The following is a 562,101-nucleotide window of genomic DNA, read 5'->3' on the forward strand; positions in this document are numbered from 1 at the left end:
AAATAAATAAATAAATAAATAAACAAATAAGTGAATAAAATAAACCACGCTATTTTTTTAGATAGGAGGTTATACTGCAAAGCAGTAAAAAAAAACTGCCACACTTTCACGTAGTGGTGACGGCATTCCGGCGAGAAGAAAGACAGCGAAAATGCCTTCCAAACAAAGCTCTTTATTTGAGCTGACTTGAGCCCGCAAAGGACCAAATCACTCAGAGGCGGCGGCGTAGAAACAAGTGTGCACGGCGGTCATCGAACAGAATGCCCGTCGCTCTCGGCCGTGAACAACAGCCTTTCTAGATACAGCGTACAAAATAACCACAACAGCATGACAACAGCATGCACAACAGTCTGGAACCAAACGTTGTCTGGAACAACCTTGGATTCCTTCCTCCATGGGAACAACGTAGAACATGGAGGAATCACTTGAGCTGCGACCCTTCGAAACAAACCTGGTCGCGTCATACATCAAAATAAAATTTTAGTGCTATAAAACTAAAAGAAAGTAAAATTTTTAAAACTTTGTTATGCAATAAGATTGTTAAGTTTTGTTTTAAAAAGACTGAGGTCGGTCATGCAACTTATAATATTACGATACTAGCGCCCCTAAACACAAAGTTGAAGCGTTGACGTCTAGGGCTAGCTTCAACCCGTAAACTCTTCCCAGCAACCCTCGCTCGTTCTCTTTTGCCAGGCTTTCGTCCGAGTGCGGCCGCATCGTTTCGATCGGTGAGTTCATCCGTTTTAATCGTCGTAGCCTCACCCAATAATCTTGGTTTGATTTATAAACATAAGCAGCAAACTTATTTTATAGCCAAACTCCATATGTCGTTTACGGACTGGGTCATTTTTAGCGGTGTTTTGGAAATTTCTGTGGGCTGCAGTACACACAGCACCGTCGCTCAACTGGCCTTGTAGAGACTTTAAATTGCCAGTGCATTCGGTTCGAATGTCTGGTTCTTATTTAGGCTGTTCTGTTTAATGTGAGCAGCCTTTATTATAAATCTTAACTAGGAACAGGCTAGGGGAGCGAGACGTGCTATCGCAAGCAGTTTTTGGCTGCTCGTAGTGCGCATCGCGGATGGCCTACCGACAAGCGATCGTCTTTCCAAGCGATGTGCATAATGGGCTTAGTGGTGTCGGAGCTTCCTCATATTTTGGACATATATTTGTTGTCCGGACAGCTTGTGTCCGTTTGGTTTGTCGTACAGGGGGGGAAACGGTCTGTGGCACTCAGGTGAAACGCACTGGGCGAGTTTCTACTGAGTCTGGAATGCATCGACACCAAATTGAATTTGGCACGTAACTACGCTAAGTCAGGTGGAGAACATGCACTGTGAGCAGTTGCAGGGCGAAATTACTCCGTGTGCCAGCCCACGTGCATCTCAAGCGCAACGCGCGAGTCTTGGGGCGGATCATTGTTCGAGCAACGGTGCATACAGAAGCTGCTCGTCATGGTAGGACTACCGCCGGGACGCGATGGAGCAGGTGCATACTGGCTTTGCTGATTCCGCGATGACCAAATTCCCAAGGCAAGGCAATGTCCGCCACATGGGTTGCGTTTCCCGCCTCGTGGTAGACGCCATGTCCCCCATACGCACCTGACTCGGCTGCACGCCGCTGCTTTTCCCTAACTGCCTTTCTCAAGCACCACGTGTTTCTGCTCTTGATTTATATCAGGATATTGTCAACTCCAGTTCTCGTAATCTACACTGCTCTGTCCTTCAGCCTAACCCCCCCTGTTTTTTGTTTTTCAAACCAGTGTCAATCTACTTAAATATTTCTCATTAGCTATTAACTTTGGCAGCTGTTGAACCAGTCTCATGACGAGCTTGCCATTTTCTCCCAGTTCTAGCTATAATACATTAGCTTGGCTGTGTCCGTGAGGAACGCAAATCGCCTACTTAGATCTGTAATCCCGCCCAGCATGTACCATCCTGGCTTCACAGATTCAAAATCTTATCTGCTCACCTGATTGTGGTGCTGCTTGCTGCATTAACCTTCTCTTGTAATCGATTCTGTTAATAGAAAGTGCCACAAGAGGCGGATTTAAGTTGTTTGACGGTGGCGCAAATTACTGACCCATCAGTGCAGCAGTTTGGTCGTCAGCTTTTCCTCCCAGAAAAGCCTAGCACCAGGCCAAGGAAAGTCTTGTATGGCACTGGGAATCAAACCATTATCTGCTGTCCATATTACATGACCTGCGTAACACATTACATACTTGTAGACTACTTCTTGTGTAATGCCAAGTTCACTTGGCCCAGGTAACCATACTCTCTCAAAGGAATCCTTGCTGGGCATTGTGAATGCTTGAAAATTGTTACATCATAATTTAAACTCTCTTGGTTGGCAGAAATTGGAAGTTCGTTCTGCATTCCCTTGACAACTTTGAAGCAGTCACCATCGAATTTTTGCTCCTGGTTGCATCAATCCATGGCTTTTAATCTGTCACCAAAACATTTATTGGTGCGAAAATTAACTGTTTTTCTTGTTACCGGATTCAAACCAGTGATGAGTGTTAGGGACTTAACGATTGCCATAAGAAACTGGGTGGTGGTAATGTCCAGCCTCAAAGACCTGCTAACAAAAGAAAGCTTAGAATCAGTTTTATAATAAGAACACTACAATGGGAATGCTTGTTTTCTGGTGGCTGTGCTTGCAATATGAGTAGCCTGTGCTTAAGGCTGTATTAATCAGCACAAACGAACTGGTTTTTTTTTAACGTCTGTTAGTGCACGTTCTTTTCACTTCTTGCCCTCTGTTTAGTGCACGATAGCCTCAGTTGCCTATGTTCCACAAATTTCGTCTAATTTCCCTGTTAGTGTATGCATAGGTATTTTGGACAGAATGCACGAACAGGCCCAGTTTACTCTGCATTGCAGTTTCTTTTGTGAAGTGCGAAGAAGAAAAAACTGACTACTTGACACTAGTGTCGCTTAGGTAAATTTCTCACAACTGCTGAAAGCGGTCTATTATGGCTCTGTGAACCTTGAAATGGGAAAAAAAGACTAGCTACCTACGCTAATGTCGTGTAGGTATATTTCTGCCGCCGCGGTGGCTCAGTGGTTATGGTGCTCGGCTGCTGACCCGAAAGACGCAGGTTCGATCCTGGCCGCGGCGGCTGAATTTCTTTGGAGGAGAAATTCGAGGCCCGTGTACTGTGCGATGTCAGCGCACGTTAAAGAACCCCAGGTGGTCGAAATTTCCGGAGCCCTCCACTACGGCGTCTCATAGCGTTAGTCGCTTTGGGACGTTAAACCCCATAAACCAAACCAACCTTAGGTAGATTTCTCAAAACTGTTAAAGGGGTCTATTACGGCTATATGAACCTTGAAATGTGAAAAAAAAAATTAGCTACTTGCACTAATGGCGCGTAGGTGAATTTCTCACAACCATTGAAAGCAGACTATTATGGCCCTATGAAGCTTCCTAGTGTGAAAAAGACTAGCTACTCACACTAATGGCGTGTAGGTAAATTTCTCACGACTGCTGAAAGCGATTTGTTGTGGCTCTGTGAACCTTAAAGTATGAATTCGGTAGTTGGTAAATTGGTTGGTTTTTGGGGAAAGGAAGTGGTGCAGTACCTGTCTCAAATATCTGCGGACACTTGAACCGCGCTGGAAGGTAGGAAGTAAACAACAAAGAGAGAAAGAGGTGGCGTAGTGGAGGTCTCTGGAATAATTTCGACCACCTGGGGATCTTTTAACGTGCACTGACATCGCACAGCACACGGGTACCTCTTGCGTTCCGCCTCCATCGAAACGCGGCCGCCGCGGTCGGGTTCGAACCCGGGTACTCCGGCTCGGTAGACGAGCGCCTTACCACTGAATTCGGTAGTTCTTTCACGTATTATCTTAGTTGTAGCATGGCACGCAGTTTTTCGAACATGGGCAATGCAAAGTTTTGTCCAGAGCTAATGGGACCCTCCACCACGTGTGTGCGCCCCTCACTCAGACCAAGCTGTTGTGTTGCAGGTACCTGCCGGCATGAGAGCCAAGTGGCGCAAGAAGCGTATGCGCAGGCTGAAGCGCAAGCGCAGGAAGATGCGTGAGAGGTCCAAGTAAGCAGGACCTGCCCTGGTGGCTGCCCCAAGTCCCGGAAAGGAGGAGGTTCCTGGAAGGCCGCCAAGGACATGGCTTGGCCACATCAGATGGCTCCCTTGCGCATACATGACAGACCCCAGCTCCCGATCTGCACAAGGGATGCCCTCTGCACACTGGATCATCCGCTGGAGCATCCATTAAAGAAGCCCATCCTCATCCTTGCTTGTCTCGCGTTTCACTCCAGGCTTGTCTGTTTGGACAGGCGCCATGTGAGGGTGGGAAGGCTATGCTCCGTTTCATTCATAGCAGGCAATGCTGCCAAAGCTAGCACGCCTGTTCGTGCAGGCTAAGTCCGCACGCTAAAAGTAGTTCACCACACAACCAAAGTGAACACACATATTTCATAGCGACAAATCTTAAGTTGTGTGACTGGCACCTCCTGGACTTCGTTTTGCCTCTTGCCACATTTTTGTCCTGCGACTCATCGAGATTTCGAGAAGCAAAAAGTACACGTGGTGGTATGATGCGCAGTTGGTAGGACGAATCGCTTCTACTAAATCCATGCCCAAAAAGTAGTTCTCCCTGTGAAAATTATGGCCAGAGAGCCCGAACACAGCAGCTCGCAGCTTCGAACATTATTTTCAATGCTACCACATCTTTTTATACTGCTCTGTATTCGTCCAAACACTGACCAGAGTTTCGAGAAGACCAAATGATACGTGGCGGAGTAATATGGTTTTACAGACGCACTACTTCAGCAACCTTCGCAGCGTTGCCTGCTATGTATGAAACGGAGTATAAGATGGCGTTCATACACCGTGCCTCTTTGACAAGCAAGTTCATGCACCCTTTTTAAAACCACTTTTTTGTACCTGTGGTGCATTGGAGCAGTATTGGGGAGCTTTATTCCCTTTCATGGTACTGCTGATGTTGCCATTCAGGGCAACCTGAGTTCAAGAGACAAACGTGACGGCCAGTGTAGTTTAAAGGGAGTTGAAAATTTGCGGGATTCGCAGTCTGTAGAAAGCTTTTGTTCGGCAAGTTGCTTTGTGGTGAACTATGTGTAACGAAGACTGAGTAGTGTTGCAGATGGGGTTGAACCTGGATCCAGCTCATGAGCAAAGGACTGGAGTGGATAGGAGACTGCAAATGCGGAAAAATTGAGGGCCCTGCAGATTACAATCTTCTTTTGAATGGAGCATTTTTTTTATTTCCTGCCAGCTACCAATGACACCTGCCAGTTGGCATAGAGTTGCAAGGCAATGATACTTTGTTTCACAGGTGCAATGCTGTGAAAGGTGCTAGTCCACATGAAAAAATACGGTGTGTTACTCCATGCTTGTTTTGTGGCAAGTATTCCAAGGCAAGAGAAAGCAACAGCAGTAAGGGTGCATTTAATCAATTGTGACAAATGTGTTGTATAATAGACAAATGCAAAGAATTATCTAATTTTTGCAGTCGGCAAGGAATGCACTAATATTGGTAGTGGATGTAGGCAGTGCAAACAAGAACGCTAGCTTTGACAATGCTGCACCTTGCGTATGAAACGGAGTGTAGCTTAACTTTTGGTTGCCTATGAGCAACTGTTTTGTGGCCCATGGATTGCATGCTTCCCTTGCATTCTTGAAGCCTTGTTTCCCGCGGTGACGTCATCTGGGATTTCTGGGATCACTGCTGCTGGTCAATGCAGGTTTCGTTGTCGATGAGCCACGTAATGCTTTCAAGTTAAACTGGCTTCAGTCCTCTTCGCCCCAAAAATAGGTGGTCTGTGAAGCCTCCACCTCTGGTAAAATAAGAGCCAAAGAAAAAGCTACGGTGAAATCAAATTTGTATTTAAACACTTAGTGTGAAGGCCATCGATGTAGATGTAGGAGTGAAACGTGCAACCAGTATTGCTAACGTAGATTTGTCTCATGTCTATTCCTATTCTGCCAGAATTGTCAATAGCCCAAAACTTTCAAAGTGAGCTGCAAAGATTGGGAATAGAACAAAGGATGTGCTGCATCTATAGTAGACTATAACTTAAAAAAACAGCAGTTGCTAATACTGAGCCGCGGCCGCGACGTCTCGTATTACTCTGCTGGCCAATCGCAACAGTGCACAAAATCGGCTTTTCGATACGTTCGACTGTAGCAAAATTCTAGAGCTCAATTTTTTTTCTTCTGATAAGCTTCTTGTTTACGTAACAAAAAACAGCAGACTACTCTTTCGTCGTGGAGGAATTCTGTGCACGGAGGCTGAATGTGGGCGGAGCCTCACTGCAGACTTGAGTTGTATCCGACAATAATGTGGCCGCGTTTCAATGGAGGCGGAACGCAAATGGTGCCCATGTGCTGTGCGACATCGGTGCACGTTTAAGATCCCCAGGTGTTCGAAATTGTTATGGAGCCCTCCACTATGGCACCACTTTCTTTCACTCCCACATTCTTCCCTTCACTCACAGCACGGTTGAGGTGTCCAGCGAGATATGTGAGATAGATACTGCGCCATTTCTTTTCCTCAGAAATCACTCATCGCCTGAAAAAAGTTTGTTCGGTTCATCTATACATCGTGAACACAGTGTATCTTGTTTAACTTCACACCTTGTCAAACCATGCCATGGCTGCCTCGATTGAAAGCATGCCCTAACATTCGACTTTTCACGTGCATGTGAATTATTTTGTATAGAATGTCAAAATGGTCATAGATGAACATTGAAATACCAGGATTTGTCAAATCATTGAGGGAACGTGGAATCATTTCTTGTTTAAAAGATTCACTTGGCGCTAATATGTAGAAATTAAATTAGCGTCATCTTTGGTAGAAAAATTTGATGAAATTGGTTAGTTATATAGCGCAAAAGTGACGAAGGCTGTGGTGCGTCAAACACAGGGTTAGCATATCTTGTGTTAAAGGCAATACCTATAGTTTGTAAGTGTAGTGAGTATACTCGGGAAATTGGTGTAAATGATGCCGTTTTTTGATGCTCCCTCTTGTAATAAATTAATAATAAATTGGCTTTTGAAGGAAGTAAATGGCGCATGTCTCCATGCACATCTCGGTGGACACCTGAACCGCCCCTAAGAGAAGGGAGGAAGGTGGGAGACAAAGAAGGCCTCCTGAATAATTTCAACCTTCGTATTTGTTCTGCAGTCACAGGGATGGCATAACATGCAGCAGTAAAAACCAATGCACACTGTGGCAGTTGTATCATTTTTTTTATTGATTCGCTGCACTTTCAGCATGAATTTGTTTTTGAGCCATCAGTGTAAAATTCAGTGTAGGTGCCATATTTTTTTTGCAGTGCAAATCATTCTTGTAGTGTGTGTTCTTGCTCCGTTTGCTTTTTGTGTAAATGTGTCAGTATGAAGTCACATACTGCAGGGAGGCTTGGTGCAATGTTAAGTAGAGCATCTGGTACGCCTAACCCTTCACATTTATAGTACTGATGGCCTGATAAAATGTGTTTTGTTGAATAATCTTTTAGATAGGCACTTGCTGATTATAGGATGGCAGTGATATTTCTGGAGCAAAAGGATTTTTAGGAAATATGTGCATGTCAGTGCGATTTTTCGGTCCTCTAGACTGGGCTCATTAGCTTGAACATGAAGGCTGGTTACTGGGGGTGTTCTGTATGCTCCAGATAATAGGCGCGGACCAAGATTATGAACAGGGTCTCATTGTTTTCAGGTAGGATATGCTCTTGCTGAACCATATATACTACGCACCGTAGTCCAGTTTTGATCTCGCCAGAGAGCGATAGATTTGTAAAAGGCATGTTCTATCAGACCCCCACTGTTTTCTTGAGAGCAAATTTAGGACACTTGGGGCTTGAGAAGTTTCCTTTTTAAGGCTGTTTGTGTGGTAGAAGTGTGATTTCCTTGTCAAAAGGGACACCAAAAAATTTGCGTTTTTGATTGGTAGTGCCGGTTTGTCAGGTATAGATTACGATCGAACTGTAGACCCTGTCACAATGAGAACTCGAGAGCTACTGTTTCTTGAGGAGAAAACTTAAATCCATTTCTGTCTGCCCAAGCAGCCACTACATTTAGTGTCATTTGTATTTGGGTCTCACAGGTGGATGCGCTGGAGGAAATGCATGCTATTCGTAGGTCATCTACACAAACCAAATTACATTAAGAACTTGGGGATTATTTTGGCTACGGAGTTCATTTTTACAGTGAACAGTGTCTGGCTTAGAATGCACCCCTGGGGTACGCCGTTCTCTTGGGTGAAAGTCATGTAGAGAGTTGCTGCTAGGTGGACTAGGAATATATGGTTAGCCAGGAAGTCGTTCAAGCAGTTCAACATACTGCCGTGGATGCCTAGCTCTGCTAGGTCTCGGAGGATGCCAAACCTCCACGTGGTTACATAGGCCTTCTCTTTTGATGAAATTGGTGGAAGAGATGCAACTAAGCTCAATATATTTAGACATTTTAATTACTGCCTTCACTAGATGCTGCAAAAAGCACTGTGTTTGCAAAATACATGCTAAATTGACCTAAAACACAAATCATTGCTAGAGTAGGGTACAACTTAATAGCACCTAGCAACACTGGGCTACGGTGCGCGGCATTCTGTATTACTCCGCTGGCCAATTGCAACAGTAAACAAAATCAGCTTTTTAATGTTTGTCTATATTAAACTAGCTGGGAATCAAAATTCTATAGCGTATAACTTTTTTTCTTGTGACAAGGCTCTTGAAGAGGTAGCAAGAAAATTTTCAACAACGCACTACTTTACCGTTATGGAGGCATTATGTGCGGCAGTCTTAAAAGTCGGCGGAGCTTCAGTGCAGACTTTATATCCAACTATAGGTGCATGCTCAGAGAAAAAGGTGCGAGTTCATTATGAACAAAAGTGAAGGGCAAAGATTAGGGCCCTTGTAATTAAAGCTCCCAACAAGCAGCCCTGTGCACGTAAACATTCTAATGCTTATGTTGCCTGTTGCACATTGCATTATACATGCATTTCCTCTGCACATAGCTGCAAGTATGTAGGGAAAACAAGTTATAATATTTAGTTAAATGCATGAGCGGTAAACAGCAGCATGCTAACAAAATCTTGCAATCCACTCCATACAGTGCATACATGCAACCCTCTTTGAAAAGGGCCCCTTTTTTTTTATTAGGCACAACAAAGAGCATTGTATGAAGCCTTCACATGTGCACAGAGGCCAGGCTTATGCCAACAAGTGTCACTTTATTTTACTTTGCCCGTCACATAAAAAACTGCAGTTTCTGGATGCGAGATGACTGCTGGACATGTGTGGTTGTGTATGCCATACACCCTGTATTGTCTTGAATCACTTGCAATGTGATATCGATTACTTTTTTCCTTTTCTTTGCTTCACTCAAAGATCATGGGACTTTCTTCCGTATATATCAGTTTCTTTGCACTGTAGTCGTAAGTACCTTACTGCAAATGCAGTTGCAAGACCTTTGTTCCTCAGCCCCAGGCTGCATACTTGTCGCATGCTGCCAGTACGAACAGTTCACCTCACAGCTTCTATGGGGCTGTTGTAGGCTCACAAGCACCTCCGTACCTGACCTATATACTCGAGTACACCTGAGGTAAATTCAGTAAAGAAAAAAATGCTGAGGCTTAACTTGGTTAAGCCTGGAGAATGCGAAGCACCATCCATCGTGTCGCGTAATTTGGAGGCGCACAACCACAGCGACGGCGCGAGGTGGGCCCCCGTTTCTCCACTGTCGTGACGTCATCGTGCCACGTGGTGTGACGTCATGTATCACGTGATTTGGAGGCGCATAACCACGGTGAAGGGCTGAAGTGGTAGCTAAAGTAGTATGCTTCGCATAAAAAACTTGGAGGGGAAACTTAAGCTCAGCATTAAAAGTATGACGTGATACTGTTAAAGGGATACTGAACCAAACTTTTGGAGCTGCTCTTTTACATGTAAACAACAGCTTAACTGCTAAAATTGATAAATGCGACAAGCATTTTGCAAGAAAAGGTGGCTAGCAAGTTTTTTTTCGCGATTTATTGCCGTACCGTTGCACCTGGCGGCCGCCTGAAGAAGCTGTTACTAGACGTCATAACACCTGCGCACCCACTGTTACTGCAGGAGCACGATTGCCATCGCTACTCGCGGGTCTTGCCAGTTTTGCGCCGGCAGCATCTGAGGTTGGGAACCTTATCGCTGGGTCTACCCAAACTTCAGTGCGACATCGCGCATGACGCGAGCGGTTGCCTGTCGGACGAGGGTGTCTTGACGTCACGCTCTTCACCTCAGGTCGGCCGGGAGGGCTTGTCACGTGCTCATGAAACATCGAAAATAAAGCCATCCGCTGAAAAATATGCGAAGTGACGACTAGATTTCGGTATAATCACATTCCGAGAATCCATTTTCAGTGTTTTTGTTCGATTTTTAGGTTTTGCTTCAGTATCCCTTTAATGGGTGAATGCCCACATATGGAATTGGCCATTCTAGACTTTAAATCCATAGGTAACTGGGAGTCCTCATGCTACCCAAGGTGCTCTTCATGAGTAACCTCTTGCAACTAATTATGGATTAACCTGGCACGATGGTCAGTTTACTCACAATCCAGTGGCCAGGTTGCGATGACGCCGCAAGGTCACATGACCTATGTTGCCCACCAAAGTTGCCAGAGCAGCCAGCTGCGTGGCTTCAAACTGACGCCATCGATGCCGGATAGTTTTTCTCGACATGGAGTTACTAACGCTCTCACATTGAAACAAACGAACGAGGGAGAGGGATTCAAACTGCTGTCTTCCATGACAGTGGCCACAGCAGCTGTGACTGTTTCCTTTAATGGCGGCATCATCCATTCTTATAAAATGCCTCCTTCTAATGTTGGGTGATGCTGCCTGGCTCATGGTAGGGTAAAGTTTGCTATCATGATCATCATCATCACTGTCTATTCATCCATCCATCACGGAGCTGTGCCCTCAAGGGAATGGAATTGCAATTCAGCACACATGCCATGCTTTTCTTAGCACCACTCTTTACAGTGTTCTTGTACTTTATGTTATAATGGATAGATCGAACTCCGCCAATTGTGCTGTTCAACAAGTTTACTTTGGAAAAAAAAAAATGGTCACATTCTCTCAAACAGCTAAACAAACATTGTAACTACAGCAAGCAATTGAAAGCAATGGCGAACCTAGCCACGAGCACAGATCTGCTCTTTAGCCTCCCCATACTTCCCCAAAGTGCACAAATTATCTCGACTTTAAATTAAACTGCAGTAAACAAATCCAGTTTACCGTTTGTTCCAACAGAATGCTACAAATGTCAAAGAGAAATGGGACCTTGGAAACAAATGTGCATGTGGCCAGCGCACAGCCAACATCTCATTTCCAAGAACGAACCAATTTTATGTGCCATAACTACACATTGATGGACCGTTTGGCGTTTTCCGCCGTGCCACAAAATGTTCAAAGGCATGTTCGCACCTTGTTTCGACCAAACCACAGCTGCCAAAGCCAGTATCAAACCTACACACCTATTCAGTGCTCAACCTCACAATGCCACTTAGCCCTTTTCGTACATACAAGTCACAAGATTCGTTTCTGGACTTGCTGCAAAGGATGCAAAATTTCATGCAACACAGCCGGCTACAATAAACCTACAAGCATGTGGCTATTATGCTTGCACTGCTAAAACTCATCTCCAGGTGCAGATGCAACAACTATGTCAACTGGGACATAAACATGATGGCTAGAGGCCAACATTTTCAAAGACAGAATGACAAGGTCAGAAACTGAATATATCCACTTCTGTACCATACGTGCAGCTGAACAATTCACACTTCCTTTGTTAAGCTGCATATATAAGTGATCTCTCACTACTATGGCAATCACCCAACAACTTTTAGTAAGTTGAACATTTTTTTAATGAGCCTTTCAAATGCTACCTGCAAAGTCTGTATCAAAAACAACAACGCTGATGCAGCAGTATTCCAACACAGCTAAACCAAGACTCAACGACCCACAGACCTCATCCTGGTCCACCTGTTGTTTGGCTGATGACTTCTGCCACAAGCTATTTTGACTAACAAGTTTTCATCCAGCAGATCTGGCCTCCAGACCAACTTCAGAGCACACTGCACAGACATCCCATGGCACACAATTGCAGCGACCAGTCCTTGCAGCCTCCGGTGATCGGCACTTCCGTGCATGTCAAAATATTCACCTCAGTATTAACAGAGAACAACAGTCTGGACAGCTGGTTGGGGAAAACACATCACATTTTTGAGGCAAACTATATAACACAGTGCTCATCATAAATTGAGCGTAGTAGTATCAAAAGCAGTCCCACATTTCAGGTACCAACAACACAAACACCAGGAGTGTCTCCTTTCATGTCTCTTCAAAGGAGCTGTCACAGCAGTTCACCGAAGGCATGCCACAATTTTCCTCACAACAGAACAGTTTACGTCTGTATTGCTGCGTAAGACATCACATTAATTTCATCGTCCTTCACAGGTCTAGGAACACAAACTGCACAGCAGGCCAGCTGCGAGCAACACATCCGGACTTGGCAAGCCTTGAGGACACAGCACCGTCAAGAGTTCCTAGCAGCCAGAAAGGCCTCAAGAAACTGGCTCCGCGAGTCCCTCGCCTGAAACCTAGCCACAAACTTCTCTCCTCCTTCGAAGCTAATCGCTACGCCAAAGCCACACTTCTTGAACTCGTCCACAGAGTCCACTGCCGAGGGCCAGTGCTCTGGAAGTTGCACGTCCACCACGGGCAGTGCGACGTCCCACGTCCGTTTCACTTCAAACGGCCGCAACGCGCTAAACACATTTTCCGCCACAATCACTATCTCCTTGCGTGCGACAAGTGCGTAGTGCACGATGCCCACACCCACGTCGTCCAAGAGGACGCGCCCGCAGAACCGCACGGCCGACAACGTGCCTGCAGCCACACACTCCACGTGCTGTGGCGTAAACTTGTCCTGGCAATCAAGGCCAAACGTAGCAGCGAACCGTCGCGCCAGGTAGTCCGTGTCTTCGGATGACGCGGGCAGTAAGAGGAAAGTGCTGTTGAGTGGAGAGCCCGTCCGCAGTTCCAGGTAGCACCGGTGTGGTCCCCTGAGGAGCTGGACCATCTCGCAGGGTGCAATGGTGGTGCAGCGGCCAAACTGCGGCACCACCGCTCCGCCGGCACCAAGCACGCACTCCAGTTCGAGCAGGCTGAGCCCCGCGCCGTTGGCCACAGCGCAGACGACGCTCGTGGCTTGGGTCTCGATGCAGACGCACCAGACGACCCACTCCGGGGCGTGGCCCTTGGCCTGTGCCTGCAGCTGGTCCTGGAAGCTGGGCTGCTGGAGGCCCACGCGCAGGAGCCAATCAGGAAGGGCCACTTCGCTCCAGCCACCGGCCGGCGACTCGCCTTTGTCCACGGAGTGGGAAGAGGACTCCTCAGGGTGGCTAGGAGGGGCTTCAGCCGCTGGCTGCACGAGACATCCCAGTGAGACATGCAGGGAGAAAGAAAGAGGCACACTTTCTCCTCAGAGCAATGCATCTCATACTAAAGGCACCAACGTAACTGGCAGTAGGCTTAACTAAGAAGTGAACTCAACACCTTCAAACGACTGCGCAGGTGAAAGAGAGCAGTCAAAGCAGGGTTAAGGGTCAGCGTGCTTCTGGAAGCTGCAAGCCAGTGGTGCACTCCCTTCTATGACAGCAATGAAACTTGCTGTCATAAATGGTAAGTGCACAGCACGAGAAGTTTTCAGTGCCACTCGCGTGTCTCAGAAGTTGCTGCGAATGTACCATAGAAAACTTTTTGTCCTCTGTATGCAGGGAAACCACTGTGGTAACTGCACCAGCTTTGCAACTATGCACACACGATTTCTTCACACTCGGAGTCCACTCCGCTTTTACTTCTTTTGGTGCTATTCCAGTGCTCAGCATAAGTTCGAAAACATTGACAACTAAACAGTTTTCCAGACTTGCTCTCGCTCCATATCAAACAAGTGTTCTCTCATGAGTCATGCCCTGCAAACATGGCAATAGTAGCTGATAGTATGTGCATACACCAGAAAACACACAGCTCTCCCTTTTTAATTGTGTGCTGCTGGCTTTTGCGACATTCAGGGCAGCCATGCAAGAAAGTAGTGACATGCCTTGCTTATCGTACTTTGTCCATTTTAGTGTACGTATCTGCCAGAGCAGTGTAATAGGTCATCTGTCTGGAGCCCAAATCCACAATCATGACTCAGATTCCTGGCTGGTGTTTTTTCTTGCGTCCTTGGTGACAATGAGATCTGCATTGTGCAAACAACTGGGACTGCCATGGAACCTGCAAAAAGTGCTCATGCAGCAACCTTTAATCTTTTCTTGATTAAAGCTTATTCACTCATACACTGATATAGCTACTGCTACAAAGGTCTAGGCAACCCGGGTACATGCCCAATCCTTTGCAAGGATCATCCTCATGCTTGACATCTCCCTTGGTAAATTATAACATGGTTCCAGAGTGTGGTGACACGCTCTACTCATCCCCTGTGGTTCGCTTCCCCGCAATACACCCTCTACTCGTCCCCTTTAGTTAGCTTCCTCGCGATGTACCCTCCTTAGCGTGGTTAGTTACCTTAACTAACAAGGAGGGCGTGGCGTAGCAGCGTCACGGATGGCGCGATTGCTGTGCACACGGGGGAGAGGGCCCTCTTCGGCTGGAGACCTGGGAAGAGCGCTGACGTTCAGCGCGAGGCTCTGCTCTTCGCCGGCTAGCGCGAAGCCTCGTGGGCAGGAACGTTCCCCCACATCTCGTCCTGTCTGGCCTCAGAGTTTCCCTCTGTCCTACCGTGGGCGAACATTCGCTCGTAACCGTGCTGGTGAGTTGTACGTCTTCAGTGTAATTTGTTGCTAGCTGGCGTTATTGTTGTTGTAGCAATAAATGCCTTGTTTGTGTCAACCAGAGTGTCGTTCCTTTGCTTCCCTCAGAGCAAGGCCCGCCATGGTCGGCGTGCACTCAGTAGTGTACGCGATCACGGGGTGGGTTCCGGTGGTGTTGAACTGGGTCAGCCGCGGCTAAACGGGGGAAACGTATTTATCTCTTCCCCAATTGAAAACCCCACAAGAGGTAGCATTTTCTCGCAAACCAAAAAGCTCCTCTGTTCTTTTTTCTAAGGACGGAGAAGACAACTTCTTAACCTCCAGTAATTTTCAGAGCTACGCAGTCACCTGAGAGGCAGAGTAAAGAGCAGGGCTCTTCAATGTGAAACTAGAAACTGAGGTGTGCAGGTGTTTATGGGACGTGTCTAAACATTGACTGAACCTGCAACCTACGCTTTAAACACGAAAACACCTATATGTGAGTAAAGAAGGGAGTAAGTTGTCCCCCCAGTGCACTCCCTTTCATAAAAGGGAGTGCACTGGGGGGACAACTTACTCCCCTTTTAACTCCTTTCTGTTCAGAGACCCCCCCCCCCCACCTGAAGCCCGTGCATGCGGTTGAGTAGGCAGAGCCAGTCGTTGCCACCGAGGCTACGCAGGGCAGCCACCCGCTCCCGGAACTGGTCGGCCGGCGGCTCGGCTGTGGCGCTCCCCATCAGCTCCGTGCCAGCGGAACCTGCAGGGAACAGAGTGCGCACCCCAGAGAGTGCATTCTAGAATGTCCTGCCGTTCCAAACAGACCTGCAGGCAACTGTTAAAGCATTCAGTTAAGCTAGTCAGTACTGGCTTTCCAAATACACGACTGCCTGTGGATTAAGGGCATGGCACACTGAGACAGGACAAATGCTAGATCAGACAGAGTAATCGTCAAAATGTCTGGCTGAGCCAGTTGGCAGTGCCTTCATCAATTCAAGATTACTAACACATTAATCTACTAGCAATCATTAATTTAGGAGGCTAGTGGCAACTAGCCAAACTGCACGCTTCAACGATTACTCTGTCTAGTAAAGTGTTTGTCCCGCCTCTGTGTATCAAGTCAACTTTTGCTAATTCGCTAGCAATCGTGAATTTAGGAAGACCTCCTAGCACAAACATGAGCCAATTGTCACATCTGTCACAGAGAGTAATGAATGAGCCAAGTGAAGGTCCCAACTATGCACCTGTGGTTCGTTGTTAGGGTGACACACATGAAAAATGTCAGAAAATGAGCATGAATGCAGAAGTAGCATGCGCTTAGCCTGGCGAGGTGAAATTTTGTGGAATTCAAAGTTTTCCACTGCAGAAAATTAGATGCTCTAACCATAGCCGGGCATGCCATATGTGTGTGTGTAAGGGGGGGGGGGGGGGGGGAGGTGAGGGAAGTACAGGGATCAGAGGGCAATCAGGTATTAGAAGAGGGGCAGCATTCCAAGTTTTAATGAGAATAAGGGCAGTTTAGAAAGATTTTAGTGAAGAACCGTAATATAAAGGGGGTGTGGCAATTTTTATTTCTTGCAGCAAAGCTGGTGGTAGCAGTCAATCCCACTCGTGCAGCGACTGCTCACTGTGCCTCTGCATTGCGAAGCCCCATTCGTGAAGCAAGCACCTCTTCTAGAACATCTGGAGTAGCACGCTAGGCTAACAACCAGACAGACCTCTCCTGTATACATTAAAGTCTCTCTTTAGAACATAAAAAAAGCTGAATTTAGAGGCAGCAATGGGAGGCTAACAGAGTGTTGCGAGCCGCACTTAGACCCAAGAAGAGCCGCAGTTTGGCGACCCCTGGAATAGACCAAAACCCCACAGACAGAACTGGCAGGACAACAGAAATTGACAAATGGAAGACAATTGAAATAAGGAAGGAAAGCATGGACAGGACAGGAAGGATAGGAAGCACTGAAATATGGAGGAACCCTCAAAGAAGCCAGGAAAAACGTAGGATAGAAACTGGATGTGCACAGTGAGACACAAAGACTGTTCTACAAAACAGTATACTCTCTGGAAACCTGGTTGCATTTACTTTTACTTCTTCACAACAACCCCAGCATGCCCCTACTACTTTGTGCAGTTACTGTTTGCAAGATCAAAATCTGAATCATGAGAACATCATCAGAACATACTTCACTCTTAAAGGTGCGCTGAAGAGGATTCTGAACTCGTCTTTTTGCCGCAGGAACTCAATCTACACGTTCTGGGCATTCTTAGAAACCTCGATTTATTGCCCTGTGTGGCCGATTTCCCTAATTAAATCGAATTAACGTTCGGCTGCCGCCTTTTTTTTTTAATTCTCCCTCGTACGGTGGGCGGGGTCGACCAACGCGGGGAGTGCCTTTCACCCAGTCCCGTGGCAGCCTGCCACTCTGCCATCGGCGAAGTAATACGTAGTAGTCCGTAGAAGCAAATAGTCCGCGCGTATTTTTATTTCTGCGGGTTTATTTTGCGGTTATATTATCTGCAAATGAAACTATTTATTCACGGAAACCTAAAAAACAAAATGAAGCGAAAGGAAAGCCTCCACGGAGCTGGCTGAAGGGCATTCCACGCGTTGGTCGACTCCGCCCACCGTACGAGGGAGAATTAAAAAAAAAAAAAGGCGGGAGCCGGACGTTAATTCGATTTAATTAGGGAAATCGGCCACACAGGGCAATAAGTCGCAGTTTCTAAGAATGCTAGGAACGTGTAGATCGAGTTCCCGCGGCAAAAAGACAAGTTCAGATTCCTCTTCAGTGCACCTTTAAGACAAACACGAGGTGAGCCCATGTTACACTGCTTGTAACTGGAATACTTCCCATCCTGCTTGTAGCCTATTTGTTGTTGCCAGTGTGTGTACCATGTGCGCATGTCTTTCCTTCAGTTCCATTCAAAGCAACTCTCTGCCATGCCACAGAAATCGATCTGAAGAGGCCCGCTGTGATCTGGCTCTGAGCGGGCTGTGCCGTCTACACTCACAGCTGTCTTTTTCTGAGGAGGGGGGCCTACGGCTGACCCAGAGTTAGACGAGGCCAAAGGGGAGACGGGAAAAGCCCCGCGCGTCCCCGAGTCACAGCTTCAGCTGGACTGACCCCCAGTGGATGCAGGTGGGAGAGTAGTACCTTGGCCTGGGGGCTGAGCAGTGCCGCTGACGAAACCCTTGGCAACGGAGGAGGGGGGGCAAGCAGGGAGAGAAGCAACATGACCCAGTCAGACACACGGCTCATCAAGGAGGTCAACAGAGGACTGGCACACCAACCACACAGAACCAAGCTCACAGTACAGTCCTCATCAAAGGATTTACACGCACTGACCAGTCAATCACCGCCACCAAAGCACGAGAAACACAAGCACTTCCGATCTGGAAATTTCGACCACCTGGGGTTCTTTAACGTGCACTGACATCGCACAGCACACGGGCCTCTAGAATTTCGCCTTCAAGAAATTCAGCCGCCGTGGCCGGGATCGAACCCGCGTCTTTCGGGTCAGCAGCCGAGCGCCGTAACCACTGAGCCACCGCGGCGGGGCGCACTTCCGGTAGAGACCACCCGAAGATGGCACCATCGTTTCAGGTGGGGAAGAGGGTCTTAGAAAGAAATTTTTATTAATGAAGTCACAAGCATGAAATCTTCGGGGAACATGCATTTTTGTGTGCCGATTCCAAATATGTAATTTAATTTTATGTATGGCAACTTCTTATGCGCTTATGCAGTATGTTAGGTAACTTTTGCCGAGAGTTTGAAAGAAATTCTACTGCAGTGAACTTGTTAGAATGCATGCCACTGGTTTCTCTTGATATCAACCTATGCAATAAGGGTAAAATTATCATCCTGCCTGTTATAGACGGTGAGTTGTAGTATTTTGAAATCATCAGTTTCTTCCCGTTTGTGAAGTGGCAAATTCAAAACCCTGTAACTCAACTTCTATGATAGGCAGGATAATAATTTTGCCCTTATTGCATAGTTTGATGTCAAAACAAGCCAATGGCATGCGTGCTAGCAAGTTTTCGGCAGCAAAATTTATTGAAAGCTTTCAGCAAAAAGTTGCATAGCATATTATATAAGCGCACAACGGCTCGTTTTACATAAAATTAAATTACATATTCAGAATCAGCACACAAAAACACGTTTCTCGAAGATTCCATTATTGTGACTTCATTATCAAAAAATTTTTTCCTAACACCAGCTGGCAAGTCTGGCATCTGACAGAGCAGCCCAACAAGACCAAACACGGCTGAAGCACCCACAAAAAACAGCAAACAAAAACGACTCGCACATTCGAACAACAACTTTACCAACTTCTTTCCTCTTCACCTGAATGGAACGGCCCATACCTCTCTTCATGACAAGGCCTCAATATGCACCCATTAATGACCCAAAGAATACCAAACAACACAGTTACTGCACTCATTATGCAATACCCAGGACATGCGGGTCTTCAAAACAATAAATGGCGCAAATCAGAAAACTAAGCACCAAACGGGGTGACCCTAGACTTTGCACAGGCCGCATAAACAGCAATAGTTGAAAGACATTCGCCACTGGCATAATTTTGTAGACACTGTGATGCACTTCTGCCTACAACTACAGTGCAAAAAAAAGCTTCTGCTCGATAAGTGCGGTGATAAGAAACCACTGTAGTGTGTCCAGAGATGGACTGTTGAGTTTACAAGCTCTACAGTTAAGCCAAATATGACAACAAATAACTAGTAAAAAAGATCAATCACTTTGGATGCATCCATGTCAGCATGACAATCATCCTGGGACAGCCTATGATGTAGCTACCATGAACTGCAACAAATTTTTTTTTATTTAACAAGAAGTTTTTGATGTCTTTCATATTTTCTTAAGGAGAAAAAGGGTAGTAGACGGAGAAGTTTCATTAATGAAGTCATAATTATGAGCTCTTCAGGAAACATGTATATTATGGGCAGATTCCAAATATGCCATTCCACTTGATTCGGTAACCACAGTTACAGGATTTTTAAGATGCTACTTCAGAACAATTTACCGTTTCTGAATGCCAGCTTCAAAACCCATCACTCAAGTTCTGTGACAGGTAGAAGATAATTTTGTCCTTAATGCATTCCCTGATTTCATGAAAAACGAAAGCCATGCATTTTAGTAAATTTCACGAAGCGAAATTTCTGACAAAATCACATCAAAAACTTTACACAGCATATTATAATGAGTGCGTAACAACTTAATTTACAAGAAATTAAATGGCATCTTTGGAATCTGCACACAAAAACACACATTCCCAGTAGATTTCATAGCTGACTTCAATTAGTGATAAAAATTTTGGTCAAAGGATCTCTCCCCCTTAAAGGGACACTGAGGAGAAATTGAAGTTGGCTTGTATCGCCAGAATACCAGCTCCTGATTACAGAAACGCCACTCATACTGTCAACAACGCTATTGTAACGTAAAAAAGAGCAAGAACCAAAATACAGGTATCGCCGCCACAGGCCAAACTCGCAAGAACAAGCGTGATGACGTCATAGGACAAAGCAGTGTTGCTAGAACCAATGGTTCTAGCAACACTAGGACCCGAGAAACCACAAATCACTGAGGCGCAGCAAATGCATGCGCAAATCTCCTTGACGTCGCCAGATGGCGCCACGTGCCCGGCAGCTACGCGCGCGCCTGAGGCATCGGGACCAATCAGCGCCTGCTCACCGGCCCGTAGGCAGGCTCCCGGTATTCCGCTAACGTTAACAAGGTACACGGTATGCTAAAGATGTCTATTTGCGAGAACTTCGTTGACGACTTCGAGATCGGGATCCATCGTAACGCTGGCAAAACGCCAGTGCAAACGTAAGCAAAGCGACTGTAGCGACGGCCGCAATAGCCGATAGATGCCTTCAACGTGCGGCCGGCGGTAGCTTTCGTTTCGGCTGCTGCTAGGGCGCACTGCTGGCCACCAGAAATCACGAAGTCTGCGTTACGTCATGTTCACGTCATGTTTCACGTCACTTAGTCCTGTGTCGTCATAGGAGAATCTCAAGTTTGAATCAGAGCGGCGGGAAAAACTTTTTCAACTTCGAATCCAAATTTCTTAGAAATAAATGCATCTTTCGCTGCCGGCCAAGTGGCAACAAAGCCATGACATGCCGAACTATCGGATTTTGCTATAAAAAAAATATTAATAGTGCTCTCCTCACTGTCCCTTTAACGAAGCTTTAATTTGGGCTAGCTGCTCCATGATCACGAGACTTGGCAGTGCAAATCAAGAGGGGGACAGGTTAAGAAACACAGAGCACCAATCCTGTATTTTTGTCTTCCTTTGCCTCTTCAGTCTCCTTATACACTGTGAAGTCTCTTGGTTTTCTTAAAAGTCTGGGCAGCATTATATCTAGACTTGCAAAAATTAAAGGAAAAAGCCCACAGCCCATTATCACATTACTGTGCCTGGAGTTCCGCTCACAACAAAGCACGAGTCTTTCACAGTTCAGTGACTGTGACTAAACGATAGACCACCAAGTTCGAAGAACGTCTCTGCACAGGCAAGGGTATCAAACAAAGCACCAAAGTATAATTTGGCGGTTTTAACCTTACCGAAGCTTTACTTCCAAGCATATCCATACGGTCATGCTTTTATGCGAAGCATATTACTAGAGCTACACTACAGCCCATCGAGCGCGGCGGTGGAGCTACCATTAACCTATGTCATGTTGCCACGTGACACCACGTGAAAACATGATGTCACAGCAGAGGAGCTGCCGGCTCGCGCGGTCGGCCGCAGCGGTGGAGGCTCCACATCAGAGGCGCTGCAGCTGACCACGTGACGCTACAGCAGCGGTATAAAGCTGAGCTTGCCTCGCTCTCCGGGCACTTACGAGGCGGCCAGGTGTTGGGATGGCGCCTAGAAGCAGGGCTGATTTGAACGAGAAGCGAAAGCTTCAGCGTGCCACAGAGACCGATGGAGAGCGGGATGAACGTCTGGCTAAGCGGCGTATTACCAAGCCTAGCCATCAATATGCTTCGCATGTGACTAGGCTTAACCTTAGCTAAGCCTCAGCCATTTTTTTTTGAAGCATGGACAAATGAGACACACTTGCACAGAGGACAAAGCACAATGACATCTGTTTACTGCAGATGCAAAACGGGATGTGCAAAACAACAAAAAACAAATACATGAAAAGCTGTCCTCTCACAAAGCTCCTCACACAAGAGCTGTCGAGAAACTTGTGATTTTGAGGTTGTGACGGAAGCCTGACTTGCGTTCCTGCCACCTGCTGTTCACAAAACCGTTCCAAACAGTCCTGGCTCAATGCAGAAGCTCGCAGGAATGCCTCGTACAGTTAGGTTCCCCGTGAATGACCTCGACACTGTCCTCTACTGCTGGCTCAGCTTTTGCCCACAACCAGGCTGGAGCAACTTCAAGCATTTTTTACATCACACCCCTACAACAAATGGGTTTTGTAAGCTCACTGTATGTACCCTGAGCTGACAGCCTCTACAATGCACTAGTGTCGTACAGAGCAAACACCATGACCTCCTGCTGTGACGCCAGAAGTCAGTTCAATGTCCTCCAGCTGCATCAACAGAGTTTGGTTTATGGGGTTTAACGTCCCAAAGCGACTAAGGCTATGAGAGACACCGTAGTGGAGGGCTCCGGAAATTTCGACCACCTGGGGTTCTTTGACGTGCACTGACATCGCACAGTACACGGGCCTCTAGAATTTCGCCTCCAAAGAAATTCGAGCCGCCACGGGCGGGATCGAACCCGCGTCTTTCGGGTCAGTAGCCGAGCACCATAACCACTGAGCCACCGCGGTGGCGCATCAACAGAGTACACTGCTCCTAAACTTCTGCATCAATACTTACTTACTTAGGGTTACTACAAGTGAACCCCCTCATAACAGACACGTGCTGGAGAGCAGCTTTTGTCTCTCGCATCAGTGGTCTCTTAAAAGCAAGGTTCCGCATTTTCATTATTTACGGACCTGCCCCTACTTTGATGCTGCCACTCAGCGAATAAGACTTTGCCAAAAGAAGGCCGTAGGCATGCTGTGCTAACTCATTGGGTGCAAAAGTTGCTATTTTAATTTGTCTGCTTGACATACTGCCACGTATCATTGCAGTGTGTGTTCGTTCACGCTCAAGGCAGCAGGAAAGGGTCGCTATCACTTTTGTTCGGGGCGCGAGAAGCGACCAGACTAATCTCGATTGTTCGCAGCCATGAAAGGCTGCATCTAGGTTTTTCTAGATTACCGTAGATGATCTTGACCTGTTATCTGGAAGTTTCCTTGCCGGTTTTAAATTGAGCGATGCCGCGAGCGGCGGACATTCGTAGTTCGACGATTGACGAGCACGCTTGTTGCTTACGCCGTCACCGAGTGATCCAGTTCTTTTGCGGGCGCAAGTCAGCCCAAATAAAGAGCTTCGTTTGCAAGTCTTTCTTGTGTCTTCCTGACCACTAGACTGCCGTCACTACACGTGACATCTGGTGGAGGTGCTGGGTAGCCTTCCATGTACCGGACACCCCCAGCAAGTCGCGACGCCAGCCCTTCGAGTCATTCACCGCAGGACCTGAGTCCAGTCCATCGCGCAAGCCGACGTCTGCTAGGAGACGCACCTGAGTTCGGGATTCTGCCTGACCCTACCCGGAAACGAAAGCCAGCAGGAACGTCCACCATGAGCTTGCCCCAGCCGACGGCTCCAATCATTCTTCACCAGCCCCGGGTGCCACCAACCTTCGACGCTTCGCCTGGCGCCGACCCCGAAGAATGGCTGGAACAGTTTGACAGTGTGGCTACCTTCAACAACTGGGATGATGCTACGAAACTTAGGTACGTCTTCTTCGCCTTGGAGGGACCAGCAAAAGTCTGGTTTGAGAATGAGGAAGCTAACCTCACGAACTGGGAAACCTTCAAGGAGCAGCTTCTAAAGACCTTCACGAACGTTGTGCGAAAGGAGAGAGCCCAGCAGCTGCTACAGTCTCGCATACAACACCCAAACGAGACCGTTGCTGTGTACACTGAGGAAATGAAGCGTCTCTTCCGGCGTGCCGACGCAAACATGAAGGAAGAAGAAAAAGTAAGGTTGCTCATGCGAGGAGTTAAAGAGCAACTCTTTGCCGGCCTCGTCCGAAACCCACCGAAAACTGTCGCGGAATTTGTAGAAGAGGCATCCACGATGGAAAAAACTCTGGATGCCCGAGCCCGCCAGTATGACCGCCAGCAGCGCATTTTCTCAGCAAGCTGCCTGGACACCGCTAACAGCAATGACCTGCGGGATGTTATACGTCAAGTTGTGCGAGAGGAGCTCCGACGATTGGTGCCAACGGGAACGCAGCCGCAAATTTCATCGCTCACGGACGTCATCAGGGACGAGGTTCAACAGGCCTTGGGTGTGACGCCGACACCCACGCAGCCTCTGCAGCCCCCAGCCATGACTTACGCCGCAGCTGTGCGCCGTCCTGCCCCTCGACGACGGGACCCAAGCCCCTATCGCCCTCAGCCAGCTGCGTTGGACCGCCGCCCTCTCGCCCCAACACGCCCGTCCTACGAGCGACGCGCGCAGCCGAGGAAATGCGACGAGTGGAGAACTCCCGACCAGCGCCGCCCACTATGCTTCCACTGTGGCGAAGCCGGTCACGTCCTCCGGCACTGCCCATACAGAAGACTGGGCATCCGAGGGTTCTCTTACGACGCTCCACGACCCCGACCCGGCCAGCGTCCAGCCGAAATCGAGGAGTTTTTGCGTCGGGAAGAATACTCATCGCCGAGCCGCCTATCACGTTCCCCGTCGCCATCGTCCCCGCGCTTTGTATCTCCAAGCCGAGGTTACGCCATGCGTGGACGCTCCCCCAGCCCCCGAAGGTTAAACTAAATAAAGCAGCCTCTGGAGGTGAGGTTGCTTCTAAGCACAATGATAAAGATCCTCCATCGACGAGTACTCAAGACCATACCTCAACTACGACGACAACACCGACGACGACAACACCGACGACGACAGCTCCGACGACGACGACACCGACGACGACGACGACGACGACGCGGCCAGACTTGAAGCTTTTACCGTTGCCCAGTGAAGTAACGTCGCAGTACGCCCACCGCAGCCTCACTACTCGACGAAGCCGAGATCGTACACCGAAGACAACGTGCAATGCGAAAACGCGAACAAGTGACCTTGAAGTTATGATCGACGATCACGCGGTTACTGCCTTGGTGGACACCGGAGCTGACTACTCCGTCATGAGTGGGCCACTCGCTGTCCGACTCAGGAAGGTAACAACAACTTGGGATGGCCCGCTGATCCGCACCGCAGGTGGTAACCTGATTACGCCGTCAGGACGCTGCACCGCGAGAGTTACTGTAAATGGGAGAACCTACGCGACAACCTTTCTGATCCTACAGCAATGCTCGCGAGACGTGATTTTAGGAATGGACTTCCTGAATGAACATCGGGCGATCATCGACCTTCGATCCAAGTCGATCAAGCTTTCCACGGACAAAGCCATATCTGCAGCGACGACAGCGACTCATCGCGTTGCCTTAAACGTCCTTGACGAAGTACTGAGCGTGCCGCCCCGATCAAGTGTCTTCGCCTGCATAGGTACTGGAGACGTCGAAACTGCCGAAGGCGTCGTCGAGGGGAACACCCAGTTACTCCTTGATCGAGCACTGGGCGTCGCAAGGGGAGTCGCCCAAATCCGAAATGGCCAAGCCCAGGTGCTGCTAACCAACTTCACCGAAGAATACCGGCATCTAAACAAAGGTACGACGATCGCTTTCCTCGATGAGCTGGCAGACATCAGAGACATATGTGCCCTACCCGACCAACCCCTAGAACCATCTAACCAAGGCCATCAACCAACGTTTGATATCAACCCGGCATTACCACGGAGCAGACAAGAACAAATACGCAGTCTTCTTCAAAAGTACAGCGATTGCTTCTCATCAGCATCGAATGTGCGAAGAACCCAGCTTGCCAAGCACCGCATTGTCACAGACGAACACGCCCGACCACTGCGACAGAGCCCCTACCGCGTATCGCCGCTAGAACGCCAAGCTATTCACAAGCAAGTTGAGGAAATGCTACGTGACGACGTCATCCAGCCATCAAGGACCCCCTGGGCAGCACCGCCGCCTGAACAGCATTACGAAGAAGGATGTCTACCCCCTCCCCCGCATCGACGACACACTGGATCGGCTATGCAACGCTAAGTACTTCTCATCGATGGACCTGAAGAGCGGCTACTGGCAAATTGAAGTCGACGAAAGAGATCGCGAGAAGACTGCGTTCATCACGCCAGACGGACTCTTCGAGTTCAAGGTGATGCCATTCGGCCTCTGCTCTGCACCAGCGACGTTCCAGCGAGTAATGGATACGGTGCTCGCAGGCTTGAAGTGGCAGATTTGCCTCGTCTACTTAGATGACGTTGTTGTCTTCTCCTCAAACTTTGAAGACCATCTCAGAAGGCTTCGGATAGTGCTGGAAACGATCAAGTCTTCAGGCCTGACACTGAAACCAGAGAAGTGCCACTTCGCCTACGAGGAGCTGCTGTTCCTTGGTCACGTCGTAAGCAAGGATGGAGTTCGCCCAGACCCCCACAAGACGGCTGCGATCGCAGAGTTTCCACAGCCTAATGACAAGAAAGCTATAAGCAGATTCCTTGGATTGTGCGCTTATTACCGGCGATTCGTCAAGAACTTTTCGCGCATCGCTGAACCTTTGACCCAACTTACCAAGGCTGACGTGCCTTTTAAATGGGAAAGGCCGCAAGAGGAAGCTTTCGACGAGCTGAAGCGCCGCTTACAGTCCCCTCCTGTGCTCGGGCACTTTGATGAAAACGCCGAAACCGAAGTTCATACCGATGCAAGCAGTGTGGGCTTAGGAGCAGTCCTCGTTCAGAAAAATGGCAGACAGGAGAAAGTTATCGCGTACGCTAGCCGTTCACTGTCGAGAGCCGAAGCCAACTATTCGACGACAGAGAAAGAATGTCTCGCCATTATTTGGGCCACGTCGAAATTTCGCCCCTACCTATACGGACGACCATTCAAGGTTGTGAGCGATCACCATGCTCTCTGCTGGCTGGCCAATTTGAAAGATCCCTCCGGCCGCCTTGCTCGATGGAGCCTGCGTCTTCAAGAATTCGACATAACTGTAGTCTACAAATCTGGCCGCAAACATTCCGATGCAGACTGCCTATCGCGAGCCCCTGTAGACGCAGCACCGGAAGAAGAAGACGACGATGCTTTCCTAGGACCGGTAAGCGCCAGCAGTTTCGCGCAGCAGCAGCACTCGGATCCTGAGTTGCAAAGCCTAGTTGATTATTTGAAAGGCAAGACAGCATCGCCTCCCCGGGAGTTCAAGCGCCAACTGTCGTCCTTCGTCCTTCACAATAATGTCCTCCTGAAGAAGAACTTCGCGCCCAACAGGACAGTACATCTTTTTGTCGTGCCCAAGAATCTTAGGCAAGAAATTATGCAGGCATGTCATGATGAGCCGACTGCAGGACATCTCGGGATTGCTCGCACGTTGCACCGCATCCAGGAGAAGTACTATTGGCCGCGGCTAGCTACCGACGTTTCCCGTTACGTGAAAACGTGCCGTGAGTGTCAGCGACGCAAAACGCCTCCGACTAGACCAGTCGGACTCCTCAACCCCATACCACCTGCAACTAAGCCCTTTCAGCAAATAGGAATGGACCTTCTCGGCCCCTTTCCGACTTCATCATCAGGTAACAAGTGGATCATCGTGGCCACCGACTACATGACCCGATACGCCGAAGCAAAAGCGTTGCCTAATGGTACCGCAACAGAAGTCGCAAATATTTTTGTCGAGCAAATTCTCCTGCGACACGGCGCCCCCGAAGTGCTCATCAAAGACAGAGGGACGGCATTTACAGCGGAGCTGACGCAAGCCATTTTAAACTACAGCCAGACAAGCCATCGGAGGACAACTGCCTATCATCCACAAACCAACGGACTCACAGAGCGTCTGAACAAGACCATCGCAGACATGCTCTCCATGTACATCGACGCCGAACACAAGACGTGGGACTCCATTCTGCCCTACGTGATCTTCGCGTACAATACTGCCATCCAGGAGACAACCAGGTTTACCCAATTCCAGCTGGTATACGGCAGGAAGCCCACGACAACACTCGACGCAATGCTCCCGCACGTTTCTGACGAAGACAACCTCGACGTCGCCGCCTACCTTCATCGCGCCGAGGAAGCCCGAAGACTTGCGCGGCTTCGCATTCAAGACCAGCAGCACACCGACGCCCGACGCTACAATCTGCGCCGACGAGACACGCATTACAAGCCAGGTGATCGTGTTTGGATATGGACGCCAGTTCGCCGCCGTGGATTGAGTGAAAAGTTGCTGCGACGCTACTTTGGCCCGTACAAGGTTCTCCGTCGCATCGGTGACCTCGACTACGAAGTCATCCCCGACGGCACGACAGCATCTCAGCGACGCCGCACACGCCCGGAAGTCGTACATGTCGTACGCCTGAAGCCATATTATGAACGCTAAAGGACTGGAAGTTTTCATTGTCCGTGTTTATTCTCATTTTAAAGCATCGAGACGATGCTTCTTTAGAAGGGGGGTAATGCCACGTATCATTGCAGTGTGTGTTCGTTCACGCTCAAGGCAGCAGGAAAGGGTCGTTATCACTTTTGTTCGTGGCGCGAGAAGCGACCAGACTAATCTCGATTGTTCGCAGCCATGAAAGGCTGCATCTAGGTTTTTCTAGATTACCGTAGATGATCTTGACCTGTTATCTGGAAGTTTCCTTGCCGGCTTTAAATTGAGCGATGCCGCGAGCGGCGGACATTCGTAGTTCGACGATTGACGAGCACGCTTGTTGCTTACGCCGCCACCGAGTGATCCAGTTCTTTTGCGGGCGCAAGTCAGCCCAAATAAAGAGCTTCGTTTGCAAGTCTTTCTTGTGTCTTCCTGACCACTGGACTGCCGTCACTACACGTGACAATACGCTGTTCCCGAGAACACTTCACGCCTTCCACTGCACTGTAGCTCCACACATTGGCGAGCTTTCTTGCAGAAACTTGCTGCAGAGAAGTACAGTGGATTTCCATGAGCTGCCCCAAAAGCACTAAGCACATGCGACTTCGTGCAGCTTAGTGGCCCTTCTTGCCTGCCACTGACTGCCAAGGTTCGCTTGCTTTCATTTGGTCAAGCACACAGACATGTAGACAGATTTTATTGGCGTCCTTTTTTCAAACAGGGTGGTGGCAAGTGCCACCTGATCTACCTGTAAATTAAAGTAGTTGTTTTATTTAATTCGCACTTTTAAAAAATCTTTAGTCCTATTATGATTCTTTGCCATTCTAAGCTCTTTTTCTTCCAATGGTCGAAGTATATTATTTTGATTTCCGTGATGGCTTATACAATTTTTCTATTCCAGTTAAGCACTGCCACCGAGTGCAAAAGAGGAGGAACTTTATGAGAACGAATGAGAACACGAAAGCATAGATTCCCATCTGTTCTACTGCACAATGGCATAGCGCAGCAGTGCATTTCTGAGTGTGTAAGAATTAACAGCCCAGAAACCATTTGCCATCTCCCCTGGGTGTGTGTTACCACTGAGGTTAGATTATAGAATCCTTTTATGCCAAATTCACGGTTCAAAGAGCCGCGAGACGAGCTGGCAGGAGTAACCAGGAGTTTGGGTGCTGTACACCCTTGAGAGAACGAAATCACGTGTTGCTCACCCGTGCAGCAGAGGACGGCTCGATGGTGGAGCGCCTGTCCTTGGCAACACGCAGGGCGCGAAGCACGTTCACCGTGTCCAGCTCCTTCTGGGTCGCCTTCTGGCCATCCAGCACCACCTGCACCATGGTGGCAGCCCCCGGTCACCTACCCCCTGCCGGTGCCAACCACTGGGCACCACTTTGGGCACATGAACTAGCCCCTTTTCCAACCTACCTCCCATCGGTGAAACCACTGGGCACCACTACCGACACTTTGGGCACATGAACTAGCCCCTTTTCCACAAGATGTAGCACCCGCAAAGCTGGCAACACAGAACTGGTGGGTGTGAGTTTGTCCCATATTTATTTATTTACTTATTTCATAATACTGCAGGCCAATAGATTGGCCCATGCAGGAGGGGCTATACAAGGCATTGAAAATGATAAATACAAAGAAAATACATGGGGTTACAAACAATGAGCAGAATAACAAAACACAACGCTCATTCACTCGATAAAATGCTTCTCAAGAGCTGTACTAAAATTTGAGGACTGGAAAATGGCCTCGGGAAGAGAGTTCCAGTCAGAAACAGTCCACGGGAAAAAAACTGTGTTCGAATGAGTCAGTCTGTGCAAAAATGGGTTCCAGCAAATGAATTCATGAATGGTGTGTTCGGCGCGACAATTGTTTGAGAATTACAGGGCGGGGTATGTTTAGTTTATGTGTTAAAAGGTGATGCATAAACAACAGATGGGAAATTTTTCTGCGTACTTCAAGTAATGGAATATGGTTGGTTTTCATTAGTGTTTAGGTGACTGGTCGCAGACTACCACAACGGCATACCGAACACAGCAGTGCCCTGCATCCTTTGTGCACTGAGACAGGTGCAAGCAGATGCCGACTGCACCTGTCGCAAACACAAACTGTGCATGCACGGCACAAGCCAGTATGTCCAGTCAGTGGAGCATAGGAAAGGGCACAAGAGGACAGGCATGGCTGGTGGCAGATGCAGCATTTCTATTGCCAGGGATGCCCTATGGCCCAAGAACCTAACACAATGCACTGAGAAGAAGCACCTGGCCTTGCTGGGCCACAGAGTGATCACTTCTTAGCTGGATCACTCGTTTCAGACACCTTTGGAACATGTAAAACAACCAAGGTGCATAGATGACTTTTATGCGTAGCATATTGCAATCACTCAGTTCAGCCCTTGGGCGCGGCCGGGCAGCCACCAAACCACGTGACGTGACGTCACCAAACCACTTAAAAAAAATTTAAAGAAAAAAAAAAAGAAGAAAAAAAGACGGCTGAGCATGGTGGCGGTTGCCACCTCCCCGTTTCAAAGGGGGCGCTCCTATCCATCCATCCATCCATACGTCACGGAGGAAAAGCTGCTGAGAAAATCGAGTGCCGCCAAGCAATACCTCGCGCAAAAAGACCGCGCAATATGCAACGCATTCTTGGCTTAACCAAGCTAAGCCTGGGCATTTTTTCACTCTCTCCTTGCACTCACTCAAGTACCACGATTCACCGAAGCAAGCGTAAACTCACCAAACAACAAAGAAAAATGATGTTTTATAACACTGACATTTTAAGATGCAACTTCTCTTCGTACTTTGGCAGGTGTACACTTATTTCTATGAATTGTTACGACTCCTCCTTGGCAGACGGGGTTCTTTGGAACCCTTGACTATGACTAAAACATCTCTCATTTCAACGTCCTCAACACACTAGCCATAACAAGAGAACCCCTGTTTAACACGCAAACTTCATTACAGTCAAGGCTCCCTTTTTTTTTTCCATTCCCTGCTCACCAGGGTCCTTTCACTGCCCTCTATTCTTCAATTATTTCCTAACTGCCCACGCTTCATTCTTTCCATGCTTGTAGCAACTCTTCTCGCCTGTGTATGCTGCACGCTTCACCTCAATGGCCCAAGGGTGTCAAGAAGTTTGTTTTTCCTCGCAGCTCAGGAGCCTGGTGAGCGAGATTGCTGCGCGTATCTCAGAGAACAGAGAAACAAAAAAATCTTGCGATATTCATGGCTCAGCTCCAAATACAACATAAGGCGCTCTTCGAACCAGACAATTTCAGTGGAAACAAAAAAAAGTCAAATTCCACAAAACACTCATTACATTCGAGCAAATGCGGTAATACTGCCTTCACAAGGTGCCAATATCGTTTAAGTCTTCCCATGGGAGAGTGGCAGCACGTTACTGCCAGAGCCGTGGCGCCTGAAATGCTATTTTTCTTGTGCGGGTGGGGCAGCAAGCAAGTCTAGACATTGGCAGAACTTCATTCGTTACTAGGTTCTACCTTTCAAGTGAATTAAGAAAAATAAATCCAATTCCCAACATTCTACAGCGGGATACAGCTTAAACAGCAGCTGGCAACACTGGTCCATGGTCCGTGGCATCCTGTATTAATCCGCTGTTTGTGAACAAAATCAACTTTCTAAAAGTGTAACTCTATATTAATCAAGCCAGAGACATCAATCTTTTTTGCGTATATTTTTTCTCATAGTAATTTTGGTGTTTAGCCAACAAGAAAAGCCTTAACAACAGTTTACTTTTTGTCACGGAAGAATTCTGTTCGGTGGTTCTGAATGTGGGTGGAGCTTCACTGCAAACTTTATTCTGATTACATCGTTCTGACGGAGTTTTACAATGTATTCATATGGCTATGTGCTGCCAACACGGCTCAGTAAGTGAAAAACGATCATGGGAAGGCTGTTAGAAGCATTCCATCGCCATATCGAATGTTCCCCCGAATGAGAGTTCGATAAAAGTGAACAGTAGTGCTAGTCTTTTGCACAGAATTTTCAAGAAGATGTTCTGATCGTTTGATATGAACAATAATTCGATATATCCACAATCAATTGCACATATGGGCAACAAAACACCTATAATCACACCCTCTAAGAATGTGCAGTGCTATTTGGTGATGCCAGCAAGACATCCGTGTGCGTCTTACAGCAACAATGGTTCTTGGTTGACCAGAGCCAGCAAAGCAAAGCATGCTTTCTTTGGTGTTCGATAAGCCAGCTTGCTTTAATTAAAGTCTTTGCGTGCCTGTCACCATAACTACATGACTCCTGTAATAAGAGAGTAATTACTCATTGGCATCCACCCAAGCACAGCCATACGGCTACAAAGGAAAGCTATACAGCTTTCTCGGAAACTTCGTAGTTAAAGAAAAATTCGTCCTGGTCCGGGGTTCGAACCCGGGACCACCGCTACACCGGAGCAGTCGCTCTGCCAACTGAGCTAACCGGGACAGTAAGCTCATGGTAGGGCGAGAGCGAATTGATCAATAACTTGAAGTGGGAACAGTGTTGTTTGACCAACACTGTTCCCACTTTGAGTTATTGATCAATTCGCTCTCGCCCTACCATAAGCTTGCCGTCCCGGTTAGCCCAGTTGGTAGAGCGACTGCTCCGGAGTAGCGGTGGTCCCGGGTTCGAACCCCGGACCAGGACGAATTTTTCTTTAACTACGAGGTTTCTGAGGAAGCTGTATAGCTTTTCTTTGTAGCCGTATGGCTGCGCTTGGGTGGATGCCAATGAGTAATTACTCCCTTATTACAAATTTACTCCACCTTGGGGGATTCCCCTAAACATTTGACCTACATGACTCCTGGTTCAGAAGCAAACTCTTCCAGCTTTGGAAAACCACTGGACATGGTTCAGAACCTACAAGAGGTTAATGATGATAGGCTGCTAGGCTCACAGAAGGGTTTCCGGCTAGAACATCATGACGGGGCTCAATGAAAACGAACAGATGACGTGGGGAGGAGTTTCCCCCACGCGTCGGGGAAGGGTCCCACCTCGGAGGCCCTCTGCCCGAAGAGGAGCAGTGCGTGGGGCCGGTAGTCGAGCAGCTGGGTGACGGGGTTGCCCCGCAGGTCCACACTCTCCAGGCAGGGCAGGGCCCCCACGTGGCCCACCTCGGACACCAGGGAGACCTGGTTGCGCGACACGTCCAGCTCCACCAGGGAGTAGAGCCGCGACAGCCCTGCACACAGGGCACGCATCCAAGCCATGTTCAACGGCAATGACTGCCTGGTGAAATCTTCTCGAGAATGCACCAAATGCACCATTTACAGCAGTTCTGAGAATGCCAAACAGTGGGCTGCACATCATCCAAGCGTTTGCATTGTAGGAAGGCCCAGAACACATGTGGTGAATAAAAAAAAATGGCACGAGTTGAGGTCTACGACTACTGTAGTCAAAACTGTAATAGGATTAAAAGCCTATTTGCTGAAAGAGTAACAAAAAATTGCACCTCTCCCGTAACCGAGAGTAGAGTAAGCATGAAATGTTTATGGGCCTAACACAGGCTCCATTGCTCGGCTTAAGCAGCTGTGACGGTGGCGGCATTGAAATCCAGGACGATGCAGAAGCGTACACGGACACGACGAGACGCAGGCCTGACAAGAATGTGCAGGGTGGTCCACTCTAAGTGCGAACACAGCTCCACGTGGCCGCGCTCCGCGGAGCGCCAGCGGATCCGGCGCGTTCGCGCATCAAAGCAAAGCCGCGCAGGTGCACAGGGGCCTGGGGCAGGAGCTTCGTGTCATCTGCTACAGCGCTGCGCCTGCGCGCAGCTGCTAACAACACGAAGCTCCCCCGGGCCCCTGTGCCCCTGTGCACCTGCACGGCTTTGCTTCAATGCGCAAAGCCCCTAGGAGATCAAGCATGACAACGAAGTGTATCGTGGCATTTATGTGCTTTTCGCACGCGTTATTAGAAATCGGAAATTATAATTCCGTGCATTATCAAATGCACAGCTCGAGTGATATCTTGATGAACATTGAGAAGACACTTGCAGCAGTTATTTTTTGTGACTCGTTTGGAGAGCAACCGGCGCTTGCATGCCGGTCCCGTAGGAGGGCTTAGAGAGTCTCGTTTAAACTCGTTAAATCTCGTACAGTGCCCGGATGCTCTCGTTTCAGAGCCCGGATGAGTGGAATTCAGTGCCCGGATGTTGGCTCTCGGTCTCGGCGTGACGTCACCACACTACCGAGTCTTGGCGTGACGTCACCACACTACCGACAACGGGAGCTAAAAGCATTTCATGCTTAAAAAAATTGCTACGTTTTTGGAAGTTGTGTTGCGTTGTGGTGGGTTTAGTGGCGCATAAGCATCTAAGGCTATCATGCGCCAAGCTCAGGGTGTAGGGAAATCGATTTCTGTAGAAATTTACTTAAAATTGAGCAAGATCGGTGGTGTAAAGAGCCTAAAATATTACTTGCTACAACACTGGAATAAAAATTTTGGAGATGTTAGTATTAAAACCTTTAAAGAAGGTCGAGTAACCTCAGTGGCAATCCTTGGCTGGGCAAGGATCCCGAGGCTCCCAACCAATCAAGTAAAAACCCCAGCATTCTTCTCGAGAATGAGAAGACGGCTGAGGTGTAGTACTTGTCTCACACCCAGTGTGTGATGCCAATGTTCTAGAACCAAGCCATAATCAAGGGCACAGCTGTTCCCACACTCGACTCAAGTAAACCCTGTCAAGGAAGGACGACCATTCTCACCTCAATTATTCAGTCCGAATAATCATAAATGACTAAAAGTTCTGTTCACTAACTATGCATTCAACAGAAAGGTAAAAAGCTGAAGAAAGCACTGCATTAACGATGAAAGTGCACCGAGCTTCTCTCAATACTTTCTTGGTTCTAGAGTAAATTACGATTGTGCATATGGCTCAAAATTTCCTTGATTTAAAGGTGCACTGAAGAGGATTCTGAACTTGTCTTTTTGCCATGGGAACTCGATCTACACGTTCCTAGCATTCTTAGAAACTGCGACTTATTGCCCTGTGTGGCTGATTTCCCTAATTAAATCGAATTTACGTCCGGCTCCCGCCTTTTTTTTTTAATTCTCCCTCGTACGCTGGGCGGAGTTGACCAACGCATGAAGTTCCTTCCAGCCAGCTCCGTGGAGGCTTTGCTTTCACTTTTTTTTTGTTTTTTAGGTTTCCATGAATAAATAGTTTCATTCGCAGATAATATAGCTGCAAAATAAGCCCGCAGAAATAAAAATACGCGCGGACTATTTGCTTCTACGGACTACTACGTATTACTCCGCCGATGGCAGAGCGGCAAGCCGCCACGGGACTGGCTGAAAGGCACTCCACGCATTGGTCGACTCCGCCCACTGTACGAGGGAGAATTAAAAAAAAAGGGCGGGAGCCGGACGTTAATTCGATTTAATTAGGGAACTCGGCCATACAGGGCAATAAGTCGCAGTTTCTAAGAATGCTAGGAACGTGTAGATTGAGTTCCCGCGGCAAAAAGACAAGTTCAGATTCCTCTTCAGTGCACCTTTAAGCTCATAGTTTTTCAGTGCAACGGCACACGGCCAAAGAAAAGAAGCAGGAAGAGAAGCAGGACGAACACAGCGCTGTGTTCCAAGAAGCCAAAACCTAAATGTCAAAGCACAAAAGAGTGAATGAAACTGAGAATGAAAAAGAGTGAAGTGATACCTAGAAATCAAGTTTGGAAGCTTGTGCCTTTTCAATGCCAGCGCCATAGAGCCATCTCTGCACTCCATTAGCAGGCTTGTTGTAATGACCTCGTCATCATGCGCTCCAGTACGCTCCAGCCAATCAAGTACTTGCTTACCTAAACAATGCCCACTTGTTTTTCAGATCCGATCAGGATTTTTCAAGCCCCCCAAAACTAAATTCACCAAGAAAGGTTTTATTTCAACTTCTCAACATCCAATTTAAAGCCACACGCTGGTTTTAGTTGGCATTTCTAGCATTTGTGGTATATTTTTTTATATGTCTGTTCTTAAGCACCAGTGCCATATTTAGACGTGTAGAGTTGTCGACAGAAACGTCACGCTTTTCAATTGGTCGAAATGGCCGTGACGCCACAGTGCACAAATTTCAAATGGGGCCAATTGTGCTTTGGCTAGTAACCATGCTACCAATTGAAGGGATGGTATAGTGATGCTCCAAGTAAGTGGGAATGAGTTTAGTTAACTGCTTAATTAACCAATTAGCCTAACTAACCCTTCTAGTCAGGCCAGATAAATAAATAAAACCGAGTAGGAAATTGGTCGAGTTGGGGAACCGAACCAGGGTCTCCGGAGTGCAAGACGAGCACACTAACCACTCAGTTTTTAAGCACCAGTGCCATATTTAGACGTGTATAAAAAAAATTCAGGGGGGCACTTTGTTGACTTAAAGTGCGGTGAGGTGAAAGCCTTTAGCGGGGTGTTGCTGCTCGTGTCAGTGATGTGTGTTTAAGATGTTTAGCTTCACCTCTAAGAGTGGAACACCACAGCGTCTTGTGACGCTACCAGGGAATCAGTCCACAAAACGCAGTCGCCCAAGGCTCTACGCCTTGCTCAAGGGTAGACTGGTTTTTGAGGAAAGGAAATGTATCTGTGTGGCATATCACGGTGGACACCCAAACCTCGCAGTAAGGAAGACACCATATTCACTAGGTGCGTCTTTGTTCATTCCAAACCATCGAGCTGGCATGGCGGACTGGTTAGCATGCTCGTCTTGCACTCCGGAGACCCTGGTTCGGTTCCCCAACTCGACCAATTTCCTACTCGGTTTTATTTATTTATCTGGCCTGACTAGAAGGGTTAGTTAGGCTAATTGGTTAATTAAGCAGTTAACTAAACTCATTCCCACTTACTTGTAGCATCACTATACCATCCCTTCAATTGGTAGCATGGTTACTAGCCAAAGCACAATTGGCCCCGTTTGAAATTTGCGCACTGTGGCGTCACGACCGTTTCGACCAATTCAAAAGCGTGACGTTTCTGTCGACAACTCTTGCTTACAGCGATGAGGCATTAAAGGCGTCCGCCTTAATACAACCATGGAGAGCCTTTAATACACGCCTTTGCCCTGCAGTGGGCGTAGTCAGGCTGATGATGATGAATGTAACGCGAGGGGGGCACCCACCGGCCAGGGAGTCGATGTGGTTGCCAGCCAGCAGCAGGCAGCGGACGTTGCCCAACCGGGTGTGCAGGGGGGGCAGTTGGCGTAGCCGGTTGTCGGACAGGTCGAGCACCGAGAGGCGCGACAGGCACTCGAGGTTCTCCACCTGCGACAGCTCATTGCCCGCCAGCTCCAGCTGCTCCACCGACGACAGCAGCCGCTGCGCAGGCAACCACCCCCTCACTCTCTAAGCTCAGACTGATGACAAAGGCTTAGCCCCTGAACCACCAAACCCCAAAAAACTTACCAAAATTTCCAAACTGTTCGGCAATTTTTGGCGAAAATGATTGTTGTTTGGCTTAACATATGCCCTGAAGGTGCAAAACAGGTTTTATGGTCAACTACCGCCCTCTAGTACTGAATATTGCAACTAACACCACTGCCAACCACAGCTCATTTTTGGCAGTGGCAGCAACACAACATTAGGGTGCCTTGCAACAACGGACCAGGCAAGTGCGACTTATCATTGGTAATATTGGCACAATCTCCCACGACAAGTACAGCTCGGGAGTGGTGGTTAAAGGGTTAACTTTTCCCTTACCTACCATGCCTATCCAAATCGTTCAATATGAACAGCAGCGCAAAACAGCACATTCTGCGTGATCCAGGCCGCTTTGGACTAGTAATGCTATCTAGCATGTCGAAAAAGAATTGTACTTCAGTTTCTGACACATTTATTTTTTTGTCAGCTGTGTGAGGGAGTACTTTAAACTTCCAGGAAAACCAAACCTGTCTATGCATAGCAAACATGGCAAGCATGGCATCCAAGACACTGTCCTTGGCTCATGCCGATGCTGGTCAGCAACGACCGTGTCCTCGCTATTCTGCAGCATCAACACCTGACTTTGTAGATGTAAGCGTAGATGTGAGCAATATTTTTGTGCCAAAAGATGATGCCATTCACCTGGTTTTAGTTCAGGCAGAGATGACTGCTCCACCCAGCCTGGAATGTTCAGGTACCCGTATGTAACTTTTGTTTTCGCTGTTGCTGAGGATATTCACTGCTTTCTGAGCCTCTTTGAAGGTACTGGGCAGGTTCTAGTGCAGTGGATAGAGTTTTCTCCCAGATTACCTGGTATCTACCCTAGCACTACACTGCAGAGTAGCCCAAAGTGCTTCACGTAAGTAACTGGTTCAGTTCGGAAACTGTTAGGAGACGGTAAGTGACGCCAACCAAGTAGAATACAGGAAAAACACGACGTTTCGGGACCGGCTCGGCCCCTTCTTCACGGTGTGAAGAAGGGGCCGAGCCGGTCCCGAAACGTCGTGTTTTTCCTGTATTTTACTCGGTTGGCGTCTCTTACCTTCTCCTCACATTAAATTTCCCAACCAGACAGACTTCTGTCGAATGTTTTCTTTTGAGTTCGGAAACTGACTGGATAGTTTAGAATGAACATTTCTGTAACTCCGAATACTTGTGTAAGGAGTCCGAAACCAGAAGGTGCTATTTGGCTGCTCAGTTATTTTCAGGCTCCGTGAGAGGTGCACTCCCATTTTCACTCTGCCAGCATTCGTAAGAGAATCGCGCTGCGAGGAGGTACTGCAAGGAACCTGCATCGTGCTCACTTACTATGGCAACCATGGCAGACCAAGAGCTGCGACCAAGCACAGCTTTACTCTGTTCCTCACCTCCCCACTTTCCTGTCCCCCCCTACAGGTATGGAGCAGCTGAAAAGTTGCGTCACACTCACCATGCTCAGGTCGACAGTCTTGAGGCCATTGTGGGCAAAGCGTGCCCTCCGCACTTGGTGCCAGGTCGCCGACTGCCACACGTCCCCCGCAACCAGCACACACGACACGTCGGGCAGGGGCGGCAGCGCGTTTTCCACCACAAGCTCGCGCAGCTGCGGCCGCAGCACCTCCAGCCCCGACAGCTGGCCGCGCACCTCACATCCGCGCAGCTGCACAGCACCATTCACCAAGTCACCACCACTTTCACACAATGGCAGGACTCTGAGATACCTGGCAATTTATACGAGCAACCAGTCCTACCACGTTGCCTCAACAGACTGCAGCTCAGCTCTCCATCAGCAGTTGCCAAGGGAGGCACACAGCAAGCCCATGTTTTGTAACCACAGAAAAAGTATACAATGCGCATACATTTGGCATTTATGGCACTTACAAGGCTTTGGTGATCAGTGAGTGGCATTTCTAGAAAGAAAATACGTGTGGACTCTTTGCTTTAGCAGATTACTATGTATCCCTCCACCTATGGCAGAGCAGCAAGCCACCACAGGAATGGCTGAAAGGTTGGTTGACTCCTCCTACAGTCTGCGGTGAGTTAAAGAAAAGGCGGGAGCTGGGACGTTTAATCTGATTTAAATTAGGGAAATCGGCTGCACAGGACAGTAATTCGAAGTTTCTAAGAATGCTCTGAATGTGTAGTTCGAGTTCCCGTGGTAGAAAGATGAGTTCAGATTGCTCTTTAGAACACCTTTAAGCCAATTAAACATACATTTTAATGATAGGAGGTCCATTAAATGTAATGAAAGTTTAGAACATACAAAATGCCTGCCTGTCAAACAGTAGACAGCTCTGAGAAAATCAATGTTTTTACCTATAGTTTTCAAGCTGAAAACAATCACTTTATGCTCTATATTTGGTGATTAAAGTGACTGCACAAAACTTCTGGGCAAAGCCTTCGCGGTGTAGGCAGTATGAAATGCTACCCAAATGATTGGTTTGGTTTGTTGGGGTTTAACGTCCCAAAGCAACTGAGGCTGTGAGGGACGCCGTAGCGAAGGGCTCCGGAAATTTCGACCACCTGGGGCTCTTCAACGTGCACTGACATTGAACAGCACATGGACTTCTAGAATTTTGCCCTCATCGAAATTCAGCCGCTGCGGCCGGGATCGAACCTGCGTCTTTCGGGTCAGCAGCCGAGCGCCGTAACCACTGAGCCACCGCGGCGAGGCACTACCCAAATGATATGGAAACCAAAGGTATGAGACAAATACAACCGGGAACGTCAATATCCTTTTCAAAATGGCCGCTGAGCCAAGCATAATGAGCCCAAATAAGGAACTAACCGAGGCGTTGCCACAGATGTTCTTAGCTGCTTCCTCAGGTCTTGTTCGACCTCTGAACTAAAAACCGATGGCTAGGGAGCACCCTCAGAGTCACTGCCACTCAGATCGCCCACAAAATCAGCCGTGGGCAGAACTGAATCACAAGATCTGATGCCTTCCAGGGCGCACGCCACGCTGCTGGAAGCAGCCATCCCCAACACCTACGCTCCACTGTTTTCACAGGCGGTTGAAAACTGCCACCATGCAGAAGAAAAAAAAAAAAGATGAACTGCTGAGAAAATTAAACTGCATTTTCCTAGCTTCAAGGCAGATCACACAGCATGTTCGAGAACAGCACAGAACCATTTCAACCTGAGGCTTGCATCCCGATGGTCAGTGCGTGCGATATGGAAAGGGTTAAAAGCCGAGGGGTAATGTAGGGATAATTATATCACAACTAGCGCCACCTAGGCTTACCACCAGCCTGGATAGGAAGAGGGCCCGTAAAACATAAAAGTACACAGCTGTTCTCGTGTGTATATGGATTAATCAGTTACAATTAGCCTCAGTTGATTGTCTAACATGCCCTAATTAAGCACAAAAACTACATCCATTTCCCAAATTACTACTATATTCAGGTATTCTTAAGCCCCCTTTTCAAACGATATACATATACCGTAGGTTAGACTGCGTAATAAGTCGAACCCGGATATATCGAACCCGCATATTTCGAATTATTGGCTATATCGAACACACAGACTACCCCCTTGAAAATACTATGCAAAAGTATAGGACAGTTGCGTTGTATATCGAATTCCATTTTCGCCGGACATTGGATATATCGAACGCCGCGCCGCGCCGCGCCCCTGGAAGGTGCGCTTACCCCAAAGACATTCCTGTCCGGTCCTCAGCCGCCTCAGCGGAGAACATTTCCGCAGTCAGTAGGCGCAGGGCCCCCCCCCTTTTTTTTTTTTGTTCCCCGTTTTTGCGCCCCACCGGCGCGAGCTTTCCCGCTCCTCCTCTCCTCCTGTACCGCCGGCGTGTGCTCCGTCAAGGTCATTGGAGATCAGCGGAGAGAGCGCCGCATGGAGACGCGCGGCGACCACGCTTCTTGGGGAAAGAGAGAGAGAGAGAGAGAAAACGGTCGCTCGTGGGCACATCGTGGGTCTGGGGAAAAAAGAGAGCTCAGAAAAAAAAAAAAAAAAAGAAAGGAAGCCCAGAGCGCCGATCTTTCTCCCTGCTCTTTCTTTTCCCTCTGTCGTTCCTTCGCAGCCGGGTTGACTGCCGCTCGCATAGGCTTCGCTCTTATCGCTCCATCTGCGCCTCGCGTGTTTTTTTTTTTGTGTGTGTGTGCCTGTGTTTAAACACGCGACGTGAAGCAGGCCCCACCCAGTAGCCAACTGTTTTGGCAAGGCAGGCCTTGAAGTGGCCGGAGATGAATGTCCGGAAGATTTAGATGACGATGAGTGCTTGGACGACGCGTTTCGCGACTTGTCCAATTTTCTCGGCGCCGTTCCGTCCGAAGTGACTGTTGAGGACTTTAACGCTGACAGCGAAGTTCAAGCGGTAGCTGGCGTTCAAGACGCCGACTCCAGCGACGACGAGGGCAACTGTGTTGTCGAAGAAACGCGTCCGTGCGCAGCCACTGAACTGGCGTCAGCGTTAGCCTGATTCGGCGCTGTTGCGGCGAAATGGAAGGCACTGTGCTCTCGCACCTGGACAGTCTCGAGAAGATCGAGGCCAGTGTTTTGAACTTCGTTTCCCAGGGGAAAAAGCAACCCAAAATTAGTGATTTTTTTTCCCGCGAAATAAAGCGCTTTCACATTGCGCGCCCATACTATGTGATTCGCGGCTGTTCCAAACGGTAAGCCACAATTTGTTATGATCGGGAGTGCAGTTTTAGCCTATATCTGTATATCGAATTTTCGCTATATCGAACTATTTTCCGATCCCCTTCGAATTCGATATATCCGGGTTCGACTGCTAGGCAGCCAACTCTTCATAATTCCTTGAAGGAAACTGAAAGCTGACCAAAATAATGCAGTTGAAATTAAAGGGGAGCTCTTTTAATACGCTTGACACTGGCAGGTCAAAAGCATCAATTCGAGCTAAGCAAGTATGCATTAAGAAGAGTCCGCTGTATTACTGCCATTAAAGCATATTCGGAAAGCTTCCTGTTCAGGTGGTAATTCTGTATTATGGTATCTTGCAAACACCTTCAGATGGAGCATACTGACATTAAATCTGGATATGTGGCACCGGCTCCACAACTAATGGCATAATGAATTTAAAATTCTGAAGTCATTTTTTTGCTCCCGTGTAGAACAGGCATTACATAGTGCTATTCTGCAACTTAATCCTGTATACACCGTCAGCTGGCCTGCAATCAGCTACAGTAAGCAGCTGAAATGCCAACAAGCGCACATGTCAGCCAAGCGAGCGGAACCATTGCACTCACGCTGAGTGTCTGCAGGCACCGGAATGGGGCCAGGTCAAAGGGCAGGCCGCTGGGGGAGAGGTCACTGGTGGCCAGGCAGCCCGGCTCAGCCACCACCTCCAGGTGCTGCAGCTGGGAGACAAAGTCCAGCACATGGCCCAGGTCACGCCGCTTGTCCCCCGAGTCTGCGAGGGGAGAGAACACCCCGCCATTTACACTGTGCCACACTGAACTGCAGGGGGTAGCTGGAGTGGAATCCAGGACTCACAAATGTTGCCTCATCAGTGGGACACATCCATTCTGAGGCTCATCTCATGCATGTTTTCGCTCACAGGTGTTCAACTTAGAGCCGCCTTGCAGCAACCAACTAAACCATCTTTATGCCTCGATTACAAACAGCCTAACAGTTGAACATGCTAGATGAAACCTGCATTCTGTACTCATCATAGCGCCATCTTCTGTAAATAAGGCACAAAGCAGCTAACAAAGCAGGTTCAGCTTAAGGACAACGCAGCGAGCTATGCAAAGAAAAATGATAGGTGTGACGTTAAGAGATCGGAAGAGGGCGGAGTGGGTGAGGGAACAAACACGGGTTAATGACATCCTAGTCAAAATCAAGAGGAAGAAGTGGGCTTGGGCAGGGCATGTAATGCGAAGGCAAGATAACCACTGGTCCTTAAGGGTAACGGAGTGGATTCCAAGAGAAGGCAAGCGTAGCAGGGGGCGGCAGAAAGTTAGGTGGGCGGATGAGATTAAGAAGTTTGTGGGGGCAGGATGGCCGCAAGTGGCAAAGAAGGACAGGGTCAGTTGGAGAGACATGGGAGAGGCCTTTGCCCTGCAGTGGGCGTAGTCAGGCCGATGACGATGATCATGATTATGATGATGCAGCGACACACATGAGGATGCATTACACATGTGGCAAGTGAGAGCCAGCCACTGATGTCATTTCATTAAGTCAAAGCCGGAGCTGGCATGCCAGTTACCACTGCTGCAGTCGAGGCACACGGGGTGAGACAGTTACGGCAGCTTTTCTTTCTTAGTTGTGAACCCTCCAAAACCACTACTATCCCGTCTACATAGTGTGTGGTTACGGGGCCCACACTCACTGCAGGTGGGCTCGGCCAGCCTCAGCCTCTGGGTGAGGCAGTGCAGCTCCAGGGGGGAGGTGCAGAAGCGGGACCCACTAGCCAAGATCTGCTCGCCCGTCTCAAAGAGGCGCTCCGCCAGGTCCGCCACCACCGTGCGCACCTCCTGCACAGCAACAACAAGCGGTGGCATGAGGCATCACTCTAGAGACCTTCCCCTCCAGTCTTTCACACGAGTTCCCCACATGGCACAACAGTCTGCATGCCTCCCAGTCACACACATCACGGTTTATGATCCATGAGGGTTTAACTTCCCAAAGCAACTCAGGCCATGAGGGATGCCGTAGTGAAGGGCTCCGGAAATTTCGACCACCTGGTGTTCTTTAATGTGCCCTGACATCGCACAGTACACAGGCCTCTAGAATTTCTCCTCCATCTAAATTCGACTACCCCAGCCAGGGCCAAAGCCGGGTCTTTCAAGTCAGCAGCCGAACGCCATAACCACTGAGCCACCACGGCGGGCGCAAAACAGTTTGAGAAGCCCTGCTTTAAGACACTGTGTGCTGATGGCAGGTGGTTGCACAGGTGATAGAAGCAAGCCGCACCTGCACACAGCACCAGCAACATCACTGATAACTTCGTGCTTAACCCTTTCACTGCCACTCCCGAGATAACTCGGGCTACCACATATGCACACCCCCTGCCTCTCCCGAGTTAACTCGTTTTGGCTTTTTAACTCACCCCCTGCCGCTCCCGATAATACTCGTGTAAAAAAAACGATGAAAACATGTAGCGCCATCTATGGAAAGATGCTATAAACTCATAGATCTTGTAGGGTAAGTTTTACACAACAGATAGCGCGCATGTTTCCACATCCGAGTCGCTTCATTTTGGTTTCCGCACAGGAGCCAGGTGAGGCAATGTGCCACTCTCGTCCGCGCTTTGACGGACGAAGAAATTCAAAACTGCTTGTGAATTGGGAGTCCAAAGATAATGAGAACGAGGAAGGAGCCCACCTAAGTGCCCTGTCGAGTGATGTCAGCAATGGAGTCCCCCTTCCATCGAAAAATCCGCGTAAGAAGAGGAAATCCGACATGCGCGATTGGTGCTGGAAGATTTGATTCAGTACAGCTAATATCTATAAGATTATCCTGAATAAACATGTCTACATGCCCTGCAGAGCATTTTAGTGCGTTACTAGCAAAAAATTTCCAGGAAACTAACATGCAAAAAAAACCCGGCAGGGTGTGTGCAGCTGTGAATAAACAAACCTAGCAGTGAAAGGGTTAAGGCAGCCGTGCGTTCGGCTGCCAAAATTATCTTGTGGCCACTCAGTGTTGGGCTGGAGGCATCCCACAACAAGCATGCTTCACTGGCAAGGCTTTGCTCGAATTGACTGTTGTATACGCTCAGGAGTAAGAATTACCAGAAGTGTTTTCTTTCATTGAAATATGTGTAACTGTGATGGGGCTGAGACAATCAGTTCAAATAAACCGAAAATTCTGGTTTACTCCACTCGAAGTAAGGATCTGTTCCCGAAAAAGCTTACTCTTTCCATCCTAAAGACTAAAACCTCGAAGATCAGTTTACGGACAGAGTTTAATGTCCCAAAGCAACTGAGGCTATGGGACGCCGTAGTGGAGGGTTCTGGATAGTTTCGACCACTTGGGGTTCTTTAACATGCCCTGACATCGCACAACACACGTGCCTCTAGCATTTCGCCTCCATCGAAACGCAATCGCCGCGGCTGGGATCAAACCTGCGTCTTTCGGGTCAGCAGCCGATCGCCATAACCACTGAGCCACTAAAACTACACTAAAATTTTGGAGGTACAGGGCTCTGGTTCTGCTTGCGTTATCCCTACAACTTCAGAGCTCACCTGAAAAATACCACACGTTAAGTGCAACCTGGTTACTCTATTTCGTACCTATTACGTGGATATTTATGAAAATATATTCCTTTGTGAATACCATCATAGCTTCTTACTTTCCAAAGTTTTACATATTTTTGTTCAAACTGAACCTAAACGATCCTTGCACATTAATGTTTGACATAACACCTAGTTTAGTAAAGAGATCATGCAGAAATAAGGAACATAAAGCACTCAATAATCTTCAAAAGCTAGAAAAGAGTGCATGTTTGAAATCTGCATAGCGAAGTACATTAACGACAACTTTCACGAAGATGCTCGATTAAATATAACATGTTTTAAGGCCAGGATCTCCTATAAAAGTAACAAATATTTGCTTCAAGACAATGCCAGTTCTCCAAGCTGATCTGAACCCAGTAACATTAAAGATATACGTTCAATGCCACTACTGGCAAATAGTATTCATTTTGACTGACATCAGCTCTCCCACTCTGACAGGGCCATTACTCAATTCCCTCCTGTCGCTTTTGCCTTCTCAATCGTCCACAAGGCTTTCCTTACACCCTGTACATAATTGCTCATCATCATCATCATCAGCCTGACTGCATCCACTGCAGGGCAAAGGCGTCTCCCATTAACCCTATCCTTCGCCAGTTGTGGCCACTGTATCCCCACAAACTTCTTAATCTCATCCGCCCGTATAACTTTCTGCCGCCCCCTGCTACGCTTGCCTTCTCTCGGAATCCACTCCGTTACCCTTAAGGACCAGCGGTCATCTTGCCTTAGCATTACATGGCCTGACCAAGCCCATTTCTTCCTCTTGATTTCAACTAGGATGTCGTAAACCCGTTCCCTCACCCACTCCGCCCGCTTCCGATCTCTTAACGCTACACCTGTCACTCTTCTTTCCATAGCTCACTGCGTTGTCCTTAACTTAAGCCGAACCTTCTTTGTTAGCCTCCACGTTTCTGCCCCATAGGTGAGTACCGGTGCGATACAGCTGTTGTGTACTTTTCTCTTGGGGGATACTGGTAAACTGCCATTCATGATCTGAGAGAACCTGCCATATGAGCTCCACCTGATTGCTACTGCCATGAAATTTATACAGTTAGCTCAGGCTGTTGTTCCAACCGAATCCTGCCGCCACTCACGAATCGGTCGAAGTGCAGGAAGCGGGCCAGGGGCAGGGGCAGGGCGTCCGCAAACTGGTGCACCAGGGTGACCAGGTAGTGCTCCAGCTCGGCCTGGCGCTGCTGCACAAAGCTGGTCGCCTGCCGCCCAAACAGCTTGCCCGGGGGCAGCAGACGCGGGTCCACGTGGAAGCCACGACGCAGCTGGCCGTGGGAGAGGACAGTCAGTCAAGCGCATTTGCAGCCTTTTAATGCAACAGCATCAGAGTTGACATCGCATTAAAACCCCGCTAATGTCCGGTGCCACGAAATTTGCTGATTGGTCGGGAGAGGTCACGTGACCAAGCGACGTCATCACAACCTGCCCTTATTGGTCGAGAGAGGTCACGTGACCTTGTGACATCACAACCTGCCCAGCGGGTTGTGAACAACCTAGTTTCTAGGCAGCAACTTAGAGAATCGAAATCAAAAATCAGAAAAAAAAATGCAATATTTGTGAATGGCGGCACCATTGCAGCATAGCAGATACCTGCTACTGCAGCCAGCAGTTCCAACCTTCTTGCTTGTTTGCTCTATAAGCCACTGAAGTTACCACAGTTAATGTATTCAGTTGGGCAAGTTGATAATGGCTTCCTGCATTCATCTTTTTCTAGCAAACACTACACTACACACTACTACACAGAACAAGGCAGGACAAGAAAGGAATAAGCCGGGCTAGTTGGTACGTTCTTATCACTGCTTATCATCGTATATTATGCTGCTTAAAGTCTCAAACATTGGGTACTACCATAGTTGTACTTCCAATGGCACCTGTAGGCCACGGCAACCGAGCAACACTAAAAACACACCACTCTGTCTCCAAGTCTCATCGCTTCATGTGAGTGTACCAGTGGCAGAAATAGCTGACGGCTATCACCATCATATGTTGCAGCACAAGGAAACATTGGCTCATGTCGTTACCATTTCTAAGCTTGTCCAAAGGAGAGATGGCCAGTTCTGGAGGGAGACCAGAGAGCAGCGAAATTGCAAGAGCATAGCAAGTGGCTCAGAGAACAGCAGCAGCAGTCTGATGCTTTGGCAGCGGAGATGAAGCAACAGCACAGAGCAAAACAACAGTGAACAGCTATTAGGATCCCGAAATGCTTGATTTTTTGTTTTTAAGTGCCCTCAAATGGTTACCAAGTCCATCGTGTCAGGTGGGAAAACTTGCTCAAAGTCCTGTGGGAGCTGAAACCACAGGAAAACATACCAGAGCCCCACAAAGAACCACCTCTCAGTTTCAGGCAAGAAAAAAGCATCAATGCAAGCACGGAGACATAAAACAATAAAGTGGGCTATGCGCCACCTAAAAATGAGACATGAATAACGGAATGTACAGTAAGTATAAAAACGGAAAACGATTCCGTTATGTGGCCGCACTCACCTTAGCATGGAGCTCCTTGAAGTCGCTGTACCTGTGCTTGGCCACCCAGCAGTAGGGGGAGACAGCCACCTGGATCCGGTACAACTGCGCCCGCAAAGGCATCAGGGCAACCATGTATCTTTATGCACTAAAGGCACACCTTGGCTACAAGGCACAGAGCAGTGAAGGGTTTTAAGATGAGCTTCAGGCCCCTGGCAGTAGCATGCAATCACTGCTCTTTAAGTTCCCCTTCAACAAAATATGAGTGCCACCCCTGCAATATGCAACTACCGCTCTGCATCAGCGATGGTCATTCTGTCACTGCTGCCTTGCGCCGGCAGATAACCTTCATAAAAAGTGATCCCCCTGGGAAACTAATGAACAGATAATCTGGTTTTGGTTTGGTTTGTCTGTGGTTAACATCCCAAAGCAACTCCGGCTATAAGGGACGCCGTAGTGAAGGGCTCCGGAAATTTCGACCGCCTGGGGTTCCTTAATGTGCACCGACATCGCACAGTACACGGGGCTCTAGAATTTCACCTTCATCGAAATTCGGCCGCTGCGGCCGGGATCAAACCCGCGTCTTCTCGGGTCAGCAGCCAAGTGCCATAACCACTGAGCAACCGCGGCGGGGCTATTCTGGTTTTGGCTGAGTTGGTTGGTGCTATTAGTTGCTCCTCGTTTGTCCAGTCTTTTTTTTTTTTTCGCTACTTTAAAGGGGGCACTGATGATGACTCCATTCAGTTACTGTTTCCAATAGAAGTTGCTTCTCTGGCTCTTTCTAGCTTTGTTGTCGTTTGCTCGGCAGCAAAAGGCACTTTTATTGGAGAAAAAATTGGACTGAAAAATCTTCCCGGCAGTGTGTTCAAACTCATGACATTCGTACTAAAAAGAATGTGTTGCTGCCATTGAATGGTGGTGTAGCGTTTCCCCTGGGATCACCGCCAAAAAAGTCTGCGTTGGTAATTACATTTCACTTGCGAAATCAGCTGATGATGGCGACACCTGTATTTCATTTCTTGATCTATTCTAGCTTACAAAAGCTCCATTTTCAGGAAGAGTGGTCTCTCTGTCATCAGAACGCAGTGACATAACGATACAGGTCAACTTCAGTGTGTCTTCAGTGTCCCTTTAAATAGGCCTACGAACTAATGAGTTCAGCAGCCTTGAGCGGCAAGTGTTGCAGTCAGCTTCCATTACACCATAGCAGTGATACATTTGTGTAAAATAAAAATAGATGCGTGCAATCTAAGACCAGAATGATGTACCATTACTACCACTAGGCAGTCTACAAACAAAAACGAAATGAAACAAATGCCTCCATTAAATATTCTGCAGCCACAAAACAGACCCCTTATTTTGCAATATCAAATACAATGACAGTACTAGACCAATATCCCTATTTGCAAGATATACAAAGGTACTGCCATACTTATTTGCTAACAGTTAACAATGTACATGGCACTAACAGTCTTTGATTTCTTTTTCCACTGAACCATGATGGATGAACTGTCTGCCAGCATTAGACCACCCTCCCATAGACAAACTAATTTGTTTGATACGTGCCACTCTTTGCATGTGTAGTGTGCCAACTGTGACAGGTTCCGCTACCGCCATGCGCCGACACTGCGCTGCGCCTGACGACGACGAAGTTATGCGCCGACACTACGCTGCGCCTGACGACGACGAAGTGGCCCCGCTCTCTTGGTGCTGGCTACGCCCGTCTACGCTGCCAGATCCTGCACGGCGGTACGGTCTCTTGAGGACGCCTAATAAACGCACCCCTACACATGTAACATTTGTATTTTTCTTTACTTTATCATGTGTCCTCCCTGCATGGATCTAGCTATGGCCTGTAGTATGTAAAGATGTCCAAAAAGGCTTGTGGAACACAGAAATAAAAAAAAAACATGAATTTCTTGGCAGTGTAAGCACATAGCAACAAGCCGATGGCTGTGAATTGCTCTTCTCTAAGGAACCCACAAGGAGCTTCAGTCCTGTTATGGTTACGGTGTTCCGAAAACTTTTGCACGCATCTGTATGCAAATAAGAATTTAAATACGCAACTTGTGCATCACCTATGTCGTTTCATTGGAATAGGCTTGCCGACAGCCAAAAAGCAAAGCTTACTGCTAAACAAATTCGACCAGAGCACACACCTTCGGCAAACTTGTTTCGAACCTGTAGTGGAGTTCAAGGATGTCCCAGCAATTGCAAAGAAACAGGCTGAAGGATACATGGACTTTAGAAGCACAAGTTACCAAGGCCAGTCAGACCACAACAAGACCAATTCGTCTCGGGCGTTCGACTTTGGGTGGAGAGCCTCAAAAGAATGAAAATAAATTATTACTGAAAACGTCTGATTCCCTCACCTTTAACATCATTGTACAGGGCAGCTAAGAGATCTGATTATACCTACATGCACACACCAATTGCTATTTGCTTACTTGCAGTAAGCAACAGCACTTTACATGCCTACAAATTGCTGCACAATGAGAACTCAGCTCTGTAAAGGCCCAAGACTTCACGCTCCTGGTGATTAACCAGAACACCAGGACGGATGGATGGATGGATAGGAGCGCCCCCTTTGAAACGGGGTGGTGCCAATTGCCACCATGCTCAGCTTTTCTTTTCTTTATTTTTGTTCAACTGTGTTGTTAATTCTCTTTAAGATTCGTCATCTTCTTTCACTACGGTTTCCTACACTTCTAAACTTATGTCACATCTCTGCTTTTCAGCCACCAATCCTCCAATCACTTTTTGCTAACTTCCACTGCAGATTTATTTACATGACCATTGTCACATTTAAACCCTAGGGCCTCCGGAAGAGTGACTGCGCCTCCATCGACATCCGGATGGATACCATCACATTTGAGTATGAGGTGTTCAGTTGTTTCTACAGATCTACCACACTCTGCACATGTGTCATCATCTTCGTTAAATTTTTTTTTTTTGTAGCTTCTAAGACACCGTGACCTAGCTTCAAAGAGTAGGGCACTGCCTCCTGAGTTATCATAGAAAAATTCTTTCCTGATCTGCCTTTTCCAGTATCGATATAGTTCTACACTATGTTTGTTTTCCATTGAATTGATCCAATTTTTAACTTCCGCATTTTTAACCTGTCCTTTAATGCTCTTTCTTTCTCCGTCCTCATGTCCAGCATACTTACTGGTTAGTTTTCTAGTTCTTTTCGCCACTGTGAGTCAACACTCTTTCTGTATGAAATTCTGTAGGAAATAAGGCATCCGCACACCTCCTGATGGCATGCATCCAAGCATAACATGCCACAACAGCACCCCTGCAGGTGTGGTCCCACCCACCCCATTGCTAGCAAAATCAAAGAACACCTCGTTCCCATTTCATGCAGAAAGAAAAAAAAAACGATTTGGCAGAGCAACTCGTACAAAAACACACATCACACAAAAAGAGAGGGTAGAGTAAGGGGGCACAAGTGCTGCACTTGTAACAGACAGCTTTCTGAAGCACAAAAAAAAAAATTAAACACATGCGACGATGGGACATATGCTTAGCATTGCGTAAAAGCTTCCACCAGCTCACGAGTAGTCACCTTTATTCTTAAACAAGACAATGCACAATACCAAGCATTACAATGTGCTCCGTAAGGCAGAATTTAAGGAACTGTCACGCACTAGTCATACGTTCGGGTAGTGCGCACTATTTCCGCATAATGCCGTAAACTGCGCAAACGGCAAAAGGTAAGAAGCAAGCGTATACGCCAAGGTAAGGAGGGGGGAGCTAACATAGGTGACATGTCAGCTACATACATGACACGTTAGGCAAACAATAACCTCACTACCTGAACCTTCTAGAAGAACGACGCCGGACGCAGTGTGCACACCCTGCTCAGTAGGCCACCAACACAGATGTGAACAAGCTTGGTCAGATGTTGCTTCTAATAAAACGCTGTTCGGAAACTAAACCACCGTTAGCTGCCAGGGAATATCGAAAATTCCAACCTTGCTCTAGAATGTGCGCTTGCTGCATTCCACTGCCATTAGTTTTACTGGCAACCTGGCTGCGTATAAGGTGCAAAAAATTTCATGCGCGGCAAAGGCGGGCGCCCCACTCATTCATCGCGCTCAGTCGGCGAAGACCGGGGTGGTGGCGAGCCACTTCCAGGCACGGTCGCCGGCAAACTGCCATGCAGTCGTCAACGCACTACGCTGGTGAAAACCTAGGCCCAGCGCGGACAGAGAACCTCTGGTTGCCACTCTCACCGTGAACCCGTCGCCTTGCTCGGTCCCAATGATCTTGACGGTCTCGGAAGCCTTCATCCACGACTGGACGGGCACGTATAGCGCCATGGCGGCACACACTTCGAGCTGGCAGGCTTGACAGTCGGCGCTCCGAGTACAGTGTCGTGGACGACGCGTAAGCGCAACGGTCCTACAGTCACGTCAAGCGAGTACCTGCTCATGCGCTAACATAACAGGCACATGAGAGCAAGAAAAACTGCAGCGCCAAGCCCACCTGAGCAGCTGAGCAGCCCTAATGGCTTTGGCCATGCTTTGGCTTGGATTGAGTTCTAACTTCGGATTCTATTTCTCGCCTCCGTGCGCACTGATAGCGCTGGCATAATGGACAACTGCAACAAAATTACGAAGTTTTCATTTAGCTATAACGCCAACTGTTGTGCTAGATATATCATGGAAGTAATCATGGCAATGTGTTACGCCTGTTCGGGAACTAGTGTTGGTGTTAAAACAGTTTAAAAAGCTCCGTAGCAGACGACGCGTGCACCTGGCGGCGTTCCGCGCAGTTAGAGACTTTAGGGAGGTAAATTCCAAGCCTTTGGACCTTGGTACAGTGTTCTAGAAGGGGGAAGTGGGCTCACTGCCGTATCCCTGCGCCGCTTCGCCTTGGCGCACCCAGCGTCGACCTCCCTGATGCCAGCCAGGGGCGCCGACCATTATGGTCTTCATGTGACATAATGGTCGGCGCCCCTGGCTGGCATCAGGGAGGTCGACGCTGGGTGCGCCAAGGCGAAGCGGCGCAGGGATACGGCAGTGAGCCCACTTCCCCCTTCTAGACCCTCCAACCCCGCTATTCCCCCCATCCCCAACCCAACCCGGGAGGACTGGGAGGCGACCCTGCTCGGCTGCCACGACTTACAGGCCCAACAAGCCTTAGTCGGGCGCGCCCGGGCGGCGGCAACCGCCACTGGGGTCCCATACTAGGGACCTCCACCTAGTGTTTGTAAGGATCGGCCCCTTACGGGCTGATCCAAACATACCTCCAGTTCATTCGAAATAAATGTTTTCACCACCACCAGCCAGGGGCGCTGCCGGCTGTTCCACCTTAGAGTTCCTGTATATGCTAACCTTTGGTAGCATATACAGGAACTCTATTCCACCTGAAGTAGTTCCCTTGTTGAAATATACCTGCGCTTAAAAGACACGGACTGAAAGATAGAGACACACACACACAGCGCTGGACTTACAACTGAATTTTTATTCGGGAAACACTGCTCTTTATACACACCAGCAGCTGATAAAAATGGAAGATGGTAACACCCGGATGATAAAAAATCGACAAACTGTCTTGTCATATGTCCAGTCCTACCTTCCCTTTTGCAAAAATGCCCTTTCCTTTGATAGTAGCGAAAGGGACGTGCTACTCACGCATGTAACCCCACTGTCCGCTATGCTCATGGCTTCAATTATTTCACGCGCCGTTTGGTCACGGTTCCTGCTTACTATCTTCGTCTCGTTATAGGAAGGTACACATTTACACTCTTGACAATGAACAACCAAATTCCCATCGCCTTTCCGTTCCATGTTCTTCCGATGTTCACGGAGCCGCTCTTTCAAACATCGCCCCGTTTGGCCTACATATGCTTTGCCACATGTCAGCGGCAACCTGTATACCACTCCTTCTGCGCATGCGACCATGGGGACTTGGTGTTTCTTTTTACACCCCTTAGCTTTTCTTTCTGGGTACGTTACTATTTTGCATAAGTTTTCCAATTTGTCCGGGGCTGAAAAAATGACCCTAGTTTTTACTTTCGACGCAATTCTTTTAAGATTATGGGACACCCCATGAATGTACGGAATCACCACCGTTTTCTCCTTTTGTTTTGCTCAGGGTGTCGAACCGGCATTTTTTCGGGTTCGGTTCGGGTTCGGGTTCACGCCTTTCGGGTTCAGTTCCGGGTTCGGCTCCAGAGGGCTATTCCGTTCCGGTTCGAACCGGTTCGGACCGTCTCGAACCGGTTCAAACGGGTTCAAACGAGTTCAGGACAAAAAAATTATAACGCCGATAGGCTTCAGTCAATTTTGCTATGCGTTTTCTTTTTTCTTGCACATCACTGTACAAAATAGAAAATATAAAGATTTGTTTACGAGAACATAATACTGGGCTAGTTGGCAAGGGTTCATGAAAAAGGACAAAACGAAGTCTGGAGAATACACAGACGCTGACTAACAACTGCTTGTTACCTTCTTGGAAAAGTATATGAAGGTGCAGGACACAGTGAACAATCCAAAAAACAGAAGAGCAAAGATTAAACCTAAAAAAAACATACTGCGCATGCACATTATAGTCGAGTCATGACATCTTTTTCAACGAAATTCAAAGACTATATTTCATAGTAGACGGCACTCCCCTATCTCCTGGACCTCACACAGTTGCCAAGAAAGCCTGGCTCCTTATCAACTAAATTGATGTATGGTGAAGCAACACGCTCATCTGCTTCCATCCTGATCATAAAGGCCTCCACCATCTCCTTAAAAATTCGATCAGGGTGATTAAACAGGAAATTTGTTTCTAAGTGGAGAAGCAATGAGTATTTGTTCGAACATCACAGATGGGTGAAAAAAGTAGCTGTGTCGTACAACTTGGCTTTGCATTGCAGCGAGTGCTACGATTGCTTCCCCCAGTAGATAAGACAAGTGTCCTGGTTAATAACGCTGTTTGCATTTGTAGGGAGTTGGTCGAGGCCAATGGGATCAGAAAAGAAGCCGATGAGTGTTGCTTCACCATCTATCAATTTGGTAGATAAAGAGTCAGGCTTTCTTGGCGTTGTGTGAGGTCCAGGATATAGGGGAGAGACGTCTGCTGTGGCAACGTTTATAGATACTTTTTTAGTTCCGTAACTCCTCGCAGCGCCCGTAGGGAGCAGGCGGCCGGTCGCCGTCCCCGCCACCGCGGCGCTGCAATCGCGGGTTGAGCTTGGAGAGCGAGAGTCGTCTGCTGGCGTGCAGCGTTTCGCACGAGCACTCGCATTCGAATCATCGCTGCGCGACTGCTGTTTTTTGTTTCCGGCTCTTGCCCGGAGGTATTCCATAACATATGTGTGCTTAGCGCGTTTGCAAATTTAAGAGCAGTATTCTGAGCCGTGTCACAAGCGGCCGTTTTGTACGGGCAATGACGAAATGCATGCTTCGATTCAGCTTCTCGTGAGGTGAACCTAACCTTGCTACTTCGATAGATTCGGATTATCCGCCGAACCAGTTTTTTCGCGACTGGCTGTTGTGTCTCGCATTTCGCGCAAAATTACTTTTACGTTTTATTACAGCAATGCTGGTGCAAATAAAACCCGCCGCTGTCTCAGTGCGTAAGGCCCGCGGCTGCTTTCCCGAAAGCCGCGAGTTCGATACCGGTGTAGGCGAAATGCAAGAGTAATTCAAGGCCCTTGGCATTTAAACAGAAAAATTTTATTCACAAACCCACTAAACATCCTTGTAGACAGATTTGCTGTCAACTAATTTGTCAGACAAGCTTCGCCTACTTTCGCTCTCTTGGAGCTCTAACGGCGCTACTATTTTCCAAGCACTTTCCTCACGCAAAGAAGTGCATGCGCGTCACTAAATAAAAATCAATTAATTGAGCTGTCAACACCTCAGCATGCTCTGGACAACCAACACCATTCGTGCCTTTTTTTACAAGAGAATCCAGCAGGTTCCAAAACAGGTCGCCGAACATCTCGCCCTTTCTAGCCTGTTTTATAGCACCCTCTACCGCGCTTACAGAGGCAAACATCTTTTCGGAAGGGTACGCGAGACTGCCACTGACATACTCGCGCTCAGTAATGAGCATAGCCTCACGCGGCAGAGAATCCTGCCTGCCAAGTGCGTCACATTGCGTTACAGAGTTCACACTGCGCTTTATTTTTCATTTTAAAAGCCACATAGCCTGCCAAATAGTACAAGGCTGTTTCTTCTGGTGATGGAACACTGTATCTGTGGTCGTTGGAGGCATTGGAGAGGTCCCTGAAAAGTATCGCCATCAGCTCCTGCCAGATCTGTTCTTTCTAGCCTTTTTCTGGATGAGGGCGTCGCGACGCTTTTCTCCGAGGCTCTCGAAGGCACTAATTAAGACACCGTCAGTTCCCGTCTCACAGTTCCCTTTTACAGCTACTTCAACAGGTGTATAAAGAGAAAGCAGCCTAAATAATTGGCTGAACTTGGTCACTGTAGGGTGGTCATCGTCACCTCCTATTGACCTCACTAGGCCAAAAAATCTCTCGATTAAAAAAAAACAATTATATATGAGCATTTCTAGGCTTTTTCAATGTGTCAAGCGGTTCTTGGTTTAACTTCGCTGTGAGAATGTAGCTGACGCCCTTGTTGTGTAGGAAGTCTATGATATTGATATTTCTTCTTGCTTCCGTCCGGATGGCGTTTCTCCGGGTTGCTCTTGTACCTAATCTGAACGAACAAACGTAGCGTTTTAAACAGGACACAGAAAGATGAGGACAGGACGGGGCTACGTGTAGCCCCGTCCTGTCCTCATCTTTCTGTGTCCTGTTTCAACGCTACGTTTTTTCGTTCAGATTATGTATGACCAACTGGCCCCACAGTGTACGCTGTTAAACTACATTTCTTCTACATTGGGCACTTTTATTTGTTCTCGTCCCCTTCATGAGCAACAAAAAAAATGTAGCCCCGTCCTGTCCTCATCTTTCTGTGTCCTCTTTCAACGCTACGTTTTTTCTTTCTGATTATGTACGACCAACTGGCCCCACAGTGTACTCCGTTAAACTTCATCTCCTCTTGTAGCCGCTGGTACAACCGGGCACGAAGCAAGTGCGCGTCGTCGCGCTCGAAAGCTGCTTCACGGCCAGCAGCGTTTGTTGTTCTGAGTGCACGATGGGGACCACGTGTTCGCAGAGCGCACAGGAACACAGAAGCACAAAAAAAAAGGCAACGACAAACCCGGGCACGGGCTATGTAGTATCTGTACATGGGCGTCCGGAGGGGGGGGCAAGGGGGGGCGGCTGCACCCCCCTGGAAAATCACTCACTCGAACCGTGAGTGATGGCCGCACGCCAGGGGCGGTGGTGCGCTCAGCCAAAAGGGTAAAAGCAGCCCCGCTTCCACGCTTTGGGTCACATATCTGCGAAATTCCGCGTCCGGGCGCGCGTCGTTCCGCCGTTTTCAAACCACGCCATCGTTAGCTCTACTAAAGGGCGACCTGTTGCAGACATACAGCGGCACCAGCGAGCATGTGTTTCGAGCCGTCTTGAGATGGGTATCTGTTTCTATGATCTCTAGAGAGATAGCGACACGGAGGCAGACAGTGCAGAGGGCATCTTGTTTTCGCCTTCGTTACGCCGGTCACCGATGAATCCTTCAGGAGGGAAGGACAAATCAGCCGTGTCCACCCCCGCTTTGTCCGACTGCTCAGGGGCAAGCGGGCGATCAGACGGCGCCACCGCCGCTCGCTGTCTCCTCCGATCCTCGGGAGAGCGCAGTTCGGTAGAAGCGCCGCTTTCAGAATCTTCGGCAAAGGGGATTAGCTGCTTTTGTTCACGGCGACGCAGTCTCCAGAGGCGCCCCACACCAGCGTTCCTTACGTCTTCTCCGAAAACCAGCGGCTTTGGTCAACGCAGCCCGATAGCGCCCGCCTGGCTCGCCTGTCCCCTCTGTCTGGGCCTCAAATCACAACAGCGCCCATGTACTGTGCGATGTCAGTGCATGGTAAACAGACCCAGGTGGTCGACATTATCCGGAACTCTGTACTATACTCCGTCCCTCATAGCCTGAGTCGTTTAGGGGCTCTGAACCCCATAAAAACACAAAAACAAATTTTACGACCGGAGTGGCGAGTGTCCCTTCCCCTCGGAAGTCGCGCGGCGTTCCTTTCACCCCCAGAGTGCGCATTCGGGGATATTGCGGCAAGTAAGCCCTTGCACGTGTGCGCGCCTCTGTGTTTGTGCTTCGGTGTTTTTAGTGGCCGGTTGTCAACGAAGCTGAGAACATCCAAGACAGCGGACGAGAAAACGACGAGCGGCGAGCAGTGTGTGTGCGGTTGCCTGACTGTGCGGATGCGCGAGCAAGATGGAGCGAGGTGTATGAAGCTGCGAGAGTGCATTTATCTTGTAAATAAGTTTTAGTTGTATATATAGTCATCTTTTGTTTTCGACGTACGCGTTCAACCGTTTTTCCAATCAATATGTATGATGAGTGTGCCCCGAGAGCGTGTAATGAAGCACTGAAATGAATTTATCACCCGTGTAATTACGCAATTCACCCAGAAAAATCCGAGGCGCCTACAGTTGCTGTTCAAGGAAGACTGACTGAGTGAGTGAGTGACTGTAGTTGCGTGTTTGTGAACATATTGTGCTGTGTGCTGGTCATCAATCCGGGTGAGTCGAGAACCCGTATGCAGCAAGACTGAGCACACTTCTCCACGAAGTGATAGTATCTTTTTGCATTTTTTTATTAGTTTTAATGGTTTCTTCGTTGATAAACTCCAATGTATCTCTCCTAGCTTTTTCTTTCATGTGTGTATTTTACTTATTTCTTATTTATATACAAATAAATAAGTTTATTCCGCAAATAGTGCATTTTTGCTACGAATATACCCCCCCCCCCCCTCCGGCGCCAACAACCAATGGGCCCCCCCCTGCAAAAATTTCTGCGGACGCCCTTGTATCTGTAGGAGAGGAGCCGCGCGCGCGGGTGACCGCGCAAACCTCGACTGCAGCGCCCTCTCACCGCCCGGGTACAAGCAGCACCCGCTTTCAGAGGAGGAGTTATGAAACTAAAAAAGTATCTGTAAACGTTGTGCTGTGGCAGATACTCTTCGAATTTCGTTAAAAAGACGTCAGAATGTGATGTGCATGCGCATTATGATTTTTAAGTTTTAACCTTTGTTCTGTTTTTTGGGGTTGTTTCCTGTGTCCTAAGCCTCTATATACTTATCCCAGAATAAAATAACCAGTTGTTAGTCAGCGCTCGTGCCGTCTCCCGTCTTCCTTTTGTCGTGTTTACTGCGTTACATGAGCATGAAAAAATTGTTTAATGTGAGATGTTCTCACTTTACCTATTTTATTTATTGTCCGCAGCAAAAAGACGAATTTACGGCAAGAGCCGCAAAATGAAATGAACTCGAAATTAATGGAAATCGGCTATGTATATACGCTATAATCCACATTATGAGGTGTAGGACGATAAGCCGATGGATTTTGCATCTACAAGACCCTCCTGCTTCAGCAGTTTGGGAGACCCCGTAGCGCGAGTAATAGGTCTCCCTTGAAGCTTTAGTCAGTTGGGACTTTATCGTACGCAGTGTACTTACGAGGCACCAAAATTTCCGCCGCACGTGCCCTCTACGTTCCCGCGCACTACTGAGAAACGAAACTGTCATGTGTTGGCACGTATACATATACAGGCAGATACCTTTCCGTCACCCCGAAACCGACTTGCCAGTCCCCCCCTCTTTTACTACATGGTAAGGAAATGTTCGAGAATCCTTCCACCGCCCATCCCCCACCCAACGAGAGCCTCGTGGGAGCACTGGCTCTCCCTAACATCCAGAACTTATCAAACATATTTTATTTAAATCACCTATTCGACATCGCCTTTGTGACTCACGTTATATATCCCGAGCCCCTATAGCTCAGTAGCTTCAAAAACTCAACTAATCGTGGCTTCTCACTATAGTAAAGTAAGGAATTTGTTTGTAATAGAATGTTTGGGACTTTTCCTGGGGCGCTATGAAAGGCAACCTTTTCGTAACAGAATTTTTTGCGCCCTTAATAGAGTGATAAAGAGTGGTTAATCTGGCGTGCACCATTTGTCCACCAACTTGTTTCAGGCATTTATTTTCAAAACTACAAACAACCCCTTTCTGGCAGCTGTGCTTGATAGGTAACTAAGTGCTCGCCTGTCTTTTCTGGACATGCTCGGGAGTGCTGATTCATTCGGTTTTCTCACTCTTCGCTTTTACTTACCTGTACGGCCTCTCCACAGGGCAGATGACAAATGTTGCGATCGGGCATTACTTCCTCTACCCATACATATACAGCCTTACCTAGACTTTCTCTATACTGGTGTATTAAAGCAAAGTCAGCGGATGTACAGTGGAGCCCACATTAATTTCCCAGATATAACGAACGCTCGCTTATTGCGAGCGGGTGTGGTGCTACTATGAAAATATGCATAAGGGCAACGGAAATTCGTCGCAGATACAGCGAACAACTCTGGCCACCCCACTCGGTTATAGCGAACGAGGTGGCGTGAACTACCCCGAGGTTGTAGAGGTCGTCCTTCCACTAAGCACGCAGATGAAATAGCGCCCCTCAACCTTCACGACACCGCCCCGGAAAGACATGTCAACCCAGAAATGGAATTAAAAGGCGGCACTGCTGTGCGCAGCGCTAACCGGAAAGTCCGGCGTCCGGTAACACTGTAAACGCTAAAAAAAAAAGAACGGTAACGATATGCTGTAATTTTCTATTGAAATAATAAGTAACCGCCGGCCAAACCCGCGTCGATGGCCAACGAGGGCAATCATTGCCTACGCGTTCGCCGGCTCGGCAAAGCATCCCGAATGGAAGAAGCGCGGTGCGCGTGAGAAAGGGGCATCGTCGAAAGCGAAGCTACTGACCATGGTCGCGGATCAACTCACAACAGCGATTAGATAATTCTGAAATCCTTGCTGGCCATGCTAGTCACGTGGTATGCATATGCATAGCATGTGCGGGCGGAGGCAGGGAGTTATGGTGGCATGCCGTGATCGCTGAAATCGACGCGGTCAAGTAAGGAATGAGGAGGGTCAGAAAGGTTCCCAATATTTCATGCAACAACCATAAAAAAAAGCCTACAAGATAGCCGAATAGCCTAAAGCATCTGTAAACAGAGTTTTCTGTTGCGCCGCCATTAGTAGGAATCCCGCTCGGAGTCAAATGTTAGACTATGCATACTCTTTTAGTTATTCATTTTACTGCGTTAGCAGTATAGCTTGCTTTCCCAAAAACAACCGCGCTGCGTGCGTGCAGCCTCCATCCTTGATTCACACTCCTGTGCGCGTACATCAGAGCATTCACTGGTAAAAATGCACCTTCAAAAACTCACCCATCTCTCCACCCCTCATCACCCACCTGTACCCGACATAGCCGAGGCAGATTGTTGTGAAGGCTCAACGTATTTAGTCGCCCAAGCGTTCTACGAAAAAAACACCAAAAAAGCATCAGCCTGTCTTGTCAGACACTAAGAACGGCAAATATGACTGCGAGAAGTAGATATAAGTCGCCAGACAGAGAATTCAAGATCGAGCAGTGCGAGAACAGCGGATGGAGCCGCGCGCATGGCGACTGGCAGTAATTCTTTCTTAGACGCAGAACGATTTCAGCGAATTGGCATAACGAAATCACTTCACCGTAGTTACATTTCATCGCAGTAGCATCTTTCTGGGCGGAATCACTATCGCATGCCAGCGAGCTCGTGTATTTCCGCATTGTCCTTTTGTGTAACCGGTATTTATTTTTTTCCTTATTAGTACATCTCCCCCGTTGCCAAGAACCCGCCTTTCGTTTCTTATTTCCGTCGCGTGCAAACAAGAATATGCGGATTCTAAAAAAAAAGAAGCTGCACCAATTTATACATCCTTCTTTTGGTAATACTAGCGCGTGTCCTGTATCAGTCTTTCTTGTGTACGTCTTATTGCAGCGCTATTACCATTTCTGTCTCAAACTAGTAGTAATATCTCGGGTTTAATGTGTCGAGTAGACATTGGGGCTACATGACAGACGGTGTAGTGGAGGGCTCCAGATTAACGGAGACCAGCTGGCGACGTCACGCTGGTTTGTTTATTCTTGGAATCAGCAGCCGAGCTTCACAGCCATTGAGCCATTTTTTTTTCTTTATTGCCCTACATACCCACCGTGAGGGGTTTTATTTAGAACTTGCTATCTCAGACAATGAGCGCCTACAAAAGTAAATGTTGCACTACCTACTGCGGTTGTTCAGTGCTTAGGGCGCTCGGTTATTTATTCGGTGTACCCGGGTTCGAACTCGGCTCCGGCGACCACGTTTTGTTGGAGGCGAAACTCAAAAGGCACCGTGGGCTGCGCGATATCAGTGCACGTTAAAGGGCAACTGCGCCACTTTTTGAGAATTTCGCGATACTCAAGGATTCAAATATATAGAGGCTGTAGGTAAAGCATGCTAAGTTTCTTGCACAACCATTTAAAATAGTGACGTAATCGACAATTAAATTTTGCACTTTTCCTTAAAGCAACATTGGAGTGCGGCGAAGTTCAATGTGATGTCACGGAAGGTATGATTTCAAATTACTGCTGCCGTCAGCCACACCCTGCCGTGCCACGTTGGACGCTGCCAAACAACGTTCGGCGGGCTTTGACTTCGGTGGTGTTGGTTTTTTCTTTCAAAGGCGTTGGAAATGTACGGATACTTTCGATGACGTCATCATGCGTCCCCCCTTAGCGTTGTGCGCTGCGGAGAAGCTTGAAGGCCATCGCAATTTTAATTTGTGATTACGTCACCGTTTCAAATGCTAGGCTAAAAGGACTTCGCATACTTTACCTGGAAGTTTCACAAATTGACCCTTTTAAGCTCGCCGATTTGTAAAACCTATGCAGTTGCCCTTTAAGGATCGCCAGCTGGTAGACCTTATTCCGGAGCCCACCCCTACTCCGCCTGTTTCTCTTTTTTCTTTCACCCCCACCTTCCTCCCTCTCTTATGGCGCGGTTAAGGTGTCCATCAAGAAGTGAGACAGAATGCGCCCTTCAATTCCTTTTCTCAAAAACCACCATCACAACACTGTTGGCTCGCGCTAATATTTCGTCTATCTGTGGGAAATGACGCAAAGAAAAGGAAGGCATTCTCAATCGGTACTAAAATGCCTATAGACACCCAGTTTTATTGCGTGTTTTCTCCTTTCAAATGACGCCATAGATATTAGGATGCATAGATCACCGTGTGGTATTCGGCTACTGCCGCTAAATAATTTAGAAAAGAATTTATTCTTCCATGCTGTTTCGGTTTCACCAACCGAATGATGGCTGTTACGTGAGTTCAACATTAGGTCACCTGAGGCACGGGAAAACTAATACAAACGCTGATATGTAGTTTTGACTCACTGTTGCACTTAAATCAGCCGGCTTCAAGACCTATCATTACAACGAACGACGTATCAGCAGTTATATTGCAGTTTTATAGCCCCTAACGCGACCTAATTTCCACTACACGTCACACCCATCGTTATGTTGGTGAAACTGAAACAGGGTCAAGAAGAAATTCAAATATAAATTATTTATTATGTGTTGGTGAATACCACGCGGTGCCATGTACAGCAACATCTAACGCATTGTTTGAAAGAAGAGAGCCCGCAAGCAAAAGTTTGGAGTCTATAGTACTTTATTGAGTTAGAGCAGTCCTAATACTTTGATTAAAGATTTACGCAAATATGTAAAAGGGGAGGAGTACTAACTCAAAATTTCACATAAACCTGACGTACAGTACGGTGTATTGTTAAAGGGAACATGCGATCGCGTGTGCTCTGCGCTTCACAAAGCCCTGCCGCCTGGATGCGGCGAGAATAGGCGACATCAGGCGCATGCGCGGAGTCACCAGCCGTCATGCTTACTGCGCATGCGTCTTGTGCCGACAATTCCCACAAGTTCTCGGCAGGAGCGCTCCGCGAAGCGCGGAGGCCACGCGATCGCGTGTTCCCTTTCGCAGTGGACCGTACTGTACAAGTGTTTAGAATTCATTACAGAAGGGTCAATTAGACTTTTTCCCAGGCACCACATCTCCGGTAAGTTTGCTGCCGCATACACTGGGTACGATTTTCGCACTTCCCAGCGCAGACAGCTACGGGTGGGTAAATCTATGCGATAGATCATCTCATTTTGTCGGAAAACAAGACGTATGCCGGAATCCAAAATAACTGGGGCTGAACCGGGTCCCGAACCGGTTCGGAACGGTTCCTTTGAATCGTTCCGGTTCGGGTTCAGTTCCAAGATGGCGAAAAAAATATGGGTTCGGTTCGGTTCCGGTTCCGGGCGAAAATTCGGGTTCGGTTCCGGTTTCGGGTTCAGTTCCGGTTCGACACCCTGGTTTTGCTCCCTCCTTGCTAGGCACCGTACCCTTTTTGCCAAATTTCTTGAGCAGGCTTTTTGCCACCGAAACCAAAACCTGATCCGGATAACCTGCTTCCTTTAGCCTCAGCACCTGCTGCTCAAAATTTTCTTTGACTAATTCCGGGCAAGATTTCTTCAACGCATTTTGAAAACATAACCTCACGATTGCCCTCTTCACTAATTTCGAATGTGCAGAGCTGAACGGAAGCAAACCTTTGTTACCTCTAGGCTGGTACATCCAAAATGTCCCATATATATCAGGCGCCAGTGACAGCTTGATATCGAGGAAACGTATCGTGCCTTCGTTCATTTCTTCATATGTGATTATTAGTGGGTTAAGGGTTTTACTAAAAACAGCAAGTAGCTCTTCCCAGTAAAAAAAAAAACCATTGGAACCAATTGGACATTCCAAATGGAACTAAATGGACATTCCCATTGCTTCCAATTGGATTTCCCAAATGGAACCAATTGGTTCCAGTTGTGTTTTTAGCCCCCTACCAATTGGATCCAACTGGACTAGCCAATTGGACCCATTAGGCCAGGCAGTTATCTGACCCAGAAAATATTCACAAAATATGCTACGTTCATTGAGAAAGGTAGCTAAATGTTTGAATAATATGCTCTAGGATCTTGGATGAATATTTCTACAACTTAACATATTAAAATGTGCAAAAGGAAAACTGATATATGAGGACTGCAAGGAGACACTGTGCCTAGTACCAGTCAACATTTTTCTACGGAATTGAAATTAACATGCTTTTATGGAAATCAAAGCCAACAGACACACATGCATCATACACAAGCAACACTGCACATTCAGGCTAGTAGCATACATTAGCTCAATATGTACATCCAGAGAACACACTTCTGCTCCAACTTATATACCCAATTTATTAGGCTCTCATGCTGGGGCCGGTGGCGCTAGCCCACTGAGCGCAGATATTTAATTTTATTTCTGCTCCAGTGGTGGTATAGGTGATGAGTACAATTTATTAGGCTAAGCTGCTGATAGCTCTTATTGTAAGTAACATATTAGTTCTACCTTTTTCGTCAAACATGCAAACATTCATTGGATAAATTGGGTGCAGTTCGGCGGACCAATTGGGCTCACCACTTGGAAACCCAAATGGTTCAATTGGTTAGTCCATTTGGACCATCCAATTGGAACGCCATTCCAATTGGAAACTGAACTCGTCCAATTGGAACCAATTGGAACCCATTGGAAATTCAATTGGTTCCAATGGTTTTTTTGACTGGGTTGCACAGCAGAGTCGTAAATACCATCTGTGCAAGACGGTGCAAGAGCTACTTGCTGTTTTTAGTAAAACCCACTGCAGATGAACATTCCTTCGCTCTCGCCATACGTACTCACCCTCTTTATTCCGCGGAACAACCCGCCGCATGGTTCCCGTCCCAGTAAAAAAAAGACAAAAGAAACAACTGAAACCAGTTGGGTTTCCAACTGGTCCAATTAGGAAGGGCGTTCCAACTGGATAGTCCAAATGGGCTCCCAATTGGAGCACTTGAGTTTGTGGGGTTTAAAACTGGGGAGATAAATACGTTCTCCCCGTTTAAGCGCGGCTGACTCAGTTCAAAACCGCGCTTACCCCACCCCGTGGTCGCGTACGCTACTGAGCGCACGCCGACCACGGCGGGCCGTGCTCTACGGGAACAAAGGAACGACACAATGGCTGACACAAACAAGGCATTTATTGCTATAGCAACAATAACGCCAGCTAGCAAGAAAATACACTGAGGAATCTAGGATGTCCGACTCACCAGCACGGCTACGAGCGAACGTCCGCCCACGGTAGGGCAAAGGGATAAACTCCGAGGCCGAGCGGGACGGGCTCGGCGGGAGCAAGTTCCAACCAAGAGGCGCCCGATGACGAAGAGCGGAGCTGCGAGCGAAACGTCCGGTCGCTTCCCGATCCCAGGGAGAAGAGAGCTAGCCTTCCCCCGCGCGCGAGCGGCAGAACACGCCATCCGTGGCGCTGCTGTCGCTGCGACGCGAGCGCCCTCCCCTGTTAGCTAGAGTAACCAAACTGAGAAGGGTGCATTGCGGAGGAGCTAACTACAGGAAACTAGTGCGTTGAAGGAAATCGAACGCAAGGGACGAAGGCGTCCCCACACGTTCCAACTGGATACTCAGTTGGATCAGTCTTTGCCAATTCCTTACTACATGGCCGCCCCTCCTCCTCTAGCTCCATTGGTTGAAAAGTAGGGGTGTGCGAATATTCGAAATTTTCGAATATAATTCGAATATTATATTTTTAGTATTCGTATTCGATTCGAAATCCAAGTATTCGCGGTGTTTCGATCATTCGACACGACGCGAATATTCGTATCTAGCCGAATATTCTATTGCGAGCACCGGCGTTCAGTTCGGTCCGCAAGTCCTATCGACAGAGCCATAACAACATTGCGGCGCCCAGAGCAATGCGTAACGTAGGGCCATGCAGTAGCTGACTGCGCTGGTGACCTTTTGTCGTTAGCAGACGCGTCGGCAGATTCGTCCGCCTTTCGGCGTCACTGCTTAAAAGGCTCAAGGTTCCAGCATGGATAAAGGCGCATCTAGTGAATGCATGGGATTCATAAATAAAAAGAGTAAAGTCAAGAAAAGGAAAATAAAAATAAAAATACGAGAATAAAAATAAAATAAAAATAAAATGTGAAAATAAAAATAAAAATAATCAAATTAAAAAAGGAGCAATAAATAAATGAAAAACAAAATATGAAAAATAAACAAGTAAATAAAAACAAACAGTGGCCAGGAAACGCTTTCGCCTTGCAGCACTTTAGAGAGCCAAAGTGCCCCCAGAATTTTTTGTGGCTATACCTGCGAAATTGGTATAGTCAGAGCTGTGCACGAAATACCTCGCTGTACGTGCCAGTTCAGTGCCAATTGAAAGGGCATTTTCTGTGGCTGGACAAGTCGTTTCAGCTAAAAGGGAACTACTTCTTCCTGACGATGTGGAGCAGCCGGTTTTCCTTCACGACAACCTTTTATGTTCATCCTAGCAACGCGCTTTCTGTGCTTATGGCAAGCTAGCCTTGATCAATGCTGTCTACTAGTCATCTTCCCTGATATTTCCACTCTTCTAAGAAGAATGTTAGAGACTTTGATACTTTTTGTGCAGCCACACACACCTTTCGTGCTCATTTCGTCACTGATAGTTGAACTGTGATGTTCTTGGGTGCCCAAATAAATATTTTGTAGTGGTTAAATGCGTCTGTCCTTGATTATTCGATATTCGATTCGATATTCGGAACCAAGTATTCGTATTCGATTCGTATTCGAAAAATTTGATATTCGCACGCCCCTATTGAAAAGGAAACACAAGCTCCGACTACACTTGTGCCGTTCATGTTAGTTACAGGCGCAAACGACAGATGGCGGCACCTGTCAAGCGCACACTTTCGGTTTCGAGTGGAGCAGTCGACAGGGCCATTGGCAAAATCAGCGCGCGTACAGCCTGCGGTTTGGATGGCATCCCCGCTGGCCTCGTCAAGTGCCTCGGTGGCCAGTCAAGAAAACAAATGGCGAATATCTTCGGGGGCATTCTGGAAGGTGCACCAATACCAGTAGACTGGCTTCGTGCAAGAGTGACACTGATTCCCAAGAGGGGTGGGGACAGCGGCCTTCTGCGTGACTACCGGCCTCTGACAGTGACAAGTGTAATGTACAGAGTGTTTACGCAGGTGTTAAAAGTGCGGATGAGTGGCTGGGCGGAGCAAAATGGGCATCTGACGGAGCTCCAAAATGGTTTTCGTCGAGACCGGCGGCTGGAGGATAATATTTTTGTCCTCACCCAGTGTATTGAGGTTGCAAGAAGGGAAGCTCGTGGGCTGACCTGCTGTTTTATGGACGTCGCGAAGGCGTATGACAGCGTACCACATGAGCCTCTAATGCAACGCCTAGAGTCATTGGAAATGCCCTCCGCCTGGATCGACGTGCTTCGTCGCCTCTATGCACGCTGCACAGTGGTGGCCACAGTGTGCGGCGTCAGCTCGGAGCCAGTGGCCGTACAGAAAGGGTTGAGGCAGGGCTGCCCGTTGTCCCCTCTTTTGTATATGTTGTACGCTGCAGGGGTGGAGCGCAAGCTGTTGGAAGCGCAGTTGGGGTTCACGCTAAGCTACATCGGCGGTGGTGTAAAGGACCGATGGATATTACCGGGCCTAGTCTTTGCCGATGATGTAGTATTAATGGCAGAGACCAATGCGGACCTCCAGGCTCTCATCAACATATGCGCTGAGACCATGGCGCCACTTGGCCTGAGCTTCAACTCAAAGAAGTCGGCGGTGCTGTGTTTTTCAGCGCCGCTGGACGCCGAGCAGCCGGTCCACCTACCAAACGGGGACGTCCTCGAGATGGCAACTGAATACCGATACCTAGGCATTAGGTTCAGCACGCAGCCAGAATATGCTGCAAAACATGAGGAACCCTTGAAACAAGCTTCGCAGCGAGCGGGAAACATATTGAGAAGGCGGTGCCTATGGGGCTGCAATCGATTTGTTATGGTCCGCAAGCTGTGGAAGGCAGTTCATGTGCCCGCATTGTCATTTGCAAACTCAGTTATCTGCGTGACAGCGCCCACAAGGGAATGGCTCGAGCGTGGTCAGCGAGCGGTGGGACGTCTGGCGCCGGGGTGTCATGGGCGGGTGGCTAACGAGGCAGTGCAGGGAGACCTCGGTTGGTCTACCTTCGAGGCTCGCGAGGCAAGAAGCAAAATAGCCTACGACGGCCGGCTGCGCCTGATGCACAAAAATCGATGGGCGCGCAGAGTCTTTGACTATGTAAGTCAATACTGCCTGCGGACTACATGGGTGAAGCGGCTCCAACACCTTCGTCGCAAGTTCGGCTTCTTCAGAAATGAAGTACAAGCCGACAACGCGAGGAAATGGGCCAAGGCAGTTAATACCCAAGTGCATGCGCAGGAGCGAGAGGCGTGGAGGGCTGCCATGGAGGGGAAGTCGACACTGGAAGTGTACCGGGCAGCCAAGCAGGACATCTGCGTTGAGAGCTTCTACGACAACAGTGTAGGCAGCCGCCTGTTGTTTGAGGCACGCGCGGGTGCCATGCCAACGCTTGTGTACCGCAAGCGCTTCGACACTACAGTCGAATGCACCCAGTGCAGAGCCTGCGGAGAGCACGACGAAACAACGGAGCACATCGTCCTACTCTGCGAGAAGCTGCCAACGCCACCGCACGAGGGCGCTACGTTTCCGCAGGCGCTGGGTTTCCGTTCTTCGAACGAGGGCTGCATAGCGGAGGCGGCAAACCATGCGGCTTTTGAGGCGACGAAGCGCCGATTGACAGAGTGGTGGACGCTGGTGCGACATTAGACCAGTACTGTTTCGTCGGTATTCGCGTGTGTGTTTGCCGCTTCGCGTTTGATAGTGGTGTTTTTATGTGTGTATCTATCCAGCCAGGGCACCTTTGGTAGGCGCCCGCCCGTTACAAAGGGAAGGCTACATCATCATCATCATCATCATCAACACTTGCCACTTCGCAGGCGCAGTTGGCACCTCGTGGAACCGGATCGCGCCGGCGTCTCCCACGCACGTGCATTTGTTTTCATCCAGTTTTCTGGGCAGCAGAAGAATTTTCACCCCCTTCCCAGAGAGCGGCACGTCTTGTGAAAGAGGCGGATTCTTACCAATTCCATCCAATTGGTTTGTATTTGATAAACAAGGCCAAACCAATATTGTTCTTATAATGAGAGCTACCTGCAGCTTAACTGCTAAATTACATTCATCATTTTATCTATTGATTTTCTCATTTAACAGGAGGCTTTGGGCGAAAAGGGCTCATGCGTTTTATTTACATCAACCACAGATATAGCCTGTGACGTCATAATGTTGAGGCAGTCATCGCAGTGAACAGCGTAGGCTCGCGTGGAAACATTTCAGTCGATGTTACGATGAGAACGTGTAGAAGCGGCATACCTCGCTGATTCCCTGCGTTACTCGCAGCGAGGCACAAAGCGTAACTTCGTCTTCGCCAGTTCCGACATAGGCTGGTACGAGCCGATTGTCACGGTGCTGCCCTCCTCCGGCAAGATTCGAAACTTCTGAAGGAGCATGGTAAGGTACAGGAAGACCTCAGCCGTGGCCAGACTCTCTCCGGGGCATATTCGCTTACCTGTAAAGAGACAGTATGTACATAGTTACGGTGCTCTGTGGGAAAGTCAGCCCTCGGTGAACACCTCAACCTCGCAGTGAAGTAAAGGGTGAATGATAAATTGAAAGGAGAAAGGGAGAAGGAGGTACTGTACTGTAGTTGAGGGCTCCACAATAATTTCGACCACCTGCGTATATTTAACGTGCACTGGCATTACACAGCACTCGGACGCCATTCGCATTTCGCCTCCATCGAGCTGCCGCTTCGGCCGAGATTGAACCCATGTCTTCAGGCTCAGCAGTCGAGCTTTTTAACACCAGTGAGTAACCGCGGCGAGAACACCTCCTACGCTGAGGCCGTTGATCATACGCAGGGTCCGAGTGAAGCAAAGTCGTCCGTGTAGGTGAAGTTATCAAACGGAGGATTTATGTGCAGGTTTGTAGGTCGTATACGATGGGGGTGATCTTCAATATACCTCAAGAGAAACGTATATAACAGCTGTAGCTTACCTGTACCTACCTATGCGACAAAAACGTGGCGGCTAACAAAAAAGGATTGAACTGAAATTGAGGACAACGCAGCGCGCTACTGAAAAAAAAAAAAATTATTGGTGCAGCGTTAAAAGACAGAAAGAGAGCAGAGGAGGTCAGCCCTCACATAAATTTTTTAGACAGTCTATAACAGTCTATAGACATTTATAATTTATAGACTCTCTATAGACAAATCGTAGAGAACAGCCTATAGGCAATACAAATCCTATAGGGAGTTTAATACAATCTTTGGATTTATGACTATACACTCTTAGTAGACTTTTCTCTATAGACTATGAATAGGCAACAAAGAAATATCTATAGGAAGGCAATATAGTCTACAAGAAGTCTATAGACTGTCTATAGACCATTTTTATAAGGAAGGAAACAAAAGCAGGTTAATGATATGCTAGTCGAAATTAAGAACACGGAACTGGCATGGGCAGGACATGTAATGCGAAGGCAAGGTAACCGATGGTCGCCAAGGGTAACGGACTGGATTCCAAGAGAAGGCAAGCGTAGCAAGGGTAGCAGAAAGTTAGGTGGGCAGATGAGAGAAGTGTGCGGTAATAGGTGGCGGCAGCTCGCACAGGACAGTTAAATGAAAAGGTATGGGAGAGTCCTTTGCGCTGATGACGGTGATGACCTCCAGAGCGGTGACATTGTCCTTCCCAAGAGCTAGCACTCTAAGGGACAGAAAAAATATTCTGTTGTAATTTTTTTCAGTTGTTGGTTGTTTCGCGTTAAAAAACTCTTTGCTAAAGTAGAATTTCGCCCCCTTTTGCCACGTATGCGAACAACTTGACTAATCTGCAGCCGCCCAACAACCGAGAAAATTGCCTCACGGCTATTATGACCATATATTTGTCCTCTTTTGGTGGTGCTCACCCAAGGAGAAGGTGATGATGTGCTCCGGCCTGGTCGTGGGGGCGCTGCCGTCCGGCCTGAGGAAGCGCGACGGGTCGAAGACCTCGGGGTCCTTCCACAGCCGCGGGCTCTGGTGGACAGCCCAGAAGTTGGCCAGGAGCACGGTGCCCTTCGGGACGTGGTAGCCGCCCACGGTCGTGTCCTCAGCGACCCTGCGCGTGAGATGACGTCACGGCGAGAAGGTGGCAGGGAGGCAGCGCAAAGTGGCGCTCTCGTGCTACTGCGCTCGAGAACTCCCCAACCGCCACAGTGACGCGCTGTTCGCCCTTGTTCGCCAAGAAGCAATGCGGTTTTGTGGCCTGTGGGTTGCTTGCCCGCCTCGTAGACAAAGTCCTGGGTTGAACACCCCGCACCTTCGGGAAAACTTCTGTAGCGAAACCTACATCAAGATACCTAACTCACACTTTGTGTGCCCAGCCGCTGACCTTGAATGACCTTGGTTGAGCTATGGCCGGTGTTGCTATGCGCTTATGTCTGGTTCCGGTTTGAGCCTACGGCTGGTGTTGCTATGTGCTTATGCCTTGTCATGTGTGGTCTACTCAGTGGATCACCCTTGTCCTTTGACCTTCGACCTTGGCTTTGATCTTTGACCTTACAGTTGGTGTGGAGATATGGAAGAAGTCATGTGACCTTCGAGCGGTACCACGTGATTGTGGCGTGATGGAGTGTGGGTGTGACGTCAGCGTCGAGAGTTGTATATAACCGAGAGCTTCGTACCGCAGCCTTCGCTACGGTTAACTCGGTTCGGCCAAGTCGAATACAAGCCTAACTTTTTGTTTGATACCACGGTTACGTGGTGTGGGATTTTTGAGACCACTACTGCTGATCAACGTCGACTCCGGCTTTCGTTGTCGATGAGCCATATACTTTCGCATTAGAAGAGCGCCCATTCCGGCGGCGCACATCATGTGCAGAAAGGAGGGCTCAGCACCACGACGCGCTCTATTCGTGCTCGTAATGATCGTATAGGTACATGGCCTTGAAGATTGAGCGACGCGGGAGGGTTCCGCCAGGTTTAGGAAACCCTACCGGTTATACCCGGTCTCTGTGGCCATTGCTCAAACCCTTGCCCCTTTCACCAGATGGGGTACGGCGTTAGTTTATACGCTGTGGTCATCTGTAGCAAAAGGTGGTTTTGCTATGCGTATTGTATGGAGGCCACAGAGTTAGTAAAAAGACTTCCTGTTGCTCGTCCCATAGTTGACATCAGTGTCACGTCTTTCGACAGCTACAGCCGTAATCCCATTACCTACAGCGTCGGTGGTTTAGCGGTTCCCTGTTTCGCATGAATATTTGTTTGCTACGAATATGTTCAGAGGTAGCAAATAACCACCCAAATAATCGATGCTTTTTTATTCGGTTTCGAAAAAGCACTACTGTCACACCCCTACTCTTTTCTTCCTTCCTGTTTCATTCCACTCATTCGCTCGTTCGCCACCTTTTGAATCACTGCATCGCTTTAGGTTTCTGACGCGATGACAGCAGCTGACTAGCCAGCGTATACACCCTGCACTCTAAACACGAATTAGAATATACGGGAGTAAAAAATAAATAAGCTGACCTTTAACGCGCTCACTTTTACGAGAATGGTATGCTGCCGAAGTCCCGGGGCAGATATCGATCACTAATTATAAAGAATGCTTACTCTTGGTAACGGAGGCGTATTCCCACCAGAAAGCATAGCAACTTGGGAGGAGGCTTTTACACGAGGCCTTAAGTCTTGAGTTTAACTAATAGAAGACATTGAAATCTCGGTTAAAAACTTCGGATTAGCTAGAACTTCTCAAGTTTTTAAGAGGGATTTTGCTTCCGTTGACAACTTTAAGTATTCCGTATATTTAGTGATGGAAACCTCCCCCGAGGCTCTGGTAGAATACCTTGCCCCTAAAAGAGAGTGCTCTGGAGGACACCTTACTCCCGTTTTACCCCCATATAGGCCACTTCGAGTTCAGAGTGTAGAAAATTTCACTGCCGCGTGCACACAACGCGTCTTTCAGACAAAAATCTGTCACTAGTCAGCCTTTTCTCGCGTCTCCTCTTTCGCGATCCTCAGAGAGTTGTATCTCTCCCAGAAACTTGGCAACAGTGACAAGATTGTTAAAAAACATCTAACACCATTTTTGCGGTATAAATAAACTGGGCCTTGAATTTTCTGTTCCTAAGGTAACTTGCACAAAATCCGACTTTGGTGCGTTTAATCTCTTCTACTTTCTCCTCCAACGCTTGTAGTCCTTGTAGTCCTTGCTTTCTGTTTCCAGGATGGAAGCAAATTGCTGTCATTTCTCACGCCTGCAAGGATTTCAAGATTGTCTATTCGTGACTACTGTTCGGTTAGGGTAAGTCGCCGAAGTTATTCCTACGACGTGAAATGCTTCCGAACATACGATATCTGCGGGCCCTAATATCGGCTGGCCGCCAGCTGGTGTGCTTGCGTTCGGAAATAACATGATATAACGGCTTTTTGTAGAACCTTTGATTATACCGACAACAGCGCATGCGCTCACCTGCCGCGGAAGAAATCTGCCAGCTGTATAAGCAAGACATGTGGACCCTCTCAAGCGGCGCCATTTTTACTTTTGCATTCCGTGTCAAACACGCAACAGTGTGGAAGCCGATACGTCAGTCCATGCTGCCTGTTGGTCAGGGTTGTTTATTCGTCGTCTAATTCAAGCAACTTACTGTCCACAATTGGCTGCTTCGCGCGTAACGCAAAATTTTCAGCTCTCGGCTCTTTATTCATTGAAGCACTTGGTATTTTTGGAGTTCTTTACGGCAGTCGTATGCATTGTCCTGGCTGTTCCCAAAACTCGGTTCTCGTTCTTAAGGTCACGAAGTTAACTCAGCATTTGTAGTTCCACCGAATCACACGCACCTTGATTTCAACTGAAACTGACGTCATCTGCCATCGAATACCATGAGAAAATGAAGAAAAACGCCTAATGTTCCATCCAATACCGGTATCGTGCAGAACTTGAGTCATGCTCAGGAAACCGAAGAAAGTGCGGTTGACGTGTGATGACATCGTCCTCAGCAGGATTTTATCGTGCACCCACTGAAATCATAAGCTTTTTACGATAAAAGTTTCGTATACGAAGGGTGTCCTGGCAACCCTCCAAGCGCCAGCTTTAGTGGGCACTGCATCGCACAGACACCCTGGCTGAGCTGGTCGCGTATTGAAACTAGGTATACCGCAATGCTTCGGGATATACCGCAATTCAGCCCGGTTCCACGGGCGCCTGCGGCTATACGCACCCCCTTGGGATGCCGAACGGCGTGCACGCCTTCCAGCGGTACATCTCCCAGATGGTGGCCATGGTGAGCGGCATGTGCACGTGGTCGGTCCAGGCCGGCAGCCGTTCCCTGCCCACCACGCAGTCGATCTCGGCCTGCACCTCCGCCTGCAGGCTGTCCACGCGGGCGGCAAAGTTGAGCACGTGGCTGTGGAGGAACAGCGCCACCACGGCCGTGGCGCCCAGCAGGTAGTCGCTCGTGTTGCCCACCAGGCGGGCCTCTGCGGGGGTGGTATAGGACGGGGAGAGTGCGCAGAATGAGCCGCGTATTCCAAAATGCAGAAGCTTCTCACATGCCACGACGCTGTTCGGGAAGCTGAACAGTGTGAAATGAAATGGCGTAGAACTTCGCTTGCACAACGCAGTACAAAAGGATCACTTCGCTGGAGCTTCGTGCGGCTACCTGGAGAGTACACTCTTAAACAGAAAGGTGTAAAAAGGGAGAGTGTGTTCTATAGTGCACTCTTTTTTTTATAAAAAGGAGTACACCACAGGACTGTCTACTCCGTTTTTTCTCCCGCATAGACGTATTTGTGTTTAGAATGTGTGTTGAGCCTGCTGTTAACCGGTGGTGTCAGCAAGCTGAGCACTGGTGAGCAGCAGGTTCCTGTCAACAGAATGACATTATGCTCGGGACCTATGTGCGGAATCATTGTGTAAAGGACCACCTCCTTGTAGCAAAAGAGAGAATGGCCAAGTGGGATTACCAGTGGCCTTGCTTGACACCGAGGAGCACCATCCGTATTAGGTTGGCGTTATCGTTAATGAGAACGCTATACAAATGTCCTTGCTGATCGCCATTCATTACGTGTTTGACCACAATTCATGGTGAAAATGCTACGAACTTTGTCCCGGATAAGGAAGTGACTGGATAGCGCATCCTGGCCGTGAGTGACCACTGGTGTGAATTCTTCAAAAACTGAAGCGCAAGAAAAGAGCAAAGAAGGAAGAGAGACGAGATATGTGCATATCTTGCCTGTCTTCTGGACGCCTATGAACAGTGTTCTTTAGTAAGAATGTAGTTGTCCAGACAATCAAAACTGTAGCTAAAGTGTGCGAAAACTGTCGGTATGAGTCTGCTATTTTAATTCCCTGCATAGTATTTCCCCTAATCACGGGAAACGTCGTTAAAGTTTGTTAACGTTTCCTTAAACAAAATAAAGAACTAATAAAGGCCCTACTTTTTTTGTTTATTTTCTCCTTCGGGCAACATACAGGTATCGCCCACGAGGCAAGACAAAAGGAGGTGCTGAACCTTCTGACTGGGCCTTGTCCTCGTCTGGGTACTTCTGTCTAAAAACTGCATTAGCCTTATTCAGAACCTTCGTTGTTAAGTGTGGTGGTTGCGAAAGCAGCTAGCGTATTTAGAGTGAAGCCCAAATAAGCGTGACGCTGATCTGCATAGAAGCAAACTTTTCGTGGAAACAGTTTTGGCCACAAGCGAAGCGGTTGTGTGGCATAAGCTAGAAACCGAAGTATTCCCAAACCCTCAGCTTTATAGCGAGTGGCACCCGGAGATTTCCAGCCCCAGGTGCAAACGTTGCGAGGGCATAGCGGACATGATCCATATGATGTGAATGTGTCCTAGCTTTGGAGAATCTTCCAGAGCAAATGAGTCCTGAGAGGCATTGCTTGAAATGAGTCCTGGGAGAAAAGGCACACCGTGAAGTCACCCGTCTCGCCCTTGCCGCAGCTGAGATCCAGGAGATCCCGGTCGACGGCTGATGGGGAGGACGTGCCTGAAACCGAACTGCGTCTGGGATCCCCGTAATTCTTTTGACGGGTGCTTTTAATTGTTATTCCTCTCTCTCTCTTGACAAACTGCCACACATTCGTGGATATCGCAGAAACTACGTATTTTAGGCGGTGTCGTACGCATGATTTGATGATAACGAATATTTATGGCACAAAGGCAACACTTGCCCAAAAAGTGCGTGGCACAAGATATTTTTCGTTATACACAAGGTGGGTCAAAGACCCATTTCCCAAATAGTATTCACCTCGCAGAGCCGAGGACCAGGCCAGGGGAATTGTATTCATTGTATCACCAGTGGGTACCTGGTGGCACTGGGGATCGATCCCCGCACCTCCCGCATGTTAGGTGGATGCTCGAATCACTAGAACAGCACTGAGGTGTGTGCGCATGTGTTATGCGACTGTTCTAGGTTTCGAGTGAGCACGCGCGAGCTTCTTGCCATTTAGCCGTGGAAGCTGCTTGAGAGGTGCGCGAATCGCGGACTCCCACCTGAGAATACATCGTCCGCCTGGTCTCCGAGTTCCTCCAGCTTCCCCTGGTAGATGTCGATGACGCCACGACTGCGCCGAGTCTGCTCCCCCTGCAGGGCGCGATCGACTTCTCTCCTGAAAGCGAAAACCGGAACCGCTAGTTGAAAACACTGTTCGGCCGGTCAACTGCCGTAGCTGGCCCCTGGCCCCAGGTGGATACGACGAGCATTTTGGGTGGAAAAAAAACAGCGCGAAAGGGACGGAAGACAAAGATGAAGGAAAACACACGTCTTCCGTCCCTTTCGCGCTGTTTTTTTCCACCCAAAATGAACGTATACCAACTCGCCCAACTTTCCATTCTAATACGACGAGCTATGTATGTGTTGGATGAATTTTTATTGGCGAAAAGAAACATATCAAACACAAACCTACTGAGACAAATTAACGAGACGCAAATGGAGCGATTTAGACGGCTTCAGCTGAAAGAGCCTAGTTCAGGGTATATAAATACTTAAGCGGTTCAGTACGCTTCGAACGTGCAATGACCTCTTTTCAGAAGTGAAGAAACTTTGTATTTTTTATTCGACAATTATTACTGCTTTTTTAGTGATCGCATTTGGATTCTCTGCTTCCAATCTATTTGTGCCAGATGACATGTCAAGGCTGTCTCACTTCTTTCAATGTGTGGTACTCGCAGATCGAGGAGTGCGCCTGGTCCACGCATATGCTTTGAGGACTGGCTCCGAGTGAGCCGCCGCTGGCCATGCTGAAGCAGGACGAAGATGCTGAGCGCTGAAGAGTGGCGTGTTCTTCCTCGGTCCGCCTATAGCACCAAGCCACACCCCTTTCTTGCTTTCAATAAATTTATTAGCTACATACTCTATTGTGCCATTGTTTTTGCGCCATGACACAAATGCGCTGTGGAAAGTATCATGTGGAAAGTTCGACGTGGGAAAAACATCAGCGTTGACGGTTTGCGCGGGTGCATGCATTGTCTATTGATAACAAAAAGGCGCGCATTGCACAGGTAACTGTACTGCGGGTGTGACCAATGCTTTCTCGAGATTATGGCTTTCAAGGAAGAAAATGGCAAATACTTCAGCCCGAGAAATATTTCAGGCATATCTTATAAATTAGAAATGAGAAAGCACGCGTCAGTGACGCCTCACTAAAGTTTTACGGTAAGTAAAGCATTTTTCTTAATTTTTCGGCAACTTTCGTAGTTTCTGTTTTGGTCGGTACTTTCTATAGTTATCATTTGTCCTAATGACACTACAATGTGCGGCTTTTAACAACCTAGCGTACGCGAACGAGCTAGGCTCGTCATAAGGCGACTGCCATCCTTGGCTCGTTACGAGTTCAGCTTGTCGTGCGTTTTATGGCACTTCGAGCACGTTTTGAGGAGATTAGGGCTCGTCCAAAAGTTTGTTTTGATTTTCCGACAGATGACAGCATGAGTACTATAGGACATTTTGGCATTGGTATAAAAAAATATGCACATTAGGGGGCTAATAGGAAGTCACGCAGACAGCTCAGCTTTGGGACCTCCTCTTCTACTACCAATCTCCTGTATATACTTATAAGCAAGCAGTGTTTAATAAATTCAGACTGAAACCTATAAGCACAGTTTATTTACGGCGTCTGTAGCGCGTGTGCGCCGCGTCATGGAAACAACATACTGAGTACTTCAGCGAGCACTTTCAAAAGTTCATAAAAAAGGTTGAAGGAAAATATCGTTAGGAACATACTACCATTTGCGGCGGACCTCATGCATATGAAAAGCAAAGCTAATTAGCTATCTAAACGACGAAGGCTTGCTGAATAAGATAGGATTAACAGTGTCGGAGGGTTAGGGAGAAAGGGAGGCTCGTACCCACGGACAAGATGATGCCATATCAGTTTTTGAAACGAAGAAGTAATTCTCTCATGCCCTGAAGCGCGAGGATGTACGGCGCTTTTCTGCACACAAAACCGAAACTCGCCGCATGACGCGTGCTCAAATATCAAATTCAACGACCTCTGACGACGCATCGCAATTACTCAAGCGCTAAATTCTACCGTACTGCTCTATTTTAGGATATGACTATCTTCTTCAACTTGCACCACAAAGCGAAGAAATAAAACAGAGCGAACGAGCAGGTACAATGGTTTGGTTTCGTTTATGAGGTTTAGCATCCCAAAGCGACTCAGGCTGAGACGCCGTAGTGAAGGGCTCCGAAAATTTCGACCACCTGGGGTTCTTTTACGTGCGCTGACATCGCACAGTACACGAGCCTCTAGAATTTCGCCTCCATCAAAATTTGACCGTCGCGGCAGGGTTCGAACCCGCGTCTTTCGGGTCAGCAGCTGAGCACCATAACCACTGAGCCACCGCGGCGGCAAGCAGGTACAATGGTGCAGGCGCTTCGAATTGGTAGCCGTGGGCACTGGAACATGTCACCACTGGAAGTTGCGTTTGGTTTGGTTTGGTTCATGGGTTTAACGTCCCAAAGCGACTCAGGCCATGAGGGACGCCGTAGTGAAGGGCTCCGGAAATTTCGACCACCTGGGGTTCTTTAACGTGCACTGATATCGCACAGTACACGGGCCTCTAGAATTTCGCCTCCATCGAAATTCGACCGCCGCGGCCGGGATCAAATCCGCGTCTTTGCGGTCAGCAGCCGACCGCCACAACCACTGAGCTAACGTGGTGGGAAGGAAGTTGCATTGCAATGAACTTCCTGCGCACATTATGCGCTCAGTTTCGGTTTTGTGCGGAGAACACCACGGGATTCCCTCGCACTACAAGGCTTCAGATATTGACCTTTTCTAAGGTTTCAAAAGTTTATATGGCGTCGCGTGGCAGGGGCTACGAACTCAACGTCGGTACTGATCACCAGACTGTAGCAATTTAAATGGAAGTTAGCGAATGTTAATTGATTACTTAGGTCATTATGGTAATTTTTAAATACTCACGTTCTCCGCGGCTGTGAGTAAGTTGCTGCAAAGATTTTCTTTCTATTCCGACCTTTCTGTTTTTAGGAAGGTTGAAAGTGTTCGCTGAAACACCCGGTACGTGATTAAGTGGTTCAGGGCCACGCAATATGCTGCGTGCACGCACTTGGACATGCCCTCCAGGTCCTTGGCGAGATCCTCGATGAGCACCCGAGGTGATCGGGGGCAGAGCCTGCGCTCGAGGGCCTTGAGCCAGGCAGGGCGGGCGTCGAGGGGCGACGCGGCGCTGCCCAGCAGGAACCCCTCCAGGTGGTCGTCCATGTCCTTCCGGCCGGGGTCCTCCAGGTCCAGGCGGCGGCCGAGCAGGAACATGGCCGCGTTGTTGCACGCTGACCGGACCAGGTAGTCGCGTGGCGAGAGGGCGACGCCCCGGCTCTTGGCGATGGTGTCGATCAGGTGCTGGGCCTCCGCCTGCCAACATGCATCCCCCTTGGACGTCACGCAATGGTGTGCCACTGTGGACTCGAACTCTCATGCTGCAAACATCTTTCACACTCCGGCTGCATGCGCATATCTGCTAGTGCGTCGTCTTGCTTTTCACCTGCTAACCTTATTTCTTAGAGATTAATGTACCCAATGCCCGGTGCACCCGTAAGCACTGTATTAGAGGGCGGGAGAACAGGTTAAGCGCGAAAAAAAAGAACTTACGTGAAGAGAAGTTTATTTGGACCTTGGAGCACACAAGGGACAGCCGTCCCTCTACAAAAGAGAAGAAACACTACGGCGACCGATGTCGCCCGATGAAACACACATACATACACTCACAAGCAACGCAAGTGTCCGAAACACTAAGTGTCCCAATTAAAAAAATCAGGAGGGTCCAAACGCGCGGGGGAAGCACGCGGGAGGAAGACCGCCACCAATTCCGCGCACAAACATCGCGCACAACACTGGCGCACAACACTACGCACTCCAACGTACGCACTCCAGAACGGTAGCTCCAATACTTGCATTACTCAAAGTCACGTTAGTGTGAAACACAAGGTAATTCAAGTGGTACCAGTAGGTGGTACCGCTGGTACACAGATTGTGGACCACCTAATTGGTTTAGAATGTTCGGAGCCGTATCAAACGATTCAGCGCGTTACGGAGCATGCGATTACTAGTAGAATCAAAGCTTAGCATATCATACGGATTCGTACCGACGATCTTTGGTCGACGCAGGACATTCGAAGGGATGTCAAACTATTTGTCTTCTTGCGCTGTATATGCTGGCATCAAAAAGCAAATATCCGGATATAACCAGATGGCTGAAGACGCAATATTCGTTCTATATTGCTAACGCTTGATACGCATAGGCTGCATCAGCGTTTTCCTCTTTTTTCACCAAGTCCGCGACAAGGGTGGTGCCCTCGCCAACACACAATAACGGGGCTGGAACTGCTTGTCCCACCGTAGCAGAACGTGGTGCCGGATATCGATACGCTGCTGGTGTGCTGAGTCCCGTATAACTGCACTGGCTACAGTAATTCTTGCACACGCTGAAGGCAGGCAGCGACGTCTAGGTTTTATTCATCAATGACGTTAGGAGCTTTGCTTCGAGGGGGGTCGCAGCTTCTCTATTGTGCTAGGGTTTTAACGTTGCCACGGGCATTAATGACAACTAGCACAGCGTGATCCACTATCGCGATCCGCTTTCGCGGAGACCAAGCTGCGCTCGCGCCGTTGCATGTATCTGCCACTAGGGGCCATCCGCGCATGCGCAGCTTGCTCCTCGAGGTGCCGGTTCGTGGTAGCGATCGCGCTATGATAAATCTCTGTGCTGGCTTATAGTTTAGGGTGTTTAACGTCCCAGAGCGACTCCGGCTATGAGCGACGCTGTAGTGAAGGGCTCCGGAAATTTCGACCACCCGGGGGGTTCTTTAACGTGCACTGACATCGCACAGTACTCGGGCCTGTAGCAACAAAGATAGGGGTAGGGCGGCAATATGCACTAAGTGAAAATACAGCGACGAACATTTCGGCAGTGCGCTAGGCTCTCTGTGTTGTAGCTCGTAGGAAACAGTGACATCAAACTCTGAGTTGTATCCTTCAGCGAGCGTGGAGGCCCGATGAGTTTTTCTAGTTGATAATCCAGCACAGTGCGTGGTGGTCGTTGACAGGCTTGAAAAGGAGAGTCGATCACACTTGTCTAGAGGGCTCGGACGGTGTGCTGCGGAGCAAATTAACTAAAATCTCTTCACAGCTGCTTCGCTAGCGGTAAGGCGCCGGTGCCTGTGCGGTTACGTCTCTATTCAGCTGCTCTCCAGCGCAAGCATTATCAATGAAAGTGAATACCTGCTTCGTAATTACTCTTCATTGCACCTGAGCGGCACCTTTCCAGCGCTCTGGACAAGTGCGATCGACTCTGTACTCCTTAAAGGAAACAGCGGAATGTCGATGTAGCCCTGATCATCGCGCGGCACTCTTATTCTGTTGCGTCTTCTCTTCTGACGAGCGGCTCGTGTAGGTAATGACGTGTCTCTAATGTTCTCAATGTATTTTGACGTGGTGTCCTTTTTTGAATGAGTACGCTATCGAGGCCAAGGCTGTTTGCATCCCGGTGACTCTCAGACTCGGCGCAATCGTCGAACGGGGCCAGGTCTAGCCGTGCTTTCAAGTGACATTGAACTTCCTTGAAGGGTAACTGATTGGCGGCTTTCACGCGATTAGTTTTCTTGCCGGCCGCCGCCAGGGGCTGCACTATGGAGGTTGTCTTCTGTGGGTCAGGTGGCGCTCCACACTTGCTAATGACGTGTCCGTGAAACGACAGTTGCTCGTAGGGGAAGGGGCGCTTCTGCTACATGACGCTGATAACGAGAACTGCCTACGAAGTAGAGAGTTTAACGAAGACTCGTCCGGTCGGGGACAATCGTATTTAAAAGTGAAAAATGTAGACGCTGATCGTAAAATAAGGAAAAACGAAAACGAAAACAACGTTTCGGCTTTCTTATGGTAGCTTCTTTGTTAATTAAATATACAGACAAAGATAGGAGTTTAATTACGATTAAAAAGACGGCGCAGGGAGCGAGCCTATACATCGGTTAGATTTCAAGCGTTGCGATTCAGGGTGTGGCTAGTCAGTCGTTCGTACGATTGATGATTGCAGATGAAGGCGAGGAAATAACTTTATTTTTCTAATTGCTAGAGCGCGTGCCTTGCCCCAGTTGATCTCGGGGCCTGTTGATAAGTAAATGTAGTGTTCGGCGATAGCATTGCAATCCACTTTATTGTTTTTACCATCGTTATTGCCATCTTTACAAAACATGGCCAGAGAGCTGTACATGGCGTCATTCAACAAACGAGACACGATTGGCAGTAAAGGCAATCAACACCGTGTTCATAACTCGCTCCAGTACATTGCTGGCGCAGCGTTAAGCTCGAATCCCTCGACCTCAATTTCACTTAAACCGTGCGGCCGGTGTGATGAAGGCCTTCTTTCCTCTCTCGCTCTAGTCAACTTTATTATTTCAATGAACGCTGTTTAGATCCACTGACAAAATGTATAGGTATAGCTCCAGTGTTAAAGGGAATACATTATACGCATTCAACCATGATTGCTCCCTGCGAATGACTGAAAGCATGATTTTTCTTTTGTTCTGTACGTAGTTCTCTGCTGGACGGATAATACCAATTTAACATTTTCACCTTCAGCGCAGAAGGAACCACAAAATTTGCTCTTCTATGTGGACTGGCTGCTTTCTCTGTAGCTCAGTGCATCTTAAGCAGACGCTTCAACAGGAGGTGCGCTAAAAAGTAAGGGCTGTTTTTGTGGGCAGCTAGGAGAGCGCGTTCCGGATGGGGATCCTATTTCCACGACACAATTATAAAACTTTTTCAGGAGCAAGAGAAGTGTGTGCCAGTATGTTTTGCTCGAGTAAAATTCTCTCTGCTCACAGGGCGAGGGATAGCAGCAGTCGCCCATTCGGCCTCATTCCTTAGATAAGACATTGAGATAAGTTCACTAATTTCCACGAAGGAAATGCTGAAAAAAACATCCAGTAGTTCGTGTGCGGTGTGGGTACTTCTATCTGAAAGTTTCGTGACGTTGTCATCAAAAAGATAATTTGGCATGCTACTGAATCCGTCCAAATCGCAGTTTGGGTTCATGCGTACACGGATATAAAGTGTTGGTACATGCCTGAACACGGTCCCACATGGTCTGTTTGCCGTAGCCGAGGTCCACGAACGCTTCCGTGACGAAGCGTCGGTTTTCCTTCCACTCTCGACCGCCAAGAACAGACAGGCCTGGGGAATACGATGGGCAAGTTCCTCAGCACGCTGTGACCCTTTCCTGGCGATTTTTTGCGGCTGAAACACTGGTAACTGAAGGCTGGACTAAGGTAGCACGAGCGCATTATATAATAATGTTGTAAAATTGTTTCGGTAATTGCAGTAACATTTCATGTGCCATCAGAACTTTATGCTAATGTTAAAAGTAACAACATTATGCGTTGTACCGAATATATCAATATTGTTTTGAAATTAACTATTATGCTAATCTTGTTTTGTAAATGTTATTTCATTGTTCAAATCATACATATAAATCAAGGTTACACATTCTAAATGTTATTATAAAGTTCAAATCATAACTATACTTCAAGATTGGCAATACATTTCAAGCACAGTGTCTTGAAATATTTCCCCCTGTTCGTACAGTAATGATATTTTTCACGTTGCATATCTCAGATGGTGCCTGCCATAAATTGCATTCACAGCCCAGAAATTTTATCAGAAAAACGTTATTATTCCACATACACCATTAACACATATGGGGCACCGCCGCCGCGGTGGCTCAGTGGCTATGGTGCTCGGCTGCTGGCCCAAAAGACGCGGGTTCGATCCCGGCCGCGGCGACTAGAATTTCTTTGGAGGAGAAATTCTAGAGGCCCGTGTGCTGTGCGATGTCAGTGCACGTTAAAGAACCCCAGGTGGTCTAAATTTCCGGAGCCCTTCACTGCGGCGTCTCTCATAGCCTTAGTCGCTTTGGGGCGTTAAACCCCACAAAACCAAAACCAAAAAAACATATGGGGCACCGTTCAGGGCTGGCTGCTAAACTTAAACTGACGTTACCCGTAAGAATGTGAGCATACATGTTGCATGTATTAATTATGCTGTACAGTAGTGCATCTCGTCCCCATTTTCTCTTGCTCTTTGCGGGGAGTTGACTGAAGTTGTATCCTTCTGCAAATGGTGGTTATTTGGCCTTACAGAATGACTTTACTATCATTGCCAGAAATTTGGGACAGCGCCTAGACGATGCTACTAAGCCTTCCGTCCTATTGGATCTTGTTTTGCAGCCACTCGGTCAGGAATGATGCCAGCGCTCTGTTTTTTAATGTTCAAAGCTATGCGCACGTGGTAGCTTCCAGGGGACCAGGCTGCCAGAGAATAAAAGCGCAGAGATTATGTACCCCTCTGTGATATTCTTCCTGACCGCTATACTTTCACTGCTTTTGAGACATATAGAAAATCGAAGAATGACACGCTTTCTATATATGGGCTGTATATATCAAGTAAATACATTTAAAGCAGCAAAAACTGATGATACAGACACTGCACAACGAAGACGTAGATTAAGTCTACATAACGATATTAGGAAATTTCTACATAGACTACATCTCGACCGTAGCACTGTCTCAGAAGAGAGTTAAAATAACCTTGAAAAGGGGCTGTCAGCAAGAGACACACGACCTCCGCGTTATCCACTGAGAGAGAGAGAGAGATATGGAGGAGGAGGGACGGCAGGGATGTTAACCATAAGGGTGTTCTAGTTGGCTACCCTGCATCGTCAAAATGGGAACGGTTCGTCTGTCCGTTAAGTGGATAATATAACCGCAACCTCAGGTTTACCGACCATTTTGTCCTGTTAACAGCTCCGGAGAGGAACCATAGCTAACGATTGAACCGCTAGGAATGCGAAGCGCAATGGTATGCTATGCTTAAAAATAGAGCCAATGTATTTAATAGCTTGCCAAAAAGAAACCAACAGTTCGCGTTGGGTATTAAGGAAGTGGCAGCATTTGACGAGCACGTCTATTGCGGCAAATAAATAAAGAAATAAATGTCTAGTTCATGAGCATTTATCAAAAGGCGAATAAAAAATGGTCTGATGAACGTTTCTCTCTAGCTCCTAAATATGAGCAGCGCTTTATTCATAATTTTTGGAACAGAAAAGTGTGTAACCGGTGTACCATGCCAGTATATTCTCCCTGGATTATAAACCTATAAGCTTACAACAGGCTAGAATTAGGGCTGCAAATTTTGGAGAGAGTTGAATCATACATCTAACACAAATAGATAAAAAATATACAGTCTCGACTAGAGAGCACATGCGAGTTAGGAATACGAGCTGAAAATTAAAAAAAAAATGACTTGGACGGAACATTCAGTACGCCGGTTTGAAAACCGGTCAGGGTGTCACGATGGATAGCAAGTGAGAGAAAAGCTGATTACAGCGGCCAAGAGGACTGAAGACCTTGAGAGATCTACTGGGGGCAAGGCAGAGACAATTGACGGTCATTAGAAAGGGCCTTCGCCCTGGAGTGGACTCAATTCACCTGATGGTGGTGAGTATGAGAGTTGGGTCAGTCTCGCTAGTCAAACCCCAAATGCTCTTCGGTTAGCTTTTTCCACTACAGGCGAAAGTGCAAAGCGCGTGGCCTACCACGCCCCTGAGAAGGCAGCGCGTAGCCCAGTCAAGTTGTTTCGCACTCATTTGCAGTGTCTTTGTAGAAAATCCGTGAATTGGGGTGCAGTTTAGTTTTACACATTTGCCTGAAATTCGCTTCCTGCAGCTGAACCGAAGCGACTGAGCTTCAGCATGAAGCTTCGATAAATTACACTGCCCTGACATTTCGTAATTACGTCCTTGAAATACCGGGTGTTTCAGCGAACACTTTCAAAAATTCTCATAAGTAGAATTTTCTTGATAAAGATATGGCTTTTGCAGCATAGTATTACCAATGTTGGCGGACACCAGAAAACCGGTGAATCGTATTAGGTAGTAAACTGGTTCACTAATTTTTAATAATTAATTTTTTAACTATTACAGTTAGGCGCCTACTTGCAATTAGATATTTGTAGCCAGTCGTTAGTAGTAGCCATATCAGTTTTTAGGATTTCGAAAACGCAATTATCCTCGGCGCTGTGGCTCGACAAAATTTGGCTTTTTCGACTAGATACGTGCACTGGGGGGGATGCTTTGCCTGCATGCTTTCGATAGCGCATGTATTTTTCGCCCGATGCAGCCACACTTTGTCGAGCCACAGCGGTGAGGGTAATTGCGTTTTCGAAATTCTAAAAACTGATATGGTTATTACTAACGGCTGGCTACAAATATCTAATTGCAACTAGGCACCTAACTGTAATAGTTAAAAAGTTAATTATTAAAAATTAGTGAACCAGTTTACTATTTAATATAATTCACCGGTTTTCTGGTGTCCGCCAACATTGGTAATACTATGCTGCAAAAGCCATAGCTTTATGAAGAAAATTCTACTTATGAGAATTTTTGAAAGTGTTCGCTGAAACACCCGGTATATGCGTGAGCACGAACATTCAGGCCAGCCGGAGGCAGCCCTCTGTTCTCACCTGCTGTGGTGTCCTTCAGTATCCAAGGCGTCGGGCGGTGCAGAATCTCTGGCCTTGAGAACGTTTCCTTGATGAGATCGTAGTCATTGACGACGACTACGTTGACAGCTGCCATCTTGAATCTGCAAAGCAAGTGTTGAGGCTGATGGAGCATATGGAGCACTACAGTCATTTTACAGTAGATTTTAATGGGGGACATTCTCAGACCGCATAGTGTGTCGTGAACAAAAACTCCCATATTCTTCTTCTTCTGCGCAATGCCAAGTTTGGTCGGGAGTGCCTGAGCCAAATAATGACCTTGGGTTTCGGAGCACTGATGAGTAAAGATATCACCGTCAGCAAATAAGGCGGGCAAGTTGGAGACTTAAAGCAGACTGTATAGTTAACTGCCAAAACAAGGGGACAGGTAAGAAAAAAACAGACAGGAGAAAGGACGCACTGCCGGTGGTTAAACTCAATGTCTCGTCCTACCAGTTTTTTATTGCTTGCATCGTTGCTTTCTTACACGGTTACACTGTAGATTTGACACTCGATGTTATTTTATTTTTCACCAAGGGAAGCTGAACGTACATTTCTAGCTGTGGTAGCTTTGGAGCACTGTACAACTCAAAACTTACACGAAAGACACAGGTTGCTTGCATATCGGCACACAAATTCACGTAAGTTATTTACTGTGCACCCAATTTTTTGCGCGGCTTTCAAGACGAAATTTCAGCCAGTGATCCCCTGTTTATATTTAAAATCGTGCAACAACTTCGACGAGTCGCCTACTCGGTATGATGAGAAAAGATGAGGAGCGCATGCCGCTCGTGCAGGCACGGCACCGAAGTCAAAGGTCTTGCTTTTGCTATGAACTGTGATGGTACAGAAGGCTGGTGAGCAGCAGCAACCTTTGGGGATGTTTCACATGGTCTCTGTGTCGGCAAGGAAGCGAGGTGCTGTTGACGTACGCGGGAGAGATGTTGCACACGCACTCATAGCGTGTCGACGGCTATGTCCATAGAAAGGAGATGGCCATTGGCAATAAGAATTTCTCCAACAGCTGAAGTGATTCGAGGCAATTCTACGTCTGCGAGAAGGTCATGACGTTCTACGCTCTAGAGAGCACGCATATTGGTCTTGTCCGTGTTTGAGAGTACGGGCATGCAGTATTGAGAATGAAAAAAGAAAGCTCTGCGTAACATCACTACGTAGAGGGTACTGCGGGACCGTCATGCACTCTCCTATACATCTGTTTCCTTTCGCACAGGTTAGCGCCCAATGTTCATCGAACTCTTTTCAATCAAATGACAAGGTCATAATTTTCCTGCCGAGCTTGGCTAGGTGTTGTTTTCGTCGGCCTTACAGAAGACGTAGTTTATAGTTGATTTGTTGAGCGTGCAAGCTTATGCGTAAGTGTTAAATCTGTGTTACATAGTGTTCAGTTCTGACCAATTTCTTTTTTTTAATATTTGCAAAAACATGTAATGTTTTGTCACCCATGTTTTGTCACTCAATCAACAGCGAAAAAGAATATTTCATTCTCCATTAAAAATTTGCAAAACTTCAGTAGAGGAACGAACAAGAAAATTCCTAACAAACAGCACAACACGATAGGTCTCCACGGACGCAGCTGCATTATTTCCAAAATGCCAGCTACGACATTAGAGCCTTAAAAGGCACTAATGTCGACATTAGTGCCTTTTAAGGCTCTAATGTCGTAGCTGGCATTTTGGAAATAATGCAGCTGCGTGCCTTAAAAGGCATTAGTGCCTTAAAAGGCACTAATGTCGAAAATTAAGCTACATATCTATAACTCGTTATTGTTGTCTCAACTAAACTATTGTTTCCTTCTATGGGGCACAACTACACAATCAAATTTAAATCGAATATATACACTACAAAAAAAAGGCTATTCGCCATATAGCAGGGAAAGACTACTACACTCAATTTTTAAGAATTTTAAAGTAATGTCAGTACACTATTTCTACCCGTATAACTTAGCAGTTCGCTACAAGCAGCACATAACTACCCCTGAGAGTGCAATGCTGTCGACCGCCAGTTCAACAACACTTACACGAACATATCCTTCGCGCTCTGCTCAGAACTGGACGGTACCTTTCGTCCGAACGACGTTTGGCCAGCAAATGCTCGCACATACTCTCCCCACTCTGTTAAACTATTTTTCTCAAAGTAATGTTAATATTGAAAATGTTAATAAGAAAACAATACATTCATTCTTTCTCTCACAAATGTAATTTTTTCTGGTTTCCTGCAGTGTGTTCCTCCTATGTCTTTTTTGTATTTTTTTGGTTTTTTACTATTCACAATTGCTGTTATTGGCTGATCATGCTTATCCTTCACATTGTGCCTTTGCCTTTAACACACACACAAAAACTGAACTATGTGTAGTAAAAGCTGCAATGTCTGTAAATGTACTTGTACAACTGTTACTACCGACACCTCGCTGTCTTGCCGTGTAATGGGGCCCGAGCGCCGTCAAGTGAATTAACGTTCACTTTTTGTCTCGGGTCCCTAATTTCTTGCTGAAATGGAAATAAACTTCAAACTTCAAACTTCAAAAGTAGACAGCGCAGGCAAGGTGAAGGTCAAACCTTGTCCCCCTGGAAGCGTGCAATGCACTGACCTGAACACGGGTCCGTATTTCCTGACCCACTCGGTCGCTTTCGTGTGGAAGAAGTCCTTCTTGTTGAAGTCGAAGCTGCCCAGGAAGGGCAGTCCCCTGGGCCCGGGGGGCTCCCGTTTTTGGCGCCGTCCACTGAGGGCCCACCACAGCAGCACGGAGCCGAGCACGGTGGCGCCGAGGCCGATCGCGTAGGCAGTGAAGCCACCGGAGCCGGCATGGCGGGGAAGCCAGTAGGCGCTCAGGAGGGCTGCCTTTAGGTTATTTGACGAAGTGAGGCGGTATCTATTTAAACGCTATGCGCGGTGCAGTGACGTTCTATACATGGACGTGCCGTTGCACGTAGTTTACCTGTATGAAAGCAAATGCCTTCTTGCGGGCTTCATTTCATACACACGCCAGATAATTAGGCTTGGTTAGTTACACAGCTCCAACATTCCAGGTAGCCTTGGGCATTAGAATGACGTTACCGAAGAGGACACTCCGTGTGACGATGGTGTTGTATAAGCAGGCCTGGGTTGCGGCCTGATCTCGGTGAGCAGAACCGATAACGCACTTCCTCACCAGAGCAGGATTTGGCCACCCTGGTGGAGTACTTGGCCGCAACCTTCTATGAACAACCCAAAAGAATATGTCCATTTAGGGCAGTTAGTGACCGCTGATCCGGATCATGAGAGGGAAATAAGTAGAAGAATAAAAATGGGGTGGAGCGCATATGGCAGGTTTTCTCAGACCATGAATGGCAGTTTGCCAATATACCTCAAGAGAAAAGTATACAACAGCTGTATCTTATCCGTACTAACTTATGGGCCAGAAACGTGGAGGCTAACAAAGAAAGTTCAGCTTAAGTTAAGGACAACGCAGCAAGCTATGGAAAGAAAAATGATAGGTGTAACGTTAAGAGACCGGAAGAGGACAGAGTGGGTGAGGGAACAAACGCGGGCTAATGACATCCTAGTCGAAATCAAGAGGAAGAAATGGGCTTGGGCAGGGCATGTAATGCGAAGGCAAGATAACCGCTGGTCCTTAAGGGTAACGGAGTGGATTCCAAGAGAAGGCAAGCGTGGTAAGGGGCGGCAGATAGTTAGGTGGGCCGATGAGATTAAGAAGTTTGCGGGGATACGGTGCCTCAACTGGCGAAGTACAGGGCTGATTGGAGAGACATGGGAGAGGCCTTAGCGGGTGTAGTCAGGCTGGTGACGATAATGATGACCGAACTGCTGTGCGATTTGCAGAAACATTACACGTTTAATTAGGCTGCCATGTTAACGTTACAGATTAACTAGTTTTTCAATACTGTCTGTTGTAAACATTAAGCGTTATGATGATGCTGCGCTCTAAAGGCTATTTTAATATTCAAATGAGTACTGCAAAATAGCATTGCAAGTATATTTCCAGAACTCCATCCCAGAACTTTTGCTAGTGTTCGTAGAGTAATTACGTCTATCAACAACCAGAATTTCGCCATTAAACTCCCAGGTGGTGCCTGGCATAGTTTTCATGCATACTTTGAGAACCTGAGCAGAAAACTTAGCTTGTCACCCACTCACCACTCTCACTTATGCGACACCCTTCTTGGCTTCCTCTGAAAGATTCAGACTGCGATATTTGTTCGAAGGTGAGTCTACGAACTGCATGTATTAGCTTTACTTTTTGCGCGCAGGTGTCACTCTTTACGCCTTACACACGCAATTCCGTCTCCGCTTCTGAAACAGACGACGAGGAACCGGTATTTGCAACCCTTAACATGCCTTGCCATGTGAAGTAGCAACCACCGCTGCCGCCGTGCCTCTGAGTCACTTGACCAGGTCCGTAGAACCAGGATGGGTCAAACCAGAACAATTGAACAGTGTACTGTAAATTATGTGCACCTCATGTCTCGCTTCCTGATATGACGCGAAGACCGACAGTTATGGAAGTGATATGACGACATGAGCCTTTATCCAGTTCTCAAAATCATTTTCTCCTTCTATCCTTACAATAACCTCATCTCATTGGTTTCTATTCGGAGAATGTCCCCATCGTCTTCATCGTCGCCATCGTAATCCGAAACACAGACGACGACTGGTTCACTACAGGTGATTGTGCGTTTTTTATACCTTTTTCTTCTTCTTCTACAGCGCCATATACGCGTACAGATCAAACGTATCCATATTATACTGTGTAAAAGAGTATGCAAATACGAATAGACTTTGTGCTCACCAGGACGCCGGCAAAGCTGGGCATGGTGCGTTGTGAAGCTGCTCGGGAAGAACCGAGTACGACCACAGCAGAAAAGGAGGATTCAGTTTGCATGTACATTTCCGGTAAATCCCTCACCCAGCCCTAAATATCCGGCGGCACAGCTGCCGAGGTCAAAGCCTCGCCACCCACTTTGCTAGAGCCTTTTTGTTGCCAGACCCTGGAGGAAAATAAAAGGAAGTTTAGTACATGAAATTAAAAGTTTCTATGCAATGCTGGGGCGAAGTGCTTGCATTTTATTGCGGCAAATAAAGCTGGTTAGGATAAATGCGAATTACGTGCTCTAGCACTTCTCTTTTCACTTCGGCTACGGTGCTCGGATCCATTGTTGACGGATGAAAGTTCGGATAGCGATAATGCACATATACTATATGCGGAATTGCTGATTCTAGACTTTGCATGAACTAATCCCTGGCAGTCCTTGTACACTCCTTGGGTAGTGGTGGAGAGGTTAAGCGATGCGCCACCGTCCTGCCATGACAGGTGCTGTCATCAGTGGGGTTTGCGAGGCCAAGATTGTTCTTCTCGAGCAACCTCTCGCGACTAATGATTAATTGAACTGCCACCTGCCACGCTGGGCAGATTACGCGGTGGGCAGTGTGTACATGGCAGTTAGGCTTTAGACGGACAGACGGGCGGGCGGACGGACGGACGAACAGACAGACAGACAGACAGACAGACAGACAGACAGACAGACAGACGGACGGACGGACGGACGGACGGACGGAGAGACAGACAGACAGACGGACGGACGGACGGACGGACGGACGGACGGACGGACGGACGGACGGACGGACGGACGGACGGACGGACAGACAACGCCCAAATGAGCGGAATGGGCACTATAATGCTATCGCATTTAAAATAAAAGAAGAAATAGTACACAAGAAATGGACTGAAGAAGGGTTTTGAGGTGGCACTGCATCAGCTTGGTCTCGGTTTGAGCAGTCGTATGTTGCCATCATTTAAGACAGGTAAGTTACGGGTGAGACGCGTGGTCATAACGCGGCACCAAAGGTTTATTGGAAGCTTTGTGCGCGTCTTTGTAGGGGTTACAAGTAGTCATAAGGAGAGGTGCTGTAGCAGCCTTACAGTGGCCGTACATTTGAGGCGTAGGACAAAGGAAAGAATTACGGGAAGGGTGAAAGCGGCGTAGATAAAAAAACAGGCACAGTTTAGGCTTACTCTCGCTGAGTTTTGCTACCAACTCTTAATAAGTAAGCGCAGGAAATTTTTTAAGAAAATCATGTCCATCTGGCTAGCCTTCCTTCGCCTCCAGGTTCATGACCAGAGAGAGAGAAAGGTAATTTACTGAAAGGAAAAGAGCAGAGATCAGCTGGCGGCAAGGCGACCCTGGCCTGCTACTCCACACTGGGGAAGGGGAAATGGAAAGCAAAAGGAGAATTAGGTTGCGAATGGAGAGGAATGTCATGAAACAATAACCCCTTATGTAATGCCCATGAAAAGGGGTCTTTAAGGAAATTAAATGAAAAATTACTTGGGCTCTTGCTTTTAGAGAAGTACGGAATAGGCTTCGACAGGTTGGTAATTCATTGTAACACAGTAATCATAGAGCGGAAAGAACGCAGGACAAAGACGAGACAGGACAAGCGCTAACTTTCAAGACAGCGGATTTATTGCAGACCAGGAGCATATATACACACAACTGATACAGCCGATAAAAAGATGAAAAGAAATAACAAAATGCCACATGCCGTCATGCCATGAAATCGACCACGCACACACTGGGTGGCACTCATCTCGCTAGACGACGTGTACCACATGCAGCACATGCCTTCCACATGAAGCATATGTCTTGTACACGCACCAGTTCTCATTACACACACCGCGCACGGTTGCAGAGATGAGCTCAGCAGATTCTCATACACGGGGACAAAGGCGAATGCACTCACACTGATCCTTCAGTGTGTGTGTGTGTAGGACTAGGCGCCTGGAGAGCGACAACAACAAAAACACGAAGAAAACACAAATGAAGATAAAAAAGAGAAAGCAGCACAATAAGTAGAGATCAGGAAGGAGAGGATAAAGCGGTGTCGGGTATGAGTGCTTTAATATCTTGAATAATTTTATTTGCTGCTTTTCACCAAGCCCTGGTCAATCAGCTACCATGGGTATGCTCCATTTCTTAAGTGGCCGAAAGCAACGACAAGCAGCTTTTGTGCTATGAGGGACGCTGTAGCGCAGGGCTACAGATTTCTTTTTACCTTTCTAAGATCTTTAACAAACAACAAAATACGCGCCTCGATTTCCTCAATAATAATGCTACGTACGATTAGAGGACTATGAAGTGCTCGGGTCGACGACGACGGTGCTGTGATGCGCTCTTCTGAGCTAATATGGTGTGTCACGCCATCGGATCTTGGTCTCGCAAAATATCTCTGCCGGTTATTCGTTGTGTAACATTTTTTTCTCTAATACTTGTAGGTGACGCCTCAAATGAAGGCAAACACCCTTTCTTCCAAACAAACTTAACGAATGACTTTCTGGGGAAGGAGAACCCAGCTCAAGTTCTGCGTTGCTTCTGAGGTTCGCCTTTCAGAATTGGTCCGCATGAGCGTGTCTTGAATTGCGGACACTATTACATCTGACAACGACCGATTATAGTGCTGGTAGGGTGGGTGGGCATATAGCACACTAGCTACAAAATATTCCCTTACTTCAGGGGACATTTGTTGTTATTTAAAAAAACACGATTATAATCTAGCGCTGCTTCATTAATGCACGTCCTACGGAGAGCGATCAGCCAACCATGTAAGCAAAACGAACAGCTACAAAAGCGTTCCGTTGAATGCATTGGAAGTTCGTGCTTGCGCTCAGGCACAGCAGTGCAACGGGATTTCCGCCACAGCGTTAAGTGCAGCGTCCGACGCACACGTGATATCGACGCCCTGCACAGGTGTCCAGAGGTGCACAGCGGTTCAGAGAACGGCGCTGATTTCGCACATTTTTTTTTTGTGTGTGTGTGTGTGTGTGTGTGTGCAGGCTTCGTTTCCGGAGTGGGGCACACGTGCAGTGGGCACAACAAGAGGGACAGGGGGAGAGGAGGAGAAAAATAACGAACGTCGCCTGTTTTTACCACCTCTTTCCGCCATTCTTTCTGGGGAAATTGCAGCCTTGCTTACACACCGGATGGCCGACCACGTCGGAAGGGTAAAGACATGAAATATTGGCACAGTGATGGCACAGGAATGAAGCTCGAGATGGCGAGGAGGCCTTGAGTGTGCTCCTAAACAGCACGGCATGGAGTCGCCTTAGCCTGAGATCATCGCCGTGTAGCAAGAATAGCAGTTGGAGTCAACCTAAACTATCCATACGCCCTATCTCTCGGGGTAAGCTATTGTAACAATCAGAAAGGTTGCATTATCTTTGAATTCGACGAGCTGCCGTGTGGAATGTAAAGAGGCTGTCGATAAGTTAATGCAGGCTGTGGAGGCTGTTCTTTTCCGGAAACCTCCGAAGGCTCCGACCTTTAGCGTTGCCCGTTAGCAACAAGAAAAGGGGTTCCTCCCTTGTAGCCGAAAGTCCAACTTCCAGTAATCGTCTCGTTCGTGATACCTGCGTTCCTGGACACGTGTACAAAACGTGGCCAAGATATACCTAAGCGGCCGGCGTGGACCACCTGGGACATGTACTGGCCGCTGCATCTTCTTACGCGCCACATCGGCACGTCACCGACGGGTAAGGGCCGTCCTAGCTTTAATCCTACTCAGGGATAGCTCCTCCAATCCTGTTAGGTTATGAGGGAGGGGGTAAGTTAATAGGGGAATCGGGGCACGTCTGCTCCTCCTTACAGAGAAGGACTAGAGGGGAAGAGCGGAACGGAGCGGGGAATAAAAGTGGAGGAAGCCCACGTTATGCGCTGTTTGGGTTGTATGCGCTGTGCAAAATATTCTTTCCTTCTTTGGCCCGTTGCTGTGAACAATGTGGTTTTGGTGTTCAGCTGCTGATTCCAAAGTCGCCGCATCGAATCAAAGACGCGACGAGCGTAATTCGATGAAGGCGAAATACAAAAAGCGCCTCTCTGCTGTTTCTGCAATGTCGCTGCACGTTAGGGAGCCCCGGCCCATCTGTTGCTTCGGAACGTTAAACCCCGCAATGTACTATTTCTTTCAGCTCGAGAGTCAACCGCTGGGATTTGTTTGCGAGTCCAAGCTGCTCTCTTTCCGCCTCTCAAGGCTACATCCACCACATTGCCACCGTTTGTTCCGGTCTCTTTATATTCAAACCGTCTTATGTCTCAAAGTTTACGCCTCGAAGCTGTACAGGGGTATAAACGCTCGAAGAAAAACTACTGGAAGACTTACAGCAGACACAGACAACTCAATGCGTCCGCACAATATCCCGCCGTTAAAGCAACAATTGCCGTCATATGTGAAACGCTGCTTTTTCCAGGCTGCTTAGAATTATATTGGCAAACATAATTTAGGTTTATAACGGACAGTTAAAAAGAAAAAAAAACTTGAGGCCGTTCTTAACTACATTCTCAAAGCAAAAAATGTAACATTTAGGTTACCTGTTACCGTGTTTGGAATGGGTGTCTAATGTCCTTGCAATTTTCTCACCAAAAACTCCGCTTGGAACCAGTTCCATTGGCCTTATATGGCATGCAGGAGTCTTTATTTAGGATGTACGAGTATCTTCGATTGGGTTACCATATCAGATTTTACTTATCCTATCAATTCATTCGCCCTAATCCATTTTCTTGGGTGGGTCTACTGGCAAAATTTCGTGGATACTTTGAAAAATTCGAGGGTGGGTCAACTTCAAAATTTTAGTGGGCCTCTCCATCAATCAGGGAGTTTAGTGACAGAGAAGCCGGAAATAATTAATAAGATGGTAACCTAAATAAATTGCCGACGATTACGTTACTTTATAATGCGAAATTTGAGCGCAGCTCATCAGCTGTTTCAGCTTTTCGATAGATTGAGGAAAAGAATTCGAGCACGAAATGTATGTACAATTACAGACAACTTTTTATTTTTCGCACATATTCCTTCTTCAAGAAACACTCCACTAACAGTTCTTCATTTTCATGAAGGAAGCTTTGTGGACGGCAAAATAGATGGGTATATGCTCGACTTGCTGCACCAATGCCTGGTTCTCAAAGACGAGGTCTGCGCAAGTATTTCGCGAGGTTGTCACAGCTGTGGGTGGTGGTGGTGGTGAAAACTTTTAATTGCTGAAATAGAGTATGGGAGCCACAGAGTGGCCCCGCTACATGGTCGGCGTCCCTAGTCCGGGACACCGCATGACAATGCCCCGTCTCTCGCCCGTTTCACTAGAGCCCTTTGGGACTCAAGCGAGGAGCAGTTGAGGAGGGCAGTCTCCCATGGCTCTCTGGAAGGGGTAGGGGAAGGGGGGGGATTTTGAGTACATGGCCACACCATGTGGAAGATATCACAGGTGTCCCCACAGTACGGGCATCGCCCATCCGTGTTAGGATCGTAATGTTTTAAGATTGCAGGACAGAGTAGAGTACCTGTCTGCAGGCGCCTTAAAGTTCGCTCCTCCGTCTTACTCAGCCCCTTTGCAGGGGCGAGAAAAGGCGGGGGTTGTCGCTATAATGCGTTATTATTTCCCTGAATCGCAGCAGCGGCTGGTTAGACTCCGAGCCAGAGGAGCTTGGATGAGGAGCCCGGTGAATAAGCGCTCGGGCAGCCGCGTCAGCGGCCTCATTACCTCGTAAGCCCTGATGGCCGGGAGCCCAAATGATTCTTTTCGGTGTTGGATCAGTGGCAGTCCGTCTTAGAATGCAAGCAGCTAAGGGGGAGATCTCCCCTGCCAAGTAATGAGCACATGCTTTTCGGGAGTCCGTAATGATGATTCTCGAATTGGCGTGGGCGGCAGCAAGCGCTATCGCTACTTCCTCGGCTCGCATTGAATTCGGGGCTCGAAAGGAGAGTCCATCAACGTGCATTTCCTGGTTTACGACAGCGGCCGTGTAAAATCCCGTGGGCGATGGCCCTGCTACGTCTACATAATATACACCGGGTCGGGAGCCGTGTTGTCTCTCAAGAGCCCGAGCCCGCGCTTGTCGTCTGTTTTCGTGCATGTCGGTGTCCATGTTACGGGGGAGCGGGGAGACCCAGAGCATATGGCGCCACAGTACTGGGATACGCTCCGCCTCCTCTGGAGTGCAGTCGTGTTGGATGTGTAAGCGGTTTAACAGGTGGCGCCCAGGGGCCGTCTGCATGAGTCGCGTGTATTGGTTCACGAGGTGGGCCTCCCGCAGCTCCTGGTAGGAGTTTAGCACCCCCAATGCCTTGAGTTTGGCATTAGTGGTAGCCACCGGGAGATCCAGGGCTCGCTTAGTTGCCTTGCGGATGATGGCGTCTATTAGCGCCTCGTCTTGCTTAGTAGTGCGGAGATATGGCACGGCGTAGAGGATCCGCCTAGTCACGAAGGCATAGACGAGCCGAAGCGCGTCCCTGCCCCGCAGACCGCCCCGCTTGTTGGAAACGCGGCGGATCATCCACCCTACCTGTTCGCCTACTCTCTTGAGTTTCACAATGGTGGAGTCCGGTCTGAGTCTGTGGTGAATGAAAAGGCCCAGAATACGGAGCTCCTCCACCTCTCTAATAGGACCTCCTGACAGAGAGATGTGAATTGCTGTCCTATCCTTTGGGTTCGCTCTGACATGCAGAAGCTCTGATTTCGCTGGAGCACATTGGAGCCCACAGTCAATAATAGCACACGCATCGACTATGGAAGCGGCCTGCTGAAGGCGGGCCTCCATGTCCCCAAGGCTCCCCTCAGTGGTCCAAATTGTAATGTCATCTGCATATAACGCGTGTTGAATGCCTTCAACCCGGGCCAGTTGGCTTGGGAGGCGCATCATAGCTATGTTGAACAGGAGCGGTGATGAGACCGCGGAGGTGGTGGTGGTGAAAACATTTATTTCGAATGAACTGGAGGTATGTTTGGATCAGCCCGTAAGGGACCGATCCTTACAAACACTAGGTGGAGGTCCCTAGTATGGGACCCCAGTGGCGGTTGCCGCCGCCCGGGCGCGCCCGACTAAGGCTTGTTGGGCCTGTAAGTCGTGGCAGCCGAGCAGGGTCGCCTCCCAGTCCTCCCGGGTTGGGTTGGGGATGGGGGGAATAGCGGGGTTGGAGGGGCAGGCCCACACCATGTGATAGGTGTCAGAAGACATTGCACTGCAGTGTGGGCAGCTGCCGCTAAAGGAGGGGTCAAAATGTTTTAGCGCTGCCGGGCACAGCAAAGTATTGGTGAGAAGGCGGAGAAGGAGCCGCTCATCCGCTTTCTTCAGGCCTTTACATGGGCTAGGGTAAAGGCGATGACAATTTTGATAATATGTTGTAATATCTTTGAATGTATAGACCGGATTAAAATCGGGTTCCTGATCGGATGGGGAGGAGAAAACAGCCCGGTGAGAGAGCGCGCGGGCGGCTGCGTCTGCTGCCTCGTTTCCTGCCAACCCCTGATGAGCAGGGGCCCATATGAGGTAACGGTGTGCGGGGTCCGTATCCTGTATGCAATTTTGATATATTCGATAGGCTAGGAAGGGAGTGCAGCCTTGTTCGACGTTCCGACAGGCCCCTCGCGAGTCGGTGAGTATGTATTTTGAATTGGAATGTGAGGCCGCGAGAGCAATCGCGACCTCTTCTGCTTGTGTTGCACTGCGAGCTCTAAAAGTTAGGCCGTTAACTGTGTTGCTGTTGTGAACTACCGCGGCCGTGTATCATCCCCCATGGTGAGGGCCGGAGGTGTCCACGTAGTATACACCTGTTTTGTTGCCATAATATCGGGCTAGCGCTTCCGCTCGTGCCAGGCGCCGACCATTATGGTCTTCATGTGACATGTTTGCTGGAAGAGGCCGCACGTGGAGGGCACGTCTCCACAGTTCCGGGATGCGAAACCTGTCTTCCATTGGAGGGGTGTGTTGGATATGGAGTCGAGCAAGAAGGCGGCGACCCGACTCCGTTAGCGACAAGCGCGTGTACTGGTTTGTAAGGTGCGCCTCCCGGAGCTCCCGGAAAGTATTCACCACCCCAAGAGCCATAAGCCGGCTGTTTGAAGTAGTGATAGGGAGGTCAAGGGCACGTTTAACAATTTTGCGAAGGATGACCTCAAGGGCGTCCTCCTCTTGTTTCCGTAGGTGGAGATAAGGAGTCGAATAGAGAATTCGACTAGTTACGAAGGCGTTTGCCAGCCGCAAGGCATCCTTACTTCGTAACCCACCGCGTTTGTTGGAAACCCGGCGGACCATGCGGCCCACCTGGTCCCCCACCTTACGGAGTTTGGCCAATGTAGTGTCTGACCGCCTGTGTTTGTGGATGTAGAGTCCGAGTACCCGTATCTCATCACTTTCGCGTATGGGACCACTCTCAAGAGAGAGAGATATTTTAGTTGTGCACTTCTGTGAGGGGCGGAGGTGCACAAATTCCGATTTTTGAGGGGAACATTGAAGACCGCAGCGGCGGGCGTAGCGGTCTACTATCGTCGCCGCTGTTTGCAGGCTGGTTTCAATGTCTCCTGTGCTGCCCTGCGTGGCCCACAGAGTGATGTCATCAGCGTACAGGGCGTGCTGCACGCCGGCGACACCACTCAGCTGGGCCGGCAGGTGCATCATGGCCAGATTGAAGAGCAGCGGGGAAAGTACCGCGCCTTGAGGGGTTCCCCGCGTGCCGAGTAGGTAAGGACCATGGTCTCTATCTTGAATTCGAATGTAGGATTGACGATCCATTAAAAATTGGCTTATGTATTGGAATGTGTTGAGGCCACAGTCGGTGTGACTTAGGTTAGTGAGTATGATCTCATGTGTTACATTGTCAAATGCCCCTTTAAGATCCAAGGCGAGTACTACCCGGTCATTATGGGGGCATTCGAGGGGGTCAAGGACTTCCCGATTGAGTTGCAGGAGGACATCCTGTGCGGATCTGTGTGGGCGGAATCCGAACATGGTGCTCGCAAAGACTTGTTTGTGTTCAAGATATGTAGATAACCGATCCCGCACCATCGTCTCCATTAGTTTGCCCACGCATGAGGTGAGAGAGATGGGGCGGAGGTTATCTGTGTCAATTGGTTTGCCAGCTTTAGGAATAAATGTGACCAAAGCCGTTTTCCATTCGATTGGCAGGGGGGTGTCCCCGCGCCGAATCGCATTTACGTATTCCAGGAGGGACTGGTATGCCAAGTCGGGAAGGTTCGTCAAAAGCTTGACGGTGACCTTATCCCGTCCTGGCGCAGTGCCCCGTTTCATTTTGGCGAGAGCCGCCCGCAGATCATGGAGCTGGAAAGGTTGATCCAGCTCCGTGTTCTCTCTGCCTGCATAAGAGTACGCAGATCCACGGGGGTCTTGGGCTGTACACAGATACTGGTCCCGAAGTTTCTGTGCCAGTTGAGTCGTGTTGCCAGGAAAAGCGTGCAGTGCTCGCTGCAAATGTTTTTGTGTTTCGGATCGTGTTTGGGTTGGGTCGATTAGGGCTCGAAAGAGACGCCACGTGTTTCGGCTGGACATTTGTCGCGCGGCCGTGTTGCATCTATCTACTCAGTTGGAGTCGGCGAGTTGGGCCGCGTACTCTGCCGCTTTCTGGGTAAGCTCGGCAATTCGAGCTTTAAGCTTTCTATTGTGTTTCTGCCGTCGCCAACGGCGGACGAGGCTGCGACGGGCTTCCCAGAGGTGTAGAAGGTGGTTATCCACGTCCGTGACCGCCTCTGAGAGCTGGATGTGTGTTTCATGCGAGGAAAGGTGTGCCAGCAGCTGTTGGGACCATGCTGTGTAGCCTTGCGCGGAAATGGGTGTATTATCAAGTGAGTTAAAATTTTGCCTGAATTTCGTCCAATCTGGGATATGGGCTTGTGTTCTTGGACGCTTGAGGGGGCGTGTGCGTAGTGTAGTGTTAATGATGCAGTGGTCGCTACCGAGGGTCTCCTCGGTGTTGAGCCAGTCTGCGTGTCGTATGTTGCGAGTGAAGGTTAAGTCCGGACACGTATCCCGTGTCACGGAATTTCCTAGCCGGGTTGGGTGGACAGGGTCCGTGTGGAGGGTGAGGCCCAACGTGGACGCAAGCTCCGCCAGCTTACGCCCGCGCGACTCCTCCTTGCGATACCCCCACTGCTGACTGGGAGCGTTAAAGTCGCCCACAATCAGCAGGGGATCGCGGCCCGCTACTCTTAGCGCGCGGCTAAAGAGGTCCGCAAAAGTCACTCGCTTTAGTTTGGGAGAGCAGTACACGTTGAGTATATGCAACGGTGGGTCCCTGCGGCGGACTGGTAGGAGGGTCACCATTACATAAGAGTACTCTAGTTGGAGGTCGAGATCCACTAGGTTGGCTGTGTAGTCTTTGTGAACGAGAAGACAAGACGCGGGGTCCTGTTGGAACGTCGTGTAATTTGAAATTGTGGCGCCCAGGCCTGGCTCTTGGAGGGCAACCACGGCTGGTAAGGACTCGAAAGTTTCAAGGTAGAGGCGGAAATTGGCCCGCTTAGTGCGGTCCTTAAAGCCTCTACAGTTCCACTGTGTTATTGAAGTTGACACGGCCGAATTGGATATGGCGGAACTCCTTTGATTAAGGTGTCTCGCCATGATTTAAAATTCTTGGGGGGGAGGAGGAGGGATTGGCTGCCTCAGAGCCAGCTACTTGCGCCATCAAGGGGGTGATGACGGAAGGAGCGGGGCAGCTGTCCTCATTGTCCGAATCAATAATCAGACGGTTGAATTTTGAAGGACGGGATACGTCCCTAATGGGCCCCGTCCGACGGAGGAGGCGGGGGTTGTCCAATATGTGTTTTGATACTACCGCGGGGATGGCAGATTTGACCTTGGTCAAAATTTGGTCCATGGCGGTCTCGATCATAGATCGTAATTTAGATGTTAAGCGCTCCTCCATCGCGGAGATGGCTGTCACGAGGGCAGGCGAGATCTCCGCGTCGCTCTCCATTGCGTCCGAATTCTGCGGGCTCGGAGCGGCGGACGCCAATTTTGATTCTAAATTTTGAATTTTGTTGAGCAAAAGCTCATTCTGTGCCCGGAGCACGTCGATCTGTTTTTTGTATTCCGCATCGAGTGCGGAGACGGTAACTGGGGAGGAGGGGGAATGGGAGGAGGAGGAGGCGATCTCAGCCCAGCTGCTCACCTGTTGTTTGCCGTGTTGAGACGCTGATGCCCGGGCGCCGGCAGCGCCATTTGTCTTGAGCGCCGGGAAGTGGCCAGCGTCCCTGCCGCTGGGCGGTGGCGGTGGGGGCGTAGTCTTGTTCCCGGGTGGTGACTTCACCGAGGATGATGATGATGACGTTTTGTTGTCGATGCCGTCAGCTCCACGCGGCGTTCCGCCACCGGCACCTGAATTGGGATGACTTGCCTGCCGGCCAGGTCGCTGTTTTCCAGGGAGCTCTGGGCGCCTAGTCTTGCGGCCGGGCACCTTGAGCTGCCTGAATTTCCCCGTGCAGTCCCGGGAGTTGGTGGCGTGGGCTTGCCCACAGACTGCACAGGACGGTGTGCACTCATGCGGTGTCTTCACCCCGTCGACGGTCGACACCGCACTGCCACAAAGGCCACACTTTTGATCCGGGCAGGGGCATGTGTCCGCTCGGTGTCCCACGGTGCCGCACCGCACGCAGGCCGGGATGGTTTTCTTATATGTACGCACAAGGGTGACTTCCGAGTTGTAATGAACGTATCGCGGCACCACTTTGCCCACGAAGGTGAGCACCGCGACGTCTGATTTTCCAAGCTTGCGGATATCGGCAAGCTCTCCAGCACGCCACTGGATCTTGTTTTGCAGGGACTCACTGGTCTCGTGCTTGGCCACGGTGATGACGCCGCGGCACACGTCACCAGTGAGCTTCAACTGGCCGTACATAGAGAGCTGGCCTTTCGGTGTTGTTAGTTCGAAGTCCCGCAATAGCTTGTCTGCGACGTGCGGCTCTCGGGTGCCTGCCACGATCAGGTTTTGCTCCCATGTGGGGAGCCGTTACGAGCGACAGGAACAGGATGTTCTCCCGCATAAGTGGTAAGAAATTCCCGCTTGTTTTTATATTTACATTAAAGTCCCTACCCACCCTGCCATCTTGGCAGGTGGCAACGTTTCTGGCAAAATGTCGTCAATGCCAAAGCATGCAGCGCACATCTTTCACTACCGCCACGTAGCTTAGAGCACGATTGAGGTGTCCACTGTTCTAACAGGGCAGTTATGCACCTTCCCTCTGGTTCAGGTGTCCAGCGAGAAGTGTGAGACAGATACTGCGCATTTCCTTTCCTCAAAAACCAATTTACAAATTTTACCGTCTGCTTTCCAAGCCCCCCCCCCCCCCCCCCCCCCCCCTTCTATTGGTTTCGCAGCGGTGGGAGACAGATCCTGCGTGTTTCCTTTCCTAAAACAAATACCGAAGATACTTTGGGAATTCTAAAGTGTGCTTGGCCTTGTGGTCAACCCACAACCGCTTCCCCGAGCCGCTTCGCGCGGAAACGCTGGGCCGCTCCGGAGCCATGCGTCTCACTCACTTGACTGCCAGGAGACGTCTGGCGAAGGAGCGGCGGTGTAACTACCACCGCCGACGCGCGCGTGCTCGTTCTACCGCTACTGTGTGACGTAACGGTTGCTATGCACAGCCCCCCCCCCCCCCCCCCCCCCCCTGGCGCGCCGGTTGCTAAGGAGGGGTGGAGGTTGCGCTTTTACTTTCTCCTTTCCAAGCTCCCGCTCCATTGCTTTCGCAGCTTGCTTAAAGGGTGTCCACTGCTGGTTACAACGGACAGCGGTGACGGCGACGCCGCGAAGCGCAGCAACGGCCGCCTAAGAGCTGCGCTCTAAAACATTACGGGATGGTTTAAAAAATAAAACCGGACGTTCACCGCTGTAGTAAATGAGAATTTCAGTAGCAGCAGAGGCAGCGGGAAATGGCAATGCCAGTGGGGTGGTTTATTAAAGATGCCGGATATGTCTTGCTGTTAAGCCGCTACACCCCGTTTCCTATTGTTTGCTGAGTGACCTTTTACAGAATGCTGAAGTAACCAGTTGAGATAACCTGTGGTATGGCGTGGTGTGTTGCGATGGTGGTATCGGAGGGTGCGTGGTGCATAGTCACGTGTGTCGCTCATCCATCCAATAAGGCGGCTGTCCGGCTTCGCAGGCGCATCAAGGAAGAGGAGCGAGAGCAAGGGAGGATGGAGAGCGCGGATGACGACGACTATGACAACGAGAACATGACTTCGCCGAACGCTGCCCACTCAGCAATCCCTGTCAAATCAACACACCACGATATCTCGCCCAACCTGTGGCTGATGAAGTGATGACAGAAACTGTTGCACGCTAACCACGGTTGAGGCATCTCCGGACTCCATGTCCCTTATGCTCTAATTAAACTGTTTCTGAATTGCCACATAAACTATCTCGAAAATAGAGGTGTGCAAGAGGGTAGCACCAGCTGTCTGCTGATGGTCATAGCTAACCGACTGGCATCTGTTGCATCATTTGCTTCTAAGATGGTCGGAACTCTAAGCTGGACTCCTGGTTCTATCACGTTAAGACAGCAGTAAAAATCAAACAATTTTTGAAGAAGAAGGGATGAAACCTAAATGCGGCAAATTGTAAACGTAATTAAATGTACCAAAAGCCATGTTGCTCTTAGTCGTTGCCAAAGTGTTGAAATGGCGAAAACCGAATAAAAAGTTACAGGCACGCAAAAGGTACTCTTCGCTCAGGTGAGCGAAGCGTACGTTTAACAGGGATATTCTTGTAAACGAGTATTTTAAAGGAGGCTGTCATTACGAACACGGTGACGACTCCTCCTTCCAGGTAACTGTCATAGTGGCACCACAATCAGGCACAGCTCGCACCAAGCCTCCTCCTCTACTCTGGCAAGTATTTCAAGGAGACCCGGCGCTCTAGGGCTCACAGCAACCAGATTAGCGCGCCTATCGGATCGGCAGGAATCCTAGATGGGTAGGAAAGCGAACTTATTGACGGCTGCAGTGTGACAAAATACAACTAGGAGCTTAAACAAGCATGCCACGGTGCTGTAGGGGACCTTTGGACGGAGACACTCCACTCAACAGAAATTTGCCTATACGGGAGTAAAAAGGAAGAGAGCTCTCATCTAGCGCACTGCGATTTAAGAGCAGGGTGTTAGCTCAAGCCCTGAGATTTCCATCGCTGAAGACACGGAATACATGCGGTTGGAAACGAAAAAAAAAATCCCTCTTCGAAACATGCGAAGTGAGAGCAGGGATGAAGATTTCAGCCTAGGTTTCAATCTCCCCTATTTGCTAACCTCAAGACCTCCAGTGACGCTTTTAAAAGCCTCCTCCAATTGCTAACTGCATCAAGTTACCACGCTTTGCGGTGGGAGTAAGCCTGCTTAGGCAAGAGTAAGCATTGCGTATGATTAGTGATTGAAACCTACATAAAAAAATTTGCACCCTTTAGGGTGTATTTCCGTGTCCATAGCTCACATCCTTGCACCCTCCCAAAATGGTGCAAAGTATGCTCGTCGCACCCATAGCAAGTGTGGGATCGTTACAATTGAACCCTTTTTTCCGACTACCTAAAATGGTGCAAAGCATGCTTGTCGCGCCCATAGCAAGGGTACTATCGTTACAGTTGCAATCTTTTTCCGACTGCTTCGCAGTTTCATAGTTTTTGATTGGTTTAAAAGGCGCTGATCAATTTTTTTGGGGTACACTCTTGAATGGAAGCTAAACATTTCCCACGAAAAGCTGCCAACGACCTGTTTAACTTTGCACTAACGTTACGGCATCTCCAACTATATTTACAATACCCAGATGTGTATCTCACGGTGTTTCTGAACCTCCTTGCTGTGGAGTGACATTTGGGATGTCTGCATGATATTCACGGCGTTATTTTGTTGATTATATTTAAAAAAAAGAAAAAGGGCTTGCTAAAGGAGGCCAACTTTCAGCAAAGCCGCTCGTACAGTAACGAGGTGCTATAATGTGGCGCATATCTTTGCTAAAGGAACATCAAGAGGTATGAGCTTAGCTGGAATGAGTCATACAAAGCTACAGAGGGGACAGAGCACAACGGAGAAGACACTACTGTTGCGCGCAATACTTACTTCCGATAGCGCGCGTATTTTCCCTAAGTTTATATATGCCATTTCAGCGAGCCCCTATTTTGAGTCAGTGTTGCTTAGAACTTCAGCTAAAATAATTCAGTTAATTATTACATTATGGGAGTGCAAATCGCAGTCATCGCTGCTCGAATCAAGGTTGCAGCTGTCATTTAATGGAAAGCTGGAATGTTGTTCGACAAGTCAAAGAACACCCGTACACCGTCACGCACCCTTACACCCGAAGGAGATAGAAAACCCTTGCACCCGTGCACCTTTGAAGGGTACATGGGTGCATTAAAGGTGCTAATGTGCTCAAAGTACCATTTTTCAAAAAATAAGGGCATGGAAGGGGTGCAGTCATGAGCGCTACACCTTTAAGGGTTCAAATTTTTCTACTGTGTACTCCAAGACTTGGGCAGCATACCCTTCCCCTGAAAGGAAGGCGTTAGAGGACAGCTTATTCCCTTTTTACTCCCATATCGGCTATTTCGTGTTTAAATTGTGGGCGAAGGTGCAGTTGTAGCAACTTTGCCCCACAGCAGGCACGTGGCTACTGCGCCTAAGTCCCCTCGATCTGGGTCAGTACAGCGACTGTGGTGCCTGGCCGGCGTTTCCTCATCAAGCGCCGACCTCGCACACACTTTCGAAAGCGGCCCCCCGAGGGCGCTTCCTGCGTGACCGCTTGATACGAAGCGAGCGACAGCTCTGTCAGCTGGGCACCGCCTGGCAGAGAAACATGACTTATTATTTTTTTATTTTTTGGTATCGTTTTCCACCTGATGCATTTGACGCAGACATGGTACATGCGTTGTTTTGCATGCGGGGTGCTCTGCTGCGGTTGACTCCTTTGCAGAGCCGCGCTGAAAAAAAAAAATGGGTTGCATTGCTCCCTATTTTAATAGAAAATACGACTTGTCAAAACGTAGGTCTACTTTCCGGAATGTAATGTGGAAGTGCCGATTTTTGTTGGTTCCTTGCGAACGTTTTCTTGAAATTTATACGAGAGACATTTTAATTTCAGTAACCGCTCATTATAGCTGCCATACATACAGGGTCTGTTCTGAAAGTAGTAGGACTGGTTTTTTCCTGGGCGAACGGGCGGACGAGAGGCTGTCTGCGCGTGCAGGATCGTTGAAGGGGGATATTGGGAATGCTGGGGCAAATCGGCAGTAGGCTCTCGGCCGTTGAAGAGAGGAAGTCGCTTGTACTGTGAACCCCTGTCGAAACGTCTCGTCACGCAGAATCGTCGAGCGTTTACTGGATCAGCGATACGCGGTCAAATTTTGAGTAAATCTTGGTAAAACGGGCAAAGAGACTCACAACATGATTAAGGAGGCCTACGGTGACACTTCCATGGGTAGATCAGGTGTTTTTTGAGTGGCACAAGCTTTTCCGAGAAGGTAAGGAAAGAGTGGAGGAAGACGACTGCTCCAGACGCCCTTCGACCAGCAAGACCAACGAAAATGTGTAGCGAGTGAAACATTTACTTAACAGTGATCGTAGAATGAGTATCAGAATGATTGCTGATGACTTGAGCATTCCTCAAACCCAAGTTTTGAGATCGTGACAGAAAACTTATCCATGAGGAAAGCGTGCGCGAAGTTGGTGCCGGGAGTGTTGTCAGAGGAGGAAAAGGCCAACCGGTAGGATTTTCTTCATCATGTGAATGAGGACCCCGATTTTTTGCCCGGCACAAGACGGCAACGCTGCCTCAGCACCCCTACAGCCTCGACTTGGCCCCACCAGACTTTTTTCTATTCCCGAGAATAAAATCGACGCTCGAGGGGAAACATCACGGATCGGTAGAGGTGGTTCAACCGGCCGTGACGAGGGAGCTAAACAGCATTCCGGTCGAGGCGTTCCTGGAGGCGTACGAAAACTGTAAAACTCATTGGCAGCAGCGTGTAGGTGCGGAAGGGTGCTACGTTGAAAAATTGTAATCGTTTGTACTATTCTCTTGAATAAATTTTGTTTCAAAAAATGAGTCCTACTACTTTCAGAACAGACCATGTACCTACTCGTCCCTTCTATCATTTTTTTTACAGGTGACGCACGCATACAGCTTCGTCTGGCCATTTATATCCAAGGTACTGAAGTTCACTCTAAGAGTAAAACATCAGTCATAAGATTTTACTGCTAAACAACGTGACGGTAAAAACAAAAGAATTTTCCTAGAATACGTCTTCTGCGCAGCAGAATCTGCTGCGGAATGAATGCGGAGCTTAGCTATTAAAATGCCGATTGATGCAGGATGTGTGAGTGGCCGCTAACGTTTAGCGAATAAAAAACGTCATAGCGTGGTAATGCGTGCTTCATATGGAATACGAGTGGCGCATATAGGCCCACCACATTGATTTCTAAGGAGTTGAGGGAAACCGGTTACTAAAGCCGGTAGCAGCCACAGCGCAGCGCATCAGTTGGAATGGGTGGTAGTTCAGTACGGTTACATTTTACTTTCGCATTAGCTTTATTTCCCAAGAAAACAGTAGTGCAGCGAAGAAACGAGCTTGTTTCCACATTCGTCCTGTTTGTTCGTCACATTCCTCGCTTACCGCATTCGTACCCACATCTTTCTTAACGGCGTGGGCATATGAAGTGGCCTTTCTCCCCACTCCGTGGATGCGGTGCCATCTCCGGTTAACCATGGTCGAGTCCGTGCTCGAAGAACAAAAGTGGAACGACAACAAGTGTTCAGCCAGACGTCATTTATTGCACATGCCGCTGTAGACCCATACAACTGAAGAATCAAGCAGAAAATATCACTGAAAGGAAGCCTTCCAAGGAATTGGCGTCGACCGATTTTTACGACGTCGCGGCTGACCCGTGCTTTAGCCCAAGTCAAGCCAGGCTAATCTCCTTTCACACGGCCGTGACAGGGGATTTTAAAAAGGCAGGCACACCAGCTCTCAAGCGGGACATTTTTATAGGCTCCCGCAGTTCCCTAGTCTTAATTGCCTCCACGGAGGATGCGATATTTATGGAAGAGGCGTCGAGGCTGACATCCAACGTCTCTCAGACAGAGCCTCTGCAAAATGACGCTTCATCACCCGTCTTTCGCAACAGGACATTTCCATCTCCGGCGCAAGATCAAAATGAGCCCCCAAATAACCCCTGCTAAGCTTTCTTTCAAGTCGAATGGGGCCCCGCTTGCCCGAACTGCCCGAAACTGGAAACTCAAGCATCGTCTTGTTCTGTGTACAGTAAAGATTCAACTTCCCTTCTTCCCCCCAGCTTCACCATGTCTAACATCGATCGCTTGGCTTTTGCCGTACCACCGGAAGAGGCCAAGTGTCACCGATGAACTCATCAACAGCGGCATTGAATGTATGCTGGAATAAAGTGATTCTCTCTTCCTCTACCAGTCAATCGACAGGACTGAAGGACAAAGAGAGGACTGTGCCAGACATACTGATCTTCATCTGCTAAGGTTGGTCTGCCTTAGCAGGGGCCGTGGATACTCGGGGTGGCCGCGGCAACTGACGCTTCTTCGTACCAAGGAGTGGAGAAGACTTCAGTTGCGGGTGCCGCGACAGAAAGCATACACCTCCTTCACGCCACGACGTCACGAAGATGCGGAAGCGCTGATGTCAGTAGCGACTTTCGTACAGTAGGCAACACAGATTCGACCTTCATCTGTAGATACATTGCAAAGCGCATGTGCACGTGTGAATGAAACATCAACCAACTTCTCTTTCACAGCGACAGCTGCATCTGCGCCGGCCTTCGAAACGTGTCGTCCATGTCTGTAACTCTTAACAGCTTGTAGCGCATGGGGATGACGTCGAACATACAGTGCAAAGACACAGTGAACAAAGGTATGTAAGACAAGGCGCGGGAGCCCATGCCTTTACCGCTAGTGTGAGCGCGGTCTTACGCCTGGCGCACACTAGCTGGGAACTTATCGCAGCGACGTGGTGAATTCCACACTACCTGCGTATTCCTACAGCTTTAGACACGTGACGCCATTGGCGACCTGCTGCTACATTGCTGCCCTCGAGCGCGAGGGGACTGCGGCCCTGCGATGGATGGCGCAGCACGCATCCCTGCGTCACGATTGTTGTCCCTCCCGTTGGCTATTCTCAGCTGGAGCAAGGCAAAAATATCTCCTGGACCCACCCGTATTTGAATGTACTGCATGCCAGCTGGACCGCAGGAAGAAGCACAAAACTCTGTATAACTCAAAATGACTTTATAAATTGCTTTTATCTTGCTTTTGTGTCGTTTCAAACCATATTATGAAGTTTCACTGACAATTTAAACAGTGCATTATGTATTTTTGTATGATTTTGTACAGCAGCTATTTGTGCTGATTTATTCATGTTATTTGTGTAACGTCCTATTATGTGTGACTTGTTGTTTGTGTGTGCAACAATATATGCAATACGTTTATGTGCAAGTGTCAAATGTTGCGTTTTTTTACCTTTTGTGATTACAGCTGGGAGGCACAATTTATTCTTTTGTTTCTAAGATGCGTACTGTTTCTGTACCGCTGTGAGCTCTGTAGGGTCAGAGGCCTCGTCAGGCACCATTAGACTTTAGCTTCTGTCCCTGCATCAAGCTCTGTGTTTCGTCTCATGCTGAAATAAAGAAATAAGGAAAGATAAAAACCTGTCAGTACGTGATGTGGCGCGCTGAATTCGATCTGGTTGTGTGTTTCCCTGCTAGTGCGAATGCGGCCTCTCCTGCTTGGCGCTGTTCTGGCCTGAGGCCGCGCTGAATACCTTCTAGGGTCCTTTTTCCATATCACTTCGCACACACAAACCCTGTTCTTTCTTCTACCATTACATAACGATTAATCTACCATAAAGACTACAATGTGCAGTTCCGTCCGCTCAAGTGCTCCTTCTATGTCGCCTATGTTCTGCCTACATGCGCATACATGCGGAGTTGGTCATTATCTACTCTACATTCAAAGATCGCGGGGAGTTCTCGTACTACTACTCACGCAGTGATGCAGCGGTTGAGCGATGCGCCACTTCTGCGCAAGCGCAGCCAGAAGGCGCCGAAGAATTAATTTCTACCGAGAACAATATTTGTACTGTGCTGTCCTCAGCGTCAGTTTAAAGCCAGCCAATTCTGAACTATTTCATTCTTCCAGCAACGAAATTATTCGTGTGTCATCGGGATATTTTGTTTTACAGAATTATAAACAATTTCCTTATGAACTGATCGCCATAAAATCTCTCACAAACTTCAAATGCACTAGGTTTGCTGCTGATGCGAATTACCTAAATCATATATGTCAAGGCATGGAACACTGAAGTCCTGATTAAATTATTCAGCGGATCACCTAAGTAAGAAACACTTTCATTATTCCTCACTCTTGAAAGATGCCCAAAGTGGTTTTTGTCCTCAAACTAATATTTCAGTGTTCATGGCGCTCGTGGTTACATTATTTCTTAGTGTGCACTCCGTACGCTTTGTTATATGACTTCTATTTCCTCATTCTGACTTTTTGTGTATCAGTTTTATGCAGTTTAATCTGGAACCTCTTGAAACCATTCCTTGCTGTATTCCTTTCCACAATGAAAGCTCTTATAGCCCTGGTTTAGCCATATATAGGCCTGCTTTCTACCTTTAAATCAGCAGGGTGAGCCGCAGATTAAACGTATTAAACTTCCGTGCAGGTGGTAAAGTAGAGAAAGGGAAAATGCGCTCTCCTTGTTAAGGAGAAGAGGGAGCGGACAAGGGCGAGGGGAAGAGAGAGAGAGAGGGTAGGAGGCGCCGGGTGGCCAGATCAGATTTCGCTGATTCACAACGTCACGGCTACGTTTTCTTTTACAGCTGACGATGTAGATTCCACGGTCAAACGCAGGGCTGAATGGCTGGACCAGGACTATGACAGGTTGATTAATACGCCAAGCCGGTAAGCTTAGCTGTGCAACTTTTTTTTCTATGTATTCAAGGAGTACAGAGGGCAAAACGCATGTCTAGAACAAGCTCTGAGCGTGTTTCGGGCGTAACACGCGATAACTAGCGATAACACTTGGTTAAAATGGTCTCGATGTAAACATGTGCACTTAAACTCATAGAATTTCATCGTCATTTTTTGCCTTCTTGGTCGCAGTGGCTTTGGGAGCTCCGGAATACACAGTTTGGTTGTTCTAGGCATGTGTTTTGCCCTCTGTACGTTTTAGTAAGAAAGCACTACTCCAGACGTACCAGCCCCGAGCAGAAACCTTGTCACCTTGTGAACTTGCCTCGTCTTGCGCTCCGAACCAATCCCGAGCAACTCGGGTAAGCTCGGGTTAGTTCGGAGGAGCGTCGCCCTAGCTGTAGCCAATGGGAGGAAGCTCGGGTAAATTCGCAGGAAAGATCCCGCCAGCTGTAGCCAATGGGAAAAAGGTGTAATGACTGGTAGCGAGGTGTTGCTCGGGAAGAGCAACCCGTAGGGTACACCCCCGTACAATCCCTACCTGTGGCTGTGACAGAGTCAACCATATGCCAGTGCAGTGGCGCATCGTTTAACAGCTGCGCCACTGCGCTGGTAGTGGTATGAGGACTCGCCACGATCTATGAATGTTCAACAGAGAATTACAAATTTTGCATATATGGGTATTAACCCAATAAAGATATCGCGTCATACCCTTAAGGCGGAGCTTAATGGTGTACTCCATTTGAAGTATGAACGCATGCTTTCGCACTTGTACTTGGTTCAACTATGTTAAACCTCTACCACTTTTCTTGTTCATCCCTTACATGGGGTTTACTTATTTGCGGTTGTTTTCACTAAAAACGAATCATGGCGACCCTCGCCTGTATATTTCCTCGTTGTCTGTGTTGACGTAAATAGATGCTACACTAGACTGAAACTAAATAAAATATAGAATAAAATGACGGGAATGTTATATATCGGAAGTGCTTTATTGAAGGTAGTTTCTGTGCGCACTCAGTACCTTAGTGAAAGCAATTATAGTTCACTTCAAATAACCTAAAATACAACGCTTCATTCCTAACAATGTTATCAGAAGAATGCTGATATACATAGAGAACACAGCTCCGTGTAAAAACGTCATTTGCCTGAGCACTTGGCTCTCAATATCTGTTTCTACGTAGCGTACTGCGAATGCCGTGATGGCCGATATCAGAGATACGTGGGCATGACGCAGTGTTAGTTAAACATTATACTGGAGGTTCTATGATATTCGACGGCTACACAAAACATATTCAAAGCTTCACATGCTGGTGCTTTGAGAGTACTATATAGGAAAAGCGATAATCGCTGAGAGTCGCTAATGTAAGGTGAGGTGTGACTTCTAAAAACATTGCTTCTGAATTGGACATGGACGCAGATAAGCACCCACGCATTTGAATCGGCGCCGATGCCGAAGGCTTGATCTCCAACTATGCTGCCAGGTGGCGACACCTTCGGTTAGAAGAAAGGCGAGTCACATGTGTCAGTGTGAGAGACAGAGACTGTGATCGCCTCCATTCGGGCGCCCCGCACGCGCCGACATGCTGAAGGCGACAGCATTTGGCGTACCGGGGGCCATGCTTCGAAAAACGGTGGCCCGACGTGAGCGAGCAACTCAAGCAGACGAAGGCGTCACTGGGCAGGTATATTTATTACTTACACTTTCTCGGTCAGGTGATAAAAACATGCACGTTGGGAAGAATAACAACTTTGCGGCTGTCGAAGCCGCACCAATCAGCAAAGCAGCGCAGTGCTTACACTCCTGTCGCCCAGCGCAAAGCGCCAAACTGCGATGACAACAGTGAGCACAGATTCAAGCGGGGAGTCCGACCCTTTATTATACCAGCGTCACCAGTATGAGGATGCACTGCTCTGGCACAACACAAAAGCGCCAGAGATAGTTACGTTATAATGTGGCGAACAATAACGCACGTTTGTTGACCATTGTCTAGAAGCTGTGTTTTAGTGATTGCAATAACGTTTATGCTTTTAACCCAAGCGCGACCTTCAAACCTTTCAATTTCATATCTAATTATCGAAAAATGCACTAAACAATTTATATACGACGAAGCGAAAAAGTTTTGCTAGTTTGAAGCAGCACGGAAGACTGAGAGACGTACACAAGGCTATAAAAGTTTCAATCTACCGCCTCCTGACTCGTTCGCGCCAGGAGTTTCGCGATGCAATGACGCGGAGCCAGGTAATATTTTAATCCTAATTTCCACTGACACCGTGCATACGTTTAAATTCTGGAAGTACTGAGATTATTGTCACGGTATTTAATTTTCGGCAGTATTCTTTTTGGCATACATGTTATTACGCAGGAACTTATCAGTTCCCACAGCTATGATGAAAAATGCACACCACAGGTCGATGTCCTGACACCTTTCCTCCATGCTTGCAGAAAGCTTCGCGCTGAGAAAAGATTACAAGGAGGAGACATTTTCTCACGCTAAACAAGATAAGCGAAGAAATTTAAACGTCAACTGGTTCGGTCGATTTGTGTCGATTCTGTATTGTATCTAAACTCTCACGACGGGATGCTGTCGGAGAAATATGTATCGGTTATTAGCCGATGTGTATATTTATAATTATGTCACAAAAAAAACATGAAATGGAGAAAAGACAATCGCAGCCAAACTTTGCACGACAATCACTTCTGACAATGTTCAGGTATGCATCAGAGCATAATAACCTGCTTCTGCAACGTCCTTAAGAAAGGTCCGCGTAGACACAGACATCGAAAGGGAGAGGAACTAGCCATACTGAGAGCAGAACTAAATTTCATGTCGAAATCTTCTTCGAGTCATTTAGTTTGCGGAGATAATATGAACAAGTGTTAAAAGTGCCAATTTTGATTCCTATATATAGTTTTCACATGACGTCACAGGCGTCATCTTAGGGTGTACTAGCTAGCCTCCACAGTGTATGCGGGAACCGGTTTGCGAGGGAAACGCGCAAGCTTCCGTCAAGCTTTTTGGAGCGTGAGATGGCGGACACTATGACGTCGGTGCAAACTGTGTATATGTTGCGGTAGACACCATCCGACTTAACACCTCGCACATGTGCATTGAATACGAAGATATAGTTTGGCATAAATTACAGCGCGTGAAAAGGGTTTATGTTCACTGCTATAATGATGCAGTCATATTATAGTTCTGAAAGAGCTTAATTTGTAACAGCTGGCTATTCCACAAAAACTGTATCTCCGACAGGATGAAAAAGATAAAAGGAAAATGAATTTGGCATATGCATACATATATCTAATGTATTTTTTTCTGGAAGACAACGCTTTCATATCAACACTGAGTTCTATATCCGGCCGCAGGAGATGCGGCAGCGGTGCTACATTCTGGGAGATGAATCTGATTTCCTTCCTTTTTATTTCACCGTTTTCCGGAAGGTCCTCGTGGAAGACGTGGATTTTCGAAAATGGAAGCAGACATCAGAAGGTTGGTCAGATGGACAAGTCTTTATAGAGTAGTCGTAGGCTGGTGGACTTCACGCGAGCCAAACAAAACTTGCCTCCAGCTCTACAGGCACTATAGTACCGGGACCTTCTGTGATATGCATGCACGTGGGATCAGAGAACATGGAAGAGACATTTATCAAGACATGGAACACTAATAGTGAATACTCCATTTTTATTATGTTATTCAGCTGCAGACGGAATTAAAAATACTTTAGTATACTTGTTCGCAGCGCCAGGAATCTGTGGCTGCAACGGCACTAGCCACAGGTGAGCACATAAAAGCTAAGCGCGACAGTCTTTTTGCCATTTAAAGTGATAGCTAGAAAAAGTGTGCCGAACTTACTGGCCACGTCGTGATTTCCAAGTGTCCCTTATAACTTAGCAATTGGTTGAAGTCTTGAGCAAAAATGCACTAAATATAATACAGCCAAGAACTAGAGTGGGAATATCAGAGAACAATTTTGTTGCGAAGAAACATCTATAGTAATTACTCTGGTCCAACAAGGTCATCGCATTATGTCTTTTAAGGAATGAATTACAGAACTTTCACTGTGTTGGCGGCAACATAAGAAGATAAATATTAAGGTAACCCAAGCTTCCTTGGCTAAGCAAGTTTTCAGCTGTAATATGCCACAGGTATGGAAATTATGTGGTGTGCACCTTTACGTAGATCCCCTAAGAAAATGGTAATTGTTTCGTCTGAGAGTATACCGCAAGTGGAAGACATTTTCTTTCTCAAAATGGAAGACCTTTTAAGATTGTATACAATGTTTTTAAAGTATTTCTTGGGCACCGGCTCGGTGCATATGATCAGTTAGGGAAGTGAATTGTTCTCCTAACAACTGCGCCCGTACGGTGTAATGCCTTGCGCATGTTGCCCCGATATTTTTTCGGCACAGTTGTTTACTGTATAAAAATCCTAAAAAAAATCGATGTACTATCTCGTGTGAAAACCCTATATATGTATGCACAGAATGCTTAGTTGAATCAGTGCACTATGCTTTTTTAAAAACTAAAAGAAACGAAAGTTTAAAATGTATACCGAAGTCGTTAAGTAGATTCGTTGAATAGGCAAACAAACCAGTATTGTACGGCTGCATTTTATGAAATGAATTATGAATAACTGCAGAAACATGCAGGGGGATCACCTAAATGAACTAACTAAAATGTACATGAAGTCATTGCAAATTACTGGTAAGAAAGCAAAGAAACAAACAAAATTTTCCGCTATTTATGTGTTGAATTCCACCAGTGACTAAAGAATGAGATGTTCAGCTAAAGTAAACATTTTCTCAAGTCCCACAAATGTACATTGAAAACAGTCTCCCAGTTGTCCCCTTTAATTAAACTTCAAGGAATGTCATAAAATATGTCCCGGATAAGGACGAATTTTCCTTTAAGTGCGGAGATTTTGACCAAGCTGCTCTAAGGTGGGTGCTAATGGGGACTCGATGAAAGAGACACCTCTTTACGACCGACAAGTGCTTGCTTCACTGATGTGCGCTGGGAAAAGATTAAACTTATGCTACCTACAAAGCTTTCAAAAACACTTACACGACGTGCGCTATGACGCCTTGAATATTAAAGCGCGAAGGATGTCATGGGCGTAAAAAACTAGCGCGCCTTTCTCTGCCATAGGTTAGTGCACAGCACATGACATGGAACACGAGAAATTATTCCCTACTGAGGGGAATACTGACAACTCTTCTCAGCACTTTCCTTAAAATGAATGAATATGGGAGAGCATAGCAAATGATGGACAGGACTTACACGCTATGACTAAAATGTAATATTCTTTTTTTTGTACAGCAACGAAAAGGAGTAACTCAAACAATCAACCTCAGAATACTGAACATGTGCTGAATTTAGCATTTACTACACTTTCTTTAGCGTTGCACTATTTCACATAAATTAAATATCAATTTTTAACCCCTTGAATCAAATAGTGAGTGTCAAAAAACATGCTTTTTATACTTTAGCCTCATCGTACTGGCTGACAGAAGCACTTTTACAAATGATCTCCACATCTTTCTTTGTCTCTCCCTGAGACATATATGAGGAACTAAGCAAAGCCTTTCCTGCCCACAGGACACTACCATGCAGCAACTGGTGAATGCAGAAGACATAAAACAAGATGTCCAGCTAACACGGGGGCCGTCAGCGAAACGGCAAGAAAAACGTGACGCAAGATGGCACTTGTAACTAAGAATCACCTTTTGCCCTGAAGTTGAAACATTTGCTCAGCTTTTAGGCTACCAGGACACATGAGCAGTTTAACAATTGCTATCATCAATTTGTCTGTCTTGTCTTGGTAACACTGCTTAAAATATATTCAAAAATAGATTCTTCTTTAACTTCTAATAGATCCTTCTTTCACTTCTACTACCTACCGCTGATGAAACTGAAACCCGCGACTGCTATAGAAACTCGCTGTTTTCCTTTCTCTGCACTACTGCTCGATGGCATGTTTCCATCCCTACAAGTTTCTCCGGACTTGCTGCATAAAAGAGCGGTTCCGATCATCTCCTGGGAGCACCCACTACGCTCAGCGTCAAGCGCACGCTGCAACTTTCAAAATATGCTACGCAAAACGAGGTGCCGAAGAGAGGCCATTGAAAACTGCAGCCGCCCAACTGCCTAAAGCTACCGCGGGAGGGACAATACGCGCGACGCTCAGCATCTGCGCGGCACACACAGTCTGTGAGATGAATTGCGCGAATTGTGAACTAAGACTAAGAGACAACAACCACAAAAAGGCAGACACGTAAAGCTGGCATTGCGACCAGACGAGGCCAGGCTGTGATGATCCGTCTTTGTCGCGTGCTGGTACAACAAGAGGCTTGAAAGGGAAAACAGCTAGTATGAAAAGGACCATGAAGCACACGCATTCAACCTCGGTGTAAGAACAACACTAGTTGACTTGATATGGTCGGCACGCACTGCAGCCATTTCATGACACGCCCCACTGCTACTGCAGGCCAATGCTGGCATTCCGATTGCGCTGAATTCGGCACGCATCTGTCATGGACAGTTGTAATTAAAAGTTTGCGCTGCACAGGTATTTGTTGCACAACCGTTAAATCTCTAGAAATGCTCAAGGCGCTACGTTTTAATGATTACAGAACAACGGGAACAGATATGAGGTTGCGTCTGAAACACGTCTGTAACACAGTTAAAATTTTGGCACATCTCTGTTCATATGTTCAGGTGACCGCCAGTTTCGTGTAATAAATTCTAGACCCGGTGCCAATGAACTGCAGTCTAGTGCAGCTGCTTTTCGTTCCCAGCTGCCCTTTCGTTTTTGGTATGGCGCTTCATCTGTGAAACTAGGCAGCCATATGTAATAACTCCGCTGTGAGCAAGGAATGAACGCGACAGATTGCTGGCGGGAAAAGCGCACCACAGAAGGAAGGACCAGTGCATGACGAAAGAAGAATCCCCACATTTGGCCTCCCAATGCGCCCAAGGGTGCCCACACCCGGCAGCAGCCGCTTCCGCGCCTGGCAGAGCGAGACATCCGGGAAGGCATCGCAGTGTGCCGACACGCCCGCGAAGGGCGCTTAAGTCATGAATTGTCCGACGCTGCCAGTCTTCGGCGCCATCCGTGGAGGGCACGCGGCGGAGGTGGCCACGGGTCGCCGCTGGGCCCTCAGACGAAGGAATGTTCGCACTCAGACGGCCGTCGCCGTGATGCTGCGTTCCCTGTGCTTCCGGGCCCGGATCTCGGTCTGGATGTCCACGTCCGGGCGGAACAGCTCCTTGCACCGCTGCAAACAGGGGTACCCAAAGACACGCTCAGTCTTCGCGTCCACGCACAACACCCTCTCGCTGACACATTTACGAATGACATAGTTACGAGCTATTTGGTTCCATTCCGTTTGGCTGGCCAGCTTAATGATCGGACACGGACGGTGTCGGTATGCGGCGAGGACACATTACTGACTTTTAGCTTTATTGAAGACGGTTCTAAGCCAGGGCAAAATTATGCAGCGCAGACAGGAGAGGGGTGGCTAGGCGCGAGACAATGAGTGTGGATGTGAAGAGTGCAGAAGTAAAGCTAAGTGATCGAAAGGGGTCAGCAAGAAACATGGCAGTGATTGTTTCAGCCGATGCTCTGTGTAAACATAATTTTCGCCGAGGGTTATCCCAGAACGTGACTACTGACGCAGCTTTAAGTTTCTGTAGCTCTTAGTATTTCATCTTTTACTGCGGATAAGGTAATCTTGTTGGCACCTTTTTTGACTGGACATGGGTTACACTATATTTTTTTTTCTGCACAGCTATACTGTGTTTGAACCATTTTACATTTTACTGCTATGCCGTGTTTTTAGCTGCCCCCCGTTTCATTGTGCAAGCGGCTTAAGACTTAATGGTCAGGCTATTCCTTTGTCACTCTTTGTACTTTCACAGCAACTGCTGTTAGCGCCTGTTCCTGTGTTTCGCATCGTAACAGCAGCCGTAATGGCCGGCGTAACCAGAGGGTGGTTAACACGGAAACCATCCGGAAAGTGGTTACCATGCAAGGACTAGGGTGAGGCGAAAGCGTAGGAATCCCCAAACGGAGTTTGGTTAGCGTGGGAGGAGGAGTGTGCGTGCATAAAAAGGTGGAGCCGGTATGCGTTTGCAACTGGAGTCACTCTTGGGGTAATTACTTCGGAAGGATAAGCAGGATTACCGTGGAACAGTTTCGGTTTAATTTAAGCGGCTTAACGTCCAAAAGCGACTCATGCTATGAGGGAGACCGTAGTGAAGGGCTCCGGAAATTTCGACCACCTGGGGTTCTTTAACGTGCACTGACATCGTACAGTACATGGGCCTATAGCATTTCGCCTCCATCGAAATTCAACCACCGCGGCTGGGATCGAAACCGCGTATTTCGGGTCAGCAGCAGAGCGCCATAACCACAGAGCCACAGCGGCGGGCACCGTGGAAGAGGGTAAGGCGAGAGATTAGGAAGGTGTTAACGAAGGGTGGTTAGTGCGGGAATCATCCGGAAGGTGTTTCCCTGGAAGAAGGAGGAGGTTTGCCGCTGAAGGTGGATGGTGTGGCGAGAGCGTAGGAAGGGCCAACCGACGGGTGGTTAAGACTTGAACCATCCTGTAGGCGGTTACCATGCAAGGAGTAGGGTGTGGCGCGAGGGGAGGAATCCTGAGCAAGAGGATGGTTACCGCGGAAGGTGGACGATATGACGAGAGCGTAACAAAGTACAACCGGTGGGCTGTTGCCACTGTAATCACCCGTAGGGTACGCCGGAAAGAGGACGGTTTTAGCCTTATCATAACCCAAAATGAAAAGCAATTTCTCTTAAGTGTAAGGAACTGATTCCAGGAGAGCACAAGCGCAGCAGGGGGCGGAGGAGAGTTTGGTGGGCGGACGAAATCAAGGAGTTTGCCGGAATAAGGCAACCGTAGTTCATACAGAACAGAGTTGACTGGAGGAATGTGGTAGAGGCTTTTGTCCTGCAGTGGACATAGTCGGCCTGACCAATGTGGTGATGATGGCGATAAATTGCTGGTGAGAGCGCAGGGGGGACTCCAAGAAGATCGATTTGCGCAACGAGAAGAGGCCGTTGCGCATACCACTGCATTTTGCTGATCCTGTGTCAGACACAATGCCCTTGTCAAAAGAAAACGAGAGAATTGCAGTTTCGAAAAACTCAAGGTAAACTTCCTTTCTGCTGCTGCAAGATATTTTTTGTTGCTACATCCCTAATGAGGCCCCCTAAAATATTCAAGGCTTTTTTTTTGTCCTTGCGCGTAAGAGGTGATTCAATGTCCTGTTCCACTGCTTCTGCTGTTAGCCGATGGGCGGGCCTCTGTAAGTGCGGGAATATGAAACATGTTGCGTATGCGCACAGCTTCAGTATCAGTTATTCTTAAATTTCATTTCCTCCGAAGCACGCATCGCTCACATTAGCCGCGTTCACATGAGTGCAACAGAATGCGTTTTGAGTCGATTTTTCGTGAGAAAGAGCAGCTTTTGAAAAGGAGAGCCGTGATTAGTCTTCTACTCTCTTCCGCAACGTTTTTGCACTTTCCCTGAAATAGTGAACTGCAGTCGACTTCAGTTGCATTCATGTAAACGCGGCTATTATCGAGGAGCGAAAACTAACCAAACAGCTGCAGCCACTGGGCCCACCTTCTCCCATACAGTGCGGCCGAGGAAGAGGCCGGCTCATAAAGACTATCATGCTCTAAACTTGTTAAGCGAATGGCGCCTTAAGAGAGAATAGCATTGGGGGCTAACGCGGATGAAATCTTGCGCGCAGATTTCGCGGCGGAAGGGAAGCAACACTGAGCCCACCGTGCGCAGGTCCCCCGGCGTGACGATGAACTTGTAGATGGCGTATCCCGGTATGCAGAGCATGGTGGACAGGGCCAGGATCCAGCCGATGAGCTGACCCCACCAGGGGTAGACGTAGTCGATGTACTTCAGGGGCCGGTACTGCACCAGGCTGAACACGAACACCCCCTGCGAGAATGAGGTCTCTGTGAGCGCACAATGCAGCCGTCCCTTCTTCGGGAGCGCCAAAAAAAAAAAAAACGAACTCTTTTCATCAAAGCACGCGAAGAACCCTATCGGTTCGTGAGGAGGCATTTTGTGTGCAGCTGCTCGTAGACAGCGGTTGCAAACCCCAACAAAGCTGCCTATCTCCTGCTTCGCATGCAAGGCTCTGGGGCTGCTACCCAGGGAGAACATGCCAACCAGAGCTACAAAGGACAAAATCAGTGGGCATAACGAGCGATGGACAGCCTGGGAAATTGTGTCCACCACTCGTAGTTACGTCCTTGTTTATTTGGCGCTGCCTACTATTAGTCACCACTTGACAAGCAAACGACTAGCTCAGCTGCCACCGCTTACAAGGGCAGATTTGTTACAGGCGAATGGATCGCACTTCCGCCATGTGCTCACGCGTTGACGGACGACATTGTGCCATTTGTGGTAATCTGACAATATCCTCAAGTTTAACGCAAGAACCTTATCAAGTGAGGCTAGCTTAGCAGTGCTATTGGAGGAATTAGCCGGTATTAAATGGGATGTCATAGGGCTTAGTGAGGTTAGGAGGACAGATGAGGCGTATACAGTATTAAAGGGCGGGCATGTACTGTGCTATCGTGGATTAGTAGATAGGCGAGAACTAGGTGTGGGATTCCTCATTAATCAGGATATAGCTGGCAACATCGAGGAGTTTTACAGTACTAACGAGAGAGTGGCAGCTATCGTAATTAGGCTTAATAAGAGGTACAAGCTGAAGGTGGTGCAGGCCTACGCGCCTACATCAAGCCATGATGACCAGATAGTTGAAAGCTTCTATGAGGATGTGGAATCGGCAATGACCAAAGTAAAATCACAGTACACTGTACTGATGGGCGACTTTAATGCAAAGATAGGTAAAAAGCAGGCTGGAGACAAGGCGGTAGGTGACTATGGCATAGGTTCTAGGAACAGTAGGGGAGAGTTATTAGTAGAGTTCGCAGATAGAAATAATTTACGGATTATGAATACCTTCTTCCGCAAACGAGCAAACAGGAAGTGGACTTGGAAGAGCCCCAATGGTGAGACTAAAAATGAAATAGATTTCATATTGTGCGCACACCCTGGCATCGTAGAGGATGTGGAGGTCCTCGGTAAGGTCCGTTGTAGCGACCACAGAATGGTAAGGTCTCGTGTTAGCTTAGATTTGAAGAGGGAACGGAGGAAACTGGTGAAGCGAAAGGCTATTAACGAGTTAGCATTAAGAGGGAAGGTAGAGGAATTCAGAATGTCGCTGCAAAACAGATTTTCCGCTTTAACTGATGAAGACGACCGCAGTGTTGAAACAATGAATGATAATCTTACAGCTATCGTTACAGAGTGCGCCGCAGAAGTAGGTGGTAGGATGGTTCGACAGGATACCAGCAAGCTATCTCAGGAGACCAAAAATCTGATTAAGAAACGCCAAAGCATGAGGACGTCTAACTCCACAGACAGGATAGAACTAGCAGAGCTATCGAAGTTAATAAATAAGCGCAAGGTAGCCGACATAAGAAAGTTTAACATGGAGAAAATTGAGCATGCTCTAAGGAACGGCGGTAGCCTAAAATCAGTGAGGAGAAAACTGGGCATAGGTAAAAACCAGATGTATGCGCTAAAAGACAAACAGGGCAATGTCATCAGCAATATGGATAAGATAGTTGAATTAGCCGAAGAGTTCTACACAAATCTATACAGTAGCGAATGTAATCATCAAGTTACTGAGGGAGGCAGTCAAGCACAGCAATGGGACATCCTGCCAGTAACGAAGGAGGAAGTAAAGAAAGCCTTAGGAGCAATGCAAAGAGGGAAAGCAGCTGGTGAGGATCAGGTAACAGCAGATTTGTTGAAGGACGGAGGAGAGATTGTGCTACAAAAACTAGCCACCCTCTATACGCAATGCCTTGTGACCTCGAGAGTACCAGAAGCTTGGAAGAACGCTAACATTATCTTAATTCATAAGAAAGGAGATGTGAAGGACTTGAAAAATTACAGACCAATCAGCTTATTGTCCGTTGCCTACAAGGTATTTACTAAGGTAATCGCTAATAGAGTCAGGACAACCTTGGACTTTAGTCAACCAAATGATCAGGCAGGCTTTCGTAAAGGATACTCGACAATAGACCACATTCACACTATCAATCAGGTGATAGAGAAATGCACAGAATATAACCAACCCTTATATATAGCCTTCATTGATTACGAGAAAGCATTTGACTCGGTGGAAACCTCAGCTGTCATGCAGGCATTGCGGAATCAGGGTGTAGAAGAGTGTTATGTGAAAATATTGGAAGATATTTATAACAACTGCACAGCTACTATAGTTCTCCATAAAGTCAGCAATAAAATTCCAATACGGAAAGGGGTCAGGCAGGGAGACACGATCTCGCCAATGCTCTTCACTGCCTGCTTACAGGAGGTATTCCGGGGACTGGAATGGGAACAGTTGGGGATAAGAGTTAATGGAGAATACCTGAGTAATTTGCGATTCGCTGATGACATTGCCTTGCTAAGCCACTCAGGACAAGAACTGCAAAGCATGATCAATCAGTTAGACAGGCAGAGCAGAACGGTGGGGCTAAGAATTAACATGCAGAAAACCAAAGTAATGTTCAACAGCCTAGCAAGGGAACAGCAGTTCGCAATTGGTAGCGAGGTGCTGGAAGTAGTAAGAGAATATGTCTACTTAGGGCAGGTAGTGACCGCAGATCCGGATCATGAGAGGGAAATAACTAGAAGAATACGAATGGGGTGGAGCGCATATGGTAGGTTCTCTCAGATCATGAATGGTAGCTTACCAATATCCCTGAAGAGAAAAGTATACAACAGCTGTATCCTACCGGTACTCACCTATGGGGCAGAAACGTGGAGGCTAACAAAGAGGGTTCAGCTTAAGTTAAGAACAACGCAGCGAGCTATGGAAAGGAAAATGATAGGTGTAACGTTAAGAGATCGGAAGAGGGCGGAGTGGGTGAGGGAACAAACGCGGGTTAATGACATCTTAGTTGAAATCAAGAGGAAGAAATGGGCTTGGGCAGGGCATGTAATGCGAAGGCAAGATAACCGCTGGTCCTTAAGGGTAACGGAGTGGATTCCAAGAGAAAGCAAACGTAGCAGGGGACGGCAGAAAGTTAGGTGGGCGGATGAGATTAAGAAGTTTGCAGGGATACAGTGGCGGCAACTGACAAAGGACAGGGTTAATTGGAGAGACATGGGAGAGGCCTTTGCCCTGCAGTGGGTGTAGTCAGGCTGATGATGATGATGATGATGATGACAATATCCTGTGGGCCCTGGTCGAGGGACAGGGTCCTTTCGGCGGCTCGGGACAGATGCCCCGTTTGTTTTTTGACAGAGTTGAGCTGTCATCGTTGGCCTAGCACACAGCCAGCGTAGACGAGTGGCAATGCTGACACGAAGGATTGCGGCTATTTTGGTCTCAGTAGGAGGTTGAACGAATAGCATTGAGTATAATAACACTGAAACTGTCTCTACGCAGCTGTAACTCCACAAGATTCAAATTTTCTGTCGGCAATCAAACTGTCGGCACGGCGGGTGCTCCTGACATAGTCAAATGCGACCATACCAATTGGTGAGTCAGGCGTGGATGATCGTGTCGCCTCTTCCCTGTCTATCACACGACTCTACAAACGATTCAAGAGAGAACCGATGGCCAGTGATAAGGCCGTCGCTCCGCGCTTCACGCCACCTATTCCGCTCTGACCTCTTCCATAAGCTCTCGCCATACTCTGGACAACACACACTCCATGATAGCAACTATGCACGCTATCAGTTGCACAACCTGGGACACCTCAAGGTGCGTTATTCGGGGTTTGGGAGTGCAAACCCTAGCTCTGAAGCGTTTCTTCGGCTAAGGGGGTCCAACTTACGAAGCAGACGCAAGGTGTCAGGAAGACCCAGCAGAACTTCCACCACCTGCAGGGCCGGTAGCCAATCATGTCCTCCAGGTTGTCGTAGTAGCGCGCCGCACCTGCGACGCGAAGACACACTCTGAGCAGTGCGGGTACTCGGAGCAAAGGAGATGAACGCGGAGGGCCGGCGACGGCCACTCGCCCAGGTGTATGAGTGAAGCATTGAGGACCGGCACCCCCTACTTAACCTGGGCTACACCAACATCGACGAAAAAGCTTACCGGGTTGTCCTATCAACGGTGCTGGTAGGAAATGCGCATTTCCAGAAGTTCTTAACGGTACAATGAGGACTCACTTATGCAACTGTAGGCACCAAATATTTGCTTTCGTGTTGTCTTGTTTAAAATGATGAGTTATACATTAATATACATGGATCCCCCCATGATATCCTCCTATGACCGCTAAGTAATTTATAATTGAATTTATTGGCGCTGTTTCGCTTGCACCGACCGAACGATGGCTCGGTCACTATGAACCATGAATGTTCACTATGAACCATTCGCAAAGGCTAGGCCGCAAACACTCACCGTAGGACCACGATATGGAGACCACCTCGAAGAAGATGAGGAAGAGCAGGGCGAAGCCGCTGGCTGCGTAGTACTCAAATAACTGGAACACGTACATGCCGCCCTGCGAGAGTAAGCTCAGCATGAGGCATCACTCAGCTGGGCAGTGCAACTCGCGCAGACTGGCAGTCGATGCGGGGTAGCATATTATATATAGTTCCGCAAAATTGGGCCAGATGAAGACAGTTTTTGGAACGACACTTATTGACTGTAGGGATGGTTCGTAAACATTAGAGAAGTGCAAATGGAAGAGAGGGACTGCAAATCTGGCATAATTTAGTCTCTGGTTGCTGCATCAGGGTAAAACCCTTAAGAAAACTGTATTTAGTCTAGTTGGGTGTTTTCTAGCACAATCGGCTGTAGAACGTACAGGAGGGATTTCCGGAGAGGTAAACAAGACAGTCGCGGTGGAGAGTTGGACTAGTTGGTCGTTCATCTTGTTGTAAAAGGACTAGCGCTTCAGACGAGAACTAAAAAAGAGAATAACACAGGGCTCATGTAAATACGAGCGTCTTATCTTCTCTTTTCGAGTCCTCGTCAACAAAGGCGTTCATTATGTATTAAAATATAGTAAACAAGACAGGGAATGTAAGATAATGAACACTTGCCCGGACTATGAGCGGTGCGGTTATGGAGGCCATTTTATCCGGGCGCGGTTAGGAATACCCACAAGCGGCGTTATAGTTGCTATAGAGGGGTACTTGCTAAAAGAGTTACGTCACAGCCTCTCTCTCTTTTTGCCTTCCTGCGTGTTCTCCGCTCCTCAAAGAAGCATTGTTGCTGCCTACGAGCGGCTCTTTTGATGCGTTGGCATTAGTACCCCCATGTTGGAAAAATCTGTGCGTCCAACTCTCCGTCTGGCTGAAGCCTCGGTTGGCAGGTGGCAGAGTGGAGAGTGGGAAATCATCTCTCTATTTTCAGAGGAAGAGGAGCAAAAAATTGGCTGAAGGCTTAGCTTAGTTAAGCCTGGCTGATTGCGAAAGCAATAACACCTGGCTGCGCTTGGTTCTGCTGGTAGTTTCGTTTCTCGAATTCACGCGTAGACGCGTAGCAGACTCGAACTCGCCAACTCTTATCTCTTGTTCTTCACGTCGCTGAGCCACGATGTCACCGTCTCGAATCACCACAATGCTCTGCTCTTTCTTCTTGGCAGTACACTGCAATCTTCTTTGAGCAAGCCGCTCTTCTTTCTGTTCCGGCGTTTCTTTCGCACGGCGTTTTCTTCTCTTGCGATTATATCGCTCCGCACTACTCATACATTCTTCTTGGGCATTCAGAAAAATTAATTAACTTAATTAGTTACTTTAATTAATTAAATTAATGAGCCTCCATCGATGAGACGAGTTGGGCCCCCAACTCTCCTCTTGTCGTGACGTCACGCGGTCACGTGGTAGCGCGCAGCAGCTCCGCCGGAGCGAAGGATGAACCTCCTCCGATGGCAGAAAAGCGCAAGCAGTATTGCTTTCGCAATAAAAGAGAAAGTGAAACAGAAAAGATAGGGTAGCAGCAGGCGACGGGTGGGGGTTGTGGAGAGGGCCACGGCCTGTCACACGGTGATTGCTGGATTACATCGAGAGGGAAGCGGGAGTGAAGCGGCGGTACGGCGTGTCACACGGTGATCGGGGGTCTGAATCACGCCACCCGCACTCCCGGTCTGGACCCGTCAGTGTCGCAGAGCGGCAGCGGCTGCTTTGTCCGGAGGGCTAACGCATGCTCTGCTGAGTCAATCGCACTGTGTAGATTTTCTTTTTTTTTTTTACACTGTGATAATCATGAAACTAAGATTTGTGAGCGCTAGAGCGAATACACAGAGCAGTTTCAACGACACTGTTAAGCAGGTGCACTTTGCAAAATTCTGTTAGATGACTGGATTCTTCGCAAAAGTGGATTCCTTACCGCTTTCTAGGAAAGTTTCATCGTTTCGCGCGGTGTCAGTTGCTGGCTTCTTGGCAAGCTCATTTTTTGAAGAGCCTGCTCTTGGCAGCCAGTGGTTCCAGAATTATATATGCTGGAGCACGCACAGAAATGGTTGCTTGGACACCTCTAGACTAGCGAATCGACGAAACAGGAAGCTGCACGCCGCTGTCAACGTAAAAAGGCGTGCAATGTATGAAAACTCGCAAGTCATTATGGAATCTCCATTGCCTACTCTGCGACGCAAAAATGTGGCTGCCTACATATGTACCACAATGCTCTGCGCCGGCTAGGCACCTCAGTCGAAAATTGATCGCGTTCTTCGCAAACCTGCTAGGCGACTGAAGGTGAAAATGTAAGGTGCAGCAGAAATCAATATTTTGAGGCGATTTCTGCGGCAGTCTTCTATTTTTTTTATTCGCATGTAGTCTGCCCTGTGTTACTACAGTAGCTTGAATAATGCCTTAGTTTAAACGCGTTTTATTTGATTTTTTTAAGATTTTAGTTGCATTTATTGCTTGTTACCTGAAACTAATTTTGCTCAGCAGGGTGACAAGCATTCAGTTGTAAGTGGGCTGACATATGCCTGCGCTTCTTCAGTTACCCCAAAAAGCATTTGGGGCTTCTGTGTCGAGAATCTGCTTCTTGAGACAGTGCGACGCCACGTTTTTCAGGTGGAAAAAAAGAAAAGGACGAGACATTTATTAAAGGTATGACGCGGTCGCGTAATGGATTAATTCCCATGTATAGAGAAGTTCATTCTCTGCATTGACAGACCCGTGAGAGTCCTCATGCCCCTCCTGGCGCAGTGGCGCAGCGGTTAAGCGATGGGCCACTGGCCAGCGATGGCAGGTGCTCCCTGCGGTGGGTCTTTTGCGGACCAGTCATTAATTTAATTAACGTGCCACGGTAGGCAGTTTTTTCACTGTCCGGTAGGCAGGTAGTGATGACACCGCAAGGTCACGTGACCTAATCGACCCACCTGCCAGCTAGGGTACTCTCTGAGGACCACCTGCCAGAGATATGCCCGTGATTTTTCGCTCACAACGCCGACCACGCCGACACCGGATTTTCTAATGAACGTGGCCTTTAACGCTATCGAATTCAAATAAAAAGCGCGCAGTCGCATGTAAAACGCGCCGCCGAAGTGTTCTACGATATTCTAACAAGTGCAGTAAACAACAATGTATTCACTGCCAAGAGTTCGGGACAGCACCCGGCAAGTGCCGCTAAGCCTAGCAGCCTATAGCACCCCAGTGTGCCATTCTCTGTCTTTCTTACGTCGTGGATGATGCCAGCGAGCTATTTTTGAATGTTCAGAGATATGCATCACGTAATGGCAGCCAAGGGAACTAGAAGCGCTCGTCCTAACTTCATGGTAATGGTGAATTACCAGCGCAGTGTGCCGCCTGCAAGCATGAGCAAAGCTTCGGTGAAATAAAAACAGACTTAAGGAACTCAAGGTAACGTACGCACGAGAAACCTGGGTTATCAAGAGACCCAGCTGCTCCAGCGAAACATGAACGTTAGAGTGGAAACGGAAGAAAAAAAAACATTTCGTAGACTGTCTGCTGTGACCACTTGGGACGCACGAGCTTCTCCAAAGGTAACTTTTGACATACATTCCCTGTCCACATATACAAACATGGCTTTGGACGCACGACCTGTGGCTTCAGCATTTTCCGGAGCAAGTTGATGTCGCCGTCATAAGGTGCATCTGTGAACGCGTAGCCCTGGGCAGCTCTCTTCAGCCTTCTCTTCACAAGCCTTTGTGCGCGCAAAACCAGGAGATAGAAACGAGCGCTTAATTTCAACTATCCGCATTACAGAATACTGACAACGCGCAAGTGGATGGGCGAGACACCCTTTTGGAACATACCCGACAATTCCGGACGGAACAATTTTTCAATGAGACATCCTTTATGAACGGAATTTTTAATATGTTTAAGATTTCACTAGAACGATCAACATATCCACAGATCTGCCGTCAGCAGGTTTGCATTTTTTAGCTATTGACGCTTTTTCTGTCGTCAAAAACATACTCCATGGCTTTCTATGTCCGTCTTAACTGCTAGAAAAACTTTAATGAAAGATTTCGCAACGCATTGGAAGAATGGGCCATTACCTTCAATATTTGCATAACAGTACCTCGCAATATTTCAATGCCCAAAATTTTGTCGATTAATGTTGGTCATGTCTGGAACGGTGCACCTCGCTGCGTTTTGACATGAATTTCAGTCCGAACCACGTCGATCCCACATATGTCAAGTGTAGCCTTCAGCGGCGAAGTTTGCACAAGCGCTGCCCTACCTGCGTGACGAAGCTGAGGCCGATGAGGTAGGAGACGAGGCAGACGACGGCGATGAAGATCTCCTTGTGCGGCCGCAGCAGCCGCGGCCACTCGTCCACCACGGCGGTGATGAAGCCCTCGAGTGTGCAGAACTGCGGCGGGGCGAAGGAAACAGCGCGTCACGCCATCTGCCGCCGGCGCTGCGCGTTTAAAGTAGGAGGGCACTACGAAAGGGCACTTGCCTGACTGTCCAGTCCCAGCATGACGATCATGAGGAAGAAGAGCACCGCCCACAGCGGAGAGATGGGCAGCTGCAGCACGGCCGAAGGGTACGCCAGGAAGGCTAGCCCAGGGCCTGTATTATACAGACCGCAGAATTAACGTACAGTTGTGTGCAAACAAAAGTAGGAGACTCCTCCTCCCTCGCGTTCCAAACCTTGCCGCTCTGCATGGGGGGGCACTTGACGAAGTCCTCCTGTTGTCGAGACGGGCAAGATGGCGCCCCCATGATGAGCGGCGGGTTGGGAACACGGGGGGGGGGGGGCTCATATTAAGGCGAAAGCCTTTAATGCCTCATCGTTGTCGACAGAAGGTTGCCAGCAGAAGCTTGTCAGCAGAGTTGCCACGCTTTTCTAGTCATACCAGAAAAAAAAAAGCTTTGTGCACGATGGGATTCAAACCACCATCCTTCCGTTCCGCAGCCGAGCGTGCTAATGGCTACGTTACTTCCTGCCAACGCATATGTATTCTCCTTGTCCAGGACGCTGGAGAGTGGTTGCATAAAGGCGTCGAATCAGATGGATGCCTCCCAAACGCCCTCCAGTGTCTCCAGCATTTAAGATTCACAGACAATTGTGCACTTAATTAACATCTTAACCACACATCAGTGACACAAGCAGCAACACCGCGCTTAAGGCTTTCGCCTCACCGCACTTTAGGTCAACAAAGTGCCTCCCTGAATTTTTTTGCCCACAACTGTACTACCAGCAAGAAATGAAACGCGAACAAGGCAACTGATCCACGGACAGCAAAATACGCAGCTCTTATCCACGGGAAGCTCAGTACTAGCTCCTATTATTTTAACCTCAAAGGCTCAAAGGATCTTCCTCTGAAGTGTTATTCAAGCTCTCATGTGCTTCCTTTCACTCGATGAGCTGATATGTGGGTGTTTTTGTGTGGGCACCTCAGTTTTCTTGTTCGATTTTCATTAATTGCCGATAGCACACGACTTCAGAGCAGAAGTGGCGCCCGAACACCTATGTAGTTCATCTCCACACTCATTATAATCGCGATGGTAGCAATTATGGTAACGCCTGCTGAGAGCCGATCGCCAATCTGCAGACAAATGCAACCCGTACTAGTCTGGAAACGGCGAGTGTTGAAATAATGCTGTTATAGCCGGTAGCATGATGACCTCGACAGACAGCACTTTGGCAATATTTTTGAGGCGAGGGTCCTGAGAAGCATGAACTGTTTTTTTTTGTAAACAAAGTACAACGGTTGCAGAAGCAGGGAGTTGTTGATTGTGCCTTTTATTGTGATACCGTTTTCGGCAGTAGGCGATGATACTGCCGCAGGGGGTCGGCACAAAGGTATCTCCGCGTGCTACGTTCTTGTCAGAGAGCCAGCGCTGTACGTGATAATGCGATTAAGTCAAAGTAAGCATGTTTCGGTCCCAAAAGTCTAGCTTTTTTCCAACGCGCTCGCGCAGGAAATATTCAGGAAGACAGATCTCAGGGGTACGGCTTGTCACACGGTGATTGACGGACTGAATCACGCCAATCGCACGCAAGGTACGAGCCCGTCGGTTTCGCAGAGAGCACTGCGCGCTGGCATAAAAAAAATCCTTTATCTAGTCATTTCTAACCACTTTTATGCTAAAAATTGCCTGAGATCTTGATGCCTTTTGGTCACAGCATGACAATTCTATGCTCCCACACTTGAAGTGAGCATGGCAGTGTGATTGGCAGCTGCAGACGAAGTGCAACCTCTCATTCAAGCACTGTCTCTGGCGTGCATCCTTGAGCAGGCATTTCCAGAGCGCTCGACATGCTATCTGCGGAGCAAACTAGGCTAAATCTTAAAGCAGGTGTTCCATTTCCCCGGCAGGGCTTGTCCTCGAGCCCAGCCGCGCAAATATACAAGCAGGGAAGACGCGAGCACGGTACCTCCAAGAGAGCAGCTGCGCTAAAATTAAGCTGTATTTGTGTACCACAGCACACTATTAAAACGCTATATGTAGAAATGCCTGCTGACGTCAGTGCTTTCTTCCGCAAGGTAATGGGGAAGACATATCGCTGTCCCGGCACTCGTTTTAGTGTTCTTGTTTTAGTGTCCGCACCAAATCACATGCACATGCATTTAGGCGTTAGCTCAAGAGATCCAGCAAATAATGCGGTTCACAGTGCTACGAGTCGAAAGGACAGCTCGTATTAAATTAGATGATTGCAGAAGTGATAATTTAACCTATTTATGCAGGAGTACGAAAGCTGTGTGCTTTCCTTCCATTTTCGAAGAAGCATAACTCGCCATCAATTCACAGGAAGCTAACAGATAGGTCGGAAATCCTTGTTATGTAATAGACCGCTGCCGCTACAGCAGATGAATTAGTTTCGTTGTGAGCAGTGCTCGGCAAAACACCAAATGCGGATGCCATCCTACAGTTATACTGCATAGTGATGTTCGAGCACCGCTTCGTCGCCGCCCTTGCTTTTCGCATCTCTGCCTAAAATAGCGACGCAGCTCGTCACCATATATGAGTACGGCCTCCGTGGATTTAACGGGCATACAGTTTGGTGGAAGCATAAGCAGATTGGAAACACGACGTAGCCAATAAGTATAGGTATCAGCTTCCCAAAATATCATGTCGTTATGGATAATATACTCAATGAGCATAAAACTCACTCGTTGCTGGCACCTTGTGCGCCAAAGCGACACGACGGCTGCGCGGAAGCCAGAAACAACAAAGAACATTAAAAAGAATCGGAAGGCGCTAAAGTTCCGCCTTAAGAGTAAAACGCCGTAGCACCTGCTCTTTATACCATACACATGACGGCATCACTCCATGCTGCTCTTAGAGGCCCCCGTGCGCAAAGGAAATTTTCAACACCGCTTCCTCAAGGACGAACAATGACGCCACACTCACTCATAGCGCATTTGGTGGTCTCCACGAAGTGGAAAGGTCCCGCTCTCTCAAGCTGCACAAGGCTTCCGCTGCTGGTACCTCTGGGATGTTCCAGGCACTAACGACACGACGGAGCCACGACAGCCTAAGCCTGTGGCGACACTGAAGACGGCGACGCCGGTTTTACCACCTCACGAGCTCCTTGACGCTCTCGCGTGAAAATCTCCCGGCACTATCTCTATTCTCGGTAATACGAATGCAGACCGTCTAATGGGGACCGGTGGGTGGCTGCAGGTACACCCACTCGAGGGTGCTTTGGAGGAGGTAGCTTCCGGATCAGGAGGGTGGTCGGAAGAGGCTCCGATCCACCTCTATTCATCAGGGACGCTGTGCTGTGGAGGCTTCACACGACAATCTAGAGACAACAGTAAAAAGCAGCGCTGTAATTCGTGCTATGCCTAGAATATCCCACGGCAGGAATGCATGCCTGCTGATCCGTGTTCCGCTTCGCAAGGCTTTCTTGCTCTCGTTTCTCTTCTTTGGTCAAAGATCTCGCCTGACGCTTGCTTCGGTCATATGCCATGGTATATGTCTCGCCTGTCGCTTCTGAAGCCGATCGCGATCTCAGTGACAGGCAGGTTCCGCAGATGTCGATGCCATTGCGTTTGGTCGTAGGAACACAGCGGGTGAAATTTTCACAGGCGAATAGAAATGGTACTTCCAACTGGAGTGCCTGGTATAGCGACGTCCGCACCACCAGTGCGCACCCGTTCATTGGTCCCGGCGCAGCAGGCTTGAGCCCACCTCGCCGACACGTGGCGCTGTCTGACACCCTCCCTGCGATTCTTGTGTATAGATCCACGAACCACGCGTCTCTTTTGCGCACGCGCTGAAAGCTCCTCCAGCCAGCCGCTGCTTTGTGCTACAACAATTTCCTTTTGGATGCCGTGAGTGTTTGTCTTCACAAAGTCTTTACTCTAGGTGACAATTTAAAACTCTGAGTAGTTTGGCCAGCTACAACCGATGATATCGTGAACTAACGTTGCAAAAACGGGAAACGAGAATTTTGAACCTGGTTTGAGCAGCACTTCGTGTACTTATGCAGGTCTTAGAAGTGCAGCTTTGGACGGACGGAAACCAGACGGACCAAGCTTGCGGACAAAGAGCGACAAAAATGTAGCCGTTAAATGCATTACTGCATTAAAAACGCTGAACGAGTTGAGCTCTTCTGGAGGGAAACATCTTAAAGGACGCAAAAGCAGCCGTTTACAACAGCTTTCCCCAGCAAGGTGCTTCACAAGGAATCTGTACAAAACGAACCTTACACATAGCGAACGCGAGGCAATCGTGTACTCACCCGAGGCAGCAACTTCGGCGATGTTCTTGCCTTGAGAGTGCGCCATGAAGCCGATCACCGAGAAGATGACGAAGCCGGCGAACATGGACGTACCGCTGTTGATGCACGACACGATAAGCGCGTCCCTGCACAGGAGAGACAGTACAGGAATAAGCTCCCGAGCACCACGGAGCGGCTCACTAATTACGGAAGACGGCTCGAACGCCTAAACACACATGTGCGCTGTAAAAAGATTTCAGCCACCAAGGCAGCAGGCATTCGCCACAAGTGGCATATTGCCAAAGTTAACGCTGTCACTCTTGGATGCTGTTTCAGCATGTGCGGCCAGACCGGAGTTGGGTTCGAACTAAGGATGGCATGCATCCGGAACACTTACTTGTATACATTGTTGTGGTACTTGTTGTAGCTTCCTAGGGCTATTAGGGAACCCAGTCCTAAGCCATAGGAGAAGAAGATCTGAGTGGCAGCATCTATCCATACCTGCGTCACAGAAAATTTGGCATAAAAATGTACTGTCATCACCGCCTCATACCGATGCGCCAAAGGACAGGTGGACAACGGAAAAGACATGACTTACACAGGGAGTCCTCCAGACAACAGTGAAACAAAATAGCCTGATAGGGCGCTTCAATTGGCATTATATAAATTATTGCGTAGAAAATTACAAAAACAGCGAAATCTGGAAGCGGAGGATTTGCCATTTGGCACTCGGTTCCTAGAACCATAATGCACTTGTGTGAATTAGGACCATTTTCACACTATCACTAAGGCGATACAGAAATTCGAAGGATATAACAAACCCCTCTATATAGACAAGCGTCAGGCCGTGGCGTCACGGAGATGCGGCGGCGCTGGAGTCAGCAGTGACTTTCGCTGTGTAGGCAAAAGCCGGTACCGTGTGCCTTGGGTATGCCATGCTTGAGCGTTTTTGAACGCCTTTTGCAATATTCCGGCGAGCTGTGGTGCGGGTGGCTGAACCGCAAGGCTGAAGAAAGGCAGCGGCACAAGTTTCCACAAGTTTATCTCATTTAGATATGGGCCAAAGGGATGCGCAGCGGCCGTGTAGCAGGAAAAGTTCGGCGACGGATCGGCTGCGCGGCTATAGTATTGGATTTCTGCATCGAAATGTGATAGTTTGCGTCTCTTAATCCGCATGTTTACTCTTCAGTCGCGCGGCGAACAGTGCAAGAATCAACGTCTGCAGCTTGTTCGCGTTCTGTCGGGCTCTCATTTTGAGAAGTCTGCACGCGACATTCCTTGTGGGTGTGACCGTAAACTGAACGCAGGGGACCGTTTTCAGGCGACAATCACCCGGTCTACGTCCCAGGCATCTCTTCGCGCTAAAAAAAAAAAAAAAAACAGCTGCTGCCAGTCGCCATCAGCATTCATCGGGCCACTATGCGCGACGTTTGAAGCAGCACTGTAGTCTAGCTGGTAGTAGGAATATACGACGCGTAGTTTTTTTTATATTTTCGCTTCCAAGAGCTTCAACTCGTACGTTTTTTCACCACCTAACCTAGAAAACGATTAAACTTCGCTAAGGTATCGGCAAAATCATGCAGTGTTATTTCCCATTTTACCTGAATTTTACAATTACTGGTCAATCAGAGCCTGGCGAAAACAGCAAATACCAGACCAAAAGCCAGTTATCAAGCAGAATAAGGCCTACATGCAGAATGACTGAAAATATTAGCTCTGCAGAGCAAACGCAACTTCTTTGTAGCTCAAGGTAAACTTCTATCCATTCGATTGTGGACCTCTCTTTAAGCCAAGCGAATAAAAAAGTATTTTTTAAGACATTACCAGTGAAGATCGCATTTGCATGACTCATTTAAAATAACTGCATGGCTTCAGTGTCCAGTAGTGTACGGCGTTCTCCGCACTGAATTGGCTGGACGAGAGCGGGCACATCACAAAGTTTGGTCATGGGAAAAAGTTCCCGTCGTCATTGGTGAAAACAGCGCGAAAGAAGAAGCCCGAAGGCGAAACGAGGAAGTGACAGGAAAGAGCGCTGACTGACAACTGAATTTATTCCCGTCATCCTTCTTCTTGCACTTAGCGATAGGGTATATGCCCTCCATGGGGTATGCTGTCCCTGTCTACTTCTCTGTCCGTGTCTTTTATTGCGCCCCTGTGTCCTCCTGAAAAGATATGCTGTATCGCCCCAAATGTTGAGACTGCAGACCTGTATACCTCGTTCTTTCTCGGTTTCATTTAATAAGTCAACCTAGTCGACCGCCGAAGCCGCGTCGTTGCTGCCTAATATAGCAGCGCAGAAGGAAGCCTATGCAGCGCTTCACCAGATAATTCCGTCAGCCGAACAGGTTGAAAACATGCTGAACTGCTCTCCGGTCACCAACAGAAATGTTTCTAACCACAAGCGACGCGCACGCTTTGAAATATGCGCGCACGCGAGTTGGTTTCGAAGGCAGCATCGCTTGGCGCGGTGTAGGCATGCTACGTTTTTGCCTACACCCCGCGTCGCTGCCGACCGCAGCGCCACCTTTGTTTACAAGCATGACGCTTGTCTATAGCCTTCCTAGTTTACGAGAAAGCATTTGACTCAGTCGAAACCTCAGTAGTCATTCAGGCATTCCGGAATCAGGGTTTAGAACAGCCTTACGTAAAAGTACTAGAAGATATCTATAACGGCTGCACAGCTACCATAGTCCCCCATAAAGTGAGCAATAAAATTGGGTGTCAAGCAGGGAGGCAGAATCTCGCTAATGCTATTGACTGCCTGTTTACAGGAGGTATTCAGAGGCCTTGATTGGAAACAGTTGGGGATAAGAGTTAAGGGAGAATACCTCACTAATCTGCGATTCGCTGATGAAATTGCCGTGCTAAGTTACTCTGGGGATGAATGCAAGACATGATGAATGACTCTGACAGGCAGAGTACAGCGGTCGGTCTAGAAATTAATATGCAGAAGACCAAAGTAATGCTCAACAGCCATCTAAAAACGGCGCACAGAAAAAACACGCAGAACACAGGGAGAACGGACAGGACAAGAGCGCACTAGCAACTGAAGCTTGGGAAGCCGAGTGCGAAGTGTTTTTCGACCAAGCTTCAGTTGCTAGTGCGCTCTTGTCCTGTCCGTTCTCCCTGTGTTCTGCGTGTTTTTTCTGTGCGCCGTTTTTAGATGGATCGATACCAACTAGCCCAACTTTCTGCTTTACTGAACTCTATTAATGTTCAACAGCCTCGGAAGGGAACAGCAGTTTACAGTTGGTAACGAGGTGTTCGACACTTAGGGGCTTATGGTGCTGGACAGCTTGGGCAGGTATAGTGACCGCAGAACCGGATCACGAGAGTGAAATGGGCTGGGGCGCATTTGTAAGCTGCTCTCATATCATGAATGGCAGTTTACCATTATCGCTGAAGAGAGAAGTATACAACCGTTACATCTTAACAGTTCTCAGCTATGGGTCAGAAACGTGGAGGCTAACGAAAGAGTCAACTTAAGGACAACGCAGCGAGCTATGGAAAGAAAATGATAGGGGCAGAATGGGTCAGGAAACAAACACGGGTTGATCCCGTCGTATTCGAAATCAAGTGGAAGAAATGGGCTTGGGCAGGGCACGCAATGCGAAGGCAATATAACCGCTGGACCTTAGGGGTAATGTAGTGGATTCCAAGAGAAGGAAAGCGTAGCAGGAGACGGCAGAAAGTCAGGTGGGCGGATGAGATTAAGAATTTTGCGGCGATACGGTGGCCGCAACTGGCACAGGACAGGGTTAATTGAAGATACATGGGAGAGGCATTTGACTTGCCGTGGGCGTAGTCAGGCTGATGATGATGACTGAATTAGTATCGCGGGTTTAAGGGCATGAAAGATAGCGCAAGATAGTTTGAAAGTGAGTCTGAAAGCAAAAGTGCCATAAATGACGTAACTGCAAATTCACCCTTGTTCTATAATGACCGAATGTTTGAAAATTTACAACCGTTCGTTCCCAGAGGTTGGCCTTCCTCAGGACTATTCGCCTGCTACGTTCCCCCGTTTGTCGCCCCGCTGTCTAGTACCATGTTCTTTGAAGCTGTACTATGGCGAGCCATGACCAAAGAAACACGTCCAGATTGCAGGCTGATTTGGGCTACCCCTTAATATATGAGAGCTTAGCACCCACTGCAGCAATCTGAACTAATCATTCTCGTATTGCCGTAAAAATAGTCATGCGTTCCCGTGGCTCCATACGCTTGGGGTTTCACGTCTCCAGAGTAAGAGTGCATGCAGCTTCCAGTGATGCTCTGCTCGGGAAATGCATTTCAATGCGTATAACAGCCTGAGCGCAATATTTTTTTTCTGCATCGGCGGACTGCGGCCTCATGGGCCCGGCGTCAGGAATAACACGAATCAGATGTTCACCAGCGTCGTCGCGAAAACAGCAGGCGCGCTGCGAGAGAGGAGCCATAGACTGCTCTCACAAAAATGTCTGCGTACAGCCGAAGACGATCCATACTCCTCTGTCAGTGAAGTCTATCTATAAACTTCCTATAGGCAAATCCTTTAGATTACTCTATATACAAAACAAATCCTGTCCATGCACTTTTTTCAGTGAAGTCTATAAACTTTCCATAGGCCAATCCTTTAGACTAGTCTGTATACAAAACAAATACTGTACACAGTCTACAAACAATCTATAAATTTATGGCCTGACACGTTTAGTAAACGTTTGTGTATAGAGAGTCTATAGACAATGAAGAAACAGAAGGAAATATCTGTAGGAAAGCAGTAGAGTCTGTCTATAAGAAGTGCATAGAAAGTCTATAGACCATTTTAATAAGGGCATGAAGCCGGAAACGAGGGCCACCCACCATGGAGTCCGAGAGGCGGTTCATGTCGGGCAGCACGTAGAACTTGATGCCCTCCATTGCTCCGGGCAGCGTGAGTCCCCGCACGAGCAGGATGAAGAGGAGCACGTAGGGGAAGAGCGCCGTGAAGTAGACCACCTTGCCGGTCCACTTGACGCCCTTCCAGATGCAGAAGTAGCAGAGCACCCAGGCGATGAGCAGGGTGATGGCCAGGGGCATGCGCAGGTCGCCCGGCTCGTGCAGGCCGCCCGTGATCTGGAGCACGTTGCCCCTGCGCCACACAGCAATGGCGATGAGGAAATCTTCTGCGGATCCCTCGTACCATTAGGGGCAAAAGTAACAGACTCCCCCTTCATGTTCCGGCCCGTGCCACTCTGCGTGGGGGCGCCACCTGACACAAACACTTCTGGTGTCGAGACCGGCGTAGTGGGTCCATGTATACACCGGAAGTGCTTTGTCAGGTTGCGCCCCCAAGCAGAGCGGCACGGGCCGGAACTTCAGGGGTGTTATTTTTGCCCCCGATGGCACCACAGGCTGCTCAACAACTGTCGTGCGCGCCTCTCTGCGTCGGTTACGTCAGAGTAGTTGACGGAGCCGAAGCGCTAAAGACGCCCGTTTGCTGTGCGATGTTAGAGCACGTCTAAGATTCCCAGGTGGTCGAAATTATTCGGGAGCGTGCCCATTACGGTAGCTCTTCCCCTCTTTATTTTTTCACCCCTACTTTCATACCCCCTTTCACGGCACGGTTAAGGAGTCCCCAGTGAAGTGAGACAGTTACTGCACCTTTCATTTCCTCAAAACCAATTTTCAGGGTAGTTGCTTGTGAGACGAAACACGAAATGTATCGCTGAGGCATTCGTTTGATGGTTTTCAGGTTCTAAAGGAATCATGCAGAATACGCTGCCCACCGTACTGAAAAGGCACGCGTAAAATTTTGTTGTTGAATTGCCCAGTCTATAGCACGTCATGGAGCAAAACTATGCCGGATGCTATCAGAATCCAGTGTCTGTCATGCTGACAAGCGAAGTAGGATTTTGTGATACCCGTGGAGCCAACGTCATATGAATCAGTGCAAGTCTGCGCAGTATGTCGATTTTTGAAGGGTGTCTGATTTTTCTCACGCACTGTCGCATTTTACTGCAGTGGTGGGGCCAAAATGAGAAATTTGGAAATTTTTAATTTTATAACGTTTCACTTTATTCCTCTCCAGATAGGCGCTTCATATCTACTGAGCCGGATGCCAGGGGGGTACTAAATAAATCAGCTGTATGTGCCTGTTGATATTCATGAATATTTTAAACAAGGTGATGATTAGAAAGTCGGTGCTGTGTTTCTGAACGCTGATTTTGAGCAATACGCTTACTTTATGATAACGCCCCGGAGTTCATTTGTGATGTCAGGGTGGAACCAGCGGAACACAGACGCAGGGCAAGAAAAAGGAGGAACACACACCACACCGCTGGACTTGCAACTGATTTATTTCCAGGAAAACCACCACATTTAAATGTTTCCCTGCGCAAGCGCACACTCTGGACGATGGGATCGACTGCGTTAAGATAAAAGAAAGTTATATTCTTTATCCTGTAAAACCAAGCACCAGACGAGGTTCACTTCCTGTGAAGTACTGCATCCCATTGTCCAGTGGGAAAACCTACATCTGGCAAACCGGAGGGTGCATCAATGAACGTCTGAGGCAGCACCGAACAACGTTCAATTCAGGCACTAGAAGCAATTTAGCCTTCCATGTTAAGGTATGCAAAGGATGTTCTCCTTTGCTTCACCGCGCGAGCATTATCGGTTGGGGGAGAAGAAGATGCGAGCGTGAAATTCTGGAAGCGTTTTTCATCACGAAAAACAAGCAGATGTGTGTCAGCGATCCCTCGGTTTTTATAACTTTCTTTTATCTTAATGCAGTCGATCCCATCGTCCAGAGTGTGCGCTTGGCAGGGAAACATTTAAATGTGGCGGTTTTCTTGGAAATAAATCAGTTGCAAGTCCAGCGGTGTGGTGTGTGTTCCTCCTTTATTATTGTCCTGCGTATGTGTTCCGCTGGTTCCACCCTGACAACATTATGAACCAACTAGCCCAGCAATTTACGTTTCATTTGTGAGTTCATATGAAAAATATTGTGCACAGAATATTGCTTACAATGTATTCCCCCACTTGGGAATAGCGTGAGCGAGCACCTGGCTCATAACGGTCAAGGCGGGCTTCAGTACTGTAAGCACAGAGTTGAATATGACGCCATAGATGAACAGAGGCGTGGGTGAATTTGTTCTCCATTACGATGAACACCATGCGCGTTACGGCAAACTAGGAGTGAGAACACGCACGAGCGCAGACTTTCAACTAACGTTTTATTTTGCCCTCTCTTTGATAAACTGTCCCAAAAGTATTTTATGATTGTCACGGCAAAGCAGGAATTCTGGATGAGCCACTTTTTACGGAAATTAAACGAAAAGGAAGAAACGCAGCAAGCTCACAGAGTAAATCATCGAAGCTGCTGCGGTGACGCAGCTGTGGGACATATGCATCACGTTAATACTTCTTTGGCACTGTCTGTAAGGGGAGTAGAATTATTGCACTGGCTTTTTCGAAACCCTAAACGGAAATTCTAATTCACCAGCACCTTTTAATTTTTTCGTTTGTTCGTGACAGTGATCCTTCACTTCTTCGTTGTTCCGAGCCACATGTGCCGAACTCCACCGTCCCAGCAGTAAGAGTTGAGTCGTAAGTCAGCCTAAGGCAGTGTGCTTCTTCCAACTCTCCTGTACTCTTCCATTTGCGCACCAAAGCGCTATACGACTCTCATTAGCGTGTCGAACGATACCATTATCTTACGGTGTTAATATCGTGCATCAATGGCAGGTATAGGGCACTGACCGCCATCCCTGGCAACTGCAGCGTCTCGTTGCATGCGCTCATCCTTGAAACCAAGACACAAGGTCTTAATACTAATATCTGTAATGCACGCAGATGCTGGGGTATACAGGCCACCACTAAGGCATCTCACAGCCCACTTGCGGTTTTGATATTCTATAGTGATATTTAATATTACAGATTACCCATGCTAAGGAAAAGTACTACTTTGAGTGAAAATAAAGGTTTTATAAGCCAGAAAGGTCAAGCAGAAATTTATGCATCAGTTATGATCTGCTGCGTGACGAGCTTAGGTCAGCGAAAGCTGGCCAGATGCTGCGGTCGTTAACGTTAACGTACATGATTGATTCTAAGAGAACGCAAGTGAAGCAGGGGATGAGGTCGAGCAGAAGGTCAGGTGGACCAAAGAGATTATGAAGCTGGATAAGGCGGTCGCGGCTGACACAGGACATGGTTAATTGGAGAGATAAGAGGTCTTTGTCCTGCAGAAGCCGTAGTTAGGTAATGATTTTACAAGCCAAAAAAGCAAACAGAATTTACGCATCGGTTACGCTGTGCTGCGCAACGAGCTTACGTCAGCGAAAGCTGGCGAAATGGTGCCGAAACGATGACGCTGTTGAGCAACGGCAGATGCGGAGAGGTCGCCGGATACATGTAACCGCTGGACGCGGAGAAACTCCGGCACCTAGCCGTTGCGCGCATACTTGCGTACGCGCACAGTTTAAACGCCTTCAGATCACTCTTCGATAAGTGCATACGCAAGCGCTCAAAGAACTGCGGTTGCAGGTGCACCAAATCTCGCCGGAACACTGCGCACCGAGTAGGAATGGCCGAACAGAATCGCAAGTCGTGCTGTGCCAAGTTGCACACCGTGGCTTCTTTACCGGCGGCACCGGTGTCGGCTGTGCGTCGTTCGTTACACTGTTGTTCGCCGACGCCGCTTCTCGCTGGCGCTTTCGACGGGCTCATAGTTGAGCACTGAGACTAGCGAGAACCGTAGCCGTTGTTTGATTTTCAGGCTCGCACTGCTGTGTCTGTGCTTCCGTCACGGAGGTATCCGAAGAGCTGCTGCTCCTGCCACCGCACAGCAATGCTATCTATTATGTGCCGTCACACCAATCAAAGCGCCACCGCTGGTTTAGCGCGCAAACATGCACCAGCCGCCTGCTGCACCGGTTGTGCGCGCCAGTCACAACAGTAAACAAAATCAACTTTTTAATGCTTCATTGTAATAAGAAAGCCAGGTGTAAAAAGTAGACAGCTGAAAGACAGGCCTTCGGCTCCCGAACCCTCGGCGGCTGCCGCTTTAGGAAGAAGACGACGACAAGTGAAAAATCGTTCCGATGCTCGAGCGTGTGCTGGACTGACCGCTGCCTCTGGTCTGTACCGGTACTGTACCGCTAGTCGTTCGCGACGCAGCGCCTTGGAAGACGTCCTGCACTACACAGCTTATAGTTTTTTTCTTCTTATTAGCTTCTTGTTTAGGTATCAATAAAAGTTTCAACAACTGACTACTTTTTGTCATAAAGGAATTCTGTGCGGTGGTCCTGAACGAGGGCAGTCAACCGAGCGTGACGCAAATTTCCGGTTACGTTAGGTCGAACCAAAAGGTGCGGTAACGGTTTCCCTCTGAGTGGCCAAAGAGGTCCCGCAGTGCGAGTAAACCATGGAGTAAGTGAAAGAGGAAGGAAAGTGATGGAAGTTGTCGGCGTTGCACGCGGTTACATACCGTTGTGTCATCTCTCGGCAGCACCCGCGTGACGATTTTCAAAGTAGGATATCCTGCGTCCCTCTTCGCTCTCTCTGTTGCTTTGCGACGCATCTCAGGTCGCTCAGTATTAGCCTGTGCGGCTTTGTGGCCCTGCTTAAGCTACATTTCAGACAAAGAACGAACTTCTGCCATAAAGAGCTTAAACAAATGCGTTAGCTGTCCCAGTATAATCCGATTATGTTTTGCCAGCCGCTACAGAAGTCCAGCAACCAAGGTTTCCAAGCCGTCATTCAGCGCATGTGTTGGCACCATTGTGCACAGCACAAGCGTTCATTAAACCAGTAAAAACGTAACCTCTACGTGGCACCGCAGTGTTGTGCACAACGCTAACATATATAAATGCAGAATAAATAAAATGCGGGCCAGTCGGTCAGTTTTGGGTAATACCGACAAATGCGGCACCCTTGGACTAATCCCTTGAATTTAGTAGTAGGCCGTTGAATGGTGCGGAGGAGTTTGTTTCAACCAGCTCCTTCTGCGTCGGCTGCTGGTTTCTAAACAATCCATTGCGCCAACTGCCCAGACTAAGCAGCACACACGAAGGCCTGCAAACGAGTACGCAAGGAAGAACCGACTTCAGTGCGTAAAGATGGCGCCAACAGCGAAATGTGCGATTATAAGGTAGGACCATTAAAACAGACGTCTTATTCGTTCGGTAACATTTCTCTAGCTACAGGTGGAATGAGACAAGAAAAAATTTCTCCATTAAAATGTGGTTCTCATCGGTGGTTTAAAAATAAAAAAGTAGAATTTTGGAGGCGAGATCTCAAGAGCAGGAGCTGGAGAAGTAAACAGAAGTTGTGCGCTGGTAGTGGAACACTGTTCCAGTGGCGGAATTATGGGCCAGTATTGGAAGAGAAAGAGGTGATCGGGAGGGGGGGGGGTTACAATCTCTCCGCCCCCCTCCTTATAAATACATTGCTGCATTACTGCTTTTGTGATGAATGACGCAGTCGCGTGCAACACCTAATGGCATCACGCAATGTGAGTTCACAGGGTATTAGCGTACATACATCCGTTCACGAGCACGGTCCCGAAGAGAACGACCACAACTGTAAGAGTTTTCGCTTAGCACCTCGAGGCGACGATACTAAGCCCAATCTCGCCTTCGCCGCGACGGTTGGGTGGCGCTGGCGGGGGGGGGGGGGGGGGGGGGGGTGAACCCTCCGCTGCGAAACGGAGTGCTCGGATGCATGTAGGTACTCACTCCCAGTACTCCTTGACGGGGCTCCTGAGCAGTTTGGGGTCCGGGCAGACGCCTCCGCGCACGGCCGAGCAGTTGAACGGCTCGTACTCGGAGCGGCAGTTGGCCGTGTTCCACCAGTTGTCGCACGAGCGCCACGGCACGTCCGACGAGAGCGCCGAGTAGATGTAGTACAGGGACCAGGCCAGCACCACGATGTAGTACGAGTTGAGCCAGAAGGACATCACGGCCGCCGCGTACCCCACGCCTGCGTAGCCGCGGACAGGTCAAGGGTTGGTTGCGGAAAGGTAACGTGGTAGCGCGGAACGAGCGTGGCCAATCCCTCAGCGAACATTTACCCCACGGGATCAGCACGTTAGCAGTCGTGACAGAAGCTTCAGTGCAAGAGTAGGTGCGAAAGGCGGCAAGAAAAACACACCTCTGGCCTGATTCTCAAAGCTGGGGGTATGACAGGTAAGATGGGAGGCTCTGGTGCGGAAACTTCCCACGAACGTTCCCACTCGATAACGCGAATGTCATTAAAAGCTCAAGATTAGAAGTCCACGGGATGACGCAGTCGTGGGGTACCCTATTTCTATTGATGACAGCACTCAATGTCAGCTTTTTGCAGCCACAAGCGCAAGCATTCACAGGACCCATCATCATCCGGTTTACTTCCGATCTTTAGCTGCCGATGACATTCGTTTTACAGTGTGGTAACCGCTGTGTGAAGTTCATTAGTAAAGCTTCAGGTCACCACATAGCACCCTGAGCGCAAGTAAGTGGTTGTGAGTGTGAACGGACATATGAGTGTTAGTGGATCTAGTGTAAGTGTATGTAGACGTGAGTGTGAGGGAGTGGATGCGAGTGTGAGTGAGGCATCTCTCATGATGTCGACGCATGTGCAGGGCTTTTCGACAGATGCAACTAGAGCAGGACTACAGAAACCGTTCTACATTGATAACACGGTTGTGTAGTTATGAGATATCAAACAATCACATGAAAAGCGCATATGACAGCGTAGCTCACCAGACCATTCTCGACGCTGTAGATTTTTTCTGAAACCGGTGGACGCTGTTTCTGTTAGGTACGCAGGTCCTTCTTCGTGAGCACTGATAATAGCCCAACACTCTTTTTACAACCCTTGACATGGTGTGCCACAGGACGGTTTGCTAAGCCCAGTCCTCTCGATCCTTAGACTATTGGTTGTTGTAGATTTTCTAGCACGTCGGCCCGATTATCAACATGCGCGGGCGATATCAGCGTTTATACATTAGATGCGACGCTAGCGCAAGTTCAAGCGAAAGTTTAAAATGCAGCGCAAAGGTATTTCACGGCACGTACTGTTCGTGCTGCAGGTCGTACAAACTTATCTAAAACCAAGGGCATGCGAGCAGCTGGTTCAACAGATTGTGCTTTTGTTAGCCGAAGTTTTCCACCGCGGCCATATCATAAAGTTTCAATGGATACCGAGCCATTGCGGCATAGCGGGAAACGAGCGTGCTGACGCCGAGGCTCGGATGGCACATAGTGATGGCGCTTTCATTGAGATAGCCTTTTCTAGATCAGACATTGGAGCCTTGTTGGCGCATTTAATGCAAGCGGCAATGCAGTCGCACTGGCATGATTCGAGTCATCAACAGGACCGCGTCTGTAACCTTGACGCTGGCTCACGATTACATTTGCCATCTATGGTGGTGCGACGTCATGGGACTTTACTCCACCGGCTACGGCTTGGCGTTGCCTACACCAAACACTATCTTCACAAGATCGGCATTGAAAGTAACCCAAATTGCGCAAAGTGCCACACTCCAGAGACTATTGGACACCTTCTTTGCGAGTGCCCGAACTATACTGCTGCAAGAAGAACATTGGAGGCGACCGTGAAACAACTGGACTCTCGCCCTCTCTCTCTGAGGAAACTCTTCTGGGCGCCAGGACGAGACGTTCTGATTGGTGGCGTGTGATAAAGGCCCTGCTCAACTTTTCGTGTGAAACAGTCCTGGATACTCGTCTGTGACTGCCTGTGCACAACCTACATGGTTAATGACATGTGTCGGTGTTTGTGTTGCAGACACCAGTTTAATGAGTTTTATGTGCGTCTACTAACCGCGATGCGAGTGCCAGCCAGTGCGGTGTGTGTGTGTGTGTGTGTGTGCGTTTGTGTGTGTAGACATCACCCGTGAAACTCATTGTATTATGCCATCATCAGCCTTCATTCGCACTTTCCTTTTCCTCCTCTTCCCTTTCCCCTGTGTGGAGTAGCAGGCCAGGGCCATGTTACCACTGGCCGACCTCTCCACCTTTCCCTCATTAAAATTCCTTTCTCTCTCTCTCTACTGTTCGTGCATAAGCACTTCTTTAGGCATGAGATCATTACTTTTATTCAGGTTACCATACGCCGAAATCAATCTTTGAGCCTTCATATCTACCATGAAAAAGACACTGGCCGCAACTGTACTCATTTTATTCCCTCGCGAGAGAATGTCTTGGCGCCCACCTGCGCAGCCGATGCTACGCAACTGTAGAGTGCACTGTTATCAGGCTTCCTGCGGTAGAGAACGCCTCTAATTCGAAACGTTAAGAAGACAAGCCTCCGAGCCCTGTAAAGTGCAAAAGTAAAATGCGCCTGTAAGTGTAAAATGGGCCTCAACGGCAGTAGCCGATATCGTCGCTATGGCACATCCAGTCACTATACATGCGTTGCGGATGACACTGTGAGCACTCACAGTGAGCAAAGCTGGACGTGGGAAGAGAAAATTGACAACAGGTTGCAAACGCGTCATCGACAAGATTATGGAGTTATCTGCGCCGTACAAAGGCTAGTGTCGACGTGAGAAGATCTGCAAGGCTTCACACCCTAGGAGGCGAAGAACTTCTTAGGAAAAATGCATAGTTTTAATGGTTCTTCTGCTCCGCCAGTTCTCCTCTAAGCATCTATAAAGAGACCACTTCAGACCTAAATGCACTGTTTTAATACGCTGTTCATGTCGTTTATAACTTGTCATCCGTGAAATGTGTGTATATGTGTGTTGTTATGCACCTCACATAGCCCAGCTTGAGTGATCCTTGTGGCTGCTACCGCGTGCTCCCGTGATTATCCATTGTTGGCGGGGCAGCAACTCGGCCACAGGTGTGGCGCGGACGCCCGGCGGACTCGCTGCCCTTTCTGCCCAACTCACCATCGTCATCGGCAGCAGCTGCAAGCGGACAAAGCATGGCGAAGCTCAACAAAGAGCATCGCGGTGTATCAGCCTGCGCAGTCCGTCCGATCGTCACAATGTTAGCACTTGGTGCGAGGTCGATAGTGAGTGAGCGAGAAGAACATTTAATGTATAGAATAAATCGAATTAAGCAAACAAGGGAAGTGTAATGAGGGGCTCGTTATAAATATGAAAGAAGCCAACAGCCACAGAAACCAAGGGGCACAGGGGATTTTTTTTTAATTAATTTGTTTATTTTGTGGTGTTGATCAATTTAGAATATTACGTAATATGTTATCGCTTAAAGCGAATTGATTAGAAAAGCAGAAGAAAAAACAACCACTGCCGCCGGTGGGATCCGAACCCACGACCTCCGAATTACGCGTCCGGTGCTCTACCTCTGAGCTACGGCGACGGCTGTCAAATCTTCTGCTTTCGGGGGTATTTATGTTTACAAGTAACCTAACTTTGAGAGTGTTCATCAGCGCCACCCACGTTCCTAAGCGGCGGACGTAGAACGTCCTGAGTTACCGCAGGTGTGACGTAGAACGTCATCGAACGGAGAGGGTGGAAGCTGCGTGAGAACCCTCTTATGCTCCCTATGGCGTCAAGGCTGCCAGAACCGAGGCCCTCGCTAAGCAATTAAGCAAACAAGGGAAGTGGAATGAGGGGCTCGTTATAAATATGAAAGAAGCCAACAGCCACAGAAACCAAGGGGCACAGGGGATTTTTTTTTAATTAATTTGTTTATTTTGTGGTGTTGATCAATTTAGAATATTACGTAATATGTTATCGCTTAAAGCGAATTGATTAGAAAAGCAGAAGAAAAAACAACCACTGCCGCCGGTGGGATCCGAACCCACGACCTCCGAATTACGCGTCCGGTGCTCTACCTCTGAGCTACAGCGACGGCTGTCAAATCTTCTGCTTTCGGGGGTATTTATGTTTACAAGTAACCTAACTTTGAGAGTGTTCATCAGCGCCACCCACGTTCCTAAGCGGCGGACGTAGAACGTCCTGAGTTACCGCAGGTGTGACGTAGAACGTCATCGAACGGAGAGGGTGGAAGCTGCGTGAGAACCCTCTTATGCTCCCTATGGCGTCAAGGCTGCCAGAACCGAGGCCCTCGCTAAGCAATTAAGCAAACAAGGGAAGTGGAATGAGGGGCTCGTTATAAATATGAAAGAAGCAAACAGCCACAGAAACCAAGGGGCACAGGGGATTTTTTTTTAAATTAATTTGTTTATTTTGTGGTGTTGATCAATTTAGAATATTACGTAATATGTTATCGCTTAAAGCGAATTGATTAGAAAAGCAGAAGAAAAAACAACCACTGCCGCCGGTGGGATCCGAACCCACGACCTCCGAATTACGCGTCCGGTGCTCTACCTCTGAGCTACGGCGACGGCTGTCAAATCTTCTGCTTTCGGGGGTATTTATGTTTACAAGTAACCTAACTTTGAGAGTGTTCATCAGCGCCACCCACGTTCCTAAGCGGCGGACGTAGAACGTCCTGAGTTACCGGTTCTGGCCTCGGTTCTGGCAGCCTTGACGCCATAGGGAGCATAAGAGGGTTCTCACGCAGCTTCCACCCTCTCCGTTCGATGACGTTCTACGTCACACCTGCGGTAACTCAGGACGTTCTACGTCCGCCGCTTAGGAACGTGGGTGGCGCTGATGAACACTCTCAAAGTTAGGTTACTTGTAAACATAAATACCCCCGAAAGCAGATGATTTGACAGCCGTCGCCGTAGCTCAGAGGTAGAGCACCGGACGCGTAATTCGGAGGTCGTGGGTTCGGATCCCACCGGCGGCAGTGGTTGTTTTTTCTTCTGCTTTTCTAATCAATTCGCTTTAAGCGATAACATATTACGTAATATTCTAAATTGATCAACACCACAAAATAAACAAATTAATTAAAAAAAAAAATCCCCTGTGCCCCTTGGTTTCTGTGGCTGTTGGCTTCTTTCATATTTATAACGAGCCCCTCATTCCACTTCCTTTGTTTGCTTAATTGCTTAGCGAGGGCCTTGGTTCTGGCAGCCTTGACGCCATAGGGAGCATAAGAGGGTTCTCACGCAGCTTCCACCCTCTCCGTTCGATGACGTTCTACGTCACACCTGCGGTAACTCAGGACGTTCTACGTCCGCCGCTTAGGAACGTGGGTGGCGCTGATGAACACTCTCAAAGTTAGGTTACTTGTAAACATAAATACCCCCGAAAGCAGAAGATTTGACAGCCGTCGCCGTAGCTCAGAGGTAGAGCACCGGACGCGTAATTCGGAGGTCGTGGGTTCGGATCCCACCGGCGGCAGTGGTTGTTTTTTCTTCTGCTTTTCTAATCAATTCGCTTTAAGCGATAACATATTACGTAATATTCTAAATTGATCAACACCACAAAATAAACAAATTAATTAAAAAAAATCCCCTGTGCCCCTTGGTTTCTGTGGCTGTTGGCTTCTTTCATATTTATAACGAGCCCCTCATTCCACTTCCCTTGTTTGCTTAATTGCTTAGCGAGGGCCTCGGTTCTGGCAGCCTTGACGCCATAGGGAGCATAAGAGGGTTCTCACGCAGCTTCCACCCTCTCCGTTCGATGACGTTCTACGTCACACCTGCGGTAACTCAGGACGTTCTACGTCCGCCGCTTAGGAACGTGGGTGGCGCTGATGAACACTCTCAAAGTTAGGTTACTTGTAAACATAAATACCCCCGAAAGCAGAAGATTTGACAGCCGTCGCCGTAGCTCAGAGGTAGAGCACCGGACGCGTAATTCGGAGGTCGTGGGTTCGGATCCCACCGACGGCAGTGGTTGTTTTTTCTTCTGCTTTTCTAATCAATTCGCTTTAAGCGATAACATATTACGTAATATTCTAAATTGATCAACACCACAAAATAAACAAATTAATTAAAAAAAAAAAATCCCCTGTGCCCCTTGGTTTCTGTGGCTGTTGGCTTCTTTCAGAATAAATCGAAGTTAGTTGAGCGGGCCCTAATTCCAGGAGCCCATTGACTTTTGCCGCCGCTATTGCCTGGTCCACCAGCCAAAGCTGGTCTTCCGCGGGTGGGAGCTGGGCAGTGCCGCCTCCCAGTCCTCAGTTGTTGGGTTATTGATTTTCGCGTATCTAGATTGTTCTGGCATGCCCATGCCATGTGGTATAAGTTAGCCTGTTCATCGCAGAAGGCGCTATGCGGATCGCATGAATTTGGAAACATACAGCTGAATTTTACTGGGTGATATAAATTTCCTTAGGATGACTCCTTGGTCCCTGTCTATAGTCTCTCTTTATGAGTAGTTCCTCAGCAATGAAACCTTCTTTTTAATTACCAGCTAATTCTTCTTCCCTAGTGGTGAGGTACGGTCACAAAATCAATTAACAAGTGGGCGCAAGGCGGGTGCTTGCCATAAACTAAACTTGAGCCGCGCTGTCGCCCGTCGCGATTCCAGTGCGCTGCAAGAAACGTGTTGTGCGTGGCGCACCGAGAGGCGAGGTTGACCTACTTAGGACTGCGCAGCTGAGGATCACTGCCCGCTTGACTGCCACCAAACGACCAACGCAATGCTGTCGGCGCATCGCTACACTGGACGACGCGCAGCAATTTGAGAATTATTTTTGCATTTTAATACAGAGCCATTTAGTGGACAGGCAACTAGCAGCGCTGATCACACGCCTACTGACGCAGAAACTTCCTCCGCAAAGTGTCGCCTTAAAAGACTTTCGCGGAGATTGCGGGGTTTTATACTGGGCCGCGGTCCTTGCTCGATGCGGAGAGAAAAAGGCGGAGAATGAAGAAAAACGGCGCGCGAGAGCAACGCCGATCCCCGAGACAAGGCAGCGGCGGCGATCTGGCCGCGGCCAGAGTGGTACAGATGAAGCGGACCCCTCGAAGAATGGGCTTTCGGGGCGGCCGCCAAATTGGACGGGCGCGGAGAGGCGGCCGTCCTTTGTGCGTCGGCGGCCCGAATGGGCGCCAAGGCAAAGACTGCAAGATCGCGCACAAAAGGAGGACGGCTACCAAGTTGCTCACTCCTAAAACTGCCTTCGCATCAGTCGAGAGCGACGGTTTGGAGGGGCCACCAAGCAAAGCAAGATACACTCCTCCTTTCCCGCTTCATTGCGGGCAGGCTCTCTTCTTCCCGCCAGAGGGATCCTTCGAGAGTGTTGGGACACATAACTTGGAACGCTGACGCAACGTGACGCGCGAGAATCGGGGGTAACCCGAAGGGGACCACTGCAGGTTCTTGGCAAGCGGATTTCACAAATAACGACTTTGGCAAGTGTAGTCACCTCTCCTGCGGCCTTCATTCTCGCTCCGGGTTCGAAGAACGACTCGCTGTGATGAAATTGCCGCTTTCGCGGCCCCCGAGTATAGGACGAGGAGGTATCCATATCGCTGGTGTCTTCCGGCGCGTAAGCCTGTGCACTAAAGTCGCGGTGCCTTGCAACGCCGCGGCTTTGGCACTGAGCATTGCCAAGTACGAGCATGTTAGGTAGAGAAAGCCTATGTATATTCTTTTATATAGAGAGAGCGCAAGAACGGACTGTAGCTCGGACAGAGAAAGACAAGGACACGGTGCCCCACAGTCGTGGACAGCGGTGGGCACCGTAGATGATAAGAAAATTAACACATGCAAGAAAAAGATCAGAAGGAGCATGCTTTCAGCCTCAACGCGCCAGCCTGCTTAAAACATGAAGAAACAAGTACTGGAAAACTAATAAAGCACAGTAGGAACGCCGGATGACGGGGCCAAGATAGCCAAAGAAAGAAGGCATAAAAACTGCCTTCCATGCTTGCAAGCATAATGTCAGCCACATCGAAAAGATTACCGCTAGAGTTCGTTTGGATATTACTTTTTTTTTTCATAAGTGCATAAAACTGAAAATGTGTTGCCTATTTCTTTGACAAGAGCAGGGACGAGCAAGAAGCATTTCTCAGGACTGGTGTATCACATTCTAGAACAAGAGACAAGTGGTGCTACCTTCACAGTGTCAGTCAGCCTCAGCTAAGTGTTTAGCACCATCTTCCTTCTTTGGATGGTCTAAGACCCCTAGATTCCCTGCGTAGGCACCGTGAAACATACACGCTCATCTGCTGACCGATATTGCCAAAGAGAACGGGACGCCCATGAATCATACAAAATGATTATAAAGCCATCCTAACGCCAATGAAGGCGCGCCATTAAAAGCGAGCGAGGCAGCGAGGTTGTTATTTGTATAGGCTACGAATAGATCTCTCTACACTTGCGCAGTTTCTTGTGACAAATGATGACCCAAGTACCTGCAGATAATGTGGAGCAGTGCTAATTGTTATTCATTTATTTATTTCTTGCAGACATATAGGTGAAAACAGGTGATTTTTTTTTTTGCCTTGTGCTCAAAATAGTCTGCCGCATCCTTAAATCCTTTTCATGAAGGTTCTCTGACGTACCACATCCCTGTATTTGAGCTTTAAGATTCCCCAGAATACTTATTGTACTTACTGCGCTAAAACAAAGAAAGTTTAGAAAAAAGTCGGTTTTAAATTCGCAAGCCCATTTCGCTCTAAAAAGACCTAAGTAACCAATGTGTCATAAAACACTGAAGATCAACGCCCCTTTCTTCAAACGCCTGTGTGGCCACCTTCTCAGGATTGCGTGCCGCCGGCTTTTCCCATTGAGAGCGCATCTCTTCTCCGGCGTCCACCCCGTGGAGCATTCTATATTCTGAAGGTGTTTGCTAGCTTTTAATTCATCCAGTCTCATCAACTGTTTGAATATCGCCGCTGAGCGTACTGGCGTCAAGGACGGTCATACAACGCACAGAACATGAGACTTCAGGAAGGATGTCGCATGACGATGATAATGAATTATGCCTTATTTAGTTGAAATAGGCGCAACCTGTTATCCCTGCGGCTTTTTAAACGCATCTTTCTCAGTTTCCAGTGCTGGCAGTCGACTGTACTATAGCTCCGCGCTGGCATTAGTTGGAATCCAGGTCTGAACGAAGTCTTTCTTTTTCTGCTATGTCAAAAGTACTTGGGACAGAAATTCCGAGTTTTATTCAGCGTCGAATTCATCTGTGGTTTCGGATTGAGGTTAGGTGCAAACATGTTGACTGGGAATGTCGAAAGCGGGAGCTGGAAGCATTTCGAGCTTGATTAAAACGAGCGCTAAGTAAATTTCTGATAAGCTGGCACCTCGTAGCTGCGTCAGAAATCACCGCGGTCAGTTACTATGCGTGCTGTGTACTGCGTGCCGCTATATTGTGGCAAAAATTAGGTACGGAATTCCGGCAGGTGCCTGAAGGAACGGCAGCGTAAACGGTGGAGCAATGTGCGAAAAACTCTTTTGACGGGCCATCTGGGTGCCCAGGGCCCGTATTCTATATGGTGTTCATTTTCCATTCTCCATTTAGTTTCTAATTCGTGCTGTGTCATTGGTCACTCAGATGTACCCGCGGTTTCCAAGCGTCTTTGGGAAGGAACCCGGCCATTGAGTGGTTGGCTACCGGACGTCGCCGTTGGCTGGCGTTGGCTGCGATATGGAGCCAACGGTAATGTGCATCACAGCGCTTTGTCAACATCAGGCGACCGGACCTGAATAGTGGTTACCATTGGATGCGACATGCAGCCAGTGATGAGGTCCGCTTGCCAACCACGGCAGGGTATACTTCGCTGTGTGAACCGGGGTGCCAGTGCCATGGCCCTACGTGGCCTGGACACATGCGCGTAATGTGAGGGCTGTGCGCTGGCCCTGAGACCTTGCACGGTCCAAACTCGCTCGCGCAATAAAGTTTTCCACCCATCCATCCAGCAGACGCTTGAAAGCCGCGAGTAAATGAGTGACCAATTGCAGGACAAAGTGGACACCAAATGGACAATAGAAGAAGGACAGCTTATAGAACACGGTCTCGGGGTGCCCACTTCAAGCACTGCGGTTCTGTACCAAAGCTTTAAGATGTGCTCGCTATTGCGAAGCACAGCAACAAGGCTACCAGAGAGCTCAATGAAGCTTTTGAAAGCAACAAAAGAGGTTATGAGACAATGGGCAGCCCCTCATCGTGTTTTAGAGAAAAAAAAGATAGGCGCCGCCACGAAAGAATGGTAAGGCCTCGAATTAGCTTGGACCTGAAGAGGGAACGGAAGAAATTAGTCAGGTGGAGGCCCATTAACGAGTTAGATTAAAATATATTAACAGATATAACAGATAAGTCCATTAACAGATATTCGGCTTTAACCGAGGAAGACGATCTTTATGTACAAACAATGAACGATAATCAAACAGGTATCATTACAGAGTGCGTAGTAAAATTAGGCGGTAGGATGGTTCGTCAGGATACCGGCAAGCTATCTCAGTAAACGAAGGACGCGATTAAGGAACACCAAAGCATGATAGCGTATAATCCTACAGAGAGAATAGAACTGGCAGAGCTATCAAAGTTATTAAATTAGCGCAACGCAGCCGACATAAGCAAGTTTAATATGGAGCAAATCGAGCATGCTCTGAAGAACGGAGGCAGCCTAAAAGCAATGAAGAGGAAACTAGGCATAGGTTAAAACTAGATGTATGCGCTAAGAGACAAATAAGGCGATGCCATTAGCAGTATGGATCAGGTAGTTAAAGTAGCGGAAAAGTTTTACACAAATGTATACAGTAGCGAATGTAATCAGAATGTTACTGAGAGAGGCAGTAGAGCACAGCAATGGGACATCCCGCCAGTAACGAAGAAGGAAGCAAAGAAAGTCTTATGAGCATTACTAAGGGGCAAAGCAGCAGGTGAGGATCAAGTAACAGCAGATATCTTCAAGGACGGAGGGAAAAAATTCAGGGGGCACTTGACTGCCTAAAGTGCGTAGAGGCGAAAGCGTTTTCCGCACCACTTTCGCTGCTTCTGTGGAACTGGTGGCGTCACATATAATTGAGTACTAATTACTAAGTGATGACAAATCACTAATTGATGGTTAATTACTGATTAACACCTGAATACTAATTAACTGTTAATTAATGACGCTTAAGCTTCGCCTTTAGGAGTCGAACGCGACAGTGTGTTGTAGCGCTGCCTGGGAGTCCACGGAACGCCACCACCTGTTCGGCGCGGTGCCTTGCCCTTTGCACGCAACGCTTTTTGAGGAAAGGAAATGGCGCAGTAATTCTCTGTCATCTCGTGGACACATGAACCGCACCGTAGAGGAAGGGAGGAAGTGGGAGTGAAAGAAGACAAAGAGGGCCCGTAATGAAGAAAATGAAAATTGTATTCGAGAAAAGGAAATTACGCAGTAACTGTCTCACATATCTCGGTGGACACCCGTCAAAATTCAGGGGGGCACTTTTTTTACTTAAAGTGTGGTCACTGATGTGTGGTTAAGAAGTTAAGCTTTGCCTCTAAGAGTGGAACGCGACAGCATCTTGCAACGCTGCCAGGGTGGTGGTGAAAAACATTTATGGGCAATTAAATTTTTACAGAAAGGTGATTGGGGTAGGACCCTATTGGCCCTTTCCCCTCACAGTACTAGGTGGAGCCCCTATTCCGGGGCCCCATTGGCAAGCAACGCCGCCCGCGTCCGTTGAACCAAGGCCTTTTGGCTCTTTAGATCTTGACAGCCGAGCAGGGCCGCCTCCCAGTCCTCTCTGGTGGGGTTGGGGTTGGGGGGGATAGATGGGTTAGACTGACACGCCCAAACCATGTGGAAGGTGTCAGACACCTCCCCACAGAACTGGCACGTGCCATCAAAGGATGTATTGAAATGTTTAAGCACCGCCGGGCACAGTACAGTGTTAGTGAGAATTTTGATGAGGAGGCGCTCGTCAGCGCGATCCAGACCCTTACAAGGGGCCGGGTAGCGCCGGTGCTCCTCCTTGTAGTAATCGGTGATTTGTTTAAATGTAATGGCCAGATTGTCTGATTGGGAGTACCCTTCCAAGGACAGGGAGATAGCCCGGTGAGAGAGTGCGCGGGCGGCCTGATCGGCTGCCAGGGAGTCCATAGAACGCCATCGCCCATTCGGTTCTACGCCTCGCTCGTCGGTAAATTGGTTTGTGGGGAAAGGAAATGTATCCGTCTCTCATATCTCGGTGGACATCTAAACCTCGCCGGAAGGGAAGGGAGGAGGATGAGAGTGAGCGAAGACATCGTATTCACTAGACGCGCCTTTGTTCATTCCAAACCGTCGAGCTGGCAATAAAGAATAAATAAAAAATAAAAAAACATAAAGAAAAAAAAGCTGGTATGGCGGAGTGGATAGCATGCTCGTCTCGCACGCCGAAAACCGGGGTTCGATTCCTGAGCTCGACCAATTTCCTACTCGGTTTTATTTATTTATATGGCCTGACTAGAAAAGTTAATAAGTCTAATTGGGTAACTAAGCAATTAACTAAGCTCAGTCCCACTTACTCGGAGCATCACTATACGATCCCTTCAATTGGTTGCATGGTTACTAGCCGAAGTACAATTGGCCCCGTTTGAAATTCGCGCACTGTGACGTCACGACCGTTTCGACCAATTGAAAAGCGTGACATTTCTGTCGACAACTGCTGCTTACAGCGATGAGACATTAAAGGCTTTCGCCTTAATATTGTGCTAGAAAACCCGGCCACCACGTATACGCAATGCCTTGTGAGCTCGAGCGTACCAGGAGTATAGTGAACTATACCAGGAGCTTAGGAGAACGCTAACATTACCTTAATTCATCAGAAAGAAGACGTCAAGGCCTTGAAAAATTGCAGACCAATCAGCTTACTGTCCGTTGTCTACAAGGCATTTACTAAAGTAATCGCAAATAGAATCAGGACAACATTTAGACTTCAGTCAACTAAATGATCAGTCGGGCCTTCGCGAAGGATACCCGACAATAGACGATATTCACACTGTCAATCAGGTGATAGAGCAATGTACAAAATATAACCGACCCATTCATTAGCGTTGATTGATTACGAGAAAGCATGCGACTCAGTAGAAAACTCGGCTGTCATGCAAGCATTGTAGAATCAGGGTGTAGAAGTGTGCTATGTGAAAATATTCGAAGATATTTATAACGATTACGCAGCTACCATAGTCCTACATTAATACCGCAATAAAATTGCAATAAGGAAAGATGTCAGGCAGGGAGACACGATCTCGCCAATGCTATTCACCGCCTGTCTACAGGAAGTATTCCGCGGCCTGAAATGTGAACAGTTGGGGATTGAAGTTATTGCCGAATACCTAAGAATTTGAAATTCGCTGATGGCATTGCCTTGCTAAGTCACTCAGGAGATGAGCTGCAAATCATGATCAATGAGTTAAGACACGCAGAGCAGGACGGTATGTCTAAAAATGAACATGCAGAAGGCCAAAGTGATGTTAAACAGACTAAGGGAACAGCAGTTCACAATTGGTAGCGAGGTGCTGGATGTGGTAATGGAATATGTCTACTCAGGGCAGCTAGTGGCTGCTGATCCGTATCATGAAAGGGAAACAGCTAGAAGAATAAGAATGGGGTGGAGCACATATGGCAGGCTCTCTGAGATCATGAATGGCAGTTTGCCAATATCCCTCAAGAGAAAAGTCTACAACAGCTGTATCTTACCAGTGCTCACCTATGGGGCAGAAACGTGGAGGCTAACAAAGAGGGTTCAGCTTAAGATATGGGCAACGCAGCAAGCTACCAAAGGAAAAAATGATAGGTGTAACGTCAAAAGACCGGAAGAGGGCCGAGTGGATGAGGAAACAAACGAATATTAAATACATCCTAGTCGAAATCAAAGGAAGAAATGGGCTTGGGCAGGGCATGTAATGCGAAGGCAGGATAACGTTGTTCCGTATTGACAATGGAGTGGATTCCAAGAGAAGGCAAGCGTAGCAGGGGTCGGCAGAAATTTAGGTGGGCGGATGAGATCAAGAAGTTTGCGGGGATACGGTGGCCGCAGCTGGCAAAGGACAGGGTTAATTGGAGACATGGGAGAGGCTTTTGCCCTGCGATGGGCGTGGTCGGGATGATGATGATGATGATGATGAACACATGTACCAATGCTACCGCAATCACTGTTTTCACCAGGGGGCAGCAGCGACTAATTAAACACAAAACATGACTGCGTGAAAATACATGCGCTGGACGGTGGAGGAATAATCTAGGTATTTCAAATAAGCAGCCTAGCTCGAAGTTGAAGATGACCTATCCGATCATAAATTGAGAAAAAAAGAGAGTGCGACAGGGAACAGCTTACTCTCTTTTTATTCTTTATGTTTACAGCGTAGCCTCACTGATGAAGTGTGTCTCAAACATTGCTCCAGCAGATGAAGCGAGGGCCGAATTCATTGAGAAAACATACGCTCCTCAAGCCACGACCGTGTATACAGACGCGTCTTGGAGAGGAGGAGATACCAAAATCGCTGTAGCGGCGGTGGTCGATTCGTCTTTACGCGAAATGACCAGCGCGTCTCTCCGAGGCTGCACAGCTGCAGAGTCCGAGGAAGTAGCCGTTGCTCTAGCGGTGGCGGAGGGCTATAGAACCGGGCGGTCGCTAACAATACTTACGGACTCTCAAACAGCCTGCCGAAATTACATGAATGGCAGGATAGGTCGTCACGCGCTCCGTATACTCCTCGCAGCGAGTGACAGAATTAAAAACCAGGAAGAACAAAACGACAAGATCCGACACAAAATTGTGTGGGTACCGGGGCACACGGGGGTGGCAGGGAACCGAGAGGCCGACAGGATAGCTCGAGGATACATTACTTTCCGAGCTTCCGACGAGACCGCGGAACTCGCGCCAGCACCCAGGGAATACTCGGCCATACTACAAAACTATAGAGGCAGAAGAATGCGATATCCCCCACCGCACAAATCTCTCAGCAGAGAGGAAGCTGTCACTTGGAGACAATTACAAACAGGCTCTTTCCCAAACCTACATATACTAAACAAAATGCACCCTACGATATACACGAACAAATGTCCCTGGTACGACGAAAAACCTACACTATACCACATCACATGGGCCTGCCAAAACATAGACGTGGTCCCCAAAATACAAAACCCGAGTGCGGAGCAGTGGGAGACTCTGCTTTCCAGCGACCGCTGCGAAGACCAACAAGGTCTGGTACAGCGAGCTCAACGGGCGGCAGTGGCCAGCGGAGCCCTGGACTGAGGGCAACCGACCACTGATTAGAGGCGGACGACTTCGACAGAGAAGGCTCCTGGGGGTAGAACCAAGACGTCTCTGAAGATGCCCCCAAACCGCAGGAAAAACCATTAGTGTAAATAAAGTTTTCCCTTCCCTTCCAGCAGATGAAAGTGCGCGAAACACATTGGAAACAAAACCGTGAAACCAACGCGGGTTTAATAGAGAGTTTTAGTATATCGTAACCCTATCGCTTTGGGTCATAGGGGAATAGCGGGATGCTACTGCGCATGCGCAGAACGCTATCGGCCCTTGGGTGTTTGGGTGAGCGGGTGACGCTAAAGATCAATCGGCGAAATAGCGTGCCCAACAAAGCCGCTTTACGTTAGGTCAACATGGCGGCGCCCGTCGAAGCGGGGCCTCTCGCTTCCACACCGATTCGTCGTTGCCGCTACTCTGCGGCTCACGCTCACGGGAAACTAAAGGCGCACGAGGCTTTCGCTTTGGCTGAAGTTGCCTGAACCACAAAATTTTAGCGATAAAACACGCCAAATCTTCAGATTGCTTCCGTGTTTACAGAGCTGCTAGGCTTAGCGAGTACGCGTCGACTGTCGTCAGAAAGCGCGGGAGGTTCGAACTACTGATCTCCACAAACAGGTTTGGAATTTTGGTCTTCCTGTGTGGATAGTCTTGGCTCGGATTGAACATGTCCGCATTATAAAAAAAAAATTTGCATCATTTTTTCCATTTCCTAAGTGAAAATTGGTAACTGGAACAGTTTGCATGTCGTTTTATTTACACAGTGAAAAAATACAATCTGTATATTAACTTATTTGTTCTCGAAGCTTCTCTTTGCCGCCGTTATGGCACTGCCTTCAAACAACGCAAAGCGACCATCCGCGGCCCTATTCTATAGACAGAAAACGTGAACCCGTTCCCCTAACGCTAAGCGCATGCGGATAGTGTCACCCTATTCGCCACGACGCTATTCTAAAACTCTCTAATGTATTTCGCAAACGTGGTGCGTGTCTTGTATAAACCATCACGACTTCATGCGCTCGTTTGAAACCTTCACACCACTGACATTCCCAGCGCCACGTGACGTTAAATGAAGTGATTCTCCCCACCCTACCCTGAACAGCGAAAATACATTAGCAGTATGCTTCGGAACTAGCTAAGCAGAAACTCAGAGAAACTGTCCCTGGGGTCGCGGTGCTAGTGACTCTGTCGCTTGGGCGCCTATGCTGTTGCGCCCGGGCGCAAAAGTACTCAGTGGGACTCATTACCTGCTGTGAAATTTCGCTTTCTTTATTGCGCAGACCAGCACTCGAGCTATCTAGACAGACACAACAAAAGCTTGGTTTGGGCTACTTGGTTCGAGTTTCTTTAAGCATAGCGCAAAAATAATGGAGGGCACTTAAAGCTACTTCCCTACTTTGGAGGCGAAATTGCCAGTTTTTCAATTTATATTCTTTCTTTCCTTTCTAATGACACACCTACACATTAGCGTACATTCGTAAGACAACCTCATGCAGTAGGTTCACTTTTATTCGCCAAAAAGCAGCGTGGTTTTGTGGCCTGCAGTCAATAAAAAAAAAAAAAAGGTTTTGTGGTCCGTGGGTCGCGTGCTCGCCTTGCAATCTGAAAGTCCTTGATTCAATTTCCCGCACCTTCGGAAGGCATTTTTTCCTTTGCTGATGACGCAAACGGTGGTTTTGCGGACAGTTTTTCCTGGACACCAACAACGACGTCTTTTAAGGCTTTCGCCTTAGAGGTTTCGATTTTAAGGCATTCGCCTTAAAAAGACAAGGAGGACACAACAAATGGGACTGACGCTAGCCAGCCCTGCTCACGACCGCACGTACAGTCGGGAACAAAAGTCTCCGGACCACGTGTTCCCCCAAAGAAGCCGATAGCTCTGCTATTAGTCGGCGGTTGGAGACCACACTTGTGGAGGTAAAAGTTAACTTTTTGTTCTTTCATCTCCACAAGTGCGGTCTCCAGCCGCTGTCTGATAGTAGAGCAATAAGCTTCCTTTGAGGAACACGTGGTCCGGAGACTTTTGTCCCCGACTGTACACTCTAAACAAGAATGCTCCTATATGGCCGTAAAAAGGGAGTAAGTAAGCAGTCCTCTAGCGCCTCCGTTTCACAAAAGAGAGTGCGCTAGAAGACACTTTACTCTCTTTTTAATTCTTTCTGTTCAGAGTGTAGCCAGCGATAACGAGCAATATGATCGACCCGTAAATTTGACAGCGATGACAGCAAGTGGAGTAACTATCACTGCGTAGGAGACAAGCAAAAGCGTCGACATTGGCGAAGAGGCTAAAAGAAACCTTGAGCGATTATTTTATTTTGAAGTAAATAAAATGTTACGCCAGTGAGCGTACACACTGAGCAAATGACAAAACTTAGATCGTGCGGTTGCGTGCTAGACCCCTGTTTACCCCGAATTTTGGCTGTAAGCTTGTGCGTATTGGTCTGAAAAACTGCGACGCCCTCAAAAAGAGGTGGTGAGGAGAACTCCATCAAGATTTGGACTTAGTTAAAATCGACTCATGTCCCTTTCTGGCTATGTTGATATTGTCACGGAACCAAGGCAGGAGACACCGTTCGCCAGCAGCGCTAACAGAATCAGCCCTCTGGGCGCGTGAGCCAACTCTCACCTCTTTTTCTTCTGATGCCACCAGGTGGCCCCTGATGGCAATATTTATTCAGCAGCAAAAGACCCAATTATTGCCGAGAAAAGTGGATTTCAAAAGGAAACTTTCTTTCCTAACACTCTATTCAAACTCACGATGTCATGAACGAAAGGGGTTCCGTAGTCACCGTTTGGAAGTTAACGGTGGTGCAGTCCAGGCTGACTTTTCCGCGTACGCAGAAGAAAATTAAGCGTTTCACCGCCACCGTAGTTGTGTCCTGAAATCGGCCCGTAGCCGCGATACAAGAATTTCATTGTTTATTACTCTACCTAGCTTTAAAAAGCTCCGTTCTTAGTAGGAATGTTAGAACCCGATAATATATCGACACAGACCAGATTCAATTTCGTTTGGTTTATTGAGGTTTAACGCCCCAATGCGACTCAGGCTATGAGGGACGCCGTAGTGAAGGGCTCGGGAAATTTCGACCATCTGGGGTTCCTTAACGTGCACTGACATCGCACAGTACACGGGCCTCTGGAATTTCGCCTATCGCCTATATGATGTCTTATTAATGCGGCAGTTGTCTTGCTAACACCGTGAAACTTCTTACGGGGATTATGGAAGAAAGTTGACAACTGCTGAAGACTGGGCTAGTTAAAACGTATTAACGAGCTCGTTTCACGATGCTCGGAGCTACAAGAAGTACGGACACAATGGGAGACGGAAAGGTACCGTTAAGTGAATTAATTGCAAATGCAGGGCACCCTTTACCTGTGCCCATCTTCTTCACAGTTCTGAGCCGTGGAATCTAGAACATCAATCCCACATGCAGTCGCATATCGCTTATTTATTGACATCTTTATGAGAGTTGTCTTGGTCGGAATATAAGCAGAGAAAAAAAAATAAGTTAGTTTGGTCTTGTCGGCAGTCGTTTCGGCAAAGTTCCTGCAGGACGCAACGCCAGGATAACACCTCCCTCTCATACTCGCTTCATCCACCGGTTACGGCGCTCGGCTGCTGACCCGAAAGACGCGAGTTCGATCCCGGCCACGGCGGGAAAATTTCTATGGAGGCAAAATTCTAGAGGCCCGTGTACTGTGCGTTGTCAGTGCACGTTAAAGATCCCCAGGTGGTCGAAATTATTCCGGAGACCTCCACTACGGCGTCCCTCATAGCCTGAGTCGCTTTGGGACGTTAAACCTCATGAACCAAACCAAACCAAACCAAACCAAACCACTTCTCTGAATTTCATGCAGATACAAACGGGCGCCACATGCGACAATTTTGTTAGACTGGTGGGCACTGAGCACAGAGCACACTCTTCCTTTTCGCGTAATAATTAGTAAGGTCCATCCAAGCGCCCAGGGAGGTCAAATGGATGCCGCAAGAGCGGCCTCGTCGTACCTTTGAAGATGGGGCATATCTTCCAGACTCCCAGGCCGCCGATGCAGAGGAACTGGCCGAGTGACGTCTCCAGGAAGAAGGTGGGGATGCCCGCCAGGAACAGCGTCAGCAGATACGGCACCAGGAACGCCCCTGCGAACATCCAAGCACGAGCTTTTTAAAAACCGGCTTTTATATTGGACCCGAATCCACGAACTACTTGAATATCACTGCCTCGTCACAAAGTAGTCATATTACGCACTTGCTTTTGAAGACTCAACTGAATAGAATTAATGTAAGAGTTATGGCGTCAGCCTTTACTCATTCAGTGCTAACTGAATGAGTGAAGAGTACAGTCACTGCGGTCACTGCGGCTACTGGGTGGCGGTCAGACGAAGGCGCCTGATAAAAGTGCCAAATAAAACTGCACTCCGTTGGTCGTCAATTACTTCAGAAGCGGTGGAATGTATTGTTCGTCCAAGCAGTTCACTCGTGAGAACATTGTATCAGCGCACACTTGCTACTGTACCAGTTTAAATTATTTTTTTTCCAACCGCGATTATCAGCCATCTCAGAGTTTGTAAATTTCGCGCAGTTTATTTTTGCTTTCCACACGCCTCGCAACAGTCAGCTAACCTGAAAGTTTTGGCTCCATCAGACCGCTAGATTTCAAAACATGGGCCCTAAGGGGAGTTGGGGAAGTGGTGAGATCTGACGGCGACGGGATAAAGGTAGAGGCAGAACACCAACATGCTCTTAGTATGCATCCGAAATAAAGCATTTCTTCGATCCTCCTCCTACTACGGCGTGTTTCGCAAGAGGTGTGGTCAGAGCTATGATACTCACTACCAAAGTTGGCCGCGGTGTTAGCGCATAGCGGAAGGCGAAGTCGCATCGGGTACCGCCGAGGGCACAAGGAAGCGCAAACTGAACAACAACAGGTTGGCAGGGCTCCATTGCGATTTTTTCATAAGAATTCTTTTCATTTTTACCTAAAATAAAAACGATAATTGAATAATGGAATTGAGTGGGCGAGTTGGGCTTCCATCTTGACAGTGAAAGCGCTCAAAAGGACAAGGACGACAGAAAAAGAAAGACATACAAAGCGCTTACTTTCAACTTTCAAGCGCTTTGTATGTCATTCTTTTTCTGTCGTCCTTGTCGTTTTGAGCGCTTTAACTGTCAAGAAAGAAAGATAAGTTGTAAAGCAATTGTCATTTCTTATACATATGACTATTTACTTCCGCTAGTTCGTTTTCTGAATTTCCCTTCTTCGAAACTGTCACGGAAAAACCTGCCCACATGTCCACTCAACACAACTCTTACTCATTTGTGGACTTTGTCGAGAAAGACGTCCAACTGAGAGGGTACTACAACCAACGGTGCGATTCAATGAGCGCGAATTCGGCGCAGCCGTCTGGCGGCCCCAGTGCAAGCCAATAAGGCATCTTTTGATTGCTGGGCGACTGTCCGTGGCGGACGTGCAGGCGGTCGTGACGCCGCTTGCAAACCTTACGCCAGGAAATGCACCTGATTAAATGAGGGCATGTATCCACGTTGCTGAGGAGGCAAATATCTCCGCCGCACTCTGTGACGAAAGTTTCAGCGTAGCACTACGGGAGATTCGCACCATCACCGGAGTGGCGCGTTAGGGTCCTGAATTGTGCGCTGAGGAGATCACACTGCGGCAATGCAGAGTGGTTGCCATGAGCGGCGCCCTATCGTCTCTGGGCTGACAATGGGCTTGAGCCAGTTTGCGAAACACCCCGCAAAAAAAAAAGAGCGTGTTCGGTTGGCCTAAGGCAAATACAGACCTGGAAACTCTGTCGCCAGTGGAGTTCGCTTCTCTGTTACATGTTTGACAAACCGTAGCGTATTGCCCTGCAAGAGCTACAGCAAGGACCAGTTTTTTTTTTCGCTTTTTCTTGCTACGTTTTTCAACTAAGCGCTTGAAAGTTTCTTAGCATTATCGGTATTCTAGTGCTGCTCCTAACTTTACCTTCCATAAGTCTGCTCCAGCAGATGCGTACCCAAGCGCCCTCGAGCTGCAACCCTGATGCGAACTTATCAGGACTCCTGCCCACCCTGGCGATATCTTTAGTGAGATATTTTTAGGTAGTGACATCTTTTCTTTTTCATTTATTTACCCTTAGGGCACATGAAGGCATTAATTGGAGGGGGGGGGGATAACGCAAGGAAAAGAGTGAGCAAAATACGATAGTAATAGGCTGGAATACATCATAACAAGGTGTTTAAGCAGATATCGATATGAACATTCTGAATAGAATACTAGAATTGAAGCATGCAAGCACGAAGTACAACATACCGAAAGGCTTAAGCAAAAGAATTAAAAAGTACAAACAACGGAAAACAAGCCTGTCCAAATATAAATCTTGCACATCTACTCTGCTAGACTACCGTTCAGTACTTAAATAAATTTACCACACTCAAAAGTGATAACTGCAGAGTGGGTGAGGGCATTGAATTCTCTTAACGTCAGGTGTAAAAAACGAAATCTTACAGCGTCTGCTCGCACAAATGAAGGTTCGATTTTTTATTGTGGTGCAGTAGATGAAATGCACGTGTGACATGCCTAATTATCTGTGCAGGATACGGTGTAGGTTTAAAGTATCATTTATGAAATAAGGCAAGACGTGCTATCTTGCAATAAGAGATACTTACTTTTAACATCGACCGAATCGCAGCCACACAACTACAAAAGAAAGCTATACAGCCTGCACAGAAAAATCATAGTTAAGAAAAATTCGTCCTGGTGCGGGGCTCGAACCTGGGACCACCGCTTTGCTGGAGCAGCGGCTGCAACAACTGAGCTAACCGGGACGGCTAGCACAAGGTAGGGCGAGAGCGAATTGATCAATAACTCGAAGTGGAAACAGTGTTGGTCAAATTTTTAGGGGAATCCCCGAAGGTGGAGTAGATTTGTAATAGGAGAGAAATTATTGATTGACATTCACTGGAAGCCGCATGGCTGCGCTTGGGTTCATGTTAATCAGTAATTACTCCTTTATTACAAATCTACTCCCCCTTAGGGCATTCCCCCGGACATTTAACCGACGTGATGTCTTGCGTATGCTCTCCAACTCTGGGAGGTTAAGGTTTTCTTTTATTACAATTTTCTTACAGTTTTCTTTTATTACGCATTATTTGGCTTTTTTATTTTTAACAATCATTCGGCATTCAGAGCACTCCCTGACTGATTTAGAGAAACCATTTTATAACATAACACAGTCAGTAAGATTAGGGATTGGACTAAAAATGGCACAATCATCGGCGAGTACTCTGATTAATGATGTAATGCTGGAAGCAATATCATTTATGTATAATGACTACAGTATTGGCCCATGGACAGATCCTTCCGAGACATCAGTTTTACGGAGTGAAGAGGAGACTTAACGTCGTTAGCAATGACTGATTACGTCGTTAGTGATGATAATGAGATAGCAGTGCCACATCAGTGGCATTGCTGGCTGCAAAAAAGCTGGCACCATGCACATAATCTTTGTGCGAATCACAGCAAGGCTACATTAAGGTCATCCTTCTTCTTTGATCGTTAGTCCGTGTCAACAAGTCATTAGAATGACCTGTTCATTTTTCATGTGACCCAGAACCATTCTTAGATTGTTCTTACCGGGTGCTTCTTTGTGTTAACTCTGTTGCTACGTGTGAATATTGTGAAACGCATTAACACGAACGCCAAAGGCCAGAAATAAAGCGAAATAAGATATTGGTCTCCTTGAATCTCGTGTAAAGAAGGAAAATAGGAACTTCGAAACGTTTGTGGTCACCAACCGTTCCTAGTTTCACGCACTTGCCTCTCTTCATATGAGGGCCAGACCAACTTTGACCGCGAAATATCCCTTCAGTTGAAGAACGGATGCCAGGTCTAGAACGAAACTTCTAAGATCAGCGAACGATACCTAGCACAAGACGCATTACGCCGAGACCACCGAGCGTCTGATTCAAATATTTTTTCTTCCGATATTCCGATCTTGCTGAGCTGAGAGCGAAGTGGTACCCAAAGCGTTGGATATTTTTATTTCTTTCTGCTCCTTGAGAACATTATCGAACACTACTATGCATGCAAATTGCGTACGCATTTATCTCGGTTTTGAAGCTGTGCAGCGAAATTTCGCTGCTGCAGCGGTGCGTACAACAGGCCGCGTTCCAAGTTCATGCACCGCCGCGCGGCCCTTGGGAGGAAGGTGGAAGCCGAGACTGCGTGTTCACCTCTTCAGCTTGTGGCAACAGGTGGCAGCGGCCGAGTACGCGCAAAGAACCTCGGGTCTCCAAACGAGGTCGCGCACCTTTTTTTTCGTCGCGTTGCTGGAAGCGAATGCTGAGTTTAGCTGTTGTATGGACTTCTCTGCTTTTTCTAAAGCACCGGTTGCGAGAGGGCGCATGTGCTATCAACGTTTTTTTTTGTTCCATTATTGGGGAAAGCCATGAATGGCTGCAAGCAACAAGTTAAGGGAATTTAGAACAATTTATTTTTGTCAAAGTTGTGGTTAACTCACTTTTCAGATTACTGTCGCCAATAACTACTATTCAATGACGCCATGTACAGAGTGATTCACCTAAGACTTTGCACAATTTTTATTTTGGGTTAGAAGAGAACTTTTTGGCATAGCATTGTCGGTGGTGTAGTGCATCAGAATACAGCTGAGACGTGCTACCTAGCAGGCTGATTAACTAACACTGAATAATTAACTTTTTAACTAATATATTTAGGTTTCTTAATTGTTGAGAGGCGTGTAGCCCACTGTACGCGACATCCATACCAGCTTTTAGAATTTCGAAAAAAGGGTTATTATCGGCGCTGTGGCCCAACAAATTTTTGCTTTTTCCACGAGTTGCGTGCACTGGAGATGTTGTTTAGCCAGCAAGCTTCTCGAAAGCGCATGTATTTTGGCGCGATGTAGTCAAAATTTGTTGCGCACAGGGAGAAGGGTAACCGCGTTTTCGAAATTCTAAAAACTGATGTGGATATTACTGACGGCGGGCTACACGCCTCTCAATCACGGAACCTCACAGTTAACTATTCAATATTAATTAACCAACCTGCTAGTTAGCACATCTTAGCGGTATTCTCATGTACTACACCACTGACCATCATATGCCGAAAAAAGCGCTCTTCCCACCCAAAAAGCCTGTTTTGAAAAAAATTGTGTACGGTCTTAGGTGAAACCCGTTGTGTAGCACTTTCGCCCGTCTGCCCAGCGAGGCAACAAGCTCGGTTCTTCTAAAGCGGGATCATTCGGCGAACAAAAAAGCTCGACGAGACACTTAAGTTTCTTTAAGGGTATGACGCCATGGAGTTAATAGTTTAATACCCATATATCCGGAAATGACCATTATCGACTTTTCATCCATAGACCCCTGGGAGTACTCATGCCACTCCTGGCACAGTGGTAGAGAGATTAAGCGAAGTACCACCGCCCTGCGATGGTAGGTGCTGCTACCGGTGAGGCCTGTGAGACCCAGGATGCTCTTACCAAGGAACCTCTGGCGACCACTCATTAGTTTAACTGCCACCTGGCACGGCGGACAATTTGCTCACAATCCGGTGGACAGGTTGTGATGACGCCACAAGATCACATGGCTTAGGTAGTCCGCCTGAAACCAAGGTTACCTCTCCGGGAATTTTTTGAAGTTTTTCCATCATGATCAACGACGTCGACAACAGGTGCCGATGACAACCCCGGCCTTTCTGCGGTGCGGGCTCGAACCTTTCAAGAGCTCATGAGCAGCACCGACCTCTATGACCTAAAGAGGAGACCACCAGTATACAGGGTGACAACGAATTAACCACGAGAGCACAGGGCTCAAGTTTCTGCGACCACCAACGGCAGGGGAGCAGATCAGGCAATCTGCGCAAAGTGGCACTGCACCGAGTTCGTGCGCCTCCACGGCTTCGCCGCTGGCAGCAGTGCCCGAGGCGCCAACACTGCACCTCAGCCGACGAACCCCCCAAAGGTCTAACACACTTGTCCGAGCTTCGTCACTTTTGAACACCGCTTCCGAGTTGCAGCGGTCGCGATTTCTCAGCCCCCAACGTCCGCCCTGAGCTCTCTCGGGTACCGGACATCCCCAGGGGGCTTCTCTGCGTCACATCGAGCGGCTTTCGAGGAGAGAACTCTTTTAGTCGGACACCGATAACGGAGGCCATTATTCTTTCCCGATCAAGCGCCCCGATAGAGGGAGCCCAAGGCTGCTCTCCGCTACTCCCCGCCAGCCTAGTGACGGCCCGGCACGCCGGCTGAAAAGAAAACGGAGGCTTTCCGACATTTTGTCGACGGCAGAGCCGTTCTCTTGACTGCCCTCGAATGGGACGCCCTTCCGCTGAGAGACACCAACTTCTTCCATCACTCCAGCCTCCTTTCCTGCCTCCTCTCGTTGTTCTGCCGACTTCTAGCCTTCCTGCCGCCACCGGTGATGCGCCTTCGCAACTGTGCTGCGCCTCTTGGCGTGCTCAACATCCCCTGGTCTCCTTCTCTTCCCATCCTCGTGGCGCGCAGGGGTTTTAATAACGAAGTCAACAATTACCTAACACCGCGTATAATTACTGACTTCCAATGAAGTCGCTATTTGGACCAAAAAATGTGTGACGCTCTAGTGGGCGCTAAACAATCTCTAGAGGAAATAGTGTTCTTTTCTTTGACATGAGAGCAGTGTGATTTATACACGCAAGGGCTTTTGCCGCAGCGAGTGGCAGTGACTTAACAAGAGTGAAATAATGCATGCGATACCATTCCTCTAAACCCTACCTGGAACTATACTGTGATGGCTTCGATAAGATTGTGGCCCTTAATTCCGCTTGTAGAGTCACCAAATACCTTAGTATATCCTGTATAATCTTAAGCAGTCGTTGAAAAAGTATGGAATGCATAAATAAAGAATGCACCAATAAGGTGCCCCAAAAAATTCACACAGTTCTGTGAAGTTTGCCTTTGCTTTTATGGGGTTTAACGTCCCTGAGCGACTGAGGTTATGAGGGACGCCTTAGTGGAGCGCTCTGGATAAATTTGCTCACCTGGGTTTCTTTAACGTGCACTGAAATCTAACACAGTACATGACCCACTTGCATTTTGCCCGCATCGAAATGGGACCGCCGCGGTTGGAATTCCGTGAAGTGCTGCAACCACATGCTAGCTTCGAGGATGCATTGCTGATATGAGATTGCCAATTCATATCGTGGCTATATATGACAAAAGAATTTCCGTACGAAGCATCTCGCTGCGATTAGAAGTTTTTAGTGTTGAACAAAGAATATCATTTTTTGTTTTTCTTCCAGTAGAAAATATCACATATATTTTTATTCGTGGTAAAAATTTAATAATTGTTCTGCTTTTCCTTACTCATTTTAATCTGCAGCTCATTAAAACTGTAGCCCGGAAAGATTAACCCAGTATAGCACGCATACTTTGATGGTTAGTAGTGAAATCAGAGTGCCAGAAAATCATTTCACACACATTCAGTAGAACATAAACCGTACGAATGAGTCTCCGATCCCCCACAGACAACTCTCTGGACAGACGACATGACCTTTATCAGAACTCTCAGCTATCTGCCAGAGAGCTCGCTTCTATCAAGCAGGCAAACTTTGCTTCCTGAAATTATAAATGCAAAGCATGTTTACGACGTTCACCTGACAGCTATCTTCACCAGCCAGAATATAGGAGCAAGTTCCGTGGAAGAAAAACCACCGCTGGCGTACCACGAAACCATGCATCTACACAAAGGACCACACCGGCGTTGTCCCGCTCGCTCTCTTCCGATCCTTTGTACGGCGATCGTTGAAGTGACAGCGTACAAACAGCGTGAAGTGCAAGCACCGTTAATTGCACTCGTAAGAGGTTAAAAACCAGTGCGCAACTGCGTTTATTAGGGCGGAGCCGGCCTAAGCGTGGCAACAGTGGGCGCACAGCGACGCTGTGTCCGAGCACCTGCGAAGCTCAGAGGCGCTTTTTGTCTCCGCACCGTGAGCGCGGCAGCAAGCAGCAACAACGGTGGCGCGCTCCCTTATAAAGGGCCGCTTAGAAGGGCACCCACTAATTGCGGTCATCCATCGCCGAAATTAATTAGGCGTCCCCCCCCCTACTCCCCCCTAGAGCGATGGCACTTAATAGCGCTAATTATCAAAGCAGCCCGACAGGGTGCCTATCGTGCTCTCACGCTCTGCTGCGACCCACCGAGACCGCCGCGTGGCGCAGCGGCGCAGGGCGGCCGGTGATGATACCAAGTGCGCACTTCCAAGAGACCGCGAGCAACGAGACAGCTGGGACATTTTGCTGGATCATTTAACGGCGACACTATAACCGTTTTTATTAGTGATTATATAAACTGTCCACACTTGACCTATATTTGGCACTAGACCTGGTAAAGCCCCCTGCGGTTCCCGTCTTGTTCTGAAGCACATAAACACTTCCCTGAAGAAACAGTCACTTGCTGCAGGGCGGGTAGGTCGTGGATTCTGAGTTCAATACGCTGGTTAGCAATAAGCTCCGCGGATGACTTGCACTTTATCCGGCACCCCTAAGTCATCGAAGCAATTAGCGATATCCCGTCACTGTTCCCACAATAATTGACTGCTTCGCTCCATCACAGGCCTCCTTTTATTTCTGCGCTGATTCTGCGTCTCTCAGATTCCGCAGTGTCGCAGGGACCGCGTACTATTGCGACTGATATAAGGATACCGTCGGCGGAGTGACTTGGACCATTTAACGTCGAATCAACAGGTATGTAATCACAGAGCCGTGGATGTGTGCAGCAGTAAGTAACTGTGAAATATAGAAGTCAGAAGAGGACCCAATATACTTGTCTGGGGAAAGCCTGTCGACTAATTTAAGGCGGAATTTAAATCTTTGTTCCTCGACATATTTAACTATGGAGGAGAGATATGACATAAACCAATTAGTGATAGTTTATTTTTATAGAGAATCATCCTTCACAGTAATTTAAGATCCGAAACATTACGAAACGCCTTTGAGAAATCTATAAAATCCATGTAAGTTTGCTTCTGGAAATTCATCGACTGAAAGAGATGCACTATTCTGTGAGTTGTTCGATTGTGCAATGTCCCGAAGCCCATGCTGATCTATGGATAAATTATTACTTGATGAAAGCAATAAATAATTCTACGCCATATGTTCACGTAACTGACAGCATGTGCTAAAAATGAAAATGGGCCCATAATTAACAACGTTACAAGAAGCGCCATTTACATGCTTCGGCACAGATTTCGTGCGTTTTGAAGCAAATGCTGTTATCGACAACTGACAAATTTTCGTAAGAAATTTATAGGTACATTCTTAACCCAGTAATAATATAAACATAATCATTTATTTGTCATCCTGACTGGGTATTTTTGTGCCAATACGAAAAATAAATTCAAAACTCCTGCCACGTTGATTTCTACATGCGTGGAAATCTGAGCTTTAGGGCGACTGAAAACGCGTACGTAATCAGTGGTGAAACACATGTATAAAACGAAGTGAAACTGTGATACCGTTCTTGATTACCTTCAGGTCTGAAGAGTGGACGCGGAATTCAAAAGAAACCTAAGTTGGCGTAAACATTCAACTATGCAACTCCTTTCGCAGAATTCACAACCAACTTTATTTAAGCTAGCTGTTATAGTTGCTGAGTGCGCTCGTAAAGTCATTCCCGGTGCCTTAAAAGTTTAAGAAAGTACACGAGCACTTTAAGTCACTATGTCCATGAACTTAGGAGGGTAGATGTGTAGGCCAGTTGGTGAGACATGAAGGAGCTAGACACCGCAGCGGACACGGGACAGAGAAAGAAGACGACACAGGGCGGTACTTGCAACTAAAATTTTATTTGAAACTTAATGGCTTTCAAACGTGCCTCTGTCTTTATAAAGCCATGAAGCTTCAAATAAAATTTTAGTTGTTGTTGTTGTTGTAGCCTACGACAACAACAACAACTAAAATTTTAGGCAAGTACCGCCCTGTGTCGTCTTCTTTCTCTGTCCCGTGTCCGCTGCGGTGTCTAGCTCCTTCATGTCCATGAAGCTCTCCTCGGTGCAATAAAGCTATCAGGTTTTTATATGCCCAGTTCTAACGAAAATAAAGGCTAACCTTAAGCATGCAAATTTACATGAAAACGAATTTTATAAGTTTGTTACAAAAACTATTTCAGGAATACATAAAAAATAGAGTTTTATTGAACTCTTCTACGTCTCAGGATTCGTTCGCAAAAATCAGACCCATGCTGCTGTCAATATTACGACACGCTGAAAATATGAGCGATAACAATTGTGGAAAAATTTAGGGGCGATTAATTGGACTGATGCGGAGGAAATACGATAGCATTTTTATCTCACTCGGCAAAATATACCAATACTGATTCTTTTCCAATTCTGATTTCATTGTGTTTCACTCACCAATCTATTCAAATTCTGATCATAATCTAATTACGATTATAACCCCAATTTGTTCTATTGCAGTTGTGATGTTGTTATCATTTCATTTCAATTCGTAATCGCTTCATTTCATTTTTGCTGAGTCATTCTTAGCTCGGCCTCTCCATCCTTTCCTCTACAAGCGGACACGGCGATTTTTCTCAGATTCCCAGGCGGCTTATAGAAACTATATGCGTGGCAGAATCACGCCGCTAGCCTGCAAAATTCTTAGTCAATGTAGGACTTCAGCTGAACGGAAGGAATTAATATGGGTACCAGGTCACCAGGGAGTTGAAGGAAACGAGCGCGCACACGCTTCGGCCCGAGCTTTTCTTCCCCGGCATCCTTCTACGTCCTCCCTTCCTGATTCTGGCTCCCCCTCTCCGATAACGACATATTCAGAAATATTGCAACATTTGCGCCTTGAAAGGCAGACACTCCCGAGGCCCGCTAAGGGTCTCAGTAAATCAGAGGAATGTCACCTTCGCAGGCTGCAAACTATGTCTTTCAATAACCCAGCTACGCTTCACGCCATTGAGCCCGAGTCCTTTTCGGCACAGTGCAAATTTTGTGGCCAGAAGGCAAACTTGTACCACATGGTATGGGCTTGTCAGAAAAATGACAGCATTGAGATCATAAATCAGCCAACGCGGGAGGGCTGGGAGGCGGCCCTGTCCAGCTCGGACCTCGAGGAACAACGAGCCCTCGTCGCCAGAGCACGGGCAGCGGCTTTCACCAACGGCGTCCCGGACTAGGGACCCGATCAGCCTTCCCTTCAACTAAGGCTTTAATAAACGTTTTCATCATCATCATCATCTCCCTCCATCCTCCACATATTGCTGCCACGTATTCTAGCACGTATGGCAGGTGAAGGTTTCCCACAGACACCGACGCCACCGTCAACGCCTGCGGTTATCGCCTTCATGGCGCTCCTATTTTATCGCATTAAATACGAGAGTTTAGAAAATCGGCCTTAACATTTATTCCCTCGTCTGGCTCGTTTATCGCCTCTTTTGCTTATGATCTTGGTTATAGAATTGCGGCATTTTGACCAACGAAATATTAAATCTCTCCTCTTTACGGTGATACTAGTACGGCGGCCCTCCCTCTTGAAACAGCCGCAAATAACGCGATGTGCGCGACCACCAGAAGCGCGATTCGCTCAGAATTTTCGTCGACCGCAAATAAAAAAAACGCAAGCTTCTGAATTTAGACTGCATTCACTGCGCAGCCGCGATATAGTAGGTGAGCGGGCGAGGTTTTCTTCTTGACCTCAACTAACTATCAGCATATTCCGCTATTATTCTTTGGTCGCGGCATGACTGAATATACCTGAGAATCCCAAAACCAAACAAATTGAGAAACCGGACGTTTTCAACATTCCGCTGCATCCCTCCTTAAGTAGATAATTTATGAGAGAAATGCACGAATGGTTCGAATTTACTTCGTGCCTCGATAACAAGCCAGGCAACAGTTTGGCTGTAAAATTTCTCTCACATCTTCGCACCATGTTTAACTATTCACTCATATGATGTGCGGAGGTTTTCAATTGAGGGCTGGAGCACTGTGCGGACAATTTCTGTTTCTTTCGAGCTACTTTATAATAATCCGAGAGACAATTGAGAGCAGGAAAACGGGCGCTATATACACACAGCCATCTACGAACACCCGCTCTATATATCTCCCATTTGCACAGAACTGGTCTCTACAGAACTGCACCAAGCGGGACGCGATTTTCTTCAGGAATGCTAGTGTAAAAAACACTCAACTATTTCTCTCCTTTCGAGCCGATGGCATGGAATTCCACACGAACTTCGCGATCATTTATTCGGCGTACTATCCGCTGAGATTACAGCGGTCAGTAATGTGTCTCGTTCCCAAGTTGGATACAGAGAGGCATTGTCCTCAGGCATTTCCCTAGAAGCACCTTCCTGTCTGCCATTGTGCGCTGTCCGTCTATGCACTTCCTTCGTGCGCACTTCTCGCGTCCTTATTTTTGAAGTAAGGGTCGGGATTGGCTGTGAGCAGACACCAACCCTCGAACCCCGTACTGTCTCATAACAAGTTTCCTGCATCTCGTTCGTTTTGATCTTGTCAACGATGTCTGTCCACATGACTCTCTGCCCACAGTGACGGGATTTGAAGGCGCAGGCTCCTTTCCCAAGCAATTCAACCCTGGGAAGCCGAGCACCAGGCCGGGGCATAGCTTGTACCCATTTTGAGAAAACCGGTGGGTACCCGGCCGACGGCGGGAGTCGAACCCACCACCTTCCGAAGCCGAGGTGGGCGCTCTACCACGAGGTAAGGACGCGAGAAGTCCGTCCTTACCTTTAAAAATCATGAAGATGATTTTTATGGCGCAAAGGTACCTCTGGCCAAAGAGCCCCAAAGCAAAAGGTGTTTTCGTGTACTGAAGGTGGGCTCAAAGACCCATTTCCCAAGCATTCCACCCTACAACATTGCACCCTAAAGCATTGCACCCTAAGCATTGCACCCTAAAGGGAAAGCTTGCGCCCATTGTATCACGGGTGGGTACCCGGCGACGCCGGAGATCGAACCCCGCTACTCCCGCACGCGGGGCAGGTGCTGAAACTACTATTCAACCGCTGCGGTTTTTCAAGCTCCTCTCCTGTCGTCACATGATAAAGCTAAGTTTGAAAGGAAGAGCTGTTGATATGAGTGCAACGCTCTCGCTGCCTCCGACAGAACGCGGTCACTGCAAAGGATTTGTAACCTTTTTTTTTCTTCGACATTAAAGCATTCCCACAAAACCCGAGTTCATACACCGGCGGTACGTCCACCTGTCCACCGCTCTCTTTCCACTGAAGCACCGACTGTTACTTTTAGCCTCATACAATCCAAAGTAACGCACCACCACCGCCGCAGCTTTTAGTTAGCAAATTGCTCGTCTCTCCATTAGCGAGGGTGCGGCGAGTAACCACGCGAGCAGCGATCGCGAGCTAGCCAGCCCCACCAGCCATTTCCACGCGCGGCACTGGGAGAGCGGTAACCTGGCGGAGCAGATGACCCGCACAATTCGCCGTGTGCCAGCGAAGCCGCAAACGGCCGGAGCTGCGCGGCGCGCGGCCAATCGATAGCGCGGCCCAACAGGCGTCGAAGCGGCCGGCCGCACAGGTGCCCGCGTCGTGCGCCCGTTTCTTGCTTTTTGACAAGCGCCTGTGTGGCCGTTACTCGGGGTTCACTGCGCTGTACTGGGCGCGTGTCAATGCACACGACAGAGGCATCCCCGGTGCGCCTTTAGCGCGAACTAGGAACAATGCATTACTGTGTCGTCTATGGCTCGGCGTTGCCTTCACGAATAAGTATGCTTTCCGGATCGCGATGGCCGACAGCCCTTCTTGTGTGAACTGCGCCTGTGATGAGACAATCACCCATATCTTGTGTGAGTGCCCTGCCTTTGTAGCCGAAAGACATAAGCTGCGATGTGCTCTGGACCGCCTTGATCCTATCCCTTTCACAGAGGCCAAGATCCTCGGTCCGTGGCCACAACACTCGACTGCCATCAAAGCTTATAAGGCACTGTTTTGTATTTTGCGAGAGACTTCCTTGATTGACAGATTGTGGCTGTGTTTCCCGTTCCTTGTATCTTCCCTCTTTAATCCTCTCATTCCCTTCCCCTGTGCAGGGTAGCCAACCGGAATCCTTTCCGGTTAACATCCCTGCCTTTCCCCTCTCTCTGTATCTATCTATCTATGAACAATGGCGTCCGTTCGCCGAAGCAAAAGCAGGCCAAATTACAAGCCAAGCGCTGGGCCATAGCCTCCTATCGCCTGACTCGCCTCTGACTACGGCAGTTGCGCACTGGAAAGAAGAGTGTATGTAGAAAAGCTAATAAAAATTCGGGGGGGGGGGGGCACTTGGTTGACCTAAAGTGCGGTAAGGCGAAATCCTTTAGCGCGGTGTTGCTGCTTGTGTCACTGATGTGTGGTTAAGATGTTAATTAAGTACACAATTGTTTGTGAATCTTGGATGCTGGAGGCACTGGAGGGCGTTTGGGAGGCATGCGTCTGATTCGACGCCTTTCTGCAAACACTCTCCAGCGTCCTAGACAAGGAGAACTACATATGCGTTGGCAGGAAGATGCGCGTTCTGTCAGCGATTACTTCAAAGAAAACATATTTAAGCTACGTGAAGTGTACAAGGAGCTATGTTTTGGAGAAGTTATCGAGTTGATGGGAGAGTTGTGTTCCCTGAAACAGTTTTGATTTTCTCACGCGAGTGAAACACATGTCCGCTCTTGATGTTTGAGAGTGCAGCGCTTGTATACTTTGCTGGTTTATGATCTGTTGTAATCTGTCAAAACAGGCAATAAAGAAAAAAAAAGGAAGTAGCGTAGCCATTAGCACGCTCGGCCGCGGGACGGAAGGATGGTGTTTCAAATCCCATCGTGCAGAAATATTTTTTTTCTGGACTAACTAGAAAAAGCATGACACCTCTGCTGACAACCTGCTGTCGACAACGATGAGGCATTAAAGGCCTTCGCCTTAAAAAGAGTCATTTTTTATTAGAGTGCACCCAAACCCAGCCATACGGCTATAAAGGAAAGCTGTATGCAGGGTGTGTCACCGTAATAGACTGTACACAATTTTTAAAAATAGGCTTTCTTAGTTAGAAGAGCGCTTTTTTTTTCGGCATAGCATTGTCAGCGGTGTAATAGACCAGCTGTGGCCCCAAAAAATTTGGCTATCTCGACGAGTTAGCTGCACTGAAGAGGTTGCTTTGCCTGCAAGCTTCTCGAAAGCTCATGTATTTTGGCACGATGCAGGCAGAGTTTGCCGGGCCACAGCGGCAAGGGTATACCGCGTTTAAGAAAGTGTAAAAACTTATATGCATATTACTTACGGCGGGCTACGCGCATATAAATAAATGGAGAGAATAAAAGAGTTGAAAATTAACTATCGAATATCAGTTAACCAGCATGCTAGTTAGTACGTCTTAGCTGTATTCTGATGTACTACACCATTCACTGTGCTATGCCGAGCTCTTTTAATTCAAATAGCGTATTTCTAAAAACTGTGCAAAGTCTTAGGTGACAGACCCTGTATAACGCAACGTGTTTCGATAAATGCAGCCCTTCCTACGTAGTGATGCAAGAAGCTTTCCTGCATGTTCTTGAAAAATACGTACGGATGATACACACATTTCATTACACCGATGACTCGAAGGCTAAAAAATAGGCAGCTTCAGCAGTGGCGCACAGTTTGACAATGGCAGCTGTCCAACTAAACCTCGATGCCTCAAATACACAGCGGGAACATGCGCTGCTACCCTTGATGTAAGACATGCAAATAATAGCCATATTAAAAAATGGAAGGGACAATTAAGCTCTGCTTTTAAGATATGACGCGATAGACCTAATCAGTTAATGCCCATATATGCGGAATTAGTCATTTTAAACTTTTCAGTCGTTTGTCCCTGGGAGTCCTCATACCCCTCCCGGCGCAGTTGGTGCAGTGGTTAAGCGACGCGCCACTGCCTTGCGATGGCAGGTGCTGCCACCTGCGGGTCTTGTTCGACACGAGTTGCTCTTCCCGACCAATCTCTCTCGGCCAATAATCAATTTAATTGCCGCCTGCCAGGGTGGTTAGTTTGGTCACAATCCGGTGGGTAGGTTGTGAAGACCCCATACGGTCACGTGACCTAGCTTTCCCGCCTAGGTAACTTCTACGGCTGTGGTTACCTGAGCCGCCCTACTCCACTCTATCGCCCACAGAACTGACAACGCCGACACCGGATTTTCTGTGTAACGTGGCCTATAACGCTACCGCGCCAAAAAGTGCAGCTTACGCGTACATTTATGATCTTATGATATGGAGAATATCTTCAAACAAAAACGTCACACTTCACGAGCGGCGTTCTTAACCTCACTGTTAGCCTCATAGTTAACCATGGTCAACACCTCATGGAAAGCACAGCTTTATTTTGAGCGACAGAGGAAGAAATACACGACACCAGTGCTATCAACTGAAGGGCTGCCCTACTTGACAAATTGCGAGGACTCTTTGGCAACTAAAGTGTTGAGAGGCGAAAGCCGAGGACACTATGTCGTGACGACTTCCGGTGGAAGTGACGTCACACCGTTCCCGTGGCTATATCGATACCCAAATTCGGGGATCTTAAGTGTTAATTACGCTTAATTACACATTTTTCCATCTAATTTGACACACATCCGACGTTTTTCCCACTATTCTGTGACAATTTTCACTATGCCGTGAAGACTTCCGGTAGATGTGACGTCACACCGTACCCATGGCTATATCGACGTCCGCGCTATTTCGACGCAATTTCGGCATTTTTGCCTATAATTAATTAACTAATTAATCTACTGTCATAAAACATCGCTTCTAGGTTCATTTTTTCCTCCTCTATCTGAAGCAACGATGGGTTGTTTTCTATCGTTTTTAGTTCCCGAGTTAAACGCGGGTGACACGCTTTGTTAATGAACGGACGACAGTATGAGCCATTAAAGGCTTTCGCCTTAAAACGGGGCTAGAGCAGACCCCGACGTTCGCGCAGCATTTGCTGTTACTACGCATCATGAAAAAACGTTCTTTGCCTCCAACGCATGCCGCTGAACTTTGTTGTCAGCTTCAAGCTTCTACGGAACTCGAGTGGAAGAGCTTCAATACTCTGTCGCGCAGGCGCTCGCCACAGAGCGATCGCTCAATTGCATCACCGCCATTGGTAGAAAGAAGCCCCGTGACCCAGCGCATTCGGACGCGCTGTGGCGACCAGGCTGAGAGCGGATTAGAGCGCTCTGAGGCGGACGAGGTCGCTCGCAGAGAACCAGGGGAACGCACCAAGGGCACCTTATATCGGCCATAAGAATGCGATGCTGCCTGGAAAAGTACTCTGGAGTGCTCTGAAACGACCAGCAGAAGGTGCCATAAAAAACGAGCTACAACTAGCGAAAGCAGCAGCTATGCTGCGCAAGGACTGCCGGCACAAAGATCGCTTTTTATGACGTCATCATTGCAGCACTGGGGATCAAGGCTAGGTCAGACACAACGATTGCTTCTGCAGAACAATGGACTGCACGCCTGTGAGGACCGCTAGGGTATGCTTTAAGTTTGACACAATACTAATTTCACGCCAGTGACATGAACGCAAACGACAGCGAGTTTAGCAAGATTCATTAAGAATGCATGACTTTTTGTGCTGAATCTTTAACTAGTGACTATAAACTCACTCCATAGTGATACATGCATTCGAAGAAGAGACAGAAGTAGCGCATGCGCTAGAAGAGGAAGAAGTTAGTTGGCTCTCTCGCGCGCGCTCGAACCACTAGGGGACCGCCGCAGGTTTTTCGTCTCTGCGCGGGTGTTCTTTTTGGCGTTGCACGCTACAGTTTGGTGGAGCAGTGCTGGGTACGCTTCCCGACCTGCAAACTCCGTACAGCGTCACTACGGACCTCACACCGGTTCACCAGCGACCCAGCCGCCGTCTCCGCGGAGAGTCGCCTGAATTTGGGCCCCTCCCCCCGCCAACAAGGACGACGCAGCCTCGACCGCCGAGTCCAACTGACATGGCCACTGACACCAGGACCCAGCCGCCGATCCAGCCTCTACCGTCGAGTCCAACTGCCATGGCCGCTGACACCAGGCCCCTGGCGCCGATCCTTTGCCACCCACCGCGAACACCGCCATCTTTTCACGGTGACGTGTTCGAAGACGCTGAGGACTGGCTGGAGACGTTCGAGCGGGTCGCACGCTACAACGGCTGGTGCGACGAGCGCAAGCTGAATAACGTCTACTTTGCCCTGGAAGAGTCTGCTCGGACGTGGTTTGAAAACCACGAGGCTACACTTCCCACCTGGGAGACGTTTTGCCGGAGTCTCCTGGCTACGTTCCCCAACGCTGACCGCCGGGAGAAGGCCGAAGCTGCGCTGCACTCCCGAAATCAGCGCACGAACGAAAGCGTGCGCATGTACACCGAAGACATGACCCGTCTTTTCAAGCGCGCCGACCCCAACATGACAGAGGAGAAGAAGCTGCGCCATCTCATGCGTGGGGTAAAGCAGGAGCTGTTCGCGGGCCTCGTGCGCAGCCCACCCCGCACGGTGGCGGAATTTCTAACCGAGGCGACCACGATGGAGACGACGCTGCAACAACGGGCCCGCCAGTACAACCGGGACATCAACTGCATGGTGCCCGAAGGCTTTTCGTCGTGTCTCGGCGGCAGTGCAGATACCTTGCGTGAACTAATTCGCTCCGTTGTCCGGGAGGAACTGCAACGGATCCATCTGCCTCAGGTTGCACCTGCGCCGCTGGCAGCGCTGTCCGAAGTTGTCAGGGACGAGGTGCGACAGGCTGCGCAGGCACCTCCTGTCCCCGAAGCGCCATCCCGGTTCGCTGACCGACCCACGTACGCATCTGTTGTACGTCGCACGACAGGCTACGGCCCCATTACCCCAACGCCTGGCGTGAGCAACATCGGCACATGTCACGCAAGCGTGCCTGGCTACGGTGTGACCCCGTCGACCTCCGTGAGTAACATCGCCACGTATTCTGCAACCGCATCTGCTACAGCTGGGCCACGCCCTCGCAAGTCGGATTTGTGGCGTACACCGGACCGCAGGCCTCTCTGCTACCACTGTGGGGAGCCTGGTCACCTCTACCGCGCCTGTCCGTACCGCCAAGTGGGCCTTCGCGGTTTCCATCCCGACGCACCCTGCCGTCAGAACGGCGAACGACCACATGAGATTGCACAGCATCTCTGGGCACGCCAGAACCCTGCCTACTCTGGAAGGCGCGAGTCCCGTTCCCCTTCGCCTCTCCGTTATCGCTCTTCCAGCCCTGGCCGCCAGAGTAGCTCTGCTGGCCGTCGCTCGCCGAGTCCGCGTCGGGAAAACTAACACCAGCGACCTCTGGAGGCAAGGCCGCTGACGTCGGGACGTGTCAAGATCCTCCATCGCGGAACCCTCGAGCCGACGATACCCGGACAGAGAGAGGCAGCGACAGTATCAGATACGCTGCATCCGATTTGCGTGTGACAATTGATGGCACTGACATTACCGCGCTGCTCGATACCGGTGCTGATTACTCTGTTATGAGCCGTGCCTTCGCTGGAGAACTTAAGAAGGTTCTGACGCCGTGGACGGGGACCCCCATTCGCACCGCTGGTGGCCACCTAATTTCTCCTGTGGGCAAGTGCACGGTTAGAGTTGGGATTAGTGGTTTTACGTACGTTGGTGAATTTGTCGTACTCCCCGAGTGTTCCAGAGACTTGATTCTGGGGATCGACTTCCTGCAGTCGAACGGCGCTGTGATTGACTTTCAGGAGGCACGTGTCACGTTCTCGACCAAACAGGCCGTGGCGCGCTTTGACTCCCGCGATCCCTGCAGCAACGCTCTGCGCATTGTCGAGAACGACGTCACGGTGCCGCCGCGGTGCAGTGTTCTGGTGCTCGTGCGGAACGACCTCTTTCATGACTACGAGGGCCTAGCGGACAGTCATAGTCCACTGCTGCTTAAGCGGGGACTTGCCGTTGCAAGAGGTCTCGTCCAACTACGTGACGGCCGCACCCACGTCCTCCTGACTAACTTTGCCAACGAATATCAGCACCTGGCCAAAGGCATAGCTATTGCCTTCCTCCACGACGTTGCTGAGGTTCCAGGTTTGTGCACCGTGGGAGGACCCTCTCCGGAGTATGCTGGCCCAAATCACGTTCTTCAGTCAGTCAGAATAAATCCTGCCTTGCCGTCGGTTCAGAGGGATCTTCTGTCGGCCCTCTTGGCAGAATTTGCGGACTGTTTCGCTACGTGCTCGAAGGTCGGCCGAACTCCACTCGCCAAGCATCGTATCATCACTGACGAGACTACGCGACCCGTCTGCCAGCGCCCATATCGTGTTTCCCCGGTGGAGAGAGAAGCCATTCAGAATCAGGTTGCCGAGATGCTTGCAGACGATGTCATTCAGCCGTCCACCAGTCCGTGGCATCACCTGTGGTTCTTGTCAAAAAGAAGGACAATACTCTGCGTTTCTGCGTGGACTACAGGAAACTTAACAGCGTGACCAAAAAGGACGTTTACCCGCTGCCCAGGATAGATGACGCGCTCGACCGATTGCGGAACGCCAGATACTTCTCGTCATTGGATCTTAAAAGCGGGTACTGGCAAATCGAAGTGGACGAGAGAGACCGGGAGAAGACGGCTTTCGTGACGCCTGACGGCCTCTATGAGTTTAAAGTGCTCCCATTTGGTCTGTGCTCAGCACCGGCTACTTTCCAACGCATGATGGACACTGTCCTCTCCGGCTTGAAATGGCAGTCCTGCCTGGTGTACCTGGACGATGTCGTTATATTTTCGCCCACCTTTGACCAACACTTGGAGCGGTTGCGCATTGTGCTACAAGCGCTCAAATCCGCGCAACTCACCATCAAAGCCGAGAAATGCCATTTTGGCTTTGAGAAACTTCGCTTTCTTGGTCACGTTGTCAGCGCACAAGGTGTTCGCCCGGACCCTGACAAGACTGCTGCCGTCTCAGGTTTTCCACGCCCAACTGACAAGAAGGCCGTTCGCCGGTTTTTAGGCCTGTGCTCCTATTATAGGCGCTTTATTCAAGATTTCTCGAAAATCGCGGAACCGCTGAACGCACTGACCCGTGACGACACGCCCTTCCTCTGGGGGACCGACGAAGAGGCTGCATTTGTCGAGCTTCGCAGCCGTCTGCAAAGCACTCCGATACTCGGCCATTTCGACGAGCATGCTGCCACGGACATCCACACTGACGCCAGCAATGTTGGCCTTGGTGCAGTACTGATCCAGTGGCAAGACGGTGCAGAACGGGTCATCAGTTATGCTAGTCGGACACTTACGCGCTCCGAGACCAATTATTCTACGACGGAGAAAGAATGTCTTGCAGTGATATGGGCCATCTGCAAGTTCCGACCGTACCTCTACGGACGACCCTTCCGTGTGGTAAGCGACCACCACTCCTTATGCTGGCTGGCGAGCCTCAAAGACCCCTCAGGACGCTTGGCTAGATGGAGCTTACGCTTGCAAGAATACGACTTAACAGTAGTTTACAAGTCTGGCCGCAAGCATCAGGATGCGGATTGTCTGTCGCGCGCGCCTATCCCAATCAATACCGAAGAAACCACCGATGATTTTCCTTTCCTGGGCTCTGTTAGTACCACCCAAATGGCGCAGCTTCAGAGGGCGGACACGGAGTTGGCGCCGCTCATCGATTACCTCGAAGGCAGTGAAGCTCCCATTCCGCGTGTTTTTCTTCGAGGGCTTCACACCTTCACTTTACGGTCTGGTGTCCTCTACAAGCCCAACTTTGCCAACAGCGAAGAAGTGTTCCTACTCGTCGTACCATCACAGCTGCGGTCTGAGATCTTGAGTGCCTGTCATGATGCACCATCCGCCGGCCACCTTGGAGTCAGCCGTACACTCGCGCGGATTAGACAAAAGTATTATTGGCCCAGGTTACTCCCATCGGTGCGGGCCTACGTCAAAACATGCCGTGAATGCCAACGTCGGAAGACTCCTCCATTGAAACCGGCCGGATTTCTTCACCCCGTCGATCCACCGAAGACCCCTTTCCATCAAGTGGGCATGGACCTCCTTGGCCCATTTCCGAAGTCTTCGTCTGGAAAGCGTTGGATAGTCGTTGCGACTGACTACCTCACACGGTACGCTGAGACCACGTCTCTTGCCAAAGGCACTGGTGCTGAAGTGGCGCAGTTCTTCGTCCACAACATTGTCTTGCGTCATGGAGCACCCGCCGTTGTTGTTACTGACCGGGGAACTGCTTTCACGGCCCGCTTAACCCAGTCCGTGATGACTCTGACGCACACTAGCCACCGACGTGCTACGGCGTATCACCCGCAGACAAACGGGTTGGTAGAGCGACTCAACCACACACTAGCCGACATGCTATCAATGTACGTTGACGTCGAGCATCGAACTTGGGACGCCATTCTGCCGTACGTAACGTTTGCGTACAACACCGCCCTGCAGGAAACAACCCGACTGACCCCCTTTCAGCTTGTCTTCGGTCGCCAGGTGACCACTCCGTTGGATGCTATGTTGCCCGTCGACCCTTACTGCGACTCTGACGCTGACATCGACGTAGATACCTTCGTTCAGCGTGCTGAGGAAGCGCGTCAACTGGCCCGCCTGCGCATCCACCGTCAACAGGAGGCTGACGCCACTAAGTACAACTGTGGACGCCGTTTCGTCAGTTATGCTCCCGGCGACCTTGTGTGGATTTGGATACCTGTTCGTCGCCGCGGGCTCTGAAAAGCTGCTGCGCCGATACTTCGGCCCTTACGAAGTAGTGCGCCGCATCAGTGATGTGACTTATGCAGTTGCTCCCGCCCCGACAGCTTGTTCATCTCGCCGGTCGCACCGAACTGAAGTCGTACACGTTGTTCGCATGAAGCCTTACCACGACCGGCTACCTGACTGAACTGCGGTCCACTGCAGCTGTGTTCTACCCTTTCGCTGACTTTTCACTCCCAGCCGCATCGTGTCGATGCTGCAGAAGAGGGGGGCAGTGATACATGCATTCGAAGAAGAGACAGAAGTAGCGCATGCGCTAGAAGAGGAAGAAGTTAGTTGGCTCTCTCGCGCGCGCTCGAACCACTAGGGGACCGCCGCAGGTTTTTCGTCTCTGCGCGGGTGTTCTTTTTGGCGTTGCACGCTACAATATGATGCAGCTTGCTTTTAAGTTTTTTTTTCGCAACATCGGTGTCCTTCACTCATTTTGTCACATTAAAAAGTGACAGTTACACGAGTTCGGATTTAAGATGGGCGACAAGTCAATCGGTGCACCTGAGCGAGAAATGTTACGTGGGATATGACATTAGCCCATCATTTTTTAGACGAGGAATGTCAAACATGAACCGCGCAAATAGAACCTTGTAACCAGGTGTGCTTTGCGTATAGAGCCGGTATGGTCAGCCTAACATAGACATGTATGTGCTTAAGGGAAGTGAACGCCCCCTCGTTTGTGCCAATTCACAGCCCCCACCTGTCCTTAGCCCTTTCAGGATTTGTCAAAAGGTTTTCTTTCCGGAAGCCTCATTTTTATCTCTATAAGCGATCTAAATTCTAACATCTCCTTAGAAGTTACTCTTACCAATTGTTCACATAGGCACGTATTACTTATCACATCGGCTCTGCCGTAAAGTGACGCATTTAAAATACTATAGCGTGATCTAAAACATGGCTCGTGACCCTCAGTGTTAGTGCCATCTCTCTCACGTCACTCCACCGACGGCGGTTACCCATGGCGCTATGGCCCAACAAATTTTGGCTATTTCGACAAGTTACGCGCACTGGAGAGGTTGCTGTGCCTGCGAGCTTCTCGAAAGGGCATGCATTTTGGCGCGATGTCGGCAAAATTTGATGAGCCACAGTGACGGTAACCGCGTTTTCGAAATTCTAAAAACTAATGTGGATATTACTTACGGTGGGCTGCCAGCCTCGCAATAATTAAGGAGCCTAAAAGTAATGATTAAAAAGTTAACTGTTCGATATTAGTTAACCAGCCTGCTAGTTAGCATGTCTTAGCTCTATTCTGAGGTACTACACCGCTCACAGTAATAGGCCGATAAAAGCGCTCTTTTAACTCAAAAAGCCTTATTTTTAAAAATTGTGTAAAGTCTTAGGTGAAACACCCTGTATATCGATTTAAGTCACGTTATGAGGACAAGATTATATAGATTGTAGCGCCTTTGGCAAGTACTCTCAGATTATCAGAAGTAACAGATATCACTCGGATGGAAGTTGCAACCTGTCGCAACTTATCGAGCTGTAACAACTTGGAAGCTAGCAGAAAGGCTTGAAATCAAATTGTGGAGATCTCAGTTAACTGTAGGACGTGGCAGGAATAGCGTTAACAGAGAGGGTAACTGCAGCGTAGATCACACAATGTACTACTAAAATTGTAACAGACATAAAATGAAAGAAATAGCCTAAGACGGATAGAACAAGTAACGAACGGTTTGTTAGTGTCGAAAGAAAAAGGAACGTCTTCCAAAGGTTGTTAAAATGTTGGACGTTCCGGCTCCCGCACGGACGCCTTGTTCAAGCTAGCATTAAACATCTAATGTTTTAATAAGAAACTTTGGTCCGCGTTCCGTTTTCTTTCGACATGACCCTACTACCCGACCAGACCAGACGAGATGTCGGTCAAACCTTGAATGTCATGGTTTGTTAGTGTCCGAAACTGTTTCCAGCGGCATGAAAGGGTAGTCGAGGGCTCCAGAGACTTAGGTGGCCGGATGATGAAGTTTTCAGGGATCGAGTGGCCGTCACAGCGCAGTGCTCATTGCGTGGTTTGGTTTATGGTTTATGGGGTTGAACGTCCCAAAGCAACTCGGGCTACGAGGGACGCCATAGTGAAGGACTCCGGAAATTTCGACCACCTGGGGCTCTTTAACGTGCACTGACATCGCACAGTACACGAGACTCTCGAATTTCGCCTATATCGAAATTCAACCGCCGCGGCTGGGATCGAACCCGCGTCTTTCGGCTGTAAAAAGTTAGTGTGTTTTGCGCATGGTTACTGTGGCTTGTGTTGAAGCTGGAGCTTCTGATACCTGCAGTTTATTTAAAACGCTGGCTTCCTTGAGGAACTCAAAAATGGAACAAAAATCAAAAAGTGCTTGATCGCCTAAAAGAAACACGGGTTCTAATGGAATGTATTCATTGTGGAATGCTGTGAAATATTTTGTGCCTTAGAAGATGTGTGTAAGGTGTGTTGTGTCCAACGCGTAGTCGACATGAAATTACATCGGTTAAAAGTTCTTGATGTCTACATGATTTGCATTCCCTTAAATGGGCTTTACAGAAACCAGTTTGTCGTTTACCTGCGCATCCTATACAGCCTGCCATTTGTCTTTGAGTTCACTGCACATTAACTTCATTCAATCCCTGTGCGGTATGTTCAGGTGTTGGATGTGACGAAATAGTGCTTCTGCAGCGCAGGCATCTGCTTTTTCGTTACCTCCCATTTCAACATGGCTAGGGTCCCAGCAGAAATTATTTTACAGTTTTGTGTTGCGACTAACTGTAGTAAGTGAATAATGCCAAAAGCGTCCTTTGTCCTTACTCAAGAAACATTTCGCATCTGCATTGAGCCGCCGCGGTGACTCAGTGGCTAAGGCGTTTGGCTGCTGACTCGAAAGACGCGGGTTTGGTCCTGGTCGCGGAGGTCGAATTTCGATGGAGGTGAAATTCTAGAGGCCCGTGTACTGTGCGATGTCAGTGCACGTCAAAGAACCCCAGGTGGTCGAAATTTCCGGAGCCCTTCACTGCGGTGTCTGCATCAGCATCTGCAGCGAAAACATCTCTGAGAGGCACTCCCGCGCGCGCAAGCTCACACGCGTCCTTCGAATGAGGCATCCTGAAACAGGCGCCAATTTTCATTCGTGTCCAATAGCTTGCGAGTGTCAGTGCAGAGTGGAAACTTGCCCGAGTTGGTGACGGTTCACTTTCCAGATAGCGCCAAACAGACACGGACACAGGGAGACACACAGGACGGACGCTGTGTGTCTCCCTGTGTGTCTCCCTGAGTCCGTGTCTGTTTAGCGCTATGTTTACAGGTTTATTGAGGTTTAACGTCCCAAAGCAACTCAGGCTATGAGGAACGCCGTAGTGAAGGGCCCCGGAAATTTCGACCACCTGGGTTTCTTTCACCTGCACTGATATCGCACAGTACACGGGCCTCTAGAATTTCGCCTCCATCGAAATTCGACCGCCGCGGCCAGCAGCCAAACACCATAACCACTGAGCCACCGCGGCGGCTGTTTAGCGCTATGTGGAAAGTCAGTGCAGTTCTGAGATCTCTGTATATGTTGAAATCCTCGCCGACGACTGACTTTTCATTTGAGGTTCAGTGCTCTGCGCACTCATTTCTTCGGTCGATTCCGAAAGTGCAGAAGGCAACCACCGTAAAGCCTCGAAATTCAACTCGGGTGTATATAATTCTGCGACCCGGTAAAAAAAAAATGTTTTTGCTAAAATGAAAGGCGCAGTATCTGTCTCACATATCTCGGCGGACACCTGAACCGCGCCGTAAGGGAGGGGACGAAGGTGGGAGTGAAAGAAGAAAGAGAGAAATTGGTGCCATAATGGAGGGCTCCGGAATAGTTTCGACCCCCTGAGTACCATTAACGTGCACTGACGTAGCACAGCACACGGGCGTCTTTAGCGTTTCGTGTCCATCGATACGCGGCCGCTGGGGCCGGGTTCGAACACGGGTACTCCGACTCAGAAACCGAAGCCTGGGAGTGTTTATGAACATCTTTCTCTGTCTCTTTCTTACACTACGAACTCCGTCCAGTTATTGACCAGGCCGAAGTCATTTCAAGGAAATAAGGGGGCAACCGCGCGCAACCGCTGCGGTCAGTTCGAGCTGTCCGTCTGTGCAGCGCTCAACGCGAAGCGGTTCGATGACCGGCATCGATCGGACGCCGATATTGGAAATCGCAGCTTCACCAGCTGTGCTCTCCGCGAGTCTTCGCCTGACTGGGGCAGAATTAAGCCGCCTGAGCAGCGCAGCAAGTGCGTCGATAGCCTCGCTGGCGTTTACGCTGCTTAAAGGGATACTGAACCAAACTTTTGGAGCTGTTTTTTTACATGTAAACGAGAGCTTGACTGCTAAAATTGATAAATGCGACGAGCATTTTAGAGAAAAAAGGCGGATAGTACGTTTTTTTCGCGATTTATTGCCGTATTGTTGCACCTGGCGGCCGCCTGTGGAAGCTGCGACTAGACGTCATAACACCCGCGCGCCCACTGTTCCCGCAGGAGCACGACTGCCATCGCTACTCGCGGGTTTTGCCAGTTTTGCGTCGGCAGCGTCGGAGGTTGGGAGCCTTATCGCTTGGTCTGCCCTAACTGCAGTGCGACATCGCGCTGCGAGTGACCGGTTGCCTGTCGGACGAGGGTGTCATGACGTCACGCTCTTCACCTCGAGCCAGCCGGGAGGCCTTGGCGCGCTCATAAAACATCGAAATAAAACTATCCGTGAGAAATATGCGAAGTGACGACTAGATTACACATTCCGAGAATCTATTTTCAGCGTTTCTGTTCACTTTTAAGATTTTTCTTCAGTATTCCTTTAACTCTTGTGCACCACACATTGTGACAGTGCCCCGCCGCGGTGGCTCAGTGGTTACGGCGCTCGGCTGCTGACCCGAAAGAAGCGGGTTCGATGCCGGCCGCAGCGGCCGAATTTCTTTGGAGGAGAAATTCTAGAGGCCCGTGTACTGTGCGATGTCAGTGCACGTTAAAGAACCCCAGGTGGTCGAAATTTCCGGAGCCCTTCACTACGGCGTCCATCATAGCCTGAGTCGCTTCGGGACGTTAAACCCCAATAAACCAAACCAAACATTGTCACAGTGGGCATGACGCAACATTTTGATGGTTTCTTTTTTTGAAGACAATGGCCTTTGTCTAGTTTTCGACGCCAACGTAGACCGTGGCAGCAAGACGTCCCCGCATGCAAAGTAACCGAGAGGTCTCGTTGTACGACGACCAGCACGAAGATGCATGACCATGTCGTTGAGAAGGAACACGAACGGCGTGACACAGTGCGTGGCCGGAGCTCATCGAGGCTTACGAAGCAGAGTCACCCGCACTCTGTGTCCTCAACAGCGGAGGCTGAAACTGTAAACCTCTGGCGAAGAGGGCCTCCCACGGTGAGATTTCTTTTTTTTTTTTTTTTTTTTTGCGCACACAAAGACGACACAACGGATATGAGGAAGACAGGATAGGGCGTCCGTCCTGTCTTCCTCGTCGTTATTGTCACAAGCCAACAGTCACCGAAACCAAGGAACATAGGGTACGTTTTTTTCTTTTAATTTTGTGGCGGGAGATTATTAGAGTAATTATTTGAAGGTAATCGATAACTGCGTTCTAATCAATTGCTTTTAAATAATTACCCTATTAATATACCATGGATAAGTAAATTAACTCCCACGTGTCATTTTTAACGGCGTCAATGCGCTACCAGCAGAGTAGCAACGTCGGGGCTTCAATCAACGGTCGAAAACTAGGCCAGACTCGTGAGCCTCACAGCTTCGCTGTCGAACACCTTCGTCAGAAGAGGAGCCTGAGTGGGGGGAGGGCTTCCACCTGGACATTCCATCGGGGGTGCGCACACTCCGAACGGAAGGAGTAGCAGCCGTATAAATAACCACCAGTTCGCGTGACACAGTGCCGGAATCGCGGGGGGCATCCCGGGGTTCCGTTCATCGATCGGGGCCGCGGAGTACGGCCGGGCGCTTCGCCGCGCACCCACGGCTAATGGTTCGTTGCCTTCGTTTTTGCATCGCTTTCTCTCTCTTTTGCCAGGCCCGCCCAGCCGCCGGTTTTGCTTACCTCGAGATCGCTACCAAGGCTCTTTCTTTTTTTTTTTTGCCTCGCGGTATTGTTAGCTGCTTGGCAGTTAAGTGCAGGCCGCGTCGGTTAATTGCCGCTGACAGGTTTAGCTGAAGCGGCACAAAACGACACGGTGAAGCTTGGGAAGCCGTTCGAGCGGGGGAAAAGAAAGAAAAGAGTTCCCGCCGATCATCTGCATGCGCGTGCGAACACTGAAACCACGTGACCCTGAACTCGTGCCCGCTGGAAGAAGCTAGGCGAGAGTGTTTTGAGAGCTGAGAGATGATGCGTGCGCAGGACGCGGACGAGGCAGCATAGCTTGGCCTTCCCTAATGGTCAATGTGCCGACGCCAAGAAGCTACCCTTTTCTCGAAGGTGCCCAGCAAATCCGTTTTAATGCGAAAGTATTGTACGGCACATCGGCAACCAAACCCTGACGTCGGCGTTGAACAGCAGCAGTGGCGCCAGAAATCCCAGACGACGTCACCGTGGTATCAAAAAAATATGACAGTTCTTCCGAAGGTGCGGGGATTTGAACCAAGGACTTCCAGATTGCGAGGCGAGCACGCAACTTCTATAGGCCACAAAACTGCGTTGCTTATTGGCGAGCAAAGGTGAACCTTGTTATATGCGTTGGCTTACGACTATATGCTAATAAGAATGGGTGGCATTGGAAAGGAAGAGAGAAAAAAAATAAAGAAGAATGCTTTCACATAAAAAGCACGTAAATAGTCTTAACTGCCCTCCGTAATTTTCCAATCTGCAGGTACACCTATGAGCTCCTACTCCGACAACTTATGGTGTGTGCTGAACTCGGCTGTTTGTTAATGCTGCGACCGCAGTTGCAAGACCTAACAGCTTGGAAGGAGACAGGAAATTCATACCACACTGCAGAGAGCAGACGCCCTTTTGCAAGCTTGGCCCGGGTATTTTTTCGGTTCTTTGTGCTTAAGTGCCACTACTCACACAGAGGACTTTCTCCGGGGTAAGTGGCCTCACCGCCAGATTCTGCGTTGTAAGACGCAGCCGAAAACTGCTACTGCTGCCACCAAAATCTGGCACCATTTTTATTTCCACCTTGGTAAAGTTGATTAGCGGTAACTGGTAACGTCCATGAAGGCAGAACACCCTGTCGTGTGACCGTACTGAGTCGTCCAGAATCACACTGGAGAGCCGCCCGTCTGTGAGAAAGCAAAGACCAACCTATTCGGAAGCCAACGCCAACGCTAAACCATCGTAATGCCGGCGTCCAAACCACACCTTTGCAAAGTTGGCCCATAGCAAGGCAGCGGCTTAGTGTCCCGCCTTCAACTTCCGGAAACCAAGGCGGAGAGTGCGAGGTGATAGAATGGTTTGCTTCTTTTCTTTCTCGAAGGTTGTCATAGCGTACTTTGATTTCCTTCCGGTATTGAAGGGCCTCCAGTCCGGACGACGGGTGCGGCCAGGGGTTCACAGGCGACCGGAGTAAAGTTTCGCGGTTGAGATCATCTGTCAGCTCATTACCTGCAATCACGGCCCATCTAATCCAATCTGGGGTGAGGGTGTGCTCAGTCAGTGCGTCAATCTGCTCTTCGCGACGATGAGACGAAAGGCTGCCTGTTTGAATGGCTCTGAGAGCTCCTTGAAAGTCCTAGTAAACAGTGTATCCATGTAATAAGATGGTTAAACTTTATAGAACCCTGCAGACCAGCTACTACAGGGCAGATTCCCTTCGCTTCTAGTCCGTTGGTCTCCTACGCAAAATTCAGCTCAACATCCTTTAATACAGCGGCCAGGGCATATCTGTACCGTCGTCGACCCCAACGTGATGCCCCAACTGCCCAGAACACCAAGCCGACCTCTCCCACTTTCTCTTGGATTGCACATCAGGGATACGATCAACGCATTGCTCCTACCCACCCCCTAGTCCATGGCGTGCTTGGCTCGCCTCAAATCAGCTGCAAGACAAGCTGGCCCTCGTGCGTCAAGTCCACAACGAACTTAGCGCCTGGCATAAAAGCTACAAATAAAGTGTTTTTTTTTCTCTCTCTCTCTCTCAATCCAGAAATCGTGCGCGCTCCTTACGACTTTCTGGTGGAGCCTCTAGCTAGTGTACATAGTAGAACGGTTCACCAATCGTTCTTAGCCCAATTGTTTTATTTTCTTGGGGGTGATAAGATGACGCGAAGGACGGACTGCGAAAAGCAGGCCTGAATAAAATTTAGGTGTGCTTTTTAAGGCCCTCACCTGGAATGCTGTGACGCCACCAAGGACAAAATAGAAATGCCAATCCGCCGAGAGCAGGTGAGGATCGGCAGGACAGGCAAGATTAGGCCATGCCCACTTAGTGGACACCGTCACCGCTGATGCCCCGCGGCTCTTTACAACTCACGCAAGGGAACAAGTGACTAAATGTTCATTTAGAGACACTGCCTTAAGTGTATCCATCGCACCAAAACACGGCACAACACGGATGCATTCCTGCTGTGGGGTAATCCAGACGCAGCACGGATTAGACCGAAACGTTTTTGACTAGGTATGGTATGTGGTGTTTAGCATCAATGTGAGGGATGCCGGAGTGAAAGATTTCTTTATTAGTTTTGACCAGTTGCGGTTCTTTAACCTCTGCTGCCAAGTGCAGCACATGGGCGCATTTTGCATTTAACCTCCATCGCAACGCGACCGCCATGGCCGGGAATCGATTCCGCGTTCTGGGATTCAGAAGCCGAACACCAGAAGCACTCAGCCATCGCTGCAAGTACTTTTGAACGCGGTGCTATATGACAGCCGGAAAAGTACTCAGTTTACAGGCTGGAATTATTTCCGAGTCCTCCACTGCCGCCTCCCTCTAATATCTTTGCAGCTTTGTGGCATTAAATCACCAAAACCAACCAATCTTCTAGAGTTCTTCGCTTGAGGGTTATGAAGTGTCGCGAAAATAAAAAGGCTTGAATACGAGTTTACCCACACCTACTTCTATAAAACCCCATGTACCCGACTAGGCCTAGGGACGATTGTCCCTGACGCGAAGACTCGCATCCCTCGCTAGACTGCATTATGTGGGACTGTTAGGGCAAGTCGGATCTAGGAGCAGTGGGAGTCCCACTTCTCAATACAGTGGGAGTCCCTGCTGGCTACCTTCAAAATCAGCTAACAGCTTAAGCTCATCGAAGGCTTCAAAGGACAAGTAGAGCCCTGGATTATAAGGACCAGGCCCTGGTCTTCGATGAATACTTTTGAAATCTCCAATAAAGCTTTTCAATCAATCGACTGCCATAACAGGACTCATTTGCAATGACTATATGCACACTTATGGTACCTGCAAGGTAGCTCGCTCATGCATTGCAATTTCGAACCCGCCGCCGAGGCCGAAGACTGAACGCCCAGCCCGACCGTCCTCGGGCCGTGCAGGACGGCTCGGAGCGTCGACCGCGGGCACGGGGTTCCCCGGCGACAGTTCCGGCGCTCCTGGGGCCTCGCCGGATGGCCAGCCGTGCGAACGCGCCGTCGCCCCCAGTCGCGCCGCGTTCTTGCCGCGGCGTGCGACGCCCGCGAGAGAGGAGCGCCATATCCTCGTTCCTCATTCGGCCCAATCAGGAAACGGATGCTCCCCTCGCCCCCACACGTGCCCGCCACAGCGCCTGCGCTCGGGGGCGCCCAAGACGTCTCTTGCCCCGGCGGCAGCACCTCTGGCCAATCACAGGAATGCCCTTTCAGCGCCTTCAGGGCCACACAGGCACAAAGATGGACACGTGAGATTCGTGCAACTACGGAAACCCGCATGCAAAGCAACACAAGCGGTGCGAAAGGACAAAGAGGAAACGAATCTGGTGTCAGAATTACTGTGCAGCGAGGAAAAGCGAATTGCCTAAGATAGTTTGGTTTTCATAGGCTAGCGGCCATGTTTCCCAATCGTGAAATCGGTATCACGTGAGCTAAGTTCCCAACGGGCCCTCTGCACGACCTAAACTCCCTCCATGCGTTTTCTGCCGACCAGGCTAAAAATGTCAGCGTCCATAGAGGGGCTTTAGCTCCACACAGACGGCAATGTGATCGTTAAAGCGTGCAACTGTGAATGCCACTCTGCTACGCCCAATTCGATCTCGATGAAGACGAATGTGCGTACCTAACGTAGGCTGCGGTGAAGTCAGCGACTTCACCCTCCACCGGCAACCAGGAACGCATGTGCCATTTCGAAGCACAGGTGAAGCGTTGCCCAAGCACGGTATTGCACCGAAGAAAGGAAAGGCACCCTACTTGTCTCATTCGAGGTGAATGCGTTTTATGTTGATTCGAATGCAACTCGGAGCGCTCCAAGCGTTTAGCTGCCATATATGAACACATATGAATGCAGGAATTTCGGCATTGTGCAGACTCTGGACACAAATACGCCTGTATAGCAGTAAAAAGGGACTAAGCTATCCTCTTACCCTCGTCTTACTCCTTTTCGTTTAGAGTGTAAATCCGATCTCAGTTTGGGGGCAACTTCGCAGCAAAGATGTTCGACTGAGATTGGCCACTCCCATTCCCGGTAGCTGTCAATTCTAGACTCCGTAGGTTCCCCTCTAGCTCCAGTCCATACCTCCCGTTCCCCACCGCGAATGCGAAGAATAGGAGCTAAGAGAGCTCAATGTCTAAAACTACGTAAACGAAAAAAAACCAGTCACACAAGACGAGGGACAACAAGAGTGTACACACCTCAACGACTGGACTAACAACTGAAGTTTATTAGAAAATACATAGTCCGAGCAAGGCCAGCAGAGCAGGGAGTGCGTTTGCACAACGCAGCACGAGAACCGGTTCACGGCGTGTGTCGCACAGGTGGTGTACAAGTTCCCCCTCACATGCGAGAGGGTATACATCGGCCAAACTGGCCGGTGTATTACTGACCGACTGTGTGAGCACCACTCCTCCCTGGGGTCCGATGGCGGTGCAAACTTGCCTCGTCATTGCAATGAATGTGGCTGCTATCCTTTGTTCAGCAATGTCACTATTCTTGGTAGAGGCAAGGGAAAAAAGGAGCGGGAAATCTTGGAAGCACATCATATTGGTTTGTCAGGCCATCATTGTATTAGCACAACCTCGGTGCGCTTACTCGAAAAAGAATTTGCCTTTTTAGGGCGTTCACGATAGATGAGATTTCTTGTATCTTGTGTCTGATGCTCAGAGATTTGTGATGATGCTGTTGCGCATGCTCTGCTGGCCTTGCTCGGAATATGTATTTTCTAATAAACTTCAGTTGTTAGTCCAGTCATTGTGGTGTGTACACTCTTCTTGTCCCTCGTCTTGTGTGACTGGTTTTTTTTTCCGTTTACAATGTACCAACTGGCCCGCATTTCACCCCTTCTAAAGCTACGTCTTGCGACCGAACAATGGGCGCCGCCACTCACTCCGAACGGCAGTGCTTCCATCGAGATGTCGTAGAAGCCCTGTGCTATTGACAATTTGACGAGGCGTGTCTCTTAGGCCTTCGCTAAAGATACGAAACACGTGCGCTGTGCGCATCGCAACTGAAAATGCTAGTACCTTGGTACATGCGGTGGTAGGCGGCGCCGAGGAACATTACTTCAGAAACGCGGTTATATGTTAACCCAATCTGAATCTTGCATAGTATGCACAGTGTGGCGCGAATGCAGCGGACCAAAATACAGAGTTGGTTTGATTTATTGGTTTATTGGGGTTTAACGTCCCGAAGCGACTGAGGCTATGAGAGACGCCGTAGTGGAGGGCTCCGGAAATTTCAACCACCTGGGGTTCTTTCACGTGCACTGATATCGCACAGCACACGGGCCTCTAGAATTTCTCCTTCAAGAAATTCAGCCGCCGCGGCCGGGATCGAACCCGCGTCTTTCGGGTCAGTAGCCGAGCGCCGTAACCACTGAGCCACCGCGGCGGTGCCAAAATACAGAGTAGACAACGCCGAGGCGCCGAACCGCGCCTGAAGCGAAACGGAAATCGCTAACGAACTGGTGTCGCTTCCGAGGACCACAATCGAATCAGCATTTTTACTACACAGTTACAACACGCTGTACATGAGTCGATAAAGTAAATGATATTTCTTTTTATGACTCCACGTTCTGATGCACCCTGATTTCGTTTAAGACATCAGGGCACTTCTTCCTCTTGAATTCTCAATAAAAATACCTATTTTCGTAGTCGATTTCTTACTCGTTTAATATATTTGCTGGGTACCCTACATCTTGCGTGTAATACAATCTATTTCCCAACACTGATTTCCAGCATACTGGCCAGTTTTCTAGTTCTTTTCCTCCGCTATCACTCAAGGGTATTAGTGCACAAATGCCTAGACTATGAATGCCCGTTTAATTTTCTTTTATCATTCCCGACCCTTCATCATACAGGGCTGTACTTTCCACTTCCTGCACTTCAGGTCCGTATCACACTGTACTGCCACATTAATAGCTCATGGTGTCATGCACGACACTGCACTCCCAGAAGTAAGGCCTGCCACATTTACTCTTTCCTAGACGCTTGTCTCAGGCTCACAACACTTCATGCCGGTTTTACGTCCACGGGGCTGTGTTTCATCAGTGCGTTCTTCCTCTTCCATTTCGTCCTAATACTTCGATCGTTTTTTTTTCGTGCAGATCCTGACCTCGTCTAACAATACTCCGAGATATCTGCACTCTTCTGTCCTAGTCACTGGATAACCTTGAACTGCCAGCGCCTGTTCAGTGGCGTCTGTCAGTACCATAAAATCTGATTTATTCGTCTTCACTTTAAACCTAATTAGTGCGTCGCCTTCGTCTCTTTCTGCAGTCTTTTAATTTTAGCAAGCAAACCATAAACAGGAGCGTTGATAACGGACAACACTGTCATAATCCTTTGCAATATATCTACTGCCGCCTTCTTGCTTATCCTTTCCCAAGCAATTCGAGCTTTTTATCTCGGTACAATTCCTACTAGAGTTCCACTATTTCGTCGCTAATGCCTTCCTGTTCTGCTGATGTGCTACAGTGTGCTCTACAGATGCTCCCCATTTTGCGTTGTGCACCACTGATGTTCAGGAAAGATAGATACGACCTATTTTTCTCCCTATTTCTATATAACGTTCGTTCAAGCAAGAAGAGGTTGTTGTACAGTCTTTGTCAAAAGTAACCAGGCTGCATGGTTCGCTTATAGCTGATATGTGGAGCCCCTGTTACTTTCCTAAAGACCAATAGCTGTTGGAAGGTAAGAATACCCCCAGTCCTTACCTTTAGCGACCATTTCAGCTTCAGGGAAGCTGTAAGGGCTTCACTGTACGAGCTAGAAGCAAACTATGTAGCCTGGTTACTTTTGACAAAGACTGTACTATCGCGCTCAATATGAGTTGCAACGCGCGGTCATCGACCGTGGCTCGTTCCGTGGTGTGCCTCCTCCAAACAGTCGCTCGGAATTCTGGGAGAAAGTGCTGTTCCAGGAAACAACAGCACCCCCGCTCAGGAAAAAGTTTCTCCCAGAATTCCGAGCGACTGTTTGGAGGAGGCACACCACGGAACGAGCCCCGGTCGATGACCGCGCGTTGCAACTCATATTGAGCGCGATAGTACATTCAGCTCATTTTCCTTTAGTTTCATTTCTTTCATCAGCAACCTGAAAGAAACAGGTGTTATCCTAACTAGTCTTAAGGGCTTAATGGCAATTCTATCTCGAGTCAAATCCCTTCATTTCTTTACCGTCAGGCTGTATTTCGCTTTTTCGAGTGCTTTTAAAAATGCGTCGTGGCTTCAGTTCAATATTCTCACCAATATTTCGCCTAAACCTGCTGGCCCTCAACGAAAATTTTTTCTCGCTGCATTTTTCCACTTTATATTGTTGGAACATAACTTATTTCGATTTTGTCCTCCTCCGTTTTACCTCCGATCCAGTTTCACTGTTGAATGATTCAGCTTTATAACTTTACATAACCTGGACACAACGTATAATTAGTTTTCATTACAGCAAAAGTTGTGCGCTCGTGTTGTCTCTGTGCTGCACGGCGTCGTTTAGGGCAATCAATGATTGGTCTAAAAAATAACATGCACTAGCATCATAAAAGCGATCCTGCTTTCTCAAAGCCAGCTTTCCTAGACATCACTTTTAACTGTGAGGCAACTGCGGAGTAGTGTAAGATATTGTTATGCACATACTGATGAGAATTCGGTTTAACAGTGTGAACATTGTTTTGGTAAGTTTGTCCAGGGCTCGTAACGAGTAGTCAAGACTGGCATAGAAAATCAGTGAAGTGCTTTTTAACAATAAATAGCAGAAAACTACATGTGTCCCGGCCAGAGATCTGCGTGTATATATTAATTGCTCTGGTGCAATCTTGCGATATGCGAAAAATTGCTTTCTTAGGCAGCTTAGCGTTGAAAAATGAGCTCGTCCAGAACTTCTCGGCATATTGATTCACGACGGTACGTTGTTGAGCCGCTCGGTGCCTCGTTTTTCTCGCAAAATCAGGAAAGTGGGAGACATAGCGCTGCCTTTCTTACGAGCTTTTCATAATGAACGATTACTCCCTCCTTTCGTTCCTGGACTGAGGTCTTCCCCAGGTGGCACCTTTTTTTCCCATGAAGGCACAAAATAAAATTAATGATTTGTCTTTGTCTCTCATTTGGTGCTGTTTTTGTTGGAAGGCTTATGTGGTTATCGAATTTTCTAGACCTCCTCATAGAAACTTCGACTCTATAGTGAAGCCTGGTAGATGGTAGATGGCGTGGGGAAACAGTTTTTTCCCCCTTTTCGAGCTAATAAGTGGTGCTACCCTGCAATAGACACAGAGAAAGCACGCGGAAACTTACGGGATCAATATGTAAACTGCCCTTAAAAGCGGGCGCGAAAGGGAAGTTGCCGTAAAATGAGTGAAAACAGAATGGGAACTTCAGCAAAACACAAGGCTTGAAGAGTAATAAACCAGATATATTAATGCTTATATTTTGGAACTAATGATACGGTAACATAGCAAAAGTTTTTCTAAAAATTTTACAGCGTGAGCGTGCAAGCACTTCCCGACAAATAACTACGCTTCAATCATGGACTTCACGCTGACCTCTCTGTTACTTGAATGTGCACCTGATTGAGTCCTCGCCTTGGTCATTTAATTTTGATTCATCATGCCATCATAGCGCGAGCGCCAGACTCATCCGTGCCGCCGCCAGCGCCGCCGCCTCTTTAAAGAGCGGTGGGAGCGGGATTATCGTGGGTGACAGCGCAGGCCGCGGCCTTGGCTGGCAGGGCGATGCTCCCGACGGCGGTGGTCGAGGATAACCGGAGGAGAGAACTCGTGTCGACGGAATCGGCAGGGGCTAACTAAAAGTCATAATCATCTTCAGCCTAACCACGTCCATTTAAGAAATAAGCCACCCACGACACAAGTCGCTGTCGTGCGACAGACTACACAACAGGACTCTCTGTCGCGCGACAGAAGAATCTGTCGTGCGACAGAAACTTCTGTCGTGTTTTTCGATCGGGACACCCACACTTAGCCCTCTCCTGCGCCACATGAGCCAACCGATCCTTGCAAACTTCCAAACTTCTGCTTTCATGCAAGTGGTGCTGCCAAAGTAATACACCACGATGCCAAAACTCCCCTTTTGAAAGAGGGCGCGTTTCCGTTGTTCCCTCAGTGAGCATTTCTAATGCAGTTTAACATTGACTAGCAATAGCTTCACTGGTCATCAGCTTCGTGTGCAGGCCTGGCTGTTCCAGACCTTTTCTGTTCAATCACTCGGATGCTTTTTGAACTGGCAAGGAGTGTCGGCGACACCGGGATTCCAACCATGGGCCTGTCGCATACTAGACGATCTGTGCCTCTGTACAAGGCGGCTGAGAGAGTGCTGAAACAACCACGTGTAGTAACCAGGGGTGTTAGGTAATGGGTGAAGGGTAGGGTTGGGTTCCGCACTCCTGACGCAAGCTCATGAGCGCGTGACCTTGGGGGAAAGCGCCGGTGACGCTGATGACGACGACGACACCGTGACTCCGGCGAAACGTGCATTACTCACATGTGGCTGTAAATCATGACAAAACCCCTACATTCAACCACGCTGCTGATTGTGCAGCGGAACGCCAGGCTGATTTATTCTGTGATTACGTCTCCATTCCTTAGGCTCCAAAGGAACCAAGCATCACCTAAAGTAAAGCCTTGTGGGGCATTCCTTGGCGGCGAAAGAAGCGGAAGTCTCGAATCTAAGCATTCATAACCTCATTGCTGAGTTTTTCCGCACTTCTCTGGCGTAGCGGAGAGAAGCCTGAACATCGTCGCTGCTCTAATCGCTGACTGCACCCTTGCATCACCTTTTAAATGCTAGCGTCGAAAAATCAGGCTTGCTTTGCCTACAAGGGACATATATTTCAAAGCTTAAATTTCGTAGAACTCTCTAAATATGAAGCTTGAAAGCACGAGCTGATGGGCGAGTTGGTTGTACATGATATGATTGAAACAGCGCAAGGCCGAAGGCCAAAGAAGAGAGCGGAAGAAGGGAGGAAATGGACAACACAGCGCTGAACTAGCAACTGACATTTATTTGGCACGCTGCGCGTATAAATACATTCAGGCACCAAAAGAGAAAACAACGCATAGAGCTATTCATGCACCAGGATCCCTGCAAGCAAGCAGGATCCCTGATACATGTGTTAGTGCTGCATCAGTGTCTTTATCGCAAAAAGAACTTTGCTTTCTGAATCGCACATCTTAGTTTGTGTTTGCTTGCAGGGATCCTGGTGCATGAATAACTCTATGCGTTGTTTTCTATTTTGGTGCCTGAATGTATTTATACGCGCAGCGTGCCAAATAAATGTCAGTTGCTAGTTCAGCGCTGTGTTGTCCATTTCCTCCCTTCTTCCGCTCTCTTCTTTGGCCTTCGGCCTTGCGCTGTTTCAATCATATCATTCTCTAAATATCAGTTCAACTTCCGAATAATGCCATTTTTCTGTACTTTGCGAAACTTATAAATAAACATTGTTTAATCAAGCATCATTATTTCCAGAAAAGGGTTACAGCGCCGAAACAGACAACACGGAGAAAGCTAGACGGGACAGGCGCTTTCTGTGTGTGGTCTGCTTCGGCGCTGTAACCCTTTTCCGGAAACATGCACCAACTAGCCCCCCAACAAGTATTACTCAAACGTCATCATCATCACCATCAGCCTGCCTTCGCCCACTGCTGGGCAAAGGCCTCTCCCATGTCTCTCCAATTGACCCTGTCCTTTGCCATTTGCGACCACCGTATCCCCGCAAACTTCTTAATCTCATCCGCCCACCTAACTTTCTGCCGCCGCTTACCACGCTTGCTTTCTCTTGTAATCCACTCTGTTACCCTTAAGGACCAGCGGTTATCTTCCCTTCGCATCACATGCTCTGCCCAAGCCCATTTCTTCAATCAAACATATACAAGGTGTATGCAATTTTCAGTAAAATAGTAAAATAGCCCTGTTACACTAGACCCCGTCATTAAGAGTGCACGGACGTTCAAGGAAAAGGGGTAAGGAGGGCGATACTAGAGCACAGCACTACCGCGAAACCAATATAATGCAACTCGTACGTTTAACTTCGAACACATGTCATGGGCTCAACCCCATGTACCGACCCACGATGGTGTCCCTTAATAGATAGCGACGAAAGGAAATAAGCCACGTACGGCAACGAGAGGATGTACTATGGGACACACAGCTCAAATATATTTGTAATGTAATTTTACAGTTTTGATTTCAACGTCGCTGTATCATTGAGAATAGAGGCATAACAAAATGTTTGGCACGAACGTTAAGCAAATGTTTACAATAAAATATATAATACTAAGTCCTAATTTCTATTGTTACTATAGCATTTTCAATTTCCCGTGTAACGTTAATGCAACTTGCGCAAAAATATTACAGCCGCCGCGGTGGCTCAGTGGCTATGGTGCTCGGCTGCTGTCCCAAAAGACGCGGGTTCGATCCCGGCCGCGGCAGCTGGAATTTCTTTGGAGGAGAAATTCGAGAGGCCCGTGTACTGTGCGATGTCAGTGCACGTTAAAGAACCCCAGGTGGTCGAAATTTCCGGAGCCCTTCACTACGGCGTCTCTCATAGCCTCAGTCGCTTTGGGACGTTAAAAAACCCCATAAACCTAAACCTAAAAAAATATTACAACATTTCATAAAGTTTCATATAGCATCTTATAACAATTTTATACCACAATCTAACAGCATTTAGAGCTATTGCCGTTGTTGCGAGGCCCAACCGTCGACGAATGGTCATAGGCGTCAGCAAAGTACGCTACCGGCTTCGTGCTGTCTTGGGCTCGAATCCCGCTCAGGATGCAACTCACAGAAAATCATTTTGTTCTGGTACGTGACAGCACGTTCTTTCCTTTCACGTGACTTAGGCCAGCTGGCGTTGCACCAAGATAATAACGCGGCCTGTTGCAGCGCATCTTTCGCATCCATATTTCAACGGCACATTCGGGCACTTCGACCTCTTTCTAATCAATTGCATCTTATAATTTTAAAGTCCCCCGTAGGGGCACTGTATAAAAGGTGGGGCAATATAAAGGCAGAAAACACAGGTCGGTTTTTATATAATATTAGCGGCGACTATTTTGCGGAATCCAGAATGACCGGTGATGGGTGTGATGTAGTTCCGGTCGGCTGCTGTCCCAAGAAAGAATGATTTTGAAAACCTGGTGCAGGCGCACGGGCGTGAAGCCATCAGGTCCAATAAGACCTGATGGCTTACCTGATGTATTTATGTCCCCAACTGATGAATATGAAATAGTGGACGTCATTTTGGGTTTAAAGTACCATTGCGCCTCTGGAGCTGACGATATTAAACCCGGTCCACTAAAAGCCGTGGCAGAAATAGTTAATAGTCCCCTTACACATATTCTGAACCTTATTCTTTCCACCACAGTGTTCCCAGACGCAATGAAGTTAGCTCGTGTGGCTGTTATACACAAGGGCGGTTCCACTAACGATATGAACAATTACAGACCAATCTCTGTGCTCCCTATCTTTGCGAAGGTAGCGGAAAATATTATACATGAAAGACTAGTAAGCTTTCTGAGTGTAAATAACATAATAGCAAGTGAACAATTCGGCTCTAGAAAAAATAAGTCATCCGAAATGCCCCTTCTTGAAGTGAAAGAACATATACTCGAAAACATTGAAAGGAAAATATTTACCCTCGAAATATTTCTGGATTTTAGAAAGGCTTTCGACTGTGTCCAACACGACGTGCTTTTAAGGAAGTTGCCATTGTATGGATCTTGTGGCAACGCGTGGTCTTTAATAAAAAGCTACTTAACATCTAGAGCCCAGTTCACATGTATAAATGGCGCAAAATCCGACAGCAGACTTGTAAAACAGGGCGTACCTCAATGGTCATTACTTGGCCCGACATTATTTTTACTATATATTAACGACATTGTAAACATAATATATAACACTAAGTTAATTTTATATGCAGATGACACGAATGTGTTTTTCTCGGGCGCTGACTTTGTGGACGTGTTTCATCAGGCCAACGAATGGTTAACTGGACTGAACTTATGGCTTCATTCGAACAGACTCCAATTAAACACAAGTAAAACTAAATACATACTGTTTAGACCGAGGGGAGCCCATTCGCCCACGAACTAGCACTTAAAATTTTATAACATTACTATCGAACAATCGACTACCATTAGATTTTTGGTGGTAATATTCCAGGAGAACCTTTCATGGACGCCTCACGTTGATGCACTGCGTAGGGACCTTGGGCGAGCAGTGGGAATTTTAAACAAGATAAGATACCATGTTCTGTCTGCTGTAAAAAAGCAAATCTACTGTGCGCTTTTACATTAACGTTTCTGTTACTGTTTCCTAGTATGGACTACAACGACTAAGACAAATTTGGATTGTCTTTTCTCTTTGCAAAAGCGAGCAGTGAGAGCAATAGGCAATTTAAATCTTTCGGAGGACACTGCACCTCATTTTAAAGGTAATAAAATAATGCCCATACACAAACTTTATAAACACAAACTGGCCCTGGAAATTTCGCGTCTTCACCAAACAGATATAACATTTCTAACGAAACATCATGCGCAACCTGGTCCTTATTATCTACGACAAAACTTAATACCAAGGCCCCGTTCGCGTACAACATACGGTGATCAAAAACTAAGTTATTTGATTCCGGATTTCGTCAATGCGCATCCTGAATTAGCTGACATACTGTTTACTGCCACCAAGGTGCAACGACTGAGAAGAACACTTAGAGACTTTTTCTTAAATGAAAACTAAAGACCATGCCGTGCTGAAAACTTCGTTCGCCTTCACTCCGGATCTTTTCCTTCACTGTGATGATTGAAGACGTGCGCACATAGATCACTGTTTTTCCTAACACCACACTACTGATCCAACTTATTGTTTTTGTGTACCTGTATTTTTGTGTTTTTCATGCCCTTTCACATCATGCAGTATTGATGTTTCTTTTGCTTTGTAATTATTGTGCTTATGTTATGTTCTTACCGCCGCAGCCAAGGGGGGCGCGGCCCCGTCAGGCATGTCTATCGCCTTTTGTCGCGTCCCCCAAAGCATTTCTGTAACGGAATGTCTTGAATAAAGAAAGAAAGAAAGAAAGAAAGGAAGAAAGAAAGAAAGAAAGGAAGGAAGGAAGAAAGAAAGAAAGAAAGGAAGAAAGAAAGAAAGAAAGAAAGAAAAAAAGAAAGAAGGAAAGAAAGAAAGAAAGAAAGAAAGAAAGAAAGATATGTGAAGCAGGTACGCACATGTACGGCTCCTGACGCAGTGAAGAACAGAAAAACTTGTGATGAAGACAGAGACAAGCAGTTTAGCGGAAGAATGAAAGATGACATAGATGAGATGGATCATACGCTGATGTATAAGCAAGAAGGATGCATGAGAGAGAGGAATTTGTGATGGAAACCACATTGCGGATGAGTGTTGTAATTTAGACCAGATGAGCGTAGTTTAAACTAGTATAGTCGACACGCTGATGGGCACAACATGGCTGGCGCTTTACAAAACTTATTTTCTTAGCAGATGAAATGATGCCCGTCAAATTGCATGCCCGGTTAAATAAGGAGAAAGAAAAGCACCCAAATGTTTATGCATTGGCACAACTCTTTAGGGACAAAAGAAATGCTTTGCCAAAATATAACAGGGCTACTACGGTGGTGAAACATCATAATTTTGTATTAAGCAGAGTTAGTAGTCATTAACGATTTTATGCACCATGCTTCATGCTGCTGAGAATATTCTACAACGATTCTCGACTGGAATAATTAGTCAGAAGTTGTCAGATAACGAAGTCATCTGCAAGCAAACGATAGTTACATGAAACTTGCAAGGAGTAGAATGAAGAACAATAACAGCTCACTAAGAGATCTTTGGAGCACAGGTAAAATGAACTGTAATGGTTTTGAAGCGGCACTGTTAGCTGAATAAACAGGAAGCGGCTAGTAAGAATCGATTTGATCCACGCATAAACATCAGAGTGGAAGTTTAAATTACGCTGCTTCAGGAATAGGCGGTTATAGGGACCTTGTCGAGTGCTTTCGCGGAGTCAAGAAAGACGGCCCCAGTTTGCACTGACGTCATCATCCTTCCTTCATGGACGTCATTTTTTGCACATGGAGGGAAGTTCAGGTACAGCCTTTGTCAAAAGTTTGGAGCCCAGGGGGTTTGCTTCTGAGCCACACTGTGTGGTTCGTAACGCATCTCCAGCGCTCCAAATTTCCTGAAGATAAAAAGATTTCTGGTCCTGTCTTCTCCAATGGGTAGGGCTGCCACGAATGCTTCAGGAGTCCCACTACAAGGCTTAGAAGCAAACCCCCTGGGCTCTAAACTTTTGACAAAGACTGTACATACTACGGACCCAGAAGAAAGTAGAACATGGCCAAAGGTCGCGTAGCGTGTTCCTGCAAAGGTATTAAACTATCTTAAGGTGATAAAGATATACGACCTGATCGTTAAAAGAAACTCTAAGTGGTTACCAAGTACCTGAAAGGATTCACAAACTAACAGATCTCGCTTGAAGTACAAGAGCTGTTCTACACCGCCCCACATAAAGAAATCATGAATGTGTTTGAAAAAGCAAGCGACACGTATACGGTGGCATCCTCTTCCATACGAAGCAACGAACGACTGTCACGAACTTCGTTCACTCCTAGCCTTGCACATAAAATTAGTGTACGTGATATTCGTGTGCGTGATATGTTAATCAAACTTCAGGCTATATTTCGCAATATTTCGGTTCTATTTCGCTATTCTGCTATATTGCGAGCAGAAATTCTCGTTATGAGAGAAAAAAAACTACAAAATTCCGCTTTCTTTCGGAATCTGAAAAAAAAAGCTAAATGTTTACTCCCTGCTGTGTAATGCGCTAAACACAGCGAAAGCTGTAGCCGCGCTGCTGTCTCAGTTGTGCTAATGGCTTATACGTGCTACAGACATTGCAGCAAACTCGGCTTCACAACGATTGCGACGAGCAGATGTCGCTTTCTTGGCGCTGATCTCGCGAACAGCGTGAGGACTCGTGACCAAATCTTGATGATTTATGCTCTGAATCTACCTCAGAGCGCTCCGTGTAACAGTTCTTCGTGTAAAGTTCCCCACTCTTGGCGCTCGGCTTTTTGTGGAGTATAAAATGCTCTTTTTTTGGTTAGTTTTATCAACAACTTTGTAACGGCTGATTTCATCAAGGAACTGTTTACTTCATTTAATTTTTATCAGTCGATACAATTAGCTTGTTCCGTGCATAACTTATTATGACGACTAAAGCGCATAGGATTCGCTAGCCCCCGCTGAAACGCATACCTGCAGTCATATGGCGACAAACTCCGCTATCGAGTTTGAGCACAGCGTGTTAATATGTATTGCAGTGGGCGGTCGATTGAGAATATCCCACAAATCATGTCATAACGCTTTAGTGTGACAGAGCTGATGCCAAACCGCCATGTAGAGCGCGCTGCAAGTAAATTCCCAAGCAAGAAGCGTTTCTCATCAGGATGGGCGGCAGCTTAACGAAATAGCGGGGCACACCTGGAGGCAGGCCAGCTTCCCTATCTATCGTGAAGGTCGCTTATCGGCCAAACCAAGGAAGATGCTGCCGGGCGAGCACGCTACGAATTGGATGCACCATGCGCAGTCGAACTAGATGCACCATGCGCAGTCGAATTGGATGCATCATGCGCAGTCGAATTGGACGCACCATTCTCAGTCCCAGTCAGTGTGTTCCGTGCGACCACATGAGGCGCTGATGATATTCGGCCAGCGTTCGCTTTTATGGCAGACTTTTTGTTTCTGTCATGTGCCGCACTTCGGGGTCCGCGCTAGACTTGAAACACTCCTTCAACGTCACAGCGTCCATTTTCAATGTACAGGGTCCTTCAAAATATGTGCGAACACGGCGAAGCGTGCCCGCGCTCCGCGGAGCGTCAGCGCATCCGGCGCGGTCGCGCATCGAAACAATGTGGCGCATGCGCACAGCAGACTGGGGGCGGTGCTTCGTGTCGTCTGCTACAGCACGGAAGCGCGCCGTGCCGTGCTCTTGAAGGCGGACATTTGGGTGGAAGTCTGGTTTGAACCGCTGCATAAGATATCTTCTCGGTATGCAAGAACCAGTTGGAATTGGAGTTTAGGCGAAGCTAATGAGTTTCACAGAAACGCAGTCGTTTATTCCACACGCCAAGGGACGCCATAATTAGGGTCATCATTAGCACCGACATTGTGCAACTTGTGTTCAGAAGCGGAGGTCCACGTTCATTACCAGCTGCCTAATGATACGCTTTGAGATACGTCGATGATATTTTATGCATTTTCCTTACCTGTAGTTAGCGACGAAGGCACAAGAAAATGGTTAAAGCACCGAGTCTTCAAGAATGTCCTCAAGGAAAAGTAGTTTCCATGCAAGCTACATGACGACCACATCCCTTAGATCTTCTGTCTTCTAGTTCCATGCATCAAACGCACACGTGATAATTGCACGAGACAAGAGACGTAAAACACTTGCCTGCACTCGACTCGATTCCTCTGAGAAACAATAATAAAAGTAACATAACCACCGCATGCATAAGCAATTATCAGACCTGGTCAACGAGAGCCGCGTTAAGGAAACACCTCGAGCCCTCTTCTCCTCAGTGACTTCCTCTTTCGCTTCCCCCTCTCCCACCGGCCACCAGTGATGTATCGCCTTATCAAAGATGTTAGGACGTTAATCTGGGCGCAGCGCCCACATTTCCACGGAGGCGAAGTGCAAAATACGCACCTTTGCTGTGCGGTGTCAGTGCATCTCAAAGAAAGAAACGGAGGCAGACGAAATTAAGTCGGTACGAGATGCACCAAGGCTACCAGACTACGCTGGTAAGCAACTGGGTATGTGCCATTAAGCCTGAGAACATCATCATCGCCATTATTTAACACGCAGGGTGGAAGGCTGCGACGATGCTCCTGCAGAACAAATTACGCTGCACAAACCCTAAAACACCGCATTCCTTCGGTCTTAAACTCCTATTTGTGTGAAGATGTAGACATTTTAGCGCTGAATTCTACGCAGCTTAAGAATATTTTTCTTCAATAAAACGCAAACTGTATGTGACCGCTATTAATATTGTATAATTCATAGAGATGTTCTGTTGTTAGTCCTGAAATCTGATGTATTCCTTTTTCGGTAACCATGTTCAAATTCCATGTTCAATTAACCATGTTCAATTTACCTTCCTCAGATTTTTTTTAGTATCATGTTTTGTTGCCATGTATTGTTACAATCGGCATTTCTTCATTTAGTCGTGCCACAACGACTGTTCTTCTGACATGCTTTTTGTTGTTAAGTGTTTCTGTCAAGTGCCACCTGTCGTTTTCATGTAGGGGGGCGGGGACCAGTCAAGCTGCGGTTGGAGCTTTTAGCCCCGTCTCCCTCCATCTTTTCTTGATGGAAAATAAAGTTTATCTTATCTTATCTTATGATCGAGTGGTCCAAAGCACCGGTAAGCGAAGCTGATCTGCTTGCGCCGCCGCGGGCTCGAAGCTCGCTCAATGCCTAAGTATGCAAAGCTTTTCCTTCTTTCTCGGAGGCTATGTACCGACAGGCAGACGGTGGGTCTTCAACTTTAATGGCAGTGCAGGGCACTGTCTCAGTGACATAATACACTTTCTGAATGGCAGCTGTACATGAGACGTCTTTATTGGTTTTCTGGGGAAAGCAAATGACGCACCATCATGCGACGTCCCCCACAGCAGACTCAAAAGCCGACCCGCCGTCACGCGACCAGACCCCGCACGTGCCTCGGGCTGCCTTTTGTCACAGTTGGCTTTGGTGGCCGCTCGCGCGTGACCACTTGACCACGCATGGCTCTTACTGGTGAACATCATCCCGTACACACAGGATGTGCCTCGCGCATCATGCAGTTAACCTTCGTTGTCATCGGGTGGGACACGCGGTGCGAAGACGCCGTCGAACGCTTCGAAACCCCTCTGAGGAAAGACGCACTTGGAGACACAACGCCCTGCCGCAGTGGCTCAGCGGTGAAGGCGCGCTTGGCTGACGACACAGATCGGATGCAGGTTCAATCTCGGACACGGCGACCGCGTTTAAACGGAAAACGCACCCGTGTGGTGGGCGATGTCAGGGTACATTAAAGGGACACTCAGGAGAGATAAGAAACTAAGCAAGATTATTATATCAAGATGGATTATATTATTCCAGAGCAAGATGAATTATATTATTCCTCAGGAACAATACCGGCGTTCTTTCAGCGCGGAATGGCGGCTGCGTTGCCGAGAACATAGCAAGTGAACGCCCCGTAACACTTACACATTCAAGCCGCCTTTTCTCATTTATTTAGGTATCCTCATCTATCATTACATACCGTTTTATGCCCTGAGGAAATCAACATCGCAATAAAAAAAATGAGCACATCTTGAAACTTGGTAAAAGCCCCTTGCCGCAAATAAATTGACATACTACAGACGAAGAGACAACGGACGGGCGCCAATCGGATAGGACATGCGCCTGTCCGTTGTCTCATCGTCTCTTTTGTGTATGTGAATTTATTAGCGGCAAAGGATTTTTTACCAAGTTTCCTGATGCTAAACCAGCTAGTCCGGTAACGTCACTCACTGAAATGAGCATAGTTATGCGATTTCCATGATACATTTGCAATGGAGCCCTGCGCACTGAAAATAAGTGGTCACGGCTTCAGGGTGCTGATGCCGGCCGTTTCGGAGACATCGGACTCTGGACGGTGATTGGCCATTGGCGGCGAAACAGCGTCCCTCGAGAAAGCTCATAAATACGCCACCAACCACTGCTGCATGCATCCGCAAATGGTGTAGCCGCGTGCACTTCGCTTTTAGGCAATTTTCTGGCTCATGAAAGCCTTGTTTTCGGTAAAAATGGCATATTTTTTATCGCGTGACGCTAACCTATCAGTATAGCTCACTTAGTATTCCGCTTTAAGGCCCCTTTAATGACCCGGAGTGATCTATTAGACCACCTAATCTTGGATTGCCCCAGATACAGAGTTCCCCGACAACGCTCCCTTAACACTGTGAGGCCGGGATCCCAGCCCACCTCCCTTCGGACCTGGTTCTGCCCGGAGCCCGCTGCGTCCCCCGAGTACGCCAAGAGCCTGCAGCATGGACTCGTAATGCTCGCGCTGGATCCGGCGGGGCCACCCGTTGGCGTCCGGTTTTGCGACGTTCGCCGGTATGAGATGGAATCAACGTTCGCGAGTATAGTAGTATGAGATGAAGTAATCTGGCGCTTATAGTCTAAAAGTTGCGCAAGAGCTACGAGAGACGCCGTACAAGAGCGCTCCGATTAGTTTTGGTCACCTGGTGTTCAACAGAATGGAAAGCTGGGCTAGTTGTAGGTTGTTCATGATGGAAATTTCTGGGCGCGAACAAACAAAGGACAGCGAAGAAACCACAGGACAAGGCGCTCGTCCTGTGGTTTCTTCGCTGTCCTTTGTTTGTTCGCGCCCAGAAATTTTCATCATGAACACCTGGTGTTCCTAACGTGCAATCGCATCGCACAGCAGCACACGGGGATTTTCATTTTTCCTGCACTGGAATGCGGCAGGCAGGTTAGGGCCAGAGTCTGGGATGCTGCAATTGCTTCTCAGTACAACTGATGTAAGCCACGGAAGGCGGCCAAAATGTTGCGATGAGTGCTCCAAGTTGAACGGCCACCTTTTCCAGAATTAAGGTACGTGGCTGAAGAGGAGACAGTGGGGAAAATAGAGCAGTGACTGGGTGGCTCCTGGACTGGTCCAGCACAAACGTGCATTGTCAGGGTAGCCGCCGCAAACGGGGGTGCCCGGGCCGGTTAAGTATATGGCATTGATAGAGGCGACATAGGAAAGAACTTCTCTGCGTGTGCCCAATATAAGTGGATTCGCGGAGAGTGAAATGTGAATGGGCGAAAGGAGGAGAACGCTTGCGCGAGTAAGTTCTCTTCTGTACTTGTGTACTTGCATTGTATGGCTCGTTCATAACAGATTTCACCCTAAGCGACAGGCTGCAGTCCTTTGTCGGCCCGCGAGGGTGGCCGATGTCATAAAATGTTCGATGCTGAACGAAGTGGCATTGCTTATTCTTGCAGTGGTGAATATTTGCGCAAACAACACTGTCGCTTATACAGCGACACCTGCGAGCTGCCTGGGACATTAGGTGAGTTAACGCGTCAGTGATTGATTGACTGATGGAGTCTTATCGATAGCAATTAAGGTAGGTAGAATGGCGAATAAAATTCGCGCACAGCAGCGCCCTCCATATACTTCTGGCAATGGGTCGTGTGCACAGTTTTGCTCATTACGCTGGCAGATATGAGAGGTTGTAGTTCTTTTTAACGTGACCGTACTTCAGGGACTCAGCTGTCCACATTCCCTGTTTTGAGACGGGAATTATTCTCCGCGGTCATCGTCAAGAGTTGGGACTGCAGCATCGAGCGTGTCGTGCGCGACTTTCTTTGCAAGTTTTTCAGAATTTAAACACTAAACTATTCTCGCCTGTTTTCTTTGAAGGTTGCTGAATTTTTGAGTGAATGTTGCCGAGCTTTATAGAAAATTTTAAATCAAGATTATTCTCGGAAATCCTGACCATTTCCGCCAAACTGGAGTGCCGTGGAGAGTTTCGTTTGCCTGCAAACTAATTTCAAACATATCCATTTCGATTATATACGTGCAGGTAATTCCTACGGGCGACGTTGCGAGTGTGACGTCACAAGGATTACTCGCACCTTGAAACCCGTGTCCGGCTGGCTAAAACACACATTTAAGGTTCGCGTTCTATCATTTTCGTCATTTCATACACAAAACTTTCAATTACAGTCACAATATTAGCCAATTAATGCACACACGAGAGCAGGTCTAGCAATGGTATCCAATAATCCGATCAACGGGCCTCGAAAGCAACCTACACTGTGCACAAGAATGGTTAATCCAATGCTTATGCAACTTAAGACAGACAAAAGCAAACTCGTGCCATTTGAGCACAGCCTTAACCTCCTTTGCTTCCCTTCTGTAATAGCACGACCGGGCTATAGGATTCACCTATAATTATAAACACCGAGCCGTAACCTTTTGCAATGATGTAATCTGGAACGCGCATGTGACAAACACGATCGAACAGAACCCTTCAGAATATGATCTAACCGAACCTATCAACGCTTTCTGACGTTTCAAGAGCCCTCGGTTCTTAACACATCCTCTACGCCAGGCTTCGCGAAACTAGAAAGTGTTTGCATAAAAGTCCCTTCTTCGAACAAAGGTAGACACATGCCTCTCCCCTCTGCAAACTTCACTAAATTATCTGATAAGTGTATTAGGCACACTACAGAATTGAGCCACTAGATTCGTTCATTGACGCCATTCATACACCGTCAGCACATCATCTTTAAGACAAAGCCCGGCCCGAAAAGCCTTGATCATCGTTTTCGAATCACCAGCACGTTCTCGTTTCATAATTTTTTTTAGAGCTGAATACATCGAGAGTCCTACATTAACCCTTCCAGAATGCATTTCCCCCTCCGCATTGGTCATTCTCTTCAAGTTGCCCGTCAACGTGCTCATACCCCAACGTTTGCAGCATCATTATTCCTGGTAAGAAGTTTTTGCGCAGCGGACAAAGTCACGACGTACAAACAACGAAGTTGTCCTCAATCCTCCTTTCAGTTTTTTCTCATCTCGCTTTCAGTGTCATATACACATCTTATGTGATGCGATAGTGCGAATAAATTTCATTTCAATTCAAAGTGGATACCTGCGATGTCATCTCTACGTCCCAGTCATTGACGAAACATTTATTCCGCTACGGAGGTGTGTTCCGTCCTCAGTTTGCTGTTCTTGGCTGTTGTAAAATTTTCCTGTTCAGTATTTTTTTGAAGAAGCCAACGTATTGTTGTAACGAATGCTTCAGTGATTTAATGCGACCATTAAGTCATAATGTTCAAAAAAAGCTCTTTAAGGTGCCCTTTGAACATAAAGTGAACTTGGCTGATATTCTTCGCCGGCTCGGTCCCGACATCTCAGTGATGCTGACGCTGGAGCGAAGACCGATAGCAGTAATAAAAAACTGCAGTCTATCGTGTCGGCAACAGTAGAGGCCCACATGAAATGTTTTATAGGAGCGGCGTAGGCATTCTAGAACAGGTCGTAAATCTCTCTAGGCGCACACTCTAAATCCGCAGCTGCAGCTTCACCGCAGCGGCCTGAAACAGCGGACCGGACGTCGGTGCTGAATAAGTCCTCTTTTTCCATGCCTCTGATGCGGCCAAATGGTTAAGGCGGAGTTCAACAGCTCTCATTCTTCACCTGCTTCATTAGACACATGCGGCTACGCAACGCTCCTGTTGCCAAGCAGCCGAACGCCTCTTTGCCCCTGCGCCAAACTCATCGAGCATTAGGGATTATGGAGACAATTTCTTGGTTTTGCATTTTCCAGCCCCACCACTGATGCTGCAAAGCGCATGGATCTACAGAATGGTCATGGAACGCGTAGAACATGGAACGGTATGAAGTGTGGTGAGCCGCGAGGATAATTTATACTTTTCTCCTTCCATACAAGCGTGATGACGACCTGGTCTTTCACGCAGCCACTAGCAGCGCCACTTAAAGAGTTCCACCAGCCACAATTCCGGTTTCTGTTCTGTGAGTGCGGTGCTCGAGTACAAATTAAACGCTGTTCAAATGTTGAGGGGAATTCCCCAAGGTGGAGAAAAGTTTCTATAAGGGAGTAATTACTCATTGGCATCCACCCGAGCGCAGCCATACGGCTACTAAGAAAAGCTATACAGATTTCTCAGAAACTTCGCAGGTAAAGAAAAATTCTTCCTGGTTTCGGGGTTCGAACCCGGGACCGCCGCTTCACCGGAGCAGTCGTTCTACCAACTGAGCTAATCCGCACGGCTAGCATGTATTGGAGCGAGAGCTAATTGATCAATAACTCGAAGTGGGAACTGTGTTGGTGACTTTGACAAACACAGTTCCCACTTCGAGTTATTGATCAATTCGCTCTCGCCCTACCATAAGCTTGCCGTCCTGGTTAGCTCAATTGGTAGAGCGACTGCTCCGGTGAAGCGGTGGTCCCGGGGTCGAACCCCGGACCAGGACGAATTTTTCTTTAACTGCGAAGTTTCTGACAAAGCGGCATAGCTTTCCTTTGTAGCCGCATGGCTGCGCTCGGGTGGATGTCAATGAGTAATTATTCCCTTGTTACAAATTAAACGCCTGTGAGCTTCACGTATGGACAAACTGACTGGAAAGCGGACTGGTAATAATATCTTATCATGTGCTCAGCGTTGCCTACCTTTATGATGTGTTTTGCGTTGTTAAGCTACTTTGATAATGTCCCTTTGAATAGTTATGGCATGCAGTACAAAATTTCAGTCCAATAAATGCTTTTAAGGAGAAAAAACTGGAGCAAGAGTGGTCTAAGGCGCCTGTAAATCGTGCTACAACAGTCAAACACAACTCAAGAACAAAGCGGTAAGTACCTATCGAAGAAGAACGTCCAGTCTATAGAGTCAATCGATTGTCATGACGTCATGGGTATACCCTCGCAGCTCCTAGCGTGACATCCCAGAGGTCTGGCAGGTGCAAAGCGATTAACCGCGACGTAATGACAATAGGCCAGCGACATTGGCTGGAGGGCTTTCAGTGAAGGGCATCTGCCGCTTCGTTGTTGAGTTGTAGCCTACTTGTATCCACGCCACTGGATGTTTTAAACAAAGCTGGAAGAAACTTCTTATTTCCTTGCTTAAAAGGTCTTTGGAAATAATTTCGCGTCTTATTCGGCGTCAGCCCTTGCTTTTCCTGCATGCCGCTTCGTGTGCACACTGAACCTAAACAAAGACGACCTGCAACCTACTCCAAACTCTTCGAAACACATGACATCATCCAAGCGATCCGTCAAATGTGCTGCTTCGGGTCCGCGGGAATACGCAACGCCAATACTTTTGCAGGCTCTATGTACTGAGTCAAGAAGATTCAAAAGCGAAAGTTTGAACCCGATTGTCACTGCACACTGGACGAATCTCTAGAAAGAATACTTGAGCCGACGATCATCCCCTGCAGAGTACCTGGTCACATAGACATCGAAGACAGTAAGATGGTAAAGCAAAGAGCTGAAAAGCAATGACCACGGCCGGGGAAGAAACCACCAGGCTTCTTGATCCTCTGGAGGAAAAAGGGAGAATTTCAAGGGCCACATCGATCACAATTACAAGAACATCAAGGAATCTCGCACACTGCTTCCTTTGCTCAATACACAAATGTTCTCGGCACATGCTCAGATCATGAGAAGAATTCAGACAACTACACTTTTTACACGCACGTGTTCTACTCGTTCGGTTTTTGTGAAAGCCCCTAACTGCCCTAACTACCCCGTGCCTCATTGTAGATGCAAATCACCTGTTCTTAAACGACGACACAGCTGTAATCTTTTCCTACTGAACATCAGGACTCTCCCACCTCTCTAATTAAGTCCATTTTGTGCCAGCTCCGGCAACCTAATCCCCGTCAACTTCCTCCTCTCAATCGCCCACCTGACTTCCTAACGACCCCTTCTACGCATGCCTTCTCTTGGAATCCATTCGGTTACCCCTAAGGACCCTCGGTTATTTTCCCTTTCTACTATACGCCTGCTTTACACACCCAAATCCTTTTTAATTCATTTTTAATTTAAAATAGGATATCATTATTACCGCTTCTTCCCTCGCCCACTCTGTTCCCTTCCTCTTCCTCAACGTTACCCTTTCAATTTCCTTTAAAAATCTGCCTTTCGTTGCTTTCCAAGTTCCTGTCCTGTAGGCGAGCACTGACAAGATATAGTTATAACGCAACTTCGTTTTGGGGGATATTGTGGTGGGAATTCCCAAGATCGGTCTGGAGCAGGGTTTCTTGCTAAAAAAAACGCGTTTTGGAGCATATTCCTTCCATTTTGTAGCCGGAGTGTCTAGCGTTCCGTCCAGACGGAACATTTGCTGCTGCTGCAGTTCCGTCCAGACGGAATATTTACTGCAGCTAGAGTTCCGTCCATACAATTAGGCAGTTTTAGCTTCACGTACGTAGAAGCTTCACGTAAGTAGAGCGCTTACGGGTCACCAGGGCGCGTGCGCAGAACGTGAAGTGTCTGCGTGGGTCGCACGGACGTATACGTGAGATTCGGATCTTTGCGGTCTTCACGTTGCTTGCGTACGTGGCGTTGGCTAGATGGCGGCGCCCTTCCCGCCCGCTTCACAACGATAACAGCTTCGTCGCTAATCCCTCGACGAGGTATCGTGCTGTAAACGGCCGTATTTGCCTTCAGTTGGTCTATTCTTGCTCTCGCATGAAGTTTTAGGTGAGAACTAGCTTTTGTTTTCCAGATAGAAATCCGTTTCAGCAGCTCCTAAGCCTTGCGGAGAAGCGTTTGTGGTCGTCATAGCAACGAGTGTGCCAACGGTCTCGCGAGACCACGCGAAGCTCAAAACCTCGCGGGATATCGCGAGACCCTCGGCATAGTGTGCGGGAAAAGCAGAAAGGTGCACGTCTTGGCTCCATACGCACACGTCGTCAACATGAGTGGGACACCAGCACGCCTTCGCTTCTCGAAAAACAAAGATTTAAATATGCTGCGGGACGTGAAGGAATGCAATCCCTTTGAAGATAACACGCAACATACAGTTCGGTGGAATGAAATCGCTCAACGTTTGTTAGAAGAAAGGGGGAAAGTATTTACCGCCCGCACAGTGGCTTGGCCTGGCTCCGCTCCAAGCAGCTCGGCTAAAAAAAAAATTAGTTTTCTTTATCTGTACTAGATGGCGCGGCACAACATGTTAGCGCGTTTTTTAGGTTCTATGGAAGATCTACACAGTTTGCGTCCCGTACGTGTAACTAAAACTGTACGAAGCGACACGAGCGTACGCTACGTAGACTGCTGACGTTTACGTGCGTGAAGGTTCTACGTACGTAAAACTAAAACTGTATAATGTCCGTACTGTCCATACTATACAAAAAGGGGTGATTTCTACCCACATAAAGCATTTCTTTGCCTCTGGAATAACCAGTTGACAAAGCTGTATCCAGATGTTCTCTCCACGCATGTATACGGCATCAAAATATCTGTCCCCGTTTAGTTATATCCTCGAAGGTATAACTTCCATGCATGCATACAGGATCGGAAAATGACACTGTTCGGAGCAGAGGGCAGAAACTCTTCGCGAAGTGATGTGAAGCCGTGTCGCTGTTTGTGCCGCAAGATGACGTAGCGCGAAAAAGACTAAGACGTACACAAACGGTCAACAAGCATTATGCAAACGCACCAACAAACCCAAGCCAAAACTCCTTCTATTGCCATTTCTCACTGACTGCTTGGAAAATAAAATGATGCAGCAGAATATCCTGTCACACATTAGGCGGGACAGGATTGCCACTTTTTTAAATGGACATGCAAAAGTCTGCAAGCAAACTGATTTCATAATCCCTAACGCCAGCTTTAATTCCTCTTGTGGCAGATAATGCTGGACGGAACTGTATGGTGTCAGATACAGTTCCGTATGGTGTCAGATACAGTTCCGTCTGGACGGAACCCCCATCGCTACATGCAGTTCCATCTGGACGGAACTTTAGCGCAAATAGTAGTTTCGTCTAGACGGAACTCTAGCGAAAATTGTAGTTCCGTCCGGACGGAACTCTAGCGCAAATTGTACTTCCGTCTGGACGGAACTCTAGGCACAGCCTTTTGTAGCAGACACACGAACCTCCGAAGAGAAGCTTAAAGAGCGAGTTTATAAAATTTTATGTGTAACAGTACATCTCACAGTTAACACAAATAAAAATACAGCTATATACAGAAACGATTATGAAAATGGAATTAAGTATGATGGACAGGTACTTTGAGGAAAAAAGAATATGCTTTCTCATGGCTATCAGAATATTGCAGTGGATGGCAAAGCATACATTACAGATGTAGAACAAACAAACAAAAAAGGAAACTCAGTAGCGCTATAAAGATGCAGCAGAAAGACAGCAGGACAACTAAAAGCAACTCTCATCATCCAATGAAGCCTCTCAATTACAGCACAGAATAAACACATGAAAACTGAAGCGACCATATGAAAATTTATACAGAAAACAGGACCGCATTAAAAACCAGGTGATTTCTCCAGTTGAGAACTGTCGCATAACGATGCGCAGTACACACGTAAGAAGCCCGCGTAATAAAACCTTGTCATGCTAAGAGAACTGGTTCAAAAAATTTTAAAACCCGCCGATCTGGATAGTAACGTAGCACAGAATGGCGAATGCAAATAAAAAAATTGACCAGCGTTGGTATGTCGTTAACATGGTAATTGTAAGAAAGCAAATATATGCATGTTTATCCGCTACAGGAAAAAAAACAGTGCAAACTATTTCACGTAAGCCCGACATTTATTAGAATAAAAGGAGCCCCGTGCTGCCTCGCAATATAACAAAAAACATGGTCGACGAAGAGCGAGCCTAATTCCCGCTCGTGCTTTAAGGAGACCGTGGCCTCTGCTGCAAAAAGAAGGGAGAGGTCGCGGCTACGTTGTGGCTGGTTATTTGCCCTACAAACGTGAATTACCTTGGTAATGCTGAAGACTCTCATTGAATTAAAAGTAGCACCAACCTATGAACCACGCCGCCAGCCTCTTCCCTCCGCTCTTTTTTTTGCTTGTTTCGTAGCTTCCTCCTCCCTCACGTTGCCAAACTACTCGAGCGGCCCGTGCAAACAACAATGCGATTGAACACGATATACAGGGCGTTTCACGTAACTTGAACCAAGGATTTAAAAAAAGCGGTAAACCGCAGCACGCTGAAGCCAACGATACATTGCTTGGTATCACGTGGCGCTCCTCAGAATATTTTTGATTGCGCTTAATTAGTATAATTAACTAAGATGAATTAGGCAAATTTTCAAATATCCATTTTAGTGCCAAGACCGTTACGTTAGTTTGTAGAGCAGGTTTATAAACAACCGATCCAGTTTAATGAAGCATCGTATCTCCTACGGGGCCCTTTTTTCCGGCATCTAAAGAAAGCCCGCGAAATAAGAAAAAATACCACGTGACTGCGCTCGTGCGCTACGAAATTGCAGCGCTCTGAACGGCGCTTCGAGCAAACGGAGCGTGCCCGCTGACCGTGGCGAAGTGAACGGCCGCCGTTCTTCGCAGTGGATTCACAGTGCGACAGCACTTTCCACAGCGGCGCGGCGGCCGTTCACTTCGCCACGGTAATAATTCGCTCTTAATCCACCGCAATCCACTATAATCTAATGCATTACATCTATAATCAAAGCGGCCCTTTACAATTTGTGGCCGGTTGCTGATTGGTCTCTGGGGTTCTGACGTCACAGCCCTACTTGACCAATCTGAGATTATGGTGCCACTTTGCCTGGACAAACAGCGGGATCCGTCCCAGCCGCGGCACCCGAATTTCGATGGAGGCGAAATTCTAGAGGCCCCTGTACTGTGCAATGTCAGTGCACGCTAAAGAACCCCAGGTGGTCGAAATTTCCGGGGCCCTTCACTACGGCGTCCCCCATAGCCTGTGTTACTTTGGGACGTTAAGCTCCCAGAAACCATAACCGTTGCTGATGAGCCATATAAGACTTTTCGCCTTAAAACCTACCATGTGGTGCGCAAGCGTTGCTATCAAATGAAGCTAAAAAGGGTTGAACCAAGGTGGTAACTACAAATTAAACACTGGTTACAAGGCACTTATCGCAACATTTCCGGCAACCATGCAATAGTATGGCGTGCTTAGGGGTCACGAGCTAATAACTTGGCCAGGATATCAGCCTGCAGGAAGATTTCAAAATTGTTGCCATCATCACAGCTGTACGCTTGCATTTACCTGAGCCCACAGATCGATTAGAGTACATAGTCATAGGACAGCTCTCACAGAAGCTTCTTTTTTAAACACGAAAACTCTTTTGAAATTTGTCAACAAAGTAAGTATAATGTGGGTTTTCGAGACGACTTTAACGTGAACCCGCGGGCGAATGACGGAGCGGATAAACAATTTTCGGGTTTCCGTAAATGGGTACAAAAATGCAACCGACAAAGTACGGCAAAAGAAAAATATTTGATGAAACCCATGAAATATATGCAACTTCGGAATGGTGGGCGCGTAAAGCTGAGCCATGCATTTTTCTTGACACTCATTTCAGTTTACAACTGCCTTTTACGAACGTCAATGGCATAAATTTTTCCCTCAGAAGGTCACGCACGCACACGGGTGCACCTCAGAAGTGTTGTGTTATAAAATGAAAGTTATAAAATGCGCTATGCAAAGATAATTTGTAGTTATGTCACACTGAACACATGTCAACACGCTGCGGACGAAAAGAAGCGCATTTGTAACAGTATTCAACACTTTGTTCGGCCACACATTCAATACCAAGCTGTCGCAGCAAAACAGCGCCGCGCGGATGCCTAGATGTGCCAACGCTGCAAAAAGCTTCATTCGGCCACTCGATTGACCGTCTTTCTGCAGCGCGCTCTTAATTTTTTCTTATCACGAGCTTTTTTATCTTTTGTAGTTTTTCTTTGTATCAGGAGATTTTTTGTCAAGCTACGTAATTTATGAGCTCAGCACAACCTGATGTGTTGCTTCCCACAGCCCGGCAATTTAGAAGCTATCAGTTTCGAAAGGATATAGCGTCATGGGAGATGATATGGGAGGAAGTAGGCTTTGGGTACAAAACAGTATGTTACTCTAATTTCTTACGTGCCATCTCCCGTCGCGCTATATGCTTCTTCTACAGATATGGACCAACAGGCCTTGAAGCAGCTTTCACTCAATTCACAATGAATAATGTACGAGGGCATATTATGACCTTTGCAACGCTTAGCACTACACAACATATGCAACTGAACCTAAATGCGAGTCTGACTGCCAACTAATTATTGATGTATTTGCTTTCACTACAGCTAACGTTCCAAACCCTGAAAAAAACCTGAAGACTTTGCTCATAGCCTGTCTAGTGCACTGCGGTATTCGGCTGTGCCCTGGCGACAGTAAGACTGCGAACCTAACATAGGCGGTGTGTGCCGCGAAAGAGTCAAGGAGGATCAGCTGCAAAGCACAAAGTTGTACAATACAACATTTTAGCACTGTCCGACGCGTGTGCGCCTCTCTACAATTACATGTTTTCTTTCTTCCTTCCTTTCTTCCTTCCTTTCTTTCCTTCTTTCTTTCTTTCCTTCTTCCTTTCTTTCCTTCTTTTTTTCTTTCCTTCCTTCGTTCTTTCCTTCCTTCTTCCTTTCTTTCCTTCTTCCTTTCTTTCCATCTTTCTTTCCTTCTTTCTTTTTTTCTTCTTTATTTCCTTCTTTCTTTCTTTCTTTCCTTCTGTCTTTCCTTCTTTCTTTCTTTCTTTCCTTCTTTATTTCTTTCTTTCTTTCCTTCTTTCTTTCCTTCCTTCTTTCCTTCTTCCTTTCTTTCCTTGCTTCTTTCCTTCTTTCTTTCCTTTCTTCTTTCCTTCTTTCTTTCTTTCCTTCCTTCTTTCCTTCTTTCTTTCCTTCATTCCTTCCTTCCTTTCTTTCTTTCTTTCTTCCCTACTTTCTTTCTCTCTTTCCTTCTTTCTTTCCTTCCTTCTTTCTTTCTCTCTTTCTTTCTTCCTTTCTTTTTCCCTTCCTTCCTTTCCTTCTTCCTTCTTTCTTTCCTTCTTTTTCCCTTCTTCCTTTCCTTCTTTCCTTCTGTTCTTCTCTCTCTCTTTCTTTCTTTCCTTCCTTCCTTCTTTTCTTCTTTCTTTCTTCAAGACATTCCGTTTCATAACTTCCTACGATATGAGTTCGATATCGATGTCATCGAAAGCGACCCAGGTTAAAGGCGTGCGCAATGTCGCTAACGGCGTCCGTAAGAATAACTCATCATGAAAACATTCGAATTATTGACAACAAAACGGTTTTTAAAACTAAACACTACGATAACATTCTTACGCAAATACGAGCACATATCTCTTCTCGTTCGACTATCACACCGCTCCCGCAGGCACTCGAGGCGCCGAAATATGTCATTTTTTTCTTGCCATTTTTCTCCGAGAAACTTTAGGATTAGCGGGGACCTTATCGGCTTAGGAGATAGGGCGCGGGGTGCCAATGCTCATGTGCAGAACAAATGCGTAAGATTATTGTTCAGCGCATGCGTACTGGCGCCTCGCTATTTCCCTATCCTCCTAATCAGCAGGGGCCCCCTGTTCTAAAACTCCCCAATTGCCGCTAACGATACAGTTTCCAAATATTACGTAGAGAAAAACTGGCGCCCCCGTCTTAGCGGGGTTCTCACACGGCACTTTATCCATCGTGGGAATGCCGGCAAGACAACGTATCGTACTCGGCTTGGCCCTAAAACATAACTGCGACTACTATTTAAATACGAATTTCCACAAATTATGTGTCGTAAGGAAGCATTGTTTTGTAATTAGTATGACCTGTAATAAAATATGTTCACTGTACATTGAAATAAATGAGCAGAAAAGCAGATAGGCGTCAACCAGCACCGAATTCGCACATGGCGAGAGAGGGCTTTCTCTTCATGCAGCCGAATATAGCTAGCTGTGGAAAATAACTTTTTTTCCGTTTAACAGGTACACTTTTCAAGCTAATATTTATTGGAAAAAAAAATGGTGAGCGCTTAAATATAGTACCCTATAGGAGGTTTCGTTTTCGCAATGTGAAAAACAGAAAAGCTTCACTGGTGTAGTCTGCTATTGCGGGTTGGCGCCGTATGTCTGTGCATAGGCTGTGGTTCGTGCTTTGACAAACTTGCCCAAGCCATCGCTTTTATATGAGAAAATAGTTTGCACGCCCTAAGAGCCACCTCTCGCCATTTCCTGGCGCTGCGGTGAAAGATTTTAGCAAGAAAAACATGAATTCGAAAGCGCAAACCTGTCCTACCACAAGTGAGTCACGGCCATGGTCATGCTGACAATTCTAACGTGCGGGTACTTGCGTGAATTGATTCATGAAGTGGAAGGCGTTCCTGCATGCAATGCAAGTCCACCGCTGCGGTCTTCGAAATGAAGCAAATGCAATCCTCGACGAGTACGGTTAACATAAGTTGCGCTTGTCGAACTCCTTTGCGCTTTTTAAAGCTAAGGGACCCCAGCTGGACCACGTTTATCTTGAATCCTGCAATAACGTCGTCCCCGATAGCCCCCGTGACACTTCGACACGTTAAACCTCAGATATTACTACTGTTATTACAAAATAAAGGAAGTATAAATTGCTGTAGTTTTGTTTTTCAGTATCCGATCATTCTTTGTTGCACGTGACGGAAATAAGCAAGGAAAGGCGGGCTTTTAGCAGCAGTAGAGATACTTAAGAAAAAAAGATATTACGCGAAGGGGCAACGCGGAAATGAATGCGTTCGCTGGCATGCCATAATGATTAGGATCACAAAGATGCTCCTTAATTTAAATGTAATTGTGATAGAATGATTCCGTGTGTGGGGACGCCTTCGTCCCCTGCGTTCGCTTTCCCTCAACGCACCCCACTGTTGTTAGCTGCCCCCCCGAAAAGCACTCCTCTCGGTTCGGTTACTGTAACTAACAAGGGAGGGCGCTCGCGTCGCAGCGACACCAGCGCCACGGATGGCGTTTTGCTGCGCGCTCGCGGGGAGCAACGGGGTCTCTTCTCCCTCGGCAACGGGAAGCGAACGGACGTTTCGCTCGCAGCTTCGCTCTTCGTCGACGGGCGCCCCTCGGCCGGAACTTACTCCCGCCGAGCCCGTTCCGCTCGACCTCGGAGTTTATCCCTTTGCCCTACCGTGGGCGGACGTTCGCTCGTAGCCGTGCTGGTGAGTCGGACATCCTAGATTCCTCAGTGTATTTTGTTGCTAGCTGGCGTTATTGTTGCTATAGCAATAAATGCCTTGTTTGTGTCAGCCATTGTGTCGTTCCTTTGTTCCCGTAGAGCAAGGCCCGCCGTGGTCCGCGTGCGCTCAGTAGCGTACGCGACCACGGGGTGGGGTCAGCGCGGTTTTGAACTGAGTCAGCCGCGCTTAAACGGGGAATACGTGTTTATCTCCCCATTTTAAAACCCCACATCTGGCGCCCAACGTGGGGCCTGCTCTTGGAACATTGGACGACAGTCTGTTCGGTTCGAGGAACGCTCTTTGTCCGGACTTGACAAGTGCTAGGCCTAGAGTGAATTTTGATCGCTAGGACCTGCGGCATGCTTTCTTGAGTGCGAGGTGTATTGCGCTGCGGCATGTTTGAACTTTTCGACATGCGCAGCATGTTTTTTTTGTGAAGTTTTCTTCCTGGAGTTTCTTCAAGAACCACTTGGTCCGCATCGAGGGAGCGCGAGGCCTAGCGCCCGCGGAGTTGCCGAGCCCGAAGCGAGTGAGTACGGAAGCCGCGTGGGTGGTCCGAGTTTTCTGTATATATTTTCTCGCTGTCTCTTTTTCGACTCTGGGAGTCGCGGCTCTGGGAGCCGGGTGGCCTGCGGCCACGGGTGCTGTTACGAGCTCGCTGGTATTGCAGCTCGGCACCGGGCGTTCCGACACCGTCCGATACGGTGGGCGCCGATCACTCAGCAGCTGCTTCGTGCAGTGAGCGGGGAGGACCACCCCACAACGCTGATGTCTCCTCGCGGCTGCGCGCACGAAACCCGTTTCGGGTCTTTCTTTTGTTGGGGGTCGTCGACCTTCACTGTGGCAGTGAGGCCTAAGGCTATTCATAGCCGCCTGCACCTTGTCAAAAGTGACACGACCACCGGACCGTGGTATTGAGAGGGGGCGCACTTTGCTGGCCACCCGTTTTTTTTTAACCTCGCATGAACCGAGCATTCTCGTTCAACTCAAGAAAGGGCTTTGTTCACTCGAACTTTGCATTGCACAGCCGCCCGACACGTTTTGCTAGCGAGTTGAGCATTTGAGCCACGAGGCCCTTGTGTACGCCGTTTCCCCTCCCGTGACCTACGTTAAAGGCATGCGGAGTGTGTTTCGGAAATTTTACAGATCTGGAGCCACTGCGGCTTGCTGTCCTGTGCACATCGTCTCGCCGCCGCCTGCTGCGACGGAGCGGCCTGTATCCTGTTCGCCGCATCCATCCGGGCCAGCCGTGGCGAGACCAGACAGCAGCCACCTCCGGCTGCTGCTGCCCTGGCGACTACTGCGGAATCCTGCCCTGCAGTGGTCAACCGGCCCTACTCTTCGCGGGCCTGCGGGCACTTAGTCCGCGGGCCATGCGAGTCGTCCCAGCGGAGACCTTCACGCCGCCTTCGGAATACCGCGGAAGACTGCGTGCACTCTGTCGGCGTGACCTCCGCTGCACGACCTGCCTCAAGTGCATGAAGACCAGGAGACTCCTCCATAGCATGTAACTTGCAGGCGCGTGGGTCTATTTAAGGTTGGGGGGATGTGGGGACGCCTTCGTCCCCTGCGTTCGCTTTCCCTCAACGCACCCCACTGTTGTTAGCTGCCCCCCCGAAAAGCACTCCTCTCGGTTCGGTTACTGTAACTAACAAGGGAGGGCGCTCGCGTCGCAGCGACACCAGCGCCACGGATGGCGTTTTGCTGCGCGCTCGCGGGGAGCAACGGGGTCTCTTCTCCCTCGGCAACGGGAAGCGAACGGACGTTTCGCTCGCAGCTTCGCTCTTCGTCGACGGGCGCCCCTCGGCCGGAACTTACTCCCGCCGAGCCCGTTCCGCTCGACCTCGGAGTTTATCCCTTTGCCCTACCGTGGGCGGACGTTCGCTCGTAGCCGTGCTGGTGAGTCGGACATCCTAGATTCCTCAGTGTATTTTGTTGCTAGCTGGCGTTATTGTTGCTATAGCAATAAATGCCTTGTTTGTGTCAGCCATTGTGTCGTTCCTTTGTTCCCGTAGAGCAAGGCCCGCCGTGGTCCGCGTGCGCTCAGTAGCGTACGCGACCACGGGGTGGGGTCCGCGCGGTTTTGAACTGTGTCAGCCGCGCTTAAACGGGGAGAACGTGTTTATCTCCCCCAATTTTAAACCCCACACGTGTTATGCCGATGCGCTGAAATTGTCCTGGTTACATAGAAAAAATAAATACAAATCGCGGACAGCTTCGTCACACTGTTCTCAGATTGCAGGACCTTGAATTCTCTGACGGGCGGTTTATGTGTGTCTCTCGCTGTCACACTTAGGGTTGCTGGTGCCTGACATGAGAAACTTATGCTTGTAGCCTTTCTTTTGTAGAAAACTTTGGCGGCGGGATACGTGAAGCATAACAGCAATCAGCCTCGGCTACGTAAGCTGCAGGGGTGAGTGGTGGGGTGAAGATGCATTTTAGTTCGAAAGCACTTCTATCCGCGCTCCCAGGGTTTAAGCGGTGTGTTAATGTGTGAGTTAAGCCTCCCAGTAACAAGTGTAACTGCCTCACTGGGTCAGTGGACACCTCGATCCCGCTGTGAGTAGGCTGTAGCGTCCACGTATACATATTAAGGCAGTTGTGCACATTTACTTTTGTCAAAACCCAGAAGGTTTAGCCTCCTATGATTTTTGGGGAAGGAAAGACGCATAACTGGCTGTTTGGGTCAGTGGACACCTTTTTCGCGCTTTAAGGTAGGTGGCAGTTGTGTGCACCTGCAAAAAACCATGGAGTTCAACAATAGCAATTCTAAACAGTCAGCAATTTCTATCAGTGAATGCCCGGATGTGCGTACCCAACTGTGCAGTGTGCATCAAGGGTGGAGGCTGCACAATCGCATGCACAGGCCGCCCACGCACGCATGCACACAAGCACGCACGCACGTCCGCACGCACCAAGGTAACTTTTGGGAAATATCCGCACATATCCCGTCGGCAGGCTTGTATTTTAAGGCGGAAGCCTTTAATGCCTCATCGTTGTAAGCAGGAGTTGTCGACAGAAAATGTCACGCTTTTCAATTGGTCGAAACGGTCGTGACGTCACAGTGCGCGAATTTCAATCGGGGCGAATTGTACTTTGGCTACTAACCATGCAACCAATTAAAGGGATCGTATAGTGATGCTCTAAGTAAGTTTGACTGAGTTTAACTAAGTCCCTACTTAACCAATTAGTCAAACCTTTCTAGTCAGACCAGATAAATAAATAAAACACAGTAAGAAATTTGCCCAGCTTGGGAATCGAACCCCGGTCTCCGGATTGCGAGTCGAGCACGCTACCACTCCGCCATGCCAGCTCGATTGTTTGGAATGAACAAAGGTGCGTCTAGTGAATACGGTGTCTTCATTCACTCCCATCTTCCTCCCTTCCCGTTACGGCGAGGTTTAGGTGTCCACCGAGATATGAGAGAAAGATAATTTCCTTTCAAAAACCAATTTACCGACGAGCAAGGCGTATTTGTCCGTGTTTCAGATTGGTCGAAATTGTCGTGACGTCACCGCGCGCGAATTTTGACTGGTGTCCACCGAAATATCTGAGACAGTTACTGCGCAACATCCTTTCCTCAAACACAATTTTCGACTAGTGTCTACTGAGATATGTGAGACAGTTAATACGTGATTTCCTTTCCTGCAATACAATTTTCATTTTCTTCCTTACGGCCCCTCTTTCTTCTTTCGTTCACACTTCCTCCCTTCCTGTACGGTGCGGCTCAGGTGTCCACCGAGATGACAGAGAATAACAGCCCCATTTCCTTTCCTCAAAAAAGCGCTGCGTTCAAAGGGCAACGCATCGCGCCGGACGGGTGGTGGCGTTCCTTGGACTCCGTGGCAGCGCTACAACACGCTGTCGCGTTCCACTCCTAAAGGCGAAGCTTAAGCGTCATTAATTGGCAGTTAATTGGTTTGGTTTAGTTTATGGGGTTTAACGTCCCAAAGCAACTAAGGCTATGAGAGACGCCGGAGTGGAGGGCTCCGGAAATTTCGACCACCTGGGGTTCTTTAAAGTGCCCTGACATCGCACAGTACACGGGCCTCTAGAATTTCTCCTCCAAAGAAATTCAACCGCTGCTAATTAATGCACCAACAAAATGTGCAGTGAACAATCGCGTAGCAGAATGCAGCACTCAGGCTTTCGCCTTTCACCACTTTAGCCGCTAAAGTTCCTCGTAATTTTTTTTGCTATTAACGTTTTTTTCTAACGTCAAATGCGTTAGCCTTTAGTTTTCTATGTCATTTTTGAACTGGCCGATGCGAGCGATGGAAACATTAGAAAAAAAAGATTTTGCTGCATATCGGAAGAATGTAGCATTCTCGTATATATTTCCATATTACTGCCAAAAAGTTTTTCAATATTCAAAATTTTTGTCCAAGGATGTTGGACGTGTGTCGAGGCAGGCAGGTTCTATATGGTGCTGGTAGTGTTGATGTAACCGTACGGTGGAATTAGCCTTACAATGGCGTGTCGCCAATTCCTCCACCTGAGTCACCGATTTAATGACTGCGTCGTTACCACTGCTCTATAACGACAGTGTCCTCTTAAAACTACCAAGAGCGATCGTGACGTAAGTTAGGTGGTGCGATGAATCTTGTGCATCCGTACCGGCAAATAGGCCGAGTTCGTGCAGTCTCGATACAAGAGAGTAGCTCAGCCACGCGACAAGCCTGACGTCTCAGTCAAGTTCTTAGGAACCATGTTCAACTCTCGCTGCCACGGTTGCCCGGTTTTCTAGTTTCAGCTGGACAGTGCACTCAGCGTTGATTGCCACCTTTAAAGCTTTACGTTCGTTCCAACCAGCCACTTCCCTCTTTTGGGCTTCTCAGCGCTTTCCGTGCCCCTCGCTACTTAACAGGTCCTCCACGTCGTGGGTCACCGGAGGGTCACGTTATTTATCCATACCCTCCGTCCACGAATACCGGGCCACCCAATTAAGCCATAGGGCAGATTTTATTGTGAGGCCCTCCTTCTTAGGCTTCACAATAAAATCTAACCCATAGCACCATCATATGACCCATTCTTCGTGGATTCAGTGCATGATTAAGTAACGTGACCCATCGGGAACACACGACGCGGAGGACCTGTTAAGCTATTTACCGGCCGCACTCCAGCACTCGCTCGCTTTCTGTCGACCTCAGCGACACGATGGGTTGTCCTGGCTAACCTTCGTGTGAAAGCTGCCTAGGTCACATTCTCAGCTTTCTTCGCGGTCACGTAAAGGTCTCGCTGGCAACACAGGCAAGCCTTTTTCTGCCGCAGCTTCAAACCCGAATGGCGTTTCCCATCTGGAAGACGCTTCCTAGCTCTTGACCCATCTCACTCCGTTGTATCTCTCTCTCTCTCTAGTACTACGCCGCGCGCATTTGGAACCTCAGAACAACGCAGGAAAGATGCCGGCGACGGCGCCAGCGAAGATGATCTATTCGCCTGCGCTCCGTGTCCAATCACAAAACATACCGCGGGTCGTTCCGACGAGGACCGAGTGGCCTGATGGAAGCGCCCGGAAAAGAAGCCTTACTCGATTTGCACCAGTGCCGCTTCAAATTCCGCCCGGACCGCTGGGAAAGCTTTTTTTTTGTGTGTGGGCGCAATTTGAGCGGAAAATTCGGCTTTGGAGGCTGTTGTTCTGAGCGTCATCTCCACCGCAATTCCGGGACGATGTCCATCCGAGGTTGGCGAGCAAGGGAGCTGAAAAACATTTTTTGGTTGAAAACAACCGTTCTTTTCGCCCTCGTACGCTGGTGAAACGAGGAGAGTTCTTGATAGGCTTTCAATTCACATTGCGGCGAAAGTAATCCCTGAGTATACGCTTTCGCTTCACTGTGTCGGGACTGCAAGTAATTACGCTCAAAGCTGTGTCCCTGATCTTGCTCCAATAGCTTCAAAACAGAGTCGCACTCGTACACACGAAGTGAATGCGTTCGTTTTGTATCTGCGAAGCCGCTCTTCCAGCTGGTTCAGATAGCGAGTGGTGGCTTGGATTAGCGCTGATTTGTCAGGAAATGGTCAGTACTCGCTGCTCCGGCTTATTTAACGGCTGCTGGACTTCCTTCCCTAGCGCGCCGGGCCGGAGCTGCGGAGGAGTAGAAACTGATCGAGGTTAACTATGTCTTGCGATCGCGCCTCGGCGGAACGCGTTAATAAACGACGCTTTCCTCCACTCGCACGGCAACAGGGCGTTAATAACGAAGGAGGCACCGTAATGGGCCCTTCGGTCGGAGCAGTTTGCTTCCGGACGTGCTCTTGCCGTTGATTCTCGAGCGAGGAAATGAAGCCGCTAATCTGTGCGCGCCGCCTTCTTCCCCTCGGGCAGCTAATCCGCTCGCCGGGGGAGCTCTCCTCGCCAGCGAGGCCCTGTGTGCGCTCAGCAAACGCATCTTGCTCTCCAGGGGGCGCTGCTCGAGGCACCGAGCGACGCCAGCGCCACTGGCGGAGCAAGCACGCGCGAGAGCTTGTTTGCGCCTCGCAGAGGAGCACATGCGTTCGTCTGGCGGCTGTTTGCCGCCCGGGGATTGTTGAGAGCGCAGTATCAAGAAATCTGCGCGGGAACGGTTGGCCCGAGTTCCACCAGTGTGTACTACAGTGCTGTTGCTTTCTGTTAGGGGAACAGCATTGGTTGATGTCTTCTTTTCCCGGCCGATGGTGGAGGGGATGGGCTCCGGAGAAAGAGAGATGTATTTTCTAGTTCTTTTACTTCCTTTCGCAGCGTAAGCGCTACTTCACTATCAAAGCTAAAAAAGCCGAGGTATGTGTGAAGCCTCAACCTTTGAAGGAGCACCAGCGGTGGAGGCCTTGCAAGACTCCCCCGTCAACGCGCTGAATCGGCACCTTCTTGACAGGCAGAACGAGAGTTGGCGGAAAGTCCGAGAGCGGCTAACGAGAACTGCTGGCACAATACGCAACAAGAAAAGGTGCAAGAACAGTTACATGCATTAACGTAATGTGTGCAGGGAAGAAAACGAATGCGGAGACTAAAAATGAAACAGACCTCGTATCACTCGTCAGCACAAGTCTCGAAGAGCATTTTAAAGCGTCAGACAAGATGAACTGTAGTGACCGGAGTGCCACGAGGTGTAGAATTATCCCAGATTGTAGCACAACGAGTGGAAGTTGTGATGCGGAAAAAAGGGTTAGCAGAGAGGAAAAATGCACACCTGCGCGGGGTCTCACTCGAAAGCCGATATTCTGCCTTATGCACGAGAAAGTACAAAGCAAGGATAATGAACTATAGTCTGACAAGGTATTTCAACAATGCACAAAAATTTAGCATTAAAGGTAATCGGGCATCATACCCCAAAACTGCTTTCAGAAAACAAAAGTTCTTATTAAATACCGCGAGAGAATGGAAGCCCCGACCGCCAGTGGCAGAGAGGAGCTCTAAAATGCTTAAAACACGATCAAAGAACAGAGGATAAGCGCAAAGAGCTACATGAAAAGAATCGTGGAACCATTAAAGAGCGTAGGAAGCCAAAAAGCAGTACAGAAGAATCTGCACTGTGATGGAAACCTGAAGCACGTGAATGTCATTAAGAACAAAGAAATTACACGGAGACAGAAAAGTATATTTTCTCAGTTCTAAAACATTGAAATCAGCGAAATCCACTATGCGGAAGTATTAGCACTAAAGATACCGACATTCCGGTTGTCATTGAAGGGTAAATATGCTACAATCAATATACACCAGAAAAGCGGCAGGTGACAGTAGATACCATTTCGTTCACCAAAGTTCCTCTAAGGGGTTAAAACTTCAGCGAAACTTGGATTCCATCCAGTGGTGGTGCTCAGAATGGCAAATGTCTTTGAACGCTACAAGATGGCAATTTGTCTCTTTCACTCGAAAGCGTTCCCCACTGCAAACAAGTTACTCATTACAAAATGTATCCCTGCAAAAAGTACTTGAATATAACTATCTCGGCGTTTATTTTACATCTAACCTAACGTGGACGAGGAAAGCTGATTATATTCCATCCGAAGGTTGCAGAATGCTTAATTTCTAAAAACTAAATTTCACTAAAGCACTGTATTATGTCAAACAGCTCCTGTATTTCACTTACATACGACCAATTCTTGAATATGCTTGCCCTGTATGGGACCTCGAGTTTGCTTACTTATCTGAATTGCTCGAGCGCGTCCAGAATAATGCTGCGAGATTTCTGTCCAATAATTACAACTTCTAAACTAGTGTCACACCTCTCAAAAACCACCTTGGTTGTGGATCTTTAGATAACCGTATTAAACGTTTGAGGTAGCAAATCATGCATCGCCTCTGTTTTGGAAAGCTGAGCATTGACAATGACCGGTACCTGCTTCAACCTCACTTATTTTTTACACGACTTGACCATCAGTGGAAGATCCGAGTGATTAAATGTAGGGCAGATATTTACAAAAACCTCGTTCTTTCCACGGGCGATCAATGAGTGGAACAGGCTGCCAGTCGGCGTCACTGAGTGCTGCGCAGAAGATCAATTCCGCGCATTCTTATCTGATGTGTGACATGGCGCGCAGTTCTCTTGCGCGTGTCTTTCATTTCACTAGTGTCATTGTATTTATTGAGCGCGATTGCCCTCCTTAGTGCATTCTTTTCCTCATCTATTATTGGTTTTGTCATTGTATTTTTGTTATCCTGGGGTACTTTCGGCCAAACGAGCCGAAGTTATTGTGTTCCTCCCACTGCAATAATGGCTTCGGGCGCTGCAAGCCTCAGTAGTAAATAATAAATAAATCTGAAGAAAGGAGGAGATACAATGCCCTAACATCTTTCGTCCTTCTAATCTCAACGTATCTGACTTCAGAATTACTGTACACATCAAAAAACGGAAACATTATACTAATAAACAAGACATACGGTCCCAAATGTCTAAAAAATAGAGACCCATTTGATTTTCTCCGTCGTATACACGTCGCTGTAACGCTAGACTTCGACCAACCCATGAAAAATGCGGGCATCTAGAAGTCGTAGCTGACAGAATATGACATTCATCACAGCCTTTATTGACCAAGAAGAAACATTCTGCTTATTGGAAATGGTCCCTGTCATGTATCCTTTTGGCAGTCAAGGCGTGGATTATTCACGCGTAATAATGCAACGCAATATTTACAATGACTGACGAGCGACTTTAGTTCTATGTGACACGAGCGGGAAAACACCAGTCGAAAAAGATGTCACGCAGGAAGGCACAATGCTTCCTTTGTTATTCATTGGAAATATTTTTCAAATTTCCATAGCGTTGGATGGCGAATAGTTCAATGTACAGCTTAATGAGGAACATCTCCTCAACCTCCCATATTTTGGTGTAGCTGTCGTGGCAAACAACAACGAGGAAGTATTAGTGAATGTCTGCAGATTGTACACACGTTTTAAAGTGGAAGTTTATCAACTGCAGCATCGAGGACCTAGAGGAGGAAACTGGAAGTTAGAGCGAAGTCACTTTGAACGGCTTGGAAGAAGAACTGTTTACAATAGGTAACTAAATAATGGAGGTACTACGAGTACCGGGAGTGATTATATCAGTATTATCACGTCACTGCTGAACAAACGGTCCAACAAATCGAACAAAGCGCAGCGCTGAGGGTGGATACAAATGGTGTGTTTTTTGGGCATGGGCATATCCTGTCATATTCGTCGCACTACATTCACACAGGCCACTCCACGACCCTTTGTTCGACACTCTCGAGACACTGCTGAAGAAGTGGTAATTAGTCGGGTGTACACTTAGCCAGGCCAAGTAATATATCGATGTCCAGACCATGAGAAAGGAACGCGAATAAAAATGGTGCGAAGTACATTGGAATGTCATTGACAAACTATGACGAGCAGCTCACATACATCGCTAAAAATAGAAAGAATATATATGATGCAACGTGGCTGTAGTCCCCGAAATAACGAGCCCCAGAGGCTAACGTGAAGTTCGGAAATGGAGTTAAGATGTACGCAGCGAGCGGCAAAGAGAAAAACTGCAGGTGTAACATTGGTAGGCAGAGAGGAAACAGTCGTCCGTGCAGTGAATGATTGTGGATATTTCAGGCGCAGTTTAGAAGAAAGGGACACGGGCGATACAAGTAAATCGCACAGAAAGCAAAAGCAATCCAGAGCGGCAGAGAGAGAAAGAGTGAGGAGATCAAGCAAATCACAGCAATAAAGAGAGAGACAAAGGTGAACGGAAAGGCGGAGAGGTTAGCTAGGCGACGTCCAGTATGATACTCTACACGTGAGAAGAAGAACGGAGAGAGAGACAGAAAGGTGAGAGAGCAATGGGAGATCACTTTATCACGTGTCTGAAGGCCGTTACTAATAGGGTACACAGGACACACACTGAAAGTTCACAACCTTGAACTAAATCCTGAGTCCTTCAAGACCTTCAAAAGCGCCTTCACAGGTGTCCTCTCTCGATGAAGGTTCACCCCAAGGACTCAGAATCTTTGCTTCTGTAAGCGGGCGAGTATCTAAGCGGCGGAGCTGCAGCCAGGAAAACACGCTCACGCTTAAATTGAAGGCAGTCACAAAGTAGGTGCTCAGTTGTTTCGTCGCACCCGCAGTTCTCACACGCAGGAGAGTCTGCCATTGCAGTAAAGTTAAACGCCCCTCCAAGCCACAGGCGACACAAGAGCGTAGCATCGCAGCGGGAGAGGGTGGGCGGCGGATTGAGTTGAAGTAAGGGGTCGAGGAGGCGCAAACGGCACGCCGAGTTTCTAGGGTAAACAATGACGCTAGTCTTGTTTCGTCCACTTGCTGCGTCGACTCTAGCCAGTGGTGTCTGGAGAATGTTGGCAGTGCCGTGGGCCGATCGAGCTACAGCGTCAGCAGCGTTGTTTCCAACAATTCCCTTGTGTACTGGTCGCCACTGGACGATGGTGTCGTGACCCTCTTCCGGTGCCTGGTGTTGTAGATGTCTTATCTCCGCTACTAGTTGCTTGTGGCCACCACGGCATAAAGCACAATTGAGACATTGTATGGCAGCTTTTTTTAGCAAGATTTATTGCCTTAGGGCATCAATGGGCAAGTTGTGATGAAGGATGCTTAATGATTAAAGCAATGGGAATAGGTTAGCTGATTTTATGACGTCCAGTAGTGAGTAGGGCAGCTATTGAACCGCAGAACGCAGCCCATTTGTGGGTGTTTGTGCACCGATGTACTGCACAGCCGCATAAAAAGCGGCCAATTCTGACCTGGTGGAGGTTGTCCGATGCGAGATTAGTTGCTTAATACTGGCCTGCCTCGCAGGAATGACCACAGAGCAATTAGAACTAGTAGATAAGACCGAGCTATCTGTATATACATGAGTGCGGTCGCTAAACTCGGCGTGGAGTAGGGAGAGAGTCAACTGTTGAAGGGCCGGCGTTGATAAGTCCGATTTCTTCGCTTTTCTTGAAATTTAAACAGCGCTACAATTTTAGACGAATACACATCATCGACACCGCATCACCAACTAGCCCCGAAACGTGTTTTATTAAGCGATTTCTTCTCTATCCCGTTAATTGTAAGGCGCGCACATGGCTCCCGCAGATGCCACAGCGCAGAGGAAGGTCGTACCGCGGGGTGAACTCTGATCGGATGGACGACTAGTGGGCTGCTATTACTCCTGACTGTACCGGCACGGACACAAGGTGACGATGGGGAATCCTTGTTGGATGATGTATGTGAATCCGCAGGGTGTCAAAGGCTAAACGTCGAAAGCGTGCAGTCCTTGGCGATAGCACTGGCTGCAACTGTTGATGCACTGAGAAGGAGAAACAGGCATCATGCGCGAAGAGTCCGAACATGTGCAGTCTGGAGGGCTCGCAGATGTGTCATGTATGTGTTCGAAAGCACGGCTGTACAGTACCGCAGAAATACCACTGGCGCAAGGCGGGAATGAGAGGAGGTCACTAGGAGGGACCTCTGACTTGCAGTGAAATCAGCTTTTGTGGTGATGGTGGCTGACAATATATTACAATAATACCGTCACAATCTTGACAAAGGAATGTCCGAAAAGCGGTTGAGCTAATAACAAGGACAGTGAGTAAAAAGGCGTCAACCAATGGTGTGCGAGGTATTAGTTGTTCCGGCACGTCTTCACACGATCACATGCTTACGCAGTCAATGTCGGGAGTTGTGTTCTCTATTTTTACATTACGTACGCAGGGTAGACCCTACGCTTTCAATGTATTTTGAAGCATACTCAAGAGCCGTTTTCTCAGCAACTACAATTCTGGCTAGTTCGGGTTTCTTTTATTTTATTCCCAAAACATCAATGCACTTGCCAACTCCAAAAAACGTTACTTGTAATCGGCGGCGTTGTTTAAACCATTTCATCATTCTCCCAAGACCCCAGCCTCCTCGTTTATACCTTGCAGCAAATACTTGAATGCTTGCGTTGCTATTCTTTAGTGTGCTTCAGCAAAGATCGCCAGTGCGATTTAAAAGGTTTGCTGACATAAAGCTTTTTTTCGCGGCACAAAGATGTCAGTATTGGTGAATGCGAGAATACAGGTGAATCATGTTTACTAGCAAGTGGGTTAATAAAAGCGCACTGTGATTCAATAAGAAGGCTTAAAAGCGGCTTTAAATGTTCATCACAAGGCACCAGTCCAAGGGAGCTCTCTTTAAACTGAAGGAGGCACTTTGATTCACAAATGTGCGGTAATTTCTAAAAAGGCTGCACGACTTCTAACCCTGAAACCATAAGAGGAATTATTAACCTTGATAGGATTCAGAACCGGGTGACACGGTATGTATATCCGAATTTTCATTCTTCAGAAAGCTCCAGTCAGATATGCGAAAAAAGAGGCTCGCCTCTAGTAAGGCTTTGGCGCAAATACGAACGTTGAAAAGTTTTTCGCAATATTACTATTGGTACGAATGGTTTCAGAACAGATCAGTACAAAACAGAACACTGGTGCCACATTAACGCACTCACGCCTCTTTTTCACAGAAATGATGCATGACGGGACATATTGCCAGAAGATGTAGTATCAGCGGTCCCATTTTTCATTCGCCACGGCTTCGTATCAGTTTTGCTTCAACCATAGCAGTCATTTATGTCTTTGTATTACTTCATTAGGCGCAGTGGTACGCCGGATTTTTTTTTTTTTTGCACTGTGCTTTTTAGAATCTATTCGTTTGTTTTTGGAAAGGTGAGTCCTAGGTTTATCACACCGTTCACTTCCTTCTACAATAATGCTCACATTGGACGCTGTCGGCACGCTAATAAATAAAAAATCTTAAGCTTAAAATTCCGCACGAATGATAAAAAGTTAACACTGCTATTTTAACAAGAACCCTTTAAAGCGGTAGGCACAGAGTTCTCGTTGCAACTAGGAAGTAAATTCGTGTGTCTTCTTTGCAGACTCTAAACAAAAACACGGGTACCAATGACCAAAAGCCTCGACTTCAGAAGAGAAACTTTTACCTGCTTCACAAGGGCAAGAAATGCCGCTGATGGTTTCACGTTGTGATCAATATCAGTCTATAAATGAAGTGACGGTAATTCCAGCGTTTCTCGGCCGTAATTAGCTACTGACGCGAAGCAGCAGCCGATGTCGTGCACTGTAGCTATTGGTACATAGTGAACGACGAATACATATTGTTGCGAAGACGACGAAGCTGGCAGTGGCGCGGAACGGAGCGCTCGCGCTAGGCCAGCGGCCATTAAATCATCTCTTGTCCATCGTTCATCACGCCTCATTCTTCGGCTGGCCGCCACGTAACGATATAGCTGCTAAATTAAGAAGTTATGCATTATTTGATAAACTAATGAAAGTGTGCGGAAGTGTGCCGTGCAAGGTTTTGCCCGATAACGGCAAGTACTTCGACTTTGTTTCTTTACCAGTAGCCCTCACCCTGGAACACGCTAACTTTATGAGCATCGTCGCCATCATCACCTCGGCTGCTTACAATGCACGGCAATGGTTTTTCACAGAACACCCAATCAGCTCTGCCCTGAGCCAACTGTGGTCGGCTGACCTCCAAAAGATTCCGTAACCTCCTCTGTCCGTCTTACAATTTTTAGCCTCAAGTTGTCTTTATCACTTATTGGAATTCACTGCGTTGCCCTAACCGTAGACCATTTGCTCTCCGCATCACATGCCCTTACAAAGTCCATTTGCGTTTACACTTTTTCCATTTGCTTTTTCTTTTTTGTTAAAAAAAAAAATCTCACGTGACCATGGACCTCCGCGTCGCACCAAAGATGCGACGACCTGCTCTAGCGGAAAAGTGACTACAGGCCCGGTGTAGGCGTCAAGTGTCCGGCAGGAAGTCGCCATCCGACGGGCTCAGCTAGCATGTTTGCCTCTCCGAATCTACGGATGCCCAATATCGCGCCCCTGGTTACTAAGCCAGCCCCACTGTATTCCGCCTCGCCGCGGTGGCTCAGTGGTTACAGCGCTCGGCTGCTGGCCCGAAAGACGCGGGTTCGATTCCGGCCGCGGCGGCCGAATGTCGATGGAGGCGAAATTCTAGAGGCCCGTGTGCTGTGCGATGTCGGTGCGCGTTAAAGAACCCCAGGTGGTCGAAATTTCCGGGGCCCTTCACTACGGCGTCCCTCATAGCCTGTGTTGCTTTGGGACGTTAAACCATAATAAACCAAACAAAACCAGCCACACTGCATTCAGTCAAGCCTGCAACAAAGTCTCGACTGAGCACCGACCCGTTCCGAGAGAGAGCTGCGATGGGGGAGAGGGGTGCTCATTGGAAGAGCCGTGAGGGTGTGTGCCGCTTTGGTCCTTCGGGGCCGCGACCAGCGTCGCGGTCGCTGGCACAGCTACATCCGGCACCCTTTAGCACCTGAGGAATCCCGCCCAGCGCTCATTTTTAGCACAGCCGGCGCGGTCCCACCCCTCGGGGCTAACGGACCTTCGGGGTGTCGCCGCCCCTCAGTGTGCTGTCGGCCAGGAGTGGCGCCGGCCCGGAGGCCTTGACTCCATAGCCGCCTTTCCAGCGGACCGGTTGAGCCTCGCCTGCCGAAGGAGCGACTGCGTCAGTAGGCACGTCGTTCTGGGCTGCTGGACAATACAAGGCAACTTGAATATGACCTCAGTGTCCTTTTAATTTTTCTTAACAAAGTGGTGTCTGACCGCTATTCTTCCCGTATAGTAATATTAGCGCATTAAAGAAAAAAAAAATTAGGCAGAAACACAAAGGACGAAGGAATGCGACACACAGAACGGGCGTTCGCCGTCAAGAAGAAAAGAGCTTCACAAGATTCCTTCTGGATTCACCAGCGAGAACACAAACGTACACAATTACTCACCCTGTGGCAGAATCACGCACTGCAACACTGCGCAAAGTGCGCCATATGTACACTGACAGCGATGACCGGCGTGAATCAGGAAGCGAGCAAAGATTTAAGCAATAAATATGATCAAAACTGTATTGGGTCCACATTTAAAGGTTTAAGCTGCATAAAGCAACAAAGCATCTAAATCTTTTATTTTATGCAAAAAATTGGATTCTATACTTGAACGATGCTGCGCTTATGCAATTCTGCTTTCGAAAATGGAGAATCGAGGGTACTTTAATGTGTTGACTTTTCAGTTGATTCCGCATTTACCGATTACTATATGTTTTACAAGAAGCGAGTCAAGACTGCAATTCGCACAGTGCGCCGACATGTTGACACCGTCAATGCGCAGAGTGCTCCTGTCAGCAATCACTTGGGCGCCTTGCCGTCTGGCGTGGAAGCGCGCGCAGCTTAGGGGGTTGAAGATGACGAGACGCACGGCGCATGGAACACGATGTTTACCCCGTTTCTTCTTGCATGCGTTTCCCTCCGCTCTTTCTTTAGGCTCAAGAGCAGCGAACGCATTAAGCAAGCATTAATAAAAAAGAATATATCGATAACTTTTTTGCTTTTTTCCGCGGCAGCGTAATTAAGGCCCCCGTTCTGCAGAAAACCCGGCGTCGTCATCGTAGGCGACGTCAGCGAAAACTCTTCAGTGATAGAAAAAGCTCCTACGTGACAGGTGGAGCGGCGAATACGAAAACGGATTAAAACATTAGAAAATGAGTGATTAGAAGTTTGTAACATGACTGTATCCTACCGGTACTCACCTATGGGGCAGAAACGTGGAGGCTAACAAAGAGGGTTCAGCTTAAGTTGAGGACAACGCAGCGAGCTATGGAAAGAAAAATGACAGGTGAAGTGTTAAAGGGGCTGCGAAACACTGCCTGGGGGAATACCGGCTATACTTCAGGTGGGTTCTTTATGTCACACAGATGCTGACTTAAAAAGAATTACAGGAATCGATGCACATGATCGGGAGTTATTCAGAGAAGAAATTTCAAAATACAAGCAAACAAAACGCTGCCCTCAACTCGATTTTGGCGGGGCTTCCCACTCCTATTTCGCTCTCCCAATGACGGCACCTGGCGCAACCAATCAAAACAGCCAGCCAGAGCACGTCGCGGAAGTTTGCACTCCATGGTTGCCTGCTCTCTGTGAGACTGTCAGCGTTGTTTCCATGCCAGAGCGCCCCTGGTGGTGTATTTTTATTTTACTTGCTTTGCAGGGCTTTTATCTAAAGCAAACAAATTGTTTTTGTTGATCTAATATAAAACGCAGACAGGTGACAAAATGTGTCTCTATTTATTCACACAATTTGCAGTATATTTACTGTTTGTCCGGTCATCAAGCTCGCGCCAGGTGATGTCATATCCGCTGCTAAAAACCCGCCACTGTGTGGCGACACCATCAGAGCCATGAAGTTGTTTTTGGGAGGACATTAAAATATTAAAAAACGGAATGTACGCGGTATTACCGACGCTAATAGCACCATTATAACTCACTGTATGCAATCAACAGGCAAAACAGTTAACTAAGATTGTGTTTCTGGGCCCCTTTAAGAGATCGGAAGCGGGCGGAGTGGGTGAGGGAACAAACGCAGGTTAAATGACATCTTAGTTGAAATCAAGAGGAAGAAATGGGCTTGGGCAGGGCATGCAATGCTAAGGCAAGATAACCGCTGGTCCTTAAGAGTAACGGAGTGGATTCCAAGAGAAGGCAAGCGTACGTAGCTGGGGGCGGCAGAAAGTTATAAGTTGGTGGATCAGATTAAGAAGTTTGTAGGAATACAGTGGCTGCAACTGGCATAGGACAGGGTTAATTGGAGAGACATGGGAGAGGCCTTTGCCCTGAAGCGGGCATAGTCAGGCTGATGATGGTGACGATGAACATGACTGAAACGTCATTAGGATATGTAGATATGTAAAGTAATTTAACTGTGCTGAATAGAAAATAGTGCCAATTACTTTGGAATCGAGCCCCTATTCTGCGTGTCAGACACGCTACCATTAGGCCACACATGTATTGTTTTTTTCAGCTTGGTATTTATTCCGAGCGTTTATATGCAGGAGAGAGCTACTTACATTATTTACAAAGTAATCAGCCAGTAGCCGAGCAAGTTGAATGGAAACGCAATACCTGACAGCTAAAACGCACGTCTTAACTAAAATGGTGGCAATGAAAGACAAGACATCAATAACCGGAACTAGTCCGGTTGACAGTCGCTGTATTCGTAAGTTCGTTAGTATAGCTTGGTTAAAGAGGGCCATTATATGTGTGTCATCTGGTCTTTCACAGAATCGTTGTGATTGTCAAAGAGGAAACAGCGTCCGTGTCTCCTTGGCAAGAGAAACCACTGACGGGGCAAATTAACGTTGTCGCGCTTCTTAAGTGTCCCCACAATGTTTACACTTCAACGTTTCTTTAAAGGACTAATCCAAAAGACACCAATCACTCGGTTAGTGAGGTTATTTATTGACCGTTCTTTGCAGCGATTCCACTTCTACATCCCGAACAAACATTTATTTAGACAGTCTATAGGCTTTCCATAGACTTTTCTCTTAAACTTCTATAGATTGTCTATAGAAAAACCCTAGATAATAGTCTATGGGCAATACAAAATCCTATACAGAGTCTATGGACAATCTATAGATTTATGGCCATACACCATAAGTAGACTGTTGTCTATAGACACTCTGTCGATTATGAATCGACGAAAAGAATACTTATAGAAAGGCAATAGAGTCTATAAGAAGTCTATAGACTGTGTATAGACTGTCTTTTGACCATTTTTATAAGGACTGTACCAGCACTGCCAAAATTACTGCCTGCTTTACTCACCCTACCTGAAGCTGGAACCTGTCGTTCACCATACCTGAGCCGGATCATAAATCGGCGAATCTTTTTCCTGACAAGCTTAAATTGTGTCGAGTCAAATGCCGTCAAGGCTTTCTTTGCATGTGTACGAGGTCTAACAGCTGCTGATGGGAAGCTTGGACCGGCTACACCTGCGGAGCCGCCCACGTGTGAACATTCGTCCCATCTAGAAAGTGCTTCGATGCGAGATACCCTTGCCTTGCGAGAAAAGGCAAGTTGCTAGACAGAACGCGTACGGAACACAAGTGTGATTTTCTGAAGGAATATTGTCTCCTATAGCCTGTGTCACTTTCGGACCTTAAACCTCATAAACCAAACCAAACCGGAACATTGTCAACTGTACGCAGGTCACGAACCCCGCCAAGCACGTGCAAAAAATGCAAATCAGAAACATGTTGAAAACACTGCTGTACTCGGCAACTTTGCGTTAAGAAAAAAAATCACAACGATACCTAATCACGTTATGAGCTGGCAATGCGATAGCATTAGCAGCTGTTGATGCCTTTTCCGGAAATGACGTCACTTCCGGTCTGGTGGTGTACCTTCTCTCCAGCCAAGGGCGAATTTTATCACCAACGACCCATTTTAAGAAGCGCAACTTCGAATCATCTAATATCTCGCACAGGCTGGCCGGTGAGTGCGCTGGCACTCCAGCCATAACACTGGCAACACCGGTTTCACCGAAAGCTTCGTTACGGAACCGCTGCCGCGGATGATGCCGGTATTTCTGGCCCGTGCCTGAGCTGCACAGGAGCTGTTTCATTTCATTTATTTGTACCTTAAAGGTTGGTTGGTTTATGGGGTTTAACGTCCCTAAGCGACTGAGGCTATGAGAGACGCCGTAGTGGAGGGCTCCGGAATAATTTCGACCACCTCGGGTTCTTTAACGTGCACTGACATCGCACAGTACACGGGCCTCTAGAATTTCTCCTCCAAAGAAATTCAGCCGCCGCGACCGGGATCGAACCCGCGTCTTTCGGGCCAGCAGCCGAGCACCATAACCACTGAGCCACCGCGGCGGCCGTACCTTAAAGGCCCGAGAGCCTTAAGGAAACGTCACTATGCTGGAATGAAGAGGCTATGAGAAAAACTGACACCTGTTTACTGCATGCTATGTAGCTGTACTCATCGAAAGCTGTCGCCACACTGCTGACTGCACTTTGCTAACTGCTAAGACCTACAGACTTTGCGGCAACATGGGCTACAACAACGATCGTAACGGGGAATGGAGGTGGTCACGCGAATGGAGATGGTCCGGTCGGCGTCGTGGTGACACGTGAAAACACGTCACCGTGAATTCGTGAATGTTAGTTTACCGGTCATTTGACCGGAGGCAACGGTATATGCTAGGGGAATATTCCGTATAACAGCTTTCCCTGCGAAAAGAAAGGCGTTCTTCCCGAATTCATACGACACCTGGCGGTGATGGCTATAAGCAGTCTAAAAGGCTCACGTAAACGAGGTATCTCGCCATGCCTAAACATTAGGGCGGCGCTCTCGAAGCCGAGAAAAAGTAAAAAAAGAAACGAACGGTTAGGCAATTCTCCAGCGTTCCGCAGTGCGTGTGATCAGAGCGGCACATAGTCTCAATAATTTCCTTTGCGCTGCAACGATCGAAGCCGGAGAATTCTATGCGTTGCAAGTCTCTGGATTGGCAAGAAAGAGACGCCGATAGTGGCCGTCTGTTCTCAGAATTTTCTGGGGGAGGATTTCTTCTTTCCTGTAAGAAAACATCTCTTCTCCTGAGACTTCTAAGGCATAGAACTCCTGTGCACATCTTGATCTCGTGCTAGCCTTTGCCACATCAACGTCGTCCCGCGTGAACAATTTCTGCGATAATTAACTGTGATCATATAGCGCGTCTCAACTTGGTTCTGATAAGATAAAGTCGTCTCGAAATGTATGAAAGGGAGCAATGTATGACTATCGTCTGCCGTAGCCCTATCTATTCTTAACGGGCCAGCGACAGTGGGCTCAACCTTGGACCACGCGCTTGAAATGCGAGAGGGAACGGTTGCGCGATAGCTCGCTTATGTGGCCACTGACTTGCCACACGTCGCAACTCCGTAGCACGCTTCAATCCTGAACCGCATATGGATAGTTTTGTCGGCGACATACCAGAGAGGCACGCCGCGAACTGGCCCGCCGCCAGCGGCGCGTTCTTCTTTTTTTTTGTTGTTGTTTTTACTCGTAGAAAATCTTTCAAATCGCCGGTGACAGCGCCCGTTTGTGAAAGCCTACATGCGGCTTACTCGTTTTTAAGTATCGAAGTAGCAGTTAATAACGTACTTACACGTAGATATCCCTATCCGCAATGCCCTTTAATCAAGCAAGAGGCATGTATACATTAAGAATTTATTCAAATCATCAGTTTCTTCATGGCAATGTTCGTACTGAACCCAAAGGCAGAATCAGCACCGCATTTGAACTAATGTTCTGAGTGCCCTTTACGTCCCTTCAATTCATCTTTAATCCGAAGAAAAAACTAAGTATTGCGCAGTCAAGAAAGCGTCTCAATAAAATTAATGGCTGATTTCACAGATATGTACACGCATCAACCTGTCAGCTGTCAGCTCCCATCACATAGCAATTCATCGACTTTTCTGAAGTCGTGCTGTATGTAGATCTGCTACAGAAAAGTGATGCACACCTACTTGATTGCGTAGCATGCCTCAAAAATCAATTGTTCATATTTTTCTTGATACCTGGCAAAGAATTGCAACTGATTTACAGTCGCACCACAGGCTCTGGACTACCAAACTGCTGTCAAGTGACTGCCTAGTGGAGCTGGATAGAACGAGCCCATCAGCTTCACGAGATAGCCAACACATGCATCTGTTTTTCGCGAAGTTCACTGCACACGACTGAAGCTGATATCTTCTAGCCCAACATATAAATTATAATGAATGCCGTACCATGATAGACTTGTGTCCTGTGTATTAGACTGCTGTATGTTTGCACTAACCATTCACTGGCTGACCACCGCTATCATTTGCCACTCTTCCAACGTCCCATTTTTCACGCTGTCAAATAAAATTTTAGATGAGCGTGCTAATCAGTGAGCACAAGCATTGTTCTCTGTGTGCCTCCCGTACGGGGTGTCCCGTTTTCCGTCCTATTATGCTGCAGAGCTGTTTCAAAATTCATACTCAGCCACACTTGCTGTTTCTTCCTTCTTAAGCACCGAATAATAAGCCACGCAGGCTAAGCAGCTAGTTAACGGAGGAGGCTCTCATAAACCCTTCCAGTACATTAGTGCGCTCTCATCACAAGGAAGTGATTAGCAAGTGTCCACATGATTGGTAGATACTGCACAGTTGAGATGACCCTGCAAGTGGCATACTTCTTTTGGAGAGCATTGCTTTCATATTGTTCTCTCTTTTCAGTCGACATCTGTTCGGGGCTTCGCAGGAAATGGCAGCAGCTGCAGCATTGTTCGACTTGTGCAGAAGCATAAAAAGGTAAAAATAGAAAAAAAGAATACCAGATAAAGGAACCACGCGGCATAACGCACAGACATGCATTATCGCTCGCTTTCCCGCGGATCCTACATCAAGTGCCAAACTGCCAACCACGCACATTAACACGCTGCCAGATGCTCTCCACACACTCTTATTCCCCCTTTTCATTTCATTGCCGTTGTCCAGACCTGCGGTCTCTACCTGCCCTAAGTAGATGTATTCCTTATCACTTCCAGCTCCTCGCGAAAACCCACACACTGCTGTTACCTTCCAAGACGGTTAAACGTTATTTTTTCGCATATCAATTTCTAGACTCTCGTTTTCCTTTGTCTGCTCAGGTCCTCGATCGTGTTTTGCAATTCGTCCATGCATAACCTCCATATACGCTAGGAATGGATTATTTTTATTCTAAACTTCATAATAATGAAACATCAGTTTTCAACCTCACAGCTTTGCACTGCCCTTGTTTGCTGAGGCCTTCGACCAGCTACGCCGAGCACATCAAATGCCACCCTCCTCGCCATCAGCACGGAGCAGAGTAGCATTCAGTGCCTGGGATGATGTTCCCATCAATCCGCATGACTGCTGTTCTGGTCACCGAGAAAAAGGGATTTCAATGTTAAAGTTTTTATTCGCATCCGACACCAGAGTGCCAGTCAGAACTTAATCCTACAGTCTCATGAAGGGACACTGGTGTTCACACCAAAATGTATGCATTCTCGACAAAACTGAGGCATTTATGTAGTTGATGTCTTATCAAATACAATATACCGTCGACGACTTTACGCCTTCTTGACTGGCAAACGTTTGTATTACAAAGATCTCAAATACGAAACACACAGAAAAGCTCACTAGACCTATCCTTCATCACTTTGGGGCGAAACTACTGTAATGCACAATGCTGACAGGTCTCTCCGCGGTCACTCTATGAGAGTCTAGACCCTCAATGGAGTCGATCAGCTTCTGCTACTTTAAGCTTCTTCTGGCTTGTATGTGCGGACTCCGCCGTTAAACTGTGTTTCGTCGTATGTCGTAAAAGGGCAAAGGCGGGCCGAGTCACGGCCAGAGACGTGGGCGAGAATGCCAGGGGGCCTCGTGAATTAAAACGTTCGATCCATGCACAAGGTAGAATCTCCTCGAAAATATAATTACACTTGTGTGAGCACGGTGCAAATATTCAAAACCTGACTTACTTGCTGTCCCTTCTTGCCAGAGGAAGCTTCGTACTGCGTTCTGAGAACATGACATGTCATGGGCTCCAAAAACAGTTTACTGGTAATTGCTAACAAAAATTTAGCGACAACAAACGCGGAACATCTTAAAGCGTGGTGATCGAGAGCATGATGGAAGTCGCCGAGGTTCTTACCGGCAGTAATGAATTAACGCGATGCTAACGTCCTTCTATTCTTCGCGGACAACGACGATAAAGTAAGACTTCGCTTTATCGACTGTCGATTACGTATTGGCGCCCGCCAGTCAGACAATGATCTCGCGCGGATCTATCACGCCGAAAACACCCCAGCTTCGGTGTGATCACCTAGGGTGATTCTAGAATATATCAGAATCAATTGCAAGCTTTAAAAAACTCTAACGCTCTTCACGAAATTTTGCGAATTTTGCTACAGGCAAGGAACAACAGTATACATTCTCAAGCGACGAGTTACGTGAGGACCTCCATAAACACGGAATCTTGCTCAATGTAGCCAGATATACGAAATGTAACCGTATTGAGGAACTCATTTCTAATCAGACCTAAAACTCAAGCTTAACATTTATGCCTGGTTTCCAACAGAGTAAATCTCACTGCACAGAAAACGTGCACGAAATATCTACAGTGTTCATTTCTCGACTCGCGATTTCAAAAAATCATATCCAGCGAGTACACCCCGACAGGCGAAACTCCGTGATAACGCACAATGTTGCCAGGCGGGGCACCTGTCTCAAGGTTGCTTCAAGCTAGAAAGCAACGGTAAGCTACTGGGTGCCAGTGGCAACATGGCTGCACCACGAGCTGTGCGCATGTGCAGTAAGCGTTGCGACATCAAATGGAGCGCGACTCAGAAAAGGTGCACTGTAACACGAACAATGGGTTCTCCCTAATTGTTTTCATTACAGCTAAAGATAGCCAATAGCTGCTTTGCGTTTCTTTACTGTTTCTCTTCCTGTTCTCAGCTGTCCGTAAGATACCCTGCAATGGCAGTGTAGGGGCAAAGTTTAATATCTTTAAGACCAAACATTTCGTCACATTTCCCTGTCTGGTTGAGTTTGATCACTTATAATAACCTCCGGCATGTCCACACCTCAACTTTATTTAATTTGAAACCCAGTGTTTCGAAGCTGGTTTAGGTCCTTAATAGGTGAAGGGGGGGCGGGGAGGGAAGGGGGGCTGTGGCTAGCCTCTTTTAGTATACATGGTGGATGGTGGGGCACCAGAGGGCCGAGAGAAGGAAAGACGGGGATAGGGGACGAGATGATGGGGGAGAGGACGTGGACACTGGAGGTTAAGGCTGTGAGTCACATTGCCGGGCTGTGCGTTGATGAAGGAGCCAGAAACGTTGAGTTTCAAAAATTAAAAAAATGTTCGGTTGCAGGACATGTCAGAGCTTATTACAAATGTATATCTTCTATCGGCGCCGTTCCGTGCTATCCATACAACAGTTTCGTCTCTGTTTTTCCTCTCCTGTTCGTTTAGTTCAAGCCGGCTGCAGCTCATACGCTTAAGATAATAAGTGTCGGCGCAGACAACACCGATCTTTACATAGTGTTTTCTTAGTGTTACTTTTAGACAAACCACTAGAACAGCAAAAATAAAGAAAGCGCGGCATAATAAAGCTTTTTCAACATAATTTTTAGCGCAGTTTTAGGAGAGCATTGTTTACAAACGATGTTCGGCCTTCGAGAAGACGCATCTGAACACCGCAGGAGGTCGCTTGGCCGAGCGCATGCGCCAAGCTTGCCACGGGCGAAGCGTGTCCTAACAGGCACTTCGCCGTCTATAGCTTGACCACATCCATCATGCGCCACGCCTTTCGCTTCGCGCAATCTTTGCCGTCATCGGGCGGGACGCGTGGTCATGAGACGGCAAGAACGCATCAAAGCACCTCTCAGACGCCGCACGCAGCCGGGAAGTCGAGAGCCCGAATTAATGCGGCTAGTGCAACATACGTGGCATGCGCTTTGGACACTGCCCACAAGCGCACTGCCTGATAGCCTCCGCTCATCTGTGCCTGCAAATTTAATAGACAGAATGGGACAACGTTTACGCCAGCCGGCTTAATGCGGTACATTCAGATGGAGTAATGCTTGTCTTTGAATTTCTTTAATGCCGAACCCCTATGTTCCGATACGAGAGATTTGCATATAAAAGACACGGATGCTTTAATTTTTTTATTTTTCTTTCAGCAGATCACGAATAATTTGTGATTACGCTTGTTCTGCGCTGTTCATGGTAAGACTTTTTTTTTCCTTGCATAAGGGCTGCCCGACCATTCGGCTAGCTGTGCCAAGGCCTAAAATAATCCCGTTTGCAAGCATTGATACAAAGTCTTTTTTTGGTAAATAATAGATATCGTTGCGATCTTTTCCACAATCTGCATTTCGCATGCGTAAACGAAAATTTCGAAGGGTGTACTTTGAAGGGGAAAAATTCGAGATCACCGCGGTAACCCGCATTGGAGTAATGAGAAAGCAATGACGCTTCCTCATTTCAAGTTGCTTTTTGTTTTCAATTGGTTCAAAATTACCCACTTTATTCCCAATTAATTCACATTATTTCACATTTAAATCACATTAATTCATTTGAATGCGTAATTAAATCACCTTTATTCACAATTAATGCAGCTTAACTCACTCCTGACGCTTTCTATAATCAAAAATTATTGATTGGATTTCGATTTAGTGCACATTTTCCCTCGTTTCACCACAGTATTCATTCCGGACTTCCAAATTTGGTCCAACGCGTTGGCTCCGCCCACACTTCCGGTCACGTGGCCCAACACTGCCGGCATTTTCAAATTTGGCGATTCTTTTCCTCTGGCCCCGCCTACTTTTTGACCATTTTTGGCTCTTATTAATTAACTATTCATCCGATTTCGAAAAATGTTTTTTGCATAGCACCCTCCCATCATCCCCCTTCGATTACAAGCATTCATTTGATGCTTTCTTTTCTGAGTTGCCCACAACTGCTGCCGGCACATTTTGTGGTGACGACCCCACCGACTTAGCCGACACCGGAGAAGGGAGACGTTCTCGCATTTTTCCACGAAAGTTGCTGCATGGCCAAGCACTCTGCCGAGCATCTCGGAGCTGGACACGCCTGTCAATAAGCAAGCCTGTGGTGCGTAACAAAGCAGAGGCCGCATCTGGACGTCGTATATCCTTACTGATTACCTGTTCCTCGCACTATATTTTTTTTTCTTGTGGGTCGCACTCCCTCTAATAATTTTTTGTCTATTTTTCTGCTATGTGCTTTGTGTTTCTCACTTACCTGTTCTGTGCCCACCGCTGTAAAAGGGGATGCATTAACAAAGTAAAATCACTCGTGAAGAAGATCGGTCTTCCGATCGAAACGTCAACGAAGCGTATACTTCGCGCTATATATATATATATATATATATATATATATAAGGGATAACAAAATCTTCAAGGCAACTGATTAAAAATATAATAAGTTGGGGAAGTCACATTGAAAAACTTAACAGATTTATTCAACGTTTCGACCAGGGACTGGTCGAAACGTTGAATAAATCTGTTAAGTTTTTCAATGTGACTTCCCCAACTTATTATATATATATATATATATATATATATATATATATATAAGCATTCAAAAACTGCAGGTCGTTAGACCTCAAGAATTTTGGTTATCGCCAGTGCCTTTCAGAAGCTACTCAGACACAACACGCGTCTCTTTCCTTGACCTCTACCTAGAACGCACGCAAAAAAGAATTTCAAGGCGCGTTTCCCCTAAAGAAATGGCGATATGCTAGCAGTGACAGGCCGTAGTAGTGAATCAGGCCACGCTGAATAATTGGAGCATGGTCCGTTTCTGCTTCTGCAAAGTGTGACTGAAAGCAAAATCTCTGTCGGGAAACCGGGAAAAAAGGGCAAGGAGCCCGTGGGCTCCTGACACATAGTGTGAGGTGCCTAATTGTCCTCATACGTTTAAATAAAAAACAAAACCCATTTTAAGCAGCAAACATTAACTCATTATTTATTTATTTTATTTATTTATTTATTTACAAATACTGCTAATCCCAATTGGGATTGTGGCAGGAGGGCTTAGTAAGGTTAACAGAACGCGGTCAAGCACAATTGGAACATTCAACTGGTCAGCATGTTAAGAAAAACAACAAACGGTAAAACGAAAATACAACCGAGCTGTGACGAAAACAATCAAATAACGCATAAAATAAGGCTAATGTCGGTAGTATTATACAAAGAATAACAAAATGTTGAAACATTGCTAGTTGTTATAATACGTAGACAATAAGTAAACAGTAAATAGTATAATCGTACACTGCAAAGGCATTAACACAGTATAGGTGTTTAGTTTAAGTAACACTGCATAGTTTGACAAAAAAAAACTTACACATAAAAAAAACAAATAACCATGGTTATAATAATAACAGAACGCAAGCAACCAGGAATGAATAACTAATAACAGGACATACTCTCAACTGCAATATTAAATTTTGTCAATGATGAACAGTTAGTAATAGATGGATCAAGGCTGTTCCATTCTCGAATTGCTAGTGGGAAAAAGGAATTTTTAAAGCAGTTAGTATGGAAATGATACTCACTTAATGTATGCGAATGTTTATGACGCGTTGATCTTGCTTCGGAAAGGGAAATATATTTAGTAGTGTCGAGTTTTAGATGTCGATTTATTAGTTGAAACATTTCGGTGGAGTTACAGCGTACTATAGCTAAGAGAACGAACAGTACACTGAGTATGAGGACCAGCACTACAGAATAGTGTGAAGGGAATCTCGTGCCGATATTATCTTACTCTCATTGCTGTTCCTGCCAATTTTGGTTAAAAATAACTTCAGGCATGTTGCCAGGAGGTTCCTCAGATTGCTCTCAAGCAGACAGGTGAAGGGAAAAGCGGTGCGCGTTATGACATACGCAGCGGAAGCCAACGGTGACCGAAACAAAGGAGCGCAAGGGATATTTACGAATTATAATAATCTTTCTCAGATTTGATAAACTAGGCTTACCGCAAGCTCTTGTTTGCTTATTTTTGAAGTCTGTCTTTACCTTTAAAACGGAATAAACTATAACCATAAATAAATTGCGCTATATTTCATGAAAACTTTCCTAGTAAAAAGTACAAAATTCAAATTAGTTTATCTGCGTAAAACGTACAGATAGTCCAACTGCAACAAAAAAAAAAACACGTTCACACAAACCTTTACCAAGCCACAGTTCCATTTCGCTTGGCATAGGGCAGACAACACAATTTTTACTCGAATAACAGACTGCAACAGCATCTACGCAGATATCGAAGCTAGCAGCAGAAATATGTAAAATTTTGCACCGCAAAGCTGAGAGGAAAAGACCACTGACTTATGGATGTATCTTTTAAGGGCAAAGAAGTATTACTGAGCAAGCTTCAAGAAAGCACAGAACATTAGAACTACTGATGTGGGATAAAAGCCATTTTTGATATTGTCCTTTACAACTGACGCGCAAAAACTTCGTTCGCATCGGGACTTTTTTTGTAGACCAAAATAAATGTGGTCGTCTTATTACTACTGATCAGGCAATGATATGTTATTCAAAATGAAGATGTCGACCAGCCAGGCATTGCATGGTTACAATGAAATCACCGCAATTCAGCGAACTTTCAATACGGCGCACATTTTTTCAGGGCGTTCTAAAGTCCATTCCAGTGGTATTTCGTTGAACATCTTTGTCTTATACGGCAGAACGCAGAAGACAGACAGGCCCCGCTCAGTGACTGACGCAAGGGTGGCAGACGACATTCTAGCTTTGGCGTGCCACTGCAGGAGATAAAAATATCTCGAGTGGCGCGGGTTCTTGTTCACACGTTGGTTGACACGCGCAGCGTGGCGATATTCAGTGGCTTCTGGGCTTCCTCTCTTCGTCTCGTTGTATGCTTTTTTAAAGGCGACATATGACTCTTTCTGCAGAAAAAAAAAAAACAGCTGCGTGTTCGCCCCCGACCTTCTGGCTCGGCAGCTATCGCAGCATGCCGTTTGGTATATTATCTTATCGCCTCCTAGCGCTACTCTTCATCAAGAGTGTGCATGCTAAGTGGACTCGGTCCATCTCCTGTCCGGACTAAGGGAAACAGTACTTAATTAACGACGCCATTACGCGAAAAAAAAAACAGTACCACTTGCAATTCTCGCGCACAGCAAGTACCAAATGCAAGCGTCATGCACCTCCGCCCTACGAAAAAAAGCTAAGGACTTGGACTTGTGGTTCAAGAGTTCCAAGAAGTTAAGAATTGATGACTTGGGTAGCAGTGATTGTGCCCTAGAGAATAATAAAAACTATGGCACATGGAAAGCACTGCTACCACTTTCCTGCCCCGTAATGGTCCCTCTGTGCGCGCTCACACCGAACATTCTTGGGAAAAACATTTTTAATACTGGAAACCTGTAAGTTACTGGTATAGAAATATGGAGAGTCATGGCCCATTCTTCCGATGCGTAGCAAAATCTTTATTTTATACTCTTTCCATCGCTGGCATGGAGCAGTTAAGACTGGCGCAGAAAACCAATGGGGAACGCTTTTGAAAAACGACAGCAGAAACGTTGACACCCGCCGCGGTGGCTGAGTGGTTAAGACGCTCTTCTGCCGAGCCGGAGTACCCGGGTTCGAACCCGACCGTGGCGGCTGCGCTTCGATGGAGGCGAAACGCAAAAGGCGCCCGTGTGCTGTGCGATGTCGGTGCACGTTAAAGATCCCCAGGTGGTCGAAATTATTCCGGAGACCTCCACTACGGCACCTATTTCTCTCTCTCTTCTTTCACTCCAACCTTCCTCCCTTCCCTTACGGCGCGGTTCCGGTGTCCGCCGAGATATGTGAGAAAGATACTGCGCCATTTCCTTTCCTCAAAAACCAATTTACCAATTTTTTAGAAACGTTAATAATTTAGCAAGAAAATTCAATCCTGCCGAGGGGAGATCTGTGCTGATATTGGTTATTGTACCGAAACCTTACAATATTCGAAAAAATTGCGGTCACAAACTCTTTCCAGTTCAAAAACGCTTTTGTCCAGGATTGTCTCGTTTGCATTTCCGACAAGGAAACTCATCACCAGAGGTAAAGCTCAGCTGCTTAAAGCAAGCATGGCCTTTCGTCGAGTCCTTAAGTTAAGGACTGGATCATCGTCGGCTCATTCGACGGCAATGAGGGCGCCCCGACAGATAATACAACTACTGCAGTTCTCATTAGACATCTGCATCCGATTCCTGTCTGGTGATGTTTTTGTTTTTGTTACTGCTGCTGCCACCGTCTTGAGAGTTTTAATCCGTTCAGTACTATAAACAACAATAATTCAAATGCCACCTGGTGAGAATGAAGCTTTTCAATGCTCTTCGAACGAATATTTCTCTGAAGAAGCATTGTCAAGTGCTGAATGCGGTTACTGCTATCAATGTTCTGCCTTCTGTGCAATAGCTGAGTCTTAGTCTTAAAGTAAAGGGCAAAAATGGTGGAAAGCATGGCGCTGCCCAAACCGCCCGACAGCAAGCATGTCAGGGGGCAGAGACAGTTGCATGCTCAAGATGCTGACATTTCTCATTCTCTGATTACTTTTACTTTGCCGAGAACAGGCAAGCATTTCCCCATTTGCCTACCTTGACGCGTCACCTTCATTCATTTCACTTGCGGCGCACTTCTGCATACAAAGGACTCTAAATAATTTCTTCCCTTAAAACGACTCCTCCAGGCTTATACAGAATTCGCCGCTCATGAGCAAAGCTCATGAAAACTTTGCAATCAAGTGTATTTTCCGAACTCTCTAGAAATCGGAAAAATCATTCTTGGTTTAAGAAAGGCGATAGAGCACGCAATAATAACTACCGTCTTATATCTATCCTGCCATTTCTAGACATACGACTGATCAACTGCTTGAATATATTTTACCTGCTTTCCGGACATAAATTTGGTTTTTGTAAGGGTTTTCGACTGCACTACGATTAGTCAATTCTAGAGAAAAAATAAGCAATATGCGCAGCATCTGACGTCCTACGGGCGTCAGATATTCGGCAGATATTCGAATATCAGATATTCAGATATTCGGCAGAAAGTCCATCCCGGCGCCCGCCCGACCATCCGATGCAAAGCTGCGGATCACGTGGATTTCATCCGTAGGATATTGGAAAACAGGCGTACAGAAATTTTGCGGATCTACTTTATGGCAGCTGCTAAAATGTAATAAATACGTGTTAAAGTAACATTTCGTAAGATCTTTTAAATTGAAATTTGGCCCACACTAAAATTCCACAGGACCCGCAAAATTTGGGAAGCGGGCTTACCCCAGAAAAAGGATTAATGCGGATTAGTGGGTAGCTTAATGCGGATTAAGAAGACATAGTGGAGATTAGGGGTGGATTAAGATGCATTACTGGATTGTATTAAGAAATTCTTATGGTAATCGAATGGAACGTACACGAGCATTCTAGGCCGCAGTGGTGGCTCAGTGGTTATGGTGCTCGGCTGCTGACCCGAAATACGCGGGTTCGATCCCGGCCTTGGCGGTCGAAATTCAATGGAGGCTAAAAGCTAGAGGTGCTGTGCGATGTCAACGCGCGTTAAAGAACCCCAGGTGGTCCGAATTTTCCGGAACCCTTCACTACGGCGGCCCTCATAACCCAGTCGCTTTGGGAAGTTAAACCCTAATAAGAACCAAAATAGCAAACCAAACATTTTAGTCTTCGGATTTTCAAACTTGGCGGTTCTGATGACGTCCCGATCCTCTCGATTAATAAGGGAATTTCGTTACCGAGAAACGGGATTTGTTTGGATGACGACAATCTAAATGTTATTGCTCTTAAAAACCACTTGCGTAGAGGTATACCTTTCTATTTCAGTGAGGTCGGACCCCTGCGCACATAAAGGCGGAAAAAATTAAGCCTAGTCTCTATTTTGTTTTCATAACATTGGGCGAAATGTAACGAAAAATTACATTTTGATATTGTGAGTTTCAAAGAGAAAACTTCACATATTGGCTGAAAAAAACACGGTGCACTGCATTATTTATTCAATACCAGCCATTTAGTCCGTACCAGTGTGAGTTTTGTCAGCTTCAGAGGCCTGCTTTATGATCTGTTCTGCAGCTCTCAAAGTTCTTTCGACGACGGTTACCTCCACAAAACCGTCTAACAACGTGGCACAAAGCTAATATCCCTAATGCACTGGAATATACCCGCGGATATCCCATGACATCAATCCGGGCCATCCCACCATAACACAATGTGAGGGCCGCATCTAAAAGATAATTGCGAGATGTGCATTCTGAGATTTCATTCTTCAGTGTGCGCTCCCAGATGATGCGGGTACATGATTGGTTCTCGTTTCGGATCCTGTAAACAAAAAATGATAGATTTTTATGGTGCGAAAAGCTGATCTGGGCGTGCAATTTTTTCACCACAGTTCGTTCACCTCGCCGTTCTAACTTGTAACCATACCAAATGTCCGGATGTTTCATGCACAGCACTGAGATGGGGCAGCGGTAGGTTAGCCAACACATGGAGATGCGTGGTCTAAGCAGCCTGTCGCAAGTTTTATGTGTCTTCAACCAAAACTAAAAAAAAAGTTCCAGTAGTCAAGAATGCTGGTGCCTCACAAGATGTAAGAAGGGAGCGAAGAAAAACGTGGCAGCGTTCAGCAAAATATAAAATTTACCACTGTACATCACCTTAGCTATCTAAAAAGACCAGGTGAGCTCCCAATAAATTCCCAGATTTGCCTTTGAAATAACCTTTTACAGGAGATCATTTTTTACACAAAATTCGAGCTCCGGCTCGGTGCAAATATGACGTGCCCGCTCTTCGTTTAGTTTTGCAAGCTGGTCTCGACATTCGAGTTTAAGGAAAAGAAAAAACAAGATATTTTTTTTTTTTACCGACCCTGCGCGCTTACACGATGAAGTACAAGCTGAAGTGGTATATTACGGTTGGAACATGCGCACAAACCCTGGTTAATCACCCCTCGTTTGGGAGAGAGAGAACTTTTTAATGAAAAACAAAGATTTTAGCCGGCGTGAGTATTTGCTGAAACGCCACCCTGCGTAGGCGAGGGATTAGGAAAGTAAAGATGGCTCATACCCTCGTTGGTATACGCGGTCTTAAGTGGCAGCAACAGCAAGAGAAAGCACACCCACTATTTGTTGCACTCAAAAGAAACGCGTCCGGTCCTCGATCCAAGAGTCAGACTTCCATTCGTTTGTTCGTCTTTCAGCCCCACTTCTAGCAGTGTCATGCCCCTCCCAGAAAACAGAAAAAAAATAGACAGCAAAAGCAAGCCCGCAAAGTCCCTCATGCAGTACTCGGTGTAAAATAACGCGCGACCAATTATTGTCACGCTACTAGTTGAAGGAACCGCCGCTGTCACCACAAGTTTCCTCGAGCTCAGCGTCTTTCAAGCATATCAAAGGCTTGAAAAGCGGTCTACTGTCGTCTTCGGTGTAATGTAGTACAACACAGGCAGCGTCTTTCAAGTAAATCAAAGACCTCAAATGCGGTATACAGTCTTCGGCTGTGTTATGTAGTACAACACAGCCATATCAGAGGCCTTCACTTCGGTGGCCCCTTACAGTCGTCAGCATCAGAATGCAGAGCTGTCTCAAGGTCGAACATGGCTGTGCGTGCCCTGCCGGCCGCCGTGGCAAGGAGGCGATTACTCAGCTCTTTGCTGCCGAAACGTTTCTACGGAAAGGTGACATCATCCGTCGCCAACGGCAGCGCTCGCGGGCACCGCGGCGGCTAGGTGTTGTCGCAATCGTGCCACGCTGTCCGTCTCTCTTACCGCGCACAAAATACGAGTGCGGTTCGAAACAGGCGTCGGAAGCCGCGTCAGCTTAGGTAAAGCTTCGAACAGCTTAACTACGAGAGTTCCGTAAGGCACCGCGAAAAATGCTGCGCTATGGTTTTATTGTTAACAACTACGAACTTAGCCTCTCGCAACCTGTCTACGCAGTACACCTGCATGAAATACACATTTGAAGCTTTTTTTTCATATGCATGTCTACTGCGTTGGTGTTTTGTTATAAAATGCACGTTTATTGATTGGTTTCTGGGGTTTAACGTCCCAGAGCGACTAAGGCTATGACGGACGCCGTAGTGGAGGGCTCCGAAAATTTCGACCACCTGGGGTTCTTTAACGTGCACTGACATCGCACAGTACACACAGGCCTCTAGAATTTCTCCTCCAAAGAAATACAACCGCCGCGGCCGGGATCGAACCTGCGTCTTTCGGGTCAGCAGCCGAGCAGCATAACCACTGAGCTACCACGGCGGACGACGATTATTGGGTGAACGACACAGTTGACGTTCTTGTAACCCAAATTCTGTACACAGATGCGTAATGCGTCAATCTTGTTACTCTTTGCTTACTTTGTGAAACACTGGGCTGCTGTTTCTCTTATTTGTATTCACCTGCATTTATGAGCTATGTTATTGTATCAACCTCCCCCCTCTAATGCCAAATGGCGCTGTGGGAAAAAGATAAATAAATAAAAATAAATACATTTGCGCTACATTAATCTACACGCATCACTACGCCTTTCCGTTCAACTTTCTACATGCATCACTCGATCGTTACCAGCAGTGAGTAATAGGAAAACGAGCAGCAAAAAGCCCTCAGGTGAATAACGCTGAGCCAAACAGCTAGAACAGCTGTGATCAGTCCGAGTGTAAAGGATAAGCTGATCGCCGGAGCACGCAGTTATGAGACGGCTTGCATGATGTCTAAAGAAAAGAGGGGCCGTCTGGGCCGCTAGGCCGTTTTCGGGTGCTCTGCTACTAGAGCAAACACGAAACTGAACACGAAACTGAACCGACCACTTCGCATTCTAACGTTACGCAGCCTGCGCGAATAGCCCGACGACCTTGCTAAATTCCGAGGAAACAAGGCGGGTTGGGCGTGTGTCTGTATGTGCATGACTCACGACTGGAACTTCGTCTAAATTGCTTCTTTCTTCTCGTTCTTTTTTTTTCTTGCTTGCGGCAGCCTTTTTGACACGAGGCGAGAAGAATCAGCAGCCATTCAAGCTACACGAAGCATACAGCGCGATCAGATACAAACAGCGACGAATACAGCGCTGACTAAGAGCTCAATTTTTCTTTCCGCGACATCATGTATAAATAGACCGATGACGCCAAGGGACATCAGAACACAAACGACCTTGATCCTTTCCTCTCGCTTCTTCTTTTCGCCAGGTTTTGTTTGTTTTTGTGCTCACAATTTGTGTTCTGCTGCACTCGGCGTTCATAGCTCTATCTATACATGATGCCACGGAAAGAAAAATTGAGTTGTTAGTAAGCGTAAAGTGTCGTCTTATTTTGCTTCGTTCCTCACTCCGGTTGGTGTCTCCGGTCGCGCTGTATGCTTCGTGATGCTTCCGAACCAACTAGCCTGTCAAAACGTCTTAACGCATTCAAGCTAGAATGAAAACTGAAAATTGATTTTGAGGAAAAGAAACGGCACAGTATCTGTTTCACATATCTCAGTGGGCACCCGAACCGCGCCGTAAGGGAAGGAAGGGGAAGGAGGGAGTGAAAGAAGAAAGGAATCAAGAGGTGCCGTAGTGGAGGTCTCCGGAATAATTTCGAACATCTAGGGATCTTTAACGTGCACTGACATCGCACAGCGCACGGGCGCCTTTTGCGTTTCGCCTCCATCGAAACGCGACCGCCGCGGTCGGGTTCGAACCCGGGTACTCCGGCTCAGTAGGCGAGCGTCGTGACCACTGAGCCACAGTAGATGAGCCGCATTCAAGTTTTTCCTACACATAGCTCAAAACTGCTAGCTCGTAGCATGTACTCAGAAGCTTTATCGACATGCAGCAATTTTGCGCTGAACCTTGGCATTCAAAATTTCAACGTTGTTAGCTCAGTGAGTCCGTCTCCGCTCTTAGGCGTCTCTTTTCCGGTACAAGTATCAGTTAGGTGTTAAAGGCTTCATGCGTCTGCGAAGGTTAGTGTCTCGCTGGCTGTAATTCTCTTGAGGCAATGGTTTGGACAAAGGTAAGTGCTCTAGACAGCAAGTACGACTACTGCTTGGACTACAAGTCACATGCGCAAAGATACAATTATAAACCACATGATTTATATCCCATAGTCTCGCAAGCACGTATATACAGCGATTTCTGGAGCTGCAGTGTCCACAGTTTCCCCGGCTAAAATTGGTGCAGGTCAGGAGAAATAATGCATTCTTACGCGAGATTGAAGCTTCACTCCTTTTCAAAATACTCGCTGAGCAGAAAATTGCTGTGCGCCCAAATTGCGTAAACTGAAATTGAGTTTCATCAGATTGGAATGTGAAATCAGAAATCCCCGACCAGGAAGAAATCTGCGTAAGTAAAAGTGAGAGGCGCTAAGTAAAAGAAGGTTAAAAAACGCGCGTGTCTTGCTTACACTCAGTCAACGCTGAAGAAGCTTCCGAGTTGGCGCCGAAACGTGGGTTCTCCCATGAAACTTTCATTGGAGTATTAGTTTTATTTTTCTAATTTTCAGCAGAAATAACGTCGTTTCCGCGGGAGATTTTGAACAAGATCGTCAGTCTGAGAACTTCGCTCAAGTGGGATTTCACTGTATGTTGCGCAGTTGTAAATATTTAATTATATTGGACAACATACTAGGACACTGTGTCTGTGCGTAGTCTTCTGAGCTGCCCAGCGTGCCGACAGTGCAGAGCGCCTCGGCTGTCGCCGCAGTTGGTTTTTAGAGCGTGGCACAGAACTCGAAGCTTCTTTGTTGGCGTGCAGCGATAAAAGCAGCGCTAGTGTCGGCTGATAGGCCTCCAACTGCCGAGCTCTAACAAACGACAGAACTTGGCTTGCGTTGGTTATCAGAGATGACACACGGAGGGCAGCGTTGGTGCCGATAAGTTTAGTTAGTGCAGACTGCCACACCAGTCTGCTTAATGCGCTTATTCGCTCGCGTTAATGTGAAGCTGAGACCAACTTTATCAAAATTTTTTTTCGTCATAGAAATCAGTTCTACGGCTCGCGTGTTTTTTAGGACAGCAAGCAAGATTAATTCAGTTTAAAAACGAAGACGTTTTCCCGCTGCTCGATTAAAACGCAAGACGACAACATCTAAAGGGATTCCGTGATCGTGATTTGGAAGTGAACGGCGGTGGAGTCTAATTCGAGGATCTGCGCTCTCAGAACAACTGTCTTGACGTCCTCACAGCTTGCGAGAGTGGCCAGCGGGGGTCATTCCGATAGTGCTCGCAATAACAGTCATAACGACGCGCCCATCTCGCGTAAGGTGAGCGAATCTAAAGAGAACAGTCGTCAGCACGCTTTCCAGAGTGCACAACTGTTCATATTTTATTTGGATGCAATGAAGAACCAAAAAAGCTCTGCCTCTCCCGTAACCGAGAGTAGAGTAAGCATGAAATGTTTACGGGCCTAATGTCATCTCGGTGAACACCCGAACCGCACCGTACAGGAAGGGAGGAACGCCACCACCCGTTCAGCGCGATGCCTTACCATTTGAACGCAAGGCTTTTGAGGAAAGGAAATGGCGCAGTAATTCTCTGCCATCTCGGTGGACACCCGAACCGCACCGTAATGGAAGGGAGGAACGCCACCGTGACCCGTTCGGCGCGATGCCTTGCCCTTTGAACGCAGCGCTTCTCCCCCGGGCCCCTGTGCGCCTGCGCGGCTTTGTTTCGATGCGCGAAGCCCCTAAGAGATCACGTATGACAACGAAGTGTATCGTGGCATTTATGTGCTTTTTGCATGCGTTATTAGAAATTGGAAATTATAATTCCGTGCATTATCAAACGCACAGCGACTATCTTGATAAACATTGAGAAGGCACTGGCAGGAGTTATTTTTTGTGACTCCTTTGGAGACCAACCGGCGCTTGCATGCCGGTCGCATAGGAGGGCTTAGAGAGTCTCGTTAAATCTCGTTAAGTCTCGTACGGTGCCCGGATGTTCTCGTTTTTGTTTGTTTGCACGGTTGAATAAACTTCCCTTTTATTCAGAGCCCCGATGATGGCTCTCGGTCTCGGCGTGACGTCACCACACTGCCGACAACGGGGGCTAAAAGCATTTCATGCTTAAAAAAAAGCCCACAATATCTGAACTATCCCACCAGGGTGCTGCATTGTCCATCTCCTGCACGTTTAGTGTTTTTTTTTTTTTTTGTCGCTATATAACATGCCTTAGAAATGTTCCCAATACTATGCCTGTTACTTTATGCGCCTACTTTACGAGGCCAAGAGTTACGGCCGCAAACCTTCATTTTGGTGATCCTACATGTCGGGATTGCGTTGTGCAGTGAAGCTAAACGGATGAAAAGTGCACTCGGTGTTATCGGGAAAATTTTCTCAACGAGCGCAGCAGGATTCAAGTCATCATGAATAGGTATGTCTGGATGCGCGTCTTTAGTAAATACTTTTTAAGCTGAAGCCGATCCTACTGGGATCCGAATTTTTCCGATTCTGATATCTTGGAATTTGTGACTGATTACATAGCGCTAGGAAAGTGCGTGAATCCTTAGTCGCGAGTAGGAATGGAACGGTACGCTAACCTAGGCTCCATTCTTTCAAGGATGGGCGAAACTACGACCGTGCTGTTGTGGAGCAGGGATCCCACATGAACTAGCGGCAGTACGCTACCGCAGACGACTAGCGTGCTTAAGCCCGTCAGCGATTTGGGCGTTCTCAAGGGGTCGGTCATTCGTACATTGACCTGTGTGACTGACGTGTTTCTTTAATAATATACCGTGTCATCAGATTCTTTTCACTTAGTATTTGGTAATTTATCTTGCCTCACGTGGCGCTGAATAGTTGGACGCTATCAATATGACGTTTACCCTAGCCTCGGCTGACTGCAATCTTCTTCAGTTATGCGAATTGTCGTGATCGTATAGAACGATCCGGCATAGCGCGCTCTATTGGGATAAGATAACTTTGAGACGATAGCTGATTGCCGCTTCGCAAATCACGCAGTAGCCCTTCTGCGACGGTCGCCGTCTACCACCATCGGAAGCCTGCTGGTCTAAACTGACTAACCTAGAAGGTCCCGAAACTTGCCTGCACCTCGCGTCTACAGGATATTATCGAGGCATCATTATTCATTTTTAAAAAGAAATTATTTAAAAATAATGAGCATAAAGAAATAAATTTTGAGAGAAAAGTAAAGGGGAAGAAGAGTTAACACAAAAATCTCCTGGTCATGATAACGTACAGCCTTTGTCAAAAGTAACCAGGCTGCACGTTTTTCTTCTTAGTCGTATATTCAAGATATTATGCCAGCCCTCAAGCTCTAAATCTCTGTATGGTAAGGAGAACCCCTGTCCTCATTTACAAAGAACTTTTTGATCTTTAGGGAAGACGTGAGGGCTCTACAATACGAATTAGAATCAAACCATGCAGCCTGGTTACTTTCCGCAAAGACTGTACCTGTGAAGAAGCTCACACACCAACTTAAGAGCATGCCCTTTGACGGTTGCACCGAAGGAGAGCAGGACAGGAAGAGTAAACAGGAGCCCTAACTGAGCGAGAGGAATTTGCAAATACTTAATTCTCTGCCGTGCAAACCGCCGGCAGGAGAGGATGAAATGGTCTAACGATTCAACGTCCCCCATGACGCACATAGATTCGACGACGTGAACCCAGAATAACATAAATAAAGATTGAGACGAGGAATCCTGCAGAGCAACAACGTCATTGAAACCTCACATAGCTTTGAAGCCCATTAACGAACGTTGTATGGGAATTTTAAGTGTTCATAGTCCGCTGTAGCATGAATAGGCTCATAGCTCAGGTTCTGCTGTGGTTGGAAACTTTCAAAACCGGACGTGGTCAGCGGGGTAAGCTTTGAAACGACGTCGATGACAGGTCCATTGATGGTTGATTTCACTAAGAAATAGGTCATCGAATTTGAAGTAATGCCATAGTGGCCTGGAATCCACAGAAAATGCATTTCTTGAACATGACAGGGCACAAGGTACATTAACGATCGGTACAAGAGACTAGCCCTCGAGCTTTCAAGCGCTGCCGAAACAATCCGAGAAGATGATTACATGAAAAATATAGCGGAGAACTTTTTGATGGGCCAAACCAATAGCGAGAAATTCAGCCGCAAAAATGGGCGTATAATCTGGGACCCGGATACAGTAACTCCAATCTAGTGCTTAGGAATACTGCTGCTTTTTCATTATTCTGAGAGGCATCTGTGAAAATAACTACGTGGCTCGGATACTGGAACAGATATTCTTCCTGGAGACCATTTAGCACATTTCCAAATATAAACAAGTTGAAGTGTTGGACCTCATCTTTCACCTCGTCATAACCGCCGAACCCCTTCCAGCCAAATGTTCTTTGAACGCAGCAAAGAAATTTAAGTCACTAGGCTCCAAGTCCGACCATATAGCGGCTTGATGATGGTGCCCCATGCAAGCTCTTCAGCCCACCCAAACGAAAAAGTTTGCCTTAAAACGTTCGACCACCATTACACAACAAAACTGACCCCCAAGGTTACAGCGGCGCAGTCCACGTCACAGACCGCGATTTTCACAATCTCCGATCTTTTGGCGAGTCTGCGAACGCCTGAAATATTGACGGCAGAGAAGCCTGAGAGACCCTGCTAAGAAGACCTTACCCTAAGCTCCAGCGCACCATCATCCAATTGGCGGAAGAGGTCGCTACGAGTCAACGACTGCCAGCCAGCCTCTAACCGCGGACGTGCAACTCTCCGTCTCCCAGGACTGCGTGCCGGGGGGGGGGATAAACGTATTTCATGGTGGAAATAAAAGTGGTTCAATCAATCAATCAATCAATCAATCAATCAATCAATCAATCAATCAATCAATCAATCAATCAATCAATCAATCAATCAATCAATCAATCAATCAATCAATCAATCAATCAATCAATCAATCAATCAATCAATCAATCAATCAATCAATCAAATCCATATTCTATGTACACGCGAACACGCTTTCGCAGTTTTTACGTATGTTTGGTTCACCGTGGTGGCGCTGCACCCTGAAGCTTTCATGCTCACTTGCAGTCCCGGTGTCGTCTCTGCGCTTCGCCGTCACCTGCTTGAAATAGTCGCCCTACAATTAAAGCAGATGATGACCGAAGGAGAAAGCAATGTCTCAAGCGCGATCGCAGCCTAAGCCCCACAAGTTCAAACACACAGTTCAAAGAAAACAGTTTTTTAGCCGAAAGCGTTTCGGGGCGCTGTCATCGTTAGCGGCCGGGTTCCGGGTACAGCGAGTGTGAAGGTCGCGGTCTGTGGCCTGGACGGCGCCGCTGTGACCTTGTTGTTTAAACCTCCCGTTGTTTATATAAGGTGTGAATAAGGCGTCCAGCCAGCGTTCTCTTCCTGCTTGAACGGACGTTTTCTTAGGCCTCGCGTAAGCGTCCTCCAAGGCGGACCGCCACAGCAATGAGAGCTGATCAGTGTTACGCAGCGCAGTGCGGTTTCTTCTGTCATAGGCCACTTTGCTGCAGCCAGCATCCACATGAACGCTCCCCGCACCTTCCTACTGCGTGCGAACCACTGCACCTGATCTGCCCAGGAGAGCAGCAGTCATCGCGTATTCACGTAATGACCTCCTTAATGCACTTCTCGAGCTCCTTACGCGTAAACCAATATGTTTGGAGACTTCAGCATTCCTCTTGGGAGCTTCTCAAGCACCTTTTTTGTGTCCAAGTTGTTCGGCCCCTTGATCCGAACGCTGAACGACACGAAATGCTAAGCGCGGATGTGAAACATGACAAATAATTTACGCCATACTTTAATTTCACATAATGAGTGCTTGACTCAGAGAGATGAAATTATTGATTGAAATACTCTTCCCGAAATATTTGTCCTGTTCAATATTAAGCACTGCCGAAGGCGAGCAACAAGGCAAAGAGACAGACGAGCGCTGGTTTTGTGCGCTGTTGCCATATTTGAGTGTTTTAATGCGATAAAATTTAAGCTGTCGTCTTTCGAAAACATTTTTCAGCGACGAAAGCTCCCGTTGGTCGAGAGGGTCGTGACGTCATCAGCACCGCCATATTTGGAAATCTGAAAACTGGAATGTTCGAGTATCTTGCACTGGATTATAATATGGAATTATATCAACCCGACTCACTCCGACCTTTTAATCCACCCCTAATCTCTACTAGTCCAGCATAATGACCCATTAATCCTCACTAATCCACTTGTAATCCATCCAATAGTCCCCACTCATACCCCTTAATCCATTTTCTGGGGTGGGCCTAATTCCAGAATTTGGGAGTCCTTTGGAATATTTGCGGGTGGGCCAGATTCCAAATACTGTCGCATTTTCTTTTTCAAGAATCTGGTGAAGAACTACAAATTTTAAATTTTTGATTCTTCTGCAAGCAAGCACTCTCCTACAGGAGCGGTGTGAAGAAAGTAAAACTCCGCTTGTTATATTTTTGCAGCGTTTTTCTCGTAGGTGCTACTGCTTAAGCAAAGGACGCAGGGGAATGTGTACTCATTAACAGGTTCCGAGTCGATGTCCTGCTACACACGTGACCAGTAACGTAGAGCGGTCTTCCGTTCGAAGCAAGCCAGCTAATGCTTTATGTAGTAACGAAAAGCCGGATCTACGGCTAGCCTCACGACTGGCGCACAAGATAACTGGTCCCACTCGCGTCCCTGCTGCCAGCCGCCAGTCTGCGCTCATGCAGCGAGAGTTAAAGTCGATTTGAGGTTTATCTCGTGAATCGAAGCCTGCCTGACTTCAGTGACGGTGTCGTCTACAGCAGGGAAAGAAATACCCACCTGCCTGAGCAATCGACGACCGTGTTGAATTTTTAATGCAAAAGCAGTATGGCTCATGAGGCGGAAAATCCGGCGCTGCCGTAGTTGCCCACGCGAGACGGTCCGAAAACTCGCGTAACCTCATGACGTCATCGATAGTGCGAACATCACCAGAAGAACAAGTAAAATGAAGTTTCTTCCGAAGTGGCTTTGGAACTCACGCCGGCGCTAACAGATCAGCTTCTACGGCCACTTCAATAGAGCAAGCGCCAGCACCGCTTTTACTGAAATTAGTGCCAACAAAAATGCTACAACATGTACATAAGCACCCACAGCTAATCTGCGACTGATGCAAGAAGGCTAAAATTCTCTACCTGTCTTTAAGGTTTCAATGTACGGGAGTCAAGTGCCGGTTCCTCAGGTTTAAATATTTCAATACATCTTGCAACTGTTTCTGTAAAATGCTCTCTAAGTGGCCATGCGTCAAGATGTGCGTCACGCACAGCCATCCTGCTCCTCCATGTACTATGCAATCCCAAATCCCTGACAACATCCTAAGGAACAACACCTTCGTTTTCAATCGGGAGGTATCTAATGCCTAGGGGCTCAAGCGGAAAATCGAACGAGGATTTCCCGCTAGACAGCGCCATCACTGCAGCACAATACTCCGCGCGCTAACTTTCCGGTCTCTCGCGCTGGGTTTGGATATCGTCGTCTTCATCAACTTCCACTCGGGCGGCGCGAACGGATGAGCTTCGCTGGCCACTGCATTAGAGTAGTACGCTATCGCCGTAGCCGATCACCTCACGTACATGCTTTCCCATTCACAGCACGTAAGTAGTTTTAAGTCCCCTGTGTAATTTATAACCTTTTTCTTTTTTTTTTTGGGGGGGGGGGGGGTATTTTCATTCTGAAAGAAACTTGGGGCCTTCTTAACTGCATTGATAAAGAAAATGTGATAGCATTTGGAAGTTGGCCAACCCGCAAAATATTCTAAAGCACCCCCCAAGTTTAGAAAGTAGGCCCACCCCAGAAAATGAATTAAAGTGGTTAGTTGAGATTAGTGGGTGAGTTAAAATTAATTCCGCGTAAAATCGTGGAACACGTAATCTACTCTCACCTTGCATCAATCCTTCACTAAAATACTTTTTCTCCGGATCACCGAGATGGTTTTAGAAAGTAATTTTCCTGTGAAACTCAGCTTTTATCATTTACGCATGATCTGAATTCCATCCTTGACTGGGGTTCCATTGTCGACCGCATGTTCTCAGATTTTTCAAAAGCGTTTGACAAGGTTCCTCATCAAATGATCAACTGTTCTTTTTTTTAAAGCTAAGTAAACTTAAACCTTGATACTAGCGTGCTTGCATTCTTTCCTCACTGATCGTCCACAATTTGTCGCAGCAAAGAACAGTCGCGCCTTCATTTCTCCAGTTCAGTCGTGCGTGGTACAGGGCTCCAAGCTGGGACTTTTGCTTTTTTCTCAGATATATCAACGACTTACCTATTAGCTTATGTTGATCAATTAGCCGTTTTGCAGATGACTGCGTCATACAGGTATACTGCCAAATTACCAGTGACTCTGATGTAGCTCTTCTGAAGTCCAACATTAACTATGCTCATGATTAAGTTAACACGTGGAACATGTAACTTAACACCCAAAATGCAAGTAAGCACATGTGTGTTTCTCGTCGTAATACTTCACTGCCCTCATATCATCTTAATAATATTAACGTTGAACCTTTGTCCAGCAATAAACGTCTAGACATAATAATCTCTTGTAACTTTTCTTGGAAGATGCAAATAAACTACATAACCAACAACGCTAATCACATGCTGGGCTAGGTACAGAGCAGTTCTTATGTTTCTTCTGTTTACCTGTTTACAAATCGTTAGTTTTACACTAAACAGCAATACAGTTCATTGGTCTGGGACCCCCTTAAAGAGACGCTTATCTATCAAATTGAATCTGTCAAGGACCTGGCGGCTCATTTGGATTCTTTTCAAATTATCACCGTAAATACTACGAAAACAAGCTTACCATTAACACTGCAGTTACCACGTAAAAAATATTCCGTCTTTAGCTGTTCCATAAGATAAATCACGATAACCCCATTCTTAAGAATAAGTTGATAATACCAATTTGTTATGCTTTAGTTCGCACCTACCACCGTGACAACCTTTGTACTCATTCATGCTAAACCACCCATTTTTACAATTCATTCATCCTGAGTACGTCAGTAAGCTATAATCACCTTCCCCGATCTATCGTCGAAATATCAGATAGTTCTGCGTTTAAATCTGGCTTAATCCAAAAGCCTTAAGAATTGTAGCATTGTTTTTTTTCTTCTCTTTTAGTTTATTTCCTGATCCATCCAATCTTTTTAAAACAATTTTTTTCCTTGTTCTGGAAGCGCATGTCACTGGTTTTTGAGCGTCATATCCTTGTCGTTTCACTTTTTTCCTGTTTGCAAAAGTTGTTGTGCCTTGGATGCTTACCTGGTTCCATTTTTTTATGATCTGTGAAATCTGCTATTTATTTGTTTTAATGCAATCTTTTGTTCTTTTTCTCGTGAGCCGTATATCTATTTGCTGCTGTATTTTTGTGTTCTGCCCTTCTTATTGCAACCAACTCCCTTTTGCAGTAGGCCTAAGTATAATGAAATAAATAAATCAGTAGTGATTAGTGGGGAGGCTAAGGTAAATTAGTGGGGATTGGTGGCAGGATAAATGTAGATTAGGGGAATTTTTGGACGTCTAATTAAGTATTAGTGGATGGATAAAGAGTTAGTATAATCTCACGTGATGATGAAGTGGAAAGGACTCCAATATTCTAGTTCTCAGACTTTCAAATTTCGCGGTGCTGATGGCGTCACGACCCTCCTGACCAATTGGGGAATTTCATTATGGAGAAACCTGGTGGATTTCGCAAATCAATCCCATCGCATAAAAAAAAAAGAAATGCAACCTCTAGCGCTTGAGCTGCAGCGGGAATCGCTAACTACGACGATAACTACGACGTGAATCAAACGCTTACACTAAGAAAAGTTGGCTTCTGAGGAAGCAATACAGGCAGAGTCCACTGACACCTCCATGCAGCTGTCTCCAGGTCATGGAAATGAAGACTCAGTGCGTTACTATTAAGTCTGCCTCAACTCAAATCTTCTCGTTTTGGTGTGTGCTTTTCAACTGTCTTGTTTGTCTTTCATTTAAAGCGGACAGCATGTTAGATGCGTTAGTTTATAACGTAGAAGATGGCGTCCCATGACGCTTGCATTCTTAGTATCTAAGTGTTTATGAGCTTTCAGCTGGAACGTCTATGCCATAATTTTATTCGTAAGGTAAATGCCGAGACACTTGTCGGAATCTACAATCGTATAATGAATAATTGGTCTAACAGCTGGAAGTCGGATTCGACCGCTTCTAGCTGAAGGTACTGGTTTATGTATAGTAATGCTAACGGTCAGTATCTAGTTTTGCGAACAACGTCCTGGGTCGTCTTAGAAGGTCGGCCGATTAGCCGGTTCAGAGACTTCTACGGGAAGTCATATGGAGTCGCCTATAAACAAGTGGATAAAGGATACGACTTAATTAAAGGCGGCGTAGAGATACCGACCAACATAATAATAGCGAGATATCAGAAATATACTATAACTGTAGGATATTTATACGAAGGTATAAAATAAAAACAGTGTGTACTTTTGTAATAGCTGACTGCAATTGCCGAAGGAATGGGGAAGAAGGTGGCAGGCTAGCAGGCAGCAGTGTACTTCGGGATCGTTTCCAGTAAGTAATAGATGATAAGAATTTGTGAAAGGAAATATTCTACGAATGTTTACTACCTTCTTATAGAAATGCGTGAACAGGAACTAGACACACAGAAGCCCTAATGGGGAAACCAAAAATTAAAAGGACTTTATGGAGTACGTGTGTGGAGAGCTGAGCGCGTTGGCTCATCATACTGAGCTTAAAACCATACTCAAAGGAACCTGGACAAATATTTCATGTATGTGTGTGCGTTCCTTCCGTTTGCGTTCTTCCTGTGTTACAATATGAAGTTCAGTGTATATAGAGTGCGCCCATCCTGGCAAGGTGAGAAGTGGTCAGCTTCGGCGGACCGTCCTGAAGCATGTCCGGCAAATCCTTCCTTGCCGGTAACCACAAAACTATGATTAAAAAAAAAGAACTATTAACTTTCCTAAAGGATCTGAGAATGAGAACACCAGAGCTAGCTGGTACGCATAGCCTTCAGAACCCTGTGATTACCACCGGTGGCGCTGGCATTCGCAGCATATTAAGGACTGTTCAATGGTAGTTTTTTTACTGTTTCTGCTTTCTGTTCCCGTGCACTTTCTCCACCGAATTCCTCCGTAAGTGCATGCATTTTTTTGACAGAACAGGACTGTCGGCGTCGTAAAAAAAAAAAATCACATGAACTGGATTTTCCTTTTGTTATTGCCCAGGCTTACAGACAGCTATGGCTTTTATGAAACCTGTGGCCGGTGAAAATGCCTTGGGAGAATCTGCGCTAGTGACATGATCGCTTTGCCGTTGAGAAGACAAATCGTCGAATGGCCGCGGTGGTGCCGGATCCCAAGCCATGGATCAGCCATCCTGAACACAAACAGCGACACGCACACCGTGCGTGAAGCAGAGTCTAGCTCTTTACAGCCACGACCGCGCGACGCTGTAAAGTGGTGTCGCGGGCTCAGTAAGAGATACCCCTCCCCCCCCCGAAGTTCCGACACGTGCCGCCCTGAGTGGGGGCGCCACCCGACAAAGCACTTCCGGTGTATACGTGGACCCACTGTGCCGGTTTCGACACCAGAAGCGCTTTGTCGGGTGGCGTTCCCACTAAGGGCGGCAAGGGTCAGAACTTGGAGGGAGGGGGGGGGGGGGGTGCTTCTACTTTTGCCCATGAAGGTATACGACATTGCGAGATGCTCGACATATAACTGTCAAACGAAACCACAAGGGCGCACGCGCAGAAAGAACAACGAGTTACGCGGGCGTTGTGCGCTTGTGGCGGCAAGCAGGCTTTCTCCTGCATGCACTGAACAGCGAAATTAAGTAAGTCGAAGCTGAATTTAAAGTGGCGACACATCCAACAGGAAGCACGAAATAGTGCCATTTTTTTCCCCTCGATCTTCATTTAGATCTCGTGGTTTTCGATAACCTCGCTATTATGTACAGCCGGCCAAATCTTTAGCTGGCGTGCGTGACGACCGCGTTTTCCGTGCTCCTGTAGCTTATGAAGGAGCAAACTTGCGAAAATATCAAATTTAAGCGCAGGCTCACTAAGCCCGTGCTTAATATTGAGCTTTCCGCAAGTTTGCTTCGTCCCAAAGCGCCGGAGCACAGAAAAAGCGGCAGTCACGCACGCCAGCTAAAGATTTGGCCGGCTGTACAACACGGCGGCCTCCCCAGTAATGCATTCGCTGAAATGTACGACGCTGCCCTGTTCCGACAATAAAGACGTGGTTGCTCTGATTTGGAATACATGCAGGCAATCCTCGACGGGACCACTTTCCGCTGTTGCAGCGCACTTGAGAGTTTCTAGCGTTTCGGTGATGACGTCATAATGTAATTAAAGCTTCGTCTAGTGTCTTCCTCAGGAGTGGGCAAGCAAGAGCGGCTGCCGTGCGGAAGCACTAAAATGCCTTCTGCTTTCTTTTTCAGCAAATTCCCGCCCTAGTGTGAGCAGGGTTATCTCCGTCATCGCGTGGACATGCCGCCATCACCGCGTCGTTACCATGGGTTATGGTGTCGCTTGCCAGTGTCAAACCGTACGAGGCCACCTAGAGAGCGGATAACCTCTTCTCTGCTAGCTCATTATGGCCAGAGACGTCACCATCCTCCAAGAAAACGTCATCAGCTGAAGCCGAAGATATAAAAGCAAGCTTGCCAAACGACTTCCTCAGTGGGCAGTGAAGATCGGCTAGCGAGTATGAACATCATATATGTCCTACAACAAGTACGAAGTCCTGAGAGGCTCTTGCAAAGGAATAACGGTTTCTGGGCTTATTTTCGGGGATGCTGTTTTGTGCTTAAGGGCAGAGGGACAATGAATAAATCAGAGAGCTGTTACAAGATTAGCACTTGGTGCCAATAGCTAAACCACGAACGAATCATCTTATGTTATCCTTCCGGATTTCGATGCAGGCACAGTCGCTCTTCCTGAGGCCATAAGGTTTAGCGATAACAACGGTCATGTCAATAAATCTGGGGTAGAAGTTAGCAAAAAGGAAGATTTCCTTTTCTCAAAAACCAATTTAAGATTCGACGCTAAAAGCTTGGCAGTGACGTAAGGTTATAAGTCGAGGATTAAAAACTGTATCTAAACAAATCGGAGCATTTAGATATAACACAGTCAAGTTTGACGAACTTCGTAAAGAAATATAAAGCAGAAAAGCTGAGCATGGTTGTAACTGCCACCATCACTTTTCGAAGGGACCGCTCCAATCTTCCGTCCACCAATCCATCCATCCTAGGTGCCTTTCATAGATGGCGGCTTGGGGCTTTATCGTAAAGGGGCTTTATCGCGTCGCAATTATAGAGTCCGAGTGCCGGCTGAAATGGAGCGAAAGCGTGAGGTTTACATAGGCGAGAGATGTAACGTTTTCTCGGCGATGCGCTTGCATTGCGAAGACGGCGGTGGGTGATGAGAAGAGATGGTTCGAACAGTGTACGCGGTAGCGCCTTGTGTGCCAATAGAGCACGCACCGGTCTCTACGTCACAATTGCGTCATGGTGCGAACGAGTTTGCAAGCGCTTGTGTATAAACCTTGCCGCCATATTCACGCAAATGTTGAAAAACCTCCTCTCTACTGCAAACCGCTTTCGCTACCACTTCCATCACGTTAGCGACAAGCACGTTAGCAACAGCCCGTTAGCATCACGTTAGCACGCTACAGTCCTGCGAGTAATATGGTGACACAGCGGGAAAGTTTTCGCGTACGCTACGCGAGCTACTGGGAACGGTCGCATTGTATCAGTGCATGGCTTTCGGCTCCCACGTACGAGGTTGTGGGGTCGAGTCCCATCCACTGCTTCCGCATTTTGATGGAGGTGAAATACAAAAAGCCCTGTGGGCTGAGATGACGTCACCGCACGTTAAGAACCCCAGGTGGTCTAATTTAGTCCGGAACCCTCCACTACCGCGCCCCACATAGCCCATGTACCACTTCGGGACGTTAGATCCCACAAACCACCGACCAGTTGGTAGGGCTGAAGGGATGATGTAATGGTGACATCGCAACATGGCTGTTACGAACTGTCGGCCCCAGAAGGCGATGTGCGTTTGCTTTAGCTCAGTTTAGTGATTAACGCAGTATAGCGCGAGTATTGCGTAATTTCTTGTTCGATATTTTAGTCAAGTCAAGTCAAGTCATCTTTATTTCAACATCACAAGGATGCTAGGGGCGCAGCCAAAAAGCCTATTAAAGGCTTGACGAGGGGCTGCGCCCCGTACAAAAACTTGATAACTTCGGCGTAAGAGTTGACTATGCAATGAAATATATTTTTAACAGAAACAACAGGGCGACATAGCACTTTCATATAATGTTTAACTAAAGACTGTAGAAAAGGTGACATACGATTGCGGCAAAGAAGAAAAAACATACACGCAGTGTGGAAAACATATTTACAGAAATGCACACTTTCAGTGAGGTAATAAAAATAATAATAGCGTTATGGTGGCAGGAAACAAAGAATTAAGGTGTAATGTGACTGTCCGGCCGATTTTTTTAGTCATTTTTAATGTTTTTCATTATTTTGCTACATTTAAATATTAAGAAATCCGCTGCAATGAATAGCATACCGGATTTTTTTCCTGCCAGATACGCCGAGTGGTGCTTGAAATCTTTCAGTATTTTATGTAGCAATAAACAATTTACTAACCTTCTGCACATTACGTGTGCAGAAGTTCCGACCGACAAGATATACGCTAAAGTTATCCCAATACCTCAAACAGAAAACAAATCAATTATCACTTTGTACAGACCGAGTTAGTGTTGGAATGTGACCAAAACCTTTATTTCGGGCTTTCCAGATAAAAGCATCATATTTCGTTACACGTATTGCGGCTTGCGAGGGCTGCCTACAACCAAACACTTCTTGAAGCTATTCACGAATATGCCGCAACTGTAGACAGACATGGTCAAACATGCATGATACTCCGACATTGCGAAACGGCATTCTACCCGAGTGTTTCACTCACTGTTACAACTAAAGCTACAAACTGTAATCATAATTATTCACTCTGTGTACGGAATTCAGCATATATGGCATTGAGACGACAAAGTGTGCTCATTGATGGCGTGCATTAATTAAGGATGTCCATTGATTTAGTCGGGCATCGCACAGGGGAGCGTCTTTGTCACCTTGTTCATTTCAATGTTTATCAGTTGTCTAATACATGATGTACAGGTGCGCACAAAAGTTTTCGGAACAGCGAAATAACAAAAGGCCTGCATTTTCTAGCTACGGAGAGGCACAGGCAGGCACTACGAGTGCATCCTGCTCTTCGCGTATGAAAATACTCAGTTCACCCCTCCGTTCTCAGATACATGCTGAAAGTGCTGAGAAATTACGTTTTGCTGTAATTTTCATGTTCCAAAAACTTTTTTGGGCACCTATGCTCGATAAAATCGGAATATTTACAGGTGACTGCGCACTATACCAGTAAGTTAATAGCATAATTTTGCCGGCACTTTTTATGCACAATTATCTGAGGTAAACGCACGGTGTTTCACATGGCATATATATTAAATGACTATAAGCGCGAAGGAAATGCTCACTGCTACAGTCACGCTATAACAACCATTTAAATTTTCGTATGCAGCGTCAGTGGAGATCGCCTACCTCTGGTTAGCAGCGACAAACATTTAGGCCTAATACTTACGTAAGGCTTCGAACGGAACGAACATGTTATGCTAAAAAAAGGCAATGCGCAAGCTTAGCTTACAAAATTCTAACTTTTAGTACAGAAAACATTTATTAGCCCAATTGTTGAGTAGGGATCAATTGTTTTGGACCCTTGCAGTCAGAGAACCACTACTCACTGCGGCGACACGCACTGTAGTAATTGTTTATTGTTTTGTTTATTGGATACCTACGTGGCCCGTAGGGCATTGCAGCAGGGGGACTGCAAACGCTAACTGTCACTTTAGATATTATTTCAACGCATGGCAGAAAGCATAATTCATCGGAATATACATCGTGCTTCAAGGCAAACGGTTCCACTCTAGCACAGTTCTAAAAAAAAAAAAAGAGGAACACAAGACGTCACACCCCTACAAAAAAATTCCCTGACCTTCAAATCATGGTCCAATCGCATCGATATATAATTTTTTGCCTGGATTTACTTTTTGCGGTTGATGCCTGTTTTAGAGTAATAACTGCGAAAGCAAAACGTCCACATACTATATCGACGTCCCTTTCTGTTCTGGCGTCCATGTACTATATCAACGTTCATGACTATTTGACATCTAAGTGTATTTTTTGCGTTTAATTAATTCACTAATTATCCCTGATCAACCAAATTTTTCCCACGGCAACATTTTATCACGCACTATCTGTCGCAATCACGCTTTCACACATTTACCTTCAGACGGCGACATATTCGTGCGGACAAAATTGCGGACACTTTTTGCTGACGGGACGCCGCCTTATAATGCTCTAGCATTAAAAAGTTATATTACGCCGATAAATTCTGCCGCTCGGCTGCTGGCCCGAAAGACGCGGGTTCGATCACGGCCGCGGCGGCTGGAATTTCTTTGGAGGAGAAATTCTAGAGGCCTGTGTACTGTGCGATGTCAGTGCACGTTAAAGAACCCCAGGTGGTCGAAATTTCCGGAGCCCTCCACTGCGGCGTCTCTCATAGCCTTAGTCGCTTTGGGACGTTAAACCCCATAAACCAACCAATCTGCCGAGAGTGATTTCTCTACTGACACGTATGCATCGGCTTCCGCCACTAGCAAATCACGCACTGTCAATGGTTTTTCGCGGTAGTTGTGTGAAAAACCGGTCGTAAAACCAGTCTTGCTGCTTTTTTTCTAATCTACGCAGTACGCGTAATAAACGCGGCGATCTGTTTTCCTTTATTGGCGGGCATTCAACTGACGTTATAAGATCCTCGCCTCTCCGCTTACATTGCCGATCATCCCAACTTTGAGTTCGAAGTTGTTCTCGAGCTTATCGTTGTGACCAGGTTGCGCATACTAGTATTAAGGTGCGTTGTAGGGAGAGTTAGTTACTGAACATTACGAAGGGACCGAAAGCAAAAAAACGGGCCAGGAGAGAACAGACACATCCGGGCGCTGACAAGCAACTTGCGTAGCATCGCGCGAAGGGCGGGAGTTTATGTTTGGTTTGGTTTATGGGGTTTAACGTCCCAAAGCGACTAAGGCTATGAGAGACGCCGTAGTGGAGGGCTCCGGAAATTTCGACCACCTGGGGTTCTTTAACGTGCACTGACATCGCACAGTACACGGGCCTCTAGAATTTCTCCTCCAAAGAAATTCTAGCCACCGCGACCGGGATCGAACACGCGTCTTTCGGGTCAGCAGCCGAGCACCATAACCACTGGGCCACCGCGGCGGCTGGAGTTTATGTTCATGTTGACTTCACAGCGCGAAACACAAACGAATGATTGACATGCAATTCTGATCGCATTCATGTTATGGTTTCAGCACCATACAACCTAGAGCTGTCGTGCAGGAAAGGGAACTTCTCAGTGCCTCGCCCTGCAGTGTACCGCAAGCATCATGAAACTCGTTTTGTTGCCTGCCGCACGCATGTCGTTTATGAAGTTTTTGTCTTCGTGCCGCGCCTGATATGATGGTCAAACGGGGCGATGCATAAATGATCACCTCAGAGAGCATGCTTCGTCCCTAGGTTCCGTCGCCCCCAAAAGCAAACTGGCGCTTTACTGCAAAAGCTGCGAAGAGTGTTTCACCATTTTTTGATCTGTGCGTTATCTTCAGTCATTAATGCAATACACAGACAAGAAAAATCTTTAAAGCCTGAGCTGTGTCGCGTAGGGAGGCATCATGTTTTAGCAAACCTTCAATTTCGCTCTCTTGCCACGAGTTGGCTTATCTTAATTCATGAATGACGAATCCTGAGCACTTGCTTTGTGGTAACGTTTTCAGATTCTTCGCAAGCCTCTTCACATGTAGTTATGATCTCGCGCAATGAAATGCATTCAGTTGCTTGTCAGCGCTCGTGTTTCTGGTCTCTTCTGTCCCGTTTTCTTGCCCTGTGTTCGTTTATAATCTGCACACTAGTGGCGGATTACTGATCGCCGTATGCAATTCTGTGTTTTCTTGTGTCGTAGTCATTGCATCGGAGTTAGAAATAATGTGTGTTGGTGTGGCTAATTTCATACTATTCTGCGTTCGCTATCGCCCAAACAATTCGCCCGTTACATTTTTTTTCTGATCTGCGCAATGTTTCAAACGACCTTATCATACGGTTTCCTACAAGTCTACGTTTTCTTCTCAGCGTTTGTAACTTCCTAACAATTAGCTGACATGATTACTCTCGTCACTCATGCAAAGGTGCGTCGGAATGCTCTATTTTACTAAATATGCAAACAATTTCCATCAAAGACAAAACAATGAATTTTATCAACGCACTTTACCATCCCTTCTCAGACGCAGTGGTAACAAATAACTTTCCAACGTAGTCAACAAATTGTAGATCGAGGCATAATAAATGAATAAGAAAATGAGCCTCTCCCGCACCACTACTGTATCGCGGGCAACAGCAATATCCGAGCAAATTAACCTGTTAATGATGTCGACGTCTCAATACATGACAAAGATTGTTGCAAAGCACTAAATGAAATGTCGCCTTCCTTTTTTCGACCACATTGCCGGCCTTTTAGCCCGTCCGCAATTAAGATTTCCTTCCCACGCATTCCATACTCATTGCCTCCGTTGGTTCGTGTTCGTTCACCCGAAGCCCAATATTTACGTTTGTTCAAGGCCTGCTGGGATTAGGACAAATTTCTCAGAAAGAAGAGCTACTTATTCATCTTTGATTTTTTGTAGTCTTTGTACAGTGTTCGCAATGTTCTTCCTGACCTCACGATTCGAAGGCGGGGAAAGTGGTGCCTTTGCACATATCAGGAAGTTCTCCACAGTTCAATTACAGGCCTATACCGTTAGCCAGTGCACCCGGGAAACTTCTCGAGAACATGAACTACTTTCACCTTGTTTTTCCGGAATCTAACAATATCTTCAAAGCCCGTTAACCAGGCAAAGTCTTGCGCGACACTCAACTCATATCTTTCCACAATTACTTTCTGTACACTGCAGTTATTTAGATTTTACTTATCCTCTCGCACCCTTTCATATGATTTCATCATCATCATCATCATCAGCCTGACTACACCCACTGCAGGGCAAAGGCCTCTCCCATGTCTCTCCAATTAACCCTGTCCTTTGTCAGTTGCCGCCACTGTATCCCCGCAAACTTCTTAATCTCATCCGCCCATCGTTCCGCTGACTGTTCCGTAAAGTCAGCTTTCTTCCTATTTACATGCAAGTACTAAGCAGGATTGAGTGTTTCACGGCGATAGCCTTCATTGGCGAGGAAACAGAGCGGATGTCTTCGCGTGATTACATCCGGAACCTAAGAAAGGTAGAGGAGTGAAGACTGAAGGAAACTTGCTCTGAGTAGTAAAGAAAAGGCGCTCTACCTCCCTCACTCTCGATGGACACCTCAACCGCGCCGTGAGGGAAGGAGTGAAGGAGAGAGTGAACGAGTGAATAGAGAAAAAGGGCACCCTAGCGGAGGTTTTCAGATTGACTTCGACCACCTTGAGTCATAACGCCGCCGCCGCGGCCAGAGATGTGATCCCGCTTCGTGAAGCTCGGCAGCCAAACGCATTCGATGACGGCGTCACAGCGGCAGCGAGTTTCGGTTACACATATCTGATGCTGATCCGTTGCGAACCACAATGAATGTCACTGTGTTTTGCTTTATATTTGCAAAGAACCTTCGTACTGTGGACTGTCTAAATCTTGCGTCACACTTCTGTTAACTAAAACGTATTGTGTTTGTTTTGTGGCAATTAATTTCGAACTGTGCTGGAAGATGCGTTCCGGAGTTATGACTGTGTACAGGCTGCATGTAACAAAGCCTCGAGAGCTTCAGCTGTCACCGTTGCTGTAGAATACAACAAAGAACCGGGCATTTTTTCTTTTTTTTGTAAACTGGTGCCAACGCAGACGCGTTAAACAACTGGCTCCCCTTCAGCACCGGTCATTCCGGTGTGCCCGAAGGATCTGCGTTGATCGCTGCCTTGTTCCTATTTATACTATTGACCTTCTGATAGGACTTTATCCTGATTATTGAGGGGTATATTGTGTGCAGCATCTGGAATAAACCATACTTACAACCTGATTACTGTGTAATTTTTTTACCGTACAGTACCATTATTATTTGCATCGTTATTAAAGTTCGCAGTTCCCTTAACGGAACTCTTCTGGAGAATACACGTGCGCTACATAATGAACCAAACTAACGACACACTCAGATTCTTACCGCACGGTATCTCAGCTGAAGTTGTCCCTGTTAAACTCTACCTGCTCAGAACATTAATAATACAGAAACAAGAATGCCTTTCTAGAGACTCTAATCAAATAACTTCATCAAATTTGCTACGTCCATTCAAAACCGCCCCACCCGCTTTGCTCTGCCAAAATTGCTCTCGAACAAAAGCAAGCGCATCCGCAGTGAAATGACTCTTGGTCTATCTCTCCTTGCGCAACGTAGCAATTTTTTTCAGTTATGCTTATCTCCCACAAAATTTACCACACTAACTTTGATTAGTGTGATAATGTTTTTTTCAGCGTCTTACGTATCATCCAACATTAACTATGAACACAGGGCGAAAATCGAAGGCTGCCGAACCGCCTTTTCTATTAGCTCGTCCCTATTATTGCGATGCTGAAAATTTAAACAGAGTCGCCGGTAATTTTACATGCCTCTCCTCTTTGTAATGCATTCGGGAGATAAGAGAACCGAAATAAATAAATATTGAGTTGGGGAGGCGCACTGAAGTACTTCTCGTGGGGCAGGATGCTGATCAGGCGACTATAATGTGACGAAGTGATGATGAAGACTGGTTATCAGGAAAGTAAAAGCGCGGCAACTGCCTCACGTATCTCGGTTTACCCCTCAACGGCGCTGTGGGGAAGGGGAGGAATGTAGGAGTGATATAAGAAAGAGGGTGAGAGATGCCGTAGCGACGGGCTTCGGAATACGTTCGACCACCTGGGGATCTTTAGCGTGCACTGACGTCGCACAGCACACGGGCGCCTTTTCCGTTTAAACTCCATCGAAAACGCTGACGCCGCGGTAGGGTTCGAACCCGGGTGCTCCGGCTGAATAGCCCTGCGCTCTAGCCACCGAGTGACCGCTAGAACCATGCTGAACCCACAATGGACGCCTACTAGTCCTTGCATTCTTGGTCTTCCTGTTCTTGAAACACCTTACACATGGGAAGAAAAGTACTCGCATGTGTGGTAGCGCCACCAAAACATGGCGGCCCGTAGGACTTAGCACCATATTTTGGGTAAGCGGGCACTTCCCGCGGAGGAAGAAGTGAACAAGAAACGATAACACTTACGAATAACAAAGAACAAACATGACGTGATAGCAATCGTCCAGCTTGGCGCGAAAGGAAGTGTGATAAAATATCTTAATTCAGCAGACAAGGGTACGTACAACACGGGCTCTTTGTGATATACATTACATGGAAGCTAAGAATCACCGAAACAAAAAAATACAACTTATTTGCAATCTTCATCAGTAGAAATCCTCATTAATCAACACCACAAATAAAACAAAAACATGGTCCCTTATGTTTTTCTTAGTTTTGGTGACTGTCGTCTTCCTTGAAATCTTAAAATTCAGAGCGACACACGAGACCTGGAAAAAGAAAATACGGCGAGCGCAGACTGCAAGGGCATTTCTTTAGGTACTCAGCTCTCGTCGTGTCCTCTGCCTTCGCGCTCGTCTGGTTCGTCGCGATGAATTTCAAGACATCAACGCACCTACTACACATCCAGCAGTTAGTCCTCATCGTCGAAACAATGAGTGTGAAAATACGCCGCAGGACTAAACAGGCGCGAGGCGCCGTCGTCTTTGTTCTTTGAGGTGTTTTCGCGCCGCAGCGCCATTTCGAACGCTGAGGCAGCAGACAGTGTAATTATCGCTTCTACAAGGCAGATGAAGAGAGATGCACATTCAAGATAAGACGACGGGCAACACCACGCAACCAAGGGACAAGATCTATACGTGACGCCTACCGCCGCTACGCAGTGGCATTAGTAGCCTCTTTATAAGGGAGCGCTTACAACAGGACCAAATGTTGTCGCATTAGTAGCCTCTTTTTTTTTCTGAAATAGTTAGCGCAACACAAAAACAAGAACAATCACGAGAAAGAAAGAGAAAGAAGATCTTTCTTTCTCGTGAATGTTTTTGTGTTGCGCTAACTTTTTCAGAATCTATACACCAACTCGGCCAGCCACAAGTTTTACTTGAGTAGCCTCTTCATAAGGGAGAGCTTACAACAGGACAAAATGTTACGGAGATAAGAAAGCTCACATTTTGCTGCTAAAATGCATTTAAATATCTGTAACAGCACACTGCTTCAAAGTTAATGGATAATTAACATGTGTTGACTGTATTCAGGATCACTTTGTACTGTTTAGATGGCTACCGTGTAGATGGCTACAGAAGCTACTTTATAATAAAGGAGTAATTACTCATTGGCATCCACCCGAGCGCAGCCATACGGTTCCCACTTCAACACCAACACAGTTCCCACTTCGAGTTATTGATCAATTCGCTCTCGCCCTACCATAAGCTTGCCGTCCTGGTTAGCTCAATTGGTAGAGCGACTGCTCCGGTGAAGCGGTGGTCCTGGGTTCGAACCCCGGACCAGGACAAATTTTTCTTTAACTACGAAGTTTCTGAGAAAGCTGTATAGCTTTCCTTTGTAGCCGTATGGCTGCGCTCGGGTGGATGCCAATGAGTAATTACTCCTTTATTACAAATCTACTCCACCTTGGGGGATTCCCCTAAACATTTGACCAACACAGTTCCCACTTCGAGTTATTGATCAATTCGCTCTCGCCCTACCATAAGCTTGCCGTCCTGGTTAGCTCAATTGGTAGAGCGACTGCTCCGGTGAAGCGGTGGTCCTGGGTTCGAACCCCGGACCAGGACAAATTTTTCTTTAACTACGAAGTTTCTGAGAAAGCTGTATAGCTTTCCTTTGTAGCCGTATGGCTGCGCTCGGGTGGATGCCAATGAGTAATTACTCCTTTATTACAAATCTACTCCACCTTGGGGGATTCCCCTAAACATTTGACCAACACAGTTCCCACTTCGAGTTATTGATCAATTCGCTCTCGCCCTACCATAAGCTTGCCGTCCTGGTTAGCTCAATTGGTAGAGCGACTGCTCCGGTGAAGCGGTGGTCCTGGGTTCGAACCCCGGACCAGGACAAATTTTTCTTTAACTACGAAGTTTCTGAGAAAGCTGTATAGCTTTCCTTTGTAGCCGTATGGCTGCGCTCGGGTGGATGCCAATGAGTAATTACTCCTTTATTACAAATCTACTCCACCTTGGGGGATTCCCCTAAACATTTGACCAGAAGCTACTTTACTTTAGACGATGGCCAAATTTAGATGATCTGTGCCCCATTAACTTCCATCGTATGCCTGTTCAAATTACGGAGCGTGTGCTCCTCATTTTGCTTTCTGGTAACGGTTGCAACATGGCGGAGGCATCGGCCTCACGAGTGCATTTCATGTCCACGATTCACGCGCATTAAGAAACCTCACGTTCGAAGTAACTGCACTGCTTGCGACAGAGCTGACAGGTCTCTAAGTTGCCGTAAAATCCCATTCACGTTCTGTTACTTGATGGCTGCTCCCCAGCATTTCACACCCTCTGAAGTGTTTTCCGAGAAAACATTTAGCTCGGCGTTGATGAAACCTTGACCGTACCCGTTTCTACTGGATGAACAAAAGCCTATTGTTTTCGCCGTAACAGGCACCTTGATGGGCTGTAGATAGGAACAAAAAGGGCGTCTAGACGTTCGCTCCACAAGGCACACCTTACGGAGAGCAGCCTACAATGGTCGGAGAATGCGGAAAAAGCATAAGATAAGAAAGAAAAACAGCCTTTGTATGCCTTCAGCGTTAAGATTAGATGCCTTTGTTTCTTTTTTTTCTTTGTTCTATAATAAATGCGGGTGCCAAACATAGAAAGCGACGCAAGGCTTCCAGTGCACCCATCAATACCTCGGCCATATATGATGTGTGCTGATCTTTCAAAGAAAGTAACCGTTTACGAATAATTTCTATTTAGTTGGCGGCCCAAGCTTCTCGGTGGCAACGAGACATATAGCGGAGCTTACTGTCAGAATCTGAATTTACGCGCGTACCTCAGTATACCGGATGTTTCACCTAAGACTTTACACAATTTTCTTAAATATAGGCTTTTTGAATAGAGGAACGCTTTTTTCAGCATAGCATTGTCAGCGATGAAGTACATCAAAATACGGACAAGACGCGCTAACTAGCAGGCTGGTTAACTAATATTGAATGGTTGAACTAATATTGGATACTGAACCTAATTATTACACTTAGGCTGAGCGTTCATTAAGAGGCGTATAGCCCACCGTAAGAAATACTAACTTTAGTTTTTAGAATTTCCAAACGCGATTACCCTTGGCGCTGTGGCCCAACAAATTTTTGGCTATTTTCACGCGTGACATGAATTGGAGACGTTTCTTTGCCTGCAAGCTCCTCGAAAGCGCCAAGCGTAATCACCTTTTGGAAATTCTAAAAGCTGATGTGGGTATTTCTTACGGTGGGCTGCACGTCTCTCAATAATTAATGACCCTAACAGTAATAGCTAAATAGTTGACTATAAGCAATATTAGTTAACCAGCCTGATTGTTAGCACACTTTACCTGCATTTTATTGTACTTCATCGCCGAAAATGCTATGCCAAAAAAGGCGCTCTTCAAACTCAAGAAGCCCATTTAAAAAAATTTTGCAAAGCCGCACTTGAAACACAACGTATTTTCATTTGCTGGCGATTGTAGGCCGGGAAGTAGGCAGGCCAGCGATGAAAGTTTAAGTTCAGCTTCGCCCTTAAAGGAAACTAACTCGAAAGTGTCGACAGTGGCAGCCCTACGGCTAGTAGGGAAAAGAATGACTGAGGCTGTAAGGGCGAGCTCCACTTAAAGGCACCGTAAATGGAAGGAGCCTTATAGCGAAATAGCGAAAATCCCGCTTTATTTCGAATGCAGCATTGGTGATGCAGGAAATTATATCGATATAAAAGGGAGAGTCACGCAGAGAACTACCACGCAAGTTGCGCCAACTGAGTAACGGTTGCCTGCAACGGTTGGTTCATCGTTTCGTCATTAAGCACCACTTCTATGAGCAAGTCAAGGCACAACGAGCAGCGCTATCTTTCGAATTCCGCCCACCAGACCTGCATAGACCCACCGCACCTAGCTATTTGAGAAGCGTAAACTATCCGACGCATTTGTGGTGCTCAAATTTCGTCTGGTCGGCCGGTCCTATCAAGTAGTTTCATTTCATCTTTAGTTTCATTTCCGCTTAAAGCGCAACCCCGGTGGTTTCTCGCGGTTCACGCATTCCAATGAAACCCCTACTGCAGGTCTCCCTCGCTGTCCTGATAATTTTTACCAAACTGGGCATTCGTGTGACAATTAAATTTTAGTACGCTAGAACTAGGGTTTCCACTCCGCCGAAAACCCGTTATCTCTTTTGTCTGTCCCTAATCTTCTCCTGGAAGGTGGCCTGCGTGCTACTGTAGGCAGGCAGCAATGTTCCCACCGTTGGCACTTTGTCTGTCTGCCTGGTCCCTCCGTGACTTGGAAGAGCTGTGTGTCAAGCACCTGGGTGGCAGGTGGGTAACCTAAGTCACGTAACCTGATGACGTCATCACAACTTGCCCAATGTGGCAGGAGGCAGTTCAATTAATGATCATTCTCCAGAGGTTCCTCGGGAAGAGCAACTTGGGTCTCAGAAATTCCACCGATAGCAGCATCTGCCATCGCGGGCCAGTGGAATGTCGCTTAACCGCTGCAGCACTGCGCCTGGGGTGATATGAGGACTGTCTATGAATGTAGAAAATGGTCAATTCTACTGCAGTACAAGTCTAAACTGAAGCAATATCAAGCAAACTCAACCAAGGCAAGCCAAAACACTCTCCGGGGCATAGCGCCTGTCCTGTCGTTTTTTCTACTACTTTGTGCCGGCTTTTTGCGCTTTAATTCTTGTCAAGGCAAGCCAGTTCAAATGAAAAACAAGGGCAAACCGCGCTCGCGCACAGTAATTCGTGATTAGACCCTAGCTAGACCACCCGAGATTTTTTGCGGAAATTCGTCCGAAATTTGCCGTTTCCCTGGACTTGAGGTGATTTCCACGAACAACGCAGAGTTTGGATGGTCACAAACATTAGTGCCACATAATACTCGACTGCCACTGTTTGAACTAAAATTCGATGCTCGTGTTAAGCCATCATATTTATTGCTTAAAACAAGAAACATATATTTTGAGAACCTGTTATTAAAGTATTTTCATTTTCAATGTCTGCACCTTAACAAACTCTGAAACTCAGGTAAACTTACCTGTGAAGAATTTCTAAAAGTAAGTAATAAACCAGCAGAGGGAAGGCCCTCGCAGAGAGGCCTAAAAATACTGTTGAAGCAATACTGTTGAACACACGAACTAAGAGAAGCAGAACACAGGATCAGGAATAATTGGCGACCAGAATAAGACCAAATGCCCGGCTGTACCGCCGCCTACCGCAAACTTAACACCAATTCTCAAGTGTGCAACTTAAACTGATATTAGCGCTGCTGGGTGTGGGATACATTTAAATAACTAAGCCTTATTTGAAAATGTGACCTGCTTTACAACGATTTTCTCTTAACTAAATGCAGTGAAACACTTAACGACATCAGCAGCTTGGGGCAGCTAAGCATTGCCGCCTGTAGCATGTCGTGTTTTTTCATAGAACGAATGGTACCGATAAGGAACTGTTCTTTTAATAGGATATGGGTTCTAGGTGATCTGCATACGTCAACGGCAGCGGTATCTCGATTCCTCGCCGAAGATTTGTTCCAGAACTATTCAAATTTTAAACAGTGGGCGTCTGTGGAAACAACAAAAATTTCCAGTCGTTCAGGACGGCGTAAGGATTTCTGAAGGATGTACAAGTTCACTTGCTTTTTTTTTTCACCGCACCTTAGTATAGAACAGGGACTGGGGCTTCCATTGTGCAATTCCGTGTTTGTCGATACAAGCAGAAAAATCGTCCGAAATGACATTTTTCATGATACAGTTACCCCACCTCCTGCTGCAAAGCTATCAGACAATAAAGGAACAATAAAGACAGACAATGAAGCCGGTGATGCAAAATACTGTTTTGTAAGTGGTTTGTGGCCTGTTTAAGAAGCCGTCTCGCACAAAGCGGAGGACGACGTAGACAAAACAGAGCGGAACTAAGAACTGTCTGCTCTGCTTCCCCGCCATGGAACACGTCACCGCGAAACAGTATAAGAGAACGCCTCCACAGGCACATACACGTCGCACCGTAGCCAAGTGGTCTACCACTTTGGTCTGACACTTTACAGAGAAAAATGCCACCGTCAGCCTTTGTCATCCGCCTTATGATGACAATACAAGCTATGCCGCTGCCATAAATGCCTGTTAGCGAGCTTTTATAAAGTGCAGAACTGATATCAACAAAAAAACTTCAATCTGCTAAAATTTGTTCACACCATTACCTTATTGTCGAGGCAGCAATGAGGCGACGAGTGGTGTAAAAACTGGAGGGAACACTTGGGCTTAAGGGTATGACGCGATAGTGTAATGGGTTAATTCCCATACATAAAAATTAAATGTCATTCTCTACTTGATATTAATGCATCTATGCGAGCCCTCACACCCCTCCTGACGCAATGGGGAAGCGGTCAAGCGATGCGCCACTGGCCTGCGATGGCAGGTGCTTCCAGCGATGGGCCCTGTACGGCCCAGGATGTTCTTCCTGATCGACAACTCATTAATTTATTTGCCGCCTGCCACGGTGGGCAGGTTGTGGTGACGCCGCAGGGCCACGTGACCTAGGTGGTGCACCTGCCTCCTAGGTTGCTTATTCATGATTAACAAGATAAAAAAAAAGACGAAGACGGCAGAGAAGAAGACGAGAACGGGCGCTCGTGTCGTGTTGTTGTCTCCTTCCCTGCCTTTTTCGTCTTTTCTGCGCTCGTTAATCGTGAATACGAACCAACTAGCCCAGCTTCTGACTTTAACGCAACTTAGTCCTAGGTAGGTCTCTGGCGACCAACTGTTAGAGCCATGCCTGGGATTTTTCGCTCCCAACGCCGACACGGGATTTTTTGGAGAACGGGGCTTCTAACCCAATCCAGTTAAAATAAACTGAGGTCACCAGCGACTTACATAAGTAGCACAAAATGGCCCAGAAGATTGGGTGGAGGAGTTCACGAACGCTTTGCAAAACCGCTTCCTTTGTATGGTCCGAATTTTGTCTAGTGGAGACCACTCACGTTACATGCAACCTTCTTGCCGACAAATTCTGGTCATTCTTATACCCGCGTACTTTCAAATTTGATCCGGCGCACTGATTGCATCTGCCTCCTGGTACGCTAGTCTTGTTTTGGTATCCAGTCTCTTACCCATAATAACCATTGGTTATATTGCCTTCGCATTACAAGCCCATGCCCATTTCTTCGTCTTGATTTCGACTAGGTTGTTATCAACCGGAATTCGTTTCCTGGCCTTTCTTCTAAAAGTTATAACTTTCACTTTCTGACCGACAGATCACTGTTGTTTCCCTGAATTTAAGTTCCAACCCTCTTCGTTAGCCTCCACGTTTCAGCCCCACGGGTTAGTACCGGTAGAATAGAGCTGTTATATACTTTTATCTTGAGGGATATTGGTAAACTGCCATTCATCATCTGAGAGAACCTGCCATATGCGCTCCACCCCATTCTTATTCTCTTATTTATAGCGAGGAGAGTTATAGGTTAGAAGAAATCTTATTACGGGCCGCACTGGAAAAACAACGCGCAAATGAGACAAATGTGAAGTGAACAAATGCCCCCTGATTATAAAAGACAAATGTTATAACTGAGACTGCCAGCGCCAGCACACTCCACGAGCATAAATGGGCATAAATCATAAAAGCGAAGAACATAAATACAGAATCTTCTTCCCTGAAGGATCCGAGTGAAAAATTGGAGGGGGTAATTAGGCTCCGCCTTGAGGGTACAACACGACAGCGTTAATGAGTTAATGCCCAATTATCCACAATGGGTTATTCTCGACTTTACATTCATAGATCCCTGGAAGTCCTCGTGCACACCTGGCGCAGTAATGCAGCGCCACTGCTGTGCGGTGGCAAGTGCTGTCACCGGTGAAGCTTGTGCAAACCAGGTTGCTCTTTCTGAGCAACCTATCGCGACCAATTATTAAATTAACTGCCCCTTGAAACGGAGGTCACTTTGCTTACAATCTGGTGGGCAGGTTGTGATGTTGCCGCGACGTCACGTGACTTGGGTGGCCCAATTAGGTTGCTCCTCCGGAAATTGGTTTCCTGACAACGCCGACGAAGCCGTATTTTCTGCAAAACGAGAGCCTTAACGCTGTCGCGCTAATAGATTTGTATAACACTGCGATTAAAATGTGACCGTGGTTTTTTGGAAAACGTGTCGGAAAAGCCCGTCAGCGGTGTCTGAAACTAAGCTTTTTGAGGTATAAAGATGGCTGTGGCGGCATACTAATCGCTGCATAACTATACCAAAGGTGGCGCCCATCAGAAATCAGGCGAATCGTGCTCACAAAAAAGCTGCTTTACTAAATTTTAACGTTTAGCTTTTCAACTTCTGCAATTAGATTTTGTTTACGGGATTCAACGTCCCAGAGCTACTCAGGCTGTCAGGGATGCCGTAGTGAAGGGCTCCGGAAACTTCGGCCGCCTGGGGTTCTTTAACGTGCGCTGACATTGCACAGTACACGGGCCTCTGGAATTTCGCCTCCATCGAAATTAAACCGCCGCGGCTGGGATTGAACGCGCATCTTTCGGATCAGCAGCCGAGTGCCATAACCACCGAGCCACCGCGGCGACCCTGCAGTTAGGCGCCTTGTAGTAGTCAAATTTGTTGGTGGCTGTTGATAGTTATATGAGCTTTTAGAATATCCGAAAAGGTACATCAGCCTATGCTGTGACGGAACAAAGTGTGACCACCCGCCCTCTATCCGGAGCAGGTTTGTCTTTGGTGCGCGCTCAGAAAGCCTACCAGCACGTGCCACTCGGCTGCGCACGTATGACGCGACTGGACAAGAGGGCTGGAGTATAGAGTCTTCAGAAAAAAATCATTTTCCAGTGATCCTAGGCTGGGGCCTTGAGCAGCGGTGAGCTGCTACCTAGGAGGAACAAGAAGAGCAACCTGGGCCGTACAAAGTCCACCGATCGGAGCACCTGCCATCGTAGGGCAGTGGAGCATCCCTTAACCGCTGCACCCTTGTGCCAGTAGTGGTATGAGGACTCCCAGGGATATATGAATGTAGAGAATGACCTCCTGCATGGGTATATAGAAGGTAACCATTCACGCTATTCCGTCACGCCTTTAAAACGGAGCTTAACTGTCTCCTCCAATTTTTTTAATGGGCCTCGCCCAGTATTTTAAAACATAATTCCTCCAAGACCGTTTTCCATTCTCTGAAGTCCATGCGGGCTGTGGAAGATATGGGCGCGGATTAGCAAACCTGAGGTATTCGGTTGGTGTACGTGTATTCCGCAATGTGAAGTACACTCGGTGCGACTGTTGAAGGTTCCCGCAAAACCTGTCGGTGGCGCTCTGAACACCAGCTGCATTTCTGGCAACGACAATTGCAACCAAGGTCACGTACCGCTACAACAAAGAAATCGCAGGGCCCCTTCGACTTCGCTGTAACTAGGTTCAACTGCTTGCGTATATTCCGCAGTCTTTTGCCGTTTTCTTTACGTATATTTTCTTTAGCAATGCACCCCGTGTTGCACTTAGACCTGAAAAAAATAATGTCTGCCGCCCACACGCGACTGTGACGGCTTAATCATTATTTGATTATGCACTGTGTTTCCATGCGATATTCAGGGGCAGGGTTTAGCAAAGCCTTCTTCGATTTTTTTGGTCCACGCTCTTCACATCATTGAGATCTTGAACACAAAATATTGCACTCTATAGAGCCTGAACAAACACAACTGATTCGCGTGAGAGTGACTTTTATCTTATATCTCCTTCAACTGGGCCATCATTTCATTGAATATTGTTTCTGCCAAAACGACAGGTTCAGCATTGCGGTTCACCATGCAGTTTACGCAGGTTGAGCAGTCCAAATAAAAACATTCATACCACAGGTTTCAAGACCTCTTCGGTGAGTCATAAGCGCTGCTGTGTGCAGGATCATGATTATAGTGAGGTGACATCAGGTATCGCATGCTGTGACATTCAAAAACGAAGTCCTTCTTAAGAAAAGCACGATGCTTGAATGACGCATTAGAACTTTCGCAGTGCATCGCCGCAAGCCAGGCCTGGGTGCGCCTGACCAATATGTCTACACACGAATCATCTCTAAATATGCGCCCGAAGCACGAATTTTGCAAACAGTATACCTGTTCTTCATGCTTCTACAAGACTGGAATGCTTCTACGGACAGCCAGCGTCGTCGGAATCTGGAATCCCAATCGGGTTTCAGGCCAGTGTAGAAAAGTGCCCAACAAGTCCCCGGCGGCAGCATTACGCGGCCGCAAGCGATCGCTAAAAGGGGGCCGAATGCGCCTCTGAGGCCTACGGCTCTGTGGTTTGCGGCTTTGAGGTTTACTGCTCGTAACACGAATTTCAGCGACAGCTTCGTTGACACGCGGTGCTGAATCTTTGGTTGGTTTGGTTTTGGTTTATGGGGTTTAACATCCCAAAGCGACTAAGGCTATGAGAGACGCCGTAGTGGAGGGCTCCGAAAATTGCGACCACCTGGGGTTCTTCAGCGTGCACTGACATCGCACAGTACACCTTTGTGCCCAAGTCATTTTTACGACGAAGTCTGTGGCATGTATAGTGCAGAACACGAAAGAAATTTGGATGCCCCCATTTTGTAAACACTGGGGTGTCATCTGTTTAACTTTCGGACCTTCATGCGAGGTGACGCAACACAGGGTCCATACGGGAGCAGCGGCCAATCGTCACTTTGCAAAAACTGCAAGACGCCATAATTAAACACATAATTTGCAGCGATCGAGTTTACTATCCTGCTACTTCCAGAGAGGCCGTTGTACCCTCTGCCGACGGCTTTTGCAGGCCCCTTGTCCACCACTTGGTCAAATGCCTCCGGTGAGTGCAAGAAGTTTCCATGCGATTTTCTCAAACCAGTTTTGTTAGAGGTCCACAAAGCGATGAGGCAGGACTCAATAATGCAGCGAGCATTGCTACAAACTGTGATCTGCATGTCTGCGCTGAGCGCGATAATGCTAGAATACCTACAGATAACATGTAAGATATGGGTATGCCAAGCCACTATCTCAAGCCCTCCGAGGGTGGCACTTGTGAGCCACGAATTACGCACGTGCGTAGCAGCGATGTTACGAAACTCGGGGTATATATGATAATTCGGGGAACCTTGTCGTAGACAGATAGATCTTTATTTCAGACAACAAGGTCTCGGATACAGGGGCAAAAGGCAGATGCACTCTGCCTGACGGGGCCCAAGCACCCAACACAATGCTCAGGACAAGCGGCAAAACAAGCAAGAAGTTCATACATTCTCATTACAAAAAAACAACACATAATTATACAAGGTAAAAGTAGGAGGAAGGTGCATACTTTTGCAATTACATAATTATAAAGTAAATATTTACAAGGCACATCACAATAAGAAAAACACGAAATTTCAGAGTTGACGGAAAAACAGGGACATCAAAAATTTCTGCGTGAACAACCCTTTAATCATTCGGTCGAGAAAGGAGGTAAGCTTTAGCATTTCTATTGAAAGACTTTTGGGAAACAGATTTCTGAATAATTTCTATGGCCTGTGTATGTTTATTTAGAAGACTGGGAATTAAATATGAAATAGCGCTCGAGCTACAACAAGTTCCAAGACCAAAGAGGGCTTATCGTTAGCTTCTATCATAGCCACCGCATTGTTTCTGCGCGACCACATAGACCGACGCTGCTAGCGTGCAAACACAAAAAGCCAACGCTTTAGATGCAGGCTGCACCTGTCCTTTTTGAGTAGCCTAGTTGCAGCATTGGCACAGGCTTTCACTCGGTCGGTGTTGCGGTTACTGCAATGTGTACGGGCCTTCTACCGCAGTGGGGCCAAGATAGACGCGAGCCGAACGCCTTAACCAGCCGTCACTACAAGCACGCTAAGGCACACGCAGCCTCAAACAGGCTTCCAAGTTCACAAAGGAAAAGCTTAAACACGCCGCGATTTGCAAGTGGGCCTAGCAAGAGGCAAACAAGGACAAGAGATGGACACAGGGCGAGCACTCGTCCTGTGTCCCTCTCTTGTCCTCGTTTTCCTCGCGCTAAGCCCACCTGCAAATCATGAATCACCAACTGGCCCAAAACTCCACTTTGCTGAAGTTCATTTATTCACGCCGTCCTCGAGCGATATACACACTCAGTCATCCCGTCCTGAACGCTCCTAGCGTACCTGCATGATCCCATAACAGGGTAACTGGATGCTAAACATCTTTCCAGGGGCCAGGTGGTCAGGTCGACCGTTTCAAGCACAGTACTTACTCGTGCTTTCGTACTTGCCTCGTCATTAGTTCTGTGTAGTACACTGATCTACATCTGACGCAGGTCGCCGTTTTTAACGCCTGATTGGAAACTATGCATCCTTAACACTCCTCGGTGGAAGAGCACTCGAGACACGTCGCGCGCATCGCACACAGCGTCCCACAACCCCGCTGCTGCTTTTCCTCCGGCTGTTAATGCATGTGTAGACAATGCAGTGGTGTCCAGATGACTTCTTGTACTTGCAGGAGGATGACAGGAACATGTTTAAGCACTCTCTTAGGTTGCAAAGCCCGCTTGTTGTGCATGGCGCAAAGGCACTTCGTAGCGCTTTGGCAACCCTCTACTAGTGCTTATTACGTTATTGTGCTGCTCGGTAGCCCGTTTAAAAAAAAAAGTTTGTTTTAGTCCAACCGTTGTCCGGTTCTCGTCTTTGTCATGTGCTTGAGTGTAGGTTCTTTCTATGCTGGTTTCTCATCCTTCTGAACATTTCTACGAATGCCCTAGAGGAGACACGCACATGAGATCGCGTGCACGAGCCAACCTTTCACGCGGAGCATGTGCAGGCTCCCGCCAAAATGCGCCTGCAGGATGGCCGGCCAGCAACGCAGCGTTCGCCCTCCCATGAAAGGCATAAAAGCCGGCGATAACGTAGTACCCTGTTTTTATCAAAAGTGTTAAAAACTGACGAATACCGGCAAAGAGAGCGGCGAGTTCTCAAATCATGCACTTCGTGCAGAAAACAATGGAGCGAACACCAAAGCTCCGCCTTCAGGATATGAAGCAATGGCGTTAATGGGTTAATGGGCTAATGGGTTGTGTATTGTATTACTTTAATTGTATTCTACTCAGTGCCTCTTGCTGACTATTGCATAACGTTTCTCTTCAGTCGTTGTTTTTTTTTTGCGCTGTTCTCTAACTTCTATGTACTGCCCCACTCACACAATGCTCCAGTGTAAAGGAGCCTGTGAGTAACTTGAATAAATAAATAAATAAATAAATAAATAAATAAATAAATAAATAAATAAATAAATAAATAAATAAATAAATAAATAATGCCAAATGCAGCAATTGTTCATTCTTTTTTTTAACATTCATACATACTCGGGAGTCCTCCCAACACTCCTGGCGCAGTGGTGCAGCGGTTAAGGGATGCGCCACTGTCCTGCGATGGCAGGTGCAGCCATTGGTGGGTCTTGTGGGACCCAGGTTGCTCTTCCCGAGCAACCTCTCGCGACCAATCATTAATTTAAGGGCCACCTGCCACGACGGCTAGATTTTATCACAATCCGGTGGGCAGGTTCCGATAACGTCACAAGGTCACGTGACCTAGGTGGCTTCTCTGACGGGTGGCCACCTGGGTCACCCCAGGCCACCTTATTTTGCGCTCACAACGCCGCCGCCGGATTTTCTGGATAACGGGGCCTTTAACGCTATTCCGTTAAAATGTGGGGACAGCGAGTGGCGGCGACAGTGCCCTGCAGTGCGTCCCACCGAAGCCGAGGCAGTGCGCCTTCAGCCTGTGGGTCCCGCGGTTCAACCAGGTGCAGTAGGCAAGTGAGAGGCCAAGCAGCCGTGACGGCAATTTGCAATGCGATTCACAGGAAATCTGTTCGGTTACACTTGCTATATGTGTGATCGTCTGCGGTTTTGCATTTCTCTCTGCCAAGGAATGGGATTTCACTAAGAACGAAAGCTTCGTAGAATATTCAAGGCAGTGCTCTGAAGGTAGTAATGAGCCCAACAAGTCTTTGACTGTAATATCGTGATTATACAGAATACCATTAAAGCGTTCAAGGTCGAATCGGTAAGTGGAGGCGGTAAGAATGGTGTATTAGATTTCTAGCAGAGATTCCAATAAGGACGCAGACTTGAGAGCTTACTTTGCTGGTTCCTAATTCGAACCGAGGAACGAGCATAACGAACAGCACCATTAGGTATCACAGTGGCGTACGATAGCATGACCGGCGCCAGCAATAACAATTTTTTCCAAAAGAAGCTTAAAATCGATCTGTAATGAGGTAGTCGCAGTGCTCAGTCCGGAAGGCTCAGGAATTGGAGGAAGTGTAATGATAGAAAGCTGACAGACGATTACGATAATCGGTAATGCGAAATTGTAGCGCAGCTCTACACCCATTTTAGTTTTGTCATCCTTCGGGATCTTTCCGTGGCAGCCACATTCTAATTGTCCAGTCCTCCGCTTTGGCCGTGCCAGGTGGAGTTTTACTGTGATACTAACTGCCACGACTTGCAGTTGGCTGTTGCGCTGCTAACCACCCTCCAGGACATCCCCGTGGCAGACACCTTCCAGTTATCTATTCCTCTGCTTTGGCCGTGGCAGGTGTACTTTCGCTATTCTACAACTTGTCACGGTTGTCAGGTGACGTGTTCGAGTGGGAACTTTATTTCATAGAAGGCGTTGTCTCTTTCTCCAAGCTAGACGGCGAGAAGGGGGAGCATACTCTTGCACAGTGTGAAGCCCTCCAGCATTCCGTAAAAAACGCGACCGCAGATATTCGAGACGTCATGCGACTTGAAAGACAGCGAAAGCTGTAACCAGTCTTGATAATTTAATTTAGAGAAATAAAAAAAAATATTGCAGGACTCAAAGAGGAGGATGAGAGGATAGTTTAGCCAGGGAGAAAAGGAAGCTGACAGAATGGTTACGGAAGAAACGTCTGCAAGCAGTTTGACGTTAAAGCTATCATCGATTATGCAAAAACAGCATAGCAGGAAGCTGCCATTCTATGTGTGTGTCTCATTTTTTCATGATGTATTTGTCCCCGTATGTATTTGTTTATAAAGCAGATTGACACGCGCTGAAAAGCGTAACAAGGCTATAGTGATGTTTCATTTGGGGACCAGTCTTCACAGAGTGTTGAATGGTGTCCATGGCCAGTATTTATAGCGGTTGAAAAGAGGCTGCTACAATGTACCCGAGTTAGTACACAAAAAAGAGAGGAAAACTTAAGGCCTTCTTAACCTTATTCTTAAACAAAAGACTATAGCAAACGGAAGTTGGCCTACCCCTAAATGATCCAAAGGACCCCCAAATTTTAGAGGCACGCCCACCTTAAAAAATAGATTGAAGTGGATTAGTGATGATTCGTGAATGTATTAAGGCGGATTATCGGTGATTAGTGACTGGATTAAGACGGACTAAAGGGTCGGACTAGTACAACCCGATATGATAATCCAATGGAATGTACTCAAACATTGTAGCCCTCAGATTTTCAAATCTGGCAGTGCTGATAATGTCCCGAGCCTCATGGCCAATCAGGGAATTTCGTTACGGAGGAACGGGGTGGCTTTTGCGAGACGACAACCTAAATGTCATCCCAATAATAATACCAATGTGGTACAAAACTATAGTAGGATACAACTTAAGTCTGCAGTGAAGCTCAGCCCACATTCAGCCTCCGCGCACAGAATTGCTCCACGACAAAAACGTAGTCCCCTGCCTAAACGTTTCTTGTTATGTAAACAAGAAGTTTTATCACAAGAAAAGATTATGAACTCTAGAATTTTGATACATCGATTGTTTGATACAGTCAAACATTTAAAAAATCTGGTTTCGTTTACAGTTGCAATTGGCCAGCGGAGCAACACAAGACGCCGCGGACCGCGGCCCAGTGTTAGCAACTGCTGTTTTTATAAGTTGTATCCTACTATAGCACAAACATGCACTCTAGTCATCGCGACGAAAAGTTCATCAGAAACTGCTCGAATACTGATAATCATTCGTTAAAGGCGTCCTTCGATTTCGATGGCGATGACAACTGCTTTCGGTCTGCGAAGCGCCTCCAACCGTTGCGGGAAAAGGGGGCAGGGAGGGAAGCGGGGGGGGGGGGGGGGGGGGGGGTCTCGGGACTGCCACCGCTACACTCGCGCAATGTCCAGGGGGCGTCCGACCGCGTACTCCAAGGCCGCCCGTTTCCGCTCGGGTTTTACTCTGCAGCCATCACGGCCGGAATCAATTTCGCAAGCTCGGGGCGGAAAAATCGAAACCTTGGTCCGGAGCCCGCTTCGGCGGGACCTGTCAGGCGCGCTCTTTTTTCGTCCCAGTCTCTCAAAAAACAGCAGACGGGCGGGGCTCTGCTCGGAACGATATTCGCGAGGCGCATCTCCGGCTATCGCTCCCTCGCCGGGCATTTTATGGCGCCACTGCGAACGCGGCCGCTTGGACGGACGAGGCCGTGCCAGTCACCCGCGTAACCTATAAATCTGGCGCAACTACTTCGTTATCGCCACGCGGTATGGCTAAGGAATTTGCGTTTTAAGTATAATTTGTGCGAAGATTTGTTAGGGTTTTTTTTGTTGGGCATTTTAAGGCCAAGACCCGCTTCGTGCAAACGCAATCAAAGTGTAGCCTCCTGACAGCTCTACAGTAGTTTGGTTTATGGTTTATGGCGATTTAAGGTCCCAAAACGACTCAGGCTATGAGGGACGCCGTAGTGAATAGGCGCTGACATCGCACAGTAGACGGGCCTGTAGAATTTATCCTCCATCGAAATCCGACCGCCGCTGCCGGAATCGAACCCGCGTCTTTCGGGTTAGCAGCCAAGCATCATAACTACTGAACCACCGCAGCGGCCAGCTCTAGAGTAGTATGAAGTCAGCCGAAAACAGGAGTAACTTGCATTCTGAAAATGAATATAGATACCAGCGCACCGATCAAACGAGGTTTGTACACCAAGAACGTCATAAAAGCGGGCAAGACCTGGCTGAGTTGGTAACCAAAAACGTTTCAGTCTATCTCATCGTTAAGAGTACGTGCGTGAATGAAATGTACTGCAGGAAAGACGTAGAACATTCTACGATGGTTCATGGCGTTCTCCAGACTCTCAAGGAGTATCGGACACGTGTCTTGGCTGGACGTTCCGCCAGTGTATGCATAAAAGCCTTACGCGCATACTTCAAGAGGTCTTCTTTGTAACTTATTTATCACACCTCACATCTGCAAAACGTCACTAGGGCTGCTGGTGGCAATTGATGCACATTGCAGCAGACAGTATTCGGCATGGTGCTCCGTCTACAGCTCATGGCCGGCGTCTTCCAGCTAACGTGGACAAGTTATGGTAGGACAAATGCTTGTCACCCACAAGTCAATCGACTAACGAAAAGACAGTCTTTAGAAAACACGTTCTTGCTGTATGGTCAAATGTTTAGGGGAATCCCCCAAGGTGGAGTAGATTTGTAATAAGGGAGTAATTGGCATCCACCCATCCACTCATTGGCATCCACCCGAGCGCAGCCATACGGCTACAAAGGAAAGCTGTACAGCTTTCTCAGAAACTTCGTAGTTAAAGAAAAATTCCTCCTGGTCCGGGGTTCGAACCCAGGACCACCGCTACACCGGAGCAGTCGCTCTACCAATTGAGCTAACCAGGACGGCAAGCTTATGGTAGGACGAGAGCGAATTGATCAATAACTATTGCTGTATGTCCACTTCCAACATAAAGCCTGGGGCTAGTTTCAAGCGCATGTCATAACATTACCGTATAATACGGCACAGTAGGAAACGGCCCGCTTCCGACCGTTTCGCCTTCTCTGCGGCCAGGGATGTCAGATGACGCTGGGCACAGTGCTGCCGTACGCGAAGGATGGCTAGTTGGCACCCCGCCCTCGGCAAATTGCTCAACATGCAGAGAAGGCACGTCAACTGGCCCGAGAGGACAGACACATTCCTTGTTAAAGCCGTCGCTACAGACAAGTTCACTGCAACCACGGCGAAAAAGTTTAGGTCTAACATCTGTGCTCCGGTATTAAGGCGAAAGCCTTTAATGCCTCATACTGTCGTTAGAAGACGCGTTGGCAGCCGTGTCGACAGACGCTCTCGACAGACGCTGTCGGCAGCCGCGTCGGCAGAGCAGTCGGCAGATTTGTCCGTCTTTCGGCGTCACTGCTTAAAAAGAAACTGCGCCGAGGGTGGGAATCGAACCAGGGCCACGCTACCACTCCGCCACGAAAGCTCAAGGTTCGAGCATGAATACAGGGGCATCTAGCGAATGCATGGGTTTCATAAATAAAATAAAAGGAATAAAGTGAATAAAAGGAAAACTAAAAATAAGAAAATAAACCAAAATAAAAACAAAACAACATAAGGTATGAAAATATAAATAAAAACAATAAAAATAAGAAAACGAGCAAAATAAAAAATTAACAAAAAAAAACAAAATATGAAAAATAAAAAGGTAAATAGAAACATTCATTATTACAGCGCAAAGACGGCACAGAACAGGAAGGGGACACAACGCGCCAGGGAAGGCTTTTGCCTTGCAGCACTTTAGAGAGCCAAAGTGCCTCCTGAATTTTTTTTCTTCCCATAGCTGGGATTTGTCTATACCATCTGCGAATACTCGCATACACGCGCCGCCGGCTTTTCTAATAATGAGACTAGTAGTGCATTCGCATTGACAAACGAGTCACCGGTAGAGTGCCAGCCAAAGAACACAGCGAAGATTCAAATGTATGAAGACCAAAAAACCTGGCCTGAATGCGCAGTGCTTAAATTCTGCGGCAGATAAGAAGCATGGTGCGGTGGCTTTTCGAATGAGACGAAATGCAAAACCGCAAGTATGCTGTGCGATGTTAGTGCAGGTTAAAGGGCATCATATGGTCAAACCTAATCAGCTTCCTTCCGCTATGGCATCTCTCATAGCCCACGCACAGCTTACGTACGTTGAGCCCTACGTACACAGAAGCAAATAAGAAGGATTAAAACACGATTTCACCTGCAAATTCCAAGAATGTATCATGGCAGGAAGGCGGGACACCGTATAGAGGTGCGCATTCGGTTGTGCTGTGGATCTAAAGAAAGGATATTTCAAGCAGCCATTACAGATAATAGGCGGAACAAGACAAAGGCTGTGTCGGTGTCTGGATCTTACAGTAACATAATTCAGAGTTTGACAGAAATTCATGTGGCGAGGGAAATTCAGAGCATGTGGATAAACCTGCTCAGTGCTTGTGTATGCACATAATTTTATAATGACGCAAATTTTATCATACATATTTTGGCTACAAAAAACTCAGCTCCTACACAGCGCATGAAAAAAAATTTGGCTGGAGGACATTCATAAAGCGGCGTCCTTTGACATCACAGGGACACCGCGACTTTATTGGAGCCCCTTTAAACCCCACAGCGCTGGGATCCGGGAGCCGTAAAATGAACAGCTAAAAATCAGGTTTATTTCCTCAAGTGGACAGAACGACTTGTATCGCATGGTTTAATGATTCGTGCATGCAGGCCGTAAAGCTTTCCTTTGTACATTATTATCAAGGTTCGTCTAATTTGCACTTGTCTTAGTTTCGTTGTCTACCATACAATTATTACCAAACTGCCTGACAGGAACTGCAAAATATTAAACAACGGAGAATAAGTATCAATAACCATTTTTAAGAATAAGTCACTCCGCCTTTCGCGTTCCGCCTTCAACGGCCGCGTTTCGATGGAGGCAGAGCGGAAAAGGCGCCCGTGTGCTGTGCGGTGTCAGTGCACTTAAAGACCCCCAGGTGGTCGAAATTATTCCGGAGACCTCCACTACGGCACCTCTTCCTCTCTTCTTTCACTCCCACCTTCCTCCCTTCATTACGGCGCGGTTCAGGTGTCCGCCGAGATATGTGAGACAGATATTGCGCCATTTCTTCTTCTCAAAAGCCAAACCAAACCATAATAAACCACTGAGGTTGGAGGAACTATATTCCACCAGCTGCCCCGAAATTCGGCACAATGTTCCTGAGAAGAAAGGTAACAAAATCACTACTGAATACGCAACTTAGACAGACGGTACTCACCGAAAAAAAAATTTGAACGAGACACTCGGCTGAACGGCAACGCCGAATTGTAAAGGCTAGGCCGCTTTAACCAGGGCAGTTCGTTGCCTCGGCAAGATAAACTAATTTGCTGAACTGAGTTACGTGGACAGCTTTCTTCGGGAGTCACTTTGAGCGAAAAAGAGTAGGCAGTGCTTCTTAAGATAAGAAAAAAAATGATCATGAATAATTTGATCAAGTGCAATTTAAAGCACGAGTAAACTCTAAAAATTTGTTTGGTAAATTTTAATCATCGTCATCATCATCAGCCCGACTACGCCCACTGCAGGGCAAATGCCTCTCTCATGTCTCTCCAATTAACCCTGTCCTTTGTCAGTTGCCGCCACTGTATCCCCGCAAACCTCTTGATCTCATCCGCCCACCTAACTTTCTGCCGTCCCCTGCTACGTTTGCTTTCTCTTGGAATTCACTCTGTTACCCTTAAGGACCAGCGGTTATCTTGCCTTCGCATACATGCCCTGCCCAAGCCCATTTCTTTTTCTTGATTTCGATTGGGATGCGCGTGTTTGATCCCTGACCCACTATGCCCTCTTTCTGTCTGTTAGCGTTAAACCTATCATTTTTCTTTCCATAGCTCGGTGCGCTGTTCTTAAGTAGAACCCTATAATCGAAGCAACCTGCAATATATTCTTCTTACGAACAGGTAGAAGGGATGTTAAATTAATTACCTGCCGAAATATAAAAAAGCAATGTTTTTGGAACGCATTCCATTGTCACTGCAAAAGGGTTATTGCGCTATATTCAAAAGAAAACATGCCAGTGGTCAAATGTCGTGTACTATTTCAGTTTTTGGTCATCGTTCTTTCCTAACTGAAATAAACTTCTTGTGCTTCATCTCCAATGATCCGGTAGCCTCAGCATAGAAGACGGAAGTCAGCAGTCACAGAGTTCAAGGTGCATAGGGGATGCTTTTTTCTTTTCAATTCGTGGTGTTAACTGAAAATTAATAGTGTAAATATTTTATACCTTACAGATAATTGATGAAAAAGCAGAAGAAAAAAATGGCTGTGGCTTAGCTTGGTTAAGCCCGGTAATTGCGAAAGCAATATCCGTAGCTACGCCATGGTACAGCTGGTAGTGTAGCTGGTGGTGGTGCTTGTGGTTAGACTTGTGGTGATGCATCGGTTATACAGTCCAATCCAATCCAATCCAATCCAATCCAATATGCTAATATGGTAGCTACCGGCCTCGCTACGCGACGGGTTGAAAGTGCAACTGGTATTGCTTTCGCAATAAAACAGTCGCGCGCCGCAGGTGGGATCCGAACCCAGGACCTCCGAGTTTCGCGTCCAACTTAGCTACGGCGACGGCTGCCCGACCTTCTACATTTTGCGGTATTTGTGTGTAGAGTAACCGAACCTTGAGAGTGTTCACCAGCGCCGCCCTCTTGCATAGCGGCGGACATAGTGCGCCTTGTGATACCGCGACTGCCACATAGGAACGCGATCGAACGGTGAGGGCGGAAGCTGTGCGAGAACAGTCGTTTGTTACGGCATCAAGACTGCCAGAATCGAGGCCCCCGTTAGCTATTCGGCACTAACGGTTGTGCACTCGAAAACAGCCGTTTACGCAAAAACCGAGACTTATCCGAGCAAAAAAAAAAAAAAAGAAACTGCTGCATAGCAAGCCAATGCCGTCTGAACGCCACTACATAAACTACTTCGCCATGCGCAATACAAACGCCGTTCTCCTTCGGCTCCGCCGTCTTCGGACACATGTATCCCATTACTCGCAGAAGATTGGCTTGGACGGTCACGAACAATAGATAACGGTAGGAACAATCAGGAACACGAGAAGGAAAACACGGCATCACGGGCGCCTACTACCAACTGAAACTTTATTTCAAGGGCACCACGCCTTACACACCGCAGAAAGCAATCAAATCAATGCAAAATTTAAGTGCACCAGTGTGCTTCTTCTTTCTGAGTCGCTGGCTGTGCGTGCAGCATTTCGTCTTTCGCATTCTAGGACTTTTTTGCGAAAAAGTACGCCACATCAGTCACACTTTCAGCTCAGGAAACTGCGCTCACCCCTCTCTTTATTGCTTCCTCTACGAGTGCAATTATCGCAAGCTTCCGTGCGTATCTAAAAAAAGCAACCGCTATTAAGAAGTTAGTGGGGGATGCAGCTCTGCCATTAAGAGTGCCATTAATCATACGTAAACAAATAAAAAGTAGGGATTCCGGCCCATCTGTGAGATTTTGTAACGGCCAGTACGGAGTGGAAGCTTTTCCAAGATCAAGGCATTTAATTCTCATCGCCAAAGGCATAGCGCATCTTTCTTTCATCACCAGTTCCAACAAAAGTACAATAACAGAGCTGCGAGAGAGTGGAAACTTTATTGGAATAGATTTTTCCCCCCATACACGGGCCTCTTAGTTAAGAAATCCAGCGGTGACGGCGACCTCTGGCACGCAGCGGACCAAGAGAAGCTGGTGGACAGGCAAAGGAGGGGCAGCCAACTTTACCACAAGTCTCCTGTGGGGATGTCACGTGAGCGCCTGGGAAGGGGCGGAGGAGACCCGCCACTGTGGCTCACTGGTTAGCGCTCGGCTACTGAGCCAAAGTACTCATGTCCAAACCCATGTTCAGCGCTATGTCAGAGCACATTGAAGATCCCCAGGTGGTCGAAATTATTACCGGAGACCTCTACTACGGCACCTCTTTCTGCCTTTCTTTCACTGCTTCCTTTATGCCTTCCCTCACGGCGCGGTTCAGGTGTCCACCAAGAAGTGAGATAGTTACTGCGCCGTTTCATTTTCTGATAACCAACCTCTCATCAGAGAGGAGGAGAGCTGCTGCTGCTTTCCTACAGCCAGAGGCCTTAAGCACAAAATCCACTTATGTTTGCGTTATTATCGATCAGGAAGATGGGTCAGTACATCGACAGAATTCATTAGGAACCTTGTTGAGAAACTTGGGTGAAACCTGCCACTGCAGTCCTTGAGAATGAGCTTATTTTTCGAGTCGTTTGATGAGTACGGAAATTACTGTAGGAAGTACTAGCATCTAAGAGTGCTTCGTGTCCCCTTTTTATTCGTCATTTCATAAGAATAATTTGTCCCGTGTCAATATCCAATCCTTAATCGTTAGGAACGCATTTTTGCAGACCTCCGAGGAACGGAACAAAATAACCTTACAAGTAACAACCTGAGACACCATGAATACAGACAGGGGTACTATTTTCTGATCAGATAGCTCGTCTTCAACTTCGAGCAGAGCTGCTTATTTCAAACACCTAGATTTTCGTCCACTGTCAAGCACATGTGTTTCAACGCAGTCATGTTTTGTGTTATTAGTTTCCACTACAGTCCCCTGGTGCGAACAGCGAGTGCAACTGCGTTGTACGTGTGGAGAGACACAAATCTGCTCGCTGAAAGTAAACAACGAGAAAGTCCTCGTAACAGGCACTCATTTGTTGAAGCGCTTTGTCCCGGGGCTTTTGGTTTAAGCGCTTTGCATCTAAAGTAACGAACTGTTGCGATGCCTACATGTTCTTGTATGCTAGGGAACACCAAACTGGTTATCCAACTGCCCTTTGAACTCCCAGCCTTTTCGCAGCTTACAAATAGCAACGATTTTTTTAATGTGCCAGCAAATTCATTTCTCTTTTAATACTTTGGTACGGAACGGTTCAGTATGGTTTGGTATGGTGCGATTGGCACGGTCGCTATGTATGGTACGGTATGTTATCGTATATGGCATGGTATGGGTGATGTGGCACGGCATTGCACGATACGGTACGTTATGTATGGTATGGTATGGTATGGTATGGTATGGTATGGTATGGTATGGTATGGTATGGTATGGTATGGTATGGTATGGTATGGTATGGTATATGGTGGCATGGTGTGGCTCTAAGTATGCTACGTGGGACGCCGTAGTGGAGGACTCCGGAAAAATTTCGGCTACCTGTCCTTATTTAACGCGTAGTGACGTCGCACACAAGATCGGCGCATCTGCGTTTGATCTCCACCGAAACCCGGCGACCGCGGGTAAGATTCGATCCGTTGACCTTGAGCTAAGCAGCCGAACGCCACAGTAACTGAGTCATCGTAGAGGACAGCGCTACTCACTTGTCCAATAAGCTGCTTTTTGCGTTATCTAGCCAACGCAGAAAAAATATCTCCAAAAACCAGCGGACAGCGCTACTCACCTGTCCAATAAGCTGCTTTTTTGCGTTATCTAGCCAACGCAGAAAAATTATCTCCAAAAACCAGCAGCTCCCATGTTGTCATGCAGGCAAATTTTCTCATTTCGTTAAAACTTTTATGCGTCAGGAGCAGTTTGAAAGAATTATTCTAGCTGCGCGATCCCTAGAGAGCATTCTTGTAAACTGGGCGTCTAAAGCCAAGGAGTAACCATTTATTCTCACGGTTCGTGCATTACCGCTATAGTGCGCATAGCGCCGTGGCAGAGCAGAAGTGCGTGCTTCCCGCAAGTGGCGCTGTAAGCATAAAATAGCAACACTTGTCTGTATTTGCAAATTTGCGTTCAATACATTATTGCGAAAAATTTTCCCTCGATGTTGCTTCAGAAGGAAAGACTCTACGGTCGGAGGACAGGCATGCTAATGAAGCTATAAGAGCTTGTTACAGGAAGAACTTCAAATGCATACTGCGGAGAATACTACGGCATTGTGCAATTGGACTACAAAATTCCTGTTATAGAGCTTTGACTAAAGGAAAGTTGAACGATGCTATGCACGAAAGATCCCTCGCGGGAAATACTGAAACCATGTTCTGTAAGAGAAGGCACATTTGCTTTTCACGAAGTGGGAATATATTCAGACGAGAACGTTGCACCGGACAGGAGCTTGACGGTACTTTCTGGCAGGTTGCTTGCTTTGTTCTACACACGTTCCATGCAGAAAATACTGGCGCTGAGACTCTGTGGGCGTTGTATTGAAATGACAGTGCAGTGTACCCTTAACACTGCACCAGTGTGCGCCTTTACGAGGAAACAGGGCGTCCATACGCCAACACCCCGCTGATCCACGTAGTAAAAACTACGCGCTATAATTTCCCTCAACTTGAAACTTTATGTGGATATCATAATGATGCTTTAAGTGCAGTGAACGGTTTCTACAAACTTCACTGGTCTGAGCCATGTCCGAACATTTTTTTTTTTTTTTGCATTTAGCTCGCTTTTTTTTCTTGGGTTCTGCACGACTGCGTACATACCCCTGCAAACAAAAACGCAGGTGTTTCGAGCTACAAAGGAAGTTATTGAGATTTCTCGAGGAATGACTTGAAAACTTAATACCTGAGGTCTATGCATAATAAATTAAAATTTTCTTCTCGCATGTCTTTAGCTAACCTAGCAAAACCATTTACAAGAAAACTTAGCCAGTGCTTGTGCTTCTTGGGTAAGTCGCAGAACTCCAAGAGATCCACCAGTCGTATTTATGTCATCGTGCAACAACAACTGGCTGCGTAACGGTTGACAGCGTTACCTCGCGGCAAAGCATGACCTACTGCGTGCTCGCATAGAACTCTGACCCAGCGCAACCATGGCTTAGGGTACAAAGAATGTTCCAGTGCCATCCATGGTTAAGCTGATTTCCAGCTCCATCTCGTGCTAAGCAGAGTGAACCGGCTCCGGTGACGCGTGCTCCGGCGTCGGAAAAGATGGTCGCTACCACAACTCATACTAGTGCCACTGCACTACCTTTAACGACTTTCATGAAGGCGTCAAAACTTGCGCAAACTGAGTGCGAAATGCAATCGCCACCAGGGAACGCATCTTCGTTGCGAAATCATGTGCCTCAACGTGCAGAACAATGCGTGAACGTGATGTAGAAGAAAAGTTTATTCGATACGGTTCCTTTCAACAGAACAAAACTGGAGCGCTAGAAATAACGAGGACGGAGACGAAAATGCGCTGAACAAGCGCTCACTGAACAAGGTTATTTTGTTTCGCGAATCAGAACGTACATAGCCTGTAATTCGCCACAATTACTAAACAATTTTGCAGAAACAGCGAAACCAGTACAGATTAATAAAGAGTATACCAACACGCTCCGCTTTTCAAATAAATACAATCCTATCTTTATCAGACAGCCAGATGAACGTTGGTGAAGGTAAAATTTTAATACAAGATTTATGGTTTCCTATGCAGTCGAAACTCGCTAGAAGGAAACAACCGTGCTTGTAATATTTGAGCAAAGGAAATGGCGCAGTAGCCTCCCACTTCTCAGTAGACACCTCAACCCCACCGTGAGAGAAGGGAGGAAGGAGGGAGCGAAAGGAGAAAGAGGGAAAGAGGTGCCGTAGTGAAGGTCTCCGGAATAATTTCGACCAACTGGGGGTCTATAATGTGCACAGATATCGCACAGCACACGGGCGCCTTTTGCGTGTCGCCTCGAACGAAACGCGGACGGTTTATAACATAATAGTAATATAACAAAGTAACAGATATTCCCTTTTGGAGCTGGCATAAAGCGCCATGTGTTTGGTATCTCCTTTTCACGCATTATAACTTTCTTACAGATGGATATAACGAACCTAGGATAAACCTCAGTGCCGTTTCGCGCTAAGTATATGAATTTAAACAGCGCGCAACAATCCCGTAGCCATGCGGAAAAAATAAAGGACTGTGAGTAACCCGCTTTCATAAGCGGCGCTCAAAACATGCACAAAAGTTTTCCGGCCTCTAGCCGGGCCCGCATGGAGCGTATCTCAGCACGAATCGTCTGCGCAGGCTTCGGCGCGACCAAAATGTTTACGCCCGCGTGCTTGTCATCACCGAATCTCGTGTGAGTGAGTGCACAAACTTTATTGCCATAACTGTAATTAATGAGGCATAGTAAGGGGGCGTGGCCCCACGTGGGGGCGACTGCTTGTTCTCACGACGTAAGAGCCACTTGTTCTGATGTGTCTGTAGTTGTGAGCAGTCCATTCCATCCCTCTTCGGTTGAAGTTGGCAGTAGTGCGTGTGTGTATGTGTGTGTATGTCTGTGGGGGGGGAGAGGGGGGTTGTTTCGCGCACCACCATAAGCTGCGAGCCTGTGTTCCGTGGATACCATTGTTAGAATTACCGCAAGAAGAGTCAAATTTGTCGCTGGTGATCTGCGCCAAACGGGAGTGACTGAAAACGGAATGAGTTTGTAATCGACGGGGCAGGGTGGCTTGTGCTGTGTCGAATTCAGGATGGGGGTATATTCGGCGTTGTTCTCTGTATATTTCCTTAATTTCAGCGTACGTTTGGAGAGTCTCCGCCAGGGCGCCCGGGGAGGAGGGCGTGCCGGCCGCCCGGTTCGTAAAACCTCAGGCTAAGGGGTCGACTCCCTCGTTCCCGGAGTTCCCGGCATGTGCCCGCCGAGCGAAGTCGGGCAGCGTGATGGGAATGGTCAGCTGTGCCTCTACACAGTTTCACCCGTTCCTAAACCTTCTTGTTGCGCGCCCTGCGCTTGACATGGCGGCGTGCAGTTTAGTTTCAGTTTTCGCGGTTCAGGGCGGAGTGTGTTTTGACGATATGACAGCGTGTTTGGCTTGGTTGACGGCGTAGGCGCAATGCTTGTTTCACAAGGCAATGATCAGTGACAGCAATGGAGAACGACAAATTCTTTCACCCAAACGGTTCTAAAGCTCAAAGCAGTGAAGATCATCGATGTGGCATTCCTTTTTGCGAAACCAGACAACGCTGTCATGCGGTGACGCCGTGTAATGGCGCTGTTGTGACCCGCGTGATCTTGTGTCATGCGGGAGGTCTTGTGTCACCCGCTTTTTTCGCGCCCGTACCGGCTTCAGCGTCAAGACAGGACTGAATATTAGAAATACGTCTTCCTGTCCACAACGTCATTATCCTTCCGAGACATGATATCTGGGCGCTGAAGCCTATATCTGCCGCGGAAGACAGAGGCGCGCTGGCAAGGCTGACATATTCGATTGACATGCTCATATTCGGCCGCGTCGGGGCTTCCGATGAGCGTGTCGAAAGCTAACTTGGAGAAATAGTGTTGTAGAAAACAAGAAAAGCAGTCTCATCCGAAATTTCAGCACGTCTTCTAGATGCCGATGCCGGTACGAGCTGTGATAAAAATTGGCGTGCGGCAGCGATTCCACAGCGAGCACCCGTTTTGGATGGAGCAATAGTTTTGCTCGCTAAAGTACGGTGAGGCATCCGCTGCACATTGGCGCCAGATTAAACGGCAGCTGTCTTGTCTCCACTTGGCACCAAAGTTGCGGTCGAGGTATTTTATGGATATAACGAAGCAATGGTTACAACGAAGTTAAAGCGGGACCCCTTTGACTACTTTATAACGAAGTTCAACTGGCCTTTATCTCCGTCCACCGGCATCGTCCTAACTTCATTGACTGATATCGGTCTCAAACCTAACCCGCATGTAAAAACACGCAACCACACCAATCGCCAGTAACCCGCTGAGCTGCCAACCTTTTCCCGTGACGGCGGTCGAGCCGGATAGTAGCTATGTCCTTCTTGTTTTTACTTTATTCCTTTTCAAATATATTTTTATTTTGAGGAATTCCCCATCATTTATCGTTACACTGTTCTAAGCCGACTATACTTTTCGGCGCGGTACAGGGCACTTTATTTTTCATTCATTTCTGTTTGCCCCAACTTAGCTATTGTCTGTTAGTACTTGTAACATGAAAGAGTTTCCGATACTTGTAGACACAGAGCGGTCTGCTCTCTTCAAACACTGTCCGCACGTCCGGCAGTGATCACACAAATGTGAAGCCGTTTTTTTTTTTACCCCCATAATTGTGTTTCGTCAAATGGACACTGGTGGTACAACGTCTGGCTTTCCTTTCTCGTCGTCTATGCAGCTTACTGCCCGCCGCTTTCATTCGAGAAACGGTATTCTATAGGAGCACTTAACTCTGCTTTCTGCCAGCATATACTATTCCGAACGCTTGCGAAACGCGTACGCTTCAGGCTCAATGTTACTACAGTAGCTATAAAGACGACTCTCACGGAAACGAACGGCTTTGTCCTTTTTCCGACTTAACCGAAAGTCGCAGCGACACCAGAGGGCTGAAGGGAGCGCTGTCTATAGGTAAGCTCGAGCCATCACAGACACTTGCACCGATCTTCTGCAGTCAGCGGAAGAGCGAGAAGGTAAAGCTATAGGAGCGACAGTCAGGCAAGGTTCAAGTAACCGCACATTAGTTTCATGACAGCGGAGAAAAGCTGCCAGAAAAACTTGCCAGCCTGTACGAACAATGCCTCGAGACTTTGAGCGCATCGAAGGCATATTATAATCATAACGTAATAATAACTGATAACAAAGTGGTTTTTAAAGGCGGAAAATTATAGATCCATTACCTTTTTCTTTTGACATTTACCAGTTATCTATAATCTCTAGTAGATTCAGAGAAATATTGTTCTTTAATCAAACAAATGCCAGGCTAGTTTTCGGACAAGAAATTGGACAGGAGACGATAGTCACAAGATCAATTATTTTAAGCAAAAGTCAGCACAACAAAAATAACCATTCTTTGAGATGAGCTCCGACTTAACAGCCACCAACAAGCAGGCATGGACACCGCCCACTTTCAACTAATTTACCGAAACAAAGATCAGCATGTGTATAACAGACAAAAGAGGAAACAGGAGGAAAGGCTACAAACACTGCGTCAATCAATCTGGGCAAGCTCGAACAACTTGCGCCTCTAAAATGTGAGTTCCACTGTGATGCAGGACCACAGATGTGTCGGTCCACCAGTTCTCTCTACTTCGTTGCTTTAACACATCATTTGAAAGTGAGCGTTCTCAAATCTTTCTTGCTTGTGGTTATGTTGTGTACGCTCATCTCACGATATTCCACACAGGTATATCATCATCATCATCATCATTTATTATCCCTTAAGGGCCCTGGTTTGGGCATTACATAAGGGGGGGGGGGGACAAGAAAGTATGGCCATGGTCATATTTATACATAGAAGAAAAACACAACGAGGCATGGTGATGTACGTGCATTTCTATGATCCGTGCATTTTGAAATATAGGGAAAACAAACGGACGAAAATTACACAGGCAGTTATGCTCCGCATACTTTTAACAAACAACAAAACAGTATATTCACACACAAAAAGGAAAAGCAATCGGGTACTGAACAAAAAAATGCAGTGTATTATTTAACAAACAACAAAACAGTATATTCACACACAAAAAGGAAAAGCAATCGGGTACTGAACAAAAAAATGCAGTGTATTAGAGAAAAGCATAGCAAAAGAAAAATGAAATCCTATTGCTGCTCATCAGTTTATTTAGAAAAATGAGCGGATGTTAACTGCCTGAATTTTGAGTTGTCACGCTCATGGACAATAGTTTCGGGAAGTGAATTCCAGTAATCAATAGCCAAGGGCAAGAATGATTTATTAAATGCATTTGTGGAACCAGTAATACGCTGCACGCTCAAAAAATAAATGTATGTCAGACATTCTTCTGCGCTTCGGCAATGAGCAAGTTGAACGCGTTGCATCACATAAATTTCTAGGTGTAATCTTTCAGGAACACCTAAACTGGTCTACACATGTCTCAAAAGTTCGAACAGATATATCAAGAACGATTGGGCTCACCTATAAACTAAAGGATTTGCTACCGCCATGGTTAAAAAAGCAATTGTATTATGCTCTACTGTCTTCTTGTATGGGGTACGACCACAAAAACAAATTTAGAGAACCTACATGTGCTACAAAAACATTTTCTGCGCCAAATAGAAAATGTCCCACGCCGAACTCATTCAGCACCGTTATTCCAAAAACACCGAATCCTGACTATCACAAACATCCTATGTAAAAAACTAGCACTAGCTATATACACTCAAATCAAACAGAATGCATCATCGTTCACTGAGAAATATCTTCATAAAGAACACATGTACAATCTCCGGCATACCATTTATAACAGAGACAGGATTCGTACAAACTACGGAACACAAAAGTTAACATATCAGATTCCTGACTTCTTGAATAAGCACGCCATGGTTATGAATATCATTACTGACAGTTCTTCAGCTCTAGCCTTTAAAAGAAACATTAACACATTTTTTTTGAGCACACAATTTTGACTATTTCCTTTTTTTTTCTGGGTTCCAAGTAGACACCAGATGGTTTTGTTGTGAATGTTTTATTGTTCCCGCTTGTTTATTTTCTCTGCCTATTACCGCATGCGATTTATTTTGGCTGTTTGTTTCCTCGCAGTATGACTTAGCCCTGTATGCTATGCTGTATTAATGTGTTCCTTTTATGTTGATCGAAACTTTGTTTAACGATGTGACTGTACCTGCTGTTGAGTGATGTGTTTGGGAAGGGGGCCGACACTGAGTCAGGCATTAATTTGCCTTTATGTCTGCCTCCTAGGCAGCTATTACTGCTGCCTGAATAAAATGACTTTGACTTTGAGGTGTTCTTTGTATTTTTGTGTGCTTTCATTAGCACCGCCAGAATGCACTGCAATCACTCTCTGAGGCTAGAAACGACCACAGCTTATTGGAACTGTATAGATCACGACGGGCATTCTCGACGATGTTTCGTGCTGGTGGTGTTTTAAAGGCTTCACCTGTACATGCTTAGCGTCCTTCATGTAACACACTGCTTTTGGGCGCAGTAACTCTAAAAGTTTATTGTGTAAAAACGTAGGTTGAAGAGGGTCTAAACCTGCTGTGCAAAGGTTGTGTTATATCCATTTAGTTTTGTGCGTTATCGTGTGCATTCAGAAAGATACCCCAGTAGTCTCTGGATACCATTTTGAATATTGGACACCATCGACTACAGAGTAATTCTTCAAGAAAAATAAATAATTTTTGTTAATTATCATAAGTAAACCAAGCGCGATACGTGAAACGAGAATTTAAAGTTGCCAGATGTGTGAAGGTTCACCACATGTAGCAGGCAGCGAATTCGCCTAGTATCCTACATTGTAGGACGGCTCAAAAGTCGGTGTTGAGAAAAATATTTCCATTAATACAACTGTGAATCTGAATTTTGAAATGAAATTAACACTTTATTTGAAAAATATTTTATTTTTAAAGATTGTTGAAGCTTCGGCATATATCGCTTAGTCACAAAGATTTGACTGCCACCTTAAAATTGAGTCCGACTGAGAGCCGTACGGCTCTCGCGTGCACTTGGTGCATTTGCCGCCGCCCGGTTGTTTTCCTTCCTAGACGTAAGTTCGGATGAATAATTTAGCTCGTCTTTCAGATCGTCCGCGTCACTCGTTACCTCAACGCCGTCATCACTGGCGGGCAACAACTAGCTTAACCTTACGGAGCACGTCTTATCGGCGTATCCCCACCTCCTCTAGCCTGCACCGCTGAAGCTCGGCGTTGGACACCAAAATGGCGCACACGACATGACGTGAATACCTTTTATATATAGTCTACATACATTACAAGAAACCATTTGATTCAGTGGGAACGTAAGCACTCATTTAGGCACTGCGTAACTATAGCACGTGGAAGAGGCACATCAAAATCAATTGGAACTGCAGGGCGACGTCCACAGTCTTCCACAAAAAAAAAAAACTAGTGTAATTCTACCAAGAAACGGTGTCACGGAAGCTGACACAATCACTACGCTGCTGTTCACCGCACAACACGTACTCAGACGGTTCACTGAGGCGCAGCACGGTATAAATATCAGTGGAGAATAACTTTTCATTCACAGATTTCCTTTTGACACCTCCCCGCACCCACCCCCCTCCCCCTGCGTAGCACATGGGAGGAATTGACGCAAACGATGAACATGAACTCGAGTCAACAAAGTCGGTCTTGCACATTTCCACTCTGTAAACAATGGTTGGCGCGTAGCTGTGTGGAATGTTGTTTTCGTTGTCGACGTTTACTTTTAGTGGTTTTCCTCACTGGCAACGCGAGTCGGTTTAAGAATTCGGGTTCACGCGGCAGAGCGCGACCGAGATCAAGTGAGCTTACGTCTGATGGTGCCGACAACGCGAAGGGTCCTTGCACACAATTGAGACGAAGCGCGTGGAAGCAGCTTCCGTTCCCTGGCTCTGGGCCAGAGTTTAAAGCGCGTTTATACTCTAGCTCTCTAACAAAGCGGCAGCCGACAGTTGTATATGTGAGGAACCACGCCAGCTGGTATTCGCCGCCTCCTCGTTCTAATCCCTAAGCAGCTGCAAGAAGAACGTCCGGCTATTTGCGCGCCGGCTGTAATCAAATTCTCGGCAAAGGCTACGTACGTCAATCAAGCTGGATAGGCTTATGATTGTGACCCTTATAAAAATGGTCTATAGACAGTCGATAGACCTCTTGTAGAGTCTATTTCCTTCATATAGTTATTTCATTTTGTCTATTCGTAGTCTTAGACTGCCAAAGACAAAATTCTACTAAAAGTGTATGACCATGAATCTATAGATTCTCTATAGACTCTCTAAAGCATTTGTATTGCCTGTAGACTGTTCTCTGGGATTTGTCTATAGATAGTCTATAAACTTTATAGACAGAAGTGTATAGACAGCCTAGAAAAATTTTGTAAGGGGATGATGCGGATTCGGTCCTTTACCGCCGTTAGAATAAAAAAAGCAGGAAAAAATGCGTCAATAAAGCTAGCTCCTTGGTTCCTGCATCCTTCGTCACCACTAGTTTTCGGAGAGGGCCTGTCTCATCAGGAAAGGCTGAGTGTTCTTAGTCACGTGATACTAAACCAATCACCTCTACATGGACGCTAAAATTAAGCATCGATTTAAGGATGAAAAGACACCTGTGCTCTAATAAGACGAAACCGCGCTTCAAGTTCTGATTGACAGTGATGTACGAACGGCAATCCCGCAGCAAGCGGAAGGGTATTCGTTCAGCGGGATTGGAGACACCGGTGGTCGCCGGGAGAAGCTTCATTCATCGGCTGGTTCAGCGCTGGTCTTTGCTTGGCCAGTTGAAAACACTTGCGTCACGGCATAAAGGAGTGTTCGCTGGGTGGAGCACAGTCTCAGGTGTTGATCCAATATTTAAGGGGAGCTCGCAAGGCCGAGTAGATTAGTAGCTTAGCAGAGCGACTGCCATGGTTGGTCATCGCGGGTTCGAACACCGAACTTGAAAGCTGTTACACCTATGCAAATGTTACACCTGTCATTTTTCTTTCCGTAGTTCGCTGCGCTGTCCTTAACTTAAGCTGAACCCTCTTCGTTAGCCTCCAAGTTTCTGCCCCGTAGGTGAGTACCGGTATGATACAGCTTTTCTGGAATAATCCTAGATTGTCAGGAAGCTCCTGTTACGAAAACCAAGAGCTAAAATGTCTCGAGCAACCGAGGTAAGCCAGAATTACCGAGACTATCAAATCATAGCATAACATGCAGATGACTGGGCAAACACTCCAGCACAGAGAAAGCCTAAGTAGCAAAGATGATTTCTAGACGGACGCATACTATCTGTACGTAGTCAGGAAGAAACAGTTCGATGTGACCAAGGGTATCGATAAGGCCATTAAAGTAGGAGACGAGGTCTGAACAGGTCTGTGTAGTAGTCAAAATAATCACATCGCTAATAGCCGAAATGATGCATCAAGGATATTCCTGCCTAGACCTTATAAATATTAATGAGCGCGGTCTAGGCACTGTCCATTTATTTTTGCGTTTAAGTCTATAGACAATACAAATCTTAGACATAGTTTAAATGCAATCTGTAGATTTATGGCCGCACAGTTTTAGCATAGTTTTGTCTATACACTGCTAATATATAAAATAAAGTGCCTATAAGATGGCAACACAGTTCAGAAATTATAGCAAGTGTATAGGCCATTTTTAAAGGGAACTAAACCGCTCGCTAGAGCTTGCTAATTACGTATCACGGATATAACGCTGATCACGGATATAACGTCACTGTGAAATTAAAGAAAGAAAACATCCCGATCCCAAGTTTAACCGCTCATTAACAGGAGCGTTTTATCACTGCACGCAACTCGTATGCTTTCGTTTTCATGGCAAACAGTGCTGACAGGCTTTGGTCGTATGTCGGGCGCAAACAACGCAGCGCTTCTCTCCCATTTCGGGCCTCCGATGCAATCAAGAGTGACACCAGTCGGGCATGACCCAACCGTACGAATTGCGGCGCCACTTCACAAAAATTTGTTAACAATACTGAGTATCCGTCATAGGAGGAACCACGTGACAAAAACCAGCTTCTAATCGCATGCAGAAGGCTACGAGAAGAGGGCTCTCCCGAAGGAGATCATTTATTCTGTCGCTGAATCTTTGGATTTTGAAATGCATGATGACTGACAGCAAGCCCACAAAAAAACAACCCTTTCACCGAAGCTCCTTCCTTATGAAAAAAAAAATTTTTTCGAGCAGTCTGTAGTGCGTCGATAGACTTTTATCTACAGCCTAAAATCTTCTATGCTCCAATCTATTAGACTAGTCTATGGACAATGCAAATCATATGACAGTCTTTAGACTATCTGTGACGGAAGCGAACAGTCACCAAGGAGCATAGGGGATTTTTGTTTTCTTTGTTGCTTTTTATCTGTAGTGTCCATCGATAGGAGATTAGTAGGGTAATTATTTTGAAATAGAATTCAGCAAAGCGTAAAATTATATGTATGAGTTTGTTATATTCCTCCCATTTACTGGGAATAAAGAGTAGTTATTGTGGGCTCGACTGTATTCGATGCACAGAAAGTTAGGAAGACATGATGGAAGCTAACAGTCACCGTAACCAGGAGCATAGGGAATGTTTTCTTTTATACAAAACTTCTCGTGTTCAACAATGGCAGAATAAAAGCGCAATTATTTTAAATAGAAGTGATCAGAAAGGAGCAGAAAAAAATGGCTGAGGCTTAACTTGGTTAACTTTGGTCAGATGCGAAGCATATTGATGGCTAGGCTTGGTAATACATGGCTTTCCTTGGTTGAATACTTGGTCATTTTAATACAACCACTAGAAGCCTTCGTCGTGGGGGACGACAACGGCATGGCTACAGCGGAACGCCGACTAACCCCGAGACGCGCGTTGGGTGGGCGCCTGGATTGCCACGGAAGCCGCGTCCGCCTGCCCGGTGGAGCGAGCGTTTCACCTACACCGAGTGTGAACGCGCGTTCGAAATGCGCGGGAATGCCGCTCGAGGACATTCCGGTGTCTGTGCGATGGCATCGTTCTCCCTCCCAGCGCGTGACGGATCTGTCGTGACGTCATGTGTCACGTGGTATGTCACGTGGTGTGACGTCACTGCACCACGTGGTGTGCACGGCGTGTAACCACGGCGAAGGGCTGTAGTGTACCTCCGTCTTCCTTTGTCGTGACGTCATGTGTCACGTGGTATGTCACGTGGTGTGACGTCACTGTACCACGTGGTGTGCACGGCGCGTAACCACGGCGAAAGGCTGTAGTGTACCTCCATCTTCCTCTGTCGTGACGTCATGTGGCACGTGGTATGTCACGTGGTGTGACGTCACTGTACCACGTGGTGTGCACGGCGCGTAACCACGGCGAAGGGCTGTAGTGTACCTAGTAATATGCTTTGCATAAAAAACAACCACATGTTACCGGTGGGATCCGAACCCATGACCTCCGAATTTCGTGTTCGGCGACGGCTGAGCTACGGCGACGGCTGTCCAATCTTCTGCTTTCGCGGCTATTTATGTGTAGTGTAAGTGAACCTTGAGAGTAGGGAGCCTACATGTCGCTTGGCGCCGGGAGGGGGCGCGACATGTAGGCTCCCTACTTGAGAGTGTTCACCAGCGCCACCCTCCTGCATAGCGGCGGATGTAGTATGTACTGTATTACCGCGAGTGCCAGGTCGGAATGTGGTCTAATGGTGAGGGCGGAGGCTGTGCGGGAACCCTCTTTTGTTACCTATGGCATCAAAACTGACGGAATTGAGGCCGTCGTTAGCTCCTGAGCAGAAAATGGAATGGAAAAGAAGGGTTCGTTATGACATATATGGCAAAAGCCGACAGCGACTGAGACTAAGGAGCATATGGGGATGTTTTCTGTTTTTAATTTGTGGTGTTCATCAATGGGAGATTAATAGAATAATTATTTTAAAGATAATTGAATAGAAAGCACAGGTATCGCGGGTTCGGATCCCGCGGGCGGCAAGTGGTTCTTTTTCTTCTGTTTTCCAATTAGTTATCTTTAAAATGATTACCCTATTAACCTCTGATTGACTAAACTCACAAATGTTTTTTTAAAAAGCAGCCGCTATGCTCCTTGGTTTCGGTGACTGCGTCAAGTGTGTCATAACGAGTCTCCTTTTTCGTTTCTCTTGTCTCCACTATAGATAATCTCTACATTTATGGCCATGCACTTCCAGTAGACTTTCGTCTATAAACTATAAAAAAAAAACGAACTATCTACAGGAAGACAGCAGAGTGCATAAGAAGCCAGTAGAAGGTCTAAAGAGTATATTTTTATAAGGGCTTACGGTCCAACGGCCACGATTCCGAACACTTCAGATATGCCTCAGCACGTAAAAAAAATTGTGCGAAAAAACTGGTGCCATGTTACAGATTAGTCCTCATCGCATCGAAAGCATTACCAGTGCTATGCAGAAGTGTTAATGGAAAGAAGTAAAAGTAGTGTGCGACCAGAATCATTGCCCGGAAGCGTACGTAGCGTATAAGACGAGAGTTATTTAAAGGACCCTTCTGTCGCCTGGACGACGGTGTCAGTTATGCCAAAACGGGAGCAGCGTTAATAACAAACTCTGGCAGCATGCCAACTCGGTGACAGCAGCGCTTGGAAGCCGCTCGGGAGATCGCGCTCGCAATTATAGCGGCGGCGCCGTGTTCGACAAATGTGCAATCCTGAGACGTAGATTCCGCCCAAACAACAAGCAATATCTCTTAGGCGCTTTCCGTAACTCTCGACAACCTTGCACGTCGCAGTACCCCACATGTATTTCTACTTCAACATCGTGTATTTGTACGCAGTGTATATTGCCCACTACTCCTATTCTTTCTTACTATCGGTACGCCCTTTCTTTCTTCCTCCTTGTTCTCTCCGTGCCAATTTATTCCCGCAAGCCGCAGCTCAGGTGCTTCAGGTTTCGATGGCAGATGCCGCGGCTAGCAACAACTGTTCCAGTTTTTATTTTTCTTAACAATAAACAGCCACTAACAACAGTAACTTTCTGTCCACCATTAAGGTAAAAATGTGTCAATGTGCCGTCACTTTCTCTGCGAACAAATAAGGAAGAGGTCTATCTGCTAGGAAGAGCGTACTTACACTGATGCTACTTCTTCCCCTCTTTGTTCTCATATGTGTCACGCTTCTTGGGTAATAAAATTATCGGCTACTACACAGCGCTTCGTCAGTGCCTCTGTGCGTCTCTAACAAGCTGCGCTTAGTCGGCGTTCTCCGTTCGGACGAATCACCTGCGGAACAGGAACAGGCGGAAACTCCGACCACAAGGTACCCTTAATGCCTGGCCGCATGCCGAAACGTAGGCCAAACCTTGACGCAGCTGATGCGCGGCGGTTGTGACAAACTCAAGGATAAGGCCTCGCCCATATTGCATGTAAATATTGATGCGAACTGCACAGGATTCCATGACACAAGTGCACACTTGAGGGCAGCCTGCGTAGCGGAATATTTTCGATGCATGTTGAATACTCCACTACTGTACCTAACGTGACCAGCGAAAGCTGCGCTTCAAGTTGGACTACACGAGTGGCTACTGCGCTCAAGACATTACCCAACTAAGTTTCATGAACTTACTCCCGCATCTGTCATCATCTTATTTTTTTCCCACTTGTACTTTGAGTGCTTTAACGGTGTTGTCTGCGGTTATGTGTTATCTGTCCCAGTGATTGCTCTACAATACTTAATCTTCTAGACTATCGTGTTCATTACGTATATTATCATTTGTCTACTTTGCTCTTGCTTTATTTTAGTTCGATATATACTCTGTAACCAATGCTTTTGTACTTCACCCCCATGTAATACCCTCGTCATTAAGGCCTTTGGAGGAATTTCGAATAGGAAAAAAAATTGACTTTGCAGTTTGCGACTCAGTTCTTAATGACTGAGTGAACTGACCGCACGTGGCGTTCCGTCTGCGCGAACAGCTGCTATTTAAAATAACGAACTGTCAAACTATCACGTAAGCAAGTGCGCTGTGAGGCGGGACGGCAACGCCGAGCAGTCAGCGCCCTCATGCAAAGCAGGACGGGAGGCCAGAGACACTATACGCCCTGGACGACATTTCTACAAAAGAAGTACTAATCTCACGTTGACAAGCACCTGCATACAGCAGCGGATAAATGGAGATAGTAACTGCAACCCTCTTAGAAGTGCTTCTTATCTACATCAGCCTCTCGAGGGCTGTCCACATCGGATAAGGCCCTTCACCTTCATCGAGAGCTGCTATCGTTAGAGAAAAAGCTGATCCGGTTTAGCTGCCCGCGAGGCGACCTCGGCGCATTGTGTCACTGGGTTCTGCGTGACCCTGATTCCACCGTCCTTCACTTAAGGGTTGGGGCTACATATTTCGCAAAAGAAAGCACAGATCATCATTGCCTTTGCATACGATTGGTGACGGCGTCAAGAAATGCGGATAGGTATGTGATGGCGGTGACACTGTGGGGAAGGGCACTCAAGTCCACAATTGCTCGAAGGAAAAAAAAATCCTGAGAAAGTTGCAGCGACGGCAAGAGGCCGGGTAATCAGCAAAGGATGCGCAGTGCGGTGAGATATGTGGGCGCTGTGCAGAATGCAAGGCGCCTGGTTAACTATGCTGTGGAAAATCTTCTGAAGCAAGCAAAGGCCGGGGATGCTCCGACGAAGTTCGAGGCTTTTGAGGCTGGAATTCATCTGCAAAGATGGAACGCTGATGGAGTATGAGTATGCATGATGAACTAACGGGTGGCACTGCTTTGGGTTGATTCCAGTGCGTTTGTTAGATATTAGAGAGTTTTAGTATTGCAGGCTTTGCGTAATTGCGTGCATAGCGGAATAGCGGGTCCAGAGTGCGAATGCGCAGAACTCTAAAGGGGAAATAGCGTTAGCGTACGCACGCAATCTCCAGAAGTTAGCGTTGTGGCAGTTGCGGCTTTTGCGCCCTTAGCGTGGAAAAATGGCGGCGTCCTTCCACGCTAACGTAATTTTCCTTAGGTGCGCTATGACGCTAACGCTATACTAAAACTCTCATTTTTGGGGTGGGTTCAGATACTAGCGTAAAACTCGGGAGGCGGTTGCTAGCATAAAACTCGCATCCGACCATGACCTCCGCAGCCGGACACTCGGCGGCTATCGCAGTGGGGGCTTTCGTAAGACGCGGCAGCACCACGATAAGAGCGGGTTTCGCCGCGGCCAAAACGAAGCTATCTTAACCCAGTCTTACATATTGCACCATGTGAACAGGATTCTCTTGCAGACAAGCCCATCGCTCTGGGCCGCACAGCCCGCAGCTCTCAAGTATCTATCGCCCTAAGGTTCTGGCAAGCTATGCGCTAGAAAATGGGTAACGCTGCCTTTAGTCATCTCCATAGCGAAACAGGTGATCTATGCAAGCAATGCGCGCATGTATGCGATGATAGATGCGAGAGCTGCGTGAAAGTACCAATAGTCATCGAAATGTTTTCGATTAGTATGATGAACATCCTAGGTCCGTAAGATTCAGGTCGACGTCTAAAGTACCAGGTTCACTGAGCCGGGGTACGCGCGGTTGGGAAAGTGAAAAAAAAAAAAAAATTTGACCGGACACTTGAGCTCCGCCATAACGGAACGACGCGACAGCATAATTCTCACATATGCAGAAGGTCATTCTATAGTTTACATTCATACATCTCTGGGTGTCTTCATACCCCTCCTGGCACAGTGATGCAGCGGTTAAGCGATGCGCCATAGCCCTGAGATATCTGGCAGGTGCTCCCAGCGGTGGGCTTTGTGCAATCCAGGCTGATCTCTCCGAAGGAGCAATCATTATTTTAACTATACCACCTGTCAGGGTGGGCAGTTTGCTCAGAATCTGGCGGGCAGGTTGTGATGACGCCACCAGATCACGTGGAAGGGTAAGCTCGAAATGGAGACACGAAGACGCCGCCTTCACCGATGCCACGACTTCTGTTAATTTAAGACGACAGTTTTTGCCGGTTTTTGCGACATCCATTCCCTCTCGTTCACACTTGTCTGTTGGGCGCGCAGTGGGCGTGGAACAGCGGGGCCTGCTGCGCCTGTGGCGAGACAACTTCCGACGTCGGTCAGCTCCCTCAAACAGGTTTTCACCGTAACAAAAACTATTGACGCTTGCCGGGAGGGCACGAAGAGTGAGGAGAGCTAGCTAGTTTTCAAAATAACCAAGGCAATGATGACGCTAGGCATGACAGAAGCACGGACGTGTTCGCGTAATGCCAGGTGCTTTATGATGTAAGAAATGTGTGACCAGCACCTTGAGGAGGAGGAGCTAATATTAAATGATCACTACAGGCATTAGCCTGGTAATCTGCTCGCTAAGCTTACAAGCAGCGTCCCGAGAGCGTTCATCCTCAGCTCGACCAGATGCAGGTTTGTGGCTCGGCCTCTGCATACATGAAGAGTTCCGGACCCGAAGCTCCACTTCGGATGCATCCTTGGCCTTCCCGCAATGCCTGATGTGGTACGTCGCCGCTGGCGGCTTTAGCATCACTGCGGAGGCCATAATATGCAGTGAATGTCTCACTACTCGTGGACGCCTCAACCACGCCATGACGGAACCGATGGTGGAGGGCTATGGAATAAATTCGACCAGCTGAGGTTCTTTAACATGCACTGACATCGCACAGCACACGGGCAACTTTTAACCACGTTAAGAGTCGTAATCAGCGAAGAACCGGGGTAGTTGGCGTCATAGGTGGCGGGTGCGGAAAAGCCGGATTGGTCGAGAATGTCGTGATGTCACACGTGGAGCTGTGGAATGAAGTGACCAAAACATTAAAAAAGTGGTGATTAGAAGGTGGCAAATTTATTCGAAGGCTATTAGGACGTGTAAGTATACACAACAAAAGAATTGCGCTGAAAGTAAAGTTCGGGTAATTAGTCGGAAATCGTACCCTTTAACCCTTGGGTTGCAAGTCAGACACGTTACCCCAAGATCACGCAGGCTACGTTCGTAAGGCTTGGTTGAAGTGAGGCGTTATATGCATGCCGAGTGGTAATTCAAATATAATGTAAACGGTGTCCAAATATGCGCCGGTATGCCACTAACGGGATCCATTCAGGCTATTGCGTTTATCCTTCAACAAAACGTGGCCGCCGCGGCCGGGATTTCTCTTTGCCTTCTTTCATTCCTTTCTCATCTCTTCCTGCAAGGCGCGGTTGACCAAGCCTGATGGATCTTGAGAGATATGAGACATTTAAGGCACCTCTCCTGTTCTCAAAAGACCAATTTTCATTTTTTTTTCTTTACCCTTGCCCCTCTGAGAGAGGCCATGCGGACGGGGCGACAGCGAATGCTAATGGAAACCGGGGGACCTAGCCTAATATCGATTAGTACTGCGAAGAAGAACAATGACAATGCATGAAAAACACATGCGCAAGTAAGGCAACTGCCGGGCAGAAGTGGCACCATGCGCGAAGCATGGAGGCAAGCAAGAGAACACGTAAATAGAGCGCCAAAGGTGAGGCGCTTTATATATTGTAAGCTGTTACTGGACTATGAAGCTGTCACTGTTAGCAAGCTGTTAGCAAGCTGTTAGCAAGCTGTTACTGCAGTATGGAAAGACAGCGAGGAGCGGGATAGAAAGCTCATTCAGCGTTTACGGCTTCTTGCTTGAGTATATTCCCGTGACTACAGTGCCCATGTTCCCTACCCCTGGGCACGGAGTTACCGTGGCAAGAATGACACAATCATGACGCGCTGTCATGACACTCACGTAAGGCACGCAAGGCTCCTCTCAGCTGACACCTGTCTACCTCTTGCGCGTGGGGCGAGTAATGATGAGCTTCTGAGGCTGCCTTGATGTACTGGTTACATATTGCACAGAAAGGAATGATAAAAATCATGTTTCTCATACAAGCGAAGCGACTGAGAAATCGAGCTCCATACACAGAGGAATAAGTGCGCGTCAAATTGCAAGTTCTTTTTAAAAAATAATCTGCTTTCTTTCGTTCCCGCTGATTTGCAAGGTGTCACGGTAAGAAGCACGTATAAATATTTGAACGTTATTCCAATAAAGTTGTTCGAAGCTAACGCTGTTCATGTACCCTCCCCCCCTCCCCACAAAAGTACTACCCGACGAGTTTCCTTTTGAGGCCTGCAGCATGCGAGCACTGCTAAGCAGCTTAGAAGCAAACCCTTTGCGCTGCATTCTTTTGACGTGAACTGTACATATCGTTCACCCCCTCTCGTTTTTTGACGCGGTACAGCTATGTAGATATGAAGCAGCACGCCCAACTCTCATGTTAGCACAGTTCCAGGTTTACCGTGCCGCGCTGACAACCTGATAACCCGCGGCAATGGCTGAGCGGATTTTGCATTCGGCAGCCGACCCTCGTGTTTCAGGGTGATTCCCATTCGTGGCGTCCGCACATCAGTGAAAATGAAATACAAAAGTCGCCCGTTTTGATTTTGCTCAACCTTCAACTTTCGTTCCCTTCTCATCCCTTCCCTCACGGTGCGGTTACGTCTCCATCAAGATGTGAGACAGTTATTGCGCCTCTCCTTTTCTAAAAAAAAAAAAAAAATAAATTGGTAAATTGGCCTTTGAGGAAAGGAAATGGCACAGTATCTGTCTCACATATCTCGGCGGACACCCGAACCGCGCCATAAGGGAAGGGAGGAAGGTGGGAGATAAAGAAGAAAGAGAGAAAGAGGTGCCGTAGTGGAGGTCTATGGAATAATTTCGACTACCTGGGGATCTTTAACGTGCACTGACATCGCACAGCACACAGGCGCCTCTTGTGTTTCGCCTCCATCGAAACGCGGCCGCCGCGGTTGGGTTCGAACCCGGGTACTCCGGCTCGGTAGACAGGCGCCTTACCACTGAGAAAAAAGAAAAAAAACAATTCTTAATTTTTCTTTAGTTGCCCTTGAACACAAGACCCTAAGGCGATCCAGGAAGCCTCTTCGTGTACCAAGATGAATATTTTACAACTCATCGTCGGCTCAAAAGGTACAGACCAAGTACATTTCGGAGATCGCCCATTGTCAAGGCCGCATGAATGACAGCCCCGTCGGGCAAGAGTTGTGACACAAGGCGAAGTACGACTTCCGCAGCCTTGACATCGGCGGAAGTCCCCGTAGAAATTTCCCTCCGCACCGTAGTGAAAGAGGACACGAAGTGGACTAGCTGAGGTCAAATTGCGTATTATTACGCGATAGCGGAAGAGTTTCATTGGGACGAAAAGCTGGTGGTGACACACACTTGCCACGTGCCGAAACTGGTACACGGAAGAGCCAGCTGTGACCTATTGGCTGGCGGCGAAGTGGAGAGGAATCTCCCATTTTTCTCCTAAGGGAGAACAGGGAGACGCCGGAAGGCGGTTAGTACGGGAAAATCTCTGTCGCCCGCCAAGATTGATACATGGTACAGCCTTTGTCAAAAGTTTAGAGCCCAGGGGGTCTGCTTCTGGGCCACACTGCTTTGCTCGTAATGCGACCTCAGCGTCCCAAATCTCCTGAAGGTAAGAAGATTTTTGGTCCTGCTCCCTTCGATGCGTGGGACTTCCATTAGTGCTACACGAGCGCCACAATAGTGCTCAGAAGCAAACCCCTTGGGCTCTAAACTTTTGACAAAGGCTGTACCTGTGCTTTGTATGGCATGGGTGGTCGAACATGGCAGCTAAAAACGAGGGTCTTATGTTAACGCATTGGCACTGCTAATGGCAACCAGGTGCCCTAAAAGAGTTTTTTGCAGTTTTTTTGTTATAAGCGGTGAGACGCGTGGCGTTCTTGCCCACCCGTCAACCCCCACCACCCCAGTCCTCCCAGGCAGACCCGAGAGACCAGGAACTCAAGGCCTTGCGTGACGAGGTAAGCCGCCTTTCCTCTCTCCTAAGCACCCCCGCCCCCTCCATGCCCCCTCAACCCGCACCCCCTGTCATTAATTCGAGCTCATCATCCACAGACACTTCGAGCACCCCTCCTGCAAAGAAACAGCGCACCACAGACGCCACACCCCCTCCCGTGCCCCCAGAAATAGACGCTAAATTAGCAGCACTCGAAGCAAAATTAGACCATAAACTAAAGGAGCTAGACGCCCGCCTCGAGGCCAGATTCAATCACCTTGCCGCCGCCCTCACCGAAAAACTTGAGCAGCGCATGGACGCTATGCTTACCAAGATGATGGAGCTCTTGGAGCATAATCTTACCCATCGCTTCACCCAACTTCAAACCCCCTCCACTCCCCCCATCCTACCTCCACAAGCACAAAACACCTTCCCTGAGCCACACATACCAATTGACACCCGTCTTAATACCCTCCTCAATCCCCCCACCATCCAATATGGCGGGGGGGAACACTAATTATCTCCCCATTATAACTTGGAACTGCCGCGGCTTCCGGGCAAAGCGCGCACCTCTGCAACTTCTCCTTCCCACCATCACACCCACGCCCCACATACTTCTTCTCCAGGAGACTGCACACCGAGCAACCCTCCCCAGCTACACATCTACACACTCGGATACCACTAACACACCCAGGGCGTCCACACTCATCCACCGCAGCCTCACCTACAAAACTCATCACATTACGTCTGAGACGCCCTGCGTGATCACGGAAATTATACATCACACACATTCACTTCCTTCTATATTTATAGCAAACATATACCACCCCCCGTCCCTGCCGATGGCCCCGCTAGAATCACTTCTGCGAAAGCTACACCATCTAGCAGGGAAACATCCCCTACTCATCGGTGGGGACTTCAACAGTCAGCATACTGACTGGGGATACACAACCACGACACATCGAGGTCGCAGGCTCTGGCTGCTCCTGCAGAACCTCCAACTCACTGTGCACAACACGTTTCAGACGCCTACGCGGATCGGCAACAGTGTCAGCATGGACACCAGTCCGGACCTGACGCTGAGCCGCTGTATCCGCGGCGTTACCTGGAACAGAACACAACATACACTGGGCAGTGATCATTACATTATACAAATCACTGTCCCATACAAACCACCCCGTCACGCAAATATGACACACGAACTCATTAACTGGGATGCCTTTCGCGCTGCACGCACCGCCCTCCCAGACACTCCCATCGCAGACATCGATGCATGGGTGCAATCACTCAAGCATGACGTTCACCACAACACGCGACACATTGAAACTACAACCGAAACACCGACCCTTGACACACGCCTAGCCCACCTCTGGGAGGCTTATCACAGCATCCTGGAACGCTGGAAAGGCAACAAACACAACAGAACGCTTAAAAAGCGGCTGGCCGCGCTGCAGACACAAATCCAACAGCACTCTGAGGAGCTCTGTCGATCCAACTGGGGACAGATATGTGACGGCATCGCCGGAAACCTGTCCAGCAAACGTGCATGGCAACTCCTCCGACACCTCATTGACCCCACACGCACCAAATCAGCAGCACAGCACCACGTGACACGCCTCACACATGAACACATTGACGATCCCGACACCCTTCTAGACACACTTCAAACCATGTACACATCTCCAGGCGGCCCCATACCTCTACCGCACTACACAGGACAAGCAAATCCAACACTCGACACCGACATCACGGAGACGGAAGTCAGAGCGGCCCTCCTGACTTTCCGCGCCAACTCCGCACCTGGTGCAGACCAAATCACAAACTCCATGCTCCGTAATCTGGATGACCAATCGATCACCCACATTACGAAATACTTCAACCAGTGCTGGAGGGAGGGTAACCTCCCGCAGTCCTGGCGCCACGCGAAGGTAATATTTATACCAAAACCCAACAAACCACTCACCATTCAAAACCTTCGCCCGATTTCGCTAACCTCATGCCTCGGGAAGCTCCTCGAGCATGTTGTGTTAGCGAGACTCACAAGTCACATGGCGGACAACAATCTCTACCCGCATAGCATGGTGGGATTCCGCCCTCATCTATCCGCACAGGATGCCATGCTGCAACTCACACACGACCTTTTTGACCCGCTTCTTCCAGGTCACACCAAGGCAGTCTTAGCTTTGGATCTCTCCAAAGCTTTTGATCGCATTGAACATCAGGCGATCATGACTGCTCTATCCCCATTGAATGTGGGTGTGCGCACGTATGCCTACATTCAAGCATTCCTGACTGACCGCACGGCTGAGATACACTTCGGCCCTCTGTCTTCCACCTCCTACACACTTCAGAGTATCGGCACCCCTCAAGGGTCCGTCCTTTCCCCCTTTCTCTTTAACATAACCCTCATACCCCTCGCCCGGAAATTGGTAACTATTCCCCACCTCAAGCACACTCTTTATGCCGACGATATCACCCTGTGGACCACCCACGGCAGTGACGGCGACATAGAGAACACCTTACAGGAAGCAGCCACCCTCACCCAAAATTACGCACGGACCATCGGACTGTCTTGCTCCCCAGAGAAGTCCGAACTGCTCCTCATCCGGCCTAAGAACCACCGCTGTCCCCGCTCCCCCATTGCCATTGAATTGAATGGTTACCCGGTACCTGAGGTTGGCACCCTCCGTGTATTGGGCCTGCACATCCAGAACGATGGCAAAAACACCACTACCCTCAAGAAACTCAAGCAGGTTGCAGGCGCGATATCGCACCTCATCCGCAGGGTTTCGGGACATCATAGAGGCATGAAGGAGCGCGACCTATGTCGCCTCATTCATGCCTTTGTCCTCAGCCGTGTACTGTACACTATCCCATACTTACAACTATCCAAACATGACATAAACGCTTTGGATGCTTTGATTCGCAAGGCATTCAAGGTAGCACTTCATCTTCCCCTCAACACACCCACAGACAGATTACTAGGCCTGGGCCTCCACAACACGATCGGGGAACTGGTGGAGGCCCACCGACAGGCCCAATACATCAGGCTCACAAAAACTTCCACAGGTCGGTATATCCTGGACTCCCTGGGAATCAAAATACCGGCCAACGACCCAACCCTTCTCGCCATCCCACGATCCCTTCACCGAGAGCTTCTCATCAGGCCGCTCCCGAGGAATATGCACCCGTCCCACCATGAGCAGCGCCGCAGAGCCCGTGCGAAGGCACTCCATCGAGCGTACGGCCCCCAGCCGGACGCCGTATGGGTGGACGCTGCCTGCACGGGTGATGAAGCGACAGCAGCTGCGGTGGACTCCTCTTCATCCACCCTCCTCACACTACCTCTCCCTCCAGATACGTCCCCAGAGGCTGCAGAGGAAGCCGCCATTGCACTTGCTATAACCCGCACGGAAGCCCGGTATATTTTAACTGACTCTAAAACTGCGATTCTAAATTTTGCTCGAGGCCGAGTTCATGTCCCTGCTTTTGGCATACTGGACTCGCCCGATGCACCCCCGCCCCGCCAAGTGGAGCTGATATGGGTGCCTGCGCACTCCGGGAATCCCGGAAACGAGGCCGCCAACCTTTTAGCCCGAGGCTCTTTAAACCGGGCTCAGGTGGCCTCGGATCGGGGATTCACGAAGGATCGCATGCACTCATTCAGTGAGCTGACCCAGGCATACAGAGCCTCTCGCCAGCTCTACCCCCCGCCCCACCCCTCCCTAGATAACAGACACGCAACACTCTGGCGCAGATTACAAACACATACTCTCCCCTCGCCCCTTACCCTAACCCACTATCATCCCTCCTTCACCACTCCTGCTTGCGCCCTATGCCCAGAACCCTTCGCTTCTTCCCTCCACATCCTTTCCCTCTGCCCGGCGGACCCTCCCCCGCGGGACCTAGAGAACCTCAAGACCTGGGAGGACTGGGAGACCCTGCTGCAATCGGAGGACCCGGCCGTGCAGACCATCGCCACCGGCCGTGCTGCCAGTGTTATGGACCTCAGGAACATAAACACTTGAGTGCAGTGGGGTCGTGCGGGGACCCTGGGGCGTGCCCCGAATTCCTTTGTAAATAAAGTTTTCTCTCTCTCTCTCTCTCTCTCTTGTTATAAGCGGGGACGTCATTATCACTGTCCTCTTTGTGGAGGGAGAAAATTCTTGATTATTTACAGCAGAAACGAAACTAACCGTAACTTGTCGAAGCTTGCTTTTAGGCGATCCGGCTTTGGGTACGAACTGAGGGTAGCCGGCGGAAAACTGTTCATTTCAAAGGACCACTGGGGACAAATTGAGTTGGCCTCTGTCGAGGCATTACTGGGTTCTACTCAAAAACAGGTTCCTTTTTTATAAAAACACAAATTTTATAACCTACAAAATGCGGTAAGGTCAAATGCAGGTAGCGGGGCCATTGGCTGTTTTCCCAAGGAGACTGCGTAACGTCAAAACAGTTCTTTTGCACGGATGCCAGAGGCTACGCTGCACCGTCATTCACTTCTAAACGGTGATCACGGAGTCATTTTCGCTACGGACGACGCGAGATTTTATTGCGCTACGAAAAAAAAAAAAGATCCTTTTTAACTCGGTAGCCTTACAGCTGTCCTCGCACCAAAATCCTCCGGATGTCAGAAAATTCCCTCACTCCGAAGTGGCAACCAACTTTGCCCGCCCCCAAATTGTAGAACATCAAAATTTAGGATTGCGGGGAAATCCCGACTAGACTGGAATTTGGCGGGAAGAAGTCGTATATAACGGCAGCGCGGTGGAGTGAGCGGCAGTTCAAAGCTGATCTCGGTCGTCGAGACAGGACGTGTCCTAGCACGTGTGGAACAACCCTGTAGCGAAGCAGGTTATTTCGCCCGCAAAGCAGTAATAGACCCAGGATCGTCTCTATGCGGGACCGTGGCTACGAGGCCTTCGGAGCCTCCCAGGCTGTCTACTGGACCTACGGCGGGAGCCTAGGAAGCCGGGTGTGTTAAAAGCAGTAAGTCAAAGACGACTTTCCTTTTAAGGATTGCTTAAGTGGCCCTATACTTCACATGGTCTCTCCGCCTCACCGAGTTTGTGAGAAGCTGGATCTTGAGAGTGACATTCGCCAAACGATAAATAAATAAAAGAAACATTGCCACGAGTGTTATTCTAAACAGCGGCGGCGCGACAGATAAGCTTCATAGGCCACTGCAGGAGGGTACTATGCTATCATCGCATTTTTTGTCTTTATTGCCTCTTTTGACAGATTACATACTATGCTATCGTCACAGCCGATCATGCCTCGTGGTAAACTGCAATACACTCTCGCACTGCGCATTGCACACCGTCGTCTTCATGGACTAATACTACTATCGAACAAATACCGTCGACAGACGTGCCGATGACCCAGCAAAGAGAACAAAAACATGAGCCAATCATGCTAAACACATGCTTTTGCACGTTTACTAGATTAACTACGTTTAAACCTTGCCATTTTTTAACCCTATTTGGTTTTGCTGCAGCACAAACACCAATATGTCAAGGAGGATCCACGAAATCGATTATTACTACGAACAAACATTGAGTTAGTTCTTTTCAGTGTCCTTTTAACGTGCAGCCTTTGTCAAAAGTATAGAGCCCAGGGGGTTTGCTTCTGGGCCACACAGCTTTGTTCATAATGCATCCTCAGCGTCCCAAGTCTCCTGAAGGTAAGATTTTTGGTCCTGCTTCCTCCGATGCGTACGACTTCCATGAGTGCTACAGGAGTGCCCTAATAGTGCTTAGAAGCAAACCCCCTGGGCTCTAAACTTTTGACAAAGGCTGCACCTATCAAGCGTATTTTTCCAGGTTATTTTAATCGGTAATATAAGAAGGATTCCGAAAAATAGCACGTGGGCAAACGATGCAAAAAACTGATACAGTTCAATATATTTAGGGGAATCCTGCAATGCGGATACAGAGAACTGACGGACCAGCATTTGAAGAACCTCCACGGAAACGCAGTTGTATCCGACGCAAATGTGTTTTAGTTGAACAAATGTCGGCAACATCCAGATGTTAGATTTAGGGAACATTTCGGAAAGCATTAACGCACTGGTACTGGGTCGTAATAATTCAGCAATTTTCTCTGAAACCTCTGACATCATAATTCCGAAACCGCACAGCTCGCAAAACTTCTTAGAGCCACACTTTCACTTTCGAAACTTCGGGATGACATGGGTGTTTTAGGTTTGTTTGACTACGTGATTGGCTTCTCACGTCATAACTAGCCGAGCGTGTTGGCTGCCAGGCTTACCTTAATACAACTCCCTGGAAGAGATGAACGATCAATATAACTTAATTTTGAAAGAAAATTCCACGAGATTTTTAGGAAAGGAGACAGTAGTTTGTCCATAGTAGTTTAAAACCTTCCGCTCACGTGGCTTTCCCGGCAAAAAAAAAAAAAAAGGCTCATAGAAGCACAGACGAAACCGTGCACTTTTCAGCCAATGGTGAATGCAAAAGTTCAGCCAAAAATACCACCATTTTTTCAAAAGCCAGATGTATAAAATACATGGGTAAAGCTTTCAGTGCTGTCAAATAAGTGGCTCTAAATATTCCACTGAATAATTTATATTTCCTTCGGTTCTACGTGATCAAAATGGGAGGCTCTTTGCTCAGCGCAGTTCAGCGAACTTACACTCAACTGAGCTGAATTCCCGTTTTCTTTTCTCTTTCATCTCTCCACACGTGTAGCACATAGCCAACCAGGCACTTCCTGGTTAACCTCCCTACCTTTTCTTCCTTCCGTTTCTTTCTGGACTCGAACGAAGTTTTCCTTAAATTCATTCAACTGTTATTTTCATTGATCGAGAAATGAAGTTAAAGAGCTCATTGCTGTCGTCTCCTCTACGATGTCTTGAACAAACGTCTCCTATTTTCATCACATGTGAAAAGATGTGCGTGTCTTCCAGAGCGACATAAAGCGTATCAGTTTGGTTTGGTTTATGGGGTTTAACGTCCCAAAGCGACTAAGGCTATGAGAGACGCCGTAGTGGAGGGCTCCGGAAATTTCGACCACCTGGGGTTCTTTAACATGCACTGACATCGCACAGTACACGGGCCTCTAGAATTTCTCCTCCAAAGAAATTCTAGCCGCCGCGGCCGGGATCGAACCCGCGTCTTTTGGGTCAGCAGCCGAGCACCATAACCGCTGAGCCATCGCGGCGGCTATAAAGCGTATCAGGCGGCTCTAGCAATAATCTTTGTTCCTTTACTGTATTGTGTTTGTGCAGCGAGTCGGGGCGCCTGACGAAACTTATTACGTCATACATGGGATGTATTCTGATGAGACTACTCAGGAAGCCGCAATGAATGCACACGAAGTGTCCGCAAAAATAGCCTCATACCGAGATTCAAATCCCGACGCCGCGCAATTCTCCACTGGGTTAAATGATTGGCAGTGGTTTAGCTCTGGTTAAACCTAAAGGATTGCGAAAGCAACGAGGAAAGAACAGGGGGGGGGGGCCTGCGATGGAGAGCGCGCGGCAGCGGCGGCGGCATGCTAGCTATGCGCCGTTACTGCGCATGCGCACTGGCGAGTGCGGCAGCGGCACAGCTGTGCGTCATGTGACGTCACTGCTCATGGCGCATGCGCAGTACGGCCTTTCCTCGGCTCCGCGAAATAGCTCGGCGACTCGCGTAGTGTTGCTTTCGCAACAAACAAAGCGCCCCGTGTCGATGGAATTGTACAACTAGGCCTGGGATGCAGCCTGATCGGTGTCCAGAACCGAGAACACACTCCCCCACCAGAACAGGACTTGGCCACCCTGGTGCAGTACTTGGCCACGAACAAACTAGTTAACCCTCGGCCCTCAGTCCCCAGCGGCTGCGGAGCTACTGACCACGGCGGCGGTGAGACCTGCGACGCAGCGGAGGGTGCTAAGAATCTCTGGCTCCGGAGAGGCCGCCATTGGGAATGAGGTAGTGACTGCAGATCCGGATCACGAGAGTGAAATACAGGATGTGGACTTAAGGGCAGCGCAGCAAGCTATGGAAAGAAAAGAAGGGAAGCGTAGCAGGGGGCGGCAGAAAGTTAGGTGGGCGGATGAGATAAAGAAGTTTGCGGGGATACAGTGGCCGCAGCTTGCAGAGGTCAGGGTTAATTGGAGAGACATGGGAGAGGCCTCTGCCCTGCAGTGGGTGTCGTCAGGCTGATGATGATGATGAATTGCAAAGAATCGCTTTTTGCGAAGATACGTCGCAAAAAACATTATGACATCTACTGGTGATTATTCAACTGCATCACTTGCGAGATTTAAATAAATCGTAGCCCGCTTTCGGGATTTTGAATCGAATGCTAGTGCTTTCACTGCCTTGTCGATGGTGGCGTATGTGGCTTACGCGGTGGCGTATGGTGGCGATGGTGGCTAAGAAGTTGGTCAGGTACGAATTCTCATAGACAGCCTAGAGAATACTTGCCGGCTAAAGTCAAAGCAGACAACTAAACTTTTATTAAGGTAAAAAGAGGGGCGTGTTTCATGCGTGATCGACGGGCAAAACAGCGCCATGTGGTGTTCATCTTTTTGCTCTATCGGGTTTAAGCGGCCTTTTTTTTTTTGTTGTTGACCAGCAAACCGCCCTTGCGCTAATTGAACTAGGTGCAAGCTAGGTCCCAATAAGGCTCATTTTGCGTTAGCCTGTTACTAGTAGGAATTCCTGAACATTCATCGAGGCAGGACTCGCGAAATTCCTTTCTTATCGGGAGAGAGAAATCTGTCTCTCCAATCGCTGTGCGCGGCTGAGGGTGCACAGCGGCGGCCATTTACAGGACAATAGACAATGCACGTTGCAAATACATTACAGCGGGACAGGAAAGCCGACGAGAATGTGCACAAGCACAGCGCTGTCTGAAAAAAGTCGTTTAATTGCAGAAAACAGGCAATGCAAATTGATCTTCGACATGAAAGCAATAGGCATTCTTGTGTCTCCGCTGCAACAAAATCGCAGTCGAATTTTTAGCTCCGGTAAAAAAGTAGACAGGGCATGTTTTCTTTTAAACACCATTGTTCACAGCAAAAAAAAAAACCCCGCCAGTTGTCTGTGTCGCGCTACTCACAATAAAACTTCCATCACATAACTGGCTCAGATGCTACCAAGAAGAGTCATCGTGCGAGACAAAAGAATGCAGCTGTGACTGTGAAACAAGAATGGCTTGTGTATTTTTATTCCTCCGGTATTTTTATGGCAGCTGCTTGCGGCGTTGACACAACAGCTGCTATCAAGCGGAAGTTTGCCACTGCTGTTATAGCGTTTTCTAGTTAGCGCATCGGAGCATATGGAAGGAAAGAACAACAGTGAAAACATGACGAAGGAAAGCATGCGCAGAAACTGGCGCCATTTTGTTGGTGTGTGTCCTTTCTCTCTCGTTTTGCGCTGCAGTAACAACAAAAGGCGCCCGCTAGAGAGTGCAGCGTTCGTGCACTTTTCGCTGTTCGCCGTCAAAAATGACGTCACATGGTCACGGCGTGACTGGGGCGCCATTCCGGTCCATAGATTGTGACCATCCATGGACTAGTGTTGCTGAGATGGCACGGCGGCGCGATGTTCCTCCGAATTCATGCAAGGCTGTCGGCACACCATCATCACTCCGTCAACACAGGACAAGTGAAAACGTGGTCCGCCCAAACTCTGCTGGGACAAACAACTTCGACAACGCGTGTGTGAGCACGGTCGAGTGTGCAACTGCCAGAGAAGATCCTGGTAAGCCCAACCACCTCCCGGAACACATTTACAGGCCTCCTGTTCGACAGACAGTGCTCTCTCTGGTGATACAAGTTTATCACATATCCACGTACTTCTCCTATCACGAAGCCATAGTACTCAAGCGGGACACCCTGTATGCGCAGTACCTTATGGCATCGAGCATGCCGCAATCTTCCAAAGACACTAACATAACCCAAATCCACAGGAAAGGCGACGTCAGCAACTTGAAAAATTACAGAGTATCCAGCTTGCTGGCCGTAGTTTATAAGATTTTTACTGACGTATTGTGCAATCAAATTAAATCAATCTTAGACTTGAGTCAACCTGAACACCAGGCTAGTTTCCAGAAAGGCTACTCGACAGAGGGCCATATTCACAAAATCAAAAATGTGATAGAGAAGTGTGCACAATATATGCCGTTTGCATAGACTACGAGAAAGTATTTGACTGAACCGAAATCTCAGCAGTCATGCAGGCACTGCGGGACCATGTTGTAGAAGAGGAGTATGAAAAGGTTCTGGAAAACATAGCAGTTGCACAGCGATCACAGTCCTTCTGAGGAAGAATGATAAAATACGATCATAAAGGGTTTCAGGCAAGGGGACGCAATATATCTGCTATTATTTATCGCGTGTTTACAGGAGGTATTCAGAGAACTGGATACAGAACAGTTGGGGCAAGTTAATGCAGAATAACTTATAGATATATGATTCACTGCTGACATCACCATGGTAAGTAAGTTAGGAAACTAACTGCAAAGCATGATCTAGGACCGATACAGGTTGCGCACAGCATTGGATTTAAGAATTAATATGAAGAAAACTAAAGTAATATTCAATATTTTCGCAAATAAACAGCTGTTTACCGTATTTAGCGAAGCGCTGGAAGACATAAAGGAATACCGCTACTTAGGGCAGGTAGTGACCGCAGATCTAGACCACGAGAATGAAAGAACTCGGAGAAGAAGAATCGGGTGGATAACAGTTCACAAGTACCCCTCAAGGAAAAGGTATTCATCATCTGTGTCGAACTGATGCTCAGCTATGGGGCAGAAGAAAACGTGGAGGCTAACGAAAAGGGCTAATGTCAGGAAAGCGCAGCGAGTTATGGAAAGGCAATGATGTATGTAACGTTAAGAGGCCGGAAGAGAGCACAGTGGGTCAGGGAACAAATGCTAGTTATGATGTTCTAGTCGAAATCAAGGAGAAATTGGCTTGGGCAGGACTGGGCAAATGGGAAGGGAAGATAACCGATGGTGGTTAAAGGTAGAGTGGATTCCAAGAGAGGGCAACCGTAGCAGGGTGGGGCAAAAAGTCAGCTGGGTGGATGAGATTGAGAAGTTTGCGGGGATACGGTAGCCGCAACTGGCAAAGGACAGGGTTAATTGGAGAGATACAGGAGAGAGATAGCCTCTGTCAGTCTGTCTCAAGAAAGCTCGCTATTCCATCAGTCTTTTCTTTTCTCTACAACCAGTTCGAGACAGGTATGGCCTCGCGTCCCGAAGTGGCAATCATCATCAACCGGAGATCACTCAAAATCGTCGAACACCTTCTTCCCCGTTAATTCATCATGTTTGGTTCGTGATCCCCTCCTGTAATATCCACCGGGACTAGAAGAAATGAATAAAGATACCCTTGGCTGTCGGCTGCCACATATGAAGTAAAGCGCGCCGGTTCATACGGATAAAGCAGGAATGTGGTCTACGCCACACTTCTCGCCGACGTTTTCATAGACGCATCAAGTTTGGCATCTTCGCTTTTCATAGAGGTGGTATCCGGGTATAGTCAGTTTGCATAAGACACTATCAGGAAAGCGTAGTGTGTCTATATGGACGATGATGGTGCGCAGACGGCGCTGCAAGAGTAGGAACTGCAAGCGGTTCCACACTCTCAAGGGTCCGTTGCGTCGTTTATGTCAGATTCACCGCTTAGTCCTTGTGAAAACAAGGGGCGCATCTCGCCGCGAATCACAAAGCGGACCACAGGGCGGTGCCAACAGCGGCAGCGGAGGGCAGTCTCGGCGACCAGAAGCCCCCCCGGAGGCTCTGGTGCAAGAAGAGCGGTTCAAGGGCAGAGCCAAATTCCCTTTCACACGCAGCACGAGGCAACAAGTGTGGTACTCGGGTGAGCACCGGCAAGGGCGGCAGCCTGTTCTCGACGGGCCCTAATCATCTGTATAAATTTCGCGCCGGGCGAGGGCCGTCGTGGAAAGCGCGCCTCCGAGGCTCATCGCCGTCCGCTCAATCCGGCCGAGGCCACCCACGCCACCGACGGCCTCCATGCAAACGACGCCGTTGTGCAAGCTACAGCCGGTGCGGGCCTCATGAATCGGACGAGAGTTATGACTTCGGCTAGCGTGTTGCGTGCATGCATGGGCAATAGACGCCGTCGGTCGATTTCGTCCAGCAGCTACCCATCCACAGCCTTCAACGTGTTTTGCTCTCCAACAGTGCAGCCGGACGGCGCAGGAAAGGCGGCGCAGCAGGGAACGTCAAATACGCGGTCATCGTTTCCTCGCTTCGACTGAATGCCGTCTGAGCGAAGGAATAGCAGAGCAGTGTAGACCAAACATACCAAGCAACTTCTTACCGTTCTCACTGCTCAGAAGAGTACTTTGCAAATCCGGCTGCACAGAAAACTACAAAACTGATGTCCCGCGAACGCCACAGCTCCGTCAGTTAACGCCGCCTCAAGTAATCGACAGTATCGCGAAACGCGCTCAGGCTATATCAGCCCGCTGTCGTATATGGCCCACTGCATTGTTCAAAGGAAGCCCGACAGACAAGACGGACGAGCATGCTAGCAGTCACTTGCATCCCTTGGTAGTATAACTGCAACATCATCGAAATCGACGACTTGAAAGATTTTATGGTATGGTATGTGAGGCTTAACGTCCCGAAGCGACTCGGGTTATGTGGCCGCGACCAATGGACTGCCGAACTAAGAAGTCCACCAAATATTCTCTTCAATCACCTTTCGTGTTAACGAAGAGTTTTCATTCCATCAACCAGTCAGACTATGAATGAGATTTAGCGAGGATTTCGGAATGCATTCGACCATCTAAGGCTTTTTAAAGTGCACTTACTTCGGACACCACGAGGACGGGACGCCTTTTGAGTTTTGCCTGCACCAAAATCCCGCCGTGGTTGTCCGGGCTGAACCCGCGTATTTGAGCTCATCCACCGGCACATTTTCACGGGGGGGGGGGGGGGGGGGGGGGGGTTGCCACACACCAGCCTATGGACTCCGATCCAGTTAAATGGGCGCGAAGTGTACAGTGTATTCTACCACGCTGCACCCGGCGTAAGGTGAACAAGCCACTTCGTAAGGCGCCTCTGACAGCCCGTGTCAGTGGCGGACAGTGTCAGAACCCACCAAACACAACTCCAGGGGAGACTGAGGACGGAACGACACGCCCAAAAGTCGTCACCCGACCGTCTTCGCGCGGTTTGCTGCTGGAATGAACCCCGAAAGCTCTGCTTACGGACGCCGGTCAAGTGGGAGGCAGTCAACTGTGTCTGAGTGCCGCGAGAGACGGTGTTATTTGTCTTCAAGGACATTTCTGCTAGTCCGGACGGGAAGTGAAAACTAGGCGTTCGCAAAAGTAAGCTGCCCGAGGGAATGGACCCAAAGATGAGAGAGCGGAGGACACGCAAACATTTACGGTGTTGCTAGTTTTTCGTCGGACACAACGCTGCCCACAAAGCCTTCAGCTGGCATAATCAATAGAAACTGTGCCAAGCGCATCGTAGCCAAGCACGCTGTCGACCGGTTTGTCAAGTTACAATTTTGGTTCGTACCTGTTGGTCACACACAGTGGAGCGAGGCAGCGCGAACAGAGCAGGACAAACGACAAACAACCGACAGAACAAGCAGCGAAATTGCAAGAATTTTAATGCGAAAATATTTAATGGCTCATCGACAAGAAAATCCGAACGTCGCCTAAAGACTGGCAGAGTTACAAAAATCGCGACTGGTCGCAAAGATGTGACGCAAAACGCGGGAAAAATATGAAATTTTCACTAGATATAACCAGTACTACAACCTACACCTACACCAAACTGCGCTATCCGTGTAGCGATGAAGTTTGTAAATAACATAGCGTCCATAAAATAAGCTTATATCATATGGACTCTTTAGCGACTTTTAAACAACCAAAAAAAGTGACGAGGACAAAAAGCATCGCTCAGGAGGTACATGCTCTCAAAATGAAAATAATGAAACGCATTCAGATACAACACAAGAAGATGCTCAGAATGTTCACCAAAGTAAAGTAGACGCCCTTACACAGCAAGGGAGGCCTCCCTTCTGATCTCCACTCTGCCCATCTTGTTCTCTAAGGAGAAGTACACGTGCGTTGGTTCCCCCGTGGACTTATCCCTTCCATCATGACTTAACGAGACTGCAGGAGTTATCCCTTCGAAGGATAAGGGCTGGGGCTGCCCTTACAAGAGGTTTCGGCGGTGTTGCATGTGAAAAGTTTAGGGGGGGGGGGGGGGGGGGGGGGCATTTAAGCTCTGCCTTTAAGTGTACGTTGCGACAGCGGTTCCTCTTGCACACGCAAACACGGACACTGTTTTCGCTTTCTCAGTCATTGTTTGCAAGACCACACGGTATAGATACAGAGCCCCATTTTAGCCAATCCGTAATAAACGTGCCTGCGCGGCGTAACGGTACACGCCAAACACGAATACGCTTATATGGGAGTAAAAAAAAACCGGGAGTGCGATAGATGACACCTTACTCCCTTTTTACCCCACTTTATTTACCAGTGCAGCGTGTCTGACCCGCAACCCGTGCGCTGCTTGTGTGGCTGGCGCCATCTATGGGAGCCTTTTGTAACAGCCACCTTTTCGACCAATCCGGATTTTTCCGGCACGGCGATGGCAACGCCGCCGCAGCCGTCGTTTCCGCGACAAGAGGCCCATCCACTGTCGCATAAAAACGTGGTGGTGGTTACAACTTTATTGTCACAAAATGGAAGGGATTAGTTGAGGCAGAGGCGAGTCCAGAGTGGCCTCCAGTCAGGGGCGACCTCTCGAGCTCGCGTGATGAGGGCCAGTTGGGTTGTTTTTCTTCAACGGGCCAAGAGCCTTTCCCATCCCTCCGCTGAGGGAGCTGGCAAGAGTGTCGTCGGAGGGGGTTTGCTAGTGCATTCCCATAAAGTATTGTCTCGGGTGGCGTGCGTCCCGTCAACGCAGTGCGAGCATGGAGGATCATATTCACCGTTTGTGGTTAAACATAATCGGTAGGGGCTAAGAATTGCCTTTGCAGGCATCTGAGTGTCGTGGCTTGCGCCCTGTCCAGGTCGGGATGAGGGGCGGGATACGTGCATCTTTGCTCGCGATGAAAGTTTGTAATCTCGTACGAGCGAGGCTCCTCGGCGGGCGCATCTGTTCCCGAGAGGTCTCCCGTCCCCTGGTTGGTTAAACTTTGGGCTAGACGGTCGACCCCCTAGATTCCGGAGTTACCCGCGTGAGCCGGAACCGATACGAGATTGATGTTGTGATCGAGAGTTCGGTTGCGCAGAATTCGCATTGCGAGTGCGCTTACCGGTTTCTTGGCGAAATTTTGAATGGCGCTTTTAGAGTCGCTTAGAAACGTTTTGGTGCGGGGATCCGCGATGGCCAGTGCGATAGCTACTTCATCTCCCTCGCGTACAGAGCTAGCGTGAAGGTTGCGGAGTTAACGACGGCTGACTTTGGACTGGCCATGCATGCCACGTAAGTTCCGCCTTTGATGTGTTGAGCTGCGTCCACGTACACTGCTCGTGGTTTGTTCTCGTACTGTTTCTCAGGGGCCTGCGCCCCAGCTTTCCTGCGGGCGTCGTGTCTGCCTGGCAGCATGTTCTCGGCTACTGGTTAAACAATTAGTCTGCTAGTAATGTCGAGTGATAAATGGGATGTTGCACATACATCCTCAGCGAGGTGGATGTGGAGCTTGTCGAGAATTACGCGTCCCGCAGAAGTGCGCGACAAGCGGGTCGCTGTGCCTTCTTTTGGGCTTCGCTTAGCTCAGCGAGCCTGCTAAAAATTCCCAACTGCAGCAAAAAAGGAGAGCATAAATGGGGGCAATTAGCGCCCATGCGGTAGTCAAATGAAGTCTGCGCAGGATGAGCAGCACTCTGATTTGAATTCTGAAAAATAGTTGGCACCGTTTCCTGGTCAGACGTAGTGTTCTGGAGGTAGCAGGGTGCGCTCTAGTCACGTGTGCTCGGTCCATATATAGCGTCACCTTAACGCAACCTAAGCTGTGCATGCTCTCAGGCCGCCGCGGTGACTCAGTGGTTATGGTGCTCGGCTGCTGACACGAAAGACGCGGGTTCGATCCCGGCCGCGGCGGCTGAATTTCTTTGGAGGAGAAATTCTAGAGGCCCGTGTACTGTGCGATGTCAGTTCACGTTAAAGAACCCCAGGTGGTCGAAATTTCCGGAGCCCTCCACTACGGCGCCTCTCATAGCCTTAGTCGCTTTGGGACGTTAAACCCCATAAACCAACCAATTAAACCAAACCGCATGCTCTCTGTGGCTGGGGCACTCGGCTACTGAGCCAGAATACAAGCGAGTTCTAGCGTTCACGTTTTGATGCAGGTGAACCACAAAAGGCGCCTGTGATTGTGCAAAGTCAGAGCACGTTAAAAAATCTCAGGTGGTCGCAATTCCTCTGAGGTCCTCCACTAAAACACCTCTTTCTTCTTTCACTTTCATCTTCCTCCCTACCATTACGGCATGGTTGAGGTGTCCTCCGCGAAATGAAACAGTTATCATGCCGAATTTTGAAAATAAATTTTCTCCTGACGCTGGTGCGTGTCCATTTCGTGGCCGAAACGACCGTTTCTGGCAGTAACGGGCCGAACGTTTCCTCGCGCTGTTCGCCACCTGCTGTAAGGGGGCTCTGCACGGTCAAGGACGTTTTACGTCGCGCCACCACAATGCTCCTTCCACGAGAGTGTTGGAGCACACGAGAGAAAAATTGCCGAAGATTAGGTTACTTCCGAATGCGAAATTTGAGCGCAGCTCATGAGCTCTTTCAGCTTTTCGATAGATAGAGGCAAAGAATTTGAGCAAAACATGCATGTACAATTACAGACAACTTGTCATCTTTAATACATTTTCCTTCTTCAAGAAACGCTCCACTAACAGTTCTTGATTGTCATGAAGGAAGCGTTGTGGTCGCAGAAATAGATGGATATATATGCTCGAATTGCACCACCAATGCCTCAAAGACGAGGTCTGTGCAAGTACTATCGCAAGATTTTCACAGCCATGGGAGGCTCGTTAAGCGCGATTCAGGCGTCCACTGACGCAGGGAGCCAGTTATGCGCGCTTCCTTTCCTTAAAATGATTGGAGAGAGAAACGTCAACGCCAATGCACACAATGTACGCCGACCGCCTATGGCTTCAGCGCCGCGTTTCTGGCACAAAGTTGTCACTGCCAACGCATGCAGCGCACACCTGTCACTATCGCCACTTAGCTTAAAGCATGGGTGAGGTGTCCACTGTTCCAAGAGGACAGTTATGCGCCTTCCCTCTAGCTGAGGTGTCCACCGAGATGTGGACACCTCGCCCTCACCTCAAGCTACGTATATCCTGGCATAGTAGAGCTAAGCCACTACCAATTTTATATACACCACATACCACGCAGCAGTCATCATAATCAAGCCAAGAGCAACGCTGGATCTCAGCAAATTCAGGGGAAGCAACGCGGTCGGAAACGCCTTGCACACGGCAGCTGGCGTGGACAATGGCTCAGCCAAGCTCAGCGTTTGGCCCTTATGGGAACAAAACATCATCGTGGTCGGGGTGCGTGACGCCCAAATGATCACAAAGATCCTGGCTATTCAAGAAATTCAGCTTGGGGACAAGGCACACGCAGTGTACTCCTACCTCCGCCCCTCCGGCGACACGTGCAAAGGGGTAATACAAGTAGACCCGAGAGTTTCCGACGAAGACATCACGAAAGCGCTTGGCTCCCCGGACGCACCAGTGGTGAGCGTGAGGAAATTAGGTTCCTCCAACGTGGCGGCCATCACGTTTGAAGGCAGGAAGGTCCCGTTTCACGTCTTCTACTACGTTGAAGCGGTTCCCGTACGCCTATACAAGAAAACAACGCCAGCCCGCGCACTGTGCGGGAAACTTGGACACCGGGCGGATGTTTGCCCTTGCCCTTCGAAGTCAAGATGTGCGCAGTGCGGACAGCAAGATGTTCCAGAATCCCACGACTGTCAACCCAAGTGCACGGTCTGTAAAGGTCCCCATCCCATGGGGTCAAATCAATGCAAGTACAAGTACCGAACATCACAACCAACCAAGCCCAAGACAGGACAAGTCAACCACCAGTCAAGATCCAGGCTTCACAACCGCTCCAGCAGCAAAGGCCCATCGAGCAGCGGGACCGACTGACCCACCAGGCCCAGTCCTCCAGCAACCACTCAGCACCACCTGGCTCACGCTCTTCAAGCAAAGGACCTGGCACTACCGACAAGGTGTCGCACCACAACGGCAGCCGTCCAGCCGAGTAGACAACAGGACCCCAGAACAGCGAGCAGCGCAACGGAAGGAAGGTGACCTGGGCGGATGTAGCTGCCTCCTCCCCCGAAGCGTTGGCTTACAAAAGACTAAAAGCAGAGATTGAACTAAAATCAGAAAATAGCTCATTGAAACAACAATTAGGTATCGCACTGAATTAAAAAATACATTACCTCCATCGACGCAACAGCCATGTCCGATGGAAGAAGATAAGGCAGAGCTAACCCCTACGTTTCCACACCAGTTAGACAATAGCACCCCCGAGAGGCAAGCAACTCCACCAGACGCACCACACCAGGCACTAACTCCGCAGGCACCACCACTGTAGGCACCAAAGCCGCCATATACGGAGCACCCCCAAACCGAGGAACGCATAACTCGCTTGGAGAACACAATTCAAGATCTCATTGAAAAAAATACAAATTATGATCGAGACGGCAATCAAAAGCGTGTTCAAATCAGTTATTAAACCCATGATGGAAAACCTACAACCAGTTCTAATCAGAATGCAAGCTCAGGAGATTAGAATTGACCGCAAATTTAAGGAATTATCAGACATTTCTCACAAGGGCACAAAGCTACAGGGTAAAATGGGAACTCGTCACCCTACCCCGCGGGACCTAGAGAACCTCAAGACCTGGGAGGACTGGGAGACCCTGCTGCATTCGGAGGACCCGGCCGTGCAGACCATCGCCACCGGCCGTGCTGCCAGTGTTATGGACCTCAGGAACATAAACACTTGAGTGCAGTGGGGTCGTGCGGGGACCCTGGGGCGTGCCCCGAATTCCTTTGTAAATAAAGTTTTCTCTCTCTCTCTCTCTCGACCACATGGGGAACTTTAACGTGCACTGACATCGCACAGCACACGGGAGCCTTTTGCGTTTCGCCTGGTTTTGTTTGGTTCATGGGGTTGTCCCAAAGCGACTCAGGCTATGAGGGACGCCGTAGTGGAGGGCTCCGGAAATTTCGACCACCTGGGGTTCTTTAACGTGCACTGACATCGCACAGTACACGGGACTCTAGAATTTCGCCTCGACTCCATTGAAACGCTGCCGCCGCGGTAGGGTTCGAACCGCGTGCTCCGGATCAGTAGCCGAGCACGCTAAGCACTTGCGGATCCTCCCCCGCGGGGCCTAGAGCACCTTAACACCTGGGAGGACTGGGAACCCTGCTGCACTCTAAGGACCTTTTCGCGCAGACCATCGCTACCGACCGGGCTGCCAGCGTTATCCATGGAAGGAACATGGAGGCTAAAAGGAACGGCGCCCGTATGCTGTGCGATGTCAGTGCGCGCCAGATCCCCAGGTGGTCGAAATTATTCCGGAGCCATCCACTACGGCACCCCTTTCTCTTCTTTCACTCCCACCTTCCTCCCTTGTCTTACTGGGGGGGGGGGGGGGGGGGGGGGGCGGTCCAGGTGTCCACCGAGATTTGAGAGAATTACTGCGTCACTTTCTTTCCTCAAAAACCAAAAATCCATTTCCGTGCGGGGGCACGGAAGCCTCCGTCCTCCTCAGTTCTGTTAATAAAGTTTTTAGGTTGATGATGATGAGGCAAGCCAACCAACCGTTGGTCACATTAAGGAACATTTTTTTTTTGTGTCTCCTAGAGCAGAGTTGAGGCGTCCGCCCTAAGTGACGGGCGTTCGCCTTCCTACTCGAAAGCTTGCCTTTCAAAAGCGAGAGAGATCCAGAAACAAGCGAGACACGTGAAGGTTTCTAATTTCACAAAGTATTCGCAATATTTCTATGGGATCATGATTAATAAGTTCAAAAAATATAATGAATACACCGTTTCCAAAAGTAGGGGTCAAAATTTCGCCTTTTGTACAATCAATAAATATTAAAAAGGTGACTGTCTATCTATGAATATTATGTGTGCTCAATAAGATGGCATACATTAGCGAAATTTTGTTGAGATACGGCTGGAAAAACTGTAACACTGGAGTAACGCTTCGGCGTGGGAGGTAACAATATAATTCCTATGGTGTGAAAGATTTGGTTTGCAGGTTCAGTATACACTGACCCAGGGAGCCAGTTATGCGCATTTCCTTTCCTTAACATGGCACAACGTTGTCAAGGCCACCACATGCTGCGCACATGTGTCATTATCGCCACATAGCTAAAAGCACGATTGAGGTGTCCGCTGTTCGAAGAGGGCAGTTATGCGCCTTCCCTCTGCTTTCCAAGCTCCCGCTCCATTGGTTTCCCAGCTTAAAGCGCGACTAACGTGTCCACTGCTGGTTACAACGGACAACGGCGACGGCGACGCCGCGAAACCCAGAAATAGGCTCCAAAGAGCTGCGCTCTAAAATGAATAGAAGATAAATGTTTTTCACCTCCACCACCGACTAGGACACCGAAGCAAGCCGAGTACTGCAGTCGATAGGTGCGTTGCTTCTACCTCTGGTGTCTCCGGGACGGAGACGGCGGGCGGAGTCCGCTTCATGGTTATCGCTGACAGAGTCCTTCCTTCCGGGTCATATACCTGACTTCATGTGGCGCTTCAAATGGAAAGATTTGCCTCCGCGAGACCGCCTGGAATGATGGGGTGTTGTAGGGACAGCACCGTGCCCTAACTGCCCTATCCAGGAGTCCAACCGCCACGTGGTACAGGAATGTGTTGTGCCCGGTGTTTATTGGAGGGCGGTACATGCCGGATTTATGTGTCGGCAGCAGTTGTGGGAAACTCTGAAGAAGTAGCATCAAACGAATGGTTGTAATAGAAAGAGGATGATGCGAGGATGCTGCACGTCGAAATCGGGCGAACAGTTAATGACAGCCAGAAATGTTCAAAAAGTGGGCGGGGCCGGAGCAAAAGTCGTGCCAAATTTGAAAATGTCGGTAGTGTGGGGCGACGTGACCGGAGTGTGGGCGGAGCCGACGCGTGGCGCCAAATTTGAAAGTCCGGAATGAATACTGGGATGAAACGAGGGAAAATGTGTCGGTAATCGAAATCCAATCAATAATTAATGATTATAGAAAGTGTCCAGGGTGAATTAAAGTGAACTAAGGTACAATAATTGGGAATAAAGGTGATTTAATTATGCATTGAGGCGGATTAATGTGATTTAAATGTGAAATATTGGTACAGTCGCGAGTAAAAAAGATTAGCACACATGACGGAACACCGGAGCGCCGGAATGGCAATGCGTGGCGCTGCGGGTGGCGAAGACTCTGATAACGAGAGTGCCGGGCAGTTCCCATTCTGCAGTATTAGAGGGTTCAGCGGATTGTCATGGATCAGCAAAATTACTGCCTAAAAAGCAGCGCTATCATCTATTTTTCCCGGAAGTTCCTTTTGACCAACCATCACGGACATAAAAAAACAGTAATAAAAAGAAGTCATCTTTGCTCATGATAACCGAGCCAAAATAAATGCCGCATGCGCAGTCACGTAGTGTGGACACTTCGACGCTCGGGTGGGGCACACTTGATAAAGCTTACTTCCTGTCGTCCCCCCCCCCCCCCTAGGCTGCAAAAACGGAAACGGCCCGATAGGCAGGTCTGCGAACCGCAGCGCCGCGTGGTAAGATGACAATTGTTATCGCCAGTGATCTGTGCTAATATTTTTTGCTCGCGACTGTACATTAAGGTGAGTTAAGGGTGAAATAAGTGAGTTACTGCGATTTGATTCCAATTAATTTCGAATTAATGGAGATTACATGAATTAATTGTGAATGAAATGGGCAATTAAGGAACCAATTAAAAACAAAGAAGCAACTTGAAATGAGGAGACGACCTTGCTTTCGCATTACTCCAAGGCGGGTTACCGCAGTAATCTGAAATTTTTTTGTTTGTGATCAGTCGTCTTCCTCGTGGCCACTTTGCGCGTCTGGTGCTAGTTGCTGGTACTTTTGTGCTCTGGCACAGTGAGGCTGTTGCGAGATGTGAGACAATTACTGTGGGACTTCATTGTTTAAGAACCAATTTTCCAGTTTGTGTTGCGTCAGCCATGCTCTTTTTCCGGTCATGGGGCGCCTTCGTGGGGAGCTCAGCTTTCCTTTCCTTGGAAAGGTAAAGTTCCTTCTCAGTGGTCCTGCCCTTTCGTGTCTGTTTCGAACGGGCGCCTTAGGGTCGTTTTTCGGCCGGCCTGGTTTGTGTAGCTAGGTCATACTGTTCTCTTATGACGTCGATCCGGAATATATACATCCCTGCCTGGCAGGTGTCAAAGTACGGCCACTTAGTCCCGACATTCGAGAAGGTTCCGGATAATACCATACGATTTAGCGTTAATTCCCAGTTAAGTGGGAGCCTAGCACACGGCAGGGATTCGAACCGGTGACCTATGCCCCCCAATTCTACGTTTTTATGAATCTTCATTTATTTTTATTTATTTATTAGTTACCTGCATCGCCCCGCAGGGCATTACAGCAGGGGGGTACAGACTTCATTATAGGTGTAAAACAATTATTGCAGTGCATGGAAAAATGCTTCACATGAACATTGCGGCCCAGCCGTTTGTCGCAGAGTGTTGGGGATGGTGGCGTACGATTTCACGTTTCGTGCAGCGTAAACATAGTAGTTAAGTTAGAGTCTAGCTCGCGGCGTGGATTCGAACCGACGGCCTATGTTAGATGTACTAACGCTTAATATTCGATCGCAGCCTCAGCGTCAGCTCATTTGTTTTTTTTTTTCATTAAGAATGTGGTTAAGAAGACCCCATGTTTTGTGCTGCGCTTGCTTCAGCTTTTCTCTTAGAGCTCTCCCAAGAGTTTTTACTGCCTTGGAATGAGACACACTTACGGTACCGACCAAACTAACGAGGACATTCACAGTGATCGCAAATGAAGAGAGCGGTCGCTTGTTTTACATGCATGGATTGCATATAAAAGCCGCATAACGCTTCCATTATTATGTACTTCATCCAACAAACTACGTTGCACAGTTCATTTTCACAGTGGAAACTTGCTGATAGGGCATCCGCCGCACACACACACGCGGAGATCGCAGAAAATTCGCAGGTGGTCGCCCGCTCGCCTCGCTCCCACACCACGCGTGGCTCCCTGGAATAATTCCGACCAATGTAATACTTAATGTGCACTGGCATCGCACAGCATACGGGCGTTTTGAGTTTCGCCTCCATTGAAACGGGGCCTGGTTCGAATCCTGGTTCTCCTGCTCAACACTGAAGAACCCGAAGCGAGGGCTCAGCGGTGGTCAAAATTATTTCGGAGCCCTCCACTTCGGCACGTCTTTCTTCCTACTTTCTTCCACTCCCATCTTTATGCCTTCCGTTGCAGTGCGGTTTGTATGTCCACCGAGATGTGGGACAGTTACTACGCCAGTTCCTTTCGTCAAAAACCAAACTATTTTTCCTTTCCGAGTGCTGCACGACGGCAGTGCACGTTAAAGATCACTGGGTGGTCTAAATTATTCGGAGGCCTGCACTATGGCACCTCTTTGTTCCTTTCTTCTTTCACTGCCGCCTTTATCATTTCCCTTACGGCGCGGCTAAGGTGCCCACTGAGTGGCACAGGGGTGGCACATGCCTTTTTTTTTTCATGTACCGACCAGTTTCTAAAGAGACAAATAGAGCTGAGGTAAATTTCACCAAGGTCAAGAAGTTATCCACACTTAGCGGGGCTGAGTTCTGAAAGGCAACAACCCCATTTGGTTCAAAGCACAAACATACAGTCTTTGCCAAAAGTAACCAGGCTGCATGGTGTGCTTCTCATTCCTATATTAGAGCGCTCGCGGCTTGCCTAAAGATCAAAAAGTTATTTAAAGGCGAGGAGAGGGGGTTCTCCTTACCATGCAGATATTTAGAGTTTGAGGGCTGGTATAATAGCTTTCATATACGACTGAGAAGCAAACCGTGCAGCCTGGTTACTTTTGGCAAAGACTGTATATATTTAAATCGGTCTGCATGCGGCACAGAAGAAACTCTCACCATCGACAAAGCATAAAAGGACTGGCTGTGGCTCAACTCAGCAGAGCCAGGACATACAGAGCGAAAGCTCTGTTATGCATGGTTATCACGGTTTAGCTTTGGTTCGTCTTTATTGTTTTGAGACTTGAGCGAGAGCAAATCACGTGATGCATCACGTGCCACAAGTGCAAGAGCCAGCGTCCAGAGCGGCTGTCGGCACACCCTTATAAAAATTGCCTATAGACAGTCTATAGACTTCTTAATGACTCTATTGCCTTCCTATAGATATTGTTTTTGTCTATTCATAATCTATAGACTGTCAATAGAAAAAAAAGTCTACTAAAAGTGTATGGCCATAAATCTATAGATTATCTATAGACTGTCTATGGCATTTGTATTGCCTATAGACTTCTGGCTATAGACAGTCTATAGACTTGATAGACAGAAGTCTATAGACACTTTATAGACTGTCTAAAACTTTTTTTGTAAGGGCAGCGGCGGACGTGACTGCCAAGCGCAAGAGCGAATCACGTGACATGCCACAACTGGTGAGGAGGTAGGGCCGAGCAGCAGCCAGCGCAGCGGTGGACGTGATTGCCAGGCGCGCAGCTGCGGCGACGAAGGTGAAGATCGAGGCACCTGCCAAGCGCGATTTTGCTTGCACATGGGGCACGCCGCCCGTTAGAGGTCAAATCTAAGAGCCAGATGACCTTCAGGCTCAGCATGGGGGGAGTAGAGCTTTTCGCTCTAAATGCCAAGTAATGTTTTCACTTTCAAAAAAGGCATTGGCTTTCACAACATTCTGGGTGACGAAGAGATTATCCACCTGAATCCCTCTCGAAAATTCAGGGGGCACTTTGACGATCTAAAGTCCACGAGGCGAAAGCCTTTCCACGCAACTTGACTAATTGGTCATGACCCATTACTAAATAGTCATGATTGGTTAATGACTAACTAGTCCTGACTGATTAGTTGATGACTGGTTAATGACTAGTTACTCATGACTAATTAGTTGGTGACTAACTAGTCATGATTTGTTAATGAATAACTATTCATAATTGGTCAATGACTAGCTAGTCATGACTAATTAGTTGATAACAGGTTAATGACTAGTTAGTCATTACTTGTGACTAGTAATGACTAGTTAAGACTTTCCCTTCAGATGTAACGGACGGACGGACGGACAGAGACATGGCCGCGAGTGTGAGCCATTAAAGGCTGTCGCCTTAAAAGCTTAGGTAGAAAATGGACCACCTGCTGCTGTCAAGACTCGCACTCGCTTACAATGTACATGAACGGCATCATCTGCTTTTGGGTTTTGACGGTAAAAAAAAAAAAAAACTTCGAGCAGTCACAGACCTTTTGGCTGTTTATGTAACTTCAGTCAGTTAACCGCACGAGAAAACGGTTCTTGTTTCTTCTCCGCTGCCTGTCTTGCTCGCCGGGGCGAAGACTCGGCCGCTTTCTATTTAAATTGCCACCGCAAAGCCCTCCTTTTCATCAGCTAGAAAAGGTCGCTTTCTGTAAACAAGGAGAAAGGAGTCGGCGTGTTGTGTGCGCTCTTTCTGAAGAGATTCTTTTTCTGGGAAGTCCTGAGAATACAATCGAGGACATCCCATAGGCTACTCTCATTATCCTCTCCGGCTTTATTTGCCACGCTCCTGCAAGAAAGCGTACGTCTCAATGATATGTGTGTTTCGTTGTTTGGTTGGCTTTGGTAGACCCATTGGTGCATATTCTTTCGTCTTTGTGGCCGCTGAACCGAGAACATGCCCAAACTCGCCCAATAGGCTACCATTCTGCCATTCCATAATTATCTTCATCAGTATCACATTTGGGGCTCCCATATCGGCCATGGCTCTGCTTGATCTATCCTCTCTTACACCGCAATAATTAAACTGCCACCAATGATCGCTTTAAGGCGGATGGGAGACGAACGCATCGCTGTAGGTGTCACAAATACGACGCGATAGCGCAAATGTCCCTGCATTTTTTTTTAAACTGGACATCTCTCGAATCTGACCACAAAGTAAAAATAAAAGTGTCCGTAACGCTGCGGTCGTCTCTTCCTTCCCGCTCATCCGTCTCCGTCGTCAGCGCAGATAGCCAGGAAGCCTGCACAGCGCTTTCCCCGGACTTATCTCCTCGCGCAGGCCGGCACACAGGCCATCACTCAGTGCGAATCGAGGTGAGATCGAATCAGACTCATGCTCGCTCCATCCACAACGCTTCGACCCGCTTAAAGCTCGCGAAGCCTCCCACAAAAAGCGTCCCTCGGATTCTCTTCGCTCCAACATAAACTCACTTCTCCCGATCGTCCTTTCAAGCGTGAACACCTGATTTGACCCACAGGCAAGCACCCTCTGCCCTCCTACCCCTCAGTTCGACATCAGCCTGCCAGCGACCACTGCAGGACACATGCCCCTACATGACCTCATATCCTGTGCTACATCAGCTGCGTCTCTTACAGACAGTGAATTTATGCATCACAAACCACCCGCATGCTAAACTACATCTCCAGTGCACCTGGCCACCTCAGGCGCTTTAGCTGCGAAGTGTACGCCAACAGCGCACGTACGTAGTAAGTACAGGGTCAGTCACACTTAGAGGGAACACGGCTCCGCGTGTCTGCTCACACGCGGAGCACTATTGCGACCAAGCTGGTGGTAAACCCGTGCAAAGGGGAAGCTGACACGAAGCACTACGCTGAGGTCCCTCTTCTCGTCCGTCACTCTGCATTGATTCATGAACGGGTTAGATGCAGTGGCACTCCGCAGGTACGTGGCCACGCGGAGCCGTGTTCCCTATAAGTGTGATTGACCCTGTATATGAAGCGCTGCGCGGCTCCGATGGCACTGATCACCCTCCGGCACCCTTCCACACAAATGACCACCCTTATGACGCTCTTGGCCCGTAGCACATGTTGCGGTATATAACGCGAACATGCCTCTTTCTTTCTTGAAAATTACAAATTATTCTATAAAACTTGTAATTTGATTCAACCGGAAAAACACGTGTGTTCAGTCGCGTTCAAATGCCAATGGCAATATGAGATGACCGCTGCAACAGCGCTTAAAGTGATGCCGCCAGTTCCATGAACGCGCCAGCGGCAACAATGGGTTCCGACAATTGACGGCACAAGTTGTGACCCACGTGCCCGAAACAACAAAACTGCGACTCTTTGAAAGTCTGCTCTGGTAGAATAGTGTTAAAAAGCGCGAAATTGCAACACGCCACTCATCACAACTTGAAAATTGAAAATTGGTTTTTGAAGAAAGAAAATGGCGCAGTAATACTGTCACACTCGGCGGACACCCGAACCACGCCGTAAGGGAGACGAGAAAGGTGGGAGTGAGAGAAGGAGAGAAAGACGTGCCGTAGTGGAGATCTTTAACGTGCACTGCTTAAGACCCGCTTGAGATAAACCTGGATTAGTTTTTTTTTTTTCCTGTTTAGATCTGCACCAAACTCTGGTCAATCTCCCATCGTGGGTATGTGTCATCGTTTTTTAGGAAGCAACAACAACAACGTGCACTGACATCGCAGAGTATACGGACGCCCTTTACGTATCGCCTAGATCGTTTATTCGCTTCCCCATAATAGCACGGGTGCTTCCTATACTGCAAGCATCATGATCACAGGGTCGCTTCCGAACTGTTGTGTTGCGACCTGCATCCCGAGCGTTTCCAGTGTCACGCGCGGGAGAGCTCGGGATCAGCCGGTGGTCATATTGGTCGAGATGGCGATACGGACAGCCGACAGGCCTCGCATTGCAGCTGTTCTGGTCTTCCTAAGAGCTCTGCGGCGGGAGCTCGAAAAACGGGGCTAATTCCGGGGCTGAGCCTGGCGTCGTTGTGTCGCACAGCGTCCGTGTTCCGCCACTCAACTCTTCATTTCTTCACTTTATCCACCTTAAAGACCCCCTTCAGGGGATATTACATAACGGGTGGGTTAATATATTCAACAATAATAAATACACGTCATTGCAGTACGATACAAGTGGTTACAGCGAATAAGAATGAAGATGGGCACGTGATGGCGGCAACATCGGCGGATAGGGCATTCCAGTCAACCATGGTACGGGGAAAAAAGGAACCTGAAAAAGTTGCGGTGCACACAGCGTACAATCGCATATTAATCGCATAGTTAACTGCGCTAGCAGTAATTGGTTCATTTTTATGACGGTCACGAAAAGAACTAATCAGCAGTAGCAACGTGATCAGTACAAGTCAAGTCAAGACGTCAACGGTTATAAAAGAAAAACTTCCTGCATTTTATTCAAACTTCCAGACAACTCAACACTAGGACTGTCGGCAATATATCAAGGTAACGTATTCAACTCGTTTATGATCCCAAGAAGAAATGAACATTTAAATGTACTTTCTAGAGCTCAATCTTTCCGGTTAATCTTTCCGTTATCAAAATGTGGCTTGTACTCAGGGTGCGAGTGGTAATGTTCTTATGACTGTGAATTTTAATATCGTTGTTATATAATGTGCATTAAACTGCTCTCGGGCACGTCTAGCTTTAATATATAATGTGCAAGACGCTTGATCAATTCTGTCGCGCTATTAATTCGTGTATGCCTGTTACAAATAAATCTAGCCACAGTTCTTTACGGCTTTTTCTTCATGAAGTGTTCCATAATTAAGCAGGGTACTCCAGGCCGGACTAACCGACGCTTTATATGCTGCAAGGTTCACATGCAAAGGGGCTTTCAAAGCTTGCGTCGAATAAACAAGAGAAAATTTTCCGACGAAGTGGCTAGGAGGGTCGTCTAAACTCAGATCGTCTTAACTCCAATATACCTAACTGACGGCGATTGCTTCAGTACTATGCCATTTGCATAAAAAGAGTGCTGCAAAACGGTTTTGTTCCTGAATATACAGAGGGCTAAGCACTTATCAGCGTTTAAAAACATGTTCTACTTCTAGCCCCAAACTGAAACATCTTCAACGTTTTTGCACACTCCAAGTTATTCCTCCAGATTTCGTAGCAGTATAAAAACAGAGCCATCTGCCAAAACCTTTTATCTTCGCATGAGTGCCTATGACAATTCTGACATCACTAAGATAACTAAGCAATAAAATCAGACCAAAAACGGACACTGGCACTCATGATATAACCTCTACAGACCACGAGCAGTACTTGTCAACTTGAACATATCGTTCCCGCCTTTCTGCAAACCTTGATAAAGTCGCTACGTCTACTGCTCGGTTGCGACTTTTTGGTGCCGCCTTCCGACCTAGAATTCTGAATTGCTAAATACTTAGTGTGGTAGCGGGTGACAGATTGACGGAGCCAGTCCGAGGGCGAACGCACGACAGCTTTATTTCGCAGACAATGAGCTATAAAAAGGCTGCTTTCCTGGTGACGAAACACAAAAGAGCCAATCACGTTGGGCCCGTGTCAGTCCAGTGCGTCATATCACTTAGTCCGCCCTAAACTTTACTTACGTGTACATTGTGCAACCATAATCTACCATAATCTAATGCGCAACAACCAGGGCAGAACCATAGTGCACGCCTTATTACGACTAACAGCACCAAGTTATCCAGGGTTGCTTGAATGATGGCATCATTAGAAACGACTCGTCTTTTACCCCAGAGGAAACTGGCGAGCCTACTGCTGTCACATATAATGTATGATCAATAGTCAGATTTAGTGAACGTAAAGAGGACCAGGTGGTCTAAATTTCCTGAGCCCTTCACTACGGCGTCCCTCATAGCCTGAGTCGCTTTCGTACGTTAAACCCCAATAAACGAAACGAAACCAAACCAAGCAGATTTTAAAATAAACTTCGATATCAGCTGTCCTGCGTGTGTTCACGTATCTTCGTCGTCATAAAAGAGATTTCTCTAGTTACCGTACCTATCTGGTTTTATTTAGTTCTAAGGACCGGGTGGAAACTTTTGTATTTCGCAACGGTTTCAATGATTCTTCCATTTGATTTATTGTACCGATTAAAAATTTCGGTATGTGTTCACAACATAGTAAGACACAACCGCCCTTTTCATGCATCAATACTTCATCTCCCGCTTCGGTCCACTAGAAACCTCTCCTTCGGCAATTTCAACCTCCCTCCCATCCGCAATGTATATGGTGAGTGCCTAGTGCAGTCTGCGGGGGTAAAGATCTTGAACGCGATACCCAATTCTCTGAAAAACTCACATAATTTTGCTGGTATGTTTAAAAACATTTAACTGAAATAATTGATTTAACATGAAATTCTTATTTCGTCATAGTTTTCTGTTATTATGTACTTTGCATGTAACACAATAGTTTGTACTAACACTGGATGTTTGAAAGTTCTCTATGCATGTCATGTTTTCAAAGCTACTTTCATTCTTTTTTTTTGTCTCATCCAATGTTATCTACCAGTGTTATTTACACTGCTTTGTACTACTTACTTACTACTTACTTCATTAATACTACGACTTACGTGCTTTGTACTACTTACTTACTACTTACTTTGTAATCTTGTACTACGCTTACGCTATTCTGTATAAGTCCGCCGTTTATTAATTTGCTTTTACATACTTTGTGTACTTGAACCCGAACTAGCCGTTGGCTATGGTTCCAAAAAGTGTTTTGTATTTTTCTGTAAAATAAATTCGAAATAAATTTAATTGAATTGAACAGTTGGCCTTCGGCATATGAAACAGCAGCTGAATCCTGTATCCCGATCATCTTCTCGTTGATTTTGGTTAACTTTCCAGCTTGTCCTCTTTCGCACAAGTTTTATGTTTGCTCACCATGCACAAAATCCTGTTGCAAAGGATTCGGGTCTTGAAAATGTTCAAAATTAAAAAAAAAGAGATCAATTGTTTCCCGGGTCCGTTTGAAGGCGCGCGGAATGAAAAAGAAGAATGCGCGAAGCGCGCTCTTTTTTCCCCCTTCGTTCGTACCGGGGAATTTACTCCAATATGCCCGAACGGAAACTATTTTGCTAAAGTCTGGTCACGAAGCAGCTTCATCTTGCTGCAACACCTTATGGCGGACGCTTGATGGCTATGAGAAAAATCGATTGCGAGCATGCCTAAAGAGGAAAATTAGTCTAGCTTGTCTTTTCTTTCTAGCTGCGACGTGTGGTGCAGCGCGAAAGGACAGAGGACAACGAGAAAAGAACCTGTGACAGGACACAGCGCTAGTCCTGTCGGATCCTTTTTACGCTGTCCTTTGTGCTTTCGCGCTAGTAACAACGTCGCAAATAGGGATCAAACATAGCCTTTGGAAAACGCGCATGCAAGACCGCAACGTTGGACCTGTTGTTTCGCCCAGAATTCATTTTAGCCAAATGTTGCTGCAGGTAACAGACATCTACAAAGAATTGGACTTTTTACCAGATTGGTTTCCTCTCCTGATGCGCGGTATATCCTTACCGGCCTTTTGGTTCTGTTATGTTTCAATTAAGTTTGTGCCACGTAGCGCCTACCTTAGGTGCTCTGTAAATAGTTTTTTGTGTGTATACACACAACCACACACACACACGCACGCACGCACACACACGCACAGACATATATATATATATATATATATATATATATATATATATATATATATATATATCGAAGTATACGCTTCGTTAAAGGAAACATATTTATTCAACTCGACGTTTCGATCGCAAGACCGATCTTCTTCAGGGGTGATTTTACATTGTTAATGCATCCCCTTTTATAGGGGTGGGATGCATTAACAATGTAAAATCACTCCTGAAGAAGATCGGTCTTGCGATCGAAACGTCGAGTTGAATCAATATGTTTCCTTTAACGAAGCGTATACTTCGCTATATATTCTTATAAGCAGTCTAGTACTTCACGCTTTCGCAACCTATATATATATATATATATATATATATATATATATATATATATATATATATATATATATATATATATATATATATACATATATATGTCCTTTCTGTACATAGCCATGTAGAATAAATACCATGAAAGAAACAAAAACGCCTTTGCTGATGACGCATTGGCCATCTTGCCAACATATAATTTAACAACGCAATGCGGGCCTGAATCCGTGCACTGAGCCATAGTGAACAACGGTCGGGGCTACCGCGAGCACCTCACGTTGCGCGGTCGGCTTTCCTCTCCCAGTGCAGAGCCTCCGTGCACGACAGACCCACCCTGAATGAGTTTCCCCGAGCCAGCTGTACCTTGCGCCGCGATACCGTGGGAACTAAGGCCGAAAAGGAAATTTAAATGCCGGTCACGCCGCATCGCAACACCAGTGGGAGCTGCCTGAGTGTCGTTGTGCCCGTAGAACCCCGCAGACACGAAATTTCGCTGCCCGCAAAATGCAACACAAAGACGGCGCTGTGCGTTCGGAAGGAACAGTACTGGTGGGATATTCAGGCGTGAGAAAAAAAAATCGAGGAGACAAGTGGGAGAATGCACCGCAGAGAAAAGTGCAAATATGTCCAACATTCTTGGGGGAAAATTTTGAAAATTGATAAACTGTAAAATACTGGTATAGAAATATTCAAGGTAATGGCTCATTCTTCGGATATGTAGCAAAATCTTTCTTTTACAATGTTTCCAAAGCTCGCATCAAGCAGTTGGAACGAAAACAAAGGGGGACGCTTCTGACGATAGCAAAAAGGTTAATAACAAAAAAATGCAAGACGGCCGACAGGAGATCTGCAGATATACTGATTGTTATAGCGAAGTCTTTCATTATATGAGGAAAAAAGTGCGCTCATAAATTCTTTCCCGTTCAAAAATGATTTTTTTTCCATAATTGTCGCGTATGAACAGTAGAGGTGAACTGCGCGCTATACCAGTAATTCAGTGTGTCCAGTGGTTCAGATAGAGGTCACGCGCCGAATGCAAATGGGGCAGTGGGGTGACGTGAAACGCAGAACAATTTCAGAAGTTCAAACCAGCTGACGGCGCCCACAGGGCCAATGTTGTCGCCTCCCTCACCACAGACCGAAGATGCGAACAAAGGAATTCTCACTGCAGCCGCCCATGCGCACAGGGAAGCAGAGAGGTCGAAACGCAGCAAAGGATCCAGTCTGTACGCTATACCATCTGTGGGCGAAGGCGAACTATACTGAGGAACGTCCACTCACGAGGTCGCCTCGCGGTTGGACTCGTTTCGCGTAAAATTTTACGGCGCCGTGCGAACAGTAATGCGTATCACTTATGCCACGTAATCGTCGCTTAAAAAGCGAACGCCTGAGAACCATTGATCGCAAGTGCGTCCGAGAAGGCATGCGCCAAAACTCATAACCATAAACTTGGAATAAATTCTACGCCGCATCTTAACGTACAGAACACCAGACAAACCCGATACTCCCACCCTCTTTCTCTGACCCCGTACTTTGCAAAGACCAACTTATTTCAGCACTTTGCCTTTCCGCAAACCATCAATGACTGGAACAGCTTACCAGCTTCGTATGTACGGTCTCTTGAACTGATAAGTGACCATTGTTAGCTTGTTTTGTTAGTTTTTTTTTCCTTTCCATGTCAGTTTCCGCTGCTCGTGTTCTGTTTGCACTTCGGTATTATTGCTCAATTTGTGATCTGTTTCTGTATCCACTCCTGCTTGGCTGCAGTATGTCATAAATAAAACAAATAAATAAAATGAGGCGAAAGTGAATGCGCCCATGGCATTAGAGGCTTTTAGCACAGCGGAGTGGTCCCGCCATTCAGCGCAGCCAGCGTTCCAGTAAACCTGTATACATTGATCAACGCTAGTACGTGTGCGCTATGCTAAAAATGTCATTGTGTCAGCGATCTGCCACATAGCAGGTGCTAGATTTTCTTTTATTCTGGGACCTTCCTAACTAAAACAATACGAATCAACTTGCACGCACGGCCATTTCTCTTCGGGATATGTATATTTACAAGACTGCGGCGTAAAAAAAATTTTAGCGCGATTATATTTAGCGCGATATTCATTTTTGCTGTTTACTCAACTCTGTCAGTTTTTTTTATTATCGATCCTAGCTGGCGCTAAGAGTGATTCATGACGGTCGTTTTCTCGGGTAGCATAAAATATCTTGCTTCGTAGCAAGCTACAGGGTACGGGTTCAGAGAAGGAAATGCTATCGACTCACGCTTTTATTGTTTAGTTTCCTATATTTGCCTGCATGGCTATCACCATCTGCATTAACACCGTGTCTACGTGGATGTAAAACCTGCCGAGCCTTTACACGCACTCTAACTGCGAACACATATATTCTCAATGTCACAGCTGTCGTACACCGTGCACAACAAAGGGCTAAACGCAAAACGTTTGACAGCGCGGGGTAGAGAATTAATGACGCGTGTAAAACACGAAGACAGCACCCGCTTTATGGGGCATCGCTTTTAAAAATTCCTGGGCGCCATCATAGAAAAACAGAAAGTATTGTGGCAACAACACGAACTGAAATAATTGCCTTATAATGACCTTCTCAAATAGATTGGGCTAGTTACCAGTTTCCACACGATTTCTGCGCAGAAATCAACTCTTTTCTCTCTTTCTGTACGCACTCGGTCTTCCTGTGAAGGATCCCCATCGCTTCTCGTCTACACCCATCGGTGTCACGTTATGAGAAAAAACGCCCAGATGACCAAAAAAAAAAAGATGTAAACTGAAACTCTTTAGCGTCATGAAGCGACAGATATGCTGCGTCTCCTTCGCGGTTATCACCCACGCGGCCGCTTAAAGGGAAGCACGCTGGGTAAAGTTACAAAGTACGGATACTCGAAATCAACTTGGCCCTGAATGCGGAGGGGCTTGTTTTAAAGTAAGACGACCCCCCGTTCTCGGCAATGCGTTACTGGTAGCAGAGTCTAAAGCAGCATTTACATGAGAACGAATGTTTCCATTTTTTTTCCTTAATTTATCAGAATTTATCAAAGCGCACCCTTAGCGTCGCTTTTATTTTATCTGTTTATTTTTGGCGCTCTTCACTCTGAAACGCCGCGCAACAGGTCAGCTGGCCAGAACGGGCGCGCGCGCGCTGTGCGGCGTAGCGGGTCCCGTACTGCGCGCGCGCATTTCGAACAGCACTCACCGCCTCCGTTCTTGTAGCAGAGGTAGGGAAACCTCCACACGTTTCCCAGTCCGATGGCGTATCCCACGCAGGACATGAGGAAGTCCAGCTTTCCCACCCACTGTCCCCGGTCGGGCATGTGCGGCGGTTGCACCGCGCCGGCCGCATCGTCGCCCTCGGCGGGACCCTTGAGGCTGTTGAGCTCGCAGGGCGGCTGCTTGTCCTCGGACATGGCCGGTGCACAACAATCCGGCGCAATCGAAGAATCCTCGAGCGGTCACTTCCCCCGGAATCCAGTCGAGCCACGCACGCACATGCAGACGACACACACCACCGCACGACCTCCGCCACCAGCACCGAGAGACGGCTGCGCGCAACGCCGTCTGCTGCCGCGTCTCCCAGCTGACGGCCGCCGGAGGCCCGCGCGCGGCCGCGATTGGTCGGCGCCGCGTCACGTGGTAGCGCATGCGCAGTTGCGCGCGGACGACACGTGACTCCACCGTTGCTTTCTCAATCCCTGCCTCTCGCGCTCTCGCTCTCGCGCTGTGCCGCTTCTCATGCTCGCCCCGTTCGCGACTTCCGGACGCTGTTGCGCCCAGGCGCCTTTATTGGCCTTTGGCGCTCGCGCAACCGGTGTCTCCGGCGCGCCGCCGCTGATTCCACCTTCCAGCGCCGATACGGCCTCCCCTCTCGTCCACGCTCCGCCGGAGCATCGCAGGAAAGAGAGCAGTTCGGGTGGTTGGTGTCCACTCAACGCGGTCTTAGTCGCGAGCTAGCTGAGTTGGTGAACGTTGACTGCAGATAACCGGGCACTCAACAAAACTGCTGAACAAGCTTAGCCAAGCAGGTGCGCGCAGCTCTACTCGGGTACCTCCTTAGACTGCGCGACAAAGGCCTGCGGAAGCTTTCTTACCCACGATTACCTCTGTAGTGCACCACTTTTTCTGAACTCTGCTAGCCTGGTCACTTCACCTGGCCGCAGCGGTGGCTCAGTGGTTATGGTGCTCGGTTGCTGACCCGAAAGACGCGGCTTCGATCCCGGCCGCGGGGGTTGAATTTCTTTGGAGGAGAAATTCTAGAGGCCCGTCTACTGTGCGATGTCAGTGCACGTTAAAGAACCCCGGGTGGTCGAAATTTCCGGAGACCTTCACTACGGCGTCTCTCATAGCCTTTGTCGCTTTGAGACGTTAAACCCCATAAACCAACCAATCACTTGACTTGGCGACTTAGTAACCTCTGGGTAATCGAAGTAGTATCAACCCTCCCAGTCGGATTGGTATCGCTACAGTATGAAAAGCAACACATTATACTAATGAATGTTCCATAAGTACGAGTGAAATGCAAACCTTACCCTTGCTTCTAAATAATTTTACTCAGATACCAATCAGGGAAATCTGGAGTAGCAACACCACCGATTCGTGTGTGGAAAATAACTAGTCCCGTTCATATTCGAGCTAACTGTATCTACTGTGACGAATCTCCGGTCAAACTAGCCACGCAAGTTTGCCTACCGCGTCTCTGGGAATTTACGCAAACTCTCCAATCGAGAAATGCAAATTAGAGCCGGCAAAAGTTTTGCCGTTACTTCTATCTCAGCTTTAATACGGATTAACAATGGGTTATGAATACAGGCTTTATATAATTGCACTAAGAACTCCTCTGATTAGTGGTCCTGGTGATATATCAGCTCAATTTTTATACCCTTTTGTTGATACAGCAGCTTATTATTTAGCCGGTTTGTCTTTCAAATCTCTTTCCTACGCATCTTTGACAAACCATTAGGAAAATGCTAATATGGTCCCCGTGCAAAATATCATTTAGACAGGCCTAACTATCGGCCAGTTTTCTCGGAAAATGCATGCTGTAGAGCTTTTGAACCTGTAATATACAATGCAGACGTAAAACAACTTCTAGTATTTTTACCCCCAGAAATTCTGAACAAGCGCCTATTTACAACAGAAGTTGTTTAAGAATGGATTTTTTTCGCGTATCGTACGATTGTGCCATAACAGTAAACATATCCGCAGATCCCTCATCGGGACGTCTGCAGTTTTCGGCTATTTATTGTCAAAAACGCAGCCCACTGGTTTGAAATGTCAGTGTCATACCCAACAATTCTGGAGAAAAGCATTCTTGAGCCGGAAACCTTTTGGGAACGCTATTTTTTCACATAAAGTAAGATTTCACTATAACAGTCAATATATTCGGAGATCATCCTATGACACTCTTTCATTTTTCTTTCTATTAACATTTTTGCTGTTGTCAAAAGCGTTCCTCCATTGTTTTTTTTATGGCAGTCTTAAATGTTCGATGCGTTTGATGAAAAAACTTTAAATGAAAGATTTTGCATCATGTCAGATTAAGGAGTCATTGCCTTTTAAATGTCTACGCATTGGAAGATTAGGCCATTCTTATCAATTTGTTCATAGAAATACCTTACAATGCGATTGCCCCGGGATTGAAAACTGCACCAGGACGAATCTTTCTTTAATTACGAAGTTTCACGTGGAAGCTGCATAGTGTTCCCTGTAGCCGAATATCTGCGCTTGGATGTATGCCAGTGAGTAATTACCCTCTTATTACAATTCTGCACCTCCTTGGGGGATTCCCCTGAAAAACTGACCGATAACACAGTTCCCACTTAAGAGTTATTGATCAATTCGCTCTCGCTCCACTACATGCTAGCCGTGCCGGTTAGCCCAGTTGGTAGAACGACTGCCCCGGTGAAGCGGTGGTCCCGGGTGCGAAACCCGGACCAGGACGAATTTTCCTTTAACTACGAAGTTTCTGTAAAAACTGTATTGGCTGCGCTAGGGTGGATATCAACGAGTAATTACTCCTTATTAGTGCCTTACAATATTTCATAGTCTTCTCACTGTTATATGGGTTGCCCAAAAAAGGCGTACTGGTACTAAAGCGCGCCACTGGAGAGAAAAGATAATTCGCCTCCGGATCCCGCAGATTTAAATCGAAATCTTCACGTTCCGAAGCGCAGTATGGTTTTAGGCCAAACTTTTCTGGTTCAGCCTCCTGTGTTAAACAGTGATCTCTTTTATACTATAATTCGACTGATAAGGTCAATCCCAGCTTGCATATCTTCCTTCCAGAAAAGGCTTCAACTTCGTTCGAGCTTGTTCTGGTACTAAATATATGTAGGGGTTGACATTTTCAGTTTCTATTTTTTTAATTGGGCGGAATTTTATTTCTAAGCACAATTTTCTTTTTTTTTTCAGTGGTATATGTGGCGCCCCTGTGCGGTCAGAAGTGGCGTGTTGTTTGATTCGACTAATTTGTTAAATACAGCAGTTGATCTTCCCGTAACTAATGCACGGATGGTCGTGTTTGAAGCAGCGGTTTCAGTGTGCAGTGTTGTCACCGTGAGGAAACGTTCGTGGGTCCGGATCCCACCAGCGGCGTGTGGTTGTTTTTTTCTTTAAATTTCTAGTAATACATCAGCCACAAAATATTCATACTATTAACTGAACCATTGATTAAAACCAGAAATTAAAAAAGAGATAGAAACATTCTCTTCGCTTTCCGAGGTTTCGATGCCTGTTCGCCTCCTTCAAATGCATTGCTCTGTTGAATTTAGTTGAACGGACCACGAAAGAAAAACGTAAATAGAAGTTTATTTATAAAGAATAAATTACTCAAAAACCAAATAAACGAGGAGAAGAATTGGAAGCAAGACACGAGCAACACCTAGACACAATTGTCTGTCTTAAGCAAGTGGAACGCGGCCTTTCTGTCTAGACGCATTCATGACGAAATAGCTTTCTCTGGTTGTGATAAATGCAAATGTGTTTCGTGCTTGCGACACACACACCGCTCCTTTCTTTACTCACGCGAACACCTCTGAAGGCAGCAAACGCGGCACAAGAATAAAGCTGCGGATTTGGACACAAAACAACAAGCGACCGCAGCCAAAACCTGGACGCAGGCCAAAGGGTCTCGGATCACGTGGTCCGCACGATGATGGCAACGACGAAAGTGACGCCGTACCGTAGCAGAAGCGAGAACATGATTTCTTCCGTGACTCGTGCGCAATGTTAGGTGCTGACGGGGGATTGTTACTGTTTCAAACGGTGTTAGTTCTCTTGAATGCCGTGAAAAAAACTTCCTTTGCCAAGTAACAGCTCTAATAAAGTGATGACAGCGCATGAGCAGAAAGCGTCACGTTAGTAAGCGCCCTGCGTGTGTCTGAAGTAGCAGAGCACTGCACAAAAAGCATGCAGCTGCGCTGCTTAACCGAACAATCCGGTGGTCTCACCAAGCATCCGCGCTTTGTTTACTCTTGACTGTAACCGAATGGAACCCGTGCTCAATAACTAGAAAGCTGTGGCGTACATCTCAACTGCACGGGCCTTTTTTTTATCCAACCTGAATTTCCGTAAATAAATTCGCCGTACGTTTATCGCTTTCTGTTAGTTCTATCGATTTTTACAAAAACTGAAATTTTTATACGCAAGGTATTTCACCTAAAATTGTACACAATCTTTAAAAATAGACTTTTTTGAGTTACAAGAATGCTTTTACGGCATAGCATTGCCAGCGGTGTAGCACATCAAAATACGGCTAAGACCTGCTATCTAGATGGCTGGTTTACTATTTTTGAATAGTGAACTTTTTAACTATCGTTGTTTGGCTCCTTAATTATTGAGAGATGTGTAGCCCTCCGGAGCTAATATCCATATGAGTTTCTAGAATTTCGAGAACGCGATTGCCCTCGGCGCTGGGTCCCAAAAAATGCTTCCTACTTCGCGCCAAAATACATGCCCTTTCCAGGCGCTTGCAGGCAAAGCACCCTCTCCAGTGCAAGCAACTCTTCGAAAAAAATAGCCAAAATTTGTTGGGCCACAGCGCCGAGGGTAACAGCATTTTCGAAATTCTAATAACTCATATGGTATTACCAACGGTGGGCTACACGGCTCTCAGTAATTGAGGAGGCTAATGGTAACTGTTAAAATTTCAAATATTCAATATTAGTTAACCTGCCTCCTAGTTACCCCGTCTTACCTTTATTCTGATGTACTACACCTTTAACAATGCTATGCCGAAAAAACCGCTCTTCTAACTCGAAACGCCTATTTTCAAATTTGTTTCTTTTTAAATTGCGTGAAATGTTAGGTGAAACACCCTGCACAGACCTTTATTTTGCCCCTTTGAGCGCAGCCACATTTTCACGGCGCTGTTCCAGCAGCGTTTTGATTGGCGGATGTCATAAAGGCGTTTACCGCGCATGCGTAGCACAGTCCAACACGCACGCGTATTCAGTCAAGCTGTAAACAGTGGGAATGTCACTAAGTTACACGTAATTTCCTCTTTTTGCATAACAACTGAGATGATTTCCTATCTACAGGGCTGCGTGCAGTTTTTGCGATTAATGGTTGCCAGTGCAATCCCATCGCTGTGCTCTCCGGCGGGCCGCATGGGCAATGCTTAGGGCCTATTTTCTTCCAGCTAAAGGCCAACAATATTGTTTTTGTTGTTTTTGTAACCCGGTCATTTCAGGTGTTCCCCAAGGTACAGTCCTAGGACCTTTGCTTTTCCTCATATATATTAACGATCTTCCTTCTAGTATTTCTTCTACCATACGTTTATTTGCTGACGATTGTGTAATTTACCGCCCAATCACTAACAGTACTGACGCTGGCATTCTTCAACAAGATCTTAACCGAATCCAAACTTGGGGCGAACGTTGGTTAATGTCTCTCAATATTTCCAAAACATGTTTAATCTCATTCCATCGTCGGCAGACGCATACTCCTTCTAAATACACTCTTTTCAGTTCAGAAGTATCGTCCGTCTCTTCCTGTAAGTACCTGGGTATTACTGTAACGCAAAACCTAACATGGTCATCTCATATCACGAACATCGCTAACGAAGCTAATCGTACCCTTGGTTTCATACGGCGCAATCTACGTTTTGCCACCCCATCCATCAAATCATTAGCATACATAACTTTTGTCCGTCCTAAACTAGAATATGCTTCGGCAATATGGGATCCTCACCAGTCTAACCTCTCTTTAACCTTAGAAAAAATACAAAATCGAGCTATCCGTTTCATTCATTCTGACTATTCGTACTACACTAGTGTGTCTGCCTTAAAAACTAAAGCTAACTTACCCAGCCTTGAAACGCGACGAAAAATTTCTCGACTGTGCCTCTTTCATATGTTTTATCATTCATCTTTAGGAGAATCAGTCATATCACCTGCTTATCGCCTCTCAAGCCGTATTAACCACCATAAGGCCGTGTACGCCCCCACCGCAAGAACTACCGCTCATTCTCGATCTTTTTTCGTCACGTCATCCCGGGACTGGAATGATCTACCACAGGACGCCGTGCATCACATCAAAGCCATCCATTTTAAGAACGCCATCAAGACCATTATTGTTTAACTGTCATGCCCATCCCTCATGTAATGCCCCATACCAGGGGCCTTTGAGGTATCAAATAAAGAATAAAAAAGAATGCAAAGTTTGATAATGTGCCGATGATTGTATGATTTGTCGCGTCAATCAAAGTTCCTCTCATGTGGGAAACATTCAGAGTACTCTAGAAGTCATTCAGCATTATGGGTACTAATTAAAAATCTCCCGTGTCATTTCTAAATGCCAGTTGGTCTTGTTGACATGTAAAAGTGTCCCAAATCGCCACCTTATGTTCCTTAAGCTATTTTTATTTTAGCAGGCTAGCGTTTAAGTTCCCATCCAAACTTACTTGAAGCAGGCGGACCGAATATGAAAATGCTGAAGCTCGCAGCATGCTAAATGTCCTAAGGCTGAACTCTAATTCGCACCACACAAAGGAAATGAACTTTTTCGTTCTACTGAAAAAGACCTATTTCAGAGAATGCTTATGGAATTGTGACACTTAACCTGCTAATTTATTCACTATGCCTGAGCAAGATGCCGCTTTATTTGTACCTGGGGAATATAACTGCTGAAATTGGGCCACGTATCTTAAGGACTAGTTGTTTTAAGACTACTTGACTTGGCGAAGGGCACGCGTCCGATAACGGTTATACGGATATATATTCAGAAGCTGATCATTAGGCACGACAGGTGTTTCATCCCAGTACATTTTTGTATCTGCACGCACTAATCATTAGCGGAAAATTCGTGAGGCAATATGCCGCACAACTACGTTCAAACATTCCTTTTTTCCAATTATAATCGTGAACGCAACCGATAGTAAACTGGCAACACCCAATGAAGTAGCATTAAGTCGCAGCTTAGAGCCTTCTGCTGTGATGTTAAATATGGTGCACAGCTGTCGTCTTCGGTTTCCTGTCTGTAATTTTTATTTGTAAGGTTGCAATGGATCTTGCATTTTTCATATGTGAGAGAGAGACAGAAGCTCTTTAACTGTAAAACAGAACTCGGCCGGCATTCAAAGATCCGCTTAAATGCTTCTCCGTGTGGGGAAGGGATCTGGGAAAGATGGAATGAATTGCGTTTATGAAATGTGGCAAAAGTTCATTTCACAGAGAATGCGCAGTGAGAGTGCTGAACGGGGGGATCAGAGTTTGTCTAAAAGAACATTGTCATTTAAGTAATCAAGTACAAAGCCAAATAAATAATGACTATATCAAATAAATATGACAGGCAAAGTGTCCTGATACACAGTTAAGCGTTAGAGGCACCTGTGTGAGGGATTCCTGTTCATGTGCACATGTGCACCCTCCTTCTGCTGCTGCTGCTGCAGGATTGCATAGCTTTAATTAAAGCTAAGCAGCATTTACTCCCCCTGCAAGTAAAGTAATTAAATGCGAGAACCTCTTAAAGGATTCCAGAGGGACAGCATACTGTTCTAGTGGTTCTCAGTGCGGCTCACGGACGTTTGGCAAGCCCATTTATCAGCGCTGATATAACATAATTTCCATGAAGTCAAGCACAGTGTTTCCTCTGGTCGCCATGCTTACGCATCCTTTCAAAAGGCTACTGTCAGTTCAGAGTGCTGGTACGGATACCAACATTCATTCCCGTCACGAGTCCTACACTCTAAATAAAAGGGTGTAAAAAGGGAGTAAAGCTGCCTCCCACGGAATGTCCTAGGGGGGCAGCTTATACCTTTTTTACTCCCACATAGGCGTATTCCTGTTTAGAGTGTAGCGCCTGCCGAGCGAACGGCCGCTCCTGGACCAAAGCTCTGGCGTTGCGGCGCAACCTTGACGGCTGTCACCGTCGCCAGCGGGGATAACGAAGCATAAAAGGGAATGTGGTGTAGTAGCAGACGGAAGGGGGCCTCCCGTAGTTAGGCTCACGTTTGACCCTCGGCATCAGAGAAAAGCAGAGCTAAGTCGGCGTTACTACGAACAAAGCGCTCGGGAGCGGCGCCGCACGGTCAGAAGCGTCGGCACGCTCTTAATTGGAGGCGGGGCGGGTCCGCCGCATCCTGCGGGCGGGGAAGCCCCATCTTTGTCTCTGCCGCCAACGAGCCCCCCGGCGTTGGCGCGCTCCACTTTGACGACGCGCCGTCCGGTACGAGTAGAACTATACACCCAAACATGCGCCGCTGTATCACCGCCGAACAAGTCTCTCCAGTACGGCTACTTTTTTAGCGACGGCTACGCACGCCGCTACGGGGTCTGTGCCGCTACCAGCATTCGCGCTTTGTTGCATTCAGTCGCGACGCCCTGACAAAAAAAAAATCGACTGTAGTAGTAGTAGTAGAAGACCTTTATTCGGCCAAAGTTTACAGGCGGAGCATGTCCACCGCCTGGGCGACCAGAAGTCGCTGTTCTTCCTCCCCTTCAGCGCCAAGCCAGTCGAGCCAGGTGGTGATGGATAAAGAAGGTAGGGGGTAGGAACCCGACTGCTGAGCAGCCGGGCAATAGAAGAGGCAATGGGCAAGGATTCCCCTAAGACGCTGCTTTGGGCGCGAAATGTGTTTAGTCTTCTGGCGGCTAACTGACGCAAAGAGAAGGCTAAGCGTCCTTAACTGGCTCACTCGTATTTCGCGGTCGTTTTCGATTCCAGGTTATTCGAATGGATGGATACGAGGACTGGCCGTGTTCAGAGCCTGAAATATGGGTCGTAAAGGCAGCTACAAACGTACGGAGTAGGTTTCGGGAATTTTACGGACCAGAGAAAAACCGTGGTCAACGCTGGTACTAATAGAGGGGCGCTGGAAGTTCTGTCGACCCCCTGCCAACATTTAACGCTCGCCGAAAGCTCAGTACACGGGTTTTCCTGCTCTTTGCTTCCATGGAAATGCCGTCGATGTTGAACCCGTGGTCTTGGGCCACTATGCAAACGCCGTTGCACCTATGCCCCCGCGGCAGTCGGACAGAAAGCCGCAAAGAGTACGCAGGTAATGACATGGGTACTCTCTGTCCCTTACACTGCGCTTATAAAAATGATCTTTAGACTTGCTATTGACTTCTTTAGACACCGTTATCTTCCCATAGATATTTCCTGTTGTCTATTCATGGTCTATGTACTGTTTAGAAAAACATAGTCTACTTAGAGTGTATGGACATAAATCTATAGATTGTCTTTGCACTGTCTGTACGGTTTTTGTTCTCTATAGACTAGTCTATAGGACCTGTCTTAAGATTTTATTAACAAAAGCTTGTGGCCAGTGTACTTTCGTTAGAAATTTTTGTGAGAGGTTCGTCTGTGATACCGATTCCGCTGAGAAAGCACAGTACTCGGCAGCGATTTGCCACAGGCGAAGGTCCGGTAGCGTTTGGAGCAGCCAACCTACCACTCCACACTCTACGAACCGCCGGAAGCAGAATAGGAGCAGTCCGGCTGCTGTACAGTCTTCAGGAGGGGTTGATTACATTTCTAGAACATGCTTGCTGCGTCCTATCTGCCTGATCAAAGATAAAAGACCGATCTCACTCCTACTTCAACAGGGAGTAGAACCATCTTTGCACTGTCCCTGCGTAAAACAAAGCGTTTCCGCATAAGTTTACTATCTCCATTTGTATTGGGCACCAGAGCTGCGGACTTCTCTTACATGCTTCTGTAGAAAAATTCTTCCTCGCTGATTTCCACTGGCCGGTAATAAGTAGTCTGCTGAGCGCCAAAAAAGATGTGATGCACGTCAGCAAAATGGTCGTAATAAGTCGGATTCAGCGAAGGGCTTGCGCACATAAGTTTCCACAGCGGTTCTCATTTGATCGTTGCACTCTCTGCGAAATAAGTTACGATATATGCCGCTAAGTAAAGAAAAGCTACTCGCCGTTCGGGTGTCTCATTAGCGGTATTCCACATCTGTTCCAAAGTAACGACCATGCGAGGAAAGCAACTTCGTCGAAATGACCGAAGCGAGGTATCGACTTGAGCGAAATGTTTTCGACCAGTGCCCCGTAAATCTTCATAATTTCCCGGGAACCATTTCTCTAAATATTTGTTTATTTGAGATTCCCTTAAGGTGAAATTGTGTGCTGTAGAGGAGAGGGGGTAGCAAAGAAGCAAATGATACATAATAGGAAAGAGAACACATTCAAAACTAAGAGTGCTCAAAACTAAAAACTTTTTTTTTGTTTTTCTTGTGGCAGTTGGGGAAGGTGAATCGGGCCTAACGATTTAGTGCTGCCTCTAACGACTTTATGAAGGTGGCGCCCATTAATCACACCGCACTGCCATTACGGTGGGAATGCACTAAGTGATCCTTCATTTGCATTTAAATAGCATTAATATTGCAACAGTACGCCAGAGCTTTCCGTTCACGAAGAGCAAACCTTCAACACATGGCTTGAGCTTGATTCCAAATCTAAGTTTTATTCTGTTGGCAGTTCTGTTTTTTTTATATACCATGCTGTCGCTTCAGTTACCGAACTGGGCAAGCTGTTATGCAGCAGCGATTTTGAATTACTGGCCAAATGGTAGAATTTACTTCTCCAAATGCATACAGGCACGATCCGCAAGCATATCAAAGTACAGTGTACACACCTACCAAAATGCAGAAAAGCTGGTACAGCTACAGTAAAGGGGTAACGTATCCCGCTCAAGCCCCTTACAGTTCCGCGGTTCAATTCTCCGCGCGGGTGAAGCTTTTCTTCAAGATTCCCATTGGCTCAGTACCTGTGAGCTCCTGCAGAGCGTGCGTCCCTCCACGGCTCACTCTGCCCCAACCGTAGTGCTGAATTCTACGCTATTTACAAAATACAAAAAGTCACAGAGTTCGCGCCGCTCGCGCGCGAATGTCCAGGCACTGTCCGCAGATAAGTGCGTGCGAGAGGCCACTGCAATTTTTCAGAGAACATAAAATACAGTGTCCGCGCGGAAAGGAAGTGCCACACGCCACCGCGGCGGCAGACGGTACTAATTCAAGGCCGTGTGTGTCGCTGCAGCAGTACTTGGGAAGATTTCTTTCTTCTGTCCGCTTAGGAAACACATCAAATCCCACTTATCTTATGCCGTCAAAAGTGTCCATTTCTTTACATGACTTAGAAATTGCGCAGTGACTGTGCTGGTGAGGAACTTTCCCAGCTATGGTGTCTCCCTGGTTTTTAACCTTTGAGTATTAGCGACTTTTTGTAGAACGATTTTCGTCTTCTGCGAGCAAATTTCAGTTATCAGTTGAGTATCAGTCACGTCTTTTTTTTTTCTTCTGTGCTCCGCCACCGCTCGGTATCAACTGCAACCAACTCGTCCAACTTCAGATCTGGTGAGCTAGACAGTTGTCTTCCATGCATGGGCTAGAAATCCGACAAGCTTCGAGTAGAAAGCAGGCACTGATGACTGTAGCTTACCGACTGAGGTGTCAAGAACCCAGTAAATCAAAGCAAGCTCATAAGCCGTCCACAAAACAGTTTAGAAGCTTCTAGGGCCATTGGTCAGATCAAAACTAGTCACCGGATTACAACTTTATCTGAATGGACTAGACCTTTTCTTGAAGCTCACGTACTGCCGGCATCAAAAGTTTCCGTGCTGCAATAGTGCAAAAAAAATTATTTCGGCACAGTCCCACGAGTAAATCGCCTGAAATGTATTCAGGTATTAAGGCATATGCAGGCTCCATCCGCCGGTAGCAATACTAGGTCATTGAGTCGTGAGGCAGCGAGCAGTATTTTTTATCAGAGAACGTGCATCCCGTAAAATTTTTTTGCCAATAGTACAAGCTACGCCGCTTTTTGACTACAGTTGCACTTACGCCTTTAAAAATCATCATCATTGTTTCTTTATGTAAACGTCATTATCACTGTTTTATTAATGTGAATGCCAATGTGCCATGTCCGGCTCCAGTCGCAACTACAAGAAAACGTATCATTTAATAAAAGCAGATTGTTAGTATCAGAAATGTTGGGTGATAGAACAAATGCACCCGTGTACAATCGAAGCTTGACTGGAATGTTAACAACAATCTGAACGACATCACATATATAATTAACAAAAAAAGGGGTCCAGGAAACAACACTGGGGAACACTCCAAGTGATGTGAACTGATATAATGGTGCATAATAGAAGCGAACAAACTGAGTCCTAAGGTGTTAGCAATCTGTGATCAAGCCTAGTAATTTATTACCATAAGTTGCTGTAAAAAAGGTGCAAAGCTGGGACAGCAGCTGTTTTTGGGTCCGCAAATAACGTTTTAGAATAATCAATATAGTTTTAGAATAATTCATAAAAACGGTGCTCACCAGTCCGCGATTCTTAAGTGATGATACAATATCGTGCGTGACCTATGACAATCCTGCAACTCTGATATAAACGGTCATGGAAAGCACGCTGGTGCTGCGGAGGCATCCTGTTATCAATCAAGTATAAAACAATACGCATGTTCATGTTATGTTCTACCGGTTTGCAGCACATACATAGCAATTAAATTGGTCTTACCAAGGTCCTTATTTGCATACTTGCAAACAATTTGTTACTTGATTTGTGAATAGAAGCATTATGAGCGAACTTTCCAATTTGAAGGACTGTTCGTGAATCGAGCGAATTTTGAAATAGTGCTGTTAAATGCCGTGTGCATCATTCACAATAAGTGTTTGAAAAAAATATTAGGAATACCATCCAGACCCACGCTTTTAGTAGTTAGTATTTGATAAGAGGTTAGGAACTCCAAAAAAAAAGAGCGCTCGATAGGTTAAAAAGGTGCTGGTGGAAAGTAAAGAAAAGTAGAATCAACGCCAGTATCGTGAAAAAAAAATGTGAATACTTTTCAATGCATCTGTATAGTTAGAGCCCAGACCAAGACTTGCTGTCAAAGATGAATAAACACGAGGGTTGAACGTCCCAAAGCGACTGAGGCTCTGATGGACGCCGTAGTGAAGGGCTCTGGAAATTTCGACCACCTGGGGTTCTTTAACGTGCACTGACATCGCACAGCACACGGGCCTCTAGGATTTCAATGGATGCGAAATTCTAGAGGCCGGTGTGCTGCAGAATTTCGCCTCCATCCAAAAATGGATGGAGGCCTTCCAGAATTGGGACAGTTTTTTTTGACGAATTTTGACAAAGCACTGTTGTAACAGAAGTTAATAGCTCCATGTATCTTGCAATTTAGCCTTGTCTTTATTTCGAACAGCGAATCCTGTTCATTTCTCTTGGAGAAATAGCGACGATGAAATCCCTTTATTCTCTGTACCGTGGTTATTTCTATTCCCTTCGACAATCATTCCTAGTACACACTGATTTGCACTCAGCCACTATCGCATCAGAATTTTAGAGCTTTTGTTCGTATTATATTTTCCTCAATTTCACACCGTCGTCGCCGCCTTGGTGTTTGGCAGATAGTTAAATAAATAGAGGGAAATATCCTGTGGGAGGTGGCTGGTTCCAAGCCCGTCGAAATCCGTAGCAGAGCGTCACTGCAATACTGGGCAAGTCCGGTATTCACCTCCGACTACATGAATCTGTGAAACAGAACATGTCTGCGAAAAAATTTTCCTGCCTCGCCACACTTACGCTCAAACATTCCCGTTACGCACTCGTAACCATCCTGTAATTTTTAACTAACACAGCCACACTACACTGATTAGTCGACAATAAAAACTCGAACATTTCTGCAAGCATACAAAGAGCCATGTCATGGCTGGCACGTGAAACATCTCCAACAACCCTGCTACCCACTTTCTTATGATCGCCGGTGATAGGCACATCAACATGTCTGCATTGAGATAGGACAGAACATCTATAGCTTCAACTTCAAAGCCATTGGGCATCAAATCGAGTGCGGCGAACACATGTACCAAAATGAAACAATGTAGAGGCGTTATTCACAAACAGAATTAACTCAAATGTTGCAGTCAAATTGACCACTCGTATGCAAGAAAGACTGTCGCGGCGATTTCCGACGAAAGCATACCAGTTGATGCATTGCGCAGTAGACTCGCCACAGTCAATCAATTTATGCTTTTTTTAGTTCCTGATTTATCCTTATGATACAATCAGCAACAGTCAGAATGGAATTTCCGTTGTTGTTAGTTCAACTAGATAGAACAACAGTACCTACAATTAAGCTGCTCGCCTTAACCCTGCAACATAGAGATTGTCTTCCAAGGAGTTAAGGCAGGACAATATCTTCGACGCCATTTTCTATAAAGGCTCTGCACCCCCCCCCCCCCCCCCCCCCCCCTTGAGAACGAAAAGCCTATCTTTTCTAATAACAGGGCAACCAGAAGGCAAGAAATTACAGGACTGCGCTTAAGTCCGCTTAAGAGCGGAAATGGGAAAGCCTTCCCCTCTCCTCTCTTTCTCCCTCCATTTTTCTTTTCTTTATGTTTTATTCATATTCTTTTATTATTTCCAATGTTCATTTTTCTGTTCTTATTTCTTTATTTTTATTGTTGGTGTTTTGTTTTTTTAAGTTTCATCAACTGTTGTTTGCCGCCGCGGTGGCTCAGCGGCTATGGTGCTCGGCTGCTGACCCAAAAGACGCGGGTTCGATCCCTGCCGCGGCGGCTAGAATTTCTTTGGAGGAGAAATTCTAGAGGCCCGTGTACTGTGCGATGTCAGTGCACGTTAAAGAACCCCAGGTGGTCGAAATTTCCGGAGCCCTCCACTACGGCGTCTCTCATAGCCTTAGTCGCTTTGGGACGTTAAACCCCATAAACCAAACCAAACCAACTGTTGTTTCATCAACTTTTACATTTTATTCTATTTACCATACAACTTATGACTGACAGTTCGTTGTGCGGAGAACTTCCGTTCACAAACTTCCGCCTACAGCTTCCGTCCACGCCACTCCTGAGCTAAGGCTGACACCTTAAAAAATTGTTTTCTGAGGTTCACACAGTCAATCAAGTTTTGGTGACACACATAACTGATGGATTATGATATTTTATGAGCCAATTAAATTTAAGATATTGGCCGCCACGGTGGCTCAGTGGTACTGATGCTCGGCTGCTGACCCGAAAGACGCAGGGGCGATCCCGGCCGCCGCGTTCGAATTTCGATGGAGGCGAAATTCTAGAGGGCCGGATACTGTCCTATGTCAGTGCACGCTAAAAAACCCCAGGTGGTGGAAATTTCCGGAGCCCTTCACTATGGCGTCCAACATAGCCTGAGTTGTTTTGGGACCTTAAATTATTATAAAATAAACCAAAATTAGAATATTTATATTAGCCACATTACAACTGTTCACATCGAAAAAAAAAGAAAGGTTTCCTTGGGTTTAAAAACTCCCGCCTTAACTCCAGACATTTCAACATCATCCCTTCAATTCTGAGCACCGTCAATATTACACGATCAAACTACATGCGGGATTTGCTGGCATCCTCTCTGACTTCAGCGGAATTGTTTCCACAGAACCTATGCATGCAGAAAAGTCGTACGTTGTGTGCTCTGTGGGCCCTTATATTTTACTATCGTTGTGCTCCATAGCAGACGCCTCGAAAATCCAACAACTGGGAGATAACATGCCTTTCTTTTATGTCCGCCCGTTAAAGAACCCCAGGTGGTCGAAATTTCCGGAGCCCTCCACTACGGCGTCCCTCATAGCCTGAGTCGCTTTGGGACGTTAAACCCCATAAACCAACCAACCAACCAACCGTTTTCTTACCGAGCCGATGTCAAAGGCTTGATCATATCGCACCCCAGTCCTAGCTTCTTCGGTGGCTGGCGCGTCACCAACTTGAGCCCTTTATCAGGAATCTCGCATCGCGATTCGGCCAAGCCGTGCATGCTAAATTGTTTCATGCGCATCTTTGTCTTAATATTTGATTCTAACCTCCTGGAACGTAGCCACAATGCTAATTCGCATCAGCAATATTTTGTGTTTTTCTTTCTGTACATTGTAAATACAGAGCACTCAAGAAGAGTTTAGTGTTCGCCTTTATTATCTTTTGCGTGGAGAAGAAACACATGGGGACCTAGTATTGAGCCACGGGGCACACTAGTGAGTGGAAGATATGGAGGACATCTCAACGTTCTTAAACTTTTGATAAAGATCAGGGAGCGCCCAGGATGCTATTGTCACGTTGTAGTGACGGCAGTCCAGCGGTCGGGAAGACAGCAACAAGACTTGCAAACGAAGCTCTTTATTTGAGCTGACTTGCGCCAGCAAAAGAACTGAATCACTCGGCGGCGGCGCAAGCAACGAACGTGCTCGTCAGTCGTCGAACTACGAATGCCCGCCGCTCGCGGCGTCGCTCAATTTAAAGCCGGCAAGGAAACTTCGAGATAACAGGTCAAGATCATCTACAGTAATCTGGAAACACGTAGATGCAGCTCTTCATGGCTGTGATCAATCGAGATTAGTCCGGTCGCTTCTAGCGTCACGAACAAAAATGGTAACGCTCCTTTCCTGCGGCCTTGAGCGCGAACGAACGGACACTACAATGATACGTGGCACTATAACGCTTCAGTTTAAACTATAAGACCTGATTGCTGACAGACTTAAATACCTTTTTTAACCTAAAAATAACCTAAGAGAACTAGCTGTCCGGCTTGTTGGTTTCGGTTCATTTTTTACTTATAAGCCATGAGAACAGAAGGAAACACGAAGGTAGAAACAGAGCGAAGGGCCACTTCCAGTTGCAAGTGGCGCTTGGAACTGTTTCTATCTGCGTGTTTCGTCCTGTTTTCGCGCCTAAAAATAACCCCCGCAGGAGCGTTTTGCTTCCTATTTTGTTCATTATTTTACCGTCTATATGAACTGAAACCTTTTTCGTATATTTGCCTTTTTAAAACCATATTTTTCTTCGCCAATAGCTGCCGTCTTAATGAAGCACGCAAGCAGGCTAATATTGAAAACTTGCTCCGAAATTTCCGCGTAAATGGGCAGGATGTGTGTGGGCGGGCAATTGTTAGGGTAATTTAAATTTCCGCTTTTATGATTGCCTTAATAAGACGACCTACCACGTGGTTCGAAAATTCAAAACGGAAGAACGTTTGATTTTTCTTGTATCTTCCAAAATGCATTTGATATTACCCATCCACACCTCCGCCACTCGTTCTGTTGCTCGCACAGCCGTTTGCAGGCAGAGCTCTACAATTTTTCTAAGGGCAGCAATGTTTTGTGAAAACACGCACTTGTGCAATTTGGAGTAAGCTACACTGTTCTGGATATTTTACTTGTTAAGCATTTGATTGCATAAATGAGCAAAGGTACAATAACATCGCATATGCTCTTTAAAGCTCCCACTTTATGAATACCAGCTCCAGAGGGACAATTATTTCCTACGACGACGAAATATTTTGCGATTTCAGCTGTCGCTATATGAGGAAAAATTGCCACTTCTTTACCTGGTTAAGCTAAATTCGACTTAGGTGCGCTAGCGCGTTTGCCCTTGTTTAACTAAATCTTCATTTAGCTTTTTATAGTTTTCAGAATTTGAGTTGCAGTACTTGTAGTCGTTCCTCAGTTTTCCTCTTGCTGTAAGCCTCCGGAGCTGTTCATTGCGATTCGATTCACCATTCCGTCTATGCTGCGGTCTCTGAAGCCACTTCAAAAACTATAGTTATTAACCTACAGATTTAATCCAGCACATGTCTACCAGTAGAAGCTGTGGCGTCATAACTCTGTCCTGCGTTTTATAAAAGAAAAGCTAGTTTTTCGTCAGAACTTTACAGCCGTGAAATTTTTCTTGTCTTCATGTTCAAAAAATTCGCAAAAAGCTTAGTTTATGCATTCTTCTTATGTACATTTCTTTGGTAGTCCTTCGCTTTTTTAAACGAATGCGAGGAACCAGAGGGAAACCGGCACTGTAAACCTTAAGAAAAATTTCCTGAAAAATATTGTCAGTGCGACTGGGCTCTTCTTCATTACTTATCACCGTATAAGTAATGACATATCGCCAGTTTTCTGGTTGGTTTCAAGCTGTAAACACACCAAAGCCTAATAACGGCCGCCAACGCCGACAAAGCGCGAGCCTTTGGACGTTCGGAGGTTCTGAAATCGTCATACTCATCTTCCTCTCATGGAGAGAGTACCTCAGGTGCAGTGCTGTTTTGTTTATTTGTTCTCTTTGGATTTGTTGTGATTTGTTGTCTTCTAGAATTTTTCATCGTGTGCTTACCGGCCAAGGCAGTATACAGCTAGCAATTCTAATTCCGAGCTAAGGAAAGCTGTCGCAGTGGATTTGTGGTGTGTATACACCAGGAGTTCAGGGGCCCCGTGGCCAAACGCAACTACATCGCATGTGATTGTGAAGCGCACATAGACACTTCCTCCAGCCCTCAGGCAACTAAGAGGTGAAGTAAACTTACTTTTTCAATCAGATATGGTTTTCGGAACGTCTGTCTGACTGCTCGCGCCCGTCTCCTCGCTTCTGCTCAGGCCGCTCACGGTCCGTCCTTTGAGCATGCCGGATTTTGAGCTTTTAGCTTCTGTCCTGTATGCATCGTCTCCCATTCTCTAATCTTCCAGACTCCTTCTCTGAACTTCGATCTTCGACCATTTCGATCTTGTACAGCGTGACCTTTTTTGCAAGCCCCACTTGCATTCTGCCGCAGCTTGACATTAGCGTTGCTGCCGCTGTGCTTCGTTTCAGGCCACTATAGTCACATCATGAATGGCAGTTTGCCAACATCCCTCGAGAGAAAAGTATGCAACAGCTGTATCTTACCGGTACTCACCTATGGAGCAGAAACGTGGAGGCCACCGAAGTGCGTTCAGCTTAAGTTAAGGACAACGCAGCGAGCTATGAAAAGAAAAAATATAGGTGTAACGTTAAGAGATCGGAAGAGGGCGGAGTGGGTGAGAGAACAAACGCGGGTTAATGACATCCTAGTCGAAATCAGGAGGAAAAAGTGGACTTGGGCAGGGCATGTAATGCGAAGGCCATATAACCGCTGGTCCTTAAGGGTAACGGAATGGATTCCAAGAGAAGGCAAGCGTAGCAGGGGCCGACAGAAAGCTAGGTGGGTGGATGATGCTAAGATGTTTGCGGTGATACGGTGGCCGCGACTGGCGAAGGACAGGGTTTATTGGAGAGACATGGGAGAGGCCTTTGCCCTGCACTGGGCGTAGTCAGAGTGATGATGAAGATGGTAGTAACATACAACTCAGGAACGAAGGGGAAGTTGCCCCTCAAAGGTGACCTTCCAGCCAATTTCGCGTAGTTAATCCGATTGAGCCGTGGTTCACCTCTTTCTATCTCGCACCCCAAACGGGATTAACCACGACCTCGTGAGAACTGGTCGATGCTATTGGCTGGAGGGACTTCTTTTAGGGACATTCGCCGCTTTCTTCTTGAGTTGTATCTGACTGCAGATATTGGGTTCTTTGCATTCTTTCGGAGCTTCAGTCTCTTGCCATTACGTTTCGGCTGCTACCTAAGGTTTCTGGTCCTCTTGAGCGTCCTGCGTCTATCTGTCCTGCGTGGTCTGTATGCCACTACCGTATTGATTACGTAGGGTGCCACAAAATTACCATCTCTCTCTCTCTCTCTCCCCCACTCTACATTCTTAAGGACGCAGACGTGACCGAGAGGCACAAGGCTAGAAAGAAGCTGCTTATTTGGCATACTCATACCTGCAAATAACCACAGCACGGCGGCAGTGATAGAAGCAACTGCGCTTAGCGCTCCTTAGAATGGCCATCTTTCTTGGCCGTGCTCACTTTAAAGGTAGAAGGTGAACATCCAAACTTAACTCTTTGGTATGGGCTAGTCGGTTATTCACCTTGAAACATTAAGCAGTACTCATCATGTCGTCTCTATGTTTCTCCGTCTTTTTTCGAATCTAGGGCGCTTAAACACCTATGAGAATTTCGAATGTAGTTAAACAGTTGCGCGTGGATTGAATCAATCCAGCCAAACCTGACTGCCTCTCGCGTCACATGCGGAATGCTGAGACCGCATGCCGACGGCTTTTTACTATAGCACACAAAAGAACGTGCGTTACGAAGTTGCCCGCAATATTGGCACGGCCGGGCTCAACGGCGTGAAGGCTGTACTCATTTTCTCTACTCAGCATTCATATCGTATATCAGCTTCCTATCTAAAAGAACGCACCGGCGATTGTCACACAGTATTTAGCGCACTCGGCTGCTGGCTGCTGAGCCAGCCAGCCAGCCAGCCAGCCAGCCAGCCAGCCAGCCAGCCAGCCAGCCAGCCAGCCAGCCAGCCAGCCAGCCAGCCAGCCAGCCAGCCAGCCAGCCAGCCAGCCAGCCAGCCAGCCAGCCAGCCAGCCAGCCAGCCAGCCAGCCAGCCAGCCAGCCAGCCAGCCAGCCAGCCAGCCAGCCAGCCAGCCAGCCAGCCAGCCAGCCAGCCAGCCAGCCAGCCAGCCAGCCAGCCAGCCAGCCAGCCAGCCAGCCAGCCAGCCAGCCAGCCAGCCAGCCAGCCAGCCAGCCAGCCAGCCAGCCAGCCAGCCAGCCAGCCAGCCAGCCAGCCAGCCAGCCAGCCAGCCAGCCAGCCAGCCAGCCAGCCAGCCAGCCAGCCAGCCAGCCAGCCAGCCAGCCAGCCAGCCAGCCAGCCAGCCAGCCAGCCAGCCAGCCAGCCAGCCAGCCAGCCAGCCAGCCAGCCAGCCAGCCAGCCAGCCAGCCAGCCAGCCAGCCAGCCAGCCAGCCAGCCAGCCAGCCAGCCAGCCAGCCAGCCAGCCAGCCAGCCAGCCAGCCAGCCAGCCAGCCAGCCAGCCAGCCAGCCAGCCAGCCAGCCAGCCAGCCAGCCAGCCAGCCAGCCAGCCAGCCAGCCAGCCAGCCAGCCAGCCAGCCAGCCAGCCAGCCAGCCAGCCAGCCAGCCAGCCAGCCAGCCAGCCAGCCAGCCAGCCAGCCAGCCAGCCAGCCAGCCAGCCAGCCAGCCAGCCAGCCAGCCAGCCAGCCAGCCAGCCAGCCAGCCAGCCAGCCAGCCAGCCAGCCAGCCAGCCAGCCAGCCAGCCAGCCAGCCAGCCAGCCAGCCAGCCAGCCAGCCAGCCAGCCAGCCAGCCAGCCAGCCAGCCAGCCAGCCAGCCAGCCAGCCAGCCAGCCAGCCAGCCAGCCAGCCAGCCAGCCAGCCAGCCAGCCAGCCAGCCAGCCAGCCAGCCAGCCAGCCAGCCAGCCAGCCAGCCAGCCAGCCAGCCAGCCAGCCAGCCAGCCAGCCAGCCAGCCAGCCAGCCAGCCAGCCAGCCAGCCAGCCAGCCAGCCAGCCAGCCAGCCAGCCAGCCAGCCAGCCAGCCAGCCAGCCAGCCAGCCAGCCAGCCAGCCAGCCAGCCAGCCAGCCAGCCAGCCAGCCAGCCAGCCAGCCAGCCAGCCAGCCAGCCAGCCAGCCAGCCAGCCAGCCAGCCAGCCAGCCAGCCAGCCAGCCAGCCAGCCAGCCAGCCAGCCAGCCAGCCAGCCAGCCAGCCAGCCAGCCAGCCAGCCAGCCAGCCAGCCAGCCAGCCAGCCAGCCAGCCAGCCAGCCAGCCAGCCAGCCAGCCAGCCAGCCAGCCAGCCAGCCAGCCAGCCAGCCAGCCAGCCAGCCAGCCAGCCAGCCAGCCAGCCAGCCAGCCAGCCAGCCAGCCAGCCAGCCAGCCAGCCAGCCAGCCAGCCAGCCAGCCAGCCAGCCAGCCAGCCAGCCAGCCAGCCAGCCAGCCAGCCAGCCAGCCAGCCAGCCAGCCAGCCAGCCAGCCAGCCAGCCAGCCAGCCAGCCAGCCAGCCAGCCAGCCAGCCAGCCAGCCAGCCAGCCAGCCAGCCAGCCAGCCAGCCAGCCAGCCAGCCAGCCAGCCAGCCAGCCAGCCAGCCAGCCAGCCAGCCAGCCAGCCAGCCAGCCAGCCAGCCAGCCAGCCAGCCAGCCAGCCAGCCAGCCAGCCAGCCAGCCAGCCAGCCAGCCAGCCAGCCAGCCAGCCAGCCAGCCAGCCAGCCAGCCAGCCAGCCAGCCAGCCAGCCAGCCAGCCAGCCAGCCAGCCAGCCAGCCAGCCAGCCAGCCAGCCAGCCAGCCAGCCAGCCAGCCAGCCAGCCAGCCAGCCAGCCAGCCAGCCAGCCAGCCAGCCAGCCAGCCAGCCAGCCAGCCAGCCAGCCAGCCAGCCAGCCAGCCAGCCAGCCAGCCAGCCAGCCAGCCAGCCAGCCAGCCAGCCAGCCAGCCAGCCAGCCAGCCAGCCAGCCAGCCAGCCAGCCAGCCAGCCAGCCAGCCAGCCAGCCAGCCAGCCAGCCAGCCAGCCAGCCAGCCAGCCAGCCAGCCAGCCAGCCAGCCAGCCAGCCAGCCAGCCAGCCAGCCAGCCAGCCAGCCAGCCAGCCAGCCAGCCAGCCAGCCAGCCAGCCAGCCAGCCAGCCAGCCAGCCAGCCAGCCAGCCAGCCAGCCAGCCAGCCAGCCAGCCAGCCAGCCAGCCAGCCAGCCAGCCAGCCAGCCAGCCAGCCAGCCAGCCAGCCAGCCAGCCAGCCAGCCAGCCAGCCAGCCAGCCAGCCAGCCAGCCAGCCAGCCAGCCAGCCAGCCAGCCAGCCAGCCAGCCAGCCAGCCAGCCAGCCAGCCAGCCAGCCAGCCAGCCAGCCAGCCAGCCAGCCAGCCAGCCAGCCAGCCAGCCAGCCAGCCAGCCAGCCAGCCAGCCAGCCAGCCAGCCAGCCAGCCAGCCAGCCAGCCAGCCAGCCAGCCAGCCAGCCAGCCAGCCAGCCAGCCAGCCAGCCAGCCAGCCAGCCAGCCAGCCAGCCAGCCAGCCAGCCAGCCAGCCAGCCAGCCAGCCAGCCAGCCAGCCAGCCAGCCAGCCAGCCAGCCAGCCAGCCAGCCAGCCAGCCAGCCAGCCAGCCAGCCAGCCAGCCAGCCAGCCAGCCAGCCAGCCAGCCAGCCAGCCAGCCAGCCAGCCAGCCAGCCAGCCAGCCAGCCAGCCAGCCAGCCAGCCAGCCAGCCAGCCAGCCAGCCAGCCAGCCAGCCAGCCAGCCAGCCAGCCAGCCAGCCAGCCAGCCAGCCAGCCAGCCAGCCAGCCAGCCAGCCAGCCAGCCAGCCAGCCAGCCAGCCAGCCAGCCAGCCAGCCAGCCAGCCAGCCAGCCAGCCAGCCAGCCAGCCAGCCAGCCAGCCAGCCAGCCAGCCAGCCAGCCAGCCAGCCAGCCAGCCAGCCAGCCAGCCAGCCAGCCAGCCAGCCAGCCAGCCAGCCAGCCAGCCAGCCAGCCAGCCAGCCAGCCAGCCAGCCAGCCAGCCAGCCAGCCAGCCAGCCAGCCAGCCAGCCAGCCAGCCAGCCAGCCAGCCAGCCAGCCAGCCAGCCAGCCAGCCAGCCAGCCAGCCAGCCAGCCAGCCAGCCAGCCAGCCAGCCAGCCAGCCAGCCAGCCAGCCAGCCAGCCAGCCAGCCAGCCAGCCAGCCAGCCAGCCAGCCAGCCAGCCAGCCAGCCAGCCAGCCAGCCAGCCAGCCAGCCAGCCAGCCAGCCAGCCAGCCAGCCAGCCAGCCAGCCAGCCAGCCAGCCAGCCAGCCAGCCAGCCAGCCAGCCAGCCAGCCAGCCAGCCAGCCAGCCAGCCAGCCAGCCAGCCAGCCAGCCAGCCAGCCAGCCAGCCAGCCAGCCAGCCAGCCAGCCAGCCAGCCAGCCAGCCAGCCAGCCAGCCAGCCAGCCAGCCAGCCAGCCAGCCAGCCAGCCAGCCAGCCAGCCAGCCAGCCAGCCAGCCAGCCAGCCAGCCAGCCAGCCAGCCAGCCAGCCAGCCAGCCAGCCAGCCAGCCAGCCAGCCAGCCAGCCAGCCAGCCAGCCAGCCAGCCAGCCAGCCAGCCAGCCAGCCAGCCAGCCAGCCAGCCAGCCAGCCAGCCAGCCAGCCAGCCAGCCAGCCAGCCAGCCAGCCAGCCAGCCAGCCAGCCAGCCAGCCAGCCAGCCAGCCAGCCAGCCAGCCAGCCAGCCAGCCAGCCAGCCAGCCAGCCAGCCAGCCAGCCAGCCAGCCAGCCAGCCAGCCAGCCAGCCAGCCAGCCAGCCAGCCAGCCAGCCAGCCAGCCAGCCAGCCAGCCAGCCAGCCAGCCAGCCAGCCAGCCAGCCAGCCAGCCAGCCAGCCAGCCAGCCAGCCAGCCAGCCAGCCAGCCAGCCAGCCAGCCAGCCAGCCAGCCAGCCAGCCAGCCAGCCAGCCAGCCAGCCAGCCAGCCAGCCAGCCAGCCAGCCAGCCAGCCAGCCAGCCAGCCAGCCAGCCAGCCAGCCAGCCAGCCAGCCAGCCAGCCAGCCAGCCAGCCAGCCAGCCAGCCAGCCAGCCAGCCAGCCAGCCAGCCAGCCAGCCAGCCAGCCAGCCAGCCAGCCAGCCAGCCAGCCAGCCAGCCAGCCAGCCAGCCAGCCAGCCAGCCAGCCAGCCAGCCAGCCAGCCAGCCAGCCAGCCAGCCAGCCAGCCAGCCAGCCAGCCAGCCAGCCAGCCAGCCAGCCAGCCAGCCAGCCAGCCAGCCAGCCAGCCAGCCAGCCAGCCAGCCAGCCAGCCAGCCAGCCAGCCAGCCAGCCAGCCAGCCAGCCAGCCAGCCAGCCAGCCAGCCAGCCAGCCAGCCAGCCAGCCAGCCAGCCAGCCAGCCAGCCAGCCAGCCAGCCAGCCAGCCAGCCAGCCAGCCAGCCAGCCAGCCAGCCAGCCAGCCAGCCAGCCAGCCAGCCAGCCAGCCAGCCAGCCAGCCAGCCAGCCAGCCAGCCAGCCAGCCAGCCAGCCAGCCAGCCAGCCAGCCAGCCAGCCAGCCAGCCAGCCAGCCAGCCAGCCAGCCAGCCAGCCAGCCAGCCAGCCAGCCAGCCAGCCAGCCAGCCAGCCAGCCAGCCAGCCAGCCAGCCAGCCAGCCAGCCAGCCAGCCAGCCAGCCAGCCAGCCAGCCAGCCAGCCAGCCAGCCAGCCAGCCAGCCAGCCAGCCAGCCAGCCAGCCAGCCAGCCAGCCAGCCAGCCAGCCAGCCAGCCAGCCAGCCAGCCAGCCAGCCAGCCAGCCAGCCAGCCAGCCAGCCAGCCAGCCAGCCAGCCAGCCAGCCAGCCAGCCAGCCAGCCAGCCAGCCAGCCAGCCAGCCAGCCAGCCAGCCAGCCAGCCAGCCAGCCAGCCAGCCAGCCAGCCAGCCAGCCAGCCAGCCAGCCAGCCAGCCAGCCAGCCAGCCAGCCAGCCAGCCAGCCAGCCAGCCAGCCAGCCAGCCAGCCAGCCAGCCAGCCAGCCAGCCAGCCAGCCAGCCAGCCAGCCAGCCAGCCAGCCAGCCAGCCAGCCAGCCAGCCAGCCAGCCAGCCAGCCAGCCAGCCAGCCAGCCAGCCAGCCAGCCAGCCAGCCAGCCAGCCAGCCAGCCAGCCAGCCAGCCAGCCAGCCAGCCAGCCAGCCAGCCAGCCAGCCAGCCAGCCAGCCAGCCAGCCAGCCAGCCAGCCAGCCAGCCAGCCAGCCAGCCAGCCAGCCAGCCAGCCAGCCAGCCAGCCAGCCAGCCAGCCAGCCAGCCAGCCAGCCAGCCAGCCAGCCAGCCAGCCAGCCAGCCAGCCAGCCAGCCAGCCAGCCAGCCAGCCAGCCAGCCAGCCAGCCAGCCAGCCAGCCAGCCAGCCAGCCAGCCAGCCAGCCAGCCAGCCAGCCAGCCAGCCAGCCAGCCAGCCAGCCAGCCAGCCAGCCAGCCAGCCAGCCAGCCAGCCAGCCAGCCAGCCAGCCAGCCAGCCAGCCAGCCAGCCAGCCAGCCAGCCAGCCAGCCAGCCAGCCAGCCAGCCAGCCAGCCAGCCAGCCAGCCAGCCAGCCAGCCAGCCAGCCAGCCAGCCAGCCAGCCAGCCAGCCAGCCAGCCAGCCAGCCAGCCAGCCAGCCAGCCAGCCAGCCAGCCAGCCAGCCAGCCAGCCAGCCAGCCAGCCAGCCAGCCAGCCAGCCAGCCAGCCAGCCAGCCAGCCAGCCAGCCAGCCAGCCAGCCAGCCAGCCAGCCAGCCAGCCAGCCAGCCAGCCAGCCAGCCAGCCAGCCAGCCAGCCAGCCAGCCAGCCAGCCAGCCAGCCAGCCAGCCAGCCAGCCAGCCAGCCAGCCAGCCAGCCAGCCAGCCAGCCAGCCAGCCAGCCAGCCAGCCAGCCAGCCAGCCAGCCAGCCAGCCAGCCAGCCAGCCAGCCAGCCAGCCAGCCAGCCAGCCAGCCAGCCAGCCAGCCAGCCAGCCAGCCAGCCAGCCAGCCAGCCAGCCAGCCAGCCAGCCAGCCAGCCAGCCAGCCAGCCAGCCAGCCAGCCAGCCAGCCAGCCAGCCAGCCAGCCAGCCAGCCAGCCAGCCAGCCAGCCAGCCAGCCAGCCAGCCAGCCAGCCAGCCAGCCAGCCAGCCAGCCAGCCAGCCAGCCAGCCAGCCAGCCAGCCAGCCAGCCAGCCAGCCAGCCAGCCAGCCAGCCTGCCTGCCTGCCTGCCTGCCTGCCTGCCTGCCTGCCTGCCTGCCTGCCTGCCTGCCTGCCTGCCTGCCTGCCTGCCTGCCTGCCTGCCTGCCTGCCTGCCTGCCTGCCTGCCTGCCTGCCTGCCTGCCTGCCTGCCTGCCTGCCTGCCTGCCTGCCTGCCTGCCTGCCTGCCTGCCTGCCTGCCTGCCTGCCTGCCTGCCTGCCTGCCTGCCTGCCTGCCTGCCTGCCTGCCTGCCTGCCTGCCTGCCTGCCTGCCTGCCTGCCTGCCTGCCTGCCTGCCTGCCTGCCTGCCTGCCTGCCTGCCTGCCTGCCTGCCTGCCTGCCTGCCTGCCTGCCTGCCTGCCTGCCTGCCTGCCTGCCTGCCTGCCTGCCTGCCTGCCTGCCTGCCTGCCTGCCTGCCTGCCTGCCTGCCTGCCTGCCTGCCTGCCTGCCTGCCTGCCTGCCTGCCTGCCTGCCTGCCTGCCTGCCTGCCTGCCTGCCTGCCTGCCTGCCTGCCTGCCTGCCTGCCTGCCTGCCTGCCTGCCTGCCTGCCTGCCTGCCTGCCTGCCTGCCTGCCTGCCTGCCTGCCTGCCTGCCTGCCTGCCTGCCTGCCTGCCTGCCTGCCTGCCTGCCTGCCTGCCTGCCTGCCTGCCTGCCTGCCTGCCTGCCTGCCTGCCTGCCTGCCTGCCTGCCTGCCTGCCTGCCTGCCTGCCTGCCTGCCTGCCTGCCTGCCTGCCTGCCTGCCTGCCTGCCTGCCTGCCTGCCTGCCTGCCTGCCTGCCTGCCTGCCTGCCTGCCTGCCTGCCTGCCTGCCTGCCTGCCTGCCTGCCTGCCTGCCTGCCTGCCTGCCTGCCTGCCTGCCTGCCTGCCTGCCTGCCTGCCTGCCTGCCTGCCTGCCTGCCTGCCTGCCTGCCTGCCTGCCTGCCTGCCTGCCTGCCTGCCTGCCTGCCTGCCTGCCTGCCTGCCTGCCTGCCTGCCTGCCTGCCTGCCTGCCTGCCTGCCTGCCAGCCAGCCAGCCAGCCAGCCAGCCAGCCAGCCAGCCAGCCAGCCAGCCAGCCAGCCAGCCAGCCAGCCAGCCAGCCAGCCAGCCAGCCAGCCAGCCAGCCAGCCAGCCAGCCAGCCAGCCAGCCAGCCAGCCAGCCAGCCAGCCAGCCAGCCAGCCAGCCAGCCAGCCAGCCAGCCAGCCAGCCAGCCAGCCAGCCAGCCAGCCAGCCAGCCAGCCAGCCAGCCAGCCAGCCAGCCAGCCAGCCAGCCAGCCAGCCAGCCAGCCAGCCAGCCAGCCAGCCAGCCAGCCAGCCAGCCAGCCAGCCAGCCAGCCAGCCAGCCAGCCAGCCAGCCAGCCAGCCAGCCAGCCAGCCAGCCAGCCAGCCAGCCAGCCAGCCAGCCAGCCAGCCAGCCAGCCAGCCAGCCAGCCAGCCAGCCAGCCAGCCAGCCAGCCAGCCAGCCAGCCAGCCAGCCAGCCAGCCAGCCAGCCAGCCAGCCAGCCAGCCAGCCAGCCAGCCAGCCAGCCAGCCAGCCAGCCAGCCAGCCAGCCAGCCAGCCAGCCAGCCAGCCAGCCAGCCAGCCAGCCAGCCAGCCAGCCAGCCAGCCAGCCAGCCAGCCAGCCAGCCAGCCAGCCAGCCAGCCAGCCAGCCAGCCAGCCAGCCAGCCAGCCAGCCAGCCAGCCAGCCAGCCAGCCAGCCAGCCAGCCAGCCAGCCAGCCAGCCAGCCAGCCAGCCAGCCAGCCAGCCAGCCAGCCAGCCAGCCAGCCAGCCAGCCAGCCAGCCAGCCAGCCAGCCAGCCAGCCAGCCAGCCAGCCAGCCAGCCAGCCAGCCAGCCAGCCAGCCAGCCAGCCAGCCAGCCAGCCAGCCAGCCAGCCAGCCAGCCAGCCAGCCAGCCAGCCAGCCAGCCAGCCAGCCAGCCAGCCAGCCAGCCAGCCAGCCAGCCAGCCAGCCAGCCAGCCAGCCAGCCAGCCAGCCAGCCAGCCAGCCAGCCAGCCAGCCAGCCAGCCAGCCAGCCAGCCAGCCAGCCAGCCAGCCAGCCAGCCAGCCAGCCAGCCAGCCAGCCAGCCAGCCAGCCTGCCTGCCTGCCTGCCTGCCTGCCTGCCTGCCTGCCTGCCTGCCTGCCTGCCTGCCTGCCTGCCTGCCTGCCTGCCTGCCTGCCTGCCAGCCTGCCTGCCAGCCAGCCTGCCAGCCTGCCAGCCTGCCAGCCTGCCAGCCTGCCAGCCTGCCAGCCTGCCTGCCTGCCTGCCTGCCTGCCTGCCAGCCTGCCTGCCAGCCAGCCAGCCTGCCTGCCTGCCTGCCTGCCTGCCTGCCAGCCAGCCTGCCAGCCAGCCAGCCTGCCAGCCAGCCTGCCTGCCTGCCTGCCAGCCAGCCTGCCTGCCTGCCTGCCAGCCAGCCTGCCAGCCAGCCTGCCTGCCTGCCTGCCAGCCTGCCTGCCAGCCTGCCTGCCTGCCTGCCTGACTGCCTGCCAGCCTGCCTGCCTGCCCTTATAAAAATTTCTATAGACAGTCCATAGACTGTCTATAGGCTTTAGTCTATGAAGTCTATAGACTGTCTATAGACAAATCCTTTAGACTGGTCTATAGACCGTCCATAGATTTATGGCCATACACTTTTAGTAGACTTGTCTATAGACAGTCTATAGACAAATGTCTACTGAAAGTCTATGGGTCTATAGGAAGTCTATAGACACAGGTCTATAGACAGTCTATAGACGATCTATAGACTTATGGTCATACATTTCCTATAGAGGTGTCTATAGACCGTCTATAGACACTTGTCTATAGACGGACTATAGACGACCTATAGACTTATGGCCATAGACTTCCTGTAGATTACCGTCTATAGACAGTCTACAGACAAAAGTCTACTGGTCCAGTAGACATATGTCTATAGACTGTCTACAGACATTCCATAGGTGTGTGGCCTGGCAGTGCTATAGATCTTCGTCTATAGACAGTCTATAGACCTCTGTCTACTAAACTATTAGTAGACCATTATCTATAGACTGCATATAGACTGTCTACAATCATTGAAAAAGGTCACCAGACAGAGTTAACACATGAAACAATCAATATACTTACAAATTTAGTTTATTTCCAAGCTATCCAGGCTGGGAATATGCAATACATGCACCATAAGAATGCACCACAGTAACATAAATGTTGAAAGTAACAGTCCGGCTAGTTTCCTCAGAAGCATTCTTGTGGCCTGTTGTCTGCAGTAAATCGTCCGGGCACGTTTACCTGAACAGCACGAAGGAAAAAAATAATATAAGAGGAACTGAAAAAAAAATTCCCATTCCATCTCTACACATGTGTTTTACAATGCAAGGCATATCCTGGCTATGCCATTCTAGAAAGGCAATCTTGATCTTTTGGTTTGGGTTTATAGGGTTCAAAAACCCAAGGCGACACAGGCTACGAGACGCTGAAGTGAAAGGCTGGGGAATAATTCCGGCCACCTGTGCAGAGTACACAGGCCTTTAGCATTTTGCCTCTATTAAAATGCGACCGCCTAGGCCGGAATCGAACCTGCATCTTTCAGGTCGCCATACGAACATGATAGCCACTGAGCTATCACGCCGGCTCAATAATATCAGTAAATACACGAAAGATTATATGCGTCGTCATAAAACATTGAAACAAAGAATCCTAAGCCCTGGAGCACTCTACTCTGAATCCAGTACTGATACTGATTTCTGTATGGCAATACTGTTACAGCCAATACTGACCTCTTTATGGCAATCCTTTTACTTTATTTGTAACAGAAGACTTCTAACAATTGTACCACATATCTGCATTGTCTCGCAAGGAGCTGTTAAGAATGCCACCTCCATAAAATACAGATTCAGTGCACCTCACACAGGGATCCAAAAAGGAGAATATTGCAGCATTTATTCTTATAACCGCTATAGAAGAAGCACTTCAAAATACCCTGCGTGAAGCCTGGTACACCCGGCCAAATTTTTAACTGGCTCGGGTGTTGCATCGCTAAATGCACCTTGTAAAAAAGGTGCCTTTCGGCAACACTGCTGGCATATTCATGCTGTAATTTAACGAGTGAAATGTCATTTCGTGCTTCCTTTTTGTTCATATAATGTTTGAGTGCAGTACTTGCGTGTTTAGATCAAAGTTATCAGAAACATTCGTCTGCCACTACGAACAGCTGAAACAAGCGGCATACGCAGAAATGGATCTGGTCCATATGGCCTCATTCTCTGGGTAAAGTACCACTCCTTTCATGGCGGACAAGTCGTTTAGCCAGATTAGTGCAAATGCGCCACCAGAACCATTGCGTCGTATTCCGCTTGTTTCGGCTCTTCGTATAGCGGCAGACGATGAATATTTATGATAACTTTGATCTAAACATGCACGTACACCACTCAAACATTATATTAACAAAAAGAAACTATGAAATGCCATCTCACGCGTCAAATTACAACATGAATATGCCAGCAGTGTAGCCAAAAGGCACCTTTTTACAAGGTGCATTTAGCGATGCAACACCTGAGCCAGTTAAAGATTTGGCCGAGTGTACGTAAGCTGATACTCAAACGGGCACCAGCTATAAAAAAACCAGCAGGCAGAAGCAACCAGTTCACCACAAATTTTCGCCTATAACTTGAAGCACAAAGACGGAACAGCATACTCATACATCTGCGCGCGCTCTTAGAAACAAGCGGGTTGCAGCCCTTCCATGCCGCGCTCATTATTCAGAATACTAATACAGCACACAGAGGCTGCAGCTGCGCCGTTTCAAAAGCAGTCGCGAGGTTGAGACAGCAAATTACTGTCACGATAAAATACCGTCTGAAATTCACTTAGTTTTTCCTTCAAGTGCAGCCCCAACAGCGCAGTAAAGAGGTGTGTTTATTGCATGGAGGTAGTCTAACCCAACTCTGCTAGAAAAATCAGCGAAAGCATTGAACGTGCTCAAAGTAGGAAGTATTTCAATGAAACAATTGCAGGCGCAGCTATAATAACACGAGAGCTTAATTTAATTTTAGGCGCAAATAAGCGGCGAGTCACATCGGCGCTTTCGTAACGTAGAAGTCTTAAATCAGAAACACATACTTTGGCTCTAGCGCAAATGGTATTCGAGAAATCTGTGCACGTGTGAGCGGGAGTCATGAACGAACCACTCGGAACGAAATGTAAGCCACCTCTTGTCGAGCCGACCTTTACCCAGCTTTCAAAATGAAGTGCCCGCAAGCCAGCGGCGGCGGCCAACGGCTCTGATGACAGACACGGACGAATCCATACGTGTGCAACGAAGAGGAGATGGGATGGAGCTCGTGGGTTCTTCGCGGTGTCTGAGCACGCCGTCCATTCGCGCCGGCAACGAATGTTATTCACCCCTCACACTACAAGCATTCCTCCAGCGCCGCTTGACTACAACTTTGACAAACGTCTCGCGCTCCAGTCTATAGCGTTACAAGACAACTTTGTTGAAACGTCGGCGTCCACGACGCGCACCGAGCGAGCGTCCATACGTAGCAAGCAATGCACACCTCCAAAAGAACAGCACTCCATGGTCCAGACAGGCGATAACACAAAGATAAGAAAATAAATGTAATCCACCACTGAACGAGACTGTATGTAAGTACGTTTTCGGAGGTGCAAAGTAAATAGAGCTCACACGGCGCTAACTAACACAAAGTTCCATTTCGGCCGTCATTCACAGGCTAAACGACATTTCTGGCCGCGCATCTACCTTGAAACACGAAAAATCTAGTAGACAGCTCGCGGGCATCGCACAGACTGCCTTTCCGCGCGTTAGTAAAGACAGCGGCACAGAGATAAGCGGCATTAGTCGAGAGCCCGATGGCTTCCGCCTTAGAAACGAAGATAGGACGTTTGTAACTGCGCACACAATCTGTTCTGCACACACAGCTCTGCTTAGAGTGGTTTAGGAGACCAAATGAATAAAATATAAACGTGTAGACTTACCGTAAGGGGACGATGAAGCTGGATTTTGAAGAAAACGTAATCCGCGAAAAACACGCCACCGCCATTGATGCAGCCACGCACAGGGTTGTTTGCAGCCCGAATGATTTTCCGCCGTCTCGCGGTAAAATGGGTAAAACGTGAAACAGAAACCCATTTCACGGTCGTATCTTTATCGCTCGCACTCTTGCCGTGTGCAGCTTGATCTGATATCCAAGACCACAGAAGGCAATCGGTTTATAAGCTTAAATTCTTCGCTTACCCCCTAAAAATTTTATTGTTTTCGTGAAAACACACCCGAAATCTAACTTCTTGTCGGTATACGCGCCGCATCTCCCACCGAATAGTATGTGGTACAATTCTCAAATAATAATTATAAGGTTACATAGCATAACGTCTTTTTTGCGTGTGTTCGTGTTTAGAAAACTGATATGCGCCACATCAGCGTGTCATCGGCTCCGAAGCAACAGGTGCAAGGGTAGGAACGAAAAAATACTGGCTTTGTGATTGTTGCGTCGCAGCACTTATTCACGTGAATACAAACTGCAAAGGTAGAAATGGCAGATGTTAATCGCAGAAAGGACCAGGCTCTTTGAGATTAATCTAAGATGTTTCTAAGGCATGGGCGCTTCCTTGAATTCTCACACCCGTATTTCCCCCTTTATTTTCAGGACGTTCTAAAGAGAAATGTAGATCCGTTGATAAAATGTTTCTGATTTCAGCACGTTGGACAGTAACGATTGAAAGATGGGATGGAATTTTGTCGAGCGATTCCTTTAAGGGACAGCGTATTCGTTCGATGTAGTACAGTTTGCGGGTGCCCTTACTTCAAGAACGGCTGCTTTTCCTCGGCTTACTTGTTAGCATTAAATATTTAATTGTATTGACAATATACGTCACGGTATAACGAAAAGGAGCTTGTCAAGGCTCCTGAAAACAATATACAGGAGGGTGTTGTAATGGCCTTACGCAATACATTTTAATTTGCGTAATAGCGAAGGAGGTGGGGGAATCCCGACATAGTTGCGGTCACTAGATGCAGGTCCCTTCAACATACAGTGCAAAAAGAAATTGACATTGTTCTGGACTTAGCCGAAGGTCAGTGTATCGAACATTGTTAGATAAATTACGATTATTATAGACTGGTCTATAGGCAGTAGACTATCTATAGTGTACAGTCTATAGACGAAAGCAAATTGAGGTAGTTGTAGACTGTAGTCTGTAGAGAGTCTATAGACCGTCTACAGACGAAAGGAAATTGAAGCAGCTATAGACCGTAGTCTATAGAGAGTCTATAGACCGTCTATAGAAGAAAGGAAATTGTGACAGCTATAGACATTAGTCTATAGACCGTCTATAGACGAAAGGAAATTGAAGCAGTTATAGACTTAAGTCTATAGACAGTCTATAGACAAAAGGAAATTGAGGCAGCTATAGACCTTAGTCTATAGCGAGTCTATAGACCGTCTATAGACGAAAGGAAATTGAAGCAGTTATAGACTTTAGTCTATAGACAATCTATAGACAAAAGGAAATTGAGGCAGCTATAGACCCTAGGCTATAGCGAGTCTATAGACCGTCTATAGACAAAAGGAAATAGAGGTAGTTATAGACTTCAGTCTATAGAAAGCCTATAGACCGTCTATAGACAAAAGGAAATTGAGTCAGCTATAGACCTTAGTCTATAGAGAGTCTATAGAGAGTCTATAGACGAAAGGAAATTCAGGCAGCTATAGACCTTAGTCTATAGAGAGTCTATAGACCGTCTATAGACGAAAAGAAATTGAAGCAGCTATAGACTTTAGTCCATAGATTTTCTATAGACTGTCTATAGACAAAAGGAAAAGTCTATAGGATGGCTATAGAGTCTATAAAAAGTCTATAGAAAGTCTATAGACCATTTTTATAAGGGTGACTGCGTGCCAGCCTGCCAGCCTGACTGCCTGCCAGCCTGCCTGCCTGCCTGCCTGCCAGCCAGCCAGCCAGCCTGCCAGCCTGCCAGCCAGCCTGCCAGCCAGCCTGCCAGCCAGCTTGCCAGCCAGCCTGCCAGCCTGCCAGCCTGCCAGCCAGCCAGCCAGCCAGCCTGTCTGCCTGTCTGCCTGTCTGCCTGTCTGCCTGTCTGCCTGTCTGTCTGTCTGTCTGTCTGTCTGTCTGTCTGTCTGTCTGTTTATATATCTGTCTGTTTATATATCTGTCTGTTTGTCAATTAATCAGTCATTCGGACAGTCAATCATTCATTCAATCAAGCAAGCAATAATTCGTTATTAATGTGGCCAGGAACAGCAAGAGCCTTTGTGCTGGCGCGCTTTGGGAGATAGCACGGGCCTCTAGAATGTCGCCTCCATCGAAATGAGACCGCCGAGGCCGGGATCGAACCCGCTCATTTCGGGTCAGCAGCTGAGTGCCATAACCACTGAGCCACCGCGCCGGCAAAACTGTCCATGAAAATGAATTGTAATTTGTAATGAGTCTAGCGGGTGTAGGATAACACTTTTGTTTCAGCGGCGCATTGAAAAATTGTTTGTAGTTGGTGCGCCATTTGTTGCAGGCGTTCATGTAGGTGTGAAGGGCACCGCAGTCGCTAACACTGGTAATCAGTTTTTAAGAGCTTGATGTTATCAGCACCAATAAGAAGGAATGATGTGAGTTATTAAAGATGCCATTTCACTAAAGAATAAATGAAATACGAGGGGCCTAAGCAAAAGTCGCTGAGGAACTGCACTGGTGACGAAGTAATTTAATGCTTTCTGGCCATTAACTCGGACGTAACAAGCGTGACCTTGTGGGGACCTTGCCCCTACTAGACCCTTGTGGATAGCTTCCCCGCAATGAACCCTCCTTGGCCGAGTTAGTTTAACTAACAAGGGACGGCGCCGGCGTCGCACCGCCACGACCGCCACGGATGGCGTGGTTGCTGCGCGCGCGCGGGTGGGAGACGGCCGTCTTTGGCTCGGGGTTTCCGCGGGCGCTGACATTCGGCGCGAGGCTCCGCTCTTCACCGGCGGGGCCAACAACGAAACCTCGGACGGAGGAAAGTTCCGCCGCATCTCGTCCCGTCCGGCCGCGGAGTATCCCTTGCCCTAGCGTGGGCGATCATTCGCTCGTAACATTGCTGGTGATTTGGACGTCCTCGATTCCTTAGCATATATTCTTGCTAGCTCGCGTTGTTGTTGTTGTAGCAATAAATGCCTTGTTTGTGGCAGCCAGTGTGTCGTTCCTTTGTTCCCGCAGAGCAAGGCCCGCCGTGGTCGGCGAGCGCTCGGTAGCGTACACGACCACGGGGTGGGGTCCGGTGGTTTGGTATTTATTTATTTATTTATTTATTTATTCAAAAACCTCACGGGCTCCGACTGAAGTATTATGTGAGGGGGGTTACATAACTGGGGTGGGAAAAATAAGCAAGTAGAACGTGGTTATTTTAACATCGTTATGCAAGTAACAAACAACCAACCAGAAAATAGAACTAAATTGGAAAACTAAATTGAAAAACACACTACAGAACACACTTGAGGAAAAAACACAGTTAAGAACAAAATGCTACTTATTTTTTCTTTGAAAATAACATAATCTGTGGTGTGAACAATGTTATCAGGAAGACTATTCCAATAAATGATTGCACGGGGCAGGGCTGATGAGTTGAATGCAGTGGTCCTTCCAGACAGGCGTTTAAAACTCAGGTGATTATGGAATCGGTGAGATGTGCGGGCCGGTTTTGTAAGGGGTAGTGTGAAGGAATGATGGCTGTAAACAATTTTATGGAAGAGGCAGATAAGTGCTATTGTTCTGAAAGATTCTAAGGATGGAAGGGATAACGAAGCCTTAATGTTAGCTATACTGGAATGTCGGCAATAGTTGCGAGAAATTAAGCGAGCGGCACCATTTTGTACGCGCTCTAGGGAATTAATTAAGTACTGTATGTGGGGTGACCAAATGGAAGATGCGTATTCAAGTTGAGGGCGGACTAATGTCTGATATGCCAGCTGGCGTGTGGAAGAAGGCGCACCTCTGAGGTTACGTTTTAAATAGCCTAATGTACGGCTAGCTTTGGCAGTAATTTTTTATGTGGGTTTTCCATGAGAGATTAGATAAAAAGTGGATGCCAGGGTACTTGTATGATGACGCAAGAGTGACTGGACTGTTGTTAAGCGAGTAAGTGAAAAGGTAATTAGACCGTTTACGGCTAAATGTCATTAACTGGCATTTATCAGTGTTAAGGAACATTTGCCATGATGCGCACCAGTTATTAATGCGATGTAGATCTTCTTGAAGATCTACATCGGTGGCTCAGTGGTTACGGCGCTCGGCTGCTGACCCGAAAGACGCGGGTTCGATCCCGGCCGCGGCGGCTGAATTTCTTGCAGGCGAAATTCTAGAAGCCCGTGTAATGTGCGATGTCAGTGCACGTTAAAGAACCCCAGGTGGTCGAAATTTCCGGAGCCCTTCACTACGGCGTCCCTGATAGCCTCAGTCGCTTTGGGACGTTAAACCCCAATAAACCAAACCAACTTCTTGAAGGGCGATGTGGTCATTAAAGGAGCGGGTTTTGCGATAAATAACGCAATCGTCTGCAAACATTCTGAGTGTTGAGGTAATGCCTAATGGGAGGTCATTGATGTAAATCAGAACGGAGTGTCTAGCGTTCCGTCCAGACGTAACATTTACTGCTGCTGCAGTTCCGTCCAGACGGAATATTTACTGCAGCTAGAGTTCCGTACATACAATAGACAGTTGTAGTTTCACGTACGTAGAAGCTTCACGTAAGTAGATCGCTTACGGATCACCAGTGCGCATGCGGAGAACGTGCAGTGTCTGCGTGGGACGCACGGAAGTAAGTGAGATTCGGATCTTTGCGTTGCGGTCTTCACGTTGCTTGCATACGTGGCGTTGGCAAGATGGCGGCGCCCTGCCCGCCCGCTTCACAACGATACCAGCTTCGTCGCTAATCCCTCGACGTGGTATCGTGCTGTAAACTGCTGTATTTGCCTTCAGTTGGTCCATTCTTGCTCTCGCAATAAAGTTTTAGGTGAGAACTGGCTTTTGTTTTCCAGATAGAAATCTCTTTCAGCAGCTCCTGAGCCTGACGGAGAAGCGTGTGTGGTCGTCATAGCAACGAGTGTGCCGATGGTCTCGCGAGACCACGCGAAGCTCAAAACCTCGCGGGATATCGCGAGACCCTCGGCAAAGTCAGCGGGAAAAGCAAAACGGTGCACGTTTCGGCTCCATACGCACGCGTCGTCAATATCAGTGGAACACAAGCGCGCCTTCGCTTCTCGAAAAGCGATGATTTAAATATGATGCGGGAAGTGAAGGAATGCAATCCCTTTGAAGATAATATGCAACATACAGTTCGGTGGAATGAAATCGCTCAACGTTTGTCAGAAGAAAGGGGGAAAGTATTTACCACCCGCACCGTGGCTTGGCCTGGCTCCGCTCCAAGCTTCAACAAAACTTGGGTAGGGCCTAGTTGGTACATGATGTTGTGAAGGTAAAGGATGCGCAATCAAATGACGAACCACGAAGAAAGACACAGGGACACACACAAGCGCTTGTGTGTGTCCCTGTGTCTTTCTTCGTGGTTCGTCATTTGATTGCGCATCCTTTACCTTCACAACGCTCCAAGCTGCTCGACTAAACAAAATTAGTTTTTTTTATCTCCACTAGATGGCGCGACACAACATGCTAGCGGATTTTTAGGTTCTATGGCAGATGTACATAATTTCCGTCCCGTACGTGTAGCTAAAACTGTACAAAGCGACACACGCGTACGCTACGCAGGCTGCTCACGTTTTTACGTGCGTGAAGGTTGTACGTACGTAAAACTAAAACTGTTTAATGTCCGTACTCTCCATACCATACAAAATGGGTGATTTCTACCCACATAAAGCATATCTTTGCCTCTGGAATAACCAGTTGACAAAGCTGTATCAAGATGTTCTCTCTACGCATATATACGGCACCAAAATATCTGTCCGCGTACTGCGTTTAGTTACATCCTCGAAAGTATAACTTCCGTGCATGTATGCAGGATCGGGAAAATGACATTGTTAGAAGCAGAGTGCAGAAACTCTTCACGAAGTGATGTGAAGCCCTGTCGCTGTTTGCGCTGCAAGATGACGTAGCGCGAAAAAGACTAAGACGTACACAAACCGTCAACAAGCATTATGCAAACGCACCAACAAACCCAAGCCAAAACTCGTTCTATTGCCATTTCTCACTGGCTGCTTGGAAAATAAAATGAAGAAGCGGAATTTCCTCTCACACATTAGGCGGAACAGGATTGCCATTCTTCTCAACGGACATGCAACAGTCTGCAAGCAAACTGGGTTCCCAACCTCTAACGCCAGCTTTAATTCCGTCTGGACATAACTCTTGTGGCAGATAATGCTGGACGGAACTGTATGGTGTCTGATACAGTTCCGTCTGGACGGAACCCCATCGCTACATGCAGTTCCGTCTGGACGGAACTTTAGCGCAAACTGTAGTTCTGTCCGGACGGAACTCTAGAGAAAATTGTAGTTCCGTCCGGACGGAACTCTAGCCGCAGCCAAATCACAAACAGTAACGGGCCTATTACACTACCCTGCGGTACGCCTGATGTTACATCAATCAAAAAATTGTCGTAGCCGCGGTTAAACGGGAAAAACGTATTTATCTCCCCCTATTAAAACCCCAAAACCGTCAAGGTAGCTTTAGAGCGGTTCGGCGAAACACTAATGGATTCTCGTCAAGGGCATCCTTTGGGTTAGCAGTGTTTGGCTGAGAACATCGAACGCCTTCCTGAGGACTGAGTATACGGCGTCGAGTTGACCCCTTCCATGAACTGCCTCGGACGGTTTCGACGTAAGCCACGCAGTGTTGGTGGTCGTCGACCGGCCCTGTAAGAAAGCACGTTGCTGAGGGAGTAGTCCACTTTTCCTTGTAAAGGACGAGGTTGGGTGCAGCAGGTTCCAAGAGTTTGTTTGCACCACAGAGGAGACAAATAGGTATGTACTTCGCTGCATTTGTTCTCGAGCCAAATTTTAAAACGGGAACTATACGTACTGTCTTCCAAAAACTGAGAAACAGCAGAAGTAATGGAATTAAGAATTATGAACTATATTAGTAACAGCCGGAGTCAGAATGATAACGTACGTTTTTGGCAAAGCTGATAACAATTCTAATAATCTTTATCTACAGCACTTTCACACTGCAACATGTTGGACGCAAGAACAGCTTGACAAGGCCGTCCCCCCCCCCAAAGTGCACCATGAATGCACTTTCCCTGAAAAAGTGACACCAAGAGAAATAGCAGCCGTTTTATAACAAGCTATCCACACCAGAGATGTCTACAAAACTGTATAATACAGCACAGATTTGCCGTGTTATTTATAGAATTTGCAGCATTGTAACGCACGTAACGACTTCCATATCTGAATAGCAAAGGCATAGATTAATATAAAACCTCGCACAAAATCGCTATTATCATACAAAAGTGAGCATATAATGAGAAGCAATAATATCGTTAAGGCAAAGCAACCAACATGAGGCGCTTCCGGTTTTCATATACGCCTTGTCGCTTACTCTGTAGCATCCAAGGTTGCACACAGCACATTCTTCGCTTTTTTCGGCGGTTCATCGATCCCTTCCAAAAGCTGCAAGGCAGCGACCGCCTTGGCCGCTGCTTGAACGTCGTCCATCGTACAGCTTGTCGCCGAGTCGAGTGCGGTGCGATGGCGAGACTACGCTCCCGGACACTGAGGCTACGCAGGAGACAGAGGGAGACCCCTGACGTGGGGAGTGGGCTGCTTGTTGTTGGGGCTAAAGAGTGCGGAGGGGTGCAGTGTGTAGGCTGCTGGCTGCTCACCGCTTGCCTTGTTTTGAGGGAAAGAGGAGCGTCAGGATAGGATACCGCCGGCGTGAGGTCTTCGCCGTTCAAGCCAATGTGTGACGCGCGGATCGGCCGATGGCTGCTGTCCCGCCGACGCAACGCCGATGCGCTCGTAGGGCGGTAATGGGTGGTCGGTCGCCGTCTGCACGCAGCGTGATAGACGCGCAGCGGTACGAAAATCACAGGCACCGACCGTGGGGAGACCCAAATCGGTCGATCATCGGCCTATTGTGACCGCGCCTTAAAAGAAAAACTTTACATGCTGACTTGCCCCCTCAGAAATGAACAACACGGCTCCAATGGAAGCAAACGTTATCTCATCAAAGAACACAATCACTGCCGCTCTCGACCGCGCTCGTTTGAAGCTGTCAAAGAACTCACGAGATACGGCACGCAGAGCAACCACTACAATCTCGAGCAACTTAGAATCAGCTGGGCATGGCGGCGACCTGGCGGAGATGTTGGGTAGTTCCGATGAACCTAGGTGTCGCGTCAGCGTGTGAAGCATTAAAGGTTTCTTCCCGAAGGCTGTTTGAAACGACAAGAAGGTAAGCGGCCTTGTTGGGCGCGAAGTTCTTCACTAAGATTCCGGTTCTGCAGACAAAAGAAGGATAACCCATGCCTGAACGCTGCAGGATAAATCTTGGCTTCCAGGTACTCAAAGAGGTGGTGTAGGTCCCGGTATCTTCGAAGTGAGCGTACAAGGGACCCACCCGTCACCTCCACCAAACAAATCGCCGTAGAGCGGTTGACGTACACAGGCAAGGATTACTGTACCTGGCTTAGAGGCGCAAGGCACCAAGGGAGCTCGACAGAGGAAGACGAAGAAAACGCTATCACTGCACTCCCCAAACATAGGCTTTAGAAGCCATCAGCTTTCTCTTTAATCGGCATGAAAAGTCAGTTGCCTCGAACTCAAAGTCACCTCCTAAATTATTCCGCAAGAACCTTAAGCTTGAATTCTTTGGCGTGATGCGGAAACCTGCGATAATTAAGACAATCCTAGCGTTCCCTGGCCAGCTCTGTAGGCATTAAATATCCCTGTTACTCGATTCTCCAAGATGAGGTACTGGTGCCCTTCGAGAAGTACATTGAAGCGCTTCATTCGGCTTTGTAAATGCATACCTGGTGTCCGTACGGGCGTTTATTCACCTCGTGCGTGTGCATCTGAGGTCTATCCACGTTCTCTGGGAAGAAAATGTGTATCCGCAAAAATTCGGTGCAATCATAGGTCTAGCACCGCAACTCCTCTCAGTGATTTATGCTTAGCTCAGACGAAAGACTTTCACACTGGCCTACGTTGACGATATGTTGACGATTTTTTAATAATTCTTAATAAGCGAGTAATTATTCATTGCCATCCACCCGAGCGCAGCCATACGGCTACAAAGCCGTATGCGCCTGGTGACTCGCTCCCAACCGTCGTCAGCAATGTGCTGAGTGTTTTTCATGATTGTGCCAATGCACTGGATTTTGCGCATGTAATGCCTAGTGACAATGCCATTCGGTTCCTAGACTTATTACTAACCTTTAACGAAAGCCACATCTGCTGGAGCTATTCACCCAGAACTCGGAAAGCGCTTTTTGCCTTATGTTTCATCGCACTCCAAGCTGATTAAAAGAGCCATAGCCAGCCTTTGCCTAGGGAATGCCTTGCAGAAGAGCTGCACACATGCAGTGAATGACAGATTTCATCAGCAAGTCCGTCGCCTTAGCGACGCGGGTTATCCGGATGACGTGCTGACTGCAGCTGGTGAGTCGATGCTGCAGAAGATTAAAAACCAGAACGCACGGGGCTCCGGAAGTGCTGGACAGGATGCGAGGAAAGTTGAAGTGGTGCCCTATCTTCACGGTGTGTCACATAGCCTGAAGAAAGTAGCACAACGGCACGGCGTGACGGTAGTGTTCTCGGCACCTTGTAAGATGTCTGGTTTGTGTTCACGAATTGAGAAGGCCAGTGAGGGGAAGAAGTCCAAGAGCTGCGCTGTTAGGCATACTAACAAGTTCGTTGCTTGTTCAACTCGGGTCGTTTACAAGATACCCCTGTCATGTGGTAGGGTGTACACGGGCCAAACTGGCAGATGTGTTAATGACCGGGCACGCGAACATAATAATTCCCTGAAAAATTCGTCAGATCAAAATACTCTCCCACGTCACTGCAGGAGTTGTAAAAAATGTGTTCCAGGTTTCAACAACATTTCAGTTATCGGAAAAGGGAAAAACAGGGAGGAGAGGAAAATCCTTGAGGCCTTTCATATTAGGCTGCAAGGCAGTGGAACATGCGTCAGTGCACCGTCCTTGCATCTCACTAGCAAGGAAGTTAATTTCCTAAGCAGAAGTGTGCGCGTGCAAACTTGATAGGCCTATTATCTGTATTTTGTTGTCTGCCAGTGTTGGAGCGTGTATCCACTCCTCGGTGATCTGCCACTTATGTATTTGTTTGTTTTGTTCAGTGAGTCTGATACGCATGCGTCTTCTGGTGACCTAGGTTGGCCGTTTCTCGATTAAACTGCAGTTGTTAGTCCAACGTTGTCCTGTGTTCTTTTTATCCTGGTGTCTCCTTCTTTCGCTGGTGAAGTTATGTCTGATGTACACCAGCTAGCCCACATGGGTAAATTGTTACAATAGCGTGCCTCTGCTACGCATTTGAGCCGCTTGCTATCACCCACGGGGCTCGTCTGCCAGGATTCTTGAGGTTGCTGCCTATTGAGGTTATTGCCGACGGTTACTGCTTGATGTTTAAGTTACAGGCCTCTCCCGTGAATTTTCAACCACCTGACGCCATCAGTGCCTGCCCTATACTCGTTTATTTCCTAATCTCATTTCCGAAATCACCGCCCACGCCTACATTTTTTTTCTACTAGTCGCTTCTGCTACATCAAAAATTGGCAGTAGCGTGGCTCTGCTATGACAGGATATACGTAGCGTGAGGTGAGGGCGAGGTGTCCACATCTCGGTGGACACCTGAACCAGAGGAAAGGCGCATAACTGCCCTCTGGGAATAGTGGACACATCAACCGTGCTTTAAGCTAAGTGGCGGTAGTGACAGGTGTGCGCTGCATGCGCTGGCATTCACAACGTTGTGCCAGAAACGCGGCGCTGAAGCCTTAAGTGGTCGGCCTTCGTTGTGTTCGTTGGCGTTATCAACGTTTTACACTCCGATCATTTTAAGGAAAAGAAGGCGAGCGCGCGGTGTGAGGCACGCCAGCTGTGCGTAGTGATTTTTCGCTCACAACGCCGAGACCGGATTTTCTCGACTACGAGGCCTTTACCGTTATCGCGTTAATTGGGCTCAACGGTGCCATATTTCCATCCCTTGTCAGCAGAAGGTCGCGGCTGCGAGGAACATGTGCACGGTACTTATCCCAGACAGCGCACACCTGACAGTGGCGCTGTTTGGAGAGCAGGAAACCGGATACACAGCGTACGAACGGATATCAATACGCGCAGTGTTTTCGTGGAAACTGAACCAACAAAAAGCAATCCCACCTGCGGTTAAAGCTGTTTTTCTTTTGCCATGCGCGTAGCAGAATGCACTGCGTGCCCAACGAATGTCAACACCGCATGTTAGGTTCAAAATAACGGCAAAAAAATATGGGCAGGATAATTATGTCTTTCCTCTCCATATCATCGGATGCGTAAAGCCGCTTCCTGAAACTGCGGCTGGTAGCAAGCTGTCCTGATTTCCTGAAGCCCACACATTGGTAGCGTACGAATGCTCACTCGTTTCATTATTCGTTCATGCGCCGTGTGAAATACTTCCGAAACTGAGCAGTCTTCTGCCCATATATAGACCCGGCTTGTTAGCCAGTAAACAGTGGCTCCTACATACTGTAAATCCCACTAACAGAGTGCACTAACACAACGCACAGCATTAAAAAGCATCTTGCTTCCCGTATGAAGCGTCTGCAGCGCTGCTGTGAAACGGGAAGAGCGAGTTATCTTTATATTTTTGCGCACACGCCTGCCCTCTCTGCACGGGCTGCCAACCAGCTGTCCCGAGCTGCTGAGGTCGCGAACACACAGGAGGTGCCACAGCGTGAACGCGCGCGCAGGGCGAACAAGCTACACAACATATAGGCGGGTGTACAAGCGCACCGCAGAAGTGCTGTAGAGTACATACGGCCACTTGTTCTTACGTGATGAACCATGATGATCAATTTACTAAACGCGCCGTCGGAGCAGAGGCTCGGCGACGTCTACCTGAGGATCAATACGAGCCTCCCGGTTTCCCGCATAGCTTACAGGGGGAGAGGAACTCATTGGGGAAGCGGGAATGAAGGATAGGGTAGGGAGCAGTATGGGTCTGGAGTCGGCGCCAGTGGAAGGCCTGGGTTAGGGGGAGAGCCGGCGGTTCGTAAACGCACCGGGTATTCGGTAATGGGTAAGGATATCTCTGAGGGTAAGCAGTCGCTCCTGGATTGGCGGGTAGGGGGGGTCCAACTTCAGCCCGCAAAGTGAGACCTCTGGCGAGAAACACCGAGAGTCTTCCTTCACGTCATCCTCGCCTGTCCAACCTTCCCACACTCTCCATCCCCAACCACGGCGGAGTCATGCGGGTAGACACTCCTGGCCAGCTCAACTGCTGCTGACCAGCGCCTCATAATCACCGACGCCCTGAAGCAGATAGCGCTTCAAGGGCTGTCTTTCGCTTTTTAAGGACAGCCCCTAAGGTTGCCTCGTGCCGTGTAAAGGGGTAAGGGGGTTTCCTCTTTCTGCACTGCTTGGCAATAAATGTTTTCACGTCTAGCAAGCTGTACACGTGGTTGAAGACGTGGCTATATCAGCGCGACTCAAACGGGGGCCGTGGTGATGACGATGATAACTCGCGCAGTGCCACTGAGGCTTGCAGCGGCAGAACTTAACGAGTCGCACGTGAAAGACGCGCGCAGGGAGAACAAGCTACAAAACTGGCAGGCAGTTATACAAGCGCGACGCAAAAGCGCGGAACTTCTACCGCGATGACTACGGCAGACGCAACTGCAGAACGCCATCTCAAGAGCGGCGAGAAGAGTTGCGCTCAAAATTGTGTCACCTCAGGTGTAGACAGCGGGGGAATTTTTCGGGGAGACTTATTCACTCAATCCTAGAACAGCGGCACTCTAACAATGCCTATTCAGCGCTCACCGCTCTATATTACGCAGTCCAGGGAGTACAACACATCTGATGTGCCAATCAGGCCAGCGCTGTCTGGCGAAAATATGTTTATAACGTCATAACCAAAATTTTATACGACCTAAACGAGGGATAGGTCTTATGACTTTGTGATATTTCTATCACTTCAGGGTAAACAGTATACCAGGAGAGTCTACCAAATAAGAAAACTGTATAAACAACGGCATGTTGTCATGCTCGTCAGCTGTTTATATTCTTACCACTCTCCAAGCACAATCAAAGGAATTGGAATCCTTCACATCTATGCTCCAATCCGTCCATGAGTCACTGCCCCCGGCAAAAAAGAAGGAACGAGTACCATCACGAGCCTCTACCTCTCCACTATCATAATTGCTTTTGGCGAGGACCTCGAGATTGTGCAGTGGAACTGCCGAAATCTGTGCCATAATAAGACCCCCCTCCACCAGTATCTACTCGCCCGCCCCTCCCTGCCCCATTTTCTCCTTCTCCAGGAGACCCGGACGGCCCGCACTGTCCCAGGCTACCGCGCCTACCATGCCACTACGGCCACACCACTTGCGTCTATTTATGTACGCAGTGACGTGCTCGTAGAGCAAATTGACATCCCCTCCACCCTCCTTAAATATTTAGTTGGTCTGGTTTATTACCACCCTTCTTCCCGCATCTCACTCGTCCTTTTGTCTTTTTACAACCCCCCTGTCACTTCCTCTTTATTCTCCGCTCTGGGCAAATTCCTTCACTCTCTTCCTTCCACCTCCCATCTCCTCTTTGGTGGTGACTTTAATGCCCCTCACACATTCTGGGGCTACCCACAAACCCTCAAACCCGGCCGCCTCCTCCATTGTCTGGCCCAGGAACGCCACCTCACCCTTCTTAGTACTCCTGGCTGCCCTACTCGAGCGGGCACTGCCTCACAACGCCCCACGACACCCGACCTCACTTTCTCTCGGGGTTCACTTTCTTTTCACTGGCAGGTGACAGCCGAAACTCTTCTAAGTGACCACTTTCTCATCCATATCACCACCTCTCTTTCCCACATCCCTCGCTGTCATCCTGTTATTCACACTGACTGGCATGCTTTTCGCACTAATCTCGCCTCTGACTCCTTTCAATCCTACGACGACTGGACGTCGCGCATCTCTACAGCGCTCACGTCCAGTAGCCGTCGCGTTCGCTCTCGTTACCCAATCCAAGACCCAGATCCTCACTTTCTCCGTTTATGGCGTCGCCGTAAACGTCTTCGACGCTCCTTTCGCTCCCAACCACACAATGCCCACCTTTCCTCCCGGATCACTGCTCTGCGGGCCGAGATCGTCGCCCACTGCGCCTCCCTCGAGCACTCTCGTTGGAGTGCTCTTTGTGATGGCCTTGATTCTGCATTGCACTCGCGATCCGCATGGTCTCTCTTTAAATCCCTCCTTGGCACTAAGCCTTCCCTTTCTCCCACTCTAGCTAAAGCCCTCACTCAAGGGACACCCTCCGAAGTTCTTGATCAACTCGCTTCTCTCTACCTTCCGCCCCCTCTGGCACCCTCCTACCCGGTGTACTCAGGTGGACCTAACTACGATCTGGACCAATGCTTCACTCTCCGGGAGCTCGAATCTGCTCTGGCTGCTAATGCTACACGCTCGGCTTCCGGTGAGGATGCCATTACATACATGTACACCACACTTCGTAACCTTCCTGACTGCGCCAAAGAATTCCTCCTTCAAACCTACAATGAGGCCTGGGAGAGCGGCTGCTTGCTGAGCTCCTGGACATCCTCCCTTATTTCTATGATTCCAAAGCCGGGCAAACCTCCCTCTCTCTCTAACCTCCACCCAATCTCCCTGACGTCCTGCGTTGGTAAGACCCTTGAGCGAATGGCTCTGACTCGCCTCTCTGATTTTCTTGAGGCATGGGAGTTCCTCCCCCATTCTCTCATTGGCTTTCGACGCCGCGTCTGTGCACAGGACATGTTTCTGATTCTCCAGCAAACATCCCTGTCCCCTACACCCACTCAAATTTACGCACTTGTGACCGTCGATGTTCGCAAGGCCTTTGACGGTGTTTGCCACGATCACATCCTTTCTCAACTCGCCTCTTTGGATTGTGGCTGCCGCATGTACTCCTATATCCGCTCATTCCTCTCTAAACGTGTGGCTCGCTTTCGAGTTGATACCCACTTTTCTAACCCACACCACCTCACCCGTGGCACTCCTCAAGGTGCTGTTCTCTCTCCTACCCTTTTCAATCTCGCTATGGCCCCTCTCGCCTCCCAGCTAGCTGAAATTCCCCACCTGCATCATATATTTTACGCCGATGACATCACTCTCTGGTGTTCATCTGGCTCTCCCGGTCACGTACAAGACACCCTGCAACGTGGCCTAGATCTTATCGACTCCTTTCTCACCACCGCTGGCCTCTCTCCTGCTCCTGAGAAATCCGAGCTTCTCCTTCTCAACCATTCCTCCTACCAGTGCTCACACAACCACTTCGTCTCTCTCCACTTTTCTGGCTCTCCCATTCCTGTCGTCACACAGTGCAAAGTTCTTGGCTTTCCTTTGCATGCGGCCAAGAACGGGCAAGCCCTCCATCGCGCTGTCACCACCTGCCACTTTGTAACTCACCTCCTGCGGCGCGTGGTCACTCGACGCTCAGGTCTCCACGAGTCTCACGCGTGCCGAGTTGCCCACGCGCTGGCCCTCAACAAGGTCATGTACTTTGCACCCTATGCTTCCTTCACTCAACTTAACGCTCTCGAGACTGCCCTTGTGGGCCTCTACAAGGCAGCTCTGAACCTCCCTATCACTACCTCTACCACTAAGCTCTTTGCCACAGGCCTCTTCCATCCTCTTCGTTCTCTTCTCAGTCTCCATCATGACTCGCAGCTTGCCCGGCTTTCCCTTACCCGTCAAGGTCAGTGGTTATTGACTCAAGCGGGTATCTCGCCCATTCCAATCTCCCCGTTTACCTCACCTATTCCCACCCCCGCTCCCAATCTTCGTATCCTTCCCCTCCCGACCAACATGCCCTCCGTCCTGCACGCCGGACGTCGTCATGCGGCCGCACAGCACCATTCGCCTCTCTTTGATACCCAGGGTGTAGCTTACACGGATGCCTCCTTCGTGGCTCCTCGAGGTTCCTGCGGCTACGCCCTGTACCATCCACACCTCCCCGCTCCTGAAACCCACACCAGCGGGCCGTATCTACACCCTCCAGACGCATTGTCCCTCGAGGTCCTCGCCATTGCGCATGCCCTCCAGTCATTTGCCCTCCTTCCCTCTCTCCAAGAGTACACAGTCTATTCAGACTCACAAGCCGCTATACACCAGATACAGAAACGCACACCCTGACCCCTTCTCTCCAACAGGAGGTCGAACGAGCGGTCTCCGCCCTGCAGCCTTCCATCGTTTTCCTCCGCTGGGTCCCTGGGCATTCAGGGATTGACGGCAATGAGCTGGCCCATCAGCTCCTCCCGCGACACACTTTTCCGGGCACCGTTGATCCCCTGGCCCAAGCGCTCGGAGGACGGTGGGAGAGTCACCCTTCGCCGCACCATAAAAGAGGTCTACCTTGAGCTCCGCCTCGACAAACGCCTTTACCCTCCCCCTCATCCATCACTCACGGTGCCGGAGTCTCGCCTTCTTCGGCACATTCAAATGAATGCAGTCATCACCCTGTCTCGCCTCTTTCTCTATCGCTATCGATCGGACCCTTCCTGTCCCAACTGCCCCTGTATCTATGCGGACCTGGTCCACTGCCTCTTCTATTGCACGGCTGCTCGGCAGTCGGGTTCCTTCCCCCCACCCTCTGTATCCATCACCACCTGGCTCGACTGGCTTGGCGCTGAACGGGGAGAACAGCGGTTTCTGGTCGCCCAGGCGGTCGACATGCTCGGTCTATAAATTATGGTCGAATAAAAGTCTTTTACTACTATTACTGTTAAGACATAGAAACAACGGGTCACTTGGAGGGATATGGAAAAGAAGCGTTTGCCTTACAGCGGACGTAGTTTGGCTGATCACGACTTGCTAAACAAAGATTCAGCAACGCCAAAGACATGCTATGCTACTGTTAACGCGAAATTTCCAACAGAAAGCTGCGCTTTTGCCATTCTCGACTTTGTTTCTCCCCATTATTGGCGCAAACTCTTTTATTACTTTTTAGTTTCTTCTGTTTCTCGTTTTTACATTTTATATTTATTTGCTTAAAACATATTGATTGGCTAGTTTGTTCTGCATACTGGAAAATTGCAGCGCAGCAGTAACAAGGACGAGACGAGAAGGACGCAAACACAAGCGCTGACTAACAACTGTGTTTTATTGCTCTGAGCCAGCCTATATAGGAACTAAGTACAAAACAACAAAACAGAAACCAACACATCACCTCACGCATTCGTGGTACGATTATCGGAATTGTCTCCCGTTCCTCCAATCTTTCGTCCTATCAATGGCGTTCAGAAATGACATTTCTTTTTCACTATGGCGCACAGAGGGGTTGCTGACACACTTATCTGCGCATTTCGATATCGCCAGAGCTTCTGCTATCAACCTCATGGTGGTGTCCCGACACTTGCGAAGAATAACTGTTCTTCCAAGGGCAGGGGTGCAGCCCTCGCACTGGCTATACAGTGTAAGGCGAGTTCCCCTGAGTTTGGGTCCCTTAGGTTCCTTTTGTGCTCTTGTAGCCATGTGTTCAGGCATCTCCCTTTTTGGCCTATATAGATGTTGCTGCACGACAAGGGAATGGAATATATCACACTTTTTCGCAATCGACGAGACGCGGACGGTGCCTCGTCACGCAGTCGGGCTCACGTTCGGTGTCAGAATTTACTCCTTTGCACAACTGATGCAGTTTCCTCGGGGCCGAGAAGAAAATATCAACCCCCGCTCTGTTTCCTATCCTTTTCAGTTTGTGTGATACCACATTAGGTTCTTAGATTTAGGACGGTACTTTGGCTCTGAACACGTTTGCTGGGCCTGTGAGCCGAGGGGTAACAAACCAGTCCTGCCGTATCCCTCAGCGCACTCAAAGCTTGTGAAGAGAGCCATTGTGAAGTCGTGCTTTGTGAGCGCTCTTGAGAAGACATGTGGGCACTGTAAAGAAGAAGCCTTTCGAAGCCAAGTGCGTCGTCTTGAGCAAGCCGGATATCCAGCGCATCTCCTAATTGCTGTTGCAGAGGGCATACTGAAACAATCGCGAATTGGGCCCACCACAAATGAACGTGGAACAAAGGCAGCTGTGATACCATACCTACATGCGGTATCACACAAACTGAAAAGGATAGGAAACAGAGCGGGGGTTGATATTTTCTTCTCGGCCCCGAGGAAACTGCATCAGTTGTGCAAAGGAATAAATTCTGACACCGAACGTGAGCCCGACTGCGTGACGAGGCACCGTCCGCGACTCGTCGATTGCGAAAAAGATGTGATATATTCAATTTCCCTGTCGTGCGGCAACATCTATATAGGCCAAAAAGGGAGATGCCTGAACACATGGCTACAAGAGCACAAAAGGAACCTAAGGGACCCAAACTCAGGGGAACTCGCCTTACACTGTAGCCAGTGCGAGGGCTGCACCCCTGCCCTTGAAAGAACAGTTATTCTTCGCAAGTGTCGGGACACCACCACAAGGTTGATAGCAGAAGCTCTGGCGATATCGGAATGCGCAGATAAGTGTGTCAGCAACCCCTCTGTGCGCCTTAGTGAAAAAGAAATGTCATTTCTGAACGCCATTGATAGGACGAAAGATTGGAGGAACGGGAGACAATTTCGATAATCGTACCACGAATGCGTGAGGTGATGTGTTGGTTTCTGTTTTGTTGTTTTGTACCTAGTTCCTATATAGGCTGGCTCAGAGCAATAAAACACAGTTGTTAGTCAGCGCTTGTGTTTTCGTCCTTCTCGTCTCGTCCTTGTTACTGCTGCGCTGCAATTTTCCAGTATATTTATTTCCTTGTAACTTTTCTGTACTTTTATTTTATTATTCACTTTTATAATTTTACTTTTCTATTCGGTACTACCACCTGCTGCTCCTCGCCTCTAGCGTAGCTGCGCTTGGCTCTGATGCCACGCCAGCTGTGGCATCGTGGTTGGGCGCCCTCTAACAAACAGAGTGCATGCGCAGCTTTTAGCAACGCTGTACTTAAGGCATTGCACCAGGCTTTTCACCTGGTAGAGACATGTAAGCTGCCTTTAAAGTGCAAGGAGAAGCACTCGCGCCAACCCCCTGCTTCGCCACTAGCTCTAGTAAGGAATGAAGGCAATCTTGGACGAGCTTCCTGCAAGAGCTCGTGCGACTATTCAGCTACATAGTTCGATAACATTGTAAGTTCAGTGCAAAGTTTGGAGCGCGTTGACGCCAGAAGACATCGTTAGCAGACGTGAAGCGCGCGCTACAGCCTACCACAACCCACCAAATTGATAAACATAGGAGCACAGATGTATGGATGGAAGTTAGGAGCATCCCCTTTGAAACGGGGTGGTGGAAGTTTCCATCATGATCGATTTTTTTCTTACGATTTCTTTAAAGGTGTTTTAGATCGGTCTGTAAATGTGCCATTTTCTATGAATACATTCAAAATCCTACACTGCTAACCATATGTCACCTCTCTGCTTTTGAGCCACCAAACTTCCAATCGCAGATTTATTTACATGACCATTGTTATCATTATACCCTCGGGCCTCAGCAAGAGTGCAAGTGCCTGCATCGACATCCGGATGGATACCATCACATTTGATTATGAGGTGTTCAGTTGTTTCCACAGATCAACCACACACTGCACATGTGTCATCTTGGTTAAATTTCTTTTTGTAGCTGCGCGTTCTAAGACACCCTGATCTAGCTTCAGAGAGTAGGGCAATGCCTCTTGAGTTATCATAGAAAAATTCTTTCCTTATCTGCCTTTTCCAGTACCGATATAGTTCTACACTAGGCTTCTTTTCCATTGAATTAATCCAATTTTTAACTTCCGCGTTTTATGCGAAGCATACTACTTTAGCTACCACTTCAGCCCTTCACCGTGGTTATGCGCCTCCAAATCACGTGGTACATGACGTCACACCACGTGGCACGATGACGTCACGACAGTAGAGAAACGGGGGCCCACCTCGCGCCGTCGCTGTGGTTGTGCGCCTCCAAATCACGTGATACATGACGTCCAACCACGTGACACGATGACGTCACGACAGTGGAGAAACGGGGGCCCACCTCGCGCCGTCGCTGTGGTTGTGCGCCTCGAAATTGCGCGACACGATGATGCTTCGCATTCTCCAGGCTTAACCAAGTTAAGCCTCAGCCATTTTTTAACCTGTCGTTTAATGCTCTTTCTTTCTCCGTCCTCGTGAGCGGCATACTTACTCGTTAGTTTCCCAGTTCTTTTCCGCCACTGTGAGTCAACGCTCTTTCTGTATAAGTATTTAAATACGTTAGCTACCATCTTGTTGCGTCCAATTTCCTCAGGCGTTCTTCATATAATATATTACCCAGAGCTTCCCGTGCTTCAAGCGATGCCCATCATCAGCCTGTACTGCCTCGTTTGTGGTTTTGCCGTGGGCACCCAGTTCTAACCTTCCATCAGCTCTGATTTATTCTAATTTTGACTGAAATTCTTATTAAGCTATAACTGATGTAATGCGGTTCACAGCGGCGTCCCCCTCTAAACATTTTTCTTGAGTATCTTGAACCCGTCCCTGCTTTCTTTGATTCGTTTTACCCAGCCAGATTATATGGTTCCAGAATTTTCTTGCCCCCCCCCCCCTCCCCCCTATATTTGCATCGCGAACTTCAGCCAACCAGTCATCAGACGACTGGTTTATTTTTAGCCTGGGTGAGGACCTGAACTTGTTGTTTATTTTGTCGATAAGATTCTTATTTTTGGCCAATTTCCCCTTCAGATAACTGCATCGTCTTTACCTCTCTGTGTTCGCTTGAAGCCACCCGTCGTTTTTCGATGGCCTCCTGAATTTCAATATTCCACCAGCTTCGTGCCTTCCGCTTTCCTCTCCATTGATTTACCCCTTTTACTGGTTTAATTTTTGTACTGATGAGCAGTTCTGATTATAATCCTGCTATTCCTTGTGGCGTTTCTCTATAGCTTCCTCTATGCCGGCTGCAATTAGCGCTATTTGTTCGTCGTCTAATTGTCCTTTTCCCTTTTTATCTTTTCTCAATTTGTCTTTTAATCATGGTTCCCATCTGCAGAATAATACGTTTATGATTACTTCCCAGACTGTCCTACCCCTCCTTTTCTATTTCTATTTTAGTGAGCTTGCTATATAGATTCACCGCGACATAAGCCAGTACAATGGTCGTTTGACTGTTCTGGAATTCCCACACGCTTTGGCCTTCATATTCAGTTCCTTTATATACAAAAACTAAGTTGCGCCGCTCATAGACATTTAGTATTAACTCCCCGTTATCCACTGCGTGACGAGGCACCGTCCGCGTCTTGTCGATTGCGAAAAAGATGTGATATATTCCATTCCCCTGTCGTGCGGCAACGTCTATATAGGCCAAACAGGAAGATGCCTGAACACATGGCTACAAGAGCACAAAAGGAATTTAAGGGACCCAAACTCAGGGGAACTCGCCTTACACTGTAGCCAGTGCGAGGGCTGCACCCCTGCCCTTGAAAGAACAGTTATTCTTCGCAAGTGTCGGGACACCACCACAAGGTTGATAGCAGAGGCTCTGACGATATCAAAATGCGCAGATAAGTGTGTCAGCAACCCCTCTGTGTGCCTTAGTGAAAAAGAAATGTCATTTCTGAACGCCAATGACAGGACGAAAGATTGGAGGAGCGAGAGACAATTCCGATAATCGTGCCACGAATGCGTGAGGTGATGTGTTGGTTTCTGTTTTGTTGTTTTGTACCTAGTTCTTATATAGGCTGGCTCAGAGCAATAAAACACAGTTGTTAGTCAGCGCTTGTGTTTGCGTCCTTCTCGTCTCGTCCTTGTTACTGCTGCGCTGCAATTTTCCAGCATGCAGAACCAACTAGCCAATCACTATGTTTTAAGCAAATAAATATAAAATGTAAAAACGAGAAACAGAAGAAACTAAAAAGTAATAAAAGAGTTTGCGACAATAATGGGGAGAAACAAAGTGGAGAATGGCAATAGCGCAGCTTTCTGTTGGAAATTTCGCGTTAACAGTAGCATAGCATGTCTTTGGCGTTGCTGAATCTTTGTTTAGCAAGTCGTGATCAGCCAAACTACGCCCGCTGCAAGGCAAACGCTTATTTTCCGTATCCCTCCAAGTGACCCGTTGTTTCTATGTCTTAATATAAAGAGCTGACGAGCATGACAACATGCCGTTGTTTATACAGTTTTCTTATTTGATAGACTCTCCTGGTAAACTGCTTACCCTGAAGTGATAGAAATACCACAAAGTCATAAGACCTATTCCTCGTTTAGGTCGTATAAAATTTTGGTTATGACGTTATAAACATATTTTCGCCAGACAGCGCTGGCCTGATTGGCGCATCAGATGTGTCGTACTCCATGGACTGCGTAATATAGAGCGGTGAGCGCTGAATAGGTATTGTTAGAGTGCCGCTGCTCTAGGAGTGAGTGAACAAGTCTTCCCGAAAAATTCTCCCGCTGTCTACACCTGAGGTGACACAATTTTGAGCGCCTCTTCTCGCCGCTCTTGAGATGGCGTTCTGCAGTTGCGTCTGCCTTAGTCATCGCGGTAGAAGTTCCGCGCTTTTGCGTCGCGCTTGTATAACTGCCTGCCAGTTTTGTAGCTTGTTCTCCCTGCGCGCGTCTTTCACGTGCGACTCGTTAAGTTCTGCCGCTGCAAGCCTCAGTGGCACTGCGCGAGTTATCCCCGTCATCACCACGGCCCCCGTTTGAGTCGCGCTGATATAGCCACGTCTTCAACCACGTGTACAGCTTGCTAGACGTGAAAACATTTATTGCCAAGCAGTGCAGAAAGAGGAAACCCCCTTACCCCTTTACACGGCACGAGGCAACCTTAGGGGCTGTCCTTAAAAAGCGAAAGACAGCCCTTGAAGCGCTATCTGCTTCAGGGCGTCGGTGATTATGAGGCGCTGGTCAGCAGCAGCTGAGCTGGCCAGGAGAGTCTACCCGCATGACTCCGCCGTGGTTGGGGATGGAGAGTGTGGGAAGGTTGGACAGGCGAGGATGACGTGAAGGAAGACTCTCGGTGTTTCTCGCCCGAGGTCTCTCTTTACGGGCTGAAGTTGGACCCTTCTTCCAGTCATTCCAGGAGCGTCTGCTTACCTTCGGAGATATCCTTACCCATTACCGAATACCCGGTGCGTTTACGAACCACCGGCTCTCCCCCTAGCCATAACCCAGGCCTCCCACTGGCGCCGACTCCAGACCCATACTGCTCCCTACCCTATCCTTCATGCCCGCTTCCCCGATATGTTCATCTCCCCCTGTAAACTATGCGGGAAACCGGGAGGCTCGTATTGATCCTCAGGTAGACGTCGCCGAGGTTCTGCTCCGACGGCGCGTTTAGTAAATTGATCATCACGGTTCATCACGTAAGAACAACTGGCCGTATGTACTCTACTGCACTTCTGCGGTGCGCGTGTACACCCGCCTATTGGTTTTGTAGCTTGTTCGCCCTGCGCGCGCGTTCAGGCATAACTCCTTTAGTTGTGCTGCTGCTGGCGTCAGCGGCATTGCGTGAGCCATCAACGTCATCACCGCGGCCACCGTTGGCGTCGTGCTTATATGGCCGCTTTCTCGAGCGCGCGCACAGCTTGATCCTTAAGTCAGTGTCACTGAGGCTCTGCTTCGGCGGTGCGTATAGTAACTGCATCACGTCCATCACGGTAGAAGAACTGGCCGTATGTATTAACGCGACAGCGTTAAGGAGCTAATTAATGACTGGTCTCTCGTTAAAAGCAGCCTGGGGTGCACAAGGCCCACCGCTGCGAGCACATGCCATCGCAGGGCAGTAGCGAATCGCTTAACCACTGCACCGCTGCGCCAGGAGGTGTATGGGAACACCAGGACATTTATGAATGTAGAGAATGACCAATTCTGCACATAAGGGAATTAAACCTCAAGCTATCGCGTCGTACTCTTAAAAAGGAGCTGAAGTGTCCCCTAGACTTTTGTGCCACGTTCTTGTGTCGTGCGTATGTATAGTCGTCACCCTCCGCCACGAGATCAGCGCTCTGGATGGTTCCCGTGGCGACAATCATCTGAATACAACACCACTCCGACGCTGTTCCGAAAGCCTGGGAAGATGCCTTATGGCCAGCGCTCTAAAACGGTGGGTCTTCTAAACTTCCAGGTAGCTGCCATAGTCCCGAGCCACGAAGCCGGAAAGCCTGTGCACAGCACATATTTTCAGGTGGACCTAGTGAATATGTGCGCCGGTGGAAGTGCACTGTGGCACAGCACCAAGTGATTTCGCAAGCCGGCCGTCGCGTGCTCGTGATAGATGGCCCTGAAAGCGATGGGGAGCGGTATGTTGGCATCTGAAGCCGAGGAGATGGCCAGAGGCTGGCCAACTTTGGGGACCGGTCGTGTTGTACCCTCGTCCCTTCGGGATCACCTGAGAAAACCTTCTTGCCTTCCTTTCTTATCGACCTTGTGGCTGTGCTCACCAAAGCCGTAGACAAGGAAGTGGGCATAGGAGGAGAAATAGTGTGTTGGGACTGCTGAAAGAATAAAAGCTAAAAGAAGAGGAGAGCAGCTGTTGCAACCACGCATAAGACGACGTACGGAAAGAAAGGCGGGTTAAATCGCTCACTTCAAGAAGGTCAGTAACTGTCCTTCAGGAGGACATACACTGTGGTCCTGCTCTGCATAGCAGTAGAGCATAACTGCCACTTTGAAGCTGCCACTTGCCGCCCCGATGCTGCGAGGGCGGTGGCACCTCCTTTGTGTTCGCGACCTCAGCAGCTCGGGACAGCTGGTTGGCAGCCCGTGCAGAAAGGGCAAGCGTGTGCGCAAGATAACTCGCTCTTCCCGTTTCACAGCAGCGCTGCAGACGCTTCATACGGGAAGCAAGATGCTTTTTAATGCCGTGCGTTGTGTTAGTGGACTCCGTTAGTGCGCTTTACAGTATGTAGGAGCCACTGTTTACTGGAGCAGACAAACCACTGAATGCCACCGCTAACACGGCGGGTCGCTATGGGCAGAAAACTGCTCAGTTTTGAGAGTATTCCACTCGACTCATGTGCGAATAATGAAACGAGCGAGCATTCATATGCTACCGATGTGTGGGCTTCAGGAAATCAGTACAGCTTGCTACCAGCCGCAGTTTCAGGAAGCGGCTTTACGCATCCAATGATACGGACAGGAAAAACGTAATTACCCTCCCCATATTTTGTGCCTTTATTTTAAACCTAACATGCGGCGTTGACATTCGTTTGGCACGCAGTGCATTCTGCCACGCGCATGGCAAAAGAAAAACAGCTTTAACCGCAGGTTGGATTGCTTTTTGTTGGTTCAGTTTCCACGAAAACACTGCGCGTGTTGATATCCGTTCATACGCTGTGTATCCGGTTTCCTGCTCTCTAAACAGCGCTACTGTCAGGTGTGCGCTGTGTGGGATAAGTACCGTGCACATTTTCCTCGCAGCGGCGACCTTCTGCTGACAAGGGATGGAAATATGGCACCGCTGAGCACAATTAACGCGATAACGGTAAAGGCCTCGTAGTCCAGAAAATCCGGACTCGGCGTTGTGAGCGAAAAATCACTACGCACAGCTGGCGTGCCTCACCCCGCGCGCTCCCCTTCTTTTCCTTAAAATTATCAGTGTAAAACGTTGATAACGCCAACACCAAAGAACACAATGAACGCCGACCGCTTATGGCTTCAACGTCGCGTTTCTGGCACAACGTTGTGAATGCCAACGCATGCAGCGCACACCTGTCACTACCGCCACTTGGTTTGGTTTGGTTTATGGGGTTTAACGTCCCAAAGCGACTAAGGCTATGAGAGACGCCGTAGTGGAGGGCTCCGGAAATTTCGACCATCTGGGGTTCTTTAACGTGCACTGACATCGCACAGTACACGGGCCGCTAGAATTCCTCCTCCAAAGAAGTTCAACCGCCGCGGCTGGGACCGAACCCGCGTCTTTCGGGTCAGCAGCCGAGCACCATAACCACTGAGCCACCGCGGCGGCTCACTACCGCCACTTAGCTTAAGGCATGGTTGAGGTGTCCACTATTCCAAGAGGGCAGTTATGCGCCTTCCCTCTGGTTCAGCTGTCCACCGAGATGTGGACACCTCGCCCTCACCTCACGCTACGTGTATCTTGCATAGCAGAGCCAAGCTATTGCCAATTTTTGATGTAACAGAACCGACTAGTAGAAAAAAAATATAGGCGTGGCAGCGGTGATTTCGGAAATGAGATTAGGAAATAAACGAGTATAGGGCAGGCACTGATGGCGTCAGGTGGTTGAAAATTCATGGGAGAGGCCTTTAACCTAAACATCAAGCAATAACCCTCGGCAATAACCTCAATAGGCAGCAACCTCAAGAATCCTGGCAGACGAGCCCCGTGGGTGATAGCAAGCGGCTCAAAGGCATAGCAGAGGCACGCTATTGTAACAAGGTACCCATGTGGGCTAGTTGGTGTACATCAGACATAACTTCACCAGCGAAAGAACGAGACACCAGGATAAGAACACAGGACAACGTTGGACTAACAACTGAAGTTTAATCGAGAAACGGCCAACCTAGGTCACCAGAAGACGCATGCGTATCAGACTCACTGAACAAAACAAACAGACACATAAGTGGCAGATCACCCAGGAGTGCATACACGCTGCAACACTGGCAAAAAACAAAATACAGATATTAGGCCTATCAATCTTGCACGCGCACACTTCTATTTAGGAAATTAACTTCCTTGCTAGTGAGGTGCAAGGACGGTGCACTGACGCATGTGTCACTGCCTTGCAGCCTAATATGAAAGGCCTCAAGGATTTTCCTCTCCTCCCTGTTTTTCCCTTTTCCGATAATTGAAATGTTGTTGAAACCTGCAACACATTTTTTACAACTCCTGCAGTGACGTGGGAGAGTATTTTGATCTGACGAATTTTTCAGGGAATTATTATGTTCGCGTGCCCGGTCATTAACACATCTGCCAGTTTGGCCCGTGTACACACTACCACATGACAGGGGTATCTTGTAAACGACCCGAGTTGAACAAGCAACGAACTTGTTAGCATGCCTAACAGCGCAGCTCTTGGACTTCTTCCCCTCACTGGCCTTCTCAATTCGTGAACACAAACCAGACATCTTACAAGGTGCCGAGAACCCTACCGTCACGCCGTGCCGTTGTGCCACTTTCTTCAGGTTATGTGACACACCGTGAAGATAGGGCACCACTTCAACTTTCCTCCCATCCAGTCCAGCACTTCCGGAGCCCCGTGCGTTCTAGTTCTTAATCTTCTGCAGCATGGACTCACCAACTGCAGACAGCACGTCATCCGGATAACCCGCGTCGCTAAGGCGACGGACTTGCTGATGAAATCTGTCATTCACTGCATGTGTGCAGCTCTTCTGCAAGGCATTCCCTAGGCAAAGGCTGGCTATGGCTCTTTTAATCAGCTTGGAGTGCGATGAAACATAAGGCAAAAAGCGCTTTCCGAGTTCTGGGTGAATAGCTCCAGCAGATGTGGCTTTCGTTAAAGGTTAGCAATAAGTCTAGGAACCGAATGGCATTTTCACTAGGCATTTCATGCGCAAAATCCAGTGCATTGGCACAGTCATGAAAAACGCTCAGCACATTGCTGACGACGGTTGGGAGCGAGTCACAAGGCGCAAGCTTAAGAATTATTAAAAAATCGTCAACATATCGTCAACATAGGGCAGTGTGAAAGTCAGTCGTCTGAGCTAAGCATAAATCACTGACAGCAGTTGCGGTGCTAGACCTATGAATGCACCGAATTTTTGCGGATACACATTTTCTTCCCAGAGAACGTGGATAGACTTCAGATACACAGGCACGAGGTGAATAAACGCCCGTACGGACACCAGGTATGCATTTAGAAAGCCGAATGAAGCGCTTCAATGTACTTCTCGAAGGGCACCAGTACATCATCGTGGAGAATCGAGTAACAGGGATATTTAATGGCTACAGAGCTGGCCAGTGAGCGCTAGGATTGAAAGAATTATCGCAGGTTTCCGCATCACGCCAAAGAATTCAAGCTTAAGGTTCTTGCGGAATAATTAAGGAGGTGACTTTGAGTTCGAGGCAACTGACTTTTCATGCCGATTAAAGAGAAAGCTGACGGCTTCTAAAGCCTACAGTGTTTGGGGAGTGCAGTGATAGCGTTTTCTTCGTCTTCCTCTGTCGAGCTCCCTTGGTGTCTTGCGCCTCTAAGCCAGTCATAGTAATCCTTGTCTGTGTACGTCAACCGCTCAACGGTGATTTATTTGGTGGAGGTGACGGGTGGGTCCCTTTTACGCTCACTTCAAAGATACCGGGACCTACACCACCTCTTCGAGTACCTGGAAGCCAAGATTTATCCTGCAGCGTTCAGGCATGGGTTATCCCTCTTCTATCTGCAGAACATTAATCGTAGTGAAGAACTTCGCGCCTATCAAGGCCGCTTACCTTCTTGTCGTTTCAAACAGCCTTCGGGAAGAAACTTTTAATGCTTCACACGCTGACGCGACACCTAGGTTCATCGGAACTACCCAACATCTCCGCCACGCCGCCATGCCCAGCTGATTCTAAGTTGCTCGAGATTGTAGTGGTTGATCTGCGTGCCGTATCTCGTGAGTTCTTTAACAGCTTTAAACTGAGCGCGGTCGAGAGCGGCAGAAATTGTGTTCTTCGATAAGATAACGTTTGCCAGCTGCCATTGGAGCCGTGTTGTTCATTTCTCAGGGCGCAAGTCAGCATATAAAGTTTTTCTTTTAAGGCGCGGTCACAGGCCGATGATCGACTGATTTGGGTCTCCCGACAGTCGGTGCCTGTGATTTTCGTACCGCTGCGCGTCTATCACGCTGCGTGCAGACGGCGACCGACCACCCATTACCGCCCTACGAGCGCATCGGCGTTGCGTCGGCGGGACAGCAGCCATCGGCCGATCCGCGCGTCACACATTGGCTTGAACGGCGAAGACCTCACGCCGGCGGTATCCTATCCTGACGCTCCTCTTTCCCTCAAAACAAGGCAAGCGGTGAGCAGCCAGCAGCCTACACACTGCACCCCTCCGCACTCTTTAGCCCCAACAACAAGCAGCCCACTCCCCACGTCAGGGGTCTCCCTCTGTCTCCTGCGTAGCCTCAGTGTCCGGGAGCGTAGTCTCGCCATCGCACCGCACACGACTCGGCGACAAGCTGTACGATGGACGACGTTCAAGCAGCGGCCAAGGCGGTCGCTGCCTTGCAGCTGTTTGAAGGGATCGATGAACAGCCGAAGAAAAAGCGAATGATGTGCTGGGTGCAACCTTGGATGCCACAGAGTAAGCGACAAGGCCCATATGAAAACCGGGTGCGCTTCATGTTGGTTGCTTTGCCTTAACACTATTATTGCTTTTCAACGTATGCTCACTTTTGTATGATAATAGTGCTTTTGTGCCCGGTTTTATATTAATCTATGCGTTTTCTATTCAGATATGGAAGTCATTACGTGCGTTACAATGCTGCAAATGCTGTAAATAACACGGCTTATCAGTGCTGTGTTATACAGTCTTGTAGATATCTCTGGTGTGGATAGTTTGTTATAAAACGTCTGCTATTTCTCTTGGTGCGACTTTTTCAGGGGAAGTGCGTTCATGTTGCACTTTGGGGGGGGGGGGGGGGGAGGGGGGGCAGCGGCCTTTTCAAGCTGTGCTCGCGTCCAACATGTTGCAGTGTGAATGTGATGTAGATAAAGATTATTAGAATTGTTATCAGCTTTGCAAAAAACGTACGTTAGCATTCTGACTCCGGCTGTTACTAATATAGTTCATAATTCTTAATTCCATTACTTCTGCTGTTTCTCAGTTTTTGGAAGACAGGACGTATAGTTCCCGTTTTAAAATTTGGCTTGAGAACAAATGCAGCGAAGTACATACCTATTTGTCTCCTCTGTGGTGCAAACAAACTCTTGGAACCTGCTGCACCCAACCTCGTCCTTTACAGGGAAAAGTGGACTACTCCCTCAGCAACGTGCTTTCTTACAGGGCCGGTCGACGACCACCAACAGTGCGTGGCTTACGTCGAAACCGTCCGATGCAGTTCATGGAAGGGGCGAACTCGGCGCCGTGTACTGAGTCCTCAGGAAGGAGTTCGATGTTCTCAGCCACACACTGCTAACCCAAAAGATGCTCTTGACGAAAATCTATTGGTGTTTCGCCGAACCTCTCGAAAGCTACTCTGACGGTTTTTGGGTTTTAATAGGGGGGACATAAATACGTTTTTCCCGTTTAACCGCGGCTGAGACAATTCAAAACCACCGGACCCCACCCCGTGGTCGTGTACGCTACCGAGCGCACGCCGACCACGGCGGGCCTTGCTCTGAGGGAACAAAGGAACGACACCCTGGCTGACACAAACAAGGCGTTTATTGCTACAACAACAATAACGCTAGCTAGCAGCAAAAATGCTAAGGAATGGGGGACGTCCGACTCACCAGTACGGTTACGAGCGAATGATCGCCCACGCTAAACCAGGGGAGATACTCCACAGCCGGACGAGACGAGATGCGGGGAGCTTTCCTCCCTCCGAGGCTTCGCTATTGGCCCCGCCGGCGAAGAGAGGAGCCTCGAGTCGAATGTCGGCGCGAGGTCACGCTTGTTACGTCAGATTTAATGGCCTGAAAACATTCAATTATTTTGTCAGCAGTGCAGTTCCTCAACGGCTTTTTCTTAGGCCCCTCTTATTTCGTTGATTCTTTAGTGAAATCGCATCTTTAATAACTCACTCATACCTTCTTATTGGTGCTGATAACATCAAGCTCTCAAAAACTGATTGCCAGTGTTAGCGACTGCGGTGTCCTTCAGACCTACATGAACGCCTTCAACAAATGGCGCACCAACTACAAACAATTTTTCAATGCGCCGCTGAAACAAGTGTTATCCTACACCCGCTAGACTCATTACAAATTACAAATCGTTTTCATAGACAGTTTTGCCGGCGCGGTGGCTCAGTGGTTATGGCTCTCGGCTGCTGACCCGAAAGACACGGGTTCGATCCAGGCCGCGGTGGTCGGATTTCGATGTAGGCGTAATTCTAGAGGACGGTGTATTTTGCGATGTCAGTGCACGTTAAGCAACCCCACATGGCCGAAATTTCCGGAGTCCTTCACTACGGCGCCCGGTCATAGTCGCTCTGGGACATTAACCCCCAGAAACTATAAACCAAACCATAGACAGTTTTAACGTGTCTTTACTTCGAGCTTCAGAAATTATGGACTTCGGTATTATTTTTGATGGCAAAGTCCCTTTCTCAACTCATATGCTGCCTGTAAGACAAGGAGCTCTTCACCGATTAGGGATTGTCTGTCGTGCATCAAGCGACTTCGGTCCGTAATTTCATCTTGAGATTATAGAAGCCAATCTTCCCATCTTTTCTTCAATACGCAACAGTTGTTTGGAACTGGAGGTAACAATCGAACGCAGGTTTTCACAGTATGCAAAGGAAGGTTTTGCTTAGTTATAAGCCCCGTTTTTCCTCCAATATTGATGACCTTCCGTCTCCCTCAATCCACATCTAACATTCTTTCTTCAATGTGCGCCAGATGAGCACAGAATGACCTCGTCTTTTTGTTTAAATTATTGCGTGACTTTGTATATTGTCCAGACCTGTTGTCTGTAATGTGCTTTTGAACGCCGGCCAAGATCACCAGAAAATATCCCATGACGGAATCCAAGCTGAAGTTTGCCGTGTCGATTGCAGCGCCGTAACACACAGCATGGCGAGAGGAGCAAGCAGTTTTGGCGGCGCTCTTGGTGTTATTCCACTACACCTTCCTAAGCTTACTGGTATGAGCTTCTGCGCTCTGTCGAAGCCACACGTGGTGCGTGTCAGTTATCTGGGTTACGGCTACAGAAGCGAGGCAAATAGTACTATCAATGAAACGCTTCTTGTAATCTTTCAGAATGGGCTCTCGAGTTTGTAGCGGCCCAAGCGGCTGACGGCAGCAGTTTTTGGGCACCTAGTGGAGTAACTGCAGTGCCACCTAGGCAGCGAAGGTTCTCTATATCATGCAAAAAAATTGGCGGGGGCTTAGCTTTGGTTAAGCCTGGTAGGTTGCGAAAGCAAAAGCGCTGCGCCTCCAGCTGAAGGAACGCAGTGCGCCGCGTCTACAGGTCACGCGTGGCTACCGGCCGTCGCTGCGCGACGACTGAAAGCGTCTTGGAACGCAGTGCGTCGCGTCTACAGTATCAAGGCGTGGAACAGCTGTTTCCGTGCAAAGCGGCTTGTTTACGTTTTACCGCCGTCTGCGCACCCCCGCGGCAGCAAAAGTTACCCACTAGCAAATTTAATAGACTAACTAATTGGCTGATTCCTCGTTGCGTCAATTTTGCGTCAAGCGTCGACGTCACATCGTTTCGTCATTTTGACGTCACTGTCAATAACTTTTGACAAAATTTTGACAAAATTCCGTAATACGGCCCCTGTGTAGCTCACGCTACAAAAGGCGACATAACACGAGCTACGGACTCACGCGAAATGACAAGGGGTCCGCGCGGCGGCGTTCCAGCTGCTGTTCTACTTGGCGAGCACGCCGTTCGTCCGTCAGCGCACGTTAAGCACGCGGCGGCTCCGTCAACGGTCCGGACGCGGCCAAGTGGGCAACTAGTCGGGACGTGTGCCCGCTAGTTCTGAACATATTGCGGTCCAAGGCGAAGAACCCACAACAACGACCGGGGCTCCACGCGGAGGCCCCCGAGAACACATATAACAGACAGCACGCGTCAAGCCAAGGCACTTCGTTCTGGTCGTTGCCGTTCGCATTATCCGTTGCAATATGCAGCGCTCACGTGGCGATGATGTTCGGTTTAACCGCATAGCGTAGCGGGGTTTCGCCTCACCTGCGGCTGCATTTTGCCATGGCCGACACTCCTCACGAGCACGCCGAATCTCGTCCGTCCCGCGTCTGCCGAGACCAAGTAGCTGCACGCCCCGCTATTGCGCTTTGTGTTTACTTTTATTCCGCGCCGACAGCTGTTTCTACGAAGGCATAGAGGGACCTCCCTTGCGAAGGTTCATCGTAGGCTGCTACCGCCACGTGCAAATGGTATTCTTCGCCATTCTTTACCACCAACAACGAATTCGTAGCGGCTTAGTCATTAAGTGATGATGTCTCATCCTGAGAGCCAACCAAATGGACAGAAGTAGTCACGTGGTCACAACAGTACCACCAGCTACAAACTAAAAAGGAACACGTTCGCGCTCGTAATCATGAGAAACAACGTCGCCGCGGAGAGGTTCCTATGTGTGAAATGATGAACGCGAGGCTAACCGCCAATCAACCGCCGGTCATTACCGAAACCAAATGACAGCTTAGTATGCGCGTGACCGGACTCACGTAATCACCTCAGACCCGCCGCTCTGCGATGTTCGACGCTCTTCCAGTGGAGGTGGGGCAGAGGTCACATGGCTCTTGCGTCACGGAGTGACGTGCACAGATGGGCGTGGCCGTATGCTCAGCGTCGGCGCGCAATTTGCGAATCGCGCGTCACACTTTAAAAATTTGTTGACCCACAGCACCGAGGTTACTCACGCTTTCGGAATTTTAAGGCGAAAGACTTTAATGCCTCATCGTTGTCGACAGAAGGTTGTCGGCGGAAGGATGTCAGCAGAGGTGTCACGCTTTTCCAATCAGACCAGGAAAAAAATCTCTGTGCACGAACCACCCCAACAAACACAAAACCTCCTCAAAATCTCCCAAAAATAACCCATCGGGACATTTGGAGTCTCCCCAGGAGGTGCTCATTTTTCCCGAACACATCCAAAAAACGTCCCCACAACTAGCGATGTCCAAAAAGTTGTGCGTCCCATGGAAAGCCCCAAAAGATTAATGCTCGATTTCTCGGCTCTGGTTCAATAAAATTATTCCTCCGTTTTCATGCAGCCTGCAGGCATCCATGCGCACATATTTGCCAAATTTCAGGCGCATACTTACATTACAGGTGATGTAATTCACCTGTCCACTTGTGTGAATGCGTGCTGGCTCGGCCGTTCCGCACTGTGAAATGTCCTAGCATTTTACACACAAAGGAAATATGAATTCAAAAAGTCACCCCATCTAGCCCATATAAGAACAAATAGCAGCACCACAGAGAAGTCATTTCAGTTTACTAGCCGTACAGCACGACTTGTCAAGTGCGTCCGCAGAACTTTTTCCAGGGGGGGGGGGGGGGGGGGGGCACCTGAAGTCCGGGGATGGGGGCGGCGGTAGGTTAGCACCAAAAAGAAACTAGTGCATAAATAATATCCATAATTCCAGGGGGGGTGGGGGGGACTCCCCCCTTTTGCCCCCCCCCCCCCTTCCGGACGCCCATGCGACTTGCTGTTGTCCATACCGGCGACAGCACTACACACCACCACAATCAAAATGCAAGTCAAAGAAAAACAATACACACGAATTGAAAGTCCGTGCTGAACAAAACTTCCGGTCAACACCGCAAATTTGAATGAATACAAACAGCAGACGCAAACTTAGGCACCTTTTAATACACAATTTGTACATATAAGCACTACGGCGCCATGCATATAATGATGGCCACTTTTTTCTCTAGCTCTGAGAAATCTGCAAAATGAAGAAAGCAAAACAGAACATGGGCTGGAGGTTGATGCACCTTAAACAAGTATTCTAAAAGGGCTAGAAAAGCAGATATGCACACGCAAAAGCAAACGTATGTAAAAAGCAACTTGGATGACAAAACAAAAGGCGAGATGAGCGTACGCTGCAGACACGCAGTTTCAGGTCATGGATTTTCTTCAAGTTGAAACCCCCCTCTCGCTTAGAGACTCGGAACAAGCTTCAGCGACATGTTATCAAAACAGAGAAAAAAATAGTGCTACCAGTCGAAAATAAAAAAAAAGTGCGAAAAGGCCCTGCAGTATGTTTAAATAAATAAATAAAATAAACCAAGATACCATGGCAACTTTGTCTACGGAAATCCACGGATGAAATAGGAGGCTGCAACAGCTGAAACCATAAATTAAACGCAGCCTTCTGTCCTGCGCCTTCTCACAGCACAGTGAACGCTCAAACATACGCGTTACACCAGACCGCGCATGCGGCACAGTCCGGTGTGGGAGTCGAGATCAAGGCACGATTAATCTGGTGCGGGAGAGTCAATATAGCCATGCGAACACTGCACAAACTACACCGCTGCGACAGGATGGCTGGGCGGTGGCGAAGTAGGTATACAGTAGGCTAATCCATGGGCACTCGCAGAAAGAGAGTGGTGGGTCTCCGAAGGTCCTTCCCGCCTATGACCGTAGTAGACGGCCACGCTGCCACCACCAATGTGCTGCAGTCGTCGGAGGCGCTGAGGAATGCAGGGTGCGTGCGAGGAGTCATCTAGCTATTGCCACGAACTCCGCCGCCGCCAACGCCGCCTTGAACAGCGGCATCAGTAGGGCCGTGAAGCTGCGCAAAGGACTTGCGATGCGCCGCCACTGCATTTCCAGAAGTGCCACTGCAGTTCCAAAAGGAATGGTATGGGCACGCCGAGGTGCGCGGGAAAACTGCCGTGAATCCGTAGCTACGAAGTCCACGACAGCCCAGTTGGCGTAGTGATGAGAGCAAGAGCTGCCGCTCACTGGGGCTTGTGCTCGAACGGCTGGGGCAGCGCGAAAAACAGCGCGCAAAATGGCTTCCGTCCAGCGAGGAAGCCGGGCGAGCGACGGGAGGCCATTACTGCACTTCTGCTAGACAGCGGCGCAGCTAGGAGCGCCGATAGCCGGAGATGCCTGGAGGGGCCACCCCACAATGTTGCAGTTGGACGGCAGCAGGGAAAACGCTAGAAGACGGAAAAGTTGGTGACTGCCGCTTACGGCGGCGCGATGAAAATGGAGACCGCCGTCACCTGCCTGCAGCATGGAGCCGACGGCCCACGTGCAAGAAACGCATGCGCCGAGAGAGATGCGGGGCTAACCGCTTCCTTCGGCTGTTCGAATGAAACTGCCGTTTCATCTCTCAAACCGACGCGTGCAAGACCAAAACCTCCTCTCTCCGCAGCTTGTGGCGAGACGGAGAGAGAAAAGAACGCGAGCAGTCGATTTTTGTTTCTTGTTGAAAATCATTGGTCCCGAAAACGTTATGTCCAGTTACCTTTCTGGGACCAAAATCCATTAACTTGCTTTTGTTGCTGCTTAAAACTCCAGAAAAGACGTTTCTAGACCTTTAGTGGGAGCGCTGCCTTTTTGCCTGTGTTTCTATGTCTTGCCTCTATGGTCTGGAAACGTTTGAGAAACGTTGTACTGGGACTGGGACATTCCATCCTTTCTAGGCGCACGTGGGGAGGTCTTGTGCTTGTTGGGACCGCAGCAGAGCATGGTAATGGCTACGCTACTTCCTGCCAACGCATATGTAGTTCTCCTTGTCTAGGACGTTGGAGTGTGTTTGCAGAAAGGCGTCGAATCAGACGGATGCCTCCCAAACGCCCTCCAGTGTCTCCAGCATTTAATACTCACAAACAATTGCGCACTTAATTAACATCTTAACCACACGTCAGTGACACAAGCAGCAACACTGCGTTAAAGGCTTTCGCTTCACCGCACTTTAAGTCAACAAAGTGCCCCCCTGAATTTTTTCAAGAACTGTTATGACTTTTACCGGTGACCAACCACAAATTTGCAATTGCTACCAGGCGCGTATCTTGTAATAGTTAAAAAGTTAACTATAAGAAATTAGTTAACCAGCCTAATTGTTAACATGGTTCCCCTGTTTTCCGATGTCCGCTAACACTGGTGTTAGGGAGCCGCAGAACCCATCTTTTTACCACAAAAGCGTATTTTTAAAATTAGTTCCTTGCTTCCCTGAAACACCTGCTGTACATTAAAAAATGGCGGTAGATTTGCGTACTTAGGCCTAATGCGAATTAGGTGCGCTAACATTTCGGTTTTCATTTCGGTTTCGGTTCGAGCCTCGGTTTTCAAGAAAAGCTGCTGGTTTTTCTACTCGGTTTACAAGGTTCGCTATACATTCATATATCGCTGGGAGTCCTCATACTGACGGGAACCCTGGCTTAGTGGCTAAGCGAAGTATGACTGCCCTGCGATGGCAGGTGCTGCCGCGGTTGGGGCTTGTGACATCCATGTTGCTCGTACCGTGGCCGCCGCGATCTGCTCCGGCGCCGCGCCGATCGCGGAGGCCACGCTTGTCCTGAGCAACCTCTCGCCACCAGCCATGAAATGAACTGCCACCTACAGCATGGTGTGCAGTTTGCTTGCGATCCTTTGGGCAGGTTTTTATGACGTCACAGGGTCACGGTACCTAAATAGCCAACCTCCAACCTTGGTGGCAGGTGGGCCCCCCAAGGTTGCCCACAACCCGCTGCCCACCGAGTGCTACCGCACGAACTGACAGCCAACAACTTTTTGGCTGAGTGAAAGGCTTACTGCTAACGCAGTAAAATAAAGTGGCCCCAAAACAGAACCCTGTGGGACACCCGGCGTGGTATCTACGGAGCCCGATTTCTTGACAGTTAGTGCCACGTATTGTCGGCGGGACGGCAGACAGGGTCGAGGCTTGGGCTTGTTTGTTAATATTTCTAAGCTGTAGCGCATGAAAGGGAAGAGACGAAGAGCGGAATGGGCACACACAGCGCTAACTTCCAGCAACTTTATTGGGCAAACGCACACATGCTGCACTGCCGCGACATCAAAAGACGTGCGTAATCAGCGGGAAGGTAATTCCCAGAAAACACCAACCGTCCTAAGGAAGTCCTGAAATGGTCAGAACGTCCTCACCCCGAACAGGACATTCTAGGCACCTTTTCAGGTCATCTATGGCTGAATGTCCTCATGAGAATGTCCAAAAAAATTAAAATTGTTTTTTTAGGAAAAGAAATTTCGCAGTCTGTCTCACATATCGATGGGGCCTAAACTGCGCTGTAAGAGAAGGGGTAAAGGAGAAGTGAAAGAAGAAGGGAAGAAAGAGGTTGCACACCGGTGGGCTCCTGAAAAATTTCGACCAACTGGGGATCCTTAACGTGCACTGACATCTCACAGCGCGCTGGAGCCTTTTGCGTTTTGTCTGCATCGAAACGATCAGTCTGCCATTTTCCAGCCGACTCGAGGGTGAAAATTCCACATATGTCCTACAATCGCCCTATCGCAGGACAATTTTGTGGACTTGAACTGTGATCAAACCGCCTTTATCCCTTGCACTTGGCTCTCATTAATTAAAAACTGCACGTTTATTTCACGATATGTGTGTTTAATAGTGATGCAATGAAGGAAACCATTGTCATCCCTAAAATTACTAGTATATGCCTTGAGGACGTATGTTGAGATATTTGCTTCTACATCTGGTCATATGTATCGCATGCTTCTGATGGGGTTAGACTGTTTAGATTTTTGGGCCACTCATTTTTCCATTCAGGCAGCAGAACTCCAGAGAGAGCTACAGCTCTCTGCGACCCTGGGCATGCTAAACCTATGCTGTCCCTCTCCTTTTTGCTTATTCTTCGTATAGCTCCTATTATATTTGCTTTGAATATGGAGCTTAGGTGAGAAATGGGGTCTTGATGAAAATTCTAAGGTAGTACTGAAGACGTCCTAAACATAAACCTCAAGACACCCTGACTATGCGCAACATATGGTCAAATGGATCCCTTTTTGACTCCTTGAGGACCAGTTCGAGACATCCTGAGGACGTCTGAACATCCTGACGCGAGCATCCTGAGGTCATACTCAGGACGTCTTTGCATTGTCTAAGAAGCGAGTTCTTGTTTCAAAAGAAAGACTGGCAGATGAGGTGCTCGCGGAAGTACTTCCTACTAGAGCTATCTGTTGGCTCCAATAATTTTTCGTGTGCGCCTGTCCATACTCTTCCCGACTAAACAACACTTATTGAGGGGAGGCCTGCCCTTGTTAAACGTGTTGCGAAGTATTACGAGTTTTCCGTCTTGTTTATTCATATTTGTAACATTACAATTGCGCACTCGAAGGCGAGCAGTATGTAGGCTAAACCAGTTGTTGCTTTAATTCATCATTTTCACTATGTTCCGAAACGATATCGACAATGCTTAGAAGGAGCAACAATTGACGGTAACTGTTCAAAGTTACCGTCATATTCGTTTATTTGTAGCCTGTTCCATTTGCGCAGCCTGTATTAACTCATTATGCTCCAAAGTTCCAGGAGGTTTGGTTTGTGGTTTATGGTGGTTTAATGTCCCAAAGCGGCTCAGACTATTAGCCACGCGGTAGTGAAGGGCTCCGGAAATTTCGACCGTCTAGGGTTCTTAAACATGCACTGACATCGAATTGTACACGAGCCTCTAGAATTTAGCCTCAATCTAAAATCGAAGTTGCGGGACGCTAACAGCGGCTGTTTGGTAAGATGGTTCAGCATGGCTTTCAAAAAAAGGCGCCAGCAGGTTAGCAGGGAGAAAATTCGTCGGCGCGCGGGCGGGCGCGCGTCTTTGCTTTTTGGCGCGTTTTTGCGGACTCCACATCGCAGCGCCGAACAGCCTCGCCTCATGTCCTAATAACGTTGTTTTCGCGCTCGTTCTCTTCTGGTGCGAGAGGCTTCACAGATGGCAGCACCGCACAGCCATTTAGTGATGCACCTTGCCACAGCCTCAAAAGATGGCAGCACAAATCGCGCTCTCCGCTGGTAAGCAAAAGGGGAAGCGCAGTTATGCACGCTGTCACTGGCAGTGTGCGTGTAGGCGCCGAAGAATACCGGCGTTTAGTCACTAACAAATCCTAAAATAGGCGCTTATAAACCAAAAATAAGTGTATTGAACCTCTGTATCGGTTCCCAAAAACCAAATAGGCACATTGATTTTTAGTAAAAAACGGTAAAAATAAGCATTTGAGTAGTTCGACCTCTTTCAGGCTCTTAGAATAAAAGAACAGTGCACGATCAGTTACTCGAGCCTGGAGTGTTCACAGTAAGGGAAGTGCGGCTCAATAAATGATATTCTCATGTTGTCAAGCATCAAGCTCTTTCTCTTTTCGTTAAGCATAGCTTGAATTTTTGAAATATTCTTTGTACACCACGTCGTTAGCAGCTGGACCTTGAAGCAGGAGAGTTCATGGGGGCTCAGGCTACCTGCTGATGAAGAGCATGAAGGCTTCTATTTTTCCTTTAGGTTAACTGTTCCATCTTCGTGTAGGGTCAACTTCTCCAGTGACTCTACCAGCGTAGAAGCAATATAGCGCCCTCTGCTTCGAGTCCGTTAAGCGCGCTGCTTCGACCTCAGTATGTCCCTGCAAAATCTTTAAAGGACATGTGCGGATACCCCCTGAAAGTACGGATACACTGCCGCGAACATCCCTCACACACCTTTTTGCCGCACTTTCTGTATGCAGGGGAAGTCTGTGGGAAGTCCCTGGGGATTTCCATAGGCCGAACAAGGACATATTGGTTATAGGTCTACTAAGGGTAAATTTCCCAAAAAATCTTTATGGGCCCAAGCGAAAGAAAATGGCAGGGTTTTTACGTAGTTAGACCGAGTAGACGTGCGGAAGCATTGGTTTAGCCTGACTGGCTCATGGTTTTGTTTTGCTGGGTGGTCGGCATGTGTTGCGAAGATATTAGACTCAGGTTAATTAAGCTGATCTTACCTGTTCGCGCCGCAGATGGAAGTTGATGAAGACGACGATGCAGTGCACAGCGCGAGAGTGTGTTGAAGTTTAACAGGAGGCGTGTTTGGCTGATATATATCCTTTTTGCACATCACCATGTAGCGAGAGTGTGTTGAAGTTTAACAGGAGGCGTGTTTGGCTGATATATATCCTAATTGTACGTCACCATGTATAATAAATACCATGAAAAAAAAAGATAGAATAGTGCTGTCGTCCAGTGGCCACCGAAGTTGATCAGTTCACGCAGCCGCGATATCTAATTCCAGTTCCGGCAATGTTTATTTATTTATTTATTTATTCAAGGTTTAAGGTCAAGGTCAAGATTTCCGCGATGACCTGGCTTTTGCAGCTTCGGTCGTGAAGTATAAAGCTTTCGCACTGAAAGCTTGCTTGTCCGACGTGAAAAATATTTGTAAAGCCAAATTTACATTTTCTGCGATTTAGACGAGAAAAAATAAATGACTACAGCGGATCACTCGAGTGTTGCATTGCTTGGTCCAGTGGTAACATTTTTATCAGTAAAATCTGCGTAACATCCCGAGCTATCTCGGCGAACATGACTAACAACAATCTGAAAAACACATATCAGGCTACAGAAACGCTACAAACCAGAAGTAATACAGCACCAACATGCTCAGCATACATCTACAGAACGGAAATTTTCCACGGGCTTATATACTCCAAATATTAGACCCTCCTTTTGGGGTCAGTGGCTTTTGCACGTTAAGCAGTGTTATTTCATTAGATTACGAATGTATTATGACGCAAAGAGGAGAGAGAGAAAAAACTTTATTGTACAAGGAATTCGGGGCACGCCCCAGGGCCCCCCACGACCCTCCTGCACTCAAGTGTTTACGTTCCTGAGGTCCATAACACTGGCAGTCCGGCAGGTGGCGATGGTCTGCAGAGCCGGGTCCTCCGAGCGCAGCAGGGGCTCCCCGTCCTCCCAGGTCTTGAAGTTCTCTAGGTCCCGCGGGGGAGGATCCGCCGAGCAGAGTTAAAGGATGTGGAGGGAAGAGGCGAAGGGTTCCGGGAATAGGGCGCATGCCGGATTGGGGAAGGAGGGATGATGGTGGGCTAGGGTAAGGGGTAATGAAAATGAGCTGACCATGTTAAAAGATGTCTTCTGTTAAATAAACTTCAGTCCACTCTAGATCTGCTATATTTGTCGCTAACGTTATGCAAACGTAATAAGACGTGATTCAGGTTATGGGGCTCTGGGGTTATTGGACTCTACGGCCCATTTTTGTCCATTTAAACTGCGCGTGTTGTCTTCCGGCCTTCTAGGTGCGCACGGATGCAGCGCAACTGCGCATGACAGAACTGTTGCTCGCGAGATGTGGCATATGATCGCTGAGCGATTTCTAGATAAGGGCGGCGAGAGCTGCGCGCGAGGGGTTTCGCTGCTGGGGCGCGGTCGGCGGCAGGCACGAGCCTTTGGTATGTACTGTCGTGAACTTTATGAAAGGGAACGCGGGAGCGCGTGGTAGGCAATCTCGAACTCTGCTTGTGGCGATACGTGGCGACCGCGCTTCGCAGCACGGTGGAAAGGGTTCTGCTGCATTGCCTGCTTCTGGCAATGGAGATCACACCTCCCTTTCCACTTCGTTTCCGAAAGCGGCCACCAAGTATCGCCACAAGCAGAGTTCCAGGGTATCTACCACATGCTCACGTGTTCCCTTTCATAAAGCGCACGACAGTACACGGACGACGGGCGACACCTTACCAGGAAATCAGATGGAAGCAGCGTCCCCCAAAATAGAATAGCGTGAGTGGCTGTTACGCAACCAACCGCGTTTGTTATGCCGTGTCGAGCCCCCCTTTAACTAATGTGCCATTTCGTTCTATTCCCGCGTCAATGTGTCTGTCTTGCCGCGCTCAGGTCTCGGCGCCCGTTTTGTTGTAGGCCGATCACTGCGCTCTCGAGAGCCGAGACGGCATCCTCTGCTCCCTCGCCGCGTTCCCTGTCGCGCCCCTTTTCTAGCGTTGGTTTGGTCCGGAATGAACCGGTGTCTTCTATGCTGGCTGTGGCTGTGTGACTCGTCGGGCGAGACCGTATGGCTCGCGTACCTCCTTTCATAGCTCTGCCAGTTCTGTTCTGTCGGTAAGGGTAGACGCTGTTACGTTTCTAATTCCTGCGCGCATCGAGACCGCGGCGTTGAGATGGCCATCCGCTGCCTGGGAAGGTTGATCACGGCCATCCACTTCGGCCGCAGCGGCATGGTATTGTGTGTCGGCGGCGACGGCGGTGCTCTGTGTGATTCACGGCGGATGCGGCAGAGGTTGTTTACAGCGAGCAACGGCGCCTGTGTACTCGCGGTTCCGAAGAGACTTCTCCTCTTGCCTTGTGTGGAACCCTATGTGCGAGTGAAGCTTCGGCATTCCGTTCCCACGGAGAGCTGTGCAGTACAGTTGTCTGAGCTTCACCACCACTTGGGTTTCCTTCCGTGCTCGTCATCACTGCTGCCTGGACAGCATTTTGGCGTGGACAGCATTTTGCCGGAAGTGGCGAGAGTGTGTCGGGGACGTCCTGGTGGGCGGTTCTCGAAGGCTGGGCACGTGACCCAAAGGACAGTGATTGGACGTTTTTAATTGAACTAAATTCACCAACCAGGGACCTAGGGAAAGAGAACCCCTTTAAAAGGAGCCGCAGTGCTCATTTTTGACGACTGAAATCTCCTTAATCTCGATGTAAATAAATCGCTGTTAAGTTTCTCTATTCCTCGACCCGGCAGCCCGGTTTCTGACTTGGTTGAGTCCGTTGAGTCCGCTACCGGAGCAGACACAATGCCACAATGCCTTCGTGCTTTGGCGTTTCTTCATCACATCTTTCGTCTCCTGTGAGAGCTTGTCGGTATCCCGTCTAACCATCCTACCACCTACTACTGCGCACTCCGTAATGACAGCTGGGGGATAGCTTGTCAATGTTGTATTGTGTATGGTTTACGGGGTTTAACGTCCCAAAGCGATCCTGGTTGTGATAAACGATGCATTGGAGGACTGCCGATGATTTAGACCCCGTGGGTTTCTTTAACGTGCGCTGACATACCACCGTACACGGGCCTCTAGCATTTCGCTTCCATCGAAATGCGACCACCGGGGCGGGTTGTGTATGCATACCCTAATTCAGCATTTTCGCTTACCCCGTCGCGAGAGTAGTAGGCATTCCACTAAGCCTCGGATTTTATTACGAGAGGCCGAGAAGTGGTGAAAGATTGCGGCAAACGGCGCTTCCGTTTACAGCGACATCTGTTAAGCTCCCGTTCCTGGGTCTCGCGTTATAGCAGTAGTAGTAGCAGTTGTTGTTGTAGTAGTAGTAGTAATAGTAGTAGCAGTTGTTGAAGTAGTTGCAGCAGTAGGAGTAGTTGTAATAGTAGTAGTAGCAGTTGTATTTGTAGTAGCAGCAGCAGTAGTAGTAGTAGTAGTAGGAGTAGTAGTAGTTGTAGTAGTAGTAGTAGCAGTTGTAGTAGTAGTAGCTGCAGTAGTAGTAGTAGTAGTAGTAGTAGTAGTTGTAGTAGTAGTAGCAGTTGTACTAGTAGTAGCAGCAGTACTAGTAGTAGAAGTTGTAGTAGTAGCAGCAGTTGTTGAAGTAGTTGCAGCAGTAGGAGTTGTTGTAATAGTAGTAGTAGCAGTTGTTGTATTTGTAGTAGCAGTAGTAGTAGTAGGAGTAGTAGTAGTTGTAGTAGTAGTAGCAGCAGTTGCAGTAGTAGTAGCTGCAGTAGTAGTAGTAGTAGCAGTAGTAGTTGTAGTAGTAGTAGCAGCAGTACTAGTAGTAGAAGTAGTAGTAGTAGTAGCAGCAGTAGTAGTAATAGTACCAGTAGTAGTAGTTGTAGTAGTAGTAGTAGAAGTTGTTGTATTAGTAGTAGTAGTAGTAGTAGTAGTAGTAGCAGTAGTAGTAGCAGCAGTGGTTGTAGTAGCAGTAGTAGTAGTAGTAGTAGTAGCAGTTGCAGGAGCAGCAGCAGCAGTAGTGGTAGTAGTATCAGTAGTAGTAGTTGTAGTAGCAGCAGTAGGAGTAGTAGTAGCAGCAGTAGTAATAGTAGTAGTAGTAGCAGTAGTAGTGGTTGTAGTGGTAGTAGTAGTAGTTGCAGTAGTAGTAGTAGTAGCGGTAGACAACAATGACGACAGACTAGCCGGACTAGGAACGCGACGAGCGCTTTCAGCTGAAGGTTTAATCAAACAGAAAGGAAATCTACGCACGTTGGTATGATGAAGAATCCGGCCATGCTCACAAGATTTCTCAATTTCAATTTTCAATTTCAATTTATTTCCCATGTACACATGGTGAGGGCCGAGGGAAAAAAGCCAGAAATTTTGGCTTGACGTGGCCCTCGGCCCCTACATTGCAGGGCAGCAGGTAACAAATGTTTTAAACAAGTAGCATCACAAAATGCAAACAATAGTTATCAAAAATGGTTTTGCGTATTATTAGAAAAATGACAAGGAATGAAGTGTACAACAAAAAATGGTAACAAAAAAAGGAAACAAAAACACACGTCATCGAACAACAGTAATTCGGTTACTCAAATCAGGTCAACACTATGCGGAAACGAAAGAGATAAAGAAGCAGTGAAGGGATAAAGAAGCAATGAATCTATAAAGTGGCACATACATCGTGTATAACTTGGCGGCATGCACGTGAAAGATCAACTTGTGCAGTTTGAAACTTATTTAGAAGACGGGGCAACGTATTCCCTAGACTATGTGTACCATACATTGTGGGGCAGGTTGGAATATGCCACAGTTCGCTGTGTCTGCTAGGATAAACTTGTACATTTAGTGAAAAGTGTGGCGTGTCATGCAAGTAATTCATATTTTGTTTCATATCCTTGTATCTTTCAGCTAGCCTAACATTATACATTTCAGATACTTTTATGGCATTGAACTGGTGGAATAAATCGCATGTGTTTATATGAGAACCGACATTAAGTACTGCACGCAGAGCCTTCTTCTGTAAAACATAAATCTTATTTTTATTGGTACCTGTAGTTGTTCCCCAAACTAATTGCGCATAGTTCACTTGGGACATAAAGAGCGAATTATACAGAAGAAGTTTAACTTTGCATGGAAGTAAGTGACGATGCCGGTTAATGATACCTGTGACACGAGAAAGCTTACCGATGACAGCGTTAACATGATTGTCCCAGCATAGCTGGCTGTTGAAATGAACCCCCAATATCTTATTATCTACAACCTCTATCGTTTCCAAACCTAGCTTAAGTTCGCATGGTAGAATAACGTTTTTATTTTTTGGTTTGAACATAATTGCCTTAGTTTTAGTTACATTAATTTTCAACAGATTATTAAGAGACCACTGATGGAGTGTACTTAGTGTCCTATTGGCCTCGTTTATCACATCTTCACATGCGCTTGGTGAGAAAAACAGTGAGACGTCATCTGCATACATAACGCACTTCACATGCAGGCATTGATTAACGATATCATTGATATACAAGTTAAAAAGAAGCGGTCCAAGGATACTTCCCTGAGGTACGTCAGCGGGTACTTTATTTACTGAGGATCGACAGCTTTAATATCAACAAACTGAAAGTGATGTGCAAGATATGACATAAGAATCGCGTGAACACGACCCCTGAAACCGCAGTCGAACAGTTTTGTCAAAAGTATATTGTGGCTGATGTAGTCGAAAGCCTGCGAAAAATCTATAAAAACGCCAAGGGCAAGTTTCTTTTCCTCGAAACACTGTAAGAGGTACTCTTTTTGGCTTAGTAATGCTGTCTCAGTAGATTTATGTTTGATAAAACCAAACCGCGAATCTGTTATTATTTGGTGTTTGTCACAAAAGCATGATATTCGCGTGTGGATAATTTTTTCCAGTCCTTTAGAAAATATTGGCAGCACGGAAACTGGCCTATAATTTGAAACGCAAAGCTTATCACCTTTCTTATACAAAGCTGTCACTTTAGCAATTTGCATGCGCTGTGGGAACACTCCGTATTCCAAACTTATATTAAATATATGTGCTAAAATTGGTGCTAGAATATCTAACACGTGCTTCACATGCCGTATCTGCAAATCATCCGCATCGTGGTATCTGTTGTTCTTCATGTTCATGAATGCAGTGAATACTTCGGAAGATGTAGTTGGACTTAGATACATAGAATCGCTAGTTTGACTTATGCGGGCATCATATGACACCTGTTTGACGAACTTAGGTATTCTCGGGTGACGAAATACTGATTAAACACCTCTGCTAGCTCCTGCCCATTTACACTTCGTCCTTGAATAAGTACTTCTTTAGGGAGGCTAGTCTGGGGTGTGCGTAAAACAACGTTGTTAATCTGGTTCCATCACTTTCGAGAATCACCGTGGCATGATTCGAATTTGCCGTAGTAATACGAATCCCTAGCACGCCTTAACTTTTTGTTTAGCTTATTTCTGAGGACTTTGTATCTTGCTAATAGTTCGGGGTCACGTGTATTAATGAAGTCTTGGTACATTTTTTCTTTAGATTGTATCTCCTTGAGCAATTGTGACGTCATCCACTCCTTGCGCCCTTTCCGAGGTCTTACGTGCGCCTTGTACGCAAAATGTGCGGTGTAAAGTGCTTTAAATTTATCAAGAAAGCTATCATAAATGGCTTCCACGTCTGTCATAGACAGCACGTCAGACCAAGCTACATCTGAAACAGCCTGTGTGAAAGAAGCAAGGTTTTTCTCAGTAATCGCTTGATGAAAGCAAGCAGGCGCTGGTTTGTTCTTCATACCTGGTTTCACCCCTAGCAATATTGGGAAATGGTCACTAAGGTCATAATGAAAGACAGTGGACACAACGCTTTTTCATCAAAATTAGTAATAAAGAGGTCAATGAGTGATTCTGTATGCATAGTAACTCTTGTAGGCGTACCAATTGTGTTAATGCAGCCGTTTGCGGAGAGCAGCAAAAAATGTTTTGCTGTGTTGCTATCGGAAAGCAGATTTACATTAAAATCGCCGCCTAGAATGACACAGAAGTTGTTAGAGTTCACAAAATTCAAAAATACGTCAACGAAAGAAAAGAATTCTGCAGTGCGGCCATCAGGAGGCCGGTAACAAACCGCAATAATAGTACGGTCAAAATTTAAGCAAACCATTTAGAAGTCAGAAGTGACACAACAAAATCTTGGCCCTATAGGTCACAATTTATACACTTTTCTACTAAAGCACAAACACCGCCACCATGATTTAATGATCTGTTCATGAAGAACGAGTTGTACCCGGACATATTAATTACTTCTTCATCACAAGAGTACCAGGTTTCCGTAATCATAAACACTTCAAACTTGTCTAGTTTGTTAAACAGATACTCAAGTTCAGCCGTTTTATTCACGGCAGACCGCGCATTCACACGGAGACAACGAAAAGACGTGTTTGTTAATATTTCGTTACATTTTACTTCATTCATCATGACTTGATTGCAAGCTTCTGGAAAGTCGTATTCGTTGATAAGACTGCGCACGTCTAGATTGATCAACGTTTGCGGCCCCTTGACCGAGTGGCCCGTAGTTCCATGCTGTGCTCTACCTCGCTTTCTTCGTTTTTAGAGCGCAGCTCTTTGGCGTCCGTTCCTGGGTTTTGCGTCGTCGGCGGCGTTGTCGTCGGCCTCGTAACCAGCTCCGCCCCCCTTTCATCCCCCCAGCGCTAGCAGCGACCGACTGATACCGCTGGATGCCGCTGACGCCGCTAGAGAGTCAAGATAACGTGACTGCATAGAACACCGTCGCCGCCATGCAGAAAGAGGAGGAAAGGGTCCCCCCCCCCCTGTTCTTGTGTGGCGGATAGGGTGCTCTTCAGTTGCCGACGCGCCGGTTATTTCACGTAGGCCCCGGCACGTCGACGAATACGTGACCACCTTCCCACGGCTAGACCTGGTTCTTAGCGCTGCGGAAGCGAGGGTATCATATTGTTTGTGTCGGCATCGGCGGCGTTGTCCCTGAAACCAACTCCGCAGCTGGGGTTGACTCACTATCGGCGCCAGCGGCATCAGTCAGTCGCTGCTATCTCTTCCCTCCTCCCTTTATCGTGTTGTCCGCTTGCTGCGCGCGCTTCTGCCCCCATCGTTTGCCGCTGGGTGTACACGCCGCCCCCCTCCCCCCTCTTCCTGCGAAAAATAAAAAAAAAATTCTGTGATAGCGCATACATGTGTTGCTCGATTTCTTTGCCTCAATCTATCGAAAAGGTGAAACAGCTTATTTGCTGCGCTCAAATTTCGCATTAGGAAGTAACGTAATCGTCGGTAATTTTTTTGGTTCTAGTTCAACGATGTCGTTGCTATCGTTGTCCCAGGCGAAAAGAAAACCATTAATTAGAACTTTATCATACGTCAACCTCACTTTTTTTTTCCTGTCACGATTTTCTTTGGTTCGATTCCACAGCTTTTTCCTCACCTCTCGGACACTTTCTGAAAAATCTTCACTAATCGAATAGATTGATCCTTTAAGTTTAGAACACTGCTTTAAAATGTTCACTTTATCACGATAGTCTAGTAACCTAAAGATCACCGGTCTATCTTTGCCTTCATTGTCCGACTTTCGTCTACCGAGTCGATGTATTCTTTCAATACCTGATACCGTCACGTTTAGCTTATCTTCAAGAATATCTTTCGTTACTATTGTCTGAAGTTGTTCGTCAGACTCTTCTTCTTGCTCCTTTATGCCAAAAACAATCAGGTTTGATCGTCGGCTTCTATTTTCTAAATCATCAATTTTTTTGTCATTACTGACAGCTGCTGCTCCAATTCAGTTACTTTTTCTACACATTCCATGACTTTTTCCTGAAGGCTTCCTATCTCTTCCAGCTTCTTCTCAATAACGTTGAGCTTCTGGTTTGTTACATTCTTTCCCTTCTTTATTTCCTGTATGTCTGCCGCAATCAACTTCAATTGCTCCGAAATCAAACTATCTGGTCCGGGGTTCGCCTCGATGTCGCCCCCCAGGAGTAACAAGAATCGCAGTGAAACACAAACTACACATCAAATCAAGCACGGACCGTGGGCACGGCAGCAAAAGAAGGCAAACATTGTTGCTACACAGGCATTTTCCGTAGTGTCTACTCACCTGGATGAAGAAGACAAAAGGGTTTGTAGCCCTCATCTTGGTACTGCCACGTGCTTCGTTTCACGCCTCTTTTATACAGTCCGGTGTTGCTGATGCCGATTCTTCTGCTGTTTCCGTCGACGAAGCAGTGGCGCCGCTGGGAAGGCTGTGGTAGAAATCTTGGAATACGGCCGGATGACTTGACGTGTTGACGGGATCGATGCAAACAGCCGCAATGTCCGATAAAGATGCGTAGTAATGCGTCGGTGGCTGCCCCACCAGCAAAGGCCGCAATCCAAGAAAAACCTGGATGAAGAAGACAAAAGGGTTTGTAGCCCTCATCTTGGTACTGCCGCCGCGCCTACTGGCCTAATACCGGATGCTGTCTAATACCGGAAGATGCTGTCTAATACCGGAATCTCGTGCTCCTGTAGTGGGATAGAAGGTGTGCTAACGGAGGATCTATCCTTGCGGATCTCCCTGACTTTGTGGTCTTGCGCTAGTATATGTATGCGAAATAACTAGCCCAACTATTCATTATTTTATGGTAGTATTAATTGGCGTAATTGGTGGGTACGTTGCCATGCAGTAACTTGGAGAGTTACTGCCAGGGTGGTTACCATGGAAGGAGGCGAGTATGGATAGAGCGTAAGAAGGCGCAACCGGTAGGTGGTTGCCACGGCAACCATCCAGAGTGTGGCGAAGGGTGGGGACCGTAAAAGGAGAGGGGCACGGCGTAGGAAGACGCGACCGGAGGGTGGTTAGCAAGGCAACCGTCCGGAAGCTGTTCACCGTTGAAGGTGGAGGATGTGGCATGAGCGGAGGAATCCCCAACCAGAGGATAGTCACCGTGGCTGGAGGAGGGTATGTCGAAAGCGTAAGGCGCAAGCGGGCGAAAGCTGCCATGGGAACCACCCGGTAGGTTGCTACTCTGGAAGAAGGAGGAAGGTATGGAGGGAGCGGAGGAACCATCAACCTAGAAATAGACAGCTATGAAGTCCCTGTCAAACCTGTGACATGAGACCTTAAAGGTGCAGTGAAGAGGAATCTGAACTAGAGCTGTGCACGGGCCGCAAATTTCCGCCCGCGCCCGGCCCGAGCCCTACACTACTGACGGAGGCCCGGCCCGACACTGAAGAAACCTAAGCCCGCCCGGGCCCGACCCGAGTTAAGGGCCGGCCCGGGCCCGGCCCGACCTGCAAAACTGAAATTGAAGGGACGATGAAACAGAAAAAGATAATTTAAGGGAAATCAGTTTATTTCAATGTTTTTAAAATGCTCCGCTCTCACGGTCTAGATGAAAATTAGTGAGTATATGCAAACACGGCGCATGTAGAGAGTTATCACTCCAAGTTATTATGTAAAAACAACAAATCGTCCATTGATGACGGCTGGAGGCAAGTGCGGGGCTCCTGCATAATGAACCCGGCAGCGCTGAAATTTCTCTCGCTGCTTGAACTGGTAGCCGGAATGGCTAACACTTTCTTGGCAAGAAGAGAAAGCTTTTTGTACGTCGCTGCCTTGCTTCTCCAAAACTGTGATAGCTCAAACTCTGAGCTAGAGGTCGACTCTGTGGCCAAGTACTCGCTCAGCTCGTCTCTTTCGGCACACCGATTACTGATTTCGTCGCTCCACTCGCTGAACAAATCCATGCGCGGCTTTTTCGCAGGACGTTGTTCTTGCATAGTTTCCGGCAACTCCTGTGGTGTCGACGAGACGAGCTCGCGTATGCGCCCGTACACTTCATCGCGCTCCTCGGCAGAAAGCATCCTAAGGTGCCGAAATTGTGGGCAGAACATCGTTGCTATCTTGTGCTCCATGGTCAGGATAACCTTTTTCTTCACCTCACCTTCCTTTCTACAGTGTCATTTGGGCTCGTGAGACCACTCATGTGGAGATTAGTTTGGAACCTTGCAACAGTAGGGCGGCTGGAGCCACGCAGGAGCAATCGTGATCGCGAAGCCCGGCCGGCCCGTCCGAGACAAATATACCGTGGCCCGAGCCCGGCGCGGGCCCGGGTGAATAGACTTCCGCAAGGCCCGAGCCAAGCCCGCGGGCCGGGCCGGGTACGGGCTTTCGGGCCGGTCCGAGCCCATGCACAGCTCTGATCTGAACTCGTCTTTTTGCCGCGGGACCTCAATCCACAAGTTCCGAGCATTCTTAGAAACTTCAACTTATTCCCCTGTGTGGCCGATTTCCTTAATTAAATGGGATTAACGTCCGCGTCCGCCTTTTTTTTCAATTCCCCCCATACGGTGGACGGAGCCACCACGGAGCTTCCTGAAAGGAAGCTCCGTGGAGGCTTTGCTCTCTCTTTGTTTTGTTTTTCAGGTTTCCGTGAATACATAGTTTCATTCGGAGATAATATAGCCGCAAAATAAGCCCGCAGAAATAAAAATATGCGGGGACAATTTGCTACTACGGATTGCTACGTATTACTCCGCTGATGGCAGAGCGGCAAGCCTCCACGGAGCTGGCTGAAAGGCACTCCACGCGTTTGTCCACTCCGCCCACTGTACGGGGAGAATAAAAAAAAGAGCGGCAGCCGGACGGTTATCCGATTTAATTAGTTAAATCAGCCACACAAGATAATAAATCAAAGTTTTTAAGAATGCTCGGAACGTGTAGATCGAGTTGCCTCGGCAAAAAGACGACTTCAGATTCTTATTCACTCAACCTTTAATAGATATCGCTTAATCTCGCATTACACAGTGGTAACTGTCCTCTCATTTCCTTGAGCTACTTTTTGAACTGTACTCGGGAGTACAGCATGACAAAGTTTTACAGCGAAAGCTGCTATGCGGAACCCTTCCCGACGGATTCACAGCTTCACATCCCGCGACCAGCAACGTAAGCAGACATCAATGGCCACGTGACCGAGATGAGGTCACGGGTCATCACGTGACCAGCACTGTGAGTCTATTGCGATCGTGGTAACAACCTCAGTTGTCACAGAGTATGTATAGGTCTTATATTTTTCTGTATCTCGTAGCCATAGCAATATACAGGCAGCAGAACAGCGATAACTTTAATTGAATTTAGCGCATAACTCAGCTGAGCGCTAATACTTGAAAATTTTTTTCTGTTCAATACTATTCGGAAAGAAAGTTTGGGAACGTTTCGGACAAGTTCTTGAAGTTCTGTTTCAGGCTCGCCGTGCTCAGAATGGGAGCTGAAAGCGTTTCATGCCTAAAAGCATTTGATTTGATTGGAACGTCTGTAATCTCGCAAGAAATGCGTAATCAGGGCGTTGAAAAGACATAAGCAATGTTCCTATAAAATATCTGAGTTGCAATAAAGTTATTTCTGTTTTTGTATTTAGTTGTAGGCAAAGCTGAGATTGGGGCGAGTTGGCAAGTATTCACGGTGGCTGAACAACGCAACAAAGGCGGGACAAAGACAAGACAAGCACTTTTGTTGCGCTGTTCACTCACCATGAATGCTTAACAACTCGCCCAAATCTCAGCTTTACTCAATGTGATTTCTGGTGTTTTGGGCTCTTGTCTAGTCTTCGTCCTGCATCTCTTGCGCTGTTCACTCACCATGTAGTTCTAGGGACTGCACAGTGCGATCATATAGTCCTGGACAAGAAAAGCTATTAAGTACGAATAGGGAACGGTGTCATGCACGGTGATGCATTCTCGCCGCTGTTATTAATCGCGCGCTTACAAGTGCTCAGGCCTATTGGGGCGGGAAACCTTATGGATGCAAGTAATGATGTAAACGCTTAGCAATATTCCATTTGGTGATGCCATTGCCATCCTTAGGAACTGAGAGAAAAATTGCAGTGAGTCAAAAGTAACGCTTGAAGTGCTATCGGTAATCAAGGCACATTGCGACACACAACTTGTGGCGTCCGAAGAAGAGCTTCTTCGCATTCCCGTGCGAAGTTAAAAATGCGAAGACACTTATATGCGGAGTTATAATAAGGGAGTAATTACTCATTGGCATCCACCCGAGCGCAGCCATACGGCTACAAAAGAAAGCTATACAGCTTTCTCAGAAACTTCGCAGTTAAAGAAAAATTCGTCCTGGTCCGGGGTTCGAACCCAGGACCACCGCTTCACCGGAACAGTCGCTCTACCAATTGAGCTAACCAGGACGGCAAGCTTATGGTAGGGCAAGAGCGAATTGATCAATAACTCGAAGTGGAAACTGTGTTCGTCAAATGTTTAGAGGAATCCCCCAAGGTGGAGTAGATTTGTAATAAGGGAATAATTACTCATTGGCATCCACCCGAGCGCAGCCATACGGCTACAAAGGAAAGCTATACAGCTTTCTCAGAAACTTCGCAGTTAAAGAAAAATTCGTCCTGGTCCGGGGTTCGAACCCAGGACCACCGCTTCACCGGAGCAGTCGCTCTACCAATTTTCTACCAGTTTCGGGAGATGTAGGAATCGTCTTCTATGAGCTACTTCAAAAGTTGAGCAGTGGCTTCTCCAGCTGGCTCTAGGGAGGCCACTACGTTTTCTAAACCCCGCGACGCTTCTGGGAAGTGAAGCCCGCCCCCCGTGGATGAAAAATTGTCTCTGAATCTCTCAAGCTGTGGCCAGCCATTAAGCTGACACGTATCGAGGTCCACCTTGTCGGGAAATCCAGAGTTTGCATCCTTAAAGATAAAGACAGTCTGTGGTGAAGGATAATTGTCACTGCGGACGTGATGCCACTGTACTTCTCACGTTGCGGACATTTTCGTACTCCCTAGCGTAGCCCTCGGTGGCTGAACCTGTTCGGTAAGACCTCTAATTTTGTCTGGGAAAAAAATATGATGTGTTGTACTAAAACTCTGGCTGAACCATGTCCCGAACTGGTTCGAAATGGCTCCTTTCAATCACTCCGGTTCTGGGTAGATTCCAAGATTGAGAAAAACAAGTTGATTCGGTTCGATTCCAGTTCCGGGCAAAAATACGTGTTCAGTTCCGGTTCCGGGTTCAGTTTCGGTTCAGCACCTTGATTCATATAAGAAGTTGTGGCCAAATATTACACAGGGGCAGCCAAATTCTGTTCTGTGAGGGAGAGCGTCGTCAGCTGTCGTCGCCTATATTGTTGCAAATCACAGAGAGGAATGAAATCGACCGCCTGGTCTTGCCACGTATGGAAGCCAACTGCCTTGAGCCCGTGCTAGTTCACGCTAGCTCGAGGCGGGGCGGTACTTAATTAATTTCAACATCCTCCCGCGCCGGCGATGAGGTCTATGGGATCGCTTCCAAGAACCAGAGCCGTTGAGCAGGGCGCCTTAATTATCTCCTGAACCCGGTGGAAAACCGCAGAGAGCAGGATCGGACTACGTTTCGTGGCCAAGGAGCAGGCATGTGATGCGGGCAATCTTCCACAGAATGGTGGGCGTGTGGTCATCCTGAACAAGGACAACATATCCAACCTGGAGCCGAGTCGGAGCACAGGAGGCAGCTTAAGAGGCGGAGCGCAACAGCTAGTAGCAAATAGTCACGCCACCATCGACTCCACAGGCGGTCGGCGACGGCCTGTCGATGGAGTGGACGCCTTTGAAGATCCGCAATGGTAAACGACGGCTCCACTGCACCCATCTGCTGCGGGGGGCAACGTAGCACGCTTTCCAAGTAAGAAATGAGCCGGGGTAAGTCGGGCCGGCTTGGCTGGATCCTCAGTCTGGTACGTCAAGGGCCGGCTGTGTGTGTTGGCTTCTGCATCGCATAGCACTGTCTGAAACTCCTCGAAATTTCCGGAGCTGCGTCTAAGAGCACGCTTCAGTGTGTCCGTGGTGAGCCGGATCATACGCTCCCGCCATCCGCCCCAGTAGGGCACTCGCTCAACGTTAAACTTCTACTCGATGTGACTTCCACTGCAGAAGTCTCGCACAAGAGTGTCGGGAAAATTGCGGAAGACCTGGGCGCAATGATGAAAGGTGAGGGCGTTGTAGGAGTAGGTGGTGGAGAAGATTTCACGGCGGACAGGGAAGCGTTTAAAGGTCCTGTCATGTTTGATGTCAACTCTAAATGGATGGCTTGCGTGACGCCGCATGAAAACGCAGTGATATAGTCCTTCGAAGATCCTGGTGTCGATGAGCGATGATACAGAGGGGCACAGAAGTCAACAATTTATGCGCTTCAGCTGCGCGGTCGCGAGGTGGAGGGGCGACAGGCGCTGTCGCCACCGGCGAAAAAGATGGTTAGAATCCAGAAGGCTCTTGACTGAGTGCCGTCCTCCATTATCCCCGAACCACTCCCCCAGCCTCCGTCAGAGTTGCTTCTACGCCCGTGTGCAGATTCGCTCATGAGTCGCATGAATGAGAAGCCTCACCAGGTCGTGGCGACCAGGAAAGATTATAGAAAGCCTGATCTCGGTAGAAAGTAGTGTAGACGGCCACTCACAAGAAGAACGCCGGCTTCTTCAAGGAAATGATGCAGCTCAGTAGTGGGACACGATGGCATCACACGTCCTCTAGCCGTCAGACCTTCGACTTAGAAAGGAACATCTCGCGTTTCACATGGCGGATCCAATAGCGCTCTGCTCTAAGAATGTCCCCTTATGAGAGTGGAGCCACCGTAAAGGGCCTCCCAACGGCCGTGTTGTCTATAGCGAAAAACTCAAGCCGCTACATGCAGCAAACGAGAGTAGCAACTGTAGTCGGCCACTCGTACGAGACCCTCCGGTGGTAAAGCGGTCATGGTGCAGCAGACCTCGGCTGTGGGGTCATCGCTAAAAACTGTGGTTTGGTGAAGCTTATGTCGGTGAGGCGGGCGCAAAATGAGGCACGAAGGGCCGTACCACAAAGGCCCGACGCGACGATCGCCTCAGCGGATATCACACGGGCGATGAGGGTACCCCATGTGTGATGTGTTGTCTTTGCTGCGACAGAAAGTCCAAATGGGATCTTCCGTCAGCTGCTGGATTTCCGCTGCTCTTTTGCTGACAAAAGGTTGCCAGCGCTCCGCGTTGCCGAGTATCCAATGAAGGGCAATCTTTAAATCGGACTAGAAGAATGGCTTTCGGCAGCTAGGCATGTAATTCGGGCCAAGTAAGCATAAAGACGAGTAGCCACTAGACACGCAAGAAGCTCAAGACGTGGTAGCGATATGGTTTTCATCGGAACGATGATCCCCTTGCTGGTGAAGAGATGCGTGGTGTAAGCATCGGATGGAGTGGTCTTGTAGCGTAAGTAGCCTGCTGCGCCATAAGACCGTAGACCTGCGTCAGCGAAGATATGTAGCTCAGAAGCGCCGCTAGCATACACTTGCGGAGCGGGGACATCCCGGGGAAGACAAACGTGGGACAAACTAGGAAGCTCAGCGCACCAAGCATTTCATTCCGTTAGTTGGTCTTGCGGTAACAAGGAGTCCCAAGGGTGCTACAATTTCCATAGGTTTATAAAATCAGCTGCACTCTAACGCTGAAAGGGGTCACAGACCCGAGCGGATCTCAAAGTCCAGCGAATGACTGAAGAAGCGTTCTTTTAGTAGCAGGCCGGACGACACACAGTAGTGGACGTGCGGCCCACTGAGGCATAGCGTATTGTCATCCCGGTTTCAAATTAGTTCCAGGACATTCATGTTGGTGTTTTGTGTCTGCCGTCATTTTCCAGCGCGACCTTGTCATGGAAGAACTTCTCTCGCAGTGATGAAGTGTTGAAGCCCATTTGCACATTTGCGTGCCAGCATCAGCCAAATGAACTTGGCGTCCCTATGAATCTCGTGAGCGCTGCTAATGGCTCTGCCGACGAACAAGTCGTTCACGTAGTACGCGTCTATGATGCTGGCCACACTTTCAGGAAACTTGCTCCCTAAAGTACGCTGACGATGACGTATCTTCGCGGCCAAAAGGAACACGCTAGAGGACGCACCAAACGGAACTCGAGTCATGCGCCATAGTGACGATTGGAGGGAATGGCTCCTGCGCGATCGGTAGAGGGTCGATCCGTAGGAACCGCGAAACGTCTATGTCTGGGTCCCGAATGGCCATCTGCAAGTATGCCTTCTTGATGCGGCCTCAGGGACGTTCGGGTGTCATCCGGAACCTCCTATCCGCCTGCCGGCTCCTGCTGGCCTACCTCAAGGAGACCGGCCTGGACATCCTTCTCTAGCCCAAGGAGCCTGGACCTGCAGCCCAAGGCCTGCGGCCTTCTGGACCTGCAGCCCCGGACCTGGACCCTTCTAGACCTTCGGCTCCTCCCAGCCACATGAAAGTCTAGGAGTCTGCCTCCCCCTGCCCGATGCTTGCACACCATCCCAGTGCATCGTGGCTCCCCCCCCCCCCCCAGCCCGGTGCTTGCATATTATCCCAGTGCACCGAGGCTTCCCCCCCGCGAGCTGTTGTTGCGGCGACGGCGCTACTCCAAGATCCCTCCCCCTGCAAGGACACGGACCGCTCCCGTCGCGGCGACGACCATCCCCCTCCTTTGTCCCCTCTCTACATCCCCCTACCCCTTCCCCTGGTCCCCAAGAGTGATGCCACCAACTGGCCAACATACGTCGGGACCAGTATCCTCTCCCAAGAATATCCCAAAGTAATCAAGTCAATTCAAGCCTCAGAAGGTCGCTGTTGAGCTTGCCCTTCGGCACCACACTATTCAGAAATGATTGATGCAGTGCATGAGAAGTGGTGTCGAAGACAACCCGCAGACTGGTGGTGACAGCGTCGCGGCGCACGACGTCATGATGCGGCATATAATACGTGTTCCTTCTCGGGCAGTTCCCATCCTTAAAGCGTGACTGTCTTAAAGTAGACCCTAAAGGCACGGTAGTACTCTGACAGCATTTGGGGTTGGCTGCTAAAACGACGTTGTGTGAGAAGCCTCTTCTCAGCGAGACCATTGTTAACGCAATCCGGGTCAAGGCTGGATAGTTGAATGCGGACAGGTACTTCATATTTGTCGTCTAGTTCCTGAACGCTACGTTCAAACTGAACCATCTAGGGATCTGAAGTTATGTGCCACTTGAATTAAAGAGCATCATGAATGTCGATGGCTTCAAGGCGCCGCATAGCGGATGGATCCAAGCTAGCAGCAACCTCAGCGGCAGGCGCCTCATCTGCTATCAAGAAGAGCATACTCAAGCTTGAACAGGGAGGCTATGGTTAAGTACTAGCAGTATGAGCATCATTTTTGAAAGGCTGTGCGCTAAAAATACGTTCACAGGAAAAACGATAGAGACGACAGGAAAGAAGCGCTTCTTTCCTGTCGTCTCTATCCTTTTTCCTATGGACGTCTTTTTAGCGCACAGCCTTTCGAATATGAATATGTACCAACTAGCCGGTCAAAAAGCCTTACTTATGAACATCATGAACCGTCTATCCACACGGTTTCGCTGGAAATGAGAGCGGAAGTCAGCTTGCAGATGCTTCCTACGACGTTCGTCCCACAGGACTTGGCACCGAACAGAAGTGTAACCTCGTACTCCGTGAAGATACTCTCGATACAGGCGTCCGCGGCATCAAGACTCTGGAAAGTCATTACGGCAAGGATGCTGGTGTCGAGAGGAGGAGTTGTCACCGAATATATCTCTCGGATTTCCAAGGCATCAACAGAAATTTGCCTATTCACATGGCGGCTCTTGAACTTCACGGTGACTCTGTTGCAGATGAGCGCTGTCGAACAGCGGGATCAGCCGAAAGTGAAAACGTTGAGCACTTTGAACTCCTTAACTGGAAGCTTCAAAGAACGCACCATGTCACGCCGTATAAACGTGCGCTGGCTGCCCGTGCCAAGAAGACAGAGGAGCAGGATCTTACGGATGCTACCCACAGTCCACGCATGGCCTGCCTGAAGAAACACCGAGCTATATAAACCCACTGGTAGTATTAGCCGCGGACGCCAGGGTGGGTACGTGGCTGCTGGAGGTAATGTCGTTGTCATGGTATACTTGACTGCTTCGTGCGTGTCCCGTTATCGAACAGGGTACCCGCGGCGGCAAAGCAAGGTTGCAGGGCACAGTCAAATGGTTCTGCGAACAGCGGCTCCACGTCAAGTACCTCGAATATCTGCATACTTTGGCAATAAGGTTCGGCTTGCCGCACTGAAAACAGAACCCGCGAGCTTAAATTCTTATCCGTTTCTCCGCAGGGGAAAGGGTGACTGTGGAGTCCGAAAGCGAATAGCCGCAGGGACATAGCTGCGTCTGTCCGCTGTGCGGCGAGGGAGCACCGCAGGACTGGTGAGCTGTCGCTCTTCCCAAACCGCAGGTCTGGACAAAACTGTCCTTGCGGTCGTACCCGAAAGGGGGAGGCCATCTCGACGTCGAGCTCTTCTGCAGCAATGTTATCGACGATGCGTTGGTCCAAACCATGCTTCTCCACGACGAGGTCGAAATGAATCTGGAGGTCAAGCGCCGGCGTAGAGGGATCCTCCAGGAGCGCTTCGAGGAAGGCCATGGCCTATGTGGTGAGGGCACGAATGGACCCTCGGAGACGCCGGGGCTGGCCCATAAGTACGCATCAGATGGGCCGAACACTGATTCCCGGGTTTCGGCCCCAAAAAATAAAAGTTGCAAATCACCGAGAGGAACGAAATAACCGTCTGGTTGTTCTTGTTGCCTTAGTGACATGGCACATTCACACGAGGGGGATTGGCCAGGGTTGAGTGAGGAGGGCCAAGAGAAAAGGATGAACTAGCTGAAAGCTAGCGAATGTGCTTAGTGTAAAAGTAGGAGACAAAGAAAACAGAAAAAAGTAGGAGACAAGATCACGGAATTTAATAAAATAAAAATACTGAGAGGTGTTTATACTTTTTTTAATTTTTGTATACATTAGCGAGGGAATCTGCCAGTAGGTGTCATGTAATTGTGAAGTTTTTCGAAAATTTGATGCAGCACAAAACCTCTGGCGCTCGCACCGAAGGAGAGAAGAAGCGGGACCGATGAAGTAATTCCCAACATTGTAATGGGAATTTCTAGATGCGTCCTTCTCTGATGAGCAAACCTCAGGCAACTTCAGTGCAACACTTCGGTAAGAAAAGTACCATTGTTTTTATACCTCTCCACAAGTCCCGCAAAGGTTTGTGGCACTGAAGCCGCATCTACGTAAGTAAAGATTTAGGCGGCGAAACCTGCAAAGCCTAAGAGTCATCGCTTACTCTCACTGTCGTGAGTTAGCGATGACACACACGAGCCCTCCATGGGTACATGCAATGTTGATTGGATTCTAACGTCGAGATACTCGCCCTTTTGCGCGGAGGTGTCACGCTATCGTAACGTAAGAGAATAAACAAAACGGACTGCTAGGTTTTGAATTCTTTATAGTTTTTTTATAAGACTGGTGGGGGCTCCAAACTATGGGGCTGCACTCAGATTGTGTCTTACTAGGGTCTCGCAGGAGTGAGACACTACATGCGCGGGTGCAGCTAAGATTTTCGTCGGATGAATCCGAATTGTCGGTATCCTTTTGTACAGATGTTATTTGCGTGATATTCCCAACTCAGGTTTTCAGCGAATGTCACGCCCAAGTATTTTCCTTGATTTTAGAGCGCAGCTCTTAGGCTCCCGTTTCTGCGTTTCGCGGCGTGGCCATTGCCTCGCTGTTGTCCGTTTTAACCAGCAGTGGACACCCTTTAAAGGGATACTGAGGCGGTTTTCGAATCAGCTAATTTTTTAGGGTTTTGAAGTGCTGTCGTTGCTGATCACTTCTGTTTAATTATTTTTCAATTTTGTCTAAAACAATGGCACAATCACCAATTGAAAGCGGGATGTTTAAATCTCCCGCGCCCCGCTCGAGCGCAGGAGAGGAGAACAGCGGAGAGGGAAACCTTGTCCATGTAGGCCAACGTCACGTCACGTTGAGGAGCCGGGGATACTTCGGCCTTCGGCGCATCCGAGCGAGCTTTCAGCGCGCGTTGTTTCTCGCGCTGAATGCGTTGGTCCTCGTACTGCGTGCGTTGTGACGTACAAAGCTTGTCAGCCCTCCTTGAGAATCAGGTTCAACACGAGTTCAACAAAGCGCAGCCTTCTCCCCTCCTTAACAACCGGTGCGCCAGTGGGGGGCGCAGCTGTGCATAGCAACCGTGACGTCGCACAGGAGCGGTAGAACGAGCGCGCGCGCGTCGGCGGTGTAGCTGTTCCTTCGCCAGACGTCTCGTTGCAGTCGAGTGAGTGAGACGCTTGGCTCCGAAGCGGCCCAGTGATTCCGCGCCAAGCGGTTCGGGGAAACGGCAGGGGGTTGACCACAAGGCTTTCGCCAAGCACACTCTAGAATTTCCAAAGTGTCTTTTGTATTTTTTTTTAGGTATGGAAATGCGCAGTATCTGCCTCCCACAGCAGCGAAACCAATAGAGCGAGGGTTTCGACAGCAGGGGGTAAGATTTGTAAATTGGTTTTTAAGAAAAGGAAATGCGCAGTATATGTCTCACACATCTCGGTGGGCGCCTGAACCAGAGGGAAGGCGCATAACTGCCCTCTTGGAACAGTGGACACCTCAATCGTGCTTTAAGCTACGTGGTGGTAGCGACAGATGTGCGCTGCATGATTTGACATTGACAACGTTGTGCCAGAAACGCTGCCACCTTCCAGGGTGGCAGGGCGCGTGGGGACTAAGATGCAAATATAAAGGCAAGCGGGAATTTCCTGCCACTTATGCGGGGGAACATCCCGTTCCTCTCGCTTGCATCTCTGGAGGAGAGCATCCCAGGTTTCTTTCTCGTTGATTCCATGAATATGCCCGGGAGAATCGGGGCATTTCCAAACGAGATGATCCTGATTAGCTGTTATCTCGCATTTGGTGCAGAACTTTGGTTGTTCCTCTCTTCCCCGTGTATATAAGGGGGAAAGAATCCGTTGGTTTGTAATCTTCTCCAGCCTCTGCACTGTTGAGGCGTGAGAGACCGATCTGGAAGTGGGAGGTCTAGTCTCATCTCTGTAATCAGCCGTGATTTCCGTGTACGTGATGGGCGGGTCCTTCGACCCGGGTAAGGGTGATTCCACGGCCGCCCGGGTGTAGATACCTCGGGCGATACTATTAGCAGTCTCATTGCCGGGAATCCCCTCGTGAGCCGGGACCCATATGATAGAGATCACTCTATACAATGCCGATTGTCCAAGTATCTTCACCGCTTGTTTCGAAGCGATCCCCTTATTAAAGTTTCTTACGGCTATCGTTCTGTCGCAAAGTATGAATTTGGCTGTGGTGCTCCTGCAGGCCAACGCCAGAGCGGCCTCTTCCAATCAAGTGTAAGCGCGGGTGCTCGGGTCGGTGGTGACGCACTGCTCATCATCAATCCATCACAGGGATGTCCCTGCGGATGCTTGGGAACGCGTGGTGCCGCATCTCACCAACATCTGCACTTAATTTGCAGACGCCCCTGCGGAGTTGTTTAGAGTTTCAGTTTAGCACTTTGAAAACAGAGTTCTCCGCTGAAGCAACGAAAAATGCAGCGATCCAGTTTCAGACGCCCATGGAAGGCAGGATCAGAGTTTTGCTCGCGTGCAAAGGGGGAAATCTGTGAATGCAAGCAGCAGCGACCATTTTTATTCAATCCAAGCAGTAGGGGAATGGGTTAAAATTAAAAGTGACTGCTGCCTCGAAAGGTAAACGGTTCTGTTGATACTACAGGACTTTCAGAGCCCTCCACTACGGCGTCTCTCATAGCCTTAGTCGCTTTGGGACGTTAAACCCCATACACCAACCAACCAACCAACCAACCAACCAACCAACCAACCAAGAAAGTGGTCAACGTCTGCATTGCAAAGCCAACCGCCACGCGACATTGCTTAGCGCATTGGAAGAATTCTTTGAAATAAGCCTTCTTAATGTAGCTTGGGAACATGTGTAGAAGTGGTGCTAGTGTGACCGCTAAACAAATGTGAACGGACAGGTGCGCCAGGAAACCTAGCCGGTCACTAAGGAAGGTGCAAATATCCATCTATGTGTGAGCAAATGAATTTAGGCTCGTGGGAAATGCAAAGAGGATTAAGAAAATTTGGGGAGTGTTCTATACTGCCGACGCATAGGTTGTGTTAGGCCCACCTTCGCTGTCACTAAGCAGGCAAGTAATCGTGCCTGCAGCAGGCATTCACAGGCAGATGGAGGTACCAGATGGACGTGCGTCGATCACATCTCATTCTGAAGGCTTCAAGAATGTCTCATTATACAAAGTGATAGTTGACCCAGGAGCGCTGCTGAACAACTGCGCAACACCAATCAAGTCGAGTTGGCGAGCAGCTCTAAAAGAACGTCACTGAGACCATTTGATTAATTTTTGTATCTTTTATCTCCCGATCCAAAGGGGACCACAAACAATCATCAACAAAACACGTTGTCATTAAATTGGCGCATTTTGTAACCAAGGGTGGATCGGCACAAAGCATGTCATGGCCCACAATACGCGTCAAGATCACTGCATTTTTCTCATTACAACGCAAAGCAAGGTCCTACTTCATATTGCGAATCATTTGTCTAATATCGACTTAACACCGGTACGCAAACAAAAAAAAACGAATCACAAGGAATTTCTGAACATTTTTTTCGTCACAACTTGCGCAGAGGACAGTTTTAATCGGGAGCCAGTGTTCATATAAAGCAAAACAGAACTGCGCGAAGACGACGGGACAAAACAAGGCACAAATACGCACACACAAAGCGCAGACTTCCAACTGACTTTATTTTGCGAAAGCAGGGTGCTTATAAAGGCTATCACAGGCAAACAAGGAGACAAGCAGAAGCGAAAGCAACGTGCGCACGGCAATGACAGACCACGTGACAGGCCAACAAGACCACGTGTGGTTACGACCCATGGAAAGCTCGGATGTGCCCATCTAAGAAATTCATCTCTTGCCTTGAAAGAGATAAAGAAGGCGCGCTAACCCACTTATCGCCCCTTTTGGAGATGAAATAAGCCTCGATAACTTCTCTTTCGGTTTTTAAGCATGAAATGCTTTTAGCTCCCGTCGTCGGCAGTGTGGTGACGTCACGCCGAGACCGAGAGCCATCATCCGGGCACTGAAATCCACTCATCCGGGCTTTTAAGAAAAGTTTATTGAACCCAGGACCGAAAAGGGACATCGGTCCCTCTACAAAAACAAACATACATTGCGGCGACTGATGTCGCCCGGTGCACACACACACGCGCAGGGAACTTAGAGTCCAAAACCACGAGATGTCCAAGAAAGTTCAGGGGTCCATACGCGCGGGGGAAGCACGCCCGATGGAAATACTGCGCACAAATACCCGCGCACAAACTTAACGCGCGAACAACGCACACACACCTCGCGCACAAACTCCGGGCGCGAACATAGCGCGCACCAACATAACGCGCACAAACGCGCGAACAACGCACACACACCTCGCGCACAAACTCCGGGCGCGAACATAGCGCGCACCAACATAACGCGCACGAACGCGCGAACAACGCACACACACCTCGCGCACAAACTCCGGGCGCGAACATAGCGCGCACCAACATAACGTGCACAAACGCGCGAACAACGCACACACACCTCGCGCACAAACTCCGGGCGCGAACATAGCGCGCACCAACATAACGCGCACAAACGCGCGAACAACGCACACACACCTCGCGCACAAACTCAGGGCGCGAACATAGCGCGCACCAACATAACGCGCACAAACGCGCGAACAACGCACACACACCTCGCGCACAAACTCCGGGCGCGAACATAGCGCGCACCAACATAACGCGCACAAACGCGCGAACAACGCACACACACCTCGCGCACAAACTTCGGGCACGAACATAACGAGCGAACATTGTGTACGAAACACGCTCACCACACAGGCGCGCCACACTTAATATGGCAGGAGCCGCACCGACACACGGCCCCTGCCCGCGACGATGAAGCGGATGGACCAGCGCCGAAGGAACTGGTGCCCCTCCAGCGACACGAGGTCCATGCACGCTTGGGCAAACATGCGTGCACGTACCCGCTGTAACATAGGGTACATGACCCTCTGTGGTCGTCTCTGCAGAGCCGCCACACCTCTCTGGCGCCACAGCACGAATGCCCCGACGCAAAGAAGCATGCGTACGAAAGGGTCGCGAAACCTGGAGTTGGGGCCCAGGGTCGCTCCAAACATTCTAGACATCAGAACCCAAAATGTCCTGGCGACAGAACACTCAAAGAGTGCGTGCGGCAAGGTTTCAACAAGGCCTCACTGCAAACATCGGTCGGAGGGGGCCACGCCCCAAGCCGCCAGGCGGTCTGCCGTAGGCAGGGCCCGCCAGCCCCTGTGGGGTTAAAATGGGGAAGATAAATACGTTCTCCCCGTTTAAGCACGGCTGACACAGTTCAAAGCCGCGCGGACCCCACCCCGTGGTCGCGTACGCTACCGAGCGCACGCCGACCACGGCGGGCCTTGCTCTGCGGGAACAAAGGAACGACACACTGGCTGACACAAACAAGGCATTTATTGCTATAACAACAATAACGCCAGCTAGCAACAAAATACACTGAGGAATCGAGGAAGTCCGACTCACCAGCACGGTTACGAGCGAACGTTCGCCCACGGTAGGGCAAAGGGATAAACTCCGAGGCCGAGCGGGACGGGCTCGGCGGGAGCCAGTTCCGACCAAGAGCGCCCGTCGACGAAGAGCGGAGCTGCGAGCGAAACGTCCGGTCGCTTCCCGATCCCAGGGAGAAGAGAGCCAGCTATCCCCCGCGCGCGCGCAGCAAAACGCCATCCGTGGCGCTGGTGTCGCTGCGACGCGAGCGCCCTCCCCTGTTAGTTAGAGTAACCAAACTGAGAAGGGTGCGTTTCGTGGGAGCTAACTACAGGGAACTAGTGCGTTGAGGGAAAGCGGACGCAGGGGACGAAGGCGTCCCCACATCCCCCCAACCTTAAATAGACCCACGCGCCTGCAAGTTACATGCTATGGAGGAGTCTCCTGGTCTTCATGCTCTTGAGGCAGGTCGTGCAGCGGAGGTCACGCCGACAGAGTACACGCAGTCTTCCGCGGTATTCCGAAGGCGGCGTGAAGGTCTCCGCTGGGACGACTCGCATGGCCCGCGGACTACATGTCCGCAGGCCCGCGGAAAGGAGGGCCGGTTGACCACTACAGGCCAGGATCCTGCAGTAGTCGCCACGGTAACAGCAGCCAGAGGTGGCTGCTGTCTGGTCTCGCCACGGCTGCCCCAGATGGATGCGGCGAACAGGATACAGGCCGCTCCGTCGCAGCAGGCGGCAGCGAGACGATGTGCACCAGACAGCAAGCCGGAATGGCTCCCCTGGATCTGAAAAATTTCCGAAACACACTCCGCATGCCTTTAACGTAGGTCACGGAAGGGGAAACGGCGTACACAAGGGCCCCGTGGCTCAATGCTCAACTCGCTAGCAAAACGGGTCGGGCGGCTGTGCAACGCAAAGTTCGAGTGAACAAAGCCCTTTCTTGAGTTGAACGAGAATGCTCAGTTCATGCGAGGTTAAAAAAACGGGCGGCCAGCAAAGTGCGCCCCCCTCTCAACACCACGGTCCGGTGGTCGTGTCACTTTTGACAAGGTGCAGGCAGCTATGAATAGCCTTAGGCCTCACTACCATAGTGGAGGTCGACGACCCCCAACAAAAGAAAGACCCGAAACGGGTTTCGTGCGCGCAGCCGCGAGGAGACATCAGCGTTGTGGGATGGTCCTCCCCGCTCACTGCACAAAGCAGCTTCTGAGCGATCGGCGCCCACCGTATCGGACGGTGTCGGAACACCCGGTGCCGAGCTGCAATACCAGCGAGCTCGTAGAGGCACCCGTGGCCACAGGCCACCCGGCTCCCGGAGCCGCGACTCCCAGAGTCAAAAAAGAGACAGCGAGAAAATATATACAGAAAATTCGGACCACCCACGCGGCTTCTGTACTCACTCGCTTCGGGCTCGGCAACTCCGCGGGCGCTAGGCCTCGCGCTCCCTCGATGCGGACCAAGTGGTTCTTGCGAAGAAACTCTAGGAAAAACTTTACAGAAAACATGCCGAGCATGTCGAAAAGTTCAAACATGCTGCAGCGCAATACACCTGGCACTCAAGAAAGCATGCCGCAGGTCCTAGCGATCAGAATTCACACTATGCCTACCACTTGTCAAGTCCGGACAAAGAGCGTTCCTCGAACCGAACAGACAGTCGTCCAATGTTCCAAGAGCATGCCCCACGTTGGGCTGCCAGATATGGGGTTGGAATGGGGGAGATAAACACGTATTCCCCGTTTAAGCGCGGCTGACTCAGTTCAAAACCGCGCTGACCCCACCCCGTGGTCGCCTACGCTATCGAGCGCACGCCGACCGCGGCGGGCCTTGCTCTGAGGGAACAAAGGAACGACACACTGGCTGACACAAACAAGGCATTTATTGCTATAACAACAATAACGCCAGCTAGCAACAAAATACACTGAGGAATCTAGGATGTCCGACTCACCAGCACGGTTACGAGCGAACGTTCGCCCACGGTAGGGCAAAGGAATAAACTCCGAGGCCGAGCGGGACGGGCTCGGCGGGAGCAAGTTCCGACCAAGAGGCGCCCGTCGACGAAGAGCGAAGCTGCGAGCGAAACGCCCGGTCGCTTCCCGATCCCAGGGAGAAGAGAGCCAGCCAGTGATGCCAACTCAGGTCAACGTTTTCTCCTTACATTGAACCCCTAAAAATCCCTAGATTGAAGAAAAATCCCTAGCCTATAATCGTTTAATTGTTAATGCGACAACTTGAGCTTTAACAGTCTCAGCGCAGTTCACGGTTTCGTCCATTGGTTATACATTTTGTCAGACATAAATAAAAGCGTGTTAGCCACAATTGCACCTTTTTTGTTTTTTTTGTAGATTTACCTTACATAGAGGGCCCACAGATGGCGCCAGCTTTTACAGAGACATGTGGTCACTGGAGAGAAAGATAGTGAGCAGCGACGCTCACGAGCAGACGACTCCCGTTTCACCGCACTGGCTTTTGAGCTGCTCTTTCAGCCGGCTTATCTTTACGCGCTAAGAACCTATGCAGCCCTTTGAAAAATAAATGCAGTTTATACGAAGTTGAAAGAGCCGGCATTTTCTGCTAAGTCCCGTCCACACATGAAAGTATTTTATTCAGACGCCATTAAGGGTTGTTTTAAGGATTGTTTTAAGAGGCACACAGAGAGACGAAAATGTTTGAATTAATGAAAGACCCCTTCTCGCCTCATAAAGAACATTCAGAAGCGGTGAAATGGCGTGTCTCAACGCACAGTTATTTATTAATCATAGTCGCAATCAAAGACCGTCAAATAGTTTTGGAGCTACTAAGGATTGACGTCCCGAGAAACTGACATAACCAAAAATGTAATCTTGTTATATTTACACAGCAATGATGCAGACGTAAGATTGGTGATTACACAATCAGAAAGTGACTGCTTACAACTTTGAATGTGTTTTTTAGTTGACCAATACGTTTAAATCAAGTGGAGAATGCGAACAATTGTGGCACTTTTGGTAAAGGCAAGCGGTGAGCGTAAACGTATCGCGTTGATCCAGGCACTACAAATCAAAATTCAACTTCGTCTTTCGTAGAGGAGCAGTCACTCGAAACGCCAGAGATGGCACGCACGTTAAACAGTTTGAAATTAACATGGTTTCGTTTTTCCGCCCTTTGCAGCAGTCGATAATTTCGCGTTGCAGAACTGCTTTCGCCCTCTCTCGGCTCGGCAGAATACTAAAAATAGAGAAGTAGTAATTAGCATTTTTCATAGTTTTTTTCTGTTCCAAGCGCAAAATAATCAGATACACCTGCCATTAAGCCGCTTAGAGTAGCAATTCTACGGCCTCTCAAAATCTCTAGATTTCACAAAAAAGACGCTAGATCCCTGAAGCAAAGAAAAAAACCCTAGATCTAGGGATAAATCCCTAGGGTTGGCATCACTGGAGCCAGCTATCCCTCGCGCGCGCGCAGCAAAACGCCATCCGTGGCGCTGGTATCGCTGCGACGCGAGCGCCCTCCCCTGTTAGTTAAAAGTAACCGAACCGAGAGGAGTGCTTTTCGGAGGAGCTAACTCAGTGGGGTGTGCAATGCGGGAAAGCGAACGCAGGGGACGAAGGCGTCCCCACACCCCGCAGCCAGCCAAAGTCTCGCACGTCTGCGGGAAGGGATGACGACGTCAGGTCCCGCCATCGCACCTCTCTGCTAAGCGCCAATTTCTCCTGTGGGGCTTCTTTTATGGCCAGGAGCTCGCATACCCGAGAGGCGGGAGTTGAAAAAAGCTCCACCTCTGGAAGCGCTGCGGTGAGGGACCTGAGCGTCTGGCAGACTCGCTGGAAAAACCGAGGCTGCTGGAAGGCTGTCGGGCCGACACTCTGCTCGGGAAAGAAAAGGGAGCGCGACCTACCGATTAGGTATGACAGGAGCGCCCTGCCCGGGTAGCCGGCTTGTTTAGCCAGGTCGCTGGTCGCCCGCAACGCGAGCACGTTGCAGAATGTGGGCAGGTGGGGAATGCTGAATCCCCCCATGTTAGTAGGAAGCCGGAGGAGCGCGCGCGCTACAGACTCCGTCTTGCCTGCCCAGAAGAACGAGCCACATAAAGTGGCCAAACGGCGCGTGAAGATGCGGGCACTGAAACGAGAACATCCGGGCACCGTACGAGACAACGAGATTTAACAAGACTCTCTAAGCCCTCCTACGCGACCGGCATACGAGCGCCGGTTGGTTTCCAAACGAGTCACAAAAAATAACTGCTGCCAGTGTCCTCTCAGGGTTTATCAAGATATCAGTGAGCTGTGCATTTGATAATGCACGGAATTATAATTTCAGATTTCTAATAACGCGTGCAAAAAGCACATACATGCCACAATATTTAAGGCATCGCGCCGAACGGGTGGTGGCGTTCCTACCTTCCTATAAGGTGCGGCTCGGGTGTCCACCGAGATGGCAGAGAGAGAGAGAGAGAAAACTTTATTACAACAGGAATTCGGGGCACGCCCCAGGGTCCCCGCACGACCCCACTCCACTCAACTGTTTATGTTCCTAAGGTCCATAACACTGGCAGCCCGGCCGGTGGCGATGGTCGGCACGGCCGGGTCCTCCGAGCGCAGCAGGGTCTCCCAATCCTCCCAGGTCTTGAGGTTCTCTCGGTCCCGCGGGGGAGGGTCCGCCGGGCAGAGGGAAAGGATGTGGAAAGAAGCGAAGGGTTCTGGGCATAGGGCGCATGCCGGAGTGGCAAAGGAGGGATGATAGTGGGCTAGGGTAAGGGGCGAAGGGAGAGTGTGTGTCTGTAATCTGCGCCAGAGTGTTGCGTGTCTGTTATCTAGGGAGAGGTGGGGCGGAGGGTAGAGCTGGCGTGAGGCTCTGTATACCTGGGTCAGCTCACTGAATGAGTGCATGCGCTCCTTCGTGAATCCCGCATCCGAGGCCACCTGAGCCCGGTTTAAAGAACCTCGGGCTAAAAGGTTGGCGGCCTCGTTTCCGGGATTCCCGGAGTGCGCAGGCACCCATATCAGCTCCACTTGGCGGGGCGGGGGTGCATCGGGCGAGTCCAGTATGCCAAAAGCTGGGACATGGACGCGGCCTCGAGCAAAACTTAGAATCGCAGTTTTTGAATCACTGAAAATGTACCGGGCTTCCGTGCGGGTGATAGCGAGTGCAATGGCGGCTTCCTCTGCAGCCTCTGGGGAGGTGTCTGGAGGGAGAGGTAATGTGATGAGGGCAGATAAAGAGGAGTCCACCACAGCTGCTGTCGCTTCATCACCCGTGCAGGCAGCGCCCACCCATACGGCGTCCGGCTGGGAGCCGTACGCTCGATGGAGTGCCTTCGCACGGGCTCTGCGGCGCTGCTCATGGTGGGACGGGTGCATATTCCTCGGGAGCGGCCTGATGAGGAGCTCCCGGTGAAGGGATCGTTGTATGGCGAGGAGGGTTGGGTCGTTGGCCGGTATTCTGATTCCGAGGGAGAGAATGGCAGAGAATTATTGCGCCATTTCCTTTCCTCAAAAAGCGTTGCGTTCAAAGGGCAAGGCATCGCGCCGAACGGGCGGTGACGTTCCTCCCTTCCTGTAGGTGCGGTTCGGGTGTCCACCGCGATGACAGAGAATGCTCCATTTCCTGTACTCAAAAAACTTTGCGTTCAAAGGGCAAGGCATCGCGCCAATTGGGTGGTGGCGTTCCTACCTTCCTGTAAGGTGCAGCTCGGGTGTCCAGAGAATTACTGCGTAATTTCCTCTCCTCAAAAAGCGTTGCGTTCAGAGGACGAGGCATCACGCCGAACGGGTGGTGGCGTTCCGCGACTGCCTGGCAGCGCTTAGACACTCTGCCGCGTTCCACTCCTAAAGGCGAAGCTTAAGCGTCATCAATTAGCAGTTTATTAGTATTTGCTCATTAATCAGTCATTACACACTAATCAGTAATTTTCCATTATTTCGTCATGAATTATGTGTGACGTAATTCAGTGGTAACATCACCATTGTCACATACGCAAAGTGGTGCTGAAAACGCTTTCGCCCCTACGCAGTTCGGACAGTTTCGAACGCGATGCATATACATTCTTGTCAGGCCTGCGCCTCGTCGTGTCCGCGTGCGCTTCGCATTATGCCCGTAAACATTTCATGCTTACTCTACTCTCGGTTACGGGAGAGGCAGAGGTTTTTTTGTTTTAGCCTTAGAAAGGAGCTTGGTTTTTTTCCAGGTAAGGAGAACAGTTTTTGGTGTCGCAGCTCTTACAATTCAAGGGTAGATTGCTGCCAGTGCCTTTGCTGAGGGATCGCCTGTGCTCCAAAGGGCTCTTATTAAAACAACAGCCAGTCTGGCCTATGTAGGAACGACAGCTTGACAGAGGTATTTCATAAACAACTTCGGAAACACATTTTGTAAACTTTATCCGGTGGTTCTTTTTGCAAGTGGTGGGCTCCTTTCTTGTTCCAGTCAGTAGAGGGCACACTTTTTTCAGTTTGCAGGGCACCGAAAAATAAACGCGAATCCCATACCTTTCCGCTTCCTTCTTAATGTTATGGGAAAGGCAATGAAAATACGGCATGACAAATGGTGGTTTGGGTTCCGAGCATCTTTTATTTTTTTCAAGTGAAGATTTTAGCCTTTGAAGCAGGCTTTCGCAGTTGAGAGAAGTAGATGACGGGGATAGCCAGCAGAAACAAAGCGCTCAACTTGACATTGAAAACTGGATGATATGGTGTGGGTACAGGATTTCTGCAGGGCAGAGAGGCAGCCAGACATGATGATGCCACGTTTTACTAGGTGGAATGAGCGCTTTTATAGGGTAGTAGAATTTTGTTCGACCTAGGGCTATACAACCAGCAAACGACCAGCAATCTATCCTTGCATTGTAAGAGCTGCAACACCAAAAACTGTTCTCCTTACGTGGAAAAAAGCAATTTCCTTTCTAAGGCCAAAACAAAAACCGAAAGAGAAGTTATCGAGGCTTATTTCATCTTCACAAAGGGGCGATAAGTGCGTTTGCGCGCCTTCTTTATCTCTTTGAAGGCAAGAGATCAATTTTTTAGATGGGCACATCCGAGCTTTCCATGGGTCGTAATTACACGTGGTCTTGTTGACACTGTCATTGCCGTGCCCTCGTTGCTTTTGCTTCTGCTTGTCTCCTTGTTTGCCTGTGATAGCCTTTATAAGCACCCTGCTTTCACAAAATAAAGTCAATCTCCGCTTTGCGTGTGTGTATTCGTGCAGAATATAACCAACCCCTATATACAGCCTTCATTGATTACGAGAAAGCATTTGACTCAGTGGAAACCACAGCTGTCATGCAGATTGCGGAGTCAGGATGTGGAAGAGTGTTATGTGAAAATATTGGAAGATATTTATAACGATTACACAGCTACTGTAGTTCTCCATAAAGTCAGCAATAAAATTCCAATACGGAAAGGTGTCAGGCAGGGAGACACGATCTCGCCAATGCTCTTCCCTGCCTCCTTACAGGAGGTATTCCGGGGACTGGAATGGGAACAGTTGGGGATAAGAGTTAATGGAGAATACCTGAGTAATTTGCGATTCGCTGATCACTTTGCCTTGGTAAGCCACTGAGGACAAGAACTGCAAAGCATGATCAATCAGTTAGACAGACAGAGCAGAACGGTGGGGCTAAGAATTAGCATGCCGAAAACCAAAGTAATGTTCAACAGCCTAGCAAGGGAACAGCAGTTCGCAATTGGTAGCGAGGTGCTGGAAGTAGTAAGAGAATATGTCTACTTAGGGTAGGTAGTGACCGCAGATCCGGATCATGAGAGGAAAATAACTAGAAGAATAAGAATGGGGTGGGGCGCATATGGCAGGTTCTCTCTGATCATGAATGGTAGCTTACCAATATCCCTGAAGAGAAAAGTATACAACAGCTGTATCCTACCGGTACTCACCTATGGGGCAGAAACGTGGAGGCTAACAAAGGGTTCAGCTTAAGAACAACGCAGCGAGCTATGGAAAGGAAAATGGTAGGTATAACGCTAAGAGATCGGAAAAGGGCGGAGTGGGTGAGGGAACAAACGCGGGTTAATGACATCTTAGTTGAAATCAAGAGGAAGAAATGGGCTTGGGCAGGGCATGTAATGCGGAGGCAAGATAACCGCTGGTCCTTAAGGGTACCGGAGTGGATTCCAAGAGTAAGCAAACGTAGCAGGGGACGGCAGAAAGTTAGGTGGGCGGATTAGATTAAGAAGTTTGCGGGGATACAGTGGCGGCAACTGACAAAGGAGAGGGTTAATTGGAGAGACATGGGAGAGGCCTGTGCCCTGCAGTGGGTGTAGTCAGACTGATGATGATGATGATTCATGCCTTCCTTTGTCCCGTCGTCTCCGCGCAGTTTTGTTTTGCTCAAACCATGATCAGACTAGCCCAACATCATGTCCTAGTTCATATTTAAGTGGCATGAATGTATACGTCTTGAGAGCCTTCATACTTTTTCTTTGGCATAACATGAAGTGAAACATTCATCTAAACTAGTGAGATGAGTTGGCGAATATTCGGGATTTCTGCACTGTGAAGAAGCAGTGACTTAACTTCGGAGATGATTCTTTGTACTTCGAGTTCATCTCGTGTTAACATGCCTTAAAACGGCTACTTGGTCCAGTCGGTATACATTCATTGCTACGAAGCAGCACGGGGAGACGACAGACCAGAAAAGACACAGCAAGGCGCTGACTGAATTTTATTGGGGAAAAAATCTCTTAACTGTCACTGTTCTGCACGTCAAGCGGTTGCACATCACGTGGAAATGGTCAATCAGCAATGTGTCAATAAACACGAATTCCTTATCAAGCAGAGTCAAGGTGGTACTGCTTACGCATGAGTCTCCTCCTCTCCGTTTGTGAGACGCTTCTGCGAGCTATCGGGTCACTTAATCTCGGTGTCTGAGGAGCACCACCACCCTATCAAGGAGGGGCGAACATCCTTGGCTTCAACTGCAATGCTCGGGTAAGTTTCTGGAAGGCCGACTTGAGAGGGAACGGAAATGCTCCCGTAATCGCTTATGTAGGCACAGGCCCGTTTGGCCTACGTATGTTCTTCCGCACGTGAGCGGAATGCTGTATACTACGCCAATGACATGTTACATATCGAAACTGGTGCGTTTTTGTTAGAGCGGCCACGTGGGCTAGTTAGATAAATTCAGTGCTACGAGGCAGAGTGCAGAGGCGACGGACAAAAAAAGATACACAACAAGGCGCTTACTATCAACTGAATTTTATTCCGGGAAAACATCTCTTAAATACCGCTGTTCTCCACGTCAAGCGGTTGCACACCACGTGGAAATGGTCAGACAGCAAACCCGTAAATAAACGTGAATTCTTTACCATGCGGAGTCAAGGTGGTACTGCTGACGCATGAGTCTGCTCCTTTCCTTATGTGATACGCTTCTGCGAGCTCTCAGGTAGCTATGTCGGTGCCTGAGCAGCACCAGCACCCTGTCAAGGATACTGGTGTCCGGTACCAGCCTCCATATATGCTATGTGCCATTGGCGTAGTACACAGCATTCAACTGACGTGTGGAAGAACATACGTAGGCCAAACGTGCAGGTGCCTCAATAAGCGATTACGCTAGCATTTCCGTTCGCTCGCAAGTCGACCTTTCAGGAACTTAGCCGAGCATTGCAATTCATGCCAAGGACGTTCCCCCCTCATTTAGAAGGCGGTGGTGCTGTTCAGACACCGAGATAAAGTGACCCAAGAGCTCGCAGAAGCGTATCACATAAGGAAACGAGCAGACTCGTGCGTTATCACCACCACCTTGACTCCGCATGATAAAGAATTCATGTTTATTGACAGGTTTGCTGCTTGACACTTTCCACGTGATGTGCAACCACTTGACGTGCAGAACAGTGATATTTAAGATTTTTGCCCCGAATAACATTCAGTTAGGGCCTTGCTGCCTGTCTTTTCTTGTCCGTCGTCTCTGCCCGCTGCCTCGTAGCAATGAATCGTGATAACATAATGCAACAACCTTGACAGAAATTTTCTCTTCTGGCACAGCCCAACATCATGCAGAGAGAGATGTGTTCAGTCAGGAACGCTTCACGCAAATATTTTTTGCAGACATATACACGCATAGCCAGCAAGAAATAAAAAGTGACGATGCTCCCGACCAGACATTTGCAGTGCACACCGATGATTTCACAAGTTACACAGTGCCGCCGGCCAGTCGTAACCTGAGCACTCATCATCACAAAATGCACTCTACAGAGCACCAAGCCGCAGAAGGATGGCGACGCTGCTGTTGTCCGTGCAGCCGAAATCATGCGACGTTGCTCATACCGCGGTTTTCAAGCGCAGCACCCACACCCGCCGTGATCACAATCGGCGATGAATATGCAGCAGAAACGCGTGCTCGCTTCGGTCGCGATCACTGCAGCCATCGCAACGAATGCGAACAGCTGCACAGCGCCAAGTTCATCTCAGCATTCGGAAAACACGACGTGCGTAGTGCGCAGATGCACGTTTTCCTTCCTTGAAGAAAAAGCACTCGGTCCGATGGCGATCACTTTCACTACGCGGAAGCTTTTCAGTGTGCTGTGCACGCACAGGAAATTCACCGTGAGCAGCTGTTACTCCCCCATCTGCGTGATAATTCTCGCAGGAATCGGCAGCGCTTGCAGAAACCACAACTTGCTCCAAATAAACGCTTCGTCACATTGGCAGCGGGTAGGTCTTCCGTCGGCTTCAAGACCGTTGGGCGACGCACATCGACCATCCAACGGCGCGGCCTGTATATGCACTTGGAATCGATGCACTCGAAGCATTCAGAGGCAGGTATCTAAAATCCAACGAGGAGGCTTGCATAGACCGTTGCAACCGCATGCTTACATCGGTGTGAAAATACCGCGGGCGCACATGAAGCAGCCATTTTTGCTGTGACATCATGTCACATGATCGCACTCCCAGGCACCGTCTGCTCGAGTACGCCTACGGGATACGGTTTGGCAATAGGCGGCCGGGCAGCCATGCGTCGGACCTGGTTGGCGGTGTCCAGCAGCTGCTTAGCAGTATGGGATGCACGGCCGTTCGTTCGAAGGGTGACGTCTAACATGCGGAGTAAAAGTACTCGCGGAATGGCTTCTCCTTCGAAACAGAGGCTGAGTTTTGGAGGAGGCTATCCTATGGGTCAGTCACTGGGGTGCCGAACGAGAAGTCGAGACTCGATGGCCGAGCACCGAAGGTTCCCCCTTTTAGATAGCGTCGGCTGACACCAGTGGCCACTTGCAAGACTTCTGTCACCGATTGGGCCCGAGACTGGGATACAGTAAGATCATCGGCGTAAAGTAGTGCAGGATAGAGGGGATGGTCGAAAGCAGACGGGGGAGATTTCAGAGGGTTTGCTGTTTCTGTGGTTTTAATTTACTATTTCTTCTACGGCCAAACAGACTTCGTAACATTCGGCAGTGAAGATGGATTCACTCTGTGGAAGTCGTACAGTTTCCTCAAAATTACCTCGTACTACTGCGCGTCCAACGTAAACATGTATTTTCGAACCATCAGCAATAAAATCCGCGACGCCCCCATATTTTTTCTCGGGTGCAAGGAGTTCCTCTATGATATGTTTTTGTGCTGTTTCTTTTTTGTGAAATTGTGTCAGATCACATATTTCAGTAAAACTATTTTGGGGGCAGTGGATCTGGTCTTCTGCAACACAAGGTAATGTGTTCCGTACGTCGAGATCCTGGCGTATACATCTTTAAATCGCAAGGGTATTGGCCTGGTATATTGCGGCTTCTTGAATATTATGCTTGAAGGACACTACGTCACAATTGGATAGCAGATGAGTTTTGTTAAGGATATACGTACAAGGCCGCTGGTCTTTCTTCCAGAGGGGGTTCATTTGTTTCTATATTGAGGCTAACTATACGATATGTTCTGTGTGCGCCGCAGGAGAGGCGACGGAGTGAGTTATGCACTAGTTCCAATTTTTTTAGGTACGACGGTCTTGCTGAAGCGTACATAATGCATCCATAATGCAAAGATGCCCGTTCCAAAGAGCGATAAATGTGCAGGCGGCATGCTTTTTCAGAACCCCTATGCTTCCATGAGAGCACTTTACTATGTTCAAAAATTGTGAACTTCCTTTTTTCAGCGTATTTATGTGCGCTAGAAATGCGGGCTTTTGTTGAATGGTATGCCTAAAAATTTGTTGTTTTAATGGAAGTTTATGGGTCGAGGGGGGTTTAAAGTCTCCCAGCGACTCAGGCTACGAGGGACGCCGTAGTGCAAGGCTTCGAAAATTTCGACTACCTGGAAGTTTTTTTAACATGCACTGACATCACACATTACACGGGCCTCTTGAATTTCGCCTCCACTGAAATTCGACCATCGCGGCCGGGATCGAACCCGGATCTTTCAGGACAGCAGCCGAACGCCATAACCACTGAGCCACAGCAGCAGCATATTATTGGGTGGATTGGTTTGGTTTATTGGGGTTTAATGTCCCAAAGCGACTCAGGCTATGAGGGACGCCGTAGTGAAGGGCTCCGGAAATTTCACCGTCTGGGGTTCTTTAACATGCACTGACATCGTACAGCAGACGGGCCTCTAGAGTTTTGCCTCCATCGAAATTAAGCCGCTGCGGCCGGGATCGAACCTGCGTCTTTCGGGCCATCATCCGAGCGCCGTAACCACTTAGCCACCGTGGCGGGGTTATTATTGAGTGGAGTGAGAGGCAAACCAAAGTTGTGATCAGGTGATCACAAAGTTGTGATCAGTGACGAATAGCCAATCAGATGTCAGAAGTGTTGCGGTACGCACGCTAAAGAATCCTGCTTCCTTAATGCATTCGTCTTGATTTTGCAGTCTGGGCAACGCTTTTGCTATATTCCTCATAGACCAGGAAGCCCTTTTAGTCGTGCGTTCCCTTAATGCTATACGGATCTTGCAACAAATAACAGACAATCAAATTTGTATCTTGTTCACCTAAAACGCGCAAATCTACAAACTGTCTTCAGCACATTCGCTACCTAAAACAAAGCTAAAGTAGCATATCAAACCGTGAACAAGCCTGTAGTTTGGTAATTAGGGTGCTGCTTAGGTGGCACATTCTCATTCTGTGCCGCGACCGTACAGATGCAATGCCCCTGCGATGGCGACTCTCGCTGCCTGCACAGATATGTTTTGAATCTCAGCATACTCAGCTGCAAACGCATGGCTGTAGCAAATCATTCGAAAAGCAGCAAGATAGTCCAGGTCTTCATACCTCAAGAACTGGATAGCCCGGTTCTTTAGGCTCAGGTTCCTGTTTAGGATGTCAAGAATGAGAGCATAACTAACACTGTACCTGCTTAGGTGAGTAAAAGTCAGTTCTCTTATTACGTGATTGTCCAACATAGCGTCTGCCAAACCGCTTAGAGTGCTCACGTCAAGGTAGTGCCTCTCAAAGGCCAGTGAGGTGATCTGCTTGTTGAGTCTGAGCACAGCTTCCAGAGCACTCACAGCTTCGTCCGAGGATAGTGCAAAGCCGGGGAAATTAACTTCCGTGACAGTCTCATTTTCAGACAGTGCGTACAAAACCCTTTCAGCAAGATCAGGGTCTGTGAATGCGCTCAAGACTGTCAGCCGCCTCAGTGACTGAGTGCTGTGCAGAAAAGAGATAAGGTCCGAGGGGAAATCCTGTGCTCCACACTGGAGAACGCGCAATTCATTGATGTGCCTGTTCCCGGACAAGGCTTGAAAAACGTCCGAGACACAACTGCTCGCCACACCTGTTGTCCAAGCCAATTCAAGCGAGGCGACGGTGCAATCCTCGCTGCGCAGCACACGGGCGAGTTCTTTAGTGCCGCACGTATTCCACGAGGTGACCAGTCGCCCGACCGTTCTCTCCACTGGGCTAAAGGACAGGTTCTCGTCCATGGGCAGAGCACCAAGCCGGACGCACTCTATAGTGGAGTTCTGTGCCAGGGATGCCACAAATGGTTCTACAGCTAGCGCTGTCAGTTGACACCTCTCAAGGTTCAGTTGCTTCAGCGTGCTGTTTACGAGTAATGCTTTAGCCAGGCGTGCGGCTCCCAAGTCGCCAATACTACTGAAAGAAAGATCCAGCCTCTCAAGCACACAGAAGCTCGCTCGGAGTGCTTCGGCGAGGATAGCAGCACACGGGCTACCAAAATCTCCGAGTGACATCTGCAGAGACTTCAGTCGCGCGGCGGTCTGCCGGAGCTCGCCCGTTGGGAAGGCCCCCGTCAGTGTGGTCTGACCGAGCAATACTAAGTTTTGAAGGGCGCAAGTTTTCAACGCCTTTAGGATCCTGTGCGCTGCCTTCACTGTGACGCCTGTCACCGACAGACTTGTCAGGGTCTTGTTCTTCGCTAAGGCTCTCCCTAGAATATTTGACACTTTGTTCGATGAGCACAGTATGCCGTGTAGACAGAGCATCTTTAAAGAAGCACAACAGTTGATTGCATTTAGTACCTTCTTAGCGGCCCTCGAAGACATGTCCGGTAATATGATTGTGCTAATGCTGCTGTTCGGCAGTACTTGCGCCAATACGTTGGAGGTGAGACTGTCAAGCACAAACCCAGAGAGGTTAAGAAATTCTAACTTACTGCTTTCCATCAGCGCAGCTATGAGAGAGAAAAAGTCGAAATCCTGCGAATCTTGATCTGGGCCCACGCTAATGGATCTCAGACCAGGCGCTGCGGCAACCGACGAGGCGAGAACATCCGGATAGTTGAACACAAGTGCGGTGGTGTCAACCTCGAGACGCTGAACGCATCGATGCATCTTCACCAGGAAAAGTGCCAAGGAGGAGCCAACTAGGTAATTCATCTCGACAGCTTCGAACATTGGGTCCGCCTCGATGGAGCTGAGTTTTAAGTACCCCGGTGTATACTCTACAACACCAACATTTGCTTGCCGGAGGTAATTATTCAGCTGTGAAAGGTAGTGAATAATCCAGCAGTTCAGTCTGTCGCTCGAGTGGGAGCAGGGATGGGAGATATCCAAGCCGACAGTTTCTTTCCATTGTGCCCTGAACCGGCCGATGAGACCCTGCAGGTCAGACAGGCAGACGCAGGGAAAACTTCGGAGAAAAGCGTCGAATTCCGCCTCGCCTTTGCAGGAAGGTTGATCCATGTCCTTGCCGTCCCTAAAAACGAAAAAAAGAGCATCTTAATTCAACCTATAGTTCTACTGAAATTTTCAGCATAAATAAAATAAAAAAAAGACCGAATATTCGGGACGAAACATTATCCAACGGTTAGCAGCCACAGTTCAACCAACTGCGATGTGATCTGCCTTTGTCAGCAGCCTAAATTCCCGAAGCTTATATGTGGCAGGCATGGTGCTGCACGAGTTACGAAGCGATGGCAGCATCTCCTGCACCTTTGTCTATCTGCGTAAACGATGCTTCCTTCTATTTGAGATAGAGGAAATTTATATTAAGTGTACGCAGGTGCAGGAGAATTTAATCTGCGCAACTGCAAGCCTGGCTTCTACCAGGTACACTGTAACACGAAACAGCTGAAAGTATGTGAAAGAGAAGCAGACGAAGATGGCGGACCCGCCAGAAAGTGAGAATGTGACGCAATAAATGCTGGCGTTAATTTAGTGCGCTCAGAAATTATTTCGTTACGGTCACCTGTGCAGGGTTAACAGACGATATAGCTGCCCACTATCACTGCAGGGTTTGTTGCAAACCATTGCTGCATCAGACTTATAAATGACATTACACGCACCTAGTTTCGGCAATCGAAATGGAAGCATTCGAAAAAATACAGTCACAATCGAAAGCTTAGCATGTACTCGCACATACGGTGCGAGATTTCTGTTCCCACAAAAGTCACACTGAAAAAAAAAACTGAAGACACGAAATTCGTTGCTGGATATAATCTCAGATCGGAGAGTTTGAGATTATTCCAAAGAAGTATTTCTTCAAAAGCTATATATTGTGACGCCCATGTAAAGATGGTACAGACAAAAAAAAGCAAACAGCTGACGCAAATCCATCAGTAAATGCGCCCTCGAAGTTAACTCACTAGCTTTCATTCTAGACCACTGCGCAGAGGTGGGGGTTGCCAGTGAAATAACGCTGGCACCACTCAGTAGTCCGTCCCGCGGTTGATGATCTCCTTGCAGGTTGCACGTAGCAGTATGGTATGCTCGAACGGGGCCATGTAGCAGCCCTTGGTGTCGCACGGGGGTGGGTACGGATCCGCAATGCTCGTGTCGCAGAGATCCTTGAGCGCCATGAGGTACTTGGACTGGCCAAGGCTGTCGAGCCAGCGGCGGCAGAAGGCCAGGGTGCCAAAGTTCTGGTTGATGACAGTCAGCAACGCCTTGGAACGCGGCAGCTTTAGAGGGACACCACCAGCATCGAAATTCTTCATGTAGTGCGACACCTCATTGTCATCATGGAAATAACCCTTGCCTGTGCTGCCAAAGGTCTCAATGGCATACACCTCACCTTCCTCCATTCTTACAGCTTCCCCTCCCTTCACAATAGGCAGCGTCTTGCCAGCGTGGATACGGTATGGTCCAATCGAGTGGCCATTGAGGTTACGAATGGCCTTCACTTGGTACGTCTTGTCATCAAGCTCTACCTCATAGGACTCCATGACTTCTTGGATGGCCTCGCCCATGTCAAATAGCCTGACATCAATTCCAGCTGTCTTTACTCCCGTGTTGGTGGCATTCCGAACTGCTCCCAGCAGCTTGTCGTACTTGTTGTTGAAGGTTAGCGTGAAGGCACAGTCAATAATTTGGCCATTGAGGTGTGTGCCAAAGTCAATCTTGCACACATCGTGGCAGCCAAGCACCGGTGGGTCAGCCGCGTTCGGCGTATAGTGCGCGGCACAGTGGTTGAGGGAGCAGCCGGTTGGGAAAGCCAACCCCGCACTCAGTCCGTTCTCCTTGATCAGCTTGCGAGCCGTGGACTCCAGCAACGCAGATTTCAATCATTGTCATCCCAGGCTTGATAACCTTTTGCATGTACGTACTGTCTTGCTTGACGGTGTGCCTCAGCTGCTTGCCTAATCTCTCTGTACTGCTCCAGTGACATGCCTTCCAAGGCCTTTTTCTCTGGGTCAGTGAAACGATTCCCTCCGGTACGGCTATCGTTAGGAATGGGATGTTCCACTTCCTCACCCACCGGAAAGTTACCATCAGGAAACAGATCATAGGTGGGAATTGATGCTGGGTCTGTCTGCTGCTTTGGACCTTTAGGTTTCTTCTTTTTCTTCTTTGGTTGTTCGCCATCAACTTTCTCATCAGTCTTGTCGCCTGTGCCATCAATGTGCTGGTTCTCAAGAGCGTTTGTCACAGCTGACACTTGATCTGAACCGAGCTCTTCTCCATCGGCCTCTTGAGGAGCTTTCTTTTTCTTTTTTTCTTTTTGGCGGCGTCCTGTGGTCGGACGTCGTCTTCGGCGTCGTCGCCCTCGTCACCATCCCCTGCAATCTCCTCTTTTTCGTCCACATGTTTGCTTCCATGATCTTGTACCATAGCCGCCATTCTTGATTGCGGAATTACGGATTATTACGGAATTATAGCATTACCGCAAAGGCAACTCGTCATCTAACACCGCGATAATTCGTTCAGTACCGATTTGAAGCTTAAGTGCCACTAGCCCATATACCGCAAGAACCACAACGAATGCTGTTCACTTACCAATCATAAGCACAACAGTTAGCAGATACAGGATCAGTCTAAACTGTCATGATCGCACTGCTGCACTGGCAGGTGATTGAGCAGTCTTGGACCGCTGTATTGATTTATTTTACGCCCCTGAGCATTTACGCACTTTTGCCCCTCTTAGACACGCAATAATTATACTTGGTTTGGTTTGGTTTATTGGGGTTTAACGTTCCGAAGCAACTCAGGCTATGAGGGACGCCGTAGTGAAGGGCTCCGGAAATTTTGACCACCTGGGGTTCTTTAACATGCACTGACATCGCACAGCACACGGGCCTCTATAATTTCGCCTTCATCGAAATTCAGCCGCCGCGGCCGGGATCGAACCCGCGTCTTTCGGGTCAGCAGCCGAGCGCCGTAACCACTGAGCCACCGCGGCGGGTAAATTATACTTGGTCATATGCATGATATATATTTCAGCCTTAGTCGCTTTGGGACGTTAAACCCCACAAATTAAACTAAACTATTTCTCACGAAAATATACTGAAAGTCTCTTTAAGGGTGCGCGAATTGTATGTCTTCAGAACCAGATCGAATACCATAGTGCTGCTAAAAACGAAATCGGTTTGGTTTGGTTTTGGGGCTTAGCGTGCCATATCGACTCAGGCTATGAGAGACGCCATAGTGAAGGGCTCCGGTAATTTCGACCGCCTAGGGTTCTTTAACGTGCACTGCCATCGCACAGCACGCGGGCCTTTAGAATTTCGCCTCCATCGAAAATTCGGCCCCCGCAGCCGGGATTGAACACGCGCCATTTGGGTCAGCAGCCAAGCGCCATAACCACTGAGCCAGCGTGGCGGGGCTCTACATTCCGTAAGTAGACCTTACCGGTTCCTTACCGGTTCCAGCGCTTCGCCATCAGCCGTAAACTACTCTACCTGTTTCAGACTGTTGAACATTACTTTTCGGCGTATAAATTTTTACACCCACCATTTTGCGTTCCACATCGAAGTCATCATGCTTAGCAGTTCACCGTAATTGAGTGACTTAGGAAGGCATTGTCATTCACGAATCAGCTTACTAAGGTATTCCCCATTAACTCTTAACCACCCTCCCATTTTGCCTTTCCAGGCCCCTAAATACCACCTGTAAACAGGCAGCATTTGAGAGATTACGTCTCTCTGCCTGAAACCATTACTTAAAGGGGTCGTGAAATGCTTTCCGAAAATTTTGAACGACGTGTGTATTTGGAATTCTGACCCTTCATTCTATAGTATACCTTGGTTCGTTTCGTCGTCTGGGTTGATTGAATAGCGAAAAAAACTAAATTTCGGTTTCCCAGCGCGCGTCCCCCTCAACTCACAGAAAACGTCATTTTAAGAAGCCAATCAGAGGCTTCTGTCGTCCACACAACAATGGCGGCTTAGCGAGGCCTGTTTAGCCATAGTTGACCGAGGTTACAACACGCATATTGACTAGAATGTGGCACCGTCGCCTGCTCAGAATGGTGTCTGCTAGCTGTCAAGCTGACACATGTGCGAAAACTTGGCCGGCGCGCCGCACCAGTCGCCGCTTGCGAACTGCCGCCTTCTGCAAGCAGGGACACGGAGCGGCAAGCATCTTTGCGCCGCTGGACTCATGCCCGGCCCACATCCGGTGTAACACTTTCTTTGCCACCGCACACCAGCGCCTGCGCGCTGCTTAGCTACTGAAGTTCGCACCAGAAAAGACAAAATAGCGATGTTATCAGAAAGACTGCCGGCTGTACTCGGGCGGCGACAAAGTACGCCTGCCCACGTAGCGCGCTTTCGGCAACGGCGCTGGACGCGGGCGCGCCGGGCGACGAACTGCACTGTTCTCTGGCTGCCCTGGTCGTCACTAGGACTGTTTCGCATCTAAGCCGCGGTGGACAGCGCTTCGGAAGTAGCCTGGGTTATAATAAAATGCCTGCTTTTGGAATCGCTTTACTGTCAACAGCATCGTCTAACAACAAAAAATATGGTCATTGTTACGGTGCGCTTGGCAGCGGAGCTATATAGCGGACGCCAGGCGCACAAGCCGGACCGCAACGGCCGGGCAGCGGCAGCTGAGCGGCGGTTGTGGCAAGAAATTTGCTCGTATTACAGTTGCTGCTTCTACCAGCAACTCGGCATTGTTCAACGATCCTCAAAAATGATCTATTTTCCACACTTCTTGCTCCCACAGTTTATTATTTACGTAAATAAAAATCTTTAGCTCATTTTTATGACGCCAGCGGACGGGATCCAGGCTTGCCGGCCGGCGTGCGCAGACTCGCTGTATTTCACATTCGCACCAGAAAAGACAAAACAGCCATGCTATCAGAAAGGCTGCCAGTTATATTCGAGCAGTGGCAGCATGCCGAGCTTTCGGCAACGACGCCGCCTGCGGACGCGCCGGGCGATGAACTGCGAGGCTTGCCGGCGGCCCTGGTCGTCGCTAAGCCTACCTGTTTTTGCATCGATACTATCGAAACCGCAGCTGAGGGAGCTTCGGAACTGGTCAGTGCTGTAAAAGGTACTACTCTCGTCACCCCTTTAACTGTGAACCTGTCCCATAATAAAATAAAGATATGCTCGATTTCCGCGACGCCAGCGGAGCTAGCAAATGCCAGCTATGCGAGCGGCGACCAGGCAGTAATTAAAGCGGTCATGGGATGAAATTTGCTTGTATCGCTGAATTAAATAGTGCCAGCAACTCGGCATCAGCCAACGATCCTCAAAAATGATGCATTTTTGGCATTCATCTATTCCAGTGCTTGTTATGAGCGTGAACAAATAACACTAGCGTGTTTTTCTGACGCCGGCGGCCGGCATCCAGGCTGACAGGCCGGCCCCGAGAAACGCGCCCCCACGTCATTATGACGCTGGCGCTCTGCGCGCTCGCATTCTGCCCCTTGTCAGTGCGACGCGCCGCGTGCGGCCTGTCATTGACACCGGTTGGGCGCAGGCGGCGAGCTGCTGTCAGTCGTTGTTACGCCGCTCGCAACGGCACTTCGCGCGCCCGGCAAGTAGCAGTCATGCCGAGAGCCCGCGATACCTCTGCCTGCGGGAGCCCCGACCGTGAACCTCCGAACCCGGTCGTGGACTCGAGTCTTCATCTCTATCGCAAGGGGTGGGTTGACTCGCAGCCCCATCTGCAAATTATGCCTAACACGCTTCTGGAATATATTTTTCTGCAGCAAAGAACAGAAGCGTGGAGCCGATGCGCGCCGCGATAGCTGACTCGTTCGTATCGAGTTCATGTAAACAGAGAGTCGTCGAGATGGGCTGACCTTGCTCAGCTCGATTCTCTGACTCAAACCACCGCTGTCAAGGAACACCACCTAGATAGGTTCACGTAAGCAAGGCTATGTCGAGCCGCTGGTACTGGAGCCAAGGAGGATGGAGAAGCAGAACCGAAACTGAAACTGGTCCCAGGTCAGTGATTGATGTATCACCACGCGCTGCAGTATAACAGAGTGCAATTACGGGTGCAAATAATTGGAAAAACTTGTTTCACTTAATGAATTTCTCATAAAGCTATTATTTTAGGACAAATGAAAGTTGAAGATATCTCTACGTTTCTGAAGAACTTAAAATGACGTAATCGAGTAGTGCGTGTGCCAGCCGACGGCGGCGCATGGTCGTCTCATGAGCACAAAAAGGCAGCGATTTCGAACGGGCTTTATTAAATGTAGACTCAATATTGAGTCGAAATATTTCGGAATCAGCATGTCTAATGTTTATGGAAGCAGTAAAAATTAAAACCGGGCAGCTTCATTTTCTTTTAACAACCCCTTTAAAGGGGTAGAGACATCAAATTCCAAGGTTGTGCAAAGACTGCCATACGTTTCCTTTGTATGTGAGGACCATAAGAGCGAAGTATTAAATTTAAGGGAGGTCTAGAACATATTTTAATTTCATTTTAAAGTTTGTTAAAATGCTCACTCTTGAAGTCTGAGCCATCGCTAGTGCATCAATGTGACGTAGGAACAGAGAAGAAAACACAAGCAAGTATTTCCTACATCATTGCACAGTTTTCTGACGTACGGGACAAGTTTTGGGGTTTCGCGGCTTAGCAACCTTGGTTACGAGTTCTCACGAGTCTTTTTTTTTCTGCACGCTCGCGAGTGCGATGGTGCTTTACGCCCGGCGTTGCCGCAGGCGATGTCGTTGCCGAAAGATCCACTTTTGCAGAGGCATATTGCCCGTGCTCTCTAGTATCATGGATGTTATGTATTTTATTGTGCGAACGTGAAGTACGCCGAGCATGCCGGTCGTCCGGCCAGCTATGGATCCCGTCTGCCGGCGTCATAAAAAGGAGCTAAAGTGTCTTCTTGACGTAAATAATAAACCCTGGGATAACAAATGTGAAAAATGTGTCATTTTTGAGGATCGCTGACGAATACTGAGCTGCTGGCAAAGGTAACGACTGTGATAAGAGCAAACTTTTTGCCACAACCGCCTCGCAGCTGCCGCTGGCCCGACGTTGCGGTCCGGCTCGCCTGGCGCCCGCTCGCTTCGCTGCTGAAGACGTCGTGGAGATTTACCATACTATTATTTTATTGTGAGATGATGCTGTTGACAGTAAAGCGATGTGTAGAGTAGGCCTTTTATTATAGCGCAGGCGACTTCCGAAGCGCCGGCCGCTGCGACTTCGATGCGGAAGAGGCTATAGGCTGTAGTGCCAGAGCTCACATTTCGCTGGCGGGCCTGTCTAAACCAGCGTTGCGCGCCCGCTGTCGCTCAAAGCAGGCCCAGACTTTCTCGGACAAGTCGCGACATGCAGCGTGACTCATCCCGCCGCGGCGGCGCCGACACGGACTCTTCCTCCTCTTCTCCTCTCCGTCGGTGCGAACTCCTCCGACGCTCGCCGGCTCTCGACCAGTGGTCTAATTTGAACGGTGGCCAGTGATTGGAGGATTTGAACGGCTGGCTGCCGTAACCGTTACCAGCGGCTATAAAAACGGAGCCGCGCTGAACCCGAGCAGCAGACGGGCAGCAGAAGAGCCATCACGCCGGAGCTACGCTCGCCGCCGGGGCCGCCCTTCTCCTTTGTGCTCGTCCGTGGTGCTCTTGGCCCTTGTATCATGTAAAAGCCCTTGTACATACTGTACATAAAGTTGACTCACCGTCGCCTCGACAGTTTCCTGGGTGGGATGCCAAAGTCCCAACAGTGGTGGCAGCGGTGGGATGCCCGAAAGTCCCAACAAGGCCTAGCGACTACCACGGCAACCAGGCAGCAGAAGAGCTCGTCGCCCGGAGCGCCCGCGAGCGATGCCGTTGCTGAAAGCTCGAAACATAAGCAGGCATGCTTTGTCGCTGCTCGAGCAGTCTTTCTGAGGGACTGCTGTACGGCGGCGAAGTGCGACACCGGTTGCGGGCGGAGCTTGGGTAGAGCGGCGCAGCGATGCTCACCGCTCAGTGTCCCTGCTTGCAGTGGGGCGGCAGTTTGCAAGCGATGATCAGTGCGGCGCGTCGGCCAAGTGGCCATATGGCTTGATGAATGTGTCTGCGCGTGCATTATTTGTCTAAATAATGATTGCACTTCCCGCTCTGAGCTCGCTACTTGTTTTTGGTCGGTGAATGTTTTCGCTCGGCCACCGATATGCCCAAGGCACGTCGGCCAACGGGTCTCGTTTTGGTCGGCGGCGTTGTCACACTAGGACGACGCTTGGTCCTTGGGGCGTCGTCGTCGTCGTCGGTGCAGTGTGACTGGCTAGTCGGGGAACGACCAGGTTGGCCGACGCGACCGTCGGCGTCGCTGTCGCGTCGACCTCGGGGTCCCGTCGGCCTAGTGTGAACGCGCCTGAACTGCGCGCAGGTCCCAGGCTTCCCTAGTCGTCGCTAGGCCTAGGTGGTCTCGCTTCCGCAGTTGACGGCGCTTTGGAAGTCGACTGTGCTATAATAAAAGGCCTAATCTTCACATCGTTTTAGTGCGAACTCGTCCCATAATAGAAGATAAGTTCGATTTCCACGACGCCTTCATCAACGGAGCTAGAAGACGAGCAGCGCGCACGAAGAAGCAGCGTCTAGCTGTCGGGATGGGAGAACGTCGGCGTGAGGTCGGCGCTGTTGTCGGCAGTGTGTGACACACGGGTTGGCCGACGGCTGCTATCTCGGCGACGCGACGGCAATGCGCTCGTCAGGCGACGACCGGTGCTCGGTCGGCGTCTGCGCAGTGTGACAGACGCGCCGACGGCACGAAAATCGCTGCCGCCGACCATCGCCAGACTGAAATCGGCCGATCGTCGGCGTAGTGTGAACGCGCCTTTACCATTTGACGTTGCCTACACGCTCGGTGTTCGCTGGCACAATCTGAGCTGCGTCGGGCCTGACGCCTGCCTCCTCTTCGGAATCGCTGGCCAGCGGATCAAAAATGAAGTGGTTGTCGGGGTTCGAACCGCGGCGTCTCCTTCCCCGTCTGCGTCATCCCGCGATTCCTCATAATCGGTGTCTTCGCCGAAATAAAACTTTTGTTTCCGACTCGGAGCTGTTCGACTTGCCCTCCGACCGACTCTCCGTGTTTACGCGCACCACGTGCGTGTCAAGCAGACGACATGCCTACACGACGTCACGGCTTTCCGGACCCACGTGACAACGCATTGTCTGGTTTTTGACGTCATGAAAGAGCCTGGCAAAACCTGGCAACTACGAACCGAAACCGAAACTGCTGGGTACAAATAATACGACTATTAATTATATAATGCAAGTTCATGCTTCTAAGATGGTGTTCTATGCTCACTGAATTGCTACGCATTATTTACAACCCAGAGATACAACACAAAAATTTGGTGTCTCTACCCCCTTAATAGGATTTTATGGCTGTCTTCATGGACGACTATGGCGTCGGTGCAGCCTTTGTACCTATCCTCCAGCACTTTTACATCAGTTTTCATGGACGACTATGGCGTCGGTGCAGCCTTTGTACCTATCTTCCAGCACTTTTACATCAGTCTTCATGGACGACTATGGCGTCGGTGCAGCCTTTGTACCAATCTTCCAGCACTTTTACATCAGTCTTCATGGACGACTATGGCCTAGGTGCAGCCTTTGTACAGTCTTTGTCAAAAGTAACCAGGCTGCATGGTTTGCTTCTAGCTTGTATAGTGGAGCCGTTGTGGCTTTCTTAAAGACCAGAACTTGTTTTAAGGTAAGAACACCCCCAGTACTTACCTTTAACGACTATTTCAGCTTCAGGGAAGCTGTTAGGGCTCCACTGTACAAGCTAGAAGCAAACCGTGCAGCCTGGTTACTTTTTACAAAGACTGTATCTTCCAGCACTTTTACATCAGTCTTCATGGACGACTATGGCGTCAGTGCAGCCTTTGTACATATCTTCCAGCACTTTTACATCAGTCTTTATGGACGACTATGGCGTCGGTGCAGCCTTTGTACCTATCTTCCAGCACTTTTACATCAGCTCGCGACAGCTTGGTTCCGTAATGCCTGCACGACTGGTGAAATTTCAACCAAGTGAATTGCAGTCTCGTAATCTATGAAAGCTAGATATCATCATCATCATCATCAATCTGACTGCGCCCACTGCAGGGCAAATGCCTTTCCCGTCTCTCTCCAATTAACACTGTCCTTTGGCAGCTGCGGCAACCGTATCCCAGCAAATTTCTTAATCTCATCCACGCACGTAACTTTCTGCCGCCCCCTGCTACGGTTGCCTTCTCTTGAAATCCACCTCTAAAGGACCAACGGCTATCCTGCCTTCACATTACATGCCCTTACATGCGTTCGCCCATGTGCTGCATGCAATGCGGCGTAGTAGTGGGCCTGTTTTTGAAAAAGTTGTCGAAAAAAATTACAGCGCCCCTTATTTCAACTATTTGCGAATTATTCGAAAAGTATTCAAACACTCTGAATACATTCGACTCGTTCGAAATAATTTTAAACCATGCAATTTTAGATTCCAACAACGAATTGATAAGAGGGATATTCGATTCGCTGTTGTAAAATTCAAAATATTTGTCCTTTTTTCCTTTCTGCATTCTAAGTATCATTAGTGACGGAATATACTGGAAGATCATAAGGCCAGAGTGGATGTCATAGGGTGCGAGGGCCAGGTCTCCCCCCAAAGAGCAATGTGCCAGTCATAAGATCTATTCATCCAAAAGCATGAGCACAGAGAGGGTCATTGCTTCCAATGGCCAATGCAAAGTTTGCGATGTATTTCGTACGTAACCATAGTCGACAGGAGCCAAACACGGGGCAGTGACTATCAACCACTACACGTGCCAGCGCATCGCGCCTGTAAGGCTCCATCTGCAGAGCTGTATGCTAAAAAAATCATGTTACGCCCCTTGCAAGGTCATCACGTGTGATTGCTTGTATTCGGTTTCATTTTTCTCATATTTAGTTGTGTTGTCTGGGGCGCCGTGCCAGCCAAGGGCGAGCTTTTTTGTCTTTTCCGCGCTTTTCCCGGGCGCCTTCAGCGGGACGATTGCGCGCTCACTGCTAGTTTAGTTCCTGCAATGACATTGGAGGGCGCCGTTCCGACTTAACAGTGTTTTCTTGATCATTAGGAGCACGGGGCTCCAGACGGCGCCAGACGCGCGCCTCGCGGGGCTGACCGGGACAGCCAGCAACGATTCTACGCGGATGCCGGCAGACCAGCCTGCGATGCGCTCGTCCAAACATGCTGCAGTCTTTTATGCGAAGCATATTACTAGAGCTACACTACAGCCCGTCGAGCGCGGCGGTGGAGCTACCATTGACCTTTAGCGTGACCACGTGACACCACATGACAACATGACGTCACAGCAGAGGAGAGATGGGCTGCCGGCTCGCGCGGTCGGCCGCGGCGGTGGAGGCTCCACATCAGAGGCGCGGCGGCTGACCACGTGACAACATGACGTCACAGCAGAGGAGAGATGGGCTGCTCGCTCGCGCGGTCGGCCGCGGCGGTGGAGGCTCCACATCAGAGGCGCTGCAGCTGACCACGTGACGCTACAGCAGCGGTATAAAGCTGAGCTTGCCTCGCTCTCCGGGCACTTACGAGGCGGCCTGGTGTTGGGATGCCGCCTAGAAGCAGGGCTGATTTGAACGAGAAGCGAAAGCTTCAGCGTGCCACAGAGACCGATGAAGAGCGGGATGAACGTCAACCAAGGAAAGCCATGTATTACCAAGCCTAGCCATCAATATGCTTCGCATGTGACTAGGCTTAACCCTAGCTAAGCCTCAGCCATTTTTTTTTTTCAGCGAAGAAAGTGAGCGACCGCTATTGCCGCCGAGAGGCATTTCTTGTAGGACGTACTGGAGGACGTGTCATCGGCCGATCTTAAGGGTAGATCATCTGAAGAGCTGGCTACAAAGCTTGGATCGGATTTCACGGGTGAGCAAGAGCTACTTGTCCAGGTGTCTTGAAAAGTGAGGCTAACAAAGCAGTAGTGTGGCGTTCTTTTTTCGAAATGCTTTCGCGGGCGCGTTTCGCGTAGTCATTTCAATTTCTCCCGCACGCGTTTCGGACGTCAGATGGCGTAATTTGTAGGCGCGTTTTCTGTCATGTGTGTGCGTTGCCCGAGCTCCAACCGACGACGTTTGTAAAGCGACAGCATAACTACCGCTGAAGCAGCCGCACACAACGGTTATTCCTCCCAAGTCTTTACAGTCAATCGAAGCGCAAGCATCTCGGGAGCGCAAGGTGTCTCCTTTTCTCGTGGCAGTTCACACGCTGTAATAACGCACGGGAGATTACACGTTAACGTTAACGCCAGAGAGGCGGCAAAGGAGCGCAGTAGAAATTTTTTTTTGTGTGTGTTACAAGGCGTCTCCAACCAGTCTGTTGGCGCAGAAGCTTGCGATCCGTCTTTCTGGGCGAAAACAACGTTAGTCCAAGGAGTAAAACTTTGATTTGAGCGAGTTGATTGTAGCATGACATGGTTTACACAAAAAGCGCACTGGCGCTAACTGACAAAGACAACGCACACAAGAGAACACACACCAGAGGCGACACACAAGATGCCAGTCCAGTCTTGTGTGTGTTGCCTCCGACTTTTAGCGCCAGTACGCATTTTTTGTAAACCATGTCATTCCGAGGAGTTCGTGTCGATGCGATGTGACAGGGTCGGGAGCACTGCGAAAACGTGTTTGCGCACGAAGTTTGCAGACTTCTTCCGCAGTGTGGCTCGCCATTTAGACGCCTGGTTTTGCTTTTTTTTTTCCTTAACGGACCTTGGAGCCACTTCTGGTAAATTCTACTCGTCTCGCAGCAATAATTTGTTAGCAGTGTGGATCGGGGCCTGCACGCTTCGGCGTCTCAGCCCCGTCTGCGCTGTATTCCCTGGAACCTTAGGGACATACCCTTTGAGAATGTGGCAGCTTTGCCATGATGATTGTTTCTTGGACGGAAACTGTGCGACGGCTGCGAGCTCTGGGTGGAGAGGCAGTTATCGTCGGAGCAACGGAAGGACATGGGCGTGCTCTCGCATGCTCGGCTCAGGGCGACGGACAGTCCGAAACCTAAATGCCCGTTCACAATTGCCAGTCGCGAAGGGTGGGAGACCTCCTGTTGCTTACGACTAGTAAGGCCGACCCGGACGTCGCTTTCTCGAATTCGCCTCTTTCGAAACGAGAGTTGTCGATTTCGACTGTTAGTGCCAACGGCAAGCCGAATGAGGAACATGCTTCTGTTAACTTCCGTTGAATGGTTAACTTCCGTTGAATGGTTAACTTCCGTTGAATGGTTAACTTCCGTTGAATGGTTAACTTCCGTTGAATGGTTAACTTCCGTTGAATGGTTAACTTCCGTTCAACGGTTAACTTCCGTTCAACGGTTAACTTCCGTTGAACGGTTAACTTCCGTTGAACGGTTAACGTCCGCTGACTGGTTAGCGCCTTGCGAATCGCACTCGCAAAGCTAGAAAATCGAGAGAAAGAGAGAGAGAGGGAGAGAGACTTCAATGAATAAAGGAGAGGTCTGCGTGGTTATGAGCCTAGCACGATACTCCAGAAAATCGAGCAGCGTGCGACTGTACTACTACTGTCGCTTTTCGACGAAAACATTTTCACGACCTCTGCGCTTCGCAACTGTGAATAGGCCTTAATAAGGGCGGCCCAGCTGAGTTGTTCTCTTATATAATGCTGTCATCCTTTAAGTGCATTGCGCTTTTCTTTCTGTGATCAAGCTCTGTAATTTTTTCAGCTTCTCAGTTTAATCCGGCCCGATCGACATATTCATTTGGCGAAGAGGGGCTACGGGACCTATCAAGAAAAATACACAACAGCCACTGGTTTACAACCATGAAGAAGGATATGGGAATAAAATTCTACTCCCTCCCTCAAAACACTTTGTGCGTCAAGCAGTCGCCCAGCGTAGCTCTCTGGCTCCCGTGAAGCTGCGTGTTAAGGACAGATTAGAGACCCGAAATGTCTGGATGCATTTTTTTTTCTTTCAAAGGGTGCAAAGAATATTGCTGTGCATAGGTTATGACGCGGAACTTGTCTGCGCCACATGAGTAACTTTGAAATTTGTTGTTTCCATTTAGGTTGCAACCGAACGATGGCAGTGACATCACAGACAAGTTCAGATGTTTTGGTCACGTGAGGCGCAGGAGACCAGGAGTAAAACTGCTGCTTTGTCAATTTAATTGAACCCAGCCCTAACGCCAACCTAGTTCAAGAGCCGGAACGACAGAAAGCTACAAAGAACTATGAAGTAGCAAGTTCTGTACTCGTGTGAGAAAACGTTGTCTGAACTCGTCCGCCACGACAAAGCCTCAGTTCGGCTGTCGAGAGTGAAATCGACATGCTACGAAAAACATTTACTTTATGATATTGGCTGGCCGCAGACAAATTTTATGTGGAAACCCTTGTTTACTGGCGCCTTTTGCACCGCTGGAAAGGAAACACAACCAAAATTTGCTGTCCCAGGATAGTTCCCTTCCCTAGCTGACCGAAGTGCGCAGCACCAGGAGATAGCCACTGAGAAACCATTCAAATCAAACAGCAAAGGGGCAAGAATGTTCAAGAGTGGCGTGCACATGTTCAATAAAAATGAAAACGACATGCGCCAAGGTTAACTTCTCGCTCTAACACGGTATCTAGCCATACTTTCTGCCACAGGCAGAAAGTATGGCTAGATTGCAGGTTATATAGCAAAATGAATTGAACTATGAAATAACACTCGAATATCGCCGCTATATCAGCGCCTGTGAAAAACTATGCGGCATGAAGGGAGCACAGCAGTGACAGAAAATATTTCATGCGCACGCACAATCAAATGCACCCAACCGAAACCAAATGTAAAAAGGTATTTTGTGGTGCGATTAAAGCAATGTCAGAGAGCACATTCTATCTTTGTAATCGCCGTCTTGGTTCACCTCAACCGCCTTATCTGATAATTGTAGCGCATCAGTTAAGCGGAATATACAAAGCTCACTACTCTTAGGGTAAACACACGAGCGTCTAGCCGCGCTCTGCGGAGTGGCAGTACGTTCGAAGCGGCCACACATGGAAGCAACGTCATCAAGGTGCTTCGCGACGTCTGCCAATTCGTCTTGATGTGAGCTCAAGACCGACGCACTGGCGCAAAGAGCGCGGCCACACACTCGCGTATTCACACTAATAATGGAGCGCCCTGCAAAGTATCCAGCAACAAGCAAAACACCTCGGTGGCAGCTGTGACGCAGTAACCAGGCATTATCATCATTTCCTTTACGAATAAAGCTTAACCACCATGACTCTATGCTTGAAAAAAAAAAGCCTATTGGTCCTCACAGAATGAAGCGCAGAAACACGAAACAAGTCAGTGAAGGTCTCAACTAGGACAAATAACGGCGGTAGAATGGTCACAGTGCAACGCGAGGTTTCAAACATGCCAGCACGACTGCCTTTCGTGCCAACAGCCGATCACAGGCAGTACATTCAAGCTTCTGTGCAACGTTCTTTACCAGAAGCAACCTATGACCTACGCAGTTCATCCTGCCACTGTATATCCTTCTAGCCAGCTAGGATTAACCTATGAAATCGCTTCCCCGCAGTAGCGGTCTTCAAAGACGCATGCACAAAGCCGGGTGTGAGTCATGTCGACGATGTGGCAGCGTGGAATTTCTCTGACTACATATACTCGGTTTCCTGAACGGGGCAAGTGAGAATCGGAGGGGCCTAACAAAAAAAAAAATATAGCATTCCTCCAATGCGTCGCAAACAAAAGGACGTGTCATCTACCCGCAACCCACTATGTTCTTTCTCGCCATTGCTGCTCGCAGGTGCAGAAATTCACATGCGCAAACGTACGCAGCGCAATATTAAACCACTTACTCGTCTGTTGTGGACATGTCTAGCCGAGGTGTAGGCCGGCGGAGCGCCGCAGTCCAGCCTGGAGTGTAGTAGGAGACTGTATTCGTTCTTCGAGATAGCGGAGCGAAGGAAACAGTGTCACCTTCGTCGGGGCCACGAAACCGCTTTCAAAAAATCCTTCGGCGCCGTCGTACGTTTCTTTCAAGCGCGGCTTCGTTGGCTAAGGAAGTGGTAAAGAATCAGCGGTCACAGCGCGTAAGATGTCCCGCATGGACTTTGGCGCGGGGTCGGCGCCAACACTGCTCGTCAAACTGTTCACCGCGCCACACTTTACACCAGCCGTGACACGTGCACACAGGCATTAAGCTAGATTGCAAGCGCTTATGACTACGTAGGGGGATAAGGCTGGTGGTATTCGCGCATACACAGCACGTGAGCTAGGGTGCGCATGCCCACGCTAGCGAAGTGCGGAATGTCTTATGATGTTTAACATCGTTAAAGTGATAACAAAATGCAAAGGACAGGTAAGATAGGTTTTTTGGGGCGTTACTGTAGAACGGTACAACTTTACAACCTAACATGACTGCCATTAAAGTGATGACGATAGGAAACTTTAAATTCCCTTTCTTCATTCAATAGTCTTTCGTTTACATTGGCAAGCGGTGAGGTGCATTTGTGATTTATGAGCAGCGTATAATAGATAATTTTACCACTGCGCTATCGTTTATAGCTACCGTCTGGCGCATACCGGCAGCCGCCAACTGCGCATGCGCGCATCTTAACGCGCTAAATCGGGATGCCGCGATCTGTCTGGTTTATTGGGGTTTAACGTGCCAAAGCGCCTTATGCTATGAGGGACGCCGTAGTGAAGGGCTCCGGAAATTTCGACCACCTGGGGTTCTTTAACGTGCACTGACATCGCACAGTACACGGGCCTTAGAATTTTGCCTCCATCGAAATTCGGCCGCCGCGGACGGGATCGAACCCGCGCCTTTCGGGCCAGCAGCCGAGCGCCGTAACCACTGAGCCACCGCTGCTGGGTCCCCTTGAGAACTATTATTTCGGAAAAAAGCACGTGGCAAGAATAGTGGTGACAATATTTTTGAAGTAAGCTGAAACTGCTTAACATAGATGACCCTTTTATAGTGCAAGATTGTAGTCAAGTTGTTTCTGTGCAGTCTGGCCACAGAGATAACCTACGCGCATTCTAGATGGGCATCGAAGAGCTATTATTTACAGCCTCATGATATATTACTCAAGAGTGTTGAAGAACGCACTGACCTGTCTGGAACTACGGCTATTCAAATCTCAGCACGAATTACAGCCAATAGCTTTTTAGAACTTTTATCATATATATTTAGCTCTACCTGTCTTGCGGATGATAAACCCTACCTTCAAAAGGAGGGAATATGTATTAAATGCAATGTGCAAATATGTAGGGAATATTGGCCCCCATGGTACAGCCTCCCTTCAGTATGTGAATTCACGCTGACACATTTACACAAAAAGCAAATGCCACATGAGCACATACTACAGGTATTCTTTGCACTGCAAGAAAAATATGAGACCTACAGTGTATTTGATACTTATGGTTCAAAATAAGAAGCTCGTGTTGGAAGTGCAGTAGTTCAAGGCAAAACTGAAAAAAAAAAATGATACGACTGCCACAGCTCGTATCGGTTTTAGTGCCGAGTGTTATGCTGGCTTCGCAGCTGCAGATCAAACAGTAAAAGATGACGTCAAAAACAGCATCATCTACTCTGATTCCCTGAGTGTGCTCAAAGCACTGCACTCACAGATATGCTGCTGAACCTATAATAATATCATACAAAACATAGTTACAACACAAAAACATAACATTAAACTCTGCTCGGTGCCTAGGCACATCGGAATTGCACATAATGAAAAAGCAGATGATCCATGCACTGCACAGGTACGTCAAATAAAACACGTGAGCATATCGCGCAGGGTTGAAGTTAATGTACAGTAAATTCAGAAATAAGTGGCAGTCTGCATTTAAGAAGCAGATAAACAAGAAACTGAATTCTGTAAAGCCTATTTTAGGAAAATGGAAACCATCTAGACATCAAGAACGTTTTACAGAAGTTATTTTATGTCTTCTACGCATTGAACACACACCTGACACAAAAACTTCTTGTTGACAAAACAAAACAAACCTCTCTGCGAAATATGTGGCGGTGAGCTCACGATAAACGGCATTTTAATTTGACGTACAAACTTGAATAACAGATAAAAAGGTATTTTACAACATTCTACAATGAATACATCCCATTACACCCCATGTTGCATTTCGGTGATCAAGCACTTGTTTATTTTTCTTGTATTTTTAAACTTCCCAAGGAAGCCTGCGCTTTAAACCAACTATAACTATCAGAAGCTTCACCTTTAACTCAACGCACTCTAACCCTGTGCTTGGCGCATCATAGCCTTGGTTACTTTTGCGCCGTGAAACGCTCATACAACTAACAAGTCTGCCAGCGAAAGACGTCAGAAAAGGGGCAGTGAAGCATGCCACACGAGCCCTCATGACGTTTATGTGGACATCCGCAGGACAGCCTGTCTCAATAGAAACGCGGCCTTTAACGTCCGGTCTGCGACTGTTTTCGGGATGATCCCACCATGCATTTTATACTGACGTCACGTGCATGTAACGGCCAGTTTGCCATTTTTCTCGGGATAATGTCAGCAAGGATTCACTATCGAGGTTCCAAGGACGTCCAGTAATGGTTGTGGGACGTGCGCCCATTTTTCGCTCGTCCTACGGATGTTTGGCGCTGTCTGGTTACCTGTTGCAGCAGTCGGTCCCTTTAAATGTACTGTTCCGGATCTCATTTGAAATAGGCAAGTGGTACAAAACGCTCTCATAGGCCTTGATAACAAGCTCTGAAGCATCAAAGCTTCACATTCTACTTACTTTCGCAAGTTCTCTCTTCCCGCAAAAGAGTAGGCGAGAAGGAGGTCGACCCACCGCTTCACAGATCGCGGCAAAAAGCTCCTTCCTGTCTTGGCACTTAGTGCAGCTACGACGTCCGCCCACCTTGCGCCCTTCCGAAAAGGGATTTCGCTAAACCATCTCTTCTAGGAGGGCACTGGCCGTACAGCCATTTCGTAACACTAAATGAGCACTTTCGATTTGGATGGTCTCCGATTGTACCGACCCGCCATTCGTGTTTTGAGTCGCGGTTATCGCGGCCGCAGATCGCGGTAACGGATATTCTAGGCACTGCAGTAGCGGCATCCAGGTTCAGGGGGGCAAGATACGCGCATGCGGAGCTGGCGGCCCGCGGTAGCTAGGCGCTCGACAGTAAGCGTTACGCTAAACTTCAGCATAGCGCGACTTAGGCTTAGACTTAGGCAAACTTTATTATATCAGATAATCAGGACGGCGGCCTCGCCATCCCGTCCTTGTCAGACGGCCGAGATCCCTTGGGAGCGGGCGGCTTCGAAGTCATATCTGATGGTCTCTTTTTGTTCTTGGAGGTCCTGGCTGCGTTGCAAAACCTCCCATGACTCCTTGCAATTCACTGAAGGTGTGGATTGGGCGCATGCCCACATCATATGGGCTAAGGTGGCTCGTTCTCCACAGGCCCTACAATTCCCGTCATTGAAGCCGGGCTTGAACCTGCTCAGCGTGGCTGGATTCGGAAAAGTGCCCATCCTGCAACTGCCGCCATGCTACTTCCTCCTACGGCTACCACTTACCGCGAGGTGCTATTCCGCATGCGCAGGTCGACCGGATTACACCAAATGGCGCCAGGTTCCCGCCAACATGCTTCTACTTTCCCGCCTGAGGACCAATTGGCGCCTGCGCAGTGGCGTGCACGATACGCAGTAAGCGGTAGCGGCTACGTGAAAGTAAACAATCCTAAAGTAGAGAATATCTATTATGCGTAACACAAAAATCAGAAAGTCATCTTACCAGCGGCCAATGGGTACGAAGTGTCACGAAAAGAAGAAAGGGAATTGAATGTTTGCTACCATCATCACTTGAAGTACAGTCATGTTAAGTTGTAAAGTTGTACCGTTCCACAGTAACGCCCCAAAACACCTACTATCTGACCTGTCCTTTGCATTTTGTTATCACTTTAACGCAGTTAAACATCCTAGGACATTTCGTACTTCGCTAGCGTGGGCGTGGGCACCCTAGCTCACGTGCTGAGCATGCACGAATACCAGCGTTTTTCCCCCAACATAATCATCAGCGTATGCATGCAGTCTAGCTTAGTGAGTGTTCGCACTTGTCATGGCTGCTGTGCGGTGTGGCGCGGTCAGCAGTTTGACCAGCAGTGTTCGCGCCCACCCGGCGCCAAAGTCCATGCGGGACATTGCGCGCGCTGTGGCCACTGATTGTTTACCACGTCTGTAGCCAACGAACCCAGGCTTGAAAGAAACCTTCGTTGTTTCTGAAGGATTTTTTCGAAAAAGGTTCCGTGGCCCCGAAGAAGGTGACACTGTGTCCCTCGCTCCAATATCTTGAAGAAGGAATACAGTCTCCTACTGCACTCCCGGTTGGACTGCGGCGCTCCGCCGGTCTACACCTCGGCCAGACATGTCCACAATAGACGAGTAAGTGATTTAATTTTCTCGTGCATATCATGCATTCCACCCCAGAAAAGCCGAACACCAGGCCGGGCGAAATCTCCTCAAACTACGACTGTCTTTAACGCTGAAGTGCAGTAGCGAATTTGTTTTGTCTTCTAAAAGTTCTTTTTTTTTCGCGATGACTTGATGAAAATAGTGTGGAGGTTTGCGTGCGGAAGCGCATCTAGGCAGTTTTTTTTTAGCTCGAACAAACTTGTACTTGTGAAGGCGTTTACCATCGCTGCAACAGGGAGTAACGTAAGCATTGCCGATCATTTTCTTTTCGGTCAAGTGATCAAAAGAAAAGTTTGATTTTAAGCATGAAATGCTTTTGTGGTGACATCAGTGTGGTGACGTCACGCCGAGACCGAGAACCAACATCCGGGCACTGAAACGAGAGCATCCGGGCACCGTACGAGATTTAACGAGACTCTCCAAGAGAGAGGGCCACGCTTCCGCGCCGTTCCCAAGGATGGCGCTGCGATCCCACACTCACTCATGTAAAAGACCGGCCGCTGGGCCTTCAGCTCATGAAGTTCCCCCTTTGGCAGGCAGATGTATACACGCTCGCGGAGTATTCGAACGCGCTGCATATACATTCTTGTCAGGCTTGCGTCTCGTGGTGTCCGCGTAAGCTTCTGCATTGTCCTGCATTTCAATGCTGCCACCGTCACAGCTGCTTAAGCCGAGCAATGGAGCCTGATGAAAGGAGAGGCAGGAAGCGTCTTCCGGAAAGCGATCGCTTTGCGAGTGATACGCCACACAAGAAGACTGCACGCCATTGCCGACAGCGCCATGATTATGCGGCCGCTCCCGAAAACGACCAGGCCGCCACGGTTCGCGGCTGCCTACCTAAGCCCGCACTGTTGCAGGCGATCGCTTTGACGCAACAAGAGTGTGTTGTGGTGTGGTGTGGTGTGTTGAACACTAGACCCATTTCAAGATTTTGACTAGTACCATCAACAACCAATGTGTTATGTAAACATTTTCATGCTTACTCTACTCTCGGTTACGGGAGAGGCAGAGATTTTTTTTTTTTTTTTGAGGAATGGAAATGCGCAGTATCTGCCTCCCACAGCGGCGATGCCAATAGAGCGGGGGCTTGGAAAACAGAGGGCAAAACTTCTAAATTGGTGTTTGAGAAAAGGAAATGCGCAGTATCTGTCTCACACATCTCGGTGGACACCTGAACCAGAGGGAAGGCGCATAACTCCCCTCCTGGAACAGTGGACACCTCAATCGTGCTTTAAGCTACGTGGCGGTAGTGACAGATGTGCGCTGCATGCTTTGACATTGACAACGTTGTGCCAGAAACGCTGCCACCTGCCAGGGTGGCAGGGTGGGTGGGGACTATAATGCAGATATAAAGACAAGCAGGAATTTCTTGCCACTTGTGCGGGAGAACATTCCGTTCCTCTCACTTGCTGCTCTCGAGGAGAGCATCCCAGGTTTCTTTCTCGTTGATATGCCCGGGAGAATCGGGGCATTTCCAAACGAGATGATCCTGATTAGCTGTTATCCCGCATTTGGTGCAGAATTTTGGAGGTTCCTCTCTTCCCCGTGTATATAAGGGGGAAAGAATCCATTGGTTTGTAATCTTCTCCAGCCTCTGCACTCTTTAGGTGTGAGAGACCGATCTGGAGGTTGGAGGTCTAGTCTCATCTCTATAATCAGCCGTGATTTCCGTCTACGTGATGAGCGGGTCCTTCGACCCGGGTAAGGGTGATTCCACGGCCGCCGGGGTGTAGATGCCTCGGGCGATACTGTTAGCAGTCTCATTGCCTGGAATCCCCTTGTGAGCCGGGACCCGTATGACAGAGATCTCTCTATCCAATATGAGTGCTAGTCTCCATCACGGTAGGCGGCAGGCACGAGCGAGCTATTACACCAAAACATACAGCAACCGCTCCGATATCCTTTATGTCGACATGGCACAAAATTCTAAACCAGGATATTTCACGGCAGTCGCAGCCTATAAAGACGGCACAGTGGGGGCCGCCGCCACTATCCGAACTAATTCGCCTGCAGAGACGGAAGGAGCCGCCATCGCACTTGCTCTGGCCCAGTCCATCATTGACAAAAACATAACCGAAATTTGCACAGATTCACAGGCCGCGTACCGCCACTACCTAAAGGGCGTGGCGACTCCGGCAACACACCGTATTCTTACCACGGCCACCTCTCTCGACCGAACGGTTACTCTGTCGTGGGTCCCTGGGCATGCCTCGATCCCCGGTAATAAGCGCGTTCATGCGCTGGCCCGAGAACTCTCCTCCCGGACCCCGGAGGATCAGTCACCCAACTCTGCGCCAGAAGCCCCATTGGTCCTCTATACATATCACCAAATCACCACATTTTACAAATTCAGCCGCATGACACTGCCACCACCTCACAGTACCTTGTCGCCCTTATCCAGCGCTACATGGCGGCAATTACAGATAGGCTGCTTTATTTCACCCTACCGTCTCTCATGCTTTCACCTCACCTTTCCACCTGATTGTAACACCTGTGGCGTGCCCAAATCCACACTTTTCCACTACCTTTGGGAATGTCCTTCCCCAAAGGCAGTACCCCCCATCCCCAATCCCACCCAGTCTTCCTGGGAGGCTGCTTTACGGACCGCTCAGCACGCCGGCCAGAAATGGCTAGTGGATCGGACTTTACGTGAAGCACAAGCCCGTGGACTCCTGGACCAGTAGGGGACCACCCTGGAAGATTTTTTTGTCTGTGTGTGTGTAATAAAGTTGTTTCCATCCATCCTACCGCTTGTTTCGAAGCGATTCCCTTATTAAAGTTTCTTACGGCTATCGTTCTCTCGAAGAGTATGAATTTGGGTTTGGTGCTCCTGCAGGCTAACGCCAGAGAGGCCTCTTCCGCTCGAGTGTAAGCGCGGGTGCTCGGGTCGGTGGTGCCGCACTGCTCATCATCAATCCCCCACAGGGATGTCCCTGCGGATGCTTGGGAACGCGTGGAGCCTTAACTCACCAACATCTGCATTTTGCAGACGCCCCTGCGTAGTTGTTTAGAGTTCCAGTTTAGCACTTTGAAAACAGAGTACACCGCAGTAGAAACGGAAAATGCAGCGATCCAGCTTCAGACGCCCATGGCAGGCAGGATCAGAGCTTTGCTCGCGTGCAAAGGGGGAAATCTGCGAATGCAAGCAGCAGCGACCATTTCATTCAATCCAAGCAGTAGGAGAATGAGTTCAAATTAAAAGTGACTGCTGCCTCGGACGGTACACGGTTCTGTTGATACTACAGGACTTTCGGAAAGTGGTCAACGTCGACATTGCAAAGCCAACCGCCATGCGACATTGCTTAGCGCATTTGAAAGAATTCTTTGAAATAAGCCTTGTTAATGTAGCTTGGGAGCATGTGTAGAAATGCTGCTAGTGTGACCGCTAAACAAATGTGAACGGACAGGTGCGCCAGGAAACCTAGCCGGTCACTAAGGAAGGTGCAAATATCCATTTAGGTGTGAGCAAATGAATTTAGGCTCGTGGGAAATGCAAAGAGGATTAAAAAAATTTCGGAAGTGTTCTATACTGCCGATGCATAGGTTTTTGTAGGCCCACCATCGCTGTCACTAAGCAGAAAAGTAATCGTGCCTGCAGCAGGGAGTCACAGGCAAATGAAGGTGCCAGATGGACGTGAATCGATCACATCTCATTCTGAAGGCTTCAAGAATGTCTCATTATACAAACTGATAGTTGACGCAGGGGCGCTGCTGAACAACTGCGACACCAATCAAGTCGAGTTGGCCACCAGCTCTGAAACAATGTCACTGAGACCACTTCATTCATTTTTGTACCTTTCATCTCCCGATCCAAAGGGGACCACAAACAATCAACTAAATGTGTTGTCATTAAATTGGCGCAGTTTTGTAACCAAGGGTGGATCGGCACAAAGCATGTCATGGCCCACTATACGCGTCAAGATCACTGCATTTTTCTCATTACAACGCAAAGCAAAGTCCTACTTCATATTGCGAATCATTTGTCTACTATCGACTTAACACCGATACGCAAACAAAGAAGCCCGGTAATTGCGAAAGCAATACTATCCGTAGCTACGCAATGGTTCAGCTGGTGGTGTAGCTGGTGGTGGTGCATGTGGTTAGACTTGTGGAGATGCATCGGTTATACAATCCAATCCAATCCAATATATTCTTATCTAATCTAATCCAATCCAATGCAATCCGCGCCGCGCGCGGCGGGCGCAGGACCACGCGCGGCCTCGCCTCGCGACGGCACAAGTTGGAGCCCTGCTCTTGCAGCTGTGACGTCACAGCGCTAGGTGCGCGCTCAAGGTCAATAGTAGCTACCGCGGCCTCGCCACGCGAGGAGCTGAAAGTAAAAGTAGTATTGCTTCGCAATAAAAAAAATTACCGACGATTACGTTACTTCCTAATGCGAAATTTGAGCGCAGCAAATAAGCTGTTTCACCTTTTCGATAGATTGAGGCAAAGAAATCGAGCAACACATGTATGCGCTATCACAGAATTTTTTTTTAGCAGACGGAGGACTTCCATCGGTCGTCTCGCTCATGGCTCAGAAAGAACTGGCAGATAATTTCGCAGTGGCGAACGGCAGCGGCAATTTCGGCTCGGGCGGTGCACATATACAGATCCGCCGCCACCGATCTGGCTCTCTGATTGCCACCGCACAGGGCGAACGGCAGCGGCAATTTCGGCTCGGGCGGTGCACATATACAGATCTGTCGCCACCGATCTGGCTCTCTGATTGCCACCGCACAGGGGTTGCATTGGAGGAGGAGCGAAGAAAGGAATTAAGCTCGAGCCGGCGCTTTGACAACCGGAGACTCGCAGGAAGAGGGGGGAGGGGGGCGGCGTGTACACGCAGCGGCAAACGATGGGGGCAGAAGCGCGCGCAGCAAGCGGACAACACGATAAAGGGAGGAGGGAAGAGATAGCAGCGACTGACTGATGCCGCTGACGCCGATAGTGAGTCAACCCCAGCTGCGGATGAAAGGGGGACGGAGCTGCCCAACAAACACAAAACCTCCTCAGGAACTCCAAAAAAGGATGGAATGTCCCAGTCCCAGTAAAGCATTTATCAAACGTTTCCACACCATAGAGGCAAGACATAGAAACACAAGAAAAAAGGCAGTGCTCCCACTAAAGGTCTAGAAACGTTCTTTCGAGAGTTTTAAGCAGCAACAAAAAAGAATTAATGCATTTTGGTCCCAGAAAGGCAACTGGGTATAACGTTTTGGGACCAATGGTTTTCAACAAGAAATAAAAATTGACAGCTCGCTCTCTTTTCTCTCTCCCTCGCGCCACAAGCTGCGGGGAGAGATTTTACTCTTGCACTCGCCGTTTTGAGAGATGAAACAGCAGTTTCATTCGAACAGCCGAAGGAAACGGTAAACCCCGCATCTCTCTCGGCGCATGCGTTTCTCGCACGTGGGTGGGCCGTCGGCTCCATGCTGCAGGCAGGCGGTGGCGGTCTGCATTTTCATCGCGCCGCCGGCAGCGGCGGTCACCAGCTTTCACGTCTTCTAGCGTTTTCCCAGCTCGCGCCCAACTTCAACATTATGTGGTGGTCCCTCCAGGCGTCTCCGACTATCGGCGCTCCGCGCTGCGCCGCTGTCTAGCAGAAGTGCAGTAATGGCCTCCCGTCGCTCGCCCGGCTTCCTCGCTGGACGGACGCCATTTTGCGCGCGCTCATTCGCGCTGCCCGAGACGTTCGAGCACAAGCCCCAGCGCGCGGCAGTTCTTGCTCTCGTCACTGCGCCAACTGGGCTGTCGTGGACTTCGTAGCTACGGATTCACGGAAGTTTTCCCGCGCACCTCGGCGTGCCCACACCATTCCTTTTGGAACTGATGCCGCGGCGGCGCATCGCAAGTCCTTTGCGCAGCTCCACGGCCCTACTGATGCCGCTGTTCGAGGCGGCGTTCGCGGCAGCGGAGTTCGTGGCAATAGGTGACTCCTCGCACGCACCCTGCATTCCTCAGCGCCTCCGACGACTGCAGCACGTTGATGGTGGCAGCGTGGCCGTCTACTACGGTCTGAGGCGGGAAGGACCTTCGGAGACCCACCACTCTCTTTATGCGAGTGCCCATGGATTAGCCTGCTCTACCTACTTCGCCACCGCGCAGCCATCCTGCCGCAGCGGTATAGTTTGTGCAGTGTTCGCGTGGTTATATTGACTCTCTCCCACTGGATTAATCGTGCCTTGATCTCGACTCCCAAGCTGGACTGTGCCGCATGCGCGGTCTGCCGCACCATGGATGCAGCGCGCCACCGCACGTACCTGAGCACGTTCACCTTCCCGCCTGGCTCCAAGCAGTCTTATCCCCACATTTAGTCACAAGAAAATAAAACTCCCAGGATCGTTACGAGGGTGTAACGCGTATGTTTGAGCGCTCGCTGTGCTGTGAGAAGGCGCAGGACAGAAGCCTGCGTTTAATTTATGGTTTCAGCTGTTGCAGCCTTGTATTTCAACCCTTGGTTTCCGTAGTCAACGTCGTCAAGGTATGTTGGTTTATTTTAATTATTTATTTAATTTATTTATTTATTTAAGCATAAGGCCCTTTTCGCACTTTTTTTTACTTTCGCCTAGTAGAACTAATATTTTTTTTTTCTCTTTTGATAACACGTCGCTGAAGCTTGCTCCGAGTCTCTAAGCGTGAGGGGGGTTTCAACTTGAAGAAAATCCGTGACCTGGAACTGCGTGTCTGCAGCGTACACCCATCTCGTCTTTTCTTTTGTCACCCAAGTTGCTCTTTACATACGTTTGCTTTTGCGTGTGCATATCTGCTTTTGTAGCCCTTAGAATGCTCGTGTAAGGTGCATCAACTTTCAGCCTGTATTCTGTTTTACTTGCTTCATATTGCAGATTTCTCAGGGCTGGAGAAAAAAGTGGCCATCATTATATGCATGGCGCCGTAGTGTTATGTACACTGTGTATTAAATGGTGCATACGTTTGCGTCTGCTGTTTGTATTCATTCAGATTTGCGCCGTTGAACGTAAGTTGTGTTCGGCACGGACTTTCAATTCGGTCTGTATTGCTTTTCTTTGACTGAACCATGAATGCATTTTGATTGTGGTGGTGTATGGTGCGGTCGCCGGCATGGACAACAGGATGCAATTCGTGCTAAGAGCACAGCTAGTAAACTGAAATTACTTCTGTATGGCGCTGCTATTTGCTCTCATATGGGCCAAATCGGATAACTTTTTGAGTTCATATTTCCTTTGTGTGCAAAATGCTAGGACATTTCACGTAAACGGATAAGTGCAGAACGGCCGAGCCAGCACGCATTCAGACGAGTGGAAAGGTGGATTACACCACCTGTAACGTAAGTATGCACCTGAAATTTGGCACATATGTGCGCTTAGATGCTTGCAGGCTGCATAAAAAAGGAGGAATAATTTTATTGAACCAGAGCCGAGAAATCGAGCATTAACCTTTTGGGGCTTTCCATGGGGCGCACAACTTTTTGGACATTGCTAGATGTGGGGACGTTTTTTAGATATGTTCGGGAAAAGTGAGCACCTCCTGGGGAGATTCCAGATGTCCCCATGGGTCATTTTTGGGAGATTTTGAGGAGGTTTTGTGTTTGTTGGGTGGTTACGAGGCCGACGCCGACGACAACGCCGACGACGACGACGACGCGAAACCCAGGAACGGACGCCAAAGAGCTGCGCTCTAAAAAACGAATCACAAGGAATTTCTCAATATTTTTTCGTCACAACTTGTCCAGAGGACAGTTTTAATCGGGAGCCAGTGTCCATATTAAAGCAAAACAGAACTGCGCGAAGGCGACGGGACAAAAGAAGGCACGAATACACACACACAAAGCGAAGACTTCCAACTGGCTTTATTTTGCGAAAGCAGGGTGCTTATAAAGGCTATCACAGGCAAACAAGGAGACAAGCAGAAGCGAAAGCAACCTGCGCACGGCAATGACAGTGCCAACAAGGCCACGTGTGGTTATGACCCATGGAAAGCTCGGATGTGCCTATCTAAGAAATTGATCTCTTGACTTGAAAGAGATAAAGAAGGCGCGCTAACGCACTTATCGCCCTTTTGGAGATGAAATAAGCCTCGATAACTTCTCTTTCGCTTTTTGTTTTAGCCTTAGAAAGGAGCTTGGTTTTTTCCAGGTAAGGAGAACAGTTTTTGGTGTCGCAGCTCTTACAATTCAAGGGTAGATTTCTGCCAGTGCCTTTGCTGAGGGATCGCCTGTGCTCCAAAGGGCGCTGATTAAAACATCGGCCAGTCTGGCCTATGTAGGAACGACAGCTTGACAGAGGTATTTCATAAACAACTTCGGAAACATATTTTGTGAACTTCCTCCGGTGGTCCTTCTTGCAAGTGGTGGGTTCCTTTCTTGTTCCAGTCAGTAGAGGGCACACTTTTTTCAGTTTGCAGGGCGCCGGAAAAACAACGCGAATCTCATACCTTTCCGCTACCTTTTTGATGTTATGGGAAAGGCAATGAAAATACGGCATGACAGATGGTGGCTTGGGTTCCGAGCATCTTTTATTTTTTCAAGTCAAGATTTTAGCCTTTGAAGCAGGCTTTCGCAGTTGCTGAGAAGTAGATGACGGGGATAGCCAGCAGAAAGAAGGCGCTCAACTTGACATTGAAAACTTGATGACATGTTGTGGGTACAAGACTTCCGCAGGGCAGAGAGGCAGCCAGACATGATGATGCCACGTTTTACTAGGTGGAATGAGCGCTTCTATACGGGGGTAGAATTTTGTTCTACCTAGGGCTACACGACCAGCAAACGACCAGCAATCTATCCTTGCATTGTAAGAGCTGCAACACCAAAAACTGTTGTCCTCACCTGAAAAAAAAAAAACAATTTCCTTTCTAAGGCCAAAAGAAAAACCGAAAGAGAAGTTATCGAGGCTTATTTCATCTCCAAAAGGGGCGATAAGTGTGTTAGCGCGCCTTCTTTATCTCTTTCAAGGCAAGAGATCAATTTCTTAGATGGGCACAGCAAAATTACATGGAAGACAACGACTGTGTACCACATACCATGTTCGGCTTCAGAGCGAAGCTCTCGACGCAGGACGTTCTCCTCCAAATACAAGAAGATGTCCTGCGAAACGTACCTCGGACGGGAGAAAATGTCATAATGGCCCTGGACATCAAAGGGGCATTCGATAACGTCAGCCACGAAGCGATCCTTACGGGCCTAGACAAGCTGGATTGCGGGCGCAGAATCCACGGCTTCGTGAAAGCCTTCCTGTCCGACAGAACTGCCACCATCGGCATAGGAGACCTTCGATCGGACAAAATTCGCACTCCAAATAAGGGAACACCCCAAGGGTCAGTTATCTCCCCCTTACTTTTCAACATAGCTATGATAGGCCTAGCTCGAAAACTAGAGAACATCGAAGGCATCAGGCATGCAATGTATGCTGACGATATAACAGTCTGGACAAACACGGGTTGTCTCGGAGAGAAGGAAGAAAGGCTACAGCAAGCGGCCTCTTGTGTAGAGCAATACCTCGCAGAAAGAGGACTCGCATGCTCGACCGAGAAATCGGAACTGCTGAGAGTCTGGAGAGGCAAGCAAAACCGGACCGTCCCAACCAACGAGGACCTAAAACTCAACGTCTACCTTGACGGGACACCCATCCCCGAAAAGACAACAATAAGAATTTTAGGCATGTGGGTTCAATCCAACCAGCGCAGTACTCACACTTTTACCCTGCTCAAAGCAACAACACTACAAGTCTCACGCATGATCACCCGCATCACCAACAGGCGACATGGCATGCGTGAAGAGGACACACTCAAACTAGTCAGAAGCCTTGTAGTTAGTAGAATCACGTACAGCCTACCCTACCAGTGCCTCAACAAAAACGAAATACAACAAGCGGATGCCCTGCTACGCAAAGCGTATAAGACAGCGCTCCGACTTCCGCGCAACACGTCAACCGAAAAACTCATGGCCCTGGGATTACATAACACCTTTGAGGAGCTACGAGAGGCGCAGCTTGAGTCGCAAAAACTCAGGCTGATGCAGACAACGACTGGAAGAGCGCTCCTGCAGAGGCTCGGATACCGCGAGCAGATGCGAGAAATGACGAGGACGGCAACGATCCCCGACGAGCTTCGCAAGACCCTCAAGGTAGCGCCAATACCAAAAAACATGGATCCCAACCTCCATCGAGGCAGAAGAGAAGCGAGGGCCGACTTCATCGAAAGAACATACGCTCCTCAAGCCACGACCGTGTATGCAGACGCGTCTTGGAGAGGAGGAGACACCAAAATCGCTGTGGCGGCGGTGGTCGATTCGTCTTTACGCGAAATGACCAGCGCGTCTCTCCGAGGCTGCACAGCTGCAGAGTCCGAGGAAGTAGCCGTTGCTCTAGCGGTGGCGGAGGGCTATAGAACCGGGCGGTCGCTAACAATACTCACCGACTCTCAAACAGCCTGCCGAAATTACATGAATGGCAGGATAGGTCGTCACGCGCTCCGTATACTCCTCGCAGCGAGCGACAGAATTAAAAACCAGGAAGAACAAAGCGACAAGATCCCACACAAAATTGTGTGGGTACCGGGGCACACGGGGGTGGCAGGGAACCAAGAGGCCGACAGGATAGCTCGAGGATACATTACTTTCCGAGCATCCGATGAGCCCGCGGAACTCGCGCCAGCACCCAGGGATTACTCGGCCATACTACAAAACTACAGAGGCAGAAGATTGCGGTATCCCCCACCGCACAAATCTCTCAGCAGAGAGGAAGCTGTCACTTGGAGACAATTACAAACAGGCTCTTTCCCAAACCTACATATACTAAACAAAATGCACCCTACCATATACGCGGACAAATGTCCCTGGTGCGACGGAAAACCTACTCTCTATCACATCACATGGGCCTGCCAAAAAATAGACGTGGTCCCCAAAATACAAAACCCGAGTGTGGAGCAGTGGGAGACTCTGCTGTCCAGCGACCGCTGTGAAGACCAAGAAGGTCTGGTACAGCGAGCTCAACGGGCGGCAGTGGCCAGCGGAGCCCTGGACTGAGGGCAACCGACCACTGATTAGAGGCGGACGACTTCGACAGAGAAGACTCCTGGGGGTAAAATCAAGGAGAAAACGTCTCTGAAGATGCTCCCAAACCGCAGGAAAAAGGACTAGAGTAAAATAAAGTTTTTCCTTCCTTCCTTCCTTCCTTAGATGGGCACATCCGAGCTTTCCATGGGTCGTAACCGCACGTGGTCTTGTTGACACTGTCATTGCCGTGCGCACGTTGCTTTTGCTTCTGCTTGCCTGTAATAGCCTTTATAAGCACCCAGCTTTCGCAAAATAAAGTCAATATGCGCTTTCTGTGTGTATTCGTGCCTTCCTTTGTCCCGTCGTCTTCGCGCAGTTCTGTTTTGCTCTAACCATGATCCGACTAGCCCAACATCATATCCTAGTTCATATTTAAGTGGCATGAATGTATTTGTCTTGCCCGCCTTCATACTTTTTCTTTGGCATAAAATGAAGTGAAAAATTCATCTTAAAGAGTGACATGAGTTGGCGAATATTTGGGATTTCTACACTGTGAAGAAGCAGTGACTTAACTTCGGAGATGGCTCTTCGTACTTCGAGTTAATCTCGTGATACCATGCGTTGACACGGCTACTTGGGCTAGTCGGTATAAATTCATTGCTACGAGGCAGCGCGCAGAGACGACGGACAAGAAAAGATACACAACAAAGCGCTTACTATCAACTGCATTTTATTCTGGGAAAACATCTCTTAAATACCGCCGTTCCGCTCGTCAAGCGGTTGCACATCACGTGGAAATGGTCAATCAGAAAACCTGTAAATAAACGTGAATTCTTTACCATGCAGAGTCAAGGTGGTACTGCTGACGCATGAGTCTCTTTTCTTTACGTGATACGCTCCTGCGAGCTCTCGGGTTACTATGTCGGTGCCTGAGCAGCACCACCGCCCAGTCAAAGATACTGGTGCCCGGTACCAGCCTCGATATATAACATCTGCCATTGGCGTAGTATACACCATTCAGCTGACGTGTGGAGAAACACACGTACGCAAAACGTGCAGGTGCCTCAATAAGCGATTACTCACACACAACAAAAACTAACTACTCACAAGCGATTACATCACACTCGACTGTCCGACTTGCGAGCGACTTCCGTTCGCTCGCAAGTCGGACTTTCAGGAACTTAGCCGAGCATTGCAATTCATGCCAAGGACGTTCCCCCCTCATTTACAAGGCGGTAGTGCTGTTCAGGCACCCAGATAAAGTGACCCGAGAGCTCGCAGAAGCGTATCACATAAGGAAAGGAGCAGACTCGTGCGTTATCAGCACCACCTTGACTCCGCATGATAAAGAATTCATGTTTATTGACAGATTTGCTACTTGACCCTTTCCACGTGATGTGCAACCACTTGACGTGGAGAACAGTGATATTTAAGAGATTTTTCCCCCGAATAACATTCAGTTAGGGCCTTGCTGCGTGTCTTTTCTTGTCCGTCGTCTCTGCCCGCTGCCTCGTAGCAATGAATCGTGATAACATAATGCAACAACCTAAGCAGAAATTTGCTCTTCTGGCTGAGCCCAATATCATGCAGAGAGAGCTGTGTTCAGTCACGAACTCTTCACGCAAATAATTTTTGCAGACATAGGCACGCATAGCCAGCAAGAAATAAAAAAGTGACGATGCTCCCGACCAGACATTTGCACAGCACACCGATGATTTCACTCGTTACAAATTGCCGCCGGCCGGTCGTAACCTGAGCACTCATCATCACAAAATGCACTCTACGGAGCACCAAGCCGCAGAAGGATGGCGACGCTGCTGTTGTCCGACGGCCGTGCCGCCAAAATCATGCCACTTCGTACAGCGCCAAGTTCATCTCAGCATTCGGAAAACACGACGTGCGTAGTGAGCAGATGCACGTTTCCCTTCCTTAACGAAAAAGCACTCGGTCCGATGGCAATCACTTTCACTACGCGGACACCTTTCACTGTGCTGTGCACGCACAGGAAATTCACCGTGAGCAGTTGTCACGCCCCCGTCTGCGTGATAATCCTCGCAGGAATCGGCAACGCTTGCAGCAACCACAAAATGCTAAAAATGAACGCTTCGTCACATTGGCAGCGGGTAGGTCTTGCGTCGTCTTCAAGACCGTTGGGCGACGCACATCGAGCATCCAACGGCGCGGCCTGCATATGTACTTGGAATCGGTGCACTCGAAGCATTCAGAGGCAAGTGTCTAAGATCCAACGAGGAGGCTTGCATATACCGTTGCAACCGCATGCTTACATCGGTGTGAAGATACCGCAGGTGCACATGAAGCAGCCATTTTTGCTGTAAGTGACATGTCACATGATCGCACTCCCAGGCACCATCGGCTCGAGTACGCCTACGGGATATGGTTTGGCAATACGCGGCCGGACAGCCATGCGTCGGACCTGGTTGGCGGTGTCCAGCAGCTGCTTAACAGTATGGGATGCACGGCCGTTCGTTCGAAGGGTGACGTCTAACATGCGGAGTAAAAGTACTCGCGGAATGGGTTCTCCTTCGAAACAGAGGCTGAGTTTTGGAGGAGGCTATCTTCTGGATCAGTCACTGGGGTGCCGAACGAGAAGTCGAGACTCGATGGCCGAGCACCGAAGGTTCCCCCTTTTAGATAGCGTCGGCTGGCTCCAGTGGCCACTTGCAAGACTTCTGTCACCGATTGGGCCCGAGACTGTGATATAGTAAGATCATCGGCGTAAAGGAGTGCAGTATAGACGGGTTGGTCAAGAGCAGACGGGGGAGATTGCAGAGGGTTTGCTGTTTCTGATGTTATAATTTACTATTTCTTCTACGGCCAGACAGACTTCGTAACATTCGACAGTGAAGATGGATTCACTCTGTCGAAGTCATACAGTTTCCTCAAAATTACCTCTTACTACTGCGCTTCCAACGTAAACATGTATTTTCGAACCATCAGTATCAAAATCTGCGACGCCCCCATATTTTTGTCGGGTGCAAGGAGTTCCTCTATGATATGTTCTTTTGCAGTTTCTTTTCTGTGAAATTGTGTGAGATCACATATTGCAGGAAAACTGTACCTTGGGGCAGTGGATCTCGTCTTGTGCAAGACAAGATAATGTGTTCCGTTGTTCCGTTGTGTTCCGCAAAAATCACGTTGGGGTCTGTCTCACTTTCGCAGTGTGAAGTTATGTGTAAAGTGGTGGTGGTGGTGGTTTGTGGGGTTTAACGGCCCAAAGCGCCTGAGGCTATGAGGGACGCCGCAGTGAAGGGCTCCGGAAATTTCGACCGTCTAGGGTTTTTTAACGTGCACTGACATCGTACAGCACACGGGCCTCTAGAATTTCGCCTCCATCGAAATTAAGCCGCTGCGGCCGGGATCGAACCTGCGTCTTTCGGGCCATCAGCCGAGCGCAGTAACCACTGAGCCACCGCGGCGCTGTTAATATTGAGTGGAGTAAGAGGCAAACCAAAGTTGTGATCAAGTCAGTGACGAATAGCCAATCAGGTGTCAGAAGTGTTGCGGTACGCACGCTAATGAATCGTGCTTCCTTAATACATTCGTCTTGATTTTGCAGTCTGGGCAACGCTTTTGCTAAATTCATCATAGACCAGGAAGCACTTTTAGTCGTCCATTGCCTTATTGCTATACGAATCTTGCAACAAATAACAGACAGTCAAATTTGCATCTTGCTCACCTAAAACGCACACATCTAAAAACTGTCTTTAAAACATTTGCTACTTAAAACGCGCAGCTAAAGTAGCATATCAAACCGTGAAAAAGCCTGTAGTCTGGTAATTAGGGTGCTGCTTAGGTGGCACATTCTCATTCTGTGCCACGACCATACATATTCAATGCCCCTGCTATGGCGGCTCTCGCTGCATGCACAGATATGTTTTGAATCTCAGCATACTCAGCTGCAAACGCATGACTGTCGCAAATCTTTCGAAAAGCATCAAGATAGTCCACGGCTTTATACCTCAAGAACTGGATAGCCCGGTTCTTTAGGCTCAGGTTTCTGTTTAGGATGTCAAGAATGAGGGCATAACTGTCACTGTACGTGCTCAGGTGAGTAAAAGTCAGTTCTCTTATTACGTGATTGTCCAACATAACGTCTGCCAAACCCCTTAGAGTGCTCACGTCAAGGTAGTGCCTCTGAAATGCCAGTGAGGTGATCTGCTTGTTGAGTCTCAGCACAGCTTCCAGAGCACTCACAGCTTCGTCCGAGGATAGTGCAAAGCCGGGGAACTTAACTTCCGTGACAGTCTCATTTTCAGACAGTGCGTACAAAACCCTTTCAGCAAGATCAGGGTCTGTGAATGCGCTCAAGACTGTCAGCCGCCTCAGTGACTGAGTGCTGTGCAGAAAAGAGATAAGGTCCGAGGGGAAATCCTGTGCTCCACACTGAAGAACGCGCAATTCATTGATGTGCCGGTTCCCGGACAAGGCTTGAAAAAAGTCCGAGACACAGCTGCTCGCCACACCTGTTGTCCAAGCCAATTCAAGCGAGGTGACGGTGCAATCCTCGCTGCGCAGCACACGGGCGAGTTCTTGAGTGCCGCACGTATTCCACGAGGTGACCAGTCGCCCGACCGTCCTCTCCACGGGGCTGAACGACAGGTTCTCGTCCATGGGCAGAGCACCAAGCCGGACACACTCTATAGTGGAGTTCTGTGCCAGGGATGCCACAAATGGTTCTACAGCTAGCGCTGTCAGTTGACACCTCTCAAGGTTCAGTTGCTTGAGCGTGCTGTTTACGAGTAGTGCTTTAGCCAGGCGTGCGGCTCCCAAATCGCCAATACTACTGAAAGAAAGATCCAGCCTCTCAAGCACACAGAAGCTCGCTCGGAGTGCTTCGGCAAGGATAGCAGCACACGGGCTACCAAAATCTCCGAGTGACATCTGCAGAGACTTCAGTCGCGCGGCGGTCTGCCGGAGCTCGCCCGTTCGGAAGGTCCCCGTCATTGCGGTCTCACCCAGCAATACTAAGTTTTGAAGGGCGCAAGTTTTCAACGCCTGTAGGATCCTGTGCGCTGCCTTGACTGTGACGCCTGTCACCGACAGACTTGTCAGTGTCTTGTTCTTCGCTAAGGCTCTCCCTAGAATATTTGACACTTTGCTCGATGAGCACAGGTGGCCGTGTAGAGAGAGCGTCTTTAAAGAAGCACAACAGTTGATTGCATTTAGGACCTTCTTAGCCGCCTTCGAAGACATGTCCTGTAATATGATTGTGCTAATGCTGCTTTTCGGCAGTACTTGCGCCAATTCGTTGGAGGTGAGACTGTCAAGCACAAACCCAGAGAGGTTAAGAAATTCTAACTTACTGCTTTGCGTCAGCGAAGCTATGAGAGAGAAAAAGTTGAAATCCTCCAAATCTTGATCTGCGTTCAAGCTAATGGATCTCAGACCAGGCGCTGCGGCAACAGACGAGACGAGAACATCCGGATAGTGGAACACAAGTGCGGTGGTGTCAAACTCGAGACGCTGCACGCATCGATGCATCTTCACCAGGAAAAGTGCCAAGAAGGAGCCAACTAGGTAATTCCTTTCGATAGCTTCGAACATTGTGTCCGCCTCGATGGAGCTTAGTTTTAAGTACCCCGGTGTATATTCTGCAACACCAACATTTCCTTGCCGGAGGTAATTGTTCAGCGGTGAAAGGTAGTGAATAATCCAGCAGTTCAGGCTGTCGCTCGAGTGGGAGCAGGGATGGGAGATATCCAAGCCGACAATTTCTTTCCATTGTGTCCTGAACCGCCCGATGAGACCCTGCAGGTCAGAGAAGGAGACGCAGGGAAAACTTCGCAGAAAAGCGTCGAATTCCGCCTTGCCTTTGCAGGAAGGTTGATCCATGTCCTTGCCGTCCCTAAAAAACGAAAAAAAAGCGCATCTTAATTCAACCCATAGCTCTACTGAAGTTTACAGCATAAATCAATAAAAAAAAATGTCCGAATATTCTTGACGAAAAATTATCCAAAGGTTAACAGCCACAGTTCAATCTACTGCGATGAGATCTGCCTTTGTCAGCAGCCTAAATTCCCGAAGCTTATATGTGGCAGGCATGGTGCTGCACGAGTTACGAAGCGATGGCAGCATCTCCTGCAGCTTTGTCTATCTGCCCAAAACGGTGCTTTCTTCACAATTTGAGAGAGAGGTAATTTATATTAAGTGTACGCAGGTGCAGGAGCATTTAACCTGCGCAACTGCAAGACTGGCTTCTTTTTTTTCTTTATTGCATTTTCACAACGGGTACAAAGAAGTAAAACATGTCAGCAACACTTGCACTGACACGGCAGGTACACTGTAACACGAAACAGCTGAAAGTATGTGAAACAGAAGCAGACGAAGATGGCGGACCCGGCAGAAAGTGAGAATATGACGCAATAAATGCTGGCCCTAATTTAGTTTGCTCAGAAATTATTTCGTTACGCTCACCTGTGCAGGGTTAACAGATGATATGGCTGCCCACTATCATTCAGGGTTTGTTGCAGAAAACCATTGCCGCATCAGACTTATAAATGACATTACACGCACCTAGTTTCGGCAATCGAAATGGTTGGTTAGTTAGTTAGTTAGTTATATGGGGTTTTATGGCGCATAAGAAACTATGGCTATCATGCGCCAAACACAAGGTTAGATGATGTTATGTCAAGTGTACAGTGGTTACATTATAATAGATTTAAAACATTGGCTTTCTTTAGAAACTTACAAACAAGTGAAAACTCGACAAGTGTTTGCTCGCCTAAAAGCAATGCGGGATGAAAGGGAATGTGTTCATTGTAAAATATCGTAAAAAATTTTTTCCTAAGTTCTTCGAGATGCGAACAAGAAATTAAAATGTGATTTACTGTGAACTCCTCACCACACATTTCACACAGAGGTTTGTCTTTTTTTGTTAATAAGAAGTTATGGGTGATGTGTGTGTGACCTATGCGTAAACGACATAAAATTACTTCGATAAAACGCTCTTTATGGCGGCATGATTTCCATTCTTTTAAAATGGGCTTTATGGTATGCAGCTTGTTGTGTCCTTCATTATCCCAAGAAGCTTGCCACTTGGCTCTTAGTCTGTTATGCACTAACTTCATGTAATCCCTAGGAGGAAAATTCGCATGTTTTATTTTCATGGTTATGGCTTGTGCAGCGCACATGTCGGTTCTCATTATCCTTAATGCCAACGTGACTGGGAACCCAGCATAATTTTATAACATGTTTTTGTGTTGTGATCTTTACTATGTTGTGTATGATGCTTCCAATCATTGGCTCCGTGGCATTTTTGGAGTTTAATGCTGTAAGGACGCTCAGTAAATCTGTATAATTGATGCTGTTTTTGATGTTTTCATTTCTTATTTTCTGTACCGCAACACTAATAGCATAACACTCCGCGGTGAAAACTGTAGCACATGAGGGCAGTCGTACTGCATTTTCATTTTTTCCTTGTATTACTGCGCTTCCTACATGAGCATGAGTTTTTGACCCGTCAGTATAAAATGCAGTGTAATTTCTGTATTTTTCTTGTAGTGCTATATATTCTTGTATTATATGGTCGTGCGGTGTACAGGTTTTCCTGAGGCATGTTAGTGTGACGTCATACGCTGTGGGGAGAGTGTACCACGGTGGTAGCGCTTCGTGTCTTGGGGCAATATTTTTGATTTCGTTTAGTATGTTCAGAATTTGACATTTTTCTTCGAAGCGCAAGAGCAACGGCTTAATCACATGGGGCTTGTTGTTGAAGAGTATTCGGGATGGGCATTTCGTGACAATTGGGTAACAGAGATGTTTGGGCTGAGAAAGGATTTTGAGGATGTATGTACACGTTAGTGCAGTTCTTCGATCTTCTGAGGAAGGTTCATTAGTTTCCACATACAGACTTGCTATTGGTGAAGTTCTGTAAGCACCTGAAGACAACCTTAAACCAAGATTGTGGACAGGATCCAGTCGTTTTATGCAGGACGGTCTTGCTGAGCCATATACTAAAGACCCATAGTCTAACTTAGAGCGAACCAGAGAACGATATATATGTAACAGGGAAGCTCTATCAGACCCCCAGCGTTTTCTTGATAGTATTTTCAGCACATTGAGGGCCTGGGAAGCTTTTTTCTTTAAGCTGTTTATATGTGGCAAGAAAGTGAGCTTTTTATCGAAAGTTATCCCTAGGAATTTATGCTATTGTTTGACAGGTAGTGGGGTTTGGTTTAAATATAGTGTGGGGTCGGCCTGTAGGCCTCGTCTCAAAGAGAACAGAACCGCTACTGTTTTCTGAGGGGAAAATCTAAATCCGTTTCTATCTGCCCAGGTAGCCAGTTTATTTATTGTTATTTGTATTTGCCGCTCACAGGTAGGTATGCTGGAAGACGTGCATGCTATTTGGAGGTCGTCTACGTAAACTGAGTACATTATGGATTTTGGGATTACTTTTCCTACGGAGTTCATTTTGATGACAAATAAGGTCGTGCTGAGGATGCACCCTTGGGGCACACCAGTTTCTTGGATAAAATTCTTGGAGAAGGTTGCGCCTAGGCGGACTCTGAACGTCCGATTGGTCAGGAAGTCGCTCAAACAGCTCAGCATCCTGCCGCGGATACCTAGGTCCGCTAGGTCACGGAGGATACCGAACCTCCACGTGGTATCTAAGCCTTCTCCAGGTCGAAGTGACCCAGATACAGTGTTGGTTGTGGATGAACGCTTCCCGGACTGTGTTCCCGAAGCGTACAAGGTGATCGGTTGTGGAACATGTCTTTTTAAAACCGCACTGGTGTATATCTAAAAGTTGCTGGGACTGAAGTATGAAGGTTAGTCTGATGTTTAGAATGCTTTCGAATGATTTTGCTATACAGCTAGTGAGTGCTATTGGCCTGTAACTGGTATGACTAGTTTGTGGTTTCCCTGGTTTTAGGAAGGGTACTATGATTGCTTCTTTCCATACTTGGGGGATTTCTCCACTCATCCATATTTTATTGAAAAATTTTAGGAGAGCCTCTATGGCAGTCTCAGAGAGGTGAGCAAGCATGGCATAATGTATATTGTCTCGGTCTGGTGCTGTCATTTTACCGGATGTTAGTACCCTGTTTAGTTTTTGCATTGTAATAAACTGATTGTAGTCTTCATGTATGTATGTTCCAAAGGGCAGGTTTTGTTTTTCTACTATTGTTTTGTGCTTTTGAAATGTGTGTGTGTAGTTGGATGAGCTTGAAACTGGAAAAATGCTCACCCAATATGTTGGCCTGCTCTTCTAATGTTGTTTGAGTACCGGGTGTTGTTAGCATTGGAAATGTGAATGGAGTAAAATTTCCTGTGAATTTCCGCACCTGCTCCCACATTTTCCTTGATGATATTGAGCTGTTTATGGAGGATATGTACTGTTGCCATGATTCCCTTTCTACGTTGCGTCTAATGTATCGTGCTTTGGCTCTGGCCCTTTTGAAGATGAGCAAGTTTCCTGCAGTGGGATATCTGCGAAGGTTGCCCCAAGCCTTGTTTTGCTGCTTTTTAGCCAATGAGCATTCATTTGACCACCAAACTTTGTGTTTTTCGTGCAATTTCAGACGTTTGTGGGATGGCTTCTATTGCTGCAGATATTAAGCATGTGACAAATTTTTCATTTAGTTCTTCTATAGTAAGGGTTTCGGCATATTCTTTTTCTAGTGTGGCCTTCGTTGTGAAAAGTGCCCAATCGGCGAGGTGAAGTTTCCATCGCCGTGGCTTCGTAGGGAGGATGAATGTAGCTGATGTTAGTTTTAAAACCGTAGGTAAGTGGTCACTTCCCCGGGGGTCATCTAAAACATCCCAAATAAAATCATTCAAAACAGATGGTGATGCAAATGCTAAATCGAGGCAGGTCATTTTTCCAGAGCTGGGGCAGCAGTACGTTGCTTATCCTGTGTTCATTAAACATATGCTATTTAAAAGAATAAAATCCTCGATGAGCTTACCCCTGGAATCAGTATGCTCACTTCCCCAGAATGAGGAGTGTGCGTTAAAATCCCCAATTATCACATACGGTTCATGCAACTGTCCCAGAAGTTCTTCTAGGTCATGCATGGTAATTGTGTTGTGTGGTGGTATGTACACAGAACATATTGTTATTGTTTTATGGCTAATGATGTTTACTGCGACCGCTTCTAAGTTCGTCTTTAATGATACCTCTCTTGCAGGGACATCGCTTTGCGTAATGATAGCGACGCCTCCTGAGAGTCGGCTAGCTTGCACTCGGTCTTTCCGGAAAATATTATATTTTTTGAAGATGTTTGTGTGCTGTGGCCCAAGGTTTGTTTCCTGCAGGCACACAGCTGTAGGTGCCATTGTTTTCAGCATTTCGGTTATGTCTGTGTAGTTTCTGAGTAGACCTCTACAGTTCCATTGTATTATATACGCCATTGTGATAAGCTGGGGATTGGGGAAAGTTATTTATTCTCAGGAGCAGTGATTCGTCGTTTCCCTTTCTTCTCTAGGGAGTCTCGCCGCCGCTGCAGCGGTGGCGAGCCAGGAGTTGGATCCATCGCCACTTTCGTGGCGCCGGATTTCCGCGGAGAATCCGCGGATGCGTGTGTTTTAGATGTCAGCGGACTTTCGCTGACATCCATCTCCTCCACGGTGGACGTGGAGGATGCTTCTTGTTTGCGATGGCCCGTGGCCTTCGCATTCGTCTCTTTTGTGGGCACCACTGAACCATGCTCTGCTCCAGGGGCAGAGTCTCTTGGGCCAGGAGTTGCCTTCTTAGAGGGGTGGGGCGACAGGTCCAGTTCAGCAGAGCTGTTCTGGGTGTCTGTCGCCGAGGATGCCGCTGCTGAAAGTGGGGCCTGAGGGCCTCCAGAGAGGATCGCGTGGTCTTCTCGCGAAATTTTCAGCCCTGTGGACTCTGTCACCGACTTCTGTGGTGGGGACTTGGTTGTCGACCCCAGGTCCTTCGGATCGACCTGTGTGCCGACAGAAACTGAAGGCGGCGACGGTCCCCGCGTCACCGCTTCAGAGTATGTCCCTTTCTGTTGGAAAGAGACGCGTTTTTTTGCTTCAAGGTAGGACAGGTTTTCTGTGGTCTTCAAAGTTATGATTTGTTTTTCTGTTTTCCAGACTGGGCACGACCTGGAGTACGCGCCATGTGCGCCATTGCAGTTGATGCATTTTGGTGTGCGTTCGCATCTTTCCTCTGTATGTGCGTCTTCTGCGCATGTGACACAAGTTGGTTTACCGCGACAAGCCAACATGCTGTGTCCAAAGCGCTGGCACTTGAAACATCGTCTCGGGTTCGGTATGTATGGGCGGACTTTACAATGGAGGTATGCGGCGTGGATGGAGTCAGGCAGAGTTGTGGTTTTGAAAGTTAAGACAATGTGTTTTGTCTTGATTTCAACATTATTTCTCCGGATGGTTATTCGTAGGGCTGCTATTACTCCTTGTTCAGATAGTCCTTCTTCCATTTCCGCATCGGTACTCTGTAGGAGTTCATATTCAGATATGACGCCCTTTGAGTGGTTCAGGGTGCGGTGCGGGGTTACCTGTACACTTGTTTCTCCAAGATTCTGTAACGACATCAGTTTGGTGCTCTGTTCTTTTGTGTTAATTTCTACAAGGAGATCTCCGGTTCGCTAATTTTTTGTTTTCTAGTCTTTGCCTACACACCTTTTTAGGGTGTTGGCGATCACAAATGCAGACAAGTTTGCTACAGGTTCATCTGTATTTGAGTGAACCATGAAAAACTTTGGAAACGTTTCTGGTTTCTGTGGCATCAATTTTTTCGCATCGGTGCGACCCCTTTTCGGGGGCCGATCAGATTTTTTTCCAAATTTTTCCATACGGCATGTACTGGCTAAGGGTTCCCAATGCTTTGTCGCCTCTGATTCACCCTTATACACAGAGGAAGGTCCCGGGACTCCCCGCCTGGCAGACAGACGAGGAGCCCATCGGCCGAGGATTGACCACTTCCTCGACCGCCACCGTTCAAGGTTTCTTCCCTCCACCTTTCAACCTATCGCCACGGTACGGATGACAGCTTCGGTATGGGGGCTAAGGGTCCGTGGTGGCGCCAAGCGTTAACACCTCGTTACACAAGGTGCCCTTGCGGGGCAATCGAAATGGAAGCATTCGAAAAAATACAGTTACAATCGGAAGCTTAGCATGCACTAGCACATACGGTGCGAGATTTCTGTTCCCACAAAAGTCACCCTGAAAAAAAAACTGAAGACTCGAAATTCGGTGCTGGATAAAATCTCAGATCGGAGAGTTTGAGATTTCTCCAAAGAAGTATTTCTCCAAAACAGCTGACACAAATCCATGAGGAAATGAGCCCTCGAAGTTAACTCACTAGCTTCCATTCTAGACCACTGCGCAGAGGTGGGGTGTGCCACCACTCAGTAGTCCGTCCCGCGGTTGATGATCTCCTTACAGGTTGTACGTAGCAGTATGGTATGCTCGAAATGGGCCGTGTTGCAGCCTTTGGTGTCGCACAGGGGTTGGTACGGATCCACAATGCTCGTCTCGCAGAGATCCTTGAGCGCCCTGAGGTACTTGGACTGGCCAAGCCTGTCGAGCCAGCGGCGGCAGAAGGCCAGGGTGCCAAAGTTCTGGTTGATGACAGTCAGCAACGCCCTGGAACGCGGTAGCCTGAGAGGGACACAACCAGCATCGAAATTCTTCATGTAGTGCGACACCTCCATGTCATCATGGACATAACCCTTGCCTGTGCTGCCAAACGTCTCAATGGCATGCACCTCACCTTCCTCCATTCTTACAGCTTCCCCTCCCTTCCCAATAGGCACCGTCTTGCCAGCGTGGATACGGTATGGTCCAATCGAGTGGCCATTGAGGTTACGAATGGCCTTCACTTGGTACGTCTTGTCATCAAGCTCTACCTCATAGGACTTCATGACTTCTTGGATGGCCTCGCCCATGTCCAATAGCCTGACATCAATTCCAGCTGTCTTTACTGCCGTGTTGGTGGCATTCCGAACTGCTTCCAGAAGCTTGTCGTACTTGTTGTTGAAGGTTAGCGTGAAAGCACAGTCAATAATTTGGCCATTGATCTGTGTGCCAAAGTCAATCTTGCACACATCGTCGTAGCCAAGCATCGTTGGGTCACCCACGTTTGGCGTGTAGTGCGCGGCACAGTGGTTGAGGGAGCAGCCGGTTGGGAAAGCCAACCCAGCACTCAGTCCGTTCTCCTGGATCAGCTTGCGAGCCGTGGACTCCAGCAACTCACAGATTTCAATCATTGACATCCCAGGCTTGGTAACCTTTTGCATGTACGCACTGTCCTGTTTGACGGTGTGTCTCAGCTGCTTGCCTAATCTCTCTGTACTGCTCCAGTAACATGTCTTCCAAGGCCTTTTTCTCTGGGTCAGTGAAACGATTCCCTCCGGTACGGCTATCGTTAGAAATGGGATGTTCCACTTGCTCACCCACCGGAAAGTTACCATCAGGAAACAGATCACAGGTGGGAATTGATGCTGGGTCTGTCTGCTGCTTTGGACCTTTAGGTTTCTTCTCTTTCTTCTTTGCTTCTTCGCCACCAACTTTCTCATCACTCTTGTCGCCTGTGCCATCAATGTGCTGGTTCTCAAGAGCGTTTGTCCCAGCTGACACTTGAGCTGAACCGAGCTCTTCTCCATCGGTCTCTTGAGGAGCTTTCTTTTTCTTCTTTTTCTTTTTGGCGGCGTCCGGCGGTACGACGTCGTCTTCGGCGTCGTCCACCTCGTCGCCATCCTCTACAATCTCCTCTTTTTCGTCCACATGTTTGCTTCCTGTACCACAGCCGCCATTCTTCATTGCGAATTATTACGGAATTATAGCATTACCGCAAAGGCAACTCGTATGCCAACACCGCGATAATTTGTTCAGTACCGATTTGAAGCTTAAGTGCCACTAACCCATGTAGTATATTAACAGAGTGAAAGACTTTCCTTGCACCCGTTACGCATTGGCGTTCACTCCGAAGTGCAGATCCTGTCAGAAATGTTTCCCAATGGCGCATGGCTAATATATTCTTCACTGCTAACATTCATTCAAATGAATACCCCAGGAACCACAACGAATGCTATTCACCTACCAGTCATAAGCACAACAGTTAGCAGATACAGGTTCAGTCTAAACTGTCATGATCGCACTGCTCCACTGGCATGTGATTGAGCAGTCTTGGACCGCTGTGCATTTACGCATTTTGACCGCTCTTAGACATGCAAAAATTATACTTGGTCATATGCATGATATATATTTCTCACGAAAATATACTGAAAGTCTATTTAAGTGTGCGCGAATCGTACATCTTCAGAACCAGATCGAATACCACTAGTGCTGCTAAAAACGAAATCGGTTTGGTTTGGTTTTGGGGCTTAAAGGGATACTGAGGCGGTTTTCGAATCAGCTAATTTTTTAGGGTTTTGAAGTAGTGTCATTGCTTATCACGTCTGTGAAATTATTTTCTCGATTTTGGCTAAAGCAGTGGCGCAATCACCAATTAAAAACGCGATGTTCAAATCTCCCGCGCCCCGCGCGAGCGTAGGAGAGGAGAACAGCGGAGAGGGAAACCTCGTCCATGTCGGCCAACGTGACGTCACGTTGAGGAGCCGGGGATACTTCGGCGCACCCGAGCGAGCTTTCAGCGCGCGTTGTTTCTCGTGCTGCGTGCGTTGTGACGTACAATGCGTGTCAGCCGACCTTGAGAATCAGATTCAACACGAGGTACTACTCTGGGTTCGTGTCCATGAACAAATACGGCCGAGACTGTGTCGTCTTCCACTGTTTTTAGCAAGATCAAAAGCTCGCAGTGCAAGCACTCGGTGCTGTGACGAAGAATTCAAGCTGACCAGAGCATGCCTACTCTGCTCGAAGCACTTTCGTAAGAGCGGCTACATGCAGAGCTTGTCCCTAATGTGACCTCTGGAGCTTTCTGTCGAAAAGGCGCGGCTGAACCATGACAGAGTTCTTTCGATTTTCTCGCGCATGAGAGGCGTGTCACCATTCCGAAGAAGCTCCTCTTTTAAAAGTAGAAACATACTCACTTAGCCCCTGAAGAAACCTTATAGAGGCTTAAGCATGTGTCGCTCTCCTCAGCTTAGGTGCGGCCAGACCACATGAGACGTGCTCAGCAAGGCTCGGTTAGTGATTTTATACTCGGTTCGACGTGTCCAAGCAAGCAAGCAAGCAAGCAAGCAGAGCAAAGCACAATAAAGCAAAGCAAGCAAGCATCGAAGCTCTTCATATGCGGCATCTCGTTTAATCCTAGCTAAGCAATTAAAATGAAAGCGTTCGACGTTGATTTCGGATGCAAATTTATGAGAGAAATGAATTCCAACCGAGTGTTTGCAAAAAAACACCGCAACCTTACTCAGTTTCTTCACCAAGTTGTGGCAGCGGGCGAGTTACAGCTAGCTTGGCTTTTAAACACATATAGTTGGCAACTACTTCACTGAACCTAAACTGCAAATCTAGGAAGGGCGAACGTTTCCGAGGCACCGATTAATATTTTCTGGCATCTGCTGAACGCGCCAGGAGTGAAGCAGCAGCCTTGTGCGCGTATTTGGCTTGGTTTGCAGCGCACCATGATTGCGTCACTATCTTGCGGTCACATGCCTCGCAGTGTTTGGCCACTGCGTTTCGCTAATTTTGACACAAACTTCGTGCTCCTACATCGTTTCCTTGAAATACTTTCTTGCCCCAACCTGCAACGCCGGGTACTGAAAACAGGATTTTTTGTACACAGTGCTTTGGGCCTTTTCTTTAGGATGACGCTCTTCCGGGCGAGCCAGGAGGCGTCCGGTGGTGGTAATTGACTTGAGTATTGTTCGCACCCCTTCCTTTCCGAGCATACGAGCCGAGGTTGTGCTGGCACCTTTTACGCATGGTCTGCATCGCGTCTTTGACGCTGGCGTATGCTTGTGCTAGGCGTAGAATTTCTCGCTTGTGTCTTTTTTTGGTTTCAGGCGATACGTGGAATGAGCAAACTGTAGTATCCTTTTCTTCGGAGGACAGTAAAAAAAAGTAGTCGCCGTATTCGGTTTCACAACGACACGGAAAGCTGCGATCTGCACTCAACGCAGCGCCGGATCCGCATCGGCAGCTTCTCCAGTCCTCAAAGTGACGTCACGACCTCTCTTGACCAATCACGGGCGGCGGCGCGCCGCGCGGCGTGCCCCGCGGCACAGGCCGCATATTTCGGCTAAAAAAGGCAATTCGCGCTTGTTTTTGCCTTATTTGGATGCGATACTCCAGCATACAGCATGAAAAACTATAAGATGCCGCTGCCAGCCCGATTTTCAGAAAAAGTGCTTCAGTCTCCCTTTAACGTGCCATATCGACTCAGGCTATGAGAGACGCCATAATGAAGGGCTCCGGTAATTTCGACCACCTGGGGTTCTTTACCGTGCACTGCCATCGCACAGCACACGGACCTTTAGAATTTCGCCTCCATCGAAATTTCGGCCGCCGCAGCCGGGATTGAACCCGCGTCATTTGGGTCAGCAGCCAAGCGCCATAACCACTGAGCCAGCGCGGCGGGGCTCTACATTCCGTAAGTAGACTTAATCCTTACCGGTTCCAGCGCTTCGCCATCAGCCGTAAACTACTCTGCCTGTTCCAGAATGTTGAACATTACTTTTGGGCATATAAATTTTTAGACCCACCATTTTGCGTTCCACCTCGAAGTCAATGATCATGCTTTGCAGTTCACCCGTAATTGAGTGACTTAGGAAGGCATTGTGACAGAAGCCAACAGCCACAGAAACCAAGGGGCACAGGGGATTTTTTTTAATTTATTTAATTTGTGGTGTTGATCAATTTAGAATATTACTGAATATGTTATCGCTTAATGCTAATTGATTAGAAAAGCAGAAGAAAAAACAACCACATGCCGCCGGTGGGATCCGAACCCACGACCTCCGAATTACGCGTCCGGTGCTCTACCTCTGAGCTATGGCGACGGCTGTCAAATCTTCTGCTTTCGGGGGTATTTATGTTTACAAGTAACCTAACCTTGAGAGTGTTCATCAGCGTCACCCACGTTCATAAGCGGCGGGCGTGGAACGTCCTGAGTTACCGCAGGTGTGACGTAGAACGTCATCGAACGAAGAGGGTGGCAGCTGCGTGAGAACCCTCTTATGCTTCCTATGGCGTCAAGGCTGCCAGAACCGAGGCCCTCGCTAAGCAATTAAACAAACAAGGGAAGGGGAATGAGGGGCTCGTTATAAATATGACAGAAGCCAACAGCCACAGAAACCAAGGGGCACAGGGGATTTTTTTAATTAATTTATTTAATTTGTGGTGTTGATCATTCACGAATCAGATTACTAAGGTATTCCCCATTAACTCTTCACCACCCTCCCCTTTTGCCTTTCCAGGCCCCTAAATACCACCTTTAAACAGGCAGCATTCGAGAGATTGCGTCTCTCTTCCTGAAACCATTCCTTACTGGGATTTTATGGCAGTCTTCATGGATGACTATGGAGTCGGTGCAGCATTTGTACCTATCTTCCAGCACTTTTACATCAGCTCTCGACAGCTTGATTCCGTAATGCCTGTATCACTGATGAAATTTCAACCAGGTGAATTGTACTCTCGTAATCTATGAAAGTTAGATATCATCATCATCATCATCATCAACCTGACTGCGCCCACTGCAGGGCAAAGGCCTTTCCCATGTCTCTAAAATTAACACTCATTTGCCAGCTGCGGCAACCGTATCCCAGCAAATTTCTTAATCTCATCCGCGCACGTAACTTTCTGCCGCCCCCTGGTACGGTTGCCTTCTCTTGAAATCCACCTCTTAAGGACCAACGGCTATCTTGCCTTCACATTACATTCCCTTACATGCGCGCGCCGATGTGCGGCATGCAGTGCGGCGTAGTAGAGGGCCTGTTTTTGAAACAGTTGTCGAAGAAAATTACAGCGCCCCTTATCTCAACTATCTGCGAATTATTAGAAAAGTATTCAAACACTCCGAATACATTCGACTCGTTCGAAATAATTTTAAACCATGCAATTTTAGATTCCAACAACGAATTGAAAAGGGGGATATTCGATTCGCTGTTGTAAAATTTTAAATATTCGTCCCTTTTTTCATTTTCTGCATTCTAAGTATCATTAGTGACGGAATATACTGGAAGGTCACAAGGCCAGAGTGGATGTCTTAGGGTGCGAGGGCCAAGTCCCCTCCAAAGAGCAATGTGCTAGCCATAAGATCTATTCATCCAAAAGCATGAGCACAGTGGCTCAGCGGTTATGGTGCTCTGCTGCTGACCCAAAACGCGGGTTCGATCCCGGCCGCGGCTGCTAGAATTTCTTTAGAGGAGAAACACTAGAGGCCCGTGTACTGTGCGATGTCAGTGCACGTTAAAGAACCCCAGGTGGTCGAAATTTCCGGAGCCCTCCACTACGGCGTCCCTCATAGCCTTAGTCGCTTTGGGACGTTAAACCCCATAAACCAAACTAAACCAAGCACAGAGAGGGTCATTGCTTCCGGTGGCCAATGCGAAGTTTGCGATGTATTTCGTACGTAACCTTAGTCGACAGGTGCCAAACACGGGGCAGTGACTGTTTCAACCACTACACGTGCCAGCGCATCGTACCTGTAAGGCTCCAGGTGCAGAGCTGTATGCTAAAAAAATCATGTTACGCCCCTTGCAAGGTCATGATGTGCGATTGCTTGTATTCAGTTTCATTCTTCTCATATTTAGTTGTGTTGTCCGGGGCGCCGTGCGAGCGAAGGGCGAGGTTTTTGTCTTTTCTGCGCTTTCCCGGGCGCCTTCAGCGGGACATTTGCACGCTCACTGCTAGTTTCTTGCAATGACATTGGAGGGCGCCGTTCCGATTTAACAGTGTTTTCTTGATCATTAGGAGCACTGGGCTCCAGACGGCGCCAACCGCGCGCCTCGCGGGGTCGACCGGGACAGCCAGCAACGATTCTGCGCGGATGCCGGCAGACCAGCCTGCGATGCGCTCGTGCAAAAATTCCGCAGTCGTTTTCAGCGAAGAAAGTGAGCGACCGCTATTGCCGTCGAGAGGCATTTCTTGTAGGACGTAGTGGAGGACGTGTCATCTCAAGGGTAGATCATCTGAAGAGCTGGCTACAAAGCTTGGATTGGATTTCACGGGTGAGCAAGAGTTACTTGTCCAGGTGTCTTGAAAAGTAATGCTAACAAAGGAGTAGTGTGGCGTTCTTTCTTTGAAATGTTTTGCGGGCACGTTTCGCGTAGTCATTTCAATTTCTACCGCACTCGCTTCGGACGTCAGATGGAGTAACTTGTAGGCGCGTTTTCTGTGATGTGTATGCGTTGTCCGAGCTCCAACCGACGGCGTTTGTAAAGCGACAGCATTACTACCGCTGAAGCAGCCGCACACAACGGTTATTCCTCCCAAGTCTTTACAGTCAATTGAAGCGCAAGCATCTCGGGAGCGCACGGTGTCTCCTTTTTCCGCGGCAGTTCGCACTCTGTAATAACGCACGGGAGATTACACGTTAGCGTTAACGCCAGAGAGGCGGCAAAGGAGCGCTGTAGAATTTTTTTTTTTGTGTGTGTTACAAGGTGCGTCCAACCAGCCTGTTGGCGCAGAAGTTTCCGATCCGTCGTTCTAGGCGAAAACGACGTTAGTCCAAGGAGTGAAACTTCGATTTGAGCGAGTTGATTGTAGAATGACATAGTTTATGCGAAAAGTGTACTGGCGCTAACTGACGAAGACTACGCACACAAGAGAACACACACCAGACGCCGCACACAAGACGCCACACACAAGACGCCACACACAAGACGCCAGTCCAGTCTTGGCGGCAGTCCTGTCTTGTGTGTGTTGCCTCCGACTTTTAGCGATAGTACGCTTTCTTTTTTGTAAACCATGTCATTCCGAGGAGTTCCTGTCGATGCGATGTGACAAGGTGAAGAGCACTGCGAAAATGTCGTGTGTGCGCACGAAGTTTCCAGACTTCTTCCGCAGTGTGGCTCGCCATTTAGACGCCTGGTTTTGCTTTTTTTTCCTTAACGGACCTCGGAGCCACTTCTGGTAAATTCTACTCGTCTCCGCAGCAATAATTTGTTAGCAGTGTGTATCGGGGCCTGAACGCTTCGGCGTCTCAGCCCCGTCTGCGCTGTTTTCCCTGGAACCTTTGGGACACACCCTTTGAGAATGTGGCAGCTTTGCCATAATGATTGTTTCTTGGACGGAAACTGTGCGACGGCTGCGAGCTCTCGGTAGAGAGGCAGTTATCGTCGGAGCAACGGATGGACAGGGACGTGCTCTCGCATGCTCGGCTTAGGGCGACGGACAGTCCGAAACCTAAATTCCCGTTCACAATTGCCAGACGCGAAGGGTGTGAGACCTCCTGTTAGTTACGACTACTAAGGCCGACCCGGACGTCGCTTTCTCGAATTGGCCTCCTTCGAAACGAGAGTTGTCGATATCGACTGTTAGTGCCAACGACAACCCGAATGAGGAAGAAGCTTCTGTTAACTTCCGTTGAATGGTTAACTTCCGTTGAATGGTTAACTTCCGTTGAATGGTTAACTTCCGTTGAATGGTTAACTTCCGTTGAATGGTTAACTTCCGTTGAATGGTTAACTTCCGTTGAATGGTTAACTTCCGTTGAATGGTTAACTTCCGCTGAACGGTTAACTTCCGTTGAACGGTTAACTTCCGTTGGATGGTTAACTTCCGTTGGATGGTTAACTTCCGCTGAGTGGTTAACTTCCGCTGAGTGGCTAACTTCCGCTGAGTGGTTAACTTCCGCTGAATGGTTAACTTCCGCTGAATGGTTAACTTCCGCTGAATGGTTAACTTCCGTTGAATGGTTAACTTCCGTTGAATGGTTAACTTCCGTTGAATGGTTAACTTCCGTTGAATGGTTAACTTCCGTTGAATGGTTAACTTCCGCTGAATGAGATAACGCCTTGCGAATCGCACTCGCAAAGCTAGAAAATCTAGAGAGAGAGAGAGAGGGAGACTTCAATGAATAAAGGAGAGGTCATCCTGGTTATGAGCCTAGCATGGCACTCAAGAAAATCGAGCAGCGTGAGCTAATTCTACTGCTGTCGCTTTTCGACGAAAACATTTGCACAACCTCTGCGCTTCGCAACTGTGAATAGGCCTTAATAAGGGCCACCCAGCTGAGTGGTTCTCTTATATAATGCTATCATCCTTCAAGAGCATTGCGCTTTTCTTTCTGTGATCAAGCTGTGTAATTTTTTCAGCTTCTCAGTTTAATCTGGCCCGATCGACATATTCATTTGGCGAAGTGGGGCTACGGGACCTATCAAGAAAAAGAAACAACAAACACTGGTTTACAACCGTGAAGAAGGATAGGGATATAAAATTCTACTCCCTCCCTCAAAATAGTTGCGATGTGCGTCAAGCAGTCGCCCAGCGTAGCTCACTGGCTCCCGTGAAGCTGCGTGTTAAGGACAGATTAGAGACCCAGAATATCTGGATGCATTTTTTTTCTTTCAAAGGGTGCAAGGAATATTGCTGTGCATAGGTCACGACTTGGAACTTGTCTGCGCCACATGAGTAACTTGGAAATTTGTTGTTTTCATTTAGGTTTCAAGCGAACGATGGCAGTGACATCACAGACGAGTTTAGATGTTTTGGTCACGTGAGGCGCAGAAGACCAGGGGTAAAACTGCTGCTTTGTCAATTTAATTGAACCCAGCACTAACGCCAGCCTCGTTCAAGAGCCGGAACGACAGAAAGCTGCAAAGAGCTATGAATTAGCAAGTTCTGTACTCATGTTGGAAAACGTTGTCTGAACTCGTCCGCCACGACAGAGCCACAGTTCGGCTGTTGAGAGTGAAATCTTAATACGACGAAGAAAATTTACTTTAGGATAGTGACTGGCCCCACACAATTTTTATGTGGAAACCCGTGTTTACTGGCGCCTTTTGCACCGCTGGAAAGGAAACACAACCAAAATTTGCTGTCCCAGGATAGTTTCCTTCCCTAGCTGACCGAAGTGCGCAGCACCAGGAGATAGCCACTGAGAAACCATTCAAATCAAACAGCAAAGGGGCAAGAATGTTCAAGAGTGGCGTGCACATGTTCAATAAGAATGAAAACGACATGCGCCAAGGTTAACTTCTCGCTCTAACACGGTATAGAGGAACCTTAGCGCATTGCACTGCCACAGGCAGAAAGTATCGCTAGATTGCGGATCATATAGCAAAATGGACTGAACTGTGAAATAACGCTCGAATATCGCCGCTATATCAGCGCCTGTGAAAAACTATGCGGCATGAAGGGAGCACAGCAGTGACAGAAAATATTTCATGCGCACGCGCAATCAAATGCACAAAACCGAAACCAAATGCAAAAAGGTAATTTGTTGTGCGATTAAAGCAATGTCAGAGACCACATTCTATCTTTGCGATCGCCGTTTTGGTTCACCGCAACTGCCTTATCTGATGCTTGTAGTGAATCAGTTAAGCGGAATATACAAAGCGCACAACTCTTAAGCCCTAACCGCATGAGGCGATAATTCGCGGCAACACGCCGCGCGATGGCATCGCGCGATGAGCTGAGGGCCGCCGAACCCCTGTCGCTCATCGCGTCGCCCAGTTTCTGGGTTTGTAGAAAATTTCGCCCACCGCTCGGAAGTGTCATGCGAGACTAGCGGACTAGCCAATGATGGTAGGCCTTGAGGCTACGCAACTTTCGAGCCGCTTTGCGCGCGAAAGTCGTTTTTTTTTTCCACCGGAGCAGCAGCAGACTTACTCCTCACCATGGCAGGTTCTGAACAATGCGAGTTTCCGTCGGCATTCCATGGCGCACAACAACGCTAGGGGGGAAGGCCGGCAGCAGACGGAAAAAGCGCGCGTTCATAGAGAAAGGAAAAAATGGGCGCACTTTTCTGTGTCACGCGACTTTGCGTATTAGAGAAAAATAAAATTATTTCCTACATATATTTTGTCAATGTTTTTATTGTGTTTTATCTTGTATGGAGCCTTAGAAACGTTGTTCGACGCGTTGATTAACGCAAAATGACTGAAGGCTGAAGTGGCAGCAATCGAGCAACACTGAAAACGCGCCGCTCCGACGCTGAGTCCCGTCGCTTCATGCGTTTTGCGCCAGCGACAGCGATGGGCGACGGCGTCGTCATCGCGCGACGCATCGCGAATGAATATCGCCTCATGCGGTTACCGCTTTAGGGTGAACACACGAGTGTCTGGCCGCGCTCTGCGGAGTGACGGTACGTTCGAAGCGGCCACACATGGAAGCAACGTCGTCAAGGTGCTTCGCGACGTCTGCCAATTCGTCTTGATGCGAGCTCAAGACCGATGCACTGGCGCAAAGAGCGCGGCCACACACTCGCGTATTCACTCTAAGAATGGAGCGCCCTGCAAAGTTTCCAGCAACAAGCAAAACACCTATAGCCGGTGGCAGCTGTGACGCAGTAACCAGGCATTATCATCATTTCCTTTACGAATAAAGCTTAACCACCATGACTCTAAGCTTGAAAAAAAACCCTATTGGTCCTCACAGAATGAAGCGCAGAAACACGAAACAAGTCAGTGAAGGTCTCAACTAGGACAAATAACGGCGGTGGAATGGTCACAGTGCGTCGCAAAGTTTCAAACATGCCAGCACGACTGCCTTTCGTGCCAACAGCCGATCACAGACAGTACATTCAAGCTTCTGTGCAACGTTCTTTACCAGAAGCAACCTATGACCTACGCAGTTCATCCTGCCACTGTATATCCTGCTAGTCAGCTAGGATTAGCCTATGAAATCGCTTCCCCGCCGTAGCACTCTTCAAAGGCGCATGCACAAAGCCGGCTGTCAGCCATGTCGACCATGCGGACAGCGTGGAATTTCTCTGACTACATATACTCGGTTTCCTGAACGGGACAAGTGAGAGCCGGAGGGGCCTAAGAAAAAAAAAATACAGCATTCCTCGAAAGCCTCGCAACCAATAGGACGTGTCATCTATCCGTAGCCCACTATGTTCTTTCTCACTATTGCTGCTCGCAGGTGCAGAAATTCACATGCGCAAACGTAAGCAGCGCAAAATTAAATCACTTACTCGTCTATTGTGGACATGTCTGGCCGAGGTGTAGGCCGGCGGAGCGCCGCAGTCCAGCCCGGAGTGCAGTAGGAGACTGTATTACTTCTCCGAGATAGCGGAGCGAGGGAAACAGTGTCACCTTCTTCGGGGCCACGAAACCGCTTTCAAAAGAATCCTTCAGAAACAACGAATGTTTCTTTCAAGCCTGGGTTCGTTGGCTACAGACGTGGTAAACAATCAGTGGCCACAGCGCGCGCAATGTCCCGCATGAACTTTGGCGCCGGGTCGGCGCGAATACTGCTCGTCAAACTGTTGATCCCGCCACACCGCACACCAGCAGCGACGCGTGCGAACACTCACTAAGCTAGACTGCATGCATACGTTGATGATTATGTTGGGGGAAATAACGCTGGTATTCGCGCATGCACAGCACGTGAGCAGGGTGCCCACGCCCACGCTAGCGAAGTACGAAGTGTCCTAGGATGTTTAACTGCGTTAAAGTGATAACAAAATGCAAAGGACAGGTCAGATAGTCGGTATTTTGGGGCGTTACCGTAGAACGGTACAACTTCACAACCTAACATGACTGCACTTGTAGTGATGATGGTAGAAAACATTCAATCCCCTTTCTTTTTTTGTGACACCTCGTAGCCATTGGCAGCTGGTAAGGTGACTTTCTGATTTTTGTGTTACGCATAATAGACAATCTCTAGTTTAGGATTGTTTACTTTCACGTAGCCGCTACCGCTTACTGTGTATCGTGCACGCCACTGCGCAGCGCCGACGGACGGACGGACGGACGGACAGGAGCGCCCCCTTTGAAACGGGGTGGTGGCAATTGCCACCATGCTCAGCTTTTTTTTCTTTATTATTTTTTTGTTTACTGTGTTGGCAATTCTCATTAAGATTCGCCATCATCATTACCTACGGTTTCCTACAATTCTAACCTTAAGCCACATCTCGGATTTTCAGCCACCAATCCTCCAATCGCTTTTTGCTAACTTCCACTGCAGATCTATTTACATGACCATTGTTATCTTTAAAGCCTAGGGCCTCAGGAAGAGTGACTGTGCCTGCATCGACATCCGGATGGATACCATCACATTTCATTATGAGGTGTTCAATTGTTTCGACAGATCTACCACACACTGCACATGTGTCATCTTCGTTAAATTTATTTTTGTAGCTGCGCGTTCGAAGACACCCTGACCTCAGCTTGAAAGAGTTGGGTACTGCCTCTTGAGTTATCATTAAAAAATTCTTTCCTGATCTGCCTTTTCAAGTATCGATATAGTTCTACACTATGTTTCTTTTCCATTGAATTCATCCAATTTTTAACTTCCGCGTTTTTAACCTGTCGTTTAATGCCCTTTCACGGGAACCTGGCGCCATCTGGTGTAATCCGGTCGACCTGCGCATGCGGAATAGCACCTCGCGGTAAGCGGTAGCCGTCGCGCTATGCTAAAGTTTAGCATAACGCTTACTGTCGAGCGCCTAGCTACCGCGGGCCGCCAGCTACGCGTGCGCGGATCTTGGCCCCCTGAACCTGGATGTCGCTACTATAGTGCCTAGAACATCCGTTACCGCGATCGGCGACCGCGATAACCGCGACTCGAAACACGAATGGCGGGTCGGTACAATCGGAGACCATCCAAATCGAAAGTGCTCATTTAGCGTTACAAAATGGCCGCACGTGTCGCAATGCGCGCAAAATCTGGAATAATGGTCGATATTTCCCTCCTAGAAGAGATGGTTTAGCGAAATCCCTTTTCGGAAAGGCGCAAGCTGGGCGGACGTCGTAGCTGCACTATGTGCCAAGACCGGATGGAGCTTTTTGCCGCGATCTGTGGAGCGGAGGGTCAGTTTCTTGTTTATCTTCTTTTTCTATACAGACTGCCATTTATTTCTGAATTTACTGTACCTTAACTTCAACCCTGTGCGTTATGCTCACGTGTTTTATTTGACGTACCAGTGCAGTGCATGAATCTGCTTTTTCATTATCCAAAATTCCGAGGTGGCTAGGCACCCAGCAGAGTTTAATGTTATGTTTTTGTGTTGCAACTATGTTACGTCTGATATTTCCTATTATGGGTTCAGCAGCAGTTTTGAGAATGCAGTGCTTTGAGCATACTCAGGGAATCAGAGTAGATGATGCTGTTTTTGATGTTATCTTTTACTACTGATCTGCAGCTACGAAGCCAGCATAACACTCGGCACTAAAACCCGATAGGAGCTGTGGTAGACGTATCATTTTTTTTCTGTTTTGCCTTGAACTACTGCACTTCCAACACGAGCTTCTTTTTTTCAGCCATCAGTATCAAATACACTGTAGGTGTCATATTTTCCTTGCAGTGCAAAGAATACCTGTAGTATGCGCTCATGTGGCATTTGCTTTTTGTGTAAATGTGTCAGCGTGAATTCACATACTGAAGGGAGGCTGTACCATGGGGGCCAATATTCCCTACATATTTGCACATTGTATTTAATACATATTCCCTCCTTTTGAAGGTAGGGTTTATCATGCGCAAGACAGGTAGAGCTAAGGATATATGATAAAAGTTCTAAAAAGCTACTGGCTGGAATTCCTGCTGAGATTTGAATAGCCGCGCTTCCAGACAGGTCAGTGCGTTCTTCAACACTCTTGAGTAATATATCATGAGGCTGTAAATAATAGAGCTCTTCGATGCCCATCTAGAATGCGCGTAGGTTATCACTGTGGCCAGACTGCACAGAAACAACTTGACTACAATTTTTCACTATAAAAAGGTCATCTATGATAAGCAGTTTCAGCTTACTTCCCAAATATTGTCACAACTATTTTTGCCACGCGCTTTTTTCGAAAATAATAGTTCTCAAGAAGACCCCGCGGTGGTGGCTCAGTGGCTACGGCGCTCGGCTGCTGGCCCGAAAGGCGCGTATTAAGGCGGAAGCCTTTAATGCCTCATCGTTGTAAGCAATAGTTGTCGACATAAATGTCTCGCTTTTCAATTGGTCGAAACGGTCGTGACGTCACAGTGCGGGAATTTCAATCGGGGCCAATTGTACTTCGGCTAGTAACCATGCAACCAATTAAAGGGATGGTATACTGATGTTCCAAGTAAGTATGACTGAGTTTAGTTAATTAGTTAATTAAGTAACTAGCCTAATTACCGTTTCTAGTCAGAGCAGATAAATAAATAAAACCGATTAAGAAAATGGTCGAGTTGGGGAATCGAACCAGAGTCTCCGCAGTGCGAAACGACCACGCAACCACTCCGCCATGCCAGCTCGATGGTTTGGAATGAACAAAGGCGCGTCTAGTGAATACGGTGTCTTCGCTCACTCCCATCTTTTTCCCTTCTCTTACGGCGAGGTTCAGCTGTCCATCGAGACATGCGAGACAGGTACATTTCCTTTCCTCATGGATGGATGGATGGAAAACTTTATTATGCAAGCGAGTTTGGACCGTGCAAAGTTTCAGGGCCGCAGCACAGCCCTCACATTACGCGCATGTGTCCAGGCCACGTAGGGCCATGGCACTGGCACCCCGGTTCACTCAAAAACCAATTTACCGACGAGCAAGGCGCACAGCCGAACGGGCGATGGCGTTCTGTGGACCCGCTGGCAGCGTTGCATGACGCTGTCGCGTTCCACTCTTGGAGGCGAAGCTTTACACCGTAACCACATATCAGTGACACAAGCAGCAACACAGCGCTTAAGGCTCCCGCCTCACCGCACTTTGAGTCAACAAAGTGCCCCACTGAATTTTTCAATTCCGCCCGCGGCGGCCGAATTTCGTTGGAGGCAAAATTCTAAGGCCCGTGTACTGTGCGATGTCAGTGCACGTTAAAGAACCCCAGGTGGTCGAAATTTCCGGAGCCCATCACTACGGCGTCCCTCATCGCATGAGGCGCTTTGTCACGTTAAACCCCAATAAACCAGACCGATCGCTACATCCCGATTTAGCGCGTTAAGATGCGCGCATGCGCAGATGGCGGCTGGCGGTATGCGCCAGACGGTAGCTATAAGCGATCGCGCAGGGGTAAAATTATCTATTATACGCTACTCATAAATCACAAATGCACCTCACCGCTTGCCAATGTAAACGAAACACTATTGAATGAAGAAAGGGAACTGAAAGTTTTCTATCGTCATCACTTTAATGTCAGTCATGTTAGGTTGTAAAGTTGTACCGTTCTGCAGTAACCTATCTTACCTGTCCTTTGCATTTTGTTATCACTTCAACGCTGTTAAACATCATAGGACATTTCGCACTTCGCTAGCGTGGGCGTGCGCACCCTAGCTCACGTGCTGCGCATGCGCGAATACCACCAGCCTTATCCCCCAACGTAGTCATCAGCGCGCGCATGCAATCTAGCTTAATGCCTGTGTGCACGTGTCATGGCTGGTGTAAGGTGTGGCGCGGTCAGCAGTTTGACCAGCAGTGTTCGCGCCGACCCGGCGCCAAAGTCCATGCGGGACATCTCACGCGCTGTGACCGCTGATTCTTTACCACTTCCTTAGCCAACGAAGCCGCGCTTGAAAGAAACGTACGACGTCGCCGAAGGATTTTTTCGAAAAAGATTTCGTAGCCCCGAAGAAGGTGACACTGTTTCCCTCGCTCCAATATCTCAAAGAAGGAATACAGTCTCCTCTGAACTCCTGGCTGGACTGCGGCGCTCCTCCGGCCTACACCTCGGCCAGACATGTCCACAATAGACGAGTAAGTGATTTAATTTTGCGCTGCTTACGTTCGCGCATGTGAATTTCTGCCTCTGCGAGCAGCAATAGCGAGGAAGAACATAGTGGGTTACGGGTAGATGACACGTCCTTTTGTTTGCGACGCTTTGGAGGAATGCTGTTTTTTTTTTCTTAGGCCCCTCCGACTCTCACTTGTCCCGTTCAGGAAACCGAGTATATGTAGTCAGAGAAATTCCACGCTGTCCGCATGGTCGACATGGCTGACAGCCGGCTTTGTGCATGCGTCTTTGAAGACTGCTACTGCGGGGAAGCGATTTCATAGGTTAATCCTAGCTGACTTGTAGGTTATATACAGTGGCAGGATGAACTGCGTAGGTCATAGGTTGCTTCTGGTAAAGAACGTTGCACAGAAGCTTGAATGTACTGTCTGTGATCGGCTGTTGGCACGAAAGGCAGTCGTGCTGGCATTTTTGAAACTTTGCGACGCAGTGTGACCATTCTACCGCCGTTATTTGTCCTAGTTTAGACCTTCACTGACTTGTTTCGTGTTTCTGCGCTTCATTCTGTGAGGACCAATAGGCTTTTTTTTTTTTTTTCAAGCATAGAGTCATGGTGGTTGAGCTTTATTCGTAAAGGAAATGATGATAATGCCTGGTTACTGCGTCACAGCTGCCACCGGCTATAGGTGTTTTGCATGCTGCTGGAAGCTTTGCAGGGCGCTCCATCCTTAGTGTGAATACGCGACTGTGTGGCCGCGCCCTTTCCGCCAGTGCATCGGTCTTGAGCGTGCATCAAGACGAATTGGCAGACGTCGCGAAGCACCTTGACGACGTTGCTTCCATGTGTGGCCGCTTCGAACGTACCGTCACTCCGCAGAGCGCGGCCAGACGCTCCTGTGTTCACCCTAAGAGTTGTGCGCTTTGTATATTCCGCTTAACTAATGCGCTTCAAGTATCAGATAAGGCAGTTGCGGTGAACCGAAACGGCGATCACAAAGATCGAATGTGCTCTCTGACATGGCTTTAATCGCACAGCAAATTACCTTTTTACATTTGGTTTCGGTTGTGTGCATTTGATTGCGCGTGCGCATGAAATATTTTCTGTCACTGCTGTGCTCCCTTCATGCCGCATAGTTTTTCAGATGCGCTGATATAGCGGCGATATTCGAGTGTTATTTCACAGTTCAATCCATTTTGCTATATGATCCGCAATCTAGCGATACTTTCTGCCTGTGGCAGTGCAATGCGCTAAGGTTCCTCTATACCGTGTTAGAGCGAGAAGTTAACCTTGGCGCATGTCGTTTTCATTCTTATTGAACATGTGCACGCCACTCTTGAACATTCTTGCCCCTTTGCTGTTTGATTTGAATGGTTTCTCAGTGGCTATCTCCTGGTGCTGCGCAGTTCGGTCAGCTAGGGAAGGAAACTATCCTGGGACAGCAAATTTTGGTTGTTTCCTTTCCAGCGGTGCAAAAGGCGCCAGTAAACACGGGTTTCTACATAAAATTTGTCTGCGGCCAGTCAATATCCTAAAGTAAATTTTTTTCGTCGTATTAAGATTTCACTCTCAACAGCCGAACTGCGGCTGTGTCGTGGTGGACGTGTTCAGCCAACGTTTTCTCACACGAGTACAGAACTTGCTGCTTCACAGCTCTTTGTAGCTTTCTGTCGTTCCGGCTCTTGAACTAGGCTGGCGTTAGTGCTGGGTTCAATTAAATTGACAAAGCAGCAGTTTTACCCCTGGTCTTCTGCGCCTCACGTGACCAAAACATCTAAACTCGTCTGTGATGTCACTGTCATCGTTCGGTTTAAACCTAAATGGAAACAACAAATTTCCAAGTTACTCATGTGGCGCAGACAAGTTCCACGTCGTGACCTATGCGCAGCAATATTCCTTGCACCCTTTGAAAGAAAAAAAAATGCATCCAGACATTCGGGGTCTCTAATCTGTCCTTAAAACGCAGCTTCACGGGAGCCAGAGAGCTACGCTGGGCGACTGCTTGACGCACAAAGTGTTTTGAGGGAGGGAATAGAATTTTATACCACTATCCTTCTTCATGGTTGTAAACCAGTGGTTGCTGTTTCTTTTTCTTGATAGGTCCCGTAGCCCCTCTTCGCCAAATGAATATGTCGATCGGGCCGGATTAAACTGAGAAGCTGAAAATATTACATAGCTTCATCACAGAAAGAAAAGCGCAATGCACTTAAAGGATGGCAGCATTATATAAGAAGAACTCAGCTGGGCCGCCCTTATTAATGGCTATTCACAGTTGCGAAGCGCAGAGGTTGTGTAAATGTTTCCGTCGAAAAGCGACAGTAGTAGGAGAGCCGCACGCTGCTCAATTTTCTGGAGTATCATGCTAGGCTCATAACCAGGCAGACCCATCCTTTATTCATTGAAGTCTATCTCTCTCTCTCTATTTTTTCTATCTTTGCGAGTGCGAGTCGCAAGGCGCTAACCATTCAGCGGAAGTTAACCATTCAGCGGAAGTTAACCATTCAGCGGAAGTTAACCATTCAGCGGAAGTTAACCACTCAGCGGAAGTTAACCACTCAGCGGAAGTTAGCCACTCAGCGGAAGTTAACCACTCAGCGGAAGTTAACCATCCAACGGAAGTTAACCATCCAACGGAAGTTAACCATTCAACGGAAGTTAACCATTAAGCGGAAGTTAACCGTTCGGCGGAAGTTAACCGTTCGGCGGAAGTTAACCGTTCGGCGGAAGTTAACCATTCAACGGAAGTTAACCATTCAACGGAAGTTAACCATTCAACGGAAGTTAACCATTCAACGGAAGTTAACCATTCAACGGAAGTTAACCATTCAACGGAAGTTAACCATTCAACGGAAGTTAACCATTCAACGGAAGTTAACAGAAGCGTGTTCCTCATTCGGCTTGTCGTTAGCACTAACAGTCGATATCGACAACTCTCGTTTCGAAGGAGGCCAATTCGAGAAAGCGACGTCCGGGTCGGCCTTACTAGTCGTAAGCAACAGCCGGTCTCACACCCTTCGCGACTGGCGATTGTGAACTGTCATTTAGGTTTCGGACTGTCTGTCGCCCTAAGCCGAGCATGCGAGAGCACGTCCCTGTCCTTCCGTTGCTCCGACGATAACTGCCTCTCCACGCAGAGCTCGCAGCCGTCGCACAGTTTCCGTCCAAGAAACAATCATTATGGCAAAGCTGCCACAGTCTCAAAGGGTGTGTCCCAAAGGTTCCAGGGAATACAGCGCAGACGAGGCTGAGAAACCGAAGCGTCCAGGCCCCCATCCACACTTCTAAGAAATTATTGCTGCGGAGACGAGTAGAATTTACCATAAGTGGCTCCGAGGTCCGTTAAGGAAAAAAAAACGCAAAACCAGGCGTAATAATGACGAGCCACACTGCGGAAGAAGTCTGCAAACTTCGTGCGCAAACGCAACGTTTTCGCAGTGCTCCCGACCCTGTCACATCGCATCGACACGAACTCCTCGGAATGACATGGTTTACAAAAAAAAGCGTACTGGCGCTAAAAGTCGGAGGCAACACACAAGACAGGACTGCCGCCAAGACTGGACTGGCGTCTTGTGTGCGGCGTCTGGTGTGTGTTCTCGTGTGTGCGTTGTCTTCGTCACTTAGCGCCAGTACGTTTTTTGCGTAAACCGTCATGCTACAATCAGCACGCTAAAATCAAAGTTTTACTCCTTGGACTAGCGTCGTTTTCGCCCAGGAAGACGGATCGCAAACTTCTGCGCCGACAGACTGGTTAGACAGGCCTTGTAACACCAAAAAAAAATTCTACAGTGCTCCTCTGCCGCCTCTCTGCCGTTAACGCTAACGTTTAATCTCCCGTGCGTTATTACAGCGTGTGAACTGCCGAGGGAAAAGGAGACACCTTGCGCTCCCGAGATGCTTGCGCTTCAATTGACTGTAAAGACTTGGGAGGAATAACCGTTGTGTGCGGCTGCTTCAGCGGTAGTAATGCTGTCTCTTTACAAACGCCGTCGGTTGGAGCTCGGACAACGCATACACATGATTGAAAACTCGCCTACAATTTACGCTATCTGACGTCCGAAACGAGTGCGGTAGAAATTGAAATGACTACGCGAAACGTGCTCACGAAAGCATTTCAAAGAAAGACCGCCACACTACTCCTTTGTTAACCTCACTTTTCAAGACACCTGGACAAGTAACTCTTGCTCACCCGTGAAATCCGATCCAAGCTTTGTAGCCAGCTCTTCAGATGATCTACCCTTGAGATCGCGCCGATGACACGTCCTCCACTACGTCCTACAAGAAATGCCTCTCGGCCGCATTAGCGGTACCTCACTTTCTTCGCTGAAAACGACTGCAACATGTTGGGACGAGCGCATCGCAGGCTGGTCTGCCGGCATCCGCGTAGAATCGTTGCTGGCTGTCCCGGTCAGCCCCGCGAGGTGCGCGTCTGGCGCCGTCTGGAGCCCAGTGCTCCTAATGATCAAGAAAACACTGTTAGGTCGGAACGGCGCCCTCCAATGTCATTGCAGGAACTAAACTAGCAGTGAGCGCGCAAATGTCCAGCTGAAGGCGCCCGGGAAAGCGCAGAAAAGACAAACCTCGCCCTTGGCTCGCACGGCGTCCCAGACAACACAAATAAATATGAGAAGAATGAAACCGAATACAAGAAATCACACATGATGACCTTGTAAGGGGCGTAACATGATTTTTTTAGCATACAGCTCTGCAGCTGGAGCCTTACAGGTGCGATGCGCTGGCACGTGTAGTCTGCAAACTTCGTGCGCAAACACAACGTTTTTGCAGTGCTCCCGACCCTGTCACATCGCATCGACACGAACTCCTCGGAATGATATGGTTTACAAAAAAAAAAAAGCGTACTGGCGCTAATAGCCAGAGGCAACACACACAAGACAAGACGGCCGCCAAGACTGGACGGGCGTCTCGTGTATGGCGTCTTGTGTGCGGCGTCTGGTGAGTGTTATCTTGTGTGCGTTGTCTTCGTCAGTCAGCGCCAGTACGCTTTTTGAGTAAACCATGTCATGCTTCAATCAACTCGCTCAAATCAAAGTTTTACTCCTTTGACTAACGTTGTTTTCGCCCAGAAAGACGGATCGCAAACTTCGGCGCCAACAGACTGGTTGGACGCGCCTTGTAACACCAAAAAAAAAAGTTTCTACAGCACTCCTTTGCCGCCTCTCTATCGTTAACGCTAACGTGTAATCTCCCGTGCGTTATTACAGTGTGTGAACTGGCGCGGAAAAAGGAGACACCTTGCGCTCCCGATATGCTTGGGCTTCAATTGACTGTAAAGACTTGTGAGGAATAACCGTTGTGTGCGGCTGCTTCAGCGGTTGTTATGCTGTCGCTTTATAAACGCCGTCGGTTGGAGTCACTGCCCCGTTTTTGGCTCCTGTAGACTAAGGTTACGTACGAAATACATCGCAAACATCGCATTGGCCATTGGAAGCAATGACCCTCTCTGTGCTCATGCTTTTGGATGAATAGATCTTATGGCTGGCACTGCCGCCGCGGTGGCTCAGTGGTTATGGTGCTCGGCTGCTGACCCGAAAGACGCGGGTTCGATCCCGGCTGCGGCGGCCGAAATTTCGATGGAGGCGAAATTCTAAAGGCCCGTGTGCTGTGCGATGGCAGTGCACGTTAATGAACCCTGGGTGGTCGAAATTACCGGAGCCCTTAACTATGGCGTCTCTCATAGCCTGAGTTGCTTCGGGACGTTAAACCCCAATAAACCAAACCAAACCAAGTATAATTATTGCGTGTCTAAGAGCGGCAAAAGTGCGTAAATGCTCAGGGGCGTAAAATAAATCAATACAGCAGTCCAAGACTGCTCAATCACCTGCCAGTGCAGCAGTGCGATCATGACAGTTTAGACTGATCCTGTATCTGCTAACTGTTGTGCTTATGATTGGTAAGTGAACAGCATTCGTTGTGGTTCTTGCGGTATATGGGCTAGTGGCACTTAAGCTTCAAATCGGTACTGAACGAATTATCGCGGTGTTAGATGACGAGTTGCCTTTGCGGTAATGCTATAATTTCGTAATAATCCGTAATTCCGCAATCAAGAATGGCGGCTATGGTACAAGATCATGGAAGCAAACATGTGGACGAAAAAGAGGAGATTGCAGGGGATGGTGACGAGGGCGACGACGCCGAAGGCGACGTCGGACCACAGGACGCCGCCAAAAAGAAAAAGAAAAAGAAAGCTCCTCAAGAGGCCGATGGAGAAGAGCTCGGTTCAGCTCAAGTGTCAGCTGTGACAAACGCCCTTGAGAACCAGCACATTGATGGCACAGGCGACAAGAGTGACGAGAAAGTTGATGGCGAACAACCAAAGAAGAAAAAGAAGAAACCTAAAGGTCCAAAGTTAACCCTATATTTACAACGAACCCAACTCTCTTCTTTGGTACTTCCTGGCCTCGGTATAAGCTCCCTCAGGTGGTGTTCTCTAACTCCCTGCTGTCAAATATTTCTGTATCAATGAGATCTTTGGTACTAGTCAACCACAGGCGGGCTGGCACGGCCGTCTTCTTTGACAACACCCTCCCAAGGAATGCTAAGAACCTGCCCGCCAATATGTTAAATGGGCTCATAGAGGAGTACCTAGACAATTTTCCTAACCATATTGCCGTCTATACAGATGCCTCCCAGCAAAATGAAAAGGCCGCTATTGGTATTTACTCAAGGGCTCTTGATTGGAGCTACTCATTTCGGGCCCCTGACTATACCCCTATTTTTGTAGCTGAGTTTCTGGCCATTGAGTTGGCCTTAATAAGGATTCCCTGCAGTATCACTCGGGTTATTATACTCTCAGACAACCTTTCTGTTTTGGCAGCGCTCGAAACCTCGAGTGATACTCCTATGAGCCGTTCCCTTCAATTTTTTATTCCTCCACATGTTTCAGAAGTTCGCTTTCACTGGGTCCCTGGGCACTGTGGCATTGTTTCTAATGAGAGGGCTGATTTTTTAGCAAAGTCTGCCCTTGATGGTCCTATTGTTCCTTTCGTCCCAAATACTGTTTACTTGACTCTAGCACGCTTTCAGCGATTCCAGCGTTTCCACACCTTGAGCCATGAGCCTCTCCTCGCTGCAGCGGATTTTCAACACCTGGCATTTCCTTGGAGTGTGCGGATGTGTAGTTCGAAGCAATGTGAGGTGTCCATGACCCTTTTGCGCTGCAGGATACCGCGGCTAAATCTTTATTTATGCCGATCGGGGCTTTCGATATCCAACCTTTGTGAGTCTTGTGGTGAAATTGAGTCTATAGAACATTTTTTTCCTCTCCTGCCGGCGGCTCGCTGCTCTCCGTAGAATTTGCTTGGAGATCCCTCTCGCTCGGCTTGGGCTTCCTCTATCTATACCGATTCTCTTATCCTTCGGGGCAAGCGCCAAGGGATATGCCCTGAAACCAGTGTTCGATTCTATTCACGATTATATAATTTCATCTGGTAGATTCCTCTGCTAGAATGTGAACTCACAACTTTTCTTTCTCCGTATTTTTTGTATTGTACAAATTCTAGCTCTGCGTTCCAAATTTTTAGATTTAATTCTACTCCATTCCCTGTACATGAGTGCGTTTGTATCCGCTATGCACCCTGGCCAATCCCCCGCCGTGGGTATGTGCCATTCAGCCCGAGGACATCATCATCATCATCATCAGCAGCAGACAGACCCACCATCAATTCCCACCTGTGATCTGTTTCCTGATGGTAACTTTCCGGTGGGTGAGCAAGTGGAACATCCCATTCCTAACGATAGCCGTACCGGAGGGAATCGTTTCACTGACCCAGAGAAAAAGGCCTTGGAAGGCATGTCACTGGAGCAGTACAGAGAGATTAGGCAAGCAGCTGAGGCACACCGTCAAACAAGACAGTACGTACATGCAAAAAATTACCAAGCCTGGGATGTTTATTGATTGAAATCTGAGTTGCTGGAGTCCACGGCTCGCAAGCTGATCAAGGAGAACGGACTGAGTGCGGGGTTGGCTTTCCCAACCGGCTGCTCCCTCAACCACTGTGCCGCGCACTATACGCCGAACGCGGCTGACCCAACGGTGCTTGGCTGCCACGATGTGTGCAAGATTGACTTTGGCACACACCTCAATGGCCAAATTATTGACTGTGCCTTCACGCTAACCTTCAACAACAAGTACGACAAGCTGCTGGGAGCAGTTCGGTATGCCACCAACACGGGAGTAAAGACAGCTGGAATTGATGTCAGGCTATTTGACATGGGCGAGGCCATCCAAGAAGTCATGGAGTCCTATGAGGTAGAGCTTGATGACAAGACGTACCAAGTGAAGGCCATTCGTAACCTCAATGGCCACTCGATTGGACCATACCGTATCCACGCTGGCAAGACGGTGCCTATTGTGAAGGGAGGGGAAGCTGTAAGAACGGAGGAAGGTGAGGTGTATGCCATTGAGACCTTTGGCAGCACAAGCAAGGGTTATGTCCATGATGACATGGAGGTGTCGCACTACATGAAGACTTTCGATGCTGGTCGTGTCCCTCTCAGGCTGCCGCGTTCCAAGGCGTTGCTGACTGTCATCAACCAGAACTTTGGCACCCTGGCCTTCTGCCGCCGCTGGTTCAATAGGCTTGGCCAGTCCAAGTACCTCATGGCGCTCAAGGATCTCTGCGACACGAGCATTGCGGATCCGTACCCACCCCCGTGCGACACCAAGGGCTGCAACACGGCCCCGTTCGAGCATACCATACTGCTACGTGCAACCTGCAAGGAGATCATCAACCGCGGGACGGACTACTGAGTGGTGCCAGAGTTATTTCACTGGCAACCCCCACCTCTGCGCAGTGGTCTAGAATGGAAGCTAGTGAGTTAACTTCGAGGGCGCATTTACTCATGGATTTGTGTCAGCTGTTTGCTTTTTTGTCTGTACCATATTTTCATGGGCGTCACAATATATAGCTTTTGGAGAAATACTTCTATGGAATAATCTCAAACTCTCCGATCTGAGATTTTATCCAGCAACGAATTTCGTGTCTTCAGTTTTTTTTTTTTTCAGTGTGACTTTTGTGGGAACAGAAATCTCGCACCGTATGTGCTAGTACATGCTAAGCTTCCGATTATGACTGTATTTTTTCGAATGCTTCCATTTCGATTGCCGAAACTAGGTGCGTGTAATGTCATTTATAAGTCTGATGCAGCAATGGTTTGCAACAATTCCTGCAGTGATAGTGGGCAGCTATATCGTCTGTTAACCCTGCACAGGTGACCGTAACGAAATAATTTCTGAGCGCACTAAATTAGGGCCAGCATTTATTGCGTCACAGTCTCACTTCCTGGCGGGTCCGCCATCTTCGTCTGCTTCTGTTTCACATACTTTCAGCTGTTTCGTGTTACAGTGTACCTGGTAGAAGCCAGGCTTGCAGTTGCGCAGGTTAAATGCTCCTGCACCTGCGTACACTTAATATAAATTTCCTCTCTCTCAAATTGTGAAGGAAGCACCGTTTACGCAGATAGACAAAGGTGCAGGAGATGCTGCCATCGCTTCGTAACTCGTTCAGCACCATGCCTGCCACTTATAAGCTTCGGGAAATTAGGCGCTGACAAAGAGAGATCTCATCGCAGTTGATTGAACTGTGGCTCTTAACCGTTGGATAATTTTTCGTCACGAATATTCGACCTTTTTTTATTTATTTATGCTGAAAACTTCAGTAGAACTATAGGTTGAATTAAGATGCGCTTTTTTTTCGTTTTTAGGGACGGCAAGGACATGGATCAACCTTCCTGCAAAGGCGAGGCGGAATTCGACGCTTTTCTCCGAAGTTTTCCCTGCGTCTGCCTCTCTGACCTGCAGGGTCTCATCGGGCGGTTCAGGGCACAATGGAAAGAAATTGTCGGCTTGGATATCTCCCATCCCTGCTCCCACTCGAGCGACAGACTGAACTGCTGGATTATTCACTACCTTTCACAGCTGAATAAGTACCTCCGGCAAGCAAATGTTGGTGTTGTAGAATATACACCGGGGTACTTAAAACTCAGCAACATCGAGGCGGCCCCAATGTTCGAACCTCTCGAACTGAATTACCTAGTTGGCTCCTTCTTGGCACTTTTCCTGGTGAAGATGCATCGATGCGTGCAGCGTCTCGAGTTTCACACCACCGCACTTGTCTTCCACTATCCGGATGTTCTCGCCTCGTCTGTTGCCGCAGCGCCTGGTCTGAGATCCATTAGTTTGAACCCAGATCGAGATTTGGAGGATTTCAACTTTTTATCTCTCATAGCTTCGCTGACGCAAAGCAGTAAGTTAGAATTTCTTAACCTCTCTGGGTTTGTGCTTGACAGTCTCACCTCCAACGCATTGGCGCAAGTACTGCCGAAAAGCAGCATTAGCACAATAATATTACCGGACATGTCTTCGAGGGCGGCTAAGAAGGTCCTAAATGCAATCAACTGTTGTGCTTCTTTAAAGACGCTCTCTCTACACGGCCTCCTGTGCCCATCGGACAAAGTGTCAAATATTCTAGGGAGAGCCTTAGCGAAGAACAAGACACTGACAAGTCTGTCGGTGACAGGCGTCACAGTCAAGGCAGCGCACAGGATCCTACAGGCGTTGAAAACTTGCGCCCTTCAAAACTTAGTATTGCTAGGTGAGACCGCAATGATGGAGACCTTCCCAACGGGCGAGCTCCGGCAGACCGCCGCGCGACTGAAGTCTCTGCAGATGTCACTCGAAGATTTTGGTAGCCCGTGTGCTGCTATCCTTGCCGAAGCACTCCGAGCGAGCTTCTGTGTGCTTGAGAGGCTGGATCTTTCTTTCAGTAGTATTGGCGACTTGGGAGCCGTACGCCTGGCTGAAGCACTACTCGTAAACAGCACGCTCAAGCAACTGAACCTTGAGAGGTGTCAACTGACAGCGCTAGCTGTAGAACCATTTGTGGCATCCCTGGCACAGAACTCCACTATAGAGTGCGTCCGGCTTGGTGCTCTGCCCATGGACGAGAACCTGTCTTTCAGCCCCGTGGAGAGGACGGTCGGGCGACTGGTCACCTCGTGGAATACGTGCGGCACTCAAGAACTCGCCCGTGTGCTGCGCAGCGAGGATTGCACCGTCACCTCGCTTGAATTGGCTTGGACAACAGGTGTGGCGAGCAGCTGTGTCTCGGACGTTTTTCAAGCCTTGTCCGGGAACAGGCACATCAATGAATTGCGCGTTCTTCAGTGGCCAGCACAGGATTTCGCCTCGGACCTTATCTCTTTTCTGCACAGCACTCGGTCCCTGAGGCGGCTGACAGTCTTGAGCGTATTCGCAGGCCCTGATCTTGCTGAAAGGGTTTTGTACGCACTGTCTGAAAATGAGACTGTGACGGAAGCTAGGTTCCCCAGCTTTGAACTATCCTCGAACGAAGCTGTGAGTGCTCTGGAAGCTGTGCTGAGACTCAACAAGCAGATCACCTCACTGGCCTTTCAGGCGCACTACCTTGACGTGAGCACTCTAAGGGGTTTGGCAGACGTTATGTTGGACAATCACGTAATAAGAGAACTGAGTTTTACTCTCCTGAGCAGGTACAGTGTTAGTTATGCTCTCATTCTTGACATCCTAAACAGGAACCTGAGCCTAAAGAACCGGGCTATCCAGTTCTTGAGGTATAAAGCCGTGGACTATCTTGATGCTTTTCGAAAGATTTGTGACAGTCATGCGTTTGCAGCTGAGTATGCTGAGATTCAAAACATATCTGTGCATGCAGCGAGAGGCGCCATCGCAGGGGCATTGAATGTGTATGGTCGTGGCACAGAATGAGAATGTGCCACCTAATCAGCACCCTAACTATCAGATTACAGGCTTGTTCATGGTTTGATATGCAACTTTACCTTCGTTTTAGGTAGCGAATGTGTTGAAGACAGTTTTTATATTTGCGCGTTTTAGGTGAACAAGATGCAAATTTGATTGTTATTTGTTGCAAGATCCGTATAGCATTAAGGCAACGCACGACTAAAAGGGCTTCCTGGTCTCTGAGGAATATAGCAAAAGCGTTGCCCAGACTGCAAAATCAAGACGAATGCATTAAGGAAGCAGGATTCATTAGCGTGCGTACCGCAACACTTCTGACATCTGATTGGCTATTTGTCTCTGATCACAACTTTGTGATCACCTGATTGGTTTACCTCTTACTCCACTCAATAATAACCCCGCCTCGTTGGCTCAGTGGTTACGGCGCTCGGTTGATGGCCCGAAAGACGCAGGTTCGATCCCGGCTGCAGCGGGTTAATTTCGATGGTGGCAAAACTCTAGAGGCGCGTCTGCTGTACGATGTCAGTGCACGTTAAAGAACCCCAGATGGTGAAATTTCCGGAGCCCTTCACTACGGCGTCCCTCATAGCCTGAGTCGCTTTCGGACATTAAACCCTAATAAACCAAACCAAACCAATCCACCCAATAATATGCTGCTGCTGTGGCTCAGTGGTTATGGCGTTCGGCTGCTGTCCCGAAAGATCCGGGTTCGATCCCGGCCGCGGTGGTCCAATTTCAGTGGAGGCGAAATTCAAGAGGCCCATGTAATGTGTGATGTCAGTGCATGTTAAAAAAAAACCCAAGTAGTCGTAATTTTTGCAGCCTTGCACTACGGCGTCCCTCGTAGCCTGAGTCGCTTGGAGACTTAAAACCACCCTTGACCCATAAACTTCCAGTAAAACAACAAATTTTTAGGCATAACATTCAACAAAACCCGCATTTCTAGCGCACATAAATACGCTGAAAAAAGGAATTTCACAATTTTTGAACATAGTAAAGTGCTCTCATGGAAGCATAGGGGTTCTGAAAAAGCATGCCGCCTGCACATTTATCGCTCTTTGGAACGGGCATCTTTGTATTATGGATGCATTATGTACGCTTCAGCAAGACCGTCGTACATGAAAAAATTGGAACCAGTGCATAACTCACTCCGTCGCCTCTCCTGCAGCGCACACAGAACATATCGTATAGTTAGCCTCAATATAGAAACAAATGAGCCCCCTCTGTAAGAAAGACCAGCGGCCTTCTACATATATCCTTAACAAAACTAATCTGCTATCCAATTGTGACGTAGTGTCCTTCAAGAATAATATTCAAGAAGCCGCAATATACCAGGCCAATGCCCTTGCGATTTGAAGATGTATACGCCAGGATCTCGACCTACGGAACACATTACCTTTTGTTGCAGAAGACGAGATCCACGGCCCCCAAGGTACAGTTTTCCTGAAATATGTGATCTGACACAATTTCACAAAAAAGAAACAGCACAAAAACATATCATAGAGGAACTCCTTGCACCCGACAAAAATATGGGGGCGTCGCGGATTTTATTACTGATGGTTCGAAAATACATGTTTACGTTGGAAGCGCAGTAGTACGAGGTAATTTTGAGGAAACTGTACGACTTCCACAGAGTGAATCCATCTTCACTGCCGAATGTTACGAAGTCTGTTTGGCCGTAGAAGAAATAGTAAATTAAAACAACAGAAACAGCAAACCCTCTGAAATCTCCCCCGTCTGCTCTCGACCATCCCGTCTATCCTGCACTACTTTACGCCGATGATCTTACTATATCCCAGTCTCGGGCCCAATCGGTGAAAGAAGTCTTGCAAGTGGCCACTGGTGTCAGCCGACGCTATCTAAAAGGGGGAACCTTCGGTGCTCGGCCATCGAGTCTCGACTTCTCGTTCGGCACCCCAGTGACTGACCCAGAAGAAAGCCTCCTACAAAACTCAGCCTCTGTTTCGAAGGAGAACCCATTCCGCGAGTACTTTTACTCCGCATGTTAGACGTCACCCTTCGAACGAACGGCCGTGCATCCCATACTGCTAAGCAGCTGCTGGACACCGCCAACCAGGTCCGACGCATGGCTGTCCGGCCGCGTATTGCCAAACCATATCCAGTAGGCGTACTCGAACAGACGGTGTCTGGGAGTGCGATCATGTGCCATGTCACTTACGGCAAAAATGGCTGCTTCATGTGCGCCCGCGGTATTTTCACACCGATGTAAGCATGCGGTTGCAACGGTTTATTTATTTATTTATTCAAATACCCTAAAGGCCCGAGCGGGCATTACATAGGGGGGAACAACAGAAAAAATTTCCGATGAGTACAAAATTCGTTGGCCGGGAACACATTGTTGAAAAGCATCAAACACTCAAAATATAAAGGCACATGATAAAGAACACTCAGGTTTCCTTCAAAAGCAGTGCTTCAACAAGAATGCAAAAATATGAAGGTTACAGCTCGAAGTGACGTTTTAGAGCGGTTACAAACGCTTCGTAATCATTGGCAGACGCAATGGTGCCAGGGAGCAGATTCCATTGACGGATGGCGATGAGGAGAGGCGAATGAAAGAAGAGATTAGTTCTAGCAAAAATGGGTTCTACTTTCAGTTGGTGATCAATGCGTGGGAATATCCGATGAGCCGGCTTGATATGGTACGAAGCAAAGGAAGAATGACTGTGATATAATTTGTAGAAAAATGACAGTATGGAAACCATTCTCCGTTTTTCGAGAAGAGGTAAATTTAGAACTTTTTTTATTTCAGTTACACTCGCTGATCGAGAGTAGTTCTTCGATATGAATCGGGCGGCTTTACTTTGCAGGGACTCCAATTTTGTTACTAGGTATGCTTGATGGGGGTTCCAGATCAAAGAGGCGTAATCCAATTTCGAGCGAACTAATGTAGTGTATGCTAATAGCTTTGTGCCTGGATTAGCTAAACGCAGGTTACGTCTGAGGAAGCCGAGTGTTTTGGAAGCTTTGTTAATAACTGTATCGATGTGCCTGTTCCATGAGAGGTCTGCTGCTAAATGCAAACCTAAATATTTTATAATGGGTGCCGATTCTACTCGCACATTGTTCAAATTGTAACGACAAGGTTCGGCGCTAGATATTGTGGTAAATCTAACAACTTTTGTTTTTGAGGTGTTAATCTCCATTTGCCATTGTGTGCACCAGTCATTAATTTTGTTAAGGTCTGATTGTAGACGAGTAGAGTCGGAAGGATCAGTAATCTGTCTGTATATCACGCAATCATCTGCAAATAATCTGACCGTGGAATTTAGGGTATTACTTATATCATTAATATAAACTAAGAACAAGATAGGTCCGAGTACAGACCCTTGCGGTACTCCAGATTTAACGGGGGAGAGGGACGATGAATGCCCATTAACAAAGACTGTTTGATACCGACTGGCCAAAAAACTCTTGATCCAAGAAATAATTTTAGGATTTAAGTTCAGATTCTGAAGGTTATTTATTAGACGTATGTGTGGGACTTTATCGAATGCTTTGGCGAAATCTACGAATACGGCGTCTATTATAGAGTGAGCATGAACTGCGTAATGAAGGTCAGTGATCAGTTCAAACAGCTGTGTTTCGCAAGATCGACCGTGTAAGAAGCCGTGCTGATTGACAAAAAAGAAGTTATGCTGTACCAGGTAACCCATGATGGCAGATGAGAGTATGTGCTCGAGCAACTTGCAGCTGATGTTAGTTAACGAAATGGGCCTGTAATTTGAAGGGTTAGAAGCATCGCCAGATTTAAAAACGGGAATGACACGTGCAATTTTCCAGTCCTTTGGAACACAACCTGTGTCAATGGATTGCTGAAAGATAGCAGCTAAGATGGGGCATATTGCAGGTTTTGCTATTTTGAGTAATTTAGGACATATCCCATCGAGGCCGGGTGCGGAGTTAGCGGGTAGACGGTCTATGGCAGAGGATACGCCCTCTGGCGTGACAGTTATGTCGGGCATAGTTGAATGCAGCTTTGTAAATGTCAGGTCAGAAGGTAAAGGGCTCTCATCTGTGAACACTGAGCAAAAAAATTGGTTAAATTCCTCTGCTACCTCAGGGGAGGTAAGGAGCTTGCCTTCTTTAGTTATTGACACTGAGGAGTTGGAACTGTAATTTGGATTAACAACTCGCCAAAACTTTTTAGGATTGTTCTTTAACAGATGCGAAATGTCATGGTTATAAAACTTGTCTTTCGCGTCTTCAATTTCAGTTTTGCACAGTTGCGCATGTGTGCGGTATTGATTCCAATCGCGCGCAGATCCTGACACTTTATATTTCGCGAACAACCTTTTCTTTTTGTTTATACATCTTTTGACGCTCCTTGTGAACCATGTGCTTTCTGTAGATGTGGTGATGGTGACTTTGGGCACGTACTTATCTTTTAACAAAGTTAGTTTATCGCGAATGAGAGACCAGTTTTCATTGGCATCCCGTGAACTGAAAGAATGAAAAACATCGGCAGAAAATGATGATAGTTCATTGAGCAGCATATCAACATTTGCCCTGGCATAGTCAAATATAACTTTCTTTGCCTTTTCTGGTTTATTCCTGGCTACTGTGAAATCGCACTGCAAAATACTGTGGTCACTGACACCATCGAGCACGCTTACAGCTGCCTTGTCGGGTTCCGTTGTCAGAACAAGATCTAAAAGTGAATCACCACGCGTAGGTATGGAAACTAGTTGATGCAGATCAAAAAGTGAGAGCACATCCAGAAAATTCTGGCATTCACGCTTTCTTATGCCGTGAAGGGGGCTGCATGTCTGCCAATCAATATGCGGATAATTGAAATCACCTGCCAGGAATATTGGCGAGCGTGGAAATTTGTTCTGCACGTAAGTTAGAGATTCATTTAGGTTTTCAGGGAATTCCTCGTGCGAATCAGGTGGGCGATAGCAGACCCCAACGGCACAAGTTACTGATGGTGATAGACGCAATGCAACCCATAAAATTTCCAGACACGATCCTGTATCAACAACATAGGCTTGCAGGCTTTTCCTTACGGCGATCAACACCCCGCCACCGCGCGAGGTAATGCGATCTTTTCTAAATAATGAAAATGCAAGCCTCCTCGTTGGATCTTAGATACCTGCCTCTGAATGCTTCGAGTGCATCGATTCCAAGTACATATTCAGGCCGCGCCGTTGGATGCTCGATGTGCGTCGCCCAACGGTCTTGAAGCCGACGCAAGACCTACCCGCTGCTAATGTGACGAAGTGTTTATTTGGAGCATTTTGTGGTTGCTGCAAGCGTTGCCGATTCCTGCGAGAATTATCACGCAGACGGGGGCGTGACAGCTGCTCGCGGTGAATTTCCTGTGCGTGCACAGCACAGTGAAAGGTGTCCGCGTAGTGAGAGTGATTGCCATCGGACCGAGTAATTTTTCGTCAAGGAAGGGAAACGTGCATCTGCTCACTAAGCACGTCGAGTTTTCCGAATGCTGAGATGAACTTGGCGCTGTGCGAAGTGGCATGATTTTGGCGGCACGGCCGTCGGACAACAGCAGCGTCGCCATCCTTCTGCGGCTTGGTGCTCCGTAGAGTGCATTTTGTGATGATGAGTGCACAGGTTACGACTGGCCGGCGGCAATTTGTAACGAGTGAAATCATCGGTGTGCTGTGCAAATGTCTGGTCGGGAGCATCGTCACTTTTTTATTTCTTGCTGGCTATGCGTGCCTATGTCTGCAAAAATTATTTGCGTGAAGAGTTCGTGACTGAACACAGCTCTCTCTGCATGATGTTGGGCTGAGCCAGAAGAGCAAATTTCTGCTTAGGTTGTTGCATTATGTTATCACGATTCATTGCTACGAGGCAGCGCGCAGAGATGACGGACAAGAAAAGACACACAGCAAGGCGCTAACTGAATGTTATTCGGGGAAAAAAATCTCTTAAATATCACTGTTCTGCACGTCAAGTGGTTGCACATCACGTGGAAAGGGTCAAGTAGGAAACCTGTCAATAAACATGAATTCTTTATCATGTAGAGTCAAGGTGGTGGTGATGACGCAGGAGTCTCCTCCTTTCCTTATGTGATACGCTTCTGCGACCTCTCGGGTCACTATCTCGGTGCCTGAACAGCACCACCGCCTTGTAAATGAGGGGGGAACGTCCTTGGCAAGAATTGCAATGCTCGGCCAAGTTTCTGAAAGTCCGACATCAGAGCGAACGGAAATGCTAGCGTAATCGTTTAATGAGGCACCTACACGTTTGGGATATGTATGTTCTTCCACACGTCAGCTGAATGCTGTATACTACGCCAATGGTACATGTTATATATCGAGGCTGGTACCGGACACCAGTATCCTTGACAGGGTGGTGGTACTCTTCAGGCACCGAGATAAAGTGACCCGAGAGCTCGCAGAAGCGTATCACATAAGGAAAGGAGGAGACTCCTGCGTGAGCAGTACCACCTTGACTCTGCATGGTAAAGAATTCACGTTTATTGAGAGGCTTGCTGACTGACCATTTCCACGTGATGTGCAACCGCTTGACGAGCTGAACAGTGATACTTAAGAGATTTTTTTCCCCAATAAAATTCAGTCAGCGCCTAGCTGTGTCTTTTCTTGTCCGTCGTCTCTGCGCGCTGCCTAGTAGCAATGAATATATACCAACTAGCCCAAGTAGCCGTTTTAAAGCATGTTATCACGAGATGAACTCGAAGTACAAAGAATCATCTCCGAAGTTAAATCACTGCTTCTTCACAGTTCAGAAATCCCAAATATTAGCCAACTCATGTCACTCTTTTAGTTGAATGTTTCACTTCATGGGGGTTATGCCAAAGAAAAAGTACGAAGCCGAGCAAGACATATACAATCATGTCACTTAAATAAGAACTAGGACATGATGTTGGGCTACTCGGATCATGGTTAGAGCAAAACAGAACTGCGCGAAGACGACGGGACAAATGAAAGCACGAATACACACACACAAAGCGCAGATTGACTTTATTTTGTGAAAGTAGGGTGCTTATAAATGCTATCACAGGCAAACAAGGAGACAAGCAGAAGCAAAAGCAACGTGCGCGCGGCAATGACAGTGTCAACAAGACGACGTGCGGTTACGACCCATGGAAAGCTCGGATGTGCCCATCTAAGAAATTGATCTCTTGCCTTGAAAGAGATAAAGAAGGCGCTCTAACGCACTTATCGCCCCTTTTGGAGATGAAATAAGCCTCGATAACTTCTCTTTCGGTTTTGTTTTGGCCTTGGAAAGGAAATTGGTTTTTTCCAGGTAAAGAGAACAGTTTTTGGTGTTGCAGCTCTTACAGTGCAAGGATAGATTGCTGGTCGTTTGCTGGTAGTATAGCCCTAGCTCGAACAAAATTCTACTACCCTATTAAAGCGCTCATTCCACCTAGTAAAACGTGGCATCATCATGTCTGGCTGCCTCTCTGCCCTGCAGAAATCCTGTACCCACACCATGTCATCCAGTTTTCAATGTCAAATTGAGCGCCTTCTTTCTGCTGACTATCCCCGACATCTACTTCTCAGCACCTGCGAAAGCCTGCTTCAAAGGCTAAAATCTTCACATGAAAGAAATAAAAAGATGCTCGGAACCCAAGCCACCATTTGTCATGCCGTATTTTCATTGCCTTTCCCATAACATCAAGAAATTAGCGGAAAGGTATGGGATTCGCGTTGTTTTTTCGGCGCCCTGCAAACTGAAAAAAGTGTGCCCTCTACTGACTGGAACAAGAAAGGAACCCACCACTTGCAAGAAGAACCACCGGAAGAAGATCACAAAATGTGTCTCCGAAGTTGTTTATAAAATACCTCTGTCAAGCTGTCGTTCCTACATAGGCCAGACTGGCCGTTGTTTTGATGAGCACCCTCTGGAGCACAGGCGATCCCTCAGCAAAGGCAGTGGCAGCAATCTACCCTTGCATTGTAAGAGCTGCGACACCAAAAACTGTTCTCCTTACCTGGAAAAAACCAAGCTCCTTTCTAAGGCTAAAGCAAAAACCGAAAGAGAAGTTATCGAGGCTTATTTCATCTCCAAAAGGGGCGATAAGTGCGTTAGCGCGCCGACTTTATCTCTTTCAAGGCAAGAGATCAATTTCTTGGATGGGCACATCCGAGGTTTCCATGGGTCGTAACCACACGTGATCTTCTTGACACTGTCATTGCCGTGCGCACGTTGCTTTTACTTCTGCTTGTCTCCTTGTTTGCCTGTGATAGCCTTTATAAGCACCCTGCTTTCGCAAAATAGTCAGTTGGAAGTTTGCGCTTTGTGTGTGTGTATTTGTGCCTTCTTTCGTCCCGTCGTCCTTGCGAAGTTCTGTTTTGCTTTAATATGAACACTGGCTTTAGATTAAAACTGTCCTCTGAGCAAGTTGGGACGAAAAAAATGTTCAGAAATTCCTTGTGATTCGTTTTTTTTTTTGTTTGCGTACCGGTGTTAAGTTGATACTAGACAAATGATTCGCAACATGAAGTCGGACCTTGCTTTGCGTTGTAATGAGAAAAATGCAGTGATCTTGACGGGTATCGTGGGCCATGACATGCTTTGTGCCGATCCACCCTTGGTTACAAAACTGCGCCAATTTAATGACAACGTGTTTTGTTGATGGTTGTTTGTGGTCCCCTTTGGATCGGGAGATGAAAGGTGCAAAAATGAATCAAATGGTCTCAACGACATTGTTTTAGAGCTGCTCGTCAACTCAACTTGATTGGTGTCGCGCAGTTGTTCAGCAGCGCTCCTGGGTCAACTATCAGTTTGTATAATGAGGCACTCTTAAGCCTTCAGAATGAGATGTGATCGACGCACGTCCATCTGGTACCTCCATCTGCCTGTGAATGCCTGCTGCAGGCACGATTACTTGTCTGCTTAGTGACAGCGATGGTGGGCCGACAACAACCTATGCGTCGGTAGTATAGAACACTCCCCAAATTTTCTTAAACAGGGTAAGCAAAAAATCTAAAAAAAAAGGAATTTTTAGTTTTTTTTCTAAATATCAAAGTAAATTTTTTTCTGCACCATTTGATGTATCACACTTCATTCTGTGCAATTTATATCAACCGAAAAAGCTGTCTGAAAGCAAAGCGGTCAGCAACACACCCCCTTTACTAGTGGTGTGTTTTCTGCACT

General features: G+C 48.4%; 3 protein-coding genes, 1 long non-coding RNA gene and 4 pseudogenes across 4 annotated transcripts; 2 read left to right on the forward strand and 6 right to left on the reverse strand.

Annotated features, from left to right (window-relative positions):
- Positions 1–621: 621 nt before the first annotated feature.
- On the forward strand, positions 622–4,260 carry LOC149337233 (uncharacterized). Its single transcript, XR_016284390.1, has 2 exons — positions 622–728; positions 3,974–4,260. It is a non-coding gene; the product is annotated as an uncharacterized LOC149337233 (long non-coding RNA).
- Positions 4,261–11,546: 7,286 nt separating this feature from the next.
- LOC149337234 (nischarin-like) lies at positions 11,547–52,939 on the reverse strand. Its single transcript, XM_089553400.1, has 12 exons — positions 52,664–52,939; positions 48,447–48,530; positions 47,045–47,227; positions 44,045–44,189; positions 42,960–43,123; positions 39,185–39,394; positions 37,458–37,653; positions 33,352–33,539; positions 29,549–29,665; positions 17,979–18,015; positions 15,447–15,583; positions 11,547–13,460 (listed from the first exon to the last, which is right to left on the reverse strand). Exons 1-12 carry the CDS (start codon positions 52,748–52,750, stop codon positions 12,570–12,572), a joined length of 2,439 nt encoding a protein of 812 aa, XP_089409526.1. The 5' UTR covers positions 52,751–52,939; the 3' UTR covers positions 11,547–12,569.
- Positions 52,940–70,660: 17,721 nt separating this feature from the next.
- On the reverse strand, positions 70,661–93,364 carry LOC149337235 (cytochrome P450 2J4-like). Its single transcript, XM_089554846.1, has 9 exons — positions 93,266–93,364; positions 91,067–91,317; positions 88,441–88,562; positions 84,989–85,095; positions 80,975–81,279; positions 77,894–78,009; positions 75,611–75,869; positions 72,320–72,510; positions 70,661–70,922 (listed from the first exon to the last, which is right to left on the reverse strand). The coding sequence occupies exons 1-9, from the start codon at positions 93,362–93,364 to the stop codon at positions 70,744–70,746; spliced, it is 1,629 nt and encodes a 542-aa protein (XP_089410972.1). The 3' UTR covers positions 70,661–70,743.
- A 22,540-nt stretch (positions 93,365–115,904) lies between these two features.
- On the reverse strand, positions 115,905–368,059 carry Gat (sodium- and chloride-dependent GABA transporter). Its single transcript, XM_089553401.1, has 12 exons — positions 367,706–368,059; positions 167,407–167,538; positions 148,108–148,351; positions 142,253–142,520; positions 137,814–137,917; positions 137,438–137,562; positions 133,199–133,311; positions 132,977–133,108; positions 128,714–128,816; positions 128,145–128,245; positions 124,048–124,215; positions 115,905–121,511 (listed from the first exon to the last, which is right to left on the reverse strand). Exons 1-12 carry the CDS (start codon positions 367,914–367,916, stop codon positions 121,416–121,418), a joined length of 1,797 nt encoding a protein of 598 aa, XP_089409527.1. The 5' UTR covers positions 367,917–368,059; the 3' UTR covers positions 115,905–121,415.
- A 79,694-nt stretch (positions 368,060–447,753) lies between these two features.
- LOC149337237 (uncharacterized) lies at positions 447,754–449,905 on the reverse strand (annotated as a pseudogene).
- Positions 449,906–482,223: 32,318 nt separating this feature from the next.
- LOC149337238 (methionine aminopeptidase 2 pseudogene) lies at positions 482,224–483,634 on the reverse strand (annotated as a pseudogene).
- A 41,300-nt stretch (positions 483,635–524,934) lies between these two features.
- LOC149337239 (methionine aminopeptidase 2 pseudogene) lies at positions 524,935–526,348 on the reverse strand (annotated as a pseudogene).
- Positions 526,349–547,302: 20,954 nt separating this feature from the next.
- Positions 547,303–550,005, forward strand: LOC149337240 (methionine aminopeptidase 2-like; annotated as a pseudogene).
- Positions 550,006–562,101: the final 12,096 nt, after the last annotated feature.

This window comes from Amblyomma mixtum, chromosome 7, assembly GCF_055824585.1.
Source record: "Amblyomma mixtum isolate Tamu chromosome 7, ASM5582458v1, whole genome shotgun sequence".
Taxonomy (NCBI): Eukaryota; Metazoa; Arthropoda; class Arachnida; order Ixodida; family Ixodidae; genus Amblyomma; species Amblyomma mixtum.

What these genes read in the sequence shown, in the direction of transcription:
- LOC149337234 (XM_089553400.1), bottom strand. Translation starts at nt 52,750, where the DNA reads ATGGCGCTATACGTGCCCGTCCAGTCGTGGATGAAGGCTTCCGAGACC. An exon ending in AGACTGTCGACCTGAGCATG is followed by an intron (nt 37,654 to 39,184) that starts GTGAGTGTGACG and finishes TTGCCTGCGCAG; the next exon opens with CGGCTGCTGTCGTCGGTGGA. An exon ending in TCGGGCAGAGGGCCTCCGAG is followed by an intron (nt 29,666 to 33,351) that starts GTGGGACCCTTC and finishes ACCATGGTGCAG; the next exon opens with GTGGTGCTGGATGGCCAGAA.
- LOC149337235 (XM_089554846.1), bottom strand. Translation starts at nt 93,364, where the DNA reads ATGTACATGCAAACTGAATCCTCCTTTTCTGCTGTGGTCGTACTCGGT. An exon ending in GACCTGGAGGGCATGTCCAA is followed by an intron (nt 78,010 to 80,974) that starts GTGCGTGCACGC and finishes TTTCGCTTTCAG; the next exon opens with GAGAGAAGTCGATCGCGCCC. An exon ending in CCGTTCGGCATCCCAAGGGG is followed by an intron (nt 72,511 to 75,610) that starts GTGCGTATAGCC and finishes TCTCACGCGCAG; the next exon opens with GGTCGCTGAGGACACGACCG.
- Gat (XM_089553401.1), bottom strand. Translation starts at nt 367,916, where the DNA reads ATGTCCGAGGACAAGCAGCCGCCCTGCGAGCTCAACAGCCTCAAGGGT. An exon ending in CTGCTACAAGAACGGAGGCG is followed by an intron (nt 167,539 to 367,705) that starts GTGAGTGCTGTT and finishes GGATGTTCGCAG; the next exon opens with GGGCGTTCCTGGTGCCGTAT. An exon ending in TACCACAACAATGTATACAA is followed by an intron (nt 137,563 to 137,813) that starts GTAAGTGTTCCG and finishes TCTCCTGTGCAG; the next exon opens with GGACGCGCTTATCGTGTCGT.